The sequence below is a fragment of the Mauremys mutica genome, chromosome 2 (assembly GCF_020497125.1).
Source record: "Mauremys mutica isolate MM-2020 ecotype Southern chromosome 2, ASM2049712v1, whole genome shotgun sequence".
In the NCBI taxonomy this organism is placed as follows: Eukaryota; Metazoa; Chordata; order Testudines; family Geoemydidae; genus Mauremys; species Mauremys mutica.
Genome location: NC_059073.1, coordinates 26750504 through 27216403, shown reverse-complemented (window position 1 = coordinate 27216403; position 465900 = coordinate 26750504). Strand labels below are relative to the sequence as shown.

At 42.1% G+C, this 465900-nt stretch overlaps 5 protein-coding genes across 9 annotated transcripts; 3 read left to right on the top strand and 2 right to left on the bottom strand.

Annotated features, from left to right (window-relative positions):
* Positions 1–4487: 4487 nt before the first annotated feature.
* On the bottom strand, positions 4488–4875 carry LOC123364794 (protein transport protein Sec61 subunit gamma-like). The gene has a single exon (XM_045007185.1). It carries the CDS (start codon positions 4848–4850, stop codon positions 4644–4646), a length of 207 nt encoding a protein of 68 aa, XP_044863120.1. The 5' UTR covers positions 4851–4875; the 3' UTR covers positions 4488–4643.
* Positions 4876–20073: 15198 nt separating this feature from the next.
* On the top strand, positions 20074–125071 carry DEPTOR (DEP domain containing MTOR interacting protein). 2 transcript variants are annotated; one of them, XM_045008031.1, is made up of 10 exons: positions 20074–20719; positions 21282–21377; positions 53362–53540; positions 56585–56708; positions 74364–74542; positions 96052–96237; positions 97166–97300; positions 100274–100344; positions 101082–101186; positions 123899–125071. In XM_045008031.1, exons 2-10 carry the CDS (start codon positions 21292–21294, stop codon positions 124025–124027), a joined length of 1194 nt encoding a protein of 397 aa, XP_044863966.1. In that variant the 5' UTR covers positions 20074–20719; positions 21282–21291; the 3' UTR covers positions 124028–125071. The 2 variants fall into 2 exon arrangements, with proteins under 2 accessions (XP_044863966.1, XP_044863967.1); XM_045008032.1 differs by lacking the exons at positions 20074–20719; positions 21282–21377 and adding an exon at positions 21540–21644.
* A 21051-nt stretch (positions 125072–146122) lies between these two features.
* COL14A1 (collagen type XIV alpha 1 chain) lies at positions 146123–345061 on the top strand. Of its 2 annotated transcripts, XM_045005058.1 has the most exons (49): positions 146123–146300; positions 169360–169527; positions 176681–176797; positions 185509–185625; positions 189190–189333; positions 193928–194023; positions 217828–217983; positions 222602–222721; positions 224721–224885; positions 225336–225497; positions 226987–227138; positions 228429–228558; positions 231872–232017; positions 233768–233897; positions 237075–237214; positions 239391–239517; positions 240564–240703; positions 244549–244681; positions 247236–247307; positions 247796–247938; positions 252551–252680; positions 254072–254194; positions 255099–255248; positions 255936–256052; positions 258159–258305; positions 261533–261607; positions 263259–263398; positions 264571–264694; positions 265886–266029; positions 269652–269816; positions 272199–272237; positions 272423–272561; positions 274681–274823; positions 278302–278411; positions 279934–280092; positions 290569–290646; positions 290925–291011; positions 304931–304984; positions 305440–305535; positions 311086–311139; positions 313095–313148; positions 322520–322573; positions 325125–325196; positions 327013–327048; positions 327512–327578; positions 328495–328683; positions 341658–341735; positions 342615–342770; positions 344107–345061. In XM_045005058.1, the coding sequence occupies exons 3-49, from the start codon at positions 176707–176709 to the stop codon at positions 344424–344426; spliced, it is 5664 nt and encodes a 1887-aa protein (XP_044860993.1). In that variant the 5' UTR covers positions 146123–146300; positions 169360–169527; positions 176681–176706; the 3' UTR covers positions 344427–345061. The 2 variants fall into 2 exon arrangements, with proteins under 2 accessions (XP_044860993.1, XP_044860994.1); XM_045005059.1 differs by lacking the exons at positions 146123–146300; positions 169360–169527; positions 176681–176797 and adding an exon at positions 181190–181208.
* Positions 345062–350877: 5816 nt separating this feature from the next.
* Positions 350878–400076, bottom strand: MRPL13 (mitochondrial ribosomal protein L13). 2 transcript variants are annotated; one of them, XM_045005648.1, is made up of 7 exons: positions 399935–400076; positions 398600–398723; positions 387469–387562; positions 385927–385987; positions 374027–374113; positions 370716–370837; positions 350878–351169 (listed from the first exon to the last, which is right to left on the bottom strand). In XM_045005648.1, exons 1-7 carry the CDS (start codon positions 399959–399961, stop codon positions 351145–351147), a joined length of 540 nt encoding a protein of 179 aa, XP_044861583.1. In that variant the 5' UTR covers positions 399962–400076; the 3' UTR covers positions 350878–351144. The 2 variants fall into 2 exon arrangements, with proteins under 2 accessions (XP_044861583.1, XP_044861584.1); XM_045005649.1 differs by lacking the exon at positions 399935–400076 and adding an exon at positions 399474–399493.
* LOC123363974 (MDM2 binding protein) lies at positions 400040–460621 on the top strand. 2 transcript variants are annotated; one of them, XR_006576958.1, is made up of 23 exons: positions 400040–400186; positions 402808–402888; positions 406240–406313; positions 406413–406564; positions 414566–414624; positions 417147–417291; positions 418772–418889; positions 419628–419762; positions 420765–420859; positions 424048–424120; positions 426989–427106; positions 430563–430736; positions 431882–431995; positions 432890–433054; positions 434542–434635; positions 436095–436250; positions 448643–448738; positions 450816–451082; positions 452345–452594; positions 455488–455601; positions 457159–457294; positions 458598–458663; positions 460248–460621. XR_006576958.1 is itself a non-coding variant. In XM_045005647.1 (22 exons), exons 1-22 carry the CDS (start codon positions 400111–400113, stop codon positions 460281–460283), a joined length of 2658 nt encoding a protein of 885 aa, XP_044861582.1. In that variant the 5' UTR covers positions 400041–400110; the 3' UTR covers positions 460284–460621. The 2 variants fall into 2 exon arrangements, 1 of the variants encoding a protein (XP_044861582.1); XM_045005647.1 differs by lacking the exon at positions 457159–457294 and having other exon boundaries at positions 400041–400186.
* The last annotated feature ends 5279 nt before the right edge of the window (positions 460622–465900 follow it).

Below are 465900 nucleotides of genomic sequence, written 5' to 3'. Positions count from 1 at the left end.
TAGGTTATGCTGGTGCAATCAGCAGTGGATTACTTCACAGGCCAGCTGGGCTCATGCCCAGGGGCCCCAGCCAAATTGGGGGCCCCCAGGAGTACCAGAGCTCTGACCATACCTCCTGCTTGTCTACACTAAACAGTTCTGTCGACAAAAGTCAGCTTTCATCAACAAAACAGTGGAGGTGTACACATTAAATGCTCCTCCCAATGATGTAACTCCCCTGCTTTGTAAAACCACCTTGACAAGCGGCACAGAGCTTTTTGTGACATAGTTAGAGTGTAGACACCTTTAGTCTCTAAGATGCAACAAGGACTCCTCGCTGTTTTTGCTGATACAGACTAACACGGCTACCACTCTGAAGCCTGTCACTTGGTTATGTCACCTTAATTGGCCTCCAGGAGATACCCCACAATGCCCATCATGACCACTCAGGCCAGCAGTTTGAACTTAGTTGCCCTGAAGGTACACAGGTATGCACCCTTTCCCCATTAAAAGGCCTGGGAATTTTTGAAATTCCTCTTCCTGTTTGCTTGGCTTGTTCACACAGCATCTTCCCAGTTGACCATGCCGGCTTTACACAGCAGACTATCTCCTGCATGGAGCACACCAGAGCAGTTGGACCTACTGAGTATTTGGGGAGAGGAGGCTGTGCAGCTGCAGCTTCGCACCAGCCATAGGAATGTTGATACCTATGGGCTGATTGCTAGTGGCATGCAGGAGAAGGGGCACGAAAGGGACACGCAGCAGTGTCGTGCTAAAATCAAGGAGCTGAAGCAGGCATACCAGAAGGCAAGGGAGGCCAATTGCCATTCTGATGTGACACCGAAGAGATGCCATTTCTATAAGGGGCTGCATGCCATCCTGGGCAGCAACCCCACCTCCACTGCCAAGAGCCCTATGGAAACTTCGGGGGGGACTGGAGCCAGCAGCGAGCGGACTCAACCCAGATAAGGAAATGGCAGAAGAGGAGGTTGAATTGGAGGATGATGTGGAGCACACATCAGGGTCGTCCGGTGGTACGGCAAGTCAAGATCTCCTTTCCACTCCAGAGGGGTTTAACCAGCCCCTGCACTCCAGCTCCGGCCCACAGGATGCAGGAGATGGGTGCTCTGGTAAGTTGTTTTTGCTCTGACCCTGCATGGTGAGAGGAAATTGAGCTCTCATGTACTTTGTTATATGCTAGAGGAGGGATAAGGGACAGAAATAAACAACAGTGCCTGTCCATCTACGCAGTGGGGCCATGGTGGAAATTTTTTAATATACACAGTGATGTCACAGGAATCCTCCATAGAGGTCTCTAGGAAATTTTCCTGTAGGTATTCTTCAATCCTCTGCTGAAAGTTCTTTGGGAGAGCTGCCTTGTTTCTCCGCACACTGTAGGAAAGTTTGCTGCAGCACCCGGCAATTATTTCTGCAGGAACCAGAGCAGCACACAGGTGAATGGCATACCCTGGCATCCTGGGTTACCTTTAGGAGTGAGATATGGGATTTGATTACCCTAGCCCAGGGATCGGCAACCTTTGGCACGCGGCCTGCCAGGGTAAGCCCCCTGGCGGGCAGGGCCAGTTTGTTCACAGGTTCGGCCGATCGCAGCTCCCACTGGCCTTGGTTTGCTGCTCCAGGCTGCAGGAAGCGCCGTGGGCCGCAGGATGCACTGACTACTGCTTCCCGCAGCCCCCATCATAGCCCCCTGACTTAAGGGACATTGGTTAGATTTAAAATTTTAATGTATATTCTTACTTTGTTACTAACTCTTGAATACAACAATTGAAACAATTGTGGAAAAATAATTAGATTTTTCTATCACTTTTTGTAGTTCACCAAGCTTGGAATAGATCATTTAACTTTGGAAAGATGCTACTAGGGCAAGGCCCTGTGAGTTTGTACTGTGCCTGCCTGGGGCTCTGAGTGTTACCGCACTACAAAAAATAGACTAGAAACTAATCTTAAACAGGAGTGAAACAGACACTTTCAAGTAACTTTCACAGTATTGCCAATCCCAAATTCTCAAAAATCATGAGATTATGTAAAAATAATAGATTTGGTGTTCTTATTTGCCTTCTGCTTTTTGAGCCTTTAGGGTGCACTGGGGTCACATTTTGATGCTTTTTCCACAGCCACGAGAGCTAGAAACTTCATTTTTAAAGAAAAAATGAAATCAGTACATATCCACTTGACTCCAGGAGCTGGGATGTTAAGGAAAACAATCCTTATCATGAGACTCATGACAAAATCATTAGAGTTGGCAACACTAGCCTTTAAATCAGAGGTGGGCAAACTACGGCCCGCGGGCCACATCCGGCCCGTGGGCCACATCCGGCCCGTGGGACCATCCTGCCTGGCCCCTAAGCTCCTGGGCCGGGTGGCTAGGCCTTAGCCCCTCCCCTGCTGTCCCTCCTCCCCAACAGCCTCAGCTCACTCACTCCACCACTGGTGCAATGATCTCCTGGGGCTGTGAGCTCCTGGGGCAGCGCCACTGCAGAGCCTGGCCTGATCTGGTCTCTGTGCTGCGTGGTGGCAGTGGTAGTGGCGGTGGCAGCATGCCCGACTCCAGCCGGCGGCACGGCTGTAGCGCGGCCAGCCACCGCTGCTCCAGGCAGCGCGGTAAGGGGGTGGGGGGGTGTTGGATAGAGGTCAGGGGAGTTTGGGGTGGTGGTCAGGGGGAGGGGGTGTGGATAGGGGTCAGGGTGGTTGGGGGGGAACGGGGTTGAATGGGGGAAGGGGTCCCGGGGGGGCAGTCAGGAAGGGGGGGGGGGTTGGATGGGGCAGAGGGGATCCGGGGGCAGTCGGGGACAGGGAGCAGGGTGTCTGTGTGGATGGGCCAGGAGTCCCGGGAGTAATAACTGTATGACTTCTTGTAGGACACCACCTCTCCCCCCTCCCCGCCCAATGGCAGCTGCTACTGTTACAACTCTTCCCCCCCACCCCCAAATTCCAGGTCATTGAACCTTTTAAAATATCATTAATAGTAATACTAAACAGACAGAGTAAAAATGCTTGTTTGCAATGTTGTATTAACATATGTAAACATCATGTAAAAATCCTAATTATACAATGAATTTCAAGTATTTTGTTCACTATTGATTTTTGTAGATTTGACTGAATGTGTGCATCTCTGATATATTAATTTGTAAATTTTAGATGTTATAACACATGATCTATTAAAATGAAGATTAAAAAATGAGTAATGTATCATATGAGAAGAACCTTGACAAGTGGATGACACAGCTAAAATGAAAGTATATTTCCAATTCCATAATCTAAACGCAGGACCCTTGTGGCAACACATCATAGGGTGCCAAATAGTTGTAAAAGAGCACATTCTTTTAAAGGTGCATTGGTGCCACTATTGTCAGCTTCAGTCTCAACAGTGACTCAAGCATATTTTTTTGGAGTGGAGGATTTTTCCCCCCAGTAACTTAGTGACCTGAATTAGTTAATCATGAATCACTGAACAAGTGTCAATAACGCTCACTTTGTTCAAAACAAGAGCTTAAAGAAAGTGTAATCTCATTTGGCTCTTCTCCCCAACCACTGTTCATAACACTAAACACATTCCATTGGACTGTTTGTTGTCAACAAAAGCACAGTCTACTCTGTGTAGTGATACATCTTGAACCAACATTTCATAGTTAAGAAAAAAATGTTTTGACTGACAAAATGAAAAACCAGGACAATTCAGGCAGCTAGTAGGTTTCAGGGGACAGAGTCTTCGTCATAAACTAGGATACACAGTCTTTTTCCCTAAAGCCTGTGTAGTGAGCCCACTTCCGTCAGTTGCCCTATTCGCTGAGGAAACGATGCACTGGATAGCCTGCAATTGTGGACCGTGTTGTAATATATCAGTGATTTTCAACCTTTTTTCATTTGAAGACCCCTACAAAATTTCAAATGCAGATGCGGACCCCTTTGACATAGCCTACAGACCAGAAGTTGAAAACCACTGTAATAGATCATCACATAAATTAAGGGTGATACTAAAAAAATAACAGAGAGAAGGATTGATCAGATCCTTTTTACAGGAAAAAGCATAACACAATGCAGTACCAATCTTGTTTTGTAGGCGTGTTCTATTAAATTTCTGTCAGTCTGTAGCTCCCCAGTAAACTTCTAACTGGGCTATGACACCAGGAATGCTGGCCAAACACTCCTAGTTGCAAGTTGTTCTCAGAACAGAAAAGATGGAATGAAATAGGAAACTTTATTCAGATAAGAAACTCCAGTCTTCTGTTACCCCTTGTGACCCAAGCAGTTAGCCAGTTCAGTATCTTGCAGCTTGTTTCCTTTGGGAGGAGTTTAGGAAAAAATGATGATTAGGGCCCTACCAAACTCATGGTTATAGGCCATGAAAAACGTGTCATGGACAGTGAAATCTGGTCTCCCACCTTGAAATCTAGTCTTTTGGGTGCTTTAACCCTATACTATACAGATTTCATGCGGGAGACCAATGTTTTTCAAATTGAGGGCTCTGACCCAAAAGGGAGGGGTTTTTTTTGTTTTTTTTTGTTTTTGTTTTAAATCTTAACCTGGTTTATAGCAGTAAATAAACAAGATACAGATTTATGGAATATTAGTAAACAAACCCCCACCCCACGCCCATTGTCCATCACTCCAAACTTCAGGTAACAGATCTTCTTGATGAGTGTTCAGCCACCAACAATGATGTTGTTGATAGGGATATGGATCAATTTCACAAAGAAACCAATAAATCCCATTATCGCAAAACCTATTGCTGTTGCCATGGCAATCTTCTGGAATTCTTTTCTGTCTTGCTTAGTGCATCTTTTAACAAGCCTGATGGAATCTTTTACAAATTGACGGCTGGGCTCAACAAATTGCATTACTTGATCCATGACTGCCTGAGGCTTCGTGGCCGGACGAACCAAAAACAGTGTGCAGCCCTCTGCGTTTCCATTCAGCCCCCTAGTGAAACCCTTCTGTCCACATAGCTCAGTACTTAGCTAGCTTTGCGTGTGCCTTGTGTTTTGTGTGGTCGCTCCTGTGTTTCAGCTATCTTATTCCAAAAGGAGCTTATTTGCTGCTTACATTTATCCTGAATGAAGAGTGGCTGTTAAGCCCATTCGTTTCAATGAGGTTTCACTGAACTCCCAACATAATACTTCTATGTTTCTTAAAGATTCCTCTCATAAAAGAACCTGTAGCCTCACTTACCACCATCCTCCCCCCCCGGCCCCATTTTGAACATCATATAACAAATCTCTAATTTACATTTCCCTTCCTAGGTAGCTTCCAAAAATAACTACATGGTGGCAGACTGATTTAACACATACCTAGTAAAAACAATTTATTTGACAGATTTTTTTTTTTAAAAAAGCAACTCAGTGAATTGGGGCAAAAGCTCACCTAATATAAGTGCTCACTTGTGTTTAACGTAAATAACCCCAATGTTCTACTACTTGCAAGTGGTTTAAAGCCTATTAGCCATCCCTGGCTGTTTGAATTTCCCTCTGGGGAAGATCTATTCTTCTGCTGGCCTCCTGGCAGACAGGTGCCAATCTAAAAGACAGCTCCTAATTATGCCCCTTTTCTCCTACCCATCATCCAACAAGATGGCTTTGGACCATGGGGGTGCAAATACAAGTAACCCTTCTCTTTAAGTAGGTTGCACATATTTACATAAACACCTGGGATAACAAATTGTATGCATGCTGCTGCTAAGGGCATTTTTTATATTTAGCACTTTAAATTATGCACAGTGATGTATCCCAGGGGCCACTTGAAAAAAAGATACCTCATAAAATAAGGATGTTTTATAAGGCTACAACGTCAGTTACCAACCTTAAACAGATAATAGCAACAACAGGAAGGGATGAAATTGTAATTTTTGTGGTAAAGGATTGGCTATGACCAGTTATTCTGACCCTAAACTACCTTTTGACCAAATAAACAGCTGGACATTTATAACTGTTTTGCCCACCCAGACCTGGACACAAACTTGCACCATAGGCCAAAAAGAATAGCCACTGGTGGATATTGTCTTAATAGCATTGACTGACCCCACTCGTTCTGAGGGTATGTGTACACATGGAGCTGGGGGAGTGGGGACTCCCACTTTTCATGGAAATACTTGCACTAGCTCATGAGCTAGTGTGCTAAAAATAGTAGGGTAGTCAGGGTAGAACGGGCAGACATTGAACAACTAGCAGTGACATGGACTAGCCATGCCAAGTATAAACCCTCCTGAACCCTGTGGGTATGCACTTCACACAGACGTGCTACCATGGCTACACATGAGTATGTGCAAGTGAGCTCTGAATTACGCTTGGAACTAGGAGTAACCAAAGAGTTACTAACCTCTCCCCACAACCTTGGCCCAAAGTGGAGACAAAATTTACATCTGCAAGACTATGCTGTACCACCAGATGCTGCTAGCAACTTGTGATATTTTTATGTCTAGCATACCATTCAGCCTCTAGATGTCTCTGTGCTGTATAGCATTAAAGACAGGGAATGGTCCTTGTTTGGTAAATTAGGGAGACAAAGCTGAAACTCTAGCTTTGTAGAATGCTGTTTGCTTATGGCTGTAGCTTACAGTTTTCTTTAATAAAAGAGTTGGACTGTGATTTCACATATCATGGCAGCATCTGCTTGGCTGGCATCCCACCAAACTCCCTGCTCCTCAAAAACCATAATTGTATATCCAGATTTAACATAGTCACTATCAGATAAACATAGTCAGAGAAAAACACATCTGGGCAACTGTAAAAAATCCTCAAATGTTCTAAGTAGGGCCTTACCAAATTCACAGTCCATTTTGGTCAATTTCACAGTCATAGGATTTTAAAAATAATAAATTTCGTGATTTCAGCTATTTAAACCTGAAATTTCACGGTGTTGTAACTGTAGCAGGCTTTGACCCAAAAGGGCGTTGTGTGAAGGTGGTCACAAGGTTATTGTAGGGGGATCTTAGTATTGCCACTGTGATGTTGCACCCCATAATGCTTTATAGAAATATGCTTATGAGTGTAAATATGACATAACTGGAATACGTTTTATGCTAGATATGCCATGTAACATATCTCTGCAAAGGTTATGTTCTTCTGCATGTATTCATCCTATTTGTATGCATGTATCATTTTTGTATTCAAAGTTATGAATATTGGCTGTGTACTTGTTTGATTTTAAGTAGCCTCAGTGAAGCATTTGGCCAGCTTCTTGAGAAAAGACTATTCTCAGTAAGTGCCCAATCAAGAAACACTTAGTCTGACAGTAGACTTTGATAGATGCCAATCCACCTCTGAACTTTCCTGGGAACATTCCTATAGAGAACTAAGTCATGCATGAACATGTGACTTGCCCAAGTGACTCCAAAACTCCATCTTGTAGCTGGGATTCTACACAGGGGGAGGGAGAGGTGTCCACCCACAAGAGAGAAACCATATAAAGTCCTGGGACACCCCTCCATTTTATCTTCAGCAAACTTAAGAGAGAGCCCCTCCACCCCCAAAGGATACCTGAAAGAAACTGGAACAAAGGACAGTAACAACAGGGATGTGACTGATTGCTGGACCCAGTCTAGAAGGAGAATAGTCTGTAAAAGAAGCTCATTGGAGAACATCTCTGAGGGTGAGATTTACCTGCATTTAGTTTCTTACTGTATTAGGCTTAGAATTGCATGTTTTATTTTATTTTGCTTGGTAACTTACTTCATTAAGAACATAAGAACATAAGAAAGGCCGTACCGGGTCAGACCAAAGGTCCATCTAGCCCAGTATCTGTCTACCGACAGTGGCCAATGCCAGGTGCCCCTGAGGGAGTGAACCTAAAAGGCAATGATCAAGTGATCTCTCTCCTGCCATCCATCTCCATCCTCTGACGAACAGAGGCTAGGGACACCATTCTTACCCATCCTGGCTAATAGCCATTTATGGACTTAGCCACCATGAATTTATCCAGTCCCCTTTTAAACATTGTTATAGTCCTAGCCTTCACAACCTCCTCAGGTAAGGAGTTCCACAAGTTGACTGTGCGCTGCGTGAAGAAGAACTTCCTTTTATTTGTTTTAAACCTGCTGCCTATTAATTTCATTTGGTGACCCCTAGTTCTTGTATTATGGGAATAAGTAAATAACTTTTCCTTATCCACTTTCTCAACATCACTCATGATTTTATATACCTCTATCATGTCCCCCCTTAGTCTTCTCTTTTCCAAACTGAAGAGTCCTAGCCTCTTTAATCTTTCCTCATATGGGACCCTCTCTAAACCCCTAATCATTTTAGTTGCTCTTTTCTGAACCTTTTCTAGTGCTAGAATATCTTTTTTGAGGTGAGGAGACCACATCTGTACACAGTATTCGAGATGTGGGCGTACCATGGATTTATATAAGGGCAATAATATATTCTCAGTCTTATTCTCTATCCCCTTTTTAATGATTCCTAACATCCTGTTTGCTTTTTTGACCGCCTCTGCACACTGCGTGGACATCTTCAGAGAACTATCCACGATAACTCCAAGATCTTTTTCCTGACTCGTTGTAGCTAAATTAGCCCCCATCATGTTGTATGTATAGTTGGGGTTATTTTTTCCAATGTGCATTACTTTACATTTATCCACATTAAATTTCATTTGCCATTTTGTTGCCCAATCACTTAGTTTTGTGAGATCTTTTTGAAGTTCTTCACAATCTGCTTTGGTCTTAACTATCTTGAGTAGTTTAGTATCATCTGCAAACTTTGCCACCTCACTGTTTACCCCTTTCTCCAGATCATTTATGAATAAATTGAATAGGATTGGTCCTAGGACTGACCCTTGGGGAACACCACTAGTTACCCCTCTCCATTCTGAGAATTTACCATTAATTCCTACCCTTTGTTCCCTGTCCATTAACCAGTTCTCAATCCATGAAAGGACCTTTCCTTTTATCCCATGACAGCTTAATTTACGTAAGAGCCTTTGGTGAGGGACCTTGTCAAAGGCTTTCTGGAAATCTAAGTACACTATGTCCACCGGATCCCCCTTGTCCACATGTTTGTTGACCCCTTCAAAGAACTCTAATAGATTAGTAAGACACGATTTCCCTTTACAGAAACCATGTTGACTATTGCTCAAGAGTTTATGTTTTTCTATGTGTCTGACAATTTTATTCTTTACTATTGTTTCAACTAATTTGCCCGGTACCGACGTTAGACTTACCGGTCTGTAATTGCCGGGATCACCCCTAGAGCCCTTTTTAAATATTGGCGTTACATTAGCTAACTTCCAGTCATTGGGTACCGAAGCCGATTTAAAGGACAGGTTACAAACCTTAGTTAATAGTTCCGCAACTTCACATTTGAGTTCTTTCAGAACTCTTGGGTGAATGCCATCTGGTCCCGGTGACTTGTTAATGTTGAGTTTATCAATTAATTCCAAAACCTCCTCTAGTGACACTTCAATCTGTGACAGTTCCTCAGATTTGTCACCTACAAAAGCCAGCTCAGGTTTGGGAATCTCCCTAACATCCTCAGCCGTGAAGACTGAAGCAAAGAATCCATTTAGTTTCTCTGCAATGACTTTATCATCTTTAAGCGCTCCTTTTGAATTTTGATCATCAAGGGGCCCCACTGGTTGTTTAGCAGGCTTCCTGCTTCTGATGTACTTAAAAAACATTTTGTTATTACCTTTGGAGTTTTTGGCTAGCTGTTCTTCAAACTCCTCTTTGGCTTTTCTTATTACACTCTTGCACTTAAGTTGGCAGTGTTTGTGCTCCTTTCTATTTGCCTCACTAGGATTTGACTTCCACTTTTTAAAGGAAGTCTTTTTATCTCTCATTGCTTCTTTTACATGGTTGTTAAGCCACGGTGGCTCTTTTTTAGTTCTCTTACTGTTTTTCTTAATTTGGAGTATACATTGAAGTTGGGCCTCTATTATGGTGTCTTTAAAAAGGGCCCACGCAACTTGCAGGGATTTCACTTTAGTCACTGTACCTTTTAACTTTTGTCTAACTAACCCCCTCATTTTTGTATAGTTCCCCCTTTTGAAATTAAAGGCCACAGTGTTGGGCAGTTGAGATGTTCTTCCCCTCACAGGGATGTTGAATGCTATTGTATTATGGTCACTATTTCCAAGCGGTCCTGCTATAGTTACCTCTTGGACCAGCTCCTGTGCTCCACTCAAGATTAAATCTAGAGTCGCCTCTCCCCGTGTGGGTTCCCGTACCAGCTGCTCCATGAAGCAGTCATTTAAAGTATCGAGAAATTTTATCTCGGCATTTCGTCCTGAAGTGAAATGTTCCCAGTCAATATGGGGATAATTGAAATCCCCCACTATTATTGGGTTCTTAATTTTGATAGCCTCTCTAATTTCCCTTAGCATTTCATCATCACTATTACTGTCCTGGTCAGGTGGTCGATAATAGATCCCTACTGTTATATTTTTACTAGAGCATGAAATTTCTATCCATAGAGACTCTATGGAACCTGTGGATTCGCTTAAGATTTTTACTTCATTTGAATCTACACTTTCTTTAACATATAGTGCCACTCCTCCCTCTGCACGGCCTGTTCTGTCCTTCCGATATATTTTGTACCCCGGAATGATTGTGTCCCATTGATTGCTCTCAGTCCACCAGGTTTCTGTGATGCCCATTATATCTATATCCTCCTTTATCACAAGACACTCTAGTTCACCCATCTTATTATTTAGACTTCTGGCATTTGTGTACAAGCACTTTAAAAACTTGTCCCTGTTTATTAGCCTACCTTTTTCTGATGTGCCAGATTCTTTTTTATGTGACTGTTTATCATCTGATCCAGCCCTTACATTATACTTCTCATTCCTCTGCTCCTGACTATAACCTGGAGATTCTCTATCATCAGACTCTCCCCTAAGAGAAGTCTGAGTCCGATCCACACTCTCCTCTGCAGCAGTCGGCTTTCCCCCATCTCCTAGTTTAAAAACTGCTCTACAACCTTTTTAATGTTTAGTGCCAGCAGTCTGGTTCCACTTTGGTTTAGGTGGAGCCCATCTCTCCTGTATAGGCTCCTCCCATCCCAGAAGTTTCCCCAGTTCCTAATGAACGTGAACCCCTCCTCTCTACACCATCGTCTCATCCACGCATTGAGACTCTGAAGCTCTGCCTGCCTACCTGGCCCTGCGCGTGGAACTGGGAGCATTTCTGAAAATGCCACCATAGAGGTCCTGGATTTCAGTCTCTTCCCTAGCAGCCTAAATTTGGCTTCCAGGACATCTCTCCTACCCTTCCCTATGTCATTGGTACCTACATGTACCACGACCACCGGCTCCTCCCCAGCACTACACATAAGTCTATCTAGATGCCTCGAGAGATCCGCAACCTTCGCACCAGGCAGGCAAGTCACCATACGGTTCTCCCGGTCATCACAGACCCAGCTATCTACATTTCTAATAATCGAATCTCCCATTACTAACACCTGCCTTTTCCTAGAAACTCGAGTTCCCTCCCCTGGAGAGGCAACCTCAGTGCGAGAGGTAACCCCAGCACCATCTGGAAGGAGGGTCCCAACTACGGGAAGGTTTCCCTCTGCTCCCATTGACTGCTCTACTTCCCTGAGCCCTTCTTCCTCCTCAACATTCTGTCTGTTATTACTTGGAACCACTTAAATACTCCTTTTTATATTTAATAAAATCACTTTTTACTTATGAATTAACCCAGAGCAAGTAATTAATTCCAGGGGGAGCAAACAGCTGTGCATATCTCTCTATCAGTGTTATAGAGGGCAAACAATTTATGAGTTTACCTCGTATAAGCTATATAGAGAGTTGATTTATTTGGGGTTTGGATCCCATTGGGAATGGGGTATCTGGGTGCTGGAGACAGGAGCACTTCTTAAGCTATTTTCAGTTAAGCCTGCAGCTTTTGGGGGACGTGTTTCAGACCTGGGTTTGTGTTTGTAGCAGGTTAGCGTGTCTGGCACAACCAGGCAAGGTACTGAAGTCCCAAGCTGGCAGGGAAAACAGGCTCAGAGGTACTCTCAGCACATCAGTTGGCAGTCCCAGGGTGGTTTCTGTGACCCAACCCATCCCAGCCATGCTGTAGCGGGGCAGCCACCCCGCTCTGTCTCCAAAAAGGTTAAAAGCCAGCCCTTGGAGAGGGCTGGGGCTGAGAGCCAATCAGAGAAGGCTGGGCCCTATAAAAGGGCTGCAGAGCCGGAAGACTGCCAGTCTCGTTTCAGCCTTGGAGAGGGAAAGACTGGCTGCCTTCAAGCAGAAGGGGGTACCTTGGACAGAGCAGTGCTGGGAAGAGCAGGAGGAGCTAAGGAGCTCCAGCCTGGCGAACTCCCAGGCTGAGGCTTTGCTTTCAAGGCCTGAGGAGGTCCTGGGGCTGTGGGGAAGCATCCGAGGAAGGAAGAGGAAGCTAGTTCAACCCTCTTGTTGCTGATGAGTGGCCACTTCAGACTGCAGTTTGCCCCTGAGGTATGGGGCTAAATGAAGACTGGCAGCAGGTCATTGAGGCAAGGTGGGATTAGGGGATTGGGGTTCCCCTGGGGAGGGAAGGACCCCTGAGTGTGGAGGTATTGCTTCGGGTATTGCTGAGAAGGGGCACCACGGGCCAGGAGGGACATGCGGCCTACAGTGATGCCAGTGGTAAGACCAGTAGCTATAGCAGGAGAGACAGACACCGGCCAGCAGAAAGCGCTCTGGAGCTGGAAGAGCTAATTCCTGAGGTAACCCGCAGGAGGTGCTGTGGCAGTGAGTGCATGCCTTGCTACGTACCCTTAGTTCTCGGCTGCTGCTGGAGGTGGCGCTGCCTTCAGAGATGGGCAGCAAGAGAGCAGCAGCTGCTGGCCGGGAGCCTAGCTCTGAAGGCAGCGCCCTGCCAACAGCAGCTCAGAAGTAAGGGTGGCATAGTAGGGTATCACCTTCCTTACTTCCATGCTGCTGCTGGCAGGGCACTGCTTCAGAGCTGAGTTCCTAGCCAACAGCCACTGGTCTCCAGCCACCCAGTTCTGAAGGCAGTGCAGAAGTAACGGTAGCAATACCATGACCCCCCTACAATAATGTTGTGACCTCCCCCCCCCACACACACAGAGGTGGATTAGGGTTTCCTGGGGCAGTGGGGTGGAGCAAGTGGGGGGCCCACCCCACCCCTTCTGCCTGTGGCCCTGACCCCATTCCCCCCTTCTGCTTGTGCCCCCACCCACAGTCCCACCCCTTTCTGTCCTTTCCCCAGGGCCTGTCCCTGTTTCTCCCAAGGTCCTCCACATTCCATCCCCACCACCCCTTTTGTTCCTTTCTGCCTCCCCCAACTATGGGCTCAAGACCAGAGAAGCTTCATCAGCACACCATGGCTCCAGGGCCGCAGCAGGGAGTAAGAACTTCTCCAGTCCCAGGGCAGCAGTGGGAGTCTGGGTGATGGGACTTCCCCTGTCACCTCCCACACTTCTGTGGGGGACCAGGGTTGGGGCACAGAGGGTTCTCCCACTCAGCACTTCTGCCAGAGAGCAGGTTGGGCATAGGGGCTTGCTCTGGTGGGGATGGGGTTGGGGGTCACTGGGAAGGGGATGGGGTGCCCCCATCTAGTTGGCTTCTGCTGGGGAGGGGGTCTGGGGCCATGGGGAGAGGGGGGTGTTTCCCCATTCCATGGCTGCAGATGGGGTTGGAGGCCACTGGGGAAGGGGTGGGGCTTCCCGCATTCTGCAGCTGTTGCCAGGAACGGAGGCCACTGGGGGGCTTCCATGGCCCAGCACTGCTGCCGCAGAGCCGGATTGGAGCGCAGGGGCTTCCCCCACCCTGGCAGCTGGGGCCCCTCGGCCTATGCCCCATCCACCCAGTGGCTAATCCGCCCCTGCACCATCCTTTTGGGTCGGGACCTCCAGTTTGAGAAACATTGGTCTTCCCTGTGAAATCTGTATAGTCTAGGGTAAAAGTACACAAGACCACATTTCATGAGGGAGACCAGATTTCATGGTCCCTGATGTGTTTTTCAGAGCTATGAATTTGGTAGGGCCCTAGTTCTAAGGCATCGCCCCCATATTTGTCAGACTGCTTTCTGATGTCTCTGTTGATTTCCTTGACTTTCTGGATTTGGGAGATCATTTAATGCAAGGTGGTATGAAGACGTGAGTGGAAGAAACAAGTGGCATACTTGGCAGAGCAAAGGGAGAATGGAAACGTTTGAACACAGTTGTTTGAAGGCAAGGCTGAGTAGTATTTAAACTTGGTCTATGGATAAGGGGAGTCCAGTGGAATGCTTCAAAGAGCAAAGTAATCATCTTATAAACAGGCCAGGAATATGTGGCTGCTACATTTTGGATGGACAGAGGGGTAAAAATATGAGTATCAGGAAAACTAGTGGGGAGGAGGTCATAGTAGTCAAGATAATTGGTATGGCATGGACTAGCATGTCACTCATCAATATGGGAAGGAGGATAGAGTTTGTTTTTTAATAATATGTCAGATACCAGCAGTCACTTCAGAAAATGTCTGCAAAACATGATTTTTACATGATGTATTATGGCTAAGCCACATTATTAATTAGAATTTACTATAAGGATAGAATAGGTTTCTATAATGCTGCTTCATAAAGAAATCCTTTACCTTGATCAGTGACTATGTACTGGATCAACCAAATTGGTTAGTTTTTGCACACTTAAAGGTGTAGCTTTCTTCTTCATTGGAAAAGCCTTCCATCTACTTTGCAAAGCAGTCAATAGCAGTGAAATCATATTTATAGCATATTCAGTTTTAAGAAGTCTATATCAGGTTTATCTGCACTAAACCATTATTTTTTCTAACCTATTAATAGATTAACTGTCAGGAAAATATGACTAATCTAATTAATGATATTCACAACAATATAAACACTCTGTGAAGCATGCAGTCATGTTAATATGAAAATAGCATGTAATCAGCTGACAATCTGCCTCTAAAAGTTCAAGAGCATCAGTATAAAACATACACATACACAGATATACACTCTGTATCTCTGTCCTGCAATTTTGGATCCACGTGTAGTATTTTGCCACTTTTCTGAAATTTATCACCACTTGCAGCCTCTGAGAAAATTAAGTATCATATAATACTAATTAATAATATAAAAAGAAGTACATGCCTTGCTAATATACATAATTATCTGTTTTATGGATAGACACTCATTGCTACACAGCTAAGGATCAAACTATCTTTCCTGTCAAAACTCTATTTCAATCAGAGCTCAGATATTACCATGGTGAGGGGTGAAGTGTAAGAATTTAAAATAACTAGGACCTCAATTCTAACTTTGCAAAAGGATAACAAATCAGCACAAGATTTAAACTGTCATCTGCTATTGATGACCTTTGCAAGAACTTTGATCTTAAAGTATATTTTAGAGATAGGGAAGTTTAAAACGAGCCAGTTTCTCGGTTTGAAAGTTTCCTAACTTTTCCTGTGGTTTGTCACATGTCTAAAACAGCTTGGCCTAAAAACCTGATCTGTTCCATTCTTTTAATCACATAAGCACTGATGTGTCTGACTAGTTTGGACTTGTTTAGTGGGAAAACTATATTGTCTTAACAATGTTTTGAAGGTTCTAACAAATGAACACCAATAAATGCAATCTGAGCATGGGAAAAAGTATTGTATTCAGTATGAAATGAGGAGGGGAGAGTTGACAATACCTGGCCAGACCCCTGGAACTTGAAAAATTAGCCAGCTATGAGACAATGATAGGTGACTGTATTCTTTGCAAATAAGCGTGTGTGTGTGTTTTGGATTTTTTTTATATCGGTGCTAAAATAAAAGTAAAGCTGAAAAGCCACAAATTTGGTTTATATTTTTCTCTCTTCCTCTATGAGGGAGGAACCAGGTATTTTAAAATCTGAAGTCCACATAATGCTTGCTCTTGTGGAAAAAGAGGAGAGGAAAAACTAAAATGGTTTTAAAATTCCTCAACCCTATTTATCTGATGCCTTTTCTCTCTAAAGAGCTCCCCCATCCTTTCCATTAAATAATAAAGGCCTTAATGGTTTGTTCTGTCATTGTCCTGATGTACCTCTAGTCATCCACTCAGGGGAAAGAGAAACAATATTATGTGACTCACATGACTAATCACATAGCAGAAATGACAAATACACGAATATTTGTACCCATCACTTTGTGAGAAAGTCACAGACTAATAAATGTTTGCAAAACAGTATTCCTTGAACAGTATTTAAAAAAGTTGCTCTGCTTATCACACCACTCCCATCTGTTGCACTTTCTACCACAGTGCCACCCATGGATCTCCACCACCTGTTCTATCTACGTGCCTGGAACATGTCTTCATCATTCTGAGCTTTCCCCAAGACTGATTGTATGTATGCCCACTCACACCAACCCCTAGAGCTGATGGTGAAAGTAAGAAAGAGGGCAAAGCAGTATCCACTACTGCCTGGGTGAAAATAACCCCCTCCTTTGATAGGTGATACTCAAGTTCTTAATCACAAAGTTTGATTCTTAGTGTTCTGAGCTTCTTGTTTGCAGGATGAAGCTAGTTCATTAATCCCAGAGTCACATTTTACCTGCTTAAACATTTACCCATTTAGAATGTTGAGGAAATTATACAAATGCATAATGTTGGAATATATATTTAGTGGGATGCACTCTAACATGATATCCTCAGACTTTCCCATCCATGCAGTAATGTTCTATATATAGTGTAAGAATTTTCAATTTACACATGTGTAACAAGTGATAAATTGGATGTCAGGTGTACACACACAAAAATGCAACTATGTAATCCTTAGATAATTCTGAACAGAAAATGACATTCTCCTAGATTTCTAAGTTTAAAAACAAAAAGTCAGCCAAATACACATCTTACACAGAAATGCTCTGTAATTTAGAATAAGAAACCTTCTTTTGAAATATGTTCTAGCTCAACCACACTATATGGCTGTGATGCAGGAATTACTGGGTGAAATTCTTTATGCAGGAGGTCAAACTAGATGATCAACATGGTTTATTATGGCCTGGAACTCTATGAATTTATGAAAATGTAAGCAACCAAAATATACACTGCCCGGTTCGTCCTCCCAAAGTGGGCTGGAATAAAAAGGAATATCATGTAACTAAAGAGCATTCAGGTGAAATTTGTATAGAGTATTTACATATGAAGCATTGTCAGGCTTCAGTGGTGAAATTCCCAAAGTCATGTCTCCCTCTGGGGCATGGACACTACTGGGTGAGTGTAGGGTTGCCAGCCATCCAGTTTTCGATGGCAGCTGTTAAAAGTCCAGTTGGTGACGCAGGGGGCCTAAGGCAGGCTCTCTGCCTGCACTGGCTCTGCGCAGCAACCTGGAAGTGGCCGGCATGTCTGGCCCCTAGGCATAGGGGCGACCAGGGAAGCTCCCGATATCAAGTGGAGTGCCCCAAGGGTCGGTCCTGGGGCCACTTTTGTTCAAGATCTTCATTAATGATCTGGAGGATGGCATGGATTGCATCCTCAGCAAGTTTGCAGATGACACTGTAGTAAGATGAGGCCCTGAAACATAAACTCTTGTATCAAAGGCCCAGTCTGAGGCCTGAAGCCTGAACCAAAGTACTTCTAGGCATTGCTAAGCAAAAGCTGGCCTGTGAGCCAAAGGCAAGCCCCACTCACAGAAGCTGGTGAGAAGAGGGTTGTTAGAAGCAGGTGCATCCACATATAAGTGCTAATAAGAGGAACTTGTGCCAAGATGGCATCAGAACTCTCCACAGAGATAACAAGGAACAGGCAGGTGCATCTTAAAGACAGGGTCAAAAGGACAACATGATGGATAGATTTGCTTTAACTGACATGATTAAAGAGGGAGACAGCCCCCACCCCCAATGAGTCAAGGGGCTGTACTTCAATATGTCAGTCAGGATGAGTAATCTGCCCTGTAACTGTATAAAAATAGGTCCCGGAGTGCACATCTTTGTCTGGCCATGGGGTCAGTGGAAAGTCCCTCCACTGACTGAGCCGGTCCCTTGCCAGGGGGCACACATTCGTAGTATGTCTTGTAGAGTCTACGGGAAACTATTACTGTGCTTCATTTGACAATAAACCTGGCTCAGGTTCCTTCGTACCTTACTAGAGTCTGTGGTCTTTGGGGGTTCTCTCGGGGTTTGCTGTGTCAGCTATCTGCGCAGAGCCGGGGCAGCACACAGAGGGAACATGCATATAGCCGACTGTTATCATCATCGAACGAAAGCAGAGTACCACACCGGTAGCCACTGACAACAGACGCTAAACTGGGAGGAGTGGTAGGTACGCTGGAGAGTAGGGATAGCATACAGAGGGACCTAGACAAATTAGAGGATTGAGCCAAAATAAATCTGATGAGTTTCAACAAGGACAAGTGCCAAGCCCTGTACATAGGATGGAAGAATCCCACGCACTGCTACAGACTGGGAACTGAATGGCTAGGCAGCAGTTCTGCAGAAAAGGACGTAGGGGTTACAGTGGAAAGAGAAGCTGGATATGAGTCGACAGTGAGCCCTGTTGCCATGAAGGCTAGTGGCATTTGGGGCTGTATAAATAGGGGCATTGCTAGCAGATCAAGGGATGTGGTCATTCCCCTCTATTAGACATTGGTGAGGCCTCATTTGGAGTACTGTGTCCAGTTTTGGGCCCCACTCTACAGGAAGAATGTGGAGAAATTGGAAAGAGTCCAGCAGAGGGCAACAAAAATGACTGGGGGGCTGGAGCACATGACTTATGAAGTGAGGCTGAGGGAACTGGGATTGTTTAGTCTGCAGAAGAGAAGAATGAGGGGGGATTTGATAGCTGCTTACAACTATCTAAAAGGGGGTTCCAAAGAGGATGGATCTAGACTGTTTTCAGTGGTACCAGATGACAGAACAAGAACCAATGGTCTCAAGTTGCAGTGTGGGAGGTTTAGGTTGGATATTAGGAAAAACTTTTTCACAAGGAGGGTGGTGAAGCACTGGAATGGGTTACCTAGGGAGGTGGTGGAATCTCCTTCCTTAGAGGTTTTTAAGGTCAGGCTTGACAAAGCCCTAGCTGGGATGATTTAGTTGGGGGTTGGTCTTGCTTTGAGCAGGGGGTTGGACTAGATGACCTCCTGAAGTTCCTTCCAACCCTGATATTCTATGATTCAGTGTGCTGCCCCCACCCCCAGAGCCTGCTCCGCAGCTCCCATTGGGAACCACAGCCAATGGGAGCTGTGTAGGCGACACCTGCAGGCGTGGGCAGTGCACATAGTGCAGAGCCGCCTGGCTGTGCCTCCGCTTAGGGGCCGGATATGCCAACTGCTTCTGGGAGCCTGCCGTAGCCCTGCTGCACCACTGACTGGAAGCTGCCTGAGGTAAGCGCTGCCCAGCTGGAGCCCGCACCCCAAGCCCCCTGCCCCAGGTCGGAACCCCCGTACCCTAACTCCCTCCCAGATTCCACACCCCCACCTGCACCCCAACCCCCCGCCCCAGGTTGGAACCCCCTCCTGCACCCAAAATCCCTCACAGACCCCAACCCCCTCCCCGAGCCCTGAGCCCCCTCCCAGAGCCTGCACCCCCTTCTGCACTCCAAACCCCTTGGCCCCAGCCAGGAGCCGCCTCCTGCACCCCAAATCCCTCAGCCCTACCCCAGAGCCTGCACCTCCAGGTGGAGCCCTCACCCCCTCTCACGCCCCAACCCCCAGCCCAATGAAAGTGAGTGAGGGTGGGGGAGAGCGAGCGATGGAGGGTGGGGCACTGGCGTAAGTGGGGGTGGGCAGGACAAGGGTGTTCCTTTTTGTGCAATTAGAAAGTTGGCAACCCTAGGTGAGTGGGGTGAAGGCAGATTCTGCAAGATGCACTATAGGTGCACTTGAAATCTGTTTCCCATTTGGGAAGTTTCTGTGGGTTTCTCTGTACCTGTTGGAATTTAGCACCCTCTTTTGACTGGGGATGCAAAGAACTGGGATTGGGGAGCTGTTTCTGATAAATACCCCACTTAGAGTTTGCCTAACAGGTGACCAGGAATACAAAGTGCTAGAGATTTTAGACCGGAGTGCTCAGAATTTGGACTCTGATGCCTCTTTGCAAATACCCAAGGACAGCTGCCAAGGTACATTCTGTGCAACCTGAGTGGCGCTGTACTTTCTGCCAGGCACCGGCTACTGCAGCACAGACTAGCACAATTCTGCACTCTTGGCTGGGTTTCTTCTTTCTCCATTTCCTTCTGACACTAAAGACCCCTGCACTGAGCAAGGGAAAGAAACACCAGCTGCGGGAGCCTCAGAAGGAAAACTCTAGGGTGACTTAGGAGGAGGATCACACTGGGAGCTCTGCACTCACTACAAGGGGTCAAGGCAAAATTAGAGTAGGGCGGGGGAATTTGGTTCTAAAGGATCAGTCTATTTTTTCTGCCCCCCCCATCCCCCTTATTTTTAATTGCTGTAGAGAAAGAAATACAGGAAGGAAAAACTCTTGTGTGGAGAGCGAGGACAGGAACAGCTGGAGTTTTCTTTGCAAGAGGGTGGGGAGCAGGGGAGGCTGTTGTGTTAGCTGTATCCTGAGTCCTCAGAACACCTCTGCTCTTGCTCGGCAGCTTGGGCTGCACGCTGCCGTCTCAAAGGTCGCTTGTGATAAACATAGGGCCTCCGCCCCCCAACCTTGGGTGCTACGGCTTTGGCTGTGACATTCAGTCTTTTCCATGCTGGAGAAGTAGTAGCGAGCGATGTGATAGACAGAGGGGGACGCTGCTGGCTTGGCTGGACCTGCTGCTGCAACCATGTGTCTCTCTCTCTGGCTGTGACACAGTAACAAGGAAATTGGTGGGATCTTTCTTTATCTCCACAAGGGAAAGGTGACCTGCACAAAGGTAAGCGAAAGTGAGGCGTGGAGCTTCTGTTAGGAACTGGCAGTGGCGCAGCGTCCCTTGCAATAAACAGGCGCGGAAGTCAGGCTCCTCAGAAAGGCTTTTTGCAAAGGGAAGCTGAGCGGAAAGCGTGTTGCCTTTGAGCTGTCAGAAATAAATTGCATGCAGGCATTTAAAAGCTCAGCGCTCTAGTTTGAGAAGCCAGACAAGTAGCCATGCAGCGACGTGCTGCAGAATAAAAACCACCCACCCATGCAGCTTCGCAGCGCTGGGAAACGCAATCAAACTAACCGATCGATGGGACTGAATTAAAACGAGGCATGTCCTGCAGGAGACTGGAACTGGACTGAAATGTTCCCTTTAAGATGTGTGCGGTGCAGATGACGGATCTGTTTAGTTACTGAATTTGCAGGGAAGGAAGGGGATTTTAATAAGGGTGGGGGAGGGGTTGGGATGTATTCATGTTGTCATTTAACCTAACCTAGTTGTCATTTAACGAGCATATTAACCCAGCCCAGCCAGCTGCAGCCCCCCTTAGCCCTGTTGTGTTGTCTGTCCCCGGCAGGCTGGCAGCGATGGAGGAGGACATGGGCAGCATGCAGCAGAAGGCTGCTGAGCTGGAGCACATGGCTGAGGTCTTGCTCACTGGGGAGCAGTTACGGTAGGAGATAGCTCCTTCCTCCCACACAGACATTACTACAGACTCTAAAAGGGGAAACTCCTTTGCTCCTGTATTTCAGGAAATTGCTGTTAAATGGACAGTTTGTTTTTTACTTCACAGCTGTGTACATCTGGATTAACTCCATTTAAATCAATGGCTCAAATTTTGCTCTCGGTTGCACAGGTGCAATCCTGTAGGGTCTGATTCTGGTCTCCCACTGGTGTAAAGCAGAAGTAACTCCACTGATGTCAATGGTGTAAACCTGATGTAAGTGATAGAGGAATCAGAACTGTAACCTCTGTGAACTTGTGTGCCTCATCCTCTCTAAACCCACATTATCAGTGCACACACATACCTCTGTCAGACCTGCTAAACCACACACATTTGGGAAATGCAGGGGTTTTGTGTGTGCTTTAATTAGATTCTTAAAAGCTCCTGCTTTCAGCCTGTCACAGCTGCTCAGCTCTGCTGTTTCAGCTAGGAATTGGGCTATATGTAAATAGTATTGCAGGCCTGGAATAATGAGTTATCTAGCATTCCTTGCAATATTTACTGAGACTGCTACAGTCCAGGGCAGCTTTCTATTCCATTCTGTTTAGGGTCTTCTAATTTGGTCATGGCTTTACTATCTGAGGACTAAGGTGACAGCAAGTCAGCAAAGAGGTTTTAAAAGGCAAAACCAGAAGAGGAATAATAATTAAAATCAGATTTTAATGGATTTCTGGTCCAGTGTGTCAAATATGATTGGCACTATAAACATGATTAAGTTAGAAGGATAGAATAAACCTCCATTAAGATCCAGGTTTTTGTAGTCTCTTGGAATAATGCAGAAAGACTTTGGATCTAACATAGTCCTTTTTTTATAGTTTTTTTAAAATTTTGGATCAGTTGACCAAATTCCTATGCATCACACACAGCAATAAAGAAGAAAATTTGAAAGCTTCCCAATTCTCACTGTTAACATAACTTGTGATTCAGGAAATACAGATGATTGTCTGATAGTGGTATAATCAGAAAGACGTAATAGCAGTAGGCCAGAAGTTTTCTTCAAATTTTCAGCAAATAATTTAAAATGCTGGTTTAACATTTTTCATTCATAATTTTGAAAACATTGCTTGATCCGGGAGCCTTTAAGATGAGAACCAAAGTTCCTTGATTTCATCTCAATCAAAGTCAAGTATTCAGACTAACAGTTATTATTAAGATCAGTTTGTATTTTAAATTTGTATATTGATGGCAGTTAAACTAAGAAAATAATTAGTACTAAAGCAGAATGTTTAGGAATCCTCTTCAGTTTTAAGATGCTAGTTCAGAAGACATTTTCATAGCTAGTACTGTAGTTGGTTTTTTAGGTTACTTTCTGGACAGATCCTCAGCTGGTTTAAATTGGTGCAGTTCCAGAGTAAGTGAAGCATTGCTGATTTGCATCAGATGAAGATCTGGCCCATGGGTTTTGGTTCTTATTCTAAACTGGTATGTATACATTTTCTTAGCAATTAGCTTAGGAATCTTAGCTTCAGCTCTTGGGGCCAAGTTTTTAAAGGTACTTAAGTGCTTAAAGAGGCAGATAGGCAATAGGAGTTAGGTCAGGGGTTCTCAAACTGGAGGTCGGGACCCCTCAGGGGTCACAAAGTTATTACATCGGGGGGTTGCGAGCTATCAGCCTCCACCCTGACCCTGCTTTGCCTCCAGCATTTATAATGGTGTTAACTATATAAAAAAGTGTTTTAAATTTATTGTGTGTGTGTGGGGGGGGGGTGTCACACTCAGAGGCTTGCTATGTGAAAGGGGTCACCAGTACAGAAGTTTGAGAACCACTGAGTTAGGCTCTCTTGGAAATGCCATTAGGGACCCCTCTGCACCTTTATGCACCTAAATGTGTTTAAAAATCTGGCCCTTGGAGACTCACCTCACCACTGCTGCAGAAGTTGTAGTGGGGTCAGCCACCTCCCATGCACCCATTATGGCCGGGGTGCTGCTGTGGTGCCCTGCCAATAGGATTGCCAACTTTCTACTCGCACAAAAGCGACCATCCTTCCCCTGCCCCCTGCTCACTCCATTCCCCCCTCCCTCTGTCACTCGCTCTCCCCACCCTCACTCACGTGCTCGTTTTCACTGGGCTGGCTCGGGGTTGGGGTGTGGGAGGGGGCTCCAGGCCGAGGCAGTGGCTTGGGATGCAAGAGAGGTGAGGGGTCCAGCTGGGGGTGTGGGCTCTGGGGTGGGGCCAGGGATGGTGGGGCTTAGGATGCAGGAGTGGCTCTGGGCTGTGGGGGTGGAGTTGAGGGTACAGGGTATGGGAAGGGGCTCTGGGATGGAGTGGAGGTTGGGTGCAGGCGGGGGGAGGGCTCCAGCTGGGGGTGCAGGCTCTAGGGTGGGACTGGGGATGAGGGGTTTGGGGTGCAGGAGGGTGTTCTGGGCTGATATATGGGTTTGGAGGGAGGGAGGGGGATCAGGTCTGGGGCGCAGGGGTGTGTGTGCAAAGTGGTCCTTCCGGGAGCTTACCCTAAGCAGCTCCCGGAAGCAGCGGCAAGTTCCCCATCTGGCTGCTACGTGGAGGCACGGCCAGGCGGCTCTGCATGCTGCCCTGTCTGCAGGCGCTGCCCCCACAGCTCCCATTGGCCACAGTTCCTGGCCAATGGGAGCTGTGGGGATGGTGCTTGCGTCAGGGGCAGTGTGCCGAGTCCCCTGGCTGCCCCTATGTGTATAAGCTAGAGGGGGGAAATGTTGCTTTTTCCTGGGAGCTGTGCGGCACAGAGGCTAGCAGGGAGCCTGCCAGCCCTGCTTTGCAGCGCCACCAACCAGACAGTCAATAGCCTGGTCAGCAGAGCTGCCAGAATCCTTTTTGACCGGGTGTTCCAGTCAGAAACCAGACACCTGGTCACCCTACCTGCCAATGATTTTCCCCTCAAAGGGCTTCTTAAATAAACACTGCACAGGCTTTTCTTGTCCATTCACCACCATTTCTCAGGGATCCAAGTTTATTTACATAAATAATGCTCCAAAATAAAACTCAGTCCCAAGACACAGCCCACCAGTTTTACGTTCTTGTCATGTCATTCCTGGGCTTTTCCTGCCTTTTGTGTCTTTAGGGAAACCCCACAATACAGGTCTTTCTACAAAAGCCTGCTCACTCCCAGCATGCTCCAGTTCACGCCACTACTCCCAGACCTGCCTGCCTGTGGCCTTTCCTGCTTTGGTAGGCCACTCCCAGGCCAAAGCCTCAGGTTTCTGGCTCTGGATTTCAAGCCCCCAGATATCAGTGTCTTCCCTCCAGGAGCCTTTCTGACTTCCTGCAGATTCCTGAATTTCCCTCTTGCTGACTTGGGGTCCTGCAGGAGACCTGTAGCATCTATATAGCTGGGGCTCATTCTGTAATCAGGGCTGGCTTACCCGCAGGTTCTCCACCCTAGGGGGTAAGCCATCCTGCTATAGTAATAACATGTTACTTATTTTTACATGATGCTACCAGAGAAAATAAAGACAGTCCGTACCCCTGTAAATCAGTGGGGATCCACATGAATGGAAGGATCCACTCTTGTGAATCTGATTGCAGGGTTGGGGCCTAGGTTTATCTCTGAATTTGTACCCCCCTCTGACAAAAATATTTGTGTCTTATTTTTTCACTGTCTAGATCTTCTGGGCAACAGAATAGGTTTGTTAGTGGCACATTTTGTTTCAGAAAATAAGGGCTGCCAGTATATGGTAGCAAACGGGGTGGTAGACAAGTTTTGGCCAATGGTATATTTGTGGTTTCCTTTTCTTTTCCCAGCTAAGAGAAGTATATAAATATTAATGCTAAATAAATAACTTGCCTGATTGCCTCAAAGAGGAAGATATTACAGTAAAGGTATTATAGATGTGTATAGAACAGACAAACTGGTGCTAGAAAATTACAATACACACATATTCTGAAGAAACATACTGTAGTCAGTTCTTAGCGAGGCTTACAAACATTACATAAGACCTTAGAGGAGATGATTTAGTGACTGGTAATTATGTGGATAAAATGTGTATGAGTAAGTGCTACATGCTTCAGGGTCAGGAGGTAACGGTGTTAGTCTGTAGCCACAAAAACAACAAGGAGTCTGGTGGCACCTTAAAGACTAACAGATTTATTTGGGCATAAGCTTTCATGGGTAAAAAACCTCACTTCTTCAGATGCATGGGATACTTCAGGATGACTGCCAATGTTCCCTCTAATTTTTCCCATCCATGTGCAGAATGAATTTGACTATGTGCGCCAATATGGAGATGATGCGTGGCAGGGGTGGGGCTGAGGGGCTTGGAGTGTGGAAGGGGGCTCAGGGCTGGGGCAGAGGGGTGGGCAGGCAAGGGCTCTCGCTGGGGGTGTGGGCTTTGGGGTGGGGCCAGGGAAAGAGGACTCCCCCCAGCCCTCTTTCCCCACAGCAGCACCTGGGCTGGGGCTGCGGGAAGGGCACCTCTCCCTGCCGCAGCAGCTCCGGGGCAGGAGGAGTTAAGGGCACGGCCTTTCATGTCGCCCTGTGTGGCAGCACAGGCATGCACCTTAGCAGGAACCTAGATGGCTGCATACCTCAGGCGTGACAGAATAAAAGGAAAACACAAGAAGGGTACAGGGTTATGCAAAAAAAAACCCTATGAAAATCAGGTGTTTATAATTATACTTTTGGTTTATTTGTAAACCGGAGCAGTGTGTGTGACTTAATTCACATATTTGAAATAACTTCATTAAAAATTCTTTGTGGATGTGTAAGGTGATGGTGGGTCATGCCACGTACCTTTATTAGCTATAATAATAAACGTTTAGGACCCAATAGTCCCTTCTACTTCTAGAAGTAGTGGATATCTAAGCAAATATCTGACTAAATTACTGCTGCAAGAATGCATGACCAATGGGAGCACAGCTCCTGAAGAAACCATGATCTCAGTTGGAAGGAGGCCCAGAGGAGCAGTGCAGAGGGTCCAGCCTTCTACAGGACTGGGGTTTGGAAGCTGCAAACCTGCCTCCTCACTAGGGTCCCAATGCATCTCTGGGTAGGCAACTATGTGAAGAGTATGTCACCAGATTTCCTAGCAAGATGGGTTTCTCTGGGGGAAGGTATGATAGCCTTTACTAGTTATAGTTTGGATAGTATTGGTCAGATTTAAAGAAATTTAATCATCAGAATACATAGTTGTATTAATATATAATACAATTGAAATCAATGGGAGTTTTGCCTGAATAAGAACTTCAGGATCTGGCCCTAAATCATTTATGTCACAGTAGATGGCAATGAATCATGTTAACTTCAACATTGTTTTGAGAAGGGATTAGGGCGTCACAGTTGCTGGTCTTATACTGTTCCCTGGCTGTATACATGCTCTCTCTGACAAGTCATACCTGTCTGCTGCCTTGCCCTTCTGCACAGGATGAGTTCAATAATGGTTTACCATGGCCAAATCCCTGACAGGTAAGTCTTTTTCCAGTCCACAGACCCCTTGTTTTCTCACGTTTTGTGTCCTTAGTGTCCATGGGCCATAGTTGGCTCACGGAGTAATGAGAAACATTAGAATATCTGAACCCACACCTATCTGGTTGCTTACTAAAATTTGCCTATGATCTAGAAAAGTAAACTCTGGAGTAGGTGTGACTTCAATAACATTTAACAACTTTCCTTCTATGATATTGTGGTGACCTAATCTTTATATTCCTCTTATTTTATAAGCTCTTGAGCTGTCTTGAAGCCACTGTCTCCAGAGCCAGGACACTATTCCAGCTATTGAGCAAGCATGTATGCACCATAGTAGAGAAAAGGGCAACATTTAGTTTGTGGCATAAATATTCATCATGAAGGAGGTATGTGTATTTCCACCCTTTTCAAGTTCTAAAATAGGGGGCCAGGAAAGCTGCTTTTCCCAACAGCATTGCAAAGCCCAGTAGCTGCATTAAAGGGTTTTTCCCCTTCCTTTAACACATTCAGAATTGGCCATTACTAGAGGCAGAATATGTTGATTCATCTGTTGGTTCACCTGAGGGGTCTATCCCCTGCAGACTTCTTAAGACAGTTGGGAGATGGGGGGAGATTTCCATCCTTTGAACCTTCTACAGTGTGTGGGACAGGGTGTTAGCTACCCAAATAAATAATATTATGGATTTTATGTTTTCCAAAAACCCAATGAAATTTCATCAAAGCGTTGCCTTGAAAGCATCAAAGTGGAGCACTCCAAGATCGGGGAATCTATTCCATTAAACAGTCTTGATTACATAATCAGCATTATGTGCATGATTAGGTGCATCCAACGAAGTGGGTATTTACCCACGAAAGCTCATGCTCCAAAACGTCTGTTAGTCTATAAGGTGCCACAAGACTCTTTGCTGCATAATCAGCATACTATTTTGCAAGTATTACTATACTAATTTTTTTCATACAGCCTCTGAGGTGTCTCACCCTGTTACATTCTTCATTGCTCTACACTTATAGTATTTTTAGTAACGTTATGGTTCCATATATCTTTATTGATGTATGGTTTGATTTCGAAAGGTCCTGGGGATCTGCAGCTCTCATTGACTGAAATGGAATTTATGAATGTTCGGCACTTCTGTAGCTCAAGCTATTAGACCTTTAATATGCTACGCCATGTGTTTTAATAATTACAGCCACTATGGAGAAAACAATTTCCTTTCAATCAACATGGCTACAGGAAGCTACATGTGTGTAGCGAGACTGTTAAAATGCATGTATATTTATTTATGTTTTGTTTGAGAAATACCCTATGGTCAAGGAATTGAAGATCAAGTAATAATCATGCCCATGCACTGAGGGCAGAATTAACACTGCTCAGTCAGCCTGGCTTTGCCATTTCTTGTATTCTGGGCTCTTTACCCATTCTCCCACTGCAGTGTTTTTGGTGTGGGCAGTTCGCAGAGGTAAGCATATGACACGTTATCATTACCATATTGTGGTGGTGCCCAAGCCCCAATCACAGACCAGGATCCCATTGTGCTCGGTGCTGCACAAACGCAGAGCAAAAAATGGTCCGTACACAGCTTGTCCGCAACACAGATCTCATCCCATATGTCAGCTAGCTGTCCTGCTGGACAATTGATGGCAGCTGCAAGTGTCACTATTAGGATCTCATTGAAAAGAGAGAGACTTTGAGTCTGCTGTTCCTAGGAAACTGAGGTCAGATTCTGCCAGGACTCCAGACCCTCTCTGTTCACTGATTGTAGACCCATCGTTACCCTGTAGAAACAGGCACACAAGGCCTAATTAGGTGGGAGTCTGAAACAGCAGAGAGTGGGTCTGCCAGGTGTAGCACTTCAGAGATTGTCTCATAGGTATCAGGATGGGTGGGGAAGCTCTGTGCGCAATGCTCTGACAGAACTCCCTCTCCCTGGTCCCCCTTTCACATCACTGGAGCTGGAGACCATGATAGAGTTTTTTTTAATGGATGAGGTGAGGAGAACACCATGAAACTAGGAAGGAGGTGGATTGGCTTCCTCTCCCGGTTTCGCTGAAAGTTGTCAGGGACTAGTCTGGGTATTTCCTTCTCTTGAGACAAATATCCTGGTCTCTGTAGACCCCAGTCTGTTCTGGAGTACAGAGCCCAAGCATAAATGTATAATTATGCATTTGAATAAATATTATTGTGGGGGAGATTGAGTTGTTGGAGGGCTGGTACAGGGAGCGGGAAGGCCAAAGTTAAGAGGCATCAGCAAGGCAGGATTAGTTCATATGGTGGTTTCAAGAAGTGTACCTGAGCTTCCAGGAATTGTACACTCTATAATAGCACCCTAGAAGATTGATTGCCAAAAAAGCCTACATAAACATAACATTAGCTTGCAAAGTTAATAATGTCAGGAAATGCAACAGTTAAGATCTCTACAGAAATACTAACTTCCATATGTGCACTACCTTTTATTCATATTTTTCTTTGTAAACAAGAATATACAATATTCAAACTATCCATTTAGGCTTTTACATAGTGTATGTACTACAAATTAAACATGATCTAAATTGCATTCCTAGTTATCGCTGTGTAACCACATTTACTTCAATATGTACTGGATAATGTAGCCAAGATTATTTTGCTTTAGGGACTTTAATTTTTGCATTATTTTAAAGCTCTCCCAAAACAGTAACTGTGTAATCCTACCATCATTTTTATTTAATTTATTTCTTTTTGTATATATTACTCTTTAAATATTTAGCTTCTCTCTCAAGGTCTCTGCAATTTTCTTTAAAGTTAAATATTAATCAAATTCATGAATACTTAAAATAAAGTCAAGTTTTGCTACTAACTTGGAGGAGGAGGGGTTTGAACTGTGTATTGAAATCCCATATTTTCCCAAGCCCTTGAGGATAAATATCTGCAGCATGACTATGCTTATGTTCCTGCATAGTAGCAGTGGCTACAGCCAAGTGAAACTGAATTTAGATCTAAAGAAAAATAAAATATTTTAATCTAGACAGTCCTGCGCTGCCAGAAAAGTGCTATTGTGTGATATTATGGGTATAATAATATGCAATCATGCTCCTTCATTTCTGGAAACTCTGAAACAAGGAAGGGGAATGAGATGCATGGAACCAAAGGGGAAGGGGAAAGATGACACACAGACACTAAGGGTGTCAGCAGGGAGAAACACAGGAAATCCAAGGAGGTTTGAGAATAAAGAAAGATATGACTATCCAACTGTGGAAAGAGAGAGATTTATGTAAAATTAGAGAGATGTGGGTCAGGAAAAGAGATGGCAACCCAGAGAGGAAAGAAGTGCGGCTTCTGTTTGGATTGGTAACTGACATAACATAGATACCTCTTACCCTCCAGTAGTTGGGAACTCCGCACTAAGAGAGTGAGTGAAGGAGGGAAAGCAAGGACGGTTCCAACAGAGAGAAATGAAATTAGCCCTGTTCACTAAAGAGAGAAACCTCATCAGTTTAGAGCAGGGAACAGGTTACAGTTAAAATTTGCCTCAGCAGAGACTCTACACAAATAACCAATCGGAGAGTTGTGATCCAAAGTTTGGCTTTCTGTAACATGGAGCAAAGTTGTAATAGTTGAATGAATATATGAAAATAGCTGCACTAAAGGTGCAAGAGTCTTATTTACAAGACAAATCCTCTCTCCCCCACATCATACTGGACTGTCTGAGCTTGGTGAATCCACCATTTGGGCCCCAGAAAGGAAGGCAGGGTTAGAGTAATGACTGCAAAGCAGCTCGGAGGCTTCAGTCACCACTGCTGCTTTTACACCCTGCTTCTCAGAGGGCAATATCCTGTGGCTGCTCTGCCATTTGGACCCACTAGCCTTGCCCCGCTGCCTTACTAAGGCTCCTCGTTCCCACAACAACCCAGCAGGGACAAAGAAGGAGACCTCATAGAGCTGGGTTTAGGGACGCGCAAGCAGTCTGCACCACTGGGTGGGCTCCCCAAATCTTATTCCTGCTGCATCCGATGGGTCCCTCCTTGTTTGGGGATAGATAGGATTTGGTTCTCAGGATATGGCTACACTGCAAAAAAGACCTGTAGCACCATGAGGATGTCCAGTCTTAAACATAAAGCATTTTCAGACTCCAGTCCAACAGTTTTTAAAAATAAGGTTGATCTTGAAACCTAACGTGTTACAGCAAGATAAGATGGCCCTAAGGTCACAATGAGAAAAGCTATTTACATACAACCAAGTCTGACATCTCTCATAGTCAAAGTTTCTACTGTATCTTTCCACTCTACGCTTTACAGGATATAATACAAAAGGAGGGGCAAATATTGACTTTTCCATTTCATAGGTGCTGAAAACTATATTGTACAAACTACGTAACTGATTCATCATAGGCTCCATCCATATAAAAACACAACTCCAAAGTGTAAAATTATTTTCAGAACTTCAAACAATATGATTTTGCAATGACTTCTGGCCTATTTTTAACAATGCCTCACCCAGCAGGTTGCATTCAGATCCTTGGCCATCCCAGTGACGTCAAACGTACTTTCAAATAACTGAAAAAGTACCTGACTAGGCCTGAAAATTAAGTAAGCACAAATAGGAAGGCTGAGTTTTAAATATCAGAGGCCTGATTCTTTTTTGATTCTTCAATGCTGTGTACCAAATCAAAGTGATAACATTTCACACTCACTTTGCACATGTGTAAATGGCTGTACAAAGTGCAAGGCAGTGGAGAATCAGGTCTTTAATATGAGACCCTTTCCTGGAATTTAAACTTCAAAAATTATGAAACTGATCACAGACTCAGGCTTTCAGGAGGTTTATGTCATATTGGTATACTTTGTACTTATATAGTGTCTTTCCCCTGAATACCTCATTAGTGTTTTAGAAGCTTCAGTTAATCATCCCAATAACTCTGGTAGGTAAGTAAGTACCATTGTCCTTATTTCACAGATGGGAAGACCGAGGCACAGATGTTAAACCCAAAATTAAACTGTAAATTTTGGCACTTTTTACTAATACACAAATGTAAGGAATTTTAGCCTCCTCAGGACAACATGAGGTGCTAGAATCACTCACAGTGTGGTATCCAGTGTCTGTTACTGGTAGCGCTGGTAGTGAAACTTTAGCCATTAAAACTCTTTCTTGTGTCTAACACAGCAATGCTGGGAATGAGGAGGTAGAAAGTCAGGGAGAAAAAATGGCATGAGAGAAGGATTATTTAGCAAAATATGTTTCTGCAAATTAGCTACTCTTAAATTGTTTCTGTCTCTACTTGAAATTGGACTATTAATTTGTTATTATTAATTTGTGGTAGCGTGTAGCTAGGTGCTGCACAAACACACAACGAAAATATTGTCTCCGCCTTAGAGAGACTACAAGTAGAGAAGATAAGAGACAACTGGTGGATACAGACAAACAGGAGAGCACAAGGAAACTCTGAGACAATGCTGGTCAGCATGTTAGCAGCATGGTCTCAGCACACGTTTTGCCTGTTATCAAGTTTTTTGTAGGTATCACAGCAATGGAGAATTTAAAGAAGGGTGATGAAGAAGGCCAATGAGATATGTTTGCAAAGGTTTACCAGGAGCTCCTGTATGTGAGGGGCAGCATGAGAAAAAGCACAAAGATGTTTTGGCACCATTGAGCTCAGGTATGTATGTGAGTCACTATCCCCAGTGGTCTATCAGAGAGATAATAGACATGGTGGGGATAAGCTGTGGAGGGCCTTGAAAGTGAAGATAAATAGTTTGTGTTTGATGGGAGGGAGAAGGGAGAGCCAGTGGAGGGATGCAAACAGAAGGGTGACATGGTCAAAACGACTAGCCAGGAAAATTATCTTTGTTTTTGAATGGTTGCGAGCTGGGCAAGTTTGCGTTTCTCAAGGGTAGAGAAGAGGAGAAGCCTTGAGGCATCAAATGATGAGTGTCTGGATCAGAATTTTAGTGGGGTGGATGGAGAGGAAAGGCTCTTTTTCTCTCAGCGATGTTATGCAGGAAGAATCCACATGGCCCCTGGAATCCTTCCCTTTATAAACAGTTTTAACATGATCAGCTTTGAAATATTTACCCTTTCTGGCTATTATGTGGTTTTTACAAGGTTTGTGTAAACCATTCTCTAGTACCACATTTGTCTTGAGATCCAAGACAGTTGTTTATTTATTTCATTTCACTGTCTCCTCTTGTTAAGGCCACTGGAGCTGGTGAATACTGTCACAACATTTCTATTAGTGTTCATCTCAATTTTTAACCACATTCGCTTTGTATGTGTTTGCATCCGTTTTGCCTTTTTTCCCCTGTGTATAGTCTACAAAGTGAATGTATTGACAGGATATTTTTAAAATAGCGTTTGCATATTGTAATTCTTTCTTTCTCCCTTTGTAAGTATATTTTGTCTTTAAAGGATGCAAGCACACCTTTAAAGGAGCAAGGACTGTGTATTCCTGGTTTTGCACAGAGCCTTACACATTGCCAGTGCGGCTGTACCAGAAAAACCTAACACATAATTATAATACACATCATGGAAACAGTGAATTTTAATTTAATTAATTTAATTTAAATGACCGTTACAGAATATTCGAAGGAAGCAAATTTTGTATTTGAAATGGTGTTTGCCTCAGAAACCTGATTCTAGAATTTATGCTAACCCAGTCAGGGAAGAGAAACCAATAAAAGTTGTTCAAATTTAGAATATCAAATAATGTCAATTGCTTTTGAAGAGCTGTACGCCACTGATTATTCACAGCAGTGATTCTGCAAGTATGTAGAACAATTTCAAGCAAGATCATCATAATTGTATAAATTATCCATCCAACTGATTATTACCCAAATTTGTTACAGACTGTAGAATATAATTTTATGGCATAGGAAGCAGTTTGTTGCTTCTTGACTTCTAAGGATTCAATTGAATGAACTCAGCAGCTGGCTGTGAGTAATTTAGTGGGAAGGGAGAACCTGAGCTGATATATTTGCTGCCTGGTCAGTGCAAAAAGAGAAACTTAGGTATAAAGAAACGAAAAGTAGCATTAAATCGTGCACACACCAAATGCATTGTGTGGAAGCATTATGAGTACAGAAGCCTGAAGAAGGAACTGACATGGAAATTAAACAACTTTAAAAATTAGCACCATTTGGGTAACATAAAATGAGTATTATAAAGTCATTCAGGAAAAACAGATGAGGCTAAATTATTTAGTGGATGTTTGTGACCAGAAAAATCTTTTATTTTCTCTATAATATGAGGTAACTGCCATTATCCATCATCACTGTTGCCTGTTCTAAGCTGTCACGGTGCTGAAAATGTCGACTTAAAATTCACAGTGAACAAAAGAAAGGGCCCAATTTTGCCCATATATAAATTTGAGCAGTGAATGGGAGCCCTGGTACAAGATATGACTCTATCATAGGGTTGCCAACTCTCCAGGATTGGCCTGGAGTTTCTCAGAATTGCCATCAATTTTCCAGTGACTGTTGAAAGCAATCCAGGAGATTTTAATAGGATATTTTAAGAAAATGACAGTCATGTTGGGGGGGGGAAAAAACTTCCAGAATAGCTTCAGTCAGAGTTGGCAACCCTACTCTATCCCTGTAGACTGCAACTCTAGTATTGGCAACCGGTCATTTAAAAATAATGAGTCAGGCCCTAAAATCATGATCTTGGATTAAAAATCATGAGATTTTTAAAACTAAATTTTGGGTTATTTTTATTTGCCTTCTGATTTCTCAGCCTTTAGGATTGAGAGGAAGGAAGGTACTATGGTTAGGACACTAGCCATGGACTCGGGAGACAATTTTCTGCTCTGCTACAGACTTCTTGTGTGATCTTGGGCAAGTCATTTCATTTTAGTGCCTCAGTTCTCCAGCTGTAAAATGGGGATAATAGTATTTCGCTATCTCACAGAGGGGTTATAATGATAATGATTAGTGTTCAGATATTATGGTGATAGGAGCCATGTAACTATGGTAGGAAGATAGGGTGCACTTGTTTCACATTTTCAGGCTTTTCTCTGTGACCATGAGGGTTAGAAACTTATTTATTTTAAATGAAAGCTGAGATGCTCATTGTAGCGGGGTGGACCCCGCTCCGGCCCTGAAGGGGTTTAAAAGTGGCCTGGCAGGGCTTGAGAGCAGTGGCTCTAAAAGCTGGGCTGATTGAGGGAGTGGCTGCAGGTGAGGCCATGCCCCAAACTGAGCCACAGGCCTTATAAGAAGGCCAGGGAAGCCAGGAGCCAGACAGTCTCTCTCTGCCTTCAGAGAGGGATGGGCCTGGCTGCTTAGCTTGAGGCTGAATACCTGAGTGAAGCAGGGCTGGGGAAAAGGCTGAGGAGCTGGGAAGTTCCAGCCTAGAAAGCCCCAGGCTGCGGCCTAGCAGTGGGCCAAAGGTACTGTGGGTTGCAGAGGGCAGCCCAGGGGTAGGACAAAGCAGCAGGTCCAAACCCTCCTTGCCTGTGATGAGTAGGCTGATACTGCAGTCTGCCCCAGGATGTGGGGCTAGACAATGACTGACAGTAGCCATATACTGAGGCAAGGTGGAGCTAGAGTGTGGGGGTTCCCTAAGGAGGGGAGACCCAGAGTGAAAGGGGTTACTGCTGGGGGCAGCACCCCATGTAAGAGGGCACCGGGTCCAGGGAGGGACACGGGGGGGCCTGAAGACAGGTGGATCACCAGCCTGCAGAGGGCGCTCCGAACGCTGGAACAGAGCTAATTCCCCAGAGCAACCAGCAGGAGGCGCCGTGGGGATGAGTCCGACCCGTTTACACGTGGTGGAGAATGCAGGCATAGAGGTCCGCCCCTGATACAAGGGGCCAGGGCAAGGACTGAGGACTATTGCCTGGAGTAGAGACTGGAGACTGAACTAAAATGGTGGAGAAGAAAATGAAAAGAGACTATTACTGGAGAGCCTGTGTGGCCCGGCTTGCCGAGCAGCAAGCATGGCTGCTTCAGCTGCTGCGGGGGCGGGGACATGGACCTCAACAGGGGCCAGGCACCTTGGGCTGGAGGCCAGTGCCGGGGCCTAAAGACTGTTTCGCCTGTGGGCGATGGGGACACTTCAGAAGGGAGTGTCCCTACAAGACTCGAGTGCCCCCTGTGAAGTTAACAGGGGGGCTCCAAACTTGTTGGGTCTGTGGGGAGTCGGGACACCTGAAAAGGGAGTGCCCCTGCAGGGCTCCCAAGGCCCGGGCCAGTCCAGAAGAAGGGGCTAGGGCCCAAACAAGCACGAGCAGGGCCGTGGCAGGGGGAAGGCGCCGGGGGTGCTTCCACTGCCACACCAAGGGCCACATCAAGAGGCATTGTCCCTTGAGGCAGAAAGGGGGAGTGCCTGAAACCAAGGCTCGGTCTGGGACTAGCCGCCAGGAAGGGGTAGTCCAGACTGAGGCCCCTAGAGAGAAGGGGGCTGGGGCAGAGAGGCCCCACCTAAATCAGGGAACCCACACAAGGGCTGGAAGGGCCGATGTGGGAACCCAAACTGATGTGGGAATCCACGTAGGACCAGAGAGGTCTACGGTGGGGACCCAAACAATTGAGGAAGGAAGCAGGCTGCTCCAAGTGCTGGAGAGCCTGCGAGCAGAAAGAGATTCTCTGCGGGCCCAGCTGAGGAGAAAGCTGGGCCGGTAGAGCACCCCACCTGCCCCCCGGTGGAGGGGTTCTTGAGGTGGGGGGTGTGTAGCGGGGTGGACCCCGCTCCGGCCCTGAAGGGGTTTAAAAGTGGCCTGGCAGGGCTTGAGAGCAGTGGCTCTAAAAGCTGGGCTGATTGAGGGAGTGGCTGCAGGTGAGGCCACGCCCCAAACTGAGCCACAGGCCTTATAAGAAGGCCAGGGAAGCCAGGAGCCAGACAGTCTCTCTCTGCCTTCAGAGAGGGATGGGCCTGGCTGCTTAGTTTGAGGCTGAATACCTGAGTGAAGCAGGGCTGGGGAAAAGCAGGGGCGGCTCTAGGTTTTTGGCCGCCCCAAGCAGTCATGCGCGGGAGGCGCCCCGGAGCCGCGGGAGCAGCGGACCTCCCGCGGGCATGACTGCAGAGGGTCCACTGGTTGCGCGGCTCGGCTGGACCTCCCGCAGCTGCGGGCGGTTCGCAGGTCCGGCGGCTCCGGTTGAGCTGCCGCAGTCATGCCTGCGGGAGGTCCAGCCGAGCCGCGGGACCAGCGAACCATCCGCAGTCATGCCTACGGGAGGTCCACTGGAGCTGCCGGCTGAGCGTCCCCTCCGCAGTCATGCCTGCGGCAGGTCCGCTGCTCCCGGGGCTCCGGTGGACCTCCCGCAGGCATGACTGCGGCAGGTCCGCCGGCCCAGCCTGCCGCCCCCCCGGGAAAGGGCCGCCCCAGGCGGGTGCTTGCCCCGCTGGGCTCTGGAGCCGGCCCTGGGGAAAAGGCTGAGGAGCTGGGAAGTTCCAGCCTAGAAAGCCCCAGGCTGCGGCCTAGCAGTGGGCCAAAGGTACTGTGGGTTGCAGAGGGCAGCCCAGGGGTAGGACAAAGCAGCAGGTCCAAACCCTCCTTGCCTGTGATGAGTAGGCTGATACTGCAGTCTGCCCCAGGATGTGGGGCTAGACAATGACTGACAGTAGCCATATACTGAGGCAAGGTGGAGATAGAGGGTGGGGGTTCCCTAAGGAGGGGAGACCCAGAGCGAAAGGGGTTACTGCTGGGGGCAGCACCCCAAGTAAGAGGGCACCGGGTCCAGGGAGGGACACGGGGGGCCTGAAGACAGGTGGATCACCAGCCTGCAGAGGGCGCTCCGAACGCTGGAACAGAGCTAATTCCCCAGAGCAACCAGCAGGAGGCGCCGCGGGGGTGAGTCCGACCAGTTACACTCATGCAATCACTCGATTCCAGAAGCGGGAGCTTTAAGAAAAACACCAAGGGTGAAATCCTGGTCCCATGGAAGTCAGTGGCAAAATTCCCATTGACATCCATGGGGCCAGGATTTCACCTCAGATAGTGTGAAATTCATGAAAAAATCACGGTTAAGAGAGTCATGAGAGCTCAGAGAAAGGGCAGAGGCGGGCTGAGAGCTTTAAGGAGGAAGGAGTGGGGAAAATTCCCTTGTTGAGCCATGGAGCCAGATCAGGGTGGTGAGAGAGGAAGGGAGTCACCTGCAGACTTTCCCAGGCCAGAGAGGCCTGAAGGCTGAAAGTAGCAGATGGAGATGCCTGGCTCTCTGCGCTGGAGGGCTGAAGCCAGAGAGGCCTGAAGACTGAGGAATGGTGCAGGGATGAGCCCAGTGAGGTCTCCGCAAAAATTGTAACCATACGTGGGGAGGCAACAGTGTCGAGAAACACCTCAGCTAGAGAGGAGCTGAGTTGAGGTGCGATGAGAGACACTGGAGCTGTACCTGGAAACTGGAGTGAGGTGTGATAAGAGATGCTGGAGCCTACCTGGGAACTGGAGTGAGGTGTGCTGAGAGACACTGGGAACTGGGGTGAGTTGTGGTGAGAGTTGCTGGAGCCAAACTTGGTGTTGGGATACATGTACTATTTGGACTGGGTAGAGGACAGCAGCTCTGGTTTATGGTAGTGTGGCTTTTGGTAATAAATTACCCTGCAGATAGGGCTATTTCTGTAATCTGAAGGCTGTACTGAGTTTATCTGAGGAATCAAGAGGGAAACTGAGGTGAGGCACCACCTGCAGGGTTGCCCTGAGGAGGTGCCCAGGAGGAGGCCACATGGTTGTAGCAGGGAATAAAATCATAGGATTTTTCTATTGATTTTAGGTTTTATAGAAAATCTTTGTAAATTGATCAAAGGGGCATTTGAAAGACAAACTGCTTGAATATACTTGATGTTTGGAAAATAAGTGACTTAAAGGGGATGGAGTTGCACTAAATTAAAAAATAACAGTTTTAGAGGATTTCTTTTCGTTCATCTCTAACTCAAAAAACAACTCAAGCAGCTTAAATTGTGTAGAATAAAATACATCCAAGCTAATAATAGCCTTCTTGTTGATTCCGTTTCTGTTACATTTTGGAACATCTGAGTTATATGTAAAAGGCCAGTAACTATTGTACTCCTGGGAATTGAAGTACTAGGCAAAGAGGCAGGAAGAGGAGATTGCACAACACATTTAAGAGGAAGTAAAATAAGCACCAAGAGAGAAATTCACTCAAGCATGTAGGGGCCCTGGAAACGTCCCAAAGCCGTCCCAAAGCCGACTGCTCTGCTACAGACTTCTTGTATTCAGAGGCTCTAGACCATCACTGCTTATGATGTGGTAGAAGTAGGAGCGGGGGCAGGGTCATGCCTTCACCGACCACAAACCTTTGGCAGTGAATATGTAAAGTGGATTTTTTGCCCCTTCCTAGTGCAGGGACTGGAGTAGCAGTGCAGAGGTGCCCCATGATATGCCTACATGCTGGTGAGTAAATTCAGACCTCTCCATAGTTCCAGGCAGAAAATCCATTGTAATGATGTTCTCTTTAAGGCCAGCATATTGTTGTGATCTAAGCACCCCAACACTGTTGGATGGGACTCAGGTGCTGGGACTCAGAATAAGAAGCAGGATGCATGAGTTCTGCTAATAAAACAGCATTAAATCTGTGTATCTGATTATGCATTTACTTCCCCAAGATAGGACACCTACTCACTTAGCTCTCCTGTGTGTTTGGAGGTTCCATTTCACCCAGAATGATGAGTTGCAAGGACATAGGCTTAGGGCAGATCTAGATTTAAAATGCTGCATCAGCACCAGGGGCGGCTCTAGACATTTTGCCGCCCCAAGCATGGAGGGATCGCTGGTCCCACGGCTTTGGCGGGTCCACCGAAGCCGCGGGACCAGCGGACCCCCCGCAGGCATGCCTGCGGGAGGTCCACCAAAGCCGCGGGACCAGCGGACCCTCCTCAGGCATGCCGCCGAAGGCACCCTGCCTGCCGCCCTAGCGGCGACCAGCAGAGCGCCCCCCGCGGCTTGCCGCCCCAGGCACGTGCTTGGAGCGCTGGTGCCTGGAGCCGCCCCTGATCAGCACAGCTGCACTGATGCAGCTGTGTCACCATAGTGCTTAAGTGAACATACTTCTATGCTGATAGAACCTATTGGTATAGTTACTCCACCTTCCCGAGAGGTAGTAGCTATGTTGGGAGGAGAAGCTCGCCCGTCTACACGGGGTGAGGGGTTAGGTCGGTATAACTATGTTCCTCAGGGGTGTGGATTATTCACACCTCTGAGTGATGTAGTTATACCAATATAGGTCTGTAGTTTAGATCTGGCCTTAGACAAAATCTCCATTGACACTGCTGGAGAAGGAGGGCAAGTTGTTCAATAGAACAGGCAAATTTTTCTGTGTCTGCTTTTGTAAAGGAACATTTCCATTTAATTACAAGGAGTGGTGGGGAAATGCTTCTTATCTTTTAAAAGCTAGTCCACTTGTGAACATTTAACAAGATCTAATCAAGCCAGACAAAATCCTTGGTAGCTGGTTGGCAAAGGGAAGCATTCATGATTCATAAGTGGTTACTTGACAGTTGTGTACACATTCATATCACTAATCTGGTGGAGGGAAAGTGCTGAGCTTGCACAAAACCTTGCCTGTTTGGGTTTTTTTGTGTGTGATTTAAAGTGAAAACCTTTAAGTAGGTTTGAAAACCTCAAAGTCTTAACTGGAATATTTATTAACACATTTTTTCTCAAAGATGAAGTTTTGTGTTAGTTAAGACCCTGATTCTGTGCATCCCAAGCATGTGAGTAACTTCATGCGCTTGAGTAGTCCCTCTCAAGTTCACATGCTTATGTGCTTGCAGGATCCAGGCTTGATGAAGAAAACCCACGTAAAGTAGATAGGATTGGTTTTGTCATTTGGAAGTATTTGTGGAGAGATAAAAAGTGACTCTACCAAAAAAGAAAAGAAAAGATTTGATGCTGCAGAATCTCCCGAGTCAAATCATTGTTGCCATTTAGCGTAAATGCATTTGGAAGCAATGTAGTGTAGTCTGGTACAATCAATAGCTCTCCAAGGTATTTCTCAGTTTCTTTACAGAAAGTGATTAATTTTCTTCCTTGTTATTTGGCACTTATAATGAAACATTAAGGGACATTGGCTGATCTCTTCTCTTCAGTAGGTGCGTAAGGCTTTCACAGAAAACCATTCTGACTTGTAACTTATCAAAACACTTCTTTCATAAGCAAACATAATAGCTAAATGAAATTTAAAAGGGCCATAACACGACTACCTTTGCTGCCCCATGTTGAAATAGAATCATATAGAATTATAGAATCCTAGGACTGGAAGGGACCTCGAGAGGTCATCTAGTCCAGTCCCTTGCACTCATGGCAGGACTCAGTATTATCTCTAGATCATCCTGACAGGTGTGTGTCTAACCTGCTCTTAAAAATCTCCAATGATGGAGATTCCACAACCTCCCGAGGCAATTTATTCCAGTTTATTAACCCTAACACCCTGACAGTTAGGAAGTTTTTCCTAATGTCCAACCTAAACCTCCCTTGCTGCAATTTAAGCCCATTGCGTCTTGTCCTATCCTCAGAGGATAAGAACAGTTTTTCTCCCTCCTCCTTGTAACAACCTGTTATGTACTTGAAAACTGTTACGTCCCCTCAGTCTTCTCTTTTCCAGACTAAACAAACCCAATATTTTTAATCTTCCCTCATAGGTCATGTTTTCTAGACCTTTAATCATTTTTGTTGCTCTTCTCTGGGCTTTCTCCAATTTGTCCATATTATTCCTGAAATGTAGTGACCAGAACTAGACACAATACTCCAGTTGAGGCCTAATCAGCATGGAGTAGAGCAGAAGAATTACTTCTCGTGTCTTGCTTACAACATTCCTGCTAATACATCCCAGAATGATGTTCACTTTTTTTGCAACAGCGTTACACTGTTGACTCATATTTAGCTTGTGGTCCACTATGACTCAGATCCCTTTCCACAGTATTCCTTTCTAGGCAGTCATTTCCCATTTTGTATATGTGCAACTGATTGTTCCTTCCTAAGTGGAGTGTTTTGCATTTGTCCGTATTGAGGATTTCATCCTATTTACTTCAGACCATTTTTCTAGTTTGTCCAGATCATTTTGAATTATAATGCTATCCAAAGCACTTGCAATCCCTCCCAGTTTAGTATTGTCCACAAACTTTATACGTGTACTCTCTATGCCATTATCTAAATCATTGATGAAGATATTGAACAGGACCACACCCAGAACTGATCCCTGCGGGTCCCCACTCGTTATGCCCTTCCAGCATGACTGTGAATCACTGATAACTACTCTCTGGGAATGGTTTTCGAACCAGTTATGCACCCACCTTATAGTAGCTCCGTCTGGGTTGCATTTCCCTAGTTTGTTTATGAGAAGATCATGAAACATGAAATAGAGTTCTGCATGGGTATAGAGGTAAATCTGACATAAAATAATTTAGTCTTAACTACTGTTATAATATGAATATCTTTTGACTGTTGTTACAGTCCTTGAAACTGGGTGGGAGAAATACCATTTCACCAAATTAGAGAACATGCTTTTGAAGATCTGGCTACTTCTTCCATCATTCATTTTCTGCCCAGGAGCAAGTAGCAGCAGTGGTCTTTTACCTCTTGCTCAGACAAAAGTGTATTTAAAGAGGAAGAATGGTCTTACAATTAAGACCTGATAGGGATTCTAATCCCAGTTCTACCCCAGTTTTCCTAGGGAATTTTGGGAAAATCACTTAGGGCTAGATTGTGCCTATTCAACACAGCCCTGCTTTATGGGTAGTGTAGAGCTGCACCTCTCCACAGAGAGGCACTGGGAGGAGACACCTTCTGTCCACTCCCCTCTCCCGCTGCCTGAGGAAGTACACAGCCTGCTACACACCTTTAAGGAATGTAGCATATACACATTCACCCTCTTCCCAACTGGCTGATGTGGGAATGGATCCTGTGACATAGAGGCCCATTAGCTGCTGACACAGAGTAGTGAGCTGCTATCAGGCCTGACAAACTCACTACACCTATCACATTGCTGTCATAGTATTTACCTATGAAGAATGTTGTGTGAGGTATCAAATGAAAGCTTATATTAAACTGGTTTGCACGTTGTATGTGTGGGTGACAGTTAAATTGTTGTATGTATATACTAAGAATGTTTAAACCGTGTAACCAGGCACAGTTGATTAACAAGTTTGTTCAAGACAAAGGAATGTTGATTTGCCAGTCTGCCTAGCTCTCTGATGTATGCAGTATTGTTGCAGCCATGTCAGTCCCAAGACAAGGTGGGTGAGGTAATATCTTTGATTGGACCAACTTCTGTTGGAGAGAGAGACAAGCTTTTGAGCTTACACAGTGTCACAGCTAAATGCGAGGTGGAACAGAATGTTTAGCATAAGTAGTTACATATTTCAAGGGACCATTCAAGGTCCACTTGAAATATGTGTTAACTACTTATGCTAAACAATCTGTTCCACCTCTTGTATTTCTCTGTAGCACTCTGAGTATGTTTCCAGGTTCCAAAGAAGAGCTCTGTGTAAGCTCGAAAGCTTGTCTCTTTCACCAACAGAAGTTGGTCCAATCAAAGATATTACCTCACCCACCTATCTCTCTGATGTAAATCAAGTATTGGGAAAGCCAGAACACAACGGGAGCTGCATTTGTTGTGTGGCAACAGGAAAAGCCATGTTGACAGAGGGGTGTGAAAGCAGGGGAAGGCACTGGAGACAAAACCACTCTCTTTGGTGCAGGGAATTCAATTGTACCTTTCCCTTCCATGGGCTTCCTAAGTCCGGAGGAGAGGTCTAGCCACGAAATCCATCTGTGTCTCAGTTTCCCTATATCACAGCAGTGGTGTTACACTAAATCCGTCTGTGTGTGTGAGATACCCGGATACTGTGGTGAAGAACGTCATAAAGATTGCTCCCTATTTTTTTTAGGTGTGCATTTTAAAATTACAAGACTTTTCCTTTTATTGGACCAACTTTTGTTGGTGAAAGAGACAGGGTAGTCCCATTGACTTCAACTGACCTACTTCTGTGCTTGAAGTTCAGCGTGTGTGTAAATGCTTTGCTGGATCAGGGCCTAAATATCTTGTCCATGTTTTTGTTAATAAGGGGCCAAATTCATTCCAAGTGTAACTTAGCTGAATTTGTTGGTGTTACACCAGGGCAGACTCTGCCCTGAGCTGGCTGAACTGAATTTGATTATCTACTCTGTTACATAAGTTTAATAAAACCAGTGAAGTTACACCAGAATAAAATTGGTGTAATGGAGTGGGGAATCAGGCCCTTGTATTCTTCATCTGAATCTCTGCTTCTTTTCATACGCTGGACTAGAAAGACACACTTTCTGTGGTTTATCTTTTCTTTTTTCAACAGTAATTCTTAACAGAATTCTTAATTTGTAACCAGCCAATAGCTTCAGCTCTTTGAGGCTAAGAGTGACTGAGTGACAAAGAAATTTTTTTTCCTCTTTGCACACCTGGCACAGAATAGCTGTAAAAATGCTCTGAAGAGTTGGCTGTGTATCTTGGCACCTTTTTCCCACATTGCAGACACGGCTACTTACATAAATTAGAGACAGGCATGGTGTGCGGAACTGATTTCAGAAGATGCTTTAAAGACTACCTTTAAAATGTTTATTTCAGGGGACAGAATTTCCTCCCTGCCACACATACTACCAGAAATATCTTCGTCCAGTTTCTAGTGTAGCCCACTGGTTTCAAGACTGTTCTAGCTGCTATGAATATCGGGTATCAGAACTACATAGTCTCATAGCTGAGGCATAAATAGAAAGAGGAACACGTAGCTGGAAAGTGTCAGTGGTTAGTTGCTGAGAATTGGCAGGCCTGTGTGGAAATGCTTGTCCTAGGCGATAAGCATTGCATTTCCAGAATACCTTCACCTAGGCCTCTGTGTGCAATGTTTCTATTTTCACTGACTTAACATTTTGTGGCTGGGAAGAGAGAGGGAGAGTAAGGGTTTAAATCTAGAATAAAACTATAATATTTAGGTATTGCTTCTATCTGGAGAGGGGCAGTTTTGTCTTTCATTGGGGCTCTTTAGGAGCAGTGGTGCAAGTGGAATCCATTTCTTACCAGTACGAGGGGGGCAGCAGCTAATGGGGTCATGTGACCTCCTCACATGACCCTCCACATGACTCCTCCCAACCCCAGCCTGGGGCTCCCATGCTCTCCCCATCCCCTTCCCATGATCCAGCCCCCTTACGGCGGGGGGAGGGTGGGAGGGACGGACGGGGAGTCTGTCCTCCTCCTGCTGCACTGGAGACTTCAGTACTGCAGCGGTGAAAGGAGCAGAACGTGGGGCTGCTGGGCGCCTCAGGCCAGCCGCTCCTCTGGCGCGGCTCCACTGCCGCAGCCCCTTTATGCAGGGTCTCCTCTGTCTGTACAGCAGCCCCGCCAGTGAACAGGGCTGGGGGTGGGGGGCAAGGCTGGGGCGGTACAGCACGCTGGTGGGGCTGCCTGGTGGCCCCATGTTCTGCTCCTCCTGTGTCTTTAGGTATAAATACCTTGCTGGTAAGGCGTACTGTGCCACCCTACTTGCACTGCTGTTTAGGAGTCATTGAGGGAGGGTGCTGACCCAGTGTCTCTGGCTGCCCTTGCTACACCCTCTCTTCTCTTCTTGTCCAGCACTTCCCACTATTTGGGCAGCTTTGTTCCCTAAACCCAGCCATCCCTGGCAGAAAAGAGGTTGTGGCCCTGCTTTACTCCAATGCAGCCTCTTTGCTTGGCAGACGTTCTAGCACTCTGAAACCTGCAGTGGGTTTTATGACAGGAGAAGCTGGTGCAATCCCACAGCAAACCTGATCCACCCAGTATTTATCTGTTGATTTCTAAGGAAGAGATTGTGGTGTTATGTGGTGCCAATTTTAAGTTTACAAAAGCATATAAAGAGTTAAATGATGAATAATGAATAATCCCTTCCCCTCCTTGTGTCCTCACTTTTCTGTCAAGTCCATCTTTTGAATCTCATCCTGCAGACACTTGCTAGCATGAGTAGTCACATAGAAACCAATGGGACTATTCACTGTCGTAAGCACTACACAAAGCAGTAAGTGTTTGCAGGTGTTTGCAGGTCTGGATCAGTAGATTTTAAGCTCTTCTGGGGCAGGAACCTTTTCTGTGCAGTTTCTGTGAAGCTCCTAGCTAGCACATTGGTGAACACTAGGAAATAATTAATAATTATTAAGAGACTGAGCTGTAAACTGTTCATTCACTGGAGGTTTTGCTGTTTAAAAAGTTTGTGGTTCTATGGCCACACACACGTCTTACGCTATGTGATGGCATGTCTGCAAAAGAGGCCTAATCTGGTGAAAATGAAGTGGGGTCAGAATGATACAAAACTTTCTCATATGCTTTTGTCTGAAATAAGCATATCAGAACCAAACTGTACAATGCCAGAGCTTTGCTGGGATAAGTGTAGTGACTATGTAGGAAGTGCTACACTGACAACATGGGAAGTGCTGGAGGACCAGTTACCAGTTGTTTCAGAAAAGGTGAAAGAAACCTTTGCAACAGATATGGCAATTTTCCTGCAATATCCTTGAAAGACCTTATTGTATTGTTTATGTATTATTGTGGTCTGGGATTAAATGTAACCTCTCAAGGGGGGAGATGTGACAGCAGTTGCAACTCTATTTGGTATCTTTGGGGTCCACTGTTTTAAATGAATGGTTTATGTATGACTGTGTTCGACTCCATGGGGGAGGGCTACCACAGCTCCTCCAGGAACTAAAAACAGTGGGTGGGGATTAAGCCAAATCAGCAAAGTTGTGTGCCCCTCCCTCCCCTAAAAGGTACTGCTTCCTGGGGATGCTCACATATGCTAGGGCCCCAGAATAGCTAGGGATGGCCCTGGACTGGCTAAGCAGTAGTTCTGCAAAAAAGGGCCTGGGATTACAGTGGACGAGAAGCTGGATATGAGTCAACAGTGTGCTCTTGTTGCCAAGAAGGCTAGCGGCATATTGGGCTGCATTAGTAGGAGCATTGCCAGCAGATCGAGGGAATTGATTATTCCCCTCTATTCAGCACTGGTGAGGCCACATCTGGAGTACTGCATCCAGTTTTGGGCCCCCACTACAGAATGGATGTGGACAAATTGGAGAGAGTCCAGCGGAGGGCAACGAAAGTGATTAGGGGGATGGGGCACATGATTTATGAAGAGAGACTGAGGGAACTGGGCTTATTTACTCTGCAGAAGAGAAGAGTGAGGGAGGATTAGATACCAGCCTTCAACTCTCTGAAGAGGGCTTCCAAAGAGGATGGAGTGTGGCTGTCCTTAGTGGTGGCAGATGAAAGAACAAGAAGCATAAGAACATAAGAACAGCCGTATCGGGTCAGACCAAAGGTCCATCTAGCCCAGTATCTGTCTACCGACAGTGGCCAATACCAAGTGCCCCAGAGGGAGTGAACCTAACAGGCAATGATCAAGTGATCTCTCTCCTGCCATCCATCTCCATCCTCTGACAAACAGAGGCTAGGGACAGCATTCCTTACTCATCCTGGCTAATAGCCATTTATGGACTTAACCACCATGAATTTATTCAGTTCTCTTTTAAATGCTGTTATAGTCCTAGCCTTCACAACCTCCTCAGGTAAGGAGTTCCACAAGTTGACTGTGCGCTGCGTGAAGAACTTCCTTTTATTTGTTTTAAACCTGCTGCCTATTAATTTCATTTGGTGACCCCTAGTTCTTGTATTATGAGAATAAGTAAATAACTTTTCCTTATCCACTTTCTCCACATCACTCATGGTTTTATATACCTCTATCATATCCCCCCTTAGTCTCCTCTTTTCCAAGCTGGAGTCCTAGCCTCTTTAATCTTTCCTCATATGGGACCCTCTCAAAACCCCTAATCATTTTATTTGCCCTTTTTTGAACCTTTTCTAGTGCCAGTATATCTTTTTTGAGGTGAGGAGACCACATCTGTACACAGTATTCGAGATGTGGGCATACCATGGATTTATATAAGGGCAATACTATATTCTCCGTCTTGTTCTCTATCCCTTTTTTAATGATTCCTAACATCCTGTTTGCGTTTTTGACCGCCTCTGCATACTGTGTGGACATCTTCAGAGAACTGTCCACGATGACTCCAAGATCTTTTTCCTGATTAGTTGTAGCTAAATTAGCCCCCATCATATTGTATGTATAGTTGGGGTTATTTTTTCCAATGTGCATTACTTTACATTTATCCACATTAAATTTCATTTGCCATTTTGTTGCCCAGTCACTTAGTTTTGTGAGATCTTTTTGAAGTTCTTCACAGTCTGCTTTGGTCTTAACTATCTTGAGCAGTTTAGTATCATCTGCAAACTTTGCCACCTCACTGTTTACTCCTTTCTCCAGATCATTTATGAATAAATTGAATAGGATTGGTCCTAGGACTGACCCTTGGGGAACACCACTAGTTACCCCTCTCCATTCTGAGAATTTACCATTAATTCCTACCCTTTGTTCCCAATGGTCTCAAGTTGCAGTGGGGGAGGTCTAGGTTAGATATTAGGAAAAAATGTTTCATTAGGAGGGTGAAGCACTGGAATGGGTTAGCTAGAGAGGTGGTGGAATCTCCATCCTTAGAGGTTTTTAAGGCCTGGCTTGATAAATCCGTGGCTGGGATGATTTAGTTGGTGTTGGTCCTGCTTTCAGCAGGGGGTTGGACTAGATGACCTCCTGAGGTCTCTTCCAACTCTAATCTTCTATGTTTCTATGACTTTTGGATAAATAGCCTGAGTTTAAACTGACTCAGAGCCTTCTTTCTGAAACAGCGTACAGACAGGACCTTCTGTTCAAGGGGGTGGGAGAGCGCTCCAATCCTTGTGGAAGGGTTGGAAGGACTTAACCTATGGAGCCTTCATAAGATTGATGAATGACTTCTGGTAGGCTTTTTAGCATGCATGTAGGTTCTTCTATTGTTTTTAATATGCTTTCTCTGTAATCTTTTCACTTTAAGAATAAATGTGCTTCCTTAGAAAGAGCTCTGTGATGAATTGTAATTCATAGTCTCTGGAGAGAAGGCAAATTGCAGGTGCTGGCCTTTTAAGCAGTCTGGCTTGCTGGGGATATCATTGTATAGGCAGAGAGATGTGCATCTGGAAAAGCCCTGGTCAGGAGGAAGAGAGACGCAGTTTTCTGCCTAAGAGAGCTGATAGCTGAAGAGTCGAGAGCCTAGAGTAGGTGCCCTTGGGGGGATCATGGAGGGCGGGAATACAGGTGCATTTGCCCTGAACTGTGACAACCTCAGAAAGGATAATTTCCCTAATAGAAAACTTAATGAACAAATGCTACTAGGAATGGTTTCTTCCCAGGGAGTTAGTGACTAGTTTTTGGTTTCTCAACCAAAAAGCTCAATTTTTCCTTTAAGTAATGCTAATTATGGTTGCTCTGCCAGTCCATGTTTTGCCTGGTAAGGAAATGACAGATTGTTCTGGATTAGCATAAAACAGACAAATGTGCAAGCAAAGACCTATACATGCAAATATGTAAATGTTAAATACAGTGTATATTTGCTGGAAGCTTGAATATGGTAAATGCATATGGATGTGAATTTTAAAGGGCTGAATATAGTATACGCTTTTTACTGTCCTGTTAGTTTTAGAGACCTGTGGAAATGCTCTCACATTTTTCTTCAAATAGGGCAGAATGTGTCCCCCAGTACAAAATGTCCTTGATGCCATCTTGAGTAATATGAAGAATTACATTTGTGTGATACTCTAATACCATGAGGAAGGCTGGTTTCTTGTGGTAGTTGTAGTTGAGTTGCATAGTATCAGTGGCTAGACAGTAGGTGACTCTTCGATCACTCTTCAAAGGCCTGTGGAATCAAGATTCCTCCACCTTCGTTAAGTTTGATGAGTGAGATTTGCTTTGTGAATCAAACTTGTCTCTAAGTAGCAATACTTTTTATAGCTACTTAGCTAGAAGAAACCATGCTTGTGTTCTTGATCCACAGGGCTGACCACTGAAACACTTTCAGAATGTCAGAGTCCAAACATCTGCTCTGTGTAAATTAAAAATAGATGTAGTAAATGTATATGGGGCTTATACATCATGATTAACAATAGGTCTTTTAAAAAAATGTCTTTACAGTAACTCCTCACTTAAAGTCGTCCCGGTTAACATTGTTTCGTTGTTATGTTGCTGATCAATTAGGGAACATGCTCGTTTAAAGTTGCGCAATGCTCCCTTATAATGTCCTTTGGCAGCCGCCTGCTTTATCCGCTGCTTGCAGGAAGAGCAGCCCGTTGGAGCTAGCTGGTGGGGGCTTGTAATCAGGGTGGACTGGCAGCCCTCATCAGCTCCCCCTATCAGCTCCCTTCTCCCCTAAGTTCCCTGTGCTGCAGCTGCCCAGCGGGCTAGCAATTGCCGGCACTGAGCTGTCCCTCCACCACTGCCATGTGCTGCTCCTGCCCTCTGCCTTGGAGCTGCTACCAGAGACTCCTGCTTGCTGTGCAGGGGAGGGGGAAAGCGGGGGGCTAATGTCAGGGCTCCCCCCTGCTCCTGCACCCCGCTTACCCCATTTCCATAGAGCAGGGGGTACACACGACAGGGTTCAGGACGATCTAATTAACAAGGCAGTGTACTTAAGTCTGAGGTCAGCTACTTAAAGGGGAAATGGGCAGTGTGTGTCTCTGTCTCTTTCTGCTATGCTCTCTCCCCTCCCTCCATGCCTGCTGCCTTGTAGAGTGAGGCTACATTAACAACCAGTTAACCCTTGAGGGCTCAGCCAATTGCTAGTTCATCATTTAGCAGTAAGGCATTCCCTGGGAAATAGCCCACCCTCTGACTTCGCCACCTCAACCCAGCTTCACAATCATCATCGCTGTGTGCCAGTATTAAATCGTTTGTTTAAAACTTATACTGCGTGTGTGTGTGTGTATGTGTGTGTATATATATAGTCTTTGGTGAAAAAAATTTCCCTGGAATCTAACCCTCTCATTTACATTAAATCTTATGGGGCAATTGGATTTGCTTAGCATTGTTTAGCTTAAAGTCACATTTTTCAGGAACATAACTACAATGTTAAGTGAGGAGTTACTGTATTTTGTTCTATTCAGTTAGGAGCATATAGCAGGTTCACAGTAGTGGGCTAGCTACTCTGTGGCTTAACGGTAGTGCTATACATTGCTACTCAGGAGGGTTGGGTTCCCTTTCTGGTGACACACCCAAAGCCAGTTAGGCCCAGAAGTAGTACAAATAATTTCCTCATCCCTGCCTTGGGAAAGGAGAGGTTTGAGACACTTGTCACAAAATGTGATGTCTGGAATAACAGTTATTTCCCATTCCCATTTGATACTTGTGGGTAAATGCTGACACTTGCTTGGGGAACACTGTATCAACCTTGATACTAGTGCCCTTTTAACTCATATCAACACCTTATGTAAGTGCAAAGAATTGTGAGAGCCTGAGTCTCCTTTTATGCCAGCGTAACTCCAGTCATTTACTTTTATACAATAGAAGTGAAAGGGTGATCAAACCCACTCTTTACATATAGATATATTGATACTGTTTCAGTATTGTACTTTCAAATGACTATGTAGCTTACAAAATGGACATAGAACACTGATAATTCCAGGATCTTTAAATAAAAAGTGCAGACTTTTTCTTCAAAGCAAGATGACAGCTGTTACTGCGCAGCTGGAAAGTATCATAGCTGTAAGCAAAGACATATTTTAGCTTACTGTATTTCACAATGCACAGACGGCCTATCGTTTGTTTTTAAGTACACTAATTTGATTTGTCTGTGGTTTTTAACTTAAAAGTATTCGTTTTGATAGGGTTTGTAAAGTTGCCTTTTAATCCATACTATGTACTTGGGGGAGGGGGAGCAATCTAGTTTGAGGATAAATATTGCAAATCAGAAAAGTTGCTACATTACTATTTGTGGATGGTTTTAGGTAAAAGCCTTATTTAAGGCTTATCTCTGACCCAGTAATGGCATCAATAACATTCTCAGCTGACTTACTTGCCTTTTGTGGATTTCAAAAGGAAATACTGTGATGCTAGGGCCTACTAATAGCACACTGAGAGGAAGGATGTACTAGTGGTTAGGGCCCTACTCTGGTGACCCAGGTTCAATTCCCTACTTGGCCACAGACTTCCTGTGTGATCGTAGACAAGTCACGTAGTCTCTCTGTGCCTGTTTCCATTTGTAAATAGGGATAATAGCACTGCCCTAGCTCCCAGGGGCATTTTGAGGATAAATACATTAAAGGTTGTGAGGTGCTGCTATACTGGGGACTATATAAATACTTTAGACTAGATTAATTAGTCAGGAATAACTATTGTTCATCTAGCATACTTTTTTTGTACATGTGGCAATACTTTAAACTGTTCTCCCTTTTTAGGCTACTTGTTTCCTGAGGACAGCCCTTCTGTGCCTGCACAGAGCCCCACTGAAGTCAATGGGACTATTCCTAGGGTGAAATTTTGGCGCCATTGAAGTAAATGGCAACACTTCCATTGATTTCAGTGGAACCAGAATTTCACTCAGAGCACATAAAGTTACATATGTGTGTAAGTCTTTGCAACAGGAGCTCAAGATTCTCCCCCCCCCCCCCACCCTGGTGATGTGCTCTATAAAGTGGTTCCTGTTCTTTCTTCATAGTTGTTATGGATAAATGGCACTATAAAAAATTCAGTAGTTATCAGTAAAATTATTCATTAAAAGTGAAACGTAATAAATAAGAATGCAGTTAACCTCTACAAAATCTCTGCCTGTTGTTCTGTAATAAATAAAATAGATAACCAACAGATAAATATAAAATAAATTACCAGGTACGTTAATTTGGGAAAACGACATCATAAAGCTACTGATCTTAAAAACCTTTACTTTCTGTGGTCAGTCCAGATACTCCCACATGGGCTTTTTGCCTCCCATACTAAATGTGTAAGAAGCATTTGCTGGGTTTGCTTTCAAAATGGTGGGTGGGATTTTGCAGCTGTCACAGCTCTGATAATGAAGCTCCTCCGTTGCCAGTTGCTGAGATCCCATAGAAAAGAAAGTAGCTGCTGTGTGTTATACAGTGTGTGGAAACTGTCTAGATGCTCACTTCTAAATGGCAAGCCCTGTACCTAGTATGTAGCTTCGAGAAAATGTAGTTCCATAATCAGTGGAAGTTAAAAGAACGGCACCACAAAGAAACTGCAGCCTAGTCCACCGAGTGGGGTTAACGAATCTTTGGCAGTGAGCTTTCCTAAAATAATACAGTAATTCAAGCATATTAAAGGTAATGTGTGAGAATTAGTCTCAGCTTACGCCAAAGTGTTAACATTTAATTTTATTGACACACTAGGGCATGCGTTTGTGTTTAGCAGATTATACTGAGAATTACATCTGCTTTTCCTCCTGTTTGTTTTCCACTAGAACTGAAAATTCTCCATATGCTGGTTTTAAAATGATCTTTGATATTGTTTCTTTTCTGCTTTTCTTTCTTTCCCCAGCTTAAAATGAAAATGGTCAGTTGCCAATTTGTGTTTGTATTCTCTGCCTTTCAACAGTCTTGCCACTATAACATTTTATAATTAGGCATAACATTTATTGGGGTGTATGTGAATTGTGTGACAGTCAGACCCTAGGTTGTTACATATGAAGAAGTCCTTTCCTCCTCTGGTTTATATAGATTCTCTGCAAGGGTTATTAATAATGTGATTTGACCCACAGGCTCAGACTGCATGAAGAAAAGGTAATTAAAGATCGAAGGCATCATCTCAAGACATATCCAAACTGCTTTGTTGCCAAAGAATTGATTGACTGGCTGATTGATCGCAAAGAGGCCTCAGACAGAGAGACAGCAATTAAACTTGTGCAGAAATTATTGGATCGCAGCATTATCCATCATGGTGAGTGAAACAGCAGCAGCCACAATTATTTTCTTTTTTTTCTTGATAACTGTGATGCAATTAAGGGTAACTCCTGACCCTGCTTCTGCAGTTGAAGAAGGCCCCTGATTATTCTGCTTTATGTGGGTGAGACAGGGTTCGGGCATTCCCATGGAAAAGTGGGTCCTAACACCCCGTGCCCTGCATATCTCTGCTCCATGGGGACTCCCATACATGCCAGTGTACAGGGGTGACTAATAGAGATGTAAGGGTGAAGCCATGACTACTCAGGTCCATTGTCCATTTCCCTCTGTAAAGGGAGATGCAGTTGCTTCAGACAATGCTGTTGCCTTAGTGGCTAAAGAGCAGCTGCACCTCTACTTTCCTGCAGCAGACAGGGATTCTGTTGTCTGTAGAACTCCTCTGTATGCTAACATCTAACTACCTGGTCTTGGGGCTGCTGGAGGGGAGGATTTCTCCTTTAGTAAATGAAGTGACTGTAGTGAGACATGCTAGATGCAACATCCTTTCCTTATAAACTGAAGTTGTTCTGTACCTTTTCTCTTGTTCTGTATCATGGTGATCCTGTAGCTTCATTTGTATTGGTAGTTACATGCATTATTTGTGAAATGTGGACACAAACCACTATCAAATCACAATAGTAATGTTTATATACTCATTTTACACCTGTGTAAAGTGTAGGTGCAAAACGACTACAATGTACAAGTCAGTGGAGAATCAGTCCCTTTGTTTCGAGTGCACAGTGTTGTCCAGTTAAAAAGTCAACATATGAAATTGCAATTTTCCCATCTCTTTATAACAGGGAATAGAGGAACTTTTGTAACTGACAAGTTGACTTTCTCCAGAGACATCTGTAAGTGCGCAAGCACTGCTGCAACGGTCAGCAATGCATAAACAATACCTTAATTAAAGGGATAAGTATGCAGACGGAATGTGTGCCATTACTACCCTCTGCTTGATTCAGAAATTAAAATTCTGGGTCTTTATGGAACCTGGGAATTGAGGTAGATAATTAAAAAACAGATACAAAGTAATTATAGGGGCTCCAAATGCCGATTGCTTTATCCTCTGTTGAAGAAATGTCAGTGAATAGTTTACATGAAGGTCAGAGTAACTTAATTTAATTGAGCAATGGAAACTATATATGTGAAAGTTTGTTTAAATCTTTAATAAAACTTTAAAACGTTTTCCACCTCAGAACATAATCCCAGCCCGCTCCTTCCAGCTAGATGAGGAGTCCTTGACAAAAAAAGATATTAAAAAAATTAAGTGCAAAATTGCTATTTTCAAGGATTTTCATTCATTGGCTTCAAAGTTAATGCAACTGCTTCAAGCATGCTCTGATGTAGGACAAGTTCAGATAGCCTAGTAAGCCAGGTTCCATAGGTACCTCTTGTGCCACCAGCAGTAAGTTAAAACGGTAATGTAATGTTTAATGCTCATGCACTAGTGCCATAGGGAGTGGACGATGAGTCTGTGCATGCTGACTGAGAGCTCAGTGGTGATAACAGCATGATTGAACTGTCCCCCACTTTATCTCTGTCTTAGCTGGAGCTCATTTCAGTCCACCCTCTCCAATTTAACAAGACTTTCATCAACTGTTCCCCTAAACACGTTTTCTAGCTTGCAATACATTCCCCATTGCCTCTCTCACTCCCCAGCTGGCATGGCAGAGCAATTTGAGAAGTGGAGAAGGAAGGTCAGACAGTGAATCTTAGACCTTATTGTGTGTCTTTGCAACAAGTCTCAGGTTTGCTTGATCCAGCCCTGGATTAATGCAAGTTAGCCAGTCCTTAAATTACTGATTCATGGTTTTTAGAAAACACCTGATTTAATCATAGAATCATAGAAGATTAGGATTGGAAGGGACCTCAGGAGGTCATCTAGTCCAACCCCCTGCTCAAAGCAGGACCAACACCAACTAAATCATCCCAGCCAGGGCTTTGTCAAGTCGGGCCTTAAAAACCTCTAAGGAGGGAGATTCCACCACCTCTCTAGCTAACCCATTCCAGTGCTTCACCACCCTCCAAGTGAAATAGTGTTTCCTAATATCCAACATAGACCTCCCCCACTGCAACTTGAGACCATTGCTCCTTGTTTTGTCATCTGCCACCACTGAGATCAGCCAAGCTCCATCTTCTTTGGAACCCCCTTCAGGTAGTTGAAGAGTGCTATCAAATCCCCCCCTCACTCTTCTGCAGACTAAACAAGCCCAGTTCCCTCAGCCTCTCCTCATAAGTCATGAGCCCCAGACCTCTGATCATTTTTGTTGCCCTCCGCTGGACTCTCTCCTATTTGTCCACATCCTTTCTGTAGTGGGGGCCCCAAAACTGGATGCAATACTCCAGGTGTGGCCTCACCAGTGCTGAATAGAGGGGAATAATCACTTTCCTTGATCTGCTGGCAATGCTCCTACCAATGCAGCCCAATATGCTGTTAGCCTTCTTGGCAATGAGAGCACACTGCTGACTCATATCCGGCTTCTCATCCACTGTAATTCCCAGGTCCTTTTTTGCAGAACTGCTGCTTAGCCAGTTGGTCCCCAGCCTGTAGCGGTGCATGGGATTCTTCCGACCTAAGTGCAGGACTCTGCACTTGTCCTTGTTGAACCTCATCATATTTCTTTTAGCCCAATCCTCTAATTTGTCTAGGTCACTCTGGACCCTATCTCTCCCCTCAGCTTAGTGTCATCTGCGAACTTGCGGAGGGTGCAAAATCACATGTTTTTGCCAGATAGGTGTCTTTTGCTATGCATTGCTATTGCAACATCCATTGAAATGAATGGCTGGCAGGCTCCAAAAGATTAGAGATTCTGTTCGGATAATTATCTAAAAGTTTGGATTCCAAAAGATACCACTCAGTCTTTTATGTGTGGGGACATATTTGTACAATAAACAATTTTGGGGCGGAGGAGGCAGGACTATGCTCCGTATATGCCTATTCTGTTTTTAAGTTCACTAGTGATGATTGGTACCTTGTTCTGATTGTGTTAGGTCTTTAACATAAGTGTGATCATTTCTGATGTTACTTATTTTATGTTTCAGTTTGTGATGAGCATAAGGAATTCAAGGATGTCAAACTTTTCTACCGCTTTAGGAAAGATGATGGAACTTTGCCACTGGATAACGAGGTGAAGGTGTTCATGAGAGGACAGAGGCTATATGAAAAGTACGTTGCATGCAAAACCATAGCATGTTGACAGTATTAGCTTCCTTGTAGCATCTTGTTTCACATTAGATTGCAAGTCTTCCTGTCTTGAATTGTAAATGCTTGAATAATCCCCAATATGATGAGGCTCCGATTCTCACTGGAACCTACACTATCACATAATAAATAATGGCTGATTTGGCATTTAAAAGTGGAAACCAGGGACTTAAAACTGTCAGATTGTGGCCTTAATAGTAGATCTAATTTTAGTTAACAAGAAAAACTAATCTTCACTGAGTCAGCCTCCACTATTTCCACAGAAGAAAGATTATATTAAAACAAGTTACAAAAACAGTCCAGTACGTTTAAGAGTTGAAACAGATGGTTACGCTGAGATACTGGATATCCAACTGGATTACTCGGGTCAAATAACTGAGAAGTTTAAGCTGATTGTCCACTGTAGAATTAATTTAATTCATTCAAGGCACAGGGAGTTGTAACATGGTAGTTTCAGGCAGAATGGATAAAATGTTAACATTGACTCTGCAAAAGTGTGAACAGATGTATTATTTATTAAGATGCTTGAAGTATTATTCCAGACTGACTCCAGCTTTCAGGCAGTACACATGTGATTACCTAGGGCAGCAAGGCCCAGATCCTCCAAAGTATTTAGGCAGCCAATTGCAATAAGAGTTAGGTGCCTAGATACCTTTAAGGAACAAGCGTACAGCAGCCATGTGAGCCACTGTGTTCACTTTGTGTTGCATCAGTATTGTTTCCCTGCTAGAATAAAGTTTTAAATGAAAAGTTCATACAGAGAACTATTAAAGGCAAGAATAAAAACTCCATTAACATAAACCCCGTTCTATCAACTCCAGCTGTACTTACGTGTCCAAGGGGCCAGAGAATCTCCAGCTGTCCCTCCTTCTGCTTGGCCTGCGGAGGAAGAGGGCAGTGGAGGAGTAGTGGGAAGCACCCAAAGGGAGAGGCAAAGGATCAACAAGGGTAGGAGAACCTGCTAAATCCTCAGTGGGAGGTTAACTTTACTGCCATGCAGCAGGGAGAGTATCTGGCAACTCCTCTGAAGCACTTACTTGCCCTACAGTTTGTATCAGAGCAGTCGTCCTCAGTGCATGCTGAGTAGCAGTTTGTGCCAGCAGCTAGCATTGTAAATGGACAGACACCTGAAAGGTATGAGAGGTGAGGTGTGATTAGGAACTTGGTCAGGAGAGAGGCAAAGCCACCAGGGAACTGGGGAGGGTGTGGCGGGTAAGGGGCAGTAAGGTCTCTGCATCAGCTGTGAGCCAGAGGTAAGGCAGGAGACATGGAGACACTTCATAGCTGCATGTGCATTCAGGGTTGGGTTGGAGGAACAATTTGGGGTGCCGCCTGTAAACAAGCCTTATGCTTTGTCATCTGTGCACCGTGCGGTGCTGATATAAAGTGTTGTGGAGTTGTCCTGTTTTTCCTATTTAGCGAAGGACTTTTGACTATGAATGTCTTCTTTTTATTGCTTTTTGGCAACACTTTGACATACAGAAGCCAGAACACAAATGTCTTTGATTTTTAATTGAAAAAAGAAGCAAATTACAGGCCAAACTCTATTTTGAATACAGTAATTGAGCTCTTGAGATTGTTTTCTCAGATAGAGGAGAACTGGGAGATTTCACTGTTGTGGCCAGATTTAGAAGTTGCAACTTGGAACTTATCCTTGGAACTCAGGAAAACAGTGGAATACAGACACCTCAGAAGCTCACATTTTTATTCTATTTCTTCAAAGCCTTGTAGAGAGCCGCTGAAAGAGCTAATAAAAACATTTTTGTGAATTATTTGTAGGATCATAGTTGGTAGAGCTGGGAAAGGTCCAGAATCCATCCCCCTGGCAAGGTTTCTCTTCTTTACCCCCTTAAAAAACAAGTCATGCAGTGGCCTAGACACTTCAGATCCAAATTACGGTATCAGAATAAATAAAAAATAACTAACTTCCATGAAGCATGCACCAATGTAATCACATCATGCTTGTTACCCTTTACCCATCCACCAAATACCTCTCCCCCGCCCCATCTGGCATCACTTGTCATTTTTTTTGCCTATTCCTAGATTGTGAGTTATTCAAGGCAGAGATCATAGGTTAGAGTCCCAGCTGATACAAAATTAATGGAGCGATGCTGATTTGTACCAGTTTAGGATCTGTCCCCCTGTCTTGTATGTGCTCTGTAAATCACCTAGTGCATTACAAGCACTGAATAGTAGTTAAATAATTAATAGTAAAGGACAGCACACAGTTTCCTGACAGAAAAAAACCCATCAGATACTAAGCCAACACAACTCTTAATCCTCACCAAAAGGCCTAACAATATGATGTGTCATTCTTCACAGAAACAGTGCTTTGTCGTTAGGTTACAATTATATTCTGTGGACTCTTTTTAGATTTAGAAAATAGGCAGGAAAGCTCACTGGTTAGAAAAAAGGTTCACATTTTCAAACTTGAGTATCTCAAGTTAGGCACCATACATTTATTTCGGTTCTTTAAATACAATTTGTGGTGCCTCTATTTAATCAACAGAGTTTGAAAATTTTGGCCTAAGCTTCTTGGACCGTTGTTCACAACAAAGCAATGTGCTTTGTTTCTCCATTTCCTTTTTCTGATTATGGTGATCAAAAAGGAAAGATGTGAATTGTACTGTTTAAGGGAGAAATATGACTAAGCAGATTTTTTTTTTCTGAACAGTGATCCAAAGTTTCTGACTTAGCAAAATGCCTTAGTGCCTCTGTTCTGTATAGGGTTGCCAGCTTTCTACTCGCACAAAACCAAACACCCCTGCCCTGCCCCGCCCCTCATCCAAGGCCCCACCCCTGCCCCACCGGTCTCTGAGGCCCTTCCCCCGCTCAGTCCATCGCCCACCTCCCTCTGTCGCTTGCTCTCCCCACCGTCACTCACTCGCTTTTTTTTCCCACCGGGCTGGGACAGGAGGTTGAGGTGCTGGGGGGATAAGGGCTCCAGCTGGGCGTGCAGGCTCCACGGTGGGGCTGGGGATTAGGAGTTTGGGGTGCAGGAGGATTCTCCGGGCTGGGACTGAGAGATTCGGAGGGTGATCAGGGTTGGGGCAGGGGGTTGGGGCACAGGAGGGGATGACGGGTGCAGGCTCTGGTCGATGCTTACCTCAAGCAGCTCCTGGAAGCAGCGGCATGTCCCCCTCTCCGGCTCCTACACAGAGGCACAGCCAGATGGCTCGGCATGCTGCCCCGTCCTCAGGCATCGCCCCACAGCTTCCACTGGCTGCAGTTCCCAGCCAGTGGGAGCTACAGAGCCAGTGCTTGCGGTGGGAGCAGGGTGCGGAGCCCCCTCTGCCGACCGGACTTTTAATGGCACCTAGCAACCCTAGGCCTGTATCACGGCTTGACAAAGACTGTTTTACTGCAGGTATAATGTTTAATGTCTAAAGGTATGGCTACACTTGCAGCTGTACAGCGCTGCCGCGGGAGTGCTCCCGCAGCAGCGCTTTGAAGTGCGAGTGTGGTCGCGGCGCCAGCGCTGGGAGAGAGCTCTCTCAGCGCTGCAGGTACTCCACCTCCCCGTGGGGATTAGCTTACAGCGCTGGGGCACTGTTTACGCTGGCGCTTTACAGCGCTGTAACTTGCTGCGCTCAGGGGGGTGTTTTTTCACACCCCTGAGCAAGAAAGTTGCAGCGCTGTAAAGCGCCCGTGTAGCCAAGGCCTGAGTTTTTTCTGTAGAATACTTCCTGGCAATGGCAACTATTTCTTACTTGTCATAGGAAAAAAACCCAGGTGGTACCTTATTTCTGGAGGGAATGGCTTAGCAGTTGGCATCAGTTTTGCAGTGCCTGGAGTCGCTGGTCCCAGATTTGAATCTTGGCAGAATTAGCTCAGCCCTTTAGATAAGCAAATATACTTACAGCTGGTTGTGTGGGCTGTTTCAGCTGAGAAATTAAAAACCAAGGGCCTAGCTGGTCTGCATGATCCGAGTCGTAGGTTTTATTGCACTTTTTAAAATAGCCTTTGCTGCTATGTGCTTAGCTAAAATTTCTTTTTCTTCTTCCTCTACCCTCTGCTGTGTACTAGCTACCACTCTCCACCCCAAAGACAGATATGCTTCATTGGTGATATGTTTATAAAGTGTTTTGTGATGAGAGGTGCTGTAAAATAATATGTACCTATTGAATCCCTCCAGGAAGCAAAGTTCTAGAGTTGTAGAGGTATTAAAAGTGCTTAGATATAGAATATGAATAGTTGTGTAGTGTAGGCTTTTTCTTACTGCAGCCTTATTATACAAATAAGGACATGCATGAGTTTAAAGGCTGATGATGAGTGTGTTGTCATATTTAAAAGACAGAATTGTCAAACTACCGGAAGAAGGGTAAACTGAAATATAGAACAGTCATTTGTAAATGCAGCTTCTCTCCTCACATATATCATATATAAGATTTCGAAGGTTGCTGAAACTCAGTGCCTGTGACAATTCAAAATAAACTGGACAACACACTAGAAAATATATTGTAAGGAATGGGGGGATGGACTGGATAACATCACCTCATAGGGCTTCTCTACCATACCACTCCTTGCCATGTGCATCATTTGCAGGCTAACACTACAGTTCAGATTTGAAAATGTGTGATCTGTGAAAAGCAATAGATACAGCTGTTTACATTCAGTGCGAGAAACAATTTCTGCATCACTGGCACAATTTTATTTTGATGTTAACTGAAGAATACGAGCTGAGATTTTGAGTTTTAGAAGTTGCTTGCATATTTTTGTAAATCTACTATATTAAGCACTATAAAATGGGTTACAGAAATCCTTTGTTCCTGTCCACCGACCCCTAAGCACCTATAAGTCTCATTTGATACACTTTACATTCAAAAGCTACAGTATTGGTACAGTGTAAAAAGACCTAGTTCTGTAACTGAAGTAAATGTTTTTTATATGGCTCTACTTACACTGCTGGAGAAATAGTAATTCTGAGGTGGCTGAAGGAAGAATATTGTTTGACTCACTGTTGAGAACTCTGCCATATAGCACTTATATGGAGGATATAAGGTTTCTTACCATTGCCAGTATTTCATACCTTTTATCAAAATGCCTGCAATTCTTACTTCAGAGTGAAGCAATGCTAAATATTGACCTAAGAAAGTTAATCTGAATCCCGCACTGTTCTAGTGGGGGCCAGCTGTGGTCACTCAATTAGGGTGAACTGCAAAGAATGGAGCAGCCAAACCCCCAAAAGCTGGTTGATACTCCAATACTTAGATTCACCAAGCCAGCATAAACCAGTTTCTTTATTACCTTACTCGTTACTCAGAAGTCCAAACAACATGTTAGATGGGGTGGGATCTGAGTTACTACAGATAATTCTTTACTGGGTGCTGGTTGGTGAGTCCTGCCCACATGCTCAGGGTTTAATTGATTGCCATATTTGGGGTTGGGAAGGAATTTTCCTCCAGGGCAGATTGGCAGAGGCCCTGGAGGTTTTTCATCTTCCTCTGCAGCATGGGGCACGGGTCACTTGCTGGAGGATTCTCTGCAGCTTGAGGTCTTCAAACCACAATTTGAGGACTTCAGTAACTCAGACATAGGTTAGGGGTTTGTTACAGGAGTGGGTGGGTGAGATTCTGTGGCCTGCATTGTGCAGGAGGTCAGACTAGATGATCATAATGATCCCTTCTGACCTTAAAGTCTGTGAGTCTAACACAGTTCCCTTAAAGTGATCCAGCCTCGGGCCTCCATCCAGGTACCCACTTCAAATATGATGAACATTTTTATAAATCTTATTTCATCATATAAGAGAAAAGATTGGACACATTACCTCCCAGATTAACAAATGTTTCAGATCTTATCCAAATACACGCTACAGCCAATTCTTATTAACTAAACTAAAATTTATTAAAAAACAAGAGAGAGAGAGTGTGGTTAAAAGATCAATATATACACACAGACATGAGTTCAGTTCATTTAGGTGCAGATTCATAGCAGAGATGGTGAGCTTCATAGGTGAAAAGAATTCTTTCAGAAATAGTTCATGGTTTATAGTCCAATGTCCAAATATCATATTCAGGGCCCACCAGCTTAACTGGGACCTCAGCCTTGCGACTCAAACGTCCCCTGATGAAGTTTAAAGAGATCTGAGATAACAGAATCAGGACCCAAGGATCTTTTATACAGTTTCATGTCTTTTGACAAGTTGAAGTTCCTCAGGGAACAAAAGGTAATTAGGATGACTTTGAAGGAGTTCCAGCACCAGTACTTAGCTATATGAATTAACATAGGCCATTTGCTTGTTCCTCCACCATTCACAATACATTTCAAAGAGAGTTGAATACTGAGATATTCCGTGTTTACAATTCAGTTACATGATAGGATGGTCTTTTGACCTCTGAATGATCAGAATACAGCATAGACAGGGACTGTTGATTACATCGTCCATCCTACTCATACATATGTAAATACACAAAAACACAAATATTATTTCCCCACATGTCTTCTGTGGGTTATTTATTTTGCAGGATGTTTAACTCTTTCTAGCCATGTGTCACACTCACATTTTATTATTACCGTTTTTAAAAATCAGTGTCAAAGATCTGTTGGTATTTGGTTAACCTTCATTTGGCTAGTTGGAGTTAGTGCATTGAAATATTATTCTCTCCTCCTCTCTCCCTCCCTCTGTTGAATGAGAGCACCATTAATATTCAGAATCCTGGACAGCTTGTGCTTGCCAAAAAATATCTACTGTCATCACATGCAGATTTGTCCCTTCAGTGGGTTATTTATGAGGAACATGAATTAAGACAATAAGCAAATTGCTGCATGAACAACAAAATTGATTCATTCAGCAAGAAGGTTTCAAGATGTTTCTTATTCTGTCAACCTTTTGATTTAAGGCGAATACCTCCTATATCTGACACAGAAGCACTGAGAGCTGATCCCTCAATCCTTAGAAGGAGATGGAGTAAATTTCATCCTGTATGAGCACATATATCTGGATGAGAACAAAAGGGCTCATTATTCACTATTGGTTATTTGCTAGCCATTCATTGCTTTCTTGTTTACACAGTTCCAGTCCTCCAATCAGGGAGCAGAAACAACTTAATGAGTCTGAAGTGACCAGTCTTACATGACAAATCACAGAATATTGGAAGAAAATAATGGACAGTGCTGAAGCTTGTCTGCACAAACTCTTGGACAACTATAGTGAATAATAATGTATTGGAATTAAAGACCATTCATGAACAATTTGCCAACAGAAAAAAAAGGTCTAAATTCATCATAAAACATAATCACACCAAATTATTCGGCCAGCTCTACTGAAAAACCACTCACTCTATGTAGCATTCCTGCTATAAATGTGTGCTGCTCTTCATTTGTTCTAAGGGGAAATAAAGTCTTGTTAAAACTCAAGACTGGGAGTCTCATAGAGTCATACTTTCAGAAGGGAACATTGTGATCATCTAGTCTGACCTCCTGCACATTGCAGACCACGGAACCTCACCCACTCCTGAAATAAACCCCTAACCTCTGGCTGAGTTACTTTAAAGACTTCAAGTTACAGAGAATTCACCATTTACACTCATGTAAACAGTAAGTGATCCGTGCTCCATGCTGCAGAGGAAGTCAACCCCCCCCCCCCCAAGGTCTCAGCCAGTCTGACCTCAACTAATCTGACCTCAATCAATCAGCTGTTCAGCAGTGGGCAGGAGGTGCCGGGAGGAAGGGGCAGAGCGGGGGCAGGAAGAGGCAGAACGAGATTGGGGCCAGGGGCGGCTCCTGGCCCCAGCATGCCAAGCGCGTGCTTGGGGTGGCATGCCCCGGGGGGCACTCTGCCGGTCGCCGGGAGGGCGGCAGGCAGCTCCGGTGGACCTCCCGCAGGCGTGCCTGCGGAGGGTCCGCTGGTCCCGTGGCTTCGGTGGAGCATCCGCAGGCATGACTGCGGGAGGTTCACCGGAACCGCGGGACCTGCAGAGCGCCCCCCTGCGGCGTGCTGCCGTGCTTGGGGCGGCGAAATCTCTAGAGCCACCCCTGGGTGGGGCTTTGGGGAAGGAGCAGAGTGGGGGCAGCACGGGGGGTCAGGGATGGAGCACCCACCCAGTTAAATGAAAGTCGGTGCCTGTGAGTTAGACCATGAGCATGTGGGCAAGACCCACCAGGCAGATACCTGGGAAAGAATTCTCTATAGTAAATCAGAGCCCTCCCCATCTAGTGTCCCATCTCCGGCCATTGGAGATATTTGCTACTGGCAGTCGCTGATGGGCCACCTGCCATAATAGGCAGCCCCATCATATCATCCCTCCATAATCTTCTCAAACTCAGTCTTGAAGCCTGTTAGGTTTTTTGCCCCCACTGCTCCCTTTGGAATGCTGTTCCAGAACTTCACTCCTCTGATGGTTAGAAATCTTCATCTAATTCCAAGCCTAAATGTGCTGATGGCAGGTATATAGCCCTTTGTTCTTGTGTCCACATTGGTGCTTAACTTTAATAACTCCTCTCCCTCCCTGATATTTATCCCTTTGATGTATTTATTGAGAGCAATCATATCTCCCCTCAGCCTTCTTTTGGTTAAGCTAAACAAGCCAAGCTGTTTGAGCCTCCTCTCCTAAAGTAGGTTTTCCGTTCCTCAGATCATCCTAGTAGCCCTTCTCTGCACCTGTTCCAGTTTGAATTTATATTTTCTTCAACATGGGAGACCAGGATTGCACACAGTAATCCAGATGAGGTCTCACCAGGGCTTTGTGTAATGATACTAACACTTTCTTGTCTCTACTGGAAATACCTCACATGATGCATCCTAGGACTGCATTAGCTTTTTTCATGGCTGCATCACATTGACAGCTCACAGTCATCCTGTGATCAACCAGTACACTCAAGTCTTTATCCTCCTCTGTCACTTGCAACTGATAAGTCCCCAGCTTAGAGCAAAAATTCTTGTTGTTAGTCCCTAAATGCATGACCTTGCACTTTGCACTATTAAATTTCATCCTATTTCTATTACTCCAGTTTACAAAGTCATCCAGATCTTCTTGTATGATATTCCGGTCTTCCTCCGCATTGGCTATACCTCTCAACTTTGTGTCATCTGCAAATTTTATTAGCACACTCTCACTTTTTGTGACAAGGTCACTAATAAAAACGTTAAATAAGACTGATCCCTGAGGAACTCCACTAGTAACCTCTCTCCAGCCTGACAATTAATCTTTCAGTATGACCCGTTGTAGTCTCCCCTTTAGCCAGTTCCTTATCCACCTTTCAGTTCTCATATTAATCCCCATCTTCTCCAATTTAACTAACAATTTCCCATGTGGAACTCTATCAAATGCCTTACTAAAATCCAGGTAGATTAGATCTACTGCATGTCCTTTGTCTAAAAAATCCATTATCTTCTCAAAGAAGGAGATCAGGTTTTCTGGCACGATCTACCTTTTATAAAACCATTTTATTGTATTTTATCCCAATTATAGTTTATCTCTATATCCTTAACTACTTTCTCTTTCAAAATTTGTTGCAATACCTTGCATACAACTGAGGTCAAACTAACAGGCCTGCAGTTTCCTGGATCATTTTTTCCCCCCTTTCTTAAAAATAGGAATAGTCTCAATTCTCCAGTCATAGGGTACGACCTCCGAATTTTCAGATTAATTAAAAATCCTTGCTATTGGTCTTGCAATTTCATGTGCCAGTTCCTTTAATATTCTTGGCTAGAGATCATCCGGGCCCCCCGATTAAGATGTTTGAGTTTGACTTCTACCGCTGATGTGGTAATTTCTACCTCCAGATCCTCATTGCCATTAGCCTTCCTGCCACTACCCCTTAGATCTTAATTAGCCTCATTAAAAACTGAGTCAAAGTATTTGTTTAGGTGTTGGGCAATGCCTAGAAAACCTTTATTCTCCACCCCATCCTCAGTGCTTAGTGGTCCCACTTCTTCTTTCCCGTTTTCTTCTTATGGCTATAGAACCTTTTATGTTGGCTTTAATTCCTTTTGCAAGGTCTAACTCTGCTTGGCTTTTGGCCGTTCTCACTTTATCCCTTTATCACTTTCTGACCACCAAGAGGTAGCGTTCCTTGCTGATCCCTCCCATCTTCCATTCCTTGTAGGCTTTCTACTTTGAGATGCTTGCTCATCCAGGTTGGTCTGCAACCCTTCTCTACAATTTTTTTCCCCTTTCTGGGGATGCAGGCTTCAGATAGCTTCTGCAACTTTGACTTAAAGTAATTCCAAGCCTCCTCCACATTCAAATTCTTGAGTTCTTCAGTCCAGTCCACTCCCCTAACTGATTTCCTTAATTTATTAAAGTTAGCTCTTTTGAAATGAAAGATCCTTGTTGCAGGTCTATTTTTGTTTATCCTTCCATTTAGTTTAATAGAATCATAGAAGATTAGGGTTGGAAGAGACTTCAGGAGGTCATCTAGTCCAACCCCCTGCTCAAAGTAGGACCAGCCCCAATTAAATCATCCCAGCCAGGACTTTGTCAAGCCAGGCCTTAAAAACCTCTAAAGCTGGATCCAGGAGTTTAAACTGGATTAATTCATGATCAGTCAAACAAAGGCTGTCCTCTACAACCAGTTCTATGAGGTCCTCACTACTCACCAATACCAAATCTAAAATGGCATCACCTCTTGTTGGTTTAGCAACTGTTTGATGAGGAAATCTCTCAGCTATCTGCATTCCATAAGAATGGCCATACTGGGTCAGACTAATGGTCCATCTATCCCAGTATCTTGTCTTTTGACAGTGGCCAATGCTAAATGCTTCAGCGGGAATGAACAGAACAGAGCAATTAGCAAGTGATCTGTTCCCTGTTGTCCAGTCCCAGCTTCTAGCAGTCAGAGGTTTAGGGACACCCAGAGCATGGGGTTGCATCCCTGACCATCTTGGCTAATAATCATTGATGGACCTATCCTCCATGAACTTATCTAATTCTTTTTTGAACCCAGTTATATTGTTTTTGTCCTTCACAACATCCCCTGGCAACAAGTTCCACAAGTTGACTGTGCATTATGTGAAGAAGTACTTCCTTATGTTTGGTTTAAACGTGCTGCCTATTAATTTCATCAGGTGACCCTGGTTCGGTGTTATGTCAAGAGATAACACTTCCTTATTCACTTTCTCCAAACCAGTCATGACTTTATAGACTTCTATCATATTCCCCCTTAGTTGTCTCTTTTATACATAAGAACAGCCATACTGGGTCAGACCAGTGGTCCATCTGGTCCAATATCCTGTCTTCCAACAGTGGCCAATGCCAGGTGCTTCAGAGGGAATGAACAGAACAGGCAATCATTGAGTGAGCTATCCCCTTTCATTCATTCTCAGCTTCTAGCAATCAGAGGCGAGGGACACCCAGAGCATAAAATTGCATCACTGACCATCTTGGCTAATAGCCATTGATGGACCTATCCACTGTGAACTTATCGAATTCTTTTTTAAACCCCGTTATAGATTTGTCCTTCATAACATCTCCTGGCAATGAATTCCATAGATTGACTGTGCACTGTGTGAAAAAGTACTTTCGTTTGTTTTAAATCTGCTGCCTATTAAGACTCCTGGTTCTTGTGTTATGTGAAGGAGTAAATAACATTTCCTTATTCACTTGTTCCACATCATTCACAATTTTATAGACCAGTATCATATTCCCTCTTAGTCATCTCTTTTCCAAGATGAATAGTCCCAGTCTTTTCAATCTCTCCTCTTATGGAAGCTGTACCCTTAATCACTTTTATTGTCCTCTGTACCTTTTCCAATTCGAATATCTTTTTTTGAGATGAGGTGACCCGAACTGCATGCAGTATTCAAGGTGTGAGTGTACCATTGGTTTATATAGTGGCATTTTGATATTTTCTTTCTTATTATCTATCCCTTTCCTAATGGTTCCTAATGTTCTGTTAGATTTTTTGCCTACACTGCACATTGAGCAGACGTTTTCAGAGAACGATCCACAATGACTCCAAGATCTCTTTCTTGAGGGGTAGCAGCTAAGTTAGATCCCATCATTTTATATGTATAGTTGGGATTATGTTTTCCAGTGTGCATTACTTTGCATTTATCAACATTGAATTTCATCTGCCATTTTGTTACCAATTCACACAGTTTTGTCAGATTCCTTTGTAATGCTTCACAATCTGCTTTTCCCCCCCCAGATCATTTATGAATATGTTGAAAAACACAGGTCCAAGTACAGATCCCAAGGGGAACCCTCTATTTATCTCTCTGCACTGTGAAAACTGTCCATTTATTTTTACCCTTTGTTTCCTGTCTTTTAACCAGTTACTACGCCATGAGAAGACCTTCCCTTTTAGCCCATGATTTCTTTGCTTAAGAGTCTTTGGAGAAGGACCTTGTAAAAAACTTCTTGAAAGTCCAAGTATATTATATCATCTATATCACCCTTTTCTACATGCTTGTTGACACTATCTAATAATGCTAATAGATTGGTGAGGTATGATTTCGCTTTCATGTTGACTCATCCCTAACATATTCTGTTCATTTATCGGTCTGATAATTCTGTTCTTTACTATAGTTTCAGTCAGTTTGTCTTGTACTGAATTTAGGCTTACTGACTGGTAATTGCCAGGATTACTTTTGGAGCCATTTTTAAACATTCGTGCCATATTAGCTATCTGCCAGTCATCTGGTAAAGAACATGATTTAAGTGGTAGGTTACATACCACAGTTAGTAGTTCTACAATTTCATATATTAGTTCCTTCAGAACTCTTGGGTGAATACCATCTGGTCCTGGTGGCTTATTACTGTTTAATTTATCAGTTTGTTCCAAAACCTTCTCTATTGACACCTCAATCTGGGACAATTCAACAGATTTGTCATCTAAAAAGCATGGCTCAGGTGTGGGAATTTACCTCACATCCTCTGCAGTGAAGATGGATGTAAAGAATTCGTTTAGTGTCTCTGCAACGGCCTTGTCTTCCTCGAGTGCTCCTTTAGTACCTCAATCATCCAGTGGCTCCACTACTTGTTTGACAAGCTTCCTGCTTCTGATGTATTTTAAAAAAATTTCCGATAGTGCTTGTGTTTTTTGCTAGCTGCTCTTCAAATACTCTTTTGGCCTGCCAATTTATACTTTTACACTTGAGCTGCCAGAATTTATGCTCCTTTCTATTTTTCTCGGTAGGATTTGACTTCCAATTTTTAAAAGATGTCTTTTTGTCTCTAAACACCTTTAAATTTGGCCGATAAGGGTCTATATCCTCAGCTGCTGTAAACTGGTTTAGTTCTGTTGAAGTCAGAGGAGTTACGGTGACTTATACCAGCTGACAATCTTATTTCTGAATTTGTGAAACTCAATTTGTTATGTCTGCTTGTTCACAAATTCGAATCCTTAGCAGTTCTATTCTGGGCTCAGGGAGAACGGTGTGAAATATCAAGCTGAGTGTTTTTCACTTGATTTTTTTCCAGATTCTTTTGTGTCCCTGTAAATTCAGTCATTAGCATCTCTTTTGCAGGGACGTTTCTGTCTGCCTCTTTAATCATCCAGACACAATAATTATATATACATGTAAGAACAATTAACAAAGACTTTGTAAAGAATTTCTATTTGGTTCCTGCAGAGGGTGGGCAACCAATTCTTATGCAACAGCTGGTTTGAAAAGGCTCGGTTGTTTGGTGTGTGTGTGTGTGTGTGTGTGTGTGTGTGTGTGTGTGGTTTTTTGATATATATATAGGCTGAGCAAGGCATGGTTGAAGATGCTCCTTCAGAGCTCCTTCTGTACTGGATGTAGCCAGACTATGCGTTCAAGAGCTAAAACTTGCTTAACTGTATTTGAAAAAAAAACAACTGAAAGGAAGAATGACTATGCAAATGTACAAGTGGTCTGCATGCTCTGCATCTTATTCCTTGTGTTGTTATGTTACTGCTGTGATAGAATGCACCCCTATACACTATTGTCATAATCTTTGTACAAAATATATCTTGTAAGGTATCGTTTGTAAACTAATAACTCATTGGTCAATAATATGATGGTAAAACATGTAACAACATTATATGTGAACTTATAAGCATAAGATGAAATCATGTCTGAAGTGCATTTACCAGACAAGTCTGGGGAGTGGGTAAACCTGTTTCTCAAAATCAAAGGACAAGCTGACATCTTGCCAGGTGTCATCAAAACTGATGGGCCATCAGCTATCAAGTGACTTACTTTGGCAAAGAAAGGAGGCAGGAACAAACAGATCTGCATCTTAATAAACAACTTAGCACCCCCACCAGACACCATGCCTCCTTACTTTCAACTGAAAAAAAAACTTTATGAGGGGGTCTGAGCTATCAAAGTGAGGGGCAATCAAGTTATCTCTCTCTGTCCAGCTCCCTCCTTGCACCTAATAAGATAAAAGAAATAGCCATTGTACTTTGGGGAGGAGACTGGACCTGAAGATTTTGATCAGTAAGGCTGTTAGACAGATGTGATAAGGACTTTAATTTGAATCAAGTATAGTTTAAGTTAGGCACTAGGAAGCATTTTATCTTCATTTTTCTTGTAACCATTTCTAACTTTTATGCTTCATTACTTATACTTACTTCAGACCTATCTCTTTGTAGTTAAACTTGGTTTATGCTTTAATTGAAACTAATCCTGTGCATTTAAATTAAATTGTCTGGGTAACTCCATTTAAGGTGGCAAGTTGTTATGTATTGCTCCCTTAAGGGACAATGGACCTAATATCTCTGGCTATCCAAGAGAGGGCTGGACAGTACAGAACATACATTGCTTGGGAAAAATCCAGGACTGGGAGCGTGTTGAGGTGACCCTTCAGAAGTAACCAAGGCTGGTAAAAGCCAGAAGATAAGCCAAGTGTGGCTGGCAGGCTGCAGTTACACATAGTCACTGAGTAGCACCTGCATGCTGGTGGCTGTTTGTGAGCCATCCAGGTTGGGAGCTCCAGCAGCAAGGCATTGCAGGGCATGCCAGGTTACAGGGCCGGTGATGACACCGCCCCTCACTGGTATGGCTTGCACCCCGGAATGTCACACCTGCTTTTGGGTTTGTCCCTGAATTCAGCTAAGTTTTCTTGTGTCAATTCTTACTCAGCTCAAAAGGTTTGGCAGGGGCACAAGAAAATGTATAACAGTTCATTTTGTCTGCCACCAGTTCACAACTGTGACCATGTAGTTTGACACTGGTCTTAACCTATAGCTTTGCTGACTGGTTGTCTGGACAAAAGATTAAGTGTTCCAGCTAACTCCCATTCAAGACAGTAGGATAAATCCTTTAGACTTGAAATAGTAGGATCAGGGTCTATCTGAACAACTGCTTAAACCATTGTTGTTTTTAAATGAGCCTTCTCCCTATCTTCCTACGCCATCACTTTCTGATGCCTCCATTAATTAATTCTAAACATCTCCCCAGATGAGGTGATGTAATATATCTAGTGTCCTTCCAACACAAGTGTTATCGGGGGTGCCGGAATGAAGGGGGGCCAAGGGCCCAGGCCCCATCACTTTTACTGGCCATAAGGATGAGCGATGGGTGGGACAGGGTGGAGAGGAGTGAGTGGGGAGCGGTGGGCAGCAGGGGGGCAGGGGCAGGGCCACTACTCAGGCACTGATGCCCGCTCCACACTTTTAGGAAGCTTTCACCACTCCTGAGTGTTATTGTACGCCATACTGATATCTTCCATATGATATCAGAGCTAAGCTTGTTTACCAATCTAGACCTAGTTATTTGAAGGGAGTATAAAATCAGTAACATCAATATAGATCTAATGTATAGTTGTGCCCCTTCAGATTAGCTAGAAATGAAAATAATTCTGATTTGTGACCAGAAGGTCAAAAAGCGTAAGAGTTTCCAGGATAATTGTGTTGTAACATCTCCATTTGGCTGGTTGTAGAATGATTTGGGAGGATTGTTATGCTGATCATGAGAAATGCTGCACATGCTTAGCTTGGCCCTCAAAAATCAGGCCACAAGTCCCCTTGAAGATCATGTAGTTATCAGGCAGACCATGCTGCAATGCAAACCTCATAAATAGAGCTAAGGATGAATGAAGTGCTATTATCTCCTTATTACATAAGAGGACCTGAGGCACAGAGAGATGAAGGTTCACATCCTCAACGGGGTGCTAACTCCCATTCATTTCAATGGAAGTTAGGTGCTTACCTTTGAGAACCTGGGCCTAAGTGACTTGCCCAAATTCACAGGAAGTCTGTGGGAGAGCAGGGAACTGAATCCAATACCAAGGCTACACCCTAACCACTGGGCTATCCTTCCTTCCCAACTTACTATGCAGTTGTACTAAAAGGTATAGGGATTGTTTTTAAACGGTGCCTGGGGTCTACACTGCAGTAAAATAACCCGCCGTACCAAGTCATGTGGACATTTTTGCCATGTAGACATTTGGGTTCGGTTTCTGAGATCTACTTCCATTGCGGGGTTTCAGACCTGGGCTCCAGCCCAAGCCTGAATGCTGCAGTTTTTAACCCCATAGCCTGAGCTCCGAGAGTCCAAATCTGCTGACCCAGGCCCTCTGCAGCTATGCTGGTCTTTATTGCAGTGGGGACATACCTTAAAAGACCAAGTGCTGAATAGCCCAGTACTTTCAGGTGAACACTGAGGCACCGTGATGGAGTGATGAGGTTAAGCTTTGATCAGCCACTGTCTTCATTTCACTTTAGTTAATAAACAAAGTTGTCGATGTTTCCAGTGCACTCTGTGTGGCATTTTACACAGTGCTGAAATTCATTCTTACCTGTCATAAGTTCATTTACAAATAGGTCTGGACTGTAACTTTTTTATAAAATAGAAAACATTTTGTGTAGGGTGAGGCAATCATGAAAATGGAATTAACTTGATTGTGTTCAAGTTAGGGAAAACACCACATCGGAGGATGCTTTCCTCTGAATCTTTGGGTACACGTTTTGATATCAAAATAAATTGGCCTCCATTTAAAATGATCCTCCTTGTGTGGGGAACATTTTCTGGATTCTGATTACCATCCTTTTGCTTTGTTACAAAACCCTCACCACTTTGTAACCAATACTGTTTAGACTGTAAGCTTTTCCATGTGTATTTGTATAGTGTCCAGCACAGTCATGGTCTGGGGCCTCATGGCACTACTGTGCTATAAATAATAACAACTAGCAAGTAATTTAAAAATAGGGGAACAACAAAATTTGATATCTTTCAAGCAAAGTAGCTGGCTCACAGAGAGAACACAAGGTAACTAATATACCCTAGTACACTAGTGCCTTGAATGTTCTCAATGATGCCAATAAACAATGGAGGACCTAACAGAAAGACAGCTGTGCTTAGTTCAACTTCATAAGATAACAAGTTCCTCAAATAGCAAAGGCAAGTATTGCTAAGGAAAAGCGTTTTCAGTTTTATAAATGTGTATCCAAAACACTGGGACAGTTATTTTTTTGTAAGTTTATTTTACAACATCTGTTTCAAGACTCCTTAGACATCTGTTAATAGCCCCTTTGGCTTTCTGACTTGCAATGCCCAGTTTTACATGATTAGCCTGAGCATGTTTTTGTTGGTTTTTAGCTTTCCACATGCCAATTTATAATTAAGAACTGTTTATACTTAAGAACTGTGTCGAATAATAAAAAGTTGCATCTGTTTGCTTAGTACTAATGCCTACTAAAAATGGATCAGGAATTGCTTTCGGAAGAACTGCTTTCCCCATATATTTTTTTTCCCTTCCATGGCAGGCTGATGAATTCTGAGAACACACTTTTACAAGCCAGGGAAGAGGAGGGAGTCAAATATGAACGGACCATCATGGCATCTGAGTTGATTGAGTGGCTGATCCAGGAAGGAGAAGTTACAACAAGGACTGAGGCAGAACAACTTGGCCGTAGACTGTTGGAGCATGGAATTATACAGCACGGTGAGGAATTTAATGCCTGGTAACAAAAGCTACACTCTTTACAACACTTTTTCCATGCAGGATCATGTAAAAAGGTTGCAGATCGTGCTGTTTGGTCCTAAAACATTTCCAGTTCTAACTCTGATCTAAATGATGGCTGTATAATTATTTTTAAGAAAGGGTGGAATTTTCAAAAGCACTCAAAACCACTAGAATTTGGGTTTGAGTTGCTAGTAACAAATAAACAATGAATAAAAGGCAACCTTTTTTTTTTTGGTGGTGGATAATTAAACAGTGGAAGTCATTGCCCTAGGATATAATTGAGGTAAATATCTTAGTAAAAGTCAAAGGATTAGAGCCATAAATAAGGAGAGTTACACTAAATTACACTAGCTAGAATAAAAATTACAAGCTTTATAAATCCTCATGCTTCAGGACATGAGCAGATCATAATCTGATATCAGAAAAGAATGTCCCCATCCCTATCGTATTGCACATTTGGCCAGATATGTTTGGAAAAGGATGGGGAAATCACTTTCACCTGAAACATTATTTGAGTTAGTCCTGCACTGTAAGGTCTTTGAAAGAGGGTTTTAGTATCTGTTCAGTGCTCAGCACAATGGGGCTCCTTCGTGCTACTGGCACAACATAACTTGCTACAATAAGGGTAAAGCTCGCCTGTGCACGTGCAGAGCTTTCTTGGGGGAGCCCAAGACTGTGGAATGAACTCCCCCAGGAACTAAGGACCCTCACAAACCTCACCACCTTTTGCTCTAACTGCAAGGTGAATCTCTTTGACCTTACTTTCTCTAACATAAACATGTACCAATGTGTGTGTGTGTGTGTAAATATTAAAAAAATAAATCTAGACCACTTCACTGTACGTACTTCTCCCCCTGGAGAGGGGATGAGAGAGCAGACACGTGACATGTGTTAGTCATATTGCTTAATGCGCTACTGGAAGGCGCTCAGATGCTACAATGATGAGCATGACATAAAACCTATATAGATTAGAATACAGTACAGATTTAACAATAACAGGTAACTGCATGAAGCAGGGTACCAGATTAGATGGATTGTCTTTCTGTTGTTCTATGACAATACCTGTATCCTCAAGGAAGGAAACTGCAAAAAAGGCCAGGTGTTATAAAGTACTTCTACGGTTTCTCTGTGACTTTAGTCAAATGTGAAGTTTGTCTTTACCTTGTAATAACAGCAGCTACTTCTGAATGTTTACAAGAATCAGCTTCAAATTCTATAATTACTCTTGATGCTAATGTATGCTTTATAGAGTGCCAACTGCTTAGGACTTAGTGCAAAGTGAAAATGTCCCCCCCCCTCCATAGCAGCAATTATTTCATTTGTATTTTTACCCCAAGCTTATAAGCATTGTTCTCATTAGCAGAATCAAAAGAATAACCAAGGGTCGCCCTCATCAGCCCTGGGTGGATGCACAAAGATCCTCTCTTGCACCCTTGCAAGGGATTGCTCACCGTATGGCTGGAAGGAAGGTGCAGGTCCTGCTCCCACTGAGTGTCCCTGAGGCACTGGTTAGTTGTAAAGGGGGAGAGGTGATATGAAGGTGTTTCCTTTTCCCATACCAGCCAGTATGGAAAAGGGGTAGTTTGCTGGGCCTACTGGTATACGCTGCCTGGGTAAGCCTAGTCAACCAGGATTTCTCCTGGTTGATTCTGGATACAGTGAGTTCCTCCACATCCATCTAGTCTACTCTGTTCTGTTCCTATTCTTTAGCTCCAATGAGCTAAAGGGTGCCAAGAGCACAATCTAACCTGGAATTAGGGTAGTTGATTCAGTTTTGAAACCCGTGAACCTTTAAGTGATCACTCAAGGGCAATGAAAATCGATGGCTGAACATGAGTGGTCATCTCATAAGCTAGAGCAGAATTGTACCCAATGTAAGTGAAACACTGAGATCCTTATTCACCTTTATGACAAAGGTAAATTCCATTAGCATCTTAGAGATTTTGCTTGCATAAAGATGGAATAAGCCTTGGGACTTAGCACTATATTTGGGAATACTTTGGGCAGACTTTTAAAACAGAAGTTTTTTTTATAAGGGTATTCTGACCTACAGGTTTCACTAAAGCTGTTTGTTTGGATAGGGTTAGAAATTATTTGGTGAAAGATTAACATGAAAGATTACAGATTGAGCTGTAGCAAATGGATGTATCTATAGACTTACTAAGTCATTGCAGTTTAGTTTTCCTTAAATAGCTGAGCTAGGCTTGAGAGCTTTTCTTTATACAATTTTAGACTCAAACTGTAACAGTGGGTATGTGTATTCTGTTTGTTACCCCTTACTGAATTCTAGGTCAAATGCATTCCATTTACCAATAAAAACAGTATTTCCCCCCACTGCCAGCATAGTGAGTTCATTACCAAACTATGTTCCTTGTGCTTTCTTTGTCATGATCTATAAAGTTTCACTGGACACTAATTGACATCCTTGTTGGCAGTACAAGCAGCAAGAACATGGACTGAATAGGAATGGAGAATGAAATTCCTTCTTTCTCTAAAGGTGATCTCTAGCGAACAATATTGTTGAATATGCCTGAAGCACAATAAAATACTTTGCTCTTCTATTTTTTTATTATATTACCTCTGCAATCATAAATATGATAGAACTAGTCTGTATCAAGGTAATTTTCCATCTATAACTAAATGGTGCCAGTTTATTTATTGATACCTGTTCTCATTTCAGTGACTTCAGAAAAATATTTTGCAGCTGAGGCAGTATTTGACTCTTCTTATGTGCTGAGCACAATGTCCTGTCATATTTGTCTTCATTTTAATCAGTCATCCTCAACCCAGATTTCACACAAGAAGCTATTAACTATGCTTAATTTAAAAAGGAAAACTAGATGTTTAAAAGGAATTATGCAAATACTGTAGAAAGGTGAAATGTTTTGAAGTGTTGTACTATAGCCAGTTGATAGACAACTTGGGGTATATTTTCAAAAGGACCTCGGTCTGATCTCCCTTTGTGCATACACAACTTTACACACACTATGATTTGTAAATGGCCTTGTTGACGTCTACAGGATTTGTACAAGCAAATGTGGTTTTGTATGAGTATTCTACTACTTTGTGTATGCAAGTCATGATTCACAAAAATTGCGAGCCCTAATAGAGGTCATAGCCTGAAAATTTGTCTCTTTGTGTACTAGGGCAGCATATCCTGTACATCTCTTAATGCTTGAGTTGCCACTGACAATGACCTGTATTTAGTCTGCCTTTGCAACCACTGATTAAATTCATCAGATGATTGGAGCAAAGATTCTATAAAGGAATGAGAAGCATGTTTCTGTGCATGCATAAAACTAAAAGAGCACAGGACAAATTTTGCAGCTGTATAAAATTCCACTTCTTAAGACATCTAGACACATTGAATGCTGTAACGTTCAGACATAAGAGTTTTTTTACACACACGGGATCTGTCATATTTTATCTAGAGTTTGGAAGCACTGGGACAGATTATCTGCTGTGACTAAAATTCACACAATGCAATGGGGGGCAGAGGGGTGAGAGGAGGAGTGAGGGAGCTAGTTACAGCTCTCCATTTGCCAAGTTCTGCAGTCGGTTAGAGCAGTCCCCAGGCTGCTCTAATCCAGGGGTTTACAAACCTTTTTCCCCGGGGCCCTCTGTGCAGCTGCAATAGCCACTGCAGCCCACTATTAACACTGCTTGAGGAAAATTATTAATTTTAATTATTACATTCATATAAACTATAACACTGTAAATAAACAATGTACATTTCCTTTTCATTTTAATGTAAACAATTGTAATGAAATAAATTCCTAGCAGTAGGCACTCAAAGAAATGCTTCATATCTTTGTAACCAAACAGTTTTAGTAAAACTACACTTTAAAAAAATGTTGAGAGCAAAATGAGGTGTTCAAAGAGGCAAAACACAATTTTGTATAAAACCGAACAGTAAGCAACACAACGTTAACAAAATTGTTAAAAAAACACATTGTGTTATTATGTGATTTTAAAACAAAATAGTTGTCCAACTTTGAACATTATATCGTGTCTTCAATTTTTTTTTAGTGTAAAATTTGAATTTCTCTGCTAAGTAAACCCAACCCTAGTCTCTACTAATTAGAAAAAAAATCAAATATTGTAAATAAAATATAAAATAACTTCTAGACCAGGAGTCTTTTTAATGGGATGGATGTGCCTGCTTCTCCTTGTTCAGTTTTTCCAGCTGGGGAGATATGTTAGTGAGGCTCAACCTGATCTCTTCTACAATGTTCAGCCTTTCAGGCAGCTCAGGGTGCAGGCAGCAGTATCTAGGGGCTGTGTGCAAAGAGGAGGGTAGCTCAGGGTGCAGGCAAGAGTGTATATCAAGGTGCAGGCAGGGAGTAGCTAGGGGCTGTGTGCAGAGAGTGGGGTAGCTCAGGGTGCAGGCAGGGGTGTAGCTCAGGGTGTCGGGAGGGGCTGTGTTCGAGGGGGTGCTGCTGTGCGCTCAGTCCCTAGTTGACACAGTGGGGCAGCTCCACTCCTTGTGGGTGTATGTGTGCGCCGGGCTGGGCCATGCCATCCTACCCAGTCACTGTGACCACCAGCACCCAGTGGTTCCCAGCACCGAGGACTACACCTACCTGAGCCTGGAGGGTGCGGTGGCCATTACCCAGCTCTGCCAAAACTCCACCCATGATGGCAGACCACCTGGGACTGCGTCATGGCCCATCTTTGGACCATGGCCTACAGTTTGGGAACCCCTGCTCCAGAGATCTCTAAGGAGGGGGAGGGGCTACAACATCAGTTGGCACATCATGGCATGGTTTTTCTGCTGAGGGATGTGGCCAGTCCCCCAAAAGACTGCTTGTAGCACACACTAGCTTGACACGTGACCTACTCCATTCCAAAGGTACAGCAGTGTGAGCCTCATGGCTCATTCCTCCTGCAGTCCTGCCAGGATCCCTGGACCACAGGACCAATGTACTAGGCAGCATTCCTGCTTCCTGTACAATACCTGCTGGAGCAGGATTTGGCCCTTAATTTGCTAATTTCAAGGTCAGCATATTAGCGGTTTGTCTGGCCCTTGTAATATAAATTAATGCTGCATGGTTAGTTGAGGAGAATAAATGTGGTTGATACTGCAAAGATTGGCATATGAGTGTTCCTTCTCTTTCACCCAGAGCCCCATGGATGCGGAGTTGCAGGACTGTATGTATACCTGCAGGCTTGCAGTCAGTCAAGTTGAAGGTCTGGGATCAGATCAAGATCAAGGGATCTCAAGCTGTTAAGCGCTTTCCCTTTTAGATCTGGTTCATATTGGGAGAGGGAAGTCCTTTCCTATGACGCCACTTGTGTTTGCCAGGCAGTACTTGCATATGCTCTGTGGCAGTGTCTTAAAATAGTATATTTTTAAATGCTTAAAAAATTCTCACCAAATTAACACACACATTGATTTTACGTCATGTATATGCAGTACAGCTTGTGCTTGTATCTAGTTCCAACTTACGAGAAATGCAGCACCTAGGAAGCAACATTCAATCTCTTGTTTCTATGCCAGATTACTCATCTCTTTCAGTATTCCTGCTTCCCAGGCTGCTGCTTATATTTACATGCATGTATTTTGGATTATTTTCTCCTAGATTCACTGGGTCTGATTGTCTTGTGCCCTGCACCTTGTGTAGTCATGGACTGAAGTGCCAAGTGGATATAAAATGCTACCAAATCAGGTGTCAGCTGCTACAGGCAGTGCAGAACAGGGCCCAGAATACCCTTGCATGTTACTATATTATATTTATGATGTTATTTCACTGCCTTTTTCCAGATTAAATCTCATTTGTTGTTTTCTCCCCATGCTTTTTGTCTCCCCATTTCCCTTTGTATTAGTCCTTTGTCATGACTGGTGTTAACTCCTCTCAAGTTAGTATCTTCTGTGAGTTTCATTAATATGCTGTTTGCAATCTCTTCCAAATCAATAAAGAAGCAAGCATATGGGGAGGGAGGAAGGGATAGCTCAGTGGTTTGAGCATTGGCCTGTTAAACCCAGGGTTGTGACTTCAATCCTTGAGGGGGCCATTTAGGGATCCAGGGCAAAAATCTGTCTGGGGATTGGTCCTGCCTTGAGCAGGGGGTTGGACTGGATGACCTCCTGAGGTCCCTTCTAACCTTGCTATTCTATGATATGAAGTTGGAAGTCTTCTCCCAACTCTTTTGTAGAACTAAGACATAGTTTAGAAACAAGACTAAGGAAATGGATGACTTAGGTTCTGTCTTCCATTACTAGTCCCTTTTCTCATTGAGATTATCAGTTTGACTTTGGACCGGGTCAGTAGTAGCCATACATTAGCATCTGAAGGATGATTGGGGGCCATGATGAAACAGTCAATTACTTTAGCCCAGTTCCTGATGGGAAAATGTTCACATCACAATTGGCACTAATTGGTATCTCTGCTCTGAGTCTCATTTGTCATTGAACTATCCCCTATGGCAGTGGTAGACAGTGGCAGAGGTAGACAGTGTAGAACAGAGATGATGCTCGGAGGTGGTGTGTTTTGAAGAAGCTTGCATTCTTGCTGACTGTGCTGTACCTGTTGTGGTGATAAACAAGTCTTTAGAATCCAGAGCTCTCCACCTGATACTTTCCATCAGCACTAATACATCTGTTTGATAGGGTTTTTGGAGAGGACTCAGCATTTGCTTCCCTGAAAGATGCAGGAATGGAAAGAAGCTCTTTTGAAGGTAGCTGGCTAGCAGAGTTCCTGTTTGAATAAGGGTTTTGTTGTAGTATTATAAAATTATTATTTAAATCTGAATACATTTTAAAAAGTGTATTCTGGTTGATTGCACTGGGCCCAATCTTGAGAGGTGCTGAGCACATAAAGGTAATAATTAGAGATATACTGATTTCCTAGAACTGGAAGGGACCTTGAAAGGTTATTGAGTCCAGCCCCCTGCTTTTGCTAGCAGGACCAATTTTTGCCCCAGATCCCTAAGTAGCCTCCTCAGGGATTGAACTCACAACCCTGGGTTTAGCAGGCTAATGCTTAAACCACTGAGCTACCCCCCCTCTATAGATTCTACTAACTTATAGCAGATGGGAGAGCTCGATGGGGAGCTCAGCACCTCAAGATTTTGTCTATTGTCAACTAGTCATCCACTGTTCTCGTGGATGAAAACAACGTTCACAGTGACTTGTACAATAAGTATTGACTTCTGCATCAGCTTTTACATCACCACCTTCTGCAAGCAGAAATATAATACACCTCTACCCCGATATAACATGACCCGATATAACACAGATTTGGATATAACGTGGTAAAACATGGTAAAACAGCGCTCCGGTGGCCTGTGTGCTCCGGCGGAATATAACGCGGTAAGGTTTTTTGTCTCCCGAGGACTGCGTTTATATCGGGGTAGAGGTGTAGCATTGTGTAATAAGAAACTTTCCCTAAGCAAAGGAATGCAATATTAAGCAGCAAGATATAATGCTGTTTTATGTGTTCACCAATAAACCTGATCTGATTAAAGTTGTGTACAGACCTGAAAATAGAAGAAAATTTAAAAAAAACCCGTATGATCTGATGGTCTTTTGCTGCTTGCAAAAGGGGCTAAGCTGTACAGAAGCATCTTTCATTTATTATAGTGTACGTGTTGCATTAATATATTTCTCCAATTTTCTGTTTTTAACTATTGTTTCTTATTTTTTGAGTGAAACATGGCATTGACATGTACAGCTTCCTTAATTGCCATTCTCTCATTTGGACTATGATTTGCTGATACTGGAGATAAGTTCATTCCTCAATTTATAATCTCTGTTGGTAATTCACTGTGTGCTTTCCTTGACTGGAATGGCTCCTAACCAGAGACTTTCTCCCTTGAAGAGTGACACAAGAATGTGCTTTATCATCTCTCCTGTTTGTTTTAATCCTTGAATCTCTTGCAATAGCTATCAGAAATTCTCCAGGTACTCAGGGAATCAGCGTCTATGCTAAAGATAATAAAATCACTCTTTATAGGTGATGTCCTGCTTTAGCTCAGTGACACAAACCTCCATTCAGCACCCCAAAGAAGCCTTAGAGACACCCCCCCCATATCTGATTTTAGTATAAATATGACCAAATTAAAGGTGATGTCCATAGGGGACTATTCTCCATAAGTTTTTTGGTTGTTTGTTTTACAAAATTCCATGCTAGCTGTGTCCCTAGAGGAATTCAAATACAGATTTCACCCAATTTAACTTCTTAGGCTAAATCCGCAGCCCATTTTATTTACTTTACATCAGGTTTTAAAAACAACCTTTCTGCTATCAGTTCAAGTTTTTTCAAGTTTTTACTCTTAAGGGGGGTAAGGAGTGAGAGCCTCCCATGTGATCATGTAATCTTATTGTCCTCAGTTTCATCCTTTCCCTTTACCATCCCCTCCCTGTGTTATCTCACTCCTTCCAGTGTGGTTCTTGTGGGCAGTGAATTTGTCTGTATTTGTGTCATGATGCACTGTGCACATCTATGAGGCTGTGTAAGTAAAGCAGAAAGACTTGTTTCCAAATTATCTTCATCATTCTATTTTTCTGACAAAAGTTTCAATTTTTAACAGCTGCAACATAAAAGGCCTTTTTCATCTTCTCCTATCCCCTACCCACAAACTCCGTAGTTTGCATACTTTATTTAGAAGCAAAGAAAAGCAGATAACCGCGTTCTATAAACTTGCTTTATTAAAGACTAAACCAGTACATAGGCAGACTGTAATGATTCACTGAACAGACTACTGAACTGAGTGCATGGTAATGCTGGCGTTGCGTAATATTCTAGATAAAATCCACTGCCTTTGAAAACATTCTTACACTTTCAGAAAAAGATCATAGACTCTTTAGAAGGGACCTCGGGAGGTCGTCTACTCCAGTCCCCTGCACTTGTGGTAGGACTATATTATCTAGACTATTCCTAACAGGTGTTTGTCTAACCTCTTTAAAAATCTCCAGTGATGGAGATTCCACAACCTCCCTAGGCAATTTATTCCAGTGCTTAACCACCCTGACTGTTTGGAAGTTTTTCCTAATGTCCGACCTAAACTGCCCTTGCTGCAATTTAATCCCATTGCTTCTTGTCCTATCCTCAGAGGTTAAGACGAAATTTTTTTCTTCCATCTCCTTGTAACAACCTTTTATGTACTTTTATGTACTTGAAAACCGTTATCATGTCCCCTCTCTGTCTTCTCTTTTCCAGACTAAACAAGCCCAGTTTTTTCAACCTTCCCTCATAGGTCATGTTTTCTAGACATTTAATCATTTTATTGCTCTTCTCTGGACTTTTTCCAATTTGTCCACATCTTTCCTGAAGTGCGGCACCCAGAACTTGACACAATACTCCAGTTGAGGCCTAATTAGCGCAGAGTAGAGCAGAAGAATTACTTCTTGAGTGTTATTTACAACACTCCTGCTAATACATCCCAGAATGACGTTTGCTTTTTTTGCAACAGTGTCCCACTGTTGACTCATATTTAGCTTACGGTCCACTGTGACCCCCTGATCCCTTTCCGCAGTACTCCTTCCTAGACAGTCATTTCCCATTTTGTATGTGTGCAATCCCTCCCAGCTTAGTATCGTCCACAAACTTTATAAGTGTACTCTCTATGCCATTATCTAAATCATTGATGAAGATATTGAACAGAACCAGACCCAGAACTGATCCCTGCGGGACCCCACTTGTTATGCCCTTCCAGCATGACTGTGAACCACTGATAATTACTCCCTGGGAATGGTTTTCCAGCTAGTTTTGCACCCACCTTATAATAGCTCCATCTAGGTTGCATTTCCCTAATTTGTTTATGAGAAGATCATGCGAGACAGTATCAAAAGCTTTACTAAAGTCAAAATATACCATGTCTACCACTTCCCCCCTATCCACAAGGCTTGTTACCCTGTTAAGAAAGCTATAAGGTTGGTTTGACGTGATTTGTTCCTGACAAATCCATGCTGACTGTTACTCATCACCTTATTATCTTCTAGATGTTTGCAAATTGATTGTTTAATTATTTGCTCCATTATTGCTCCATTATCTTTCCAGGTATAGAAGTTAAGCTGACTGGTCTGTAAAGCCCCAGGTTGTCCTTATTTCCCCTTTTATAGAGGGGCACTATATTTGCCCTTTTCCAGTGGTCTGGAATCTCTCCCGTCTTCCATGACTTTTCAAAGATAATTGTTAATGGCTCACCTATCTCCTCAGTCAGCTCCTTGAGTATTCTAGGATGCATTTCATCAGGCCCTGGTGACTTGAAGACATCTAACTTGTCTAAGAAATTTTTAACTTGTTCTTTCTCTATTTTTAGCCTCTGATCTTACCTCATTTTCGCTGACATTCACTATGTTAGACATCCAGTCTCCACCAACCTTCTTGGTGAAAACCAAAACAAAGAAGTCATTAAGCACCTCCACCATTTCCACATTTTCTGTTGTTATTTCCCCCCCATTATTGAGGCCTACTCTGTCCTTGGTCTTCTTCTTTCTTCTAATGCAGTGGTTCCCAACTTTTTTGGCTGGCGGGTGCCAGCCAAAGGACCACTGCGGTGGTGAGGCACCTGCTGAAATGCCGCCAAATTTCGGCGGCATTTCGGCGGCGACACCTCTCGGGCACCGCGTTGGGGACCACTGTTCTAATGTATTTGTAAAATGTTTTCTTGTTACCCTTTATGTGTCTAGATACTACATTGACAAACTTTAACCTGCTTTCATGCTTTAAACTACCTGAAGTATAGTGTTGAACCAGTGAACAATCAGTACAAGATACAGTCAGAAGTATTGGAGCATAAACTTTCGTGGGTGAATACCCACTTCTTCAGACGCATGTGTCTGACGAAGTATGTATTCACCCATGAAAGCTTATGCTCCAATACTTCTGTTAGTCTATAAGGTGCCACAGGACTCTTTGTCGCTTTTTACAGATCCAGACTAACACAGCTACCCCGCTGATACAGTACAAGATACATTACTTAATAGGAGATAAGCTACCATTGGACTTCAGAGACCTGTAATTTGGAATCCTATTGCTTAAGTTTTTCTTATACTGCTTAAAAATGTCATATTTCGTAGCTGTGATGCATGAAATGTGGTTCTCTCATTACATCACAACTTTTTTCCTGACCTACAACTGGAGTGTTTCTGTGTGTGTGTGTGTGTGTGTGTGTATATATGTATACAGGGGCAGCTCCAGGCCCCAGCACGCCAAGCACGTGCTTGGGGTGGCAACCGCGGGGGGTGCTCTGCCGGCGCCGCGAGGGCAGCAGGCAGGCTGCCTTCGGCAGCTTGCCTGCGGAGGGTCTGCTGGTCCCACGGCTTCGGTGGACCTCCCGCAGGCATGCCTGCGGAGGGTCCGCTGGTCCCACGGCTTCGGTGGACCCTCTGCAGGCAAACTGCCGGAGGCAGCCTGCCTGCCGTGCTTGGGGCAGCAAAATCCCTAGAGCCGCCCCTGTATGTATATATACACACACACAGCTAGTGTAATTTGGAACAGCTCTGATGATTTACACTGAGAAGCTGTCTTCTTGTTTATATGAGACAGTCTGAAATGGAAACAGTTCAACACTACATGTTCTGCACGTGGAAAGTGAAATCTTTGCAGTACAAATGTGGAAACAATACCATATTGGTTTGTCATAGCAAGGGCTTAAACGTCTGTTGGAGTATGTACACAGATGGTTTTATCTGTAGTTCAAATAATATATACACATTCATAAGGCTAGAGATACATGTACAATGTTTATATAGAAGGGAGAATCAAGGACCAATAATTGGCTCTCTGTTTATTGAACATGTGGGCAAACGTTCTGACTCTTCCTTAGGTTGAGAGAGCTCCAAACAGATGTGATTCGGCAATATGTAATAAGAAACTCATCTGAATAGGTACCATTATTAAAACACATTTGCAGATGCTAGATTAGCTGTAGAAAAACAAATTTATTTGGGCATAAGCTTTCGTGGGCTAAAACCCACTTCATTGGATGCATGCAGTGGAAAATACAGTAGGAAGATATATATATATATATATATATGCATAGAGAACATGAAAAAATGGGTGTTGCCATACCAACACTTACAAATTTTTTTTTTCTCCTGCTGATAATAGTCCACCTTAATTGACTAGTCTTGTTAGAGTTGGTATGGCAACACCCATTTTTTCATGTTCTCTGTGTATATATATCTTCCTACTGTATTTTCCACTGCATGCATCCGATGAAGCAGGTTTTAGCCCATGAAAGCTTATGCCCAAATAAATGTGTTAGTCTCTAAGGTGCCACAAGTACTCGTGTTCTTTTTGCTGATACAGACTAACGCGGCTGCCACTCTGAAACCTGTAGAAAAACAGAAAACTTTTGAGAGGAACAGGAAAAGCACAATCCAATGAAAAATACAGTGCCATTTATTTTCATCTTGAAGCGTTTGCATTGTGAAAAGCAACAGGAATGGACAAAGGAGAAATGGAATTTGCAGAGTCCCAATGGCTGTATTCTGCAGTGGAGGGTGTGAGATATCAAGACTGTGATTGATAGAGCCCTGCAAATCCATGGATATCCTCTTTATATCCGCATCCACAGATGTGGCTATCGACGGACCATTTTTGTGGATCGTGGATGGATGCAGATCCAAATTTTATATCTAAAGCCCTGCAGATCTGCGGATATCCACTTTATATTTGCGGATATCCACATCTGCAGATAGTTTTTTGCGGATCACGGATCGGATGTGGATACAAATTTTGTATCCGTCAGGGCTTTAGTGATTGAGTGTATGGTGAATACTGGGTGACTACCGAGCAAGGCCCTAATTTTGTTTTTAAAGTATGCAGGCTTACCCTGCCAGGGCCTCATGCACAAGTGTGCACACATTTTCAACAGGTTGGCCCTCATTCTGTTTTCTGTCTCCAAGACATGGACACTGAGCTGGCAAAAGGCCAGAGGAATAAGGCAGCCTCAGAAAGCTACGTATTCTCCTCCAAGAAGGGCACCATTATTTTATAACTATGACATTAACCAGGGCACACTCTGTACTGACGGACAGCTGTGTTCCCTCAATTCACCAACCTGAGGTGCCTCTTACATTGCTTTGCTGTGAGAGCAACTACTCCTGGTCTGCTCACACACAGACTTCAGCATGTAAATCACTCCCCACTATTCTGTAGGAGTGCTATAGCCAGCCACTCATGAATTGCATTGCAGACTCCCAGTTCCAGATTTTCCCCCAGAAATGTGCATCTTGTACTGCCCAGTGCCCTCCTGGACAACACAAGCTCATGTAAAGTCCATCATTTCATTAATAGAAAATGATACGCACAAATCTTGTTATACCAAATGAAGTTTCCCAAAGATTTCAATGCAAACCCATACTGGGTTAGAGAAAACAAGAAAACAAGTTTATTAACTACAGAAAGATAGATTTTAAGTGATTACAAGTAATGAGGCATAAAAGTCATAATTTGTTAAAAGTAAATAAAAGTTAAAATATATCTAATATGTAACTTAACAAGCTAAATGAATTCAAAGCAAAGGTTTCTCTCACCACCTGCTTTAGCAGTTTTAGTGGCTGGAATCCTTTCAGCCAGAACCCCCTGCCCTAGTTCAGTGTTGATCGCTTTGTCCTTCAGGTGTGGTTGATGCTGTGAGTAGAGATGAAGGGAGAGATGAGGTGGGGCATCTATTCCCCATTTTTATATCTTTTCCTCCTCTTGAGAATCATCTCTAGCTGGGGTTCAGGAGACAGAAAGTCTGTGTGACAGGAACTTCCAGCAGTTTCTTTGCCAAGATGTAAATTTCTCACTCACACCCTTTTTCCTGCCAAAGAATGACTACTTAATCAGGTGATAGTCCATTTGGTTTTGTTGACACCTGGCTGAGACATCAGTTTGCCTTTTGTCTTTGAGGAACTGGTTTCTATCTGCTTTTTTAACTTGATATATGTCTCAGTAATGTTATAGAGTAGAATTTTATAACTTTACATACACTGTTGCCACGCATATTTTACCAGCACAATAATGATCAGCACATTATGACTTTTTAAATGATACCTCACAAGCCATACGTTGTACAAAATCCACTATCGTTTTGTAAAAAGAATGAACATAGGGATACAGACTGTCACAATTATGTTGCTTCATTGTCTGCTTTTTAAAACATTAGTTCTTCTTGGGGTAGTGTGCAAAAGTGAAGAATCAAAAAGAAATCAGAGTTGATCCAAAACATTTCTTAGGAGGGTGTGGAAAAGCCAGGTTAGAAAACAGTTCAGTCACAGAAGGATGGTACATCCCATTCATGTACACCAAGCTCCTGGCCTGCCTTCCTTCAGATAATTTCTAACGACTATTTGTGCTGCGAGGAATTCCAGTTAGGATCTGCTCCTCATCATGTATTTGTTTTGTATTTTACTTGCTGTTTCTTTAGAGTGTAAACTTCAGCGCAATGTCCTGTTGTTTCAAAGATCAAGACGTTACATTGAGGTCTGGGACGTGCTATATTACGTCTTGGATTATTGCCAAAAATATTATTTCTTGGAGGGACTAATGACAGTTGAGGATCTGTGGCCTTTACTCCAGTTTTATGCCAGCAGGTCGCTATCATAACCAGTGGAGTTACTCCTGTTCTACATCAGTGTAACATAATGTAGAACCAGGGCCTCTGTCCCAGTCAGGAAAAGGGTTAGAATTGCATTCTGTGGGCTTCTGGAAAGCAGCATTTCTCATCTTCAGAGTGGAGTGAAGCATTTGTTTCCAGCCTTGAAAAGACATGAGACATCAGGTCTTAAAATCCCATACAGTTTGATAACATTTGCCACTTCCTGTCTGGCTGTTGACTTGAAAACTGCTAGCAAGCAGATTCACCTGCACACTCCGTTTCCTTTGCTCTGCACCAGTGACATAAAAATAGCCATAACCCTATTTTCAGGGGTGGCTCTAGGTATTTTGCCGCCCCAAGCACGGCAGGCAGGCTGCCTTTGGCGGCTTGCCTGCCGGAGGTCCCCGGTCCCGCGGATTCGCGTGCTTGGGGCGGCAAGCCACTGGGGATGTTCTGCCTGTCACCGCGAGGGCAGCAGGCAGGTTGCCAACCTGCCTGCCGCCCTCGCGGCGACTGGCAGAACACCCCCAGTGGCTTGCCGCCCCAAGCACGCGCTTGGCGTGCTGGTGCCTGGAGCCGCCCCTGCCTATTTTAACTGGTAGTTAAGCTGAGTTTATGGCTGCTTCTCGTGGCTGCAGGGTGCAAAGCAGCTGGAGTGTACCAGTGAATCTGTCCCAGTGGGGATCACAGCTTTCAAATGGCAGAAAGTATTAATCACCACATTGTGGTGGTGGCTGAGATATCAGCATTAAAAATCACGTGGGACTGAAATTGTAGGTGAAATTGCAGGAAAAAGATGGTTGTGAAAATTACCTGGGTTTTAAAGCGTGAGTCACCTAATTTATTAAAATAGCTTTTCACATTTTGTAAATCCCCTCCAGTTTTGTGAAATTTGAATAAAGATAATATTTGTTCTCCTGCTGTGCTTCCCTCTCACTATAAATCTGAGAGTTGTTTGTGGCCTTTGCTGGTCACAAGATTGTATGTAAGTGTTAGCAAGTGTATGTAAAATTATATGGGAAGTTACAGTTTGTATTGCATTTTATCTGTTGTACTATTTGGTAAATAATGTCTAGATAGAGCCATTCAAAAACTGCTAAAGCTCCAGTATTAAGAAATCAAAGGCTGGAATATGTCAGGTTTAAGGGACCTAAATTTCCTTGCACTTACACTGATGTAAATCAGGAGTAATGCCATTGAATCCACTGAGGTTACACCCATGCAAAACAGGTGTAGATAAGAAGTTTAGCACGACATGCAGCCTTATCTCTAGTCTTGTGTGTATTGTCCAGTATGTATGTACTGACTTAGGATTTGTATGATAAATTCTTATGTATTTTAATAACTTTGTAAACACCAATTTACTGTATCTTTCCTTCTCAGTCATTGGTAAGGCTTTCCTTAGTTTCATAGCTTGCCCATCTAAGTTAGTTTTAAGGTTATTAACAACCTCATCCACTGAATTACACCTAAGAAAGTCCATGCTAGGCAAGTCTGTGCATCTCTCTATGACTGTGAAAATTGTTTAGGATTCTTTCCTTCCTTCTCTGCTGACTTAAGCAAAATATGTGATGGGTAAGCTGACTGCTAAGATGAGCTCCCATGGTCCACATTTAAGAGGCTTAGCAAAAGACAAGCTACTATACATCCCCAATATGTAATTTTCAAATGCTTGTAACTTGTTCAAACCAGATTCCTTAGGAACAAGGTTATGCACTGCTCCTTTTTGAAGGCTGTTTCCATGCTAAGCTTCAAAAATGCAACCTTGTCATCTGTGTGGTAGTTCAAAAAATAGAATTCCATTCTCCCCCATTCTCTTTGTGCTCAAAACTGGTGGAGCCGTTTTTGCTCAGACATTCCAGATAAAGTCAGATACGGAGAATTTCAGCCCTAAAGGTGAAGTCTTAAAGTAGAGTGACTCAGATGGAAACCATTATGCAACTTTAGAGCAGAAAATAGTCAGTGCCCCCTAGGAATAACTTTTTAAAAATACCTAAAATTGAGCGCTCATTGTTAACTTTTGGAATTTCCTTCCTTTTTAAGAGCTTGGTTTTTCAATCTCCTTAATTATGCATTAACGCTGATATTTGGCGAGGAGCACCTATTAAGTAACACAGTATCCGGGAGTCAAGTATTTACTCTTCCTGAGGCTGAGAGCTGACACCCCAATATTTATATTTTTAACATAGGTATAACTCAGAATTTGGGAAACATTTTGTAACAGTTGAATGAGCACTCAGAATTCTGTACTTACACTTTTTGTGTGAGAGGGAAGAATATTCTGATGGCAACGCATATATTTTTGTGTTTCTACAACAGATGATGATAGCATCATTCTGACTATGTTCTTTCCAGTTATATTCACATACTAGATCAAACTCATCCCTGACATAACTCCATGGTCTAAAATGAGTTACCCAAGGGGTGGGCAGGGCCCATTCTGTCTATAACCTCTATCTCACGGTTACTTAGTATATTAGTCAAAACAAGCTTTATTATTGTAAGATACACAGGGATATCTTATCATAAGCAAATTAGGCTATGGAGTGTCATGGGCAAGAGTCACTCCACAATTTTAGACTGCTCTGTGACATCTGTAATGAAAATGTGTGTTGATTTTCCAACATGATTTCTTAAGAGTGTCAAAACAATTGTACTAATAAGGAAAGAGGGTAACAAGATAGGCTATATTTACTTGAGAAGAATTGTATACAGTGCAGAAAATATTAAAATTGAACCAGAAATCATGTATTATATTTATATTAATAATTATAGATACATGGTAATTGAAATATATGTTTCCCTGTAAATATTCACGGTGGCCCAGTCTCATGAGAGTTGGAATAAAAATTCCATTAGGCTGTTGTATAAATTATAGCATGTCTTCTTCAGCATTAGTAGATTGTCTATGAGATTATCACAAAGAGAAGTTTCATGAGTTTCTTTTACATCACTCTGCTATGATAATACAATACTGCTGGGAGTCCTCTATGAAATATTTTAATGGTCTGATAATAGGGCAGGGAAATAGGTACTTCTGAATTTTAGCCTTGGCTCTTACAGTGGATCCTTCTTGTGATTATGAACAAGACTCCAAACCTCTCTGTCTCTGTTCTTCATTTTAAAAATGGGGATAATTCCTAAACTCTATTTTGTTATTATAAAATGAAAGTATTCAAAATGATGAGATCAGCAGAATGGGACACCATCGTCAGTGGTGTACTTAGAATCTCACAACCAGGAATTGAATTGCCACAAAATGTAAAATCCTCATCTTAACAAAGACCTTGGGGTGTTGGCTTGGAGAGCCAAATTCAGCACTGACATGAAGCACAATAAAGCTGAGTGCCACTGGCTTTCCTAAAGCAATGTAACAATGCTGTGTGCTTCTGGCAGTTCAAAAAACAAACAGCAAGGAGCAAAGCAGGCTGGTTCATTACTCAGCACTTGGAACATCACAGTTTTGGCTGATTGGCATGACCTTTCTGTTTATTCATGAGAAACGATATCAGTTTGCTCTAAGACTGTTTTCAGTGCTAAAAAAGCATTTTCATCTTGGGGTAACAAACACAGATGAGCTATCCTGAGATAAAAACACCATGAAGACACAGTAAACAGCTGGATACCCTTTCCAGGGATTGACCATGACAGGTTTACTTTGTGTTAAATGTCATAGATTCATAGATTCTAGGACTGGAAGGGACCTTATCCTCACTGTGTTTTCACAGTGCCTTATCCTCAAGTGCCTTATCCTCACTGTGTTTTCACCTTGGCATAGCTCATGTATGTTAGGTTTTGTCTACACTGGCAAGTGAAAGACAAAACTTTTGTCATTCAAAGGTGATAAAAACACTCCCTCCCTCCCCTCCTCCCCCCGAAAGACAAAAGTTTTGCTGAGGACAAGCACTGGTGTGAACAGCACTTTGTCGGCAAAAGTGCTCCCCTGCCGACAATGCTAACACCGCTCATTGGGGGTGGAATTTTTTTGTCCACAGGAGAGCTCTCTCCTGCCGACAAAGAGTGGCTACACTGCGCACCTTTTAGCGGCCTGGCTATAGTGGCTGCGTAAAAGCTGAGTAGTGTAGACATAGCCTTAGTTACTGTGAAGCAAAAAACACACCGTTTTTATCAGTGAAGACAAATTGCAGTGTTGCAAAGCACCATCGCACTAGGGTGAGGCACTTCAGCAAAATGCCCTTAACTCTGAGATGACCTGCAGGAGGTTGGAGGAGTGGTATGCATGATATGAACAATACAGTTCCAAAGGCTCCTGCAGCTTGCTTGTTCCTAGTTCCTACTTGGATAGTGACTTTGTTCCTACTGATTTGTTCAACTGTTACTCATTGTGAGTTGCTGATTGCTTCCATTACAACACTTTCCTGCTTATGGCTGTTAAAGTGTGACCACCATCAGCCTGATTCCTCAGGAGGAAGCAAGTCTGTGAGGATTCCCCTCCCTTAATGAAATGGAGAGCTCCAACTGAACCATGCTGTCACTGATTCCTTTGCTTCTGTGACACTCCCCCTCCCTGACTCAAAGGAGAGGTTTTTCCAACATAGCATGGTCGTGCCTGTTGCGGCCCCTGGCTATGTTCTCTTCCCCCAGTTGCCACTCTACCTGCCTGATACTGGTTGTATAACTTCCTGTCGGCATCTCATCTTAGTAGAAATGTGTCTTGAGAAGGGATTTGAATGAGGAGAAGGCAGTGGCCTTGCACACTAACATAGGCAGGGCCTCCCATGCTTAGAGGTGGAGTGGAAGAGAGCACAGGCTTTTGTGAGAGAGGCAGACAAACAAGGAGTCAGGGCTGGCATCATTCATTCTCATATAATACCAGTGATGAGGGCCATGTAAGTACCTGTGTAGTTAGAAACAGAGTGGGATATGGTAGTAAGGGTAGTAAGAAGAGCATCTGCTTGGGGGACAGAGCAGGGAATTGGGTGTTGGACGGTTGGGCTCCATGGAACACAGGACTAAGGTCAAGCCTTTCCGTTTATGGTCTGATAGTGCTAAATAATTTTACTTACCTGTTGTCACAGTTCAGGGCAACTGAACCTTTGTTTCCCTTCTGTGATCCAGCAAGGGCAGGCTCCTCAGCCATTGGCTCACTTGAGTGGAGACATGCGTCTCTCTCCTTTCTGACCTGGTACCTCCAGGCTGCACAGCACTTTGACTATATTGTAAATTCACCCAGCAGGACAGACTGCCTCTGCACTTTGCTTTCTCTTCAGAGACTAATAACAGAGAAATTGCCAACAGTTATAAGTTACCACACACCTCTTTCTAAGCAAGTACATTGTATTCGTAAGGTAAAAGCATTACAGGGAAAACATTAAAAACAATAAAAGGACCTACACACGCGCTAATAAGATTACCAGAGATCACCTCACCCTAACAGTGGCTCTGGCATGTGAGCAGTCCTTAAAACCCCCACACAAGAGTTTTCTGGTGGTTTCAAGTTCATAACCCACTTTTGCCTAGAACAAGAACATTCGTGAAAAGTTTAGTGCCTCCTGTATACAGTTTGGAGTTCTTTGATATGGAGTTTCCAGGAGCAGACAATCAGGTTCTCTCCCCAGGGCATAGCTTCAAAAGGTTGGCTTCGAAGGTGAGAATGTATTGTCCTTTTGAATTTTATGATGTTTTCCGGAGATTGCATTGATTCTCTCCTAGAAAAGCTATGTACAGTTCCACAATAACACATAAACAATTGTTTTTTCAATATGATGGACCCCAAAGGTATTCAACTTAAGGTCATAAGTAGGGCCTTACCATATTCACAGTCCATTTTTGAAATCTGTATAGTCAGTGCAAATTAGTCACTGGGCCAACGGGGTCCATACCCAGGGGCCCCTGCCAGTTGGGGGCCCCAGAAAAATGGGCGCCCCTGCGCTCCTGCCAGGGAGCGGGGTCTGGGCGCGGGGTGTGACCCGCTCCACCTGCCCAGCGCTCCGGGGAGCGGAGTCACGGTGAGGGGGCTTGCCCCACTTCACCCAACCAGTGCTCCTGCTGGGGAGTGGAATTGGGGAGTGGAGTCAGGGCACGGGGGATTGTCCCGCTCCACCTATCTGGTGCTCCTGCCAGGAGCGCTGGTGGGTGGGCAGGGTGGGGCAAGCCCCAGTTCCCCAACCCCATTTCCCCTGCAGAAGCACTGGGGCAAATGGGGGGACTGCAAGTGGATGGGATGGGAGTGGTCCCCACTTGCTCTGGCCTCTAGGGCCTCAGAAAACTGTAATCCACATCTGTGTATAGTATAGGATAAAAGTACACAAAAGACCAGATTTATGGTGGAAACCAGATTTCAGAGTCCATGATGCGTTTTTCCTGGCCGTGAATTGGTATGGCCCTAGTCATAAGGTTTAATTTAATTCAGCAAGGTTTATCCAGGATATTACAGGTGATTGCCCCTCTTTGTCACACCTGCAATGAATATTCTCTCTGGAGGAGCAAATGATAAATGGAATTCTGGAGTGTAGACATATGTTTAGAGTGCTGCTATCACCAAGGAGGATGCATGCATGTAAACGGCAACCAGGGGCGGCTCTAGGATTTGCGCTGCCCCAAGCACGGCGGCATGCCGCGGGGGGCGCTCTGGCGGTCACCGGTCCCGTGGCTCCGGTGGACCTCCTGCAGACGTGCCTGCGGAGAGTCCGCTGGTCCCGCGGCTCCGATGGACCTCCCGCAGGCATGCCTGCAGATGCTCCACCGAAGCCGCGGGACCAGCGGACCCTCTGCAGGCACGTCTGCGGGAGGTCCACAGGAGCCGCGGGACCAGAGGACCCTCCGCAGGCATGCCTGCGGGAGGTCCACCGGAGCCGCCTGCCGCTGCCCCAAGCGCGCGCTTGGCGCGCTGGGGTCTGGAGCCGGCCCTGACGGCAACCTCATGTATACTATTCGCTCCCTACTTTGTGTTCTGCCAGACAGGGAGTTTTCACTCCTTTTTCTCTCCCCAGTGTCCAACAAGCACCATTTTATGGATAGCAACCTGCTGTACCAGTTCAGAATGAATTTCCGCCGGCGACGGAGGCTGATGGAGTTGCTCCCTGAGAAATCCCGTTTGATGCCAGAAAGTCACGACAGTCCCTTTTGCCTGCGCAAGCAGAACCATGACAACCGAAAACACACCAGTTTTCAGTCAGGTGACTCCTTGGTTCAGTGCCTTTAACTTCTCCATTGTTAAGACATGTCCTTGAAGACATACGTCATTCCTAAAGCTTGGTCCCCTTCACTTTAGCATGAGGCAGATTTAGCTGAAGAGATGTGCTCACTGCATCATCCATGAATAAATATCATATCCAGTAAACAGATTCTTCGACCTGGTTGGCTTTTCAAATAATTAGCTGCCTGTGTTGTTTTGTTGCTCTTGTATAAATAAAGGATTTCAGGCTTACATTTTTCCACAGGCAGAAATCAGCCAGCTTGGACGTTTTTCTTTTTTTTTTTAAACTTGCTAAAAAGATTTAAAAAAGCAAAAGTGTTTTTGCATAAACTGTATATTGTAGTTTGGGCGGGGTGGGGAGGAGAGGGAAATGTCTGAACAAGTAATACATGACAGTACACATTAGGAAGCAGGATGAAAATAGGAAGAAAGCAGGGGATAACTGCAGAAAATATTCTGCTTATTCAAATGCCTATTTCACTCTGTTGCACTGGCACCTAGAAATCACAGTGATGGAAGCATCACAGAGAATTAAATTAACTAAAATGGATCATGAAGTAATCCGACATATCAGAGTAAAAATATAATTTTCATGTGTAATTCAAGTATTCCTGCTAGGGTGACCAGACAGCAAATGTGAAAAATCGGGACGGGGGGTGTAATAGGAGCCTATATAAGAAAAAGACCCAAAAATCAGGACTGTCCCTATAAAATCAGGACATCTGGTCACCCTAATTCCTGCAGCACATAGGTGAGTGTTCTGACTCGGCGGAGTATGATAGTACAATTATTCTATTATAAATGAAAGCATGTTCTGATGTCGTTATTTTAAACAAAGCAGGGGAAATGTGCCAAAAGAATCAGGACAATTTCCCTTTCTCTCTGTATTTTCTGTCTCCTTTGTACAGTGAGTCCCACCAAAGAGATAAAGATCGTGTCAGCAGTCAGAAGGAGTAGCATGAGCAGCTGCGGCAGTAGTGGTTACTTCAGCAGCAGCCCTACCCTCAGCAGCAGTCCCCCAGTATTATGCAACCCAAAATCTGGTAAGCAGATGGAATTGGTGCAGATTAGACAGCATGCAGCTCTCTCTAAAGAGAGTGAGGGTAAATGAGTGACTGTTTCTATTTCTTCTTCTCAGTTTGTCTTTTGAGGCATATTTTAATGATCGTTAGATTCACAGATTTTGCGGCTAGTCAAATCTTTATGATTTAGTTTGGCCTTCTACATAACATGGGCCAGAGAACCTCACCCAATAATTTCTGCATCAAATCCATAACTTTGTTTGAGCTAGAGCATATCTTTTTAGAAGGACGCCCAGCCTTATATCCACTCTTACCTCCAGATTGCCGTATCAGTTGCCAAACATAAAGTCTTCTCAGTTACACAGGTGTGACTTCACTGGCATTGCATGGGTGAGAGGAAAACTTAGGCTTTGGTAACCACCTGAGTTATTGTGTAAATAACACAGCCCAGAGCAAGCATAGCAAATGTAGCTTTGAGGACGTCAGGGACAATTTAAACTCTTAAATTAGTTTAGATTTTACACCATTCTGTGTAAGAATTTAAAGGCAGTCAGGGTTCAAGCTTACATTCTTTTTTAAATGATTTCCTCAGTCCTTTAACAGGGAGAATAGAGCATGGGGCTGCGTCCTCAGTGTGATACAGAAAGGGATTCTGAACTGATGGGGAGTAGGGTGTTGGAGCAGGCTGGGAAAGGGGCCAGTGGCTATATGTAAGCATGGACTTCAGTAGGGCTATTCAGACTAGAAGTTTCTGATAGAGGGCCCAAAGGGGCCAGTGGCTGCTGTTCAAATCATGGGCTGTTTATTCAGGTTCTGAGCAGGAGAGGGGTGAATTTTACTCAGTATACTCGGTATAAGTAGTAGAGCTACAAAGAGTGGTAAAAAAAAATTTCTGGCCATTAGAGCAGAGATTCTCAAACTGTGGTCCACGGACCAACAGTGGTCCGTGAGCTCCATTCAGGTGGTCTGCAGATAGTTCCCTCTAACATGCGCGCCTGGACAGCCACACACTAGAGAATAAAGGACGACCCACCTAATTAGTGGAGCCACGCAGGCAACCCACTAATTAGGTGCCTGGACCCTGGAGAAGACGCACATGTACGGTGAGGTGGTGGCCTTGGGGGGAATAGGGAAGGATCATTAAGTGGTCACAACAATTTTCAAGTGGTCCACGAAAAAAAAAGTTTGAGAACCACTGCGTTAGAGCATTGCACAGCTTGTCTTAGGCCTTGGCTTGGAGTTTTCAGTAAAGTCTTACATTAAAAGAACTTGGTGGGTTCAGTTTGGTCACATGACTAGAGCCATAATTCAGTAGTGCTCATGTTCTCTGTGGAGGATGTCTTTGTGAATCACATTCATTCTTGTTCATCGCACACTCAAAATCAACTGCTGTCTACCATTCATCTCCATCATGCCACCTGTATGATCCAATTTGTGGATGCCACAGTGTAATCTTTTTTAGGTGCACCTGTCGGGTATTCTCTCCAGAGATTCTTTTATGACATATTCTAAATGGTGAACTTTTGCTCCCGTTAAACCATTCATTATACCCTAGAAATATTACGGTGACAAGCAGGCTGGCATTTTTGTTGTTGATAAACATATGCATTATCTTAAGTATACCTACTATTTCCATTCATTTATTGCTCTGGTTATATATGTCACGTGAGTAGTGAGAAGAAGCATATCTTAAGATAGCCGATTATAAAATCTTGGTGGAAAAGAATATATCGACACCTTCCTTACAGAGTCTTTCTATTTAAAATGAATAATCACTTAGGCATAAATTCTACCTTCAGAATAGTTTAACAGACTTATTTTTGAGTCTGAAACAAGAACCAGTGAGCAGGGATCTACCAGCGTTTCTCATACTCCAAGTAATCCTCTGCTAAACTGGAATGAGTTTTTTAGAAAGTCTCTCAATAGCAAGACCAGAATGATAGGTGAGAAGAACATTAATAAACTGGACCTTGACCAGTTGTTGGATGAGCTCTGCTGTATTTCATAAGAAATGAAAACTTAAAGGAAGTCTGGTGGATGGCTTGGCCAATCACAAGGGAAAAAGAAACTATTCCTGAAGACATAATTTAGAGAAACACTGTGAAGGACGCCAGTACAGATGATTTATCTAATTGTGATCAGTTGAATCTGAATTACAGAGCAGTGACACGTTAGTCAACAGAACATGTTGAATTTTCTTGAAAAATATCTTGCAGTACAAACGTAAGAGTTGATAACTAAAAAGGAGAAACGTAACCTGGCTTTGATCTCAAAAAGATAGAATGATAGTACTGGCCGAATCTGCAAAGTTTAACTCTTAAGTTAATTTTGTCAACATCCTAGTGAAAGAAATTTTTTTTATTAGTGTGTCTTCCTGAATTTTTTTTCTTTATGTATATGGGATTTTAGGACAGTTAACAGATATGTTAGGATGTTATCCCTGAAAAATTCCAGCTTGCTTCCATGATATAAGAAAATCAGATGTCATCAAAAATAGTTTATCACTGAAAACAAGAAGCAAACATAGTCATAATTAAAAAAACAAAGGAAGCCAAATGTAATTAATAGAGGGCCTGCGTATCCATTGTCTTGCACTTGGTGCAGTCATTTACACCTGTACTGTTACACCTGTTCTGATTTTGTAGTATTTGACACACACTTTACCCAGGAGTAAATGACTGCACAAATACTAATAATATTGTTTGTTGTAGTGTAGATTATCTAATCTGTCTCTCTGTCTGAGGAAGAGTTTGGATGCCTGTCAGCATAGTATCTCAGTCCCTCCATGATCCCTTCAGGTAATGAGGGTTATACTATATTTGACATTTAATGATCTTTTACAACTTTGCATCAGTCTAGGAATGCACTAAGGTCACAACACATTAAACCCTATAAATAAAGTAAGACAGAGAAGACATTGTATCCTAGAACAATTCTTTATGAAAGTTTCCTCAGAAAGGTTTGTATTTAATACTCCTTTGTATGTTTTTGCAGTATTAAAGAGACCAGTGACTTCTGACGAACTCTTGATGCCTGGAGCTCCATATGCAAGAAAAACATTCACAGTACGTCTCCAGTATATATCTTTCTTCTATATATTGTGTAAATTGGTTCAAACAAATATTTTCTGATGGTATAATTAGATCCTAGTTACATTTCCTGATATTTGTGCTCTAAAAATCTCAGCCATAAGATCCCATTAATATTAGTTTTATACATGTGGAGTCTGATTCTCCACTCTATTATACCCATCTGTATGCCAGCCTAACACCATTGACTTTGGTGGAGGTACACTGACAGAAATCTAGTGATGTTAATTGCACTAATAGTCCTGAACTGTTTTTTTATTAATACTTAAGATTATAAAGAGATTTGAAATATGTACTGAATTTACCTACCCAGAATTAAAGTTTTAAATGTGAGTTGCATAGGGCCATTAGACTAATATAAGACTGAAATGTTGATTCATATTCAATAAGAGAGAAAAGAAGAGCCTTTTAAAAAGTAACTCTTTTGAACCTGTTAATTGGAAGCACGGCTTCTCACAGCCTTTAGTCAACATCTCTGATGTAACTTAAAAAAGAAGAGTACAGTAGAAGCAAATGCAGTCATTCATTTGGTAGATTTCTCTATAAATAAAGATTTAGTAGCCCATGCAGAGGGCACCGTGAAGTATTTCTAGCCACAGAGCAGCATTTACTGTATGCTGGTGACTACAAGATGCTGAAGTCATGTCTTTAATCACTTGGACTTTACCCCATGAGTTACATGGACACTGTTTTGTCTTTTTTTCCTTTTCAAGGTTGTTGGTGATGCTGTTGGGTGGGGTTTTGTTGTGCGGGGGAGCAAGCCCTGCCATATTCAGGCTGTGGATCCCAGTGGCCCTGCAGCTGCGGCAGGGATGAAGGTAATTTTTCATCAGCTGTTTATCTAGTGGTTTTCTCTATCCCTCAGTGATGCTGTCTGGCCAGTCACTGTGAGACACCAGCCTTTTGCGTTTTGGGGGCAAATGTTGTTCTCCTCCTCCAAAATGTCACCCTTCATCTTTTCTTCTCTTTGTCTTTGAAGGTCTCTGACTCTCATTTTTTTTACTAATAGCTCTTTAGTGTTTTCTTTCCAAATGTCACTTTAGCTATATTTGAGTGTGCCAATATGTGTAAGAACTGGAAGGGAAAACTGACCGCTGTCTTGCTCCAATGTCCAACCTGAGTCAAGTGCAAAGGGTAGAGAAACAGCATACATGGTGAAAAATTGTTTTTCTAAATTCTATCACTTTGAATAATCTTCAGTTATAAATAACATAGGTAAAGACTTAAAATATCTTGACACTATCACTTCAAATGGGTCATCTTAGAACATTAATCCTGCCTAAAGTATAAAGGAGTTATGCTTCCAGGGACTTCAAACTTATTCCTATTCATATTGATGTTTGGAACCCTGAATGTAGCAGTTTACTCAAGTGGTTTGTAGCAGTCTTTATTCTCTCTGCATTTTACCAGTTTACGATAATGTGGTTCTCCTCTGAAATGTGACTTTGTAAAAATAGCATTGTGGGGTTTCATATTGATTGTCTAAATGACTTCAGCTCTAATTTGCTCGTTTCACCAGTAAACATAGTGGGGTTTTGTTTTAAAATGTCATCTCTTCACTCTGGGATGATAAACTTAAGCTGGGTTCTGTCCATTTCATGCTTCATCAACTGCAATAGAGGTTTTACAGGCCGAATTATGCCTTCAGGTACACTCATGTAATTTCATTGTCTTCCACTTATGTTATCAATGATGCACATGCAACGCAGTTGCTTTCAGTGGGAACTCAATAAAGAGTTTGATATACAAGAAGGAATGGAATGCAGCACACTCTTAACTCATAGAGGCAAACAGTAAAAACTCATTTTAGTCACTAAAATCAGCAGAAATTGCTCTGAACACACACACGGAGCAGACCTGATAAGTTCAATGATGCTATTTTATAGCGTCGCTTTTCAGAGTAGAGCTGCACTTTAAACATTACGATCAAACTTTTCAAAAAGTAGGCACATAAGTCTATCTAGGCACCTATATAGCTGGCTTGATTTTCAGAAGTACTGAGCACTTGCCAGTCCTAATGAAATGTGGGTGCTAGACTCCCCTGGAATTAGGTATTTGAGGTGCCACTTTTGAAAAGCTTGATCTGTTTACTTAATCTGTCTGTTTTCAAAACTCTTCTGTCTGGACTATTTAAAGAAAGTATGTGACACAGGGCCGGCTCTAGACCCCAGCACGTGGGGCGGCATTTTGCCGGCAGGGCGGCAGGCGGCTCCAGCGGACCTTCTGCAGTCATGCCTGCGGGAGGTCCACTGGAGCCGCGGGACAGTGGACCTCCCGCAGGCATGACTGCGGAGGGTCCATTGGTCCGGCGGCTCGGGTGGACCTCCCACAGTCATGACTGCGGAAGCTCCACCCGAGCCGCGGGACCGGCGGCCTCTCCGCAGGCACGCCTGCAAGAGGACACCAGGAGCCGCGGGACCGGCGCCCGGCAGCGCGCCCCCTGCGGCATGCCGCCCTGCTTGGGGCGGCCAAATTCTTAGAGCCGCCCCTGATGTGACAATACATTATAATGTATGTATGCCCCCCAAAGTAAATCTTTCCCCTTTTTAGAAGCACAGAGGCAGGCATATTTCAAATAGCACATTAGGCATAATAACTGCTGGCAGTGAAGATGTGTTTTGGTGTACAAGCTTTGTCTGCCAGTATTGCTCTGAGCACTGTACCATAACAAGGAAAACTGGCTATGATAAAAAGGGCAAAATTTTGAAAAAAAGCCCAGACTCAGCACGTCACTGTGTAGAAGAGTTCATTTTTGGAACTATGCCTTATGCAGTCTTGGCTGATAAAACCACTTGATTTATTCAGTAGGCAGCATTCTTTAATGGTGGAACAGACGTAGCCACCAGAGTGCATGGTGGGACAATACACTTAGTAGAAACTAGTGTTCAGTGCAGGGCTGCTCTTTAGGAGCTGCAAATGAGATTTTAAAAAAGGTACATTTTTTATTACTAATTTGCTGATTGTCCCTCTATCCTGTTTGGGGAATTTAGCACATAGCATTAAGTCTGGGAGGGGGACAAAGATCATTGTTAAAATATGGAGTATACATCTCAGACCCCAGAATAATAACCAGCAAACAGATATTTATAGTTTTATACCTAAGGGTTTAATATTACACAATTTGCTAGCAATGCCACCCAATCCTTCCCACCCTATAAAACATGATCGCATATCCCTGTTCCCCCTTCCCTGACTTTCAGCTGGTAGCAGTGAGATTTGGGATACTGTATAATCACTCATACCCCTGCTGCTTTGAGCACTGCTTTGGGATTATGGTACAGGGCTCTCTCAGTACCATCAGGTCTGTCTACATGGTTCTGCTTTCTGTGTGATCTTTAATGGCAGAGCTAGGCAATCAGCCCCATAAGTCTCTTCCTGCAGCAAGTTGTTTTGCATTCACCGATGAATGCTTTAGATCTGTGTTCTGAAATGATTCGAAGGGCACGTCCTTAGAGCAACTGCGAAACCACGGCTTTCATTGATTTCAGTGGCCTTTGAGGGTACAAAGCAACTCTTAGTATTTGGTCCTCAGACTCGAATCCTGCAAGGTGTTAAATGGCTCTTGTGAGATGACTGCAAAGGGAACCAAGCATATCAAAAGGATGCTCTCACCATCTTACAGGATTGAGCCCCAAGTGACTGAGTGAAAGAGACCATGGATAAATATTTACATAGTGTAATAGCATCTCGTGCTGTTGAGGCAGATGCAGTTCACTCTTAGAATTCCCATCTTATACAAAATGTTACTGATTATATAAAAACACCAATGACATGGGCTATCGTCTGGTTCCAGTTACTACATGAAAACACTGAAGCCTACTGATATTTCAATAGGGTTGTGTGACCAAATGGCTGCTGAATTTGATAATTACATTAGACAGAGATTGAATTCAGAAATGCCTTTATTTAGGAAGGGTGAACAATCAAAAAAGTTGGTGACAAATGTGTTACATGGCACGCTGTAGCTATGTTATTGAACGCAGGCTATGTGGAGGGGGGCAGACATAAATATATATAATAACAGACTGTGGTTAGTGTTACTAATGTCATGCTTGGAATATATATGTGCCCACAATTTTTAAACATGACACCTATGTATAAGAGGCCCAGTTTTCAGGTGCTCAGCATCTGCTGGTCTCATCTACTTCACTGGGTTTGTGGGTACTCAGCTCTTCTGAAAGATCAGGCCTTTTTATACGTAGGTGTCTAAATATGGCCTTAGGAGGCTAAATTCAGTGAGCCAGACTTGAAAGTTTTTACCATAAAACCTGTTCTACAGTAATGTCCAGTTTGGTTTTGATTTAAATTGACAAAAGGAAAAAAATTTCAAATTGAAACTGCAACTCTATCCTTCACTTATCCAACTAGGTGGTAGAATGTGCATTTGGACATTTAAAAGCACGCTGGTGCTCTACACTATGAGTTTAGGTCGAATTTAGCAGCATTACATCGATTTAACCCTGCACTCGTCCACATGACGAAGCCGTTTTTTTTTTACTTAAAGGGCTCTTAAAATTGATTTCTGTACTCCTCCCCTGGCGAGGGGATTAGCGCTGAAATCGACCTTGCCGGGTTGAATTTGGGGTAGTGTGGTCGCAATTCGACGGTATTGGCCTCCGGGAGCTATCCCAGAGTGCTCCATTGTGACCGCTCTGGACAGCGCTCTCAACTCAGATGCACTGGCCAGGTAGACAAGGAAATTTTTGAATCTCATTTCCTGTTTGGCCAGCGTGGCAATCTGCAGGTGAGTGCAGATCTCATCAGCAAAGGTGACCATGATGGAGTCCCAGAATCACAAAAGAGCTCCAGCATGGACCGAACAGGAAGTACGGGATCTAATCGCCATATGGGGAGATGAATCCGTGCTATCAGAATTCTGTTCCAAAAGACGAAATGCCCAAACATTTGAAAAAATCTCCAAGGGCATGAAGGACAGAAGCTATAACAGGGACCCACAGCAGTGCCGCATGAAACTTAAGGAGCTGAGGCAAGCCTACCAAAAAACCAGAGAGGCAAACGGCCGCTCCGGGTCAGAGCCCCAGACATGCTGCTTCTATGATGAGCTGCATGCCATTCTAGGAAGTGCAGCCACCACTACCACAATCCTGTGCTTTGACTCCATCAATGGAGTAGCACGCAACAGGGATGCGGGTTTGGGGGATGAGGAAGAAGAGGAGGAGGAGGTTGAAGACAGCTCACAGCAAGCAAGCAGAGAAACTGTTTTCCCTGACATCCAGGAACTGTTTCTCACCCTGGACCTGGAGTCAGTACCCCCCGAACGCACCCAAGGCTGCCTCCCCGACCCGACAGGCGGAGAAGGGACCTCTGGTAAGTGTAACTTTGTAAATATTATACATGGTTTAAAAGCAAGCATGTTTAATGATTAATTTGCCCTGGCATTCGCGGCCAGTACAGCTACTGGAAAAGTCTGTTAACGTGTCTGGGGATGGAGCGGAAATCCTCTAGGGACATCTCCATAAAGCTCTCCTGGAAGTACTCCCAAAGCCTTTGCAAAAGGTTTCTGGGGAGGGCAGCCTTATTCCATCCTCCATGGTAGGACACTTTACCATGCTAGGCCAGTAGCACATAGTCTGGAATCATTGCACAATGCAGCATATGGTCCCGGTGTTTGCTGGCATTCAAACAACATCCATTCTTTATCTCTCTGTGTTATCCTCAGGAAAGGTGATTTTATTAAGGGGCCATTCAGAGGTGCCCGTTCCTGCTGGGCTGTTTGCCTGTGGCTGAACAGAAATGTTCCCCACTGTTAGCCATGCGGTGGAGGGAGGGGTGAAGCGATTATCCCAGAGAATTGGGTGTGTTGGGGGATGTTAGTTGGGTTTGTGTTGCATGTTAACCCGAAAACCGCAGCCCCTCCTTTTAAATTGCCAAACCGTTTTAAATGGCCAACCCAACGGCTGCTTGGTATGGGAAATGAGGGCACTGCTGTTTGAAACCATTCCCACATGTTATGAAGGTTAAAGAAGCCAAAAGACTCTGGCTTACCATGGCTGCCTGCAAGCTGAATTCTGTTGCCTGGCCCTGCGTGAGTGATCTCTCACACCAAACCGGCATACCCTCAATAAGAGGCAAAATGCGGCCTTGTACTGAAAGCACATGTGCTATGTAATGTTAACAGCAAGGTTTAACGTGAAAGAGTCTACCCATTGTTCTCTAATATGTGTCTTTTTAACCACCACTCTCCTTTTTTTTCCCTCCACCAGCTGCAAATGTTTCAACACTCACACTATCTTCTCCTTCCCAGAGGCTAGCAAAGATTAGAAGGCGAAAAAAACGCACTCACGATGAAATGTTCTCCGAGCTCATGCAGTCCTCCCACACTGAAAGAGCCCAGCAGAATGCGTGGAGGCAGACAATGTCAGAGTCCAGGAAAGCACAATATGAACGCGAGGACAGGTGGCAGGCTGAAGATAATAAGTGGCGGGCTGAAGATGATAGGTGGTGTCTCCTTGGTGACAGAAGGCAAGAGGCAATGCTGAGGCTACTGGAGGAACAAACTGATATGCTCCAGCGTATGGTTGAGGTTCAGGAAAGGCAGCATGAGCACAAACCGCCACTTCAGCCCCTGTGTAACCAACCACCCTCCTCCCCAAGTTCCATAGCCTCCTCACCCAGACGCCCACCAACACAGGGCTGGGGGGGGCCCCGGGCACCCAACCACTCCATCCCAGAGGACTGCCCAAGCAACAGAAAGCTGGCATTCATAAGTTTTAAAGTACAGCGTTGCCTTGTCCTTCTCTCCTCCTCCACCCCACCCGGTGCTTCCCTCCTCCCCCACCCCTCCCAGGCTACCTTGGCAGTTATCCCCCTATTTGTGTGATGAATTAATAAAGAATGCATGAATGTGAAGCAACAATGACTTTATTGCCTCTGCAAGCGGGGTGAAGAAGGGGGAAGGGGAGGGTGGTTAGCTTACAGGGAAGTAGAGTGAACCAAGGGGTGGAGAGGTTCATCAAGGAGAAACAAACAGAACTTTCACACCGTAGCCTGGCCAGTCATGAGACTGGTTTTCAAAGCTTCTCTGATGTGCACTGCACCCTCCTGTTCTCTGCTAACTGCCCTGGTGTCAGGCTGTGCGTAATCAGCGGCCAGGTGATTTGCCTCAACCTCCCACCCCGCCATAAACGTCTCCCCCTTACTCTCACAGATATTGTGGAGCGCACAGCAAGCAATAATAATAATGGGAATAATGGTTTCGCTGAGGTCTATCTGAGTCAGTAAACTGCTCCAGCGTGCTTTTAAATGTCCAAATGCACATTCTACCACCATTCTGCACTTGCTCAGCCTATAGTTGAACAGCTCCTGACTACTGTCCAGGCTGCCTGTGTACGGCTTCATGAGCCATGGCATTAAGGGGTAGGCTGGGTCCCCAAAGATAACTATAGGCATTTCAACATCCCCAACGGTATTTTTCTGGTCTCGGAAGAAAGTCCCTTGCTGCAGCTTTTGAAACAGACCAGAGTTCCTGAAGATGCGAGCGTCATTTACCTTTCCAGGCCATCCCACGTTGATGTTGGTGAAACGTCCTTTGTGATCCACCAGTGCTTGCAGCACCATTGAAAAGTACCCCTTTCGGTTTATGTACTCGCTGCTCTGGTGCTCCGATGCCAAGATAGGAATATGGGTTCCGTCTATCGCCCCACCACAGTTAGGGAATCCCATTTCAGCAAAGCCATCCACTATGACCTGCACATTTCCCAGAGTCACTACCCTTGATAGCAGCAGCTCTTTGATTGCGTTGACTACTTGGATCACAGCAGTCCCCACAGTAGATTTGCCCACTCTAAATTGATGCCTGAGTGACCGGTAGCTGTCTGGCGTTGCAAGCTTCCACAGGGCTATTGCCACTCACTTGTGAACTGTGAGGGCTGCTCTCATCTTGGTATTCTTGCGCTTCAGAGCAGAGGAAAGCAAGTCACAAAGTTCCATGAAAGTGCCCTTACGCATGCGAAAGTTTTGCAGCCACTGGGAATCGTCCCAGACATGCAACACTAGGCGGTCCCACCAGTCTGTGCTTGTTTCCCGGGCCCCGTACTTTGAGAGAAGTCTGTGTCCATGTCCTCATCACTCTTGTCACCACGCTGCCGTCGCCTCCTCGCCTGGTTTTGCTTTTGCAGGTTCTGGTTCTGCATATACTGCAGGATAATGCACATGGTGTTTACAGTGCTCATAATTGCCGCGGTGACCTGAGCAGGCTCCATTGCTGCTGTGCTATGGCGTTTGCGCTGAAAAAAGGCGCGAAACGATTACTGTTGCTCTGACGGAGGGAGGGGCGACTGATGACATGGCTTACAGGGAATTAAAATCAACAAAGGGGGTGGGTTTGCTTCAAGGAGAAACACACAACTATCACATAGAATGGCCCCCTCAAGGACTGAACTCAAAACCCTGGGTTTAGCAGGCCAATGCTCAAACCACTGAGCTAGCCCTCCCTGCACTATTCAGGGAGGGAGGGGAGAGCAAATGAATACAAATGAATACACTCCATCTCTCTTATACATCTTAGGCTGGCAGCAGACGGTGCAGTACGACTGCTAGCCATCCTCGTCTCCTGGCTGCTTGCCAGAAGACGGTGCAGTACAACTGCAGGCAGGAATGAATCTCCATGAGATGAAAGTTAAAAAGAGAATGACCTGGAGTCACTTCCATTTATGTCCAGGCGCCCCTGACAGACCTCACTGAGGTTTGCCAGGAGCACCCATGTCTGCCCAGGCGCCCCTGGCTGACCTCAGGAGCACCCAGGAGACGACAACGATGGCTACTGGTCGTAATGCACCGTCTGCTGCCAAAAGGCCAAAAGGCAATGATCTGCTGCTGTGTAGCAATGCAGTACCACGTCTGCCAGCACCCAGAAGACGTGGCTCCATGTGCTGCCCCTTTCTGCAGCCACCGCTTCCGCAGCTTCCATTGGCCACAGCTCCCCATTCTCGGCCAATGGGAGCTGCGGGGGCAGTGCTTGCAGGCAGGAGCAGCTCACGGAGACCCCTGTCTCTCCCGCCCCCAACCCCGGGAGCCACGTTGGCCGCTTCCGGGAGTGGTGTGGCGCCGTCACAGCTGGAGATCACGATCAACTGGGAGAGTCTCCAGGATCAAGCAGTTGATCACGATTGACAAGTTGGTGACCACTGATTTAGAACCCAAAAAAAAAGCTTTTTTGAAAAAATAAAAATTTCCTGCATTTATAGTATTTAAAGAAGCAAAAAGTGCTCATTTAAACCCTCTACTAATGGCCATATAGTAACTTCTGAGTTAATATTTGGATTTTAAAGTAATTCCTATGCCCAGTTTTTGACACAGAAATACTTCTGATGCTAATTTATGGAAGTAATGTGGTTCCTCTGCTCAAGCAGGGAATTAAGCAGTGGATTGTATACCATTTAAATTACGGGCATTTTGCTATTGACTAAAACAGGAGCTGAATCAGGCATTAGATGTCTAATTTTGCTGCTATTCATTTCGGAGTCCAATCCTGCAGTGTTTCAGTAATTGCAGGAAATGTTTCTGTTGTTTGTGACGTTCGTGAACACAATTGACTCATTAAGAAGATCACTTTTTTATCTTCAAACAAACAAGCAAAGAAAAATCATAGTGAAAAACAAGATTCTTTTAATAAGGGAGTCTGTGATGGAAAATCTGACCTTGGGAGTTGGGTCTACATATAAGTCACTTCCAAAACTTAGTCTGCCTGCTAAATGCAGACCAGCTTTGCCAAAGCTTTCTTTTGCCATCCTTCTAGAGTACAATGAGTATAACCAGCGAGTCCCTAGGGCGGTGACCATCTATAACATTAGCAAATGATCTTTAGGTTTATTTAAATCATGCAATATTTCTCAGCCACCTTCTTCCTCCTAGTTATTAGCTATTCCCCTTTGGGATTCAACGCCCTTGCTAATCTCCTTACCTTGCAGCTACAAATTCTCTTTCATTCTTCTTCTGTGGCAGAATCTTAGGGTATGGGGTGTGGTTTGAAAATGTCATATCTTTCTGAGTGGCAGGGAACTGCCTGTTTTAGGAGCATGGTAACAAGATGCAAGGTTTCATTGCTGAGTGGCTGGTTGAATCTGATCCAAGTTGGTACTGATTGGAGGAGACAACAATGTGGCTGGGTTGATAGGACATGGGATGTGGCGTTAGGAAACTGGGATTCTATTCCTGCCTCGGCCATTGATTCACTGGGTGACTTTGAGCCAGTCACTCTCCCCATAATGATACTTAGCTCTCTGTGATCTCAAAGCACTGTACATACAGATGATACATATGTATAAATCTGAACCATTAGAACAAATTGACTCGGCCTTGTGAGGTGATTACGTGGTCTCTAGTTCCCTGTGGGTGGGTAACTACATCATAGGTGACACAGATTTTCATGCAAATGAGGGCAATAAAGACTGAAATAGCTGCTTGTGCTCGAGAAATGGCCCCTCCAGAACAGGGAAGAAAGATTGGCGTCCATTGTGTGGAACTTCGTATGGTACAAACTCTGATAAATGTAAACTCCTGATTTACCAAAGTTTGCTTATGTCCCCCTGAGTTGTGCTACATTCTTCAATGCACTCTGGATTTCCTAACCCCAGAGCACAGTAAAGAGTTAGTTTTGCAGGGACTGGCTTTAAAAGGGACACATGCTTTGCAAAGCAGCAGTTTCACAGCTGCTGAGTATTCACTGGGGTTAGGTAACATGGGTTATACTTTGGAAGCCAACTGGCCCTTTGATTAGGAGACACAAGTGATCGAGGACACAATCTTCTCCCCCTCCTACACCCCTGTGAGGGAAACAAAGCTGGACCTCAGTCTGTTAAGACTCCAGATCTCCCCTTTTCCCCATAGGCCCAGCATCCCCAGTAAAAGTCCCATGTCTCTTTACTCCTGGGAGCTGGCCCTTTTGGCCTTTTATCTGCACTGGACATTGTCTGCAAGTTGTGACAAACTAAACATTCATACAAGTCACTAAAGCTAATCTCCAAGTCTTGTTCCTATTTAACCTGATTGCACCTGCACGGTGCTGTGAGGAAGGTGAAAAAACCCACCAGGCCTCTGCTGATTTGGCCCCAACAATAAACAATTGACCTACAAAACTGGCACTCTGTCAGACCCGCAGATTCCAGACAACACAGCTCCTATATTACAACTACATGGAGGAAGGGTGAGGTAATGACAATGGAGCAAGAGGCTCCAGAAGACTAGGGCAAGGGTTTAAATTGAGGTGGGGCAAGCAAGGAGCCAATCCACTCCCACCTCCCTCAGGCTGACCCATAGGAGGCAGAGAGCTGATGGGATAGAGGGCCCATCCTTACGTCCCTCTGGCATGCATTCCCCACACCTTTTCCCTCTAGGGTGACCAGATGTTCCAATTTTATAGGGACAGTCCTGATTTTTCAGTCCTTTTCTTACATAGGTTCCTATTACCTCCCACCCCCATCCCGATTTTTCATAGTTGTTGTCTGGTCACCCTATTTCCCTCTGAGGCTGTCCACCACCCTGCAGTGCAGTCAAGTTGTTTCTTTAGTTGTGTTTTTGCCTATAAGGTTGTTTAAGGGTTGGTCTGTTTCAAAGATATCTTATCAGAGACTCTGCTCTTTATGTTGGGTGTGTTTTCGATGATTACGAAATCTTCACCCAACTGCAGGCAGATGTCTTTGAGTGCATAGTCATCATGAAGAAGGCGGGAGTTGGTGGGGAGACACTGCATCTGCTTTGGTGGACTTTGGACTTCTCTCTGAATTATTGGATGTAAAATTAGTTTTAAAACATTTAGCCAGCTTTGCATGGCACTTTCTATTTGGTCTGTGGGCCTTGCTAAAGCTAGCATGGGGGCCAGGCTAAATGACAAAGGAGTCACTATTCATGACTAACATCTCTCCTGTAGTTCAGTTGGAAGATACTCAGATACTATGATAATGAGGGTAGTATAAGAACCTACAGAACAGAATGAGTTTGCTTTGTGCATAAGTCTGAATTTCACTATAATATCATGTTTGCAATTGTACTTAAACATATGGGACCTGAATTCAATGGAATTGCACCTGTCTACGCCAGCTCTGAATCTGACCCATAAAGACAATGTAAAAGAATACTGTGTTGTTGATAACAGAGTGCTTTTTTTTTAAAGACAGTATTATAACAGAGAGCTTTATAGGTCCATAAAAGAAATCAGCCTACTTTCCTTATAAGAACTGAAATATTCCAAAAATATGAATTCTTCATGATGTGCCAGATTTTGTGTCTGAGTTTACGACTGTGTAAAATGACATCAGAATTTAAGCCAGTGTTTGTGTGTCTGCTTTCTAAAACATCACTTGGAAACAATGAACATACTATACTTGTGTCTATATGTTACCATCTTTTGATATCAGCTGCAAACACGTTTCAGAAAGTTATCTGCTAGCTCTTAGTTAGGGTTGTTTTATTTTAAACCAACTCACACTTTTAAAATAAAATGTAGGTTTAAAAAATATTTGTGAACAAGGAGGGAATTTTATGACATTATAGCTCAGATAGCCACACACCCAGGATTTGTGGATTTGCTTTTCTTAATTGTTTCTGAGCCATTACAGCTATATCCATTCAGACAGAGATAAAGCAATCTTGGTTTCAGCTGCCATGTAAAACAGTGCTGTGCTTGTGTTTTGATACAACTTCTAAATTCCAGAATGGTCTACAACCCAATAAATGGTGAGATTTAGTGCCAGACAGAGCAGCTGTGACCTTACACACACAAGCTTTTTCTAGCTACTGCAGATCACTCCTAGACAACAGAGACTGCTTAAATAATGGGGCCACATTTTAAAAATTGTCCCATGACTGGATTTCAACAGTCTCAGGAAGGCTGAACATTAAATAAGAATATTAAGGGTGGATGTTGTTTAATAAATAGTGAATTGGGGCCCAGTCCTTCAAGACGCTGAATATTTTTAACTCTCACTGCAGTCAGCACTTTGGCACCAATTAGGATTAGCACCTTATAGAACAGTTTAGTTAATGTCTTGAACTCTTTAGATTTATTTTTCTCCATAATTGTGTCATTGTTAGCATTGTGTATATTGTAGTTACTTGGCTTAAATGTTTACAAAGCATATAGGGGTTCTGATCAGCTTGACCTACTTAATAGAACCCTTCATCACAATTCTTATTGTGTTTTGTTGTTGTTGTTCAAGACCCAAGCTGTCATCCTTGAACAATATTGATGAATAATTAGGAAAAGATGTTGGGTTAAAGCTATGGCTCCATTTAGCTAGTCATACCCAATCAGAAACAATTGCACTTTTGTTTGTGAAAACAAGGCGAGCAGCTGTTTGGCTTAGAAATGCTGAATGCCACTTATGCGCATTACAGGCTCGATTCTGCTCCTGACTGCCTTTAAATCCCATCAATTTTGGAGACTTCGATACAGGGGACCCTGAGGAATCAATCCCTATGTGCAGAATTAGAGTTTGAGCGAGGCACTGAGTCCCCTCTACTCACAGAGAGTTTAGTGGAAGTTCAGGGCACTCAGCACCTTGTAATGTCAGATCCTTTTTATACACTCGGCAACCTGCAGTGTCAAATTTAGTCCCCGTTGATTTTTTTAAATAAATGTTTGTAGTGTTATTAACGCCAGGTTCACGATGCATAGTTTTGCTTTTAGTAACTAGTTTATATGTAGACATACAGGGGAAAAGCACAAAAATGCCAAAGCAAACATGAAAAGGAGGTGTTCCCAACCTAAGGCATGTTCTTCTTCTGTTATTGATGCAGTACTTCACCCAGACTTTTCTTTCTCTTTTCATTTAACACACTTATAGAGTGTCTATCATAGGCCTCACAGTGTGATATACAATAAATAATAATAGTCCTTAAAGCCAAGTATACAATTAGTGAGTTGTTGAGGAAGCTTTCTCAATGCACCTGAATCTACTTTACCTCCTGGTGTTTCATGCTGGGACTTTTGCTGACCATGCTGTTTCAATCATTCTAAGCTACAAAGTGGGTTTTCATCTGTACACTGATTCTGCATTAGTCTTCCAGGGCAGTAGTGCCCTATCTTCCCTTATTCCACATATCTGTTTTTGGAAGACTCCCATTCTAGACTCTTACACTCTGATTCTCCAAGTACTCACACATGCTTAACTTTATGCATGTGAGTAACCCTGTTGACTTCTGTGTGATTACTTAGATGTATAATATTAAACATGCGCAAAAGTATTGTAGGCTCCCGGGCTTAGTGAATATTATTACTACTTTCTAACAATGTGCTTTGAGGATTGAAGCTGGTCGTCCTCTTCTTGGTGTGCAACTTTCTAAATTGCACTCCTGTTACAAAACACTTGACAAACACCAACAAATTAATTGGCACAACACCCCCTATCGGGTAGGTCAGTCCCTTTTATAGGCGGTAAGAATTGGACACACAGGAGCGCAGTGACTTTCACAGGGTCACAGAAGCTGTCCATTGCAAAGTGGAAAACAGAATTCAGATCACCTAACCCCAGACCTTTCTTTGCTTTATTTGTCTATTTTGCCCATTCTAATTATTTGATTTAAGTGACTTTATTCATGGGATTTACAAAAGTGTTGGCTTAACTCCACTCCAGTGAAATCAATGGTCAAAGTCCCATTGCCTCCACTTGGAGTCTAGGTAAGCCGATGCTCAGTGCTTTTGAATGTGTGACCTTATTTTAATTACTTTATTATGTTGCTGCTTCAGTTACTAATTTTGTCCCTCAGTCATAGAGACCTCTGGGTTTGGAGCACCATAAAAATTAAAGTGTTAGCTTTTACAATGCAATCACTTGCTTTATTCTAAACAATCCTGTGGAAAAATGTCAACTTTCACATTTTTATTTGGCTTAACCCACAGTCCTTATTACAAAAACACCCCCCTCCCCGGTTATTCTAAACTCCAGTGAGAATTTTGCCTGAGTAAAGACTGAAGATTAGGGTGCATAGGAATTGTAATGTGAACACATCTGTTATTCCATAAATGAAGTTATTTTTCTTTACTGGAAATTGCCCCGCATTTTCTAATAAGCATTTTCTGGGAACACTGTTATGACATTAAGCAAGCTTAAAGCTTCAATAGAGAATGAAAGAGAACTGCAGTTCTCTGGAGAGCTAATCCTGTGTTTTATGCAAGAACTGGATCCTTGCCTACACCACCCACTCTATAGCCAATTACACATTTGCTAGGGATATTTACAGAGCAGAACACACAGCTGTAGTTGATTCTGTTTTATTGCAGTAAACTCAGATACGTTGAAAAGGATGTTGCTCATATTTAAACCCTTGGATCATGTACAGTAGTAGTCAAAATGCGATGTTCCAGCCCTCAATGTACTAATACAACAGGGATTTCATGAAGCACGTTTGAGGGATCCAAAATGCTAAGTTGCCAGGTGGCTTTTAGGACCTCTGATTTTACCTCCCCTCTTCCAATACGACAATGTAAAGATTAAGAGGGTGGAAGCAGGCCACCCCAGAACTGTTTGTGTTTCCCTTTATTTGGAGGGGGCAAACATACATCTTTCCTTGGATCTTCTCTGACAGTATCTCAGTCCAGAGTACTTGTGAATACTTGTTAGTCTATAAGGTGCCACAGGACTCTTTGCTGCTTTTACAGATCCAGACTAACACGCCTACCCCTCTGATACTTGTGAATACAGTTATTTGTTCAACAGAGGATGAATTATTTCAGGAACTTTGTTATGAGTTGGACAACTGAGGGTATGAACATTTTCACTTACAATATCATACATTAGATTCTGTACATTATGCTTCTTACAAGGCAAAATAGTAAACAAACAAAAAGGGTGCCCTTTACTGCTCCTCTATGACATTTAATGATTACCTTAAATTGGATGGGGAGTATTTTTAAAAAATCTTCTTAAAAATTTTGGATTAAAACTTGATTTCCATCCTTTCCTTGGAGGACCCTGACAAGTTCTTTGGAGGGTCTGGATCTCACAGCAGGAAGCTGGAATGAGCTGAAGTTCTCTCTGGCCTCAAATAAGCAGCAAGCGGATACCAAGTTTGACAGTAGAGTTACAAACTCAGAGTTACAAACACCAGAGTTATGAACTGACCAGTCAACTACACACCTCACTTGGACCCAGAACTACACAATTGGGCAGCAGCAGAGACAGACAAACAAACAAAAAAGCAAATACAGCACAGTACTGTGTTAAAGATAAACTACTAAAAAAAAATAGAAAAGTAAGTCAATGTTCAATTGTCAACTTTTGAAAGAACAAAAGAAGAACCATAACGTTTTGTTCAGAGTTGCAAACATTTCAGAGTTGGGAACAATCTTCATTCCGGAGGTGTTCGTAACTCTGAGGTTCTACTGTACAAATGTTTCTTTAAATTTTTACCAGCTGAACATCCCCTTCCTCTCAGTTAAAAGCTGAGAGACCTGCAGTTCAGGTTTCATCCTCATGTGATGTCACCATCCAAGTCTTCCAAATATCTTGCCTAAATCCTGCAGCAAAAAGTGAGAAGTCAGGACCTGATATTTTTAACATAAAAGTAAACAAAAAATTATAGCACTGTTATACATAACAAGGGACAATACATGGTGATAAGTTTTTTCATGCGCTTTGCAGTTCATCTTCAAGATTTTAACACCTACAAATAACAAGCTGAGCTCTTGTTTAAAGTGTCTAGGATCTGTGTATAGCCTGGGGATGAAATCCTTGCCCTATTCAAGTCAATATGAGTTTTGCTACTGACATCAGTGGAGCCAGAATTTCACCCCTGGTATTTTCATTTTTTTAAAGTGGTGACATATGACAGCAGAATAAGGCCTAATTCTGAACTGGTTAGTGGTTTTTTTCACTTTGCTAACATGTAAATCCGAAAAGGTTTGACACTCATCACTGCCACATCTACTTTATTTTTTAAATGATATGTGCAGTTGTGGTACCAATCCATCCACAGCAAGATTCTGGTTCATGAATTAAACATAAGCTATTAGTATTTGTTATTTGTATTATCATAGTGCCTACAAGTCCAGCATTGGACCAGAAGTCTCCAGGAATTAAAGGATTACTCTTTAATTAAAGATTATGTCATTTGATGAAACCTCCAGAAATATGCCCACCCAAAATTGGCAACCCTAACCAGGATCCCACTGTGCTAGGTGCTGTAGAAACCTAGAACAAAAAGGAAGTCTCTGTCCCAAAGAACTTAAAAAAGCATAGTTCCATTTTCTCCTTCAGCAGAAACAAGTTCACATGGCTTGGGTGGTTTCAGGGGATACTTCTGTCTCTAGCGTTGGGTGCTAACATATTTGGAAGGAGTTTGGATAACTGAAAATACCTGGACTCTATCCAGCACTATATCCAGCTATTTTCAGAAATTATCAGTTGATGAAGTATCCCCTGAAATCCAATAATCCATTTGAACTTGGTTTTGCTCTTGAAGAAAACTGAATCATACTTGTGGTAACTTCATGAACTAGAAATTTGCTGTTAATTGGGTGGTACCACAACTGAACAGATAATAAGTATGGGTGAAATCCTGGCACTGTTGAAGTCAGTAATGACTTCACTGGGCCCAGGATTCATACTGTATCATTGCATAAAAAAGGGAAGAAGGAGAATCTGGGGAACTACAGACCAGTCAACCTCACTCATTCCCTGGAAAAATCATGGAGCAGGTCCTCAAGGAATCCATTTTGAGGCACTTGGAGGAGGAAGGTGATCAGAACAGTCAACATGGATTCACCAAGGGCAAGTCATGCCTGACCAACCTGATTGCCTTCTATGATAAGATACCTGGCTCTGTGGATATGGGTAAAGCAAAGCTTTTGATACGGTCTCCCACAGTATTCTTTCCAGCAAGTTAAAAAGGTATAGATTGGATGAATGGACTAGAAGGTGGATAGAAAGCTGTCTAGATTGTCAGGCTCAATGGGTAGTGATCAACAGCTCATTGTCTAGCTGACAACCAGTATCAAGCGGAGTGCCTCAGGGGTCGGTTCTGGGGCTGGTTTTGTTCAGCAAGTTCATGGATGACACTAAACTGGGGGGAGAGGTAGATACACTGGACGGTAGGGATAGGGTCCAGAGTGACCTAGACAAATTGGAGGATTGGGCTAAAAGAAATCTGATGAGGTTCAACAAGGACAAGTGCAGAGTCCTGCAGCTAGGACGGAAGAATCCCATGCATTGCTACAGGCTAGGGACCAACTGGCTAAGCGGCAGTTCTTCAGAAAGGGACCTGGGGATTACAATGGATGAGAAGCTGGATATGAGTCAACAGTGTGCCATTGTTGCCAAGAAGGCTAACGGTATATTGGGCTGCATTAGTAGGAGAATTGCCAGCAGATCGAGGGAGGTGATTATTCCGTTCTATTCGGCACTGGCAAGGCCACTTCTGGAGTATTGCATCCAGTTTTCGGCCCCCCACTGCAGAAAGGATGTGGACAAATTGGAGGGTCCAGCGAAGAGCAACGGAAATGATGAGGGGGCTGGGGCACATGACTTACGAGAAGAGGCTGAGGAAACTGGGATTGTTTAGTCTGCAGAAGAGAAGAGTGAGAAGGGATTTGATAGCAGCCTTCAACTATCTGAAGGGGGCTTCCAAAGAGGATGAAGCTCAGCTGTTCTCAGTGGTGGCAGATGACAGAACAAGAAGCAATGGTCTCAAGTTGCAGGGGGAGGGGGTCTAGGTTGGATATTAGGAAAAACTATTCCACTAGGAGGGTGGTGAAGCACTGGAATGGGTTACCTAGGAAGGTGGTGGAATCTCCATCCTTAGAGGTTTTTAAGGCCTGGCTTGACAAAACCCTGGCTAGGATGATTTAGTTGGTGTTGGTCCTGCTTTGAGCGGAGGGTTGGACTAGATGACCTCCTGAGGTCTCTTTCAACCCTAATCTTCTATGATTCTGTGATAAATATGTTTTTTAAAATAAAAAGTGATCTGCTATTTTGTATCTGTTAAAACTGCACTTTTGGTATGGTATGGAGTATTGCATCCAGTTTTCATCCCTGATTTAACGCTCTTTACTTCAGTGACCTCACTAATATTTGCATTCGGGCATCTATAAAATTAAGTGCTTCTTTGGGACTGTTCCAGTGAAATTTTGCAATATTCGCTTATGCCAAGTGTTGCTGCAGGAATTCCTGGTATTTTATTATCTTTCAGGACTTTCTCTCAAACTTAAAGCATTGTGCATACTAAAATCAAAGAAACACTGTTACGAACAGTTTTGTAAAGGGAAGGAAGGCTAATGTTAATTGTAAAATCAATACGAGAATGTTATTTTAAGAACTAAATATTTATTCGTAGATGGTATTCATATAATATTAGTGAATACTCAGATTATCAGTAGGCAGATGGCCAGTAAGAATGACTATTATTTATTTAATAGTTTTTAAAAGTTCTGGGTGAAATCCTACCCCCCAAGCAGTCTCCGATCCAAACTAAAATTTCAGCGTCTCCTTCTGAGATCTCCATGTGGATGTCTAGCCATCAGTTCAAGCTAAACTCATGGCTAAAACAGAGCTCTTAGTCTTCCCCCAAGCCCTCCCCACTACCTCCCTTGCTGCCCCTCACACTTGGGAGAAACTCCCCATAAAAACCTTCCAAGCTACCTCATTAACCTTCTTCAGAACCTTCCTTAAAACTCTCCTTTGCCATCATGCCTACGAAGCACTTGATAATGATTAGGTTTGCTGAGACCACAGCCTGTCATGCTGACCAATGTTGTCTCACTGTTTCTTTGTGCTCTTCCATCTGTCTGTCTGTATCCCTCTGGTGTCTCTTGCGTTATACGTGTAACCTCTCTGGGGCAGGGTCTTTTTGTTCTATGTACAGTGCCTAGCACAATGGGGGCCTGTTATATAACTAGCATCCCAGGTGCTGTGGTAATACTGTAATTAATAGTAACAACAGAACTCAATGGCAAAACTCCCATTGACTACAATGAGGTCAGGATTTCACAGTAAAATTTTTGACTCAGCCTGCTCATTGTGCACACAGCTATTCTGTGGAACCATGTTGTTCCTGTCACTGTTACTCTCATCTCATCCTCGCCTGCACTGTTTCCTCGCTTATGCTGTTATACTAGGGTTGCCAACCCTCCAGGATTGGCCTGGAGTCTCCAGGAATTAACGATTAATTTTTAATTAAAGATTATTAGGGCTGTTGATGAATCACAGTTAACTCATGCGATTAAATAAAAAAAATTAATCACAATTATTTTTTTATTGTGATTAATCGCACAGTTAAACAATAGAATACCAATTGAAATTTATTAAATATTTTAGATGTTTTTCTACATTTTCAAATATATCGATTTCACTTACAACACAGAATACAAAGTGTACAGTGCTCACTTTATATTATTTTTATTACAAATATTTGCACAGTAAAAATGATAAACAAAAGAAATAGTATTTTTCAATTCACCTCATACAAGTACTGTAGTGCAATCTCTTTATCATGAAAGTGCAACTTAAATATATAGGGGTTTTTGTTACATGACTGCACTCAAAAAGAAGACAATGTAAAACTTTAGAGCCTACAAGTCCAATTCAACCTCAACTAGCTTGCCATGCACTAACTGTCCTGTGAACTCTGTTGACACACACTAGCTAGCAGTTAGTTAGTGCACTTTGATCTACTCTGATTTGAAATGGGACTAGATTAAAGCACACTAACAAACTGTTAGTGCAGGTCATCAGGGTCTGCAGGGACAGTCAGTACTCAGCAGGCTAGTGCAAAGTAGATTGCCATAAACTAAATGTTTGTGTAGATCACTTTAACAATGTGGTTCTGTGCTGTACTATGCTGGTATAGTTAAAGTAGCACAACTCCCCGATATGGATGCAGTTATACCAGTATAAATGTACTTTTACCAGTTATAGCTTATTCCCATATGGGAAAGGAAATAAACTATACTGGCATAAGGCACCTTTATACTGATATAACTGCATGCACATTAGCAGTTGTACTGTTATTATTTTGGTTAAAATCAGATTCCTAACTGCCATAGTTATACTCGTGCAAGATCTTTATGTCCACCAGGCCTAATATGGCAAGTGAGAAATCTAGCAAGCAAGGTGCTAGCCCGTTCATTAAGCCCCTTGTCAGCAACTGTCATGCAATATTTCAGCCAACAGTTCAGAAATTGAACAACAATACTTTTTAGAAACTGGATGACAGCAGAATAATAGCTCCCTTGTTGCAAAATGTTTCAGTTCCCCCCAGGAGCTTTCCCTCCTCCCCTTTGTTTAATAAAAAATGAAGGCAGTGGTCTTGTCCATGCTGTGACTTCTTGACAAAGCACATACCCTCTAGGCATTTTATCATCAAAACTCTAATAGAATCATCATCCCACTTTGCTGACTGTCCAGGCTACCAGCAAGGCTGAATCCCAGGAGTCCCCACCCTGAAATGCACTGAAGAGATTGTGTGAGGTGAGATAGGGAGAGAGACCTAGCTGGCCGTTAGAGACATCTGCTGCTGTTCCTGTAACGGCACGATTTGAGAGCTTTTTAACAAATGGCCTTGACTCATCCATAATTTTTCTTAAACCTGACATGACAAAACAATCGCCCCAATAATACTTTGGTTTTTTATAGAACCTTTCAGTGAATAATATAAGAATACTTTGCAAACATGAATGAAGCTTCACAACTGCCCCATGAGTTGCCCATTTTGCTGAAAGGGACATTGAGGCACGGAAGTTAAGAACCTTGGCTAAAGTCACAAAGAATCAGTGGCAGAAACAGTAATATAAACTAGGTACTTTATTTCCCAGTTCAATTGTCTATCCCAGTTTATTGTTTATTTCCCAGTTCTAACCATTATATCATATTGCCTCCCTAAACCACAACAGATTAGAATAGAAACATCTTTCACAGTTAAAAGTGGGTTTAATGTGCACTCATTATCAGTTATGAATAAAGTAAATTCACGACAAAAGTATCCTTTTTATGAAACATTTCTGTGACAATTATTTTATTTGCAGTAAAAAAAAAAGTATTGCCATACGTTTAAAAAACATTGATACAAAAACTACAAACATTGTAACTTTATAGAATACTTTGATTAGATTCAGAGGGGGCTGAATTTCACTGGGGAATGAATAACTGTCTTCTTCTTCCGATCCACAGTTCTGGCCTTTTTAGCATGAATGGCATGGCCTCCTCTGTTCTGCGTGATTCTAACTTTTTTAAGTGCTAAATACATCAGGTCAAATATTTTGCATCAAAACATTGTTTGTCAGAAAGTGGCCATTTTTCATTGAAAATTTTCATTTCATTTGATTAAAAAATAAATAAATTTGAAACTGACAGTGTTTCACTTCCTAAAATCGGTCAGTTTTTTGATGAAAAGCTGAAAAATATTTTCAGGAAATTGAGAAAAAAATGAGTTTTTCTAAAAAATGTCCTGCAAAAAAAAAAAAAAAAGAAGAAGAATAACTGGCACTTTCTGACTAACTCTAGTGCTAAGTGACTTTAACTCCCATTCATTATAGTCACTTAGCATCTCACAGAATTGGACTCTTCAGGTGAAATCCTTGCCATTGACTTCAGTGGGATTAGGATTTCACTTTTAGGCCCTGATTCTATGCCATTAGGCAAATACGTATGCATGTGTTTAATTTGACTACTATTAGTGCTATTGATTTCAACGGCACTAATCAGGGCTTTAGACTGTAGATTGTTTGGGTTCAGAGTCTTATTGTCCTATAGATTTGTAAAGCACCATGTGAATCATGGTAGTATATGAAAAATTGAATGATACAGTGGGAGTAGTTAAAAATTCCAAAGTTTGGAAAGATCCTGCTGTTTCCAGTGATATTCCTGACATCTGTAATTGGAAATTAACCTTTAAGTGGTGGAATCCTTCAAAGCTATAGAACTCTTATGTGTGCCAAATGTAGCTCTTATCTGTTTTCATACCAAAAAAATTATTCCTACAGACAAAAAGGCCCAGGGAGGGAGAAGCATTAAGCATTACATCTTATCATTCTGGTTTGCTTTGGCTGGTTCTGGTCAGGTTCAGTATCCAACACCATAGTCTCTAAATGTCTGAGTCTCCATAATTATCAGAATTGAGCTGATTCCTGCTATCCTCTGTTATTTCTTCATTAACTCTCTAGTGTAGAGCCTGATCTAATGCCCACAGAAGTCAATGGAAAGACTCAATGAGCTTTGGATCAGGTTCTTAGGTACTTAGCATCTGGTTGAATAGTCAATCAGGAACCTGCCTCAGTACCTATCCCTTTTTGTCTTTTCAGACATAAGAAGCAAGTGGGTTAAACAGGGAATTAACCCCTTGCATATTGGTGTATTTGAACCCTTTCAGTGAAGTATTATTATTATTTTATTTTTCATTTATTTATTTATTAGTTATTTATTGGCAGGGTATCAGCAGATGTGAAAAAATGTATGAATTTTAGTTCCACTGGAGAAATGAACTGATTGAGTAGAATACGGTGTCAGTATTGCAGCATCTGCTACCACAAAGAGAAGCCTAAGTCCACCGCAATTGTAATACATCCCTTCTCTTTTCTCTGTAGGTCTGTCAGTTTGTGGTTTCTGTGAATGGACTCAATGTTCTCCATGTGGACTACAGGACCGTGAGCAATCTCATTCTGACTGGCCCTCGAACTATTGTCATGGAAGTGATGGAGGAATTAGACTCCTGAGAAGGAAATTTCCTCACTGGAAGCTGTGAATAGAAATAGAACCAATGCAACGCCAAACAACACAAGGGGGCGAAACCTTGCCTTGTCTAACTAGATTATTCTGCCTTTCAGGTGCTTTCCCCTTCAGTTTAACAATAGTAGCTGTGATTCATATGCTAAGAAGTGAACAGTATATAGCAGCATGTTATCATTTAAGACCCGATCCTGCAAACTGTTCTGCTGAAGACAAGGACCAGGGCTTTAGTTGTCAATCCAGCTGTATCTGTTGGGATGGTATCCTACTTAAAAGGCTGCACGTAACTTCCCTTGCCGTTCAACCCTGTGATCACAATACTTGAAAAGAAGAATGTTTGGTAAGGACTTTCCTTATGGTTGGCATGGCATATGAATGTCAGCGTACTCCCTTCCATGTAATTTAGGCGTGTCCAAAGTACGTCCCCAGGAGAGCGGCTTCCTGCTACTGCTCCCTCTCTGTAATCATAGAGCAAAGAGAAAGGTGATCAACTTCACGTTTATTGTCAGTGAATTCAAACAAGTAGCAGACAACATTGCAATTCGTAGAGATGAAAAAATGTGCGCCTTTCTGTGGAATCCACTGAATTACCAGAGATGGGTAGTCCTATAAAAACTTGCAGCAATTGTTCTATGAAGGAAAATACAAGAGCACACAAATGTTATGGATGTGTGCATTAATTTTTCATTTTGAACATATGGCCTTTGAAAACCAGACCTCTTCTAGGTGTCTAAGTACAGATTTAGGAGCCCAAGTTTGAAAATTTTGGTCTATATAACTTCTGTCTAAACTACATGTGGCTCTTAGTCTCCTGGTAACAAGTCAATGTGGTTCTTTTCACAAAGTTTGGATATCCCTGATATCAGAAGAATGATAATATTTTAAAGAGCTGAAGTCAGAGAATCACAATGTTAGCATTAGCATTGAAATATTTAGTAGCTCTGATATGGTACAGTACTCTTCAAATTGAAGCAATGTACTTCAATGTGTCTTTGATTATCAGCATTTTCAAACCATTAAATGCTTGAAAACTACAGATGTGTCACATAATTTACATCTGATGCAATTATTAATAACACATTATATTTAACTGACTCTTCCTCATTTTAAAGCTGAGCAGGAATTTTTGTTGATGAACTTGTGAAAAAATATTTTTAAAATGTATATTTGAATGATATACTTTACTGAATCTAAATTGCTTCTCAACTCTGTGATATCTGGAGTGCCATAGGTTTCTCAACTGAGATTAATTGAATGTATACAGTCTTGTTCACAAAACATAAATATGTATATCTTTAGATTGTAGGCATTCTGGTACTGTTCAGTTTATATACAGTAATACTTTTTAAATTAAAAAAAAAATGAATGCTTGACCGTCAGTGCAAGAATACCCAAAAGCATTAACTACCTATTTTTGGTATTTTTCCCTACTAAGAGTGTTGACTATGTTTATATTAAGGAATTGGCCTCATCGCACATTCTTCTTGCAATATGGTTTTCACTCACTCAGATATTTGCACAGGCTTGATCAAAGGAATAATAAGACTTTGAGATTATATGAGTTTGCAACATCATAAGTGAAATTGTATGTTTGCTTATTTTCTAAGCACATCAAAAAGACTGTATTTTATGACTGACACAATCAAAATTCCTCATAATTCCTTCATGTTTACCAGTGCAAGAAGATCTTAAATGCAGCTGAGAATACTATCCTTATACTAACCCTGTATAAAAGCCTTGTGTTTGGGGGATTCTTTTAACATGTCACTTTGTATCACAGTTGCTTACACCTTATACTAACATAGCTGAAGAATGCTTGTACACATCTAGTACCTTCATCAGACCTCACTAATGTACTGCTAGTTCTCCGAGTGCTTGCTCATGTGTATTCCACAGTAGGTGTGTGTGTGCTCATAGGGGGAGTGCTGCTGTGACCCCTGGAGTGGCGCCTCTATAGCACGCTGTAAGGGGAGCTGCGCGCTCCCCCCCCCAGTTCCTTCTTGCTGCCAGTGACGGTGCATCGGAACTACCTGCTCCAGCTTTTCTGCAGCTCGTTCCAGAACTCATTTAGTCGTTAGTAGTACCTGTGTTAGTTAGTCCAAGAAAAGTTTCAGTTTAGTCAGTTAGTTAGTGTTTAGGCCAGGTCATGCCCCGGGCCCGAGTTTAAATCGTGTGAGTCTTGCAGGCATTCAATGCCCAGAAGTGACCTGCACACCAACTGTCTCCGCTGCCTGGGCGAATCTCACATCAGCGACTGCTGTAAGATCTGCAGGTCCTTTAAACCCAGGGCGAAAAAAGAGAGTGACATTAGACTTCGGGCCCTTCTCATGGAGTCAGCACTGGCTCCAACCCCGGTACGCTGAGCAGAATCAGCACCAGGCACTTCGTCTTCGGTGCACGGCGATCTCCCAGTGGCCAGCACCGCTCCCTGTCGAAGAAGCAGAGAAAGGCTCCATCTTCTCAGAGGTGTCGAGAGAAAGCAGGGGGTGAGGCTAGACCCGCGTCAGGCAGCCCCAGTTCCCCCCCAGGCTCTAGAGCTCTGACTCAGATCGAGCGGAGCAGCCCAGTTGCATCGACTCAGGCCTCTCCCGATGTCCAGATGCCATCGACACCAGAGGCCCTGCAGGTGGCCAAGGATATTATGACTCTGCAGGTGCCTGGGGCACTGCCGGCTCCCGGACCCCGCTCTGGAGGCAAGCCACTGCTGGGCTCTTGACAGTCGACGCTGACCCAACGCAGATCCTGATCAGGGGACCACTCTCGGGCCCACTCGCCGCTCAGTGTCCTGTCAGGATACAGTTTCCAGCCTCTGCTTTCATCACCCACCAGGTTGTCTGGTCAGGTGCCATCGGAGTGAGCTCCAGACACTGCTCCACACAGAATAGGGAGTATCAGCGGGGCAGGCACAGACACCATAGACGCTCCCATTCTCGGCAGAGCTACCAAAGCCGCTCCTGACACGGGTGCCGGCGCTGGTCATGCTCCAGCTCTTTCACCTCAAGGCACTGTGCCCAAGACTCCTGATGGGGATCGCCAGCTCTACGTTGCCGCAGATCCAGGCATTGCAGCGTCTCAAGGAGCAGCAGCTCGAGGCAGCACTGTTCCTTGACATCGGAGTCCCGGTCCCGTGGCAGACGTTGTTCTCGGTACCACCACTCATACCGCTTCCACGGTACCGATAGGTCGTTAGTAACCCCAACCTCGACACACATGCGGCCCCCTATGATCCAGCTGGGCCAACCCGACCAGCTGGTGCTGCCAGTGCTGCAGCAGAGTCAATGGCAAGGGGCCCCATGGCAAGGCCAGTGGTGCCAGTGGATCCCCTGGCACCCCATGCACGCCCAGCCAGGCCCTCAGTCGATAGCGGGGGCATTGGAGGCTCCCTCAGACACACTATTTAGACCTCTGAGGAATAGATCAGTGGGTCATGGATCCTCGGCACCACACGAGGAGTCCAACCAAGGGGTGGATCCCATGGCACTGGCCAACGTGCAGAGCCCCGTACCAGCCCCCTCCCCTGCACCGGATATAAGATTGCAACCCCACCCTCCTGCACACCACAAGAGGACTTCAGGGCTCATCAGGAGCTACTGAAGCGAGTAGCATCCAGTCTCCAACTCCAAGCTGAGGAGATGGAGGGACCCTCGGACTCCCTGTTCAACGTGCTCTCGTCCTCGGTACTGGGCAGAGTGGCCCTCCCGCTGCATGAAGGGGTGGCTAACATCTCCAATGCCCTCTGGCGAATGCCGGCCTCCCTTGCGCCGATATCGAAAAGGCAGAGCACAAATATTTCGTGCCCATGAAAGGTCACAAATACCTTTATACCCACCTGGCCAGCAACTCCCTAGTGGTGGAGTCCATAAATCATAGAGAAAGACTGGGTCAACCAGGACCCACACCTAAAAATAAAGACTCTAAAAGACTGGACTCGTTTGGCAGGAAGCTTAATTTGTCGGCCAGCTTCCAGCTCCAGGTGGCCAACCACAACACCCTCCTCAGTCGCTATGAGTTCAACTTGTTGGGGTTGCTGCCGAAATTTGAGCCCTTCCTTCTGGAATGTGAAAGGAAGGATTTTAAGGCACTGATGGAGGAGGGCACTGCCGCTGCAAAGGCTGCCCTGCAGGTGGTGTCGGATGCAGCTGACTCGGCTGCTTGGTCCATGGCCTCAGCCATGTCTATGTACAGGGCATCGTGGCTTCTGCTGTCAGGGCTCTCCACGGAAGCGCAATCTATGATGCAGGATCTTCCCTTTGATGACAGGGACCTGTTCGCAGAACAAAGAGACGTGAGGCTCCATGGCATGAAGAACTCACGTACTACCCTTCAAACCCTCGGGCTTTGAAGGGTTCTGCCCAGGGAAAAGCCTAAGCTGCAGGCCCCCGTCCAGGCGCCTCAGCCAAGATACGAACCCACCTACAAGAGGTCCAAAACCCAAAAGAGGCAACCTCAGAGGCAGTATCGCACTTGTCTGCATTCCTTGTGGAATGGTCCCGAATAACATCAGACCAATGGGTCCTCAACACCATTTCCCAGGGTTACATGCTACAATTTGTCTCATCCCCACCCTGCCACCCCCCTCCCTCGGATGGCAGGGGGGACCCATCACATTTACCCCTGCTACAGCAGGAAGTGGGTTGGCTCCTCAGCTTGGGAGCTGTGGAGCAGGTTCCATGGGAGTTCCAGGGAAAAGGGTTTTACTCCCGTTACTTCCTGATCCCCAAGGTGAAAGAGGGGCTCAGGCCCATCCTGGATTTGCGAGACCTCAATCGGTTCATGGTAAAATGCTGGGTCCGCATCATCCCTCTGGCGTGTATCATACCCGCTCTGGACCCTGGCAATTGGTATGCGGCCCTGGACCTTCAGGACGCATACTTCCATTTCCACATATTCGAGAGGCACAGACGCTTCGTCTGTTTCCTAGTGGAACAGGACCACTACCAATTTACGGTCCTCCCATTTGGCCTGTCCACCGCACTCAGGGTGTTCACAAAGTGTATGGTGGTATTAGTGGCCTACCTCATTCGCCGAGGGGTACAGATATTTCCCTACCTTGACAACTGGCTGCTCCAGGGCAGCTCGCGGTCCCAAGTACAGAACCATGTGGACCTGCTCTTGGCTACGTGCGCCAACCTAGGCCTCTTAGTGAACAAGACCAAGTCGACATTGGTTCCGGTGCAGCGCATAGAATTCATAGGCGCTCTCCTGGATGCCTTCAAGGCCACAGCCTCCCTTCCCCTGGTCAGGTTCCAGACCCTGAAGGGGCTTATAGCCTCAGTCATGGAGTTTCCCGTCATCATGGCCAAGGCATGCCCGCAGCTCCTGGGCCACATGGCGGCGTGCACGTACATGGTCCACCATGCCAGACTTCAGATGAGTCCCCTCCAACTCTGGCTGGTCTCAGAGTTCTCCCAGGCCTGGGACAAACTGGATAAGGTCCTCTCGGTTCCAGCGCCGGTGATCGCCACACTACAATGGTGGTCCTGCCCAGCCAATATGCTCCAGGGAAGTCCCTTCCGGGGCCTGACCCTGTCACTAGACCTAGTGTCCGACGCATTGGACTTGGGCTGGGGGGCCCACATAGGGAACACACAGACCCAAGGAATGTGGTCTTGCCGCGGAGTTGTCCCTTCACATAAATGTCAGGGAACTCAGGGCGATCCGCTTAGCCTGTGTGGCGTTCAGCTCACAGCTACGCAGTAAGGTGTTCAGAGTTCTCACGGACAATGCCGCTGCGATGTTTTACATCAACAGGCAAGGCGGGACAAGGTCCTTGGCCCTCTGCTGGGAAGCCCTCAAACTCTGGGAGTTCTGTATAGCCCACAACATCTCCCTGAAGGCTTTCCACCTGCCTGGCATCAACAACACACAGGCCGATTGCTTGAGCAGGGTTTTCTCCTTCCAGCACGAGTGGTCCCTCCACTCGGAGGTCACTCACCTGCTCTTCCGAGCATGGGGCACTCCCCAAGTGGACCTGTTTGCGACCCGACGGAACTGCCATTGCCCCAGGTTCTGTTCCAGAGGGGGGGTGGGGAGGAACGCGATCTCAGATGCCATGGTCAGGTCAACTCCTTTACGCCTTTCCCCTGTTTTCCCTCATTGGCAAGGTCCTGGAGAAAGTAAAAACGGACAAGGCACGCGTTCTCCTTATCGCCCCAGCCTGGTCCTGGCAACATTGGTATGGGACCTTCCTGGGCTTGCTGGTGACCCCTCCGCGGCCACTGCCGCTCTGCCCAGACCTACTCTCCCAGGACCAGAGCCATCTCCTCCACCCCAACCTGGCCACCCTCCATTTGACAGTGTGGCTGCTCAATGGCTAGATGCGGAGGAGGCAAGGTGTTCTGAGGGGTCAGGCATGTCCTCCTAGAAAGTAGGAAGCCATCCACGCGCCGAGCCTGCCCAGCGAAGTGGTCCTGGTTCTCCAGGTGGTCGGGCAAGCGGGATACTTCCCCAATGGCTGCCCCGATCCAACTTATCCTTGAATACCTCCTTCATCTTAGAACTCAGGGCCTGGCACCTTCCTCCGTCAGGGTGCACCTGGCAGCTATTTCGGCATTCCATCCGCCAGTCCAGGGCTGCTTGGTTTTCTCCCACGCCATGACTGGCATTTCCTCAAGGGGCTAGACTGGTCCTTCCCTTATGCTAGAACCCCAGTTCCTCAGTGGGATCTAAACTTGGTGTTATCACATCTCACGGGGCCCCCGTTCGAACCCCTGGCCACATGCTCATGGTCTCACCTTTTATGGAAGGTAGCCTTCCTCGTGGCTATCACGTCAGCCCGGCAGGTCTCAGAGCTCTGGGCCGTGACCTGCAACCCCCCTTACATAGTCTTTCACAAGGACAAGGTGCAGCTCCGCCCACACCCTGCATTCCTTCCTCTCCGCTTTTCACATGGGCCAGGACATCTTCCATCTTCTTGTCCTCTGCCCCAAACCTCATGCCTCTAGCGAGGAACACTGCCTCCATACGCTCGATGTGTGCAGGGCGCTCGCATTTTATCTGGATCGGACTAAGCCATTCCGCAGGTCCTCGCAACTCTTTTTTGCTTCAGCTGAGCGCATGAGGGGTCAATCAATCTCCACCCAGAGGCTCTCCCAGTGGATTACATCGTGCATCCGGACATGCTACAACCTAGCAGGGGTTCCTGCACCACCTATCGTGAGGGCGCACTCGACAAGGGTTCAGGTCTCGTCAGCTGCCTTTGTGGCCCATGTCCCCTATCCAGGACATTTGTAGAGCCACTACCTGGTCCTCAGTACACATGTTCACGTCGCACTATGCGATTGTCTCCCACACCAGGAATGACGCTGGCTTTGGTAGAGCTGTGTTTCAGCCAGGGAATCTGTGAACTCCTACCCACCTCCATCAGACATAGCTTGCAATCACCTACTGTGGAATACACATGAGCAAGCACTCGAAGAAGGAAGGACAGTTACCTGTTCTGTAACTGGCGTTCTTCAAGATGTGTTGCTCATGTCTATTCCACATCCCGTCCTCCTTCCCCTCTATCGCAGTTGGTCTGGCAAGAAGGAACTGAGGGTGGGGGGAGCACGAGGCTCCCCTTATAGCATGCTATAGAGGCACCACTCCAGGGGTTGCAGCAGCGCTCCTCCTATGGGTACTGCTAAGGGAAAAACTTCTGGCACCAGTGCATGTGGCAAGCATGCACACCTACTGTGGAATAGACATGAGCAACATATCTGGAAGAACGCCAGTTACGGAACAGGTAACTGTCCTTTCCATAATGCTAAGTGCAACTAAAATAAATAGATTGTCACAAAAGGGTTCGAATATACTAAAATTTCCATACTGCATAATATTATGTGATATGGCATTAGTGTAGAGCATTTAGGGCTTTGGGCAACTTCAAATGAACTTGATTAAAAGGAGTAGGATGAAGTCCCAGACAAGTTACTAATATGATATAATAGTTGCAATTCAGTGAATATAGGAAGGGTAATGCTTCCCCAAATACTTCTAATTTGTTATATTCTTTACCTCTCTTAAATGTAACTTCTAAATATTAGGATGGGTTAACTATTAAAATATGAAGGGTTGTTTTACAGACAATGACTAGCATTTTGCTAATATCAGCATGGCATTTGTATTTTATGTCCCTTGATGTAGTTAATATGCTGCTACCGCTTCCCTGTATCCTCCAGGCAATTATGAAACTGGGTCAGAATTTAGATTCATAATGAAATGCAGAGAGCTCTTGAGACCTTAGTAAGAAGTGATTACAGTGGAGGGGAAAGGGAGCTTTGTGCATATCATTATAGAATACAGCATTTTGATTCATGAGCTACATTTGTTTCTGTTGCAATTTGAATGCCATTACTTGCCTGCCATTTAATAGCAATTTCCATATTGTTTTCTAAGCTTGATTTGTGATCCGGATTTGAATGACATCTTTCCCTCTTCTTTGTTGCTGAGATTTTTAAAATTATAATTATGATATGTATCATCTCAGATTAGAATGTTATCTAGCTACACACTGTGATGTGTTTCAAATCGCACTCCCCGTCAGTACCTGGCCCACGCTGGGGAAGCTAATAATCCAAGCACTGGACCAAATTCGGTGATGAATCCTGGTCACATGCCACCTGAGGCATGTTGTGCAATTGCACATACGCTAAGAAAAAGACTCACACTGAGTGACATCCTGGCCCCATTGAAGTCAATGGCAAACTCACATTGACTTCAGTGAGGCCAGGATTTCACCCATTATATAAAACCTTACTCCATGTGAATTACCATTGAAGACGGAATTATGGAACTGGCAAACATGAGTGAGAGTATCACAGTCTGGCCCATGGCAACTAACATGGAATGACAGAGGGGCAGATTGTCACTTGGTGTAAACTGCTGTAGCTCAATTGAAGTCAATGGAAGGGAATGGAGCAGAGACAATTTATGCCAGCGAGCTGAGGATCAGCCCCATTGTATCCAGCAGTGATGCTCAATATCGTCAGTTGCTAGGGAAACCTCCTAAGCCTTACTGTGAAATACTGAGATATCTCATGCAAACACAAATTTGCTAAAGTGAAGGTCTTATAAATCTTGTGCAATTTAGTGTAGTAAACCTCAAAGATCTTGTGGTATAAACAGAAGTGTAAAATTAGTATGTACATATACATTCAGCAGGTCCTTTACAGAAGTTCTCGATGGAATGTTAATATCTGTATAGTGTGCTAGGCAAATTATTAAAACAGTTGTTGAGCTAATTGGAGTACCAGTTCAATGCTGCAATATATACAATAGGTGTAATTTGTAGGCACTACTTAAAGGGTCAGATTCTGATATGCTTACTTGTGTTGAATAACCCTTTATTGGGATCACTCATGGAGTAAAGCACTGTTCAACATAAATGTATCTGAGTCTGACCTTAAGTTGAAGGTTCAGTGCTCAGAACTGAAAAGAGACAGCACTTGTGTACAGCTATATCACAGACAACTGAGATATCAATGGGTCCATCCTATCACCTCTTTTTCCATGGAAACATACCTACAGAATGAGGTCAGGAAGAATTGCCTTCAGGGTTTCACTAGTAGAGATTCTTCCCATTCGCTGGTGCAGATTCCTGGACCCAAAGAAAGCAATTTGACATTTAAGGGGAGAGTGGAATGGCGGCTGACCTCCTTCTCTATCCACATAAGAATCTGTGTATGGAGGTTCCTTTTGCCATAGATCAAGTAGGAATGAGAAGCCCTGTTCTAACTATAGGAAATGCTGTAGTAATCTTAGATAAAACCATGTGGGTGAATGTTGACATTTTAAAGGCATCCTTGCTAAGTAAGAATTATCTTAATTGTGGAGAAACTGAGGCAGAGAAGTTAAATGGTTTGCCCATGGCCATAGAGGGAGAAAGCTTGGGAATTCCTTCCTCCCAGTCAAATGCTTAAGACTGGAACACACCTCTGCCTCAATATGGTGACATCCTGTCTTTTTATAATAAATAGAGCCACCAAAATATCATGAATATTACAATAATTGTTTAAAAATGGAACAATCTTTCTTCATCTAGTGTGTGACATACCTTATATTTTGTAGGGCGCTTTAAGAACAGTGAAATTGCAAACACAATCCTTTTTTCTCCTGTACATGGACAATGTTCAAATAAAATGTATAATACATACGAAAAAACTAGAATGTATTACAGAGAAATGAATTTAAATATGAAATGACTTTTATCAAAATTTAGCAAATGAAAAGAAAGCTTTATAAATTATTTTATACACTGTTTTAGGCTGAGCAACTAATGCAAAGGAATATTTAAAAGTTTCATTGCACTTAATTTACCTCAAAATCAGATTATAGCACAAGACTTTTTTGTGTTAGATTTAAATATGTAACGATTATATTTGTAATTCTTTAATAAGCTAAATATGAGTCAACAGTGTGATGCTGTTGCAAAAAAAGCAAACGTGATTCTGGGATGCATTAACAGGTGTGTTGTGAGCAAGACACAGGAAGTCATTCTTCCGCTCTACTCTGCGCTGGTCAGGCCTCAGCTGGAGCATTGTGTCCAGTTCTGGGCACCACTTTTCAAGAAAGATGTGGAGAAATTGGAGAGGGTCCAGAGAAGAGCAACAAGAATGATTAAAGGTCTAGAGAACATGACCTATGAAGGAAGGCTGAAAGAATTGGGTTTGTTTAGTTTGGAAAAGAGAAGACTGAGAGGGGACATGATAGCAGTTTTCAGGTATCCAAAAGGGTGTCATAAGGAGGTGGGAGAAAACTTGTTCATCTTAGCCTCTAAGGATAGAACAAGAAGCAAATGGGCTTAAACTGCAGCAAGGGAGGTTTAGGTTGGACGTTACGGGAAAAAGTTCCTAACTGTCAGGGTGGTTAAACATTGGAATAAACTGCCTAGGGAGGTTGTGGAATCTTCATCTCTGGAGATATTTAAGAGTAGGTTAGATAAATGTCTATCAGGGATGGTCTAGACAGTATTTGGTCCTGCCATGAGGGCAGGGGACTGGACTCGATGACCTCTCAAGGTCCCTTCCAGTCCTAGAGTCTATGAATCTATTAATAATATTTTAAAGAACATTTTTAGGTTAGAAAAAAATATCCACCCCAAAATGAGTGTCCTGTAAAGCATAGGTAAAGTTATCCAAGTTGTATACCTAAATCCATATTGTCAATGGGAGCAGAGAGGGCTCAGCATCGCTGAAAACCAGACTAATTTGTTATGTGCCTCAATATCAATGTAGATGACTAACTTTTGGGCAGGTACATTGGAAAATGATCACCACGCACTCTGTACTGTAAGCGGTAGTGTAGCATTCTTATAATATCATACTTACCATAACTTCTTTATCCCCATGTCACTGTAGTTCTTGCTAATATACTGTGCAATAGCTCTCCTCTGATTTGTCTTTGTATTGTGAAATGATCATGGTTGTGTATACAATTTATATTTGATTGGACCCTTGTCTCTTTGTTTATTATTACAACATGCTGAAGAACTTTCATCTCAGAAGGGTTCATGCAGAGGGGCTTTCTATCGTGTTGGGGACAGGGAAAGTATGCAGGGAAGCCTGTGCTCTTCTCCTTCCAAAGCTTTATGGACACATTTAACAGGCTTTTCTCGCCCTTCACTCCTCTCTTTGCTCAACAGTAGAAAAGTTATTTAGTCTGGGATTCCTACTTTCTGGTTCCAGACCTAAAATGAGTGCTTGAAACAGTTAGTATTATCTGGCTTCTCTGACACTAGTGTTCTGGTTTTTGACTGACTCTTCATTGTGAGTGAAATTAAAGAATGGCTGTTAGCTTATGATTGCTGCTGAAACGTGACGTAAACAGCTATCGAATGATGTGTGATATGCATAATGTAAAACCCGAAACATAGATAGGAGAATAAAATTGAACCTGTGTATTCTAATATAGCAACAAATCCATCCCTGCTGTAAGAGAGTGGTGCACCCACTTAACACCAGATCTCAGTTTGACTCATAAAAAGTAATATGAGCTGTAGGTCACACGTATGTTTTGTGTGGTCATCTGTAAAGTGAGAGCTCAAAAAAAATTGTTCCTCTTTTCCAGTCCATTAGGTGCATTGGAAAAGAGCCCAAAAAAACCTAGGCAACAGAAATGCACATAAACTCTTTGGCCTGTTACCTCACGTTTTGTTGCACAATATTGTTAAAAAACATTTAAAGGTCTTTCTTTCATCCTGGCTGGAGCACAGCCTCAGCACCTCAGTTCTAACTGCAGTAAATTATGAGCCATAGGGATGCTCCAAAGCACTACAATGCAGCATTGCTGAAGTGAGTGGGGCTGCAGAAGAGTGATTGCAGAAGTTAGTCTTTAGAGTTAATTTTTTCCTCTCTCTCTTTGCTTTTGTAATACCCGCTTATAAACAAAGTAGTTTTCTCCCCCATTTCATTCTTTTCCATTTAGGAACCATGAGCTTTTCCATCCTGTTTTTAATGGAGGTGGAGATTAACAGAATGCTTGTTTACTTTCCTGTTTATCCCACCATGACTTTGAGAATAACAGGTCTCACCCTGCAGTCTTTTCTTGAGCAAAACTCCCAATGAGTCTTCCCAGGGGAGTTTTGTCCAAGTAAAAACGGCATTATTATGCCCAGTACTAGTTCACTGCTGCTGAAAATAAACAGCAAATGCAAGCCACTCCTTCTGTATAAGCTTATTGCTATTTGGCAAACTTGTTTTAAAAATTCTATTGGTTGTTGTAAATATAAATCAACAAGAATGTAGAATCCAGAGGGAAAGTTTTATGGTACAGTAGGCCAAATTTTTGTCCTATAATGTTTACTTGATAGTGTCTAGATGAGAGTGTAGTAGAAGTTAGACTTTGGTTCTGTGAAGCAGGGTTGTTGTTTTTTAAAATCATAGAGCTACCCCCAGACTATTTGCTTTACAAAATCTCTTTCATTTATGTTATGGTATAACAGTGTTTTAGCATATTAGAAAAATTGCAAATCCTCACACAAATAGAGGGACTAACACAACTCCCATTACAGTCAACGGAGTCTTGCTGTTGATTTCAATGGAAGCTGAAGGACCCTTCATTATTGTTAGCCAGAACATAGCTTGGCATGATGCAGAGCAGACCCTGTGAAGAGCTGAATGGCCTCAGCTCACAAGGGATGCTTAGCAGCTTGCAGGATCATCCCCCAAGCTAGCTGTGTTTTTTTAAATGTACCAGTATCCCTGCTGCTTTACATCCAAAATATTTCTCTACATGGGATAAGATTGTCTCAAAACTATTTTAAACAGTGCAGAATGAAACTGTCTAGTAGGCAAATATGCAGAATAGGTTTATGGAAGAATACAATAGCATTTATAACATTTTTAATGTTTTCTTCTTTGACTGGTTTGTGTCTCTAGAATTATCAGCTCACTGGCTCACCCGAATTTAAGGGTAAAGTGGTTAGGCTTTTTTTTTCCTGCTCATCTACCAGATATTGTAGAAAAATTAAAAAACAAACCAAAAACAAAGAATTTTTTTTTAGTTTTCTTCCATTTAAATACCAAAGCTGCTAATCTCTAATGTGACTGATGTGCCATTTATAAAATGATGCTATTGAGTTATAATGTGTAATACCAGTTTGCTAGTAAAATCTGCATTAAAAAGCTTTCACTCTGTTTTATTCAGCATTACTCTATATGCTTCTGTGATTGTTGTATTTCATTCTTATAGAGCCTCTTATCAAAGAGTTGTTGTTTTGCCTACCTTGTGGCGGCAGTCTATGGTCAGTCCCAGACTCCATGTGAATATAAAATCCAGTTGATTTCATCACCTTATTGGCTGGAGATACTATTTCTCTCTTCTGGTTTAGCTGGGTTTTTTTGTTTTTGTTTTTTGAAGGTGAAGGCACAGAAAATATTTCCCTTAACTCTCACTGGAAGACTTTTATGAAAAATGTGAGTGGCCCAAGGTTCTTAAGCGATCTTACTAACCATTACTATACAGCAACGACAATAATATATTGTCATAAGGAAAGGCAAATTGCCCACATTGTTTGAGGCTGGCTGATACCTAATTTCTACTGGTTATCAGTGTTCTGAATCACTCTCTAGGTTTTGTAAATTGTAAAGATGTCCTGCTGAGTGTGACCCAATGTAGTGCCAGCTTCCTCAGTCTGCCTGCAGACAGCCTGAAACCAACATCACAGAAGTGCCAACTTCCTCCATGCATCTAATTTTAATATTAACTCAGAGACCTAATTATCACAATTTAATTCCGGCATGGTTAAATTGTTTTGCTGCTGATAGTTTTACTGGAAACATCCAGCTAATGTGTTTATCCAATAGTATAGATGAAAAAAAGACCTGTCTGGTCATCTAGTCTATCCTCCATTGCAGAATTATGCTGTACTGCTCTGACCATACTTATGTGCAGTCCATTTTAAAAAATGCCAAGAAATAGGGCTCTCGTCCCTTCTTCCATGAGTTCTGTCAGGCTGTGGAATGGTCTCTTGTCAGCAGATTTTTCCTAATTTGTTTTTCTGTTTTTAAAAAAGGTGGTGCATTACTACTAGTTTTGCCTCCGGGCTCACAGGGAGGCAGACAGCCGCTCCCAAGGGAGCAATAAGAGGAGCAGAGGAAAGAGAAGCAACAGCAGCCATCATTGTCAGAGGTAGAAATGGACAGAATGGGAGCTACTTGCAGAAGCAGGGCTGGATTAACTTTTTGTGGGCCCAGCACTAAACATAATTGTGGGCCCCCCTGGAGAACAATTGTAGCAGACAGGAGATCAACACAGGAGTTGTCTTTGACACAGCACACAGCTGCACAGATTTTATTTGTAATATTTACAAGTTTAAGTTGCAGAGGGAGGTGGCTAGGGCAAAGAGAATACACACAAGAATACAAAAAATAAATTATAAAAGAAAACATACAAAATAAAACTGGGGATAAAAACAGCTAACAAAAACCAAAGCTGGCCAAAACAACAGGCATGTGCTGCTCTCACTAAAAGGGAACCTTCACACTATCTCACCCTTCATATTTCTCATTTCAGGGTTTGAATTACAGTTTTGTATGAAATTGGGGCAGATTTAAAACATTTTAAAAATAAAAAATATGAAAAACTTTAATACATTTTATTTACAGCGTCATTATTCAGACTAGACTTCCTAGTCAGGCAGAGACTAGGATCAGGACAAGCTGTGACCCCAAAAGACCGAGCCAACCCTCCAAATTGAACCAGACCCACATCCCTACCCAGAACAACTCCCCCCACCCCCAACTGGATCAAACCCACATCTGACCCCACAACAACCCCCACAGAAATGGATCAGACCCACATCCCTCCCCAGACCAAAACCCTCGAACTGAACCTCTATTCCTAAACTAGACTCGCCCAAATTCCCAACCAGATCGCTCTCGGCTACCCACTCTAGAGCTACCCCCTGCTGTCGATCCCCTGTTCTCTTCCAAACTGAATCGAACTGGGCCAGGCCTCACCTGGCTGCAGTTTGGCCATGTGCAGCTCCCCATCAGGCCTGGAGCACAGGTGGGCCAGAGGATCTCAGGGGACGGGGACTCAAGTCTCCCCTGGGTATGCTGGTGTGGGGATGGGTCACTGGGGCTCCAGCTGCTCCGCAGGGCGCAGGCCGAGGGGCGGTATCTGGTGCAAGGAGCACCCGCTGGTCAGGGTGCGTCTCCTCCAGGTGCCACCTCTATGCCCAGCTTGGTCCAGGACCCCCGCACTTCCCGCTGTGCGGCTCAGCCTCTGCATTGGAATAACACACCAGGGTGGGGGAGAGCCTAGGGTTGCCAACTTTCTAATTGCACAAAATCAAACATCCTAGCCCTGCCCCTTCCCTAAGACCATGCCCCCCACTCACTATATTCCCACTCCCTCGGTGGCTTGCTCTCCCCCACCATCACTCACTTTCACTGGGCTGGGGCAGGGGGTTGGGGTGTGAGAGGGGGTGAGGGCTCCAACTGGGGGTGTGGGGTCCAGGATGGGACCGGAGATGAGGGGTTGGGGTGCAGGAGGGGGCTTCAGGCTGGAGGGTGGGACAGAATGGGGCATGAGGGGGCTCTGGGCTGGGGGTTGGGTTTCCTGCCTATCCTGACTCTGCGCTGCGTCCTAGAAGCGGCCAGCAGGTCCAGCTCCTGAGTCCTAGGTGGAGGCGCAGCAGGTGGGTCTGCGCGCAGCTCTCACCCGCCTGCTGGCTGCTTCCGGGGCACAGCACATAGGCAAGACAGGTAGGGACTAGCCTGCCTTAGCTCTGCAGCACTGCCGACTGGACTTTTAATGGACTGCTCGGCAGTGCTAACCGGAGCCACCAGGATCCCTCTCGACCCCAGGCCAAGCAGGTGCCACATGATCTGTATACAGGCACCACGAGGGAGCTCAGCTGGCCACATGGCAGCCAGAAAATGCTGACTGCGCCTGCCAAGCCACACCCCCATGCACTCTGCCAATCGGTATGAGCTGCTGGGGGGAGGCGGGGCCAGATACACTGCACGGCCTCCTGCTTGCTGCTAGGCCTGGGGGAGAGGGGGCCTGGAGTGGCAGGGCTGCTGAGCTCCCTGAGCCCTGCAGCTAGCACGAGGCACTGACATGTTCTGCCTTCAGCTGAGGGACAACCAGACATCCCCAAGCTCCCCACAGCCTCTCCCCTGCTGCCCTCACCACACACCCCACCCACCCTTCCCCTCCTACCTCCCAGCCCCAGGGAAAGCTGCGAGTAGTAAGGGGAGGGATTCTGGGCCTCTTCCCAAGTGTGAGCCTGGGCCACAGCACCACTGGTGCCATTATAAACCCGGTACTGTGCAGAAGGGACATGTCAAGCTGGTCGTTGGGATCATTCCACCACTTTAATCCCCGATAGATACCGTGGCTCTCAGCTGTACTGAAGTATCAGTATGTGTCTTGGGTATTTATATGGGCCCCCATCACCATAGTAACAGAGCACATCACAAGCTGTAACCCATTGATTCTCAATACAAGAGAAGTGTCTATTGCCCCCATTTTGCAGATGGGGCCCTGAGGCGCAGAGACAAAGCAAGTTGCACAAGTTCACATAGGAAGTCTGTGGTAGAGCAGAGAATTGAAACCAGGTCTCCCAAGACGGTGCCCTAACCTCTGGACTACCCTTCCTATCTCATTCCGCTTTCTGTTATAGACTTCCACTTCCTACATATTACAAATGAGGCCACCTCAGCTACCTCTTCCCCACTTTCTGACTTCGCTGCAGAGAGCCAGCACTCATTTGCATGGTGCTGGAACACACTATTTCTGATACATTTTGAGCCTCCTACAACCATGAAGGAGTCTTGAACTATGTCTTGACTCTATATCTACAGTTTTGGTAAAGATATCTGCTCCGTTTTCCCAGCTCCCTACCATCACCGTCTTGTGTCTCAGGCTGATTACTATGCGAATGTTCTTCTCTCTCTTTCCTTTGTAGCAGCTGTTTGTAAAGTCTTGCTTTCAGCCGCAAGAGGCTCCCTCTAGAGCCCACGCTAGTGCCAAATTTAATGGGACAAAGCTCAGTGTAAATACTCCAGTTCACTGCCATGAACTTTGGATCAGGCCCGGAATCTCCAGAACAGTGTACAACTGTTACATACAGAATGTGGGAGGATGCTGAGGCACAACAGAATGCCAGGTTACGCAAGCAGTTACATGTTGTACAGAGAACATCATGTTTACTTAAGCAAGTACTGAAACCACAGAAACAGCCTGCAATTCATAGAAAATTGTACCTTCTAAATGCAGTAAATAATACATTTAGTTGAGGGCTTGATGATACCTGATACATCTCTTCCTAGTGCAGTAGCAAACATTAGGAAGCCAACAGGCGTTTCAAAATAAAATTGTGACTAGATGATGACTTTTGTAGGAGTTTACACTCTCTTTAGTTAAATAGGCAGAACTCACAAAAGGGACAAGCCGTCATACATTAAGGTCATATATTCTACTTGGCTGTGAGAAAATAAAAGGGGAGGTTTTCGCCATTTGAAAGGAAGTGAATTGTGAATTGCATCCACATCCAGCAAAGACTTCTGCATGTGTGTAATTTTATGCAAGTGAGTCGCTCTGCTGACATCAGTAGGGCCACTCACATGCAGAAAGCTATGGACATGCTTAAAGCCCTACAGGACCAAGGCATCAGATTTGTCTTCATCGATTACATAATATTGGTTTATTGTTTGACATACTCAAGAGAATAGATATATGACAACATCAGAATAAAAAAACATTTAGGGCCAGCTTCTGATCATAGTTACACTGGTGAAAATCAGGCATAATTCCATTAGCTTCTCTGGAATTATTAGCTTCACGCTTGTTTACACTAGTATAAATGAGTTCAGAATTTGGGCCTGTATTTAACAGGCTGATTGCCAGGGCCGGCTCCAGACCCCAGCGCGCCAAGCGCGTGCTTGGAGCGGCGTGCCGCCGGAGGGCGGCAGGCGGCACTGGTGGACCTCCCGCAGGCATGCCTGCGGAGGGTCCGCTGGTCCTGCGGCTTCGGTGGAGCATCCGCAGGCGTGCCTGCGGGAGGTCCACCAGAGCCGCGGGACCAGCGGACCCTCCACAGGCACGTCTGCAGGAGGTCCACCGGAGCTGCGGGATCGGCGGCCGCCAGAGCGCCCTCCGCGGCGTGCCGCCCTGCTTGGGGCGGCGCAATTCCTAGAGCCGCCCCTGCTGATTGCATCAGGGACAGAAGGAGAAAATGCATATTTAGAGGGAGATTATGTAAACCTGAGCTGGTATCATACACAGGATGCAGCCTCATGAGTTTCTTGCCTAGTATTCACAGTGAACAGTGCAGGTACTATAATTTATTCGCATATCATGGCAATATAATTTACTCCTGGGAAGAAGAAAAAAAAAAGAAGGGTGACAAAAATGGCAGTGGTTGCTTGTTGTAGCTACAGTGTGAATAGATTCTTACATTACGTCAGTTGATATATAATATCACTGCTTGGCATAATCCGAAGACATGACTAGTTTAAGAATTTGATTTAACAAAATCTGGGATATTGGAGAGATGCCACAGACCCTGAGCCAGCACTAACAACCAACAGGTGACCCTCGGCATCAAACGAAACTAGTCTCTACACAGGCACAGGGGTTTGCCTGTTTGTGTCTCAGTTCAGGACCAGTGCTTAAAAATGACACACAGAATTTCACAATATGGCCTCCATATGGAACCTAATAAAGATACCATAAAGCTAAATGGTCTGAATTTATTTGCTCTTCCCTGTGGCAGTAACATTGTATATGACTGCAGCATTGTTACCATGTATCATTTTTAAAATGGAGAAAAATATCTGAAAGATGCTACACATTAGAGCAGTGTTTCCCAAACCTGGGACACCGCTTGTGTAGGGAAAGCCCCTGGCAGGCCAGTCCGGTTTGTTTACCTGCTGCATCCACAGGTCCGGCCGATCGCGGCTCCCACTGGCCGTGGTTCGCTGCTCCAGGCCAATGGGAGCTGCTGGAAGTGGCGCGGGCTGAGGCCCTGAGGGATGTACTGGCTGCTGCTGGAGCAGCGAACCACGGCCAGTGGGAGCCATGATTGCGGACGCAGCAAGTAAACAAACTGGCCTGGCCTGATAGGGATTTTCCCTACACAAGTGGCGTCCCAAGTTTGGGAAACACTGCATTAGAGCAATATGCCTGGCTTCCATCCATTTAAGCTGAGAGTGGTTTGTGGGGTTTTTTGTGCAGGTGTGTAGTAATTATCCATATTTTAAAAAAAATTATTACATGATGTAAGCAACAAGACTGAACTTTAAAGTGCAGTAAAGGTCAGAAAAGTGGTTGTGTAAAACCCACCTTTGCATTTGACAGCTCTGTTCCCATTGTGTATTCTGAGTCATATCTGCTGACCTCAGTGACAAAATATGTTTTTAGTGCCTTTTTCTCAGTTAGCAGTGCAGAGCAGATGCAGCTATGGTTCAGGAGCTGGATTCCATTCTGCACCAACACTAATAGTTAACTAAAGCCAACATGTTCAAAACTGGCTGCCTAATTTAGGTTGCTAAATACCGGGGCTGCCACTACAAAGCAGCTTGTAAGATTAGGGTCTAAGAGTGATCTTCTATAGCACCCATTAACTTCAGCAAGATTTGTGCATGCTTGGCTCTTCTGCAATGGACTGGTCCCACCCCACTAAATCAATGAGGGCCTGACTACACTGCCTTTGGACCTCCCAGCCCAGGTCCACAGACTTGTACTAGTGCTCTAAAAATAGATCTGTAGACATAGCAGCTGGGGCTGGAGCTTTGGCTCTGAAACCTGGGGGGAGAGAGAGGTTTGAGAACACAAGCAGCAGCTCAAGCCACAACATCAATGCACCATCTACACAGATATTTTTAGAGAGCTGTTGTGAGTCCCGCTAACAGAAGTCTGTGGACCTGGGCTGGGAGGCTTGCTTTCAGAGGCAGTGTAGACACGCCCTGAGAGTTTTGCTATTGATTCCAATGGAAGCAGAATCAGAACCCAAATCAGGCCACTTTTATGTAGGCACCTAAACATAGATTTAGGAACCTAACTTTAGGGATGCAGGTTTGAAAATTTTAGGCCAAATTCCATTGGTAGGATCCTTGCTGTTGGGGATGATTCACTGACTAGAAACAACCCCGCTTGACTTTCACCTCACAGATTGAGTTTTCAGGTGTAGCTGTTAGAAAAAATAATGGGGGAGGTTTTCAAAGACTCAGTGTCAGGTAGGCATCTAAGTCCTCACTGAAAGGCAATAGGAGTTATATGCCTAACTCACCTAAGTGTTTTTGAAAATCCTACCTAACATCTTTTTACTTGTGTATTGAGCAGATATGGAGTAATTGAGAAACAATAAATACAAGGCTCCACAGTGCTTTCTATACAGAATTATTTTTCAGACTAGAACTGTATTTTAACTTCTGTGAGCTTCTGTACATTGCCTTGGAAATCGCCGAGAGGTTTTGCACAATCAGTTGGCAAATTATGTTTAAAACATGCGCCTATATAAAATGATCAAACAGTAGCAAGACCTTAGATAAAGCTGCATCAGAGGGTTCAATTTAGTGTGTGTGTGTGCATGTGCGTGTGCGTGACCCCTGCAGAATTGTAATAATGGACCCGGGCTGCTTGCCTGTCTGCAGGTAAAAACAGGAGGAAGCCTGGGATACCTTGCAAGGCAAGTGTTAATGTTAAACTAATTGATAAATCAACCTGCCCTGGTTCTATTCTTGCTCTCCACCTAAGGCTGTGCAGACAGATTGTTTCAACCTCAGAGCTGAATGAACTCCTACAGGTTGCAGGAGCACAGGTTGAGTAGGAGAATGAGTGTTCCCAGGAACTGAGCATAGTGTCCTGTCAAAAGAGGATGCAGACCACTGCTAGCACACAGAGAGCTGGACTCTCACAGGACAGCGCTAAGACAAGATGAAGAGCTTGTGTGGGGTTGCATCCGCAGCCTTCCAGGGTTTGGATAGCTTGTGAGCAAGATTTTGGTTATGCGGGACAATGAAAAGTATCACAGCATGAGATCATGCCCTGCAATGTGGCATTGTGCTTTTCAAGCTTACAGCTGAAATTAAGCAGTATCTTCACAAAAGGTATGTCTAGAGTAAAGTTTGTGGCTCTCTTGTAACTTGAGTTAGCTAACACCTTTGCATGTGTTGACCTAGATGCTCCACAAATGCACCACAAACTGTTATATTATAGGTGAGTCACAGGGTAAACCACAGTGTCCCAGAACAAAATTTACAAAGGTGTCAGCTAACTCAAGTAAAGTATCAATCAATTAACTCAGAGTTAAAATAGGTCCACCAACTAGTCCAGACAAACTTAAAAATGAGAGCACTCTCTTATTACAATGCTTTATCTAGTGAAGCCTCACAGGGGTCAGTCCTGGGTCCAGCACTATTCAGTATTTTAATTAATGACTTGGGTAATGGAGTGAAGATTATGCTTATAAATTTTACGGATGACATCAAGCTGGGAGGATGTCACAGGGTCACTGGTCCCTTTGAGTAGAACTGGGCCCAGTGCCCCTGTGTCAGAGCAGATGAACCTAATCCAGCCAATTAAATCAGGCTAGGCTACATCTGGGCTGATAAAGGGCTGCCAAAAGGGAGGTGGGAGTGATTAGGACAGGCTGTGCCTGGGGAAGAGAAGCCATAGCACAGCAAACTCTGGAGAAAAGGTGTTCAGGGAAGCAGCCCCTGGGTGTTGTTGCATCAGGAAGGGAGCAGGGCTGATGAGAACTGGGAAGCTGCCAGGAGCAGGAGTGCCAAAGACCCTGGGAAGGGGGGCCCTGAAACCTAAGAAAAAGGAGTGAGTTTAAAGACTCTTTTCTGGGAATTTTTACCTGCCTGTCTTAAGAGAATAAACCTTCTTAAAGGAGACTGGGGATGGCAGAGACTACTTGGAAGCTGGGGCAAAGTTCTGCCCCTTGTGATATATGATGGAAAATGTGGGCACTTTGGCCCTGATAGAAGAGTGAGAGGAATCTTTGGTACTTCATAAGAGGAAAACTGAACTGACCCTATCTAGTTTGGGGGCTCGGGAGAAGATGCAGGAGGTGATCGGCCTATTAGTGACAGGGCAGCAGTAGCAGATGGCTGAGATATGGGCAGCAACAAGAGAAGCAGCAGACTGAGGCCCTGCTCATGCAATTAATGAAGAAGCATCAGGAGGCTCAGTTTGCAGCATAACAGAAGTGGCAAGAGGTCCTCTTCCAACAACAGAAGTGGCTGCAGAAATGTCCAGTGCTTCTTGGCCCACTTGATGCAGTTGGTGATGGGACCCTGGGCTGGCTGGTGCTGGGCCTAGTGAATCTCAGACTGGAAGCTGACCCTGGGGTCTTCTTCTGAATATTTCAGCGGGTGGCAAAGACAGTGAACTGAGAGGATTCCATGTAGTCAGCCCATGTAGCACCATTCATGGCAGGTGAGGCACAGATGGCTTACTGCAGAGGTAGTCAGTTTTTTTTTGGTCAAGGTATAGTCAAGGTCCAAACTCCAGAGGGAAAACATGAGTAAATTTCTTGGTCTGGATTTGGCCTGCAGTCTCCCCATTGACTATCGCTGCCTTATTGGGAGGTAAGTGATGACCAGGTGAACTCTTATCTGGCAGTGCTGGAAACTGTTTTGGACTAATTAGGGCTGACTCTTGAGGCACATGGAAATGGTTCTACCTGAATCCAGTGTCTATCAGGGACATGACCTTACGTAGTGGCTTAGAAACAGCTCAATAGAGAACCTCCTGGGTCAGATTGTCTTGGAGCAATTCCTGAAGGTTCTGCTGGTGGGAGCACAGAGCTGGTAAGGTGCTTTCAGCTGAACCCAACTGGGAAAGTGGTGGAACAAGTTGAAGCCTTCTGTCAGGTGGATGCAGCCAGGGAGGTATGGTAAACCGAGCAGGGCTTAACACAGGGGGAAGCTCTCAAGGAGGAGAGACCTTGAGCAGCCAAAACTTGGGGGGGACACACACAACCTAGAAGGGTCCTGGTTAGCCCTGCGGTCTAGCTGAAACAGTCTTGGGGGTGCACTGCAGGCCCTGTGGCATGCTTCAAGGTGTGGCAAGCCTGGGCACATTAAGTAGAATGCCCAGTCATAGAATCATAGAATGTTAGGGTGGGAAGAGATCTCAAGAGGTCAAGTAGTCCAACCCCCTGTTCAAAGCAGGACCAACACCAACTAAATCATCCCAGCCAGGGCTTTGTCAAGTCGGGCCTTAAAAACCTCTAAGGATGGAGATTCCACCACCTCACTAGGTAGCCTATTCCAGTGCTTCACCACCCTCCTAGTGAAATAGTGCTTCCTAATATCCAACCTAGACCTCCCCCACTGCAACTTGAGACCATTGCTCCTTGTTCTGTCATCTGGTACCACTGAGAACAGCCGAGCTCCATCCTCTTTGGAATCCCCCCTTCAGGTAGTTGAAGGCTGCTATCAAATCCCCCCTCATCTTCTCTTCTGCAGACTAAATAACCCCAGTTCCCATGAGGTTATCATGGAATATGATTACCTAGCTTGTTACTATAGTGGGATTAGGCAGTGGGGTCCACTCCAAAACTGCAGTGGGGAGGCCTGACCACGGGTAGTACCAGTTGGATTGAGAGGAACAGTGGTTAAGGGACTTGTAGACTCAGGTTGTGGGCGCACTCTTGTCTGGGAAGATTGGCTGAGGGTAAATCTAGATCAATATCTGGAAGGTTTCCGCCTCCCTTCCTCAGCATCTGGCTTGTGTGTGTGGGGCGGGGGTACTATTTTGCAGTTAGGAGTATTGCCCACCCCAATGCACTGAGCTGTTCCCTCCATCTCAGCGGTGGGGTGAGCTGTTTTGCAGTCAGGTGTTGGGAGACTCTTCTCCCCAGGGCACTACCTGTCCCCTTCCCCCCTCCTATCTCTGCTTTCTGTGCTAGAAGCCAACCTCCCACCCCCTTTGCAGGCTGTGTACGGTGCCCTCCCCAGCCATCCATCGTTCACCAGGTGAAGCATGAAACTGCCAACGGGAGCATCCTTAGCCTGTCACTGGCAGCTGGGCTCACTCAGCTATCTTGCCAACTGGGGGTTCCCCTGCCAAACCCAGGGTTCTGCTGCTCCATATCCCCAAACTTGGGGTTCATCCACCCCACATACCTCAAATCTCCCCAACATGGATGTCCCACCCCTTCCAAAATGCTCTTAACTCTTTATACACCACAGTCCACCCCACCCCCTCAACCTTCCATGATCCATCTGTCATCAGTGTCCTCCATCTTGGACCAAATTAGTCTCGGTGTTGGCCTCCTCACCCCAGGGGTAGTCTGGGGTTCTCTGGGGCTGAACTTCTGCTCTGACTGGGGTAACAGGTTCTGTCTGCTTTCTCTGCCCCCATCTCATCCCAACTGGAGTGGGTGCTCTCCCATCTGCTGCAAGAGAACCAGGCCCAGCTGGGACTGTGGCAGGCCCAGGGCTGAGCGGAATGTGCACCTGCCACTGGTGATGGGCAACACTAAGCGACCTCAGTCACCCCCTCCTCATCAGCAGAGACTGGGGGACCTTGCTTATGGTAAGGGGGACTCCTTGTGGGGGGTGTGTGAGATCAGGGTGTTTGCCCCTGACTGTCAGGAAGGGATGCTGGGCATCAATTGGGTGCACTGCCTTTGGAGAGGAGGGTTAGCACCTGCCCCCAGGCCATAGCACTGAAGGTCCAGGGTGTACCAGCAGGGAGCCAGTACTCATGGGGTGCATGTAGTTTATATGTATGCAATTAGTGATTTTCCTCAAGAAGTATTAACAGTGGGTCACAGTGCCTATTGCAGTCTCAGGGGAAAAAGTTTGGGAACCACTGTATTAAAAGACTAAGGGGAACATATTGGTTGGTCTGGGGAAATGTTCAGGTCCAGGAGTGTTATCAAAAATATATTTTTGGTTTTTTTCCCTCTGTTTTTTTTTTACAAGTGTTTTTTTTCCTCCAGAAAAAGTAGGGGGGAGGGGGAAGGTGTGTCACACTGTAGCTGAGCCCAGTCTCAGAGACCCAGAACAGGTGAACCTGGTCCAGCCAATTAAAACAGGGCTAGGCTACCTCTGGGCCTACAAAGGGTTGCCAGAGGGCAAGAAATATGCCTGGGGAAGAGAAGCTATGGTGGAGTGGAGCTAACTGCTGGGGTGGGTACCTGGCGCAAGAGGACAGGTGCTCAGGGAAGCAGCCCTGGGGTTACTGTTCTAGGAAGGGAGTATTGCTGACTAGAACTGGGAAGCTGCCAGGACCAGCAGTGCCAGAGACCCCAGGAAGGGGCAGCCCTGAAGCCTGAGAGAAAAGGAGAGAGTTCAAAAGACTATTCTCTCTCTCTCTCTCTGCTTGCTTGTTTTAAGAGAACTGGTGTGTCAGTGAGCGTCTGGAAGCTGGAGAGGAGCCCTGTCCTGTGACAGAGAGGCTGCAGGATTTGGAAGACAGGATTAGAATCCAAAGGAACCTTGATAAATTGGAGAATTGGTCTGAAATCAACATAACTAAATAGACAAGTGCAGAGTACTACACTTAAGATGGGGTGGGGTGGATGGGGGGGAATCATATGCCCAATTACAAAATGGGGAACAACTGGCTAGGTAGAAGTAGTTAATCACAAATTGAATATGAGTGGACAATGTGATACAGTTTAAAAAAAGCTTATCATTCTGGAGTGTATTAATTGTGTCGTGTAAAACATTGGAGACAATGGTTCTGCTCTGCTCAGCACAGGTGAGGTCTCATCTGGAGAACTGTGTCCAGTTTTGGGTGCTAGGCTTTAGGAAAAACTGTAGACTAACTGGACTCACTCCAGAGGAGAGCAACAAAAATGACGGGGGGTTTAGAAAACATGACCTATGAGGAAAAGTTTAAAAAGGGCATGTTTAGTTTTAACAGAAGACTGAAGGGGTGGGTTGTGTGATAAGTCTTCAAATATGTTAAGGGCTGTTACAAAGAGGGGATGATCAATTGTTTTCCATGTCAGCTGTAGGTTGGACAAGAAATAATCTGCTTAATCTGCATTGGGGAGATTTAAATTAATATTAAAGAAAAAACAGCCTGATAGTTAGAAAGTGTAAGTACTGGAATAGGTTACCATGGGAAGTTGTAGAATCCTGTCACTAGAGGTTTTTAAGAACAGGTTAGAAAAACACCTGTCAGGCATGGTGTAGGTATACTTGATCTGGCATCAGTGGGGGGTGGAGGGGAATGACTGAATGAATGGGCCTCACCTCATTTGTATTTCTGTTAAGTGACAGTTTGGGGCATTTGGGACAAAATTCAGTTGTTTTAAATTTGGACATTATCATCATCCCTGTTGAGTAACAAGAGGGTAAGAGAACTTAGGGGGTGAGTGCTAACCTCTTAACCAAAACCTCAGTCTGGCATAGTTGGCTAGAGGAATCTGGATAAAGTTCGTAACACTCCTTCTCCCTCTCTCTTTCTGCTGGGAGTGCTTTGTTCATGGGACAAAGAATCTGGTAAGGGTCTGATATATCACCAATTGATTCCTATCTGAAAATTCAGCACAGAGCTGAGGTGGCTTAGGCTGAAGCTGCAGAGAGCAGTAGCCCTAGCTGAGGGACTCTGAGGGTCTCCCTACCCAATTACAAAGCTGTAATCCCTTCAGCTGGGGGAGGCAGTAGAGTCCTTGAAACAGCCCAGGCAATGCTTCACTTACAGGTTGGAGACAGGCCTGTGTGAATTTTTGAACACTGCCAGCCCTGGACAACAAATGGAGTGAAGATCACGAGAGGTGGGAAGTGGCTAATGCTAGAATGCACTGGCTTGTTAGCCACTCAGAGCCTGGAGAGGAAGACTTGCCAAGACTCCCTTGGGAGTGGGAGTCTTACCTAATAGGTATTGTTGGTTGGTTAATTGCTAGCTTTCCCAAGCTTGTTCTGCTGCCCCTGCTGTAAAGAATTCTTTGTTTTAAACCCCTGGACTCAGTGCTTGTGAGTGAGGAAGTACTGCCTCTCAAGGGCACCTAGGGTAGATCATTTTCCTAGGCTTCTGGATGGATGCGGGCTTGAACTGGTGGTGCTCAAGTTTTCAGAAGAATCCCTGGATAAGCGAACATAGGCCTCTTTGCTGCTGCCTGGCAGAAAGGTTGTAGGGGCTACAAAGGGAAAGGAGAAAAGAGTGCCTCAATTCCTTAAGCACCTGCACAGGGGCTAGCTACTCTGTCTCTTGGTATTACCTTTAAACAACAAACCCCCTGCTATTTTAAGATTTTTAACTAAAGTTGGCCCTATGCCATGTACTTCACAGCTGAGCTTCCCCTAAGATTTCCTTTCCATTTGTGATTTGTTTTGGTGCTGCCTGTTAGATAGATATGGGTTAGGATAGAAGTTCAAAACTGGAGCCAGGGGTCTCCAGGGCTCAGGGTGCTTGTTCCAAGCCAAAAATCCCAGAGCCAATCTCTTAACAGAAGCCTCTTTCCTTTTCTTTTAACAGAAACTTTGCGGTGAATTGGCTTTGATGGGCAGAGCTGTCTTCACAGCCACTGGCCATGGCAGCATTCGTTCCTTGACACCCGCAAAGCACCAAGCGCATTTTAAATATTCAAAGCTTTTAAAAATCAAGGGCCTGTAGAAAATTCCATCAGTGACAGTGCTGAACTTCAACCCTGAGATTCTGTAGAGATGGAAGTCTGTTTGGTCCGTGGGGACCATAAAAGTGAATGTGGTGTGATGCTGCCCCCTGTTGTTACAACCTTGTGGGTTTTTTATTTTTAAGCTGAATATGTTGTAAGTCCCCCCCCCCCCCCTTTTCAAAACTGCTAAGGAAAATATGGTCTGGTTGGTAGTCAAAACATTTGAAGAAATAATGAGATACATGGGTGTGTTTTGCACAGACAGGAAATTTTTAATAAAGTAATTGTATTGCATATAAAAATGCAAAAGAAGTCAACCTTCATATGTCATGGCTGTTTCTGTATGAGCGTATCATAGATGCCACATAGGGTGACCAGACAGTAAGTGTGAAAAATCAGGACTGTCCCTATAAAATCAGGACATCTGGTCACCCTAATGCCACAGCAACTCTAGCTGGTTTCTAGACAAGCAAATCTAAAGTCTGGATAAGTGAGGATATGTGAAACTGTGTGAAAGAAAGGAAACAAGCCAAAATGCAAACTCAACTCCTCACAAACACCTCCAGAAAAATTGGCAGCAAAAATCTGTATAAAACAAAAGACAGAGTAGTAAAAAGTGGTGAGGAAAGACAAGATGTACATGGGTAACATTGCCCAAGAATCTGGAACATCTGCTGAAAGAGGAGATAGGACCTTGCTGAGCTGCTGAAGTGTTTTACTAACTGGTAAGTTCCAGAGGGTTTGCCAAAGCTAAACAATAGAAAAAAGAACAAATCACAATGGGCAGAGGACTTTCAAGAGATGCTGAACAGACCTCAGTAACAACACAAACATGGGAGCAGGAAAAGTCTTTGGAACAATGGGAGCTTAGCATTATAGTCACAATACTGCAGTTTCTTAGGTCACTTTTATTTGGTAACTGGCAAAGTGGTGCACTTTTAATGTGGAGGCAAAATTTTCTGCAGTATCATCTTAAACATTTATATAGGAAGTGACTGAGGTGAAGCCAAGGGAAAAGCAGGCTGGCTTTCGACTCACAAGATCTTGTCAACCAGCTTTTCATCCTAAGAATAATCATCAGAGAGAGCATTGATCAGCAAAAACCACACATCTGCATTCTCTCACCTGTACTGTTTGGCACTGCTGTAAGCAGGGTCTAAATGAACTTACCTCTGACAGCTAGTTGGAGACGGGGAGAGACTTCAGGAGCAAACTGTATTTACATAAACACACCTACTCTGTATAGGTATCCAGCAGACAGGAACTGTGTAGCTTCAAGTGATCAACTTTGGCTGGTGTTGGGTTACAAATCATTTTAGTACTGAATGCAGGGGTAGTGAAATGTTGTCTTTATTCTATGAATAACAGGGAACAGAACTGTGCTGAGCCTGTCCCACTTGAGGGAGTCACCCTCAGTTGAAAGGACTTTGCTAAGTAAGAGGGATGGGGACAGGTGGCATAGCCAAGAGGTATGGACTTTCCCTAAGGGTCCCCAGTCTGGTTTAACCTGTTCCTCCTCACTGTTCAAAGATAGAGCTAAATAGGCTCCATTAGGAGTCTCTTGTTATTTAAAGTGCTCAGTAGAGCTGAAAACACTTGTGGTGGGACAGTGCTGGGCAGAAATGCTAAGAATTGGGTAAACTTTCGAGCCTGATTTGCAGCAGTCACAGTAGAGAGACAGGTGGCAGAAGGTGACCAGTGAGCGGAATGGTGGCTGGCAAGGCAGCAAGCCAGAGTAAGTGCTTAGATGGTAGAGCAAGCAAGGTGCCTTCTTCCCCAGGTGGGATGTGAACTCGCTAGGGTGACCAGACAGCAAGTGTGAAAAATCAGGACAGGGTAATAGGATCCTATATATATAAAAAAGACCCAAAAATCAGGACTGTCTCTATAAAATCGGGACATCTGGTCACCTTCACAGATGAACCTCTGCACTCTGTGTCCTCACTGACCAAGGACAACCACTGTGAGTGGGGTATGGTGAGGGAGCAGAGAGGGGCACAGAAAAGGAACTTTTGATTGTAGAACTCAAGAACATGAGGCAGAAGACTCTGCTCCACACACTCTAGGGTGGGTGTCCTGCTCACAGTTTTATGAATCCTGCTTGTGGCATTTTCCCTAATTAATGTCGGGTGATTTCCCTCCTTTCATTAAGTTTCTTTTCTACACTCAGACTCTATTTGCGAGTGGGGAAGTATTGCCTTTCAGAGGTGTCTAGGGGTGGTCTGTAATTATCCCAGGTTACTGGATAGGGGCTAGAGCTGGTTCTATGTTGTACTGTTGAAAAAGAACCCCTAGCTATTGAACCTGGCCCTGCTGCTGCCAGCTCCACGTGGCAGAAGGGTTACATTGCCATTGCCTTCATTATGCAAAAGTGTAGATAGATACGACAAAGGCAGTGCCCGACTCAACAACAGTACACTCAAAGATCTAGAGCTATACTGTTAGCAAAATCTAAGTGACAGCTCAACCAAAGTGCAATAAAGACTGAAATACTGTCCAGTATTGTAAACAAAGATGGAGCTAAGAATTTTATGAGAAAACTTGTTCTCAATTTTAAAAAATACACAAACAAGTTCCAGGATGAACATCACTGCCAATTAACACTGATTATGTTTTTACCTGCCTCTCTGAGAGGTAGTGCCAGAGCCTGGTCTATTCAGGGAGTTGATCCACAGTGGGAACAGACAAGACTCTCATGCTTCAGACTGGTGGTAGTGAGGATTCCTCACTACCCTATATGCCCCTGGGAAGTATCACAAGGGGCCTGGTGTAGGTGGCAGGAAATACACCAAGGTTATTGTTTAGCTAATATGCCAGATAATCTAGATATGGAGGAATTTACAAGTGAGACAGTTGGGAACAAGAAAAGTAAAGCTCATGGTTTGTTTTTCGTTTTGATCAATTTTCCTTACCCAAAATAAACAAGGAAGCCAACCCATGAATAGACTAGAACCATACTCCAAACTGAACAAGGAGCAGTGTGTAGCTTGAGAATTAGAGCCTGGAGGGAAAACCATTGAGGAACTGAGATTTTTTTCACTCGTGGTGCAAGAGAAACATGCAGGCACAGCCCTGTGTAGAGAGCTGACCAGACTAAAGATGGCTAAGTCAGAGAAGTAACAAGAATACCAGCTGTGGGTGGCCGCAGAGAAACAAGCAGAAGATGCAAGAGACCATGCAGCCTACTAAAGTGCACTGGAGCTAGAAAACAAAAAAGTGCAAAGCCCGAGAAGCAGAGAAAAAGAGGTAGCAAGTTCTGAGCATACTGGACTTACAGAACTGATCCCTCAGCACATGGGTAATCCTCACTGGGGATCATACAGCTGTACCTGCCTTACAAGGAGACTGAGTGCACTGAAGAATATCTAATCATCTTTGAAAGAATATGCATGGTACATTAATCCTTGATGAACAGAGAATGACTGTCCTACTCCCCATATTGACTGGCAAAACTCTGGAAGTATTTAATGATATGGATGTAGGTGAGGCTATGAAATATGTTCAGTTCAAGGTGTGTTGAATAATGTTCAACTACAGAGCCCTATCACCTCAAATTCTTAAATAAATTCTTAATCCTGCCATGAGTGCAGGGGACTGGACTGGATGACCTCTCGAGGTCCTTTCCAGTCCTATGAGTCTATGAAATTCAGAAATCTCACAAAGGTTGATAAATGAAGTCACAGGGAATATGTGCATAAAATGGGAGATTATCTTGAGAAAATGGATAAAGAGCAAAGGGCCAGAAATTCATGACGTGTCAGCCCAGTTAATTGCTACGGAGCAGCTCTTTGAGGTCTGCTCTGAGGAAGTGAAACCTGCGGTGTGAGAGAACTCCAGCATCCGTGGAAGCAGCTGCCTTGTTGTATACAAGCAAAGCTTCAGACGATGCAAAAGTCCCAAAGGGGAGGGCAGAAACATGGCCTAAAAGGGAATTCACGGTTATTTCCCTCCTCTTCCCCATCCCCTTTCTCCCCAGGAACAAAGTACCTGTGACCCCAACACTGGTCTCCTCTTAGTAACCAGCCCCCAGCCCAAGAGGAAGGCCCAAGAAAGTATTATGTAACCTGTCTGCCATGTGGAGTTGGCAGCAATGAGAACTAGGTTCACTATCTAGGGTTCCTTCCTCAACGCAAAATAGACCAGACTCAAGTCCCTACCCAGTAATCTGGCACCTTTAAGAGGCAATACTTCTCCACTCAAGCACTGAGTCTGCATATAACAAAAAAATTATTGAAAGGAAACCCAGCATGAATTGGGAGAAAACACCACAACCCCGGTTCAAAAGCATGTGGCCATAACTAAACACCTACCCCTACAGTGCATTGGCCAGTGTCCTTTGCCTCAGTTACCCACCTTGCAGTGTGAAAGTCCAAGAAGCAAACATCCCTTTAACAAGACACTCCCCTTTCTCTCTGCTGTACCCCACTCCACTGGCTGTTCTTAGCCAGCAAAGACCCAGAGTTCAGAGGTGCATTCACATGCGTCCACCTCTCACACCTGAAAAGTGTGGAGGGGACAAGTGTTGAGTACTGGGGCTGCTTTTTCTGCCGCCTCTGCAACTGACTCGCTGCTGCTGGTTGCTTGATGCTACTTCTTCAATGCCATGACCTGAGGTTACCCCATGTAGCCCAACCCTTAGTGATTTTCCTGGGTAATAGGGAACCTCTGTGCCTCTCTTTCACTGCAACACTATCTCCACACCAGATTTAAGGCTAGGTCCCTAGATCTGCTCATCAGTGATTTCCGCTCTGGTAATCCCTGAATGGAAACATGGACTCTCAATTGAGTCCAATCAGCTCTGTCTTTAAACACCAGAGATGGGAGGGTCAAATGGTGTCGAGGATGTGTTAGGCAGCGTCCACACCAGCAGTAGTAACACCTGATCCCACCCCCTTATCTCCAGCGGGATCTGGCGTCCTTACCGCTGCTTGGCAAGTGAGGCTCAGCTGAGGGTGACTCCCTCAATCAGGGCATGCTAAGTAAGTGCTTCTGCTCTTTACTCATACCACAAGGATAACAACATTTCATTAACCTTGCCTTCCATACTAAAGTGAATTATAACCAGGGGTGAAAGTGAGCCGGTACGGGCTGGTACTCTGTACCGGTAAGAACCCGCACCGGTCCACACCCAGTCCACATTAAAGCGCTGCTGCGACAGCACTTTAATGTCCCTGCCCCTTTTGCCTCCCCTGTCAGGGGCCCTGCTGGTAGGGTCCATGCCAGCAGGGCCGCCGATGGGGGTGGGAGAAATGGGGGGTGCACAGCAATGTTAAAGTGCTGCTGCGGCAAAGGACCCTTCAGCACTTTAATGGTGTCCGGAGCTCTGGGCCCTTTACATCAACATGGGAACCCCAGGTGGTGCTGTCCAAGGGCTGGCTTGGGGATGCTGACACCCAGCCCTGCCCCTTCTCCCGGAGGCCCTGCCCCTTCCAGGGGCCAGTCCCCCCCCCACCCCATACCGGTAAGTGTCCTTAGTTACTTTCACCCCTGATTATAACCCAACACCAGCCAAAATTGGTCACTTTGGCAAAGCAGGTCTGTGTAAAGTCCTGCAGGTATAAAATTTGGCCCTGCAGAGCTGCCAGGTAGCTAGCCTCTTGATGCTGCCCCCTAGCAGCAGTTGTAACTAGCTGGCACGCCACTGCCCATGACCCGTTGTGGACTATAGACCATGGGAAGTCCTGCCTCAAGGAGTCTGACAGGCAGCAGCCTCAGGGTTCCTGATTGGTTCCCCACCCTATATAACTCAGAAGAGCATTCCAGAAAGGGTCCAGGCAACAATATGGATTCCTGTAGCTGTCATGACCATTTTTATTCCTAGCTTTGAATTCAACTTGCTTTGGACTTTGCCTCACGACCTGGAGCCTAGAGCTGGACTTGGGGCAATCAAGCTTGAAAAGTCCATTCACAATGTACTGGCTAGACTGGATATAAACTGCCAGGTGGGTGTTACCCCAGGAGCAAACACAACAGTGATACAGGTATATAGCCAATATTCATAACTTCAAATACAAAAATGATACATGCATGAAAACAGGATAATCGTACTTCACAAATCATAATGTTCCCATTGATGCCTTCCATGACCTGTTTTGTACAAGATTTGTTGCAATTGTCTAACTGTGGTAATATCATTGATATAAATGGTCATAGTTCAATCATACGGCATCACACCTGCCAACCCAGAGGGGAAAGAAATATATGTTAGTCATGGTGGATTTTGCTACCAGATACCCAGAGGCAGTTGCTCTAATATAGAGTCTGAAACTGTAGCTAAGGTGCTGTGTTCTCTATATTTAGCAGAGTAGGTTTCCCAAAGGAGATCTTGTCAAATCATGGGTCAGATTTTCATGTCCCAGTAATTTAGTGAGTTATGGAAGATGTGTGGGATAAAGCAGTTAAAATCTACCCCATATCATTCAGAGACAAACAGTTTAGCTGAAAGGTTCAATGGGACTGCAAAATGTTTGTAAATAGAAGGGAGAGGGACTTGGATGCAGTGTTACCCTGTCTGTTATTTGCTTACCGAGAAGTGCCCTAAGAGTCCACGGGGTTCACCCTGTTTGATCTCTGGTATGGAAGAAAAGTCAGAGGATCCTGGATCTCATCAGACTCCTGGGAGGGTGGCACTGGGCCAGAGGTGGAACTGGTGGCTGAATATGTGGAAAACTTTAGGGAATACTTAAAAGCTATGATGGAAATGGGTCAGCAGAGCCTCACAAAAAGCCAAGCGGCTCAGAAAGAGTGGTATGACTTCAGTACCTGTGAGTGATCACTTGATGTGGGAGATTTGGTGCTGGTGTTACTTATAAAATGCACAACTCCTGGGAGAGGCCTTTCTCAGGTTGTGGAAAGGATTAATGTTACCTACAATATGTAGAGATCCCGCAGTAAGGTTACTCCATAGACGGTGGATGTAAACAGGTTAAAGGAGTATCAGAGTTGAGAAGCACTTGTGAACATGATACACTGTGCAGAGGAGGATTGTTAGGCTACACTCTGCCATAGTGACACCTCATGAGCATTGAGGTATGTGAAGAGTTTATAGCTGAAAAGGCAGAGATTAGGAATGTGGTGCAGAGTCACCAGTAGGTATTTTCCAGCAGACCAGGTCTGACTCCATAAGATTAATACTGGGCGGCTACAGCTTGCCGTCAACAGAGCATATCAGACCACTGGAAAAAATGCAGGAGCAAATTTGTAAGGCGATAAAAGGCATTCTGGACATAGGGATAATTACAAAATCAAACAGTCCCAGGGTTTCTCCAGTTGTTATGGTTTCCCAAAAGAATGGACCCATAAGATTTCGTGTTGATTACAGAAAGTTTAATGCTGTCACATTAATGCATACTTTAGGTTCAGAACTGATGGTACATTAAACACTGTAGGCAAAGCAAAATACTTGAACACCCTAGATTTAACAAAATATGTTAGGAAATTGCATTAGACAGTAAAGCGCAGAAAACAATCCTCCTTTTAGATTAATAAATGCAGGAGCCACATTTCAGAGGCTCATTAATCAAGAGTTAGCTGTTTTGGAGGACTTTGCATGGGCCTAGATTGATGATGATGTAATTTTCAGCAATTTCTGGTCAGATCATAAAAACCACTTGGGGAATTGTGTTGAAGAGACTCGAAAATTCAGGGCTCACAGTAAAAGCATCCAAGTGTAAAATAGAGGTGGCCACAGTCCATTTTCTAGGTCATTGGTTAGGTGGGAGCCAGATTTCCCCAGATCCCTTAAAGGTGGAATTCATTGTTTGGCCTGTGCCTCAGACCAAAAAACAAGTCCAGTCTTTTATAGGCTTGGCTAAATATTACGCCAGGTGTGTGCTTTGAGCAGCGTTGTGGCTGTTATCACAGACTTGTGCAAAAGACAAAACTGAATAAAGGTAGTATGGATGGCAGCTTGTCAGACAGGCTTTGATGAGGTAAAGAAAATTCTGTCAGGAAAGCCTGTTGTGGTCAGTCCAGCTTTTGACAAAATGTTTGAACTGACACTGATGCATTGGACACAGGTCTAGGAGGGGTATTAATGCAAACGGGAAGAAAGCAAGACTCCTCCCACTGCTTTCTTAAGTAAAAAAACTGACCCTCATTGACCAGAACTACTCTGTCGCAGAAGAAAATGTTATGGGCTTGTGTGGGCAGTCCAGCAGTTAAGGCCTGTCTTACTTAACAGGAAATTCAGAGACCAATGGAGAATGGTCCATTAGGAATGGCTACAGTGAACAAAAGGTACCACCTCCCAACTGCTATGTTGGAGCATTGCCCTCTAAGAATACGATATGGAAATTGTACATATTAAAGGTAGAGGAAATGTAGTGGGAGACGCACAGTTCAGGCAAGAGAGGTTTTGAACTGACACCTATGGATCAGACAGTGTCTGACCCTATTGCATCAATGTAAGAGAGGAGGTGTGACAGGTGTGACTCAGGAACATCTTGATGTCAACTGGAAGAGGGTGTAGAGGTACAGAGATTCCCTGGGTTCACCAAAGGGGGTCATGTAAGGACTCTACTGAAAGCATGTGTCACAGTGGTCATCACAACCCTTGTGAGATGTATATACAGAAAATATGTGGGGAGTTATATACTAAAAATTAAAGTCTCTAGTTCTGAGTATTAAGGCAGGTCACACAAAGGTGATGCACATACTCCTGTCAGGCTTGGGGGAAGAGACTCTTATTGCTCTCTGGCTGGTCATGTGTAAATTGAGTATTGTATGATTCACAATGGATGCCTACTTACAGCCTGAGCAAAATGCTATTCCAATAGATTGTGGGGGCTGCAGGAAAAAAAACAGCAGGGGTTATCCTGGTTAGGAGTAAGACAATGAGCTTTTGGAATTGCAGATGAACCCCCCAGTTATCCTTCAATAAGGAGGACAAGCAACAGGCAGACTTGATGCTATGAAAGGGGGTAATCTTAGCCAAACTGGTCGAAAACACTGGAAAAAGGACTTGGGATAAGCTCTCTTATAGGAGATGGGGGACTGCTTTGTGAGTTAAGTTTAGGCTCTAGAAAAAGTGTTACTTTTTGTTTTATGTCTAACCATTTGTTTCCAGTATTCTTGCTTTCTATCACTTCCTCTCTCTGCTTTGATGATAAACGTATTCATGTTTTCACTATATATATCTATATCTAAATGCTGTGCATTAAGTAGGCTGATGATCCTGAGTTGAGTCTTGTATACAGGTATGTACTAATCCTTTGGGAATAGTGAATCTGGGAGTTCTGTGAGCATTCAGTGGAATGGGGGCTGTTAGTGTGTGCCTATCACTAACCTGTATAGAGAGAGGCCTGGAACGCAGTGTTTGTGTTGCCACAGGCTGGTGGATTCAGGGAGCTGATCCACAAGAGGCACAGACAACACTTCCTTGCACGTAGGCCAGGTGGTGGTGAGGTGCTTCATAACCCTGGATACCCCTCAAAAGCATCACATCCAGCAACTTGCAACTTAAGCATTACTTTAGACAGATGCCTCAATGCTTTAAAAAGCAAATGCCTTAGAAAAATAAGTATTTAATGGAAGGTCTTAATAATGGCAAGATTCATCAGAGTTCAACAACTCCTTATCTCTAAAGTTATCCAGAAAGGAAAATGGAAATATTTGGGACATGTGGGATTGTTGTGTGTGTTGATTTGTATCTGTGGGGTTGTGCTGGGGGATTTTGTGTAGATTTGTGCAGGTGGTGGAGAGAGGTGCGTGCTGCAGTGAGGGGTTGTGTGTGTTTGGGGTTGGGTGTGCTGATTGTATTGCTGCGTGGGTGGTTGTGTTGATTCATCTGAGTGTGTGGGTTGCATTGGTTGAGCTGTACAGGTGGCGAATCAACCTTTGAAGAACTTTGGCAGTTGGGCCAAGTAATCCATCATCTGTGCAGTTTCCCTCATATCACAGACTCATCACAACCAAAGATAAATTGTTACATGGAAATTAGCTGTAGAGTAAGGGTGGAGATTGGTTCAGTTGATACATGTCTGGTTTATTATATGTAGAAATGCAATAACAGTGGTTAGAGTAGATTGAAACAGATGGGGGAGTGCTAACCACAGCATCCACCATGGGAACTCTGCTTACCCAAGTCAGGGAAAAGAGAGAAGCTCTCTGTTGGCCTTTAGCCTCCGATGTAATAGATGAGACCATAAGATAGGCATTAGCTGGAAAGGAGCGTGTGCATTGTTCCAGATGTGTCCCATGAGCAGTACTAGAATAACTTCTTCTGACTTATGTCATAACTTGCTGTATACATTACAGAGACTGTACTGGCATTGCTCCCAGCTCCCACAAGCTTTCATTTTTAAAGGAAAAAAGTTATGGGCCTGATCTACTGAGTATAAGGCCTGATCTAAAGCTCACTTAAACCAGGGGAAAGACTCCCATTGACTTCAGTGGGCTTAAGGTCAGGACTATAATACTTACTAACCATGACTAGTCCCATTAAAGTCAGTAGAATTAGTAGAGGTAGTAAATAACATCACATGTTATTGTTAGTACTTTCAGGGTCAGGACTTCAGTCTTTGTAAAATAATATTGTTTTTTCTATGGGCCATCTCATAGAATTTGATGGATTTCCCCTAAAGGGGTCACCGCCTCCAATCACAGATCTCAGGGACAGGAAGCTACTTCTCTATGGTGTAACGGCCTTTCTGTTTGTCCTCCCTCTACTCTCTAGCATCAGAGTTCTTTTAAATGCTATAATTCAATTCACTTTTTTGCCTGAGCCTGTCCAATAAACCCCGTGCATGTGTGGAGCAGAATCTAGTGTGGCTAGGAGCAGCATTTACTCCATTGCTCTGTGTTGCCTGCTAACCCATGCACCATTTAATGGGGACATGAGACATTCCTGGATTTCAGGGGCTGAAGAGGAAAAACTTATTATGGAGAAACTGCTCCCCTCTTTCCATCCTCCTTGGCTCATCTCCACTCAGTTTTGCTCCTTTCCCTTGCCTACGCATAGGGGCAGTACCAAACACCATACATCAACAGTAACACCTGAGTTGCCACATCATCATGCTGGCTGTTATTTCTCTGTATCCCTTGTCCTTACCTCATCATATATAATAAACTCCAAATGAATAAATCCAGCAGTCCTGTCGCTCACAAAGTACTGATGGTGACAAAGGCATCTGAAATTCATTAAGTGATTCATCGGAGAAATATCTCAACCAATAATAGGATAGAGTTGCACTAGCTAGTCACCTCCTAGCTAAAACACTCTCATGTAAAAAGCCACATCACCAAAGATAACAGAAGAGAAACAGCTGTTGTTACACAGAGAAAAGCATTAGAAAAATTATTCCTCCAGAAAAATAATTGCCCCTGAAAGTAAGTGCTTTGATTATGCTTCTAAGTGCTAAAATAACTGAAAAATTCTTAGGAGCTATAGAGAAGACACTTAAATTGTATGCATGGCCAATATATCAAATATGGTATATCACAATTATGTTTTTCAATACAATTTTTGCTGTTGATTTGAGATGGGTTAAATGAAATCACTTTTATGTGCTGTAAAAATAGATTTTGAAAGCATTCTCAAGTCTCTGAGCATATGACTTCATTAATAATGTCATTATCACAAGTGCTTAAAGACTGATCTTGGCAAACCCACTTCAAAAGAGTATCGGTAGGAACTATCATGCTTCTTAATCAGAATTTCAAAATTTAAGGTAGATGTCATGCACTGTAACTTAAGTTCAAACGTAAGCTTTCTCTTTGTGTGTATTCTGTTCTCTTGTTACAAAATTAAAATCCCAGGAATGTTATTTGGAGCCATGCAATTAGGCAAACCTTAGTAAAACTCCCTGGGCAAGATTTTTAAAAGAGACTAGTGATTTTTTTGATGTGTTGACTTTTGGGGGCTCATCTTGAGATACCATAAAGGGGGCTGTTTTTTTTTTTTAGCAGGAGAGTGCTAATTTCTAAAAATCAGGCCCTCTTTAAGGTCTCTCAAGATAGGAGCACAAAAATCACTAGTAACTTGGCTTCTCTCATTACAGTAAAGGCCCAGTTTACTTCAAATTGTTTGCAATTATTTGAAATACAAAATAAACAAGTTCCAAAATGAACATCACTGCCAATTAACATATTAATTTTAATCTGTGGATCAGGGAGACTGAGAGAAATAAAAAAGCCCACATTTTAAAAAGTGGTGAGTCTAAACATCTCCCCTTCCCCCCTCCCCCCACCAACAGAGTTTATCTAGTAGTTGGCTTCTGATTGGCTTCAACTGGATATTATTTCCATGTATCCAATACTTGGCTCAATTTTACAACTAGCTTTTCAGTCACATTCATTCTTAATCCAAACCTTTCCATGATTCCATGGTTATTCCATCCTTTATGATCCTTCTACATTGGCACTTCAGGTGGGAATCCACGAAGGGACTTAGGCTTTGCAACACTGAATGTCACAATGCCTAACTTTTAGAGGCCTAGAAAATCACAGGAACAACACTGCAATCCATAAAGCCTGAGCCAGATGCCTAGGATCCCTCTGCAATGAATGGGGAATGATAGGGGCTAAGAGTGATCCACAAAAGCCAGCATCTTAGGTAGGGAGATGCTGATGAGGGGCATGTGCTGAGCCCCATCCCTCTACCAGAGATAGGCACCTAATCCTGCTTAGAGATGCACAAATGGGAACCTGCCACCTGAAGTCAAGCAGGTTAGGCAGCTAAGGTATTTCTTGTGGGACTCGGTGCCTGCCTCATTCCACATGACAGCTAGAGGAGGAAGTGGTGGTGGTGCCCATCTTAACTTTTAGCCCAGTGGTTAGAGCACTCAGACCCAGGGGTGTGGGACACCCAGTTTCTATTTCCCCCTTCTCTGCCAGAGTGGGAGAAAGGCTATGAGCAGGGGTCTCCCACGACCCAGGGAACATGTTGTAACTGCTGAGCTATCGGGTACTCTGACTGGGGGGCTTCCTCAATCTGTCCTGTCAAAGCTGTTCCACTGTGGACAAATAATGAATGAGTCATTGGATCAGGAGGACTGCACCTGAGTGTCCCATCTGCCAGGCGGGTGCCTGTCATGCTGTCTGGAGTGGGTCATGACCATGATGCCAACCTCAGGGAAACTGCCAAGAAGTAGGGCAGAGACCCCCAAACTAGTGGTATGTTCTATAATTATATCTCACCAACACAGTTACAAATGTGAACTCCTAACACACTATATCAGTCTTACCCTGGAATCACAGACAGTCCTCTTGGGCATTCCAGTCTATCTTGCCACCCAGGCAAGTTGGATATAGTGAGAGGTAATTGCTGCATGCCAAAGATCACAAAATAGTGAGGTTGCTTCCAGTCCTAACACATGAAAGACAACACTTGTAGCCATTCCTATAGTAAACTCTCTAAAGAAAAGAAATGAGAGAGAGCATTATTACAAGTTAACACAGGCAAACATATACATGCTAATGAGTTACAGTCTATGGTTTTAAAAAGGTAACAGAGTTGTAGTGATCTGTCAGCTCTGAATATCTCTTAGGGTTAACACAGGTTGACCCTGGGGATCTTTGCTTTGGGTCTGTGAGAAGCCCAAACAGCAAAAAAGATGAAAAATTTTCTTGTCAGCTATTTTAAATTCCTTCTTCCAGAATTCAAGCTGATGAGATAAGCCCTTTTGCACATAGCCTCTTCATGGGCGTAAGGGAGCAATTATTAAAGTTTGTCTATAGTGATGTCTCACAATGGCCCATTTAGTTTTGATAGGCCTTCTTCATGGGCAGGAGACGATCACTCCTGACTGGGCTCACAGTTTCAGAGGAAACATTGTTTACAATTACAAAACAAAAACTTATAATTTCTTTATCACATGCTATAAGGTAGTATTTATGTATGCAGCATCTTACAAGCATTTCCTAATGTCTAAACCAGGGGTCAGCAACCTTTCAGAAGTGGTGTGCCGAGTCTTCATTTATTCACTCTAATTTAAGGTTTTGCGTGCCAGTAATACATTTTAATGTTTTTAGAAGGTCTCTTTCTATAAGTCTATAATATATAACTCAACTATTGTAGTATGTAAAGTAAATAAGGTTTTTTAAATTTTTAAGAAGCTTCATTTAAAATTAAATTAAAATGCAGAGTCCCCTGGACTGGTAGCCAGGACCCGGGCAGCGTGAGTGACACTGAAATCAGCTCGTGTGTCACCTTCGGCACTCGTGCCATAGGTTGCCTACCGCTGGTCTAAACACATTGTTATAAAGCCAATATCCATCTTAACCATACTATCAGAGGGGTAGCCGTGTTAGTCTGGATCTGTAAAAGCAGCAAAGAGTCTTGTGGCACCTGATAGACTAACAGACGTTTTGGAGCATGAGCTTTCATGGGTGAATACCCACTTTGTCAGATGCATGTAGTGGAAATCATGAAGTGGGTATTCACCCACAAAAGCTCATGCTCCAAAACGTCTGTTAGTCTATCAGGTGCCACAAGACTCTTTGCCGCTTAACCATACTAACACACAGATGAAACAGACTGGTTTCCAGCAATGAATTTGTCAGTTCTTGGCTGATGCCTAAAGTCTTGGCAAGAGCGGGCACCTGGTCTGCCAGTGTCACAGTGCTGTTACCCTGGACAGCCCAGTGACCACCACAACCTACTGTATCAGCCCTTGCACACAACTAAGGTGTCCAAACACCCTCTCTTCCCCTGGTTCATGAATAGCTCTGGGGCTTAAGTGGGAGATAGGCTTCCAGGTGCCTTGAGGGAGGCAGTAGTACGAATGCTGAGTGGTAGACCCTTAGGCGCTGTGGGAATTTTTACTCTGAAAACTTAGGTACCAAGTGAATTTAGGTGCCTACAGGGTTCATTGGGAGTTTTATGGATTGCAGGGGAGCCAAAACTGGGACACAGGTGCCTAAGCCTGGGGTTTAGGTGCCTAAGGATCTTTGTGGATCCCAACCTTTGTTCATCCTGTGGACCCATTTCTAACTCTGATTTTTTAAAAATGCCTTATATTTTGTATGATCCATACTGTCCAAGCAAAGTGTGTTTAAAGAATAGTTTTAAAATAATGGGCTGGATCGTCAGCTGGTGTAAATTGGTATTGTTCTGCTCCTTTGAAATCTGCTCCTTTGAAATCCCACCTTTTCTTGTTCTCTGTATGTATATATGTCTCCTCACTATATGTTCCATTCTATGCGTCCGATGACATGAGCTGTAGCCCACAAAAGCTTATGCTCAAATAAATGTGTTAGTCTCTAAGGTGCCACAAATACTCCTGTTCTTTTTTAAATCAATGAAGCTTGGCCAATTTACACAAGCTGAAGATAAAGGCCTAGGGTCCAATAAAAACTCCCATTAACTTCAGTGGAAGCAAGTTTGGACCTCAGTAGACAGGTTATTTATGTCAATAGTAACAGTCAATTAAGAATTTTGTTCATATGTCAACAGTAGACATGTTTACATTCATCTATATTTGCATACAGGGTATGCAGGCTATGGCCCAATACTTGTTTTATTTTCAAAGGGTTTTACAAAACGTAAAATGAAGAGAAAATTTTCAGTAAAAACAGTTTTTAAATAGCATAAATGCTCAACTAGTTCTAGAAACCCAAACATCCAGCTCTGTCATGACACTGCTCTTCTGTGGTGTTTCACTGACCAAGCATAGTGAAGTGTAAACAATGAACAATAATTCTGAAAAATAAATGGGGGGAGGGGAGAGGGCTGGTTTTAACTGCACATACAGGGGTGTAAGTCAGGAAGGGAGATTATTATAAATAAAGCCAATGGACTTATGCAATAAAAAAACCAATGTGAGGTCAGAAGCAGATCCATCCTTTTTAATTTGGTAGTGTTCCTTTAAAATAGATGCATTGTACCCATGGAAGGGATTTTAAAAAACTATTTCTGCTGTAGATAGGTGGCTTAAAATTGAAGTGTAGATTTGTTCAAAGGCTGTTCCAATGTTTAATCACTGGTATGATAGGTGAGATTTGCTCTCGTGCTGTAGGGTGGCTTCTTAGTACAGAAACCTAGCTGGATGCCGCCACATGGTGGCGCTCATGCATTTTGCCTGCTACCAGATTTTTTTTCTTTTATTTAAACAGAGCCAGACTCTGCTCCTTGAAGTGTTTTCAAATGAGCTCCAACTTCATTATGCTTGATTGCAGCTTCGTGTGCAGTCCATAAACTGGGTTGATTTTTCTCCCCACCTTTACAAAGTCTTCGGGGATCTATTATTAGATCTGCCCATCTCCCTCCCCTTCTCCTGTATATCACCCCCCTCCGCACAAGTAATTTAGTGACTGAAAAAGGAACAGGAGTGCTTGTGGCACCTTAAAGACTAACAAATTTATTTTAGCATGAGCTAAAGTTAATGTTCAGTGTGATTCTCTGGGGCAATGACTGCAACCCAGGGCACTGTCACGTTATTGCATTAGAGGGCTCACATAATGCCGGGGGCTTTTTTCTCAAGTGGTACAAAGTGTTAGCTATTGCACGTCCCACAATGTAGCAGAATACAAAGAAATGACCGTAATGGATAGAAGTCTATGTAGGTATAATAGAAAGTCTAAGGGTATAACGAAAATAAAATCCCCACATTTCTGCATTTTCCCTTTGAATATTTTAAACATTTGCTATGCAATATGATTTTGAAAGGGAGTGAATTAAATAACTCCCGTCTGAAGTAATTATAGCTTAGTGAAAATATTCCTGCCCATAAAGTGACTTATGCATGAGTCTGCAGGACCAATCCTGAGGCCCTGGGCAGACCATGTCTAGGGTGTTTCAGGAGGCCTATTTGCCAAGTAGTTTGTCTAGATATGAATTATTACAAAGTGGGCCAAGAACATTTGGATTCCAAATAGTACAGGAAACTTATTGTATTAGGAATGATGTATTAGGGCACCTAGAGTCTTGATTAGGCATCTTTTAAAATTATTATTTAAATCTACATGAGTAAGTAACTTTGGGGGAAGGAAATGTAAATTGAAAGGAAACAAACCCCAAAGGAAGAGGCATCATATAATTGACACAAAGAAAGCTACAGCACCCAGAAAAAAATATGGTTGCTTGCTCCACTCCGAAAATGTACTTTTAATCCCATTCCCCCAACAGCACCTAAAGTTTCCTTTAAATGAAAAGGCTAAATTACCTTCAGTTCAGATTTCCTGTATACACCTGGAATTGCATTAGTCCAGGGATTCATTCCCTGAAATCCTGAGTTGGAGCTGGGTGGGGAGGGGGTTGGTTGGATGTCAGTGATTCTTCAGACCCCCCCCTCCCCTTTTTCCTCTTCCTTCCACCTTCTGCTTTATAATTGGCTGCCTTGTTTCTCTACCCTTTCTTATCAGATCGTGCAGTGAAGGAACGAGCAGCTGGAGGGTGGAAAGAAACCTTTCGAGGCAGAGTAACACCCACATTAAAGAGTGAAAGAAGGAGTGTGTATTAGCAAAGAGTGATTCCTCCCAGGCAAAGCTACACCTCCTCGCCAAGCAACTAAACCACTCATGACTGCAAAGGTCTGTTTGATTTTTATTTTGTCACGCTTTTTTACGGGGGGGGGGGGGAAGGTAATTTAAAAGCTGATTAAACTCTTGTACAATAACTAGGGTAACACCCCAGTTATTCCTGATCATGATGATTATCCGCCACCTTCGGAATTCAACCTTTTGTTGGCCATAACCAAAGGAGAAGCAGGGAAGAGTCAGTGATGGGTGGTGAATGTGATTGATTGATTGCTGGCTTGCCAGCCAGGAGAGGAAGCTGTAGGCGGGTGGCGCGGGGAAGCCTTAGGAGAACGGGGGCTGAGATGCAAAAGAAAAACCCATAGACTCTTCTGCAAAACGTGGCATCCTGTATCGGTGTCTTGGCTCTCCCTGGGCTTCAGTTCCTCGCCGGCCGGGTGCACCAGCTCCCCGAGGCTGACTGGCACGACACGCACTTTCCTGTCCCTCGTCCCCCCACGCCCGGGCGTTATTCCTTGTTCGCCCGGGCGTGCGCTCGCAGTTCCTCGCTGGGGTTCGCCTGGAACTGAGGGGTGTCCCCTCGGGCTGTCTGATCTCCGGAGGGCGGTTATAGGAGATCAGAGGCTTTGCCAACCCCCTCCCCCCCGCCCGCTCCTTTGCTGAGCTCCGCACAGGGGAAAAAAACGCGCGCGCTCTCGGTCCCGTTTTCCACTGTGCGGGGCAAGGGGCCGGAGCTTTGCAGAGAGGAGTTTGTACCCCGGAGCCATCCCTTCCACGGGGATCAGCAGCCTCGCCCGGGGGGCACTGCTGGGGGACGGCCTAGGCTCCGGAGAGTCCCCCCCCCCGGTTTGTCAAGACACTCCCCCCAGACACCCCAGAGCAGTGGGGTTACACGCGGACCGAGTCAGCCTGCAGACAGGCAGGAAACCGCGAACTCCCAAACCACCGGAGCCCTCCGGCAGGAGCCGGGAGTAACGGGCTTGCTCCACGAGCCGCTCCGGGACGAAGTTACTTCCTACGAGCCCTTGAATTCGCCTTAGCCAGCTCCTAGCAATCCCAAGGATCGGGTCAAGCTCCGGGCAATGTTAACAGAGAAACCCGCCTTGTCTGTGGATTGATGCTGGGTTACATCATTTCCCAATAATAATCCCTGGGGCGTGCAGGCTACTGAAATCACCCTGGTACCTGCTCATAGAATCATAGACTATCAGGGTTGGAAGGGACCTCAGGAGGTCATCTAGTCCAACCCCCTGCTCAAAGCAGGACCAATCCCCAACTAAACCATCCCAGCCAGGGCTTGGCAAGCCTAACCTTAAAAACCTCTAAGGAAGGAGATTCCACCACCTCCCTGGGTAGCCCATTCCAGTGCAATGATTTCATATTGGGCCTGATCCCAACTGCCACACATTTCACAATCCCTTTTGTTTCACCTCGGGTTTTTAGCTAGGAGCTGGTACTTCTTTATTATCCTCTAGTTATTTGCTGAGTGCTGGCAGCATGCCCATTGCTATATAAATCACAGAGCAGACTATGCCCCTGGCTTGAGGAGTTTACAAGTTAAGGGCCTGTCTAAACACAGTTCTAGTACAGCTTTAACAACCGCCCAGTGTGGACACTGCTATGCTGGCATAGAGGTGCTTATGTTGCTATTTAGAAAAGCTGGACTTGCACAAGTCCATGGGCCCAGATCTAATGCATCCAAGGGTGCTGAGGGAGTTGGCTGATGTGATTGCAGAGCCATTGGCCATTATCTTTGAAAATTCATGGCAATTGGGGGAGTCCCAGATGATTGGAAAAAGTCAAATATAGTGCCCATATTTAAAAAAGGGAAGAAAGAGAACCCGGGGAACTACAGACCGGTCAGCCTCACTTCAGTCCCTGGCAAAATCATGGAGCAGGTCCTCAAGGAATCCATTTTGAAGCACTTGGAGGAGAGGAAGGTGATCAGGAACAGTCAACATGAATTCACCAAGGGCAAGTTATGCCTGATCAATCTGATTGCCTTCTATGATGAGATAACTGGCTCTGTGATATGGGGAAAATGGTGGATATGATATATCTTGACTTAGGCAAAGTTTTTGATGCGGTCTCCCACAGTATTCTTGCCAGCAAATTAAAAAAAGTATGGATTGGATGAATGGATTATAAGGTGGATAGAAAACTGGCTAGATTGTTGGGCTCAATGGGTAGTGATCAATGGCTCGATGTCTAGTTGGCAGCCGGTATCAAGCGGCGTGCCCCAGGGATCAGTCCAGGGGCCGATTTTGTTCAACATCTTTTTCAGTGATCTGGATTATGGGATTAGTTGCACCCTCAGCAAGTTTTCAGATGACACTAAACTTGGGGGAGAGGTAGATATGCTGGAGGGTCGGGATAGGGTCCAGAGTGACCTAGACAAATTGGAGGATTGGGCCAAAAGAAATCTGATGAGGTTCAACAAGGACAAGTGCCAAGTCCTGCACTTAGGAAGGAAGAATCCCATGCCCTGCTACAGGCTGGGGACCAACTGGCTAAGCAGCAGTTCTGCAGAAAAGGACCTGGGGATTACAGTGCATGAGAAGCTGGACATGAGTCAGCAGTGTTCCCTCATTGCCAAGAAGGCTAATGGCATATTGGGCTGTATTAGTAGGAGCATTGCCAGCAGATCGAGGGAAGTGATTATTCCCCTCTATTCAGCACTGGTGAGGCCATATCTGGAGTATTGCATCCAGTTTTGGTCCCCCCACTACAGAAGGGATGTGGACAAATTGGAGAGAGTCCAGTGGAGGGCAATGAAAATGATTAGGGGGCTGAGGCACATTACTTATGAGGAGAGGCTGAGGAAACTGGGCTTATTTAGTCTGCAGAAGAGAAGAGTGAGGGGTGATTTGATAGCAGCCTTCAACTACCTGAAGGTGGGTTCCAAAGAGGATGGAGCTCGGCTGTTCTCAGCGGTGGAAGATGACAGAACAAGAAGCAATAGTCTCAAATTGCAGTGGGGGAGGTCTAGGTTGGATATTCGGAAACACTATTTCACTAGGAGGGTGGTGAAGCACTGGAATGGGTTACCTAGGGAGTTGGTGGAATCTCCATCCTTAGAGGTTTTTAAGGCCCGGCTTGACAAAGCCTTGGCTGGGATGATTTAGTTGGTGTTGGTCCTGCTTTGAGCAGGGGGTTGGACTAGATGAGGTTTCTTCCAGCCCTGATATTCTATGATTCTATGGTACTTGATGGAAATTATATCTGTATAGGAACCTTTATATCAGTATAGCTCCATCCACACAACAGGGTTGTACTGCTTTAACTGTATCTGTTTCTAAACTGATATAGTTAAGGCAATATAAAAACTGTGTGTCACACTGCCCTAATGGTATGACCTTGCAAAGGCTATCAGGCATAGTGTTCACTACCCACAGTCCCTTTTGAAGAAAGTGTTTGCAAGATTGGGATATATGAAGAGGACAAATAAAGCTATGAAACTTGTCTAGACTAGAGGTTTTGGTCCTATTCTAACTAGAATCATAGAATATCAGGGTTGGAAGGGACGTCAGGAGGTCATCTAGTCCAACCCCCTGCTCAAAGCAGGACCAATTCCCAACTAAATCATCCCAGCAGGGCTTTGTCAAGCCTTACCTTAAAAACCTCTAAGGAAGGAGATTCCACCACCTCCCTAGGTAACCCATTCCAGTGCTTCACCACTCTCTGAGTGAAAAAGTTTTTCCTAATATCCAACCTAAACCTCCCCCACTGCAACTTGAGACCATTACTCCTTGTTCTCTCATCTGGCACCACTGAGAAGAGTCTAGATCCATCCTCTTTGGAACCCCCTTTCAGGTAGTTGAAAGCAGCTATCAAATCCCCCCTCATTCTTCTCTTCTGCAGACTAAACAATCCCAGTTCCCTCAGCCTCTCCTCATAAGTCATGTGCTCCAGCCCCCTAATCATTTTCGTTGCCCTCCACTGGACTCTTTCCAATTTTTCCACATCCTTCTTGTAGTGTGGGGCCCAAAACTGGACACAGTACTCCAGATGAGGCCTTACCAATGTCAAATAGAGCAGAATGATCACATCCCTCGATCTGCTGGCAATGCCCCTACTTATACAGCCCAAAATGCCGTTAGCCTTCTTGGCAACAAGGGCACACTTGTTAATTGATTGTCAATTAAATAACATGGTGGTCCAAAAAATAATTAGATAAGTTCTTATAGAACAGGTTCACCAATTGCTATTAGCCAAGATGGTCATTGATGCAGCCCCATGCTCTGGGTGTCCCTAAGCCTCCAACCGCCAGAAGGATGACAGGGGATGGATCACTCAATAGTTACCCTGTTCTGGTCATTCCCTTGAAAGCAGCTGTCATTGGCAACTGTCGGAAGACAGACTATTGGGCTAGATGGACCATTGATCTGACCCAGAGTGGCTGTTCTTAGGTGTTGGCAAAGGGGAGGGAGTTGGGTAATGAAGAGGAGTGGTAAAGAATGAGATCAAAGGTAGGCCACAGTACAACTGTGAGGGTGAGGAGCTTTAAAGTGAAAGGAAATAAAATTCAAAAGTTCCCGGGGCTTTTCCTGTGTACCTGGCTAGTGCATTGGAGTTCAAAGTGCTGTCCAGAGCGGTCACAATGAAGCACTCTGGGATAGCTCCCGGAGGCCAATACCACCGATTTGCGTCCGCACTACCCGAAATTCGACCCAGCAAAGTTGATTTTAGCACTACTCCCCTCGCCGGGGAGCAGTACAGAAGTTGATTTTAAGAGCCCTTTAGGTTCACAGAACGGGGTTGGTTGTGTGGACGCAGTCATTTTTAAATCGACCTAACGTGGCTAAATTCAACCTAACCCTGTAGTGTAGACCAGGCCTAAGAGGGGAGTGACCCACTCAGTACAGGTCACCAGAAAGTTTATGTTTGTGGTTTTTTTATTGGTGGTACTATGGGGAGATTGTAGAGGAGTGAGGTGGGAAGCAGAGAGGAGGAAGTTGCAAAGCAGAACATATTGTGATACAGCATGGCCAGAGGGCAGCAGGAGAGGGTTAGAAGGGAGCCTTATTCCCTGTAAGGGGAAGAAAGTTTGCTATAGATTAACTAGAGCACCTGAAGCCAATTAGAGCACCTGCAGTCAGTCACATAATAAAAACCCCTGCTTCAATCAGACAGTTTGAAGGAGTTGGAGCAGAAAGGATTGGTGCTGGAGCAGAGAACAGTTTGAAGGGAAGCAGAGGAAAGTTTAGAGGAGTGCTGCGGTGAGCGAAGAAGTCCAAGACCCTAGGTAAAGGGGCACCTGGCTTGTACAGAGGGAGGGCAGGAAGCCCCCCCACAAGCTGAAGGGCAGGAGAGGGAAGTAGCCCAGGGGAAGGAACCATCAGTTCAAGTGGTTCACCACTATCCTCAGGGCCCCTGGGCTGGGACCTGGAGTAGAGGGCAGGCCCAGGTTCCTCCCTCTCCACTCCCCTCCTCTAGGACACTAGTGGGGCAGTTAACATTCCACTGCAGGGGCAAGAAATGGCGCCCTGAAACCCCCTCCCCCAATGAAGAGAAAGCATGAGACCCATCATAATAGCGCCGGCAATTTGCCACAATATATACCAAAGTTGTTTCTAAATCTGTGCCTTTATAGATGTTTGATTAAACAATTAAATATAATCAAGAATTTGCTAATATTTTTTTCATTTATGAGAGGGGTTACAATTATTCAACAATTGTAATAGTATAAATTGTTTATGGGCCAAGTTCAGATGATGAATTCATATTGTTTCTTACATGTATTTCAGAGCAAGTCTCTTCTAACCATGACAACGCTTTAAAATAAAAAGTGGCTGTACAAAAATGGTCTATTCCCAGTGTGTATTCTGAGCCATATCTGCTTGCTTTAGTGACAAAATAATCTACTCCAGTTATCAGATATTTGAGTGATAAAGGTGGTATTAAAAACTTCAGTAGAATAGAACTGGCTCAGTGGCCTCTGCAGGGCTATGGGAGAGTGAGCTGGATTGTGACTCCTCAGCAGAATTGTTAACTAAATTGACTGCAATTTTTACCCCCTTACCACAGTGTGCAGAAGAGCACACATCAATTAAACAGTAAATGCCCCCACAAATGGGTTTCTGGCTGAGTTTGCAGGTCTGGCAATTAGGAAAATCCATCTGTTTACTTATAAACTGTGCAAATTTGTGAAGCCATTACAGACCATAAACAGGGGCGGCTCTAGTCATTTCACTGCCCCAAGCACGGGGGTGGCGCTCTGCTGGTCACTGGTCCCGCGGCTCCGGTGGACCTCCCGTAGATGTGCCTGTGGAGGGTCCACTGGTCCCGCGACTCCGGTGGACCTCCCGCAGGCACGCCTGCGGATGCTCCACCGACGCTGTGGGACCAGTGGACCCTCCGCAGGCACGCCTGCGGGAGATCCACTGGAGCCGCCTGCCACCCTCCCGGCGACCGGCAGAGCGCCCCCCGTGGCATGCCGCCCCAAGCACGCGCTTGGCGTGCTGGGGCCTGGAGCCGCCCCGACCATAAACCTGTTACCCCATGATGCAATTGTTAAAGGAATCACTTTCAGAGTAGTGAATGAAAATCAGATATTAAGTTGTAATTATTACTGTATTTGTGGTCATAGAATCCCTGTTTCAGATGCCTTGATACTGTGTCTGGGCAGCACTGGTCCATATTACATGGCCTGACATTCACAGGGATGCTCAGTTAGGACACCATTGTCTTTTTATTTATTTATTTATTTTTTTAAAGCTCGCTTTGGAACAAGAGAGGTTTTATTTTGTCATTATAGCAGTCCCTGTTCCCAACACTCTCCCTGTCTGCTCCACAAAGGACACGAACTAGATTTCCAAAGGGGCTCAGCACCTGAAATTGGGGCACTTTTGAAAAAATTGTCTTCAGCTTTTAACTTCATGGCTCCAACCCTTTTCCTGACCTGATTTGGAGACTGGCTGTTGCTTTGTCAGAATGCAACTTTGGAGAGAGAAATAAATGCTCAAATAATTCCTCAGCCTTTCCCAAGGAAAAGTGCTCTACTAACCAGAGTTTGTGGGTGAAATCCTGGCCCCATTTGAAGTCAATGGCAAAACTCCCACTGATATGATGAAGCCATGACTTCATTATTCATTTGAGTGAATGTTCTAGGTTTACAGGTTTGATGAAGCCATGACTTCATTTTTCATTTGAGTGAATGTTCTAGGTTTACAGGTTTGATAAATATTTCTGTTCTGTATGTTTTCAGACTTGCTGATACTACGCGTATCCAGGATGAAGGTTTGTCGATACAAGATACAGAACTGGTTCCTGTTGGCCTTTTTAGCGGTCACGGTTCATCTCATCAGTCATGTTCAGGGTCAAGGTAACTGATATATAAGACAGCAGTGCTTTTTCATTAGATCACTCTGATGTGCAGAAGTGGGTTTCCCCTTTTACATATGCAATAGTGTTTGCCCTTTGCTAAGGGGATAGTCCAGCATTATTTACATCAGTGGGAGTTTTGCCATTGACTTCAAAGAGTACATCATCGGGTCTAGCTCTTCCTGACTCATTTTCACACGTTCTCTGAACGGTTATGTCTTAGGAGGAAGCTTGCTCTTATTTATCTGTATTGTTAAAATGTCTGAAAATGAGTTATAGGGAAAAAACTCAGTTCTGTTTACTTAAATGTAACTATAAAATATTGCTGTTACTACTTTCTAAGCAAATGAGTTTTGGGGGAATGATCGTTCTGCAGTGGCACACTGAACTTGCATGGAATACATATTGCTGCTTTGCTAGAACTGTAGCTAATACCATCATTACATTAGATAGGGTGGCCTGAGGCCCTGCTGCCCTGGGCTGCCAAGTGTCATGATTGTTCATGCACCCTTTTTTGTTTGCATTGTGTCTATATCTTATGTATTACTATTAAAAATATACTGCTGGTGTTGCTAAACTTAAAAATGATCCTATGTGGTCTTGACAGTGGTGTCAAGTCTGTCCTAGTGTGTTTTCCTTCCAAACCAACCTTTGCTTTGAAAGCACGAAAAAACAGGACTAATTCTGCTCTCGGCTATGCTCATGCAACCCCCTTGACTTCAGTTGAGGTTGCACAGGCATAACCAAGCAGAATTTGGCCCTCTCTTTTCCACTGAAAGGAGTGTTGGGTTGTATGTTTATGCATGAACACAGTCAGTGGATAGGCAGTGCCTAGGTTTTCTATCCCCAGAGGATAGCTACAAACAGAAATGGCTCTGAGGTCACGGGAAGAGCATGCTTAACAGATGCATATGCTGCTACTGACATTGCTCGCTCTGCAAATGGTCTTTGATGCTGACTGATGCTTGGGGGCAGGAGTGGCGGAAGAGCCCTAAAAGTTTTTTGGGGGGGCAATGGGCACCCAAACCATGGCCCCGCCCTCACACTGCCCCTTCTCTCCAAGCCTCCGACCTCACGCTGACTCTTTTCCCTAAGACTCCTCCCCCCTCGCTCGCTCATCTCCACCCCCACTCCCCAGTTGCTCACTCTTACAGCCATTAAAAAGTGGGAGAGCCATGGCCCCCAGCGGGTTCACTGTGCCTTCCTTCTACCTCTGTGCACCTATTCTAAACAGAAACTTAGCCTCCAAATGCTTGTGACTTAATGAGTCAAAGTGAAGCATATGATTATACATGTGTCTGTATATCTTACACTTGATACATATGTGACATTCTGCTCAGGACTCCCAGAACTGTAAGTCACTTCTGCCTCAGCAAGTTGAGAGCTTTTCTGCTGCTAAGATGTGTGTCAGCTCCCTGACACTCCAGCCTCTCTGCATTGCCAGCAAAATCCTTGAGACTCTGCCGGTCTAAACCTTGCTGCAGGCAACTGTCAGTGAAGCCCAGTTCCCCCAGAAACATCTCTCTGCAGTGTCTAGTGCCTCTCACTGAGCACTCACAGAAATTATTAAGTTCACTGCCTTCTAAGAGACAGTGCACACACCAGGCTGTTAGGTTAGCTGAAGACTCACACTTCACTTTAATAGAACAGCAGTTAGATACTTTATAGTAAAACTAAGAATAAGTTTATTAACAAAGAACAGAGATTTAAGTGATATTGAACAAGAGAAAAAGAGACAGGTTTGGTTACAAACAAAATAAAACATACTATCTAGTGACTAAAACTTAATTTTAGCTAGTTACAATTTTTGCCTATGTAGTTTGCTTATTTACTTCAAGTTAACAGCATCTCTAGCCCTTCTGGCCAGGAGATCCAACTTTCTCAGGATCACCAGGTGCTTTTTCCCATGTCCCCTAAGCAGTGGAGAACTAAAATGTCATTTTGCTCCCCTTATGTTACCCAAAGTCCATTGTCACTGCCTCACGAGCCAGGAAGGCTTTCTAGGGTGCAGATTCTGTCCCCAGAGCAATTGCTAAACTGTCTTCTCCCCTCACTTGTTAACTTGATGGCTTTGTTTACCTTCTGTGTAAATGTACTTTTATTGTCCTCTGCCTGCAGTCAAGTCATTCCTTTGTCTAGTGCAGGCTGGGATTATACACTGCCACCCAAACACATTTTAAGAACATATCTCCAGCACACTCATGTAACTCTTTGTACACAACCCGTACATCCATCACACAATGATTTTTGGGACCAGTGTGTCACCAAGTTTTATAAGACACCATACTTGATTACACTTTTTTTATAGTGCAGTAATATTGTATACAATCAGTTGGTTCAATTCCTTATTCTTGAGGGGTCCAGACCCCCGGCTTTCCCTGTGGGGAGTCTGAACCTGATTGTCACGACATATGGTTCAGATTTTCAAAGCTGTTTTGGGGATTCAGACACATCTAAAAGCAATTTCAGTGGAAGGTGTGTTTAAATCCCCTAAATTGCTTTGAAAATCAAACACTTAAAAAATATATTTAATCAGTCACATGTTAGCAGTGGACACAAATTGCACATTAAAATCAAGTGCAGGTCTCAGAAAATGTAGGCCACACCATCATATTATTGAATAATCGAGTATATGGATCCATAGCCTGTGGAACACGAGTTGAGAATTTTTTCTTTTGCTGCATTTAAAGTAGTAACATGTGCTCTGAATCCCTCCTTTTGACCTTTGTTGACAACGTTTTTCCTTTTTCCTCTTGCAATAAACTGTTTTCTTCCTCCTCCTTGTAACAGCTGGCTAACTATAAATGATATAGTATGTTTGAGTGATTAAAGAAATAACACATTGTAACAAGGTGCAGAAAGAATAGGGGTTAGTTCCAGTGTGCACACGCGCTTTGGGGAATTACTGCAAATTGATTCCTTAGGAGAAAAAGAGAATATGTTTGGGAAGGTCTGGTTTCACATTTGAGGTTTTATCCCAGTCCTATGATCCCTTTTTCACACATTAATTTATATTAATTTCTTGTTATGAATGTTATTCTTTGAGAAACAGACCCTGCTGAGTGAGATTGTTTTCTGCTGAGTCATTCCACCATCTTGCTCATGAATGATCCAATTATTATTATTTGTTGGTCACTGATAATTTAAAATGTAACTTTCAGATTTTAATGTTTTCATCCTTGTCATTTGTTGAGCTCCCAGTCTGATGTGATGCATTTACTAGCTGCCTTCCAAATCCTTTGCTATCCCTATCCTTTCACTCAATATTTAATTACTCTCTCACATTTAGTTTGGACATTTTTTCCCCTTGCTGAACAGAGAAAGTTACTTTAAAATATTTGAGCTTCTTGTCCAGTCTATTAAAATAATAAAAGGTTTACTCTCCGCAAAACAACCCTGGCTAATAAACCATCACAACTAAGGAAAATATGTCTGCTCTCACTAGAGTTCCCATTTATCCATTCAATAATTGGGGTGTTAATTTAAGAATTTGCTTTTACATGTACAAGATGGTGATTGTACTTCATGTTGTGAGAATTTCCATAAGTTGCTAATGTATATGCTAGATAATTTTGATGGAATATCAATTTGTTCAGTTTAATCAAGGGCAACTAGTATTGCCAACTTTACACAGTTTGTTTGACAGCTATGTCCTTGAGAATGTTTGTCCTCCTTTTAGAATACTGAGTATTTCAAAGCATTGTTTTCCTGCTTGTCCTCAAGAATAATGTATTTGGAGCACTAACAAAAATAGCTGACTTCTATGTAGCTGCATAAACCAAGGCCTTGAACTTGTCCTTAGTGTCTTTTTGGGTGATTGCTTTAATGTTGCTGACGGCCATTCATTTGCTCATCCCTGTAAAACCCCTTAACAAGCTCTCGCTACTGATTTTTATCAGTTAACGGACTCAGTTTGTATTCATTTTTCTTTCTTTCTGCAAGAAGTGAAATTTTGTTCCACTGACAATAAAGGTCCTCAGAAATAAAGATTTCCTCTTCAGGTTGGTGACCACGTAGTAATTCCCATCAATATTTTGTTGTGTTTGTCCAAGTGTTAGATTTAACTTCCTTAGTTATATGTACTTCTCTGTGCCAGAACACTAGTCTTTGCATAACTAAGACATAGTTAACTATCTGTTTTGTGAACAACTCTTCTTTTCTCCGTATGATTAATTGCTGGCTGGAAATGTCCTCCCCCCAATTTAGACACAAAAATGAATAAGTGGTTAGCAAAGATCAGCTAGTTATGTAAAGATTATTCTGGCACAAGTCTTGTAGTCTATCATATTGTAGTTGTATAGTAAGCACCAACACCTTTGGTGATTATGTCCTTCTTTGCTTGTTATTGTCAGACATGTCTGGTTTTGTAGAAGCTCCAAAAGTTTACCTGATTTGGTGATGGCTAATTACAAGTAGGTCAGAGCTCCACTGCTTTGTTAGAAAGTGCTCTTTTAATCTTTAGGTCACACATGGGAGAAAAGGGGGCTTCAGAGCTTGTTTTCCCTTGCAATGGTATAGGACACACTTGGTTGGCATTTGTATTCTTGGTGCTTAGCCACTGAACCCCTGTGAATCTTACTGCTGTTTTCCCAAAGATTATTTACTGTTGCTTAGAAAAAGTAAATAATTGGAATTACATATTTTCATGAACTGGTAGTCATGAGTCATCACTCTAGGTTCATTCAGCACTGACTGAGTCTGTCCTTGAGCTATGCGTAACTCATTATCAATCTTGAGAATGAATTAAAGACTGTAATCCATACCTACAGCCTTTCTGGCTTTTAAAACTTTTACCACAGCTTCAGTTATTTTATTACAATTACAGTATGCTGAATGTTCTTGCAGTATCTTGCCTAGCACAATATTTCATATTTGATCTTTTAGTCACAAAACAGCGAGGGCCAAATTTTCAAAGTTGTATGTGTGAAAGGATACTTTTATGTGCTCATTCTTCTGTATCTATCTATTAATGCCTATTTTCTAAAGCCCCATTGGGGTGGACAGACAGTCCAGAGAGTAGGCCTGTCCAGATCATGTCCACCATCTGTGAGTGCATAGTTTGTACGCATGCTCATTGCAGAGATTTTGAAAAGTGTCTTCAGTGTGCCAGGCTGTTTTGACACTCATTGTCTCTGCGCCCCTCGCTTCCCACTCTCCCTCTGATTTTCTCTCCCTTGAACTCCACTGTCCTGAGAGCAGCTGCGATGTCACTAAGCTGGTCTTGGCTCTTCCACATTCCCTTGCCGCCTCTGGCTCTTTAGGCTGGAGAATAACCGAGCCTGGTGTACTCTGCTAGAATAGGCCCCTCTAACTAATAAGCCAAATACAACTCAATAGCAGGAAATAAAGCGTTACCATTAAACTTTGGTTAACATTTTGATAACTTCTAACATTGTAGTGTTGTTAACATTGAGAAACAATTGAACCAACAAACAAAACCAACATAAAAATACTAGCTGACTTTTCTTTTCTCAACTCTTAAAGAAACACATAGGAAAAAACCCCCTACTAGATGATATGACCATGAACCACAAAATATGCTTGGCCAGATCCTCAGCTGGTGTAAATTGCCACAGCTCCATTGACTGAAACGGGAGAACTAGTGAGACTCGAGGGAGTATCTTGGGAGCGCCTTCTATCTATGGGCTCTGGCACTCGTCACTCCTGTCTATGGATCTTAAAGATAAATATTAGCTCATCGTATAAATTGGGACCAGAAACCACATGTTTTGGCCAACAACTAAAAAAAAGACTAAAACATTATTAAACGTCTTAAAAGATAATAGAAAGCATGTGCCATTTCTATCTTTAAGTCATGGTGTTTGCTGTCAGGGCCGGCTCCAGACCCCAGCGCGCCAAGCGCGTGCTTGGGGCAGCATGCCGTGGGGGGTGCTCTGCCTGTCGCTGGGAGGGCGGCAGGCGGCTCCGGTGGACCTCCCGCAGGCGTGCCTGAGGAGGGTCCGCTGGTCCCGCGGCTCCGGTGGAGCATCCACCGCGGGACCAGCGGACCCTCCACAGGCACGCCTGCAGGAGGTCCACTGGAGCCACGGGACCGGCGACCGCCAGAGCGCCCCCCGCAGCATGCCGCCGTGCTTGGGGCAGTGAAATTCCTAGAGCCGCCCCTGTTTGCTGTGCTATAGCCTGGGTCTTCAGGTATAGAAACTATTTGTTCAGTGGCAGGAGGATGTCATATCCATCTGGAATTATGAAGGCAGAGGCTCTTGGGATGTATCCTCAATTTTATAGGCAGGACAGAACCAATTGTTAGAATAAACCATTTGGACTAGTTTAGCTTGGTAGCAGGTACCTTTGCCCTTGAGCTCACAAAATGCTTCTTCCTCTTGCTGAGGGTATGTGCACACTAGAAAATTAAGTCAACCTAAGTTACGTTGACATACAGCCACTGCAGTAATTAAATCACTTTTGCATGTCCACGCTATGTTCCTTGTATCAGTGGTGCGCGTCCTCACCAGGAGCGCTTGCACTGATTTAACTGATAGGCGCTACACCTCTCATGGAGGTGGAGTTATTAAGTCGATGTAGCAGGTGAGTTACATCGGCGAGAGCGACATTTTAGTGTAGACAATTACAGGGTTAGGTCAGTGTAAGCTGCCTTGCATTGACCTAACTCTGTAGTGTAGACTAGGGCTGATTCTCCTGTACTGTTACCTTTCCTAAGTTCCTGGTAGGACAATTTTCATAAATAGCACATCATTCAGGCTGTACATATAGGGCTGGGCAACCACAACTCATTACAAGATCATAGCATATGCCAGTGGTCATCAACCGGTCATTTGCGATCCTAGGGGATCTCCCAGTTAATCACGATCTCCTTAAGACAGGCTCCCTGTCTGCCCTGGCCCCATGCTGCTCCCAGAAGCGGCCAGTGCAGCCCTGGGGAAAGTAGGGCAGGGGTCTCTCTCTTTGCGCTGCTCCTGCCTTCAAGCACTGCCCCCGCAGCTCCCATTGGCCAGGAATGGGGAGCTGCAGCCAATGGGAGCTGTGGGTGCAGTGCTTGCAGAGAGGGGCAGCGCGTAGAGTCATGTGCCACCCCCCAGGGGCCGCACGGGCATGTTGGCTCCGTCCGGGAGCGTGGGGCCTGGGTAGGCAGTGAGCCTGCTTTAGCGGCAGCCACTCTGCGCTGCCAACTGGGAGCCGCTGAAGGTAAGTGCTGCCTGGCGTGAGGCTGCATCCCAGCCCTGAGCCCCCTCCTGGAGCCAGCACCGTGAACCCTCTCCTGCACCCCGAACCCCAGCCCTGAGCCCCCTCCTGGAGCCAGCACCCTTTACTACCTCCTGCACCCCAACACTCTGCCCCAGTCCAGAGCCCCCTCCTGCACCCAAACTCCCTCCCAGAGATTGCACCCCTCACCCCCTCCTACACCCTGCCCCAGGCTCAGCCCAGAGCCCCATCCCACACACTGTGAACCCCTCGGCCCCAGCCCAGGGCCCACATCCTTTCCCTAATCCCAGCCCCCTGCCCCAGCCCGGTGAAAGTGAGTGAGGGTGGGCGAGAGATGGAGAGAGGGGGGGATGGAGTGAGTGGGGTTTTGGGGAAGGGGGTGGGGTCTCAGGAAAGGGGAAGGGTAGATCCTGTGTTGCCCTTAAATTCAAAAAGTGATCTTGGGCATAAAAAGGTTGGAGACCACTGGCATATGCTAATAATACATTAGAGTAAGCTAGTGAACCAGTATGGTACGCTAAGTGCTGCGGCATGCCCCAAAGCACACAGTGGAAAGCATTCCAGGCATGCAGCTGCCTTGCTGAGTCAAGTGGGGAGCCCGTGATAGTCCTTCCCATCCTCCCTCTACTTCAGCCACCTCCGCTCCTCTGGTCACCTCAGAGCACACAGGTCTGGAATTTCTGCTTGTTCCTGGGCACCTAAAACGCTACCTGCCCCTTTCTCCCACAATCCCTTCATGCTTCCATTCTTTCCCACTGCTCCTATTTTGAACTATAGTTGATGATCCAGGAGTCAGTAGAGGCTGGCTTCACCTACAGTGCCTGGATTGCCTTTGCCTGAACCTTGGTTAGCCTGTATACGTCTAAGTTAGCTGTGGAGCGGCCCAAGACAATTCTGGTTTCTGATAGCATGAATGGCCATTAACTACTGAGGCCATGCCCATGACCCAACCAGTTTGCATGCTCCATTTTTACAGCTCTGCACGCACCCACCCACCATCTCTTTTGAAAATTGTGCTATTTCCTGTCCCCTGCTTGCAGCCTAAAATACACATGTAAGAAGGACATTTGTGTCCACACAAGCCTTTGAAAATTTGGCCCTGAGTGACTTAAATGAAAAACCCATGATATTCGGCATAAGAGCTAAGAAAGGCACCTTGTCAAATAAGAAGGAAGATCAATTTTAGTTCCTATACATTAACAAAGAGCATTTTGTATAACCAGCTTTGCTTGCTAAACTAGCATCTTAACATCTAACACCATTTGTCTCTGTCTTTTATAAGGTCAGTAGTTTGGGTTTTCCCCCCCCCTATAAATCTAAAGGCTATGTCACTGGGGGAAATAAGGCACCTTGGGGATTAATGTTATTTTACAGACTAATCAGCTGATTTATGTGACATTTAGAATAACTTGCATCCTTTGTGTTGTCAAACGTGTGTGTATGTTTGCCTGTGTATTTTCCTTAACCTTTATTTAAAAATGAATGAACTCTTTTACTGTAAAGTAAGGTCTCTTTATTTTTTCCTTACAGTGGCTCCACCAACAAGACTAAGATATAATTTAGTCACTCATGACAGTGTACAAATTTCATGGAAAGCCCCTAAAGGGAAATTTACTGGATTTAAGCTGCTTGTTACTCCAAGTTCAGGTAAAAATATTTACGTTTGTCTATAAAGATGTTTGCTTCATTCAGGTCCAGTGATAAGGGTGTCATGGTGAAGTGGAGGAAAGCAGCCTCCTATTGCTTTGGGGCTGATCTCACTCCACATAACTGGGGGTCTCTGAGCTGGCTCTGGACATCCAGGAGCTCTGGCTGTCCAGCAGGAGAGAGACTGATCCAACTTGCCACACTGCAGTTGGAGGCCAGTGTGAATACAGAAGTCTGGGGTGTCCATGGGGTGGAGTCACCTGACAGATACTTCCTGTGCTTCATCATCCGCAGTGGGGTCCACCTCTAGTCCTGTCCCTGTGAGCATCCCCTCCTCTGTCCTCCTTGCCGTATACAGGGAAATAGTAAGTGCCCAAAAAGAGTCAGTAAACGAAGTTTTGTGAATATCCATGGGAATTTTGGTCAGGCAGAACAAGGGAAGTGAATAAGAGGCAGAGGGGCAGGTCCTTAGCTGGCATAATTTTTTTATAGCTCCATTGTCAATGCAACTAAGAGTTCAGAATACACTAGTTCAGAATCTTCTCCAGACTGCATAATGTTTTAGTCATCCTTGATACAGCCCTTATCCTACAGTCACCCTCTCCTGATCGGGGGTATGTTGATAAACTGTGCTGCTGAAGAAACCTGAAAGAAATTTTTGCAATATATCCACATTGTTATTCCCAGTACCAAGAGAATTAAACTATAGCGTAGTTATTTCAGAATAACTATCACATATAGACTATAATGTATTAATTTGAAATTTATAAATGTGAGGTCTACAAACTGCATTCACACTTTGTTGTTTCATTATATCTAATCTACTTTGAAGAATAAAATGTAGTTTACAGATTGGACAGTAATGTATTTGAAAGAACAGCTGTAGCAATTTCTTGATGAGAAAGCAATAGATGCCTTTTTCCTCCCTATATTTTACTGTTGCACTGGCTTGTGCCAGGCAGGCTTTTCAACCTTAAGATGAGCAGACATGCGACATATAAAAGCAATCAAAATGTGCCAAAACCCACAGACCAACAAAAGTTACAACAATGTGTGTCATGAAGCAGTTAAATCAGCTATTGTGCTAAAAGGTATTAAATTGCAAAGGAATGAATGGCTGCTGAGTCAGACGGGCAAAAGGAAAAAGAGTGTAATCAGTTTTGATAGCATGAATGTGGTATGCTTTGGTAGTCAGCTGATGGCAGAGGGTCTTCAATAAATGTTAATCCTCAAAGTAATTTGCAACATGGATAGTTTGTACATTCAAAGAGAGCAGCGGTAGGTTAGGGCCCAGTCTAGTAGTGGCATGCGAAAGGATGGAGAAGGGAGTGTGTGTTGAGCACTGGTGGGCAATGCGGAGTAGGATACACTGCTGGTGCCCTACTGCCCACCACTCTGCTCTCAAAGCCTGCATATGGGTTGGGGCAGGAGTAGTGAAATGCACAAAATGCAGTTGCTGAGCCCTTGCTAGTGGTTATTGGATCACGCTTGTGAAAAGTTATTAGGCCACACCCTTCCTCTGCCTAACAACTAAAACTCCTTTAATAGGTCCTTCGAGGACTATTAACAAAGTATTTTAAAAAGTTAGAAATTCACCCCCAGCTGCTTGCACCCTGCCACTGATTGTGGGAGACTCAGAAATGCCAGATGAGTCTTCACAGTTCAGTCATGCTGAAAATTGCTTTTTAGGTTTTGACTTTATGGACTGCTCCCTTCCTCCCTCCCCACAATTACCTACCTAGCGTGTCACAGCTGGTGCCCCCTATGTAGCTCTTCCCACCTCATTCCTAGTGTCTCGGATCATGGGTCCAATGCTCATTGGTTTGTATCCCTTTGTAGTATGATCCATTTCTCTGCTGAGCTAACCCTATGCAAGACTGTCTCCCCTCTTAAAGCCTTTTCTGGTTCCTATTCCTTTAAGCCAGGGCCCTTGAAAACGACCCTGACTCTTGCTACAGCTAGTTCCTATGTCTTGACTGTCCTGTTGCAGCAAAACCCTTTTAGAGCTGCTGGCCCCTTGAAGTGTGCTTGACCAGATTAACTTCCGCATAGGATTTTTCTTACCTGCAGTTCTTTAGTTCTCTGATCTTATAAACTGTCCCTTCCTGTTTCAGTTGCTCTGCTTTGGCCTCATTTGAAGACCAGACCTGTAGCTGCCACTCACTACAAATTGCTTTTTCCCTTGTCTCCATGTGGGTGTCAGGGATCCAGGTACAGTCAGTCTCCTAGCAACTCTCTGGGCACAGCTGAACCTGGCTGGGGCTGCCTGATTGACTGCACTGCCTGACTGGTGGAGGGCAGATTTAAACTCCACCTTGAGCCAGTAGCAGCCAGAACTCTATTGCTGCTCAATGCATCCTATGCTGCAGCTGTGCTTGATCCTGCTTCCTGCACCTGCTCCCATCCAGCCCCTGCCTGCTCCCACCCAGGCTGCTCTTGTGCCCGTTCCAGTTCCTGCCCTTCTCATCCTCAACACCCCTGGCTCTACTTCCTGACTACATCTCCAACTCACCCATTGGCTCTTCCATTTGGTTTCTGACCCATGGCTCTGGTCTCAACTACACCCACAGAGCCCTTATTCTTGACTCCATCTTGACTCTGCTCTAATCTCCTGGCCACCCTCATGGTTCTGACGATTAGGCATGACTGCCTACATCCCAGATGCAATCCTGACAGTGGGTTTGAGCTGGGCTTCCTGGCTGTCTTACTGGGCCCACTGGCAACTGCATTTCACTAGCCCAGTCCTTCTGGCTTCAGCACTCGGGGACTGTCCCTGCTTGTGAATGCAGTCTCTCCTTCTCTGGGGAGATTCTTCCCACTCTCCAGGTTTCGTGATGCTAGGAGAGTAGCTGCTTTCCTCCCAGTAGTTCATTCTATTATCTGTGCCTCTCAGGGTCACTGCAACACTTCTCCCCAGAGCTTCTGGAATGCTGCTGCTATCAGCTAGGCCTCCTGGCCATCTCCTTTCACTCCTAGTCAAGGTCTACTTCATGATGTCCTATTCCTGTAGCCTCTCATTTCATAGCCCCATTCCCAATTGGGGTTGAGTCTCTGGACTGCTTCCTGAACAGACTGATTCCCACAGAGGTATCTGCTAGTCAGATGGCTTAATTTCCTGGGTGGCTTTCCAGTTCCTCTCCTGTGTCTCACTTTGTCCCTTCTCCAGGACCTCCATTTCCTGTAGGCCTTTCCTTCATCTGTGTGTGTGTGTGTGTGTGTGTGTGTGTGTGTGTGCTTGCACATGTGTGTACATACCCAGGGTCTTACCTATTATTCATGTTAGGTTTTGGAGAAGGTTTACACCTCATGAGACCATCCTTTTAAGGTCACAGTATGTCAGCCCACCTGGCTCCCTGCTTTTCTTGGGTGTTCTCTGGGTCATTCCAAAGGGACAAGAGTTTGGAACAGACAACAAGTGATGAGTGACTGGACTTTGGTCATTACCGTACTTAATGTAGCTTAAGTATATATTTAAGTGGTTTAAAATGTAGCAATTTACCTTATCATAGCATTCACTATTTACACTATGCCGCTGATCTTATTTCTCCTCTTGTTTCCTTGCAGGTGGAAAAACCAATCAACTAACTCTTCAAAACAGTGCAACCAAAGCAATTATTCAAGGTCTTATTCCAGATCAAAGCTATGCAGTTCAGATTATTACATACAATAAAGACCAAGAGAGCAAGCCAGCACAAGGGCAGTTCAGAAGTATGTATCTGTATCATATCATATCTGTATCATATCATATCATATCTCACATATAGCACTGTCTTACCAAATACCCCTTCAATCTATACATTTGCAATGTACTCAGGTACAACAGAGATGAGCATGTTATGAATACTTAGACCAATAGAGAACATAGAGCCAATTTCAGCCAGGTGTAAAAAGGTGCAAGTCTGTTGACTTCAGTGAAGTACATGTGATAATATAAAGTCTGGCTGTATTGGACATTGTGCAAGCGATTTTAGTAGCAGGAATTCTAAACTAAAGGAAATGTTAATAGCCCAATTCTTTTAATTTTCTCCTTTCCCTTGTGAAAATAGCCCATGACTCATAAAAAGGGAATTGTGAGTGGGAGGAAATGAATGGAATCTTTTTTTTTTCCTTTTTCATGGATTTCCAGTGTAATTCTTAGAATGGGGTGAGGGAAGCCACAGGTAAGTCTTAAAACTTTGAACTTGTAATAGGCCAGATGCTCAGCTGGTGTAAGTCATCATAGCTCTGTTTACTTTAATGGAGCTATGCCAGTTTACACCAATTGAGGATCTGGCCTACTATGTTCAGCACATGATCCTGCAAAACCCAAACAAATATATACAGAAAAGGATCAATGTGTTCTGTCTGAGGGTGTGTTGATTAGTTAGGTGCACTTTCTGCCCTGATTTACACCACAGGCCTAATCTACATTAGGAAATTAGGTCAATATGACTATGTCTCTGAGGGGCGTGAAAGATCCACACCTCTAAATGATGCAGTTAAACTGACCTACAATGATCAGTGCAGGATTGATGGCAGAATTCTCCCATCTCCCGGGGAGATGGAGTACCTATGCCAACAGGAGAACTCCTCCACTGGCCTAAGTAGTGTCTTCACTGAAGTGCTACAGCAGTGCAGCTGCAGCATTTTAAGTGTAGCTAAGCCCTCCTGGAACACAATTAAAGACAGGTCAGGACAGATTTAGTCTATAGAACCAAAGACCAGGTAGCCTGCGGGTAGGGAAGTAATTTTTCCTGAATCCCTTTCCTACAAAACACCTTCTTTGAACATTTTTAATATCTGAGATGCTTGTGCTTCAGGTTTCTAACTGTGTAATGGGTCTGCCAATCACTGCTCTAATTGCTAGACCACCCTCCTATCCTATCCAGCACATGATAACCAGTGCTGATTACTTGATGTAGAGGCCACGTCAAATCCTTCTAGGAATTCCCCAGTGCCTGTATTTATTATTTTAAATACCACTGGTTGCAAAACCCACAAAACCACAGGTTACTTTAGCATTAAAGAGAAACCTATGGAATGGCTACTCAAGCTTCCAAACTATTAGCTGTGGTTGTTTGTAACTGGCTGTATTCCACAGGAAAAGCCGAGCTGGCAGCTTGATTTTAGAATGCAGGGGTTACATTCTGTTTAATATATTGTTTCTTTAGCTGCAATATGTTTTCATTGGCTGTAGTGAGACTTGGATCCCATTTGACAGTATAATGACTGCATGAATGAAACCAGATACAATGTGTATGCAAGTCCTTCCTTTTTTTATGTTGTATTTTCATGGCTTTTTCTTCCCCCATGACAAAGTGATGACTAATTCTTGGGACTGTGGAAGATTAAACTATTCCAGGGCACCTTTGGGGAGGGGAAGGGAGGGCCAGAGTAAAATCATGAGGGACTAGCAGGACGCTGGACACATCAGCATTTTAAACTCTGAGTTATAGCTAATGTACAAAGTCCCCCCCCCCACACCTACAGAAATCTTAACAGCTTGCAGTAGTCTGTTATCCTTAGGATAATTTATATTTTCTTTTACATGACCGTGCACTTCTTATGTGATAGCTTACAAATCACAGTAGAATAAAAAGGTATAAAATAACTAAGGCCTTGTAATGGAGTTTTGTCTTAAAGAGGTAGATTGGACAGATGCACTGATACATTCAATTTCCTCATCAAGCAAATATGTGAATGAATTTTGTTTTTGGCTTTTAAAGCTTTATAGAGGCAATATTTTTAACAATGTCTTCAACTCCGTAGGGGTAGTCTCTGTAGAAGAATGGCCAGCTCTTTGCCAGAATTACTTTGCTTTTTTGCCTTCTAGTGAGAATTCTCTCATATTAGTGCTCTGTTCACCACCTGGAGACCAGTCTTGTGCGTGGACATCTTCAACAGCCACTGGAGTCACTGGCTATTGACGCCAAATCAGACTTTACCCAAGCAACACTCACAATTGGCCAAATCATGAAGTCCTTTCTCCTTTTTTTTTTTCTTCCTTTTTCTGGCAAAAACTCCCTTTCACTTCAGTGCAAGATTTGAATAGGTAAGATGTGAGTCCAGAGTTCTGAATAAGACTCTTAGGGTATGTCTACACTTTGAGCTGGAGGTGTAATTTCTGACTCGGGTAGATGGCCTCATACTCGTTTTGATTGAGCAAGTGTGCTAAAAATAGAAGTGTAGCCACAGCAATGTGGGTGGCAGTATGGGCTAGTCGCCCAGAGTACAATCCTGCCTAGGTGCTTACTGGGGTGGCTGGCTCATCCCACTGCCTGTGCCGCTGCTGCTATACTTCTATTTTTAGGGTCCTAGCTCAATGAAAGTTAGTGCATGTATGTTTACCCAACCTGGAAATGACACCCCTAGCTCGAGTGTAGGCATAACCTAATCATGGGCTAGCTCATGAGGGTCTCAGTCTGCCCTGAGTAAGGGGTAGGGCAGGGTTCAGCAACCTTTCAGAAGTGGTGTGCCGAGTCTTCATTTATTCACTCTAATTTAAGGTTTCGCGTGCCAGTAATACATTTTAACGTTTTTAGGAGGTCTCTTTCTATAACTCTATAATATATAAACTAAACTATTGTTGTATGTAAAGTAAATGAGGTTTTTAAAATGTTTAAGAAGCTTCATTTAAAATTAAATTAAAATGCAGAGCCTCCAAGACCAGTGGCCAGGACCTGGGCAGTATGAGTGTCACTGAAAATCAGCTTGTGTGCCGCCTTTGGCACGTGTGCCATAGGTTGCCTACCCCTGGGGTAGGGTGTGGATTCACTATTCCAAGAGCAGACAAAGGAGAGAATTGTTTCTGAATCACAGTTCTCCCATTTTGCTCCTGGGGTAAGTAATCTGCTGTTGGCATTGACATGACAGAGATGGCATCCCATCTCTGCCCCCACACAGCTGTGCTGGCCAGTGTGCTGGGGAAGAAGTCAAGACTCCAATTATTTCCCACCAGGATTCATGCACTTGCCTCATGTTTGCTCTGAGGTGAGGGTGGGAGGATAGCAGGCCTGCAGAGGCTGCTCCCCTCTCCACCCACTACCCCCACACACTGGAACCTGCAATGTGGGTATCAACACTGTAGAATGGAGGCTTGTATCCCTCTTACTCCCTGTGCAGCACTGCAGAGATTGGAAGATTGGACTGCGACTCAACAGATCTATGTTTAATTCCTGGCTCTGTTACAGGCATTCTCTGGGAATTTGGGTGAATTATTTAATATCTCTGGTCTCAATTCTGCAAAACAGGGCTAATAAGATTTCCTCTCTGCCCTTCACCTGTCATGTCTATTTATCTTGTAAGCTCTTTGGGACAGGGAGAGTCTCTCTTACTATGCGTTAATGCCTAGCACAAGGAGGCTGTGATCTCAGCTGGGCCCTCTATGTACCACGTAATATAAATAATGATCAATGCTGGTCATAAATCAGCACTATATAAATTAAAGGCTTAAGTTCTACTCAGATTAATTTTCTGTTCTTTATAAGTACATATGTCGGTTCTCACAGGAAAAAACCACATCCCTTTCTTGGCAAGACTCAAAGCTATTCAAGGTGGCATATTAGATCATTAGCCACTGTGGCGGCTGCGTGGATGTTAACACCAATTAATTTCCTAAAACAATTCTGAGAGCTTTTTTTGTAGAAAAACTATATCCTGAACAAAGTTAATTTCATTCGCATGGACTTTAGACGTGATATTACCAGAATATTTCTGGGTGGGAAGGAACAGGGTGGTGCAAAGACTAGATGATCACAATGATCCCTCTGGTCTTTAATACAATGTTGGGAATCACTAAACAGCCTGAATTCTGCCTGCTATGGATGGGAGGAGGGTATAAGGAACCTTCATACCCACCCCCTACCTTGTTTAGCCCATGCTAGGGCTAGGCACAATTGGAGTCTGAGCTATGGACCTGCCTTACTTCTGTAGGAGTGTGTGGTGCCCTGAAGAAGGCAGGGAGGAGGCAGCCCAAGGCATGGGCTTCATGAAGGGATATAGTAGCTGAATGAATTCACCATGTGTCTTTTCTCCAGGCAGATTTTCTATCACCAAAGTCTCTCCTAAACTTGGGTTCTGCTAGTAGAAACAATTTAGGTCCTAATACTGATGTCCCTGTGCTTGGACTCTTCTGAGTGAGGAGTCATTCTCACCAAGACCCACCAAGAACATGACTGAGATTAGAAAACAAACAATTGCTAATTGCCACTTGCTGCCTAAGCAAATTGTACAAATGTTGCATGAAGATTCTGGTGTGGGGGAAGAATATGATACATTTAACTAAACTTTTCTCAGTCCGACACATTTGTTCTTATCTTTGTAGTTAAAGATCTAGAAAGAAAGAAGGAAACATCAAGTAAATCCAAGGTCAAGGGTACAGAAGATACAGGTGGGAGTAAACCATCTCCATCTACAGAAGGTCAGATTGTCAAAAAATATGATTTTGTAATGTCATATTAATAACCAGTTAAATATATAACTCTGCCATTACATAGACCGTTTTCCTCATTACAGATAAGTGTCTTTTTTTTCCACTTGTTTTCCAATATGATTATCAGCATTTAATTGCATTGATGGCAATTATAGCAATTAAATATAAGTAAAAGTCAATTTTATTCACCCTGGATATTTGATTAGCTACAATAGAAAGTTTTCTTTACTTTGCTGTTCTATTTTTCAGCTTTAAACAGAGTTTTAAAACTAAACAGCATGAAAAATAATTGAAAGTATTCTTTTGAACCTGCATGAAACAGATAGTCTTGCCTGATTTCTGCACTTCCATTCATTATTCAACATAGTATATATATAATAATGACAGAATTAAATATGATTGTCATGCTTGGAACTGATGTGAAATTGGCATATTTTATTACATTGTCCCCTAGAATCAACCTTGCATAACTACCTGATTTTTATGTACAGCTGTCTGTCTGATGCATGCAAACACTTGCACGCAAAACACTGGTATGCAAAAATCAGGAAGTTATGTGTAGTTACACAAGTTTTATTTTAGATGTTTTGATTTTGTGTATGAGAGAGAGAGATTCTTTACAGGTTAACAAAAAGAAATTTAGCAGACTTGGAGCGTAATGCAACTGTGCTAGTCATCAGAAACATTTCCAGAATATATATAGCACATACAAGAAAATCCATTCTGCATTTAATACATAACATAGCTTCTGGTTGGTTCTGAATTATTAAAAGAAATCCTCCTTTCAGAAATAACACTGAAGGCAATTATTTCCTTTAGCGGTTATCTATGATCTGCAGAACAAGCAAGGGCAAGAAGAGCTTGATATGACCTCAAATAATCTTTCTGCAATAAATAGACAGTTTCAAGATTCTCACCTCTCCAGTGCCATTTCATTCTGGTAGTGCAAACACTATGTTATTGGTCCAACAATCATTGAAGTCAATGGGAATCTTTCCACTGATTTCAGTGGGCTGTGGATTATACCCTATATGTCTGTTAAATAATTACAAGACAGTATCTAAATTAATACGGTTTGGTTTTGTACAGCATGGTTCATACCAAATTTAGAGGCTTAAGAAGTGAAAAAGGCCAGGGTGGAAAAAGCTGGGCCTGTAATAACGTTTGAAGAAAGTGTTGAATTGGCTCAGAGAGAGAAGGTGCCTGAGTCAGATTTCAGGAGAGGATCTGCTACACCTTTCAGGGAGACAAGAGTAGAGGCAGAACTGAGTCTATCTGCAAAGGAGAAAGGGGGGAAGAAGTTGGCAAAGAAAGTTGTGGTCTGTTGCCTCCCCGTGTCATGATTCAGTCCTTCTTTTTATTTATTAAATCTTTTAACTTCCAAACTTGCTTTAGTTCTCTGAAGGTCTTCACGTGCCATGTAAATACGGATGGTTAGTATTGAATACCAAAATGGAAGTGTGCCATATGCTCAGAAGAAATGCAAAAGTTTTCTATGAAAAACTGTTGGTCTTGTCTGAGGGTTTTCTGTGAAGCTGGGATGTGTGCTGGGGTAACGTAAAACTTGCAAGTAGCTCACTTTTTTGCCCTATTTGTTGCTACTTTTGTGGATCCTGACTTTAATTCTTTATTTTGTACAGCTCTGTTCCCAATCCAGCCCCTTTTAAGTCAATATAAAGATACCATTAGGCTGGATTCTTTACTGGCTTAAACGTTGTGCAGACTTTCACTTTGACAAATTTTAATGTACAATAGAACCTCAGAGTTACAAACATGTTGGGAATGGAGATTTTTCGTAACTCTGAACAAAATGTTATGGTCATTCTTTCAAAGGTTTACACAACTGAGCATTGACTTAATACAGCTTTGAACAGGGCCGGCTCCAGACCCCAGCGCGCCAAGCGTGCGCGTGGGGCGGCATTTTAACCGGAGGGCGGCAGGCGGGTCTGGCGGACCTTCCGCAGTCATGCCTGCGGGAGGTCCACCGGAGCCGCGGGACAGCGGACCTCCCGCAGGCATGACTGCGGAGGGTGTGCTGGTCCCGCGGCTCGGGTGGACCTCCCACAGACATGCCTGCGGATACTCCACCGGAGCCGCGGGACCAGCGAACCCTCCGCAGCTGCGGGAGGTCCACCGGAGCCGCGGGACAGCGGACCTCCCGCAGGCATGACTGCGGAGGGTGCGCTGGTCCCGTGGCTCGGGTGGACCTCCCGCAGACATGCCTGCGGATACTCCACCGGAGCCGCGGGACCAGCGAACCCTCCGCAGCTGCGGGAGGTCCACTGGAGCCGCGGGACCAGTGGATCCTCCGCAGTCATACCTGCGGGAGGTCCGCTGGTCCCCCGGCTCCGGTGCACCTCCCGCACGCATGACTGCTTGGGGCGGCCAAATTGCTAGAGCCACCCCTGGCTTTGAAGCTTTACTTTGCAGAAGAAAAATGTTGCATTTAACCATCTTAATTTAAATAAAACGTGAACAGAAATTATTTACCTTATCAAATCTTTTTTTTAAACTTCCCCTTAATTTTTTTTAGTAGTTTACATTTAACACAGTATAGTATTGTATTTGCTTTTTTTGTTTTTTTTTAACTCTGCTGCTGCCCAATTGAATACTTCCAATTCCAAATGAAGTGTGTGGATGACTGGTCAGTTCGTAACTCTGGTGTTCAGAATGCTGAGGTTCTACTGTATCTGCTGTCTCATCAAGCATTTGGCATTGGAAAATCATGAAATGTTGGAAGGTTGAGATAGAGCATTAATTAGGGAAAAATGCAAACACATTACTCTGCCATCTCCACAGTCAGCTGAATGGGGAATAGATCACTTCTGTTGCTATTTCTCTAATAAATTTTTACTCTGCAAATGGCAGCGTGTCTCCACTGCCTGTCTGCTTCTTATTCCATAAGCAAAACCTATTGTCCAATGGTATGGGGAGGGGGAATTGGCAGTTGTGTCCATCCCTTGCAATTCAGGCACTTACCCATGGTGCTTCTGTGATTATTTTGTTTTAATCCTGCATCGTATTGCACTAGTAATGTTAATTCTGTCATTTCCTAACTTTTGAGATCTTGACTTTACAACTTTAACCATATCCTTTTGATGTAGTTTTTGTGTGTGTGATGTGTAACAGAAATCTACAATGTGCCCTGGAGATAAGAATATTCTCTGTGCGGGACGGAAATGTAGTTTACTCACTGGAGGAAGCTTGAAACATCTTGTTTGTCTGGTCAAGGTATAATAGTAGGTTATGAGGTATAGGCAGGGGTGAAAGTAACTGAAAGGACTTACCGGTACGCCGGAGTCCTGAGTGGGAGCATGACCTCAACCGGAAGAGGCAGGGCCTTTAAAGATCTGCATCGGCTGGAGCCCTGGGCCTTTTAAATCACCACCGGGGAAGCCAGTCCAGTCTCCTAGGGGGAGGGATAGCTCAGTGGTTTGAGTATTGGCCTGCTAAACCCAGTGTTATGAGTTCAGTCCTTGAGGGGGCCACTTAGGGATCTGGGGCAAAAATCAGTACTTGGTCCTGCTAGTGAAGGCAGGGGGCTGGACTCAATGACCTTTCAAGGTCCCTTTCAGTTCTAGGCAATTGGAGATATATCTATTATAAATAAACCATCCACAATGACTCCAAGTTCTTTCTTGAGTTGTAACAGCTAATTTAGACCCCAACATTTTATATGTATAGTTGGGATCATGTATTCCAATGTGCATTACTCTGCAAATATCAACCTTGAATTTCATCTGCCATTTTGTTGCCCAGTCAACCAGTTTTGTGAGATCCTTTTGTAGCTCTCTGCAGTCTGGTTGGGACTTACAAAACTACTCAGGATAGTTATCATCTGCAATTTTTGCCACCTCACTGTTTACCCCTTTTTCCAGATCATTTATGAATATGTTCAATAGGACTGGTCCCAATACAGACTCCTGAAGGACACCACTATTTACCTCTCTCCATTCTAAAAACTGACCATTTATTCCTACCCTTTCCCCCCCATCTTTTAACCAGTTACCAATCCATGAGAGGACCTTCCCTCTTATCCCATGTATGAAGTGGTTTAATAATTACTATTAATCTTTAGCAGTTAAAGTTGCAAACTGTAAATTAATTGTTCTTGGACTATATATCATCCAACAGTATTGTAAATCTTTCTGAAATATTTGAAAGCAAAACTTCCCTTAGAATAAAAGACACATCTGTCTGTCTGTCTGTCTCTCCACACAACTGTGCTTTTGTTGTTTTGATGAATATTTTCTTTCATAATAAAACTTTTCCAGTGTGATTTCTTTGCATGATGCTGCATTTTCAGTAGAAGTTCTTTCAAGGAATGATATAAACTATGATTACTTGGTATACATTTTAGCTACATCCCTTTGTTTCTACACCACAGTAAGTTTTGCAGATGAGGTAACAACTCTGCTTGAACTTGGCCACTTTGTGGACAGTGCTAGAAGAGATGGGGGAGACAGACTGGAGTCCTGAGAAATACACCTACGTCTCCTCTCCTTGCCAAAAAATTAAAATAAAAATTTCAGATAAGAAACAAGTATGTATGATCTTATTAGCTGTAACACAAGAACAAGGATACAATAGATCTTTTTGAATGATACTAGGTGAGATAGAGGAGAAGATTCACACAGAGGTAGTTAAGAATGACCATAACAGAACAGATTAATAATCCACTAGGTCAGTTTCTCATCACTAATAATAGTCAATGCCAGATGTTTCAATAGAAATGATGGAAAGTCCTCTCTAATGCATTTAATTTTGCAATATTGCATCATGGGAAGGAATGCTTCTCTTGATCCCTGATGGTGAACACTCCGGAAGCATAACCTTGTTCTAACTAGTGTGATTGTAGACGTTGTTCTGAGTCCCATGCATAGCTTTTAAATTTTGATTTCTACTGAACTCTTTAACTCACAGAACTCATTAACTTTGTATTAATGAGGCTAATTAGAGATTGCTTAAAATGTATCTCCATCTGCTTGTTCTGCACTCTAGCTCTTGGATTGTGAGTCAATCAGGATCCAGAAGGCCGCCTTTACAACACTAATTATTTTATAGTATTATAGAAATGTAGGGCTGCGAGGGACCTCAAAGTAATCAAGTCCAGTCCCCTGCACCATTGCAGGACCAAGTAAACCACCTTCTTGTCTCCTGAAGAATCCTTATTTTATCAGGTTTCAAAGTGGTAGCCGTGTTAGTCTGTATCAGCAAAAACAACAAGAAGTCCTTGTGGCACCTTAGAGACTAACGAATTTGTTAGTCTCTAAGGTGCCACAAGGATTCCTGTTGTTTTTGCTTATTTTTTCAGTTGCTTCTTCCATTGCAGTCTGCTTTATTTTTCTTCCCTCAAGGTTTTCATAGAAATCAGAGGGAAAAAACCCGCTAGTTCCTCTAGTCCCTCCCATTGCGGGTGCAGGATTGTTTTCTACTGTATTTGGTGTTTGTCAAGTTTAGTTTTATAAGTTCCCCAGTCATAAATACTGTAGTTGACTGGGCACTAGCAAGAGATCACGTGCATGTGGCAAAAGACTTAAATTATGTATGGGTACAGCCTCTAATACACAAATATCATAGACCACAGTTGCCAGAGGAAAGGAGATTCCAGTCAACAATGCACAGTACATTTTTTTTCTCTATATATAATTTATAATGTGAATTCTGAATTATATTCTTATTAATACCAGAATGGCTCTATACTAAAATCTGACATATGTCAAAGAGCAACTTCATATTATGGTCTGACATGGCAAGAGCTTTTGTGTATTAATGGTGTTTCCAGTCCTCTTGGCTTTAATCCATACTTCAATCTAGCACTATAGAAATGTCTATAAATAAATGTGTAGGATGCTGTCCATATGCACTGTTGCTGAGAGGAAGAGCAGTCCAGTGGTTAGAGCACTAGTCTGTGATTTGGGAGTGCAGGATTTAAGTCTCTTCATTGCCATAGGCTTCCTACACGACCTTGGGCAAGTCACTTCGTCTGTCTCCATTTCCCATCTGTAAAATGGGGATCATAGCTTTTGCCTACCTCACAGAGGCATTGTGAGAATAAATACATTAAAGACTGTGAGCAGCTCAGAAACTACAATAAGGGAGGCCACATAATCACCTTTGATAGATTTCCATATTTAGTTGCACATTGAAGTATTGTCATAGTGGGTTTGCAGGAATTAAAACTATGGTGCTGGGTGCTTTATAGCTATGGATAAACCTGGGATGTCATGAATGTTGGTCCCACAGCTGGCCAACATCCAGGAGAGATGTTAGTTTGCTATCAAAGGTCAAAAAGCACCTTTTAAAAAGCCAGCCTCCATCAAACGGAGTTCTGGGAGTGGTCAGAGGGATGAGAGAGCACATCTTTTGGTGGTTGATTACAGAGTAACATGTCTGTATATCTTCATGGGATTTGTGTAATTCTGGCATGCTGCTGGGGCTTTCCAGTGCACAAGAGTTGTGATGGTTGTGCACAGCTGCAAGAGGGGATTCAGTGGGGTCAGGAGCCTGTTGAAGTCTAGAACTATTGAACACAACTTTACCTGGGAGGAGGTGTGTTACTGAGGATCGGGTGACCCTGTCTTCCCCTCATGGAGGTGGATGAATCTCCTGACACTTAATTGCAAATATGTGGGACTAGGGGAGCTGGGCCTCTGCATTATTATCTAATTCCTGAGGGAATCTTCTTAATCCTTTTTCAACCCCACCCTCAATTTTAATTTTGTTTCAGTGTGATGGGGATATTTTTGGGGCTGGCACATCCATTAATATCCTTCACCAACTGTCAGTCAGCCAGGGGATGACCCCACCTTCACATTAGGATCTCTGGCATGACTTGTTCCATTCCATTCCTTTGTGTCACTTCTTATCTTGAGCTCAGTTGTCTTATCTGAGGATTGAGATTCCACTACTGGAAGGGAACACTTCTGAGTTGCTGCTGGAAGCCTAATCTGCTAGTGAAGAGTTTAATTAATTTGACTCTGAATTATAGTCTCATTAATATTACTGTGATGGTTCCATACTACAAACGGGTGGGCTCAGTGGGCACAATCCTGAAAATGTTTACTTGCAGGAATAACTTTGCTCACACAAGTAGACCCATTGAAAATAATAGAGCATATAAAGTGTCTTATATGCATAACAGTTTGGAGAATGAGGCCCGATAGCAGCATATATCAGGAAATTTGCAGGGTTGCTGTAGGTCAGCAGCTTTAGAGGCAAATTGTAACCTCAGCAGGGCCCTTGCTTCAGTTCAGTTTATTTAGCTAGTACTGGTAGAATTTGGAAAAATCACCTTTTGTTGAACACTCATATTTGGAACTTTTTTTAAAATTAGATGTGTGATAAATACTATAGATGGAAGAAAGGGATGGTAGTTTGTTCTGGAAGAGTAATCAACTCTTTCCTGTAAAATACCTCTGTTATCTCATCTGTTCTGCTCCCCTAAGAACTTTCCAGCTCAATATCCCAATTTAGCTCAATACCTAGAGGGCAGACAGGTGCTGTCAAACTGTGGCAGATGTTTCTGCCTTAAGAGTTTCATAATATTTAGTGTTCTATTGTTCTCCAAAGAAGTAGTAATACAGTCTGAGTTGCAAGCAGTAATGTGTCTACAGATAGTTATAAATCTCTTTATAACTATCAACATATTTCAGTGAGGCCAACTCTATTTGGTTTTGCAAAAGGAAAAACCTCAGATGTTCAGATTTTGTCTCAATCAAATACACACTCTGTCTGTCAGCCTAATAATTATACATGCATCTGACGAAGTGGGTATTCAGCCACGAAAGCTCATGCTCCAATACGTCTGTTAGTCTGTAAGGTGCCATAGGACTCTTTGCTCCTAATAATTATGTAATCCTTCTGTCACGTGGTGTCAGCACCACCCAAGGCTGCGTTCAATATCTAAGGGTTCCTCCTAACATTACAAAGCAAAATCAGCTTAAGCTCTCACCCAGGAATCTGGACTAAACACCATCTTACTCTCTGAGTGCCACTGTTTATTTAGGTGCCTGTGGGTTATAAAAGTGCCTAGCTTTAGACACCCAAACTTGCAAATTCTGGCTTTAGTGACTCATAGAAACCACACAGGGAGCCAGCCATTGGCTGAACTCAGACTAAAGCCCAAAAGTCTAGGTGTCACTGCATTGTGTGACAGGAATCTCCTTTCTTCTGGCAACTGTGTTCATCGGCTGGTATTTGTGAAGTGTTACCATCCAGTCAGTCCCTGCATTATGCTGGGAAGTAACCATTTGTTCTAAGGGCAGATAGCAGACCACCATGTAAATTATGGTTTTACAGACTCTACATTTTTATATTTTTAAATGCCACTACAAAACCCAACTAAAGATGAGCCAAAACATATACCAAGTTAATGTAGAGATTCCTGTGGTCTCCATAGTGTTGGCTGACTTAATTCAAATGATAACATTGGTAAATTTGAACTCCTTTTTTTTAAGTACAACACTAAAAACATTCAGATTTAGGATCTGCCAGTGTCTCTGCCATATTATAGAAGCTCCCCTTATGGAAAAGTCCTATACAATATAATAATGGTGAAATAGGATTCTATAGAAATTACTTTCTAAATCTATAGCATTTAATAGAGAATAGAGTTCTTTGTATAAAGGTTAGTTAATCATTCCACGGAATTCTCTACAAGGGATACGATTCTCTATTTAATTCTATAGGTTGGTTCAACAATCATTTTGTTTTAAATTCTACTGGACTTTTCCATAAGGGCCTAGCCTTAAAAATCTAATTCAAATGGGCTTGGATATGAGAATTATCACTTGGTTTTAAAGTAGTATGAAGACCATAAGAAAAGGATAGTTATAAGTGACATCAAATTGAGGGAAGTGTCTAGTAAAGTACTTCAGGGATTAGGGTTGGGTCTGTTCTGATTTAACTTCTTCATTAATCATCAGGGATGTAATATGATGTCACACAGCTGGGCTGCCTACATGTCGTCTGCATCTGTTCAACTCACACGTGTTACAAAATGGGGATGTACTAGAAACAAGAGTGAGGCTAGAGAAATAATAAGGGACTTAATGAGATTAGAAACATGGGTAGACAATAAAATTAGACGAAACTCTGAAGAAAAAAAAGGTGATGTAGCAGTGGGAAAAATAATCTGAAACATGGCTATTCAGTAGATTTTTCATGGCTATTATAGAGAATGAGAGAAACCTGAAAAACTGTGAACTTCTCCTAGAAAGAAAGGAGCATAATTAGATTGTAAACTCTCTTGGGGCAGGGACTGTCTTTTTGTTCTGCATTTTATGGCATTTAGCATGATGGGTCGTGGTCCAAGACTAGGGCTCCTAGGTGCTACCATACAGATAATTGTCAAGGGATAGTGCAGGGGTGTATAATCTTCATATTGGTATTGTTTCCTAGTCTTCTAACTACTGAACAGAGAGTGGCAAGGCAAAGGGAAGTTCCCTACAGGGGGATACATTATATATAAAGCTAAAATTTAGTCACAGAAGTCACGGAATCCGTGACTTCCAGTGACCTCCGTGACTTCAGCCTGTGGTGGTAGAGAGCTGCAGGGTCCCCCGCTGCCCGCAGGGGCAGGGAGCTGCGGGGCACACTCACTGCCTCTGGGGTCCCTGCAGCTCCTGGCCACTGCGGGTGGTGGGGGAACCCCCAGAGCTCGTGGTGGTAGGGGAACCCCCAAGCTCCTGGCTCCCATGAGTGGCCAGGGAACCCCTGAGCACCCGGCTACTGCGGGCCCCTGAAGCTGCAGGCGGCGTGAGTATCCTGCAGCTCCCGGATGCCATGGGCTGCGGGGACACCCCACAGATCACAGTTCCCACAGGCAGAGCGGGGACCTCTCGAGCTGCAGGTGGCAGGAGTACCCCACAACCCCCAGCTGCTGCAGGGGGCTCCTAGCTCCTGCACATCTGCCCTGCTTCAGGCCATGTGGGGACCTGCAGATCCCCATTTGTCCCAGATATTTTTAGTAAAACTCATGGACAGGTCATGGCTTCAATGAATTTTTCTTTTTTGACCGTGACCTGTCTGTGATTTTTACTAAAAATATCCATTTAAAAATCTTAACCTTAATTTTATTTATATATATTTGTACTCGGTGTAGGAGTAACAGGTATAAAATAATTGATGGCAGTCCTATCACATGAGACATGAGACACTTTGAATTGGACAGAGACCCATCAAATAAAAAGTTCAGAACAAAATTCTTGTGACAGTTGAAGTAGATAATTTGGGTAGAAACACTGAATACAACAAAGTCCCTTTTTTTTTTTAACTTGCTCAGGGCCTTACCCTGCATTTGTTGCATACTCCAAACCCCCAGTGACTTCAGCGAGAGTGTAGGGTGCAGAAGGTATCCAGGATCAGGTTCTTTCAAGGCTCTTTTGTTCTTGTTGCGTTGTCTCTCTTTTGGAATTTTTGTTTTCAGAAATATTTTTGGCCTTTGAGACAAATATTATTCTGTTTTTGTGTTTGTTATTCAGGTGATACATTGATTCCCTAGATATTGTTATTAAGTGGCATATGTCACCCTTGTCAAACAGCATGGTCTTCATTGGTTGTCTAAGGGCTTGTCTACACATGCGGCATTGTGCACCCGCGGTATGTAAATTATAGAGCGCTCTAAAGTTTTGCACTCGAACTGTCCATCCTGTGTAGACCACGCTGACACACTCTGTCTAAAAGGTTCCTAGAGTGCATTAACATACTACTTACAAGAGTACATCAATGCACAAGGTACCTTTTGGAGCACCTCAGAAGAGTCTACACAGTACAACTAGAGCACTAAACTTTAGACTGTTCTACAGTTTACAGCCCTTTGGTGTGCATCATGTGGACAACCCTAAGATGTAGGGTTTTGACTAGGGCTGTCAAGTGATTAAAAAAATTAATCATGCAATTAATCACACTGTTAAACAATAATAGAATGTAGGGCTGTCAATTAATCACAGTTATCATGTGACTAACTCAAAAAAATTAATCGTGATTAAAAAAATTAATTGCAATTAATCACAGTTTTGATTTCACTGTTAAACAATAGCATACCAATTGACATTTATTAACTATTTTTGCATTATGCATTTTGCATTTTTTTTACATTTTCTAATATATTTATTTAAATTACAACACAATACAAAGTGCTCACTGTATATTATTATTTTTATTACAAATATTTGTACTGTAAAAATTATAAACAAAATAAATAGTATTTTTCAATTCACCTCATACAAGTACCATAATGCAATCCCTTTATTGTGAAAGTGCAATTTACAAACATAGATTTTTTTTGTTACATTACTGCACTCAAAAACAAAACAATGTAGGCGCTAAAGTTTTACAAGTCCATTCAGTCCTACTTCTTGTTCAGCCAATTATTAAGACAAACAAGTTTGTTTATATTTATGGGAAATAATGCTGCCGGCTACTTATTTATGTCACCTGAAAGTGAGAACAGGCATTTGCATGGCACTTTTGAAGCCAGTGCTGACAGGTATTTACGTGCCAGACATGCTAAACATTCGTATGCCCCTTCATCCTTTGGCTACCATTCCGGGGGACATACTTCCATGCTGATGATGCTTGTTACAAAAATAATGCATTAATTAAATTTTGACTAAATTCCTTGGGGGAGAATAGTATATCTCCAGCTCTGTTTTACCTTCATTCTGCCATGTATTCCATATTGTAGCAGTCTTGGATTATGACCCAGCACATGTTGTTTGTTTTAAGAACACTTTCACTCATATTTGACAAAATGCAAAGAAGGTACCAATGTGAGATTTCTAAAGATAGCTACAGCACTCAACCCAAGGTTTAAGAATCTGAAGTGCCTTCCAAAATCTGAGAGGGGCGAGGTGCGGAGTATGCTTTCAGAAGTCTTTAAAGAGCAACATTCGGATGCAGAAACTACAGAACCCGAACCACCAAAAAAGAAAATCAACCTTCTGCTGGTGGCATCTGACTCAGATGATGAAAGTGAACATGCATCGGTCTGCACTGCTTTGGATTGTTATCAAGCAGAACCCATCATCAGCATGGACACATGAATGCTGGTTGAAGATGAAGGGACATATGAATCTTTAGTGCATCTGGTATGTAAATACCTTGCGACTCCAGCTACAACAGTGCCATGCGAACGTCTGTTCTCAGTTTCAGGTAACATTGTAAACAAGAAGCAGGCAGCATTATCTCCTGCAAATGTAAACAAACTTATTTGTCTCAGTGACTGGCTGAACAAGAATTAGGACTGAGTGGACTTGTAGGCTCTAAAGTTTTACATTGTTTTATTTTTGAATGAAGGTTTTTTCTGTACATAATTCTACATTTGTAAGTTAAACTTTCATGATAAAGTGATTGCTCTACAGTACTTGTATGAGGTAAATTGAAAAATACTATTTCGTTTGTTTATCATTTTTGCAGTGCAAATATTTGTAATAAAAATAATACACACTGATTTCAATTGCAACACAGAATACAAATATTTGAAAATGTAGAAAAAATCCAAAATATTTAATAAATTTCAATTGGTATTCTATTGTTTGAGTGCAATTAAAAGTGCGATGAATCGCGATTCATTTTTTAATCCCTGTTAATTTTTTTTAGTTAATTGCGTGAGTTAATGGCGATTAGTCGACAGCCCTAGTTTTGACTTATATGTGGCTTGGAACCTGCCTAACTGACAGTCTATATTTCTCCCCCTCTGAGATAACCATGGTTAGGCTCAGCCAGGAACCCCTGATCACAGCTAGGTAATCAACAAGTTTTGACTGCTCCTCTTTCCTAATCCCTTCCTCCCCATTTCTACCTCCACTTAAAAAAAATAATTAAATCCGTGTAACTAAAAAACCTGTGCTGAGTCTTCAGTAGATTCCTTTGACTTGTGCATTGTATCCCTATCCCCAAGCCTGTCCGCTTAGTCTGCATGTTTTTGGATTGCAACCCCTTCAGGACAGGGATTATCTCTTTTCTGTGTTTGCGCAGTACCTATTACCATGAGGATCCAGTCCCAGTTGGGGGCATTTTACCATAATAAAAACAAGAAAAGAGAGGTAGCATATGGCAGGTACTATGTGACATGGATTCATAGAAATGTAGGGTTGGAAGGGACATTGAGAAGTCATCAAGTCCAGCCCCCTGTGCTGGGGGACGACCAAGTAAACCTAGAACATCCCTGACAACTGTTTGTCCAACCTGTTCTTAAAAACTTCTGAAAAGATGGAGATTCCACAATCTGTCGGAAGCCTATTCCAGTGGTTAACTACTGTTATATTTAGTAAATTTTCCCAATATCTAACCTAAATCTCCCCTGCTTCAGATTAAGCCCATTACTTCTTATTCCTCATAAGTCAGGCTTTCTAAACCTTTAAAATTTTTTGTTGCTGTTCTCTAGATCAGTGCTTCTCAAAGCTGGTCCGCTGCTTGTTCAGGGAAAGCCCCTGGTGGTCTGGGCCGGTTTGTTTACCTGCTGCATCTGCAGGTTTGGCTGATTGCAGCTCCCACTGGCTGCAGTTTGCTGCTCTAGGCCAATGGGAGCTGTGGGAAGCGGCAGCCAGCACATCCCTCAGCCCGTGCCACTTCCTGCAGCCCCCATTGGCCTGGAGTGGCGAACCGCGGCCAGCAGGAGCTGCGATTGACCAAACCTGTGGATGCAGCAGGTAAACAAACTGGGCTGGACTGCTGGGGGCTTTCCCTGAACAAGAGGCAGACCAGCTTTGAGAAGCACTGCTCTAGACTCTCTCTAATTTGTCCATATTCAATTTGTGATCTACTGTAACTCCCAGGTCCTTTTCAGCATTATTACCACTTAGTCAGTTATTTCTCATTTTCTCCTTGTGCATTTGACTTTTTTCTTCCTAAGTGAGGTAGTTTAATACTCGTGGGGGAATTCTGTGCCACTGCGCAATGCAGAGTTTTGCAGAAATTAATGTTGTACATGCAGAATTTCCTTCCGCCACAGAAATGGGCTGCAGTGCTGCTAACTGCCACTAGGGGCCGGTGGACCTGGCAGAGCCCAGCTTGCACATAGAAGACACTGCTGGAGGGAGGGAGGGAGAGGGACCTAGAGGGAAGGTGGAGGGGTTGTGGCCCCCTGACTGGGCTCTGCAGGGGGAGGTGGCAGAGAAACAGGAACTGGGTTGTCATAGGGGTTTCTTTATCCCTACTCCTGGGGGGAGTTTTGTGTGTCTGTATTGTTACAGACATACTTGCTGACAGGTATTTTGAAATAAATTACCAAAATAATTGAAACTGGTGTGATTATATAGTGTTATTTTGACAAATAAAATTTGCAGAATTTTTAAATATTGTGTGCAGAATTTTTATTTGTTTGGCACAGAATGCCCCCAGGAGTATATTTTGCATTTACCTTTAGTGAATTTCATCTTGTTTAATTCAGACCAATTCTCCCATTTGTTGAGGTCATTTTGAATTCTATAGAACTAGAGGGAACCTCAAGAGGTCATCTAGTCCAGTCCCCTGCACTCATGGCAGGATTAAGTATTATCTAGACCAGTGGTTCCCAAACTGGGGTTCGTGAACCGCTGGGGGTTCGCAAAATGTTACAGGGGGTTCTCGGGGGAAAAAATCCCTAATGGCAGACAGAGTTGTCCCAGGGACCCCAGGGCCAGCAGCCCGGAGCCCCTGGACTTCCAAGAGCTAAGCAGATCAAAGCAAGCATATCTATCACACTGAGATTTAAACTTCAAGACTCCTTATAAGAAATGCAAAGGGAGGTGGATATTTTTTGCTGTTTTTAAAATGAAATAGGCAGCTAGTGTAAAATTATTATGAAGAACAAGTTTAATCTTTGTTGTAACGAGCGTTGTTTGCCTGGACTGCTCAAGACCTGAATGCTTGTGTAGGAAGAACTCTGAGTTGGCTTCTTAAATCCCTACATGCTGTTTCACGTCTGATACTCCTTGATCAAACATAGGAGCCTTGTCTTATAACAGGCTTATTCAAAGTGATACAAGCGACAAAAGTGAGATCTTGGAAGAGTGTTGCCATTTTCATAAGGTAATAAAAATACTGTCATGATAAATAATAATTAATAATACATAGTGTGTAATCAGCATGTCCTAAAAACCAATTTTATATTTCCAAGATCACTGCTTTTCTAATTTATACTCAGGTAATGGAAAAAATCCCTGGAAATATTCATTTTTAGGAGGCGGTTTGCGAGACTTGACATTTTAGTGAAAGGGGTTCATGGGTTGTTAAAGTTTGGGAACCACTGATCTAGACCATCCCTGACAGGTGTTTTTCCAACCTGCTCTTAAAAATCTCCAATGATAGAGATTCCACAACCTACCTGGGCAACTTATTCCAGTTTTAATCCTGTCATCCAAAGTGCGTGCAACCCCTCTGCAAATTTTATACCCATACTCTCCACTCCATTATCCATGTCATTAATTAAAATATTTAATAGCTACAGGGGACTGACCCCTGAAGACGCCACTAGATATCCCCTCCCATTTTGACAGCGAACCATTGATAACTACTGCTTTTGAGTGCTGCCTTTCAACCAGTTATGTACCTACTTTATAGTAATTAAATCCTGACCACATTTCCCTAGTTTGTGGGAATGTCATATGGAGCTGTGTCAAAAGTCTTACTAAAATCAAGATATATTCAAGTCTACAACTCCCCCCCCCCCCATTCATCAGGTCAATAACCCTATCAGAGAAGGAAATTAGGTTGGGTTGGCATGATTTGTTTTTGACAAAGCCATGTTTGCTCTTCCTTATAATCCTGTTGTCCTCTAGGTGCTTACAAATTTGTTGTTTAATCATTTGTTCCAGTATCTTTCCAGGTATCAAATTTAGGCTGACTGGTCTATTCTTCCCCAGGTCCTCTTTATTCTTCTTTTCTCTGTTTGTCCTTTTTCAGTCTTCTAGGACCTTACCCATCCTCCAGGAGCTCTCATAATTGCTAATAGTTCTGAGATTGCTTCTGCTGGTTTCTGAAGTACCCTAGGATGAATTTCATCAGGCCCTGCCAACTTGAACACATCCAACGTAGTTAAATATTTTTAAACTGGTCCATAGCTATTTTGGCTTGTGTTCCTTCCCCCTTGTTGTTAATATTAATTGTGTTTGAGTATTTATTTACTAAAAGGCTCAATAGTGACGACTGAAGTAAAATAGGCATTAAACACCTCAGCTTTCTTCAATCACAAGTTTTTAGCTGTCCTTTCCCTTTAAGTAGAGAACCTACACTTTCCTTTCTTCCTTTCTCTTAATGTATTTCAAGAACCTATTATTCCCTTTATATCCCTTGCTAAATGTAACTCATTTTATGCCTTTGCCTTTCTGACTTTGTCCCTACATGCTTGTACTATTCTTTTTTACTCCTTTTTAGCAATTCATTCGTGTTTCCATTTTTTTTGTAGGATTGCTTTTGGATTTTCAGGTCATTTAAGAACTCCTGATGGAGACATATTGGACTTTTGCTCTTCTTCCTATCTTTCCTTAGCATCGGGATAGTTTGCAGTTGTGCCTTTTAATATTGTCTCCTTGAGAAACTGCCAGCCCCCCTGAATTCCTTTTTCCTTTAGATTTTCTTCCCATGGGACCTCACCAGCAGGTCTCTGAGTTTGTTGAAGTCTGCTTTTTTGAAGTCCATTGTTCACGAACAAGGAAGGACGTCTTATGACGTTACCCAGGGTACAATCTAGACTGCTAAACAGCTGGGTCCCCTCAGTACTCTAGCCTGGGGTGCCTCTTACAGTGCTTTGCTGTAAAAGCCGTCACTCCTGATCTTGCTCATATGCAGCCTCTAGCATGCAAAACTACTCCCAGCTGAATTACGTGAATGCTGCAGCCAGTCACTCATGAATTATATACAGGGCAACCCCAGCAAACTCTCAGTCCCAGACTTGCCCCTCAGAAATGTGCATCTTGTACTGCCCAGCACCCTTCTGGACAATACAAATAATAGAATGTCTGTCATTTCATCAATGGAAAATGATATGCACAGACCCCATTATCTCAAGTGGAGTTTCCCAAACACTTCAATCCAAAGCATACACTGGTTTAGATAAAACAATAAAACAAATGTATTAATTACAGAAAGATTTGAAGTGATGACAAGTAGTGAGGCATAAAATCAGAATTGGTTACAAAGAAGATAAAAGATAATCTGCAAACCAATACCTAATTTAGCAAACTGAATGGATTCAAAACAAAGGTTTTTATCTCACCATATGCTTACAACAACCTGTACTGGCTGAACAGCCTCCCAGTCAGGACCCTTTCCCCAATCAATGATGCTTCCTTTGTCTTTTAAGCATTGTAACTTCTGTGAGTAGAGATGAGGGGAGAGAGGTGATTTGCTGGCCTCTGTTTCTCATTCCTATACCCTCTTCCCCTCTTTGAGAATTATCTCCGGCTGGGGTTCAAGCGAGAGGCAGTCTGTTTACATGGAAACTCCCATCTGTTCCATTGTCAATGTGTAAAGTTCTCGCTCACACCCTTCTTCCTGCCAAAGAATGGCCATTTAACTAGGAGATACTCCATAATAGTTCATCTGATTATGCTGGTACATGGCTGGGGCACCCATGTGTCTGTCTCTGAAAAACTGGCTTGGGACTGCTTTTCTTAAACTTGGAGCATGTTATAAGAATGTTATACAGTAGACTCTTATAATTATACATACAATGTTGCCACACATATTTCATCAGGATAATAATGTTCCTCAGATTGAGATTTTTCAAACGATACCTCACAAGACATACCTTGTACAAAATTTATCACAGTCTTATAAAAAGGGTGAAAATAATACCTCTCTTGGGAATTCAGTGGAAATATAGGTGTAAAGACTGCCAGATCAGTCTCATGGCATCTTTCAGTCAGGATCTCAAAGTACTTTGCAAACACCAATGTGAGACACCTAGTGCCTTATTTTCAGAAGTGTTGCTGATCCAGTGCTCCCATTGACTTCAGCATCTCTACAGATCAGACACACATGCTGAAATCTTGTCCATATTGAAGTCAATAGCAAAACTCTATTTGACGTCAGTGAAGCCAGCATGTCACTCAAGGTTTTGTAAGTTGGACACACAAATCTCATGGCATGCAAAATTAATAATTCTGAAAATATGGCTGCATATATTATACATGCTTATGAATTTTGTTTAAACACGTAAACATTTTCTAGCAGATTACATACAATGTACATCATGTAATGTGATCTAGGGACTAATGATGTGCTGTACTAGTATTTAAAAAACATTTCCTTCTAATGAATCATATGCTGACATTATTCTTTCAACACAATTCTCCATTGAGTTCCATTAAAAAGATTATGGCACGATATGGCCCATGTCTCTTCCTATGGCTTAATGACATATCAACCTTTTGAGAATGTTTTGTGTTAATATCTGGGAATAACCATTTGAGGCAGTTCTGAGAGAACTTGACACTCAACACTCTCTTGAATTATAATTGAGTGGCATGTTTAATTCCCTGAAGATGTGTCTCTTAAATTGTAGTATATTTGTTTTACTGAAATGATGAGTAAATGTGTCCATATAAATAAAATTTACAATCCGATTTGTTGAAAAGTTGTTTGTTAATCCTCAGAACAGCTGTTTCATTTAAAACATCAACATGTCCAGATACAGTACCAAAGAGTGAAGAGAAATAGAACTGTCACTGCAATCTGTGAAAGAGTTTCTCAAGTTTCATGCACTTCACACAGGGAATATTACACGGCCAGTAGGACTACGATTCAACCAGAAGCACCAGTTATTTTAACTCATCTCTCAAGTAAATGTACAGGCAGTAATTCTTGTTAGGATATAGGAAAGAATCCTAAATATTTTGTAAACTAAATAGATCTATTGATTGCTTTAAAAATACATTTGGTTGGTTTTGTAATACCATTTGATTTTGAAGAAGGAGGGTTAAAAAGAATTGCTGACTGTCTGCCGCAGGTCTGAAGAGTTGTCACCAAATATATTTACTCAAGTTTCTGCGTTTCTGGCTATAACTTTTATTAAAAACCTCAAGCTTAGCATTATCCCTGAAATAACCTTTGGGTTTTTTCTCCCCTTTAAGGGTTACTGAATTTCCTGATTGTGTGTGGTTTGGATATTAAAATAAAACCAAGTGCCCTCAGAATTTGTATGTCTGCTTCTTGAACTAAAAGAGTCTTCTGGGCCAGACACAGATGCATGGGAAAGGGCTGGCCTCATTTTCTCCTGTGGTTCAGGAGTACGCTCCTGAGCTTGCTGGACTGGTCTCACAACAGGACGATGTTCTAATATCTGAGTCCTTCAAATTCAAGCAATGTTTATATTTGTTTCAATGGAGGATCAGACATATTTTATGCATCTGGTTGGTCCCTGCCTTAATAAATGGGGTGTATTAGACTCTGATCTCAGTTCAAAGATATTGCTATCATAGTATTGTAATAATAATGCCAGAATAATAATAGTTCCTTGTCCATCATATTATCTCTCTCTCTCTCACACTCACACTCACACACACACACACACACACACACACAAATCATACTGTGCTGGACTGACTTCCATATTTCATCCTTGTTCTATTCCCATCTTATATTTCATTCACATCTGTCATCAAATTTCTTTCCTTTTGTACTTCGTTACCATATGAACTAAGCTATCTTGGTTTTTCCATTCATATTGTACAATCACTGCCATCTGCTTAAACTCTCCATCTCGCCTCTTCCTGATATATTATTCTAATTTCCCACTGTGACCAGGAATAAGAAAGGAAATGATATAGTGCAGCCTCAGAAAGAATTATAACGCCAACTCCTAGCAGAAAAAGAACCATGTGTTTTGGCTCTTGAAAACCAGAGCAAAGTGTCAAGTCACAGGAAGGTAAAACATCACATTTCGTTCCGCAAACTACATCTGAAACTAGGTGAAAATTAGACCACTCTTTCTGAGGTTCAGTTTCTTCCCATGTGGTGTTGCTTATGTCCATGTGCAACCTCTTCCTCTCTCTCTGCCCCTCTTCCCATGAAGACCCAGGAAATATCCACCTTGACACCCCCAAGCATTCAAAAGTCACGAGCCAGAACCCCTCCCCACCACCAAACAATGAGTTTGGCTTAAAAATCAGAATTTTTTTTTTTGTTTAGAAAGACTAAATCTTGTTTTTTGGTCAAAGGGAAGAATAAGGGTATTTGGTCTTATGATCTCTTTCACAACACTGTAAGCTGGGATGATGTTGAATTTGTATTCCTGTCAAATTGTAAAGACTGCTTTTAATGTCTCACTATTGTTTATTCCATTTTAGGGAAGTTTCTACACTTTCTATTAAGTTGAACTGGAGAAAACATAAACAAATAGTGGGTATACAGAAGTAACAAAAGCTAAATGTTTTATGCAGAAAAGATTCCCACAAATGCATCCCAGCTATGAAGAGTGAACTATATTTTTCACATTCTGTGGCATTTCAATACAATCTTGGATCAAATCACAAATGATTATTTTGATACAGCTATTTACACTGGTCTGATGATATGGAAATAAAATATTGAAAGAATGCGTTTTTTGTTTTCTTTACTGTTTTGCTGCTGTAAATGAATCTGCCTACTCCAATTAAAGATACACACACACACACACACATATTTGGCAAAGTAATAACTACGGGATTGAAAAGACCTCATTCAAAAACTTGTTCATGTGTAAGAAGTGAGAAATAGATTGATTCTGAAACCATGAATACCCTAAGTTTTTAAAAGTGGCGAGAGGGACTTTAGCCACACAAATCCTATTATCCTAATTGTGTGGATGGATAAATCTCCGTGGATCACACTGAAAAGTCACATCTGTGCTGCAGTGTACCTACTTGGATGAAAACCCAGGGACCAGTTCTTCCGTCCTCACTTTGTTTGAATTGCATTTTTCTCTGCCAATAGTCCTGCTGAAACTAATGGAACATAATGTACTATGCAATGTAAGGATGGTAAAACTGACCTCCATTTTAGTGACAAGTCAAGGAATGCAAATTGATCAACAGGAAACATAACTGGGCAAACATACGTATGTTTAGACCATGCTGTGGCAGATATCAGCTGCAGTTAAATAATGAAAAATCAAATCCTAATCCCACTGAAGTCAATGGAAACGTTGCCATTGATTTCAATGGCAGAAGGATTGGAAGCTTTGTTTAAAGTTATCTTCCAATTTATTCTCACTTTTTTCCAATATGCTCACATTCTTGATACTTACTAGTGTTTTTCTAGTGTTTATACACTAAAATATATTGCCAATTCAAATACCGTTGTCTTGTACTGTAAAAATCTGAAATAAAGGTTTTGTTTTGGCAATTTCACAAGTGGAATTTTTCCACGTGTTCATAGCCTATTCCTCACTGCTAACTGTATGTAGGAAAAACACCCTAATCCTTATAAAATACTTCTAGTGAATTAACATTAACTTTATGGACTGGGTTTGCCATCCACTGTGGTTATATCAAATTTGAAACAAACAACATGACTTATTCTGTCCAGTTAAAAAAGTTTGTGACTGTGGCTACCATTTTAGTCCTTCTGCACATCAGATTGTATTTATATTTAAGATAATCATTCTAGTGACATTACTGTTATGGTGTTGTTTTAAGCTGCTGACCACATGGTATGTAATCACATTCAATGTTGTATGAGCATTCGAGAGGGCCAATATGTGCACCCCATCTTCTCTCACTGAACCTCCTCTCTTATTAAGCCCTCATTTTAACAACTCTATCCTTTTCTCAGCACTAGAGCAATTTGTATCCCTCTCCACTCACCTCTTTCTGCACTACTCATGCTGATGTTTGAATATCCTTTGTAATCTCAGGTTCACCTTGTGACTCCTGGGGAAACAGGTGTTGCAAATCAGAGCTTATTGTCTATCAGGCCAAGTGAAAACTCATCTTTCTGTCTACTTAGCCTCTCTCCCAAGTTCAAAGACGCAGGTTATTTTATCATTGGCTATGTCTACACTTATGGTGGCATGTAGAGTACAGCGTACTTAGGTAGCTACACGTGTAGTGTCTGTAGTGAAAAGCTCCAGCAGCATCCCCGCTTCCTTCTCTGTACCCAGGGGCGGCTCTAGATATTTTGCTGCCCCAAGCAGGGCGGCATGCCGTGGGAGGTGCTCTGCCAGTTGCCGGTCCCGCGGGAGGTCCACCGGAGCCGCCTGCCGCCCTCCCGGCGACCGGCAGAGCGCCCCCCGCGGCATGCCGCCCCAAGCATGCGCTTGGTGTGCTGGGGTCTGGAGCTGCCCCTGTCTGTGCCTGAGCCTTTCCCTGCTGACAGGGCCTTTCACTGTGGCAGGGAAAGGCTCTGGTAGAAGGAGACAGCATGAAACGACACTGCTAAAAATAGCAGTATAGCTGTGGGAAGCACTGCTGGTGCCTATAGAAAGCAGTGTAGGGTATATACCCTAGGGGTTCAGGCATGTAGGGGGCTTTATTCTACTCCCTAAGCCGTGCCTCACCATCTACACTGCAGTTTATACCTATGCTAGCTGGATGTGCAGCGTATGTACTCTACGTACTGGTGTAAGTGTAGACATATCAATTGAGGCAGTTTGTAATGCATGTTGCCCCTTCTGTACTGTTTGACTCAATTAGCCCCAACATTTCCCCATTTATCTCATTCTCCATTGAATGCAGTGCGGAGTTTGCTATATTCCTACTTTCAAACATAGAAAAGATAATTCATTGCTGCTGCTGCCAGGTATCCAGAAATCCCTTGACACACCTGCATGACAGGTCCCCATTAATTTCCCTTCTCTTGGCCATGCAAACTATCAGTAACTGTTGTCCACCATCACACACATCCCCTCCATCCCTGAATCCAGTTCAGCCCCTCCTCTGGTCATGAAATTCCATGATTTCCCTTAGCTCTGTGATGTTATAACCATCCACTCTTCTGCCTGATCCGCTGCATTATTTTGCCTTTTCTCAGCTGCCTCACTGCTACTTTCACAGTTGAATGTTGCAATTTTGCTTGTCCAGCTTAGTATGTCAGGAACTCTTTTATCCCTGTCTCTTACCTTAAAATCTTTCTGTTGTCTTAGCCTGTGAGTGACTCTAAAACCTACTTAACTTTCTGTTTCCCTTTTCCTATTACCACTTTCCTCCATTTTCCCTGTAATTTAACCAAGCCAGCAAGAATATTAACAGACATCTCCACTGCTTCCAAAGTTTAGCTTTCTCTTCTGTGACTCTCCTCCATTTTTGTACATTGCTTTTCCTTTCTGATTGTACAAGAGACACTGGGCCAGATCCCCAGCTGGTGCAAATCAGCACAACTCCATTGAATTCAACAGAACTATGTCCTTCTGTACCAACTGAGGACTTCCCCACGTGGTGACAGCTTTTTAGAATTATCCATGTGTTCTGAGATCTGTCTTACTTCATACATAGCAGGTTTTATGCAGTAAACATAATTTATATTCTGTTGCATTCTAGAAGCCCAGTGCATATATCCCCAGGAATCAAAATGTAAACATGAGCTGCCATTTGATGCTATTCTACCAATATAGCAGTTTATGCTTTTTTCTTCCAGGAACACTGTATTTTTAAGTAATCAATACTTTTTCTAAAAATTAATTTCACACAACCAAATAAGAGGCTAGAACATATTTGACAATATCTTATTAATGTACTTATTTTTAATAACTTTGCTCAGCATCATTTTTATGGTCTATAAAAGACTATATTGTCTTTTAAGTATTAAACTTAGAAGGAAAAATCCCAGAAATGTTTAATTGCCCTAGTATCATTGTGATTACATTTTCTTTTCCATGTTATGATTTACAGAAAATCAGTTTACATGTAAAACTCCAGCAATCGCAGACATTGTGATCCTGATAGATGGCTCGTGGAGTATTGGCAGATTCAACTTCAGACTTGTCCGGCTTTTCCTGGAAAATCTGGTTGGTGCCTTCAATGTGGGTTCTGAGAAAACAAGAGTAGGTAAGGTTTCTAAAGAAAATTCTGTAAGTTCACAGTTGAATTAAAACAAACAAAAAAGAAAACAACAGTAAACCCTTGATTTCCAAGGTAGTAATGAACTTAATCCCTACATATTTGTACAACATACATCATCCTTTTTATTTGTCATGAATAAAAATATTAGGGCCTGATCCTGAAAGCACTGTACACACAGAATTTCCATTTAAATCAATGGGAGTAACATGAATGGAAAGCTTGTAAGATTGGACCTGATCATTGTACACAAGGTATTTCTCATAATGAATTGTGATATTCATAAGAACATAAAAATGGCCATGCTAGGTTAGACCAATGGTCTATGTAGCCCAGTATCCTGTCTTCTGACAGTGACCACTGCCAGATGCTTCAGCAGTAATGAATAGAACAGCAATTTTGTGTGATCCATCCCCTTTTGTCTAGTCCCGGCTTTGGCAGTTGGAGGTTTAAGAACATCTGGAGCACAGAGTTGCATCCCTGACCATCTTGGCTAATAGGCATTGATGGACCTATCCTCAATTAACTTATCTAATTATAGTTTTGTCCTTCACAACATCCCCTGGCAACAAGTTCCACAAGCTGAATGTACATTATGTGAAGTATTTCCTTATTCTTGTTTTAAACCTGATGCCTATAAATGTCATTGGATGACACCTAATGAGGTCTTATGCAGAGGAGAAGTAACACTGTTTTTCTTCATACCATTCATGATTTTTATATACTTCTACCATATTTTGTCTCTTTTCTAAATTGAGCACTCCCAGTTTTTATAATCTCTCTTCATATGGAAGTGTTCCATACCCCTAATTATTTTTGTTACCCTTCTCTGTACCCTTTTCCAATTCTAATATATCTTTTTTGAGATGGGGCAACCAGAATTGTGCACAGTATTCAAGATGTGGGTGTACCATGGATTTATATAGTGGCATTATGATATTTTCTGTCTTCTTATATATCCCATTCTGATTGCTTCTGCACATTGAGTGGATGTTTTCAAAGAACTGTCCATGATGATTACAAGATCTCTTTTTTTTGAGTGGTAACAGCTAATTTAGAAACCATCTTTTTGTATGTATAAATGGGATTATTTTTTTCCAATATGCATTAGTTTGCATTTGCCAACACTGAATTTCATTTGTCATCTGTAAAGACATACAAAGAGATCTCACAAAACTAGATGACTGGGGGACAAGTCATCTAGTTTTGTGATATCCCTTTGTATGTCTTAGGGCAGGCCTACACTAAGGGCGGGGGTCGAACTAGGGTACGCAAGTTCAGCTACGTGAATAGTGTAGCTGAACTCGAAGTACCCTAGTTCGAACTACTTACCCGTCCAGACGCCGCGGGATCGAAGTCCGCGGCTCCAAGGTCGACTCCGCCACCGCCGTTTGCAGTGGTGGAGTACCGGAGTCGACCGGAGCGCGCGGGGAGTTCGAACTATCACGTCTAGATTGTGGATAGAAAACTGGCTGGATGGTCAGGCTCAACGGGTAGTGATCAATGGTTCCATGTCTAGTTGGCAGCCGGTATCAAGTGGAGTGCCCCAAGGGTCGGTGCTGGGGCCGGTTTTGTTCAATATCTTCATTAACGATCTGGAGGATGGTGTGGACTGCACCCTTAGCAAGTTTGCAGATGACACTAAACTGGGAGGAGTGGTTGATACGCTGGAGGGTAGGGCTAGGATACAGAGGGACCTAGACAAATTAGAGGATTAGGCCAAAAGAAATATGATGAGGTTCAACAAGGACAAGTGCAGAGTCCTGCACTTAGGACGGAAGAATCCCATGCACTGCTACAGACTAGGGACCGAATGGCTGGGCAGCAGTTCTGCAGAAAAGGACCTAGGGGTTACAGTGGACGAAAAGCTGAATATGAGTCAACAGTGTGCCCTTATTGCCAAGAAGGCTAATGGCATTTTGGGTTGTATAAGTAGGGGCATTTCCAGCAGATCGAGGGATGTGATCATTCCCCTCTACTCAGCACTGGTGAGGCCTCATTTGGAGTACTGTGTCCAGTTTTGGGCCCCACACTACAAGAAGGATGTGGATAAATTGGAGAGAGTCCAGCGGAGGGCAACAAAAATGATTAGGGGGCTGGAGCACATGACTTATGAGGAGAGGCTGAGGGAACTGGGATTGTTTAGTCTGCAGAAGAGAAGAATGAGGGGGGATTTGATAGCTGCTTTCAACTACCTGAAAGGGGGTTCCAAAGAGGATGGATCTAGACTGTTCTCAGTGGTAGAAGATGACAGAACGAGGAGTAATGGTCTCAAGTTGCAGAGGGGGAGGTTTAGGCTGGATATTAGGAAAAACTTTTTCACTAGTAGGGTGGTGAAGAACTGGAATGGGTTACCTAGGGAGGTAGTGGAATCTCCTTCCTTAGAGATTTTTAAGGTCAGGCTTGACAAAGCCCTGGCTGGGATGATTTAGTTGGGTTTGGTCCTGCTTTGAGCAGGGGGTTGGACTAGATGACCTCCTGAGGTCCCTTCCAACCCTGAGATTCTATGATTCTATGATTAGACGCGATAGTTCGAACTCCGAGAAGTCGAACTCACCGCCTTGACCCGGCAGGTAAGTGTAGACTAGCCCTTAGTTAAGTACAAAGCTGACTACTTTGTACTATCTGCAAATTTTGCCACCACACTTCCTCTCTTTTTTCTAGATCATTTATGAATATGTTGAATATCACAGGTTGTAATACAGATCCTGGGAGGACCCTGCTATTTGCCTCTCTCCACTGTGAAAACTGACCATTTATTCGTACCCTCTGATTCCTATCTGCTGCTGATCCAGGAGAGGACTTTCCCTATTATCCCATGACAGCTTAGTTAGCTTAAGAGCCCCTTGTGAGGGACATTGCCCTAGGCTATTTGAAAGTCCAAGTACTCTGTATCGACTGGATTACTTTTGTCCACATTTTTTGACCCCCCTCAAAAAATTCTAATAGATTGGTGAGGTATGATTTCCCCTTACAAAAGCAGTGTTGACTTTTCCCCAACCATATCACATTTGTATCTAATAATTCTGTGCCTTACTATAGTTTCAAGCAATTTGCCTGTTACTGAAGTTAGGCTTACTGCCCTGTAATTGCCAGGGTTGCCCCGGAGCCTTTTTTAAAATTGGCACTACATTAGCTACCCTCTAGTCATTTCGTTCATAGGTTGATTTAAGTAATAGGTTAATCCCATAGTTGTTAATTCTACAATTTCATATTTTAGTTCCTTCAGAACTCTTCAGAACTCTCAAGGTTCATCTGGCCCTGGTGACTTAATACTGTTTAATTTGTCAGTTTGTTTCAAATCCTCCTCTATTGACATCTCAATCTGGGACAGTTCCTCAGATTTATCACTGAAAAATAATGGCTTGGATGTGGGGATCTTCCCCACATCCTCTGCAGTGAAGACCAATGCAAAGAATTCATTTAGATTCTCCACAATGGCCTTGTCTTCCTTGAGTGCCCCTTTAGAACCTCAAGCAGCCAGTGGCCCCACTGACAGTTTGTGAGGCTTCCTGCTTCTGATGTGCTTAATTGTTTTATGCTGTTTTAGTTTTTGTGTCTTTAGCTAGTTGCTCTTCAATTTTATATTATATTTTTACACTTGACTTGCCAGAGTTTATGCTCCTTTCTATTTTCCTCAGTAGGATTTGACTTCCAATGTTTAAAGCATGCCTTTTTGCCTGTAACTGCTGGCTGTCTAGCCATGATGGGATTTGTTTGTTCCTCTTACTGCTTTTGTTTTTTTTTATTTGAGGTATATATTTAATTTGAACCTCTACTATGGTGCTTGTGAGTAGGCTCCTGCAGTCTGCAAGCATTTCATCCTTCTGACTGTTCCTTTTCATTTCCATTTAGCTAGCTTCCTCACTTTTGTGTAGTTCCCATTTTTTAAGTTAAATGCTACTTTTTCCCCTACAAGGATGTTAAATTTAATTACATTATGGTCATTATGACTGATTGGTTAAGTTATATTTGCCTCTTGGACGAGATCCTGTGCTCCCCTTAGGACTAAATCAAGAATTGACTCTCCCCTTGTGGGTTCCAGGACAAGCTGCTCCAAGAAGCAGTCATTTATGGTGTCTAGAAATTTTATCTGTGCCTCTCTTCCTGAGATGACATATAGACATATTTTCATCTTGGGTTCTAATCCAATGCCTTTTGAAATCAACAGAAAGACTCCTATTGACTTCAATTGGCATTAGATCAGACTCTTACAGTGGACTTTTTACATGAAGAAAGTGCCAACAGACGGTTTCTATCATGTTTAAAACTGTTTGAACAATATATCATATCTGTTTTGCTACTTACAGTGTAGCCTGTTCAAAAAGGCATTTAATAAAATTGTTCTCTTTCATGAAATGAGTTCTTGGAATCTTACTAAAACCTGAAAAAATGCACCTTACCTTTTACTTAAATTCCTTAGCACTTGAAAGAAAAACCTAGAAAATACATAGTGGAGTTGGCATCCAGAACAACTTAGGGAGTAATAAATTCATCTTTAAAGAGTTCAAAAGAGCCCTGTTATGATAACAAACTACTGATAGCCTAGTATGTATATACTTGAAAAAATGAATCTCCTGCAATGTATTTATTTCTGATTCACTAGGTCTTGCTCAGTACAGTGGGGATCCCCGAATTGAATGGCATCTGAATGCCTTTAGCACAAAGGATGCTGTTTTGGATGCAGTCCGTAATCTGCCATATAAGGGAGGGAATACATTAACAGGTACAGTATGTATTTTTGCATTAGCCACATGCTCCAAAATATGCCATGCTGCATTGGCTTAAAGTATTGGGGTTTTGTTCTGTTTCGTAAAAGTGAATGTGCTGTTTATTTTTGAAGTTTGCCTAAGAGCTTGATCTGAAGTAGCGGCAGTCAAAGGGAATCTTCATGTCTTCTGTAAGCTTTGACTCAGGCCTCAATCTGCAAAATCTGTGTCTATGATTTGTCTATGCCAAAACTAAAAGCAAAGGAAGTTCACTTTTACATTCTGGAAAGAGGATAGAGCAGCAAAAGCCATTGACACTGTTCATACACAAAATCTCCGTCAGTTGGAGAAAGAAAGTCTGTTGTTTTAACATCTGACTGGTGGGGGGTGGTAAATTTTTCAAAGAATCACCTAGGGGGTTTAGACTCCCATTAACTTTCATGATATTGAAACCCTACATGGCTCTTTGGAAATTTAGTGGTGGATAGCTGCGGGATACCTGTCAATATGATAAAATATATATTCTCTGGAGAGGAATCCCATAGCATCAGTGCAACACTTAATAGTCCTGGCTTTCTTGTCTGGAGGATAATGGACTGAAAGAGTAAATTATTGCCAAACTAATTTTTCCAGAGAGGCTTAGAAGTTTCCCTTTTCTCCTCCACCAATCGTTATTTTGGTGGAAGGAATTATTATGGTTGGACTGGGAACAGAACGGATATACTGTGGTACCATAGCTGAACTGATGCTTGATAGAAATACCAAGAAGCAAGTAATAAATCGACTATGATAATTATATTCTGGCATTAGAGGTGGCTTTTCCTAACCTCTTTTCATATGGCTTCATTTTAACTTTCAAATTAGAGCCAAGTTGCCTCTCCCAAATCAGTAATAATCAGTTTTTGACGTTACATTCTCCATTAGCTTAATTTAAGCTTTTCCTCAGCTTGTGAGTGTAAAAAGCTTTAAAATAAAAGATTGTACTCAGCAACTGGATTTTAATGGCCTAAATTAAGTGGTAAATGCGTTTTTGAGCAAGATTTCTGCACGGGGTGAATTTCTCCCGTAAAACTTAGCACTGTCAGCTCTCAAAGACTCCAGTGGGAACTGAGGGCAATGAAAGCTGCTCAGGATCTGTCCCGTATTCAGTGGAACTAGAAGAACCACTCCTGGGAGGGTTTTCAGGTTCAGGCCTGAAATTAGCAATCTGATTTCCTGTTTCAGTGACTTCTGCTGACAAATCAACTAAAGGCCATTTCATTACAGAAATATAATTTGTAATTTGACCAGCTTTTCTAAAAATGTGTGTTAAACACAATGTATATGTTACTCTTTGAAATACCAGTTCAGCAAATGACTTCAGCGTGTGCTTAACTTTAAGCATGTGAATAGTCCTGATGCTTTCAATCTTGAGAAGTCAGAGTTAATGGTAAGCTTGTTTTTAGTCCTTTGCTGAATTGGAAACCAAATTTACTAATAGATGAAATCCTCTGACTTCCCTGGTGGAGTAATATGTAGTGTAGTTGTAGCCATATCAGCCTCAGGATATTAGAGAGACTAGGTGGATGAGGTAATATTGTTATTGGACCAAACTTCTGTCCAATAAAAGAAGAGTTCTGGTGGCTCAAAAACTTGTCTCTCTCACCAACAAATGGCCCAATAAAATATATTACCTCACCCACCTTGTCTCTCTGGTGGGGTAAGGTATGTGAGTAGCTCAGTAGCCCAGTTTAGTTTCAAACAAGTTTCTATTCTCTGTTGTAAATAATTTTATTGATTGGAAGATTGCTGAGGACTGCTCCCATTTTTGCCCTGCCTTTAATTCAAGCTGCCTGTTTGGAACAGTATATTTTTAAGTGAAAGTTTGTTCTCTTTTATAAGTTATTATTCAGTAGGAGGTTGCTCAGCATTCTTTACTTTGAGTAGAAAGTTAAACTTCAAAAATCAATAAAAATATCAGTGTTACATAGACAATTTCATTAGCCAAACCATTTTTTTATTTTTTATTTTTTTTAGGTCTTGCCTTAACTTTTATTTTGGAGAACAGCTTTAAGCCTGAAGCAGGTGCAAGATCCAATGTGTCCAAAATTGGTATATTGATCACAGATGGAAAATCCCAAGATGATGTCATCCCACCTGCTAAAAATCTGCGTGATGCTGGTGTTGAATTATTTGCTATTGGTATGTATTCTAACGTATCTATTTATTGCATTGTACTTTTTATAAGTCTCTGATCTTTTCTATCTATCTCGTGTATTTATAAGGGTCCTATCATGTTTCTATCTGGATTAAGCATCATCAAAAATATTTTGGAAAATTTTAACTTTTTTCAGTCTCCGCCGACTGTTAATGTAACTGACATTTTAGCAGGATAAACATATGCTAGTTATCATCAGAATACTGCAAAGATGTCAGTAACACTTGTAATATTGGAAATTAACCCTTGTGATTAATTATAACTACCTGTAATTAACAGCTTGACTGTAGGTCTGATCCAAAGCACATTGAAGCCAGTGAAATGGGGAAAGACTCCATAGGCATCAGTAGGCTTTGGGCCAAGCTGCATGGCTTAAATGTTACACCGATTTCTTTTGTTGCAAACATTTTCCTATTTTGTCTCTCCACTGTAAGGTGTGAAGAATGCAGATATAAATGAACTCGAGGAGATTGCCTCTGAGCCAGACAGTACTCATGTCTACAACGTTGCTGACTTTAACTTCATGCACACCATTGTAGAAGGTCTTACAAGAACAGTGTGTTCAAGAGTGGAGGAACAGGAAAAGGAAATCAAAGGTAAATAAGAAACTTTGTTTGATCTTGATATTAGACCAGCAAATCCAATTTTAGAATAGGGACAGTTTTGAACTAGTTTCTGACATTTTACTCTTTCTATGTATATTTTGCTACCAGGATACTATATTATCAGAGAAGGTATTTTTTCTGGTGTGTACTTCATGTGTATGCTAATATCTTTTGCTTAGTTCCATGATAGTAATTTGTCTTTTGTTGTTATAGTGTTAGGTGACATGAAAAAAAGTGCATTCATTTTGCTGTAGCTATCACCAGTCACCAGGTAAAAAGAGGGTATCTTTATTGTGCAGGTTTGGGGATGAGTTAGAGAAGGAGTAAAGCTAATTAAGGCAGTGCCCTTGTTTCCATTCTAATCCCTTGTTTTCTTAGTCTCACAAGTTTGCCAAACTTTCAATTTGAAGTTTCCCAGGCTTGGTCTCTACATGAAGTTGAACTTTTTTATTTTTTTAATCTCTGGGTGAAAAAAACAACCCAGAATTTTGGAATACAAGAAAAGGTTGTGGGGGTGGAAAAATTACAAGTATACAAAAATTCTGCTGACCGTAGGACCTTCTGAGCAGCTGAAAATGCTAGGGGTAGAACATTGAAATTCGTTAGAGAAATAGCCCTCTTTGAGAAAGTACCTTTGAAATGTTCCAGAGAAATGTATTTGAATTGACTGAGCTGTGACCCTGTAAAATCGTATGCAGCAGATGCAAATGCCAGATGGATTTCCCTAAGTTTATGAAGTGCCTCACTGAGGAAGGTTGCATTGCACATGCATCTGAAGCAGTGTACTGAAAAGATGTTGCATTAGTAGGCTTCTCTCTTCCCCCTGGATCCCCTAAGAATTTCACAGATGGTAGGGGGATCTGTGACTGGCCATGGTCTGGGTGTGGGGGGAAGCAGTGGATTGGAAGATATGGCCATCAAAGGGCTCATGAACCAATTAAGTATCTCGGGGGAGGGGGGGAGGAGAGTCTTGCAGTGGTAGATGTCTGCCGAGCGTAGCTCCAGTGTGTCTTGTCAGATACCACCCCACCTGCAGACCTGCCAAGGAATACAGGGGACAGGCTGTCTTGCTGAGTGTTGTAGCAGGTTCACAGCTGTGGAGATTCCTGGCTAGTTCTGGAACTTGGGGAGAGGGTGTTTGGAAGCACCTGGGGAGGGAGGGAATGCATGAAGGGACAGGCAACCAGGAAAGCTTGGGAGAACCATTGCAGTTGTAAAAGCGTTTGTGCTGAAACCTTTGTGTGTGATGCATGTAAAGTTTTCCACATAAACCAATGGAGGCCTGGTCTTGCTGAGAATTGTATGTATATTATTATTTTTATTATTTAGTTAATATTAAAAATCGACTAAATAAATGTGCCCTCTCCAATTAATTCAGTTTCTAATGATGAGAGATCTTTGGGAACTCAGCAATTAGAGCAAAAACAAATCATTATTTTATAGGAGTAAAAATAATTTCTCTATGTTATCTCATATATAGGAACATTTGTTGCCACTCTTGGAGCTCCTACTGATTTGGTCACATCTGAGGTAACAGCCAGAGGATTCCGCGTTAGCTGGACCCATGCACCGGGCAAGGTGGAAAAATACAGAGTTGTGTACTATCCCACTAGAGGTGGCCAACCAGAAGAGGTAATGGAGGAAAAATCCTATCAGGTTCCTGATTGTGAGAACTTCTAGTAGACATAAATAGAAAGAATTCACCAGTTGGGAATGATAGCACTTGATCATAGGCCTGATGCTGCTTCCATGTATGGGTACATCTACACAGTCAGTGGTAGCCTGCGGCAGCAAATCTCTGAGCCCAGGCCAACAGACTCAGACTTGTGGGACTTGCACTACTCCGCTAAAAGTAGCTGTGTAGGCAGAACTTTAAATTGCAGCTTGGGCTGGAGCACAGGCTCTGAGGCCCGCTTCACAGCCTGAGCTTCATCCCGAGCCGCAACATGTACATCACTATTTTTAGCTCGTTAGCATGAGTCCATGAACCCGAGTACATTGACTCAGGCTTGGAGGCTTGCTACCACAGGCTGTGTAAACATACACCACAGTCTGTGATTACATTGTTCAAGGATAGGACCTAAAATCCAATATGTAAACTGTGTTTTTATTTATACATCAGCTTTCCTTGTTGGACCAACTCTGTATGATGCTATTTCAAAGGATACAGGACCAGAAAGGGGCAGAAGGGATAGAGTTTGAGCTTTGCAAACATAACTCATTTTAAAAAAAACCATGGATGTAGAGTTGGGAATCTGGCTAAAATTGACCAGTGGGCCAGATGGATATTTATTATTGGTGTAGCACCAACAGTTCACTAAGTGCTTTGGAGGTAGGTATGAAAACAAGGACACTGCATGAAGAAGTTTACAACTTAAGCAGACAACTTTCAGAACAGCATGGGAAGGGATGGAGAGTGGAGGCAGGACAACAGAAGCAGTATAATTAAAGGGTGAGGTTAAATGCATTTTATTTTTTGAAGATATTTTGTTTTGGGGATTTTGTTGTTGTGTGTGTGTGTGTGTGTGTGTGTTTGTGCGTACACAGGTATGTGCATGCAGTACAATAATGAAATTTTGAATTACATAATAAATATATCAGAAAGCGTCCATTACACAATATTCTTAATTTCCATTATGCTAATTGTATTTTTAACATTTCCTTTGATCCAAAGTGCTGCTTTGTATTGCCTTAAGACTCCTCATTATGCATATGTTTGCCATTCTGTTTCCTGGCTACTGTACTGTATACTAAGATACAAATGTCATTTGTGCTGTGTTAAACATAGATAGATTAACATTTATGTATCATGCCAAGGAGTGTCTTAGAAATATGACAGATAAGACAAACCGATAAGATGGATTAAATAGTAATAAAATGAATTTATTTTATCCTTATTTCATTGAATTTTTTCCCAAACAGGTGGTGGTGGATGGAAGTGTATCAACAGCAGTTCTGAAAAACCTGATGTCCCTAACTGAATATCAGATAGCTGTGTTTGCTATATATATAAGTGCTGCAAGTGAGGGCCTCCGTGGTACTGAAACCACACGTAAGTGTCCTCACTCAATTTGTTCTGGACCTGACTCAGTAACGCTGAACGTAGGCACTGCACAGTGTGAGTAAGGGATGCAGAATCCAATCTTTTTTCTCTTTAGCTCTTTTTACTAGTATTGTCCTACATTTATTTATTAGATTTGGGCCTGAACTAAAGACCCGGGTCCAAATGCTCCCAAACTTTGAGCCAGTTATATTCTCTCTGTAATGGGCCAAACCAAGCCTCTAAATCATAACACTCCTAGACTTTGGGACAGTTTGGAGCTGCAGCTGGATCTAAATTTTATGGCTTAGGCATACAGCCTTATTTCCTCTTTTTGGCCTTAGTTCCTTAAGAGATGATGGGAGATTCAGTGAAGAGGGGACTGTTCGGGATTGGAGAGACAAGTGTTTCATTTCCTGCTCTGCCACAGACTTCCTAAGTTACCATGGGAAGTGATTCTGATTTTCTGTGCCTCAGTTTCCCATCTGTGATAATTGTACTTCCCTACTTGAGGGATGTTGTAAGGATAATTACATTTAACACTGTGAAGTATTCAGTGGGGGTCATATAAGTAGCTTAGAGGGGTAGGCCCCTCTAAATCATATAACATTTTATTTAACTCAAATATTTTCACCCCAAATGCAATGATTTTGTCCTAGCAATATGACAGACCTTACACAGGGAAGGGAAGAATCACTTTTCCAGTTGAAACTACAGGGTGGAAGATAAGCAGAATGCAATTATCTAGTTTGGGATTCAGCCAGGAAATCAAAGCTAACACTACCAAACTTACAAAAAGTGAGATGGGATCTTGTTACGTATGTTTGAGACCTAGGCCTTTTGTTTCATCCAAAAAAATTTGACTCTCGAGCAGCACTATGTTCTATAACACCATGTTAGGAATTGGTTAATTTCTGATTCAGCGGGAAGAGTGTCACATACTGAGCCAATAGCATCACTTCCTGTTGCACCTGGTATTCCTTTGAAGTCACCTATTCAAGTTCTGACTAAGCCCAGCCATGCTTATTTTCTGAGATCCGATCAGATCATAGCCCAAGGTGGTGTGGCTGCAAGCGTTATATAAACAAAACTTGGAGTGTCATAAGTAATAGTCTGAAATGTGTAAGTATTAATCACTCCAGGTTATAAAATATTTGCAGGTTGGAAGTATTTTTCACCATGCCAGTTAAAATCTGTGAAAAATTATAGTTTACATTTTTTACCTTGTGTGATACTGACAGATTAAAATTAAGCACAAATGTGAAAACTATCACATTTGTGTATATAGTACATTAAAAATGACCTTACGGTAGTATGCTGTTTAGATAAATATATTCAGTGCCATAAATGCATAAAAGACGGGAAAGTAAGAGAGGAGCCTATCTTTTAATCAATTTGAAAAATGCAAAATAAGTATCAAATGTAAATTTATTTGAAATTCTTGCAAATGTGTGCTTTCTTTATACCTCTATTTCTTCTAGTTACTTTAAAATTTCCTCTTAATTTAATTTTTTTCAGTTATCGGCTTTATTAGGTGTCTACCCCAGCTGCAAATGATTTTTGTCTAATATGCTCTTAAATTTTTGACATTTGCAATTAATTTTAATTTGAAAATTGTAGCAGAAGCACTCTCTCCTTCTTCCCGTCTTTTTGTCCCCCTTCTCTCTCTCTCCTTATTATTTATTAGTTGTTTTATCGGAGCACCTAGGAAACTTAGTCATGGACCAGGACCCCATTGTGCTAGGTTCTGTACAAACCCAGAACAAAACATTGTCCTTACCCCAGAGAGCTTACAACTAAGTCTAAACCAAGAGACAACAGACAGATGAGGGAGTAGAAGGAAACAATGAGATAATATTGGTCAGCATGATGGACAATGGTTCCAGCACACCAGTACCCTATCTGTTATCAAACTTTTTGTAGGCATCACCGGAAAGGAGAGTTTTAAGGAGGGGCTGGAATGATAATGAGATTGTTTTGCAGATGTTTATGGGGAGCTCCTCCCAAGCATGAGGCACAGCATGGGAAAAAGGATGAAAGGGGATGAAAGGAAAAAGGATGAAAAACTGAAAGTGGGGAGAGATAGCTCAGTGGTTTGAACATTGGCCTGCTAAACCCAGGGTTGTGAGCTCAATCCTTGAGGGGGCCATCTAGAGATCTGGGGCAAAAATCAGTACTTGGTCCTGCTAGTGAAGGCAGGGGGGGCAGGACTCAAGGAAGGTCCCTTCCAGTTCTAGGAGATAAGATATTAATTTAATTAGTTCTAATTAATAAAATAACATTAATTTATTTTATTTAACAAGTAGCCAATGAAGACTGGCATGATGGGCCAGTTGGAGGCAGGAGTCAATAGCTCAATAGTGATTGAGAGATGGTAGGGAGGGTGAGGATAGGGCATGAAGGGCCTTGAAAATGAAGGATTGTGAGTTCAATCCTTGAGGAGGCCACTTAGGGGTCTGGGGCAAAAATTGGTCCTGCTAGTGAAGGCAGGGGCTGGACTTGATGACCTTTCAAGGTCCCTTCCAGTTCTAGGAGATTGGTAATATCTCCAATTATTACTTTTTATTACCTTTATTACAAGTAGCTTATGTTTGATGCAATAGAGAAGATGGCACCAGTGGAGGGAGTCAAAGAAAGGGGTGACGTGGTCAAAGCAACAGGCTAGGAAAGCAAACTTAGCAGATCATTAAGGCTAATTAAGGCAACCCAGAACCCTAGGCACAACCCCATGTTAGAACACAGCTCAGCCATCTCTTGCTCCTCTTGATCTTGCCCCCCCACCATGAACATGCCTCCCACACTGTGGCTTGGGGGGTGAAGAGGTTATTGCCAGGCAGAAGCTACCCCGAAAAATTCAGTGCCCATGTGGCTGCCTATGTGGCTTACCCCAATGGTGGCCCTACCCACTCTTCACTACCAATCCTTACCCCCATGCAGATCTAGAAGAGAGATGGGTGGGGCCTGTGCATGGAGCAGTTTGGTCCAACTATATCTGTATATCTATAACTGTTGAGGATTCTCCCAAGGGAAAGGGTAGAAGTCCTCGCTTTTGTAGGATTGAAAATCTGACAGAGGCAAAGTACTAGAAATGTTCTGTAAGGACAATCCAAGCTCTGACTGGGGGCTTGGATAAATGACAAAGTCCTTTTCCCATCTCTCTAATTCTGAGATCTTTTTATAGCTCTTTGTTGTTATGTCAAACAGTGTTTCCAGTGTTTACTCTGCTGGATTCCTTTGTGTTCCCTATAGTCAAACAAAATCTTATGAAATGTTAAGCAAGTTTTTTTAGATGCAATTGAAAATTTTTTACCTCTTTCTGTCACAGTTGCTTTGCCTACGGCATCAAATCTACAGTTGTATAATGTGTCACAGAGCAGCATGAAAGCAAAGTGGAATGGAGTAGCGGGTGCCACTGGTTACATGATCCTATATGCTCCCCTTACAGAGGGACAGGCAGCAGATGAAAAGGAGGTGATGTATTTAGCTTTCATTTGGATTCTACCTATTCAAAAACATAACATTTAAAGAACAAAATGTCAGATGGTCCTTACCTTCAAAGCTTGTCTATTTTCTAACTTTTAAAGTACTGTACATGTTACTGATTTTCTGTGCAAACTGCATGCCAAGTAGTTATTTTTAATTTTCAGTATTTTCAAATTTGTCCTCATTAGTACACAGAAATGTCACAAGTTATAGTTGAGTTAAAGGGAATCTCTTGGAATGATTCATGAGGCAATATTGTATCATAGCATGAAGGCAAAACCACAGACAGAGAAAAAAAGAAATCAAAACACAAGTGACTTGATCTTTCTGAAAAATAGATTTAGAAGATCATGAAGTTTTAGTCTTTTTCTTTATAGTTGGACTTTTGAAAGTAAATCAACTTAAATTAATAAATGTGACATTTCAATGTTTTGTTTTCATTCTTTTATGTTTAATAAATATCAAAGGTTTTTTGTTTGTTTTTGTTTTATTTTTAAGTTAGTTTTAGAAAGAATAAAACTATTAATTTTAAACTTTGAGTAGAACAAGAACAACAGAGTTAGGTACAGTTCTCGATTAGATAAAACGATAGGCAGAATATTATGTTGTCACTAGAAATATCACTGGATTTTTGGAAACAGCTAATATAGTGCCAGTGCAATCTTAGGGCTAAGATTTAAAATTGTTTTATGCTCCATTGACTGTATGTGAAATTAAGAGTATTTTCTATAAGGACTCACTGGCAGCATGCAAGTGCATGCAACATTCTGGAAAGGGTGTAGGAAGCCACTGAGAGCTCGAATAGACTTGTGTTCTTTGCAAAATGAGTAGCTATGATCATGTAGCCCTCTTGAAAATGGGGCCTCACTGAAAGCTAGCTGACATCAGCAAAACTGAGCCTCACCCTGGAGAAAGATCTTTCAATAAATAAATCAGTCCCGGTTAATGCGGCACCTACTGAAGGAGCTCAAGGGGAAAATGATACACACCTGAAATAGCAAAAAGCAAAACCACGCCTCCGCCTGTAGACAGACTTCTGATTAATAAACCAGAGTCCTTTCCCCTCATTGCAATATTCTCACTTCAGCAGTCATTTTGAGGCCATTAGTTTCCACTGAACTGGTATAAAGATTCAACAGTCTCTTAGGCATAGATGCATATTGAAGAGAAGTTGAGGCTGTTTGTTCTGCTACAACAGAGAACTATTGTGTTGTTGCTTGTGTGGCTGGTCACCTTTATATCCCCTCCACCTTCATGTTAGGCATCTCCTTGGGGTGTTTGCCTTTTAGACAATGTTAGGTATATCATTGCTCTGTGCAAGAACAAAACTGTTCACGTTGGGCCAAGTTCTGTGTTCAGGTTCAGCTGATCAATTTCTTTGAGTCAACACAGAGCAAGATTTGACCCTACCAATTTCCTGTTTAACTACAGTGCTCAGAAGCTCCTGTTGTGCAAGGCACTTGAGCACATGCCTAACTTTAAGCGCATGAATAGTCCCATTGACTCTCAAAGGATTGATTGTATGCCTAAAGTTAAGTGCTCTGCTGAACTGGAGCCTAAATGAGCATATTGTAGCCTTTTACTTTTATTCAATTTTATGGCATTTACCAGCTCTATAAAAATATGCTCTGTCTCTATTGAATATACTTTTCTCCTATACAAAAATGCTCCTGGCTTGTTTTTTCCCTCTCATGAGCTAGTTTAGAAATAATGTGTCTATTATTCATATTACCTTTAGATGAAAATTGGAGAGGCCTTGACAGATATTGAACTGGATGGATTATTGCCTAACACAGAATATACAGTCACAGTTTATGCGATGTTTGGAGAAGAAGCTAGTGACCCCCTGACAGGACAAGAAACAACATGTACGTCAGACACATCTGTATTCACTATACAGCAGTAATAAAACTCCAGGAGGTCTTTGTATGTATGAAAATAGATCTCAGATTTTAAAATCTGTATAGAGGGGTAACTGAGAGGAGATCATACTGTGCATTATGGTTTGGATGAATTGTTCAGTTTCCTGCTGCTGCTATTTAATTTAGACAGAGTACTGTAGATTGCAGGACCAGGTATATAATTCTCCACAAAAGAGCATGTTTTCCATAGACCAGATTCATGTTTGGTAGTGTCTTGTGCTGCTGATAGCCCTGTTGATTTCAGTGGAACTAATTGCACAGGAAGATACTACTCAGCATGAGTGAGGGTGGCAGAAGTCTGGCCATATATTATTATTATTATTATTATTACCTAGGATTACATTGTGGTTTTGTGGTGTTGCCTTGCCTTTTCCCTCTCTTTTTCCTCTCTCCCTTTTTAGCATCTTGTTCCCCAGAGCAGGGCCGGCTCCAGGGGTTTTGCCGCCCCAACCAGCCAAAAAAAAAAAAAGCCACGATTGTGATCAGCTCTACCGCCGCCACTTCAGTCTTCGGCTGCAATTCGGCGGTGGGTCCTTCCCTCCAAGAGGGACTGAGGGACCTGCTGCCGAATTGCCGCCAAAGAACCGGACATGCTGCCCCTCTCCGTTGGCTGCCCCAAGCATCTGCTTGCTGGGCTGGTGCCTGGAGCCGACCCTGCCCCAGAGGGTCCAGGAATGAGTAGCACCAGCTCTTCCTAGCTCACAAGCACTACTGACAGCAGTGCTTGTGCAGCTGCACAAGTGGGAAGGGAGATGTCTTGCTTTTCCCTTGGTCACCATGGAAGGGCTGCTCTCAGTCTGACACGTGATACCAGATTCTGACTGGCCACCTTTTAAAATGAAAAGTAATGATCAGTTTAGGCTTCGTTTGCTGTGAGGACATTATTAGTATCATTTATTTACTTTTCTTCTTCAATTAATATATTTAGTTATTATTTACGTATTACCATTGGGGCACATGGCTCTTCACAGACAACTGTACAATCTAGAAGAGGTAGCTAACACAGCAAATTAAGACATCAGATGGTAGGGGATGGAAGGGAATAATGCAGTGACAAGATGGAGAAGGCAGGGAAACCCTCTAATAAGAGAGTAAAGTTCTCTTGGATCGTGATGGAGGAGTGCAAACCAAAGAGATCAAGAATTAATAATACTAGAGACACCAGGAAGTGACCTGTGAGAGGCTGGGTTGCTGTTCTTGGACCACTGTTGTTTCTCCTTTGTAGGTGGGAGATTGGTTGATGGAATTAAAAAGAACACATGTGCCCCCAAGTAACTTCCTGTAGGGCCTTCTGTTTTTTCTGTTTACAACAGATCACATTTATAACAAGTTGTTGAAACGGAGCTTCAGGGAGCATGGTCCCTTTCTGTTTTGTGATCCTATCACTTGTTTTTCCTTTCAGCCACGGGTATCGCTAGCTCTCGGTAGTAGCACCAGGGTGGTCTTTGGCCAGTGCTGGTATTTAGGTGCTAATTAAGAGTGAGAACCTGCCAAAGTTCATTGGGGAGTATGAGGGCTCCCTATCACCCAGAACAGCATCTTCCAGCTGAACGCTGCTATATCTAGGAGAGAGGGAGAGAAGGCAACAGTAGCACTAATGTGGGACAGAAGCCCTTTTGGAAAAAGGAGCAGGAGGAGCCTCCTGCAGAGCTAAGGATTGGAGAGCACCCACATTTGTGATAGGTAGTGTGTTTTTAATAGGTAGCAAGTGCCAGGCAGGCCAGGTTCTGTTCTCTCCTTGCTTTACTGGATCTGCATAGATCTGTATGCCTGCTCCCTGCACAGCTTCTACACAAGGGACAGAATGGGACCCAGAAACAGGCAATAGTACCTGCACCCTCCCCCAGGGAGGGGAAACCAGGAAGTAGATTGTGACGGTATATGTAGCATAGTCCCCTCTGCCACCCCTTTACACCAGTCAACCAGTATATAGTAGGGTGGCCTTAACTGCTTGGAGAACACTCCATCCAAATGTAATCTTGCCTAAAGAGGAATCTCATATGTAATCAGGGACAAATGTAATAAGTGTCAAACAGCTAGCAGCTCTATAGGTCTTGTCAGTTCCCTCTGCCCAAGAACTGGAGAAATCTCTGGTCAGATGTTCCATTAGACTTATGGAAGCCCATCACCTAACTTTCTCATATGCTGAAGAGAAACCATCCTGAATTCACTTAACTTCTTATCTTAGAAACCTTTCCCCCTTTCCTAAGGTCTTTAAAAAAACAGTTTTTTGTCAGTCCTGAACGTTCCACAATAAGTTAAGTATTCTATGAACATGTACAGTGTGCATTTACCCTTCTGCTGAACTTGGATTAGGAAAATATGAAGGTAACGTAATGGATTTGTTAAATGAAGTTTGGTGTTAACTAAAGCTGAACTAATAATGGAAATGTTTTCACTAATATTTATTTTAATTTACCATGTTTTGTTTCCATTTTCTGAGTGTTTAAGCATCACTAGCATAAAAACATGTAAAAAATGAATTTTGAGGTCAAATATTCTACATATAGGAATTGTTAAGGTGTATTTGCATTTAACACTCGCAATTCCCTTTGTGGTTAGCTATAAACATCACCCAGCATTGTGTGTTTCTTGATTAGATGACTTTTTAAACTACCATATAATCATTTAATAGATGCTATTTCCACTAACAAACACATGGAGCACAGATACAGTTAACACAAATCAAATTACAAATCCAAATGCATAGGTGGGGTAAATGTTGTACAGTATAAATCCAACTCTGCTATCCAGCAACAAGCAGGATCCCCACTTCCATTTCTTTCAATGTCAATATTCAACAGTGAGGATGGCTCTTATACTTGCCAGTGCTTTAGCCTCTGATTCAGCAAAGCAGTTAATCACATACTTAATTTTAAGCACAAATGCAATCCCATTGAAATCAATGGCACTACACAGCTATTAGATTTAAAGATGTGCTTAAGTACTTTCCTGAATAGTGGTCTAAACTGAAAAGGGTATAGAAACAAGAATGTCAGTCATATTGCTTAAGATTATAATTTTTAAAACAAAGTGTTTCATGTTCATTGTCAAGAGAGAATGCTTTGTGGATGAAATAAAAGATAGAACTATTTTCATGACTGTAATTATTTATTTTTCAAGTGCCTTTAAGTCCACCCAGGAACTTGAGATTTTCAGACATTGGACACAGCACTTCCAGGATAACATGGGATCCTGCTTCCGAAAAAGTAAATGGTTATCGTATTATGTATGTTAAAACTGATGGGACAGAAACCAATGAGGTAAGCACTTAATAATGTACCATATTCTTATTTTTAAGTGTAATTTCTGTAAACAGATCAGATCTTTCAAGCTGTAACAAAAGATTTACTTAAAATTTTTAAACTCTGTGCATGGAACATTATGCTTTATACAGGGCAAGTATTCAGAGTGTGTCACACTCTGGGATCTGATCCTGCAAAACCTTACTTGCATGAGCACTCCTTCCTTATGCGCATAGTAAAGTGAATGGAACTATTCCAGTGAGTAAGTGTTTGTAGGATCTGACCTTTGACCTAAGTGGACAGTATCCAAAATACCTGAGGATCAGACCAGATAATGAAGGTTTGAGCACTGGCCTGCTAAACCCAGGGTTCTGAGTTCAATCCTTGGGGGGGCCATTTAGGGTACTGGGGTAAAAATCTGTCTGGGGATTGGTCCTGCTTTAAGCAGGGGGTTGGACTAGATGGCCTCCTGAGGTCCCTTCCGATTCTGTGACTTCTGTGGGTCCTGAGTTTAAGCTAATTTTTAAAAGAAATTTACCCCAAAACTTGGCTGCCTGGGATTTTATTAATTTTATTGCTACAGTTACATGTAAGAGGAAAAACTGACTTCCAACAGAAGTAGGATTTGGCTCAGAATAGGTATGAGTGTTTTCTTTAGGCAGGATATCACTTGACTGTAACAACCTATTTCAGCTTGGACTCTCACGGTATGTCTACACTGCAGTCAGATACCCGTGGGCTGGCCCATGCCGGCTGACTCGGGTTTATGGGGCTTGGGCTGCGGGGCTGTTTAACTGCAGTTTAGACTTCCAGGCCCAGGCTGGAGCCAGGGCTTTAGGACCCTGCAAGATGAGCCTGAATCAGCAGACCGGGGGCAGCCACGGGTTTCTAATTGTAGTGTAGACATTCCCTTAGTTATAATACTTAGTTTGCCAATCTGAAACCCTCTGCATTGTAACTAGAAGAGTTTTCCTTATAGCTTTCACCAGCATATCCACCATTAGCAGCCTCTCTAAATGGAATGAAACATCTTAATACAAAAATCAGACAAAATATATGAAAAATGTTTAAATAATAGTTGCAATAAATGGAGCTAATCATATAAACAGACCAGATCCTGTGCAAATAAAATATGATGTAAAAGCCTCTGACATTAGCCTGTGGCTATGACTATTTAGAGTTATCAGTTCTTTCTTAGAAATGGGATAAATATCCATATTAAACGGAGACAGGTTACCCGCAAGTTTGACAATATAACTCATGGGTGGCAAAGCTCTGAGTAGTTTTTCCATGTCTTTAAGCATTTGTCAATAAATTAAACTTCACTTAATCCCATTCTGTAGTTTACTTATAATCTGGGCATCTCTGAGGTTTTTAATGTCTGTCTAAACTCATCACCACGGTATGCGAACATTTCCGATGCATAGTAATGTAATATGCATACTTTATATGGTGAGAGCCTGATATATAATGTTTGGTGATGTATATTCTGCAGTTTTCTTGCTCATAAAATAGGTGGTATATTTTTTCCAGGTTGCTGGTTTCGTGTCTTGTTCTTTGTGCCCTGATCTGACATGACATTGAATGCCCTGATATACAGCTAGCTTATGCAGCTTTCTGAGGTTTTTGTCCCCTATAATGCCATGTTAAATGTACTCTGGCTGAAGACCAAAGAAAACTGTCATCATTTTTTATTAGAAGGAGAAGGGGTGTGTGTGTGAGGTAATATCTTTTATAGGACCAACATCTGTTGGTGAAAGAGACAAGCTTTCAACAACAGAAATTGGTCCCATAAAAGATATTACCTCACCCACCTTTTATCTTTAATATCCTGGGACCATCATGGCTACAGCAACACTGGGAATATCTTTTTATGATAAATATTCAACATATTTGCTCATCTGTCAAAAATGTCTTTATACGTGTGGCTTCTCTAATTCTCCCTTCCTCCAGTTTTCTACAATCTAGACTATCTCATTTTTAATAGGTTTTGATAACCTTGACTTTCCCTTCATTCATAATGTAAATGTTGCATATAATTATATAATTTGTGGCTCTTTTCATAATTGCATGGCATTCTCTGTCCATATCCATTACTAGCCAGCCGAGTTGCAGGCACTGATAACGTAAAGGGGTTTTGTTTCCTGTATTCCTAGCACATGACAGTATCTATTACAAATGACTAATTCTGCAGGTGGAAGTTGATCGCATTTCAACATACACCCTGAAAAGGCTGGCATCCCTCACAGAATATACTGTTGCCATTTTTTCCCTCTATGATGAAGGACAGTCTGAGCCGCTGACTGGCAGCTTTACTACAAGTAAGTCTAACTGCATATTTGAAGGCTTTCCTTCAAAGCCAAGGCTTTCCTCCAAAGCCAAGGATTCACTTACTGTTTTGGAAAGCAAGACCAGTCACTGTGATTCTCTCCAACTGTGATTTCAAACTATCGGGGTGTTTTTGCTTTTTATTCATTTGGGGAGCATTATGCCGCTAAAATGTAGACAAATAGCATCTCTGGTGTTTATAAAAAGTAAAAATTTAAGGACTGGAAGGCTTAGTAAATCTAAAATTACTGAACTACATTTTTTTTTGCTTCTTTAGTCCATGTAAATTTCTTCATAGAACCTGCAGTGTAGTACCCATTTTTGCAATTTCTCATCTAACAGTGTAAAGTAGTTGGAAGTTTGCACTCATTCCCTGGAAATGTGTATCTGCATTCTTCTTTCATGAGAAACTTTTTAGTCTTTCAACTTTTTATGTCCTGACTATGGGACCAAAGCTGCAATCCTTGCTTATGTGAGTAATCCATGACATCATTAAAATACTCATGTGATCAAGGATGTAAAGGTTGCAGGAGCAGCAATATTTTGTATCCTTTATTTCTAGTAAAGTAGTAACATAATTTTTTGGCAGAGCTTGCCAGGGCATTCACTCACTTTTATGGCATTTCTCCATATGTCTTTGTGTCACATGATAACATTTGAATGCTACAGCAGGTCAGTTCCAAGATTTCAGTGAACGTTCTAGGCATCAGTGGCCAGAACTCTATTGATTTTTGGGAAAATTAGAAAATGAAAAGGAGGGTAAAGAGGAGGCATAGTCAAGCCCTGTCATCTGCTTAGCACAGCCATTGCTTCAAGCACCTCTGCAATTGTTTGTAAATCAAACATCTGGTTGATGGCACCCATTACTGTCTAGCATAACAATACCCCTCACTCATCACTGCTCCTCCTCCCAATGGAGTTTACAATGTTGACACCCTGAACTACTCATCTCCAAAGCAAAAAATAACTGGGGAGGGAGGCGGGGGGCAACTTCCTTTTTTTTTTCTTTTTTTTTTTTGCGCATAACATTGTTTTGCAGAAAAAGTTCCAGCCCCACAGTATTTGGAAATAGATGACGTATCAACAGATAGTTTTAGAGTCAATTGGAAGCCCAGCTCCTCTGATATTGCTCGCTACAGATTGGCATGGACCCCACTGAATGGGGGTGCATCTGAAGAGGTGAGTTTTCTTGACTCTCATAGGCTCTGGTATGGATGCTTCACAAATGGAAGAGTATCAGAGGGGTAGCCGTGTTAGTCTGGTTCTGTAGAAGCAGCAAAGAATCCTGTGGCACCTTATAGACTAACAGACGTTTTGCAGCATGAGCTTTCGTGGGTGAATACCCACTTCTTCGGATGCAAGCAGTGGCATTCTTCTTGCATCCGAAGAAGTGGGTATTCACCCACAAAAGCTCATGCTGCAAAACGTCTGTTAGTCTATAAGGTGCCACAGGATTCTTTGCTGCTTCAAATGGAAGAGGAAATTCATTCCACTTTGAGAGGCCCAATGCTGTAGAAAATATATTGCCAGCTAAGCAAAGCAAAATCCCAGTGAACTGATGCGTGGCAGTTTGACCTATTCAGAGGACAGCCTGGCTTACCATGAAGCCCTCCAAAATTAAACTGAACCGATGTTTCAGCGTCTCTTTGTAGATAAACCCAGAGGGAAGAGAACTCATAGAAATTAGCTATCTAATCTCTAATGCGCCAATTACCATAGAACCTGCCTTCCATTCTCTGTTACTCCCAATTCTTGGAATGCTCAAATTCTTCTGCTTCCCAGTGAAAAAGATGAAGGTAAAACAAGATCATCACTCCAGGGGAGGGTGGGAGACGTGCCCTGCAAAGGGATGAGAATATGTTCTAGATTTGTTTAATCAGTTGCAAACAGTAAAACTTCCTATAAAACCAGAGCTTCAAAACATTTGACAAACAAACTTTACACACAATTAATAAATTACAGTGGTATCCTGTGTTTCTGTTTCTCCTCTTTCCCCTTTCTCTCTCTGTGCTCTACTTTTAGCTCTAGATCATCATGCATCTCTTTCTCTATAGCTGTGCTTGTCCTCAGGCAACATTTTCATCCTTTTAAAATGTTTTGTTTTGTTCTCTAGTTCAAGATTTTTTTTTCTTTATTTATCCTTTCTGCTCATATTTTTAACCTTTGCTTGGGACAGAGAGAGATGAAAGGTAGACATTCTCTCTCCATCCCTTTTTCTCTGTTCACTGTTTGCCCAGTTTCTCTCCACTTTTTTCTCATTCATCCTCTGTCCCCACATTTTTCTACTCATTGATATGATCCTCTACTGTCCCACCCCGGTTCCTCTCCTCCTTCTGCTAGTGACTCCATTGTGGAAGGGGAGAGCATCTCCCTATGCACAATGCTATCTGCAGGCGTGGAGCAAGCACTACCAGATTTGGGTTTGGGGCAGCATTTCTTCCTCATCTGGAGCAGAGAAGCAGCAGTGTGAGTAGGACTCAGTCCTACTAGGGTAGTGAAACTGGGGCTTTTCTGGAAAATAGCCTTGCCCTATTTCTGTCTTCCTGCACCTGGCCAGAGATGCTCGTGTGCATGATGAGATGAATTTGGAGGGTAAGCAAGCAAAAGAAGGAATTTGTAAGTGAGGTAGTTGATAAGCCTGTCACGCCCTGGAGTTCCCCTGCTCATGAGATGGGTTAGAGTTCCCCTTTTATGGACTCACTTTTTACTACGTTTATTTCACATACCTACCCTGAAAATGTGGTTGCCAATGAGTCTCTTTGACTGGTGTGTGTTTTGAATTGGAGCTTATTATTGTCTTTGTCTTGTTTTTTAAATCACTTTGTATTCGTATATTTATAAAATTATCATGAAATATCTGCTGATCTGGGGTACCTCTCTCATCAGGGTGAATGGTTCATTCATTGGAAAATGCTGCTGGGCGACAATATTTTTACATTTTAAAATATAAAAAATACCCAGGCTCCTTCCTTGTTCTCCTCAGTTGACCTTTGTAATGAGGTCAGGCCAAGGATAGCACAATACCTCCCAGCTGCTGCCTCTTTAAACTTCTTTCCCAGCTGCCTTATTAGGCATGCTGTAATACAGCATACCCACCTTCGCTCCCAAGAGCTGTTGCCATTTAACTGGGTAGAGCTGTGAAGCCAAATTCCGAGAGTGATGTGAAAGATTTTGTAAGTGAAGCCTACTCACACCAACTCTGCCAATGTGTAACAGAGGCTGGTGTAACTTACCCAAAGAGCTGGAATAAGATTTTAAAATGTGCATGATTAAGGATAGCTCTTTGTGGGTGTTAGAATAGGGGGTGCACATTATTATACCCTCAAGTTGGTTGATTTGCTTGTTACACTCCTCTCTTCTGCTCCTTTGGCTTGTTGGTTGCACCAGCATAGACTGCCTGAGGTTCTTTTAGGCTCCATGGTCCAGAGTAAGTGTGTGTGTGTGTGTGCACGTGGGTGTGTGTGTGTGTGCGCGCGCACAGATGGTGTAAATTACACATTGGTAGGTGATGTGAGTCAGATGTAAGTTAACAAGTCCAAATGATTCTTGGGTGTCTAAGATGGTTTGACATGCATTGTGGGTGGGTGGGGGAAGCTGGAGGAAGGTGTTAGTTATACCAGCTTAGATTCCATGTAGACTCACTCAGACTTGCGTCTGAATTTTGCCTAAAAATATCTGTTTGAGCAGGATGCCAGTTCAACATTCTGTACCTTCAGAAGACTAGACCCATTCTCCACTGAATTGAGAACAATCTCTATTTCCGCAGAGCCAAGGAGTCTGTGATGCTTTTGTGGGCCATTAGCCACCACAGCAAATTTTTCCTGGATTTGCACCTCTTTGTTTATTAAGAAACGTTCACATTGTAGCTTGTCTTTATGCACAGAATAAAGATATTGTGCTATTTATACTGACTGAGTGCTTCAAAAACACTGTATGCTGAACAAATTGCTTCCCACTTCACTTGGTTCTCATTAATGGAGTGGTTTTGTTTCCCTTCAGATGATAAGATGAGTGTCCATCCCTAAAAGTCTGCTAGTGTTGCCTCAGGGAGTCAGATCAATATTTGCAGTGGCCTAAACGCACTGTCCCAAACCCACTTGCAGACCCAGTTCACCAGAACCACTCCTTACTTCCCCTCATCCTGGGGTCAGTCTTGTACACCCCTCTCCATCTCTTGGTCTCCCTGTATCCACTGTCAGCCACTGAACTGCCCAATTTCATTTTTAAACATGAAAAAACAGGGAAATCCCCACACAAAAACGTTATCATGTAGTTAATGTTGCTCAAATTCACTCCCTGCCAATGCAATCACTAAAAATAAAGGAGATCACCATTTAAGACAATCCATGCTTTCCCAACCACACATCGTCATATCCAAACACACGCTCATGGTCTTCAGCTCAGCAACAAAAACTGCCTTTCAGTTCCCTCCTACAAAACACTCAAATTCACACTGAAATACAGAATATGAACTCTGACCTTGTAATTTCTTAGACTGTAATAACACATTCTTGGTTTTTCAATTACAAGGATGTGTATTGGTAAATTGCCTTAATTTTGCAGAGCTTAAAGCTAAAGTTCTGTGATTAAGTGAAACATTGAGGAAATGGATGTGTGTTTTGTGAGTACTTGTACTTTGGAGTCGAAAGGGTCCAAGGCTGCTGAGTTGACTAATGTGTTTTGGTATCATGATGTTTGAGTTAGGCCTCTGGGGGTCAGTTCCTTGAGTTTTAGTGATTGCTTTCAAATTAAACAAACTTCATCAGCCTTAATTGTAAGCTAATTGTAAGTTATTTGTGTGGATCATAGTATAAAGTTACACGGCAGAACAATAAAACTGGCAATAGAATAACTCGATCTATGAACTGAACAAATTATTAGTGAGTAATTTGGTATATCTGACTGTATATTTTAGGTGCTGAAATTCTATCTTTCCTATAATTCAGTAAAGTTTTTATGAAATTAATCAAATACAACAGTAAAAAATGGGAAGTGGTTTCTCTAGATATTGCTCTATTTTTTAGGTTGTCTTAGATGGAGACAAGGACACGCATGTTGTTGAGGGGTTGTTATCCGATACAGAGTATGAAGTTTCTTTGCTGGCAGTTTACAGTGATGAAAGTGAAAGTGATGCTGTTGCTGTTCTTGGAACTACACGTAAGACAAAAACTAATGGTTATAATAATAATTATTATTATTGGTTGTGTTGTATTGTTTTAAAGAGCTTTATATACTTTAAAGTATAATATATTAAGCTTATGTTTAAAATATAGACTGTCCCTTGCTTCTAATACTGAAAAATACGATTTATCATCAAGACTTTGGAGACATATTTTGTGCTTTTATTTAATATTGTGTGGTAGAAAGCATCCAGCCTGGAAAGAAGGTTTTGGCTGCCCTTCCAGCTTAAGTAGCATTAGACTGTCTCTGGTTACACATCTTTGGCGCCAAGATTATTTAACATTCTTTGGTCTAGGTGTCAATATTTAGTCTGGGGGTGGGATATTTAATTAAAAGCTATATTAGATTTAGTTTTGGAATGAAAATATTTTAATTTAAATACTTTTCAAAAACATAATTAGAAGTATTTGACATTTACTGTATATCTTTCTCAGCCACACATTTGTGATGTAATTGAAATCAGTGGAGTTGCGCAGATTTACACCAGCTGAGGATCTGGCCCTGTATGTTTACATTAGTGCCTGTGCAACTGTCACTGACGTCAGAAGAAAACATAGATGGTATATAGTGGTCATTGTGGCCGTTTCCAGCTTGGGTGTTTAAAATCTCTACTTAATGTAGGCGTTTAAGCACATGATTAAATCCATTCCTATGCTTAAATTTAAGTGCATTGCTGAACAGAGATGAATCACTGACCTAAACCAGCACCTACACTAGATCTGTATTTAGGTGTACTTTTCTGTATCTGGAAAAAATCTCTACAGCACTCCCATTCTGAAATGTGAACGTTGCCCTAACAGCCTCCATCTGTCTGTCTGTCCATGTCTCCATCCATTTCTTTCTTTCCTTACCTGTCTGTCTCCGTCCATCTTTTCCATGTTTCTTTCCTTCAGTCTGTCTGTCTTTTACCCACTCACCTTTGTGTTTAATCATCTTTCCCTTTCTTACCCATCTCTAAAATGGGTTTATTCTGAAAGTTTAAAACTCTACTTCTGGGGCAATCTACAAGCTATTTTTAGCCTAGCAGAATCAGGCAGAATCTCTAAATTATGATGCTCATTTTAACAAAGTCCCTTTTCTTTGCAGCAGACATCTCTCCACATGAAAAATAAATATTCATGGGCCGCTGTGCTTTGTTTCTAAAAAATCAGTCTTCTGTGGGGAGGATGTGGTTCTTTTGTGCTCAGTAAAGCCCTTAGGAAAGAAGAGTAAAGGAGCTTGCACAACAATTTCTTTTCTTGAATATAAAACAGATTTATTAGAGGGCAAGATTATTTAATTTTTTGACCAACTGTATAACGGTGATATCACTATGACTTATTACTGAAAACTAGCTTAGGACAGTGTTGCATTACATAGAGTAAGGTGTGAATTGATGTGTATCCCTTTTGTTCATTAAGTAAGAAAATATAAAAAATCATCAGACAACATTCTTTAGAAGTTCACACACATTTTATTTTCTTTTTTTGGGCAGTGACTTGGTTACGTTGAAACTGTATTCTCAGTTGTAAACAGGAAAATTTATTTGACTCAAATCTAGGCATACATACATATTTAGTAAACTTTGGCTTGATCCTGCAACCCTTACTTAGGCAAGAAATCTATACCCATGCAAGTAGTCCGTGCATCAGTACTGCTGCTGTTGTTATGTTTAGCTTTGTGTGGCTTGAAAGCTTATCTGTCTCTCTAATGTCCTGGGACTGACATAGCTATGACTGTGTATAGTGACAACAATGTAATTTGTTGGCCTTGCTGGCAACCTTGTTGATTGTCTCAGCAGACAAATTAAATATAAGAATGGGCATGAAACCTGGCCTACCCTCCTAACACTTGAAGGGTGATTCTAGTGGTGGTTGGAAGCTGAAACTAGACAAATTCAAATTAGAAATGAGGTGCAGATTTTTAACAGTGAGGGTAATTAACCATTGGAACAATTTAGCAAGGGGAGAAGTCTTTAAATCATTGTCTTTCTGGATGTCTTTCTGTTGTTCAAAGAGAAGTCATGGGCATAGGCGCCGGCTTCCTCCGGGCCCAGGGGACGTTCAACCCTATGCTCCACCCCAAGTCCTGTCCCCTCCCCCTAAGACCCCACCTCCATCCCACCTCTTCTTGCCCCTGCTCCTCCCCAGGCCTTGCCCCCACCCCCTTCTCCAAAGTCCCCACCCCCGCCCTGCCTCATCTCATCCCACCCCACCCCGCCTTTTCCCACTCCCATCCCACCCATTTCCAGCCTCTTCCTACAGATACACATCTGAATCTTTTTTGCTTCTAATTTGACTAGGAGGTACATGATACCTTCCACTGTTTCATTCTCTGCAGAATATCATCTTATACATTGAATGTAGTGCTCTTGAAAGGTCCTAAATAGACTCATTTACTTAAAATCAAGTGGGTGCATAAGGGTAGGCAAGTGGGCTCAGGGTCATAGTTATAAATAGCAGAAAACATTTCCATAACTGGCGTTAAAAGAGTACACAAATGGCTTCCAGATCTTTCTGAAATGTTAATGAATAGAGTATTATTTTTTCAGTTGCAAGGACCACTACAGTATTTACCAGCCTTGCTACTAGTAGTACTGCAACCTCCAGACCCACAACCGCAGGTAAAAGAAATGAATGTCAATACAATGTACTCTAATGTGTTTTAGGCCCCATACAAAAAACAGAATTAAAAAGATCTCATTGTTTGTTTTCTTGAATCAGACAATTTGCTTCTAAGTGTAGGCTGCCTGTCTAGCATAGTGATTTCTATAGCAAACTGAGCTTTTGTACAGGGTTAATTATTCTAAAACCCATAGACAGCCAAGGATAGGTGTCATATAAATAAATAAAACAATGAGGGACATTTATATAACATTTATTGCTCCTTAAGATCAGTATCCATTCATTCCTGGTAACATTTTTGGGTTCATTTCTGTTCCTATTTAAATCCACTGCAAACCCCCATAATTACTTCCATAGAAATGGGGTGCAGCTGTTGTTGCTTGTTGATCATTAATACAAAGTATTGTTGAGTGACACATTTCAAAAGACATGTTTTAAATAGGATCTATGACATATTCTTTTGAGTTACTTTTGTTTTTGTTTTTAGTTTTCCGAACAGGAATCAGAAACCTTGTTATAGATGATGAAACCACATCAAGCTTGAGAGTGACATGGGACATTTCAGACTACAACGTTCACCAGTTCAGAGTGACCTACCTCACTAGTAAAGGTGATCGTGCTGAGGAAGTGGTAAGAATGGTCTGCATGACTTTTTTTGTATGACTTAAACGTTCGGAGATCCTATTAGTATTAACAAAGGGCCCAACCCTGCAACTATCCTACGTCAAAGTCAGTGGACGATCTGTGTATGGAATTGCTGCAGAATTGGACTCTAAATCTCTAATCCTGCAATCGATGCAGTGCAGGCAGGCTGCTGTGTCTGTGCAAAACCCTGTTCAAGCTGCTCTGTGTAGGTGAAGCAATCTACCTGTGCATTGTCAAATACGGGATTAGGGCCTAACTGACTAAAGATGCTGGACTTTGGGTTAAACTTCTAGGTTAACTGCTGCTGTTCTTGATTGTGCTATGACAGGCCTCAATCTTTGTAACACAAGTATTTAAGAAAGTACTTTTCATGACTTCAAGGCTAGCTGCACCTCTGTCCCCTTTCTTGTCTCTCTTAGTGCAGCCCCTCAGGTTTCAGGGCTTGTGCCTTCACCTCTTCTGGAGTGGAATTTTCCAATTCCCCCACTCCTAGGCTGGGACCCGGGCTATAGTGCCTTCTGTACTAACTGTGTTTGCCTAGCAGTCCTGATTGACTTCAGGTACCCGCAGTTATTCCCTTTGGGATCTTATTGTTACACACTGACATGTGGGCAGGGTAACCTTGTGGTTGGAACAGGAGTTTTGTTATGCTTATAAGAAGCACACAGTATCTTTTTTCAGGGGAAAAGGCAATAGGCCATATTTATTGAAGATACAACAATTAGCATATGCGTTCAGTCACACACACACACATACACACACACACACAGTCCCGCCAGTCGATGTTATAGTTACCAGTCCAGAGTCAGGATCAATCTAATGGCAAGCTAGGTTGATCACGGGTAGGTAGGAGTCGGGTTCTCAGTCGCGACATGATGCTCCGGGGAAGTCTTGGCAGGATGAACCCAAAGTTTCATGGCAAAGCACCCTGTTTATATAGTGATTTTCCTTCATTGGGACCAATGAGTTTTGCACTGTCATGCTGTAATCAATTGTCATTTGACGAGTGCTTGTTTTCTTAAATTGTTCTTCTCATCCTTTATCTTGTTCTTTCATCAGTCTCTCAGGGAGTTACCCCATGCTAGTTTTGATCACAGCTATCTTGTCCCCATTGATGGGTGCCTGCCACATCTTTTAGAGTCATCAGTCTGCTCTCTCTGACATCTCAGTAGGGGCGTGTTGCAATCTCCTGGTGCCCTTACATCTGTCCTCGGTTCCTCCCAAGAACATCTGATCTGGTGATGGCCTTCACACTTATCTTCTAACATACACATTCCTCATTCACACATAAAGCAGGATTGATGTACACAAAGCATTTGAACAGGAACATCAAATTGCAATGCAGGAGAAAACAATCATTGCATTCTTTTACTTATTTCAAAATGCTAAAGCTACAACAAAATGGTGACCCTAAAGGTCTGTCACTGCCTTGAAATCAGCTCCAGACACAGATTCTGGCTGATGCATCTTTACCAATGGCCCATTAGGCCATTCCTTTCTGCTTTCAGAAAGGGTGGCTGGTAGGATATGATCAAATCATACATTAACGCATTTAATACATGCTACATTATTATTCTTTATCCTTCGTGCTAAATTATACAAAATACAAACATAAAATCCTACTACTACAGTTTGGCCTAGTGGTCAGAGGAGAATTGGGGGTGTGATCAGGAGGCAAGCCAATTGTCAGAGCCAGGAGCCAGAAGTGAATCAAAGGGCAAAGTCAAGGCCATGGTCAAGAGAAAAGCCAGTGGTCAGAGCCAGGAGGAAGGAATCGGGAGTTCAAAGGTCAGCAGGGACTAGGACTGGAACAGAGCAGGCAAGGACCGGAGGAAGGGCTGGGCAGGAAGCAGGTCTGGTGCAGTGCAAGTGTGGCGCATCTGTATGGGTGTGGGGGGTGCTGCAGCATCCCCAGGTTTTACGCGGGGCTGCAGCTGCTGGCCCTGCTCCTGGGGCTCTACTCCCTGCCCTACATGCGGGCTCCCAGCCCCAGCCTCGGCCTCTTTACCCCTGTCGGGGTCCCCCCTATCCCGGAGACACAGCCCTGCTCCCGGCTCCTGGCTTTCAGCACCTCCACTGTTAAAAGTGTTCCAGCGCCACTGACAGTGCTGTTGTTGCTAAATGGTGATCTGTTGGCCCTCCTGAGCGATCTGGGAGCACAGTCACTTAGTGAGGGTTTATTGGCCCCAGCTGAGCTTATTGGGTTGCTAGGGAACCAAGCCCAGAGGCAGCTGAGTTTCTGACACCTGTGACCAGTATAGTGCCAAAACAGCCTTCTGAAATGCAAAGTATTGTTCAGTTTGCAGGAGGGGCAAAGCTTATTGGGGGAAAAAAGGAGTTTTAAACAACAGACATGCATTTAGACTGTCTATCATACATGAGGTCTTCCCATCCCCTCATGGTAACCTACAGGCTTAACTTCTTCAGGTACCCCCAGTGGGTGTATGTGTCTCTGTCTCGTCCCTCTGAACAACTTCCTCTCTCTCTTGAGAGAGAGTCCCTTTTTTTAACTGGCCAGAGTTCTTTTGATCTTCTGTGTACCTGGACCTTTCTCTGCCCTGGCATTGTCCCTTACCAACCCTCAAACATTTTCGGAAAAGCAGCTACACTTGAGCCATTCTTCTTTTCTGGCTTTGTTTTCCCCCAACAGTCCCCTATTAAACTAAACCAATATATCCATATAGTAAACATCCCAATAATCAGGTTGATGTACAGTTTTCCTAAACTATTGCAGAGGAGCTGCAAGTATGTCACACTACTCATGGATTGGGATCACAGTAAGAATAACACTTTCAAATTTGGGTGCTTAAGACAGATACATGTGAATCTTTATCGGACAGCTCAGTAAGAAAGTCCTCATTCTAAGCTGTGCTTTACACCTACTGCTGTCAACTCTAAGTCATGCAATATTTGGTGTTTTTCTTAAAGCCTCATCTCCTGGAGTCATATGAATGCAAGAGATTTTTATCTTTAATTTTTTAATAAAATGTAAGTTTCTAACCCTCATAGTTGTGGGGGAAAGCTTGAAAGAGAGAACACTAAAGGTTTAAAGACCAGAATACAAAAAGAACCCTACATTTATTATTTTTAAAATCTCATGATTTTTGAGCCAGTTTCTTAATATTTGGGGGCCCAACTAATGATTTTTGAACACTTGGGTTTGTCAATAATGTATACCTGAGTTTCCTATTGAAGTCAAGTATTAAAATTTGGGCCTAACCGTATACATAAAATAGAGCAAAATGTATCATTCAGGCTTATGTCTCCAAATCATTACTTCAGAATGTAAAAGCATTCTTTTATGTACGAGCTTTTGTCACTCACATTCTGTAATCTGATGGAGTTCTCATTCATGCAGCACACTCCTATTTATGTTAACAGGAAATGTTATTGGACATACTGGATATTCTTTCATATTCCCTGCAGTCTGTTTTTTTTCATTTTTTCTATTTTATTTTTCTTTGACCACTATATCAATAAGAACGGCAAAGAAAGGGATTACTTGAATAGATTTTCTACTGAGATATGAATCATATTATTGTTTCTTTTCAGTTTCATCCATATTTTATGAGGCTTTGTTAGAAAATTACTTTTTAGCTATCTCTTTGATGTCTAAACAGTAATCCTAAACTGAACCTTTTAAATACAGTGGTTTCTTTTTGGGCCAGGAGAAAAAGCTTTATAGATATGCATAGCATATATGATACTACAGTACAAGGCAATAGCAAAAATATACAGCATAATGGGCAATATTCTTCTGTTTCATCTGATATAGCCAGAGGTTTCTTAAATTCAAATCCCAGATTAACTTTTTTCAGGTCAGTAAAAGCTTAAACCAAACCAATTAGACAATATAGATGTGTCTATGTTTTTAATAGTCAATAATAAGTTATTACTTAAAAAAATAAAATAAAATGTTAGTAAAGATATTAAAACTCTAGCTATTAAAATATTTATGAATTTTGATCTGGATCACATGCCCATAAATGTAAATGGTAAAGCTGCAGGACCCGGCATTTTAGTCTCGATTCAGCAAAGCACCTAAGCAAGTGCTTTAGTCCCACTGAAGTTAAACTAAAACACGTGCTTAAGTGCCTCATGGCATAAGGAATAATCCCTAAATTACACCTAGATGGGCCTTAGTTAACAGGTACAGTGTTGGGCAATCCCTTTCAGACCAAGTGTAAGCAAAATATACAGATTCCCCCTACCCTCTATAGTGAAACCACTCTTTGGATAGTAATCATGCAGTTAATATAACCGTTCTAAGGAATATTTGAAAGTTGAATTGGCTCAGAGATTTAGTACAGAGTGATAGTTCATACATGTAGCTATAGCTGTCTATCATAGGCAGGTTCTCTTAGTACATTACTATCTTAGATATGTATAGTGAACAAGTCCGCTGATTATTTAGGGAGGGCAACTGTTGTCAAAATAGAGCATCACAAACATATTTAAAATGTAAACCAGCTCATTAGGAATAAATTGCTATACAGAATTGGGAGAGGTATATGATGGCAGAGATCATATGTGTTTATAAAAGGATTTAAGAAGCTAATAATCAACCTTGTCTGTTTCTGATGTTCCGACCATCCAGGTGATGGTACCTGGAAGACAAAACAATCTTCTTCTTCAGCCGCTGCTCTCAGATACCGTATACAAAGTTACTGTCACTCCCATCTATTCTGATGGGGAAGGAGTCAGTGTCTCAGCTCCTGGAAAAACCTGTAAGTACAAACATTCTGTTTCTAGGTGGTCAGAAAGGTAAGAGTAAGAGATGGTTTGTTTTGTTATTTTCTCATACTATGCAAACATCTGAGTTCAAGTTAAAACATGGGTTCAATTTAAAAATGGAGAAATGTATGAATCAGAACTTTTATACAAGTCCCACTGCATTGACTGATAAACATCTGACTGTTTTTAATCACGTTTGATTATGTCTTGTGCTGTGACACTGTCAGATAGCAGAAAGAGAGCAAGGCCGGTCAGTTCTTGATTAAATTTTAGATAAATTCATGGAAGATAGGTCCATCAATGGCTATTAGCCAAGATGGACAGGGATGGTGTCCCTAACCTCTGTTTGCCAGAAGCTGGGAATGGGTGACAGGGCATGGATCGCTTGACAGGGCATGTTCTGTTCATTCCCTCTGGGGCACCTGGCATTGACCACTGGCGGAAGACAGAATACTGGGCTAGATGGATCTTTGGTCTGACCCAGTATGGCCGTTTTTATGTTCTTATGGTTTGGGAGTCCACCATGGAGTCCATGTTCTGTAGAAAGTGATGATGATGATGCCCCAGCCATTATGCTGTTGGAGAGATTTCTTTTGGATGAAATATTTTTTTAAAAGTTCCTGACCATTTGTAGTTGTGAAAGACCCTGTTGAACTTTTCAGCAGAATTGTTATATTAGTTCTAGCCAACATACCAACACAGGTCACTACATTCTCTCTAACCAAATTCAACCTGTGGATAAAATGGAAAAAAGATAGACCTACTGTGCTCTGCTAAACAGCTGGGATGTTCCACCTGATAAGTGGCTGTATTTCAATGGTAGATGAAATTATCTCTGTGTATAATTTGTGTATCACTTTCGGTCCACGACCCTGCAGACACTTACATACATACTTAACTTTAAGTATATGAATAGTCCCATTGACTTCAGTTTAGCAAGTGCATAAGCATTTGCAGAATCAGAGCCCAAATTTATAAATCACCTTGAGATACTTTGAGTTGAAAGGAAATATATACATGAAAGATGATTATCACTGAATTCCCTTTTACTCCTCTTTTACATTAAGGCTGTTATTAATTTGAAATTACAATACTTATTTAATAGACACATCAGTCCAAATTAATCCTTAACTCTTTTAGAAACTCCATTTTTTAATTCACTGGCATAATGCTGGGGATGAATTTGACTCAGCAGGTCCAGATCCTTTCTCAGACACATGGCTGTGGCTCCTCTGGACTTTTGCCTGTGTACCTGGGGGCAGAACTGGTTTCCTTATCTAGAGTTATGTGTAATCTGGGTTATTATTTATATGCATGTCTATCTTTTATACAAATGCTTGTAAGAGATACAGATATGGAAGCTCACAATTTGTTTTGCTTTTAGTGCCTCTTTCTGCCCCCAGAAATTTAAGGGTCTCAGATGAGTGGTACAACCGATTACGTATTAGCTGGAATGCCCCTCCGTCACCAACAATGGGCTACAGGATTGTCTACAAACCTATCAATAGTGAGTTTTCAAAATTGGTTGCTTTGGCTTCTATTTTTGCTTTTTCAGTTTTCACATGTATTGCTAAAAGTCTCACATAAAAAAACTATGACTGCAGCTAAAGTGCTGAGAGCCTATAGAGATACATTTTCAAAGTAGTTCACAGAGATTTAGATCCAATTTTTCAAAGTGCCCTGTAATTTTAGATGCATTAATTTTTGGATACCGAACTGTAGACTTCATTCACAGTTAGCCAAGCCACACCCCCTCATTCAAATCCCTCTGAAAAACATTTCTTTCATGATGACCATAAGAACTGAGTTTACTGTTATAATGGGGAGGAAATAAAAATTAAAAAGAAAAACACTCCAGGGGCTGAATTCTAAGCTATATCCTAAGCTGTAAGCAGTGAGTACAGTTAAGATAGACATGGCAGTGTTTGCAGCTCTCTGTTCTGGTGCCAGTTATACACCGTTCCTGTTCCCAGCCTCAGAGCTGCTTTAAATGATGCAGGTTTGCAATAGCCCTGTCGGGACTTGTTTTGTGGGTGGGGATCCCCAGATCCTGTTATGCCTCCAAGCCAAGGGAATTTTCAGCTGCCTATTTAGGGTGGTGCTGAGTCCCCTTTGTTCCACTGGAGCAGCACAAAAGGGACTTAGCAAGTGCGAATGTCGAGCCCTAGATGAATGTCACTGCTGGATTCCTCAGTGTGTGCTGGCTTCCACATGTCTGTCTTCAACTGTAAGCTGCTCTGGTTATGGAGTGTCTTCAATTCTGTGTACTGCACTGAGTGTGCCACTGGGGCTAAGCAAGTAATAATAAAGCAGTATGTTTAGGAATAAACCTATTTTTGACTGCAGATTATGATTTTTTTTTTTACTGCCTGATAATTCCTTTAATAATGAAGTATTCTATTCTTTTTCAGTCCCTGGACCAGCACTAGAGACCTTCGTGGGAGATGATATTAACACCATTCTCATTCTAAATCTGTTCAGTGGAACTGAGTATAGTGTTAAAGTATTTGCTTCATACTCAACAGGCTTCAGTGATGCCCTAGCAGGCACAGCCAAAACATGTAAGAATGATTTCATGCTGTTCAGATCTCTATGGACCATTTTTCCATTGTAACTTTAGCTTCACACAACTCCCTGAATGAATTCTCACATGGAATTCTTTCCCTCTTCTATGTATTTTGAGCTAGTTGTTTGCTGAAAGGAAAAGCCTTTTTTCATCAGACAGTATAGAGCTTTGAAATGTTTCCTGCTGGAATTAACACAAGACAGGTCATAAAGCAGATATTATTTATTATCGGTCAACTCTAATACCTATAAATTTGCTTAATGAAAGGCTGTTTTCTTTTTTCTGATCAGGCAATCCTTTGAAATCATCTGAGTTAGGCTTTACATCATGGAAACCTTAACCTTAAATTCAGCTTTGACAACAGTATTGTTACATCAATAACATTTTTGCTTTTAAGTGAATTATTAACACGGTTTATTGGCCCTTCTCAAATTCCAGATCTGTGGACTCAGGATGTAGATGTTGTCTTTCTGCTTCCTGTCCTTTATTAGATATTGTTTTGGGGATTATTTTTTATGCAGGGTTTTGCATTACAATTATTTCTTTAAAGTTCATTAATAAAAATGATCACTCACTTTTTTCACCTTTTCTTCTGATTTTTGGATAATTATATTGCAGCATTTTCTTGTTTTCTGGCATTTTTATTGTAGCAGTGACTGTTTATTTTTATGTTCAATTGCAGTGTATTTGGGTGTGACAAATATGGATACATATCAAGTGCGCATGACTAGTGTTTGTGCCCAGTGGCAGCTTCACAGTCATGCCACTGGATACAGGATAGTGATAGAATCTCTTGTCGGTAAGTTAGTACATCGTTACATATCCGCTCTGCTTTATAGTTTGTAGGAGTTCTGCTTGTAGAGAACCACAAACTGGATCTAAATGAAGTTTGCAAACAAAATTTCCACTCCTACAATTAGTAAAATTGTAAAAGTAATTGAATGGCAGTGTTGAAAATAGGCGGAGGAGAGCAGAACTACACAGAACCTGGAAACCAACGAACCACAAAAGATTTGGAGTTAGAGTTCCCTTAAGGTAAAAGCGTGGATAGTTATCCACATTATCTGAGCCATTTAAAGCCCTGCCCACTCAAAGCTGCACAGCCCTTTTCCACACAACCCTGTGATCTTCTGTGTAACTACACAGGCTCTTGCCTGATACTGCCTTCTATACAGCAGGAGATCCAATAGCTTTCTGCTCCTTTACTTCCCTTCCACAGCATCTTCAGGGTCCAGCTGCCCACCCTTCTCCATCCCATCTCGTCAAACCTACTGTTCTCCATCTCCCCGCTAATTCACCTGCTTGGGTTTGTTTAGCCTCCCATCCTGCAGCAAAAAGATCTAGAAACACTCCTCTAGGTTCCTTGTCTGCTGCTTCCAGCCCATTGGATTGTGTGGGAATGGGCATACAGGGTGGCTCCCAAAAGAATGGAGGATGGGAATCAGTACAGTTGGTTACTTCGTAAAGATCCAGAAGGGAGAGTGGATCTCCCATCCACTTACATCTGATAAATGGAGACGTCCAGGCCTGTTGAGGAAAGGGAGCTATGGTGAATGCTCAGTGTGCTTTACCTTATCCAAATGAGGTTCAGGGGGGCATTAACTGTATGCAAGCTAATTTGCTCATCCCCGATGGACACTCACTGTCTTGTTATGGTGAAAAACAATTAACTTGCATAGAATGACACCCCTACAAAGCTTGAATAACTTGAGAAGTGGAGTTGTAAAACCTAACCAAGTCAAGCAAAGACAACATGAAGAGTGGATGCTAATTTGATTGTAAAATAATGACCCTTTTATTGTACAATTGATGGATTCAGATCAGGTTTATCTGAAGGCCTGAAATACAGACAAGTTGTTTTAAAGCAATGATCTTAGCATGAGGGAGTGCAAATTTCCTTCTTACCTGGGAATTAGCCTAAATTCTGCTTCCTCAGTGCCTGTTCATTATTAGGTAGGACTGCCAGACATGTCTTTAATCTAGCCTGAGAGCCTTAATTTGAGAATGAACAAAAGAGCCGTTCAAATAGCTCCTTATTAACATCTGTCATGAAGAACTTTCATTGTCCAGCTTGTTCTGCATCTCATTCAACCAGTTGTCAATTATCTTCATAGTATTGCTACTCAACCTGGTATGCATAAAATGGTTTTGACTTGGCAACAAAAGGGACCTATTGGCACTGTTAGTAAATACTGTATAGAATGTGTAGTATAGTCTTTCATTTCCCTGCAATGCTCCTTACTGTTACAGATGCTTACTTCCCCTGAAAGCTTTATTTTAAGTATTAAAATATCCATCACCCTGTTTTCAGTACCCATGCTTTCTTCATTGTCCATATAGTTATTCTTTCCTCCACTTGAGAATTAAACAGAATTTCCTTCAGAGCCCAATAAATATTGATCCTTAATTGGTTAAAGATGTTACTGGCTAGGTCCTTCCTGAAATTAATGAACGCACTGCAAATCCAAAGAGCAAGATGCCCAGACTGGGAATGAAATCTGATTCCAGAATACAGCACGCCTCTCATTGGCATCTCTGGAAGGCCTGATCCAAAACACCTTGGAGTCAATGTGAGTATTCCCATTAACTTCAATGGTGTTTGGATCAGGGCTTTAATGCACAGGGGGTGAATTTGCAGAGGCACCACTTGAATCCTAAGTAAGCATTATTGGGATTGGTGAGCATTAAATGGTGCCCAGGCCTTTTTGTGGGCTTCTCTGCACATGGAAGAATTTAATCCAAATTGGAGGAAGCATATGGTTCAAAATGGTTAATAAATAGAGGGTTCTTATAGCCACTTCATTTACTGTCTCATTCCCTTCCAGTTTCAGGCCATTATATGACACATTTATTCAGTAAAATGGTACATGAAATTCTGTTCTAATGGTTCCTTTTATAATTCCAGATGGGAAAAAGAAAGAAGTAACCCTTGGTGGAGGGACACCTAGACATTGCTTCTTTGAGCTCATGCCTGGCACTGAGTATAAAATCAGTGTCTATGCCCAGCTTCAGGAGATAGAAGGCCCTGGAGTAAGCATCATGGAAACTACATGTAAGTGAAGGCTCTTAAAGGTCAGCCACCTTGGGATAACCCTTGGTTGTCCCCAGTAGGAGCAAGAGGCTAGAACCAATGTAGAGTAACCACATGAGCGCTAAAGGTTTGGGTTTTTTTCTCTTTCATTGTGGGTTTTTAATTGTTCTTCCCCTGATAGTGCTCAAAGGGTTGCTTCCTCCAGAGCATTCTCCCAGAAGCTAATAACCACACACAGGAATGGGTTGGCAAACGCAGCCCTCTGACAAAACAGGGGAAGGATGTTTTAGCCCAGTTCACAAATGGTCCCTTCTGGCTGTAAAATCAATGACTCTCTAAAGAGAATTTCAAAACATGGACAGCAGAGAAAACCAAAGGGCACAAAATACAGAGAACCAGTGAAAGAGTCAGATATTCGATGTTGTCATTGGGAAAAATTTTCAAAAGCACCTCAGTGGATGAAAGTCAGTGGGATTTGGGCTCATAAGTCACCAGGGCACTTTTGAAAATTGTATCCATTATTATTTCTCAAGGAATATAAAGTGAGCTAAATGCCTCACAAACATATAAGAAGATAGGTCTCAGCTCCGATGAGATTACAATGTAAAGAAACAAAACAAAGGATGAAGAGAAGGAAATGAAACACTTTTTCTAGCTTCTCTTCTCTCTATCTCACCTCCAACCCAGTCTTTCCTATTTTCAGTGTATTTAGTTTAACCACTCACCTAAGTGGTGTTCCCTCCCTGTAGCGGGGTGGTTACCCGCTCCGGCCCTGACAGGGTTAAGGCCAGCCCCGGGAGAGAGCTGGGGCTGTAAGGAAAAGCCCAGGCTGCTTAGGAAAGCAGGCACAGCTGGGGCCATGCCCCAAACAGAGCACAGCAGGTCCTTATAAAAGGGCTGCTAGCTTGGAGCTATAGTCTCTCTCTCCAGTCTTGGAGGGAGCAGGGCCTGGCTGTCTATAGAAAGGGCACTGGGTGTGAAGCAGGGCTGGGGAAAGGCCAGAGGAGCAGGGGAGCTCCAGGCTGGTGACTCACCAGGCTGCAGGGCCTGGTCCTAGGTACTGGGTGGTAGATGAAGATGACTGGCCTGTGATGACTGGCTCTTATACTGCAGTCTGCCCCAGGGAGCAGGGGCTCATTGCTGACTGGCAATAGCCACCGGCTGAGGCAAGGTGGGATTAGGGGGTTGGAGTCCCCAGGGAGGGGGAGACCCTGAGAGTGAGGGGTTACTGCTGGGGGACAGCACCCCAGATAATGGGGCACCAGGGTCCGGAGGGCCACGGGGGCCCAGCAGCAGTGAGACGTCAGCCTGTAGAGGGCGCTCCAAGTCTGGAAAAAGAGCTAATTCCCAGGACGCCAGCAGGAGGCACCGCAGGGATGAGTCACGTGCCGTTACACTCCCTTTTCCCTTCCCCTTCTTTTCTTCTGCCTCGTTCCCCCAGCAGACACTTTTATCACCTCCCCTTTCAGTTTAATCCACGCCACACTCAGAGTCTTCCTCCTGGCTTCTACGCAGTAAGACCCTTCCCAGACTCCATCCCTCCACCTCCTATATTGTCCAGGCCTGTTTCCCATTAGCAGCTCAATGAGGATAATGAACAGTCTGAGACTCTGCTGCCTTTGGGAGGATTGGGAAAGGTTTGCCGGGGGCATGGTGCCCTGGAATCTGGGTGTTTGGGAGAATCAGGAGGAAATCAGCTGGTTCCCATGCTCCCCCTGCATTACTCTGAGTAGACTGTAAAATTAAACCCTTTCTCCAAAGCCAGGTTACCACAGGGAAGGCTAAGCATGTCAAATAAAGAACTGAACTGCCCAGAGTCCCATTTTGTGTGTTTGTGTCCCATGGACACTAGGAGGGAACAGACCCTGCATTCTTCTGAGTGCAGAGACTTCAATTGTCTGACCCTCTTACAGATGGGAGCTCCTCCCAGCCTCCACCTTGCATTCATGCCAGGCATAATTTACCCCTTAGGTGATTCATAGACTTGGCCCTAACCTTTTTCTCTTAAAGTCAATGGAAAACCTCCCATTGGTTTCAGTAGGAGTGAGATTGGGCCCAGTAGATGTGACTGTGGGTACACAAATCCCTTTATGTGCTAGTCTTTCTGGGGATTCTTTCTGAAGGATGGTTTTATGCAACTGTCCTCATCACCTGTAACCATAAACACAATGTGTACATTGTGGTGAATATCAAATACACTTTTCCCTCAAGGAACAACGTTTAACTACATCGCATGTGGTTCCCTACGTTAATCATGTTGAGAATATGGAAAGAATGTTGTTTGACAAGGTTGGGAACGTTTCTTCAGTCATAAATGTGGAAAACAAGCATGTACATGTTATCTCTGTGAACTCAGCCTAAAACTATATTGAAATTTGCTAACAAAGCTTTATTCAGTCACTGTCAGAACCACAGCAGAGCTGTTGAGTAGCTGATAATTTGTTCAGCCTTATTTCTGGGAAGGTGCCATTCAGAGACTCATCTTTATGTGAAGTAGAAGACAAGGAAGCCAATTTTTCAAGATTGCTTGTGCATAGTAACCTTGTAATAAAACATGTGCTGCAGGTAGCAAGAGGCACAATGACTCACTATGACACAAAGAGCTATAGCTCTGGTCTCCAGATGAAAAAACACCAACCTCTACCAGTTGAGCTAAGGAAGAGTTCCTTTAGGGCCAGACTGTTGTATTTTCTGCATGCCTGCACTGGGCTGTAAGGAGATGGAAGGCTCCTCCTTATTTCCCTGTGCTGGCTGCCTGTGTTGTGTATAGCAGCATGCTGGGGAAACCAGCCTTTGAGGAGTTGTTACTTCCCTTCCTGGGGAGGTGAGTAGGGGAGTGGTCAGGAAGGGAAAGGAGAATTATACCTGTCACAGCAGAGTATGGACACCGCAAGTCTAGGGCCTGCACAAGATATGTCCCCCCAGAGCAGGGGAAAGTGTCTGTGTCACAGTCTGCTTCCTGAGTTACTTCTGGAACAGCACAACACACTGTATCCTACATGGGGCTTGTGGCAAAGCCACAATTTAGGCCTTAGTTGGTAGCTGCAGTAGCAGATCCAGCCAATAGAGGTAGACATCACAAGCATATGTACATACACACAAAGCTAGCTTTTGGGCTGTATAACTAGGTAGGTATGTATCTGCAAACAAAACAAAAGGAGAAAATGCCTTACCTCAAATAACTAAAAATGTGTGAAGGTGTCTTCAGTTAAGATTTCTTCTTGGTATTCTCTTCTTTTAATTTCTAGTACCATTTCCAACTCAACCACCAACTTCTCCTTCAACAACAGCTCCACCACCTACAATCCCGCCTGCAAAAGAAGGTAAATATGTGCTGTGTTTATGGGTTAAAATAGCCTTAATTCATATAGGTCATTTTCTGGTTTTGATCACGATTATAGATTTCCAGGGCCAGATTCCCAGTTGGTGTAAATTGATGTAGCTCCAAGAAAGCTAATGGATCTAGGCTGATTTACATGCATTACATGAACTGTCCCCAAACTGTGTTTTATTGTTTTGGGGCTTTTTTGGTGAATTTATGCAAAAGCACACAATTGGTAAATAATTAACACGTTTTAAATATGTTGCAACAGAAGGAAACAGGTACGTTTTACTGTAGACCGATGTATAGCCTAGCACGGTGGTTTTTAACCTTTTTCATTTGCAGACCCCTAAAAAATTTCAAATGGAGGTGCGGACCTCTTTGGAAATCTTAGACATAGTCTGCAGACCCTCACAGTTCAATGGGCACAAGTTGAAAACCACTGTTCTATGGTAACAACAACCTTTTGTGGTCCCATAGACATGCACGCAGGTTGAAAACCACTGTCCTAGCAGTTGTTAGACTTATAAAACAACATGATTTTTCTAGTCCATCAAAATATTCTAATGCAAAAGGCATTGGCCATGTGCATTTACTATACTCACAACTCTTCTCTTTAAATAAGGGCTTCTCTTGGCTTATTGATCTCCTATAAACTGCCCTGAGTCTCATATAGAGTCTCATAAATGTTTCTGTTCAGAGTGCTTTATTGTAGGAGCCTTAAGGGCAGATCCCCAACTTGAAGTCAATGGAGCTGTGCTAGTTTAAACCAGCTGAGGAACTCATCGCTAGATACAGCAAGAAAGGGATCTTACACACTGCATAGAATTGTGCAGCACCAAATATACCCAAAGATTAGAACACTTCAGCTGAAAACAGCAAGAATAGTCATATTTATGTGTCTTCCTCTAGTGACCTTTGTCACTTAGGTGAATTTCTTCCTTAGGGGGTAAATTTTTTTTTCAGGGGCAACCTCAATTTATGCCCATTTCCTTGACTTAAGCAATTGCTGTGCAAATTAGGGAGGAAATTCCAAGGAGCCTTGTGGGGAGTAACTCCTCTGTGAGATGGAGCTCGGCTCCATGGGGATGGAACAGCTTGCAGAGGTGGGTGGCTGTGGGATGGGAGATCGCAGGGCCAGACTGTTGTCTATTTTGTGTGCCTGCACTGGGCTGTAAGAGGAGGTAAGGTTCCTCCTTATTCCCTTGCACTGGCTACCTGTATCTAGTCTCCTGGAGGAGGAACATAAGGAGTTATGGAGCTTACTCTAGACTATCAGCTGGAGGAGCTTCCGCAGAGCAGCTCCACAGCCTGGCAATGGAGGATTCCTTGCCCTGCTACCTAGTACAGTGGCTCAGTGTGTCCTGCCAAGCTTCTCGGGTTACGTAAATGTGTGTGCTACATTATTTTAAAATTAAATTTAAAATGTAAATGTTTAGCGAAATATTTAAGAACCTTTAAGACCTTCACCCCTGATATGTAATCACATCTGCTAGTGTAGATGCTTCATCTCGTGCAGATCCCTGTTGGTTCTGCATAACTTGGGTGTCCATGCCAGCAGATCTGATTGCCGGACTGAGGCCTTAGTGAGTATTAACAAAGATGTTACCAGTGACCAAAAAGTAACTTCCCAAATATTTTTTGTTCCTCAGTTTGCAAAGCTGCCAAGGCTGACCTGGTGTTCCTAGTGGATGGGTCATGGAGTATTGGAGATGATAATTTCAATAAAATTATTGGATTCCTGTATAGCACTGTTGGAGCTCTGGACAGAATTGGTCCTGATGGAACTCAGGTAACAAACACAAAGAGAGAGAGCATAACCAAACAAGTGTATCTAATGTCTAGAATCAAACCAATCAAAGTGTGGTTGACATTGTTTCACACTTATCTAGAAAATATAAACTGAGTTCTGGCAGCAGTTCTTTTGCAGTATCTTGTTTTATATATTCCATATGGTGAGATTCACCGGAGAGACAGCATAATGTCTAAGAATGATTCAAGTCTCTCAAGTCCTCACAATGGGATTTAAGTAGTATTTAGGCATTTTGCTACTCCTCTGCATGGTGTTTATTTCAATCGTAGTCCTCTAGAAACAATAGTGTTTTCACTGACATTAAAAATTATAAACTTATTTTTTAATGTTCTTGTTTTTTAAATTCATCTGCTCTAGACTAAGCATAAATGTGAAATAAAATAAAGCACAAAATTTACAATAATTACCATATTCATGTTTTTTAAAGTACTTGCATAGGAAAAGATGATAAACACTGCTCTGGAAGGGTTTTTCATAACCTTTTTAAAAATACAGCTGTGTATATCACTGGTTTAAATGATGCCATTTTAATTTTGTTGTTGTTTAATATTGAGGTTACAATAGCACTCAAAAGGTGTTAGACACTTTCCAAACACAGAGAAAGAATTTGTCCTTACTTTCTCTTAATTTCTGATTCACATCAGAACAAATTATTTTTACAAACATAGTCCTCAGTCCCACAGAAACACATGCTTAATTTAAGGTATGTCAGGGCTCACATAGCAACACATTTGGGAGAGGAAGTAACTCCAAAAATGGGTTCTCATGTTATTTCTAGTACTAAGTTTCAGTCCCAATCTCACAGTTACTCATATAAAACTATTTCTGAGTGGGAATAACTACATATATGAGCAACTATGTATAGGATTTTGCCCTGGGACTGGATGGGGAATGCTTTTGCCAAGGTGGGAATACTTCCTCATCCTGTTTACTCCCCAATGATACCAGAAAGTGATAGGCAGCAGCTGAAGCTGCAGAGAACAAATTGAAACTTTATATAGTGAAATCTAAAAAAATAATAATAATTTTAAAAGGTTTCATGTCAAGGAGGGAGCAACAGTCCAAACAACTCTTATTTTAAGTGATCTGGTTCACGTGCCCTTGTTAAACGTAGAGCAGTATTTACTAACTAGCATGTTTTCTGTATACAGGTTGCAATAGCTCAGTTCAGTGATGATCCCAGAACAGAATTTAAACTGAATGTGTACAAAACAAAAGAGACTCTTCTTGAAGCCATTCAGCAAATAGCGTACAAAGGAGGAAACACCAAAACAGGTGAGAGAGGTTGCAGGCTGTGAAACAGTTTCTTATGATCATTCTCTGGACAGAGTTACCCCTCCATTTGCAAAGTGGTTTGTCAGGATAAGGCCATGTGACATTAGTGCAAGAAGAGTGGGGATGAAGATAGTCGGCGGTGGGGATGAAAAGCGAGACACTGAAATGACCTACATCATCATGGTCAGAAAGCCCGAGTGATCTCCTGGTTGCACTACCCATGTGATGCACCTCTGCACTTCTGGGCCTTAACCCAACTCCAGGGCTGGGGACCAGTGAAGGCAAATGGGTCTGTCAAAGGCAAATGGCTGTGGGGGTTGGGGAAGGTTGAATGGGAAGTAATGGCAGGTGGAAAAGTGAGACTCCATCCTGGAGTGGGAAGTTGTGCAGGGATTTGCAGTGAGTTTCAGCAGATGGAGGAGGAATGGGTGTGGTCTGTTTTGTTATGAGAGAGGAGAGTAAAGTCTCAGTGGAGGGTTTCAGGTCTTCGTGGTGAGAGAAGGTGGACTGATAACTAATACTAGCTAGAATTGTGTTTAGCCCCTGAGGATAGCTTTCTGAGAAGGAGGAAATTCAGCTTGAATATTGGCAGGGTTATTTGGGTCATAGGGTTTATCTTCTCAGACTTCACAGAAATTTCATGCAACTACTTGCTTTGCATTGACCTTCTGCTGTGACCAGAATTACACATTTCCATTTTCCCCAGAAAATTCTGCACTGGCATTTTTTAACTACTTCCATCCTTGGAGGGGAGGACTTTGTGTGCACTGACTACCATAGGACCAACTGCATCCCAACCAAATCCATTTAGGATAGAGGATTTGGCCATATCTTTTTAAACCTAAGAAGCCAAAGGTCAAGAGCTGAGACTTTCAAAATCCAGGGTCAAAATTAGGTTCCTAAATCCATATTTATGCTTCTGTATAAGTGGCCTGATTTTCAAAAGTGCCAAGCACACACCAACTCTCACTGAAGTCAGAGTTTGCTGCTGGGTGTTCAGCACTTTTCAGTATCAGGCTATCTATTTAGGTGTCTTAACATGGCTTTAGAAGCTTGGCTTTAGGTAAATGCTTTTGAAAAACTTGACCTAATAATTTGTATGGGACTATGTTCTTTCATCAGTATATAAAGCATTAACAGAAAATCTAGTATGAAACAGATTCCTTTCATAGTGAATTTCTTCTGTTTTAGGCAAAGCAATTAAGCATGCACAGGAGGCCTTGTTTACCACTGACTCGGGCATAAGGAGGGGTATCCCTAAGGTTTTGGTGGTCATTACTGATGGGCGATCACAGGATGATGTGAACAAAGTCTCCAGAGAGATGCAACTAGATGGTAACACGTATATTAAGAAATGTTTGCATTTTCAGTTTTTCCTGCTCCTTCACCTTCATAATCGCTGTTTCAGCCCAGACACAAGGTATGGATAATTCCTGCCAGAGAAGGGTTTACAAATCTAATCCAAGTCAGACGTAAAGCAGACAGCACACACTGGGAAACTCTGAATTCCACTAGGGAATGACTAGCATTTTATATAATTTATTTGTAGCTATTAGCATTATTGGCTCAGTTTTTGTGCATGTTTTTAAAATCATGCAGACTACTCACACGCTTCAGTATTTTCCGGAGAGGGGCCTACAAATCCATATTGTCATCCACGATTGATAAATTCACTTTTAGAAGCAGTCCAAACTATTTTGTCCTTCCAGACGAGCTCTTATGAAGCACCTTTGATAGACTCTTGTACTGCTTCTAAACTGCTGCTCATCTTCCAATACTATCTTAAAGCTTTTATACTACCTATTTCAGGATTTTATACTGGTGCCCATCACCATGGTTTCTGAGCACGATAATTAGATTACGAACATTATAACTATTGTTGTTTAGTATTTGTACCAAGCCCCAGAGTGTGCTTGGGACAGCATAGAGCATTTACACATGGTCCCTGCCCCAAAGAGTGTGGTAGTGCATAAATGAGGAAAAGAACAAAGAGGAGGCTTGGGTTCTGGATGGGCTGGATAGCAGAAATAGGTGTCTATGCTGGCTGTTGGTTCAATAAGTAGTATGCACACACTTAAAAAAAAATAAGTTTGGTTTTTACAGGGCTCTGACTAGTCCCTGGCTCCTGTAGCCCAATACAATATGGTCTCTCCATTGAGTTGTCCACTTGCATCATTTGAATGTCAAATGTTGACTCATAAGAAATGAATCATGCTATATTTATTTTTCATGCATTTACACTGAAACCACGGCTGAGCACAGCACCTCACTAATAAAAAAAGAATGACAAAATAACAGAACACTAGTTTTTAAATTTAGAAGGGCTGCAGCAAAAATCCCCAATCTCTAACAAATAAATAAGGATCTCCAGTTAAACTGTACCAAACTATTTTGAAGAATTGATCAACTAGATACATCTTGTATTGTGTGCTGGAGCTCACTAGAGCTGTGGTTCTGAACCAAGGGTATGTGTACTCCTCGGGGGGTGAACAGAGGTGTTCCGGGGGGTGGCGTTACATCAACTCATCTAGATATTTGCCTACTTTTACAACAGGCTACGTAAAAAGCACTAGTGAAGTCAGTACAAACTAAAATTTCATACAGACAATGACTTGTTCATACTGCTCTATATACTATGCACTGAAATGTAAGTACAATATTTATATTCCAATTGATTTATTTTATAATTATATGGTAAAAATGAGAAAGTAATTTGTCAGTAATAGTGTGCTGTGACATTTTTGTATTTTGATGTCTGATTTTGTAAGCAAGTTATTTAAGTGAGGTGACACTTGGTGTACGCAAGATAAATCAGACTCCTGAAAGGGGTCCAGTAGTCTGGAAACCTTGAGAGCCGCTGCTCTAGAGACACAGTGTGGCCTGTTGGATAGGACACTGGAATGGGAGTCAGGAGACCCGAGCTCTGTTACTAGCTCGGCTGTGTCATCTTGGGCAAATCACTTAATCTCTCTGTGCCTTTGTTCCCCCTTGTCTGTGTTGTCTGTTTAGATTGTAAACTGGTTGGAGCACGAACTGTCTCTAACTATGTGTATGGACTATGTCTGGCACAAAGGAGCCCTGATATTGGTTTGGGCCTGTAGGTGCTATTGTAATAAAAATAACAAGAATTTTTACAGTGAAAGTCTGGTGTACCTGTGAAAGGAACGAGTTTCAGAGGTTGGAATTCTCTACTAGGAAAATCCTTCTACTGGCCTGGGAAAACTATAGGCAACTCTGTGCCTCATCCAATGCCTATTGAAATCAGTGGAAAGACTCCCATTAACTAGAGTAGGCTTTGGGTCAGGCCGTCTAAGAACTGTATATCGATTGCCAGTATTCAGAACAATACAGGCAGGTTGTTTTCATTGTCATAATGTGGAAAGGAAAGTGTCAAGAAATAATTTTGGTGCATAATTACAGCTTGCTCCTCCTCAAACTTACAAAACCAGATTCCCCTCCCATTTACATCATCAGGATCAGGAAAATCTGTCCCATGAGCAGAAACTGTGAGAAGGCTCAGCCTGTGGGGTTTAATTGCTAATTAATCTGAAATGAAAATAAACCAGTATATTCACTCTTAAAAGAGTGAGACCTCTGTAGTAGGGCTGTCAAGTGATTAAAAAAATTAATTGCGATTAATCATGCTGTTAAACAATAATAGAATACCATTTATTTAAATATTTTTGGATGTTTTCTACATGTTCAAATATATTGATTTCAATTACAACACAAAATACAAAGTGTACAGTGCTCACTTTATATTTTTTTGTTACAAATATTTGCACTTAAAAAACAAAAGAAATAATATTTTTCAGTTCACCTAATATAAGTATTGTAGTGCAATCTCTTTATCATGAAAGTTGAACTTACAGATGTAGAATTATGTACAAAAAAACCCTGCATTCAAAAATAAAACAATGTAAAATTGTAGAGCCTGCAAGTCCACTCAGTCCTCCTACTTCTTGTTTGTTTGAGTGATTGGCAGAACAAGTTTGTTTACATTTGCAGAAGATAATGCTGCCTTCTTCCTGTTTACAATGGCACTTGAAAATGAGAACAGGTACTGTTGTAGCCGGCATTGCAAGATATTTACATGCCAGATGAGCTAAAGATTCATATGTCCCTTGATACTTCAACCACCATTCCAGAGGACATGTGTCCATGCTGATGATGGGTTCTGCTAGATAACGATCCAAAGCAGTGCAGATCGACACATGTTCATTTTCATTATCTCAGTCAGATGCCACCAGCAGAAGGGTGATTTTCTTTTTTGGTGGTTCAGGTTGTATAGTTTCCACATCTGAGTGTTGCTCTTTTCAGACTTGTGAAAGCATGCGCCACACCTTGTCTCTCAGATTTTGGAAGGCACTTCAGATTTTTAAACCTTGAGTTGAGTACTGTAGCTATCTTTAGAAATTTCATATTGTATCTTCTTTGCATTTTGTCAAATTTGCAGTGAAAGGGTTCTTAAAACATGTGCTGGGTCATCATCCGAGACTGCTATAACATGAAATATATGGCAGGATGTGTGTAAAACAGAGCAGGAGACATACTATTCTCCCCTAAGGAGTTCAGTCGCAAATTTAATTAACGCATTATTTTTTTAATGAGCGTCATCAGCATGGAAGCATGTCCTCTGGAACGATGGCTGAAGCATGAAGAGGCATATGAATGTTTAGAGCATCTGGCATGTAAATATGCGATGCTGGCTACAACAGTGCCATGCAAACATCTGTTCTCACTTCAGGTGACATTGTAATTGAGAAGTGGTCAGCATTATCTCCCGTAAATGCAAACAAACTGGTTTCGCTTGGCTTGTGGCTGAACAAGAAGTAGGACTGATTTTTTTCTACTTTTACATTTAGTCAGGAAAGGAGCCAAAGGAAATGGTATGTTTGTATTTGATTTCTGCTGTTCGAATGAACAAATGACAAGAATATTTCCTTTTCTTTTATAGGTTTCAGCATTTTTGCTATTGGTGTGGCGGATGCAGATTATTCAGAATTAGTTAACATTGGCAGCAAGCCCAGTGAAAGACATGTCTTCTTTGTGGATGATTTTGATGCCTTTAAGAAGATTGAAGATGAGCTGATCACTTTTGTCTGTGAAACTGCATCAGCAAGTTAGCTATTTTGATTTGTATTTGTGCCTATGTAACATTCAATACCTGCTAAATAAGGAGTTTATTTTATATAATTAACTTTTCTATTCCAAAAATTCTATTTCTATTCTATTGAAAAATACAGTGAGTTTTCCTATATCTCTACAGATATCTTTGCTACAATATTATTGTCGTACAAGACTAATGGGGTTCTGGTTGCAGTTATTTAGGGACCTCTGTTATACTGGTGTAAACCCAGAGTAATTCCATTGACCACAAAGAAGTTGCTCTGAATTTACAGCAGGGTAAATGAGAGCAGAATTTTGGTCTATAATTTTTAACTAACTTTTTATTTTCTATAGACCCTTAACCTATTCTGTGATTAGTGTTGAATAAACATTCCTTATTTAAACAACATCTGTAAAATGCATTCCCCAGGGCCAGATTCTAGTATGTATATAGCACACAAACTGGAAAAGTTATAGCCCAAAGGGGAAGGGTGGAGCAGGACTTTCCGGCTATAATTCTGGCACCCCTCCAAAGACATGGAGATGTCATTCTTCTAGACCCTCTACGACTAGAGGAAAGGAGGGACTTTCTGGGCCAGGGCCTAGTGGTCAGAGGGCATGATCCACGTTTCATACTTACACACCCTCATTATGTTCCATTATATACATGCCTGGAAAATGGCCTGTATGTAGTTGACATGAATACAGAGCTGCAATCTGCCAGAACTGAATACACAAGAATGTTGCTTTCTTTGTATTCCTATGCACCCTTTTTTAACCCTTACAATCTACTTCTTGATGGTTGCAGTTTCAACATTATGCATCATTAGTAGGGCCCTACCAATTTCATGGCCATGAAAAATGCATCATGGACCTTGAAATAAGCCCTTCCCTGTGAAATCCAATTTCCCCTTGTTCCTAGGAGCACCCCAGCAAAGGAGGTCCTAGCTCAGGCTGGGCTGGGAGGGACAGGAGTTATTCATCCCCTGCACCGCTGCTCTGGGGGGTATGTGGAGACCAGATCCACCTCCGGAGGCCTTCCCCTGCTGCAGGATGCTCTGGGACTCGGCAGCAACCCCAGAGGTTCCTGCAGCTGAAGGAGACTTGTGGGTTTGATCTTCCCTGTGCTGCTGGAAGTGCCCCAGCAATGGGGGCTCCTAGCTCTGGCTGGAGAGGGACAGGATTTGTCCATTCCCTGCACAGCTGCTCTGGTTGGAGGAGGGGATCAGACCCACCTCCACCTCTGGGAACCTCCTGCGGCTGCAGGAAGCTCTGTGGTTGCTGCCTTCAGAGTCCAGGTCTGAAGGCAGCACAGAAGTGAGGGTGGCAATCCCATAACCTCCCAACAGGTTTGTTACCCCACCCCGCCACCAATCTCCTTTGGGTCAGGACCCCCACAACTACAACCATGAAATTTCAGATATAAACATCTGAAAATGTGAAATTTACCAATTTTCAAATCCTATGGCCGTGAAGTTGACCATAGTAGACCATGAATTTGGTAGGGACCAAATCATTAGACCAGGACTTTGCAAGCTCTGCAATATTCTTTATTGGTCATTCAGGCCTACATTTTCAATGTGCCCTTTAATTTGGGGTGCTAGCCTGGAACACCTAGTGTTGGAACACACAGGCTCTGGGCTCTAGGCTGTCATGCCTGGTGGTTGGAGCAGTGGTTGACTCCAAACATAGAGTCAGGACCAGAAAGAGGGCAACGCTGAAATCAGGGTCTGGGGACAGGCTATGGGTCAGAGTTGGGGAAAGAGTCCATAGACAAGCCAAATCAGGATTGTAATCTGAGTCTGGACGCAGGACAAAGGTCGAAGCTGAGTTGGAGTCAGTCCAAAGGTCTGGGGTTAAGAGGCAGGTGCAGGGCTGGAGCAGGTCAGAAGCAGGGCTGGAGCACATTCAAATTAGGGCACAGATGAGGCTGGAACAAGGCTTGGACAAGGAACAGGGCCAGGACTGAGGGCAGTCTGGAAGCCTAGAGAGTCAGTAACACCATGAGACAGCAGGAGGGTTCCTAGCCAAGTGGTGCTCTTGCACAAACTTACTTGTGGTTCTGACAGTAAAGGTGAAACATCTGTGCCCTGGGGTCATCTGGCTTGGGCCCTGCCCAGGGATATGCTGCTGCAGCATGCCTGAGAGTTGAGTCACTGCAGGCTCTGCCGGAGGGGGGTGAGTCCTAGCTGAGTCAGCAGCCCTGGTCTAGCTGTGGGTTTGCCTCACAGATGCCCAGAACTAGATACATAGACCTCACTGTTTACTGATTCCCCAGCAGACCTTCTCTGGGAGAAATTAGTTTAATTTTCTCTTTATAGGAAGAAATAAAACAGATATATTTTGAAGTATGTACTGCTCTTCTGAGTTTAAATATATTTTTAATTTTTTCCAGCCTGCCCATTGGTTTATAAGGATGGCAACAGTTTAGCAGGTACAGTATTGTGATCATAGATTCTGCATTTATCAAATCATTTTCATTTACTGAGATGCTCACCTGTAGGCAATAAATTACTTACTTTCCTGTATAATAACAGCTGTTAACCACATGGTGATATGAAGCTCCTTTATGTAGCTCAGTTTGTCCCTTAACATAATACTTTTTTTTTTGCTTTCCAGGATTTAAAATGATGGAAACGTTTGGTTTGGTTGAAAAGGAGTTTTCAACAGTGGAAGGAGTATCTATGGAGCCTGGTACTTTTAATGCTTATCCATGTTACAGACTGCATAAAGATGCCTTGGTTTCCCAGCCTACCAAGTAAGTATTGATATATAAATGGAGCTAATGCCCAGTGTAAGACACCACTCGTTTTAGACTTAGCATTTCCATGGCAGAAGAACATGGAGACCACCATGCTCTTCCCTTACCTCTCTGGCTACCTCAGCAGCACAGCCTTCCTGACTCTTCACTGTGTTTTCAGCCCTTTGCACGGTACTGAGATTGTCTTTCTCTGTGTTGTTAAGGATTCCTTATAGGTATGGCTCAGAGATATCTTCCCCCCGCATTTCCTCTGATCTCACTGTGACATTGAATATTACGGATCTCTCTCCCTTCTCTGAGCACTGCATGCAAAAACCTGATATCTCCACTGCATTCCCTCTTGGTTTCAGTTCTACCTCTCCTTGTCCAATTTTGAATGCTGTAAGATTCTGTTTTTGACCCTATCCAGTTCTCCATATATTTTTCTCTCTGGGGTACCATATTGTTAACTTCATTCTAGATCATCACTTTTATTCTGTCCTTCCACTGAGTGTCTGAACATTGTATTTCTCATTTACCACCCTGTCTTGACTCTATCATCTTCCACAAATGCTGTAACTTCTTACGCTGAATACTTTGAAGACCAAAGATGTCCTCCTGACAAAATGGTCCTTTGTATCTTATCTCTGACTTTACCATCATTCTCCTGAACTCAGATTTAAATTTGCTTTCCAAGCCAGAAATCTTTGAGAGAATCTTGGCCCCCAATGTTTTATATTCTTTATCTCCCATATATGCAAATCTGCCTTCAGCACCTCTGGCATATTGCCAGAATTCATCCTTACCTTGTCCTGGTCTCTCATGAAATCTGTATTCATGTCAATCTTCATCACTTCCCACTTCGGCTGGGGTTTGAGTGCTGAATACACAATAGAAAACATATTGCTGGTAAGGGCTTCAGAGAGTGGATCTAAGAGCAGGACTTTGCCTAAGAATTGTGCACACACATACGCAGAGAGAATGTACTAATGCATCCCATATGTGAGTTTTATAGATTATAATGTTTATTGAATGCAATTTTTATGCTGTTTTCTTCCAAAAATAAGCACAATATCCAAAATCACACAATTTCCAAAGCAGCACTGGGACCAGAGGGAAGTTAGACTTATCAGTAACCTTTCCCCCCCACACACACACATAATGTAGTTTAATGCATCTATACATGTTTTACAAATCAGACTAATAATGCATATTTCCAATTTAGAGCCAGTTAGTGCATTAATCTTGGACCTCTCATTTTTTGTTTTGTCCCTGCTCAAGATTTGTCAGAGCTTAAATAAAAGCTTAGAGTGTAGAATAACAAACCCAAACTTTAGGAAATGAAATAAAATAACAAACATCTCTTCTATTAGGAACGTCCCTGCTCTTCTGAAAAAATTCGGAGAGGCTTTCAAAAGAGCTGAGTGAATAATTGAATTTTTTGGTTTGATGGCCAAACAGAAAAAGCCAAAAGAAAATTCATTGTGGGTTAACCAAAACTGATTTTGGGTTTTTTTTTTACAATTAAACTAAACACAAAGAATAAATATTTTGCATTAAACCTCAAATGATTTTTTTTTTTTACATTTTTGGACGAGGCTTACCCTTTTTAGTTTTTTTTTTAATTTAGCTACATTTAGAAATTAAATGTCATTTCAAAATAAGACATCAAAACATTTCCTTTCAAAAATGCCCATTATAATGGGTCTTCCAATTCATTTATGTTTTCATCACATACTCTTAAATTTAGTATCACAAATGGATGCATTTTAAAAATGTAGCATTTAATATAATTCATGGCTTGATCATAAACCTCTTCAATTCCCACTGAGCTCAGGATTAGGCCCTCAGTTTCTAAAATGAAACTCTTTTTTAGTTGCAGTTTTTAATTAAAATAACACAGTAGAACAGAGATTTTCACTTCAAAAATGTAAAGCACCATCAAGTTTATAATTAAAATATTTGGAAAAATCCCAAGGTTAGCATTGTTCTAACTTATATCATGGTTGAGATTCTACTAAGTGAAATGATGCCTGTCTCATATGGCTGCATGTTGTTGATTTCAAAAGACAAGTTCAAAGTAATAAAGAATGCTTTTAAATTAGCTTCAATTCACAGAATATTCTTTTTGTTTCAGATACTTGCACCCTGAGGGGCTGCCTTCAGACTACACCATTACTTTTCTCTTCCGTATACTCCCTGACACACCCCAGGAGCCATTTGCTCTGTGGGAGATTTTAAATGAAAAATATGAGCCACTTGTTGGAGTTATTTTGGACAGTAGGTATTTTATCTTATGGCATGCTTTTTTGTCCCCTTGGCATGTGTGATTAAAAATGCTGAAACTAGGCATTGATGATGGTTTAAGTAATGAATGTATTAATAAAAAATAATTATCAACATATTGAAGCTGTGGGCCTCCAATGGATTTTCTATAGATAGAATCCTATACTAATCTCAGCTGGAGTCAGTTGGTCAGCTTTGGATCTTAGTTACTGGTGAAAACCTGGAGTAACTGTGGATTTACACGGGTGAAACTGAAATGTGAATCCTCCCCATTTACTTTGAAAACTCACATTGATTTCAGTTGGCATTGGATCAGGGATGTACATAATAGAATTACTTTTTGATTTAGACCAATGAGATCAGAATATTTCTCAAGGCAATGTTCCCTAGTATGGAGCACTGGACTGGGACTCAGAAAACCATCATTGTGTTCTGGCTCTGCCACTGGCCTTCTGGGTGACCTTGGGAAAGACACTTCACTTGTCTGTGTCTCAGGTTCCCCATCTGTAAAACTGGGATAATGATGGAAAGTGCTTAGAGATCTACTGATGGGAAGAGCTAGGCATTGCTATTATTTATATGTCTCCCATCACCAGCGTATAGGCACACATTCCAAATATTTGAAAATGGAAATATCAGTAACATTCTTTCTTAGAAAAAATAATGCCCACGTTTTTAAAGCTATTTAGACAGTGCTGGGCTCAGCATTGCAATGCTTAGCTGATTTAGGAGCCTGTCTGATTTTCAAAGGGTTTTACGCACTTAAGCTCAAAATGACTTTTGAGACTCAGATTTAGGCTCCTAAATCAGTTAGGCATTGCAACACCAAGCATTGCAGTGCCTAAACACCTTTAAAAATCTGGGCTCAGATGACTTTGCCAAGATTACATAGGAAATCTGTGGTGGAACAGGGAATTGAAGCCAGGTCTCTTAGGGCAGTGGTTTTCAAACTGCGGGTCATGACCCAGGTCACGGAATGTAAGGCACTGGGTCATGGCGGCTCTGGTCAGAGCCACTGACTGGGCTGTTAAAAGTCCCGTGGGCGGTGCTGCCTGGCTATGGCAAGCTAGTCCGTACCTGTTCTGACACCATGCTGTGCCCCGGAAGCGGCCAGCAGCAGGTCCGGCTCCTAGGCGGGGGGCCCATAGGGCTCTGCGTGCTGCCCCTGCCCTGAGCACTGGCTCCACACTCTCATTGGCTGGTTCCCGGCCAATGGGAGTGGGGGGCGGTGCCTGCTGGTGGGAGCTGCACAGAGCCACTTGCACGCCTCTGCCTAGGAGCTGGACCTGCTGCTGGCTGCTTCTGGGGGGTAGCATGGTCCGCGGTGCCATGACAGGCAGGAAACCCCAGAGCCTGCACCCCCAGCCCAGAGCCCTGAGCCTCTCCTGCACCCAACCCCCTGCCCCAGCCCTGAGTCCCCCCAAACCCAGAGCCCGCTCCTGCACCCCAAACCTGTCATCCCCAGCCCCACCCAAGAGCCTGCACACCCAGCCCAGAGCCCCTCCCACATCCTGAACCCCTCATTCCTGGCCCCATCCTGCAGCCCTCACCCCAACCCTCTGCCCCAGCCTTGATCCCCTCCCACACCCCAAACCTCTCATCCCCAGCTCCGTTGGGTCACAGGCATCAACAATTTTCTTCAACTGGGTCACCAGAAAAAAACAGTTTGAAAACCACCGTCTTAGGGTACGTCTGTACTGCAGTTAGACACCCATGGCTGCCCTGTGCCAGCTGACTCGAGCTCACGGGGCTCAGGCTAAGGGCTGTTTAATTACAGTGTAGATGTTTGGGCTTGGGCTGCAGCCTGAGCCCTGGGACCCTCCCACCTCTCAGGGTCCTACACCCCAGGCTCCAGCCTGAGCCTGAATGTCTACACCTCAGTTAAACAGCCCCTTAGCCCTAGCCCCACAAGCCCAAGTCACATGGCACAGGCCAGCCGTGGGTGTCTAATTGCAGTGCCGACATACCTTAAGGGTCTAACCAATATGTTGGCGAGTGCCACAATTGACAGTCAGATACAGCATGAAAGTATGAAAGTTAGAAACCATGTATGATGATCATGAAAGACACTGTAGCTTTCCTTGTTGTGTGCGCTAATCTCATATCCGTGATTAAGATTGTAGTCAAGAAGTAACTCAACCCTTGCTATAAACTCTATAAACTAAGGTAAGGTAATAACTGGAGATATACCAATCTCCTAGAACTGGAAGGGACCTTGAAAGGTCATCGAGTCCAGCCCCCTGCCTTCACTGGCAGGACCAATTTTTTTTTTTTTTTTTTGCCCCAGATCCCTAAGTGGCCTCCTCAAGGATTGAACTCACAACCCTGGGTTTAGCAGGCCAATGCTCAAACCACTGAGCTATCCCTCCCCCTCTATAAACCCCACTCTAGCTATAAACACAAAACAAGAAAGCTTTTATGACTTCATAGAAACGCCTGGTGCCTTGAAGTAGTGGCTAGCAGAATGTGGTAAGCTTTTAGTGCTTTTTGAAAATCAGTTCAAAACATCTTCTATAATAGACTAGGTTGAAATCAGTGAGGCTATTGAATATCATCTGGTCACAGAGCTCTGCTTGCACCTTTCATCTGGGTTACATCTATGGGACAGTTGGAATGGGGTTTTCAAAGGACCCTAACAGAATTTCAGTGGGTGTTGACTGGAGAAATTTTGACTGAAGTCTATTTCATCATAATATGCAATTCTATCAAAATCAAAACTCTAGGTCAGTTTTACCTGAATTTTGTTTTGGAAGAAAAGCAAGAAGAAAAGTTCTAACAATGTCAAAACATACTGTTTTGACATTTTCAGAATGAAACATTTTGATTTTTCATTTTGAAACAATATTTCTATTTTTTTGCATTATGTTATATTATACTATGATTTTTTAAATTTTGTATTATATTAAAGTTGAACCAAAATATTTTGATCAACCTGAGACAATTTTTTTTTTACATTTCTTTTATGGGGAATTTCAAAATTTTCAGTTTATGTTGCAATTTGGAACAAAGACATATTTCAAAACAAAATTCTCATCCTCTGCACAGCTCTACACCTAAGTCTTTTTTATGTTCTTTTGAAAACCCAAGTCTTGGAGAAGACTTATCCCAGGGGTATAATTCTGTAGCTGCTTCCAATGAAGGATTCCAACTGACTACAGTGGCTACATTATCAGTGTAGCTGCAAATATGCTGTATCAGAGGTACTCTACACTGCAGTGATAAAGCATTGATTTAGAAAGTACTAATACACAGCTTTTCCTTCCCTTAAACAGAATAAATAGCTGCATGATTTTCAGTTTGGGGAACATAAAATACAAATGATAACTCTGTAGACTGTAAGTTCTTTAGGGCAGGGACTGTCTTGAAAGTTTTGTCACCTGTTACTAAGAACAGTGTTTGCTCTTACAAATAATGATGCATCTGTTTTTCCCTCTCAAATTGAGATTTTCTTTCTCTCTCTCTCATTGTACAGATGATGGTAAAACTCTGATTTTCTTTAATTATGACTACAAAGGGGATTTTCAAACTGTTACTTTTGAAGGCCCTGAAATAAAGAAAATATTCTATGGAAGTTTCCATAAGGTTAGTTATACTAACAGAAAGATAAATTTTAAGCATACAGAACAAAGGTTTTGGAGTTCCCTTTTTCACATTTTGAGGTTTTCTTGTATACATTCCCCTTTTGTCAATGATTTCTTGTATTTTACAGTTTACGGGTAATCTACCAAACACTATTAAGAGAACAATTTGGCAATAATAGGTTCATATATGTAATGGATTTGTTTTATTGGTGTTGCTGGTAATATCAACCTTGGTCTCATTCTTCATTATGTCTATTCACTTCTGTTTCTACCTATGTTTTAGAATTGGTCAAATTCTATGTTTTAGAATTGGTTGAAAAGTGATTTAGACAATAAATGGCTTTTCATTTGAAAACTGGAATGTTTCACTGAAGAACAAAAATGCAGTTATTTAAATTTTCTTCAAAAAATAATTGGCCGTTTTTGACCAAATCTATATATCTGTAGTAGAGATGCACAGTGGTGATCCTTTCATAGTCATTAAAGATCTCATGGCACTGCCACAAGAATAGCGGTAGTAGCCTTGGTATTCTGGCTAAGTTTTAATAGTTACCATTTTCCTAAAAGTCTGTAAATTAAGACCCCCCTAACACATTAAGATAGGGTTGTACTGCACATAGGAGTAAAGAAATCCCTTTAATTATTCACTTTTATTCCTGGGCTCAAATCTTTCATTAGGAAAAAAGCACTGTATATCTCAGCTGATTCTCCTGGCCTAGTGATGTTTGAAAGGCACAAGGGATCCGGTTCATGGGTGCCTTGCAATCATTTTGTGCCAGCGAGGCCTGAGCAAAGTGACCACAAAGTTGTTTTGTGGCTACTGCCCCTCTCTCCCAGATGATACTCACAGCACAGTCTTCCTAACTGCTCTGCCAGCTCTGCGCACCAGTTCCCACAAAAAACCTCCTGGCACAGATGGTGCCTCAAGGTGGGCTGTGTGTGTGTGCAAGGTGCAGGATGGGTTGTGACTGGAGAAATCCTGTGTGCTGGGTATTGCCCAGCTGTCTCAAGGCCCATTAGTGTTGGACATCAAGGTGAAAGTTAGCGCAGCTCTCGGGGCAGTGCGGGGAGGCTTGTGCTGTTACTCCCTGGGCTTTCCTGTTCTGTGAATCAATAGGGGATTTTGATCTTTGAATGTAAAACTTTCACACCGATTTTATTTGACAATTTTGTCCAAATTATTTAGTAAATTTTACTATTTTTGATAGAGTCCATTTGTCTTTTGTAAGCCTCTGCAAAACATTTTGGGTGAAAAACAGGCTCACAAAAGGCCTGCACACCACTAAGTAGCATAAAAATCAAGGGCTCAGTGGGACTTAGATGGCAAATAGTCCTTGTACGGGCCCTTTGCACAGGGGTGAGGAGATGGCAACCTGCTCAGAGATATTCCATCGGCAGAAAAAGAGGCTTAATTCCACTAGCTAATATAACATCAACTCATTTTAAAAATGCTCACTGTGTCTGGTAATCCAAATTCTTTGGTCTCCTCTATGTGTATTTGAATATCTTTACTTTTTGCCTAGTTGCATGTTGTTATCAGCAAGACTACAGCCAAAATTATTATTGACTGCAAGCAAGTGAGCGAGAAGACAATTAATGCAGCAGGGAATATTACTTCTGATGGGATAGAAGTGCTAGGAAGAATGGTCAGATCCCGAGGACAAAGGGACAACTCTGCACCAGTAAGTGAAACAAAGGCAATGTTTAAACCATAAGAGAATTCTTAAGGTTGAGCATGCAATATCCACAAATTTGTGTTTTTAGCGGAAACAGGATGAGCTCAGCTATGACAGCAAAGAATCCTGTGGCACCTTATAGACTAACAGACGTTTTGCAGCATGAGCTTTCGTGGGTGAATACCCACTTCGTCGGATGCAAGTGGGTATTCACCCACGAAAGCTCATGCTGCAAAACGTCTGTTAGTCTATAAGGTGCCACAGGATTCTTTGCTGCTTTTACAGAACCGGACTAACACGGCTACCCCTCTGATACTTGTCAGCTATGACAGTGTTACGTTATAGAAATTCTGTGAAAACCTGTTACAAACTTCAATCTAGGCAAAACTGTTTCGATTAATGAGCTCCACAACTAGATTTTTTGCTCACACACATATTTAGAAGTGAGTCCCCCTGTGCAAAGTACTGTACAGAAAGAGATGGTTGTTGCCCCAAATAACCCTCATTACACAAATTAACAATATGCATAGCTTGGGTCCTAAATCATTTAAACATGATTGTCAGTGATCATTCTGAACTTCCCTGTGTGTATAATCCCCTGTAGTCCTTTAACATTTGCCTGGCCTTAGGCTTGCTTCCCAATGATTTTACATAAATGCTTTGGTTTTACACAGACTGTCTCCACGAATGCCTTTCCTAGCATTCCTAGCGCCTTTAAAAATAGTAAACATTCAAATATTTAAAAATTTAAATGATCTTCCAGAGCATGAAGAAATAGTAGATTAGGTCCTTCCCTCCACTCACTTCACCCTTCCCTTGTGGTGCCTGCCCCCACGCAGAGCTGAGCAGCTACCAGAGCTCTGAGCAATCTCCCATTGTCTCTGCTGCTGTCCAGGGGGAAGGGATGGGTCCCTGCTGATGTCAGGTGCAAGAGATACAGGCATTCCTTTACTCCATTATGAAGGTTCTTATCCCAATTTAAATTGAGCAGATGTTTACATATATTTTTAATCTTCTTTTCTCCATTGCAAATTATTTTTTTAAATAACCTGGGGAGGGAGACTGTAGAGGGGTTTGGCTGGGTCTCGTCCCTCTCCAGGGTGGCAGGGAACCACACCGCCTCACTACTTCCTTTCAGGGAATTAGTCTGCCTGCGTGAGTCTCTCGCCGCGGCAGCAGTAGAGGCAAAACATAGCAGTTATTGACACCTGGTCGGTGGGCAGTAGTGAGTCACGGGCTCAGGTCCTCAGACAGGAGCTGAGCAACTGTTATATAATGAGCAGGCCCTGGGCCTGGGGTGGGGCAACAAAGAGTCAATGGCTCAGGCCTCAGGCAGGGGCTGAGCAAACAGTTATATTCAGCAACTCCAGACTCTTGACTCCAAAGGGCCTGGGAGAGGGGGAGACTGCCACCCACTGCGTCCCAGCCCGGGGCCCTAGCAGCGGCAGAAGACCCGCTGCTGCGTCAGTGGGGATCCTGGCCGCAACACACTGACATAGGCTCTAGCAGTGCTGCAGCCAGACTAGGGTCGGCTGCCCCCAGGCTACTTCCTACCTCCCCCTCTAGAGGTACCTGGGTCCAGATGGTGTCCTCCAAGGGGTCAAGCGCCAGGGGTTCCTCAGAATAACTGGTGAGTGGTAGGCTTGGCAGCTTCTTGGGGTAACTTGCGTGGGGCAGGCTTGACAGCTCCTCCAGGCTCTAGTCAGCATCAGGCATCGTCCGGTCCGGCTAGTCTTCGGGTCGGCTGCCGATTGCCGGGGTCTCCCAACCAGGAGCTAGGCCACAGGCGTCTGGCATCTCCAGCGGCTGTTCTTCTAGAGAGCTTGGGGGTTGGGCTTTTATACTTCCTGTCCTGTGCCTTGACCTCTGGGGGGCGGGTGCAGGATTCACTAGCTCCACCCACTTTGGTGTCCAAAGAGGCTCGTCCCTCTCTGGGGCGGCGGGGAACAACAGCGCCTCGCTACAGAACCATTTTTTAAATAATTGATTTATACCTAAGTTTTATCTTTATCTGTCCAAATCTTTTAAAATGGACATTCCCTTTGGGTGAGGTTTTGGCCATATTGAATCAGTATGAGTTTACTATTGGCTTCAGTGGTGCCAGGATTTCATCATGTCTTCTAGGGTTGCATTTTGTTGTTGGAGGGGACAGTTTGTGGGACATGGAAGTATATCAACTTATCAGCTGTTTAGTCAACTCAGCGCATTCTCTTTGAACTGTCTCGACCTTGAACCTGACCTTGACCTTGGTTTGAATGGGACTGAGGTTCATATTTAAAATGTATCACTTCTGATTGTATTTAAAAACTCAGTCCAGTCAAAAATATATTTACCCAAAGAATAGATTTGTGTGGGGGAAAAAAGAGAGTCTTTAAGTCTCAGGCTTATGGATGATGATGACTGAATATCCTGCCTCTAAAGACAATTAAACAGAACAACCTTTGTGGCCACATTCCAGTAGTAACAGACAAAGGCAAACTCAGAAAAGTTTGGAATTAAAGAGGTCTTTGTAAAGGGAAAGGGAAGGAAATGGTGGCTTTTGTTGGAATCTAGAAATCTATAAAAGATAAGTCATTCAACAAGCTACCCACTCACTGAAAAAATTAGCTGTGTTCATATGGAAAACATGGCAACTTACATAAGACTGTAATCATGCAGCTCAAGACATAATTCTTTTTCTTATTAATATTGTCTAATTGGTCCCTAAAGTGTGTGTTTATATGTGTATATATGCCTCTGTAGACAACAGCAAGAAAATGTCCAATCACCAGTCTTTAAAGGTCCAGGTCTGACTCTCTTATTCATGCTGAGTAGCAGTTATCTAAGCAGTCCCATTAAGAGAGGAAGGTTGGCCTTGTGGTTAAAGGCACTGGACTGGAGACTCAGAAAATTCTGACTTTGGGCAAGTCACTTAGATCTAGATCAAGGGTATTTAGATACCTTAGTCCCATTTCAGTTTAAATCAATGGGAGTTAGGCACCTAAATACCTTTGAAATTCTGAGCCTGAGAGCTCATCTTCATTACCGGGGAGCTCAATGCTGCTGCTGCTGCTAAATCAACATCAACACACTCTCTGGTCGACTCCAGTACTCCATTTCTCCGAGAAGATTAAGATAAGTCGACAGGAGAGCATCTCCCATCGAGGCAGCACGATGAAGACACCACAGGAATTCGACCTAAGCTATGTCGACTCCAGCTATGTTATTCACGTAGCTGGAGTAGCGTAACTTGGGTCGACTTACCCCGGTAGTGAAGACAAGCCCTTCGTCTCACTCTGCCTCAGTTCCTTAGTGTAAAATGGGTATAATAATACTTCCCCACATCACAAGAGTTTTGTGAGGAGAAACTCTCAAATGTTTCTATGGCAACGCATGCTAGGTAAGTGCCTAGTAATGTTGAAGCCCCTTCTTATGTGATAGCCAATGGAACTTATGCAGCAGCACTTTTGAAATTTATACCCATAATGAATTAATAATACTTTTGTTTTCCTTTGCCAATAAGAGGAAAATGGTGGCATTAATTCAAGAGAATCCAGCATCAGGAAGGCTACATTGACCATGGAAGATTTTGAGATAAATCCTAAAAAATAGCAAATTATTAAACACTCTGGAGCTCTGACCATTAAAATAAGCAACACATTCAAATGTTAGCATTACTGAAGTAGAGCCAAGATTAATTTACTGTATGTTACAGATACAGTAACAGTACAGTAACTTCTGTAGTAAAACCTTGTGCATGTGTAACCCACACACCTCCTGGGGGTGGTATTCTGTCCCATCTAGTGGCACTGAGACCACTTAGGGTATGTCTACACTCCAGGATTATTCCGATTTTACATAAACCGGTTTTGTAAAACAGATTGTATAAAGTCGAGTGCACGCGGCCACATTAAGCACATTAATTCGGTGGTGTGCGTCCATGGTCCGAGGCTAGCGTCGATTTCTGGAGTGTTGCACTGTGGGTAGCTATTCCATAGCTATCCCATAGTTTCCGCAGTCTCCCCCGCCCCTTGGAATTCTGGGTTGAGATCCCAGTGCCTGATGGGGCAAAAATCATTGTCGCGGGTGGTTCTGGGTAAATGTCGTCACTCATCCTTCCTCCGGGAAAGCAACGGCAGACAATCATTTCGTGCCCTTTTTCCCTGGATTGCCCTGGCAGACGCTATAGCATGGCAACTGTGGAGCCTGTTTTGCCTTTTGACACTGTCACCGTATGTGTACTGGATGCCGCTGACAGAGGCGATACTGCAGCGCTACACAGCAGCATTCATTTGCTTTTTCATGATAGCAGAGACGGTTATCAGCCATTCTGTACTGTCTGCTGCCATTGTAAATTGGCAATGAGATGACGGTTATCAGTCGTTTTGTACCGTCTGCTGCTGTCATGGGTGCCCCTGGTTGAGGTTGGCCGGGGGCGCAAAGACAAAAATGGGAATGACACCCAAGTCAATCCCTTCTTTATGGTATCTAAAAATAGAGTCAGTCCTGCCTAGAATATGGGGCAAGTGTACTAGAGAACCAGTGTATCAGAGAACCAGAGAGCACAGCCGCTCCGTGTCAGATCCCGCAGAAATGATGAGCTGCATGCCATTCACAGGGGGTGCCCCTGCAACAACCCCACCTGTTGCTTCCCTCCTCCCCCAGCCTTCCTGGGCTACCGTGGCAGTGTCCCCCCCCATTTGTGTCATGAAGTAATAAAGAATGCAGGAATAAGAAACAGTGACTTGTTAGTGAGATAAAATGAGGGTGGGGCAGCCTCCAGCTGCTATGATAGTCCAGGCAGGACATTAAGCGGTGTGGGGGAGAGGAGCCCAGCATCCCGCTGCTATGATAGTCCAGGCAGTACAGAATCTTTTCTTTACACATGAAAGGGAGGGGGCTGATGGAGCTCAGCCCCCAGTTGCTATGATGAGGACGGTTACCAGCCATTCTGTACTATCTACTGGGAATGACCGGGAATCATTCCAATTTTTACCCAGGCGCCCTCGGCCGACCTCACCGAGGCCAGCCAGGAGCACTCACAGGCTGATGACGAGGACGGATACCAGTCATTTTGTACCATACCATCTGCCAGAGGGGAGAGGTTGCTGCTGTTTAGCGCTCAAGCACCCCGTCTACCAGCAGTATGCAGTAGACATAGGGTGACATTGAAAAAAGTCAAGAAACAATTTTTTCCCCTTTTCTTTCACGGGGGGGAAAGGGGGGTAAATTGACGAGCTATACCCTGAACCACCCCGGACAATGTGTTTGACCCTACAGGCATTGGGAGCTCAGCCAAGAATGCAAATGCTTTTCGGAGACTGTGGGGACTGTGGGATAGCTGGAGTCCTCAGTACCCTCTCCCTCCCTCCATGAGTGTCCATTTGATTCTTTGGCTTTCCGTTAACGCTTGTTACGCAGCACTGTGCTGAGTCCCTGCTTTGGCCTCTGTCTGGAGATTTTTTCAAATGCTTTGGCATTTTGTCTTCTATAACGGAGCTGTGATAGAACAGATTTGCCTCCCCATACAGCAATCAGATCCAGTATCTCCCATACGGTCCATGCTGGAGCTCTTTTTGGATTTGGGACTGCATCGCCACCCGTGCTGATCAGAGCTCCACGCTGGGCAAACAGGAAATGAAATTCAAAAGTTCGCGGGGCTTTTCCTGTCTACCTGGCCAGTGCATCTGAGTTCAGATTGCTGTCCAGAGCGGTCACAATGGTGCACTGTGGGATACCGCCCGGAGGCCAATACCGTCGATTGGCGGCCACACTAACCCTAATCCGATATAGTAATACCAATTTCAGCGCTAATCCTCTCGTCTGGGAGGAGTACAGAAATCGGTTTAAAGAGCCCTTTATATCGATATAAAGGGCCTCGTTGTGTGGATGGGTGCAGCGTTAAATCAGTTTAACGCTGCTAAAATCGGTATAAACGCGTAGTGTAGACCAGGCCTTAGAGAGAGAGAAAGAGATTAATGAGTCTGCTCTACAGCCTTAGCTAGGGTGACCAGATCACAACATTAGAATATTGGGACACATTGGGGTGCCATCAGCCCTGCTCACAGTCCACCCCCACTCCTCCCAGGCTCCGCCTCCACTCTGCCCCAGGTCCCACCCCCTCCCCATTCGCCCCCTGCCCCCTTCTTCATCCCCCGGCCCCTTGCTGGCTTGCTGCATCACTCCTCAGTCCCCCACCCACCGCTCGCCTCCTTACCCCCCCGCCCACCTCACCCCCGCCTCCTCACCCCCCCCACTCACCTCTTCACCTTCCCCGCCCACCCACCATTCGCCTCTTCACATCTCCACCCGCCACTCACCCCTACGGCGCCGACTTCCCCTCTGCCAGGTGCGTGCTCGCCCACTCCCCGCCTCTTCCCACCCAAGCAACTGCCCTTGCTCCACCCTCATTCCATCCCCTTCCCCCAAGTCCCTGCCCTGCCTCTTTTCCACCTCCTCCCCTGAGTGTGCCATGTCCCCGCTCCTCCCCCCTCCCTCCTGGAAAGTGCTAAGCACTGCCAAACAGCTGTTAGGCGGTGGGAAATGCCAGGGGAGAGCGGGGATAAGGAGGCGAGGAGTGGGGAGCTTGGCTACAATTTTTCCTTGTGGGTGTTCCAACCCTGGAACACCCATGGAGTCGGTCCCTCCCTCCCGCTCACCTCCTTACCTGAATATCGGGACAAATGGCATCCCAATCATACATTCATTGGGGCGCGGGACAAAGGGTTAAATATCAGCACAGCAGGGGCGGCTCCAGGCCCCAGCACGCCAAGCTCGTGCTTGGGGCAGCATGCTGCGGGGGGCGCTCTGCCAGTCGCTTCTGTGGAGCCGCGGGACCAGTAGACCCTCCGCAGGCACGCCTGCGGGAGGTCCACCGGAGCCACGGGACCGGCGAACGGCAGAGCGCCCCCTGCGGCATGCCGCTGTGCTTGGGGTGGCAAAATGTCTAGAGCCGCCCCTGCAGGATAGTCCCAATTTTATCAGCACATCTGGTCACCCTAGCTTTAGCTAACAGCCAGCTGGCTTTTAGCTCATGCGGTAGAGACTCATGCCCTAAGCTCCAGAGGTCCCCTGTTTGATCCCACCCACCAATGACCAGGGTCTGTCAGTATTACACATGAGCAATAAGAATGTCTGGTTACAGTTGTGGATAAGTTAGTTTTGCAAAGGATTTCAGGATTTCAAAATGTGGTTTAATTCTAAATTGGAAAAAAACCTGAAAGTTTTGAAATTCTCTACAAAGGAAATTCCATAACATTTTAGTTCAGGTTGATCAAAACATTTTTGTATCAGCAAAATCTAAATGTTTTGTTCTAATTTCATCTTTTAAAAATATATTGTATAATATATATAAAATATATTGAATAAAATATAAAATGTAAGTATCCGGGGGTAGCCATGTTAGTCTGTATCCACAAAAAAGTCTGGTGGCACCTTAAAGGCTAACAGATTTATTTGGGAATAAGCTTTCGTGGATAAAAAAAAACTCCCTTATGCCCAAATAAATCTGTTAGCCTTTAAGGTGCCACCGGACTCCTTGTTGTTTTTATAAAATTTAAAAATTCAAAACAAAATCAAAACTTTCATTCTGAAAATATCAAAACATCTTGTCAGAACTCCCCCCCCCCGTTTTTTCGTTAAATAAAATTTCAGTGAAATTGACTCAGTTTTTAAGCATTTTGATAGCACTGCATATTTCTACAGAATATGGTTTTATTGATGTTTCCGTGACCAGTTCTCAGTATAGTATCCTGGAGCTCTGTAAGCTGTCATATAATTGAGCCCTCCAGTGGGACTGAATTAATTGGACTGTTCATTTCTGTCCTAGCCTGTTGTTTGTTCACCAATACCCTGCAACTGCTATACGCTATGTATTTTCTGTGTTTATTCTGTGTGTCAATGTATATGGATTGTAAAAAGATAATTGCAATAGGGTTATCTGATCTAAAAGAACCTTAGGCTGCAATCTTTCACTGAGTTCAGCACAGGCAGACTCCTTTGTCTGCATGGCTCTGTTTGCAGGATCGGAGCTTCAGGAAGCTAAAATGCTATGAATGCAGAGCTATGAATAAATGTTTAACAACAGCAAAGAAAGCTTTGTTAAGTAATTTAGCTTGAATCAGAAGAATCAACCCACATACATAACATTTTAAAATCAGAATATTGACTCATTCAGTATTTAAATGAACACAATAAAGCAATTCAGATAACTGTTTCTATTTATTCTTATTTTACAAGAAAATATTTTATCACTGTGGATCTATGGATTGTTTAATCTGGAGAAAATGAAAGTACGTGTATGCATATGTAGCGGAGAGTGTATAATATGTGATATGTAAGAAGTGGGGCACACTGTGTGTGTGTAAGAATCTAATATTACAATCTCTCTCTCTCACACACACAGAGTTCATTTTAGTACCCTTAGGTATGATTTAGTTTTAAGTAAATCTTTCCATTCACAAAGAGATCATAGTTTGACCCAATTCATACTGGCACTGAAACAATGTCAGTGGAACCTTTAAATAATGTGTCTGATAGAAATTAATATGGTAGCAGTAGCATGGAGATTTCTGCTACATATAAAAGTATTTCAATTTTAAAACTTAGGTCCTGGTCCATCAAATGCTTACAAACACACTTATCTTTACTGAAGTGAGTACTTTTGTTGAAGTCCATGGGGCTATTCATGTGAATGTCTGCTAAGAGCAATGCATATGAGCTACGAGCCAAGTGAGATCAGTAGGACCAATCAGGTGAACAAAGCCACCCATCTGGGCAAATGCCCACAGAACTGGGCCCTTAGTGAGTAGTGAAAGGAACAGTCAATTTTAGACCATTGTATCTGGACAAGGATCACAGTTTTTATGAAAAATATTATTTGTCAGTCTATATGCTGATTCATTATTGGTGACACAGTGTGAAGTTTCTGAACTCCATTCTTTTTTTCTGCTTGTTTCTACAGTTCATTTACTTTCTGTTATTTATTTTTCCGGTGTCTTTGTCATTCTACACAGTCAATGACTTCTGTCATAAATCAGCATTTTCTGTGCCATTTTAAAATGTATTGTAATGAGAAGAGCCACCCTGGCGAACTCCTGCATTTAAGCTATATCCTGGTGTGCACGCCCATTTAAGATTGCCTCTTCCCAACTTAGCCAGAGGGGTGAGGTATTTGATTGGGCTGGCAGGGAAATGGCCACCCTCTGGGGTTCTGGTTGGAGGGCGGGGTGCTCTCTGTTACCAGGTTCCCTTTCTTTCTTTCCTGTCTCCCCACCCAGAACACTGTAGAGTGGGGCTTGAGCTGGGGAGAGTGGAGCAGAGTTCCACCTCCTTTAGTCCCCATTAGCCAATTTGGGGAGGTAAAGAAGCCAAATGGCTCCACCAAACCCACTCCTTCATGTGTTAAGCGCTCCTAGACACACATCAGCCATTCTTGATTCTGAAAGCAGCCCCACCCCTTTTGCCACATAGATAGGGTAGCCATCAGAGCTGGGTTTCCAGGCTTGCTGTAGGTCTAACCAAGGGATCAGCAACCTTTGGCACACGGCCGGTCAGAGAAATCTGCTAGAGGGCCGGGACGGTTTGTTTACCTGCAGCGTCCGCACGTTTGGCCTATCACAGCTCCCACTGGCTGCGGTCCCCTGTTCCAGGCCAATGCGGGCTGCAGGAAGCGGCGGCCAGCACATCCCTCAGCCCGTGCCACTTCCCGCAGCCCCCATTGGCCTGGAACGGTGAACCACGGCCAGTGGGAGCTGCGATCGGCTGAACCTGCGGACGCTGAAGGTAAACAAACCGTCCTGGCCTGCCAGCGGATTTCCCTGACAGGCCGCATGCCAAAGGTTGCTGATCCCTGGTCTAACCCAATCATTTTAGTGGGTCAGGAAGGAATTTTTCCCTCTGAGTGCATTTGGCAAGATGTCTGGTGTTGTGTTTTGTTGTTTTTGCTTTCCTCATGGTATCCCGAGCCCTGGTAGCTGGGGATAATAAGCATTGAAAAGAATTCATTTAAAAAATAAAATAAAACTGGAAGTGGTAATAAATGTCACTAAAGATTGTCACAACTTGTGCTGGGTGTCCAGTGCAAGTAAAAGGCTTCAGGGGAACGAGTTCCAGAGAAAATCTGAGCACAGGACCTGTGAGGTAAGAGGAAGTGTTTATTTTTCACAGACAGAGCTCCTCCTTGATTGTAGTCTCATTCCCCCTTGAGGGAGGGAGGGTGGTGGGATGCAGCAAGGGGCTAAATCGGGAATTCAGTAGCAGGGGTGGACATGGTCCCATTCAACCCTTAAAGCCTGGTATTTTGGACAGGGTGGTCAACCCCACTCCCTTCCCCCCATCTTTATATTAAAGTTGACATATTTGTGACCTGCTGCTTTAAATCTATTCACGTGTCTCTGTCATCAGTCTGCTGCATGCCCTGATCAGTGGCCCCCCTTTGCAATGGCTCCCCTTTTCATTGAACTTCTAATGGACACATTGCACTTTATTCCTTTTTTCAAACAGTTCCAGTTACAGATGTTTGACATTGTTTGTACCACCTCCTGGGCCAATAGAGACAAATGCTGTGAACTTCCTGCCTTGGTAAGAATCCTTTTTTAAAACTACCATTGTACTTTTTTTTTCTTACATCAAAACCAAATATTTTTGCAATTTTCCTCACGAAATCAATAGGTGGGATTTTCAAAAGGACCTAATTGTCTTTGGAACAAGCGTCCCATTGAAAGTTAATGGGTCTTATGCTCCTAAATTATTTAGGAGCTTTTGAATTTTCCCTTCAATATTTGTTGTCTTGATCTATAAATTCTCAGTTGTTGAATTTATATTTTGAATACAGACTTACTATTTTGCTCTCTCCTCAGAGAGATGAGGAAAGTTGCCCATCTCTTCCTCATTCTTGCTCCTGTTCCGAATTTAGCAAAGGACCACTTGGACCTCCTGGACCACCGGTAAGGTTTTATTCATGTTTGTACTCAGATGTACCAGATACTCCACTCTTCAGTCTTATTTGCTGGGAGAAAGGGACATGTTGTACTGTTTTAGCTATTACAATTAAATTACAGCAGGCAGAGAGATGCATATTCACTCCACTTAGCTAGTGAAGACCTCATGCAGTAGCTTTAAAAAACTAACCCTATTAGTGAACCAAATTCTTATGGCATAATCCAACTGCAAGGCAGTAAGATGGACTGTATTTGTTCTGTTTGTACAGCAGTTAGCAGAGTGCGGTCCTGTCCATGACTAGGACTCCTAGGCACTATGGTAATAGAAATAATAATATGTCAATTTCTAGAAACTTTGGTTTCTGTCTCTAGAGTCAAGAGACATGCTATGCAAATGCCACCTGCTTGCCACTTTTTTTTAAAACCACCATAGTGTTATTTGAATGTTTTCTAGTACACACGTTTAAATACACCTTGGAATCTAGCTTTCTGAAACACTTGATCAGTAACAATATGCATATGAATTCAAGGTCAGATTGTGCCTGGCTCTTCCAAGGAAGCAGAGAGTGTGAGGCAGGGAGATGAAAGAAGCCTTTTCCCACCTTGCCTGGCCTGCATTAGAGCTAAACACTTTTAGTCTCTCTCTGTTTGGAGGAACTTAGGGACTGTTCCTCTTATAGTTCCTCCTTCCACATCATCTCATATGAGGCTGGATGCACTTCTAAAAGATGGTGCAACCTACAGTCTGCCTTGTATCAAGCAGATCAGAGAAAGTTGGTGGTACAATGTCTCCCTAAACTCTGCAGTGCTCTTACTCAGGCCAGTGGCTAAATGCTACAATTTGGCCTCAGCTGACTGATTTTTAGCAGTTTAAAAATTGTAATTCTTGTTTGCAATTTTGTGATTTTTTTTTACCAGTGTCCCTAACAATTTTACACAACAGTTGGATGTGCTTTTTCTTTTAAACCTGCAATGTAAACCTGTATGATTAGCTTCTTAAGACTGTCACTAAGTTTACATAGAGATTTTCATGTCAGTTGAGGACCTCAGGTTTGGAATTCATGTATACATTTATGCAAACACAGAGAGATATAGATGGTATCTAGTCACATCGTAAAGGGACAGAGAAAAAGGAGAAGGGAGAAGAGCAGTCGTGATAAAGTAAAAAATGTTGATTCATGAAGGAAAATATTTTTCTGAAAAGCCTTGAGTGCACAAATTAGACTAGACACTGGACAGGCCTAACTTCCACTTTAGACACATGCACAGCAGATCCAATCCGACACTTATCCTGGCAGCATCTTGGGGGTTAATCTTTTTACAAGAATGAACTGTGCTTGAACATGTTTTCTGTGTCTGGGTAGCCAGAGTTCATTTCAAGTGGATACAGGAATCCAGTCAAAATTCTAATTATTTTAAGGACAATATGATTTTTATCTTGTAGTCCTTCAGCAGTGTCAATGGGAGTGATATGTGTGAAAGGACTGCAGGAATAGCCCCTAAGGGCTGTAATTATCTGACACTACTGCAGGCTTTTTCAAGAAACACCTTTCACCTGATGGCATTTTTGCATTCAAGTGGAATCAATTCTAGCTAGGATTCTAGGATCAAATTAATCCCTGCCGTGACTCCATGGTTGAATATGGCCCCTGAACTTTACAGAAACATGCTTCTTTTCAACACTGGTAGGCATTTTTCTTCCACTGTTTTTTTTTACTTGTACAAACTATGCCTCTTATGGTGGTCAGTGAATCAAAATTGTATTGCCACATGTATTTTTAGAGTCTACCAAACCAATGACATAGTACAGAATAAGTCCTGGGTAAATTGTTTCTTTCTTTTTAATAATCCAGTGTTTTAGAATAACTCTGTTTAGTGCTTTATCTAAAATCATCCATTTTAATTTATTTTGTACTGTGTATCATTTTCTTTCCCATATGTCTCATGTATAATATTTTAAGATGCTTATGGCAGTGGTATCTACATTTTTAATAACCAGTACCCCAGTCATTTTGCACCTTGTGTGTGAAATTTTAGCTTGGCATTTAAAAAATTATCAATTATCACAATGGTACCAAGAGAGGAAAATTTGGAGGCATACATTCCTTTAGAACCTTAAGTAATTGCAGAATTTTGTTGACATTCTTTTACAATAGGCTAGGAAAACATCCTGATCTGTTCCTTTGAGCTATATGCTATTGAAGTTTGCTTTGAATTAATTGGTGAACTAGAAAATAGTCTTTGTTAGCCTCACATACCTGCCTTCTGTACTCAAAAGAAAGGAAGGATGCTTACCTATGCTGAAATCTCTCAAGCATGGTGTATGCCAAACAGCTGCGTATGGATAGATATTTCAGAAATTCTGTTTCAGTGGAGGTGTGTAGTGAATACACTTGTCTTGCTCTCTCTTCTCTAGCAGAAAAATTGCATGAAAATAAAGAGATGGATAAGTAATTTTGAGTAGAGACATTAAGTCCCAGTCCTGCAGCTGCTTCATGTGCAAAAATTTATTTGAAGTCAGTGGGAGGTTTGGATGTGGAAGACTTGTAGAATCAGGCCCTAATTGGTTATAAGGAAATGTTCTCAATCCCACTTCAAGTCTGTAAATGACTGTATGAGGAAGAAAGAATGGCAGCCTTCCAGGTATGAAGGAAAGTCCCAGACCAAGTCATCAGGAATCTTGTGCTCTGGAACGGGACCATCTGGCATTAAGAAGCACCAGATCAAGATTTCAAAAGGGAAAACTGCAGCACACTCTGGTAATGGGACTGCTTCTTTAACACCAAAATCCTAGTTGGTACTGCCAGATCTGGCACCCTATACTTCAATGACCCGAGTTATGAAAATGACTTCATCACCTATGGCTCACTATTCCACTCTGAAAGACCTTCTACTACTCCCAGAACTGGAGTCATCTCTCCACTCCAGACCGCAATGCCCAGCCCCAGAACTTCAGTCGATACTATTTCATTATGATACCCATCCTCATCCACAAGTAGAGGTCAAGCCAGACTGTCTCTGTTATCGTCAACAAGTAGAGGCAGGTCACCACCGCTTCCTTTGGTATTAAGGACTCCCTCTCTGTGATCTACTCCTCAGAGTCAGAAGAGGACTACGATGGACACCCGGTTCTGGACTATACCCTGAGGCACTGCTTGAGTGGGTGGAGCCTGGACAAGAACACTGAGAGTTTCCAGCATTTCTAACTACTCCTGTATGAAGGAATATTACCCCTATACTCATTTGTACCCTTCCCACTGGGGCCCAGTACTGAGGGGCTATGAGATCCTTTAATGGCAGTATTAGGCTCTGGAAGACCCATGGGATTACCATCCAGTATAACTGCCTTGTTGAATGCTGCACTGGGGGTGTGTTGTTTCCACACAAGGAAAGACCTAAATTGACATGGAGATCAAATAATGGCTTCACTCAGAAACAGCTTGATCATTAATAGGTGCTGGAGAAGATCACTGTTCAATGCCAGGGTTTAAATGAGTGCTGATGTTGGAAGTGACCATCTTGTTATTGAGACAATCAAAATAAAAATAAAGAAGCTAACACCAGTCAACGCAGAGGGTATGCATGATGCTAGAAAGTTATTAGATCCAGCTGTGAAGGCACATTTTAAATTGCAACTTATTGATAGAATCTGAAGATCTGACGTCACTGAGGGAAGACACAGAAGAACAATGGCAGTTTTTCAAAGAAGCAAGTGTGGATGCAGCCATTACTACAGCGGGGATGAGAAGGTCTAAGAAAGAATAGCTGTAACTAAATATATGGAGGCTCGTTGAAGAGAAGAAAGAATTAAAGAAGAGAATTTAACAAAACCTCCCAGAAGAGATAAGTAAGAGAATAAATGGAAGTAAAGCAAGAGAAGCTGAAAAGACATACAAGGGAGGGAATTCTAAAAAGCTTCTGCTAGTATATAAACAACTGATATAATAATTCTCGAATGGTTGAGGAGTTATGACAACTCAAGATGCTATAATTTTAATCAGAGAGGAAAGACAAAAGCCAATTGGATGGAATGTTTCCAGGTTGTGCTCAACCAGCTAAAACCACTAACACATACTGAGATGGGAAGAAATAGCAGACATAACTATATCACTAATTTGTCTTTGAGAAAGTAACTGAGGCCATAAACCACCTGAAGAGTGGTTATGATAAGATACATGCTGAAAACTGAAAACTGGAAAGGAAGTGATACATATGCAGGTTTACAGAATGCTTTGGGGAAAGGATATCTGTCCTAAAGATTGGAGAAGAGGTGTAATCTACAAATTTCCTAAAAAAGAGGACTAGTTTATTTTTGAAAACTGGAGAGTGATGATACTCATATCTGTACCTGGAAAAGTGTTTTGCAGTATTATTTTGAATAGGTTGAAAACTGATGTTGATAAAGTACTCAGGATTTTGATTCATTAGGTTGTATTCAGACCAGATTTTCACCTTGAGAAGACTTATTGAGAAAGGCATAGAATCCCAGCGGAAGATGCTTTTTAAGTTCTTTGATTTTATGAAAGCGTTCGATAATGTCCACCTAGTAGCCCTCTGGAAGATCTTGAGAAGCTATGGAATTTCAGCAGAGATTGTTAAATTGCTAAAAGCTTTGTATGACGAGTCTGCATGCTGCATCAGGACAGAGAGCGGTGACATGGGGCTAGTCTACACTTACCTGCCGGGTCGACGCGGTGAGTTCGACTTCTCGGAGTTCGAACTATCGCGTCTAATCTGGACGCGATAGTTCAAACTCCCTGCGTGCTCCGGTCGACCCCGGTACTCCACCACTGCAAACGGCGGTGGCGGAGTCGACCTTGGAGCCGCAGACTTCGATTCCGCGGCGTCTGGATGGGTGAGTAGTTCGAACTAGGGTACTTCGAATTCAGCTATGCTATTCACGTAGCTGAATTTGCGTACCCTAGTTCGACCCCCCTTCTTAGTGTGGACCAGCCCATGGAAAGGTTTCAGATTGTTATTGATGTAAGGCAAGGTTGCCTATTATCCCCATAAGCCACAGCTCAGATGGCCAGCCCAACTCCATTTTATCACCAGCAACAGTATGAACCACCATGCAAGAGGACACATGGAAAGGGTGCCCATGGTAAACTGTCTTCCACCTCCCAAACACCACTGCCCTTGAGACCTTTAAGAATGGTGCACCAACTGTGTCTCCAGATCTGCCCAACTCCTCTGGTCTTTCCCTTGCCTGTGAAGGCCAACTTTCTCATTATCTGCCTGCCTGGACAGAAATCATAACTGACAGATGGGTACTCGAGGTTGTTTCTTTGGGGTACACCATCCAGTTCTCTTCCTCCTTAACCCCCTTCCCCATCTTCTTTTGGGGAGCCCTCTCATGAGAGTATCCTCCTGCAGGAGGCAGAGTGACTCCTCAAGCTGAGGGCAGTAGATCTGGTACCTCTACCTCAAGGGGAAATGAGTTCTACTCAAGGTACTTCTTCATCCCCAAGAAGACAGGGGATAGAGACCCATTCTGGACTTCAGGGAACTGAGCAAGTTCATCTGCTGCCTAAAGTTTAGAACGGTAATCCTGTAGTCCAATATCTCATTATTAGATTCAGACAACTAATTCACGGTCCTCAATCTCAAAGTGGCCTGCTTTCATATAGACATTCATCTGGCACACAGGAGATTCCTGAGATTTGTGGCTGGTCAACTGCACTGCCAATATAGAACTCTTCCCTTTGGGTTCTCAATGGCACCAAGAGTATTTACCAACGTACTGTTAGTGGTACCTGCTGACTTTGTCAGCAAGGGGCAAGTTTACCCTTCCTTAGAAAACTGGCTTCTGCAGGGATAATCTTACCAGGAAACAATGGGAGGCAAGCACAATGCTTCTGCTTCTGTTCAAGAGTTTAGGCCTCCAGGTGAACCTGAAGAAGTCTAACCAGGGACCCTCACAATCCATAGAATTCATTAGGGCAAAGTTTGTTACAGCCAGAGGACAGCTTCCTCTCTATCACCAGACTCATTCAGTGAATACATTTGAGCCCCAGAATGTCCATATGATCCTGCCTGGTACTGTTGAGCCATATGGCCATGAGTACTTATGGGAACCATGGCTGCGATTCCCTCTGAGACCTTTTCCACTCGGTTTATCCAGAACACCTTGCCCACTTCTGGGAGAACACTTCATCCAGTTCTCTCATATCCAAGAAATCAGTTGAACTCTGTACTCATCACTGAGGTTTCTTTAATGGCATACAATCAAACTACACTTGAGTTGATCAGTGGAGAGGTAAGTCCAGGGCATACCACACATCCAATGTACATAGTCATGAATCAGCTTATTTACACACTTACACTTAATACTATTGGTTAATACCTCATAGCACATGCTTTACAATTGGTCTCCTAATTTTTGTAGCCCATTCCCATCTAGATCATGAGCTCTTCATACGCTGCACTACGTGCTAAGCCATACCTGTAAGCTATCGCACATTGCTTACTATCCTGCTATCTCTTTTCTACTAGCTACATCTTTTACATATTGACAAGGCTACTGTAAATTCATGCTCTGTTTCACGCCTTGCTTTGAATAGACCTACACTCATTTGTGAGGCTTTACCTCAAATGTCTACAAACCTGGTTGCAGGCACTTTGAGCAAGTGCAGTCTCGACCTGCTAGTCACAGTTCCCCAAAGAAGCTTAGCCTCCCTTACTCAGTGGGGGTACCACTCAAACCCCCCACTTCCAACAAAGACTGTGACCACACATGGAGGGACAGGGGAAGTGGTCCCTTCACAAGGTTATGCTTCACATCAATCTGTTAGAGCTGAGAGCAGTCAGATTAGCCTGCAATCAATTCCTCCCTTGCATCTGCAGCCAGACAATTCAGGTGTTGTTAGACATCATGATGGCAGTTTATTATATTAATAAACAAGGAGGAGCATGGGCTTCACAGTTCTGCATGGAGGTCATCACCCTCTGGATCAGGCACATTCCCATGCTAATTACACTAACTGGTATTCACATGTCAGGAATCCACAACATTCTAGTGGATTCTCTGATCAGACTCTTCCTCACAGAACACAAGTGGGAGTTGCATAACCTGATTGTCTGTGAGGTGTTTGGGGTGTGGGGTCTCCCATACATGGATCTTGTTGAGTCCCATGTGAACAACAACTGCAAGGAGTTTTGCTCCAGAGGGGGCTGCAGGCCAGGGTCTCTAGGTGACATGTTTCTCATACAATGTTTGGGAGCCTTGTGGTACACATCCCATCCACATTCTCCTCTTAACTCAAGAGTTGAGGAAAAACAGACAGGACAACTAACAAGTTATCCTTATAGCACCAGTGTGGGCCTGACAATTCTGGTACCCAATCCTCCTGCGTCTATCTGCCCAATCTCCTCTCCTTCTTCCTGTGATACATCAACTACTAACCTAGGACAAAGGATAGACTTGCCATCCCAAACCAGTCATGTTTCATCTGGGATTGTGGTATTTGGATGGATGTCAGAGTTGGAGAGGGCCTGTTTGTCTGATGTTCCAGGCCATCCTGTGCAGCAATAGGAAGGATTCTGCCAGCAAATGTTATAAACCAAAGTGGAAAAGATTTATGTTTTGGTGTAACCAACCAGGAATTTTCCTTTTCAAGCTAAGATCCCAGACATACTGAAGTACCTCTTGTCCTCAAAATTCTCAGGGTTATCTGTCAGCTTCCTCAGAGTATACCTGTTCGCAATGAGCCCATTTCATCCTCCTGCAGATGCCTACTCTGTATTCTCCCATCCAGTCACTGCCCACTTCCTGAAGGGTTTGATTTGCATCGTCCGTCTTTTGGCAACATTGGTATTACCCTGGGGATTGCACCTTTTTTAATCACCCTCACCAAGACCCTGGAATCCTGTTCCCTGCTACATATTTCTGTGAAGGGAGCATTTCTGGTTTTATCATGTCAGCCAGAAAAGTCAGGGAGATAGGGGTGCTTCTGGCTGACTTTCCCTATAGGGTGTTCCACAAGGTTAAGAACTCGTTCAGCTAGAGTTCAGGCTGGGGGCAGCAAGTTATATGGGCCTGTGGTGTCTGGGTTCCAGCAAATTCAGGGTGCAGGGGGCCCGGCTCCAATAATGTCACCCCCAGTCCCACCTGCCACCCCTGCACACCTCCCCTGAGTGGCCCTGGCTGCCCCCTGCAGCTCAGCGCTGCGCTCCCTTGCCAACTGCTGCCACAACCGGCTACAAGGAAGTGGCACTGGGGGCAGGCTGAGGTGGATGCTCTGCCTGTGGAGGGAGGAGGGGAAGAGGCGCATGGCAGCCCCCACCCCCCCTCCGGCAGGCGACTCCAAATCAACTCCGAGGTGAGGGACTTATCCTGGCTGGACATTCTGAGCAGCAACTTGGGGGGGCTTGGGTGAGTGTTGTGCTGGGAGGGTCGGGGAGGGGCCCTCCTCCCCCGGAGCTTGCTGCTGCCGGGAGAGAGAGGGCTGGGAGGAGTCCTCCTCTCTGGCTCCCAGCCCCAGGGCAGCCTGCTTGTTGAAACTGAAACTCCTCATCTCTGGCCCAGCCCCACGCCCCTCACCCACTCCTGCACCCCAGAGCCCGCACCCAGCATCCAAATCCCCTCCCAGAGCCCTCACCCCTCCTGCACCCAAACTCCCTCCCAGAGTCCACACCAACACCTCCTCCCACATCCAGCAGCCCAAACCCCCTCCTGTACCATAAACCCCCTGTCTCAGCCCAGAGCCTGCACCTCTCCTGCACTCTAAATCTCCTCCCACACCCAAACTCCCTCCCGGAGCCTTAGGCAGGTGTGGGGGGGGGGGACTTGGACCCATTCTGGACACCATCAAAAATTATACAAACCTGCCGCCCCTGTTTCAGGCAGTTTTGGTAGCTTCCCTTAGGGTGCGTCCACACTACCTGCCGGATTGGCGGATAGCGATTGATCTATCGGGAATTGATTTATCGCGTTTCATCTAGACGCGATAAATCGATCCCCGCTGCACTCCCCGTCGACTCCGGAACTCCACCAGGGCGAGAGGCGGAAGTAGAGTCGAAGGAGGAGCCGCAGCCGTCGATCCCGCGCTGTGAGGACGGGAAGTAAGTCGAAATAAGATATGTCGACTTCAGCTATGCTATTCTTGTAGCTGAAGATATGTATCTTCCATCGACCCTCCCGCCCAGTGTAGACCAGCCCTTAGAGACGTTCCTATTGCTGCTCCACCGGTGTCAGTAGCTTGGAATTCTGCTCACCTTTTTACTGAAAGCTATGCACTGATGCAAGCAGCTGCTTCCAGTCCCTCCGCTTCCTGGTAAAGACACTGTTTGTGAATCACCTGACGTGCACTATAAAGAGGGACAATTGCTTGAGGAAGAAGGAGGAGTTACCTTATAGTAACTTGAGTTCTTCAAGATGTATTGTTCCTATGTGTAGTGTACTATCCACCCTCCTTCCCCACTGCCTGGTTTCCCCTTACTGGGAACTAGTGATTGAGACAGGAGCCCCCTTTTTTTCCTCAGTACAGAGCCCAAGCAGAGTGGTAGCACATGCTTGGACCACACAGACACTGCTAGGGAAAAAATCTCCAGTTGTAAGTGCATGAAACATGTGCAACCTGAAGGGCACTATACATAGGGACAATCCATCACAAAGAACACAAGTTACTACATGGTGGGTAACCCCTCAGTATGGTTCTTAGTGTTTGATAGGTTCTTTATTGCTATATTGTTGGTGATCAAGGTGCTGCCCGTTGTAGGTAGCATTATGTTTCTTTGACTATTTCTGACATTTTATATCACAAAACTCAAATGTGGAAAAAATGGGCACTATATACGTTAATAAAATAGAACATTGTGAAACAGCGAATTGTTGTTATACACTAAAGAGCTAAGAAAATACAAATAATAAGAAGCTTTGCTCTCATTGATTAAGTACATTTTCTTTTATAGTATTGGATGCTTGTCTCCTCAGGTTGTACATAACTTTAAAAAACACACACACCTTTTCATAGGATCATAGATGATAGGCTGGAAAAGACCTCCTGGATCATCTAATCCAAACAATTTTGCCTGGGGCACGATTTTAATTTACTTTGTTTCTCCTGATGTATAATCTGTTCTTAAATACTTCTAGTGATCTCTCTCAATTTTTCCCCAGGCAAATTATTTATTTAATCATCTGTTGAAGTGAGGCCCCCAACCACTTAGTACATAAAGAAGAAAAAACTTAAGACATGAAGGAAAAAAAGAGTCTTAACTTTAGTAAAGATCTCATTTGTGCAAGCTTCAAAACCCTCAAGTCATAACTGTGCAAACTTGAAGAACTCACCGGAAGCCTTTTTTTTATGTTAATATTTCACTGGGGATAACAGATCTTATTCAAACAAAAAAGTATATCCTGTCACAATGGAAAAAGTAATTCCATTGTCTTGTTTTAATTTAGACAGCACTCAACTGTGTTTTGAAGTTTAATTTCCTTTGTATATGAATTAAATTAGTGTCCTAGGAAAAAGGCACCTGGATAATCAGGAAAGTGAAAATACAAGTAAATCTGATTAATTTTTATCAATTCTTTCAGTGTGATGAAAAATGTTTCCCATGACATTGTTTGTATAAATTTAGGTTTGATTAGAAGGGTATCTGTTGTTAATACTACATAGAAAATCTATGGCTATCTAAAATCACAAAAATCTAATCTTCCAATAAAATTATTTGCTCTCCTTAACCATAATAGATAATACAGTTCAGTGGCAGAGTTATTTTGGGTGTAGCTACCAAGTAAAGCATAAGAATAACTAACTGCACTGGACTCATATCATCCTAAAATTTGGCCAGTTATGAGGTATATATATTTCTTGTCGGCTCGTCGGGATATGTGAATCTCTGGAAGAAGTTAGCGGCCTAAATAAAAAACAACACAAAACTATTATTAATCTCTAATGAGCTAATCTCAAAAATTCACATGTGCTAGCAGTCTGGTTCAGCATTGCTTCAGGGAAATAAAGAAGAGAAACTTCCTGTCTCATCATGTGAATTTTTCTTTTCAGAGCCAAGATTTTTTTTTTGTGTGTAACAAGTTTCAAAGATTGGCTTCAAAAAAGGACCTTTAAAATGTTTTCATACTTATCCACAACCATTTATGATGAAAACCTTTAGAAAGTATATAATTTATAGGCAGCACATGTAGTGATGCCTTTAATTCAGGTTACCGGACACTTTCCATATTTACAGTTGCTTGTAATTTTGCCAGACTAACCATTTGGACTGAAATTTTCCATGCCAGGTGAAACCCGTACGGGGATACTGCATCCAGTTCTGGTGCCTACATTGTAAAAGATGTTGAAAAATTGGAGATGGTGCAGAAAAGAGCCTGAAAAATATTTGAGGGTTGGAGAAAATGCCTTGCAATGAGATGCCAAAGAGCTCCATCTGTTTAGTTTATTAAAAAGAGGATTGAGAGCAGGAGCATAAATGTTTTTGCCCTCCTCCTCCTCCTCCAAAAAAAAAAAAAGGCCAGCCCATTGCAGTTCAGTGTCCCATGGAAGTTGGTGCTCAGGGTGACAGCTGTGCTCATCCTCCCTAGAACCAGCTGTGACTGAGAGATGTCTTGATTACAGTGTATAATACTTCCACGGAGAGAAAACACTGGCTACTAAAGGGATCTTTAATCTATCAGAGAAAGTCATAACAAGTACCAATGGCTTTAAAGCAGAAGCCAGACAAATTCAAATTAGAAATTAGGCACAATTTTTCATCTGTGAGGGTGATTGTTCAAATAGTTAATCTACCAAAAGATGTGCTGGATTCTTCCGCTCTTGATGTCTTCTTATCAAGAGTGGATGCCTTTCTGGAAGATATGCTTTAGTCTCAAACACAAGTGCTTGGGCTCAAAACAGGGATAACTGAGTGACATTTTTAGGGCCTGTGTTACACAAGAGATCAGTGGCCACAAAATCTATGAATATGTGTCTGCCTCAGGCTGTTGGTTTTTTTAAAGTTTTATCAAAAAAATTTAATCTGTTCTCAGAATGAGGTTAAGGAAAAGCATGTTGTTTTGACTATGTTTTAAAAGAATTCTTATAGTTGTTTCATTGAGAGGTTCTAGCATCTTCATGCTTTAGAGAAAGGACTTGAAATTGGATAATGGTGTTGCCCTGCTGTCAAGGATATGCCTTTTGCTGTCCCTGTGAAAATTCACTCAAATTTGACCTAATTATGAGCCTCTGAAAATCTCAGTTCACACAAGCTCTTTAGAATTTTTAGAAATTCTCTGAAGATTCCATCTGGGCTGAATATGCCCCATCCCCAGGCTTCAGGGGCTGACCAGGACTATCCATGCAATTGCTCCTGGAAGCCACTGTGGCACTGGGTACAGGAACTGAGAGCAGAGAGACTCTCTCTCCTGTGCTTTCAATGTCTTACTGGCTGGTGCCTAAACAGCATGGAGGAGAAGGCAGCCTGATGGAAAGGCAGGTTGTGAGGAGCCAGCCTGGTTAGAGAGGCGGGCAGCAGGCAAGTAGTTGGACAAGATTGGGATGAGGAGCCGGGGAGGGGGTGGAAGGGCAGGGACTGGGATGTGGACCTGATGGAGTGGAACTGGGGAGACTTGGAGCAAAGGAGGATAGGGGTAGGAAAATAGTATGTGATCATGTAATTAAAGACCTTTGTGGTGTATACATACAAGGAAGTTGAAGTAAAGTTGCACAAACAGCTTGAATTCTGGCATTTCTTAATCTGAGTGCTTGATTTTGCAACCTTAACATACCTGTAATATAATTTTTATATGTAATGATACATGTATTGACTTTGTGTATCAAAGAACATTGATTTCTTGCCCCTCAAATATTAGATATGGCTTGGTTCGTAAGCCAATATCTTCTTAGTAGTCCCATTTGATATATTGTTTTATTTGCTATTTGATATTTTGTAGCACTTCCCCACACCCTGGGGAGGAATGATGTCTAATTGTACTAGATTCTTGACAAACACAGAGATAGGCCCATCCCTGAAATGCTCACACTGTAAGAAGATAAACATTATCCCAAGGGTGGGGTAGAGGGAGACGATCAGTGAATATTTTATTAAAAGAATATAAAAACTTAAAAATAAACATTTCATTAAAATCATCCAAGAGGGCAAGACACATCTTGCATGTATATCAGAAACATGTTCAAGGCAGTCATCCTTAGAAATGCACAATTCCAGTGTCCCATACAATACTGGGGGAGGGATAGCTCAGTGGTTTGAGCATTGGCCTGCTAAACCCAGGGTTATGAATTCCATCCTTGAGGGGGCCACTTAGGGATCTGGGGCAAAATCAGTACTTGGTCCTGCTAGTGAAGGCAGGGAGCTGGACTTAATGACCCTTCAGGGTCCCTTCCAGGTCTAGGAGATAGGTATATCTCCATTATTTAAAAAAAAAAGTTTAGGCTGCAGTTGGTTAACAAATGATTAAAAGATTCAGGCATCAGTGAAGAAGGAGAAATGGGGAGCAAGAAATTGGATGGCTCTGAAATTAAACCATAGCAAACACAATGGGTCTCATAACAAAAATATTATTAGAGTCATTGGAAAGTCAGTCTTTAACAGTATGATGATATTGGAAAGAGCAGATGTAGAGAACATTTTAACAATAAGAAAAAAAGCTTACCTGTGTATCCAGCCAGTCACTGCCTGCAGCAATATTTTGATGCTAGTGCATTATAGGCTAGTGTATTGGTATGGGTTTAAGTATTTTCCTGAGCTCAAGTTCATCCCTACATAGGACTGTTGTTTAGCATATGCTTAAACCCCAGTGAATTCATAGGACTTAAGCACACACCTAGGTAGTTCCCTGAGAAGGGTTGCTTTCCTGAACGGGGGCCTACAAGAATAGAATAATCTGTATAATTCAGGAAGAAGAAAGAAGTGTTTGTTTTTTGTGGGATTTATTTTTCTGCTAATACTAATCATGTGCTTTACAGGGTGGTCCAGGTGTCAGAGGCCCAAAGGGTCATCGTGGTGATGAAGGTCCAAAGGTAATCTGCCACCACTATGCAGTTGTAACATGCACCTTTTTTTTTTTTTGGCTTTTGTCTCTTTGTGTCTAAATCTAGATATTTTTTTCTCGAATGAGCTTAAATCTAGATTGTGACGTTCCTGAAGAAAGGGTGTAGCCAAATGCCATTGGTGTTTGTTGGGAGAACAGCATCCAGGTTTCCTGGATAATACTGGCTACACATCATGTTTGTTTCTGGGTGAGGGGCAGTAAAATGCATAGTGCTGCTGCTGTCAGCATATTTCTGTGGCCTTTTGCATGCCTAAAGGAATAAGGCCTTTGTAAATAGGAGCCTTACTGTCCCGTCAGCATGTTAACTCATATTTTAGGTGCTGTTGACTCTATTGGTATTTAATTCTGCTCACAGACGCTCCCTTCTTATGTACAGTAGGAGTTAAACTTATGGCCTTTATGTTTTCCCTATTGATGTCATAGGGCCTAGATGGACCTCGTGGTGAAGTTGGTGCTCCAGGACCCCAAGGACATCCAGGACCCCAAGGGCCAAGTGGACTTTCTATTCAAGGGCTTCCAGTAAGTCCTAAATGAACAACTGTGGTCTTAATTTTGTCACAGGAGTTAGCCAGAACCCATACATTAGGTTGTACCGAAAGGTTAGATAAAACTAGAGCTAGGACTGAGCTGCAAAGTTTTAAGCTGCCTTTATTCAATTTTTATCAATTTAAATTTTTCATAGTTGCAGGGAATTGTCCGAGGGCCAGACAATGGTGAAGTCAGACAATCATCATCATCTAATGACAGCCATCTAATCCAGATCTGAACTTCACCAAAGTCTGAGGTGTCTGGATCATGGATTTGGGTTTAACCTGCGATAGGAATAGGAGCCAGCTCCAACATTCAGATATGTATTTGGATCTGGAGTTCATTAAACCTGAAGTTTGCACCAGGGGTTTTTGGGTCAGACCCAAATCTAGATAAAAGTTTAAAACATGCTGTGAGCTGGAGCGTGTGGCAGGAACCCTTGAAACATAGTATTTTTTTGTTTGAGATCATCAAAGTCACAGAAAATCAGTACAGTTCCTAGTGGAGAGATGTTCACATACCAAAACCACCTCCATCACCTACATTAACTGGCACTAACTGGTACACTTGTTGGCAGCCGCATCGGAGAGGCCAGGGAGTGAATTGATAGGTACAGAGCCAGAAATACTATTTTAAGGCTGGTTTCTCAATACTAATGTTGAGACAGATCAGCAGTGCAAAAAACCCTACACTACCAGTGCTCATGCTTGGAAGGATTAGATTTTTAATAGTAAACATCAGTAAATGTTGCTGTACACATGCAAACTGATGAAAAAATATTTCCATCCATAATAACTTAAATTTACAGACTGGCAACGTAAGAAAAATGCTGCTGAAGAACTCATTAGAGTTTGATTTAAGGATATTTACTGCCTACATTTTGACGTGTGATGTTGGCAATTTGTGTTTTAATGGTTATAAAAGATTTAACTTTTTGAATTTCAGCATTGACTGTCATTAGATGACGATTGTTTGACCTCCCAATTGTCCGGCCCTCTGATAATTTCCTGTAACTGTGAACAATTTAAATTGATAGAAATTGAATAAAAGCCGCTTAAAACCCATAATTTTGTGCAACTGTAAAAATTTAAATAGCAAAAAATGCTTAAAATTAAACATCAATATTATCTGTCAAAAATATAAAAATATTGAATTCTGCACATCTACTTATAAAAATAGATAATATATAATAATGTATGATAATATATAATAATAAATGTCATGTGGATGGATCTACACAGGCCTTGAGGACTATCAACCCAGCACTTTTTCCTTGTAGAAAAATCTAAACAATATTAATAGGGTCCAATATTCTTTCTACAGAATTTTTTAACCAACCTATCAGATTCAATAGCAGTAATATAATTAAACAGGTTTCAATAGAAATTATTCTTAACACCTTGTCATGGTCTGTACAAACCCCACACTGAAAGGGAAGGGACTAAAGAATTGCTTTGGGCCCAGATGTTCTTCCCCACTGCACCTGCAAAGCTTGCACAGGCTAGAGGAGGAGCTTACAGGGGAGCAGAGTAGCTCAGTAGCTTGCAGACAGCTGAGGTGACCTCTGAGCTCCTAGGAAAGAGCACAGCAGGAGCCTGAACCCTGGCTGTAATGACCTTGCCAAGCCAGCAAAGGAGGGATCTGTGACACTGTGAAGGTTAGAGACCCATTGGAGAGGGTCCCCTACCAGCCCGTAAGGAGAGGACAGCTATAGAAATTTCTCCCTTCAATGGGGAATCTAGCTGAGGGAGATCCCTGAAGGTAGAAGGTCTGAACCATGAGACCCCAAATTAAGGGGAAGCCAATCCCTTGCCTAATCCAGAAATCTACCCTGTTGTTGGACCCTCTACATATACCCTGAAAGGGGTGCACTTGAACATGTAACCTGGCCAGAGGGCTGAGTTACTGAAGGGACAGATCTTTGCAGGCCGGAGTGGCCATAAAAAGGGGAGCGCCTGAAAAGGGGAAAGCCTGCCACACCCACGCCTGACCACCTGGGGACACTGGCATATTTCATGTGCCGCACATATTTTTAATTTTTTGTGTGTGCAGAAAATAGCTTCTGCTGGAAAATTGCTGCAGTTCCGCCTTTTGTCCACCAGAGGGTGCTGTGGTGCTAGAACAGAGCCGCTGCGCCTGGCAATCCCCAACTATGATAGGGAAGAGAAAGAGCCTGCCTACTTCACAGGGCCTGTTGGGCCAAGTCAGGAGATAAGGGATATGGGGAGACAGACAGCGTGGGTCTGCTTGGGGGTCAGACAGAGGCTCATAAGGGCCAGCGGGGAGGACAGACTGGGGCAGGAGTGAAGGGAGTGGAGGCGCAGGGCCACGTGGGCGGAAGGGATGCAGAGCTACAGGGGGAAGAGGGATTGGGGACAAAGACACATGGGGACAGGGGGTGAAGAGACACATGGAGATGTGGGGGCTGGCTGAGAGGGCGCAGGACCATGGTGAGGGGGTGCAAAGCTACAGGGGGAAGGAGGATGGCTGAGTGAGGGCACAGAGACACATGGGGATGGGATGCAGGGATACATGGAGATGAGGGGTGGGGGCTCACTGAGGGGGTGCAGGGACACATGGAGATGTGGGAGGGGTGTAGGGCCACATGGGGACAGGAGGTGGCTGAGTGGGGGCACAGAGCCACATGGGGACAGGGGAGGGGTGCATGGACACATGGGGATAGGCAGGGGTGCAGGGCCACATGGGAATGGGGGGAGTGGCTGTCTGAGTGGGGGTGCAGGGACACATGTGGACAGGGCGGTGCAAGGACACATGGGGGTACAGGGACACATGGGCACAGGCGCTGATGTGCCTGACTGAATGGGAGAGGCTAGGGGTCAGCCAGGATCTGCATGGGGGATGCTCCCTAAAATCCCTCCCCGCCCCCATAAAATAACCTGTTTCATACTTCTCCCACCCATATGCAACAACCCTTCAAGTTCATACCCAGGCTATTTCATAGCAATTACTTCACTCTCCCTCAGCTCCTCCATTATCCCTGACTCACCCAAGCCTTTGCACTTCTTCTGAGGGGGTGCAGCATGCAGGAAATACAGTTCTGTACTGTAGTTTAAATGAATTATTACTCCGAATTCTGTATTAATATGCCTAGTAAGGAATGTACTTGTCAAAAAACATTTTGTGAATCTTTTTTTTTGTCTGTGTTGTTACAGACATACTTACTGGCAGGTATTTTGAAATAAATTACCAAAAGAATTGAAACTGGTGTGATTATATTGTGTTATTTTAACAAAATATGTAGAATTTTGCAAAATTTCAAAATGTGTCCAGAATTTTTACATTTTTGGTGCATCATTTTTAAATTTTTGGCACAGAATTCTCCCAGGATTATTATATATCCTTGATTATTTTAGCAGAGAATATAATCAAGAATATATGGGCTGTAGGAATAATTTCCAATCCTTTCTATAGAATTTAATAGAGAATTATATTCCTGCTGTGGAATTTTATTGACTGGTTAAAAACATCCTATAGAAAGGATATTCTTGGTTATTAATCATGTATATTCTATAGAAACCTGTTTAATTTCTATAGAACTCTGTTGATTTCATCTCTATAGGACATTTCCCTGAGTGTCAAAGGGAAGCAAATTCACTCACATGGAAAAGAATGTGTTTCCACTAGGGCTCTCGATTAATCATACTTAACACATGCAATTAACTCAAAAAAATTAATCGTTTTAATTGCACTGTTAAACAATAGAATACCAATTGAAATGTATTCAATATTTTTGGATGTTTCTCAACATTTTCAAATATATTGATTTCAATTACAACACAGTATACTAAGTGTACAATGCTCACATTATATTATTATTTTTATTGCAAATATATGCACTGTAAAAATGATAAAGAAAAGAAAAAATATTTTTCAATTCACCTCATACAAGTACCATAATGCACTCTCTTTATCATGAAAGTGCAACTTACAAATGTAGATTTTTTGTGTTACATAACTGCACTAAAAAAAAACAATTTAAAACTAGCTAGAGCCTACAAGTCCACTCAGTCATACTTCTTGTTCACATTTGTTTACATTTACAGGAGATAATGCTACCGGCTTCTTATTTACAATGTCACCTGAAAGTGAGAACAGGCGTTCACATGACGTGTTTGTAGCCAGCATTGCAAGGATTTTACATGCCAGATATGCTAAACATTCGTATGCCCCTTCATGCTTCGGCCACCATTCCAGAGGACATGCTTCCATGCTGATGACGCTCATTAAAAAAATAATGCGTTAATTAAATTTTAACTGAGCTCCTTGGGGAGAGAATAGTATATCTCCTGTTCTGTTTTACCCGCATTCTGCCATATATTTCATGTTATAGCAGTCTCGGATGAGCACATGTTGTTCGTTTTAAGAGCACTTTCACTACAGATTTGACAAAAGGAAAAGAAGGTACCAATGTGAGATTTCTAAAGATAGCTGCAGCACTCAACCCAAGATTTAAGAATCTGAGGTGCCTTCCAAAATCAGAGGGATGAGGTGTGGAGCATGCTTTCAGAAGTCTTAAAAGAGCAACACTCTGATGCGGAAACTACAGAACCCGAACCACTAAAAAAGAAAATCAACCATCTGCTCGTGGCATCTGACTCACCGATGCATGTTTACTCATCATCTCTGCACTACTTTGGATCGTTATCAAGCAGAACCGGTCATCAGCATGGACACGTCCTCTGGAATGATGGTTGAAGCATGAAGGGACATATGAATCTTTAGCACATCTGGCACATAAATATCTTGCAACACCGGCTACAACGATGCCATGGAACGCCTGTTCTCACGTTCAGGTGATGTAAATTAGAAGTGGGCAGCATTATCTCCTGCAAATGTAAATAAACTTGTTTGTCTAAGTGATTGGCTGAACAAGAAATAGGACTTGTCGGCTCTACAGTTTTACATTTTTATTTTTGAATGCAGTTATTTTTGTACATAATTGTACATTTGTAAGTTCAACTTTCATGATAAAGAGATTGCACTACAGTACTTGTATGAGGTGAATTGAAAAATACTATTGTTTTTTCTTTTTTACAACAAAATATTTGTAATAAAAAATAAAGTGAGCCCTGTACTCTTTATGTTGTGTTGTAATTGAAATCAATATATTTGAAAATGTAGAAAACATCCAAAAATATTTAAATAAATGGCATTCTATTATTGTTTAACAGTGCGATTAATCTTGCAATTTATCACGATTAATTTTTTTAATCGCGCGATTAATTGTGATTAATTTTTTAATGGTTTGACAGCCCTAGTTTTCATTTTGTTAAAGGTTATTGCTGTGTCACGATAATTTGACATTTTTGAATCAGAGTTTCCTTTTCTTTATTTTCCATGTCTCTAAAGATTTAATTTACATTTTTGCAAACCAGTACTGCAGATACAATTTTTGGATATTATTTAGTAGGAAAAATTAATCTGTAGTTAATTTTTTTACCTTGTTTTGAAAAGAACAATTGAAAATAGGAGGCAAGCAGCAATTTATGTGTTTAACTATGTGTGATTATTGATCTCCAGGGAACACCAGGTGAAAAAGGAGAGAAGGGTGAGCGTGGTCTCCCTGGTCAGCAGGTATTCCCTATATTATTGCTTTAATGTATCATTTAGTAGATCTATTTGAATGTGGAATTGCCATCCTTGTGTTGGGCAGAGCAGATATTCAAAGATATTGAGGGGCATTGTGGTGTAACTGAACCTGCAAGGGATTTAGAATCAGTAACCTCTGAGATCTGATTGTGGCCCTGTCACTGATTTGTTGTGTGTCCATGGGCAAATCACTTAGGGCTTGACTTTGAAGAGCCAGCCTCTCCTTTTGTATCCACAAGTAATCTGAGGTGCAATTTTGTGAAAGCAACTGTGAGCATGTAGCTATCTGACTACCTGATTTGCAGAACTCTGGAAGGTGAATATCTACCTAATTTAGGGTGACCAGATGTCCCGATTTAATAGGGACAGTCCCGATTTTTGGGTCTTTTTCTTATATAGGCTCCTATTACCCCCCAACCCCTGTCCCGATTTTTCACATTTGCTGTCTGGTCACCCTACTACCTATCCTCATGGGAACCTGTAATATTACAGTTGTAATGATTAATAAGGGAGGCTCTTTGGATTGCCATTTAAAAATCAGGCACTCAATTTTTCTCGACTTCCGTATGAGGAGAGATTAATAAGATTTGGACTTTTCAGCTTGGAAAAGAGACAACTCAGGGGGGATATGATAGAGGTCTATAAAATCATGACCGGTGTGGAGAAAGTAAATAAGGAAGTGTTATTTACTCCTTCTCATAACACAAGAACTAGGGATCACCAAATGAAATTAATAGGCAGCAGGTTTTAAATAAGCAAAAGGAAGTATTTCTTCACACAACGCACAGTCAACCTGTGGAACTCTTTACCAGAGGCTGTTGTGAAGGCCAAGACTTTAATAGGGCTCAAAAAAGAGGCAGATAAATTCATAGAGGATAGGTCCATCAATGGTTATTAGCCAGGATGGGCAAGGTTGGTGTCCCTAGCCTCTGTTTGCCAGAAGCTGGAAATGAGCAACAGGGAATGGTTATCTGTTCTTTTGATTCCCTCTGGGGCACGTGGCATTGGCCACTCTCAGGAGACAGGATACTGGGCTAGATGGACCCTTGGTCTGACCCAGTATGGCTGTTCTTATGTTCGTATGACCATCTTGCAAGATGCTGAGGGTTGCTGAGCGCCCTCAGCTCTTACTGAAATCAATTTTCCTGATATGTAGCCTCAAATTTTCATTTCTTAGTTTTATCATATTATTCCTGGTTATCTCTTGTACCAACCAACCAAGATAAATCCTTTCCCTCCTTGATGTTTACACACTTCAGATATTTGTTGGCTGTTACCAGGTTCCCCAATTTCTAGCCCTGCTAGATACTTAGCTCTCATAATCTTTCCTCATAAATCAAACTCTCCAGCCTTCTGGATCATTTTGTATGCCTGTGGCTGCAGTAATGGTCCGGGATCAATGCCAAAGCCTCTCAGCAACCAGTTGGAGGAGAGTGAGGATTTCATTTGAACTCTGTGGAACTCTGCCAGGCATAGCTCATTTATTTGGGCTGGATGCTTGATCAAGGGTTTTCCCCTTTGCTATTACTGCACTGAGTTCAGACAATATGGTAACTCATCCCTTTACAAAAATGGAGAGAGAGAGAGAGAGAGAGAGATGGAAATAGTGATTTAGTTTAAGGATCTGATTTCCCTCAATGGAGTTACACTGGTATGAAACTGGAGTGATGCAGTGGTGGCATCTGTAGACATTATTTGCTTTTAAATAATATATTAAAACTGAAAAGGTTAATTGCATGTGCATATTAATAAGTCCTGTTTATTTCACTGAAGCTCCACCTTACCTGAATCATAGATATGGCCCTACCATGAGTCACCCTGTGGAGTATCTGAAGCCCTGTTTATCCCAGGGCTTTTGATGTCATGTCAGATAAGGGAGTTGCATTATACTGTGTAGGGGTTGCTGCCACTCTGATCTTTTGCCCCCTTATCATTCATAGGGTGTCCCAGGAGCATCAGGATCACCAGGACGGGATGGAACTCAAGGTCAAAGGGTAAGGTGAAACAATCACATTTCTCATTTGAAGCATTTCCATTCCATCAGCGATGGCCCTGGGACAGGCGAGACCTGGGAAGTGTAAGGAGGCCAAACAACTATATTGAAATTTGCCACCTCACTCTTCTCTTCTGCAGACTAAATAAGCCCAGTTCCCTCAGCCTCTCCTGATAAGTCATGTGTCCCAGCCCCCTAATCGTTTTCGTTGCCCTCCGCAGGACTTTCTCCAAGTTCATTGCATACTGTATTTATTTAATTTAAATATATAATTCAAAATAACAAATTCTACATCTTATATTTAGGCTCACAATTTGTTTAACTGGAAAAAATTCCAGTGCTGTAACTGGAAAAAAAAAGTTAACTACATCAAGCAACGCCACAACTTACGTATAGTGGGTTCTAATGTGTTATCAATAGGATAAAAGAGTAGTGTCGCAAACCTCAGCCATCCCTTTCTAGGGGGCCCATTGACTATTCTGCCCTGGGGTCTGGAATTGCTGTCGCTGGTTCTGGTAAATAATGATAATAATAATAAGGGTCTATTTATATAATAGTTTTAGCTTTATACCTGATAGTTCTTGTGCACTGGTGCCAGTACTGTGGGGGAATCAAAATTATTATTAGTTTAATTTACAGTCAGTCCAGTGACACAGCAATCTAGTACATAGGTGTCCATGCCACAAACACTACCATGATTACAGCTAGCACTAACTAGCACCTTTGTTGGTTGTCTCAAGAGAGAAGCAAGGAACAGAACTGGGATACTTTATTGCCCTCCAGAACAGGTTGAAAATTTTTGGAATAACAATAAGGAAGCCTGTACTATTTCTGATGTATTTGTTTGGTACAAATAGAGGTCTTCTGTGTCCAGTACTCTTAATCTGGCAGTACGTTATTTTCTTAAATGTTTAAAAATGAAACATGGGTCAAAGAGTAGGTGAATAGGTGAACGCTGTTAAACTAAGAATGAACTACATAGTAGAAAGATGTGATCAACTTTCTTCTGCTTGTGGTGAGACTGAGGGATATTTACATTCTGGCTAGCAACCAAGATATAGATCTTAGTATTAACTTATTTGTTTAAACCTTTAGGTACTTTCACCTGTGTCTTTGGAAACCTCTATAAGTTAGACTTATAAAGCAGCAGCTGATCAGTCTTTTGTTTCATACTGCTAGGTATACTGAATCCAGATATTGCAAAAGAACCCATACCTGATTATTAATAATTCAGTACAATGTACAGGTCAAGTACATAGTTAAATTGGATTTATAGTTCCCTTTAAACAAGATTTACATTCTCTTCTGGATATTTAGAAGCTTTTCTGGAAAATAGCTATGAAACTTTGTAACTTCAGAAATTTGTGGAGCTTCCTTCTTCATTTTTTGGACATCTAGCATTGAGCTGAGCCCTGTTATTTCAGGATCTGTATAGTGGTTCAGATCTTGGGCCCCAATCCTGCAAACCCTTAAGCACATTTAACTTTAAGCCTGTGAGTAGTTCCCCTGAAGTCAGTATAGTGTTTGGGGCAATAGATGGTTTCCCTCTGAAATCAAGAAAAAAAGGAGAAATTTGTAAAGAGTCAGATTTTGTGCTGAGTTATGTTCAGATCGAAATCAACATTTTGAACTAAGTTTACAACTAAATTACGAGTCAAACATATGAGATCAGAAATGTTGCTCTATTATGTTAGACAACGAGACTTCATATCAGCGGCCCTCTTTTCAATCTTATTCTAAGTGTGTGCCTTTTCCGATGTTGTATACTACATACCTCTCTGTTTTTCTAATACCTCACCATCTTGTAGCTTCTCTGAGCCTCTTCCCTTTGGCTATGTCTGCATTGGCCTTCCCCCTCCCCCTTACTGTTGCTACCACTGGTTCAGCTGCAATTTCAGTATTGGGGAGAGCACTAGTGTATAAGGCTTCCGTGACCACTGGTGGTCTTGTCACCATTTTGTCTAACCTTGCTCAGAGCAAGTCTAGGTGACATGGTGTTGAAAATGCTAGTGGCCTCCAGTGACTTATCTGTGTAACCCACTAGTTAATGTGTTACAGGGTCTCTTCTTTGCCCAGTCCCTAGAGATATAAGGCTGCTACAGCCCCACTTAGACAGCTTTGCCATTTTATCTCAAGCTGTAGCTGCTTATACTTTTGGCTCCAGAGGTGCCCGGTTCAATCCCTTGTGTCTCTGACAGTAGTTTTTAAACTGGTGCTACCACTTGGGAGCTGAAGTGGGTAGTGTAGTCACAGTGGGATATTTTTAAGAAAAAAGGATGGCAGCAGGGCCAGCTCCAGGCACCAGCATTCCAAGCAGGTGCTTGGGGCAGCAATCTTCAAGGGGCAGCAGTGTTTTTGCCCCCAAGCAGCGGCCAAATTGCCGCCGCGGACGGCGAGGGCAGTCCGTGTGCCGTTAGGGCAGCACACGCGTTTCTGTGGCGGCAGTAATTCGGCAGCAGCTTCTATGTTCAGCTGTCCCCGGCAGCACAGCTTCTGTCTTCTGGCTGAAGACAGAAGCTGCCGCCGAATTGCCGCCGCCGCGGAAACACGCATGCCGCCCTAACGGCGCATGGACTGCCCCCGCCGTCCGCGGCGGCAATTCAGTGCGCTGCTTGGGGCGGCGAAAACAGTAGAGCCGGCCCTGGACGGCAGACAAAGACTTTGATTAAGTCAGGGGAAAGGCATGTAACTCTTATTCTGGAGATAGCTGTAGGGTGGTTTATAATAAGGGTGGGAAGTTAAATAATTCTCAGTGTTAAATACTGATCATAATTCTTTCCTGTATTTAGTTTCTCCTGCTCTTGAGGAAAAGAACTAGATGATTGTTCTTCAGTTAAGCGTGTTCAATATTTCTCAGGAAGTTCTGAGGATCTTATAGAATCAGGCCTATCATTGGGCATTTGTGCTATATTGTCATGCTACAGTGATTTCTATGGCAACAGACTGTGAAGTTATACATACAGAATGATGGGCTTGATTCTCCACTCTATTGCATTAGTTTATGCTAGGATAACTCCATTGATTCCAGTGGAGTTACACTGGCATAAAACTCCTGTGAAAGTCGCAATACAGCCCAGTAACCTCACTGCACAGTCTGTCTGAAGGGAAAGCTCATTGGAAATGGAGTATTCTGTAATTCTGACAGACATCACTGCATCAGTAGCAAAGGCGCACTGGAAAGTTATGAAGTAAATTACTTTTTTGTATAATGTTTTCTTTGTCAAACTTCCTTCTGTAAACCAAGCTCTGACACTATTTTTCAGCCTCTATTATAAAACTAAAATTATATTAAAAGTGATGTTTTCCATATTATTCTTAGCTTGGCCATCACTTTCTTTTTAATGTTTATTATTAACTAAAATGCTTGAGGCATAATGGACCTGATTCATCAAAGCACTTGAAAAATTCCACTAACCTTAATGGGATTTAAGCATGTGACTAAGCATTTTGCTGAATCATAGCCAATATGATGTTAATTTTTAAATATTCTTTAACTCTAAATAGATTTTTTTCCCCTTCCAGTTCATTTTTATTTCCTTTCTTCCTTTCTGTTTCATCTTACTTTCTAATAGAGCTTCTAATCATTATTAAAATCTATTTATAAGGGTCTCTGATTTTGCTTCCCATTTGACATTTATTTTAATTTTTTATTCAATACTAAGTTTAAAACTCCCCTCTGTCCCTGGGTTGTTAATTTTTTTTATCCCTGGTTTACTTATCTAAGATTTTTAAAAAATTATATATACTATTTCTTTCCTTTTCATAGCTTTCAGTAGTTTCTTTTTAAAAGAAGAAATTAAAGTATATCCCCTAATCAGGTATATAAAATACAAACAGAAACCAAATTCATAATGGACTGCCCAGGCTATGAGATGAGATTAAAATTAATTTTAAAGATTGAAACAGAGTTAAAGATCTGTTTTCTGTTAATAACAAATTCAAAACATCCATGATAGATTTTTTTAAAATAAATCTGGTACCTGGACTAAATCTAAATTTCAGATTTATACTAAGAACCACCCCCGGCTCACCTTAGTGCTCCTGTTATAAATGAAGAAATAAAGATGTTGGGAAAGGAGACGTGGTTTCTGCCTGTTTTGTTCTCGGTGACGTGGTCATTGCGAAAATATTCAAGGAACCTTTCCCTGCCCTTCTCTCCCCACACAATGGCCCATACTAGAGTGACTGTACTAAAACAGGCAATGTGTGCTTTTACACTAACTCTCCTGGACACAGCTATGGCCTGCACAAAGGGGCAAGGTTGAATTGTGCAGGACTGTGTGCTTGAATTAAGATCAAGGTGCTGCTTAGCCCTCCTCACTCCTCCAAGCTACATCTGGCTCAAATATTCTCCACTTAGACTCCCCTGTCCTTTCAGTTCTTCCTTTTCTGCTAGGGATATGAAGTTAAGATTGTGACTGGCCCTTGTGCGGGTGCACAGGCAGAGGAGAAAAGGTGCTTTCTTTTTCCCACGTTCCTCATGGCTTCCACACAAGGTCCAGTCATACATACAGTCCTCATTCTCTCCTGAGAGATGCAAGCCACCTTTGTGGGGGAAGAGCTAGCCAGTTGAGGAGAAAGAACCATAGAGTACCATTCTAAGGGATGGTGCAGTAAGTACACATATTGGGGGAGAGACTGCCTCCATCACTCTGTCCTCAGATTCACCAGCTCATTTGAATTATTCCCTACCCCCAAATGTCTGTGACTTGGTCACCTCTCATTGTTCCCTGGTGGCTTTCCCATAGTCCCCTCCCTCCATCTTCCCTAGGGACTCCCCCTACACACCAGACTTCTCCTGGGCAGAGGGACAAGAACAACGTGCTGGTGTTGGGGTTGCAGACAGGACTGATTTAGCAGATAGGCAGGTTGTCTTGGACAGAGGAAACTGCTTTATTGCATGTGCTTCACCATCATGGCTCTGCTGAGCACCAGGAAGCAGAGAAGATGAGATGTGATGTCAGGTGACTACTTTCCCTTGAGCTGCTCCATGGCTGTACTAGTAGCCAGGAACAGGTAGGAGGGCTTTGACCATCTGCTGCTTTACCCTGCTTGCCAGCATTAGCCCAGCTGGAAGGTGCATTTAACTCTTCTGGTCCTTCAGAGCTTTCTCCTGGCCATGGTGGCACACTTACTTCTACCTGCTCAGCCTCAGATGTGGAATAGAAAAAGACCAGATTGGTAAGGAAGGGAATTTTATTTTCAAAACAAGATTTTTAGCAGCATAATATAAACAATGGAGGAAAACATTTAAGTGGTTAGCAGAGTACACCATATAGGGCCTTCTGTGTCTTAAACTGAAAAATAAAAGAGAAACTTGTTGCATATCAGCTCGTAGAGGGGATGAGACAAATATATTCCTTTTCACCTGTTGTACTACAAAGCCGGGGTGGGATATTACATGGGCATTACTGTGCCCAAGTGCTGTGAAGCAGCACTAGTCTAGTTTGCCTCTTGCTGTCAGCTTTCCAAACACAGCCGTTACAGTAAAAGGATGTGCGTGCTGAGCACCAAAAGATTCCAGAAATCACTTCACTAGTATTTTCCCAAATTAGCTTTATTTAGTCAGAACAACACAGCCCTTTTGTGAACCACCTCACACCTGCAGACTGACATTCCTGAGGTAATCTGTAGTATTTTAGTGAATTAACTGGATAGTTGTATGCCTGCCACAGTTACTGTGAATTAGCACAAGGATAAAAACTAATGCAAAATAACTTCAAAAATCCTTGATAGTGGTGAAATTTGGGAGGGAATAATACTACTTTTTGAGCTTTTGGTCTGGCAAAGACAAATATTTGAAGCCTCACGTATACAGGAATTGGGCTTGATTCTGTTGTGCTTATTCAGACAAGCCTGGCCTACATTATATCCTATCCTGCAGCCTTTGCTTGGACACACTCAGTAGTTTTGCATGAGTAAACACTGCATGATGGGGTCCACTAATTTCAGTGAGAGTTTTGCCTACATGCAGGACTCCATAGTTGGCCTTTCGAGTGAAAATCACCCTTCTCTAGAGGGTCAAAAGATGTCAAATACCACATATGTTCAAGATGTGAAATCTTGGCTCCTTTGAAGTTAGTGAGAAAACTCACAAGGACTTCATTGGGGCCAGAATTTTACCCAGTGTCTTAAATCAGGTTAAAGTCTCATTCTGCTCTCTGCACATGGGTGAATTTAATCCCTAATGTAGCATTTTACCCCAAAATATACCACTGATATTGATTCCTCATGCATGTATTTAAGTTCAGTAGCATAATATGCCCTGGATAATTTTTGGTTGACATTCAAATCTAAACTTCTCTATATTTGGGGGTAGTTTTGAAATTCAGGCATTTAGTGTGTATTCAGCTCTTATTAGCACATAAATCTGAAATATCTGGTTCCTGGACACAGGATTATCTGGAGCAAATTCAGGAACCCTTCACTACTAGGTTTACTCAATATGACCACATCTGAGGTATAGTACCTTATTTCCAAAAGATGACACTATTTGGGTTAAGCCATCAAAAGAGAGCTCAATAAACGAAACAATGCACAGTATCCCAATGTTTTACTATTCTGAGTACCGTTCTGTGAGCCCACATAGTCTTTACTCAACCAAAATTAGTGGCATAAGCAGCCAACAGAAACACATTTCCATTTTTTTCTACCAATTCCTCCCACTAACCACCACCCCATGCTACATATGTTCAGAATTAATCTAAAATACATATCGGCCATCAGATAATCTGAAAAACTACTAACCCTCATGGTAGCATAAACAAACTAGACTGTTGTATATCTTTTACTTCTGGGTTAGTACAAAGAACATTTACAACCATATTGCTCCTTGAGACAGACTCCTGTTTGACTTAATTTATAAACGGCAATTTTCACACCTAACAAATACAGTTGGAGACCATTTTAAATGGCCAAGAGATACAGAAACAGTGCCAAGAAAAATATACCCCCAGGATATGCAAGGAGACATTCTCCAGCAGCCAAGAGTAAGAAGTATTGCCCAGTGGGAATAAATGAAGTGTAATTAAAAACTTTACATTCAAAGAAAAACCAGCATTTCTAAACTTACTGTTAGTTCCTGCCATTTACTGGTAGGGTGGGAAGGGAAGTATGGCAGTTTTTACACAAGTAGTGTGGAGACTCTGAATCCAATCCAGCTCCTTGGACGTCAGTGGAAAGACTTCCATAAAATATTCTGGATGAAATCCTGGCCCCATTGAAGTCAACAGGGACACGTTTTCACCCACTTGTTTTTTAAAAATTAAACAGTTTGTTTTCATATTAGTTTAACTCTCAGGAAAACTGATGCTTTGAAATTTAATCAAACAGGTATTCTCCTTTACATCATTTTGTAAGTGGCTTCCATACTGCGAGTGTCACAAATGAAGTCTGTCTAACATACATTTTTCTAAACTTTCGCAAAAACAAAACACTTCATTAGCAAAATGGCTACTACCCACATCAAGCTCAGAAACACCAGTTGTATTTGTCAATTTTTATTTTTGATTTCATTTCATGGGTTATTCATGGGTAGACTTTGTCAAGCCTTTAGAATTTGCAGTTTCATGGGGTGAGCAAACTTTTCTTGATTTGCTGAATGATTTGAAATGAACTAAATGCATTTATTTATACTCTAAAAGTGGAGTCAGGTAGACTGGCATTTATTTCATGGTAACATCACCATTCTTTTTTATTCTCTAGTTCTTATCATAATGAGGGGGCCGTATAGGGCTTTTGAAGCTTTAGGAATTATCCTGATATACTGTGAAACAAGAAAGCATCTCTTATCCACACTGTGGATAGTTGATATAATATGAATATGACATACTTATTTTGTCACCTAAACACCCTTACAATGGAGTAGAGAATATTTTCCAGTTACACCGAAGATAAATTTGCAAACCAATAGTTCATACCATATATAAGCAGGTTAGAATCACAGTTTCCAAATACTAAAGCATTACATCTAGTCAGGGCCGTCCCTAGGGGGAACGGGGACGGGGACAAATCAGCCTTCCTGCTAGTCTCCTCGCCGTTCGCCAGGCGCACCCGCCCGGCCGACGCTCGCCTAATCACCCAGCCTGCCTGCTTGCTGCTCTTCTCCTTGCCCACTGCTCCCCTCCCCACTAGTCTCTTCGCTGTCCATTCGGCGTGCCTCCCCATCCACCTGCCCACCCACTTATCTGCACCATCCGCCCACTCGCCAGTTTCCCCACCGCCTGCCCGCCTGCTGCTCGCCTCCCATTCATCTCCTCACTCTGCGTGCCTGCTTGTCTCCCTGCCTGCCTCCTCACCTGAATATTGGGACAAATGGCATCCCAATCATACATTGGTCGGGATGTGGGACAAAGGGCTAAATATCAGGTCAGTCCTGATTTTATCGAAGTGTGGGCCCTCCAAAGCGGTCACCCTGATTCACCCTACCCAAGTAACAGCTCTGCTTCTAGTAGTTTGTCACCTATCCACTGCTAAAATCATCAGAATTTAAGGGGGGACAGAGGAGAGAAAGAAGAAAACCAGCATTATATGATTTATTTTTTAAGGTTGGGCACAATATATTGTAACTTGTCAAGGTTTGGTGGACAAGTATAAATGCTTTTAGAACCAGCAAACTTTTCCAAATATTGGTTCAGGACTAATGATCAGAACAGTTGATGGGGTTATGATTTAGAGTGTTTGAATGAAAAATATGCTTCCTGATTAATATGCATAAGTATCTTTTACTCTTCTATGTTTGTACGTTTTCTGTCATGAGTAGTTTGCTCTCTAGTATGGGGGTAGTCTTTAGTGTTTGGCTCTGATTTAGGAAGGTTCTTAAGTGCGTAACTTCATTCATGAATATACCCAATTAAGTCTCATTAAGCAGCTTCCTGACTCAGGGCCTCTGTGGCGTCCAGTAAAGCTGTGCACTATTTCTGGGCAATGAAACTTTCCTTTCCGATAATGCATTCATCAGGAAGTCCATGGGCATAGTCACATGAGTAACAATGATCTGTGTGAAGAAGAGTTGGTAGGATTGGGATCCATCTCAGGTAATTCTAGTAAGAGTTTTCAGAGAGCTTAAAATTCACAGAAGAGAAACCTTTCTCATCCACCTATTTACAGAAACAGTATAGGTGAAATTTGCAGAGCACCAGCACAAGGCTTACATAGCACTTCATACCACTTAAACATTGTTCTGAAGTTCTAGGTGGGACTTGAATGGTATATAGGCTTCGGCTGGTCCTTTGAGCGGGGGGGAATCTTTCTTTCTTTCTGTATTTCTTTCTTTTAATAACAAAGTTGCCTTCTAGAAGAAATTATCTGGACTTGGAGAGTATAACTCTTCTAAGAAGTTTGTTGATTAATTTCCATATTCCTCTTCCCTAGGGTCTACCTGGCAAAGATGGACCCACAGGGCCCCAAGGTCCTCCTGGGCCAGTGGTAAGTACTGTCTATATGGGATTTATTACTGTATGAGTTGAGGTCTTTCAGGATGTAGGTTGCTGCCTGTGCCAGCTGGGGCTAAATAGCCGATTGCACTGGAGATTAGAATTCTGATTAATCATGGGCTTGGCAGAGAGCTGACCGGGCTATGCCAATTTTTTGGATCATTACCTTGAGAGACAATGACTCCCCCATGGCAAAGGGGGATTGAGTCACTCAATAAATAGGCTGCCATCTTGTGGTAAGTAAAGTAGCTGTATTGTGTAAAGTGGACTAATAGTCCTTGGCATTGAGACGAGGCAGAGACTCTAGTCTTGCCGGAAGTTCTCTGATGTGAGCCACCAGAGTTCATTGCCCCAGGTCATGCAGCTGAAGCCCTGTAGAATGTATTCAAATATTTCAGAAAATAATTCAGAGATCATCTAGAGGCCAGAGTCTGACCTCAGCTGTCTTCAGTAGGAGCAGTACACATTCATCTGAGGGCAGAATTTTGTTCCTTGTGTTATAAATCTGCCTCTGGAAAATACATTTTTAAGGAGTGATACATTTACTAGCAAGCTTTGTAGTGAGGTTATAGGGAACTGTGGGCCAATTTGTCTGTGATGGTTTTAAATATTCTGTAATTGCTAGATTCTGCCAGTCTTACTCATGTTGTATAGTAGGGCAGATGAAATCAGTAAGTAAGGTACTACATGTTATGAGCAAGCAGGCAAAATCTGACCCTAAAGTTGTTGCTGTTAACACTGACTAGGATAGAAGATATCTTTGTGGAAGGAACCTTGCATGCACCTTAGACATTCACAATCTGTGGTTTGAATTCCTTATTTGAAGACATGTGACATTGAAAAATGTACAAGTGCTTTAACTTTATTACTTTATTAGAACTAGCCAGAATCAGGACACAAGACAATCTATTATTGTTAGTGACAAGAAAGGAAAATATTTAGAAAGTAAAAGTCCACCTGCAATCTCCTGAGTTCTCCCCCACCCCATCCCTTGGCTACTGCACTGTCGTCATTACTACTTTGGGGTCCTACAGGAGTGGGGAAAAAAACAGTTGAAATAACTGTAAAGATTTTAAGTTTAACAAAAGCAAGGAAATCGTGAATTGATGCTACCATTATGTTGTGACTTACAAAGCACCCACTTGCCATTGGTTTAAATGCGTAACTATTATTAAAAATAAAGATTCGCAAGGCGTGAGCGTGCTATAAAATACTAATCCATCTCCAGGTCAGTGCAGCGATCAGCTGACTAGCACAGACCAACAGCATTCTCACAGACTGGCCAGCACACCAGATGAGAATCCACGAGGATAGAGGCTATGAACCTAACCCATTTGGGAAATAAGATCTGAGGATTCATATGGGTGCAAATCTTGCCCTTGAAACTACAGCCACAGGAAGTGCCATAGTCACAGAACAGATGTGGTTACACTGTATATGGAGGGGTGAGATGGTGCCTGGGTGGGCCTGGAGAGAGGCAAGGCCAAAGGATCCATTGCTGTGTAAACCCTTCAATGATTCCAGGACATCAAGCTGCAGTAACATCCACATGGCTGTTCCTTAACTGCTCAGCAATCTGGGGATGGGTGGATTCTTTCTTTTGTTCAGCTATTCCCTGGTTATTCAGGCCAAGTGCTGGGTTAAGATTTGCCCCACAGCCCTGGACCCTCAGACTCATTGAAGTCCAGGGGAGGTTTGGCCGATTAAGGATTGTAGGATTGGGCCCTTTACTCCTTTGTGAAATTATGTAACTACTAGGGTGACCAGATAAGAAAAAGGCCCAAAAATCGGGACTGTACCTATAAAATCGGGACATCTGGTCACCCTAATAACTACACATTGAAAAAATAACGTTACTAGCTGAATAATAGTCATATTACCCTTTATGCTATTTGCATAATTCTAAATAAATAAATACTACTTAGCACCTATTTCTTTACCTATTTGCAGCATTGTGCTGACATTAACTAATGCATTACATTAATGAATATTCATCACTGTGAAAAGCTCATCTAGAACAGCTACAATCTCATTCTTAATTCACCTTCTTGTGCCTATTGCCTGGGTTCTCCAAACAGGGTATAGTTTTAAATGTAGTCAGTGTTTCAGTTCGTTGAGGAATTGACGTGTGAGGCAATCTGCTGGCAGTCTTAAATCACAATTTCTTTGAATTTGTAAATTGACCTTTTTGCTGATTTTTAATAAGGACTATTAATTCAGAATTCATTTATATTTTAATGGTAAGTTAAAAAAGAAAACACAATGAAAATAAACATTTCATCTCTGGCTTCTACTATTAAGGACATGAAAGTGTATCCACAGGACTTGATAAAGGACTAAATTTAGCAGCAATAATCTAACGTAGTGTACTATGCATAATGCGTAGTCTTCTCACTTTTCAAATTACCAGTGCAACATTGTGGAACTGCTCTAGCTAGGATGCTGACCATATAGTACAAAAATTGTGTTTAAGTATTTTTGTCAATAAGGACTCATCGATGTTGGATGTCACAATTAACTATTTACTCTCTTTTTCCATTTAGGGAATACCTGGAGCTCCTGGTGTTCCAGGGGTTATGGGAAACACTGGGCCACAAGGTGGTGTTGGACCCCCTGTAAGTAAGCTAACATAATCCTTATATATTAGCAGTGCTCTGCTATTCAGTTTCTTCACTGAGCTACACAGAATTGTGGTCCATTTGCTCATGAAGCCCTCATGCTGATTGCAATTAATGACTAAATGAAACATCCCATTGTTGGTATAATTTAGTTTTTGTTTAGTTTTGTTTTGCTTTTGGTCTGACTGAAAATGTTGAGTAGAAATATACGCATGAAAGCATCAAGGAAAGACCTTGCCCTTAAAGGTTAAAAAGATGCAGGATAGGAATTCATATTCTGAATGTAGCCATTTAATTTTCTTTCCATTTCAAATTACACTAAGGAAACTAAAATGTGCTGCTTTATTAGACTTAACACTTTCCACAAAGATGGCATTTTTTCAAAATGACCCAATTCTGATCTTATATATACTTGTTTCCCACCAATGTAACACTGTTGACTTCAGTGAGTGTACTCCTGATTTATATGGGTGTAAATGACATCAGAATCAGACCCACTTTTAAAATGTAACTACAGGCTTCAACTAAAGAAAATTTTGCCATTGATGTCAGTGACAGCCCTTGGGCCCTTGATTCTGTTCAGGATCTAATGCTCAATTTTTCTACCATTTAAATGTCAATGACTTTTTTAATACATGAAAGGAAATATTTTAAGTAAAAAAATCCATAAAATAAGGGTATTCCACACTAGTGACAGTTTGGGAGTTTTTCAGTTGACCCTTGAGGTGTGACTATTCAAATAAATATTTTGAATTCATAAATTAGGAATTTAACATTTTTACATTTGTTTCCTTATGTAGCCTGCTTAAAAATATTTTTATATATTATAATGGATGTTATAATCTTATGTTCTAGAAAGTATTTGAATCTGATATTGTCCAGCTGCACATCTGGCTTGATTTGTAGAATACTAAATAATTTTAGATTTTTTTCAACTATCCAGTTGGCTTTGGTGATTTATACTAACAGAAACATTTGAAATATTTGGCAAAATGGGAATATAATGACTGATGATAAAATATAAGCAAAGATAATAGACTAACACTCTCTTTGTCATACTCTACCAGTATTATAATTAAATGCCCAATTAAGAGATTTGGTGAGCTATAAAACTTATCTGGAACTGGAGCATTGACAATAATGTAGGCACATGCTCCAGAAATTGGTCTAAATTTTCGTAAGTGCAGATATGCCTGAAGGTCATATGAGGCCAAACTCTGTGAGTGCCTGAAGTCTTACTGGAAAGACAAACTGGAGAGGTAAAAAATGACTGAAAATCAGGATTGCATCCACCAAAACCTACAGAATAGCTGGGTTCAAAAGCCTGTGCAGCAGATTTCAGTCCACACTGCTGTTGGCTTCAGTGCCATTTTAGAGACAACCCAGGCAACAGAATACAGTCTGAAGAGGAAGGTGAATTTAGCAGTAAAGGAACAGAAGCCCCTCTGTGTTTCCAGAATATCATCCTGGCTACACTACTCTGAGAAAGAGACAGCACTCTCAGCCATTAGGCAGGATGAGTCTTCCCAGACTAAAGGGTCAGAAATGAGGAACAGTGGAGAGAAAAAAGCTCGTAAAGGTAACCATTTGCTACTCAGTCACGGAGAGGAGAAATACCTGCTGGGTATTGAAAAGGAGAGAGCATATTTAAGAGAACATCACCGTCCCTTCGCCAGGGTTATATAGGGTTCTAAAACTGAGTTGTTTACTTTCCTTCCTTTCACTGTGATACTCTCATATTTGGCGATTCAAACATATAGTACTTAGAACTAGAGAGAAAGGTGAGAATTAACTTTGTTTAATCTTTTAACAGGGTGCTCCCGGTGTAAAGGGGGAAAGGGGTGAACGGGTAAGTACTCTGTAGCCATATTCAACAGCCACAAGTACATTTCAATTTGACTTTCTGTCCCATAAACCCCCCACCACAGTAATTTACAGTCACTTCACTTATAGCTATGGGTGAGTTTAGATCTAATCCAACAAACTTTTCTTCTTCACTGATCTCTGTCCCTCTCTCTAAATTTTAATAAAATGTAAAAAGAAAGTAACATAATATGTATGTATCAGTGAGCATATCCCATAATCTTTTGTGATTACCATCCCCAGCCTTTTGTTTGTTGTCTGAAAACAGGAGTTTCTCATTTCCAACTCTGTTATCAACATCCTTGGGCAAGTCCCAGAGGTTCTCTGCCTCATTTTTCCCATGTGTAACATAAGGACCATAAAGACATACCTCCCACATGCTCTCTGAGCACATTCAAGATGAAAGTGCTGTTGGAGCAATGTATTGCTATGGTGGTGTTGTTATCTAGGGTGACATGCAGTCCCAGGCAATGGTTCGTGCGGTTGCTCGTCAGGTGTGTGAACAACTCATCCAAGGTAAGCAGATCAATATCTCTTATGTTCGAATTTTAGGTGCCGGTTTCTACAGCTATAGAATAGATCTGTAGCTGGTACGAAAACGAAAAGCCACTGAACAATACCTCCCCTATAACAGTGTATTCCCTAGGCCACCAAACAATACCTCCCCTCTAACGGAGTATTCCCTAGGTCACCGAACAATACCTGCCCTCTAACAGTGTATTAACTAGACCACCGAACAATGCCTCCCCTCTAATGGTGTATTCCCTAGACCACCAAACAATACCTCCCATCTAACGGTGTATTTCCTAGGCCACCGAACAATACCTCCCCTCTAATGGTGTATTCCCTAGGCCACCGAACAGTGCCTACTGTCTAACAGAGTATTCCCTAGGCCACCGAACAATACCTCCCCTCTAATGGTGTATTCCCTAGGCCACCGAACAGTGCCTACCGTCTAACAGAGTATTCCCTAGGCCACCGAACAATACCTCCCCTCTAACGGTGTATTTCCTAGACCACCAAACAATGCCTCCCTTCTAACAGTGGATTCCCTAGACCACTTAACAGTATCTACTCCCTAATAATGTATACCCTAGGCCACCAAACAGTACCTACCCTCTAACAGCGTTTACAGTTGGCCACAGAATAGTACCTACCCTCTAACAGCACGCACCCAAGGCCACTGAACAGTGCCTGCCCTCTAACAGTGTATATTCTAGGCTACCTAAGAGTATACACACTATACTTCTCCACCCACAAGTACACATTTTATCATCTTCACAACTAGCATACATCACAGACCACATTCTTAACTTCTTCCCCTTAGGATGAGAGCCTTCCAGCACCCCTTTCACCAACCTACCCCCTTCAAACATTCCTGGACCAGATTATCCACGTTGTCCTGAATTTGGTGGAATCTTTCCTCACACAGGTCACATGGCCAGATATAATTCAATTCTGAACCAGATTCCAAGTCAGTCTGCCTCAGCACAAACTATTCCAGGACCTCCTGGTGAGCCAGGTCGACCAGGATCTCCTGGGTCACAGGGAGAACAAGGAGCACCAGGAAGACCTGGATTTCCAGGCAATCCTGGGCAGCCAGGAAGACCAGGAGAAAGAGGTATGCTGAATACTTAAAATGTATGATAATATATATCACCATGGTGCAATAGTATGATTACTTTACTTACCTGACTTAATTGTATCAAGTGAACATAGTTTTCTCTCTAGTTAAGAGCTGGTCCTAAGCTGCAGTGTTTGGGTAATACTGAAAGCTATGGAGACTGCCAATGAGCAAGTTAATGCAACCTTTACAGAATGCGATAGGGTAGAATCACATTTGGGATTGATGCAACCCCTGCTAAGGATTGACCATCATATGAAGATGCACATGGTGCAAGGGGTTTGCCTTTTGCAGAATTCTGGGGGTGCGGAAGTTTACAGCTCCAAATGTGTTTCCTTTTGAAATCTGTTTTTTTTGCCCTCCACCCTGCAAATGAAGGCACTATAGTCAAAGCATAACAATATATACTGGTAGGTTAGTTCCGGGGAAAAGGTAGAATTTTCTTACTGAATTTGAAATGAATTGGACTAAAGGTTCTTAAATGATCATACCATAATGACACACGTTGGTCAGATGGGGAAGGAGTGCACTGTTCGAGAAGGGAGGGCAGGGGCAGGATAATGAATAGGGTGTGGCAAAAACCAAAAAAATTAAATGAAATTATGCAATTAACCAGCCACTTGCCAAACTTCCCCTTCATCCTTTTACCTATATTTATATGATGTCCCTTTGCCCTCTGCTCGGTCTGTTTTGTCTAATTAAATAGCAAACGCTGTGGGGCCTGACCTTTTTCCAATCTGTGAGACATCTGGCGTGCTTTGATGTACTTTCTAAATAATAACAATAGCCTCACAATGGCACTGTGAAACGAAATCAGTCAGTGTCTATGAAGTGCTTTGATATCCTCACAGGGAAGGCACTGCTGAAGAGCCAAGAATCATTGTTCTTATAATTGCAATAACCAATAAGTGGCATTTTAAAACATTTGGTCCAATGGCTGTTCACATCCTGAAGCTTAACAGGTCAAATATCCTGTTTGGTAGCCAGAAAACTAATATTATATTGTTCTGAGGAGAACACTTTTGAGTGACCTTTGAACTTGCCAACCCTCCTCCCCCACAAGTCTCTACGCCCTCAAGGCCATAATTCGAATGACTGTAGTGTAAGAGGAGATGAAATTTAAAGTGCAAGCTTGTCAGTGATGGATTTTTGCACTCAGGCTGAACAACGACAGACATTGTTCCAGGGTATCAGGAAAGAGCTGGGAGGGGACAAGAATGGACGGAGATGGGAAGATGAAACAAACAAGGGACTGACTGAAACTGGATGAGTGAGAGAAATCAATGTCGGCTGCAGGAGAACTGCCTCCATAGTGTAAATCTTTGCACAGTTTAAACAGTTTCTTAGAGTACACAGAAATTGCACAGGGGTTAAGCACATTTATATTAACATCATGAGGGACAAATAATGTTATTTATTGTAAAAATTAATCTGCAAGAAACAGCACGGGCAATACAGCTAGTACAGAAATGACAGAAAACTTAGAATAGTTTGTGATAACAAAATATTGCCAAAGAATGAGGCCCTCACATTCATTATTGCTGTGGATGCAACAGCTGCTGCAACAGAATCTACACTTTGGGAGGGAGCTTTTGTTAATTTGGATTTGGAAATAAAACAAGTCTCCATTAAGCATGCAGTCAACCACTGTTAGTCACCTGGAGCTCCTCATAGGCTCCTCATAGGGGTCCAGTGGTGCAATGGGTTAGTGCCCAGTACTTACAGAGCAGTGCTGAGTGGAGTCATGCTGAGGTTGTGAGTTCAAACCTCACCTGGAGCACTAGTTTCCTTTGGGGGTGGGGGAGGGATAGCTCGGTGGTTTGAGCATTGGCCTGCTAAACCCAAGGTTGAGAGTTCAATCCTTGAGGAGGCCATTTAGGGATCTGGGGCAAAAATTGGTCCTGTTAGTGAAGGCAGGGGGCTGGACTCAATGACCTTTCAAGGTCCCTTCCAGTTCTAGGAGATTGGTATATCTCCAGTTATTACCTTTTATTACCCTTTTACTTGATTGCCGGCCCCACAAAAGAACTTCCAGGCTTCAACCTGCCCTAGAATCAATGGTTCACATTGAACCATTTTAGAACATTGCATGGCAGATGCTGTCATCTCTTACACCTTTGGGAGATGATAGACAATGCACAGTGTGACTGTGAATACCAGTCACAAAGTGTAGACCGTATTTTAAATCAGTGCCCGCTTTGGTCATTTGCAGGGGGCATCTCAGACTTACATCAAGCATCTCCCAAAGCTACCTGCTGGATCACTAATCTGGACATAGTTATTGGAACATCACTAATCATCTCTCTTGACACAAAAGAAGTAGTACCGTCATGGGGAGAAAATACTGGATAGTAAAGGGCTCTTTAAGAGAAACAAGAACAAATGGCTGGAAGCTGAAGCCAAAAAAATTCAAACTAGAAATTAGTCACAAATTTCTAACAGTGAAGGTGATTAACCATTGGAACAAACGACCAGTGGAAGTGGTGGATTCACCATCTTTTGATATTTTTAGATTAGGTCTGGTTGCTTTTCTAGAAAATATGCTTTAGCCAAACACAAGTTATTGGGCTCAATACAGGGGCAACTGGGTGAAATGTAATGGCTTGTGATATACAAGATGCCATACCAGATGCTCTAATTGCCCTTTTCAACCTTCAACTCTATGAATGTTTGGATTTAAGAATTACATCCCCAACAGACAATTCTGGAGAAATCTCCACAACAGGGCATTTCCCCCTCTTTGGCTCCCTCTTTGGAGTTTTATGATTGGAGGAGGCATCTTAGCCTTAGCTTTTACTCAGGAAGGAATTTTAGATCACAAGCAACCTGAAGTAGATTAATTTTCCTATGCTCTGCTGTGCTGTTTTGGGTGCTTGCCATCCATATGACTTCAATGAGAGTTTGCCTTGGTTAAGACTAAATAAAATCTGAGCGAGGATCTCAGAGTTTAGTGCACAGGGTACATGGTTTCTCAGTTTGAATAGATATGTTTCAAATTTGCCATTGCTTATTGATATAATTTCACCTGGTGTATGTGTGTATGTGAAAGAATAATAATTGAGTGTGGGAAGAGTTGTGGTTTGAAAGATCTTGTGGCAGTTGCTTTCTGAAGCACCATTTTATTGCTGGCTTAGTGTAAGCTTAAAATGGGGCTTACACTAAATATCCACATAGATTCCAGATGTTTACTGCGGGCCAGTCTTTGACAGTTTTCATGAACAAAGTAATGCACTCGTGCACACTTTGCCTGCTGCATGTGCCAGCATTTGCTTCCAGAACAAACATGTACTACTATTGTTTGCAGTGAGGCAAGGTGGATGAGGTAATATCTTTCATTGCCCCAACTTCTGTTGGTGAAAGAGACAAGCTTTTGAGCTACACAGAACTCTTCTTCAGATCCCGGAAAGGCACTCAGAGTGTCACCCAAAATACAAGATGGAACAGATTGTTTAGGCAATGTCTCCAGTTGCAGAGGTTTTGCGCTGTCAGTTTCACCAGTGAGAAGGAACTGATAAAAGAAGAGCACTGGTTTGTGTTCTCACTCTCTTCCACAGGCGTCAGGTCATGTTTGCATTTGCAGCACTTCCATCGCCGATGAGAGCAGCGCACTGAGGGCAGCTATCCCACAGTGCAGCTCTCTCCATTTTGAGGATAGGTCTTGGGGGTGGGGGGTGATGGTGGGGCATCCTGGGTCCCTGCACAGCCTCCCCTCCCTAAACACTGATCAGCTCCAGTAGCTCAGCATTGCTCCAAGCAGGGATCGTTTGCTCCATGGAGCAGCCATTGTCACCTGGCCAGATGATAAGTGAGCACTTGCCAAGAAAACAGGAAGGGGAGTTTCAGACTTCCCGGAGCTTTACAGGGGGAGGAGCGGACATCTGTTTACCTGGCATCAGAGCAGCAGAGCTGCAGGCCAGAGTGGTCACCTAGGCACTGTGGGATATCCTCCGGAGGCTAAAAGCTGTGTAAACAGGAAGATCATGTCTTCACTTGCACATCACTGCAAAAGTATCACTGGGAAGAACTGAATGCCTCTTGTGGAGGTGGTCCCTGAGTTTCACCGCAAAAAGTCATTGGCAAGAGTAGACACTCCCGTGGTTTTTGCACAAAAAAGGGACTTTTTGTGCTTTATGTGACAAGTGTAGACATGCCCTTAGCGTAAGTGGTTAACACATTTTCTAACAGACCATCCAAGCTGAAGTGGCCCATTAACACCTCTGCAGTCAGAGCACAAAAAAGGGGAGTTAGTGGGTTACAGACTGTTGTAATAAGCCATAAATCCAGTGTCTTTTACTGACACATGGTGCTTAATGTCTAGCAAAGTTATGAATTTAAGCTCCCAGGCTTGTCTTTTGAAGATGTTGTGAAGGTTTCCTTTGAGGATTAGGATTGAAAAGTCAGATATGGTGATCCACAGGAGATAGAGTGTTTTTGTCTTTTATCATTTTTCTGTTTGTTCACTTGAGACTGTAGTGATTGTCTGGTTTCACTCACATAGTTGTTATTGGGGAATTTAGTGTACTGGATGTGATACATCACATGTTGTGATAGGCATGGGTAGGGCCCATGGATCTTGAAAGGGCCCAGGAATCTTGTGGAGGGGGGTATTGATCATCGTAGCAGTGGAGGTATGTCTGCAGTTTTCGCATCTGGTATTATGACAGGGTCCAGCGAGACTTTGAGTTGGTGAGTCCAGGTCTATGGGGAGCTTACTTCTAAGGATGAGCTTGGAGAGGCTGGGAGGTAGTTTGAAAGCCAGAAGTAGGGGTTCTGGAAATATTTCTTTCAGGATGTGGTCCCCATCAAGTATGAGTTGTAATTGTTTGATGACACCCTGTGTGGGTTCCAGTTTGGGGCAGTAGGAGACAACTAGGGGTGTGAGGTTGGAGGGTTGGTTTTGGTTTTTTTTCTGTATTGAAGCAGGTTTTCTTGAGGTATTTGGGTGGTCCATTCCATGATGCAATCTACATCCTTGTTTGATAAAGGTGATTTTAAGTGTGTTAAGGCAGTGGTTCCCAACCAGGGATCTGGGGCCCTCTAGGGGGTTGCGGGCAGGTTTCAGGGGGTCTGCTAAGCATGGCTGGCATTAGACTCGCTAGGGCCCAGGACAGAAAACCAAAGTCCCGCTGTGCAGGTCTGCAGCCGGGGTCCCCAAGCTCCACCAGCAGGGCGAAAGCCAAAGCCTGAGCAACTTAGCTTTGCGGTGCCCATTGTGGCGTGGGGCTCTGGGTAGTTGCCCTGCTTGCTACCCCTTAATGCTGGCCCTGGTTTTTATATGCAGTAAAACAGGTGTTGTGACACAAGTGGGCCATGGAGTTTTTATAGTATGTTGGGGGCGGGGGAGAAGGGCCCAGTAAGAAAAAGGTTGAGAACCCCTGTGTTAAGGTATGTATCCTGGACTTTTTCCTTGGAGCATATTCTGTGGTATCTGAGTGCCTGGCTGTAGATAACAGATTTCTTGGTGTGTTTGGGGTTGCTACTGATCTGTGAAGGTAAACGTGGTGATCTGTGAGTTTCTTGTGTATAGTTGTCTGGAGGGTTCTATTGTTAAAGTCAATTGTGGTGTCCAGGAAGTTGAGGCTGGTGCAGGAGCGTTCTAGATAGAGTTTGATGGCTGGGTGGTGGTTCTTGAAGTTGAGATGGAAATCTGAGGGATTTTAGGTCCAGAGAATGAAAATATCATTGATGTATCTCAGGTGTGTATCATTGGTTTCATGGTGTGTTTCTCCAGAAATTCTTCCTCAATGTGGCCCATGATGAGGTTGGCATACTAGGGAAGCATCCAAGTACCCATGGCTGTTCCCATGTTTGGACAAAGTGTTTGTTGTTGAATGTGAAAATTATGACTGCAGAGTTAATGGGCCACTTCATCTTGAATGATCTCTGTGAAAATATATTAACTACTTCTGCTGAACAGTCTGTTCCACCTGGTATTCTGAGTACCTTTCCCGGACCTGAAGAGCTCTGTGTAATCTTGAAAGTTTGTCTCTCTTACCAACAGAAGTTGGTCCAATAAAAGATACTGCCTCCTCCACTGTGGCAGTTTAAATGTATTTGCCTTGCTGCAATACCCACAGCAAAGGGTTCAGTCCCCGTTTTTTGCAGCTACCGTGGCACAGCAACTGTCTCAGTAATACCTAGAAAATATTTTGCATTTGGAATCTAGAGCTATTATTTGGCACGAGGAATTCATTTTTAAAAGCAGGAGGAATTCAGTCCCGAGCACGTAAGTATTGTTTAGCATGCTTCTGTGGCAGACTCCTGCAGGAATTAACGTGTGGGTTGTAGCATATCTGTTCAATCTGAGACTACTTCCCACATATACAGTACAATAAAACCATTCACACAAGGTGTCTCATAGCATTTCACAATGAAATTGAAGGTCACATGGTAACCAAATGCTAGATTTCAAAGAGAAATCTTCCACTCAGACGTATAAACGGGATAGAACTTCAGGAGCCCTGAGACCAGCAGGCAAAATATTGTTTTGCTAAGAAGTGCAGAAGAAAGAACATTGGGGTAACATTTTCAAAAGTGCCTGAGTAACTTAGAAGCTCAAGTTTCATTGCTTTTTAATAGGATTGGCAGGGCCGCCTGGGGCGGGGGGGGCAAGTGGGGCAATTTACCCCAGGCCCCGGGCTCCGCAGGGGCCCCCACGGGAATGGCTGAGGCTCCCTCCCTGGCCCCAACCCGACCGGACCCCGTCTCTGCCCCTCTCCCGGAGCCTTAGCGCATCCAGCAGCGTCCCGGGACAGCTGCAGCGTGGCTCCGGCGGGGCCCGAGCCCCTCCCCACTCAGAGCCGTGTGGTCAGGGGGTGGGGCTGGGACCTTCGGGCTGAGCGGAGGGAGCTGAGCTCAGCCTGGAGCTTGCAGCCCCGCCCCCTGACCACGCGGCTGTGAGTGGGGCAGGGCTCAGGGCCCCCGCCGGAGCCACGCTGCAGGTGTCCAGAGAAACCCCTTGATGGGCTGAGGCTCTGGGTGAGGGGGGAGCTGGGGGTAAAGGGCTGGGGCCAGGACCAGGGCTGGAGGGGTTGGCTAAGGGGCAGGAAGTCTCGGGGACAGTCAGGGAACAGGGAGGGGGCAGAGGTTGGGGGGTGGTGGTCAGGGGACAGGGAATGGAGGGGTTGGATTGTGGGCGTTCCGGGGGTCTGTCAGGACTCAGCGGTGAGGGAGTGATAGGGGTCAGGACAATCAGGGGTGGGGTCTCAGGGTGGTGGGGGGTGGGGTCTCTGAGGGGACAAGGAGCAGGATGGGTCAGGGATTCTGGGGGGGGGGGCGGGCAGTCGGGGGGCAGGAAGTGGGTGGGGGTCGGATAGGGGGCAGGGCCAGGCTGTTTGGGAGGCACAGCCTTCCCTACCCTAAAGCTCATTCAGCAGTTTGAGGCTTGAAGGAGAGCCAAGCTGTGAGCTTTTCCATTAGGGCTACCATCCCTTTCACTTCTCAAATGCCAAATTATAGTCTATATGTAATTTCAGTGCCATAGGGAGATTCATGTCAGGGGAGGGTAGCTTCATTTAAAATTAGCCACTGGGGGAGGGATCACATGAGAAGAGCAATATCCTTCCCAACCCTACCGAGGGAGGACCCCCCCCCACATTCCCTGAGGCTCCAGAGGGGTTAATTGAGTGGTTCTCAAACTTTTATACTGGTGACCTCTTTCACATAGCAAACCTCTGAGTGAGACCCCCCCTTTATAAATTAAAAACACTTTTAAATATATTTAACACTATTATAAATGCTGGAGGCAAAGCGGGATTTGAGGTGGAGGCTGACAGCTTGTGACCCTCAGTAATAATCTCGTGACCCCCTGAGGGGTCCTGACCCCTAGTTTGAGAACCCCTGGGTTAATTTAATTTTAGCACCCTGTGTCCATTCACATGCATGTGCTATTTTGAGCATTTCGGTTTTCACAACATAGGCTCATCCCAAATTCTGGAACAAGGTCAAATGCTCAGTTCGTGGAGTATGTACATAAGCTATACTAAAGACAAACCCACAGTAACCCTCTCCAGTTTGTGAGGGACCCCATGGAGCCAGTCTCTAGGAAACAGATAAATGCATGGAGGTTAAGTCCATTAATGGCTATTAGCCAGGATGGGTAAGGAATGGTGTCCCTAGCCTCTGTTTGTCAGAGGGTGGAGATGGATGGCAGGAGAGAGATCACTTGATCGTTACCTGTTAGGTTTACTCCCTCTGGGGCACTTGGCATTGGCCATTGTCGGTAGACAGGATACTGGGCTGGATGGACCTTTGGTTTGACCCAGTATGGCTGTTCTTATGTTCTAACCTAAAAGTTCTGGAGACAGATATGAGTCAAGGAAGCCAGCGGAGTATCATAAACCTGGAAAAATCTCTGCCTGGATGGGCTCAGGCGTTTGGTCACAAGCTGAGGTGGTTCAAAAGTTTTGGATTTTTTTTTAAGCAGAATTTTTTATTGTTTCTTTAAACAATCAAACACAGCAAGCAGCAAATATTTGGCCACACCCTTCTGAAACCCCAAACCATATTCAGGTTTTGGCAGACTAATTTCAGCTTTTCAATTAAAAAAACCACAACAAATTTTGAAGGAAATCAGACATTGTCCGTGATTTTTTTTCTGCTTTTTAAAAAGCCCTAGTTTTTGATCCAGAAAAAGTTTTGACGGAAAATGTTTGTCCAACCCTTTTAATGAGCTTTAGTGCGTTTTAGCACTAGCTGATGCTGAGAACCATTGATACCTTCTAAAGAAGTTTTCTCAAAACTGGGTTTGTGCTGAGATGCAGAAGGTTTGTTTTTTCCAGGGCCGCCCGTGGGTGGGGGGAGCAAGTGGGGCAATTTGCGCCGGCCCCCCACGAGAATTTAGTATTGTATAGTATTGCAATTTTTTTTATGGAAGGGGCCCCCAAAATTGCTTTGCCCCAAGCCCCCTGAATCCTCTGGGCGGCCCTGAGGATTGGGAATTCTAGGACCTACGTTGCTTTTAAGAATGGGACTTAGGCGTTTTTGAAAATTTTACCCTGGCCATTTGTGACTTTAAACAATGGGATAAATGCTAACATCTGTTCTAAGGAGCTTAGTAAGCTGAGGGAAAAATATCGAATAAGCAAAACAGAACCCAGCCACTGGTCATGAGAAGAGCAAGACTTTAAAGACAAACATGACATCATCCTGGAAGCCAGTGTGAGGACTCCGGAGTAGGAGTTGCATGCTAAGCGGTCAGAATCCTGGCTGTTGAGTTGCTATGATAGTCTGCCAGTACTGTTTGGCAGGCAATTCAGGAAATGAAGAATTACAGTAATCAAGTCTAGCTGTTATAGAGGCGTGAATTCCAATCTCCAGGTCAGGGCTGCAGGGATTGGGGTGTACTCTGGTAATAGTTCTCAAATGATAAAAGGAACATTGGTAACACGTTGAACACATTCTGACATAGGCCTTAGTCTAATGTTACCCCCAGACGTAGGAGAAGCGGCACTGCATTACAGCCATCAAGTGGCGAGGTGGCCACAGGCACTGAATTTAATTGTTGCGCACAGCTAAAAAGAAGCATTTTATTTTTAATGGTAGTGAGTTTTTAGAAGATTTTGACTGCCATAAATTCATGGGTGAGACATAAAGAGTTAAATCCACAAAAGGATTTAGGCACAAAGTTTCAAACTAATCCCTGCTCAGCTGTTGCCTACATTCCCTAGGTGCCTATGTTTCTGCTGGTAAAATCCCTAAGGTGGCCAAATTTCTGCTGCTGGGCACATGCACAGCTACCTTGGTCCTGATGCCCGAGTGCCTAAGCTCCAGGGAGATCCTCATACTAGGCAGTGCCCCACCTATCTAGCATAAGGCCTTGCATGAAATGATGGTACGGGTAGTGCAAAGTGGAACAGTTTCAACAGGAGAGATTGAGAGAGACCTTTCCCAGGGTAACCCTATAGCTCAGTGTCTGGGGTTCAAATCTCTGCCCCACATCTGGTGGGGCGGGGGGTGAACTTGTGAGTGCTCTAACCACTGGGCTAACAGTTATAAGGGGGGCTGCTGCATCCTCATTTATTTATTTTATTTTATTTTATAGAAGGGATTTTCATGCCTAACTCCATGAGAAGCGTGTGACGCTGTCACAGAGTTCTCAGGACTGAAAGTCGCCCTGTTACCAACCTGCCTGAGAGAGAGACTCGTTTGTGAATAACTAGTTGTCAGGTCCCTGACACCATCAATCCGTTAGCCACCCAAGCAAAGTCCTCAGAGCTCTGCCAGCCCCTCCTTTGCCTTGCAGATAAATAACAGGTGCACCCCAAATCCTGAGCCCCTCTGAAAGCATCCCCCTGTAGTATCCAGCCCCTGTCACTGGACACACTAATTTACCAGATTCCCTGTTCCCAAAGGAATAGTATAAACATAACTTAATTGGTACAACTCAGGATTAGGTCTTTTATAACACCACAAAGATATATTTATAGTGAAACACCCATATGTTTGTTATCAAAGATTAAGATTTAAGAGCTACCGAGTCAGGATAATAGAAACAAAAATAATTACATATGAAACAAGAAGTATAACATGCTTCTTAGAGTCTACACTTAATTTTATTTAAATAGTCTAAAATTCTTGTCTGAAGTAGTTTCTCAGTAGGGTGACCACCCAATGTTATTTTAAGGGATGTTCCTTGACCATTTTAAACATTAAATGGCAGTTTATGATAATTGCATTGTATACTCGAGGGGAGTAAAAACATACACTTGAGAGCAAAATACATGATATGTGAAGGGAAATGACATTTCCTTAAAATGTCCCTTATTTTTCATGTGCTTCCCCCTATTTCCATCTAATAAAGGTGGTCACTCCATCTCTCCCCTAAAGCCTTCTTGCAGTGTTTCCAACCAGGACAGGTTGGGAATCCCATTTTCATTAATGTAATTGTACTGCCCAGTTACACCCTCAAGTGCAGGATAACAGGGTGCCCTCCCTGTCCCCCAGGTATAATCCAATATACCTTTGAAGGCAGCCCAGAGGAAGCTCTTTTCCCCTTGCTAGTCTCCTCCTGTTCAGGGGCGGCTCTAGGAATTTGGCCGCCCCAAGCAGGGCGGCATGCCGCAGGGGGCGCGCTGCCGGTCGCCGGTCCCGCAGCTCCGGGGGACCTCTTGCAGACGTGCCTGCGGAGGGTCCGCTGGTCCCGCAGCTCCGGTGGAGCATCCGCAGGCACGTCTGCGGGAGGTCCACCCGAGCCATGGGACCACCGAACCCTGCACAGTCATGACTGCGGAAGGTCCACCGGAGCCGCCTGCCGGCAAAATGCCGCCCCAAGCGCATGCTTGGTGCGCTGGGGTCTGGAGCCGGCCCTGCTCCTGTTACATCTCACTGCCCTCCTTCTGCATTTAGCTCAGAGGGGTGATTGTGAATGAGCCAATACTCAATTTATATTTCAACAGACAGACCATTTCAGCTGGTCTGGCAGGAAACCAGTTTTTCATTGGGAATAATACCTTGATAGAAACAGTCAGGGCAGTCTGTCAGTACATAGCCATAACGTTTTTAAACATCACGAGTACATACATTTCAGAAGGATATGAATGACCAGCATGATCCTGGCTTTGGTTTTGGTTTTGGCATCTTACATGACCCTTTTTATAGATAAATACCATGACAGAAATGTAGTGGATTTTGTTCACTACAAATGAGTATGTCAGGGGCCACTGTTACAGAGCAGTGATCCCTTTGCCACTTGGCACTGAGGGTTTGTTAGGGTCACAGCCGTTCATGGCAGAGGGAGGTGCCTCCCTTGGGCCCAGACTTAGGTGCCCAACTCCCTTTGAAGGGCAGAGCTTAGGCTATGCCACTCTCCTTGGCATTTCCTATTGGCTAGCTTAGCAATGCTGGCTTGGGGGAATCCCATTCTTTACTGCCTCGTGGAATCCTCAGCACTGAGTTAGGCATCTAGGTTTCCTACACAAGGCATGGGGAACATTAGGTGCTGGCATAGGGGCTAACTTCCTCGCTACCCGGCAGGGGTGTGTGTGTGTGTGTGTGTGTGTGTGTGTTTGACCTGCAACCCCCTGCCCTGGGCCTGTCCCAACTCCATCCCTTCCTCCAGGCCCCCACCCCTGCCCCGCCTCTTGGCCACTGTTGGAAGACAGGCTACTGAGCTAGTTGGACCATTATTTGTACCTAGCATGGCCATTCTTAGGTTATTTTCTTATGTTGGGATAGCTGCTTTATAACAAGTGTATGAAAGGATGCTATAGGAGTAGTTCAGGAGATAAAAGTATATTAATGTGGGGCTTTTTCTACCCTACTGGCTATGTGGTCTCTTATGACATAGGTCAGATACTGAGTTGACGTCTTCAGGGGAAGTTCAGCCATGTTGGAAGGGGTGGGATTGGAGGTACCTAACTCACTTGCTATGGCAGGAGGGACATCAGAGCTGCATGGAACTGGCGACCTCAGACAGGGTCTTATTACCTGTTCTTGGGGCCAGATTCTGTACTTCATTGTAGGTTCTTTCCATTGCTCTTAAAGGGGCTGCAGTGGCCACCTGAGGACTCCTGCCAGTGCAAGGGTGGTATAGGACCAGCACAGGATCTGCTTTAGGGGCAGGGAGTTGGTGAAGTACATAGTGGCCTGGCTGTTCTGGGCTGCAGCACACTACAGAGACAGCTGTGGCCAGCTAGGGCTTCCTCTCAATTTATTCCAGAGGCTGCATTGGGGCAGGCTGGAAGTAGAGAGGCGTAAAGCCACCTTTGCTGGCCCCCTGCTGCACCTTCTCTGCTGATCCTCTTGGGCAGTGTGGCCTGTGCTTCCTCTCTCTCTACCCTGCTGGCGCCATATTGGCAGCAGGCCCTAGGAGAGTTGTGACCCCTTTGGTAGACTGTCTGTAGCAGGAGGGAGAGATGGGATCCCCCCCTTTCACTACCAAACACCAGTCTGTGGAAAGATGACTGAGCCAAGCAGCCGGTTTATAAAGACCTATGTTCAAGCTGCTGTTCTGATTGTTAATATTTCAATAGGTTTACCAGGCGAGAAAGGAGAAAGAGGCAACCCGGGTGTTGGAACACAAGGGCCCAGAGGCCCACCAGGGCCTGCAGGTAAAGTTATTACTCTCCGGAGCTCTCAGGGTTAACACACAGCTGTAACCCATCCTAGTATTTGCAGGCCAGTTGAGATTTTCAGGGGTCCGTCTAGCACCTTGCAGGCTTCGGCGGCAGGACCCTTAGTGTCTCAAATCTACCTCAGTGTCACAGTGCTTGTGTCATGACATCACAAGCCAGCATCACAACATGATGACACTCTGTCAGTCACATACATATTCTCCCTTTGCCTGAAATAAACCGCTTGTCCAAAGGACACCTGTTTTTGTGGAATAAGGAGTGGCTGCATTTGGTTTCTTATTGAAATATTTATGACTGCTGGAAAGGTTTATACTTAGTTCACGGAAAAATATACAGGGTGAAATCCTGGCCCAGTTGAAGTCAATGATAAAAATAGATTTGACTTCAGTAGGGCCAGGATTTCCCACACCGAGTATATTGCTAGAAAGGCAGAGTATTCCATGTATGTAATACGAAATGGAGGAGGTAAGGGAGGTCGGACTATCCTCCCCAAAGAGTTACCTGACACTTGGTGCAATCTGTTGAGCAGTAACTGCAAACATTTGCTCATCAGAAGTATTATAATAAACTTTCAGGATAAAGAAAACCTCTCTCTGGTAGGGAGGACTTAGCAGTATCCAGAGAGTATGTGAGGCTCATCAGCAGTAGGGAAATCACGCAAAACTCTTGCTGGGGGAGTTTTAAGGAGTTCCCAGGAGTCCCCTTCTCCTTAGTGAAGCTGTCACTCTGGGTATTTTACAGCACTCTCAGAGCCAAGGTATCCTAGCAGGTGCTTCCAGTGCTGCCAGGATGTTCTAAAGGCAGTGCTTTTCCTGAGGCTGGTAGTTATTTGTTCCATGCATGTACTTTATGCAGGACCTTCTGGTGAAAGTCGAACTGGCAGCCCAGGGCCACCAGGATCCCCAGGCCAACGAGGCCCACCTGGTCATACAGGTGTTCCTGGTCCACAGGGTCCTTCTGGCCAACCTGGCTACTGTGATCCTTCTTCTTGTGCTGGGTATGATGTGGGAGGTGAGTACATTTCTTCAGTGTAAATAGTCTTTATCCATCCTTCAGGAATCAGCTTTGTAGATGGGGTGGGATGAGAAGGAAGTGTAGTGCTTTTACCAACAGCCAAAGTAAGATGGAGGCCTTTGATAAAACTTGCATTAAAATGTGATACCCCTTGAAAAGCTATGGGTCTAGTTCTGCTCTAATTAATGGATTTACACTAAGAGAAGAGTGTAACCGAGTAAGAAACAAGAAAATTCACATCAAACTCAGAAAGCCTTTATCATGAATGAAGTGTATCAGTATTGTCTTGTATGTGTATGTGGCACTGTCAGATTGTATGCGTCCACTACATGTCAACTGAATGTTTTATTTGTTGAGTCTCCAGTGGAGTCTTGTAGTCTTTAAACATATTACCCGGTTTCCTCATTCATGTGCTTCTATATAGCATGAAAGCATGAACTCTACTAAACAACAACTACTGTAACCTGAAAGAAGGATGCACGTGCTCATCAATAACCAATGAAACATAAGCCAGAAAACAGGATCTTTTCTAAAATCCCTTCTGTAACATTTAGGGATCCTGTATTGTAGCGTTTTCCATTATAATAGATAGAGGCAATGGAAGGAAATTAACAGGAACAATGACACAATCATGATACTGGACTTTAACTTTAATTTTCTGTTTTAGTAAGATATTAGTCACTACAAATGTAATACATGAGACAGTTTAGTTTGTATGTTTTACTGATCTGTATGTTTTTGTTGTTCGTCTCTTCCCATCCTTTTCTCCTCTCTACCCCCACCCTCTATTGTTCATTTCCGATTTGAAGGCCCAATCCCTTACAATGGCTTCCACTCCAGAAGGTGAAAGGCTCATTCTGGTTGCATTTTTCCTTTCATTTGGCTGAAGGTCAGAAATGGATACTGAGCTGCCCTATACTTTACATCAACAATATTGACTGCCACTAACAGACTTTGTGTTACTGCTGTCTATGCACTTATTTTCCTTTCCCTGTTAAAATTAAAATTTGCCTGACCTTTTCTGTCCATTAATGATAGATTTTAGGACATAATTGGAATCTGGTAAAGCAGACAAATTGCCTTAGTAAATAATAAGCACAATGGTGTAATTTTTGGTGATGGTGTCCAACTAACTTGGCTGTCGAGTGGTAGGTTTGTTTCCAGTCTCTCCTGCTTATTAATTGTGTTAAATGTTTTCAGTGTTTCTTTTTGTGAATTAAATGTATTGTATTTAAAGAGATGTAATATTCCAATTTCCTAATTATTACTTCAATTTTCTGCTCTCCTCCTTTTGTGGTAACCATATAAATATTCTTGCTGGTGGTGGGTCAAGGTGGATACGGTGATACAACTGATCAAGACATCCCCGTAGTTCAATTGCCACATAACTCCTACCAAATCTATGACCCAGAGGAACTTTATGATGGTGAGCAACAGCAGTATATAGTTCATGGGTCCTACCCCCAACCAGCCCAATATCCCCAGTCCTCCTATGCAGAACCTCATCTTGCTCAACCAGAGTTTACTCCTGTTCAGGAAGAGATGGACGCCATCGAAGTGAGATCTCCTGGAATTAGTCGTTTCAGAAGGCAAATATCAAAAAGAAGTGTGAATGCTCCAATACGCAAGAGGGCAATTAAAAAAAACACTTAAGGAACTGTTAAAAGGGAAAATTTATGTGCATATAGTTTTAGGCTTGTGTCCAGTTGCCTACATTATCATCATGGAAAACGGTTACAGGCTCGTATGTTAAAGGGAAAAAAATTGTACACAACCACCTCAACAGAACAAATAATGGTAATTATGTTGCATGCCAGAAACTATTAGTATTTTAGCGGGTTGGTGCTAGAAGATTAAAAGGTCATTTATAGACCTGTGAGACTCTTGTGTACTGTTTGACACATTATTCAAACTGTATCTAAAAAAAAAAAGCATCACAATAGCTGGTGTAATTAAGACAATTCAGAAAAGTTAATTCAGTAGTATCTTGCTCTCCATGTTTCTCCATATGATTTGTTCTATTAATATTTTGATAAATTGCTTTCCTAGCAGAGTAACCTTACTAAATTCATAGAATATCAGGGTTGGAAGGGACCTCACCACTGAAGAGACTGCATATTCAGTAGGTTTCCTTATACCTGGCTGTTACATCCTTTCACAAAGAAGTCTTATGTTAATGGGATTTTTTTTCATAGTATTTGTTCAAAATACACAAAGTTCTATGGGAACATGCTGATAATTTATTGTGAACCTATTTCAATTGTTTTGTACGGAAATAAAGGTTGCAAACTTTTATAACTTAACATTCCATTTTGTTGATTTTAGCTCCAAATATTTGGATTAAACTTCAGATGGCGGCATGTAAAGGCAGAATATAGATACTTTCCAATTACAACCATTCATTTTTGCCTTTCAGTGTAGTATCATCATGACAAAAGAAGTAGAATGGGACACTTGTTTGTTTTGCGCTACAAAATGCACACAGTTGAAGTTAAATTTGTATTATTACTTGAAAAGTACTAGTGTAGGACTAAATATGAATCAGAAGACAGAATGTGAAATATAGATTGACTATATAACATGTGGACACTGGATATTGCATATGGGTATCAAACTAGTAGCAAAGACTAATGCCCAAGACTACTTACAAACCTCTCAGAAACAAGATTATTTGTATTGGAGTAGTGCTTAATCATGGATCCAGGCGTCATTGTGCTAGGCACTGTAAAAACATTCTAATTTAATAATTACTCCAATTTTTAATTCTTATCCACGACTGATCGCTTTGGAATATGTTTTGTCTATGCTTATGCTTCTTAAATGCCTGTGTGTTGGGCTAAGAGATTGCATGGCAAAGATGAAGCAACTGACACCAGGGTTATTGTTCAGCATAGCTCATCTTCCTTCCCCTGAAAAAGGTCACCGTGTGTTCATTATCATCCAGCTATGGACTGTCAATCTCTCCTTGTACCCCCTGGTGCATCCTCTTAGCTCATCAAGATAAAGGGAGGTGACTCATTGGCATTTAGTCCACAACAAAGTTGTATATTTTTGCTGTATAGTCTCAAAAACCTCTGGCCCAAAATTAGGCCCCAATTTACCAGAGCATTCATGCATAGGAGTAAGGCCATCCCAGTTCATCTCCCAGTGCTCTTTCCAGTAAGATAACCACGTATGTTTATATTCTGAACTTTAATTTCTGCATTGTTATTTCTTAGCCCTCTAATTCTTACCCTGACCTAATTGCAGAAGAATGGTAAGCTATGAAGCAGGGGATTGAAGAGGGTGCACAGTAAATTTCTCACTGGGACTTCTTGCATTTTATGGAAGAATGGTGGAATGGCATAGAATAACTGACTGACTACATTTCATGGCAGGATGTATGCACATTCAAGCATAGTAATTCCTTGCCAGGAAACACTCAAATCTGCCTCACACAGACTAGCCAAAATAATTTTTTTTCTTCCAGACAAATTAACATGAGGCGGTATGGAATACTAACTTTCCCAACTACACCTTTGAAGTTATTTTAATGATCTAGTTTATAGATTCATTAGCAAATTATAAGAGATGCACATACAGGTAGCTCCCTGTATGAGTTGTTTTTAACTAATTCTGTATAGCAAATACGTACCAGTATAACATTAAGAGGTCAGAGGACAGTTATACCAATTTTTTTAAATGCTGGGCTATAGTGAGTCAAATTCTGCAGTCCTTAATCAGGGAAAATCCCTATTGGGATTAGGTCCTAACAAAAAACTTTAGAATGCATACTGACCCTGAGAGCTCTCAAAATGTTTGTATGTAGTTGGTAGGCTACTAAAGTATTTTCACACATTAGTACTTGTTTTAACATTTTGAAGATGGCCATCTGCATCTTTCATTGTAACAAAATGCAAAATACAAACATTCTTAATGCTAACACTTGAACCTTTTCTAAGTACTACTTAAACATTTTTAACTTCATTATGAAATCCAGAGACTCTCACCAAATGTATTGAACTGAAGTTAGTTTGCTAGTAGCAAGACCAGAGGAAACAGCAGCAAAAATAAACTAATCAGAATTTTGTAGAAATATTTTGCAGAGAGGATATCTCTATTTGTATGAAATTTGGGCAGGACTTAGTGAACCCAATAAACCTACTTAAAGCCACAGTCTCTAATGTTTGAGTTAGAAAGAAATTCATGTTACTGTAACTGCAAGGCTAGGAAATTAATATACTGTTGTCTAAACAAAGAGAAGTTGATCAGTAAAATGTATAGTCAGTCAGATGCAAGGCAGAGTGCTATCCATTTGCTTTAGACTTTGGGTTCAATGCTGAATAAGCTCAAATCCACTCAACTGGTTTTCTTTCATGAAAGGGATTTTTTTCTGGTCTGCATTGCCACTCATGTAACTAGCCAGCTCAAATGTACACCTCAGTAAACAGAGTAAATCCAGCCTATAAACTTGCCTTTCTAAAGAGCTTTCCCCAGAGAATGTATACTGAAAAATTCAGAGGGAATTATTTACCTGTCACAGGTGCCTATCAAAGCTCCAAAACCAGTTATACAAAAACTATGAAAAGACCAGAAGATGGTCTCTCTCTACCTTTCACTAGAGTTCAATGATGTGTGTGGTATTTTGTTGTTGCTGAAAGGTTTGTTACTTAGAAAAGTGGGTCTAAAGCAGCATACAGTATGATGTTACCAATGCTTTACAACATATACTTTGCTTATAACAAGCCTGCCATTCTTAGCTCTGCAGATGACATAAATCAGCATAGCTCCCTCAGAAGTTAAGGGAGCTACATAAGTTTGAGAATGGCCCATTAATTAAGGGTATGTCTACACTACCTGCCAGAGCAGCGGGTAGCCATCCATCTATCGGGGATCGATGTATCGTGTGTAGTGTAGACACGATACATCAATCCCCAATCACTCTCCTGTCTACTGCTGAACTCCAGCAGTGCAAGAGGCGGAAGCAAAGTCAATGGGGGAGCCAAGGCCATCGATCCAGCGCCACGAGGATGCGAAGTAAGTAATTTTAATTCAATCTAAGATACGTCGCCTTCAGCTAAGCTATTCTCGTAGCTGAAGTTGCGTATCTTAAATTGATTTCCTCCCCTCCCCAGTGTAGACCAGGCCATAATGTACTCAAAATTACATCCCACACTGAATCAGTAAGCTCTTCTGAGTGACTGGCAGTACATAATATTCTATCATTGGCTAAGGTGTACTTGGGTTGATCCTAAAATAAAATTGAAATGTTTTTCCTAACAGGTTAACTAGAGCGTTATGAATTAAAGATTCAGGATGTCAAAAATGCTTACCCATAGTTGAGTATATTATGTATATAGACTGTGATTGTGACAGCAGTCTATGGGGTTTAGACACTGCTCATTAAAGTTAATAGATGTGTCTAAACCCCTTAAATCAGTTTGATAAACTCAACCATACACACACACACACATATATATATTTATAATGTATTTCAATTTCACTGTAAGGTAAACTAATCCTGTCTACAGAGTAAAGCCCCCCCTATTAATAACTTCACTATAATGTAAATTCAAATAATTCTTAGATTAGTAATATAGACTCAAGCCTCCCTCATAATGAGGAGAGTCATCAGGACTCTGCTCCATGTATAGTATTAACAGTTGCAGTATATAATCACTGTGCTAGTTATATTCTTGCTCCATATTCTTCAGATACTGGCATCAACTACCATGGAACAGCTCTCCCCTCCTCCCCCCACACATAAATCCTTGTAATACACAAGTTAGAGTATAACTTTGAGGCAATACAATGAGCGTATTGGTAATGTTTCACATTATGAATTAATTTATGTATTGTGGTTCACGACTTGAGCCTATGTTTACAATTTAGTCAAGCAAATATTAAAATTGAGGCAAGATTTACTGGCTTACCATAATCAAAGTACTAAATACACACAAGTTAATATATGTGAACCTAGTGTGTCCTCTGATGATAAATAAGTGGTAGTGCCCACCTAACAAGTCATAAAAATATTTTATTTGGAATTTGTGCACTTGCCAAAAAAAGTAAAAGACACATGCTCTGGCTCAACATTTCCTCCAAAATCCAGTCACTTGAATCCTGAGAGTTACAGACTTTGCCAGATGGTCTAATAAATTAAAGTTGCTGATTGTGAAGTATTTAACACAGGATGAATGGCTGAAACCATCCAGTGCCTACCTATAAATATATATTGTATCCTCACACAAAAAAGAGGGCTTATTTCAAGAAGTCGGATGCTTTTAAAAAAAACCCAAAATACTCATTCTACGTTAATGACTGAAATTAGGCTGCGAGATCACTGGCTAAGAATGTTTCCTAAAATAAGGCCATTTGAATGCCAAAGAAATGGCCGATGTGAAAAATACATTGTAAGCAAAACAAAATGTACTTTCTCTTATGCTCTGGCTATTGAAAATGGAGCCAAAATTTCCTTGAGCAACTAAAAGAATAAAAATGGGCATACAAGCAATCCTGCATCCTCAACCCCAATGGCAATACTAGATTCAGGGCTTAATTCCATCAGCACCTTTACTTAGGAGCATTGTGTACATATGTGGCCCTATTGACTTCAAAGGGGTAGTTTGTGGGAATAAAGTACACTTTTGAGTGAAAAGATTTGCTGCAACAGGCCCTTAAAATTTTTGCCTTAATTTGCATCACTGAACAGTTATTTTGCTCATCTTCTGTAAGAAAAATGCTACATTTCTGTACTTTACGTAAAACAACCTAATTCTCCTAAGACAGGGTTGAAGGACAGATTTTGGTTTGAAAGGAAAGAGGAAAAAGCTCTATGTAATCTATTTGGTTTTCACAGTTGGTGTGCTATGCAGGATTTTTCTGGTTTCAATGGGTTCTTTGTCTACTGAAGTTAGCCCCGTGTTGAGTTGCCATCCAGGCTTGCCCTTCCTTAGTTACCCAGGAAAAAATATTTTAAGATTAGGCACAGCTCAAGATGTACATTTCAGTGGCTAAGTGCTGAGCTATGGACACATGATTTTGCACTAAAATTATGACTGGGTGCAGTTTTTCTCTAATTTTTCAAAGTAGCAACATTTATTTTAAGGCAGAGATGGTCATGTGGACACCACCCCTCTGTCACAGTGTTAGTGTCCCAGGGCACCTAGGGGCCAAGATGGGGCCATTGCCCTCACCCAGCCTCTGGTTTGCAGTCCCCTGGCTGAGTCTCAGATAGTCCACCCTCTTCCAAGGTTGTCAACAAACATGAAGAAATGAAAACACATGACTGTTCCAAAGGGTGATGGGGCTCTTTCTTCAGAGGGTCTCTGGTAAACTGTGGCCCTAACCAAGCGTAGAAGCTTGTCTAAAAAAGTAGTCCCACCATCCAGCTCTTTGCAGACTCCCGCAAAGTGCACAGCAGACTAACAGTGGTCTATGAATTACAATTTGGGAACTTTTAGGCTAGTACAAGGAAGAGAAGTCCCCATTCTGTTTGGGTGTTATTTAAATGTCTTAAAACTAAGTGATTGGTTTACAATATTAACTTTTAGGTTAAGCTGATGCTAATATTAATACAATTCTATGGATACTGCAGGTTCACTTAGGGCCACATTCAGCAAAATCTCTCCTGACTTCCATTCAGCACGTCTTCAGAATCTGGAAAAGGTTTTCTGAAGAACTGGGGATAAAAGATTATGTCACAATACAGTTTTATGTGCACTCAGTTTAAAAATGTTTAGTTATAAATAAACATGCAGAAGTGACAAATGGCGTCCTTATATAGCACAAGTCAAAGTTTCCTGAAGCTTCAAAACAGGCTATGCAAGTATTAAAGGGGTTCTACAGTACTTTTCTTGATTTTTCTTAAAACTGGACTTTGCCTTCTATTACATCATAAAATGTGTGAAAACAAACCATCTGCCATGGCAGGACTATAAAATGGTTAATTTACAGTTACTGTATAGTTCATGGGAGTGAAATGTTCATAATTATTCACTGCGATTATTCCCTGAGAAAAGGAGGCACACAGTTCTGTCGCTTTTAGTCTGAGAGTACTGACATTTGAGCTAACAACCCGTTTCCATTAGAAGTAAATACGCAGAAAGATAACTGGAGTTCTATATAGAGAAATAAAATCCTTTTATTAACATTCAACATCAAAGGCCAGATTCATGCAATACATTCTGGAACAGGAAATGTCAGAAATATTATATCAGTGTTTAGCTTGGTGTTTTCATTACACTAAAGATGACTGATCTTCCCTAAACAAATTCTCCTTGTACCTGAAAAAAATCTGTCCTCTACATAGAATGGATGATTAAGATGAATGTGGGTGATGCTGGAACTCATCTTTTGCAGGAAAGACAGCCGTTCCTCTTTCAGTTCTTTTTCACATCTTTCGATAATCTTTAGGTCTAGGGAAAAAAAATCAAACATCTTATCAACAAAAACAGGCATAGAAAATACACGTTTGACTTAAAATTGCTGTAATCACCGTATGTATTGTAATTTCCTTATTTTTGGTGCCTGAAATTTTGACCTTATGGTTGGTGGGTTTTTGTTTCGTTTTGTTAAAAAGAAAAACGAACACACAAATCTAGCAATAATAGACCAAACCAGAGTTTTGGGAATTTACAAGCCTCAAGTTTTGTTTGCAAACTGTTTGATCCTGGGTCTAGTTTAACTGCTCCCTAACTTCACAAACGTAACAGTGCATCTTTAAATGAATGTATTCTTTAGATGACTAAATACTGCTATTCAGTTTTCTCCAAACTCAGGTTTGTTTTTTTTAAATCTGAATAAGCTCAACAAAACAAGACAAGTTTGAAGTTGAGAGCTTAGGCTACACTTTTGAGTTATCAAAAACCATTAAAGGTGAAGAATTTAAAAATCAACTTTACTTTGCATCTTTTCTGATGTTTATGTTTTGCATTTCAGTCTGCTTGGACAATGAAACTAGATTATTCACAGTGTCTTGGGGTTTGCTAGCAAACAAAGGGGTTACAAGCCCCTGCCACTCTCTGCCAGTATCATCCACTGGCAGTAGGAGCAGACTTTTTCCTGACTCCTGCTGGACACAGGGTCAGGCCAGATCCCAGTCTCTTGAAGATTGCTCAGTACTGGCACGGGATATGGCCCTGACACCTCCAGTAGATCCTGGGGAACAGTACAGGCTCCCCAGCCATTTCTGAAGCTGTCCATTGGTAAACTGATGATGTGGTCACTTGAGATGGAGGGAGTGGGCACTGTGGACAGCATCATCAAACTGCTTTAAAACACAATCTGCCTTAATATAACTTATTAGGAAACGCAACACAAAGCAACAGCTGCTTTCACCTACAATCCGGACATGGGTACAGTAACTCTATAGCTCTTTTCCAATTCTAACTGGATACAAAAAGATTTTTAAAAGGGGAGATGTCAGCATATAAGCCAAATAGTGTACAAAGGGTTAGTTCAGTGGACTCCATGTGAACTTCATGGAATAAAGACAATGTTTGGAATATTTCATTGTCATGTGCAATTCACAAAAGTAAACCCGACTAAATGTTCAGATATGGCATTCAAACAACAGGAAGTCAGTGAAGAAGTATCGTGTACTCAGGCTAACTCTAGGAATTCACAGCAGGGACCACGCAAAGCATCCACCTAGATCAGGGATCGGCAACCTTTGGCACACGGCTCGCCAGGATAAGCACCCTGGTGGGCCGGGCTGGTTTGTTTACCTGCCGCGTCCGCAGGTTCGGCCTATCACGACTTCCACTGGCTGCGGTTCACCGTTCCAGGCCAATGGGGGTGCCGGGAAGCAGCAGCCAGCACATCCCTTGGCCAGTGCCGCTTCCTGCAGCCCCCATTGGCCTGGAGTGGCGAACCGCGGCCAGTGGGAGCTGCGATCGGCCAAACCCTGACCTAGATGATTCCACAGAAAGCAGGCAAAAATCTCACTTTCTTGTTAAGTGTCAAAGCCACATGTCCAGGATTCAGCATTTTTCCATGGATTGTAAAGCAGTAAAAAGGGCACATGTGACATACTACTTTATATGAAATGAACTGAAGTGGTGATCTAGAGTCAGATCGTGGCTACTTATCACATGTATTGCTATACATAATATACATTTTAAGAAAAAAGGGACAACTGACCTTTTATATTAGGTACTACATGACTTTTTACCATTCAGTCAATTGTCCCACTTTAGTAGTGCACTGTTTGTATTAATCTCTGAATTCTCTTTGTTCCACATGCAACAACTATAAATAACACGTATGGACTTATAAGGAAATATTTAAACAATTAGACAATGTTTATTCAATTATAATGTGGAATTGAAATAAGTCCAGCATTCAGTAGCTGGTGGATGAAGCAAAGCCATGTTTCACAGAGCTTTGCAAGATATCATCTCTCCAAATCTTTGGAAATGCTCCAAGTTGTGTTACTCTAAGCTCACCCTCCGTGCATGCTCACATAGTTCAAAATGGTATAGTATCTGTTGTGCATCAAAAGTGGGATTTTCAGAAGTGCTCAACATTGGCCTAACTTTGCTCCCACTGAAGTCAATGGGAGTCTTACCTGACTTCAGTAATAGAAAAGTTGGCCAACACTCAGGGATTCTGAAAATCCCACGCCAGAGATACTATTGATTGCATGGCATAGTATGAGTTGCCTCTTATCAAGTATTTCATAGTCTTTTTGCGTGGACCAAATCCTCTCTCTCTCACACACACACACACACACACACACACACACACACACACACACACACACACACACACACACACACACACACACACACACACACACACACACACACACACACACTTCCTCTACCCTGAGCACTGAAATTTGTTTCTCTCTGAATGGCAGCTTAACACTCCAGTCCAATCAGCTGGCAGTCTGTGCAGATCAAGCTTATGTTAAACTCGTTACAGATCTGAGGGTCCCACAGAACTTTTCACTGAGCTGAAAACACATTCAGGATTGTTCTGGTTTTGTTTTTCTGCATGCAGACTGCAATTTGGACTTAAATTTTGTTGTTTCAAAGTCAAAAGGAATTGAAGCCTCAGTTTCCAATTGTATGAGGTTAATGAAGCTCAAACTGATTTGTCTCTGCTGCAAGTCTACCATGAACAAACACAAAAGTTCATAAAGCCTTTTCTGAAGTCACACTAGGCTTTCACAGTACTGATAGTTTGCTTTTTGAAAGCAATAGTCTCTGCTTTACAGACTGTACTTGGCACTGGTAAAGCTAAGCCTTGAAAAATATTGCCTTTGGTAAGGATGATATTAATGTTTTGTCACAGAAAGAATTGAAGCTTAAAAAAAACTTGTCCGACTCAAAAAGAATTAAGCTATTAGTGAACACCAAAGGATAGCTCCTTGCTGATAAACCACATAAATCTGGGGAGGTGTGTTCCACTGGAGAGGGAAATACTTTATCACTCTCACTCTCAACAAAACACTGCAATTATGCATCTGAACAAACTGTTATAGTGAAACCTAAGAAAGTACCCATCCTTTAACTACTTCAACAAGGAAATAAGGTCTCCTAGAAAGAACCGGTTCAAAACTTCACCTGCTGGTTGAGGAGAGAGACTGTACACATTTTTAAAAACTGAATATTCCTGTGAAGAGTTTATCTGCTGCATGTTGTTAACTGCAGACTCCTGGCAGAGGCATACAACCTCCTCACAATCAAAAAAATGCACAAATGAAGGGAAGGAATTTTGGTTTTGCCAATAACATGTAATGTAAATCTCTGCAGCTGATGTCTGCCATCAATATGCACACCCCAGGAATGTTACACTGCATATAAAAAAGCTTTGAAAACCTAAATCAGTAAAATTTTAGGAAAAAAATTCCACTAATTTAAATAACGAGCCTCTTCTAATGATAATTTCTATGAAGCTACTGCTTCCTCCTCATTAGGAAGTACTTTGGAATCATGCAAAAGAGATGTTGGGAGATGGTCCTGAGCTGCAAAATTTGGATACGGATTTTAAATCTCTTATGCCCTGTTGACACAGCAGCATTTTTTCATTCCCCTAACTGGTAAGAGATGGGCACAGTTGACTAAACACTGTTTTTGTCCAGAGAGCATATAGTTAATACTTGGTAAATTTTAAGCTTCTGCCATCCTTGCTTGCTGCCTAGACTGGCGCACAGTTCAGTTTCTGTAACAAGTTAGGCGCACACTTATTTTACTGTGAAGACAGAGGCATCCTTATATTGTCCCATTGAAACTGGTAAATCTAATCCTCCCCTCTTTCCAAAACTCTGTGAGGCTAGACATGTCACAGAGAACTTTCCCATGTGATATAGGTGCCAGTCTATGTGCTTGAATTCTGAAGACTCTATCCCCGACCCTGTGTAAGCAATCCAGTAAGACTTTCCTTGATACAGTATGCAGAAAACACTGGCCAATTTAGAGCTTCCAGAATTTTCTTTTGCAAGACCTATTATTTTCAGCACATTGTCTCAATATCTTAAAATTGTGAGCTGTAGAGCAATCTCATCTACTACCCAGAATCCTATGTGAGGAAATCTGGAATAGCTGCATAGAATGCATTCAAAATAAACCCAGTTAAGTACCAGGCGTGTGGGTGGGGACGACACAGTTGTGATGACAGAAAAGCTTCTCTAAGGACATATACCCAATCATATTACTTGTAACCAGTTAAGCCGATTGTGCCTCTAAATGGCTCCATAATCACAGGTGTAGCATGGCTGACCAGGTTGCATCTACACTAGTCTTTTTTTTTTTTCCCCCTTAAAAAGTACCATTGGTACATCTATCAGTGAAGCGACAGCAACAGTAAGAGTGCTAATGTAGAGAAGCCACTGAGATTTCAAAAAATATTTCTTTTAACCTTGCTTAAAGGAGGTCCAGATGACAAGAACTACTAGGAGTGGCCAGCAACTTGTCTACACTAGCACTCTCACCATTACTATCAGCAACAGCAGCAGTGGGAAGCTACGGAAAAAAGGCTAGTGTACACAAGACCTCTGTTTAGTCCTTAGCCTGCATCAGTGCATGAAGAGTTTTGTAAATGCCTAGTTTAGATACACAAACTCCCAGAAACAGACATGAAAGTTAGGATTTACATAGACTCTTAAGTACATTTATTTGCAGAACTTGTCCTTAATTCAGAGCGTATGTAATTATTTGCAAGAAGGGTGTTAAGCCAACATAATACTGTGTTACAACTTGTAACTGTATAATAAAGCATTATGCTACCTATTTTCCAAATTTAACCATTGGCCTCCAGTATTTTATACCATATAAGTTTAGTATTTGTAAATATCAAGATAAAGCTTTAACTATACTTGTTTCCAGAATAAAGCAGAAAGTAGAACCCATGAAAGAGTAATAGAATTAAGTCCTCGCATTGTTTTTGTACTGGCAGTTTGAAAAAAAGGAAGAGAAAAGAAAAACTTCAAAGGAAAATCCTAATAATATATTACCGTATTTATCGGCGTATAACACGCACTTTTTCCCCCTGAAAATAGGGGGCAAATGATGTGTGCGTGTTATACGCCGATATAACCATGTACCCAGGGCCGGCTCTAGGCTCCCGAGCAGCGCGGCCCTAGCCCCCGTCCCCCCCAGCGGCGCGGCCCAAGCCCCCACCCCCCGAGACCCGGCCCGCGGCCCGAGCCCCCACCCCCCGAGACCCGAGCGGCGCGGGCCCGAGCCCCCATCCCCCGAGACCCGAGCGGCGCGGCCCAAGCCCCCACCCCCCGAGACCCGGCCCGCGGCCCGCGCCCCCCCCCCCCCCGACCCCCGCGGCGGGGGCCCGCGCCCCCACCCCCGAGACCCGAGCGGCGCGGGCCCGAGCCCCCCCCCCGAGACCCGAGCGGCGCGGGCCCGAGCCCCCACCCCCCGAGACCCGAGCGGCGCGGGCCCGAGCCCCCCCCGCCCCGACCCGGCTCACAGCGCAGCAGCCGCATGGCTCCGGAGGGGGCTGAGCTCTTTCCCGCTCAGAGCCACGTGGGGAGGGGGCGGGGCCGCAAACTCCAGGCTCAGGTCAGCTGCCTCTGCTGGGCCCGGAGCTTTATTTGAAATTTACCGGTAAGTTTTTTTCCTGAAATTTCCCCCTTAAAATGAAGGTGCGTGTTATACGCCTGTGCGTGTTATACGCCGATAAATACGGTATATCATTTCCTCAAGAAGATGTCAAGATTAGAAAGCCAGGGATCCTTTTTTCTAATGGGCCATTTAAGGTTCTATGGATACTTTTTTCCTGCCTCCTATGGTTATTTCAATCAAGTCTCAACAGACTTGCCATATAGTTCCATCTTTATTACATTCTTGTCAGCGCATTCCAACTAAGATAGACTTTCTGCCTAGCAATATTTTGTGGAACAAAAGCAGGTTTCTGGCAGTCTCAGAAATGAAACAAGAAGAGATGCTATTGTTTACGAAGGCCGGATTTGAGTTTTAATCTACCTACGCCACAATAGAACCAGCAAGATTTCAGCAATCTGCATCCCATAAGAAGTCCAGCATCTTATTGCTGGCTTAGGGCACCTGCTGTGGGAGACACACATTTTGTATACCACGAGCCAAAATAAACAGTTTATTGCTTACCTCACAATAGTCTTCAGACAAATTAATATTTGGATTAACATACTTGAATTAAAAATTATATAAAACAGTGTATTATTATCGCTTATTACTTCTATACTAAATGGCCACTATTCTTTTTGACAAGATTAATTTCTCATATATCAATCTTTCAAAGAATAATTTTTCAAAACTACGTATTTAAGGGCACCATTAATCATGTGTTGCTTAAAACTTATATGCATCAGGATTAATTTCACAAAATGATTTGCAATACAAATTTCCCTTCCCCTCTACCCAAAAAGAGCGATTTACATGTCTGCCAAGTTTTTGCACTACAAGGGGCTAATAAAATGCTGCTTTTGATATGAGGCAATTCTCTCTCCAACCCAGCCAAAAAAATAAAAATAAAAAAATAAAGAGGTAATGAAGAATCATCTTTTCATAAAACAATCTCTTTTCAAAATTACAATGTTAGTTTTGACACCTAGTGAATAGTCTTATGTATTTCAAATAGCTGATATGAAGTCAAACTTAACTGAGTCATCTACTGATTTCCCCTGAACAATGACACACATATTCCCAAAGTATTATCCCATCCTCACTTGTCATTATATCCAGGTCTTCTAAACAATGATTTTTAAAGCGGCCTCCACTAAAAAGGGAAATATGAAGACTGTCAATACTCCTAAAGAAGTTACCTGTCAATGCCTGCTCCTGAGTCAGTAGTGTGCACCTGGTTTGAAAGCTCTGAAGTATTCAAATAGCATGGCTCTTCACACCTGCAGGCGATCATCCCTCCTCATCAGTTGAGGAGAGTGACCAAGATACAGATGGGAAGTCCAGATATTCATTGCAATCTTACCAGTGACAAGCATGAGTTTTCAAATGGGTCAATGCCTTAAAGCTAAAATATTAGAGCTGTACACCAATAATCTTGCACAAAGTAATGGCAAAGTTGAAAAGGTTAGGATTTGGTTTAGATTTTATTTCCTAGTAAGTTTCCACACACATAAAAAACCCAAACAAATTAATAACCATTCCGTGTGAAAGGCAGCTGGTAATAGCTGTATGCAATCTATTCTGCGGGTTTTTTGCAGAATAATTACAACCATTCTGTAAACTTTTTTGCAGAATAATTACAACCTGTCTGCAAGCTTCCAATGTGCAAGATACAGATGTTCCCTGGCACTTAGTAATTCAACTCTGTAAAATTTAAACAGATAAAGCATACTATTTGAGTACTGAAATTTAAGAAATTCCTGATCAGAATTCCTAGCTTTTTCCCCCCCTATATTGTCACAGCAGTATGAAGTGCTGCAGGAGTAGGACTCATCCTAATGGGCCATTTAAGGTTCTATAGACAGCTTGCTTATGTAAGTCATGTCTAGGGATGTAAATTAGTAAACGGTTATATGGTTAAATGGTAGCATTAGTCTTACCACACAGACGTTAACCCACACCCCCAGCCGCCAGAATAGCCCCCGCCCTGGGCCAGCAGGAGCAGCCCCCGCCCTGCCGGCTGACCCTAGCTCCGCCAACAATCCGGAGCACCGGACGGCTGGAGTAGCCCCATCCCCTCTCCATTTAATTAGTTAACTGGTTAAACGATATAATTTTAATAGTTTAACCGGTTAACTTTTAAAACGATATTTACATCCCTAGTCCCGTCAGCCTCTTGAGTGCTAATGTATTATGGGGAAAAACCCACATAGGAGGCTATGTTGGAGATTGTACTACTGGGAGTTTCCCCCTAATTATTTACATATTCTAATTAATTATATTGTCAAGGGCAAGGAAGATATTTGCTCCTCTGTGGACATGGCTGGGTGGCCTGGCACCCAAAGCCTGGGAATTTCATTGGCGCTCTGAAGACAAAAGCCATCTATACAGATGTGCAGCTCCAGCCCCTTGGCAACACAGTCCCAACACAGTCCTTTCCTGATTGCTAGCCCTTGAACTATTTGTGGGACAAGGGGTTTGACAGAATGGAAGGGGAACCAACACAAGTTAAAGATGACTTGGCCAGAATTAACTTGTGCTGGTTTGCCCCAAGGTTTTCAGGGAAGGAAAAGAATTTGGTGGAGTGCACTGTCTGTGGAATGCTCCCTGTTACATATAATCCCCAAGAATTCATCTCTGTAAAAATTCCCATTTGTACGGGTCATTTACTAAATATAAAGATGCCAGTCTGATAAGTTACAGGTGTCAAAATGGTTTAAGTTTCGTAACTTGTGACATTGGGTTTCATGACTAGCTTTTGCTGGGGCAGAGTTTTCTTCCACTGGCCCTTATCGACTCCTTTTTATCTTCTGTACCTCCTTCCTGCACACTCATGGAGAGTTCACTGTGAAAGCTGAGTAAGCCATGCTGAAGGCCAATTATTCACTGTATGATTTTTCTGTATAGATTTCAGATGACGAGAGGTGTAAGTTATTGAAGAGCAAAGCTTACATGTCCTTTTCAGGCTTCCAGACAAAGAACCCCAAATATAGTTTAACTGACAGTAAGATGCATTTTAAATGGATGTTTATCTACTGGCTCACAAACGTCTGTATTTCTGTTAAGCAAGTTTATAAAAAAGCTTCCTAACTGAAGACAACAGATAAATGCAACTCAATTAGTTACAAGTCCCGATGAGAAAATCAGGCACTTCCTATCTAGTTGTCTATCACTCTTTGCTTCAGTTCTGTTAACCAATACAAACATTATATACCTGAATCACAGTGGTGTTCTTCTGCATCTCTGAGAAAATTATAATCACAGGAATGGGACATTATTACTAACTGATGACAGCATATTGCACATAATAATATTTCATCACTTATCTTTCATGTATGCTTAATAAACTACCATATTGAAATGGTTTGTTTTACCCTTTCTAGTACTGAAATGTTCTGACTCACCTGTTTTTGTATATAATTATATTCAAGATATATAGAATTAAGTTTGCACTCTTTCCGGGCATAAATTTTTGTTGAGTGTCATTTATTAATTAGCTATGGTTGCAAACACTTCATTGCTAAATACATTAGTTACTAACAGTTCATCTTTACAGACACTTTATAAAGATGGACTTTCATGCTGAATCAAATGTTAATGAAAACACAAACTTTAAAAACAAAAGAATGACATCTATTTTTCAGATACTTTGCAATCTGTGCCAAAGTCAATAGCTATTAGGTAATTGCACAGTAGCTAAAGGGGACATCTCAGAACACATTTTAGCTGTTTGACTAACCCACAATACTAAATAAAAGACCAAGGATTAGGACATAGTTAACATTCTCTATAATACCAAATTATGTGGTTACACACAGATATAAACTGAGTTTGGAGTAATGGGGAGAGAAGTGAATGTAATTCTACCCAAGATTTGTCCATAATTCTAGAGTGGCTGGATGTCTCTGCTAAAATACTCAGTGGAATAGTTAATATGGATATTTAAATCAACATTAGGCTTCCAAGTTACTGATAACCGAGGCCTGGTCTACACTAGAAAATTTGCTGGTATTGTACTGTCACATAGGGGCGTAAATTTTTTAGGATATTTTTATAAAAGCAAAAACCGTACTGTAAAAAAGAAAGTGCTTTTGCTGGTATAAACTGGTCTAGGCGGGTTTGCCAGTATATTTATACCAGTAAACCTTTTCCAGTATAGACAAGAATTGAGATAAATGAGACCCTTTCATGTTTATCACAGCTAATGCTTCAGGCTGCCTGAATGCAGACTCAAACCTCGTCTATATACAAACTTGCACCTGTTTAACTAAAGGTGCATTTTAAAATTAATTTGGTTAATCCAGTGTGAGTTTGTGTTGAGAAACTTATTTCGGTTTAAGAGGCTTATTTCAATTTAACATAATCTGGTAAACACCCTCTCTTTTCCTCCACTCCCTCCAAAAAATACAACAGGTTAAACTCAAACCATTCTTAGTGTCTGTCTACACTAGAAAGGTTTGCTGGTATAGCTATACCAGAACAACCATACCAGCAAACCTTTGTAGTGGAGACACAGTTTATACCAGCAAAAGAGTGCTTTTGTTGACAAATTAAATAAGCTATACAGGCAAAAGGACCTTTTGCCAGTATAAGTGAGGCTTTTGCCAGCATATCTACGTTGAATAGGGGCATGTAGACAAGGCCTCAGCAAGCCAGTGCTGGACACACATGCAAGGGTTTTCTTTATAACCACAGAAATGTTTTCAAAAATGATAGAAATTCAGCATAAGCCAATGGGGCCATCAGAGAAGTGCTGGAATGGAGAGCATTGTGCATTGCCTCAGTCCAACTCCTGCACTCTCAGGAGTATGTTTAAGTAAGTAGAAGGAAAAGACAAAAAGGGACAAGCTGTGAAGTGTTTTCCACAAGACACTGCTAATAATTAAACATTTAAAAATACAGGAGTATTGGATATTTATAAATTATAAAGAGCAAACACGTTCTCTATTTTTATTATGGTCAGGACAAATAGCGCAGCAACATCATCACACAGAAATTACATTCAGATTTATGGCTGATGTCCCTTTTTTAATACACTCTGCTATATCTCAACAATATCCCTGTTTCAAAGTATTGCATAAAATATTTCCAGTTTTTACCCTGCTTGTCTACTTCGTATTAACCGGCCTCTCATTTTCTAGCATGTGTACCATGCATATCTTAGTTTGAGGAGGATAAGAAAATTAATCTGCATAGCTGCAGTTTCAATCCGGTAAAAATAAAATGGCAATAGGTTAAGTACTTACAGGGAGGTACATTTTATGTACAACAAAGGACATGGAATTAATTTAACCAGAAGAAAGGTTTAAATATAGATTTGTTAACCTTTTAATCTCCCTTCCACCCTCTAGAACATGCCTGAGCCACACTGGCAAGGGAAGTGTGGAGTAGCTTTTTCACTCATTGGCTGTCTGGTATCTGTTCGGAGGCAAGAGGACTGACACAAAGGGAAAGAGCTCCACTGAATTAACACTAGTTCCTACAACACCAACGTTTTAAATACTGACCATGCCTGATCCTACTTAGTGAGATCTGAAGAGATCACAGCCCAAGGTGGTGGTATTATTTCTTTGTATTATGGGAACTCCCCACTGTGGTAGGCACTGCTCAAACACAAAAAAAAGAAGGTCCCTGCTCCAAAGACCTTCAGTCTAAGTAATAGCTGCAGGCGGCTAAACAACTTTTAGCTGAGATAATTGACAGGCATTTTAAAAATCCTCCAAATAAACATAGTACAGTGCCTTATTAATACATTCTCACAAAAGTATTTTAAAAGCCCATTAATCTCTCAAGTTATCTTTACAACTTTGTTTCTGAGCTTCTTCTGACAGCTAGAATAATAAGACCTATAATTTTCCATTTAATAAACATCCCTTATACCTACATTTTAGAATAAAAGGTATTTTTACATGCTTTACTAATTGTGGGTTGTACCCCTTGAAATGCAACACATGCTTGGAGATATCTGAAGTGCCATTTTCATACCTAACACAACATAAGGTGTCTCTTTGTGCCAAACAGTTGGCTTCTCTGTAGCTTCCTCATTTCTGGAGGTAACAGACCTAGAATTTCACATCATAAACTTGGCAACGTCTGAAATTTACACAACTTTTATAAAAAAAAAAATCACACTCCTAAATCATCGTCTACAACAGCAACAGGGAACAGCTTTATATTTAAGACATCTCAACTCCTATTTCCAGCTTAGTCACTATTATCCTCTAGTCTCTACTTTCTATCAAGACTTCAAGCGGTCTCTTAAACCTAGCTATGTTATACTAATTGCTCTGATATCCTCACATGATGGGGTCAAGTATTCTGCTCCCTTTTTAGCAGCAGGAAGGAAAGCAATCTGAAATTTTTTCTTGTTAAGAAAAGGGGGGTCTTAGGGAGGCTCTATCTTGGTTCTTTTAGTTAATGCATCACAGGGTTATGACTAGTTATCACTATTTGAAGTTACTGAAGTATTCCTGAGAACGAAGCTGTTTGAGAGACTAGAAAGAGAAGCAGAGAATTTAGTGTAGTGTATCACAGAAACTAAAAGGGAAGAGATGCAGTGTAATGCACCATAGAAACTGGGAGGTGGATAGCACTTGCCTCAGAATTTAAGCTCCGCTTTCCATGAAGGCGCCTTGAATACATTCCCTCCCCTTGCCTCCTCTTTCTGAGCAGAAGCCTGGCAGAAACTCAGTTCTACTATTATGGTCTGGGTTGGGCTGTCTCAGAATCCTATATTCCAAAGAGATTCACTATGGGCTTTTCTTCACTAAAAAGTTAGTGTTAATACGTGACTAGCAAAGTTGTGTTAGTTAAAAATGTTAAACATGGCATACAGGGATGAGTTTGTGTTTATTATCATGTCGTTAGGTTGTAGGTAACCCTACTTGACAGGTGTGCTAAGTCATCACGTTACTTAACACAGCTCAGTGTTGTGTAACACAACCTAATTTTCTAGGTGAAGATGAGGCTTATGAAACAAGCTGACCAGGAACAATTATGTCTGTTCTTATAGGGCAAAGAAAACTCTGGTGCATCTCCTCTGAAAAACTAAGCAGGAGACAGCTTTGAGGGGGGAAAAAAAAAAAGGCCTCTCTCTCTAGATCTTCTCAGCATGTTTTCAGAATGGTGGTTACACTGAAGCACACTGAAAGAAAGAGGGTGAGGGATATAGGCTGTTTGGAACTTTTTCCCTTCCAGGGTCAATCCAGGGCTAGCAGAATGGAAAGCCTCATTTTCAAAAGAAATGGCCCTAGATCTTGGAGCCAATATTTAGCAGGGATCTAGCTGCAACTGCCTGGACTTACAGGCTGTCTACCCACACCAATCAGTAGCACCAGAGTGGTTCCAAGACCGTGCATTCCCCTTTATTATAGTCAGTTCTGCTGTGCTATTGTTTTGTATTGAACACTTCTGACTTAGATAGGAAAAAGACACTGTTATGTGAAGAATTTACATATTTGTAGATGATATGTTTAAAGAGTGACAGAGCTCTAACCACTAAATGCACCTTTCAAATTTAAAACTCTATATATTTTCAGTTCCCAAATACTTTCACCCTCAGGGCACATTTCCAACCCTAGCCTCCATTTCCTGGTTTAAGATAGCAATTGACAGTAGTTGACAAGCAGCACTGAGGTTGGGGTGAGTCTCAGTTGAGAGGACCTATATGTGCCTTCTTTACTAAGAAGCCAGAGGAAAGAGGTGACCTGCAAACTTTGACAGCTGCTGCATGTGGCTTAGAGTGAAAGTACCATCAAGACTGGGGAGCTCGGGAAGCACAAGGCTGGGAAGGAATTGTTGTGTGGCAGCTGCACCCACAGATTCAGCAGCGTATGCGTCCACATATATAGTTCTTGGCTGCTGTCAAGAGCCAACCCCCTCACTTTTCTTTCCCCGAATAACAAGGCTCTCTGCTTTCAGAGTTGTATGATGCTAGTGTGGTAGTGTCCAGAATCTACTGCAAGCTATGCTGCAGTGGTGAGTGGGTGGATGAAGTTTGGGATATTGCTGTAGCTGCCTCCCAGTAGTGCTCTGTTGAAACCTATTCATGATTTTAGAACAGCCCCAGCAATGCCTTCCAGGAAACAGGATGTAAAGGCTGGGGCCAGAAATCAGGGACATTACTCTAAAAATAAACATTAAAAAGGTGTTTGGTTTTCTTAAATCAAATTTCAGAGAGTTTACAATACATAAAGTTTTAAAGTTTCAGAACGGTTTTGGAGACTTTTCTTCAAACAGACAGGGAGGGATTGTCTGACATACAGAGATTCTTAATGGAAACTCTTCATGGACCTAAAACACCTGGCTGGAAAATAGGCACTCATTATGTGAGTAGGCAGCAAACTGAAGGCATCTTCCCAGGAGTCAGACCCTTGCTGTATTTCCTTACAGGAAAGCCTCTGGAATGTACCCAGACCAAACTGGAACACATATATAGACAGAAACAATGAGAAGTCCTTGTGGCACCTTAAAGACTAACCAATTTATTTGGGCATAGGCTTTCATGGGCTAGAACCCACTTCATCAGATGCATCTGATTTATTTAAATAAACTGTCTATTCAAAATATACGTTCCTAAGCTTTGGAAGTTTTGTGAAATAAAAAACCAAGATCTTCCTATAAACCCACATCTAGCAGCTTAGCTTACATGTACATGTCTGTCTGACTTACACTTAATTTTCATGTTGTGTTCCTGAGTTCTGAAGAGGTACCCAAATCAAAACAGTAGTCTTATGTCTGTGTTCCAGATAATTCCACTGCCTACTAGGGAGGGAGTATTTCCTAGTGGACAGAGCACTGGATTGGGACTCAGGAGACCTGGGTCTAGTCCTGGTGCTGCCACTGGCCTGGTGGGTGACCTTGGGCAGGTCACTTTACCACTCTGTGGCTCAGTTTCCTCCTCTGTAAAATGGGGATAATGATACTCAGCTCCTATGTAAAGTACTTTAAGATCTACTGATAAAAAGTGCTGTAATAAGAGTAAGCTATTTGTGTCTTTTCATAGCAACTGTATAGAAGGGGATGGCATCAGTACTTTGCTTTCTTTCTATTTAATATCCACCCAGCCTAGAACTTTGAGCACCCTTGAAATAAATCGAAACACACAATAAAAAAAAGCTACAAATCAAATTCAGTCAAAGCAGGAACCCTTCTCTTCCTGCCCCCGCCAACACACTGCATAGTAATTAACAGCCAGTAGATGCAATACAAATTAAAACTCCCAACCCACACTTCCACCCCCATCCCCCAAACAGAATTCCTACTCTAGTTGCCTCAGCCCTCTCCCCCAACACCTCCTCAACAGATGGGCTCTGAAGCGTGCTTCGGAGGTCTACAGGTTCAAACTGGGGGAGTGGGAAAGCACTCTCAAGGAAAAGTGCCTTCACAGAGAATGCCCTGATGACACTTCCCTCTGTATCAAGCAGGACACAGCTTATAAAGCATGGGGAGAAAGGTTGTGTCTCAGGTATGTAAAATCCATTTTGGGGGTTTGTTTATTGCACCTCTGGATCTATTCAAACATGCACTTTTCATTTACAGTTACCTCAGTTTTCATTTGCTGGCAATCATGGAAAAGACCTACAATAAACCATTACAAATCCAGATGCACTATTGGTACACTCACTGGAAATGTAACTATCAGCATTTAACATTCTTTTTACCTTCACTGTCAAAATTATATATCACTATTTACAAGAAATCTAAAAAATAATGTTTGATGTTCCCCATTAATGACTTCTTTCCAACTATGGAATTTCCCAGTTACACAGTTATTCACTGTTATCTGGTTTTCAAACAGCTCTCCCATGAGCTACAATATCTTCCCTTTTTTCTTAGCCAGTAATTTTTAATGTAAAACCTTATCAACATCTGATTACAGAACCACAATTGCATTCCTCTTAAAAAATAATAATAATTGGAGATATACCTATCTCCTAGAACTGGAAGGGACCTTGAAAAGCCATTGAGTCCAGCCCCCTGCTTTCACTAGCAGGACCAAAGACTGATTTTTGCCCCAGATCCCTAAGTGGCCCCCTCAAGGACTGAACTCTCAACCACGGGCTTAGCAGGCCAATGCTCAAACCACTGAACTATCCCTCCCCCTCCCTTGCCTATTAAACCAGCATATCTTCAAATCCGTCGACATGTCAGTTAACCAAGGTGGCTGCCTTTAATTAAGATGTACTCCCGCACTAAAGCAAACCATAGTGTTTTTTAATGGGATATTTGTCAGGTTAAAAATCATGTTTGTAAATAAACTATAGCACAGAAGGTGCAAGCCAGGGTAGCAGGCGCTGACATGGGCTTACTCTATCTCTGTGCCTTCTGGATTCTGATCTGCTGCATGGGCCAAAAGGTCACTCTAATTTATGGTTCTTGTGCTGCCTACGGGTTTTGCAGCAGCCAGGATCCACACAGCAATCAGTGCTACAGGCACAGCTCCTTCCCACCTCTAACATCTGGGCCTGTAACAGTGAAGGGAGGGGAGAGGGCAGCATCAGGTCACTCAAGTCAGCTCTGTGCTACTCCTGTCCTAAGGGAGTTCTCCCTATCCCATGCTGCTTCTATACAGAGTGACATACAACAGCCAGGGCAAAGGCTAAAATCAGACTCCAGGGTCTTTATCTATGTTATTGCATTTTAGGATGATTAAAAATGAAAGAATATCTAAAATCTAATTTTCTTTCCACCATGGATGATCTTTGTTTAATTTTTCCACAAGTCTCAGCTAGAACAGTGGAAACTTAACTGAAACTGGACAGTCTAGTTCACTTTCAAGTTCTCATGTGCCTGTACAATTCTCTTATGTTTGGACTGCAAACACAGTAGGGAAATGCTTATTTAATAAATAAATAAAATAAATAATAATAATAAAAGGCTGCTTCTTCCTTTGTATATCATAATGTTCATGAAAACATTCTTTTTTAAAATACACAAAACTCAGCTTTACATGAGTGTCTTTCTAACATTTCCCTGCCGTATGCTGAGCTAACTAGTCCACAATTGTCTGTCACGTCCCATAGCCCATTTTAAATACACGGGGTTACTGTCATCCTCAAGTCTCTCAAGAACCTAAGGAAATAATTGGAGATATACCAATCTCCTAGAACTGGAAGGGACCTTGAAAGGTCATTGAGTCCAGCCCCCTGCCTTCACTAGCAGGACCAATTTTTGCCCCAGATCCCTAAGTGGCCTCCTCAAGGATTGAACTCACAACCCTGGGTTTAGCAGGCCAATGCTCAAACCACTGAGATATCCGTCCCCCTGATCAGTCGTTAAGGAACACCTGAAATACCATTTCAGTTTTGGAGTTTCTATGTGTATTTTCTTTGAAATTAGTACTGAAATCAGATGTTGCCTCCTTCTCGGGCTCACACATATGCCTCAGCATAAAAGCTCAGAAGTTTGTGAAGAACAGAGGATACTGGAGCTGGATATTCACCCTGCCTATCTCCCATGGCTTCCCACCAAAGCGTATATAAAGGTAGCAGCCGAACTTCCACACAATTCCTTTTGGCCAGTAAGAAGGACTGAGCTGTGCCTGCTGCAGTACATGAGCATCCTTTTAAGGGGTCTGTCTCTGTTTTGTTTTACTTAGCTAGATAGGGTAGTTTAAATCAGAGATGTTATTTTACAAGTTTGCCAAGTTTTAGTTTCAAGGCTTCACTGAGACTCTTTCTGCTCTAACTACTGGTAGCATCCCCATCATTAGGCACCATAGCTCATTAATGTATTCATCCTCACCCCACCACTGTGAAGTAGGGACGTACTTTTATTATTATTATTATTATTCCCATTCCTATAGATAGGAAACTTTACTGTGTCAAATCTTCTGTTCTTGAGCAAGCTCATAGAGAAGTTAGCCAAAGGCCAACTTTGAGCTCATTTAATTGAAGCTAACATCCTAGATCTGACACAATCTAGATTCAGGCCAGGGTATGAAAACGAAAACCACCTTAATGGCACTGATGGGTGACAGAAGGCAGACATCCATTCTCATCCCCCTGGGCCCCTCTGCAGCATATGATATTGTCTACCATAAGATACTGTTGGCTTCCCTTAAAGTAGCTGCAGCAGTCCAACATACTATGCTAAAATGGTCTGAGCACTCCGTGGATGGAAGTGGTGATGGGAACGAGTAGTAATGGGAAACTATTCCTCCACTACTAGTTCCCTCATGTGTGAAGTCCACAAAGATCAATTCTCTCCCCAGCTGACTGGTTCTGACACCTAAGAAAAGCCCAGTGCCTAGGAATTCAGTACACTAAGTTCCAGTGTTAAGAGGCAGCTGCAAGCCAAGTGAACATGTGGCTTGCTCATTAGGAACATCACATAATTTTACACAGGTCACTGAACAGCAGCTATATGTCCACTATCAAACTGGGATAAGATGTGACAAATACAAGTGTCACAATGTCACATTCCTAATTTCCCACCCCCTGAAAATACAGGAATGCAAACGTTCTATAGAGAGAAATCAAATTCTGATCTTTATAACTTACGTGCAAAAGCTCCTACACAGCTCCATGTGTCTGTTTCATGTACACACACACACACACACACACAGCTTCATTCCCTTCTACATATACATACACCTAGGTATATTTTGTCTCACTAAGTTTTGGTATATTCCACACAAGCTTCTTAGTGTGTTCATGGATACATCAAGGATTAATTCTGGGATAAATTCAGTCTCTATTTGCTTTTAGGGCAAAAATTAGCATAGAGTATTGCTGCAAAGTAAATGCACCTTTCAGGATATTCAGATCAAGCTCTGTGCAAGATGTTACATAGGTGGGGCAGGGAGCAAGGTGCCGAACACCTCCCCTGTAACAAGGCTCCAATGGTGGGGGACCTGGGGAGTGTAAACGCTTGAGATTTTTGGGAATCTGGGAGTTTTGCAGATGTTATATCTCATGCTTCCCCCCTCCTGGGCTTCTTTCACCCGCCAGGCTAAGGGACAGGAGGCCATAATTTAGTCGTAGTGTTTCCCCGCAGCACTCTGCTTCCTGGTAATACTGTTTTTCCTTTCATGTTAATGATTATTTACTAACATTTGAAAATGGAGGCTGTCATACAGTTTAATTTGATATACAACTTTTTTGCACTGTGACCAAAAAGCCTGAGGAGACAAGCAGGGCAATATGAGTGTTATGAAGGAAAAAGAAAGAGACAGAGAATAAGGGGTGGTAGGGGTGATTTTCCCTGCAACATTACTAGAATTTTCTCACCAAAATTTTAATCTAGTACCTGAAACATACTTTAACATTGACATGTAATATACGTATTACTGCACTTTGTGGGGAAAAGAAAAAACAAAAATACATCTCCATGGAAAAGAAAGTTTTCATCAAAGTGAATGAATGACATGCTTTCTGCCAAATATTCGGTCTGAAGGTCTGTGGTTTAGTAAAATTAATTTTCCCCACATACAATATCCAGAGAGAAATAATATTTTATTTGTATATATTATTTCACCTTATAGGATAAAAAGAGTTAAGGCTTCTTTCAGCTATGTCTAAAGAGTGTCTAATACAATGCAATCTGCAGTTTAAGGAAGTTCTCTCTATGAATAAGAATCCACTACATTTACCAGGAATGGGCAGATACAATTTTCAGCCCCACTTCTTTATATTAAAAACAAAGAGAGGGGGAAAGTTGCCACTGAGCTCTATTTCTACTACAGATATTTCCTCCTCAAGCAGAAAATCTATGCCTAAAAGAAGCCAAACATAACTCAATGTATAAACTGAACACAAAACTATATATTTTATAAATATGAAAAGTTGACATGCCTCAGAGGGGTAATCAACCTTTTTCTCATCTGTTTCTTTAAAGGTTGATGCATGACATCTACAGTCATAAATGTCCTTTAAAAGGTTTTTAAGATACTTACGGAGTCCAGAGCATTGGGAAGGCATCTATTTCTTCTTGTGTGTATTCATCTAGCCTTTTGGGAATTCGGCGTGGCTGAGCAAGCTCCTCTACAAGATTATTACGTATGTCTTCTGGGATAACCTGAGGTAGAAGATAATAAATGATTCTCAGCTTTCTAGTTTTTAAGCAATAAATCGTCCCCGAAATTCCAAAGAGGAAACCTAAATATTTGTGTGTAGGTAGGTAGCTTTTCAGAACATTGTTCCACAGGTTCAGTGGATTCAGTGATAAATGAATCAACCCATCTAATCCACACAATTGAGACTTCTGCAAAATAATGTTAGTACCTCTAGCTGAGCTGGAATTGGAAGAAATATAATGCAGACCATTTAGCATGAGAACCTAACATATATCCAGAAAAGCTGTATACAGTCTTGACTGTAACTAAACATATCAACATAACACCCCAATCCCAAGTGTTGACATATATATATATTTTTAAAAGACAACAGTTAAACAATATAATGCAAAGAAATCCCCCTAATACAATTACAGGACCAGACAGAACTCCATTCCCACCAGACGCATGATTGAGTTCCTCAGAAAAAGCCCTGTCACCCGTTCACTGGAGTTCAAACCTGGGAATAAATGGCAAAAGCATCTCAAAGTAATTTCAGACAATAGTAACTGACTTGATGAAGTGAAAGGTTAAAGGCCAAAAGGACAGAAGTAGTCTCAAAGACAGTCAGATACAAGTCAGTTAGCATTATGTACTACAGCATACTCGTCAATCCTTCAGAAATAATAAGCTTGCTCCAAGAAATGAAACTCAAGAGATTAATACTTTTACTGGTATCAATAATCTATGTAACTGTTTAATGGGGGAGGGGGGGTAGATGTTACCAGACACTAAAGGTATGTACACACTATGATTTTGATCTTCTTAATCCAGCTCACAGTCAAGCTTACTTTTCCACACTTTTGCTACACAGAATGCCAATAAAAAAAAAACACTTTTTACTGCTGTGCTTTCTATAGATTGTACCCCAAGACAATAGTGCATACGCTAAGCACTAAAGATCTCGGTGTTGGCATTTATTTAATAAAAGCACAGGTACACGCTTCACATATTGTTGCTAGAAAGATCTATATACGCTACTGGGTTATAACCTTGACAAAAATGAAAATATAAATCAGACTCTGTGTTTTCCCCAGAAACCACAGCTGGCATGTTCACAATATATTTATGGGTCACTGCTTGACTTAAAATACCTCATACGGAAAGTAATATTCCAGCTCTTTCACTAACATGCATCTTTACTTCATTTAAGACAGAGAAAGGAAACGATGGTGTACAGAATAAACATATGCATTTTTTCCTGATCACCGCTCTCATATTCTCTGAGTACACACGCTTCATTTGTTAGAATGTCATTTTTATAAAATTCCAGTGTAAGGCTGCTGTGCATTGGCTCCCAAGCACAATGTACACTATTACGATTACCCTTAGTACAGGAACAACATTTTAAATTGTGACCCTAACAGCATCTGCAAGATGCTCATTGGCATTTGGTAGCGAATTTCAGTAGGCTTGACCAGTTGAATGTATGTAGCAAGGGGAGGAGATTTGAGTAAACAGATCAATATGCATTTTAGCAAACACCAGAGCAGGAAGAAACCAGCATGGAACTTCCTTCAAGACCAGATTCCATGTCATCTTCCCCCCAGTTTGAATGCACTTTACTTTTGGGGGTAACCTTCAAAAGAATCCATTTAAAGATTCACTGGACTATAAAAGAAATGGGTGAAGAACCCAAAACCATCTTTCACCTTAGACAACAAAGGAACCAAGCACTTTGGACTCTATGGGAGATCCTGACGGGCTGGTCAGCCGTTTCACTGGTAGGTAGATTGGTAAGGAAACTACCTTGAACAAAGGTTGTGGTTTGCTTTGTTAAGACTTAGAAAGCATTTTTCACTTTTATTTGCTTGTAACCATTCCTAACTCTATTCTTTATACATGACCCACTTAAAATCCCATCTCCTTTTATTTTACTTGCTTTTCTTTTAATCTAAACCATACTAGTGTTGTGTTTGATTTGAAGTGAAGGTTAATGCCAGTTAATGTGGCAAGCTGCTGAGTACTGTCTCTTTAAAGGAACAAATGAACTTGACTCTCTCTCTGAACAGTCGAAGAGAGGGATGAACATTGCAGAGCACACAGTTTGGGGAAAATTCAGGACTGCGGGGTGTTGGGATCATCCTGCTAGGTGTAACCAAAGCTGGGGCAGACCAAAGTGTGGCGGTGATGTTGCAAGTAGGCTGCTGGAATCAGAGTGCTAAAGCAGGCCTGCTTAACAGAAAGACAGCATGCTTGTACACTGGCTGGAAGCATCCAGCCATGAGAGCTACAGCAGCACAGCATTTTGAGGCACTCGGGGTTACATGTCAGACAGTGGCACAACTCTTCACTGGTCTGGATTGCACCCCAGAACCTGACGTTAATATACATACTGATTAGTGGTGTAGTCTGGTGAACGAGTACCTTCTGGTTTGGGAGCAACTGTGCTCAAACTCCCACCTATCTGGATGCATTATGCTTTGTGATGTAAATTAGCAAGTCCTGTCCCTCCCTGAGAAGCAAGCTTGGAAAACCTTAAAGTGAAGATTCTTAGTAGCTTATGGAGATTTTATTGGAGTTCTGGAAATAACTTTGGGAGACTTTTTCCAATGGCTTGTGAATTCACAGACTCATTTTTACGCTTGACAACTTAGCTTCTACACTGTAGTGCTTCAATGTAGACACTAGCTACAGTGACGAGAGGGGTTCTCCCATTGGTGAAAGTAATCCACTTCCTCAAGAGTTGGTAGCTAGATCAACGGAAGGATTCTTCTGTCAACCTAGCGCTGTCTACACCGGGGGATAGGTTGACTTAATTATGCCGCTCAGGGATGTGGATTCCCCCCCGAGTGACTTAGTTAAGCTGACTTAATTTTCTAGTGTAGACCAGGGCTTAAATTTTGAAAAACAGTTCATGGAACCAAAGTTTACAGATATTGTACTCTATCTAGATTTCCAGTTAGGAATATTCTTGTACAGTAAAAGGCCCTTTGTTTTAGCCAAAATACAGAACAATAAGCCTTCCAATGCTTGACAAGTTATAAAGAGCCTTATGAAGTTATAAAGAAAAACATTAATATTCAAACTGCCTTTAGCTATAAAAGAAACAAGCTGCTTTTTCTCATGAAGGGAGATATTTCTATAACTAAATCTATACTTCCTCAAAGCATGAGAAATCAGAACATAGCCAAGTACAGCTACTGACTTACATCTTCTGGAAAGAGGTGCAGCCTCTGCATCATAGTTCTTCTGTGCAGGTTCTTTGGAAGCATTCTATAAATAGCCAGTTTAACAATCTGTAAGAGACATATACATTATGAAAAAAATATACATCTGGGTATGAAGCAGACATGCCAAAAGAGCAGAAACACTGAGAAAGAGGTAGGCTGCGCTTCCCCCCGCCCATTCCTCCAGATCTTGGACTTTGCTTCAACTCCTCCCTCCACAGGCAAGAGCTCCACCGCCATCTTGAGGTGCAGCCTGACCATTCCAAGAGGCCAGAGGCTCTGCCAACTGTCAAAAGAGCAGCCGAAATTGGAGGGTATATGGAAGTGACTAAGAAGCTAAGAATCCTAGAACACTAGCAGCATATCTTCACACCACATTTAGCTGAATGGACTAGCCTTCACAAAGGATGCAGGGTATGAAAGATTCAGCTAAAGGGTATTGAACCTATGAGAATTTCAGGATATCTGGGATTTTTTACTAGATTAGACAGAGCTATATGTACATCAAATTTACATAAATCCTCTTCATACAAACTCGTTGTTTCTCTTTCCTGCTTAGTCATAATGCTTCTCTTCTAATTATTTAGGTTCCACTGGGAGTGTTTCAAGACTCAGGAGAAGCTGCATCAGTCTGGCTTCGAGTGTTTGATTTCTGTTAACACTTCCCTGCTATTTGAATATTTTTATTTATTTACGTATATTAATTGTACTTCACTCCCAATCCAACCCATCTCACTCCCCACTACTGCTCTGAACAACTATTTAAAGCTCTAGCGTTACTGAAGTACTTTAAATGTATGATGGCACAATCTTTGTATGTTTCATTCACGGTCTCGTTACCAGTGTTTGACCCAGACAGAGATGTGTACAGGCAATTGGCTGCTATCCATTCTATAGGTCACCTCGAAGATGACATCTACAGGGAACGCGTTAATGCACCTCCCCTGGTAGTCTATCACACTCCAACTCAGACTTGGAAGGTACCACAGATGGCCTGTTGTTCTGAAAAGGGACCCCAGTATATCTGTAGGTGTAATGTGTTTGAAACAGACACTGTTTTGTGTGGACTACAGGGAGAGAAAGCACAGAATTCATCATCGTCATGCCTGGTGAGGCTGACCACATGGAAGACTCCGATGGAGAGGGTGACCTATGCTGGAAGGAACCAATTTTGCGTGGTTACCAACCAAAAGAGGTACCAGTATGGTCCCTTGGAGTGTCCTGTCACAGAGCCAAATTTCTGTTTTAACCTCAAAGCAACCCACGGTAATAGGAAATCAAGTTATTTCCCCTATTCCTATTTTTGAGAACATTACCATTATTCAGTCTAACCCTGATTACCAGAATTTTAAACTATTCAAAGAAGCAAACCTACTTTTCTGGCTTATATTCCACCATTAGGGTTGCAACTGAAATCCTTAATGACTCGTAAAGAGACTCACCTCATTCAAATGACTAACAATATGGATGAAGCCCAACAAGTTATTACCCAATTAATGAATGAAGGGAATGAGTCTGCAACAACTTCCAGAGAAAATTTCGGATTAGAAGTATGGATAATTATCCAAGGAATTGGGATTGTGATTAATTTCCTTATGTTAGGTTATATGCTGTATAAACGCAACAAACCCAAGCCAAGAACTAGGCAGAGACCTAGACAGACACCTAGACAATCACCTAAACAAATGCACAGACGAACACCATCTGGGGATAAAGATGAATATATATACATGGTGCCCATTCCTGATACATACCAAAATTTGCCTAGGTATGAAACTAAAAAGGGCCCCACAGATATTAAGTTCTAGGTGACGGGGTTTCTTTATGTAAACCACCCCGTCAAAGGGGGGCGTGTAGCCCTGAGGATTAATCTGTTGGTCTGTATAAAATGTCTTTTTGATAAAAGTGTGTAGGCTGCATAGATTAATAGAATTTGCAATAAGCTGTAATGAAGATACCTAGAAACTTCTAGACCAGACATCCTGGCCTATTTCCTCTGTGATGCTGAAAGCAACCTTTAAGACCCTTACTCAGAAAAGTAATAATAGGAGACAAACCTACGCAAATGTCTAGGGACTTTTCGAATATCTGCTAACCTTTCACCTAGTTAGGTGCAAAAGGAGGGTATTTCTGCCCACAAAATCTAACAAGTACACCACAAGATACGTAAATAGTTGTCATCCATACGCACATAAAAGGTCAACCTATGAAAACAGGTACCCTCACCTTTCCATGGGGGAAAGACAAATTTGGGCATAGGAGGAAGGATTTCTCCCTATAAATGGTGTGATAATCCACCATTAGGCAGGCGATACACCCATCCTTCTATTCTCCATCGCCTCACCCTGCCTACACCTACGAAAGCTGTCAACTACTGATAAGTCGTAGTGTTCTGTCCTTTCACAGCTGTAAGTATGAAATAATTCTTAATTTCTACTTCACCTCTAAAGCATCTATGCTAAGAAGGGTTTAACCAGTTTCTTTATAACTATACTTCCTCTAGCAAAGGTGTGAAATCTTCTGAGTGCTATTGCTGCAAAGTGCATTTAGAACTGTGTAATATCATATCATATCTCTTAAAGAACTGTGATATTTTGTAACTTTGTAATCAAACTGCTTTTAACATTTACATTTACTTCTTGTTTTATTGATTTTAAATAAAAGGTCTTGTTTGACTAAACTCTGTCCCTGTCTAAATTTCCTGTTATACCCCAATCTCCTTGTATTAAATTCTGTGAAGCCTGATTCAAGACGAACTTTTATCTTCTGATCACACATATTGGCGAGCCATACCCATATTATTAATATCTATCAATTATTATTAACATTACTAATTAATTAGAAAATTAATTATTAAATACAACTAAATTAAGTGGATAAATTCCACTGTCCCTACTAACCCTCCCCAAATCAGGCTACAATATCCTTCAGAGAGCACAATCCTGAAAGGTATTGAGAGCCTTCCACACTTTGCAGGATTGGGCTCAGAATGAGGAACAGATTAAGAATAGTAAAAGCAATTTGTTTTCATCCACAACCAAACCAGAGATCAAACCACCTGTGAAGTCTTGCTGAGAGTATTTCGAACTTTTAAGATATTTAATCCTGTTCCAATATTGTCCCTAATCCATAGCATACTCAGTTCTATGTCTCTACTAATCCAGGCTTGAAAGTTTTGCTCTGGTTTATTAAAAACTGTTCCCTCTCCCCATAGTTTTAAAAGAAAACTCTCTGTGTTTGATGTTTTACAAATAGCCTTTTGATATGTGTATTACTAGCCTAAAATTACTCCTTGTCTTCCCTGACCCAAACTGCATGGTCTTTCAAAGACCAACTGTAAGGATTTCTGTTCCAGGTTTTTCTTCCAAAAGGTAATCATTATGCAGATACAAGTCTATGCATGTAAGTGATTTTTAAATACAGTAACATTCAAAAGGTAAGACTGTTTTAAGCTCCCTTATTTTAATGCCTACAGCTGCATACATTGGGGTAATGACTCCACTGCAGGCTTCCTCACAGCATATTGCCAGTGTTAAATCTTGTCCTGTTTTATAATTATTCATAGTAGGTGAAATGTGCTCGGAGTAATTGTCAACCACTAATTCTTTGCCAGCGGCAACACAGCCTCTAAAAAATGTGGCCAACTTACATACAGTACTTCTGACTTCTTTAGACTTGTTTTATACTCACTAATTTTCATGTGAAGTTTTTGAAATAATTAAACAAACAGTGTCAATTAAATTTTGCTTATATTTTCAATTAGAAAATATATTGAAATTTAAGTGAATATTTATTTCAGGCCAAAACTTTCAAACGAAGGTGGCTGAATTAGGCTCCTAAATCCATATTTAGGCACCTATCCAAAAGTAGCTTAATTTGCAAAAGTGCAAAGCATCCATAAATCGCACTGAAGTCAATGGGAGTTGCAGGCACTCAGTTGCTTTAAAGTCTAGCCACTTCCATTTTTAGGCACCTCAAAAGATGTATGGGGCAAACTTTAGGCATAAAACTTTCACAATTCTGGTCTCAAATTTTACAGTAATTATGCAAGTGAACTAAAATGTCTATATGTTTTATTTTTATAAAAACTGCCTTTGAGTTCCAAACAGCTGTGTCTTGCAAATAAACAAATGGAAAGGACATATAGTAATTCCTCACTTAACACTGTAGTTATGTTCCTGAAAAATGCGACTTTAAGCTAAATGATGTTAAGTGAATCCAATTTCCCCATAAGAATTAATGTAAATATGTTAGTTCCAGGGACATTTTTTTCACCAGACAAAACACTATAGATATATATAATAAATAAATATATATAGACACACACACACAGAGTATAAGTTTTAAACAAACAATTTAATACGGTACACAGCAATGATGATTGTGAAACTTGGTTGAGGTGATGAAGTCAGAGGGTGGGATATTTCCCAGGGAATGCCTTGCGGCTAAATGATGAACTAGCACTCGGCTGAGCCCCCAAGGGTTAACACATTGTTGTTAATATAGCCTCACACTACAAGGCAGCCAGAATGGAGGGAGGGGAGACAGCATGGCAGACACACACCCTGTGTGAGAGTGATGCATTGCTCCTGTAAGTACGCTGACACCACTCTAAGTACATTGCCTTTTTAAGTAGATCAGCAAGTTGAGACAGCAGAGCCCTGTTGTGTCTCCCCCCTGCTCTATGGATGGGGTAAGTGGGGAGGCAGGAGCAGGGGGAATGGGGACACCCTTACATTAGCCCCCTCTCCTCTCCTCCACTTCACAGCAAGCAGGAGGCTCCCGGGAGCAGCTCCTAGGCAGAGGGCAGGAGCAGCACATGGCAGTTGGGGGAGGGACAGCTCAACTGTGGGCAATTGATAGCCTGCTGGGCGGCTGCCGCACAGGGAATGAAGGGGAGCGTGGAGCTGATAGGGAGGCTGCCAGTCCATCCTGGTTCCAAGCCCCCACCAGCTAGCTACAACTGGCTGCTCTTCCTGCAAGCAGTGGACAAAGCAGGAGGCTGCCAAACAACATTATAAGGGAGCATTGCGCAATTTTAAACGAGCATGTTCTCTAATTGATCAGCAACATAACAGCAAGACGTTAACTGGGATGACTTTAAGTGAAGAGTTATTGTAATCTCTCTGCTTTTTGCTTTCAAAAATGTTTTAAAAAAATCAACAATCCTAAAGCAATTTTCTTTGCTCAAATTGCCCAGAAGATTGGCAAACAAATAAAGGAACAGTTTAAACTGCTCAGCTAAGAAAGATTCTGCTCTAACTCAGTTTTCATTCATTTATAAAAGATGAAGCACTAGATGCAGCTCAGGGTTAAATCAGCAGAAGCTGTGTTACTCCTGACACAGGACCCCATGCAGGCAGAGACTCTACCACTGGAAAGGTTGGGAGTGTGCAGCCAGGTAGTCAGCATAATTAGTGGGCAACATTGGCAAAATAGGGACATAGTTTGGGAGGTCCAGTGACGTGCAAATCAATGCATTCCCTTGGCATAAATTAAAGTTGCCTCTAACATATGTCCCAAAGTAAATCAGAGGTGGTACTACACATGACCTGATTCACCAGCACAAAACTGAAGAGGGAAATCATTTTAAAACTATGGCAACAGGAGGTTATCACACTGAAACTAGAGAAGAAATGTATTATTAACAAAACCTATGGGTTCTCCAACAATCTGCACTTAATCTAAGGAAGTCAAGTGAAAGGTTAAAAATGAAAGGGTAATTTCTTCTTCATTAAACACTTCCTGAATAATATGGATAAACCCAATATGAAGGAACCACTAAAACCGCCAGTGTAGAAGACACAACCAAGAACATTAGAATTAGAAATAGTTACTTTAAAACACAGATCTGATCACCTGGTTTTGGAGGCAAAAATTTGCCAAGACAGGTTTGATGACTCTGATAACTCCTTGAGACTATTTTTTTCTTGTTAGAGATCAGTCTTTGAGGAAAAAAGGTCAAAATCAAAGGTTCACAAGTTAATAGCCACTCTCCTCTACTTGTTAGACGGAAATATTAGCAATACTTAAATTTCACCCTATAATGATGGTACTTCATAGCTCCAGCAAGTGGAAAGTTCAGGAAAGAAGTTGTATGGCAAAGATGCTGTGATCAAAACTATTCTGTTGAATAATATGTCATCCATCCAAAGATCTGAAGAAGATTGTGATGAAGGGGTATGACTATCCAGATATTTACTTGCTAATCAAAATGGCTCATTGCCATCTTTCATTTTTTGAAAGCCTGCTTCCAATTAAAGGAAGGAGTTCCTAGACTGTCACTTGCCTGAAAGATACTCCTAAAGACAGCCAGAACATTCAAGTCAAGGAACATGCTTGTAAGGGGATAGAAGTCCTCCAAAGACTCTCTTTTTTGACTTGACATAAAGACTTCTGCAGAGTAACTCAGGTTACAGATTGAATAAGATTTCTTGGGAACTGAAGAGATTCTTGGTTTCTATCTACTTTGTTGAGAATTAACTGTCTGGAATCTAACTGGGACCCGGAAGCATATAAAAATAAAGTTCATTTCCAGATAAGGATGGAAAACACAGAGGAGTTCCCTTCCTGTGCTCCAAAGATAAATCTCTCAACTTACCACATTGGGGATGGTGTGATCAAGGCCATGTCTACATTACCATTTATGCTGGCAAAACGTATGTCATTCAGGGGTGTGAAAAAACACACCCGAGCACTATACATTTTGCCGGCAGAAGTGCTATTGTGCACAGCGCTATGTCGGCAGGAGAGCTTCTCCTGACTACATAGCTATCGCTGCTCGTTGAAGTGGTTTTATTATGTCGATGGGAGAGCTCTCTCCCGTCAGCATAGAGCGGCTACATGAGTGATCTTACAGCAGCACAGCTTCATGGGTACAGCTGTGCCGCTGTAAGCTCCCTAGGGTAGACATGGCCTAAGACCTGGTCTCCACTAGGGAGGTAAGTCGATCTAAGTTATGCTAGTTAAGTTACATAAATTATGTAATTTAAGTCGACACAGCTTTAGATCGACTTACAGTGGTGTCTACACCATGCTGTGTTGGTGGGAGATGCTCTCCCACTGACATAGCTTCTGCCTCTCGGGGAGGTGGAGTATTGAAGTCAATGGGAGAGCACTCCTCCATTGATTTATGGTAGTGAAGACAAGCCCTAAGTCTCTCTGTGGCTGGAGAGACCTAGGACCTTCTTTGGTGTTCAGCCTGACTGTCTGCATAGGAAAGCCTCTGGCTAAGGAGGGTGGATGCTCATCTACTGGGACAAAATGTTTGGCAGCTAAAAATTCAAGAAGATTACAGATCTGAAGTGTTGGAAATAGGTTATAAAAACATTTAAAATAAAATATAGAACTGGAAGGGACCTTGAAAGGTCATTGAATCCAGACCTCTGCCTTCACTAGCAGGACCAAGTACTGTCCCTGACAGTTCCCCCCGACCCCTAAATGTCCCCCTCAAGGATGGAGCTCACAACCCTGGTTTAGCAGGCCAATGCTCAAACCACTGAGCTAGCCCTCTCTTCTTAAGATTGACGGTAAAAGGGTTACACAGATTAAGATGTCTGAGATCCACTTGGGCTGTTTCAGAACATAGAGTAGAAACTTGCTTGCTTCATTTGGGTTTCCCCAGTAGAATTCCTCTGAAATGTGAAAGACTTGATCTGCCTCAAGGCAACCTCATCACTGTTTCTCTTAAGCTAGACCGGCCAATTTAAGAGTCATTAAAACTTCTTATCCAGAGAATTAAGAGAACAATTTATTTGCTTACTCTGACCATCTGTTGCGATTCCTCTAGAGCCAATTAGATCTGCCATGCATCAGAATGGTGTAAAATGAAGGCAGGCTGATCACTTGCTGCTTTAACTTGCCATTTCTCTGTGGCTCCTACCAAAACCAGAACACAGAGGCATGCACGGGCATTTAAATTTGACTGCTTTTGGAGGGGCATGTTCTGTGACTCCAGGGCCGGAGGAATTCTGTACCCTCACCAAGGAATACAAAGTGAAGCACTGATTAGAATATGTTGTTTAAACAAGACCTTGTATTAAAGCAGCATGGAGAATGTCAATGTTTGGGCAGGGGAGAGACCATCCAAATAATAATAATAAAAAAAAAAGTATGGTTAAGTAAAGAGACAATGGGAAAAGACAAAAAATATAAGGGCAGAGAATGAAAGAAATAAGGGATCAAAGCTAGGAAAAAAAGGAGGGAGAGGAACTGAGAAGTACAGGCAGGAGCAGGCAGAGAAGTGAGCGGGTAACAGGGACACAGTTTTAGGAAAAAAAGAGGGCTAATGGAATGTGGAGGGTAATGAGTTTCTACTCTCCCTTGAGACAAAAAAAATCTTTCTTGGCTGCCTTTATTACATCTACAGTATGAAATGTCCTCTTAAATATCTAGAGTCTATAGCAAAATAAATGGTGAATTAGCATAGTTTTCCACTTCAAAAAATACCGTTCAAGTTAAATTTACCAGAAGCTAATCTTGACAGATTCTTAACTATAAATGAATATCACGGAACCAACTCAGTACGGAGTATAATCTGGTAGTATCTGTAGATTTTTCCTATAATTCAGGTCCTGTCCTTGGGCCACTAGACCACTCTGCCTTTCATCCTTGCCATTTCATTAAGTTACAAAATATTGTTGTCTGTGAAATGCAAGTAAAAAAATTAGAATACACCTCCAAGTTGTTCACAGAAACAGTTTCATGCAGATTCAGCTAACTATATTATTTTTTATCATGTCACTGTTTGTACAGGTTGCAGATAAACTGCTTGTTATGCCATCATGGTACACTAAACTTATCAAGATCAGAATGATCTATAAGAATCGCTACACAGACAGAATATTTGGCATTCTACACTACCATCTACTATTTTAAATTATTAACGTGACAAAAACAGAAATCAGATCTTTTCCTGATCTCTCTAACCATCTAATAAGGTTTTTTGCTTTGAACACAGAGTGAGTTAATTCCCTAGAGTTCTTTAGAGGGTTGTTACACAAGAACACCTTTCTTGCTAAATAAGATGAAATTCTGAATTTGATCACCATTTGCTGAGTCTTTGTCAAACATGTTTTAACTATTGGTAATGCTTTGAATTTGTCTTAGATGAATTTCTCTGGGAACAATGGGAGTTTGGCAAGAAAAGCAAAACTCAGAGTGAATGCCAGAAGGGATTCAGTTCTCAGACCCTTGCAAATAAATTAGGCTATAGTGCCTCCCAGTGTACAGCTACTAATATCTGAAGTTCAAACAAAAATGGTAAAGTAGAGAACTGATTTTAGACATGGAACTAATAATAGTTTAGGAAGTCAGTACAGATATATTAGAGCCTTCCCTTTAAGTGCTTTTTAGTTTGGCTTTAATTGAGTACAATTAGACAACTGACTACAAGCAGCAAAGCTCTTTGTGGGCAGTGACTGTCTTTTTGGTCTGTATATGTACAGTGCCAAACACAACAAGATCCTGGTCCATAACTGTATCTCCTAGATGGTACTGCAATACAAACAATAACATTTCAACAGATGCATAATATGGTGTGATTAGATCAAGTGCTTTAAAATTAGTTATATAAATGTCCTGGAGCCAAATCCTTTTGAAGTCAATGGGAATTTTATATTGGCTTCACTGGGCTTTTAATCAGGCCCTAATGGATTTGTGTCTTGGTGTATGTCTATATAGAAGTTACATACCTGTGGCTGGCCCATGCCAGCTGACTTTGACTCATAGGCCTCAGGCTAAGGGGCTGTTCAATTGCAGTGCAGACACCCAGGCTTGGGCTCTCCCACCTCACAGGGTCCCAGAGCCCAGGCTCTACTCTGAGCCCAAACATCTACACCGCAATTAAACAGGGCCCCATGAGCCCGAATCAGCTAGCATGAGCCAGCGGTGGGTTTTTAATTGCAGTGTAGATATACCCCCAGGGTCTAATCCTCAAAGGCGCTGCATGTCCACAACTCTCAGTAAAAGCAAGGGAATAGATTTTTTTCCCAAGTTAGTGTCAGAAAGCTCATACCTATATATCCAGAGCAGGCAAGATTTTCAAAAATAGGAACCAGAAGTTAAATGCCTAAATCCACGGTTAGGGTTCCATTTTTTGAAAATCTTGGCAATCAATAATATTAAGCTATCAATTAATCCTATTAATCTTCTCCCTCAGCAGAAGTAGTAGTATCCTGTTTATGCATTACACACTGAACCCAGATTTTACCCAGGGGACCAAGTTCAACATGATCAACATTTTTCAGTTCCTGGATACATCATATCTTCAGGATATACCATTGGAAAACAGCTAAAAATCAATCAGAAGAATCCACTGTTGAATTTCACTGCAAGAGAGATGCAGGTGTACTGTCTTGCATTCTTTTTTAAAATCAGCACTATTCCTTCTGGCTGCTAAGAAAGGACTAGGATTATTAAGCGATGTACAACTTTGCTAAGACTGGCTTGGGGTGGGTGATTTATGAAACGGGTCAAATCTTTAAAACTGAAGGCAGTCAGTCAAAAATGAACCAAGTTAAAAACCTTGATTTGCCCATTTGAATAGCATAATGTGAACCAGAGTTTTAGCTACGAAGCACAGCATTATAAATATTTTGTTGAAATAATTGTCCTTAAAATTGTCACACTTTAGCTCCATACTAAAGGTTAATACAAAACACATTAGTTTCACAGTAGTTACCATCTCACTGATTTTTTATTAGATTAACCTGTTTTACCCTCTTGACTAGTTCCCCATATGTTATTCTAGTTTTGTGTAGTAGGTTGGAAATGGTAATCCACAGTGTAGAGGCATTACTCCCACAGCAGGGAGTTCTGGTGAAGGATCTCTGGTCTGCACTCCATTTCTCATGCTGTCTAAAGTGCATGTAAGAGCAAGAAGCAGAGTACTCCCCACTCGGTCTGATACACTCACCTCAAGAAGAGCAGAAATCTAATTCACTTTAACCAGTAAACCTGGCTATATTTGAAAAGAATAAACAGTGTTCCTATACCAGTGGTGTGCAATCTGCGGCCCATCAGAGTAATCTGATTGTGGATCGCGAGACATTTTGCTGATGTTGACCGTCCGCAGGCACGGCCCCCCACAGTTCCCAGTGGCCCCAGTTCGCCGTTCACGGACAATGGGAGCTGCGGGAAGCGGCGGGCCGCAGGGATGTGTTGGCCGCCGCTTCCCACAGTTCCCATTGGCCGGGAACAGAGAACCACGACCACTGGGGGCTCTAGGGGGCTGTGCCTGCGGAGGGTCAACGTCAGCAAAATGTCTTGTGGCCCGCAATCAGATTACCCTGATGGGCCGCATGTGGCCTGCAGGTTGCCCACCAGTGTCCTATACCATATGGCTGGGGAGGCCACCACAGGAGGAGTAGGGGAGAGACAAATCAGGGAAAAGGAAAAGGAAAAGGAAAGAAGTAACATAGAAAGATAAGGCATGAGAAGAAACAGACACAGTGACACAGATTTAGGCCACCAATTCAGTAAAGTATCCCTATTTAGGAGAGCATTTAAGCATGAGCTGAACTGAACCCACACCAAAGAGGAGAGAGAGCACAGAGTAGAAGGTGAAAGAGTGAATACATGAAGAAAAAGGTGGGAAGGGTAAGACAGAACTCGCAATAAAGGAGAAGAGAGTAGCTGGTCAGTCAGGAGATCCCAAATACAAGCTAAACACCAAAATTTCTATTTTCCACCTTTGCAGTAACTAACGTTTTTTTCTCTCTCTCTTTTTTTCTTTTTATTTAAGTAAGGTTTGGTGAAAGGGCAAATGGAAGAGCTTGATTCAATTTTTTGTCCATCAGAAGAATAGCAAGTCATTATGATGAAATAGTTCCCCTACACTAACTAAGGAAAGCAAAAGTTAAAATGAAAAAGAGGTTACTTACTGCTGTTGGATCTTTTAGGTGAAGTTGTGTTGCTGTCACTTGTTTTAAGCCACCTGGATAACTAAAAAACATCCAAAGAACATATTTAATATTAAGACAGTGAAACAAAATAAAACAGTGAAAAAGACAAAGATTTTTTTCCAATACAGTGTTTGATTCTGTAAACACTTTTTCACTATTACTCGTTGTTGAATTATATTTGTAACATGTTACCTGAGTATTATAAATTTTACATAAATGGCTTTCATGGATCCAAGCAGATCAGTACACAAGGCTGAAAGGTTTGAACCAAAAAAAAAAAAATTGCCAGCTGATCACAGCTAGGCAGGTTGCAAATTACATCATGTGCAAGCTATTATCCCAACAAACAGCTTGCTATTTTCATTACCTTGCCCTCTGTTCCCCAATCCCCTTTTGTTTGTCTTGTCCACTGGTTACAAGTTATCATTTACTTAGATTGTAAGCTTTATGGGGGAAGATGTTGGGTTTACTGCTGTTATAAATCTTATCTGGTCCTACAAATTTGGTATTTTTTCCAACTACTGATTTGAACTATGGACCTGGTCCAAAGCCTATTGAAGTCAATGGGGGACTTTCCATTACTTCAATGGATCAGCTCCAACATCATAAAATCTCAAGAACTGAAAATATCAATATTGTCAGTACATGTAATACATTTAGAATATTCACTGAAAACTGCAGTTATTTCAATATTACTACAATTCCCTCCCTCTACTAACACCCTCAACTCCACTTTTATGTTTTCCATACAATTTATTCATTTTCAGAATAGATTTTAATAATTAGAGATAAACCAACTACCGTGGTCATGATAGAAACACAGGAGCAACTGTTTTTATTTGCTTTGACTGACTGATTAGAATTCCACCCAGAAACAAATTATTCCTGCCAGTGCTAAATACAGAAGCTTGGGAAATAACCATTATTGAAGCATATACATCAATTTTGTCTCCATAATATCTCATGTCTTAAATGTTTTCTCAATGATTTTTAGAGAGGTTTAAATCACTCAGATGTAATCTTAACATCAAAATGCCTTCTTTATCTTTATTCAGTTAAACAGTTTGCACTGGAAAATGATCTTGATCTTGCTATTTGCCCTTTGGTCTACTGACATAACTCAAGATGACTTCTGCACTCCTCTTAAATTGTTGGTTTTTGTAGTTGGCTTTTTTAGTGTTTTAGACCAAAAAAACCCAAAAAACCTGTTTTGCTATTTAACTAAAACGATATTCCCGTTCTTTGGCTTCACCTCCATCCAGTAAGATTGTTTAGCTAGGCAAATTTAACTTATGCCTTCTTCTGACATTTTGTATCTCAGATTATTTCCCTAGCAATACATATTGTGCCAGGGAAGACAGAGACATTTAACAGAACACAAGATTTATAACACACAAGAGGAATTTCCTTTGAATTCACATTTTAGAGTTAATGAATTTACTTAAAAGCAAAACGGACTTCAGCATCAATCTCTACTACTAACTTCTTTGAGCATTTACTATCAAATCATGGAACACTTACCCTGTGTGAGAAGAATACACTTTCTGTTCCCATTTGTTACCAGAAAATGCAATGTGTTTCGTGTTTATTATGACAACATGGTCTCCACAGTCACCTAAATTATAAATGATAGACATTTCAATAGGAGATATCACAAGGGCAATAAAAACATCCTCACAAAATTACTCACAGAAACAGAGCAAATATCAAATTATAATGTCTCAAATGAAACAATCACTAAAAAGCATCACCTTTAAAATAAACATCTAGCTATAAACAGAGAATTTATTCACTTTTTTCATTATCATCATCACCATGTTAAATGATGGGTGAATGCGTAGGTAGTTTAAGTCAATGCAATTTGCAGGAGTAAGATTTGCATGTCTTAACTCACAGGGTAACATTTCATTTTATTCAATATACTATATGTTTGCTCTACACTACGAAAAGTCAATGCGAACAAATTAAACACAAACTAAAGATCAATCTTTAAAGCAGAACTTAAATTAATTTCAGATTTATAAAACAATTTTTCATAATGAACAGTTTCATAATGAAATTTTTTTCATAATACTGAATTTTGGACAAGAAATATATTAGTACGAAACGATCTTAGGACCTATAGCTAAAATATATATTGGAACCTAAAAGAAAGATTTAAAGTCATTAGCTTTGTGCTAGACTGAAGCATTTGTACTAAAAATCAAGTAGAGTTGAGTGCTACAATATAGAACCATAGAATTGGAAGGAACCTTGAGAGGTCATCTAGTCCAGTCCCCTGCACTCGTGGCAGGAATAAGTATTATAAAATACACAAATGGGCGCAATATGAAAATTTGCCTGCTATACAGAGTGCATCCGTCCCATCTATAGGTACCAAAATGAAAAAAACTCCTGTATTCTATTACTAACAATACTTTTCAAGCATTAGAAATTTTGACAGATCTTCCATATTAAATAAAATGTGACTAAAATTCTTTTTACTAAATTCTGACACGTATAAAATAACTGTGAAACAAGTGCAAGTTTTCTAAAATAAATATATATTTTTGATGAGTCATTACTATCTCATTAATTCAGATCTCTGGAAGATGATTCACCTGGAGTTCATTTCCATATTGAGATTTAACCAGTTAGTCTAAAAAATGCCATATTAAAGTATAATAAAAATGTAATTAATATTTGAAGAAACTGGCAATGCAAAACAAACATTGTTGTGAAGAAAGATCTCCCCCAAAGGTATATTCCTTACTACATACATCCAGAAAATCTACAGGAGTTTGCTAAGGGGTCTGTGTCATTTTATTTTCCATGTTTGTTCTCAGCAGTTTAGCTCAGAACCTGATTTCTTGAGTAAAATATCCCCCTCCATGAAAGTCTTAGTTGCCTTTACAGAGCCTGCACAAGTAAATTTATATTTAAAACTTACATGAAAAGGATTAAAAGACACAAATGTTACTATTTTAAAAAAATCCTTAATGTTCAGCCTACTGTAGATATCTGCTACAGTATGTCATACAAATCTAAACTTTAATCTTTCAACTACAATTTTAATTTTTTTCTTTTAATCTCTACTTGTTCATTTTGGCAGGAAAGTATTTTAAATTTGACACACTAGCTAGGCATTTAAATACGTAGCTAACATGCTAAAACTCCATGTTATACTTTTCTTTAAAAAGTACTCTGAGTAGCTGTGTAACTAGCTGGTAGACACACCATAGCTAGGGTTGCACTGTTAAATGGACTTAAAATATAAAATCTCTGTTTTTCTCTAGAAGTAGAAAGTCATTTGGGGTGAAATTTCAGTTTTTATGCCCTTGAATTTTCTATGTATTTTCCCCCATATTCTCTTTACAACTCTTTTTGAGTTCTGGCTGAAATTTGTCCTTGGCAATGTGACCTGTCATTGCTGACTGATCACTTTTACAAAGTATTGTCTATCTACACAAAATATGGAAGGCAGGTGAATTTGGAGGAAAACTGGTATAATTTGTAGGTTTCTGGGAGGAAAAATGGATTTAAGATCATTTTTAGCAATTATTCTTCAAAATTGAAAGTTTATGCACAAGCAGTTGCTGATGGAGAAAATCTTCGACAGCAGCAGCTACACTTTTCTGTCAGATTTTATCCTACAATACTGAAGGTTTCATGTGCTGTGGCTGGTGGATGAAGTTTTCTCTGTTAGCACCTGCACTTCTACTCTCCTACAGATCCAAATCCTCATGAATCTGCAGCCTTGTTAACTTATGAGCAAGTCTGGTCTCACAAACTAAACAGGGTCATTAGGCGATTCAATAATTGTCAGTCTACCATTTGAACCAATATTGAACCAATGCTCCAGTATGTTACTGGAGGTGCCAACTTTCGGATTAGAGATAAACCAAAGGTCCAGACCATTAAAAATCCGAAGAAAATTTTTTATTAGAGTAGACATCATAACCCAGTTTGTAATTTGTTTATTTAATGTCTTGCTTACAACAAGTTGCTTTAAAAAAACCCAAACAAACCTAAAATCAGTTTAAAGCTGATTTTGTTCAGTGAAAAATCCTGTGTGAACACACTTACACTGGTTTAAAACTGGCCTATATGTGTTTAGTTTACATGACAGCATAAAAAGATTTAAATACAATTAACATTATTCACACATCACACCTTCAGTTAAACCAGTGCAGCTCTGTGGAAAGACCAAGCCTATATAAATATATCTCAGAAATCCCTTGCACTTTCAGTTGGACACAGTATTCTTTGCTTCTTGTCTTTAAATAGTATGCACTGTTCCTGTAATACTTCAGAGGTGGCCTCATTCAAGAAGTGGGAAAAAGGGAAAATGGTATTATATGCAAAATTAAGCTCAAAATTTGTTGACAGCTCCTGCAGCGTAGTCCCAATGAACTGTACTTGAAGAAAAATATTTTCTGCCGGTTCTCATGATATATCATTGATTTGTCATATTTTAAGTTTAATTAATATTTCCCAAGAAACATACACATACACACAAAAACAACAAATAAAAGACCAAGACCTTAAATCTTCATTAATTACTTTCCAATGGTAAACAATCAGTTTTGGAGTACAAGAATTTTGGTTTTTCTTCTTTATTAAATAAAGTGCTTGACATCTGCCTAGGATCACAAGTCAGTCTGCCACTTAACTTACAAAACCAACAACCTACATGCCAAACTTCTTGTTCATTTTAAGATGACAAGTCTTAACTCTTTCTCCTAACCATTATAAGTACTAAACATTACAAACTGAAGGAATTCATGAAGTTTTCACCCTAAAGGCTGGTCAGCATTTTTTTGCAAGAGGTGAAGAATAATTATCCACCTTAAGGTAGTTGTGCTGAGCTCCAACACAGTAAATTACCAAGAGCATTTTGGTTTCCTTTAATTGCTTTTGTCAGATTTATTTAATCTTCTAAGAAGTTTTAATAACAGTTAAGTATCAATGTTTAACTTTAATTATGGGAACAAAAGTACAGTGAACATGATCAATATTCTTAAGCTCTTGAATGCTTGGTGTAATGCGTGTGGTATAGTTTTATCTAAAGTTTTGAAATTTGTGGAAAAAGCATACCACTATTAACGGCTTAAATGCAAATAAGTTTACATTAAATCAAATTTCTTCCCTCCATCTGAGTTTGAATTCAGTTCAGTATACTTGGAAAAGCAATAAATAAATAGAACAGTTTTACTGAACAGAAGCATTTGACAGAAAATTCAGTTTTATTCCATTTAAGATATTGAAATCTCAAAGTTCTGAGAATATGTTAATTAAAAAAAACAATAGTCTGAACTTCCAGCATCACGAAGCAATAAACGATGCAAAATAGAAATCCATACAGACATTGCTCTTTTACATATCACTAATCTCTCACCCACAGTAGCCTCCAGAAACATAATAATCACATTAAAAAACTAAGTGTTCAAGACACATCAAATGCTACTTGCATAATAAATGAACATATTAAATACAGTATCCTGTGTGCAATACTGTTTAAGTGGTGCTTTACAGATTAAAAGTACTGTTATCTTATTAAAAAGATTTTAACCTGTTTCATCACAAGCAGCAAACCAAATAAAATCCTTCTGGAAACAACCTTTCTTCCCTGCCCAGAAGTTAAAAATTGAATGAATGTGAAGTTGAATGATCTTTTGCAGTGAATGATCAAAAACATTAATTTTCGGGAAAGTTTGGTCTCAAGTGACATCTTGTGGCTAAAAGTTGTTTTGCAGTTTTAAAATTCACATTATTCAGATCACTTCTACAATCACATTGTAAGTTATACTTTCTGCTATGAAAACAACTAATCTAAATTTTCACATGAAAATTAATTGTGAAACAATGTATACCCAGCACAAACCAATATTAGATTCATTATTTCAAAGACAATATCGACAAACTATAGCAATACAGATAAGGTTTTGGAACATAGGGTTGTCAAGTCAAAAGATTCATATTTAATAAAAGACTCTGAACTTAGTGTGCACACAAGGATTGAAAGTGAGAGTGTTTCTGTTAGCCTTACTAAATTTTTGCGATAATTTGCACAAGGGCCATGGAAAGATTTTCCATGTCACAATCTCAGCGTTGTGGACAGGGGCCATCTTTTTGTACAATTACCTGGCACAATGGGGTCTCAATCCATGACTGTGGCTCCTAAGTGCTATAGTTACAGAAATAAACAGAAATACCTTTACTGCAGATTAGCCAGCCTGGCTGGAAGGGAGACAAATCTTCTGGTTTAAATTAAAATAGATATTTGAAATGTATTTTAAAAAAAGAGATGAGAAACATTTTATTAATAGAATATATTTTGAAAATTCTATTTTAAAAGGAAGTAGCCTTTTAATGAACAATTTTGTAATGTGTTTTACATAAAGGAACAACCAACCTGATATATTTTAATCTGTCAATTTAAAAAAAAGTTAAAAAGTAGTTTCAGTTACTATACTTGCCCTTGTGTTCACTTTCATATTATTTTGGGTTCACAATATTTTGCTATTTTTAAAAATGTTTCTCTTTCTGTTATGTGAACTGCCCAGTTATATACATAAAACAATGATGCCAAACCACAAGCAGCCATATTGTGTTGACAAATGCACAAAGTAAAACTGAAAAAAATAGATATTTGTTGTTCTAATCTCCTTTAACACTGTAAGGTGTAATCACAATAGATTTTAAACAAAATCTATAAAAGAAAATTCCAGGAATGTCACTGTGTGTGTCACTCTAAAGCCTAAAATGTCTGTAGTCTCATTGTAAAGCGATGGAAACAGCTACAGCATAGTTGAGGGCTCTTTTTGTTCAGAATATCACCAGGCTGAATCATCACTAAATTTTGCTGACTCTTACCATCCAATTTTTAAGTTCTTAGCCATTCTTACTTTATGAATTATACCCATGAGGTATAGCTACAGTAAGGCCTGGTCTATACTACAAAGGTAGGTCGATGTAAGCCACCTTGTGTTGACCTAAATATGCACAAGTCTACAATTAAATTTAACTCCCACAGATGTAAAGTGGCCCATTATGACGGCATATATCACCAGCTCCCTGAGTGGCTCTGAGCCATGGTCAATGTATGGAGGTTGGTGCAGCATGAGTGTAGATGCTGTGTTACCTATGTGTTACCCTAACAGTCCTCAAGCAATTGTCCCATAATGCCTGACACTGACCACTCTGGTCACAATTGTTAACTCCACTGTCTAGGACTCACGCATACCAGAAGCCCCCCACCCTGCCTTTAAAACCCCTGTAAATTTTTGAAATGCCTTTTGCTGGTTGCCCAGCGTGGTGAGCACCCCTCTATCTGCTTTTTGTTCTTCTGCGCAACAGCCCAGCTGATTATGCCGGCTACGTGCTCTAGACACACACCTGCCTGGAGCAGAGAGAAGATATTGAATCTCCTGGGCCTGTGTGGAGAAGAGGATGTGCAGGCACAGCTCCGAACCAGCCACAGAAATATTAACATCCATAAGCAGATTGCTCAGGAGAGCAGTAGAAGGGGTATGACAGGGACCAACAGTAGTGCTGCATGAAAGCCACGGAATAAGAGAGGCCTACAATCATAACATAACATAAGAACATAAGAAAGGCCGTACCGGGTCAGACCAAAGGTCCATCTAGCCCAGTATCTGTCTACCGACAGTGGCCAATGCCAGGTGCCCCTGAGGGAGTGAACCTAACAGGCAATGATCAAGTGATCTCTCTCCTGCCATCCATCTCCATCCTCTGACGAACAGAGGCTAGGGACACCATTCTTACCCATCCTGGCTAATAGCCATTTATGGACTTAGCCACCATGAATTTATCCAGTCCCCTTTTAAACATTGTTATAGTCCTAGCCTTCACAACCTCCTCAGGTAAGGAGTTCCACAAGTTGACTGTGCGCTGCGTGAAGAAGAACTTCCTTTTATTTGTTTTAAACCTGCTGCCTATTAATTTCATTTGGTGACCCCTAGTTCTTGTGTTATGGGAATAAGTAAATAACTTTTCCTTATCCACTTTCTCAACATCACTCATGATTTTATATACCTCTATCATGTCCCCCCTTAGTCTTCTCTTTTCCAAACTGAAGAGTCCTAGCCTCTTTAATCTTTCCTCATATGGGACCCTCTCTAAACCCCTAATCATTTTAGTTGCTCTTTTCTGAACCTTTTCTAGTGCTAGAATATCTTTTTTGAGGTGAGGAGACCACATCTGTACACAGTATTCGAGATGTGGGCGTACCATGGATTTATATAATGGCAATAATATATTCTCAGTCTTATTCTCTATCCCCTTTTTAATGATTCCTAACATCCTGTTTGCTTTTTTGACCGCCTCTGCACACTGCGTGGACATCTTCAGAGAACTATCCACAATAACTCCAAGATCTTTTTCCTGACTCGTTGTAGCTAAATTAGCCCCCATCATGTTGTATGTATAGTTGGGGTTATTTTTTCCAATGTGCATTACTTTACATTTATCCACATTAAATTTCATTTGCCATTTTGTTGCCCAATCACTTAGTTTTGTGAGATCTTTTTGAAGTTCTTCACAATCTGCTTTGGTCTTAACTATCTTGAGTAGTTTAGTATCATCTGCAAACTTTGCCACCTCACTGTTTACCGCTTTCTCCAGATCATTTATGAATAAATTGAATAGGATTGGTCCTAGGACTGACCCTTGGGGAACACCACTAGTTACCCCTCTCCATTCTGAGAATTTACCATTAATTCCTACCCTTTGTTCCCTGTCCATTAACCAGTTCTCAATCCATGAAAGGACCTTTCCTTTTATCCCATGACAGCTTAATTTACGTAAGAGCCTTTGGTGAGGGACCTTGTCAAAGGCTTTCTGGAAATCTAAGTACACTATGTCCACCGGATCCCCCTTGTCCACATGTTTGTTGACCCCTTCAAAGAACTCTAATAGATTAGTAAGACACGATTTCCCTTTACAGAAACCATGTTGACTATTGCTCAAGAGTTTATGTTTTTCTATGTGTCTGACAATTTTATTCTTTACTATTGTTTCAACTAATTTGCCCGGTACCGACGTTAGACTTACCGGTCTGTAATTGCCGGGATCACCCCTAGAGCCCTTTTTAAATATTGGCGTTACATTAGCTAACTTCCAGTCATCGATGCGGTGCTGACCTACAGACTGCCCACTTTTACGATGAGCTACATGCCATACTTGGCAGAGACCCTACCACCACGCTGCACACCACTGCGGATAACTGTGAAGAGCTCAAGTCACAGGCTCCTGCTATGAACAATGAGGATGAGGAATATAGGAGACAGGTAATGGAGGGTTCAGCTGTGCTGTGCACCAGGAACCGTTTTTTATACCACTGCAGACCAGCCAGTCCCTGCAATTGAGCATGAGCAAGAACATTACAGGGGAACGAACTTTGGGTAAATGTGTAAATAAATTTCCGATTACAGTGACGGCACCCCAAAATCAGCAGGACACAGCTATTGACTTTTCATTAATTTATTCATGCTACAAGAGGTAGAGGTACAACAAAGAGAGAGAAAGTTTCTATCTGCTCTTCATTCTCCTCTAGAGTAAGGTGGGGTGGGGGGCACGTGGAGCAGTTTGTCCACAGGGATGTCCCTTGAATCCTCCTGAGAGATCTCGGTGGAACTTCCATGGACATATTCTGCCATCCTTTCCCGAAGGTTTCTAGGGTTGGCAGCCTTATTTCTTCCTCTGCAATGGGCCACTTTCCCATGCCAGTCAGTGATTACTTTGACAGGCACCATTGCTGTAAACAGGCTAGTGGCATACTGTTCCAGGTGACTTCGGGATGCTAGCAGCAGCAGTGCTCTCTCTGCATTTGTTACCTTCAGGAGTGAGATATCAGCTAACATCACTACCTCCTGTGGGAAATGATGCCAGCATTCAGTGCCAGTGCCCTATACTTAGTTTCATGCAACTGAGCAACTCCCTGTGTGGGTTTGTGGGAAATTGAAAATAGGTGCAAAAATTATGAGATAGATATGATATTATGGGATGGCGAACACTGCATTATGGGACGCTGACTCCTTCCTTCTAGTCACCCTTGCATGGGTCTTTTCTCGCCAACCATGCTTTGCCAAAACTACGCAAAAGACAATGTGCTCAACAGTGGCAGGCTGCACACTGGGATACATACCCAGGGTATATTGCACTGTGCATCAACCCAAGCACTCCTGGTAAGTACAAGCAGCGCCAATGGAAGGAGCCAAATACGCACATGCACAAGCGATATACTAACTGTGGCGGATGTCAGGGTGGTTAAGCACTGGAATAAATTGCCTCGAGAGGTTGTGGAATCTCCATCACTGGAGATTTTTTTTAAGAGTAGGTTAGACAAACACCTGTCAGGAATGGTCTAGATAATACTTAGCCCTGCCATGACTGCGGGGGACTGGACTAGATGACCTCTCGAGGTCCCTTCCAGTCCTATGATTCTATGTAAGCGAATGAAACTTGCATCAGCAAAACTTGGTAGACATGGCCTAATGCAGGGGTCCCCAACACAGTGCCTGTGGGTGCCATGGCATCCCCAGGGTGTCTAAGTGTTCCCGCGTACTGGCCGGCGGACATTCATCCGCCGAAATGCCATCGACAAGCTGTGTCATCCAGAGGCGTCGCTGCCGAAATGCCGCCAATTTTCAGCGGTATTTTGGTGGCGACGCCTCTGGATGACACTGCTTGTCGGCGGCATTTCGGCAGCGACGCCTATTGACGTTGCCGCTTGTCAGCGGAATTTCAGCGGATGCTCGTCCGCTGCCACAGTCCTCCGCAGCTCATCGTCTGGCGCCCGCCAGACAAATAAGGTTGGGGACCACTGGCCTAATGCATGTATCTATACCATGCCAAGAGTCCTAGATCATCGTGATGTTAAATGTGACTCAACCAATCACCACCCCATTTACAGCTAATTTGCATGCAACAATTTCATTGGTTGTAAAAGGAAGACTGCACACTCCAGCATACCTTCCATTTGCCAACCATACAAATCAACACAATCCCCAAAACACGGAGCCCATCAATGCACTCACACCCTCGTTTGGCACCTGCAGAAATCCACACAACTCTCCCAAAACTACACAGAAATCAACCCAACCAGCACACACAACAAAAACCACAAACATCACTCAGAAGCCTAGAATTTCTGTTCAGTCAGTGTGAAGCGACGGAAACAGGTATAAGCATAGTGGACATCTCTTTTTGTTTAGAATATCACCAGATTTGCAGTCTGTTACTATCCAGCTATTTTCTGCTTTTTTTACACACATCTTTACAAATCATACCTGTGCAACAGCACAGGATTGCAGCTACTAGTAAATTTATAAATTAGGAATATATTTTAAAACACGTTCCACTGGAGTGGGATTAAAAAAGTAAAAATTGATACACATCTGTTTAAAAAAAACAAAAACAAAAATACTGTCTACATTAGTTCTAATTCTTCAAGTTGCTCCACATGGGCAGACCCTCACATTGCCTGTAAAATGCCTCAGTGAAGGCAATGGGAACCTTCATATGGGTGTAGAGGTTTACCCACATGGGCTCTTTGCAGGATTGGATCCTCAGACTGTACAGCATCAAGGACCTAATACAAAATCCATTGAATTCAGTAAGAGTCTCTCCATAAACTTCAGGCCCTTTGTGAAAGGGGGCTGACTGGTGACTTCAGGTGTGCCAAAATAAATATAAATTTGATTTTTAGTTACATTAAGAAATAAACTATTTTTTCTGCTGGAAGATTCAGTGGTTTAAAAGTCAACAAGCTGCAAAGAGCATTGGTGCTCTGTCTTAGCTCACCTCTCTTCAACCAATCACATACTGGCAAAGCACCAACCTTATCTTCATGCACAGAGGATTGTCATTGATGGAACTGGCTTAGCATGTTAGACTACGCCCTCCTCTTCCATGTTTTCACAGCTGACTGGCAGGGGCGGCTCTAGCTTTTTTGCCGCCCCAAGCAAGGCAGTCAGACAGCCTTCGGCAGCGTGCCTGCGGGAGATCCCTGGTCCTGTGGATTCGGCGGGTTGCCTGCGGGAGGTCCGCCAGTCCCGTGGCTTCGGTGTACCTGCTGCCGGCAGACCTCCCCCAGGTACACCGCCGAAGGCTGCCTTACTGCCGCCCTCGCAGGGACTGGCAGGGCACCCCCCGCAGTTTGCCTCCCCAGACACGCGCTTGGAGCCACCGCTGCTGACTGGCATTTGTTTTCATACATGATGCATAGTGTAGGGAATATTACTGTTATTTGTTTTACAGAAGTTGCTCAGAGGCCTCAAACCAGATTCATGGCTCCATTATGCTAGATGCAGTACAAACACACAGGAAGACACAAAATCCCTACCCAGAGAAGCTTAAACATAGGCCAGGGACTATGTGTTTATACAACATCTAGAAAAATGAGACTCATAAGTGCTACTACAATGTAATTGTTCAGTATTAAATAATACACAGCCTACTTTTATACGAAAGAATAGTTCAGTGACACAAAGCCTCAGGGAGAAAAAAATGAAGGTGGGGACAAAATGGTGAGTCTTGTAATGAATAGAGAAAACACAAACTTAAAAAAAATATGATTAATGAAATTGAAAGGAAAAGATACCTATAAGTGAAGGAAATCAAGTTTGCCTCAGTTTACTACAATACTTACTTAGTGCATGATACACAGGTTTATGCTTCCCCTGAAGTCTGATTACACTCGTGGCTGCAAGTTTTCCAGGTGGTTGCATCTTCCCATCTATGAGATACCAGGCTCTGGCAAAAGTAGCCCATTGCTAAAGAAGATTGACAAAGTTGTAGTTAATATAGTAAAATAAATACACTCAGCCTAAATAACTCCACAAAACCACAAACATGTTAGGTATTTACAAGAAAATACATTAGGTATTTTAGAAATTAACTATCATGATTTTTAACCAATAAATAAATTATTTTTTAGGAAAAAAACTTTAATCATTGTTTCTAAATACCATACAAACATTAATGTTCAATTATATTTCCCCAAGATTTTAAGAAAGGGTGGGGGAAACTGTAAAGTGCTGTATAAATTATCTTCAATCGTGATAATGCTATGAGGAAATAACTAGAGGTCTTTTCCACTTTCTGGTATTGTTTTCAAAATCTTGACGTCCTCTTATAAATTATTGCTAACTATCAAGATAATAAGAGTTATAGGCCATCCTAATTCTGACTGCTTTCTTTATTTTCATGGGGGGGGGGCACAATTCTAAATGGAAGAATTTCAGCTCCGACCCTGCAAACACTTCACCAGTGAAGCACAGGATTAGCAGGAATAGTACTGTTGACTTCCCTAGGTAACACCTTAAACCTGCAAACATTTACACACTTACTTAACTTTACGGTTTACTTAATCCTGCAGACACTTAGGCCCATCTACTACAAACATTTACGCAGAAGCTTAATTTTACTACTGTCCCAAGAGAGATGCCCGCTTGTTGGCAGAATCCCGGTCGGTCTAAGCGTTTGCAAGATTAAAGCCTATGTTTGTTCCTTCCTTTCGTTACCTGCCCATGTTACTGGCTGCCCTACAAAATTCGCTGCTCCCCGTGGGCACGATGAGCTCTGCTCGTCTCTCCAGGGAGGGTAAATACAGCAACGCGTGGAAGCTTTACCCGCAGGGGAAACTGCGAGGGGAGCGCGGCCCTTCTGCAGCCCCCTGCCTGCCACTCTCCACAGGCAGGAGGGGCAGACTCCCCCCCGGGAAGCGGGGCACTTCCACCAGGAAACGCCCCGGCCTAGAGGACGCCGCCGGCTCTCGCCCCGTAGGGCAGGGACAGCCCAGCTCCAGGGGAGAGGGCCCCGCTCCCCGCTGCGGAGAGGGGGCACCAGGCCGAGGACACGCAGCCAGGGCGGGGCAGAGCCCGCGCCCCGCGAGAGAGGCGCCGCCTCAGCGGCCTGCCCGTGGGCTCCCGCCTCCCCTCACCCGGCGGGGAGCCCTGCCCGGGGCCGCGGAGGGGCCGCTCACCTGGGCCGCCTTGGTGTAGCTGGCCATGGCGGCTGGGCGGCGCGCCGGGGGAGCGGGTTCGCCAACGGACCCGCTCCCGAGTCCCGGCGGCAGGAAGCGGAAGCGGGGGCGGTGGAGGCGGGAGACGCCGGCGGCGGCTGCTGAGCGTCCCCGGGAGGAGGCGCCCGGCCGCGGCCATGGACCGGTACCTGCTGTTCGTGAGCTGGGAGGAGCGGAGAGCCCCGCGGGGCGGCGGCGCCGAGCGCGTAGCAGGTGCGGGCGAGCGGTGCTCGGTGGCGGCCGCAGAGCCCTGGGGCGAGGCGCTGCACAGCGCGGGGTCCTGCGCCGCCCGGAGCGGCTCCTCCAGGCGCAGCCAGAGGGGAGTCTCGCCGGGGGGCCCCGGCTGGGGGCCGCAGGAGTGGGGGGAGCTGTCGTTGTGGGGGTGCCTAGGACCCCAGGCTCTGTGCGGGGTGAGGCGTCACTGAGAGGGGCCGTGGCATCACTTCCAGTGGTGTTCGCGGTGGTGGGCAAGGCTTCTAGTTGTGGCTCTAGGCAGGGTTTTGTGTGTTTTTCCCTGCAGCGCACATTCCTGGTGGGACCAGTCCCAGGTTTCAGGCCGGCCGAGTGGAGCAAGGGGCACCCCAAGTGCATTCTCCACGCTGCCTTGCGCTGCAGGCCACGCAGGGAGCTCTGAACAGATTGGTTCGAGCCCTCATCGTTCCCTCCTCACTCTGCCATCTGCCAGGAGAGCTTAGGAACAATCCCACCGTGCCGCCGGCCGGCAAGGGAGAGGAGCGTGTATCGTTGAGGATAAAAGAGACCTGTAATATTGTGGTGTGAGATGTTTACATCGTGTGGTCATGTTTGCATTGCACCATCGCACCAATGTATAGGGACACAGTCATGGTGGTGATATGCCATAGCACATCTCAAAAGATGGCCCTTTATTACTTCAAAAAAGAAGAGTATTTATGGCACCTTAGAGACTAACCAATTTATTTGAGCATAAGCCTGCATAGGGTAAAACCCACTTCATCCGATGCATGCAGTGGAAAATACAGGAGGAAGATAGATATACACAGAGGACATGAAAAAATGGGTGTTGCCATACACACTCTAACCAGTGATCAGTTAAGGTGGGCTATTATCAGCAGGAGAAAAAAGAACTTTTGTAGTGATAATTAGGATGGCCCATTTCCAACAGTTGACAAGAAGGTGTGAGTAACAATAGAGGGAAAAATTAGCATGGGGAAATAGGTTTTACTTTGGGTAATAATGACCCATCCACTCCCAGTCTTTATTCAAGCCTAATTTAATGGTGTCCAGTTTGTAAATTAATTCCAATTCTGCAGTTTCTCATTGGAGTTTGGTTTTGAAGTATTTTTGTTGGAGTTTTGCGACTTTGAGATCTGTAATCGAGTGACCAGGGAGGTTGAAGTGTTCTCCGATTGGTTTTTGAATTTTATAATTCTTGACGTATGATTTGTGTCCGTTTATTCTTTTGCGTAGAGACTGTCTGGTTTGGCCAATGTACATGGCAGAGGGGCATTGCTAGCACATGATGGCATATATCACATTGGTAGATGTGCAGGTGAACGAGCCTCTGATAGTGTCCACTATCCACTATAGTGTCCACTATCCACTATAGTGTCCATTTTTTCATGCCCTCTGTATATATCTCTTTCTACTGTATTTTCTACTGCATGCATCCGATGAAGCTTATGCTCAAATAAATTTGTTAGTCTCTAAGGTGCCACAAGTACTCCTCGTTTTTTGCTGATACAGACTAACACGACTACCCCTCTGAAACCTTTTTGTGGTTTTGTTTTTTCATTCGTAGATTAATTCATAGATTCTACGGCCAGAAGGGAGCATTGTAATCATCTAATCCAGGGTTGGGCAAACTATTTGGCCACATTGGGGTTCTGAAACTGTGTGGAGGGCCGGGTAGGGAAGGCTGTGCCTCCCCAAACAAACAGCCTGGCCCCCACCCCCTATCTGCTCCCTCCCACTTCTCGTCCCCTGACTGCCCCCCTCAGAACCCCCGACCCATCCAACCCCCTTTGCTTCTTGTCCCCTAACTGCCCCTTCCTGGGACCCGCCACCCCTAACCACTCCCCCAGGACCCCACCCCCTATCCAAACCCCTGGCCCCGACCATGCCCCCCAGAACCTCCGCCCCATCCAACTGCTCCCTGTCCCCTGACTGCCCCCCTGGACCCTCTGCCCCTTATCTACCCCTCACTTCCTGCCCCCTTACCATGCTGGTCAGAGCAGCAGGACTGACAGCTGCGCTGCCTGGCTGGAGCCAGCCACGCCGCTGCACTGCCTGGCAGGAGCTCGCAGCCCCGCTGCCCAGAGCGCTGGTGGCACGGCGAGCTGAGACTGAGGGGGAGGGGAGACAGCAGGGGAGGGGCCAGGGGCTAGCCTCCCCAGCCGGAGCTTAAGGGCCAGGCAGGATGGTCGCATGGGCCAAATTGCCCACCTCTGATCTAGTCTGACCTCCTGTATAACACAATCCATAGAACTTCTCCAAAATAATTTTTAGCGCAGATCTTTTAGAAAAATAATCAGTCTGGATTTAAAAATTGTCAATAAGGAAGAATCCACCCAGACCCTGGGTAAATTGTGGCAAGTAGAACTTTCTTATAGGTAGGGAAGTGCAAGCTCCCATGATATTGCTCTTGTGAGTTCTCTTCCTGATGTGTGTCAACATCTGTCAGGCCTCAAAACAGGCTCTTCTTTGCATATCCTTTCAAGGCACACTCTGCTAAACAGACACTCAAGACTAACTGGATCTGTTGGCCTAACTAGCAAGTTTTCTGGCATTTGCAAGAAAGGAAGGAATTGTTTTTGTTTTCTATTAATAGAAACTTGTTTTTTTTTTTTTTGCAGGTATAACTGCTGCAAATGTTTATAACCTTCTGAAAGAAAATTGTAGAACCTTTATAAATGAGGATGTAAGCACGTTCCCAGGTAAATACAGTGGCAAATAGCAATATAAAGGAAATGTAATTGTGGTGGTTGTTTTTTAACCAGGGCTTGAAAAATCATGTGCCCTGGGCAAATAGGAAAGTTTGATGAATGAATGTCATCACTCTCTGCAGAATCTGTGCTTTCATTTTTTTTTAAATCCACAATTAAAGCCATTATATTTGTGAAGAAAATCTTCTAAACGTGAAACAAGTATAACCAATGCAGATTTAGCCAGAGAAAACTCCTGACAGCCACAATGTCTGCTACAGCATGTGGCTTTCCCAAGCGACAACAGGTATTTTCATTGCTGTTCAGAACAGGGCAGTAGTGAAACTGACAAAAATTGAGTCACTTTCAATTTGCTGCTGCTTGGGAAATGGTGAAGTCTTCCCTAGACTTCCCTTGTGCAGGAAGTAGCCAGGTGATTGGGGGTAATGTAAAATAGTAGACACCACCACCCATCTTTGCAGTCAGGAGAAGGAGTTGTTTCAGGGGTATGAGGTGGAACAGAGCGAATGCTTTTTCTCTCTTCTAGCAGTTGATTTAGGGGGTTTCATGTGTTTTAGAAACCTGCGGGCAGGAAGCTAGAATGAAAGATAGGACCTTTAAACAATGTCTTGGGATAGCTGTCTGACAGGAACCCCAGCATTTTCCCTGCCTTGCCCAGCAGCTTAGTGGAGGGAAGTGGGAGGGGACTGCTTCAAATTTGGGCATTGCCAAGACAGTCACATTTCCCTCTCCCACCTGTTTTCCATATTTTTCTCTGGCTAATAGGCTTAGTTCTCTAGATATTAGGTGTTCGTAGAATTTCCAAGCCTGATGGATGAGTGTGGGCAGGAGAAAGAGAGTGAAAGGACTGATGGGATAAGTTGAAAAGGGGAAGTAAGGTATGTAGTGAGATTTTTGTAGTGAGACATTATGTACGGAAAATGAAAGAGGCAGACACAAAAGGTGGGTGGAAGGAGAAAAGAGGAAATGGATACAGAGGACAACTCAAGAAAAGATTATGATTTATCATCGGGAAGAAAGCAACTGGAGTGAAGCTAGGAAGGGAAAGAGGGGTAACACATGCAAGAGAGATGTAGTAAGTTCCAAAGAGCTTGTCAAACTATCTAGCTGTCAGTATTTTTGCTAAATAGTATTTGAGCAAATTCCAGTGAAACGTGTTGAATAATATAGTCAAATTATTTTTCTGCTTTTTCAGTAAAACCTAGCGGTAAGCTACATCATAAAAAAGTATTAAATAGAACATTGACAATATTATAGTTAAATACAGTACACACTATGTTTTATTCCTTCATTTGTAAAGGTAAAGCTTGTGTGTGTGTGAAACAGTACTTTCTTGGGAGTCAGAGACTGTGGAATCAACTTCCACATGAACTAAGGACCATTGTAAACCTCACACTTTCTGCTCTAAGGCAAGGCTCATCTCTTTGATTTTGTCTTCTTTAACATAAATACATAGACATGTACACTTAAAAAATAGTAAACCCTACCACATTCCACCACAAACACTTCTTCCACGGGGAAATGATAGAGAAGAAATAAAATGTGACAGATTTTATTCACATTTCTTAATCTACTACTGGAAGATGCTTGAATACTGTATTGATGAGCGTGGTATAAGAATCTGTATGGAATCCAAGATATGTGGCTTTGGGTAGTAGGAAATGTGGTCTCTCAGGTATTTTTTATTTTGACTCGTAAGTGTCAGGTAAAAAATGGTTGTCCAAAAACTATATTAATCTACAGGATTATGGCTTGTTCCCAGCCGCCTAGATGCTGTGGTTTAGTGGCAGTAAAGTCAAATAGTGTACCTTAGCTAAGGACTGACCCTGTGAGGTGATCTCCCATGATTGGGGCCTTCACTATTATACTTGTGGTCTCAGGTTTATTATTATAAATGATATTCTCTGTGCCCTGGTTCATTTTAATGGATTTAATACCTCTAAAGCTTGCAGAGACATTGTAATGAACATTTGTAAAGTGCTTTGAGATCCTCTGATGAACATATACACATTTCTAAGGTGCCTGAAACTCACTATTTAATTTCAGAGTATTATATTACTGATTTACTTAATCAATAATTAACCTATTAATCTCTGATAGCTGTTGTTTTTGTGTGACTTACATAGCACAATTGTGACCTTACTGAGTACTATGGCTATAGCTTTCTGCGTAGGTCAGGAATGACTGGATTTCAAAACAACTAAACAAAGTAATTTGTTAATTTTCAGGCAAAAAAGTGAATTAATTACTTTACAAAATATAATTAACTGATCTGGATATGCTCTGTTTGTTTATGGCCAGTCCATTACCTCCAGTGGAGAGCTGATGATGAGCCATGAGGAGGGACCCAGCTTTTAAATTAAGCAGTTTGAGAGGAGTTATCAAACCACTGAGCTGGCAATGTTGTTTACTGCTTTAGGGAAGTCACTGCAATGCACTGTATTGTTGATTTAGAGAAAACATTAATCTCTCATTCTATCAGCCATCTGAGCAGGCTGATGAGTGTTGTGATTCAGCTGAGGTATGTGCATAAATTGTGGGAGAGGATAATTGTGAAGAATCAAACTGAGAAATTCTCTTACATTATCCTTGGTACAGTTAGAGGCTCACAAATGACTTAATGCCTGTGGCTTTAGTTGTGATGCCAAAAGAAAACTAATGCTTAAGCAACAGTGGCATATTAAAATGAACATGTTAAGCATGTTTTGCTACAAAACTAAGATGCAAATATGACATTCCAATGCTAGTAACTTTTACCATCTACAGATTCACCACCATTCAGTTTAGTCTGGCATGATTTGCAATTTTTATACATGCCGTACCTATGCTACAATACAGCCATATCGGGGGAACTGATTACAAGGCAGTTGCCCCTATTATTACTGGTAATTAGTTTCAACCAGTCTGGAATGGAATCAATTTGTAGTGTAGACTGGACCTTTAACATAGCTGTAGGCTAAAGCCCCAATATTCTGCACATATACTACAAATTAAGACAATGTTTGTTATTGTGTTCGGGGTAACCATGTTATAACCAGGTTACCTGATAATGGTTGTATTTGTAACATAGACAGGTCCTCAGATGACCAAAATAGAGCCTGCAGTGATAGAGGGCAAATTAGATCCAAAAGAGGAGAGTGGGGGCGGGGGGAGAAAGGCTGTATTTGCCTGTAAAGTTATATATGATTGGGTTACTTAAATTTCTACCTCAAGCAGTAAAGTAAGGTCACAAGTAAAAATCTTAATTTAGAATCTTTGTAAGAAGAAAATGAAATTGAAATAGGAAGAATGGACTGTGTGGTTTGCTTTTGATGTTTTAAAAAATGTCTTATTCCTCTTTAGCATGTTCTGTGGCTGGTGTTCCAGGTATGAGGAAATGGTATTTTGCAAATCAAGTTATATATGATTTCTATCAGGTAAGAAGAAAAACAGTTCTGTAACTCTTCTGCTGACTGTGCAAATTTTGATTAACATAAATCAGCACTTTGACTAATACATTCCTTTTGCTTTATTAGTTTTGTAGTTCTGACTGGGAGGAGATCAATATTGACATGGAGAAAGATGAAAATGAAAACTCTCTCCAAACCAGTATAGAAGAATGCCTGGGTGCTATTCAGAGTTTTGAGGAGGAAGACAGTAGCAGCAGAGAGTCACTGTCACTGATAGAGTATGCTTATTACATTTTTATTGATACATGTAGTGATTCAGATCTGATACAGAACAAGGGAACCAAGGGAACTAATTAGTTCTTTTGATGATAGTTTGTGTCCATTTTAATTAATCAGTAATCCCCCAAAACCTTTAAATCCAAAATTCAGTGTGGTTTTACATGACTCTTAACTTTTATGGAATAACAAAATAAGATATTTTAAAGTAAAGAGTCATGTAAAGCCATGCTGAATTTTGGATTTAAAGGTTTTTCATTAGTTCTAACTGCTGACTTAATTAAGATGCCAAGACAGGCATGAAACATGTCCCCTTTTTGTTCTACATCAAGATGTTTGAACCCGTCAGTTAAACGTAAATATAGGGGATTGATTTTTGTTCTTCATAAGAATTTTGACATAATTTCAAAGTCTCACACAGATGTTTGTTTATGCTTGCTAATCTGTCATTTTACTTCAAGCTGTTCAGTGACTAGAATACCTAATACTTTGCCTGTCTTGAATGATGTTTGTATGCACAGTTAAAATTTTATATTATATTCTCATATTTTATTTCCTTGAAAGGGTTCATTGTGGTGACATGTTCCAGGATTTTCAAAGGAGCCTGAGGCTGTTAGGTGCTCAAATCTCAGTGAAATGAGTGTCTAATATAGCTGGTCAAAAAATATATAGAAATATGTAGAAACGTTTTCAACTGGAGAATGCAGATGGGTCAGAACCAAAACCATTTCATGGGAATGTGCTGACTTTGACCATTGTGTTTGTTTTGACCTTATTGTTTTGATTAATTTAATTGTGTTTTTTATAATAAGTATAACATATTACATTTAATACTAGAGATTGGTTTGACGTTATTGAATCATTTTGTTGATTCCAAATTGAAATTTTTGGAATATTTGTTCCAAGGGAAATTTTGAATTTTGTATTTTTGTTCCAATTCTGAACAAAAACAAATTTTGAAATGTCAGAATTTCTGACAGAACAGAAATTCCTGCTTCCTGTTAGTGCTCATGTCTAACTATTTTAGGTCCCTTTGATAATCCCAGGTATAGCATATAATCTGTTATAATTCTGTTTAGTCTTTATCTTAAAATGATAGAGTGAAAAGAGGTTAAAGTAAGTTTATGGAGAGAACGGAGAGCAAACAAATAAGTAAAACAAGTTTAAATGCATGTTGAAAGCTGAAAAACCTATAAGAACGGCCATACTGGGTCAGACCAAAGGTCCATCTAGCCCAGCATCCTGTCTTCTGACAGTGGCCAATGCCAGGTGCCCCATTGGTAATGAACAGAACAGGTAATCATCATGTGATGCATCCCCTGTCACCCATTCCCAGCTTCTGGCAAACAGAGACTAGGGATACTATCCCTGCCCATCCTGGCTAATAGCCATTGATGGACCTATCCTCCATTAATTTATCTAGTTCTTTTTTGAACCCTGTTATAGTCTTGGCCTTCACAACATCCTCTGGCAAGGAGTTCCACAGGTTGACTGTGCGTTGTGTGAAAAAATACTTCCTTTTGTTTGTTTTAAAACTGCTGCCTATTAATTTCATTTGGGGACCCCTAGTTCCTGTGTTATGAGAAGGAGTAAATAACACTTCCTTATTTACTTTCTCTACATCAGTCCCAGTCTTATTAATCTCTCCTCAAACGGCAGCAGTTCCATACCCCTTATCATTTTTGTTGCCCTTTTCTGAACCTTTTCCAGTTGCAATATATCTTTTTTGAGATGGGGCGACCACATTTGCATTCAGTATTCAAGATGTGGGCATACCATGGATTTATATAGAGGCAATATGATATTTTCTGTCTTATTATCTATCTCTTTCTTAATGATTCTCAACATTCTGTTCACTTTTTTGACTGCCGCTGCACATTGAGTGGATGTTTTTACAGAACTATCCACAATGACTCCAAGGTCTTTCTTGAGTGGTAACAGCTAATTTAGACCCCATCATTTTATATGTATAGTGAGGATTATGTTTTCCAATACGCATTACTTTGCATTTATCAACATTAAATTTCATCTGCCATTTTGTTGCCCAGTCACCCAGTTCTGAGAGGTCCTTTTGTAACTCTTCGCAGTCTGCTTGGGACTTAACTATCTTGAGTAGTTTTGTATCATCTGAAAATTTTGCCACCTCACTGTTTACCCCTTTTCCCAGGTCATTTATGAATATGTTAAATAGGACTGGTCCCAGTACAGACTCCTGGAGGACACCACTATTTACCTCTCTCCCTTCTGAAAACTAACCATTTATTCCTACCCTTTGTTTCCTATCTTTTAACCAGTTACCAGTCCATGAGAGAACCTTCCCTCTTATCCCATGACTGGTTACTTTGCTTAAGAGTCTTTGGTGAGCGACCTTGTCAAAAGCTTTCTGAAAATCTAAGTACACTATATCCACTGGATCCCCCTTGTCCACATGCTTGTTGACCTCCTCAAAGAATTCTAGTAGATTGGTGAGGCATGATTTCTCTTTACAAAAAACATGTTGACTATTCCCCAACAAATTATGTTTATCTATGTGTCTGACAATTTTGTTTTATACTATAGTTTCAACCAGTTTGCTGGTAATGAAGTCAGACTTGGCGGCCTGTAATTGCCAGGGTCACCTCTGGAGCCCTCTTTAAAAAGTGGTGTCACGTTAGCTATCTTCCAGTCATTTGGTACAGAAGCTGATTTAAATGATAGGTCACAGACTACAGTTAGTAGTCCTGCAATTTCACATTTGAGTTCCTTCAGAACTCTTGGGTAAATACCACCAGGTCCTGGTGACTTATTACTGTTTAGTTTATTAATTTGTTCCAAAATCTCCTCTAATGACACCTCAATCTGGGACAGTTCCTTAGATTTGTCACCTAAAAAGAATGGCTCAGGTTTGGGAATCTCCTTCACATCCTCAACGGTGAAGACCGATGCAAAGAATTCATTTAGTTTCTCTGCAATGGCCTTATCGTCCTTGAGTGCTCCTTTAGCAACTCGATTGACCAGTGGTCCCACTGGTTGTTTAGCAGGCTTCCTGCTTCTGATGTACGTAAAAAGTTTTTTATTACTTTTTGAGTCTTTGGCTAGCTGTTCTTCAAATTCTTTTTTAGCCTTCCTAATTATAATTTTACACTTCATTTGCCAGAGTTTATGCTCCTTTCTGTTTTCCTCACTAGGATTTAACTTCCACTTTTTAAAGGATGCCTTTTTGTCTCTCACTGCTTCTTCTTTGTTGTTTCGCCACAATGGAACTTTTTTGGTTCTCTTACTATGTTTTTTTTAATTTGGGGTATACATTTAATTTGAGCCTCTATTATGGTGTCTTTAAAAAGTTTCCTTGTAACTTGCAGTGATTTTACTTTTGGTGCTGTACCTTTTCATTTCTGTTTAACTAACTTCCTCATTTTTTGTGTAGTTATCCTTTCTGAAATTAAATGCTACAGTGTTGGGCCATTGTGGTGTTTTCCCCGCCACAGGGACTTTCAGTTTAGTGTATTATGGTCACTATTACCAAGCGGTCCAGCCATATTCACCTCTTGGGACCTGATCTTGTGCTCCACTTAGGACTAAATCAAGAATTGCCTCTCCTCTTGTGGGTTCCAGGACTAGCTGCTCCAAGAAGCAGTCATTTAAGATGTCAAGAAACTTTATCTCTGCATTCCATCCTGAGGTGATATGTACCCAGTCAGTCTGGGGATAGTTGAAATCCCCCATTATTATTGAGTTTTTTGTTTTAATAGCCTCTCTAATCTCTCTGAGTATTTCACAGTAACTATCTCCATCCTGGTCAGGTGGTTGGTAGTCTATCCCTACTGTTATCTTATTATTATTCGAGCATGGAATTACTATCCATAGAGATTCTATGGTATAATTTGGTTCATTTAAGATTTTTACTTCATTTAACTATGCTTTCTTTCACATATAGCACCACTCCCCCACCAGCATGACCTGTTCTGTCCTTCCGATATATTTTGTACCTGGTATTACTGTGTCCCATTGATTATCCTCATTCCACCAAGTTTCTGTGATGCATATTATATCAATATACTCATTTAATACGAGGCACTCTAGTTTGCCCATCTTATTATTTAGACTTCTAGCATTGGCATATAAAGACTTGTCACTTTTTAGCTGCCTGCCATTACATGATGTAATTGAATGAGACTTTTTTTTCATTTGACTGTTTCTCATCAGATCCTACCTGTGTTTTATCTTCCATACTCTCCTGCTTACTAGGATGTAGGGAATCTCCATTTATAGATCCTCCCCGAAGGGATGTCTCTGTCCAAACCATGTGCTCCTCCACACCTGTTGATTTTCCCCCAGCCCTTAATTTAAAAACTATAATATGTGCTAATGTATTAGGGGAAAAAATTTCCACTAAAAGAACCAGTCGGTTATTCTCTGAAACATAGCAGTGTGTCTTCAAATATACTTTTTAAAATCAGGCTTTTAGTTTTTGTATACTCACTTTTGTTGTTCTGATAATAATATACAAAAGTTATTTCCAAGTAACACCAATTATAGGATCTTCACTACAGTATTTTTTTACTTTGTCTACACTGGAGCATTTTGGCGATGCTACCGCAGCTGTAACCCCCAAGCACTTGGGTAGGTGCCATGTGTCTACACTCACAACTTTTCCTAAGAGTGCACTGACATTCATACCACTGTTGTTATTTCACTTACTCTGAGCAAAGATAAACACAATTACATCCTCCACTGGGTCCCTCTGCACCATCGTAACACCAGCATGGCCTGAACATGACAGTTGCAATAGTGCAGTTGGTTCTCACAGTACTACTCCACAATGTTCTTGCCCACAGTTCAGTGACATCTCTGATAGGTCTCTTTCACTTGTCTATTCACACTCCATCTCCTCTATGTAGGCCAGAGAGCAGCTGAGGTAGTACTCATCTGATCTTGGCTCGGCTTTTCACTTGCTTTTCCCATTTTCTCCCACTCCTTGTTTTCAAAGGCACAGAGTCCTAATACTAGCAAAACTTCATTTTAGGTGTTTTCCTTTGGCTTTTTAACAATGTATAATCTGCATAATAAAGCTTTTGTATAGTTGAAACGTGTTAGAACTCCAACAATAAACTTTTAAAAGAGGAAGTGGTTATGCCTCGTGGGGAGCCAAGCAGGCTCTCTTCCATGACAACAAGGCTTTCACCGTTCCCCTCACAACATCTTAGTGGAGATACAAAAGAGAAGGAGATGGTTAATCCAACAATAATAACTAGGGCCCTACCAAATTCACCGTACATTTTGGTCAATTTCACGGTCATAGGATTTAAAAAATCATAAAATTTCATGATTTCAGGTATATAAATCTGAAATTTCATGGTGTTGTAATTGTAGGGGTCCTGACCCAAAACAGAGTTGTTGGGGGGGTGTTGGTACTGCTACCCTTACTTCTGCTTGTGAACATAAGAACATAAGTTAGAACATAAGAACGGCCGTACCGGGTCAGACCAAAGGTCCATCTAGCCCAGTATCTGTCTACCGACAGTGGCCAGGTACCCAGAGGGAGTGAACCTAACAGGCAATGATCAAGTGATCTCTCTCCTGCCATCCATCTCCATCCTCTGACGAACAGAGGCTAGGGACACCATTCTTACCCATCCTAGCTAATAGCCATTTATGGACTTAGCCACCATGAATTTATCCAGTCCCCTTTTAAACATTGTTATAGTCCTAGCCTTCACAACCTCCTCAGGTAAGGAGTTCCACACGTTGACTGTGCGCTGCGTGAAGAAGAACTTCCTTTTATTTGTTTTAAACCTGCTGCCTATTAATTTCATTTGGTGACCCCTAGTTCCTGTATTATGGGAATAAGTAAATAACTTTTCCTTATCCACTTTCTCAACATCACTCATGATTTTATATACCTCTATCATATCCCCCCTTAGTCTTCTTTTTTCCAAGCTGAAGAGTCCTAGCCTCTTTAATCTTGCCTCGTATGGGACCCTCTCTAAACCCCTAATCATTTTAGTTGCCCTTTTCTGAACCTTTTCTAGTGCTAGAATATCTTTTTTTGAGGTGAGGAGACCACATCTGTACACAGTATTCGAAATGTGGGCGTACTATGGATTTATATAAGGGCAATAATATATTCTCAGTCTTATTCTCTATCCCCTTTTTAATGATTCCTAACATCCTGTTTGCTTTTTTGACCGCCTCTGCACACTGCGTGGCATCTTCAGAGAACTATCCACGATGACTCCAAGATCTTTTTCCTGACTCGTTGTAGCTAAATTAGCCCCCATCATGTTGTATGTATAGTTGGGGTTATTTTTTTCAATGTGCATTACTTTACATTTATCCACATTAAATTTCATTTGCCATTTTGTTGCCCAATCACTTAGTTTTGTGAGATCTTTTTGAAGTTCTTCACAATCTGCTTTGGTCTTAACTATCTTGAGTAGTTTAGTATCATCTGCAAACTTTGTGGTAGCGCTGCCTTCAGAGGTGGGTAGTTGGAGTGGGGTGGCTGCTGTCTGGGAGCCCAGCTTTGAAGGCAGAGCTTCCGCCAGCAGTAGCGCAGAAGTGGTATGGTACTGTCACCCTTACTTCTGCGCTGCTGCCAGCGGAGCTGGGTCCTCAGTCAGCAGCTGCCATTCTCTGGCCACCCAGCTCAGAAGTAAGGGTGGCATGGTATTGCCACCATTACTTCTGGGCTGCTGCTGACAGGGCGCTGCCTTTAGAGCGGGCATCTGGCCAACAGCCACTGCTCTCTGGCTGTCCAGCTCTGAAGGCAGCACCGAAGTAAGTGTGGCAATACTGCAACCCCCCCAAAAATAACCTTGCGACCCCACTGCAAATCCTTTTTGGGTCGGGATCCCCAATTTGAGAAACGCCGGTCTCCCTTGTGAAAGCTGAATAGGATAGGGTAAAAGTACACAAAAGACCAGGTTTCACGGTCCATGATGCGTTTTTCATGGCCACGAGTTTGGTAGGGCCCTAATAATAACTAAAAATCCAAAAAGCAAAACAGCTATATAACAAAATATGAACTCATGAACGTAATCACAAGAAAGAGTAGTAGGAACACAAGCTTCTTGCCTCCTCAAGTATGATCACTCCAAAAAGGGGATGCTCTCTCTTGCAAAAATCAGGATGCTAGATCTAAATTGATTAATTGTAACACAACATTTGCTCAGGTGACTTGAATTCAGAGAAGAGCTTATGAAAAAAATCCCCAAACACGTATCTTCTAAAGAACAAATTACAAATCTTGATAGTGAGGAAATGGCAGCATAGAGCCCAGGTTGTTAACATATAAAGTAGTTGGCATTCTAGAGATATTAGGGGTTTTTTTTACTTTAAAGGGAATCAATTGACTATACTTTTTTTCTGGCTGTTTGAAATCTTAGATACTTACATTCCTAGAGTTTTTAAGTTTAAAATCTAGACTTTTAGGTAGTGAAGGCATAAATGGTGTATGTTCTTGTGCTGTCCCTTGTACCAAGATAAGGCATGCCTTGCATGTTTCTTCTGGAAAATAAGATTAAACATGTAAATATAGTAGATGCTATTGTAATAGATAAATGTGCAGTACTGAGAATGAAACTTCTCATATTAAATGTAAGTAGTAAAATACATAGAATGGGTAGTTATCCATTACTGTTAATATGTTGATAGCTATAGTACTACACAGCAGAAGATTGTAAAAAGCTGTAAATGAAGCTGAAGATTTTACCTTTGGTTACTTGCTTTGAGAGGCAGCATAGACTAGTGGACAGAGCTGGGAGCCAGATACTCTTGAATTCTAAACTCAGTTCTATCACTGACTCTGTGGCCTTGGAGAAATCACTTAACCTATCTGCCTTTGTTTCTCTGTAAGTAAAATGGAAATGTCAGTGATTCCTTGCAGGGTTAATATGATGGTTGCTTAGTGCTTTGAAGATGTAGTGTACTTTCATAAAGTGCTAAATATCATTACTGGTAATTAAGTTCTGGATAATTTTGTATATAAACTTTTTCAATCTGGTAACCCTCTTTAATTTCAGTGTCTATGAAGAATCTGCAGAGAGTCTACATCAGTTATCGGACAAGCTCCCTGCTCCTGGTAATTTCACAAACTTGTGTTTATCTTGAAGGTCCCTGTTCTGAGGAGCTTGCAGTCTAAGGACAGATAGTTAGACACACGTTAAGAGAAGGGGAGCAGCAACTGAGGAATTTTGAAATGTCAGCTAGTTTCAGTCTAGGTGGCATTGCAGAAGTGGGTACTTCAGGGACTTAAACATGGACAGGGTACTTGCCTTGTGAATAAGCTCAGAGAGGTTGGACCATGCATGTGGTGTGGAAGAAGTGATGGAGGTAACTGACTGTGAGAAAGCGGATGGAGTTGAGAACATTGACAGAAAGGGGGTGGAGCTGTGTAGAAGCTCAATGTGTGAGTAGGGAGGAGGCATTATAGAGAGTTTTGAAGCTTAAATTTTATTCACTAGCTGATGGGTGGTGTGGGGTGTCAATGGAGAAATCCAAAGGAGAGTAATGTTCAAATCGACAGGCAAGGAAAATGACTGGACTGAAGTGAGCAATGTGGGTTTTTTTTTTTGGGAGGTCAGAGTGGAGGATGTTGCAGTGGTCAAAGCAGAATATAGAAGGCCTGAATGGCAGATTTCACTGTGGGGGATAGAAAGAAAAGTATACACCTTGGAGATGTTGAGGAGGATGAAACGAGACAGTCTGGTTGCGTGGGGCAAGGGAGAAGGAGGAGTCAAAAATAACCTGTATATCATTGACTTGAGTCACAGGGCTGGAGTTGTTGGGGGCTGGAGTTTAAGGGCTGGAGTTGTTGATGGTGATAGAGAAGGGAGGGAAGTAGAGAACGTTTGGGAGAGAAGATAATGCGTTTTGGTTTTCCTGTGAAGCATAAGCTAATGACAAGACATCAAAGAGGAGAAGCTAAAGCAGGAGTCGGAATCCTACGGCACGACTGCCAGTGGTGGCACGCAAGCCGATTTTTAATGGCACGCCGAGGTCCTGGCCCCCGGCCCCACTCAGCCCACTGCTGGCCTGGGTGAAGGGAACCCCAGGCTGGCAGTGGGCTGAGCGGAGCCAGCGGCTGGAACCCCGGCTAGCAGGAGCCGGTGGCTGGAACCCCAGACTGGCAGCGGGCTGAGCAGGGACCGGCAGCCAGAACCTAGAAGTGAAAGCAAATGGGAGCGTGCATGCTCGGAGCTGGCCGATGCTGGGGCACTCCGCTGCGGCTGGAGGCACGGCGTGTGGTGCGCTACCAGCTGGGGTCCTGCTGGCTGCCAGAACTCTCCGGCAGGCTGGCGCTGGTGGCCCTGTGCACACGACTAAGCAGCAGGCAGTCAGACAAGTCAAAGGGGCCAGCGGGACATGCAGTGGAAGTGTCTGCGTCCCAGCCTGTCCTGCTGCTCCTCTCTCGCCACTGTGGCTGGATACCAGGTCACTACAGGCACGTGCCATCCCTGCGGCGTGCACAGCTGCGGCCTCTCGGTGGGGAGGGAACAGCAGCCAGGGGGTCTTCTGCCACTGTCCCCCATTTGCCTGCAGATGCAGTGCCGCCACACAGCTGGCCCACAGCTCCCTTGGCAGGAACAGGAACAGCATGGGGCAGGGACCCATCCACCATCCAGGTGACCTGGCTGCAACCGGGACTGTCCCAGGCCAGTCCCAAGCCCTCCCTCTCCCCCTCCTACACACACACACCAACCCCCTGTCCTGAGCCCCTCATGCCACTCAACCCTGACTCCTGCACCCCCCATGCTCCTAGCCCTGACTCTGCATCATCCACATCCCCACCCCCTGTCCTGAGCCCCCCGCACCCCAGCCCCCTGCCCTGAGTGTTCCCCCCCACACCCACACGTCCCCAGCCCCTGAGCTCCTCCCCCCGAGGGGGGTTGCAATAGGACAGTACTTGTAAGAAATGTAAGCTACTTTCACCCCTGCTGGAACCCCAGACCAGCAGCGGACTGAGCGGAGCCAGCGGTGGGCTGAGCGGCTCATCCCACTGCTGGTCTGGGCTTCTGGCCGCCGGTCCCACTCAGCCCATTGCCAGCCTGGGGTACCGGCAGCTAGCCCAGGGCTCTGCTCCTGGCCTCGACCCAGCGCTCTTCAGTCACCCCGTGCTGTAGCCCGCATTGGAAAACTCAGTAAGGAAAAGCGAGGGCAAGGATCACACTAAACTGATAAGATCTGCATTTTAATTTTATTTTAAATGAAGCTTCTTAAATATTTTTAAAACTTTATTTACTTTAAATACAATAGTTTATTTATATAATATAATATAAATTATAGAGAGAGACCTTCTAAAAACGTTAAAATGTATTACCGGCATGCAAAACCTTAAATTACAGTGAACTTGGCACACCGCTTCTGAAAGGTTGCCTACCCCTGTGCTAAAGAGAGAGGCTGAAATTCCAATAGCAGTGTTTTAAATCTTGTTCCTACATTTCTTGATTCTGCCCCTTTAACATACCTGATCACAATCAACAGTAAAGCATATTTCCTTAGAATGGTTTATAAATTTGTCTTACTCTTTAAAATGAGATGAGTGCTTGGCTCTACAATGTCATAGTATCCCATTAATTTGCATCGTATGTGTTTTATTTACAGGAAGAGCCATGGTTGATGTAATACTACAGTCTGCTGAAAGAGATGCCCCCAAGTTAAAAGACTGCTTACCTGCTGTTGGTGCCCTGAAACATCTGAAAGAATGGCATTCTGCAAAAATCACTATAGCAACAAATGACTATAAAGGGTAAGATTTTTTTAATTGTTCAAGCAGGTGCATTATTTGTTTTGCATCAACATACACTACTGTTTTTAAATAAAGCTTATGAAATGTCTTAGTTCTTGACTGATATTCTTTAGGAAAGTATGGATTTCTCTCTTAGAGAAGAGGAGGAGCTATCCAGACAATTCTATTGCTGTAAATACATGCTTTCAGCAAAGGGGCCGACAGAAATGCAAGCATTTAAAATGCCCCTAATTTCTACGGCACAGTATATAAATATATTTGATCTCATTTTACTTAACTTTCCCCCATATATCTAGTTTTCCCTGATATCCTGGCTTCATTTGACATTACATATTGTCTAAAGTTAATATATTACAACACACACAATTATTATTGATTAACTTTGAATCTGGGTTTGTAATTTTTATAAAATGGGTATCAAGATGGTGTTTTTGTCTTTTGAAGTTAAGACTATTGGCTTGAATATTTTTAATTACACACAAGTTTGCTGATTGCCTATTACTCTCCCACCTAGTCAGCTCAGTGTAAAATATAGAATGACTTTGGATATGTTTTATTTTTAATCACAAGTTTAACCACAAGTAGCTGCTTTTTTCCCCATGAAGAGAATTGGGACCTAGAGTAGAGGTGCCTAAGCTTTGTGTCCAATAAGTAGGCTCAATTCTCCATTGTCTTGCTGTCATTTGCCATAACCATGTACTTTCTTTCAAATCCAAGCCTGGAATTTGGGACAGAGGGTTAATCCCATAATATGTTACAGTGCTTGAGATCTGGTCAACAAAATTGTGATTAAAACAAGGAAACTAAATGCATAGTCCTGAAATAAATGCCTGTAGCTAGAGAAAATATTTACTTGTCATAAGACACCTGCTAGTACACACAGAGGGAGATGAAAAACTATCATGATCAATTTATCATAATGGAAAATTCCTTCCTGATTTCAAGTATAGCAGTCAACACTTCCCTGTGCAACCTGCTTCGGATCAAGTAGGCTTAGCTCCGTGCTGTACTGCATATCCCTTATGATAATGAGGCAACCTAGTCCTGCTCTTACAACATGGAACAAGGGTAGGGAGATCCTCTAGTTGGCAAGAGAAGCCAATGTCTTCCCTTTCCATCCATGCCTCCTTATTCCCCTTAGTACACAGAGATGGCCAATAGTAGGACGTGCAGACCACAAGACTGCTAATTACAAACCGACTCATTTTGCCAAGCCAGCCATTGCTCGATACATGCCAATGCACCCTACTGTCATCTTTGTGGAACATGGAAACACCTTCCCCTGCAGAAGGGGGCGCCAGCATTTCTGTAAGAGTTTGTACTTTTCAGAGTACAAAGTTTTACTTATTTGTCTGCGTTTACATATTTTCTGGTCTGTTTATTGCTAAGATTTAGTAAATACATTGGATTAAACTGCATAGCATGTTAATCTGTAAAACTAGATGAAATGAGATTCATTATTTTTTCTTTACATTTACAGTAGCTGGCAAAAAATTGCAGACTACCTATCAGCAGATGTTGTGGCTTCAGATAATCTAATAAATATTATTGATTCAAAAGAGCTGTGGAGAGGAGAGATTCAGATATGGGAAAGAAAGGTAAATTAATTTTTTCTAGTTTTGGTTAACTTTGTTTAGGTTCACTGTGTACGTATGCTGCATGAAATTGTTATGGGATACATACTTTATTATAAATGCTTAAGCTTCATTCTTTCTTCAGAATTTTTTAACAATCTAATTATATAGGAACAAGTATTAATAATTAACACTTTTTTTTAAAACAGAGACCGTACAAGCTGATTTTTTTTGTTTATAACTTATATTATAACTAAACTGTGGAGTTTCATGGTTTAGGGGCCTAACTTTTTACCCTCTTTACCTTAGGTTTGTGTGTGTGTTTTTTTAAGCCAAATCTTTTGTTGTTCATGACAAACCATTATCCTCTTTCTGTGCTATTTTGTAGTACTCAGATGAAACCCCACATCTAGCACTTGTGCAAAAGCAGCAACCATTCAACTGTAGAAGACAGTACTTGTGTTTGCAATGTCTTAATCTTGAGCACATTACCTGGTTACCCAACCCTAATATTATTCCTACTCAGTTGTTTGTTGAAATCTGTTGGGCCATATCCTTTTAAAGTAATTGTATATCTAATTGACTGAAAAAAAATGGGTTTATTAAAATAAGGCTTTGCTTTATGTAAACTTTATTTCATCTTCATCTGCTAGTTGCACCAAATGCTTGATATGCAAGAACATGAGAATTTTTCTAATCTAATTCATCTAATTAACATCAGGCTTTATATCTGTCTTTTTAAAAATATTCTATTTTCTTTAGTTTGGATTTGAAGTTAGGTTTCCAAAATTTTGTATAAAGAGTGTCTCAGCCAAGCCTTTCAGCACATCGTATTTGAATACTTGCTTCACTGCCAAGAAAACAGCACAATCAAAGACTACTAATATTTTGCCAGAGGTAAGTTCTGTGTTTGATCTTTCTTTGTACTACAATAAGTCACTTTTTTTTTAACCTTTCTGAGAAAATTAATAATGAGGGAAGTGGTAGTCAGGATTCAAAAACAAATATAAAAGTACTGACTCTGTAACGTACATCTCTTAAGGCTTATCTTGTTCATATTTTTATCTGGATAGTATCAGTGATATTTGATCTAATTATATGTCTAAAATATAATACTACGTTCTCAAAGTAGAAATGAAAAATTATTCTGATTTCTTAGCTTTCAAAAAATTTAATGTTAAATACTGCTGTAGCATGTTGAAGCATATATTCATTTATTTATTTGTATTATTGGTGGAAAATAATATAAAAACTCCTTTAATGTAACTACATATATGAATTTTAATAGTTTTTTACAGTTAAAGCTTCTAAATATATTTTGTCATTAATTGTATGGTCTTGAATGATTTTTATTTGTAGTATCTGAGGGAAGATCGGCTCAGAAGCAGCCCTGCACATATTATTTCATATGCATATGTGTATTCTACAGGGCCGGCTCCAGGCACCAGCAAAGAAAGCAGGTGCTTGGAGAGGCCAATGGAAAGGGGAGGCACGTCCGGGTCTTCGGCGGCAGTGCCTCTCGGAGCGAAGGACCCACTGCCGAAGAGTGAAGGGATCGTGGCTTTATCTTCTTTTCTTTTCTTTTTCCCCCCTCCCCCCGCTCCACTTTGCCACTTGGGGCAGCAAAAAAGCTGGAGCCGGTCCTGGTATTCTAAGGAATCTATTGGAAGAATCGTTTTAAGCACCTTCCATAAGTTTGCCCTTTTAAGATGTTTAATTATCTTTTAATTTGACTATATTGCAAAACCTTCCTCTCTTTCTCACCCCCATTTCCCTACTTCAAATGTGTTCCTAAATAAGGACCCAGTTCAGCAAAGCACTTAAAGCAAGTGATAAAGTCCCATTGAAATAATATCCAAAATATAAAAGTTACAAATTCTGAATTTAATTTCTTTTCAGGTTTTTCATTATTATGGTCCTGTGTTAGAATTCATGCGGCTGGTGATGCTCTCAGATCTGCCATCCTATTTTGTATCAGATCTTGAATTTGAGCTGTATCCTTTTGTTTCAAAGCTCATCTCTCTCTCTCTCTCTCTCTCTCTCACTCACACCCCCCACACCCACACACCCACCCCCGGTGTTTGCAAATGGGGGGGGGGAGAGAACAGGGGCTATGGTGGGTTACCTTAATTTGCTAAATTTATGATGTATATTTAGTTATGTCAAAGGTGCCTAGATTATATAGACAGGCACCTTTTAGCGCTTTTATAAAACTAAATAAATAAAATAAAGATGCATATTAATATTATTAAACTATTTTTCTGATTATACCACCAATTACGTCAAGTACTGCGTAGTATATAAGCTGATGTGAGACTATGGTAATATTTATCTTTCTATAGAATAGTGACACTTCTCTTATTATAGAAATCTGTGATTTAAAAAAAAACAAAAAAGCTTTCAAAATATCTCTCCGGGTGCATGAAGGTTTTAACATATTTGCAATTTCCTGAGAATGTTTAATAAGATCTAATTATGAATAGGTGATATTAGAACTGGAATGTCTAATGAAAATTTTTCCCCATATGGAGGATTTTAGGTAAAATAAACTATATTCAAGTGATTCAGAGTTAAAATTGAAGCTAGAGCAGATGCAGAATATCTTCATATCTGAAACACTTTCCTTAAAGACACAACTTTCAGCTCATTTAACACACTTTTTTTTTGCAAGCAGCATAAAATATATATAAACTTTTCCTGATCAAATGTATATTTTATGGCATGAGTTTGAACTACTTATTGAACCTTGCAGCCCTCATGGTGTGCACCTAATATTTGTAATTCAATAACTAGGAGGGGGAAAGGAATCTTAAATACTAAATGCATTCTCATGTGCTAACAAGAATTTTGTTTAAGGAGAACATAGACTAAATTTACTATAGTTATAAAGAGAGGGCTTAAAATAACACCAGCGTAGTCAGAGGTTAAATGTATCCCTCTTTGGAAGTGCCTTTCTGCAGCCCCCAGTGGCCTGGAGTAGTGAACCGTGGCCAGTGGGACCTGCGATCGGCTGAACCTGCAGACGTGGCAGGTAGACAAACCGGCCCGGCCTGCCAGGGGCTTTCCCTGAACAAGCAGCAGCCCTAGTTTGAGAACCACTGATTTGGACTGTACTATATATAAAAAAAGTGAGAAATTCCTCCCACTCCCAAGCTTTTCAGAATACAGAATTACAAGTATATTAATTTATACTTTTCTGTTACATTGGAACTGACATCTGTGGCAGTTCTGTTGTGAACTGGAGGCAGTATTGTAGCTCTAAGGGTATGTCTGCACTGCAAAAAAACAAAATAAAACCCCAAACAAAAAGTAACTGTGGCAATGAGTCTCAGAGCCCAAGTCAACTAACTTAGGTTTGCGCTGTGAGGCTAAAAATAGCAGTGTAGATGTTTGGACTCGGGCTGGAACCTGGTGAGAGTGGATCCTAGAATCTGCGCTCTAGCCCAAGTACAAAGCTCTGTAGCACGAGCCCAAATCAGTTGATCCAGGCTCCGAGACTTACTGCCACGGGTCTTTTTTTTGCAGTGTAGGCATACCCTTTAGTTTGCTGGGTTAATAGACCATAATACTCTATATAGATTGTGCCTAGGAATATTTACATAAATTTAAAAGACATTTACCTGATAGAGAAGCCTCCATCCATAGTAGTAATTATCCCTACATATAATAAAAGGAAAAAGATGATGGATTAGTTTGTGACATGCAAATAGCATGGTCAGAGGTAGGCAAAAAGCCCTGTCTTTACAGCCTGCTTAAATAAAGTAAACTTCACAGCCTTATGAAGTTTGTCATACTTAGTTTTGGAAGTGGAGGTATAAAGTGCACTTGAAGAAACACACTGTCTAATGCCATGATAAAATTAAACAAATAAACTTAGCACGCATAGTTGGGCTAAGAGGTTGAAACAAAGAGGGTCATGCAGCTATTTGTAAGATGAAGAGGAGAGGGGGGTATTTTGCTAGGCACTCCTATTTTGTTATACTGACACTCCACTAATGTTGAGCTTTTCTGCCTTAAGTGGTTTTAGTATGTATAGCTTATTTCAGTGTGTAGAGACACTTTTACACAAAATGTGTATAATTTAAAGGGAATGGATAGCTAAGGAGCCCTTTATCCTCTAGCACACAAGTTAAAATATCATTCAGACCAGCACTTACTTCAGTTGATACCATCAGTCTGATTCTAATGCTGCTAATCAAATGCCTTTCAGAACTAAGAGGTGATGTTTTTATCATACAGAAGGATATTCCATGCACTGTTAAATCAGTACACTTAAAAACAGAGAAATTGAGGAAGAGGAAGAGAATGCAGTATTAAATATAATTGTCCCTCTCATTAAAGCCCCCAGTAAAGTACAAATATCACTGTAGTCAAAATGCAAATACCCATCTTAAACTGAACCCATTCATTATAATGAACAGCTTTCTGTAAAGGACACACCAGGAATCATTCACTCACATATGTTGAGCACACCAGAAAGGAAGAACATAAAAATACAAATCTAATCTGTTATCAAGGTCTGTGGGATATATCATTCTATAGTTTAACCACTTTTCTTTAAGACTTCATGAGTAGAGGCCTGTCAATACCTCAAAGGATTAGATCCTAAATGATTATCTCAATACTATCACCTGCTATTTTGGTGGTGAAAGATGGATCTCAGATTTTGTTCCAAAGAACAACAACAAAAAAGTAAAGAGAAACACAAGAAGGCAACTCACCATCCAGGTGGTATGAATTGTGCTGGTGCCTGGAGTGCCTCAGTTATGACAGTATATCTGTTGCTTTATAGAAGTTATCAATCAAATCTGCATTCAGTGGGAAGTTGTAAGAAATTCAGGATATATAGTCATGAAATAAATCATTAACTATCATAATGGTAAGAGATTCAATAAACTATATAATAATTTGCTCCTACATGGTTACTTGAAAGCTTTCAATAAATATGCTGTATATCATAACATATATTTACAAAATGCCTGAGTTAGTGTATTACCGCATCTGATACGGAGAATTTATTCTTTATAATGCTTTGACAATAATGAGGACTGTGTTGGTGGTTTAGTTTGTATTTAGGTGGATTGAAATGTTTCTTTATGCAGAATATGATCATACCATAATTTATAAAATAGGAACAGGTAAAAGTATTTGAAGATGTGGCTCCTTAAACCTTTCTATACAGGAACTTGACAAGAAACAATATCAATGAAAAGTCTACACTGCTTTTGGACCAGATTTCTTCTCTCTGTGAAAAGGTATAATTTTTATCAACTTGCAGCAATTTTTTTTCAAAATTATTTGTGCATAATCTATTTCAGTATACTTTTAATTTAACACCTAATCTCTGTGGAGCTGCCTCCAAAATTTTCTTCTAGGGCCTTTAGATGTGTGTGTTGTATAGTTTCCAAGAACAGAACTCAAATGCCCATTAAATTGTGAACTTCAGATAAGTTTTGACCTCATAGCACATCTTGATACTCACTCTGAATTCCACTCATCCTCACTCCAATAGCTGTCCTTGTCTGCTCATTTTCATAATTCAGTTTAACCCTTTAACCCTCTTCTGTTCCCACAAATCTTTTTTTTAAGTCCCTTTACAACGAGCCCCCCCGCCCCCTTTTACCTCTGCCTACCTTCATAAACACAAATAGCAGAGTACTCTGAGTAATTTTTTATGTTCTGCAGGGCAATACATTGCACAGATGCTATACTGTTGGGCCAGCCATATCTTCAGTGTATTTGCTGTATTCGTAGATTTTAAGACCAGAAGGGACCATTTGATCATCTATTCCGACCTCCTTTATATCACAGGCCATTACATTTCACTATTTACCTATATGTGGAGCACATTTTGTACAAACTGAGGTAGTGCTTCTAGTGTAAACCTGCCCAAAGTCACTGATTTCCTCGCACTATTGGACATTCTTGTTTCCTAGGGGAATAGGAATAAAAACTGGTGATAGCCTTATCCCTCCATTTCTCACGTTGAATGTTGGTGGTTAGAAATGTCCTCAACAGTGCATTCTAAATGCTGTTGGACAAGCCACTTATTATCTTACCTCTTATTTCTCTAATGCAGAAAACGAGAAAGCATAGTGCATCATTTATTTTGCAGTCCTAGGCTGATGGAGACGTTTTTATTTTTTGCAGATAGTGATTGCAAGAAAAGCCGATATATTTCTATATTATCATTTTTGAAAAATTGAGAACATTGTATAATTTTTGTAGGACAGTGCTTTTAACTCTTTGCTCAGATATAATAGTTATTGCTTTTTCTTGGTACCCTAGCTATGAATAATTATGCAGTAATGTTCATTTGAAAATGCTGTTTGCCTAATTTTTAAGGCAATATAAGTATGTTTACACAGTGTTTCTGATGTTTATAACTCTAATCTACAGTAATCAGAACATTGGCTGCAGTGAGCAAAGTGATATGATTATAGAAAGTTACTCATGTTATAGTGTAGAGTTGTGGTTCCATTCTAAAACCATATTTTTAAGGGTGTACAGTGTAAGTGTTGAAAACTGGTTCCAGTTGTTCAGCTTGATATTTAGGATTTCTGCTAAGGAATGTATTTTCCTCAAACTTCTTCTTCATTTCCTACGAATAAATAGCTTAGTTATTTTAAAAATATACCTGTTCCAAAAAACAAACCACAAGGTTTTTGTGCATTGGTATAACTCAGATAATTATGATGTGTAAAAATGGTATTTAGCAGACGTCAGTTATGTATAGTAACTTTAGTTTTTACTCATAATTTAAAAAATAGCTTTTAGAACATTTCATGCATACTTATTATGATAAACTAGAGATGCTCTGACAATTGTGTGTAATTATCTGTACTAGCAGATTAAAACTGTTCTAAAAGTTTTATATTCAGTCTACTAGATACAGAACAATGCATATTTGAAAGTACATCAGAAACTTGCTGGAAAATGTATTTTTCCTGATACCACAACCTGAATACTCGTGTAAACAAGTATAGTTCTGTTGTTCTCCTTATTACTAATATTTATTGTCCTGAGAGATAAATATTGGCAGAAGCAACAACCAATATCTGAATTTATTTGGAAAACAGAAAATATAAAAAAGATATGTCTTCTCTTGAGAGTGGAGAGTAGCCCACTGTGGCTATTTATTGGGGTACACAATTAATTTCAGATTTTATAATTATATGGAGATATTGTTAGCCTTGCCAGATTTAGGTTGAGTTGAGATTTGCAGTTATAATGTGAATTAAATCTCTGAATCAGGCATGAAACAGAAAATACAGTATATGTGAATCCAGCAGTACTCCATCTCTTAACTTTCCCTTGATTTTAAAAAGCAAACTTTTCACTGTTGGGAATGCTGCTTCTGCTTAACTCAACTCAGCATGATACCAGTAGAGACAAGTCCTGTTTGACAGTGAACAAAAAAAGGAAGGAGTGTCTTTAATAGAAATGTACTTTAATCAGCCTCTAATCAACAGCTAAAGAAGAGGAAATCTCGAGCAGATATAATCTAATCAGATCATGCTATAGGGTTTCAGCCAGTCACCAGCATGAATTAGGAGGGAATCCACCCCTATCCTCCCACCCCCCGTGTATTCTGGGAGGGTTTTCTTTAAATCTCCTTCCTCTGAAGCATCAGGGATGACTACAGCTGGAGATGGTACACTGGTTGGGATGGGCCAGGGCTCTGAGGTGTTGCTGAGCATTCCCCCTCTCAGGTGCTAGGCTGGCCAGTTCTTGCTCAGGGTCTAACTGATTGCCAGAACTGGGTTCGGGAAGGAATTTTCCCCCAGGTCAGATTGGCCGTGACCTTGGGGTTTTTTGCCTTCCTCTGTAGCATGTGGGTGCGAGTCACTTGCCATAATTATCTAGGGATATCTCACATAATTATATCCTTGCCATTGTGGGGGCATCAGGATTGGTTTACCTCCATGCCCTCTATTCTCTGCTTGTGGCACATAATAGCTTAGTCTTATGTGGGTCTCATTTCCATTGTTGGGCTTAATGTGTGAGCAGTGGTGGCCTGTGATGTACAAAGAGGTCAGACTAGATGTTCTAGAGGTCCTTCCTGGCTTTGAACTCTGACTATAGCAGTAATATTGAGTGCACTGTTTTTGCTCTTTCTACAGGTAGGCGCCTTATTTGTTTTGCCTTGCAATGTAAGCAACATGTTGATTCCCTCTCCTGGCCAGCTGAGTACAAAAAAATGGAAGGAACATATGGCCAAAAAACCGAAGGTCATAACCAGTAAGTAATGTATGTATAGGGGTGTTGTGTTTGTGTGCATCAGGAGTATATAATATAAGTAGGCTTGGCAGAATTTGATTTTTATTTTATTTCAACAGATAATATCAATATTTGTTTTTAAGCATTTTTTTCTGATTTTTGTTGATTTTAAATTTTCATAGTTGCAGGAAATTGGTGTGTGTGTGGGTCAGACGATAATTCTTATTCACAGTAGATACGGAGATTCAAAAAATTAAAGCTTTATAACCATTAAAACACAAATTGTCAACATTGCATATCAAAATGTACAAAGTAAATATTCTTAAATTAAACTCTAGTAAGTTCTCAAGCAGAATTTTTCTTTGCCTATCTAAATTTTGATTGTTATTGATTGAAATAGTTTTTTGTGTATATGGTGAAAATGACATTTACCAATAAAAATCTAATCCTTTCAAGCCTAAATATAAAGTTATTAGCACGAATATAGAATAGTTGCATTACTTCAAAATGGAGCTGCACTGGGGTTAGTGACAGTATCTCCATAACATACAAAAGGCTGTAGTTATAAGTTCAACTGTGCTATATGCAGAGCAGAGAAAAATTAAAAATAACCTGTGCAAGTTATGTGGTGGGTCCAGCCAGCTCCGGGATCAGGGGAATGTAAATGTGGCTTAAAGGTACTGTTGTGTGCCAGTCTTCAGGTTCAGCTGAGGATCCAGCTCCTATGTCTCTTTCCTTTCCTTTTTATTTTAAAAAGATGAAATCCTCATTTTACACATTAATTCAAGGCCATTGGTTTATGTTAACAGTGATACGATACACTGTAGTTAGCTAACAATGATAATAGCTGCAGAAGTTGTCAGAATCATTGGTCAATATAACTGAATAATTTACTTATGCCCCAAGATTTTGACCGTACTCTCTACAAATTTGTAATTACATTATCATGGACTCTTTCCAGTCCACTCTGTCCATTGTGCTATACATTGTACAAACACTTATGGAAACATGGTCTCTTTCCTGAAGAGTTTACAGCCTAAGAAGACAAGTGACAGAGGTTTATGGGAAGAGGCATATGATCAGATAATTCAGTATGTGCATACATTTGTAGTCCTCAAAATATATGATAAATGAAGTGTCAACTATGCTCATCTGGCCCCTGCCTGTTATGTCAGAGGTGTATCTTGAGGAAGAGATGGAAGGAGGAAACGATAGTGGCCTTACAAATCTGTTAACAGAAGACATCCATCTATATGGGGCAAGCATGGAATAGGCATGGTGACATTTGCATGAGAAGCAGCCACCTCTGCCTATTTGTCATGATTGGCAAAGAGGAGGATATATGGGGATAAATGACAGGGAGAGAGGATCAGGATTGTGAAGGGCCTTCAAAGCCAGGGCAGGAAGCTTAATGCTGTGAAACGTGGGCTGGGCTGGGCGGGGAAGGGAGAGGAAGGGCAGATGTGATGTGGTTATAGAGAAGATTAGCCGTTGGGTTTTCATTGATTGGAGTGACAGATGGATGAAACCACGTGAGCACAGAAGAACATTCTCATATTGAAGGCGACTATACCTAGTCTCCCGGCTCTAGTGGAAATACATTGTATACCACTTTCTCCAAAGCCAGCTAGCCTGTTTATAGTAAATTGAATCGGTGCTGGTCCACAATCTCTTAATTATATGAGAGAGGTACAGTGCTTCATCAAGATTACAGTATAAAAGAAGACGTGAAAACACACTTTCTTGACATCTCAAAATGAGAATGTGTCTGAGATTAAGAGAATACTGGAGGCGGGGACATAAAGGGAATGCATAGCAAGAATGGATGTCTTGAATTTAATCCTTGTGCAGCTATAGATACCAATTTGATTTTTTCTCCCTAATTTAAATTAAAACTGTTCTAGAAAACATTACAATAATTTATACAATATTAATACAGATTATTTGTTGAACTTTCAGTCCTTAAATCTGTCTATTATTTGTTGAGACATTGTTATATATGCCTCAGTCCAAGAGGGATAACAAAGCTTGAAGGTGGTATTAAGTGATTTGATCTTGAAGCTTAATACAGTATTCTGAAGTGCTCAATCTCTGAGCTTCTTGTGTTTGCAGACATCTGCCAATTTAATAGTTTGTATAAAATCTGAAAAAATAGTTTCTTCAAAGTTATTACTGTCAAGTTCACAGTGATAGATTTTATTTTAGTACAATCCGTATGATCCATGCTTTTGTTAGGAAATAGAATGGAGTATTTTTCATATGCTTCACAGCAGACATTTCTTGCTATCCTTATACTTTTTAATAAAGATTTAAATTTTAAATCTATTTGGATAAATACCCCCTTTGTGAGTAGTATATGCCTCATAATAAAAAGCATTTACAGAAATTTACATAGTTAATGAATAATTCTATTTTCTCTCTTTTTTTGGGGAGGAAGAGAGTGGTGAGGGTGCCTAACACTTCATAACACGTTTCTAAAAAATTAGGATTGTTTCAATCCAAATATTCCAACAAGAGTTTCCCACTAGCAAAGATTCTATCCTCTACCACCATCTTTACAAATGTAGGAGACAGCGTACAGTTTTGCTCCTGTTTTAGGATAGAAGCTGTAACTTTTTTGCCTCATAAATACCTTAAATCTTACCTTGTTATCTTCTCATTTAATAATAACTGAAATTTTCTGGGAGTACCTCTCATCCAAAGATCTCAAATGTACTTTACCCAACTACATGCAGACATTGCCTCCTACATGGGTATATGGCAGCAGCATTTAAATAACACACAACTATGTTATCCAGTAGTTCAAGACTGAAAGTAAAAAACAACAAAAAAACGCATCCTTATACTGTTGAAATTAAAGTGATATGTCAGGCAGAATACGCTAACCCAATCGGATGTTGGCAAGGATACCAGAATTAACCTTGCTAATATTGTAAAAAGTGCCTAGGATTTTTGATGACCACAAGTGGTCAATACCTCATATTTATCTCTTGTCCATAAGCATCGTACTTGGGTACAGGTTGAAAATTAATGTGAAAGAATCAGTGGCACATCTGGATTTGGTATTTGCACCTGATGCATTTAGAATATTTTAGAGGTCTCCCATGAAAATACCGAGCACGTTTGATGCTGCTGGCTAATGTGATCTGATGCAATCTCAGCTGGCAAGGCTAGAGGCTATGCAAGTAACACCGTGTTAGAATCTAAAAAATATTATACAAGAGTACTTACGGCACCTTAGAGACTAACAAATTTATTTGAGCATAAGCTTTCATAACCCATGAAAGCTTATGCTCAAATAAATTTGTAAGTCTCTAAGGTGCCACAAGTACTCCTGTTTTTTTGTTTTTGTGTTTTTTTGTTTTTGCAGATACAGACTAACACGGTTACTACTCTGAAACCTGAAAATATTATGATGATTGTAAAGACTTTTTTTTTCTCAGAATGGTTCATGATTATCTGTTGGTGTTTGCTTAGTTCCAGAAGTTGAGCTAAAAGGAGAGTCTTGCCAATATTATTTCTTGGTACAAAGCAATGGCTTTGGAGGGTGTAAAGCAACTTGGATTCATTCAGCCAATCAGATCAATGGCACAGCCACTCTTGCTTTAATAAATGGAAAGCTACAGACAAGCACAGAAGAAACACAGTCAAGTAAGACTTAAACTCTGTTTTTTAAGGGTGTCTGGGGGGGTTAGTGGTGGTGACTGACAATATGTGCAATTTATTTACAGTAACAAAGTGGGAAAAACTAAGGGGAATAGTTACATTTGATAACCAATATTTTTGTTTCAGCAATATACTTTTTATTCAGTCTTGTAAAAAATTATTTAACATTGATGGAAAAGTTCAGAAGAACTAATAACTTTAAACTAAATATTTAAGTTCAAGTTAAAATGCATGTGATTTCAAAATATTCTATATGAGATGCACAGCCCATCATTTTTGATACCTTCATTGCCACATGGAGCAAAGAGAGTGCTTTATTGTACAACTCCAGTTAAAATGAATACTTAAATCAGACTTGCAAAATTGTCATGAAAATTGACCAGCCCAGCCCAAATTCTAGTTGCCTACCCTTGAGGAGGTGGTGATTTAAAAAAAAACAACAAAAGTACCTATTTCATTCACTTGTCTGAAAATTTATTATTTTCCCTAGGCAAATAGACAGTCCAATTTTGCAAGTCTGACTTAGATGACATTCAGATAGAAGAAGTCTGTTCCCTTGTAATTGGAGGAAATAGAAGTGGAGTAGAACTGCCTGTCTGATCATAATAGTTTATCCTAGTCAGATGAAAAAGGTGGTGGTGGGGAAATCCTAAAGTCCTTCCCAACATGTTATAGAAATTGGGAATAATGGGTTATTTTTAAACATCAAATGCAGTAGCCTGTTTACCTCCTATGCATGTTAATTATATTAACTGCAATAACATCAACATTAAAAGTCTGACTTTAATGCATAACAGCATGGAGATTCAAAGCTAAGGGTTAGGCAGATATTTCATCCAAACCATGCTTATTTATTACAGCATGTAATATGGAAAAAGATTGCCAAGCATGTGGAGACCTCCTTGATAGTTATGCACAAGAAAGTGACTTCTGGGTGGATTTTCAGCCTTTGATATTAATTTCCTTGCTTCAACAGGATTCAGCCAAATACTAAATTCTAGCTGTGGCTTTCGTAATGTGAAATGTGTAGTAATGCGTGTAGATAGCTCCTTTAAGAAATAAACATGAGCTGTTGATTTCCTAAGTCATATGAGACATACCTAAGAATGGCTTTCTCATAATCCATACAGGCCTTTGTACTGGTGACTTCATCAGTTCTCTTCCACATTTCTATGGAGAGCAGATACTACAGAGAGAAAAGAAACTGGCTAATGTCCAAGCATTTGCCTTGAAGGAATGTCTCAGTAAGTAATGGAGAGAATATCAGATTAAATCACCACTGGATCTCAAATCGATATTCAACAAATATATCTTCATTTTGAATTTTATAAAGTCCAAGGAAGATAGTCTATGAAGAAGGAATAGAAAACATTTAATATTGTTTGCCGTTGGGAAACAATTAGTAATATATCTGTGATGACTTGTTGCTATGTTTTTTTTAAACCTTAGAGATGAAAGAGCTCTGGTTTTTATTTTGATGTTTTAGAGTCTATATTTCGTAAATATGTTATGGAGAGCACCCAGGTTTTATTGTTGAAAAGATGATTTCATAAAGAGACTATTGTGGTGATTCAGTACTCTTGCTACTTTGTAGTTGTTTTTGTTAATCTCCAGCAGTGTATCTTTCTCTCTCCCTCGCTCTCTTTTATTTTTTTAATGGTGGAGGCTGATTGTCTATTAGAGATTCATGTTTATTGTAAGTGGGTGTATCATTGTAAACCGGACTGAAAGGTTTTTCTCTTTAAGTGACTCAAATTTGGGTGGGTAAGGAACATTTTGTTTGTCCCTTGATATTTAATCTAGTTTCATTGATCGAGCAGATTTAATTAAATGAAAACGTACCTTGGAGAGACTGCAGTTTTAATAGCCTGATCATAATGTAAATGGTTTGCAGTTAACAGGAAGTCACTAGACTGAAAGTAACTTTCGTTATAAAAAGCACTTGTGAAAATGGTCTCTGAACTTCAGCCTTCCCAATGTTCCACATGTGCTGATGGAGTAAACTAGTAACATGTCCCTAAAGTATACAATATTGCATGCCTTGTCAACTAAATTCTCTCCCAACCAGGGTTCAATCTTTCCTAAATGTTTAGCAGCTTGAACAGTAATTTTTTCCCCTTTTTGTTATTGTTTTGCAGAGAGGCGGGAATCGGGCGAGCAACCTTCAACTGTTTCTGCTGATGAGCTCAAAACACTGTTAACACTTACTAGGGAACGTTTTTTAGAGTTGTATGACACCAGCTTTCCAAAAACTATTCTGCACAAAGCAATCAACGAAACTAATCCCATCACAATGACTAGTGGTAGGTATCTGTATTAGAAAATTCACCACTGTTTTATTGTTTTGTTTTCTGTAAAAGCATCTGCAAACAAGACTTTTTATTCACTTATTGGAATTGCATTAAAATGAATGTTAAAGGAATTAATCCAGAGAGAGAGAGAAGTGGGAAATCCATAATATTTGCATTTGTATATTCATATAGCAATATTTCTCACCATTGGACTATTTACATCTTTTTAGGTATTGCTGACAATGATACTATGATTTCTGTATGATACTGAAAGCTCTTCATTGAATGAATGTACATCTTATCATGTTCTTAAGATTCTTGTCCAACTTCACTACAAAACTGTTCATATGTGAGAAGTAGTACTTTTTTTTATTATATATATATCACCTTTTGTTTTTGTTTTTTTTCACACTTTCATTGAAGAACTAAGGCGGTATTCTATCCAAGTAGCCTTTTTTATATTTTTACCCCATTAATTCATCTGTTTAATTCCCATGGAAGAATAAGTGCATACATCTGGGATTAGTGGGCATAATACTAGAATAGCAAGATTATTCTACGGAAGACCCAGCACCTACCATATCATATCATAGCTTTAATAAAAGCTTTCCCAGGTTCACAGCTGCTATTTACCTGTGGCATACCTAACACATATCTCTTCAGTCAGAAAATTGTTTGCTAGCAGCAGTTATTTAGGCCCACAGCAGTATATTCTGAATACAGTACATCATCTTCTTAAGTGATGATTTTAACACATGCAGATAGGGACTATGAATTTTTTTGTATGTGTGGAGAGTTCTCTAGAAGCAACCACTAAATACACCACACACAAATGTGCAGGATTCCTTAGTCAGTATAAAACTGAACAAGATGTTCCCTTTTTGAATTATTTATCAAGTCATGTTGCCAGCATCATATATTTAGGTAATACCTTCTTTGTAGACATTATAAAATTGTTCTGTCTTTGCTCCATATTAATTTTAATCTGGTATAATTCAGTGGAGTCACTGATCTCCAATATGATTGCCATGTGATATCCAAACACTACATTACCATGTCTGCATCATAACCTTTCCTCATTACAACTCAATGTGTATTGCTACAGCATGATGAAAAATCACAGTGTCAGGATGTGGCACCAGGATTATTTTGGGACTGAATTTACTACTGTGTGCTCGCTCTTTCTTTCTTGACCACTGGGAAGAATTTTCATGACTGGTTCATTTCCTCAGTACTCTTCCTGCTGCCCCAGATGTGCCTGGCAATGTGGAGTGTGCTACTGTGAATGGCTCTGTATTTCCCTCCAAAAAGCAGAGCACATGGATATATATTCAGTTAGAGCCATGTATTCCATGCAAGCCTCTTTTGGTGCCTTAAAGACTTGCCAAGGGGCTGTAGAGCCACAGTTTGAGTATCCTCCTGTTAGTACTAATAAACCTGGCTCTTACAGTAATAGCTTTGTATTAATCTAACTCTGTTTTGTCCCCCCCCCCCTTTAGAATCTGAATTAATAGCACCCAATCCTTTGGAGTGGCCAGAAAGAAGTGTTCTTCAGAACTTGGAAAATTTTGAAAAAATTAAACAAAAAATGAGGTAATGATAAATACTGTGTATTTTCTAAACAGATGACATTAAAGATCATTCCACAAGATCTGTGAATGCCGACAGAGGTTTTGTAAATCTCGTAAAATATGTTTAAGGGTCCTGCAGAAATGAGGAGAGAAGGGAAATTTATGTAAGGTTGAAACTGGGTCCCTGGTCCTCTGCCATTTTGAAAAGGTATTGCAGAGGTGTTTCAGTATTTATGAGTGAGCATTGTTATGCAGCCTTTTGATAGAGCACAGTTCTAAGTTTGTGAAGTTCTAGTAGGCACAATTGGGTGGGTAAAAGATAAAGGCCATAGCCACACTAAGAACTGGTGCATAAAGGGGTCAAATTTGCGCAACAAGTGGCACAAGCTGTAATGTAAACACAGCGGAGCAGTTTTTGCCACTGTCCCAATATAGATGCACCATTAATCTTTTCGTGTTGCTTCATTTAAGGCCAGGGTCATAACATTTTAAAAGCATAAGAGAATTAAGAGAGGTTTTAAAAATGTTCATTATTTAGACTCGGGTTGAAATGCTGCTCCTTTGGGTCTTTTACAGCCACATGTGATTAGGTATTTAACTTATTCTTATAATTTGTTTCACTTCACCCTAACTCCCAATTGCTTTTTCTCGGTCTTTGTTCTGTTGTGCATCTTTAACATTTTACTGGATAAGCTTACAATCAATTTTCCAAATGAATTATCATGGGTTGCTTTTTTTCTTTCAATTTACAAAGTCCCAGGGTGGCATGGCCTACATCAGAGTATTGGGAGGAATGTCTCACTTGCAACCTCAGCTTAGATCTATGCTTTCTTGTGTCTTTTCAAAACACTGTCCTGGCCTCTCAAAACAGATAAGATTATTTTTCTGCTAACCATAGCTTTTGACAGGAATCTCAAGGACCTTTCTATCTCTTAGATTCAGTGAATATCACACAAGTCCTAGATGAAATAAATTTATTTTATCTTGTTCCCCATTGGTGAGTTTTACTCTTCCTAAAGCAGCATGGAAAAGGTTCTCAGTATTAGAAGAGGAGACAGTTTGCTGTCCTTGAATTAGGTGCATTGAAAGAATTATGAGGGGAAGGTTCTACAATACTTTCCTTTAACTTACCTTACAATACTTACCTTTAACTATGCTATAAATCTCTCTTTCATGCGAATTAAATTAATCTTCAAATGTATAAAATTTGCCCACAGGCTTGAGAATCTGAATGTCTGCTTTCCATCCCAGTGTTAAATTTATCAGCTAAGCTGTAAAATCTTGATGATAATTTATATTGGGAAGACTGGTAGAGCCTTGACATTGAAATCATTTTATTATGAGCTTTTCAATAAATATTTTGAAATGCTAGTTCCAGTAGTATTACACTGGAGATAAACCATTTTTAATTGCTCCAAACTAACAATGACTCTTGGCAGGAGAGATTTTACTTTATTGTTTGTTTGTTTTTTTTCCCCCAGAGTTTCTATGTTGGCGCATTCCTCTGAGCAATTACTGGGCCATAAAGATGGTCAGAGGGAATCACTGACATTGCTTGATGCTAAAGAGCTACTGAAATATTTCACTCCAGAGGGGTTACCTATTGGAGATCTTCAGCCATTACAGATTCAAAAGAGGTAAGGTCTTAGAATGCACAAAACCGGAGGGCAAAATTCAGAACTGAAGTAAGCAGGCACAACTAATGATTCCATTGCTGGGAATGAATTTGGCCCTCAGAATCTCCTGCTCGGTTTTGCTGCTCACAGTTGTGTAAATGATGATTTATATTGTTGGTGATGATGGAGAATAGGCTTTGAATATGTCAGAGTTGTCCCAAATAAGCACCAATGATTAACCTAAGTAGCTTTTCCATTGCAGTTGAAAGTATGAGGGGTTTTAAATCTTATCTCCTGCAGATGGGTCAGAGCCATACGTTTTCTAGCATCTGACAGAGAGCACTTGGTGGATAGGAACAAGGAGACTGTACCATTTGTAGGGGACAGCATGATAGTGTGGATGGAGGAGAGAAAGGGGGAAGCAAAGTGAAAAGCTTGTGGAGACTATAATGATGATGGAAACCATACAAGATAATACTTAGCTCTTATATAGCACTCGTCTTACATAGACTCCAAAGCACTTTACGAAGGAAAAGGGGAAAAATCCTGCCCAGTTTACAGATGGGGAAGCAAAGGCACAGAGAGGTGAAGTGACCTGCCTACGGTCACACAGCAGGCCAGTGGCAAAGTCAGGATTAGAACCCAATTCTCCTGAGTCCTAGGCAGCCCCTGATCACTGGAGCGGAGCCATCTGCCTCATGGACAGTAGTGGGGCAGGAGGCACATGAAGGGGGCACATGAGAGCAAAAATGTAAGCGAGGGCAAGATTATAAAGGGTCTAGTATGGGTGGATCATCAGATTTGATGCAGAACAAATGACAAGACAAGGGTGCGAGGCAACTGGGTATGGGTGAAGAAGAGCCAAAGTGGTGATTGGAAACCAGTGTTTGATAAAAATCAAGTCCGGAGTGAGGGAGACAATGAGTGGAGAGGTCAGATCAAAATTGGAGCTTGAGAATTAAACCTATTTTCTCCATGGAACGTGGTGTTGTACATTAAATGGAGTTACTTTGTGTTCCCATCCCTCACTCCCTTTTAAACACAATTTTAAACACAATTCAGCTCACAAAAGGATACTGATGACCGCTTGCATCATTATGACTGCAGAATCGTCCTAAGAATGTACCAGCTCAAGTACAAAAATCTACGTGTCCTCTCTGTACCATAATGATTGATGGTAAAGAAAAAAATATTTACTCATGTCCAAAAAAATTACTTTCCCCAAAAGAATGGGTAAATAAAATTTTGCAAGACTGATTTAAATGGCACTTCACTTATTTCAAGTGCATTGCAAACATTAATTCTCAGAGAGTTCCACAGATCCTCAGTGTGAGTTGTCACCTGTCTGTAGCTATAGGGGGCAGAATCAGATCTGATTGGAAGGCTGATGAGGGAGTAGCCCCCACCTTCCGAAGACCCCATTAGTTTTATTCTGCCTCCTGTAGCTACTGGCAGGGCTGCCGAGAGTGGGTTTGGGTCCCGGTGAAAAAAAATTTGGGGGCCCCCCAGCAAGGGCGGACCAGCTAAACACGGCCAACGAAGCTGGGCCCCGGGCCCCCTTCTGGACCACGGGCCCTGGTAATTTGTACCGGCTTCCCCCCCATCTCATCAGCCCTGGCTACTGGCAGAGTTGTAAAATCCAGCATCTAATGTGTGAGAGAGAACTTTTGTTAATTAGTCATTTGGATAGCATTTGATCTAATTTGGACATATTGGATACTCTAAAAAAAGAGTGGAGGGCTTGAAGAGGCACTTGGTCTCCTCTCTGGAGGGTATGACAGCAACCCCTCCCCTGCCCAGTGCTCAGGTAATAGGCTAGGAGGATGGTGAAGAAGGGCCCAAAGAAGAGGGGACTAAGGCAGTGTTCCTTCTGCCCCATACCCATACCCGAGCATGTAAAAGAAGAGGTTTGTGCTTTGTGCACTCCATCCTTCTCATCGACCGGGACCAGGAGGGGTTCGCTTTGACTCCCTTCTCTGACCTAAGTAAGCAGTCATGGGACAAGAGGGAAGGTTCTCTCATAGATCAGTAACTGGTTAAAAGACAGTAAACAAAGGGTAGGAATAAATGGTTAATTTTCAAAATGGATGGGTCCCCCAAGGAGCTGTACTGGCACCTGTGTTAGTCAGTATATTCATAAATGACCTGTAAAAAGTGATGGATAGTAGGGTAGCAAAATTTACAGATTATACACAATTACTCAAGATAGCTAAGTCCACCGCTGACTGTGAAGAGTTACAAAGGGATCTCACTAAACTGGCCAGCTGGATGACAAGATTGCAGATGAAATTTGGTGCTGACAAGTGCAAAGTAATGCACATTGGAAAAAAGAATCCCAGCTATACATACAGAATGGTGGGTCTAAATTAGCTGTTACCACTCAGGAAAGATCTTGGAGTCGTCATGGATAGTTCTCTGAAAACTTCTGCTCAATGTAGAACAATAGTTAAAAAAGCTAACAGTATGTTAGGAATCATTAGGAAAGTGATACATAATAAGACAGAAAATATCATAATGCCACTATATAAATGCATGATGTGCCCCACACCTTGAATACTGCATGCAGTTCTGCTCTCCCCATCACAGAAAAGATGTATTAGAATTGGAAAAGGTGCAAAGATGGCAGCAAAAATGATTAGGGTGAGGAGAGATTAAAAAGACCGGAAGTGTTCAGTTTAGAAAAGGGATGACTAAGGGGGCGGGGGGATATGATGGAGGTCTATAAAATCATGAATGGTGTAGAGAAAGTGAATATGGAAGTGTCATTTAGCCTTTCATGTAACACAAGAACTAGGGGGGGGTCACTCAATGAAATAAATAGTCTTTTCCTTTATATAGCTTGGGCCTTTGATCTTGTCCTCATGTAACAGGTGACCAGCAGACAGTGGCTCACTCCTCAGGGCATAGCTTCCAAAGGCCGGTTTGCATAATCAGAGGTAGGGAATTTGCATTTGCTTCTCACTAGATATTTCTCAGGAAAACCACCTAACACATTTTTGTTCCAGGAGTCCATTCTTGTCTTGCACATTGTTCAGTATAGTCTTTTGAATCCCCATCTGTCACATCTTCCCCCCGCTGCCTCCCTTGAGAGAGGTTACATTCAATCCTGGCCGATAATAATACATAACCCATTTATTTAACACAATGGACCCGAAATGGGGAGGGGGTTAGTAAGGTCTCCCAAGGATATGGCAGGAAATTGTTTATGAAAGCAGTGTGTTTTGTAGCATTGGGGTAAACTGCTGGAAAAGCAGTTTTAGAACTGCTGTATTCAGAAAACTAATTTAAAGATGTGCTGATTGCACACAAGTGGTAGACAATTTAAAACGAAGACTAGCCATAACAATGAGAGACTTTTACAAAGTTTTTAGTTAATCAGTGCAGATGTCTCCAGGATCTTGGCTAAATTACAAATAAAACTGCGTCATTCCAATTAAGTGTGTGAGAGAGAAGTGAATAATTTGTTCATTACAAGAGTTCTTTTAATCGCCAATTTTGAAAAACCTCCAGAGTTGCTTTATAGCCATGGAGTATTTTGATTCACTTGAATGGCTTGCTTTGAATCACAGTTCAATAAACCTTGAATTTGAAGGGATTTTGCTCTAACCCACTTGTAGTAATAAGTTGTAGAATCCAAAGGGTTGTGATGAAACTTTACATCTTGAAGTGCTTTTACTGTAACTAGAAAATCTTAGAGCATTACAAAATAATTTGGGTAACTGGGAAGTGCAAAACAAATGCAAGAGGTGTAAGATACTAGAGCAGGACTGGCTAAGCTTTTTGGCCAGAGGGATGAAAGATCTGATAATGGCATATACTGAGTATCCCCATCCCATTCAGTCCCAAAAAGAGAGAGAGTGTGGAGGCACAGCAGTGGAGATTTTCCAAAACACCCTCCTCCCTCACCCCCAATATGTTTAAAATTTGAAACCTGCAAGATTGATTGAGAACCTCTGTCCGCACCAAGCTTTCCTGCATCACCATGCCAGCATGCTTGAGTCTTGATCTGGGTGAGCAGTGACATGGGCTTTTCTGCTGAGATGATCAACAAAGGTGGTAATTGTAAATGTTGTTTGAAGTTTTGGACACTGGGGACTGAACTGATCCATTGAAGTGAGTAGAAGTCTGGTGACTCTGAGTTGTTGGATCAGGCTATTGCCTGCTAAGAGCTGCACTGAATGGCTTTGTTTCTCATTCACTGATGACCAGCCATCGGATGGTAATGAGTTTTTGCCACCACCAATAAGGTGGATATGACTAGCTGACCAGGCAGTTCTGTGTGTCCCTGCCTGCAGGTATATGGGATCTTGGGGAGCAATTACCACACAGGTGGGGTGCCAATTAATTTCTTTATTAAAGGAAAAAGGAAGTGGTGGGAATTTAACAATGAAATACGATGGAATGGGGTGTATAGGGTGTTTACAATAGACGATGGTGGGGGGGTTCTTATTGAACAGTGCAGGGAGTTCTAACAGTGGGGTACAGTAAGTGGGGTTTGGCACAATGGGATACAGTACAGTTAATAAGCAACTCAACTTTATGTAGGAACAACTCTAGATACAGTGTGGAATGTAAAACATACCAAAAGGAGATGCAAGACAAACTGGTAGCTTCTATATAGAATGGTCAACAATCTTAGATAGAATGTATTAAGTGGTTAGTGGCCTTATACACAATGTAACACAATAGTATCAATGCAAATACAAAGTATATCAGAAAGGTTGAGGCAACCAATGGGGTGTTATAATTACAAGTAGCAAGAGTGTACCCAAAGGCTGGGTCAAGAAACAGGAGGGGGGGTGAATGATAGTGGCAACTGATAAGAAGGCTTGGTACGGTCTTGATAATCAGGAGATCTCTCAGGCAGCAATTCGTTCTTCCTGGGGAGGGGTTCAAAAAACGGGGGTACGCTCAAAAATAAAACGAGAGCGGAGAAAGGACCCCCAGAACCCCTGGCTGATCAGACCAGGCAGCAATGCAGGAACCTTTCTGAGATCTTGATCAGAAAATGTCTGGTTATAAAGGCAAACTTAGGCAGCTTCCCGCCAGTAACTGATTGGTTCCCCTTCTTACAGGGAGGAGAGAAGGCAGGGAAAAGACTGCAGGTAGGCATAGAACCTGTCTGGGCAAGTTCTGAGCCCCCAGGTATGACTCATATGCTCAGCTATTTTGCCTTTAGGTCTTGCAGCTCTGGACATTGCCTACCCTACACCAAGCCCAGGTTTAACAAGGTGATAACAGGACTAACCCTTTGAACAGGGCAGTGGTCCCACTTAGCACGCAGCACAAGTGGCCATTCCTTTGAGAAGGGCAATGGCTCTTGTTAAACAACTTAAGGGGCCCTCTCTTTGAGAAGGGCAGAGGCCCTGGTAAACAACTTAACAGCCAGGGAGGGGCGGCCACAGGAGGAGAACAAAATGGAATAGGGGGATAGCTGTGAGAAACAAAATGGAATAGGGGGATAGCTGTAACAGACAGTTTCTTATTCACTGATGACCAGCCATCCGATGGTAATGAGTTTTTGCCACCACCAATAAGGACTGAATTTGACTAGCTGACCAGGCAGTTCTGTGCTCTTGCTTTACCAAGACTATCAAGTCTCCACCATGCAGCACATTCTAGCTTTAAAAAAAAACCTAATAGGTTAATAAGTACATATTTAACATGGGGGTATTATTGGCTTAGATTTTTCTTCCTCTTTGTTTTCTAATGTCTTTTTCTCTTGTTCCCCCCCCCCCTTCTTTTCTTTCTCCTCTATTCTTTCATCAATACCTTATCTGTAAAATGGAGATAATGGAACAACAAACACAACTTTTCATTTTGAAAATGGCAAAACTTTTTTGACTTGTGACAGCCATTATAACTGACCCTTTCTGTAAACTGTTTTGGTTTTGACAAATTGGTATTTTTCCAACAAAAGAACAGTTAATTGGAAAATAACTGACCAGTTCTAGCTCTAATCACTAAACTTCTCTCTCTCTCATGGAGCACAGTGCTGCAAAACCTCATGCAGGAAATGCAAGTGGTAGAAATGGTTTGAAGTTTACCCAGTCCTCCTGTTATAGCTAGCACTTACAAAATGCTGCTCATCCATAGGTCTGAGTGCATGCAAAGTAGGTAAGTGTCATCTCAGATGATGAATTGATTTAGGGAGAGGTTGTGAGTTGCTCACGGTCACAGAGAGCAAAGTTAGTGCATGAGCCAAGAATAGAACCCATATTTCCTGTCTCCCTGTCCTGTGCCCTGTCGACAGGGCCCCATTGTCTCATGAACTTCTCCAATATTTGTATTCTTTCCTGTATTAGGAGAAAATGAGACAGATGGGAGGTATGGAGTGGATCATGTGGGCAACCATGGGTGTGCAAATAGTAGAACTCAAAAAACCGAATGTAACTGGAATCTACTTATTAATCCTTTTATTTATATATTTTTCTCCCATCTAGATTTAAATTAAAAAATTGTTTTCTGTGTTTCTTATTGAATGGCATTGCAGTATACACAGCATCAATCATGAAAGGCTTTTTTCCACCTATATGTATTTTGTGTGTGTATAGGGCTTGCTGACTTTCCAATTGAGGAAACCTTTTCCTCCTCAGATGCCCTCTGGCTTTAGGACTCTGTGCTAGGCAGATGAACTGGCTCAAAGATGGATTTATAATTGCGTATGGTGCAGAAAATTGCAAAGTAATTCCTATCTTCTAAGCTTTGCTTCCTTTCAAGATTCCTGATTGATTATTGCAGCGGGATGTCCTTCAGGACATGAATATAGAATTCTGGTGCCAGTTTGCAGTGAAAACTTAATGCGTATACACAGGTTGTGTGTCCTTGTTGGATATTTTATTCCTGCTATGGGGCTAGATGATGAAATTCAGGGATAATTTAATATTGAAAGAATTTCTATTTACAAGCTTAAAAAAAAACCCAAACCTTGAAAGTTAAATATGAAGGAAAGTAATGATAAACAACATATGCTTCTGTACAAACATGCAGGAAAGACTGCAAGGACCACTGAGAGACAAGACAATGAAACTCAATGACAGATGAAGTTGGTATTACTGAATACTTAATGCTCTTCAGTAAAATGTCACAGACTGGGAAGGAAGCAACTTCTTGCCTCTGGGATAAGTAACTTATGTAGTTCATTGTAAGGCCATCTATAAACTAAATAGTACTCTCAAGTTGAGAACATAAAAACACAAAGCTCAGGAAAATATTTGGGTGATACTGAATATAATCCATGGAGATAATCCAACTGCTATGCAGTGTATAGGTCGAGATGAGAAGTAAAAATCATCAGACATTTGGACATAAGTTAAAGATTTAAGACCCAATTTGAACTATTTTATTCAACTCTAATCACCTAATTACTGGAAGAACATTGCTCAGATTGAAAGTAACCATGAAAGTAATAGTGAGTTCATAGAGGCATGGGAGATATTGAAAAGAAGAGAAATGTATAGGAGCGTTTGCACTGACAAAAGAGAATATAAGGAAAAATTATTTATGTATAATGGCTAATTACCTTTACCATTTTTTTTAAAAAGTAGGTTCAGCTTATGAAAGTAGGTGAAAGAACTACAGTATGGCCAGGGCAGCCTTTTATTTCCAGTACATAACTTCCTTTTCTTTTAAGATAATGTAGGGATGAATCTTTGTCATAGCTGTCTGTTTCTTATTACAGATAAATGATGATCATTCTGAAACATTATTGATTTCGGTTAAACATTTTTACCTGTTTTATACTGTGTTTACACAGAGAAATAATATTAGGATAGTATGCAGGACCACATTTTCAAAAAAAAGCTCATTAGGTACTTGACTGAAGTTGCCAAATTTTCAAAATTGGCCCGAAGACTTTCCATATTTGCTTTTCCATGTAATCAATTGCTCTATTCTTTTCCAGTTTAAATTTGGATTAATCTTGCTGTATGTATTGAAGAAGAAGAATGCAAGAACAGGAATGATGCATGTATTTTACATTTTCGTTATGCAGTATATAGCTCTTTGCCTTTTTATATGAATCATAATTGACCTGAACAAGCAGCAAAGAGTCCTGTGGCACCTTATAGACTAACAGACTATAGGTGCCACAGGACTCTTTGCTGCTTCTACAGAACCAGACTAACACGGCTACCCCTCTGATACTTGACCTGAACAAGAGCACTCAAAACCTCCATTGAGTTCAGTGGGAGTCATGCCCCCATAAGGACAACAGGAGCATACTTTTTATTTACATTTGGCATTCTTCAGACTGTGTATTTCCCCCACTGCTATTAAAATGCAATTTAATTTGTTTGCTTTTGTTAATTAAAAAAAAGGGGGAGGAGGGAGTAGCAGCTGTAACCGTGTTGGTGCATCACTAGTCATCCCTAAACATTATCATGGCACAGGAGCTCCAGCAATCCATGCTACTAGTAGGTAGAAAGAGTGCCCCATGGAGCTGTTGCTGATTAAACTCTCATGAAACACAAACACAAAGAAGCAGCAGAGGTCCTCTGTGGTAAGCAGAGTATTTATTTAAACCATATTAGCATAAAAGAGCACTTTGAAACTCCCTTTAAAAATAAATAGGATTCCTGTTCTTTTAGGTTTTGCTTGCTCTTTTACTGATAGGTTTCCAAAAAAGAAATACCCGTAAAAACCACAAACTACTTCATTAAAATTTAACAACGATGTTTTCCTATAAACTTTAATAATTCCATCATACTGTTGTTTTTTTTAAACTCCCTACTTTTGAATTTAAAGTGTAGCACTGTTTCCCTCTAGAGGATATGGAGCAGCTTGGAAATGAAGGATACATGCACAGAACAGCACCATACAAAAGTAATGCCATCAGATATGTTGCCTCTTCATCTGCTCTTCACTGGTCCATGACTGCATCCTACTCTCTTCCTGTTCACTAGCCTGCTGTATTTCTCCCAGTCACCTCTCCAGTATACCTCTTTCCCTTGTTCCCTGGTGGTCTTCCCCTCCTAATTCTCTTTGCTATCTTGGCACATTACTAGAGATTACTGTGTATGCATAGAGTCGGCTCTGTGATACCTGGGCATTGTGATTCTAGTCACTTGCTGTTAGAATATACAAATAGCTTAGATCTAAACATCTACCAAAACTCATATTAATGTAGATTTATGTACCTCTCTTAGGAGGAGTAAACATTTGTTCAGTCTGTTGAATTTAATAACCACATCCCTCTATATTGTGTGAATAAAACTATAAATAGTTATAGAAAATTGTGTTGCCCGTAAAGCAGCTCTTAAGATTAAAAGTAATTAATCTCACAAGGCGTGTGCAGGTTTCATGTCATCTAGAAAGCTCTCTCCACTATGATGACTTGATGATCTGTATCCTGATTATATATACAGAATCAGGTGTAGGCTTACCAATATTTCTACAATGTTTAAAGACTTCACTGTTGTTTTTAATATTTATTTTACCATAGCACTCAAAGGATCCAATCAGGAATGGGATCATTGTGCTGAACAGTGTACAAATTAATAGGAACAAGTGGGCTGAGCCTTAAAGAGCTTACAATCGAAAATTTCCATGCAGTTTTGTTATATTAAATTGTGAAACAGTTTGTTATGTAGCGGTTAGCTATTGGTTAAAATATTCTCTGAACTATTTTTCTTCTTTAAAAAAAAATTACTAAGCTCTCTTGGATATAAACTTGGGATCTTAGCATTCATGTATATTCCTGTTTATTTTATAATGACCTCTGTTATTACAGTAGCATGCTGTACTTGAAATACTAATTTACTGAAACATATTACAAATGTTTGTCATATAGCATTATAACTGACTGCATAGAAAATGATTGTACTATAGTAAACTTACACTAATTGGTTATCTAATTATGTTCTCGTGTACACAAGTATCAGATCCTAGAATGTTCATAGGGTTGATAGTTTGTACCATGAACTAAATTTTTCAGATCATGTAAATGTTTGACATTTCCACTTGTGTGTTCTGCTGTGCAAAACAGAGACATAAAAAGCTAGACAGTGCTTCTTGGAAAGTGATTTAAAATTTCACATTGACTATGGGTATCAGGCTTTCTTCCAGTCTGCCTTAGCTTGCAAGGATTTAATTTTAATGTTTTGAGAGACAGGCTATCCCACCGTAGTCTTGCATACTAGAGGAGAGGGATTTAAACACACAGGAGTAGAGTGGAGTAAATATTAGAGGGACCCATATTTTAAGTATCATATCCATTTCCTCCAGTATAGGCTCCCTTTCCCCTATCCATTATCCTGCCTGCCCCAGGTTTATGCTCTTTTACTGTCCTCACAACCCCATTTCCTCTCTGGTTCGGGGGAAATCCTGGGGTTTATTGGGAGTAAATGCCAAGTCTCACAGACAGAAGACTATCTCCTAACTGGGAGCCACTGGACAAAGAACTCACTGTAACACGGTCACTTCTCTCAATGCTAATCATATTCAGATGTGCTAGGGAGAGAGGGAACCATGGCTCATTCTTACCTGCTGCCTTCACCCACCAGGAGTCTGATCTCTTGATAAGGACTTCTAACAGCTGTCTGTTCAGCTGCTCTCACTAGCTAGAAGGTTTTATATCTGGTCTCTCCAGAACAATCGGTAACTTCATGCTGCTTTCTGGAATGTTCCATGTATGTCAGCCATGGCATCTCTGATGTAGACTGTGGTTTCTTTGTTGCGTGCTTTTAGTTCATGGATTCTTTCAGCTTCATCTGTTCTTCTCATTGTTCCTTTGGCAAGGAAGAGGGACTTAGGCACATGTCCGATGGGAGTCTTAAGAGCAGTTGCCGTTGAAACATCATCTCTGGATCTTTCTAAGGACAGGGCTCTGTGGAAAACAGTTTCTGGACTGATAGCTGTGATTGTCCCTCCCTTTCTAGATTTATATTTTTGGCCATGTCAGCAAATGTTTTGATTCCAGTTTTCTTGACTGGGCTGAAGAAGTTACTTGTCCCATCAGAATCAGTTGCACCACTCAGAAATCTCTCTGCTTGTTCTTCACCAACATCTACTGTTTTCAGTAGAGACTCTTGTACCTCTGATACATTGATAAGCACCTCTGGGTATGATTCAGAGTCAAATGGGTTTGTCATAGTGTTGATGACATGATTGGTAAGAACTGTAACATTCATCCCTCTTCATTGCAGAGGCAAGGATTTGCTTGTGGACTTTGTCTTCAGTACTTGTTATTAGTCCACTTCTTTCTTTCATATCTTTGGATATTCACTTTGGATATTCATTTGGATTTATGAGGGTCCTCTGAAAAGGGTAATCTGAAGAAGGAACTTAAGTCATCCATTTGATTTGTGGCTGTTGCTCTGGTGAGTGAGCCTGATGAACAGCTTTTGAATGAACAAGTGGTTTTGTATAATGGCACTTCAGTCCTTCGGTCAGAAATAGCCACAATGAAAGCCTCAGAATATTATCCAAAACCAGTGATTGTAGTATGCAGCGGTCAGCTACTTTTGTGCTCCAGTTGGTGCACGAGTTTGTCCTTTGGTTAACAAGTAAAGAGAAATATAATTCAGCCAGCAAGTGTCATCCTTCAGAAGACATTCAAAGAAGGTGCCTCTCAATTGCAGAGTGCGTAGTATTTAACATTACTAATTCACATTCCAAAATTATCGCACCGTTGCCTTGCTGCAGAGCTACAGCATGAGTTCACAGGTTCACAGTTCACATGGGGCTCACAGTTCAGTTGATAATAGTACACCATCATGGATTCGGCATCGGGTATGAAGAGCTGAAACATGACTCTGACTAGTTTTTACCATTTACGTTAATTTCAGCACAGTTAATATGGTGGTGATTGGTCAAAGCTACAAAATGGCAACATATTAAAAGATATTTTTATTGATTTTGCGTGGTCAAACATTTTTTTCAGAAATGCTGAAGCTATTTAGTGTGAGGCAAAAATGGTGAATATCAGCATAGTGCAATATACTAACGTGAAATGTTTTCACATTGCATATTCTTAATTGATGAAGTATCTCACAAGTCATTATAATAGTTTTCTGTATTTTCAATTGAAATTTGCATACCAGCAGATCAGTTTCATACTTGAAGATTGTGCATTGGTAGCAGTAGATTGCCTGTCCATAGTACTGCATTAGAAGGTAGATATAAATGTACATGAATTCCTAATGTAATTCTTTTCCATTTGTAAGCTTTTGTATGTACAATGTAGCATCTAGTCTTCTCGGAGGAAGGTTTTAATTTGTAGTTGCCTGTGCATGCAGTACTAACTTTTGAAATAGCTTTTTAATTTAGTGACTCTTACGCACAGGTCAGTTACAGTGTTAGAGATCGCAATACACAGCTCCATATTGGGCTTCAAAGTGCTCACTAAACCAAATGGCAATTTTGATACCAACATATAGATCTAATTTAAAATACATACTCTTTTTTTCTTTTAGTGAAAATGCTTTTCTTCTGACGCCAGAGCTTACTCCACGAAAGCTGGGAGGTCTGTCTTTTGAAAAAGCAGCTGGGTGCCATTATCATGGGCTTGAGTAAGTTTTCTTGCACTGCTTGATGTGATTATTTTCTCAACACTGTCATCTAGCATAAAATCCAAGTTATAGGTGGGTCCCACCTATTTTATGCAACCTGGAAACTATTTATAGAGAAGTAGATATAGAAATATGTTTGGGATGTTTACGAAATGGTTTTAGTTCTGAATATAACATGTTTTTTGTTCCCTCCTGAACCCACCCCCAAAAAACCCAAAACCTCTTCTGTTTTCTTTACTCTCACTTTCTGGACTAGTATCAACTGTTATACTTCTGTCTCCTTGATGGTAATGAAGAATGTGACTTTGGCCTTGTCTATATACACACAAGTTGTACTGCTTTAACTTTGCTGCATCTATATTCAGGCCTGTAGCTTCTGAGAGAGATGCTTCATTTGCATAATTAAATGTCTAAATTAAAATATGGTTTTACTTCAAATCAAATTATAAACATTTTCAGCTGAATAGTCATGAGATATGTTTATAACAGTATTTTTAATGTAAATGAAAATAGTGGTGAAGATTGCTGTACGTATCTATATAATATTGCAGGAATGTTAGTGTGTGTGTGTCACTCTGAAGTCTAGCATGTCTGTTGAATCAGTATGAAATGATAGAAACAGCTGCAAGCATGGTAGAAAGCTCTTCTTGTGCAAAACATCACCAGGTGTAAGTTCTAGCCATGTTGACTTTACAGATTACACCCGTGTGGTGTACAGCTACAATAAGGATCTATGCCATGCCAAGTGTTCTAGGCAGTTTGGTTGAATTAGCTATGATAACATCACCCTTCCTCTATAGATTATTTGCATGCAAAAACTTCACACACAAGTCAACACAACCACCCACACAACAAAATAAACTGCACACACAATAACTCCAAACACACACAGCCCTGCGTCTCAGCACAGAACCCCATTTTGGGTTTTTTTTTTTCCACATGTGACTTTATACGTCTCTTAGGAGGAATAAACATCCTAAAATACAGGAAAGGACCGAACAATAAACCATTAGTTTTGCATCCTAATCTGATGACCAAATTTCAGTGATTTAGCACTGCAGATTTATGTAGTATAATTTTATCACCCCGTTGGTGCTTTATGGATACCTTCAGGAAGAGCACTTGAGGTGTGGGTGAGTGGAGGAGAAGGAATAACATGGACCTAGTTAATAGAGTGATGAGCTCCCTAGAAATACCTGACATAGAGTAGATAGACATAGACTTTCATAGGAGTCTGAAAGCTCACTTAAAATACTGTGGTTTGGAGGAGGTGAGTAAAAAGGGTTTGAGGAAAGGGACTGAAGTATACTGTTCAGGTTGTGGTGCCAATTTTGCTTGAATGTGATTTTTTTTGCCCCTAATCTTAATCCTTGCACTCTGAAAAAGAGTACCTGATGTGGGTGAACACCACTGGGTTTTGAGTTCTCAAAAAAGGTCTGAGGTCTTGGGGCTGTTGAAACCATTGAGATGGTTTCTCTATGAGATCTGTACTATATAGATTTGTATACAATCCTTGTATCTGAAAGTCACATAGCTTAATGCATTACTAGAATGCAAATGTCTGTCACGTAGCAGGAAGCTTTCAATAAAATATAAAGCAAAGGAACAGATAACTTTAAATATTTAACAAGAGCCTGATTGTGTTTATAAGAGAAACACAATCTATTGTCAACATCCTAGTATGTGCTAAAGGGAGAAACAAGACTTCCATAATGCCAAATCCTGCAATCAATAATTCAAGTAAACTTTCTGTTGCCTTCAATGGAAATTTTACTCAAGAGAGAACTGAGTAAGGATAGTGGGATTTGGCCCATATTAAATATGTAACCCAACTTCATCTTGTTGATTTGAATATAGCAGAATCCACAAGAGAGTCTATCTTGTAATCTAGTTTATTAGTTCATTCACCGCAGTTGTCAAGGGCAACCTAGCGATTCAAGTAAAGAGGCACTGCAGACGTTTCCATAGTTGAAGTTAAGCATGGTTATTCAGTTTTTTTAATGGGAAAAAATTCCCCAACTTTGTTACAGTGGTCACTGGTTTTGTGGTTCTGTTATTTTTTTTATTTCAATTTTAGATACTGTCTAGATAACAGAAAAGCTTTAGAGAGAGATGTGAAATTTGCTGAACTTCAGACTCGTCTTATTCGCTATGAAACACAGACTACCTGTACTAAAGAGTGCTGTCCTGTACCATGTGTCTTGAGCCCTCTTCCGTCTCCTGCAGTTTTGTCAGAGCCTGGAAGTGTCCCCGATGGGGAATCTTTACAAAGTGAACTCAGAACAGAATCATCAAGGCTAAAACGCAGATCAAAAGACTTGGATTGCTTTTATCCCAACAAGAGGTAATGCACGAAATAAAATTTAAAAAATTCAGATTTTTTTTTTAAAGGATCTGTCTATTTAAATGTTCAAATGTTGAATCCCTCGTCTATCAGTTTGATATTTCTCAAGTGTGATCTCCGATTGACTGCATTAGATGCATCAAAACCACAAACGTAAGGCATTTTAATTTAAGAAATTGAGGGCTGCATCATGCAAGGTGCTGAGTGTCTCTTGAGAGGTGCCAAAGTGTGCTTAGTTGCCACTGAAATCGTTATTTGTTTTGCAATAGCGCTGTGAGGCCTCAGTGCATTGTGCTGGGGATTGTACAAACCTAGAATAATACAGTCCATAGAGCTCATGGACCCACTGAAGTTTCAGTTCATCCAGCCCTGACCCTCTCCTCATTCAAATCCTTTTTAAAAACCCAGTTTTTCAGAATCTGCCCCACGAAGCATTTTTATAACATTTGCGTCGATGTAAAACCATCAGTGAGTGCATATGCCACAGCTGAGCAGTTGTGATCTTATTACTTCCCATCCTGTCCCTCCAGTTGTTAGTTACACTCTTGTTGGTGCCCACTTGCTCTTCAAGCAGGGATTGTGTCAAGTGGGAATTTTAATATACTTCTTCAGCAAAGATCCTGCTAGATTCTAGTGTTCTGTATAAATAGTAAGAAGTGGAATTGTGGTTGTTCTCCACTTCACTGGATTGAGCCCTTACCGTAGGAGTTTCAAGCATTCTCTTCTTGACCCTGCCTTGATCTAGATTCATGAGGAGAATAAAGCACTGGAGTTGGTGACTTGGCAGGCCTATTCTTCATTTTTACTGGCTTAACTGGGAGAGGATCCACATGGTAGAATATGTCAAACAAGGATGTTTTTTCAATTGGGATAGGGGCAGAGGGAAGAAATTCCTGCAGTTTTCATGTCCGCCTGTAATTTGTATGTCTCCTCTGTCCCTTCAGTTAATCACTGTGATTTGTTCCAAACTCTGGTTTTTCTGTAGCATCTGCTATACAAAAGACCCCTTCACTCTGTTCTGGTTTAACTGTCAGAGAACAAATCATTAGTAGGTAAGGGAAGAGTCATCCTCACTTAGTAGGAAGGAAATTTTGTTAATAGTTTGTCACTGCTCACCATTTTCAGCCTCTGTTTGTTTGAGTGTACTGTATGTCTTCAATATTTTAAGCAGTTATAGTAGCCTTTTATAGTTGAGACAAAACCAGCAAGAGCATAAACACTTCTCTGATTTTTTTTTCTTTTTCTTTTCTTTTTTTCTCCAGACTAATAAAAACTGAAAGCACAGATTCTCTCATGTCTCAGGCAAGCGGAAGTAGTGTGGGTCACCATTCGGGCGGTGTCATAAGACAACAGCCAGGCAGATCATTGTCTCTAACGTCTGCATCTGTTAAGCAGCCTAGTGATCAGGCCAACAAAGTAACTGCAGAGGCTGGCCCAGCAAGTCAGAGATGTGTGCAAGAGTCAGAAACTTCAAAGCCAATTAAGGAATCAAGATCTCAGAAACATATACGGGTAAATATATATTTGTCTCTCCCTCCAGATACCTCCTCCCTAAAAGATAAAATTCCCCATTTGTAGTCTCATTCAGCATTCTTTCAAAAGGTGGAACAAATCCCCAAATCTTTAATACTTAGTTCTGCTCAAGGGAAATTTGTAGAACTCACGAGAAGTTTTGCATAAGTAAGAAGTACGGGACTGTCGGAAAAGAACTTCGTGCACACAGTAGAGTGCCCAAGAAAACAAAGAAAGAGACTAACAGCAATAGATAACAGATGTGAAAAAGGGGAAATAGAAATGAATATAAATTAGAAGTCATGAAATATAGAAAATCAATAAGGGAAGCCAGATATCAGGGAAGGATCCGTGGTTGGTAGAGCAAAAAACAATAAGAAGATTTTTTGAGGGGGAATATCAGGAACAAAAATCCTAGCAATGATATAGGCCAATTACTAGAAGGAGATGGTGTTATTGTTAAAGATGGAGAAAAGGAAGAAGTGTTCAGTAAATATTTCTCTTCTGTTTTTGGAAAGAAGCAGGATGATGTGCTTGTATCTCGAGCCGTCTGGAAATGGAAATCCGTTCCTGTGAAAAAATTGGAGTCTTTGGACAAAAATTTTTTTTTTTCATCCCAAATGGCAATGAAAAGTAAAAAACATGGAATTTTTCATAGAAAGGGATTTCCAGGAAAATTCCATGTTAGAAGAACCAAAATGTAGCCTTTTGGCTTTCTGCCTGCAAAAAATGAAATTGATGAGCCTTCCAGGCTGATTGCCTGAGCAATCAGCCAGTTTTCCATCACTTCCCACACCCCCTAGTTGCCAGAGAGATAACTAGGCTACCAAGTATGTGGGGTGCTCAGCCTCCTTGCCTCCCCCAAATCTGTTTGCCAGGAGGACAGCTGGGCAGGCAAATTACTGAGGTGCTGAAAGAGTGCTAATCTATCAGTATTCAAAATCAGCAATGGATGACCTGGATAACTATAGACTGGTTAGCCTGACATTAATCCAAGGCCAGTAAATGGCAAACCTGATATGGGATTCAATACATAAAAAATAAAGGGTGGGGTTATTGTTAATGCCAGACAGCATGGTTTTATGGAAAATAGGTCTTGCTGGACAAACCAGATTTCATTCTTTGATGAAATTGCAAGGTCAGTTGATAAAGGTAATAACAGTGTAGACATCATATATATTTGGATTTCTGTAAGGTGTTTGACTTACTACCGCTCAACATTCTAATTTAAAAATGAGTACTATACAATATGAATACAGCCCACATTAAATGCATTAAGAACAGGCTAACTGACAGAGCTCACAGTAGGCGTCAGTGGGGAATCCTCATCAAATGGGAGTGTCCATCTCCAGTGGGTTTCACAGGGATTAGTCTAAGTCTCAACATTACTCAGCTTTTGCATTAATTACTTGAAACTATATATAAAATCAATGCTGTTAAAATTTGCTTAGTAAACTGGGGCCCATTCAATCAAAATGTGTTTTAATGGGGGGAGGGATAGCTCAGTGGTTTGAGCATTGGCTTGCTAAACCCAGGGTTGTGAGTTCAGTCCTTGAGGGATCTGGGGCAAAAATCTGTCTTGAGATTGGTCCTGCTTTGAGCAGGGGGTTGGACAAGATGACCTTCTGAGGTCCCTTCCAACCCTGATATCTGTGATTCTATGAATACAAACAAGTTCTGCATCTACAAACAAGGAATGCAGGCCTATGGAGTGCAGGACCATATCCTATAAATCAATGACTCTGAAAAGGATCTAAGTGTCATAGTGGACAGGAAACTCATCATTGAACTCCCAGTGTGATGCGTGATGTTGTTGCAAAAAAGCTAATGCTGTCCTTGGATGTATGAACAGGGGAGTAGCAAGTAGGAGCAGGAAGGTGATTTGATCTCGGCATTGGTGAGATAGATACTAGAATACTGCGTACAGGTCTGGTGTCCCCATTTTAAAAAGGGTGTTGAAAAATTGGAGAAGAAGCTAAAAAGAGCCAAGAAAATGATTTCAGAGCTGGAGAAAATGACTTACAATGAAAAACTTAGGTCAATTTGTTTAGCTTGTCAGAAAGCAGACTGAAAGGCGACCTGATTACAACATGTAAGTATTGTCATGGAGAGAAAATATTTGCTACTAAAGGGCTTTTTAATCTGGCAGAGAAAGGCAGAAACTGTGGATGGATTCAATGGAACCTGTGATTCAAATTAGAAATAAGGCACAAATATTCAACAGTGAGGGTGATCAGTTATTGGAACAAACTAACAGGGGAAGTGGTGGATTCTCTGTATCTTGTTGTCAAGACTGGATGCCTTTCTCAAAGATATGCTTAGCCAAACACAAGTTGTTGAGTTCCATACTGGGGTAACTGTGTGAAATTTAATGGCCTGTGATGTACAGGAGGTGAGACTAGAAGATTTGATAGTGTCTTCGGGCCTTAAACCCTATGAATCTGTGAAAAATATGAAAATGAGGATTTCCCATTATCCTCATGGATATGTGAAGCAGGAAAATTACAATATATATCACTTATTTTAAATAATGCCTAGCAGCTATACAGAGTGTTCCATCTTAAAGCACTATGTAAATGTTAACTAATCCTCAGCACTCAGGTGAAGTAGGTATTCTCTTCATTTTCCAGATGAAAGAAATGGAAACTCTGTTAAATAACTTTGCCACTAGTTCATTTTGCAGTTTAGGGCAGAGTCAAGGCTAGAACTGAGGATTTCCTGTCTTCCAGTCCCATACTCAGTTCAAGTCACAAAGCTGCCTCCCTAAAATTAATCTTTGGGACAGAAGGGGAAGAAGTTATATATGGATTTGTTCTTTAAAAATGGTCCTTTGAAAAGCTTGTCATGGTGATAATTGATCCTAATTCCTAAGTGTGCCTGTGTTGTCTCCAAGATGCTGACAGAAGTGGTTGCTAAAACACTTAAGAAACACGGCATTGCAGAGAACCACAAATGCTTTGCATCATGCAGCCAGCGTCTGTTTGAGATATCCAAGTTCTATTTAAAGGTACTTTTTTCCACCTCTTGCTCTCACAATTGTACGTAGTTACTCCACCAAAACTATATCCAGGATTAATACATTTTAAAGGGATGTGATGTTCGAGGTTGACAGTGCCAAATATTATACTTTTAAAAAATGTGGTTTTAGCCCTATTTGCATCCTGTCTGCTGAAAACTTATAAAAGGGAAATCGCTCTGCACGACCGTGTGATGGGAGGATCCAGAGCTAAGTTTGTCTGCTGTTGGACACATGAACCCATGTTTTGTGCTTCCAAGATGCAGGGCAAACGAAATTATAAAACTGAACAAGAATCCGATCACCCCGAATGTAACTGGTAAATCTGATTCTATGACGTCCAGACTTGACAGTGTCACTGTTTCCTAGTGGCTGTGTTAAGAAAATAAAATGCTAGCAGTCAACAAGTGTAAATCAACAGAGTGTAGGGAAAAGCTTTGGACTCTTAGATCCGACCAAAGTTTCATTACTGATGGAGTCTGCTATTTTGCTATTAGATAAAATAGCAGAATTCAGAACTAAGGGGCCATTTTTAAAGCTTTGTTTTCTTCACTAACCAAGCCTATATACCATATTTAGTTGGTGTATACTTTTCAGGCATATGGTTTACTGGGAAGCTGTTGTGGAAGAAATTGTGAATTTCAGTAGCAAACTTAGAGCATAGGTTCACTTCACTGCAAGGATATTTCTAATGTCTGTTTTTCAAGCACGTTTAATCTTTTAGTTTGATAAATTGAATTGCATGTGAGGTGCTTATTTAAATGTGTTACTTCACAACCACTAGAGCTACTGACCATCCATTACCAACTGTTGTTTCTATTCTACACAAGAAAGGTTAGCAAGGTTTGCTCTTCAAAATTCATCTTCCCTCTCCAACAAGACAAGTGTATTGGGCCAAACGCTGACCTGTTCTAAGATAGGGAAATTGCAGTGATGTAAGTTAGGTCCATTTTCCCAGTGTGTAATTGGGTGCATGTGGTAAGGTAGAGTAACTTGCACTCAGTTTATGTTGTATCGGAGTAACGTATCCTGAGGAGTCAGAACAATGCGATAGAGCAAGAAAAACAACCAAGAAGATGATGTAGGAGAGATTGGGGGGGCAGAATTGCAGCTGCTTTATCTTACATTCTTCTGTTAGTTTTGTTGCTAAATGGCCCCTCAACCCCTTCTGTCACCTCTGTGTATACATTGTACATGCTTTGAATGCCTGTTTGGGCATTTAAGGGATGCAGATTACCCTACTTCACTGTTTGTACCCACTTACATCCATTTTCTGACCAACTTCCACCAATCTGATGTGTAAATGCACTGCTATTTATATCTGTTGAACATGCCCTTCCCTTCAAAAGTAGTCTTCTCAATGCCTTATATTGTGCTGCAGTTATTTTGTACTTTTTATTTGGATTCCCTCAATGTATAACAGAGCCGAACATCAGTCTGGAGACAAGTAAAGATGCTGCTTTATCATCAGAAGCCCTCTCCTGACTTGACTTGCAGTAATAATCAGTCTCTCTCTAACTCTTTATGTATTTTTCTTTCCCTTTTTAGAATCTAATCTAAACACTGATTGCAGAGGTTTCAAAAACTTTCCCTCACTTATATAAAGCTTTAGGAGACCATTATGTTTCTCTTGTGACAATGAAGAGCACGTTCATTGTTCTGGACAAAACCCATTGATTACAAGGTGAAGAGAGAGATGTCAATAAACTTCATGCTGAGTCTGTAATCTTCACTTCTTGCTGTAATGTCCTTCCTTTCTCAACTGTCCCAAAGCTATTGACTGAAAAGGAGGAGAATTTGTGCAAGTAGTTGGAACTGTAGACTCCATGACATTGCTCAGCAAAGTGCCTGTGAACTTTCTGTAGAACTCCACAGCAATCCAACACTTTTCACCAGGCAGTCTTGTGTTTCAGTTACCCTCAGTTTTCAGAAGTGATTGGGGTAAAATTTTTAAAAGTGCCTATGTGACTTTCAAAGTCAGTGGGGTTTAATCTCCTAGGTTACATAGGCATTTCTGATAATGGTACCTTAGAGGTTTAGGGAACTAAGTAGTAAGAGGCAAATTCTCTCCTTAGCCAACAGCCTGGATGAGTGGGCTGTAGACGATGGATGAAGGGGGTATAGGGTGCTCTCCTTCCCACATAGGACACCGAAGGGAGGAGTAGCTGCTGGACCTATGTAGTTGTAAATATGATGGCCTTACTCCTTAAAAAACCTATTTGACTGCAGAGAGCTCTCTGCATTCAAATAGGTTTTTTAAGGGGTAAGGAACTAAATGGTGCAGCCCCACACCTCATATGTGCTTGGGTCCGCTGAATTCTTCCCCACGCTGTGCAGTAGAACCACACTAGTACTGTGGTATTATGTTTTCCACTGAGGGTGAGGCAATATTTTCCCCTTAAAGGTTGCAGGAAATATACATACTTAGTTCTCTTTTCCCTTTCTACTACATTCCTACCTGCTTTATCTACATGCCATTAGTAGTGGGAGGGGCCAGACTCCAAAATAGAAAATCTGTTATCCGATGTGGTGGTTTTCCTTTTTGGGACTGATCTCTCTCACAGTTTCACCTACCCTGGTCACATATATTTTGGAGCTCTGCCCTTTGTTACAAGAGTGCAGTATATGTGCATGGTTATAGTTAAATGTTCAGTCAGGGGCTATAAGAATTTTGAACAGCATCTCTGTAGCTTTGAAAGCATTCAGGGGGCAGGAAGGGCATGGCTAAACTCCAAAACTTGAGTGACAAGGGATGGCCCCTGGTAACTGCAGGGAGAGGCGCAACACATTCCTAATGGATTAGGAGAGAAGGTAGTCTCAGAAAAGAAATAAGTAATTAATGTTTCCAGTTAGGGAGCTCTAGGAGATCCTCAATCAGGGAAAGTCCCTACAGGTAACTTTAATGTTAGTATCAGCTCCAGAGGAGGTATATGTATGTTCAAGTCTGTCTGGCAGCAATTCTATAAAATGATGTGTTCTCTGTTTAGGATCTGAAAACTTCCAGGGGGCTGTTTGATGAAATGAAGAAAACAGCAAACAACAATGCTAAACAGGTAACCCTATTCCTGGATGTTCTGGAAATGTGTTCCTCATACACTGCTGTGTGAAATCTACTGCTGTTGCTTCTTGGAATGTGGGTTGGTACATGGCTTTAATGGGTGAACAGAGGAGACCATCTGTTGTGTTCTCTATGTTCTCTAGTTTGTATTGTGAGAGTTTTTTGGAGGTTAGTTTCCCTCAGTGCAAAATTCCAGTTGCAGATGTTGACTTGCTATCGAAAATGTTCTAATAAGGGTGGCCACTGTCAGAAAGAAATTTGAAATAAGGAAAAAGACAAAACTTTTTCACATTAGTGAGAAAAATGTGTACATGATCTTCTGTTTCTCAGAGGAGTCTCTGCACTAGTGGATCATTAGGGGGACCATTATGTTATAAAAGGAAATACAATTGTTCTAAAGGAAGAATTATAGAAATGGTAGATCCAAGCTCTGGGAATACCTATAAATAGAAACCTGAGGGAATGCTGACTGGGCTCATTTGGGTGTCAGGAAGATTCATGTGAATTTTAATATGGGGAAAATACTGGGAGAAAATATTCCTATCCAGAAATTTATCAGTGCATTGAGTCTTATCCTGGATACCTCATTAGAGAAACTTTGTTATGATGATGAGCACTGTGGAATTTACCATTTTTATTCTCTATACTGTAAAATCAAATGTAAGGATTTGCTTGGTTCATTCCCATAGCAAAACCCTTGGTGGAGGAGCGGCTAACTGAACGGAAAACTGCAAGAACTCACCATGGAGTTTCTCCATGATTATTCTACAAGTGCAGTGTTTGCCCCACCCTATTCTCCTGTAGAATAAATCCACCCCCAAGCACACAGATTGTAAAGGATAGGTGGTAAGCCAGGGATATTCATTCATAGTACCCCTGCACCTCCATACCAGCTGTAACCTCTAGCAGTAGTCTACCTGCGAATGCTCCCAAACTCATCTGTGAGGAAAGGGGGAGGTGGTATCTCCATTTTCCTGGACTGGGAAACAGACCTCATTGTAAGTCAATGATGGAACCAGGCATTAGAGTTCAGGATTTTCTGTCTGCTAGACCATGCAGCCTCTCCTACTCTGCAACAACAACTTATAGGGCCTTTTAGTGTGCCAGAATCTCTCTGATGGACCAGCATTGACTTATGCTTGGCCACCCAGTTTGAGGAATAGCAACCGCTACAGATGCAGGTCCAGCAATGAATCAAAACATTTGTTCTTCAGTTTATAAAGCAGGAAATTGTTCAAAAGGAAAACACTGGATATTTAGAATTGAGGGTGTACTTTGTTATCAGTGCATGGAGAGATTGGACTACAGTATGTCAACTTTTGAGGCTAAAAAAGTGCCCTTTTTAAATGCAAGAAATTATTTAGAAGTGAAAAATCCAAACAGTTGTATGTTAATGACTGTATCTGCTCCATTCACTGAACACATTGACTTCTCCATGTGAAAACATTGCCTATTAAAACTTCTGTCACCAGTAAACTTTTTGGTTATACTTGCTCAATCAATAATATTGCAGAAGTTTGGTTTTTGTTCTTGAAAGTAAACCAACTTTTAAAATCTGATTTCTCCTTTATTTCTATAGGTGATTGAATGGGTTTTGGAAAAGACTAACAAGTAATGATGATGAATCATTACATATGAACGGAATTTACACCCTCTTCTCCAACTTCACAGAAAAAGCACAGTGCGTTACAACAAAAGTATAAAGCCAGGTAACAGGAACAAAACAGACCTTAAAAAACTTGGTTCATAGACTTAATTCCCTAATCCAATACTGTGTTATGGCCTTTAGATATTTTATATTGAGTTTTTATTAAAAAAAAAATCTGTAATGAACATTGCATTTTATACTATATGCCTATTTATAGATTTAATTATCTAAAAGACTGTGACTTAGATTTTTCAGAAACATTTTTATATGTGTTGTACAGATTTTATTTTAGATGTAATAAAAAATCCAAATTTGATTGTAGTAACGACTATTTTATTTCTTCTCTTTTCACAGTCTTTAAGAAAAGACAATTTGTTCCATACACGACTATTTTTTTTGTTCTTCAAATAAGTTAACTGAAAAGGTTTACGTTGCAGTAAAACTCCTCACATTTTATAACTTAACTAGACATAATACCTTATTGTTCTGCAGATTAATATAATTATGGTTAGGGTTGAAGGCACAGTAACCTCTCGTCTTAGCGTAAAACATAAAGGATGTTGGTTTTGAATGAGCCCAAAATCAAACATGCCATTTACAACAGTTTTTTTTTATGGTTTTGATCTTTCTTTATTTATTTATTTATTTTGAAAGCTGACACAGCTTTCCATAAAATTTACCCTGCAAAGCCAGAAATAAAAAATAAAAAAAAAACAACCTTCAGTAAAATGGCTTGTAAAAACTTAATCCAAAATAAGGGTGCTTGTACTATGTCTTTTAATCTCACGGGTTTCCAATAACAATTCTCATTTCATATGTTTCTCTTGTAACAATTTGATATTTTAAACATATTCCTAGAATCCTTTTGAGATGCATTTTCACGTTGTGAAAAAACAAGTCCTACAGTACCATTGATCTAAAGAGAGCTGTGAAATTGAGAGCAGTGGCTTCCTAAACAGAACAAGAACCATTTTATCTGAAAATGAAGGAGACTGACCAGTGCTGCTTTAAAGGGGCACTGTCAGATTTACAAATAATTTAAAAGAAAATAAAATCTTTACCTATGTTTACAAACACCTTTTAAATTAAAAGTGTCTTATACCAGTATAGTTATTCCTGTAGGGAAGGGGAATCAGTGATACCAGTCCTAGTATCTTTACACTGATGTAACTGCATCCGCAGTAGGGGGTGTGGCACTTTTAACTATTTAGGAATTAAAATCACTCCCCTAATGGAAATAGTTGTATTGGTACAAAACCTGTAGAGCAGGCTTTCCAGCAAAAAGCTATACTGATATAGGCACATCCAAACCGTATCGTATACCCACAGTAGGGTGTTTGTACTACCTTAACTATATTGGTATAAAAGCAGCACAATTTCTCTATGTAGACAAGCTCTAAGCAGTTGGGATCCAGCTGGCTGGATGTTTAATTCCCAAAGGCTCCTTTTGAAAACCCAGGCCTAAATCATTTAAAGCAGATGGCAGACTCTGAGCTGGGGTGTGTGCGCGGGGGTCTTGTTTGTACAGTGCCTGCTACAATGGGTCTTTAGGTGATACCATGATGTACACAGTAATAATGGTAACACTTGTTTTCAGTATAGACAACAGAAATAAACTAGTCAATTTCACCTTTGTTACATCTTCAGTTAATTTTACTGTCAGGTTCTGATGTGTTAGCACTGTTTAAAAAAAATTCATTAGGTTTTTTTAAAAAACAAACAAACATTACATGGAAATATTTCTACTGTTTCCATTTCTATTCTGTTAGCTGAAACTAAATCGTAGGCCAAATTTAACCTGACATTCTCTCATCATATACCCATTAGTTTTTTTAGCAAAGATTTTGGTGGAAACAGGATGTTAACCTACCATACAAAGGTAGGCCTTAACTTGTACTTGTAGTGTTATAATGAAATAAAACTATAAAAATAACATTTGGGTTAGTGGCCTGAAAGGTTTTAGAGTCTTACTCTGAACTAGGAATGCTAAAGTCTTAAAATTTATCACTGTGTCTGTTCATTTAAATTAAAAAGTGCAGGTACAAAACTGCTCAGTTATATTTGTTACCATATGGCTTATTTATTCTACTACCCTATTCAGATTTGTTGTTTTTCTGTTTTTACCCTGTTATGATGCCAGCTATAAGACAGAAATTAAGTTTCTACATATAATTTAATGACTTGCTTAAATTAATAGTCCAATTTTAAGAGTATAAGTACTTTGTGCTACTGTGATCTATCAAGCTAGTTATTTCTTTCTATGTTAAAGAACCCTTGAATGCAGATATGCATGTTTTTTTAATGTGTGATGAATGTCTAAAGATTTTGCATCTGCATGTTTCATTATGTTAAATTTAAATTAGTAACCTGAATTTGAAAACTTAACACTGCACTTACTCTTGAACAAACCTTAATTTTATAATGTAGCTTTTGGAAGCTGCATTTCCTACTTACTACTGGTAGTCTTCTTGCCTATGTTGTTTATGGATGAAAATGTAAACTCATTTTGTACATCGTAAATTAGAAAATTGGATTAATTATGCAGGAGGTAACCTGCAGGTAGTGGGGCCAAATTTCTATACTTTCTAAAATGGCTGAGGCTTGCTAACATGAGCAAGCAAAACCTTATTCATGAAACTGATTTCTAACCTTATACTGAATTAAACGAATGCAGTACTTAGCTGCAGAGGGCTTGTATAAATTAGGTGAAATAGTCACTCTTCTCTCTGCATGTGGTGTGCCCGCAGTCAGTGCAGTACTGGAACTGGCTACTCATTTATAACTCTCAGCAAGTGAAACTCATTGGCTAGATACACACTGTGCTAACAACCACCACGGTATTCCAAGCAGTCTGAAATGAGGGGGTGGTGTGCCAGAGAGTATACTCGTCCCATTTAGCTGCACCATTCCCCACCATTAAACTATAACTCAGGCTGTAACAATATTATGCATTTATATACAGTAGTGCCTTCCATACTTTAAACACTCGCATTAATATGGCCTCAAAATGCATCTGTGGAACAAATTAGGATATTCTAAGTTTTTGAATTTGGAAGCTAAGACTGCTAGATCATCCTTTTTCTAAACAGAGCTGATCCTGGCCCATTTAAGCCAATGGGAGGAGTGGGTCATATTTAACTAGGGGTCTTATGCCTACCTTGGAGCAGTGTGTTTATAACTTTCATTGCTTGCTTCCCTGTTTGTGCAAGTCAGGATGGGGTACGTCTTACTCTACCGATGTGCAGTTACTTCCCATCCTCTCTCTTCATGCTGCAGGCTACGAGGGGGGAGTGTGACTGCACAGAGTGAAGAGTTTACTTCCTACAGTGCTTGAGTACCTGGAACACAGTTTTCCCGCTTAAATATGATTTAACCCCATGCAAAAAATTGCCTCAGAGGCAGGCTGCGCGCCGAGGACGATTTCGGTGCCGCTGGGGACGGCGCGGGAGGTTGAAGTGCCACCTCCGTAAGGAGCTGCTTCAGGCGAGAGTCCCGCTCCTTTCTGGTGCGCGGCTTAAACGCCGTGCAGATTGGGCACTTATCTGTTCTGTGGGATTCCCCGAGGCAGCGCAGGCAGGAGTCGTGCGGGTCCCCAACGGGCATGTGCCGCTGGCAAGCCGCACAGGGCTTAAACCCCGGTGCCTTGAGCATGAGCCCGCACCGGTTGTGGAAGAAGAGGGGCTAAACCCCTCTAATTCCCTTACTATACTATATCTAACTAAACTTATTCAACTAATCTAACAACTAAACTAAGTTAACCAACTATGTACACTGAAGAAATGGAGAAACGCTAGGGCTGTGGAGGTAATGGAGCACTCCACTGTTCCAACTGGCCGTCACGGGCGGTAAGAAGGAACTGAGGAGCGGACGGGCCAGCTGGGGTATATATTCAGCGCCATGGCGGCGCCGCTCCAGGGGGCGCCCAGCCGGCCCGCCGGAGTTGCTAGGGTAAAAATGTTCCGAAGAGCCGTGCACGCGCGGCGCGCACACCTAACTGGAATGCATAGGAGCAATCACTCGAAGAAGAACTATTCAGTTCTGGCCTGGCAGTCATTTTTCAATTACCTTAATTTTTATATTTATTATACATAAACAAAGGATTTGTAACTGGACTAAAACAGTTATGGCTTTTCAGTTTTTGATGTGGAAAAACTGCTCTATTTTGAGGAAATGGTGTAATCCTTGTTATTCTATAAGTCTCTAACATGCAGCATGGTTCAATTTCGTTATCTTAAGATTTTGCACTGGGTAAGCACTTGGTGCACTTTCAAAAGTCAATCTTGCTGATATTTTTAGCAGTTAACTTAGACATTGTGATGGATAATGCTGTTGATCATAAGTTTCCCTCTGAATTCAAGAACTTCCATATTGAATACAATTTCCAGTTACCTTTTATGTGACCGTTTTTCCCCCTCCTGGCAAAATACTGCCTCATGGCTATTTCATCCCTCTGGCATTTATATGAAAGCACAGCTTATCTGGTCATTATTTTTCTGACTTGTAAGCAAAAAGATGGTAATATTGTGGGGCATGTACATCTTTAGGGGTTGATTCTGCTTTCAGTGAAGTCAATGGCAAAGTTTCAATTGATTTTTTTTGTTTGTTTGTTTTTAAAGGGAGCAATATTGAGCCGTTGAAATGCCATCAGAATGGATATCATTTTAAAATACAGTGCCAGGGGTCTGATCCTTTAGTCCAAATCAGGCAAAACTTTATTTGAAGCCAACTGGGTCCAGAAAAATGACAAGTCATGCGAAAACAAACATAACTCCATGTCCTCCAAGAAATAGGAATACTTGCTTTCATATGGAGAGGCCGAGCAGTAGTTTCATTATTTGGCAAAGATTTTGACTAATCTTGTGTGGTAGTGATTTACCTGGCAATGCATGAAAAGGCTTTTCATTATTTTACAGTGGACACTTAAGAGAAATACTAGTTACTTTTAAGTACAAAGAATCCATCTACGTTCAAAAGGCCTTTTGAAGTGAGCAGCTCCTGCTGATTCATCCTATTACATTGAAATTGACTTTCATTTCTTTCTGTGGGATTGCAGGGAGGGAACTATTAGATATTGGCATGATCTTCACATTCTTCCTTTATATACATACTGTATTTTCCAAGGATCAGAAGGTCTCATAAAAGAATGAGTCTGTTTCCCTAACAGATCAGATCAGTTTTATTTTCTGTGATATACAATGCGGATGGTAGTACTTTTCTGATGCCTTCCGTATAGATGCTCTATTCTTGCTAATATTAGTGATATTTCTATACAGGGTTTACAATTACAAGAATGTTCTAGTTAAAGTTCATTATTCACAAATAATATTTTAATAAAAGTCCCCTCCTTCTCCTTAAGTGTCTGCCTGGGAAGCCTGTTCTAAACTAGACTGAACACATTCTCTCTGAAACCGCAATATAGTTAGTTAAATGACCAGGGTACATAGACAAGATATATTGTTTGTTTTCTCTATTTAAGGCATTATTTACGAATTTGAATGGTGAGAGGAAACCAGATCCTCTTTCCCCAGCTACTTGTTTTGATGAAGTGTTCAAATGCAGTGATTTGTCCACTCTCGCTACACTA

Bases quoted from the DNA above. Each gene is read 5' to 3' on its own strand.
- COL14A1 (XM_045005058.1), top strand. From the start codon at position 176,707: ATGAAGGTTTGTCGATACAAGATACAGAACTGGTTCCTGTTGGCCTTT. The intron at 266,030-269,651 runs GTAACACGTATA...TTTCTTTTATAG, and splicing joins CAGAGAGATGCAACTAGATG to GTTTCAGCATTTTTGCTATT. The intron at 272,562-274,680 runs GTAAGTATTGAT...TTTTTGTTTCAG, and splicing joins TTGGTTTCCCAGCCTACCAA to ATACTTGCACCCTGAGGGGC.
- LOC123363974 (XM_045005647.1), top strand. From the start codon at position 400,111: ATGGACCGGTACCTGCTGTTCGTGAGCTGGGAGGAGCGGAGAGCCCCG. The intron at 430,737-431,881 runs GTAAGACTTAAA...TAATCCATACAG, and splicing joins CACAGAAGAAACACAGTCAA to GCCTTTGTACTGGTGACTTC. The intron at 451,083-452,344 runs GTAATGCACGAA...TTTTTTCTCCAG, and splicing joins TGCTTTTATCCCAACAAGAG to ACTAATAAAAACTGAAAGCA.
- DEPTOR (XM_045008031.1), top strand. From the start codon at position 21,292: ATGGAGGAGGACATGGGCAGCATGCAGCAGAAGGCTGCTGAGCTGGAG. The intron at 96,238-97,165 runs GTGACTCCTTGG...TCCTTTGTACAG, and splicing joins ACACACCAGTTTTCAGTCAG to TGAGTCCCACCAAAGAGATA. The intron at 101,187-123,898 runs GTAATTTTTCAT...TTTTCTCTGTAG, and splicing joins CAGCTGCGGCAGGGATGAAG to GTCTGTCAGTTTGTGGTTTC.
- LOC123364794 (XM_045007185.1), bottom strand. From the start codon at position 4,850: ATGGATCAAGTAATGCAATTTGTTGAGCCCAGCCGTCAATTTGTAAAA.
- MRPL13 (XM_045005648.1), bottom strand. From the start codon at position 399,961: ATGGCCAGCTACACCAAGGCGGCCCAG. The intron at 385,988-387,468 runs GTAAGTGTTCCA...GATGTTTTTTAG, and splicing joins GTGTATTCTTCTCACACAGG to TTATCCAGGTGGCTTAAAAC. The intron at 351,170-370,715 runs GTAAGTATCTTA...TTTTTTCCCTAG, and splicing joins TTCCCAATGCTCTGGACTCC to ACCTAAAGATTATCGAAAGA.